Source organism: Corvus hawaiiensis, unplaced genomic scaffold (assembly GCF_020740725.1).
Source record: "Corvus hawaiiensis isolate bCorHaw1 unplaced genomic scaffold, bCorHaw1.pri.cur scaffold_32_ctg1, whole genome shotgun sequence".
Lineage (NCBI taxonomy): Eukaryota > Metazoa > Chordata > Aves > Passeriformes > Corvidae > Corvus > Corvus hawaiiensis.
This window is the reverse complement of record NW_025963366.1, coordinates 298,206-864,608: the sequence shown is the minus strand read 5'-3', so window position 1 is coordinate 864,608 and position 566,403 is coordinate 298,206. Positions and strand designations below refer to the sequence as shown.

Here is a 566,403-nt window from a genome sequence, read left to right as displayed (position 1 = left end):
AGAGCACCTGGGGCCCGCTCTGCACAGCTGCCCCACACATGTGTGCTTCCAGGACCCCATCTGTGGGATATGCCCAGCTGTACTACCCATCCCCAACAAGGCTCAGACGCCAGCACTGTCCCTGCCTGGGACATGCCCACAGCTCCCCAAGTCCCTTGTTCCCACAGAGGGTCTCTGCAATGTCCTGGCCCTGGGCCCAGGCCAGCGCTGGACCTGAGCAGGAAGTGCCCATCTAAGGGGAAGTGGAGAAAGAGGAGCTTGTCCCCAGGCAGCCACTTGGAGCTAATTGGGCAAAGAGAGGTGTCCTGGGAGGAGGAGGGATGATGGTCCCCTGCCAGCATCTCTGATAAGCCCTGTTTGCCCAGGGCCCGAGGCTCCAGGAAGACATTCAGACTCCTTGGGCTTCCAAGAAGTTAAAATCCACTGAGAAGTGGTTCCTGAGAGCTGTTCATGGCTTTGGTTCCTGTTGGACGTTCCAGGGCATTAGTGAAGGGTTCTGCTTCTGTCTTTCCCAGGGACACTGTGGATCCATCCGAGATGTGTTGTGGGCCAGCTGGGAAAGCATTTCAGGCGCCTGCCTTGACTCTTTGCTCTGGAACTTCCCAAGGAGCCGCAGGGCCCACGGGGGAAGATTTTCCTTGGGAGTGTTGCTGCTTTGTGCCCCATGGAGGAGAGAGCAGAGTGTCCCCATGGGGGATTCTTGACCTCATGGACAAGTGCTGTGACGTCTTTGGTGTGCTGAAGTTGGTTTGGACAAGAATTGAGGAAGTGTCCTCAGGGTCCTAATTAGGGAACATTGGCCCAGGAGAGCTCCAGGCTGCCTTGGAGATCAGTGCCAATCAGGGGGATGGCATTGGACGGCTGCTGACCACGTGCCAACGGCCGTGGGAGAATGAGCTGGACACACACAGAGGCTCCCAGTGCCGGCAGATTGGCCCCCAGCTGCAGGGACGCCATGGGAATGTCCCTGCCTCCCTCGGGGCTGTGTCTCAGCCCTGCAGAAACTGTCCCTGCTCTTGTGCCAGCATTTCAGGAAGGATGAGTTTCCCCTCTCCTAGCGACTGCGTCTTCTGTAAAAACAATTGACAAGAGGGTCCTCAGCACAGGAAAGACTCGGAGCTCGTGGAGCACTTCCAGAGGAGGCCACCAAGATGCTCGGGGGACTGGAGCAGCTCTGTGACAGAGACAGGCTGGGATAGTTGGACCTGTTCAGCCTGGAGCAGAAAAGGCCGTGGGGACACCCCAGTGTGACCTTTCAGACTTCAAAACACCTCCTCGGAAACATGTGGAGAAATGTTTCCGGAGGGCCTTCGTCAAGGGGACAAGGGGAGATTGTTTTCAACTGAAAGAGAGTGGGTTCAGAGCAGAGATAAGGAAAATTCTTGATGCTGAGAGTGGTGAAACACTGGCACAGATTTGCCAGCGAGCTGGTGGATGCCCCGTGCCTGGAAACATTCCAGACCACATTGGACGGGGCTCTGAGCATTCTGATGGAGTGAAAGATGTCTCTGCTGCCACCCAGAAGGAGGCCCTGCCCTGTGGTGTCGGCTACCGGAGTGGTCGCTGTGTCTTGTAGGATGCAATTCCCCCAGGGAGCAGAGGGAACGCACAGCACCACTGGGAGCAGGAGCATCCTGCCATGGAGACAGGAATATTCTGGATGCAGAGGCTCAGGCTGCCCTGTTTGGCTTCTGTGTAGATGGAGACAAGTGTCAGAAGAGACTGAGAACCAGGAGCCCCCACCGTGTCTCTGAGTCCCCTTGATTCCCTGAGGCCCCACAGTGTCACAGGTTCTCCTTTGGGCCACGAGGTCGCACGGTGTCACAGGATCCCTCTGGTGCCATGAGCCCTTGTGGTGTCACAATGGTCCTTGGTTCCACGAGGCCCCACATTGTTACAGAGTCCCCTTTCTGCTGCGAGGTCCCACATTATGTCAGGGTCGCCTTGGCTCCATGAGGCCCCACATTGTCACAGGCTCCCCCTTTCTGCCATCAGGTCTCACATTGTCCCAGGGTCTCTTTGGTTCTATGAGGCCCTGCAGTGTCACAATGGATCTTTGGTTCCATGAGGCCCCACAGTGTCACAAGGCTCCCTGGGAACCACGAGGCCCTCAGGGATCACAATGGATCCTTGGTTCCATGAGGCCCCACAGCTCCCCAGGGCCTGTGGATTCCACAAGATCCTGGAGTGGCACAGGGTTCCTTTGCTTCCATGTGTCCCCGCGGTGTCACAATGTCCCCACGGTTCCAGGAGGCCCCGCAGCGTCACAGACGAGCAGCACTGGAGTGGGAGCAGCACCAGGGGAGGTTTTGCAGCTGCGCTGGAACAGCAGCAGCAGCAGCAGCCACGGAGCAACAGTGGAACAGTGGTGGAATGCAAGTCCCGTGAGGAGCGGCTGAGGGAGCTGGGGTTGTTTATCCTGGAGAAGAGGAGGCTCAGGGGGGACCTTCTCACTCTCTACAACTCCCTGACAGGAGGGGGCAGCCAGGTGGGGCTCGGTCTCTTCTCCCAGGGACCAGAGACAGGACAAGAGGACACAGCCTTGAGCTGCAGCAGAGGAGGTTTAGGCTGGAGATTAGAAAGAGTTTCTTCACAGCAAGGGTGATTGGGCATTGGAATGGGCTGCCCAGGGAGGTGGTGGAGTCGCCGTCCCTGGAGGTATTCAAGGAAAGACTGGATGTGGCACTTGCTGCCATGGTCTGGTGACAAGGTGGTGTTGGATGATCTCACAGATCTTTTCCAAGCTGGTTAATTCTGGGATTCTGTCATTCAGTGCAGCAGCGGTGGAACCTTGGTGGAAAAAGAGTGGGAAATGGCCCCGCAGCTGTGGAGCAGCACCTGAGATGCCCAAGCTGCGGGACACAGAGCGGGTCTGAGCGCTGTGTCCTGTGGGAGCTGGCCCCACACACCAGAACCATGCCCGTCAGGCTGACCCAGAGCAGGGGGCAGCGGCAGGAATTGCTGCTGGGCTGCGGAAGGCGCGGCTCCAGCGCGTTTGATGGTGACTCGGGGGTTGGATCCTGGTTGTTGGCGGCCACCTTTGGTGGTAGCGGGACACTTTCAGTTGATCTGAAGTCGTGAACTCAGGAGAAAGTCAGCACAAAAGGAATCAAGTGGCCTTTTCTGCTGCAGGGAAACGCATCTTGGTAGAGGTTTAATGATTTCTGATGTAGGAAGCAAACGGAGTCAATTTTTGGCCTGTGGTTTTGTTGTAATCCAGGGACAGTTTCCAAAATGATGCAATTTGTGGTGAAAAACCAGGAACGTGCCTCAGCATCGGGATGTTGCACACTGAGTACAGAGCTGTTTGTGGTGGTTATGATCAAGAAAACAATTGGAATTCTTGTCCCTACTTCACTCTTTCTCCCTCTCTCTCTGGGAATGAGTCTCCAACACTCCCTGCAGCTCTGCTTTCCATGATCTGCTCCTCTGGAGTTGGGCTTGGCCAGCTGAGCAGCGGGAAGCAGGAGGATAATGGCCCATTCCAACTGCAGACTTCCTTTTTGTAGCCTCTGGATTTCCAGCATTTAGAAACGGTCATGTTTTAAACTGTCTGACCAAATCCCACAGGTCTCACTTCTGCCCTGGCAGAAAATCCTCCTGTGGCCCTATTTGGGAACGGACCCTTGGAAACACCTCACTGCAGATGAGTTTTGGTTGGTTTTGCTAAGGGATGACAAGAAGATCAGCACAAGGAGGAAGGCTGAGGGAGAGGGAAGGACCAATTCCTTCCTTTTGTCTTCCCATTGTGTCCTGGGTTGCAGTGTATTCTATTACCATCCTCAGGAGCTGTTGAAACCAGGTGGGGCACTGTTTCCTTGCCTCCTCCCCCCAGACTATCTTTCTGTTAATTGCCCATCATTGTCCTGCCGCCTGACTCAGAGATAACTCACTCCGGACTATCTTCTGTTAATGAGCCTAATCAACACTTTGCCTCATGACTCATTACCCCATTGTGAGATGCTCCACCCAGAGGGAGGAACCAAGCATCCCATCCTGGATATAATCTGGGACTCTGACCACCAGAGACAACCCTTCCCACTGGATTTCCAGAGGACAGGAGCTACACAGCCACCATTGGACTTTCTGAGGAAGAGCAGACTCTTTTACTACAGGATCACTGCTTCAGGGGACTGCAGCCACCATTCTACCAGACTGCTACCACCACCGTGCCTAACAGGGACAAGTGCCTAACAAGGTTGTACCTTGACTCTGTCAGTTTGACAGTGTTTTCTTTTACTTTTTTCTCCCTTTTCTTTAATTTCCATTAAATTGTTATTCTGACTTGGTGCCTCCCACTGGTTTGTTTTCAAACTAGTACACATTGGAAAGTCTCCTGCAGAGGTTGTGCTGCAGCCAGAGACTTGCCGGGCCAAGGGCTGAGGGAAACGATTCAGCTGAGGCACTTGAGGCATCTTGTCCTTGGTTTGTAGCCCTGGATCTGGGAGGGGACTCAGCTGCCCCCCTTGCACCCCACAACCCCCCTGAAATGGGGGATTCCTCCCGCCTCTGCCAGGTGCCCCTTATCCATCCCTAGCCTGGGTGCTCCTAGTCTGAGCTCCCATGGTCATTCCTGGTGGTGGGGAGCAGGAGGGAGGAGTTCAGAGCAAACCTGGGAGGTGCCAGCAGGCTCAGAGATGTGTGGAGGTGACAGTGAGACAGTGATGGGATGTGCAGATGGTCACGGGGACAGGACAACACCTCGGGGATCAACTTCTTGGAGATTTGGGGGAATTTCCTTAGGAAAGCACACACGGACACAGACACACGGACACAGAGCGTAGCTTTGCCAAAAGGGTGTATTGATTAGTCAGGGGCAAATGGCCCTGGGCTCAAAGGGTTCAGGGGATTCCTCCAGGGATGATCATCTCCTCATTCCACTGGTAGGGAAAAGGACACCATAGTCCCCACAACTTGCAATTCTAAAAGACATTCGCAGAAGGTGACCTCTGGTGCCCACTGGGACATGAGAGGGGCCTTGGCCCCAGCCCTCTCCCTGCAGGCACTGCTCACCTAGGCATCCAGAGAGGCAGCCAGGCGCTTCACCCGCAGAAGAGCCTCCAGCTTTTTACACAGAGCAGGCTGGGGACAAAGGCAGCGTTAGAGACACACTGGGGGCACTGGGCTGCACTGGGAGGAAAAGGGAAAGCAAAGGGGTCCTTGGGGAAGGGGCCTGCGGGCAGCAATGGGGTGCAGGAGCTGCTGTGCTCCTGCCCAGCGGCAGTGGGGTCCTGGCCAAGAGGCACAGCTGGGGCAGGGGCTGTGGCCTGGACCATGCGGGGGGTGCTGGGGGGCCTGGGATGGGAATGCAACAGGGGCCCTGGGCAAGGGGTTCCCTGGGAAGGATCCGTGGGGCAGGGGAGGTGTCTGGGGTGTCAGCAGGGCTGCACTGGGCTGTGCTGGGGCAGCATGGGATGGCCTGGGGTGTGGTGGCCGTGCGAGGGGAGGGTCTGACACCGGCAGAACTCCTGGTACCCACCTGAGGCGTCTTCAGGATGTCGACATTGTCTACATCCACCTGCAGAGAGACCAGGAGATCTCGCTGGTCACTGGGATGTCCCCAGTGCCAGCAAGGGATGGGAGGAACCAAAGTGCCCCCCAATTACCAGAGGGGATGCCCTCCAGTCCCAGCCCCCCACTCACCTCCTGGAGATCATCTTGGGTTCCTTCCAGGAGTGCCTGGGAAAGGACAACAAAGGCTTGGTCTGGATTGGACCTTGTGGGGCTGAGGGGGGAACCCGGGTGCAGGGAGCAGGGCGGAGGCAAAGGGATGGGAATTCAGGGCCTCCAAGGAGATCTGTTTGGAGCTGGGGGAGACCCAAAGACACTGACCTGGGGTAAACTGAGGAGCCAAGGGACGTGGCTGGGGCCGTGGAAGGGGCATGGTGTAAGGTACAGGGCAGGAGAAAGGAATTGTGGTGTAGGGACATGGGAGTGCAAGGGAGGGGCTTGGTGGGGAAAGAAGAACGGGGATGGGCAAGGACAAAAGCGACAGGACTGAGAGAGGGTTTGGGAGCTGAGGGTGAGTCCAGGAATGGTATCAGGAGACAGCGCTGCAGTGGCCAGGAAGAAAAGCAAAGGACTGGGGGGGGGGCATGGAAGGAAAGGGCTTGGGAATGGTCAGTGGGAGGGCATTTGGGGAGGCTGGCTAGGACATAGAGGAGAGAGCCGGGAGGAAATTCCTGAAGGGACACCAGAAGGGTGGGATGAGAGGCCAGAAAGGGCAGGGTGTGGGGACCTGTTTGGCTGGTGCCTCACCTTGGCCTGTGCCGGGAGGCACAGCAGGATGGAGAAGAGCAGGGCCACGCTGAGCACAGCCACCTTCATCTTCCTCTCGCACTGGGCAGCGCTGGCTGAGGCTGCACCGGGCCAGGAGCACCTTTATCCCTGCCGGGACTCCTCGCTGCACCCTCCCCGACAGCCCCCAGGCCAAAGCCCGGCTTGGCACAGCCCCCAGCCCTGGCCACAAGCCCGGCCCTGGCACAGAGTCCATCCCACCTGCGGCACGCATCCAGCCCCCTTGCCTGGCATCCCTCCAGCTTCCTGCACGGGGCAGCTGCCCCTGGAATGGCCCAGGCACCTGCGGGGGCCAAGGCCCTGGGGGGGATAGGGAGCCAAAGGCAGCTGGGGACCCTGTGGGGACAACCCCCACTCCACCACAATCCATCCTCCTGCAGCCCCCACAGCCAGATCCCCCATCTCCCGCTGCCCCTTCCCTCCCAGAGCTTTCCCTGTGGGACACGCCAGAGCTGAGCCCAGTCCCAGACCCAATATGTGGGAGAAGAACAGTGTCATGGGCAATGTGATCAACCCCATAACTGGGATCTCCAGTCACTAGAGACACTGGGGAGCACTGGGGAGCACTGGGGGTGGTGATCAGCTGCATACAATGCTGAGGCTTGGGGAATTACTCAGGTGTGGCACTTCCTAAATTCACACCACCTCGTTTTCTTGCATTGCAGGCCTCAAACCAGTCCCATCTCCAGCCCCAGAGCAGAGTCCAGAGGGGAAGATGCCCTACCCAGACCCTCACACTGTCACACCTGGGCACACCAGAGCACCTGGGGCCCGCTCTGCACAGCTGCCCCACACATGTGTGCTTCCAGGACCCCATCTGTGGGATATGCCCAGCTGTACTACCCATCCCCAACAAGGCTCAGACGCCAGCACTGTCCCTGCCTGGGACATGCCCACAGCTCCCCAAGTCCCTTGTTCCCACAGAGGGTCTCTGCAATGTCCTGGCCCTGGGCCCAGGCCAGCGCTGGACCTGAGCAGGAAGTGCCCATCTAAGGGGAAGTGGAGAAAGAGGAGCTTGTCCCCAGGCAGCCACTTGGAGCTAATTGGGCAAAGAGAGGTGTCCTGGGAGGAGGAGGGATGATGGTCCCCTGCCAGCATCTCTGATAAGCCCTGTTTGCCCAGGGCCCGAGGCTCCAGGAAGACATTCAGACTCCTTGGGCTTCCAAGAAGTTAAAATCCACTGAGAAGTGGTTCCTGAGAGCTGTTCATGGCTTTGGTTCCTGTTGGACGTTCCAGGGCATTAGTGAAGGGTTCTGCTTCTGTCTTTCCCAGGGACACTGTGGATCCATCCGAGATGTGTTGTGGGCCAGCTGGGAAAGCATTTCAGGCGCCTGCCTTGACTCTTTGCTCTGGAACTTCCCAAGGAGCCGCAGGGCCCACGGGGGAAGATTTTCCTTGGGAGTGTTGCTGCTTTGTGCCCCATGGAGGAGAGAGCAGAGTGTCCCCATGGGGGATTCTTGACCTCATGGACAAGTGCTGTGACGTCTTTGGTGTGCTGAAGTTGGTTTGGACAAGAATTGAGGAAGTGTCCTCAGGGTCCTAATTAGGGAACATTGGCCCAGGAGAGCTCCAGGCTGCCTTGGAGATCAGTGCCAATCAGGGGGATGGCATTGGACGGCTGCTGACCACGTGCCAACGGCCGTGGGAGAATGAGCTGGACACACACAGAGGCTCCCAGTGCCGGCAGATTGGCCCCCAGCTGCAGGGACGCCATGGGAATGTCCCTGCCTCCCTCGGGGCTGTGTCTCAGCCCTGCAGAAACTGTCCCTGCTCTTGTGCCAGCATTTCAGGAAGGATGAGTTTCCCCTCTCCTAGCGACTGCGTCTTCTGTAAAAACAATTGACAAGAGGGTCCTCAGCACAGGAAAGACTCGGAGCTCGTGGAGCACTTCCAGAGGAGGCCACCAAGATGCTCGGGGGACTGGAGCAGCTCTGTGACAGAGACAGGCTGGGATAGTTGGACCTGTTCAGCCTGGAGCAGAAAAGGCCGTGGGGACACCCCAGTGTGACCCTTCAGACTTCAAAGCACCTCCTCGGAAACATGTGGAGAAATGTTTCCGGAGGGCCTTCGTCAAGGGGACAAGGGGAGATTGTTTTCAACTGAAAGAGAGTGGGTTCAGAGCAGAGATAAGGAAAATTCTTGATGCTGAGAGTGGTGAAACACTGGCACAGATTTGCCAGCGAGCTGGTGGATGCCCCATGCCTGGAAACATTCCAGACCACATTGGACGGGGCTCTGAGCATTCTGATGGAGTGAAAGATGTCTCTGCTGCCACCCAGAAGGAGGCCCTGCCCTGTGGTGTCGGCTACCGGAGTGGTCGCTGTGTCTTGTAGGATGCAATTCCCCCAGGGAGCAGAGGGAACGCACAGCACCACTGGGAGCAGGAGCATCCTGCCATGGAGACAGGAATATTCTGGATGCAGAGGCTCAGGCTGCCCTGTTTGGCTTCTGTGTAGATGGAGACAAGTGTCAGAAGAGACTGAGAACCAGGAGCCCCCACCGTGTCTCTGAGTCCCCTTGATTCCCTGAGGCCCCACAGTGTCACAGGTTCTCCTTTGGGCCACGAGGTTGCACGGTGTCACAGGATCCCTCTGGTGCCATGAGCCCTTGTGGTGTCACAATGGTCCTTGGTTCCACGAGGCCCCACATTGTTACAGAGTCCCCTTTCTGCTGTGAGGTCCCACATTATGTCAGGGTCGCCTTGGCTCCATGAGGCCCCACATTGTCACAGGCTCCCCCTTTCTGCCATCAGGTCTCACATTGTCCCAGGGTCTCTTTGGTTCTATGAGGCCCTGCAGTGTCACAATGGATCTTTGGTTCCATGAGGCCCCACAGTGTCACAAGGCTCCCTGGGAACCACGAGGCCCTCAGGGATCACAATGGATCCTTGGTTCCATGAGGCCCCACAGCTCCCCAGGGCCTGTGGATTCCACAAGATCCTGGAGTGGCACAGGGTTCCTTTGCTTCCATGTGTCCCCGCGGTGTCACAATGTCCCCACGGTTCCAGGAGGCCCCGCAGCGTCACAGACGAGCAGCACTGGAGTGGGAGCAGCACCAGGGGAGGTTTTGCAGCTGCGCTGGAACAGCAGCAGCAGCAGCAGCCACGGAGCAACAGTGGAACAGCGGTGGAATGCAAGTCCCGTGAGCAGCAGCTGAGGGAGCTGGGGTTGTTTATCCTGGAGAAGAGGAGGCTCAGGGGGGACCTTCTCACTCTCTACAACTCCCTGACAGGAGGGGGCAGCCAGGTGGGGCTCGGTCTCTTCTCCCAGGGACCAGAGACAGGACAAGAGGACACAGCCTTGAGCTGCAGCAGAGGAGGTTTAGGCTGGAGATTAGAAAGAGTTTCTTCACAGCAAGGGTGATTGGGCATTGGAATGGGCTGCCCAGGGAGGTGGTGGAGTCGCCGTCCCTGGAGGTATTCAAGGAAAGACTGGATGTGGCACTTGCTGCCATGGTCTGGTGACAAGGTGGTGTTGGATGATCTCACAGATCTTTTCCAAGCTGGTTAATTCTGGGATTCTGTCATTCAGTGCAGCAGCGGTGGAACCTTGGTGGAAAAAGAGTGGGAAATGGCCCCGCAGCTGTGGAGCAGCACCTGAGATGCCCAAGCTGCGGGACACAGAGCGGGTCTGAGCGCTGTGTCCTGTGGGAGCTGGCCCCACACACCAGAACCATGCCCGTCAGGCTGACCCAGAGCAGGGGGCAGCGGCAGGAATTGCTGCTGGGCTGCGGAAGGCGCGGCTCCAGCGCGTTTGATGGTGACTCGGGGGTTGGATCCTGGTTGTTGGCGGCCACCTTTGGTGGTAGCGGGACACTTTCAGTTGATCTGAAGTCGTGAACTCAGGAGAAAGTCAGCACAAAAGGAATCAAGTGGCCTTTTCTGCTGCAGGGAAACGCATCTTGGTAGAGGTTTAATGATTTCTGATGTAGGAAGCAAACGGAGTCAATTTTTGGCCTGTGGTTTTGTTGTAATCCAGGGACAGTTTCCAAAATGATGCAATTTGTGGTGAAAAACCAGGAACGTGCCTAAGCATCGGGATGTTGCACACTGAGTACAGAGCTGTTTGTGGTGGTTATGATCAAGAAAACAATTGGAATTCTTGTCCCTACTTCACTCTTTCTCCCTCTCTCTCTGGGAATGAGTCTCCAACACTCCCTGCAGCTCTGCTTTCCATGATCTGCTCCTCTGGAGTTGGGCTTGGCCAGCTGAGCAGCGGGAAGCAGGAGGATAATGGCCCATTCCAACTGCAGACTTCCTTTTTGTAGCCTCTGGATTTCCAGCATTTAGAAACGGTCATGTTTTAAACTGTCTGACCAAATCCCACAGGTCTCACTTCTGCCCTGGCAGAAAATCCTCCTGTGGCCCTATTTGGGAACGGACTCTTGGAAACACCTCACTGCAGATGAGTTTTGGTTGGTTTTGCTAAGGGATGACAAGAAGATCAGCACAAGGAGGAAGGCTGAGGGAGAGGGAAGGACCAATTCCTTCCTTTTGTCTTCCCATTGTGTCCTGGGTTGCAGTGTATTCTATTACCATCCTCAGGAGCTGTTGAAACCAGGTGGGGCACTGTTTCCTTGCCTCCTCCCCCCAGACTATCTTTCTGTTAATTGCCCATCATTGTCCTGCCGCCTGACTCAGAGATAACTCACTCCGGACTATCTTCTGTTAATGAGCCTAATCAACACTTTGCCTCATGACTCATTACCCCATTGTGAGATGCTCCACCCAGAGGGAGGAACCAAGCATCCCATCCTGGATATAATCTGGGACTCTGACCACCAGAGACAACCCTTCCCACTGGATTTCCAGAGGACAGGAGCTACACAGCCACCATTGGACTTTCTGAGGAAAAGCAGACTCTTTTACTACAGGATCACTGCTTCAGGGGACTGCAGCCACCATTCTACCAGACTGCTACCACCACCGTGCCTAACAGGGACAAGTGCCTAACAAGGTTGTACCTTGACTCTGTCAGTTTGACAGTGTTTTCTTTTACTTTTTTCTCCCTTTTCTTTAATTTCCATTAAATTGTTATTCTGACTTGGTGCCTCCCACTGGTTTGTTTTCAAACTAGTACACATTGGAAAGTCTCCTGCAGAGGTTGTGCTGCAGCCAGAGACTTGCCGGGCCAAGGGCTGAGGGAAACGATTCAGCTGAGGCACTTGAGGCATCTTGTCCCCGGTTTGTAGCCCTGGATCTGGGAGGGGACTCAGCTGCCCCCCTTGCACCCCACAACCCCCCTGAAATGGGGGATTCCTCCCGCCTCTGCCAGGTGCCCCTTATCCATCCCTAGCCTGGGTGCTCCTAGTCTGAGCTCCCATGGTCATTCCTGGTGGTGGGGAGCAGGAGGGAGGAGTTCAGAGCAAACCTGGGAGGTGCCCGCAGGCTCAGAGATGTGTGGATGTGACAGTGAGACAGTGATGGGATGTGCAGATGGTCACGGGGACAGGACAACACCTCGGGGATCAACTTCTTGGAGATTTGGGGGAATTTCCTTAGGAAAGCACACACGGACACAGACACACGGACACAGAGCGTAGCTTTGCCAAAAGGGTGTATTGATTAGTCAGGGGCAAATGGCCCTGGGCTCAAAGGGTTCAGGGGATTCCTCCAGGGATGATCATCTCCTCATTCCACTGGTAGGGAAAAGGACACCATAGTCCCCACAACTTGCAATTCTAAAAGACATTCGCAGAAGGTGACCTCTGGTGCCCACTGGGACATGAGAGGGGCCTTGGCCCCAGCCCTCTCCCTGCAGGCACTGCTCACCTAGGCATCCAGAGAGGCAGCCAGGCACTTCACCCGCAGAAGAGCCTCCAGCTTTTTACACAGAGCAGGCTGGGGACAAAGGCAGCGTTAGAGACACACTGGGGGCACTGGGCTGCACTGGGAGGAAAAGGGAAAGCAAAGGGGTCCTTGGGGAAGGGGCCTGCGGGCAGCAATGGGGTGCAGGAGCTGCTGTGCTCCTGCCCAGCGGCAGTGGGGTCCTGGCCAAGAGGCACAGCTGGGGCAGGGGCTGTGGCCTGGACCATGCGGGGGGTGCTGGGGGGCCTGGGATGGGAATGCAACAGGGGCCCTGGGCAAGGGGTTCCCTGGGAAGGATCCGTGGGGCAGGGGAGGTGTCTGGGGTGTCAGCAGGGCTGCACTGGGCTGTGCTGGGGCAGCATGGGATGGCCTGGGGTGTGGTGGCCGTGCGAGGGGAGGGTCTGACACCGGCAGAACTCCTGGTACCCACCTGAGGCGTCTTCAGGATGTCGACATTGTCTACATCCACCTGCAGAGAGACCAGGAGATCTCGCTGGTCACTGGGATGTCCCCAGTGCCAGCAAGGGATGGGAGGAACCAAAGTGCCCCCCAATTACCAGAGGGGATGCCCTCCAGTCCCAGCCCCCCACTCACCTCCTGGAGATCATCTTGGGTTCCTTCCAGGAGTGCCTGGGAAAGGACAACAAAGGCTTGGTCTGGATTGGACCTTGTGGGGCTGAGGGGGGAACCCGGGTGCAGGGAGCAGGGCGGAGGCAAAGGGATGGGAATTCAGGGCCTCCAAGGAGATCTGTTTGGAGCTGGGGGAGACCCAAAGACACTGACCTGGGGTAAACTGAGGAGCCAAGGGACGTGGCTGGGGCCGTGGAAGGGGCACGGTGTAAGGTACAGGGCAGGAGAAAGGAATTGTGGTGTAGGGACATGGGAGTGCAAGGGAGGGGCTTGGTGGGGAAAGAAGAACGGGGATGGGCAAGGACAAAAGCGACAGGACTGAGAGAGGGTTTGGGAGCTGGGGGTGAGTCCAGGAATGGTATCAGGAGACAGCGCTGCAGTGGCCAGGAAGAAAAGCAAAGGACTGGGGGGGGGGCATGGAAGGAAAGGGCTTGGGAATGGTCAGTGGGAGGGCATTTGGGGAGGCTGGCTAGGACATAGAGGAGAGAGCCGGGAGGAAATTCCTGAAGGGACACCAGAAGGGTGGGATGAGAGGCCAGAAAGGGCAGGGTGTGGGGACCTGTTTGGCTGGTGCCTCACCTTGGCCTGTGCCGGGAGGCACAGCAGGATGGAGAAGAGCAGGGCCACGCTGAGCACAGCCACCTTCATCTTCCTCTCGCACTGGGCAGCGCTGGCTGAGGCTGCACCGGGCCAGGAGCACCTTTATCCCTGCCGGGACTCCTCGCTGCACCCTCCCCGACAGCCCCCAGGCCAAAGCCCAGCTTGGCACAGCCCCCAGCCCTGGCCACAAGCCCGGCCCTGGCACAGAGTCCATCCCACCTGCGGCACGCATCCAGCCCCCTTGCCTGGCATCCCTCCAGCTTCCTGCACGGGGCAGCTGCCCCTGGAATGGCCCAGGCACCTGCGGGGGCCAAGGCCCTGGGGGGGATAGGGAGCCAAAGGCAGCTGGGGACCCTGTGGGGACAACCCCCACTCCACCACAATCCATCCTCCTGCAGCCCCCACAGCCAGATCCCCCATCTCCCGCTGCCCCTTCCCTCCCAGAGCTTTCCCTGTGGGACACGCCAGAGCTGAGCCCAGTCCCAGACCCAATATGTGGGAGAAGAACAGTGTCATGGGCAATGTGATCAACCCCATAACTGGGATCTCCAGTCACTAGAGACACTGGGGAGCACTGGGGAGCACTGGGGGTGGTGATCAGCTGCATACAATGCTGAGGCTTGGGGAATTACTCAGGTGTGGCACTTCCTAAATTCACACCACCTCGTTTTCTTGCATTGCAGGCCTCAAACCAGTCCCATCTCCAGCCCCAGAGCAGAGTCCAGAGGGGAAGATGCCCTACCCAGACCCTCACACTGTCACACCTGGGCACACCAGAGCACCTGGGGCCCGCTCTGCACAGCTGCCCCACACATGTGTGCTTCCAGGACCCCATCTGTGGGATATGCCCAGCTGTACTACCCATCCCCAACAAGGCTCAGACGCCAGCACTGTCCCTGCCTGGGACATGCCCACAGCTCCCCAAGTCCCTTGTTCCCACAGAGGGTCTCTGCAATGTCCTGGCCCTGGGCCCAGGCCAGCGCTGGACCTGAGCAGGAAGTGCCCATCTAAGGGGAAGTGGAGAAAGAGGAGCTTGTCCCCAGGCAGCCACTTGGAGCTAATTGGGCAAAGAGAGGTGTCCTGGGAGGAGGAGGGATGATGGTCCCCTGCCAGCATCTCTGATAAGCCCTGTTTGCCCAGGGCCCGAGGCTCCAGGAAGACATTCAGACTCCTTGGGCTTCCAAGAAGTTAAAATCCACTGAGAAGTGGTTCCTGAGAGCTGTTCATGGCTTTGGTTCCTGTTGGACGTTCCAGGGCATTAGTGAAGGGTTCTGCTTCTGTCTTTCCCAGGGACACTGTGGATCCATCCGAGATGTGTTGTGGGCCAGCTGGGAAAGCATTTCAGGCGCCTGCCTTGACTCTTTGCTCTGGAACTTCCCAAGGAGCCGCAGGGCCCACGGGGGAAGATTTTCCTTGGGAGTGTTGCTGCTTTGTGCCCCATGGAGGAGAGAGCAGAGTGTCCCCATGGGGGATTCTTGACCTCATGGACAAGTGCTGTGACGTCTTTGGTGTGCTGAAGTTGGTTTGGACAAGAATTGAGGAAGTGTCCTCAGGGTCCTAATTAGGGAACATTGGCCCAGGAGAGCTCCAGGCTGCCTTGGAGATCAGTGCCAATCAGGGGGATGGCATTGGACGGCTGCTGACCACGTGCCAACGGCCGTGGGAGAATGAGCTGGACACACACAGAGGCTCCCAGTGCCGGCAGATTGGCCCCCAGCTGCAGGGACGCCATGGGAATGTCCCTGCCTCCCTCGGGGCTGTGTCTCAGCCCTGCAGAAACTGTCCCTGCTCTTGTGCCAGCATTTCAGGAAGGATGAGTTTCCCCTCTCCTAGCGACTGCGTCTTCTGTAAAAACAATTGACAAGAGGGTCCTCAGCACAGGAAAGACTCGGAGCTCGTGGAGCACTTCCAGAGGAGGCCACCAAGATGCTCGGGGGACTGGAGCAGCTCTGTGACAGAGACAGGCTGGGATAGTTGGACCTGTTCAGCCTGGAGCAGAAAAGGCCGTGGGGACACCCCAGTGTGACCCTTCAGACTTCAAAGCACCTCCTCGGAAACATGTGGAGAAATGTTTCCGGAGGGCCTTCGTCAAGGGGACAAGGGGAGATTGTTTTCAACTGAAAGAGAGTGGGTTCAGAGCAGAGATAAGGAAAATTCTTGATGCTGAGAGTGGTGAAACACTGGCACAGATTTGCCAGCGAGCTGGTGGATGCCCCATGCCTGGAAACATTCCAGACCACATTGGACGGGGCTCTGAGCATTCTGATGGAGTGAAAGATGTCTCTGCTGCCACCCAGAAGGAGGCCCTGCCCTGTGGTGTCGGCTACCGGAGTGGTCGCTGTGTCTTGTAGGATGCAATTCCCCCAGGGAGCAGAGGGAACGCACAGCACCACTGGGAGCAGGAGCATCCTGCCATGGAGACAGGAATATTCTGGATGCAGAGGCTCAGGCTGCCCTGTTTGGCTTCTGTGTAGATGGAGACAAGTGTCAGAAGAGACTGAGAACCAGGAGCCCCCACCGTGTCTCTGAGTCCCCTTGATTCCCTGAGGCCCCACAGTGTCACAGGTTCTCCTTTGGGCCACGAGGTCGCACGGTGTCACAGGATCCCTCTGGTGCCATGAGCCCTTGTGGTGTCACAATGGTCCTTGGTTCCACGAGGCCCCACATTGTTACAGAGTCCCCTTTCTGCTGCGAGGTCCCACATTATGTCAGGGTCGCCTTGGCTCCATGAGGCCCCACATTGTCACAGGCTCCCCCTTTCTGCCATCAGGTCTCACATTGTCCCAGGGTCTCTTTGGTTCTATGAGGCCCTGCAGTGTCACAATGGATCTTTGGTTCCATGAGGCCCCACAGTGTCACAAGGCTCCCTGGGAACCACGAGGCCCTCAGGGATCACAATGGATCCTTGGTTCCATGAGGCCCCACAGCTCCCCAGGGCCTGTGGATTCCACAAGATCCTGGAGTGGCACAGGGTTCCTTTGCTTCCATGTGTCCCCGCGGTGTCACAATGTCCCCACGGTTCCAGGAGGCCCCGCAGCGTCACAGACGAGCAGCACTGGAGTGGGAGCAGCACCAGGGGAGGTTTTGCAGCTGCGCTGGAACAGCAGCAGCAGCAGCAGCCACGGAGCAACAGTGGAACAGCGGTGGAATGCAAGTCCCGTGAGCAGCAGCTGAGGGAGCTGGGGTTGTTTATCCTGGAGAAGAGGAGGCTCAGGGGGGACCTTCTCACTCTCTACAACTCCCTGACAGGAGGGGGCAGCCAGGTGGGGCTCGGTCTCTTCTCCCAGGGACCAGAGACAGGACAAGAGGACACAGCCTTGAGCTGCAGCAGAGGAGGTTTAGGCTGGAGATTAGAAAGAGTTTCTTCACAGCAAGGGTGATTGGGCATTGGAATGGGCTGCCCAGGGAGGTGGTGGAGTCGCCGTCCCTGGAGGTATTCAAGGAAAGACTGGATGTGGCACTTGCTGCCATGGTCTGGTGACAAGGTGGTGTTGGATGATCTCACAGATCTTTTCCAAGCTGGTTAATTCTGGGATTCTGTCATTCAGTGCAGCAGCGGTGGAACCTTGGTGGAAAAAGAGTGGGAAATGGCCCCGCAGCTGTGGAGCAGCACCTGAGATGCCCAAGCTGCGGGACACAGAGCGGGTCTGAGCGCTGTGTCCTGTGGGAGCTGGCCCCACACACCAGAACCATGCCCGTCAGGCTGACCCAGAGCAGGGGGCAGCGGCAGGAATTGCTGCTGGGCTGCGGAAGGCGCGGCTCCAGCGCGTTTGATGGTGACTCGGGGGTTGGATCCTGGTTGTTGGCGGCCACCTTTGGTGGTAGCGGGACACTTTCAGTTGATCTGAAGTCGTGAACTCAGGAGAAAGTCAGCACAAAAGGAATCAAGTGGCCTTTTCTGCTGCAGGGAAACGCATCTTGGTAGAGGTTTAATGATTTCTGATGTAGGAAGCAAACGGAGTCAATTTTTGGCCTGTGGTTTTGTTGTAATCCAGGGACAGTTTCCAAAATGATGCAATTTGTGGTGAAAAACCAGGAACGTGCCTCAGCATCGGGATGTTGCACACTGAGTACAGAGCTGTTTGTGGCGGTTATGATCAAGAAAACAATTGGAATTCTTGTCCCTACTTCACTCTTTCTCCCTCTCTCTCTGGGAATGAGTCTCCAACACTCCCTGCAGCTCTGCTTTCCATGATCTGCTCCTCTGGAGTTGGGCTTGGCCAGCTGAGCAGCGGGAAGCAGGAGGATAATGGCCCATTCCAACTGCAGACTTCCTTTTTGTAGCCTCTGGATTTCCAGCATTTAGAAACGGTCATGTTTTAAACTGTCTGACCAAATCCCACAGGTCTCACTTCTGCCCTGGCAGAAAATCCTCCTGTGGCCCTATTTGGGAAAGGACCCTCGGAAACACCTGGTGGTGGGGAGCAGGAGGGAGGAGTTCAGAGCAAACCTGGGAGGTGCCAGCAGGCTCAGAGATGTGTGGAGGTGACAGTGAGACAGTGACAGGATTTGCAGATGGTCAGGGGGCCAGGACAACACCTCGGGGATCAACTTCTTTGAGATTTGGGGGAATTTCCTTTGGAAAACACACACGGACACAGAGACCTGGACACGGAGTGTAAATTTGCTGAAGAGGTTTATTGAGCATTTGAGGAAAAAGGCCCAGGGCTCACAGGGGATCAGGCAATTCCTCCAGGGATGATCATCATCTCCTCATGCCACTGGAGGGGGACAGGACATGGTTTTCACCACCTGGTCCAATTGCTCAGCAGAGGGTCCCCGGATGGGGTCCCCGGGCCGGCGCCCCGCCTCGGCCGGCGCCAAGCAGCCAGCTTAGAACTGGTGCGGACCAGGGGAATCCGACTGTTTAATTAAAACAAAGCATCGCGAAGGCCCGAGGCGGGTGTTGACGCCATGTGATTTCTGCCCAGTGCTCTGAATGTCAAAGTGAAGAAATTCAATGAAGCGCGAGTAAGCGGCCAGCGTAACTACCATCTTCTGAGGAGATACTTGTTACGAAGTGGGCACTGCTGCAAAGGTCGCTCCTCCTCATGGTACCACTGTATGCCCTTTGAAGTGTAACGAAGCCGACTTCTGCCCCGGCATGGTATCGTTGGAATCTCCAGTCAACAATCTCCTGCTAAACTGTTAAACAAATTTTATGTAAGGACCGTGCAGCTTTTTACCCGAATTCTGGCCCATGGATTTGTGCCTGGCAAGATTTGGTAATTTATTGAGGGGTCTACTGCCGATCTTATTCCTCCTCTCCTAAAATTTTGGACACTTTAACTATCCGGATCTCTAAAATGTGTCCATCGATAAACCTGTACCAGGCATTGACCAGCACCCAAACTTCCCATTTTGATTGGGTGGATCTGGCATCTAAAACTTTTAATCTAGATTCCTTGTGTAAAAACAGGGCCTACCTGTGTTCTCTAAATTTACCATCTGGCCTCCCTAACTTAGCAGAAAATGCATTTGAACTGGTGACACTGGAGTTTTACACATCGGGTGTGTTTGACACTAAGGAGTGTGTTCGTTTTCCTACGGTTTGGGAGGGTTTTCCCAGGCTATGGGAGGTGTAAGAACATCTTAAACCTCAACCAAGTGTGGAAGAAGACAGCTGTCTCCCGAGACTTTTTGTACTAAACAACGGGGGAAAAAGCAGCAAGGAGAGGGAAGGAACATTGGAAACATTGCCTCCTGAGCTGGAGAACAACCTGCCAGCAACATCCCCACCCACATCTCTAAGTTTCCTCTTGCGTGACTTTTGAATAGGTTCCCACAGAGGGAGGAAATTGGTAATTGTTCCTGTTGCCCAGACCAACTTATCAATGTTTCTGTTCCTCATTCTAAGCACAGCTAAGCAAACATACAAATGACAGATCAGCAATTATTCCATAAGCAATTCCTAACATCTTGAAAACTGTTTCAGGTCCAGCTCTCTTAACCATTTTAATTAACTCTAGCTGGGCCCAAATTCCTTCCTCTTCTAACTAATTGCAACACAGCTAGCCTATAACTAAACTCTTTATGTTTCTTTTAAATCCATGTTTCGCCCACAAAAGGTGTTGGTCTAAGGAGGAAGAGCATCTGCTGATAAGGTTGAAGGCTCAGTTTTGGGGAAACAAAACCATCAGTAAACTCATTGCCAAACACATTCTGTCCAAGACAGGGAAGCAGATGAGTGATAAGAGGAGATTGCTGCCCAGGGAACCAGCTGTGGGCATGGGAACAGCAGCTGGGATGAGTCATTGGCCAGATAATGAGGAGGAGCAGCTGGGAACATCAACCAGCAGAGGGAAGGGCAGCTGCGGGCCCATTATCAGAGAACTTTCAGTCAAAGTCTTTCAGCTGGGAAACTCAACTCCTTCCCATGGGCATTCAAGCAGGTACTTAATGGCCAGCAGATGACATCACTGGTCAATGAGTCAGCCCAGGGCTGCTTCAGATGCATCAATATGATAAGCCAGATAAGAACATCAGCCCAAGATAAGAACAGCAGCCCGAGATAAGAACAAAGCAGGGACCCAGGAAGAAATCTTCTGAAGACCTTGCCAGAAGTGGCTGACTAAGAGAGCAATCAGGAGAGGTGCACTTCCAGCACCTATTCCATCTAGATTGGGGGAAATCAGCCAAGATTACTCTGCATGACATTGAATGCCTGTCCTGCAAAATTCTACCCAGTGAAATTTGTGTGGCATTTAAAGACAGATGGGAAACACCTGGAAAGTTTAAGAGCCTTGGGAACTTGCAAATTCAATGGGAAAGCTGACAATAGCGCTTCCAGGGACTTAATTACAGCCAAAGAAACTGAGAAGACTGTGCAGGAGATGAGCAAAAGCTGAGCTCCTGGTCCAGACGGGATTACCCTAAAGGACCTCGAGAAGACAGACCCTGAGTTTTCCCAGACCATGGAGATATTCAACCTTTGGTTAACAGCAGGTAAAATCTCGGACATGGTGAGGGGATGCAGGACTGTATTAACACCAAAGTCAACCAAACCAGAACATTTCCAAGACATTAATAACTGGAGACCCATCATGATTGGCTCCATCCTGTTAAGACTGTTCTCCAGAATATTAACAGCAAGGTCGACTAAAGCATGCTCCCTCAACCCAAGGCAAAGAGGCTTTATAAGAATGGCAGGATGCTCTGAAAATGTGAAACTCCTGCAAACAGTAATTCGGTCTGCCAAAAAATATCACAAACCGCTGGGGGTTGTATTTGTGGACATCACTAAGGCTTTTGACACCGTCAGCCACCAGCACATCCTACATGGTCTGCAGCAAAGGGAAGTGGAGCCTCATGTCATCAGCTTGGTGAGCAATATGTATGAGAACATTTGTACATATATCCCCACAAAGAAAACACAGACAGACCACATCCAGATCCAGGTGTGAGTCAAACAGGGCAACCCAATGTTGCCTTTTGCAAGCTGGAAGAGAGTGGCAGAGGGTACCACTGGGGAATGAACAGCGTCACAGCGATGGCATTTGCAGACGATCTGGTCTTATTGAGCGATTCCTGGGAAAACATGAAGCAGAACATCAAGATATTAGAGACCTTCTGCAATCTCCCCGGTCTCAAAACACAAGGGGAAGAGTGCCACGGCTTTTCCATCAAGCAAACAAAGGACTCTTCTAGCATCAACAACTGCACTGCTTGGACCATCACCGGCACAGTCCGAACATGACCGGCCCCGGTGACTCTGAAAAAGATCTGGGCCTGCAGATTGACCCTTGGATTGGTGTAGCAAAATGCATCCTATCTACAAAACTCACATTCTGGTTACAGTGAATTGGTAAAGTCCCTCTTCAAACTCTAGGAATCAAAAAATGGATAGCCCAAAAACATATACCATTCCTCAAGTGACCTACCTGGCTGACCATTCAGAGCTGAAAGCAGGGTTCCTCAAGGCCCTTGACCTAAAAGTTTGATCAACCCTCACGGAATGGCTGCACTTACCTGCAGGTACCTGTGATGCCATCTTGTACTTGAGCATGAAGGATGACGGGTTGGGTATTGTGATGTATGGATGCGAGAGACACAAGGTAGGTGTAAGTGAATTGGGTTTATTGTAAAGTTAGAGAGCGTTCATACTTTTGAGTGTGAGAAACTGTTTTAGCTGCTCGCTCAAAAACCAGTTACAGTCCCCTAATAAATCTGTTGTCTTGACAGTTTGTCATTCTTTTCTGAAGGCTTGCAGCCTGACAAACAGGACGCCTTTCCTGTTTTCAGATCCTGTGTAATCAGCTTTCTTCCACGCTTCTCAGCATTCTTGCTCACGCGATGCAGCAGCGGCAGCTTCCTCTGTAACTCCACGCAGCAGCCTCTCCAGCTGGCAGTGGCAGCTGGGGCAAGAGGGCACAGGGGACAGCTCTCCTTTTGCAGCCTCACGGGACAGCAATGTGTCTCAGCACCAACCCCGGCAGCGGGCAGCAAACAGCAAAGGCAGGCAGGTCCGATCAGGCAGCACTGGACCTCAGCGTCACTCACCGGCAGCTGGCAGAAGTGGTGAAGGCAGCAGATCTGATTGAGCAGCAGTTGGTGTTGGCAGCCAGGAGAAGCAGTAAAACAAGGGGGCAGACGCCAAGAGCAAGGCACAGTGCAGCCCCATCTTGGTAAGGACAGGCACCCACTGCGAGCACCACAGGTGACCGCTGTGCCTCCGATTGTCGAGCAAAGGGAGCAGAGCCCAGACCCCACACATCAGCAAAGTCTCGGTTTGCCCCCAACCTCTCATGGGATCTCTGCCATTGCTGAGAACCAACCCCCCAGCCAGAGAGCTCACTCCCCAGCCACCACTTCCAAACTCTGGTTTCTCTGGCTGAGCCATCACCATGGTATGTGAGGAGGCGTGGCCATTTCTTTTGTTTCCTAATTGCCCCTAATTGTCTCCTGGGCAACCCCCTGCCCTCACTGCCTCTTCCTTTCAGATGGGACAAAATTCCTGAAAAGAAAAACAAACCCACAACAACCAGCAGTCACACCCAGCCTGAGGGGACTTCTCTGCTAATTGGTCATTATCCACCAGCAGAATGGGCAGCTGCAAGGACTTAGACAATCAAGGACTCCCAAAATACCCTGTGACTCAGAGAATGACATCATTCCATTGTGAACCTCCCTGACCTGGGGGAGGTACTGAGCATTTCCACCTGAACCTGAGCATATAAAACCTGGCTTGGGGGAACTAGGAAACCACTGCTGCTCAAGGGATCCAGAGGAGGAGCAGAACTTCCACAGGACCAGCACTTTTGACAAGACTGTGACCACCACGTGGTAGGATCTCCACCATCACTCTGACCAGCACGGTGCCAGGTTGTACTCAGTCTTTGTGGCTTAAACCAGTTTTCTCTTGATTGCTGTGTTTATTGTAATCTCTTTAATGAATTGTGAGCCCGACCGGAACTCTCTCTTGAGGTGGTTGAGGCGGGTTCATTTCTCCTGCCAGTTTCCCTTAAAAGCAGCACAGTGTTTTTTGGGAGGGGCTGTTTGGAGCTTGCAGGACTCCAAAGCTGAGGTGAAAAGAGCCTCTGGGGGATGCTGGGGTGTCCCCAGGAAGGGTTTTTCTGGCAGTCCTGGTAGCTGCTGCCAGCAGAGCCCCCAAGGTGGGCGGGGGGATGCCAGGTCCCTACCCCGCAGTGAGAGTTGGCCTTCCTGGGTCAGGCACTGCTGCTTTCAGCCCAGAGCCAGGGGGTTGTGGGACCCCCCAGAAGAGCCAGAGCAGGGGCACCTTGGGACCCGCAGAGGGAGGAGAGCAGAGAGGAACAATATCGGGACTGGGGGAACCCCAGCAATCTGGAGGAGAGGGAATGTGGAGAGGGTGAACCCTGTGATTGCCTGCACCCTGAAGTGGGGACCTCAGAGAGGGGGGACCTCAAGGATTGCCAGGACCCTGAAGTGGGAAAGGGGGGATGCCTTGGAGCCCTGGCTCCCTGAAGCAGAGAATAAGGGGAGAAGGGACCCCAGGACTCCCAAAGCCCCCCAGCATTCCTAAGTGAGGGGATGCCAGAGAAGAGGGACACAAAGGATCTCCAAGTTTGGAGACCAAAGTGGGGGGAGCCTTGGAATTCCAGGGACGCCAGGCAGCCTGGGGTGGGTGGGGACCAAGCAGGTGGGGGAAACCCAATACATTCAGGACCCCCAGCAGCAGGGACACGAGGGAGCCCCCAGAAGCTCAAAGTAGAGGGACCAGAGAGGGGGAACTCGCAGGAGGCTTCTTTTGAACTGAATCTTGGTGTTTTGGAGGTTTTTATGGACACCAGAGGCCCGGTGACTTCTAGAGATGGACTTGGGCAGGAGGAACGCCCAACCCAATGCGCTCACACCTTGTTTTTCCCCATTGCAGGAGTTCCCATTCCCAAACCTTGGCCGGATGGAGGAGAAAGCTGTGAGGAAGAGGAAGATGCCCCAGGACAGCCAGACAGGTGAGGCGGAAGTCACTGCCCCTTTCCCCCTCTCTTCTGCTCCATCTCTCAGCCCAGCATCACCCCTGGCTGCAGGACAACCCTGCTGCCGACGCTATCCTGCCAAAGATGAACTGGGGGATCTCCTTCCCCTTCCCTCTGACATGGAAGCAAATCCCATCCTCTCTTTGTCCTTCCTCCCCCAGACAATGAGCTGAGGATGGAGACCAGGAAGGGCAAATTCCCCCGACAGAGTCTTGTGGAAGAGGTCGTTTTGAGTGGCTCCACATCACAGGAATCCAACGGGAAGGAAAAGCCCCAAAGATCCCACACAAAGAGGGGCTCCAAACCCAGCCCAGGGTGCTCCAAGGAGGAAAGACCCACCCTGTGCCGGGATGGCAGCTGCAGCTCCAGCCAGAGCTCAGACCTAGTGGTCCATGAGCAGCTTCATGATAGGGAGAAGCCCTATGAGTGTGGTGAATGTGGGAAGAGCTTCCGCTGGAAGTCTGACCTGATCCGCCACGAGAGGATCCATACCGGGGAACGGCCCTACAAGTGCTTGGAATGTGGGAAGGACTTCAATGTCAGCTCCAGCCTGATCCGCCACCAGATGACCCACACAGGGGAACGGCCCTACAAGTGTGGGGAATGTGGGATGAGGTTCAGCAGGAGCTTGGCCCTGATTCACCACCAGAGGATCCACACCGGGGAGAAGCCCTACGAGTGTCCTGAGTGTGGCAAGAGGTGTCGGGACAGCTCCACTCTCCTCCTGCATCAGCGGGTTCACACAGATGAGAGGCCCTTCCGCTGCCCCGACTGTGGGAAGGGCTTCTGCCGCAACTCTAGCCTCGTCCCCCATCAGCGCATCCACACTGGGGAGAGGCCCTACAAGTGTCCTGAGTGTGGGAAGAGCTTCATCCAGAGCTCTCACTTGACTAAACACCGACGGAGCCACCGGTAAAGGAAGCCCTGGGACCGCCCCAACTGCAGGAAAAGCTTTGTCCGCTGCCCCAACTTCATTCCCCGTCAGAGAACCCACTTTGCAAAGAGAGCTGGTGACCCACATTCCTGGTGATCCACATTGGGAAGACACCTGGATGGTGATCTCCTTTTTCTGGTTTTCCACAGGCATCTGGGTGAACACAGCGGCAGGGTTGGTGGTGTTGCAGTTTTCCCTGTAAGTAACTTCTTTGTCTTATCCCTTCTGTTATCAATATTGTTGCCCTTCCTGTTTGTTCCTTATCTCATTGCTGTTCCCAGTAAATTGTTCTTATCCCAGCCCAGGATCTTTGTCTTTTGTGCTTTCCATGGGAGGCAGTAGGGGAGTGAGAGGCGCCACGGTTTTAGTAGGAGCATGAAATGGGGGAATATCATTCCTAAACCACGGCACAAGCAGTCAAAGGGGTTCCGTGGTGACATCCCAGGCTTTTCCTGGGATGATAAAAAGCCGTGGGGTCAGAGGCAGTCAAAGCCATTGCATGGTGACATCCCAGGGGACTTCATGTTGCTGGGGCATTGATCTGTCACAGGTACTCACAAGGGCTCCACGGTGACATTCCAAGTGTCTCCAGGCTGCTAAAGAGCCACGAGGTCACTGGCAGTGACAGAGGCTCCACGGTGATATCCCAGGGGTCTCTAGGCTCCTAAAGATGCATTAGTCACACACAGCCACAGGGACTCCACGGTGACATCACAGTTGTCTTCAGCCGGCTCAGAAGCTGAGAGCTCACAGACAAGCGCAGGGGCTCCACAGTGACATCTCAGGGGTCTCTGGGCTGCTAAAGACCCGGTCACAGGGGCTTCATGTGAAATGCAAAGGGTGTCTTCTTCCAAAGGGCCATGAGCTCACACATACTCACAGGGGCTCCATGGTGACAACAGACGTGTCTGTATGCTGACAAGGAGCCGGGATGTCGCAGTCAGTGACAGGAGTCCAGTGGTGAAATCCCCGTGCTCCTAAAGAACCGTGAGGTGACGGACACTCACAGGGGTTCCATGGTGACATCCAGGAGTCCCCAGGCTGCCCTAGAGCCGGGATGTCACAGACACGTTCCTGCCATGGGCAGAGTGGGAGCTTCAGGTGATGTTTATTAGAGAAGCTGCCATTGGGTCATGAGGTGCAGAAGGGCCCCCCAAACACTCCCCATAGATCCCCAAATCCCTCCAGGACCCCCAGGCTTTCTAAACTCCTTCAGTGAGGGGAGCCTGGGAACGGCCGGATCCAATCCCAGCCCCAGATTTTGGCAAGGGTTTATGGTTTTTTTGGCAAGGATTAGACAGGTGGAATTGAAGCTTTATGCAAATTGTCCCACGGGATGAGTAACAGCAAACCAGATCTATTTATATAAATACAGATCTAATTGATTACCCTCATGATTAGAGAAAAAGATCTCAATCAGAATTATGTACTGCACAGTATAGGAGCTGTAACAACTATTACAATCTAGTGCTCTAGGACGCAATTTTGAAGCACTTGTATTAAAGCAAAACCAGTCCTTAAGCAGAGATTGATGTCACTCACCCAGATCAATGACCGTGGGCAAATGTCTGTGACTCGGCCTTGAGCAGTGACCTTGAGGAGTGTCCCCACTCCAGGGAGGGATCTCCACCACCCCCAAGAAGGGAAATGTCAGAAGACGTTGCCGTTAAAATTTGGGACGGGGCTTTTCTAGTCTGACGTGCTGCCCTGTCAGTCAGATGTGCCCAGGCTGTGCCAACTCCACAGCTCTGGAGAAGCTCTCAGTGGCGTCACTTGGTTGGTTGTTCCTTTCTCCAGGGATTTTACCAGCTCTGCCACAGCTGCAGCTCCCTCTGAGGATGTTGAACTTTGAAATGGAGGAGTCAGGCTGGGTTCTGCATTCTTCACCCCAAAAGCAGCGGGACCTCCCTTCTGCATTCCCCACTGGGGGCTCTGCAAACAGGGCCTTGTTGGAGCTGTTTGAGCCCATTCCAGGCAGAGCCTCCTGCTCCAGCAGGAACTGCCTTTCCTGTGCCATGACCAGGGCAGACCCTGCTGCAGGAGGAGCCCCAGGCCAGCCCAAGACATTGAAGGCCTCAGTGCAGAGTGCCGGAGTGGGAGCTGTGCCAGGGAGAGCCTGAGACACCAAAGGCACCTTGGCAGCAGCAGCTCCTTGCAGGGCATGGCCAGAAGCCTCCCTGGCCAAGCCGGCCCAGTGGCCACCACTGCAGAGCTGCTCCTTCAGGGGGTGATTCTGGCTGGGCTCTGCTCCACCCCACAGAGTGTGAGCTCAGCACTGAGTCTGGCACAGCCCTTGTGCCTGAGCCCTGCACAACCTCAAGGTCACCTGCGGCCGCCTGGCTCTGTCAGGCCCTGGGGCAGGGCAGAGGGAAAGGCCAGAGCAGGGGCTGGCTTTGGCTGCTCAATGTGGGCTCCAGCAGAGATGAGGAGTTTAGCGAGTTGAATATGAGGTCACTGCTGTGACATGGGCCTGACTGACAAATGATTGGTCTCAGGAATATCTTGGGGACAAGGTGTTCATCACAAAACCACTCATCCCTGCAGAGACAAGACCAGGAGAGAGGAAAGGGGAGAGCCAGGCCCAGGGGACAGGGCTGGAATGGTGATGGCTGTGAGGTCACTGCCACTGCAGCAGCCTGGCTGGCCCCCAGCAGACATTCTGGCCAGAAGCTTTGTGAGGTCACGCAGCACATCAGAGAACCCCCACAACAGGAATTCCATCCTTGGGGAGTGGAGGGGTTGGCACAAACCTCCTGACCTTGAAGAATTTTGGGATGGAGCATCGTTCTCTGGCTTGCACAGCTGCAGTTCTGTGCCACTCTGTTGGGGTCCCTCCCCTGCCGTGTAGCCCTGGGAGAGGGGCCCTGAGGGCACAGACACGGGGCTACCCTGTCCCTGCTCAGCCTCGTTCCCATTGGTTGGTTTGTGTTCCCTGCGCGGGCAGAAGGACCCTCGGTCCTGTGACTGGAACAGTTCCTCAGCAGAGCCCCGGCCATGCGGCTGGAGAAATAAACATCTCTCTGAAACAGCTATCAAGAATCTGTCTGTCCATATATGTTTCCTTTCCACGGGACTCCTGGTTTGATATATGCGTGTTGCAGGATCCCCACTGCAACAAATGGTGGAGATTTGTGAGCAGAACGATCCCCGATCCCTAAGCGACTGATTTGTGTGAGTAAACCCTGGAAACTTTGGATTCCTCTTCTTGGTTTTGCTTTGCTATTCCATATCTAAACTATGGAGGAACCGTGGGAAGACTCTTGGCTCTCAGAGCCGCATATGGACATTTATCTTAAACTTAAAATGATTCTTGAACAACGATTTGTAAATTTTAGCTTGATTCAAGCTCAAAAAGAACTGAAACACTTCCTGGCATGGTTGTTTAAGAACTTTTTCTATGTTTCTTGGGATTTAATTCTTACCAAGGGCTTTTGGAAAACCGTTTGGACACAGTTAATACTGGAGTCAAAATATATGCCGATGGAAGAATATTTTCGTGAATATTATTTAGTTACCGAGACTGTTGAGCAATGTCAGCTGTGTCCTGGCGAAGGGAAGCGTGGCGCAGGGACCGTGCGGCCCAGGCCACGTGCACCGAGCGCTCTGCGAGCGGCGGCGAGGCAGTTCCTGCGCGCGGGCGGAGCCACGCGAGCCGCAGTGTCGGTGGCGGAGCGAGGCGCGGTGGGAGCGGCGGGACCCGGCGGGACCCGCACGGCCGCGTGCAGTGCGTGGTGGAGCGAGTCCCGTGAATGCCCGGCCGAGAGGGGCGGCGCGCGGGCGGCGGCTGGCGGCGATGGCGGTGGAACGGAGCCGCGCCCAGCCGAGACGCGCGCTGGAACAGGGCGCGGGGGAGTCATCGCTCGGGGGCCCGGCCGAGACGTGGGTGCAGCGCCCGACAGCGGCAGCGAAGCTGCGACCAGAGGAGGCGACGGACGGAGAACTGAGCGGCACGGCCCGGCCCGGCCCGCATGGCCCCGAACGCGACCCCGGGAAGAGCGCGCAGGCACGAGCAGCCCCGACAATTCCAACACGGGAGCGACCGAAAGAGACAGCAAAGACGCAGCGAGACAGAAAACAGCAGCCACTCGGAAAAAGGAAAAGATCATAGCAACTAAGACCTTAGGGATAGTAAAATGGTATAATGTTAAGCAAAATTATGGTTTTATAACAAGGTGTGACAACCAGCAAGACATATTCGTGCATAGAACTGCTATTAAAAAGAATAACCCTGAAAAATGCATCCCAAGCTTGGGAGATGGAGAGGTGGTGGAATTTAATATTGTACTAGGGAGAAAAGGGTTACAAGCATCGCAGGTCACTGGGCCTGATGGTGTTCCTGTAAAAGGCAGTATATATGCAAAAAATCGTAGTCATGTTAGACAGTATCTCCATTGTAAGCCCCCCCTACAGTTTCCCTTTCCTAATCCCACCTTTCCCTTTTACCCTATGTCCTATTACCCCCAGTGTATTCCCAATCCGTTTTTTCACCCATGGTTTCCCTCACAAAACCATGCTTTTGCCAATTGTTTCCCCAAAAATCCCTTTCCAATGCCGAGTGGGGGATGAAAAGGGGGAGGGAAGAAGTTAAACCCTCTCCTGCCTCAGTTTCCCCACAAAGCATGCTCAGAGAATTCTGTCTCCCTTCTGTCAGCCCTAAGATGTTCCAGAGAATCTGTTTGGACATTTAAAGACTCAGGAGGGTGGCTTGTTTTGTTTTGAAACTGTTCTTGTTATGTTTATCCAGTTGTTTTCATTCTCCTTTTATTAAAATAAAACGGGTGAGGTGTTGGGGTCCCTCCCCTGCCGTGTAGCCCTGGGAGAGGGGCCCTGAGGGCACAGACACGGGGCTACCCTGTCCCTGCTCAGCCTCGTTCCCATTGGTTGGTTTGTGTTCCCTGCGCGGGCAGAAGGACCCTCGGTCCTGTGACTGGAACAGTTCCTCAGCAGAGCCCCGGCCATGCGGCTGGAGAAATAAACATCTCTCTGAAACAGCTATCAAGAATCTGTCTGTCCATATATGTTTCCTTTCCACGGGACTCCTGGTTTGATATATGCGTGTTGCAGGATCCCCACTGCAACACCACTCTCACTGTCAAATATTTCCTCCTTAGATCAAATCTAAATTCCCCCTCATTCAGTTTAAAGCTATTGCCCCTTGTTCTGTCACTGCAAGGTTTGGGAAAAAATAACACTCCATTTTTCTTGGACCTCGATCACTATGTTTCCATTTTCAAAGACCTTAGAGAGAACCCAAAAATCTCCCAAGATGGGCTTTGGAGGCCTCATCACAAAACCAGCAGGTGGAGGCTGAGGGCCCTGGGCTCAGTTCTGTGGAGACTGAGGACAGAAGAGAAGTAGCCTGGGAGGGCTTGGAGGGAGGTTTCAAAGATGGAGGAGCTTTTCTTCATTGTATAAAACAGCCTGACAAAGAAATAATGGCACCAAGGGCAGCTGGGCAGCTCCAGACTGGACACCAGGAGAAAGGTCTTTCCCTCCCAGGGAAGTGCTGTGCTGCAACACGTCCCCCAGAAGGAGTCTGGAGCAGCCCAAGGCTTTGTGTGCCCAGGCAGAGGCAGGCAGGACGCAGAGCTGCCAGCAAAGGAAGGGGCCGGCAAGGTGGGGCAGCCGGGGGGAAGAGGACAGCCTGCAGGGACAGAGGCGCAGGGCAGGGACAGCGTGGGACAGCCTGGGCTGCAGAGGGCAGAGGGATGGGCAGCAGCTGCAGGGCCCTGACAGAGCCAACTTGTGCAGCACTTTGGCCACGGCTGCTGGCCCTGGCCCTGAGGCCAGCAGGAGACAAGTGACCCTTGCAGCCCTGGGGCCTCAGGGCCTCCTTGTCCCTGCTCAGCGGCCTGGCAGGGGCCGCCCCATGCTGCGTCTTCTGCAAAAACAATTGACAAGAGGGTCCTCAGCACAGGAAAGACTCGGAGCTCGTGGAGCACTTCCAGAGGAGGCCACCAAGATGCTCGGAGGGCTGGGGCAGCTCTGTGACAGAGACAGGCTGGGACAGTTGGACCTGTTCAGCCTGGAGCAGAAAAGGCTGTGGGGACACCCCAGTGTGACCTTTCAGACTTCAAAGCACCTCCTCGGAAACATGTGGAGAAATGTTTCCGGAGGGCCTTTGTCAGGGGGACAAGGGGAGATTGTTTTCAACTAAAAAGAGAGTGGGTTCAGAGCAGAGATAAGGGAAAATTCTTGATGCTGAGAGTGGTGAAACACTGGCACAGATTTCCCAGCGAGCTGGTGGATGCCCCGTCCCTGGAAACATTCCAGACCTCATTGGACGGGGCTCTGAGCATTCTGATGGAGTGAAAGATGTCTCTGCTGCCACCCAGAAGGAGGCCCTGCCCTGTGGTGTCGGGTACCGGAGTGGTCGCTGTGTCTCTTGTAGGATGCAATTCCCCCAGGGAGCAGAGGGAACACACAGCACCACTGGGAGCAGGAGCATCCTGCCATGGAGACAGGAATATTCTGGATGCAGAGGCTCAGGCTGCCCTGTTTGGCTTCTGTGTAGATGGAGACAAGTGTCAGAAGAGACTGAGAACCAGGAGCCCCCACTGTGTCTCAGAGACCCCTTGATTCCCTGAGGCCCCACAGTGTCACAGGTTCTCCTTTGGGCCACGAGGTCCCCCGGTGTCACAGGGTCCCTCTGGTGCCATGAGCCCTTGTGGTGTCACAATGGTCCTTGGTTCAGCGAGGCCCCACACTGTTACAGAGTCCCCTTTCTGCTGCGAGGTCCCACATTGTGTCAGGGTCGCCTTGGCTCCATGAGGCCCCACATTGTTACAGGTTCCCCCCTTTCTGCCATCAGGTCTCACATTGTCCCAGGGTCTCTTTGGTTCCATGAGGCCCCACAGTGTCACAAGGCTCCCTGGGAACCACGAGGCCCTCAGGGATCACAATGGATCCCTGGTTCCATGAGGCCCCACAGTGCCCCAGGGCCTGTGGATTCCACAAGATCCTGGAGTGGCACAGGGTTCCTTTGCTTCCACGTGTCCCCGCGGTGTCACAATGTCCCCACGGTTCCAGGAGGCCCCGCAGTGTCACAGACGAGCAGCACTGGAGTGGGAGCAGCACCAGGGGAGGTTTTGCAGCTGCGCTGGAACAGCAGCAGCAGCAGCAGCCACGGAGCAACAGTGGAACAGTGGTGGAATGCAAGTCCCGTGAGGAGCGGCTGAGGGAGCTGGGGTTGTTTATCCTGGAGAAGAGGAGGCTCAGGGGGGACCTTCTCACTCTCTACAACTCCCTGACAGGAGGGGGCAGCCAGGTGGGGCTCGGTCTCTTCTCCCAGGGACCAGAGACAGGACAAGAGGACACAGCCTTGAGCTGCAGCAGAGGAGGTTTAGGCTGGAGATTAGAAAGAGTTTCTTCACAGCAAGGGTGATTGGGCATTGGAATGGGCTGCCCAGGGAGGTGGTGGAGTCACCGTCCCTGGAGGTATTTAAGGAAAGACTGGATGTGGCACTTGCTGCCATGGTCTGGTGACAAGGTGGTGTTGGATGATCTCACAGATCTTTTCCAAGCTGGTTAATTCTGGGATTCTGTCATTCAGTGCAGCAGCGGTGGAACCTTGGTGGAAAAAGAGTGGGAAATGGCCCCGCAGCTGTGGAGCAGCACCTGAGATGCCCAAGCTGCGGGACACAGAGCGGGTCTGAGCGCTGTGTCCTGTGGGAGCTGGCCCCACACACCAGAACCATGCCCGTCAGGCTGACCCAGAGCAGGGGGCAGCGGCAGGAATTGCTGCTGGGCTGCGGAAGGCGCGGCTCCAGCGCGTTTGATGGTGACTCGGGGGTTGGATCCTGGTTGTTGGCGGCCACCTTTGGTGGTAGCGGGACACTTTCAGTTGATCTGAAGTCGTGAACTCAGGAGAAAGTCAGCACAAAAGGAATCAAGTGGCCTTTTCTGCTGCAGGGAAACGCATCTTGGTAGAGGTTTAATGATTTCTGATGTAGGAAGCAAACGGAGTCAATTTTTGGCCTGTGGTTTTGTTGTAATCCAGGGACAGTTTCCAAAATGATGCAATTTGTGGTGAAAAACCAGGAATGTGCCTCAGCACTGGCACGTTGCACACTGAGTACAGAGCTGTTTGTGGCGGTTATGATCAAGAAAACAATTGGAATTCTTGTCCCTATTTCACTCTTTCTCCCTCTCTCTCTGGGAATGAGTCTCCAACACTCCCTGCAGCTCTGCTTTCCATGATCTGCTCCTCTGGAGTTGGGCTTGGCCAGCTGAGCAGCGGGAAGAGGGAGAATAATGGACCATTCCAACTGCAGACTTCCTTTTTGTAGCCTCTGGATTTCCAGCATTTAGAAATGGTCATGTTTTAAACTGTCTGACCAAATCCCACTTCTGCCCTGGCAGAAAACCCTCCTGTGGCCCTATTTGGGAACGGACCCTCGGAAACACCTCACTGCAGATGAGTTTTGGTTGGTTTTGCTAAGGGATGACAAGAAGATCAGCACAAGGAGGAAGGCTGAGGGAGAGGGAAGGACCAATTCCTTCCTTTTGTCTTCCCATTGGAAAATCTCCTGCAGAGGTTGTGCTGCAGCCAGAGACTTGCCGGGCCAAGGGCTGAGGGAAACGATTCAGCTGAGGCACTTGAGGCATCTTGTCCCCAGTTTGTAGCCCTGGATCTGGGAGGGGACTCAGCTGCCCCCCTTGCACCCCACAACCCCCCTGAAATGGGGGATTCCTCCCACCTCTGCCAGGTGCTTCTTATCCATCCCTAGCCTGGGTGCTCCTGGTCTGAGCTCCCATGGTCATTCCTGGTGGTGGGGAACAGGAGGGAGGAGTTCAGAGCAAACCTGGGAGGTGCCTGCAGGCTCAGAGATGTGTGGATGTGACAGTGAGACAGTGATGGGATGTGCAGATGGTCACGGGGACAGGACAACACCTCGGGGATCAACTTCTTGGAGATTTGGGGGAATTTCCTTTGGAAAGCACACACGGATGCAGTCACATGGACACGGAGTGTAAATTTGCTGCAGAGGTTTATTGAGCATTTGAGGAAAAAGGCCCAGGGCTCACAGGGGATCAGGCAATTCCTCCAGGGATGATCATCATCTCCTCATGCCACTGGAGGGGGACAGGACATGGTTTTCACCACCTGGTCCAATTGCTCAGCAGAGGGTCCCCGGATGGGGTCCCCAGGCCGGTGCCCTGCCTCGGCCGGCGCCAAGCAGCCAGCTTAGAACTGGTGCGGACCAGGGGAATCCGACTGTTTAATTAAAACAAAGCATCGCGAAGGCCCGAGGCGGGTGTTGACGCCATGTGATTTCTGCCCAGTGCTCTGAATGTCAAAGTGAAGAAATTCAATGAAGCGCGAGTAAGCGGCCAGCGTAACTACCATCTTCTGAGGAGATACCTGTTACGAAGTGGGCACTGCTGCAAAGGTCGCTCCTCCTCATGGTACCACTGTATGCCCTTTGAAGTGTAACGAAGCCGACTTCTGCCCCGGCATGGTATCGTTGGAATCTCCAGTCAACAGTCTCCTGCTAAACTGTTAAACAAATTTTATGTAAGGACCGTGCAGCTTTTTACCCGAATTCTGGCCCAGGGATTTGTGCCTGGCAAGATTTGGTAATTTATTGAGGGGTCTACTGCCGATCTTATTCCTCCTCTCCTAAAATTTTGGACACTTTAACTATCCGGATCCCTAAAATGTGTCCATCGATAAACCTGTACCAGGCATTGAACGGCACCCAAACTTCCCATTTTGATTGGGTGGACCTGGCATCTAAAACTTTTAATCTAGATTCCTTGTGTAAAAACAGGGCCTACCTGTGCTCTCTAAATTTACCATCTGGCCTCCCTAACTTGGCAGAAAATGCATTTGAACTGGTGACACTGCAGTTTTACACATCGGGTGTGTTTGACACTAAGGAGTGTGTTTGTTTTTCCACGGTTTGGGAGGGTTTTCCCAGGCTATGGGAGGTGTAAGAACATCTTAAACCTCAACCAAGTGTGGAAGAAGACAGCTGTCTCCCGAGACTTTTTGTACTAAACAACGGGGGAAAAAGCAGCAAGGAGAGGGAAGGAACATTGGAAACATTGCCTCCTGAGCTGGAGAACAACCTGCCAGCAACATCCCCACCCACATCTCTAAGTTTCCTCTTGCGTGACTTTTGAATAGGTTCCCACAGAGGGAGGAAATTGGTAATTGTTCCTGTTGCCCAGACCAACTTATCAATGTTTCTGTTCCTCATTCTAAGCACAGCTAAGCAAACATACAAATGACAGATCAGCAATTATTCCATAAGCAATTCCTAACATCTTGAAAACTGTTTCAGGTCCAGCTCTCTTAACCATTTTAATTAACTCTAGCTGGGCCCAAATTCCTTCCTCTTCTAACTAATTGCAACACAGCTAGCCTATAACTAAACTCTTCATGTTTCTTTTAAATCCATGTTTCGCCCACAAAAGGTGTTGGTCTAAGGAGGAAGAGCATCTGCTGATAAGGTTGAAGGCTCAGTTTTGGGGAAACAAAACCATCAGTAAACTCATTGCCAAACACATTCTGTCCAAGACAGGGAAGCAGATGAGTGATAAGAGGAGATTGCTGCCCAGGGAACCAGCTGTGGGCATGGGAACAGCAGCTGGGATGAGTCATTGGCCAGATAATGAGGAGGAGCAGCTGGGAACATCAACCAGCAGAGGGAGGGGCAGCTGCGGGCCCGTTATCAGAGAACTTTCAGTCAAAGTCTTTCAGCTGGGAAACTCAACTCCTTCCCATGGGCATTCAAGCAGGTACTTAATGGCCAGCAGATGACATCACTGGTCAATGAGTCAGCCCAGGGCTGCTTCAGATGCCTCAATATGATAAGCCAGATAAGAACATCAGCCCGAGATAACAACAGCAGCTCGAGATAAGAACAAAGCAGGGACCCAGGAAGAAAACTCCTGAAGACCTTGCCAGAAGTGGCTGACTAAGAGAGCAATCAGGAGAGGTGCACTTCCAGCACCTATTCCATCTAGATTGGGGGAAATCAGCCAAGATTACTCTGCATGACATTGAATGCCTGTCCTGCAAAATTCTACCCAGTGAAATTTGTGTGGCATTTAAAGACAGATGGGAAACACCTGGAAAGTTTAAGAGCCTTGGGAACTTGCAAATTCAATGGGAAAGCTGACAATAGCGCTTCCAGGGACTTAATTACAGCCAAAGAAAATGAGAAGACTGTGCAGGAGATGAGCAAAAGCTGAGCTCCTGGTCCAGACGGGATTACCCTAAAGGACCTCGAGAAGACAGACCCTGAGTTTTCCCAGACCATGGAGATATTCAACCTTTGGTTAACAGCAGGTAAAATCTCGGACATGGTGAGGGGATGCAGGACTGTATTAACACCAAAGTCAACCAAACCAGAACATTTCCAAGACATTAATAACTGGAGACCCATCATGATTGGCTCCATCCTGTTAAGACTGTTCTCCAGAATATTAACAGCAAGGTCGACTAAAGCATGCTCCCTCAACCCAAGGCAAAGAGGCTTTATAAGAATGGCAGGATGCTCTGAAAATGTGAAACTCCTGCAAACAGTAATTCGGTCTGCCAAAAAATATCACAAACCGCTGGGGGTTGTATTTGTGGACATCACTAAGGCTTTTGACACCATCAGCCACCAGCACATCCTACATGGTCTGCAGCAAAGGGAAGTGGAGCCTCATGTCATCAGCTTGGTGAGCAATATGTATGAGAACATCCGTACATATATCACCACAAAGAAAACACAGAGAGACCACATCCAGATCCAGGTGTGAGTCAAACAGGGCAACCCAATGTTGCCTTTTGCAAGCTGGAAGAGAGGGGCAGAGGGTACCACTGGGGAATGAACAGCGTCACAGCGATGGCATTTGCAGACGATCTGGTCTTATTGAGCGATTCCTGGGAAAACATGAAGCAGAACATCAAGATATTAGAGACCTTCTGCAATCTCCCCGGTCTCAAAACACAAGGGGAAGAGTGCCACGGCTTTTCCATCAAGCAAACAAAGGACTCTTCTAGCATCAACAACTGCACTGCTTGGACCATCACCGGCACAGTCCTGAACATGACTGGCCCCGGTGACTCTGAAAAAGATCTGGGCCTGCAGATTGACCCTTGGATTGGTGTAGCAAAATGCATCCTATCTACAAAACTCACATTCTGGTTACAGTGAATTGGTAAAGTCCCTCTTCAAACTCTAGGAATCAAAAAATGGATAGCCCAAAAACATATACCATTCCTCAAGTGACCTACCTGGCTGACCATTCAGAGCTGAAAGCAGGGTTCCTCGAGGCCCTTGACCTAAAAGTTTGATCAACCCTCACGGAATGGCTGCACTTACCTGCAGGTACCTGTGATGCCATCTTGTACTTGAGCATGAAGGATGACGGGTTGGGTATTGTGATGTAAGGATGCGAGAGACACAAGGTAGGTGTAAGTGAATTGGGTTTATTGTAAAGTTAGAGAGCGTTCATACTTTTGAGTGTGAGAAACTGTTTTAGCTGCTCGCTCAAAAACCGGTTACAGTCCCCTAATAAATCTGTTGTCTTGACAGTTTGTCATTCTTTTCTGAAGGCTTGCAGCCTGACAAACAGGACGCCTTTCCTGTTTTCAGATCCTGTGTAATCAGCTTTCTTCCACGCTTCTCAGCATTCTTGCTCACGCGATGCAGCAGCGGCAGCTTCCTCTGTAACTCCACGCAGCAGCCTCTCCAGCTGGCAGTGGCAGCTGGGGCAAGAGGGCACAGGGGACAGCTCTCCTTTTGCAGCCTCACGGGACAGCAATGTGTCTCAGCACCAACCCCGGCAGCGGGCAGCAAACAGCAAAGGCAGGCAGGTCCGATCAGGCAGCACTGGACCTCAGCGTCACTCACCGGCAGCTGGCAGAAGTGGTGAAGGCAGCAGATCTGATTGAGCAGCAGTTGGTGTCGGCAGCAGATCTGATTGAGCAGCAGTTGGTGTTGGCAGCCAGGAGAAGCAGTAAAACAAGGGGGCAGACGCCAAGAGCAAGGCACAGTGCAGCCCCATCTTGGTAAGGACAGGCACCCACTGCGAGCACCACAGGTGACTGCTGTGCCTCCGATTGTCGAGCAAAGGGAGCAGAGCCCAGACCCCACACATCAGCAAAGTCTCGGTTTGCCCCCAACCTCTCATGGGATCTCTGCCATTGCTGAGAACCAACCCCCCAGCCAGAGAGCTCACTCCCCAGCCACCACTTCCAAACTCTGGTTTCTCTGGCTGAGCCATCACCATGGTATGTGAGGAGGCGTGGCCATTTCTTTTGTTTCCTAATTGCCCCTGATTGTCTCCTGGGCAACCCCCTGCCCTCACTGCCTCTTCCTTTCAGATGGGACAAAATTCCTGAAAAGAAAAACAAACCCACAACAACCAGCAGTCACACCCAGCCTGAGGGGACTTCTCTGCTAATTGGTCATTATCCACCAGCAGAATGGGCAGCTGCAAGGACTTAGACAATCAAGGACTCCCAAAATATCCTGTGACTCAGAGAATGACATCATTCCATTGTGAACCTCCCTGACCTGGGGGAGGTACTGAGCATTTCCACCTGAACCTGAGCATATAAAACCTGGCTTGGGGGAACTAGGAAACCACTGCTGCTCAAGGGATCCAGAGGAGGAGCAGAACTTCCACAGGACCAGCACTTTTGACAAGACTGTGACCACCACGTGGTAGGATCTCCACCATCACTCTGACCAGCACGGTGCCAGGTTGTACTCAGTCTTTGTGGCTTAAACCAGTTTTCTCTTGATTGCTGTGTTTATTGTAATCTCTTTAATGAATTGTGAGCCCGACCGGAAATCTCTCTTGAGGTGGTTGAGGCGGGTTCATTTCTCCTGCCAGTTTCCCTTAAAAGCAGCACAGTGTTTTTTGGGAGGGGCTGTTTGGAGCTTGCAGGACTCCAAAGCTGAGGTGAAAAGAGCCTCTGGGGGATGCTGGGGTGTCCCCAGGAAGGGTTTTTCTGGCAGTCCTGGTAGCTGCTGCCAGCAGAGCCCCCAAGGTGGGCGGGGGGATGCCAGGTCCCTACCCCGCAGTGAGAGTTGGCCTTCCTGGGTCAGGCACTGCTGCTTTCAGCCCAGAGCCAGGGGGTTGTGGGACCCCCCAGAAGAGCCAGAGCAGGGGCACCTTGGGACCTGCAGAGGGAGGAGAGCAGAGAGGAACAATATCGGGACTGGGGGAACCCCAGCAATCTGGAGGAGAGGGAATGTGGAGAGGGTGAACCCTGTGATTGCCTGCACCCTGAAGTGGAGACCTCAGAGAGGGGTGACCTCAAGGATTGCTAGGACCCTCAAGTGGGAAAGGGGGGATGCCTTGGAGCCCTGGCTCCCTGAAGCAGAGAATAAGGGGAGAAGGGACCCCAGGACTCCCAAAGCCCCCCAGCATTCCTAAGTGAGGGGATGCCAGAGAAGAGGGACACAAAGGATCTCCAAGTTTGGAGACCAAAGTGGGGGGAGCCTTGGAATTCCAGGGACGCCAGGCAGCCTGGGGTGGGTGGGGACCAAGCAGGTGGGGGAAACCCAATACATTCAGGACCCCCAGCAGCAGGGACACGAGGGAGCCCCCAGAAGCTCAAAGTAGAGGGACCAGAGAGGGGGAACTCGCAGGAGGCTTCTTTTGAACTGAATCTTGGTGTTTTGGAGGTTTTTATGGACACCAGAGGCCCGGTGACTTCTAGAGATGGACTTGGGCAGGAGGAACGCCCAACCCAATGCGCTCACACCTTGTTTTTCCCCATTGCAGGAGTTCCCATTCCCAAACCTTGGCCGGATGGAGGAGAAAGCTGTGAGGAAGAGGAAGATGCCCCAGGACAGCCAGACAGGTGAGGCAGAAGTCACTGCCCCTTTCCCCCTCTCTTCTGCTCCATCTCTCAGCCCAGCATCACCCCTGGCTGCAGGACAACCCTGCTGCCGACGCCATCCTGCCAAAGATGAACTGGGGGATCTCCTTCCCCTTCCCTCTGACATGGAAGCAAATCCCATCCTCTCTTTGTCCTTCCTCCCCCAGACAATGAGCTGAGGATGGAGACCAGGAAGGGCAAATTCCCCCGACAGAGTCTTGTGGAAGAGGTCGTTTTGAGTGGCTCCACATCACAGGAATCCAACGGGAAGGAAAAGCCCCAAAGATCCCACACAAAGAGGGGCTCCAAACCCAGGCCAGGGTGCTCCAAGGAGGAAAGACCCACCCTGTGCCGGGATGGCAGCTGCAGCTCCAGCCAGAGCTCAGACCTAGTGGTCCATGAGCAGCTTCATGATAGGGAGAAGCCCTATGAGTGTGGTGAATGTGGGAAGAGCTTCCGCTGGAAGTCTGACCTGATCCGCCACGAGAGGATCCATACCGGGGAACGGCCCTACAAGTGCTTGGAATGTGGGAAGGACTTCAATGTCAGCTCCAGCCTGATCCGCCACCAGATGACCCACACAGGGGAACGGCCCTACAAGTGTGGGGAATGTGGGATGAGGTTCAGCAGGAGCTTGGCCCTGATTCACCACCAGAGGATCCACACCGGGGAGAAGCCCTACGAGTGTCCCGAGTGTGGCAAGAGGTGTCGGGACAGCTCCACTCTCCTCCTGCATCAGCGGGTTCACACAGATGAGAGGCCCTTCCGCTGCCCCGACTGTGGGAAGGGCTTCTGCCGCAACTCTAGCCTCGTCCCCCATCAGCGCATCCACACTGGGGAGAGGCCCTACAAGTGTCCTGAGTGTGGGAAGAGCTTCATCCAGAGCTCTCACTTGACTAAACACCGACGGAGCCACCGGTAAAGGAAGCCCTGGGACCGCCCCAACTGCAGGAAAAGTTTTGTCCGCTGCCCCAACTTCATTCCCCGTCAGAGAACCCACTTTGCAAAGAGAGCTGGTGACCCACATTCCTGGTGATCCACATTGGGAAGACACCTGGATGGTGATCTCCTTATTCTGGTTTTCCACAGGCATCTGGGTGAACACAGCGGCAGGGTTGGTGGTGTTGCAGTTTTCCCTGTAAGTAACTTCTTTGTCTTATCCCTTCTGTTATCAATATTGTTGCCCTTCCTGTTTGTTCCTTATCTCATTGCTGTTCCCAGTAAATTGTTCTTATCCCAGCCCAGGATCTTTGTCTTTTGTGCTTTCCATGGGAGGCAGTAGGGGAGTGAGAGGCGCCACGGTTTTAGTAGGAGCATGAAATGGGGGAATATCACTCCTAAACCACGGCACAAGCAGTCAAAGGGGTTCCGTGGTGACATCCCAGGCTTTTCCTGGGATGATAAAAAGCCGTGGGGTCAGAGGCAGTCAAAGCCATTGCATGGTGACATCCCAGGGGACTTCATGTTGCTGGGGCATTGATCTGTCACAGGTACTCACAAGGGCTCCACGGTGACATTCCAAGTGTCTCCAGGCTGCTAAAGAGCCACGAGGTCACTGGCAGTGACAGAGGCTCCACGGTGATATCCCAGGGGTCTCTAGGCTCCTAAAGATGCATTAGTCACACACAGCCACAGGGACTCCACGGTGACATCACAGTTGTCTTCAGCCTGCTCAGAAGCTGAGAGCTCACAGACAAGCGCAGGGGCTCCACAGTAACATCTCAGGGGTCTCTGGGCTGCTAAAGACCCGGTCACAGGGGTTTCATGTGAAATGCAAAGGGTGTCTTCTTCCAAAGGGCCATGAGCTCACACATACTCACAGGGGCTCCATGGTGACAACAGACGTGTCTGTATGCTGACAAGGAGCCGGGATGTCGCAGTCAGTGACAGGAGTCCAGTGGTGAAATCCCCGTGCTCCTAAAGAACCGTGAGGTGACGGACACTCACAGGGGTTCCATGGTGACATCCAGGAGTCCCCAGGCTGCCCTAGAGCCGGGATGTCACAGACACTCACAGCGTTCCTGTCATGGGCAGAGTGGGAGCTTCAGGTGATGTTTATTAGAGAAGCTGCCATTGGGTCATGAGGTGCAGAAGGGACCCCCAAACACTCCCCATAGATCCCTAAATCCCTCCAGGACCCCCAGGCTTTCTAAACTCCTTCAGTGAGGGGAGCCTGGGAACGGCCGGATCCAATCCCAGCCCCAGATTTTGGCAAGGGTTTATGTTTTTTTGGCAAGGATTGGACAGGTGGAATTGAAGCTTTATGTAAATTGTCCCACGGGATGAGTAATAGCAAACCAGATCTATTTATATAAATACAGATCTAATTGATTACCCTCATGATTAGAGAAAAAGATCTCAATCAGAATTATTTACTGCACAGTACAGGAGCTGTAACAACTATTACAATCTAGTGCTCTAGGATGCAATTTTGAAGCACTTGTATTAAAGCAAAACCAGTCCTTAAGCAGAGATTGATGTCACTCACCCAGATCAATGACCGTGGGCAAATGTCTGTGACTCGGCCTTGAGCAGTGACCTTGAGGAGTGTCCCCACTCCAGGGAGGGATCTCCACCACCCCCAAGAAGGGAAATGTCAGAAGACATTGCCATTAAAATTTGGGACGGGGCTTTTCTAGTCTGACGTGCTGCCCTGTCAGTCAGATGTGCCCAGGCTGTGCCAACTCCACAGCTCTGGAGAAGCTCTCAGTGGCGTCACTCGGTTGGTTGTTCCTTTCTCCAGGGATTTTACCAGCTCTGCCACAGCTGCAGCTCCCTCTGAGGATGTTGAACTTTGAAATGGAGGAGTCAGGCTGGGTTCTGCATTCTTCACCCCAAAAGCAGCGGGACCTCCCTTCTGCATTCCCCACTGGGGGCTCTGCAAACAGGGCCTTGTTGGAGCTGTTTGAGCCCATTCCAGGCAGAGCCTCCTGCTCCAGCAGGAACTGCCTTTCCTGTGCCATGACCAGGGCAGACCCTGCTGCAGGAGAAGCCCCAGGCCAGCCCAAGACATTGAAGGCCTCAGTGCAGAGTGCCGGAGTGGGAGCTGTGCCAGGGAGAGCCTGAGACACCAAAGGCACCTTGGCAGCAGCAGCTCCTTGCAGGGCATGGCCAGAAGCCTCCCTGGCCAAGCCGGCCCAGTGGCCACCATGGCAGAGCTGCTGCTTCAGGGGGTGATTCTGGCTGGGCTCTGCTCCACCCCACAGAGTGTGAGCTCAGCACTGAGTCTGGCACAGCCCCTGTGCCTGAGCCCTGCACAACCTCAAGGTCACCTGCGGCAGCCTGGCTCTGTCAGGCCCTGGGGCAGGGCAGAGGGAAAGGCCAGAGCAGGGGCTGGCTTTGGCTGCTCAATGTGGGCTCCAGCAGAGATGAGGAGTTGAGCGAGTTGAAAATGAGGTCACTGCTGTGACATGGGCCTGACTGACAAATGATTGGTCTCAGGAATATCTTGGGGACAAGGTGTTCATCACAAAACCACTCATCCCTGCAGAGACAAGACCAGGAGAGAGGAAAGGGGAGAGCCAGGCCCAGGGGACAGGGCCGGAATGGTGATGGCTGTGAGGTCACTGCCACTGCAGCAGCCTGGCTGGCCCCCAGCAGACATTCTGGCCAGAAGCTTTGTGAGGTCACGCAGCACATCAGAGAACCCCCACAACAGGAATTCCATCCTTGGGGAGTGGAGGGGTTGGCACAAACCTCCTGACCTTGAAGAATTTTGGGATGGAGCATCGCTCTCTGGCTTGCAGGGTTGCAGTTCTGTGCCACTCTCACTGTCAAATATTTCCTCCTTAGATCAAATCTAAATTCCCCCTCATTCAGTTTAAAGCTATTGCCCCTTGTTCTGTCACTGCAAGGTTTGGGAAAAAATAACACTCCATTTATCTTGGACCTCGATCACTATGTTTCCATTTTCAAAGACCTTAGAGAGAACCCAAAAATCTCCCAAGATGGGCTTTGGAGGCCTCAACACAAAACCAGCAGGTGGAAGCTGAGGGCCCTGGGCTCAGTTCTGTGGAGACTGAGGACAGAAGAGAAGTAGCCTGGGAGGGCTTGAAGGGAGGTTTCAAAGATGGAGGAGCTTTTCTTCATTGTATAAAACAGCCTGACAAAGAAATAATGGCACCAAGGGCAGCTGGGCAGCTCCAGACTGGACACCAGGAGAAAGGTCTTTCCCTCCCAGGGAAGTGCTGTGCTGCAACACGTCCCCCAGAAGGAGTCTGGAGCAGCCCAAGGCTTTGTGTGCCCAGGCAGAGGCAGGCAGGACGCAGAGCTGCCAGCAAAGGAAGGGGCCGGCAAGTTGGAGCAGCCGGGGGGATGAGGACAGCCTGCAGGGACAGAGGCGCAGGGCAGGGACAGCGTGGGACAGCCTGGGCTGCAGAGGGCAGAGGGATGGGCAGCAGCTGCAAGGCCCTGACAGAGCCAACTTGTGCAGCACTTTGGCCACGGCTGCTGGCCCTGGCCCTGAGGCCAGCAGGAGACAAGTGACCCTTGCAGCCCTGGGGCCTCAGTGCCTCCTTGTCCCTGCTCAGCGGCCTGGCAGGGGCCACCCCATGGTGCTGCCCTTGGCACTGCACATCCCCACATCCCAGTGCCCCGGCAAGAGCCCTGCGCACTGAGGGAGGGACAGGATCTGCCTTGCCAGGGGCTGGGGCTCAGGCCTTGGCCCTTTGGAGTCATGGAACACATCCAGGTTTCCTCAGCCTCACAGACACCTTTCCTTTGCTTGTCCCCACCTGCCATCACTGCCTCCAGTGTTCTGCTCTAACTGGAACCTGGGGACACTTTCTCATCCTCAGTGTTCCTCAGTGGGACCCATTAAAACTTCAGGAAACTCTGGAGATTGATATTGACTTTGAATTCTTGAGAGATTGCTTCAGCTCTCTCTCAGGGACTGATGTTCAGGGCCTCAGCACCAAGCCCCAAGAGGGTCATCAGAGTCCTTGTGCTGTGTCTGTGCTGCTGAGCTGGGCCGGGCTCCTGGCACAGAGGCGGCTCCTGGCAAGCGGCAGCGCTGCAGAGAGACAGCTGTGGCCAGGAGCAGCTCCTGGGCCCAGCCCAGCAGGGCTGGGCCACTGCCTGCAGCCAGCCCGGGCACAGCACAGAGGCACACAGGGCTTAAACTCAGCCAAGGCTGCAAAGGTGCTGAGAAGTTGCTGGAGCAGAATCATTGCCAGCTCTTGACTCAGGAAGCCTCTGGCTGCAGGACAAGGCAGCTGCAGCTCCTGGAGGGATCTCCTGAAGCTGGAACATCCCAATGCCTACAGATTCTGTGAGTACAGCTCAGAACATCTCGAGTGCAGGGGGAGTGAAATGCTCATGAAGCTCTGACAATGCTGAGGGTTTGTGATCTGTCCCAGAATATTTCCAAGCCAAGGATTTTGATAAAAATGAGGACATTTCCTGAGACTTTGTTTTCAGTTTCCTACTAGTGGAGAATGGCAGGGAGGGGATATCAATAAAAGGTATTATGAATTTTGACAAGTCCCTGAGACATCTGAAGTCTTACTTTTAGTGATCAGTCTTAGTTTGGCCTGTTGTTTTTCCAACCCACAAACAGAAACTGCCCCCAGCCAGTGCCCTGCAATGAGGCAGGTTCCTGCAGGGTCAAGGAGAGTGCACAGAGATTTGGGGTCTGTGAGTGGTGGCAGGGACAGATCAGGCCCAGGCAAACAAGTCCAGGAGGAAAATCTCCAGGAAGCAGAGATAAGATCAGGGAATGACAGAAAATGAAACCCAGAAATGTTGTGTCAGGAGAGTTGAGAGGTCTCCTGTCTTGGGGTGACATCCATAGGATCCCCTCCAATGCAGCCCTCTCCCTGTGAAAAGCCCAAATGCCTCCTCTCCCAGGGATGGCTGCAGGGTGTGAAGGTGGAGGTGCAGCCAGGGGTGCCCAGCGCTGTCCTGCAGAGCCATCCTGCATCCCTGTCTTTGCCAGGACAGGGGATCTGCCAGCTGCCAGGGGCAACTCTCAGCCTGCAGGGCAGGGAGCCAAAGGCAGCTGGATCCCAATGTGAGAACAGTGCCCACTCCACCACAATCCATCCTCCTGCAGCCCCCACAGCCAGATCCCCCATCTCCTGCTGCTCCTTCCCTCCCAGAGCTTTCCCTGTGGGACAGCCCAGAGCTGAGCCCATCCCAAACTCTCTTGGGTCCCAGCACAGTTGCCCCTATTCCCACTCAGGCACTTTGAGAAAATAGGGCTGGGCACTGACCCCTCTTCCAGGACCCTGGAATCAGGGAAAACAGGAATGTGGGAGGACTTTGAGTCAAGGGTAGGCAGCTGATTGGGATCTGCAGTCACTGGAGACACTGGGGAGCACTGGGCAATGTTGATCACCCCAAGACAAGGCTGAGGCTTGGGAAATGGCTCAGGTGTGCTTCTTCCCACAGCCAGACCACTCCATTCCCTTTCCTCACAGGCCCCAAAACAGTTCCACCTCCAGCCCCAGAGCAGAGTTCAGAGGGGAAAATGTCCTGCCCTGACCTTCCCCCTGTCCCACCCACAGCCACTGTGCCCACACAGAGCACCTGGCTCCAGCTCTGTACAGCTGCTCCACATGCAGGGTGCCAGGGACCCCATCCCCAGTAAGGCTCAAACTCCAGCACTGTGCCTGGATGCAATTTGCTGCAGGTCCCCAAAGGCCCTTGTCCACACAGAGGGTCTCTGCAGTTCCCTGGCCCTGGGCCCAGGCCAGCGCTGGACCTGAGTCGGATGTGCCCATCCAAGGGGACGTGGAAAAAGAGGGGCTTGTCCCCAGGCAGTCACTCGGAGCTAATTGGGCAAAGAGAGGTGTCCTGTGAGGAGGAGGGATGATGGTCCCCTGCCAGCATCTCTGATAAGCCCTGTTTGCCCAGGGCCCAAGGCACCAGGAAGACATTCAGACTCCTTGGGCTTCCAAGCTGTTAAAGTCCACTGAGAAGTGGTTCCTGAGAGCTGTTCATGGCTGTGATTCCTGTTGGATGTCCTGGCATTAGTGAAGGGTTCTGCTTCTGTCTTTCCCAGGGACACTGTGGATCCATCCGAGATGTGTTGTGGGCCAGCTGGGAAAGCATTTCAGGCACCTGCCTTGACTCTTTGCTCTGGAACTTCCCAAGGAGCCGCAGGGCCCATGGGAAACGATTTTCCTTGGGAGTGTTGCTGCTTTGTGCCCCATGGAGGAGAGAGCAGAGCGTCCCCATGGGGGATTCTTGACCTCATGGACAAGTGCTGTGACGTCATTGGTGTGCTGACGTTGGTTTGGACAAGAATTGAGGAAGTGTCCGCAGGGTCCTAATTAGGGAACATTGGCCCAGGAGAGCTCCAGGCTGCCTTGGAGATCAGTGCCAATCAGGGGGATGGCATTGGACGGCTGCTGACCACGTGCCAATGGCCGTGGGAGAATGAGCTGGACACACACAGAGGGTTCCCAGTGCCGGCAGATTGGCCCCCAGCTGCAGGGATGCCATGGGAATGTCCCTGCCTCCCTCGGGGCTGTGTCTCAGCCCTGCAGAAACTGTCCCTGCTCTTGTGCCAGCATTTCAGGAAGGATGAGTTTCCCCTCTCCTAGCGACTGCGTCTTCTGTAAAAACAATTGACAAGAGGGTCCTCAGCACAGGAAAGACTCGGAGCTCGTGGAGCACTTCCAGAGGAGGCCACCAAGATGCTCGGAGGGCTGGGGCAGCTCTGTGACAGAGACAGGCTGGGACAGTTGGACCTGTTCAGTCTGGAGCAGAAAAGGCTGTGGGGACACCCCAGTGTGACCTTTCAGACTTCAAAGCACCTCCTCGGAAACATGTGGAGAAATGTTTCCGGAGGGCCTTTGTCAGGGGGACAAGGGGAGATTGTTTTCAACTGAAAGAGAGTGGGTTCAGAGCAGAGAAAAGGGAAAATTCTTGATGCTGAGAGTGGTGAAGCACTGGCACAGATTTGCCAGCGAGCTGGTGGATGCCCCGTCCCTGGAAACATTCCAGACCACATTGGACGGGGCTCTGAGCATTCTGATGGAGTGAAAGATGTCTCTGCTGCCACCCAGAAGGAGGCCCTGCCCTGTGGTGTCGGCTACCGGAGTGGTCGCTGTGTCTTGTAGGATGCAATTCCCCCAGGGAGCAGAGGGAACGCACAGCACCACTGGGAGCAGGAGCATCCTGCCATGGAGACAGGAATATTCTGGATGCAGAGGCTCAGGCTGCCCTGTTTGGCTTCTGTGTAGATGGAGACAAGTGTCAGAAGAGACTGAGAACCAGGAGCCCCCACCGTGTCTCTGAGTCCCCTTGATTCCCTGAGGCCCCACAGTGTCACAGGTTCTCCTTTGGGCCACGAGGTTGCACGGTGTCACAGGATCCCTCTGGTGCCATGAGCCCTTGTGGGGTCACAATGGTCCTTGGTTCCACGAGGCCCCACATTGTTACAGAGTCCCCTTTCTGCTGCGAGGTCCCACATTGTGTCAGGGTCGCCTTGGCTCCATGAGGCCCCACATTGTCACAGGCTCCCCCTTTCTGCCATCAGGTCTCACATTGTCCCAGGGTCTCTTTGGTTCCATGAGGCCCTGCAGTGTCACAAAGGATCCCTGGGAACCACGAGGCCCTCAGGGATCACAATGGATCCTTGGTTCCATGAGGCCCCACAGCTCCCCAGGGCCTGTGGATTCCACAAGATCCTGGAGTGGCACAGGGTTCCTTTGCTTCCATGTGTCCCCGCGGTGTCACAATGTCCCCACGGTTCCAGGAGGCCCCGCAGTGTCACAGACGAGCAGCACTGGAGTGGGAGCAGCACCAGGGGAGGTTTTGCAGCTGCGCTGGAACAGCAGCAGCAGCAGCAGCAGCCACGGAGCAACAGTGGAACAGTGGTGGAATGCAAGTCCCGTGAGGAGCGGCTGAGGGAGCTGGGGTTGTTTATCCTGGAGAAGAGGAGGCTCAGGGGGGACCTTCTCACTCCCTACAACTCCCTGACAGGAGGGGGCAGCCAGGTGGGGCTCGGTCTCTTCTCCCAGGGAACACAGACAGGACAAGAGGACACAGCCTTGAGCTGCAGCAGAGGAGGTTTAGGCTGGAGATTAGAAAGAGTTTCTTCACAGCAAGGGTGATTGGGCATTGGAATGGGCTGCCCAGGGAGGTGGTGGAGTCGCCGTCCCTGGAGGTATTTAAGGAAAGACTGGATGTGGCACTCGCTGCCATGGTCTGGTGACAAGGTGGTGTTGGATGATCTCACAGATCTTTTCCAAGCTGGTTAATTCTGGGATTCTGTGATTCAGTGCAGCAGCGGTGGAACCTTGGTGGAAAAAGAGTGGGAAATGGCCCCGCAGCTGTGGAGCAGCACCTGAGATGCCCAAGCTGCGGGACACAGAGCGGGTCTGAGCGCTGTGTCCTGTGGGAGCCGGCTCCACACACCAGAACCATGCCCGTCAGGCTGACCCAGAGCAGGGGGCAGCAGCAGGAATTGATGCTGGGCTGCGGAAGGCGCGGCTCCAGCGCGTTTGATGGTGACTCGGGGGTTGGATCCTGGTTGTTGGCGGCCACCTTTGGTGGTAGCAGGACACTTTCAGTTGATCTGAAGTCGTGAACTCAGGAGAAAGTCAGCACAAAAGGAATCAAGTGGCCTTTTCTGCTGCAGGGAAACGCATCTTGGTAGAGGTTTAATGATTTCTGATGTAGGAAGCAAACGGAGTCAATTTTTGGCCTGTGGTTTTGTTGTAATCCAGGGACAGTTTCCAAAATGATGCAATTTGTGGTGAAAAACCAGGAACGTGCCTCAGCATCGGGATGTTGCACACTGAGTACAGAGCTGTTTGTGGTGGTTGTGATCAAGAAAACAATTGGAATTCTTGTCCCTATTTCACTCTTTCTCCCTCTCTCTCTGGGAATGAGTCTCCAACACTCCCTGCAGCTCTGCTTTCCATGATCTGCTCCTCTGGAGTTGGGCTTGGCCAGCTGAGCAGCGGGAAGAGGGAGAATAATGGACCATTCCAACTGCAGACTTCCTTTTTGTAGCCTCTGGATTTCCAGCATTTAGAAATGGTCATGTTTTAAACTGTCTGACCAAATCCCACAGGTCTCACTTCTGCCCTGGCAGAAAATCCTCCTGTGGCCCTATTTGGGAAAGGACCCTCGGAAACACCTGGTGGTGGGGAACAGGAGGGAGGAGTTCAGAGCAAACCTGGGAGGTGCCAGCAAGCTCAGAGATGTGTGGAGGTGACAGTGAGACAGTGATGGGATGTGCAGATGGTCAGGGGGACAGGACAACACCTCGGGGATCAACTTCTTGGAGATTTGGGGGAATTTCCTTTGGAAAACACACACGGACACAGAGACCTGGACACGGAGTGTAAATTTGCTGAAGAGGTTTATTGGCCATTTGAGGAAAAAGGCCCAGGGCTCACAGGGGATCAGGTGATTCCTCCAGGGATGATCATCATCTCCTCATGCCACTGGAGGGGGACAGGACATGGTTTTCACCACCTGGTCCAATTGCTCAGCAGAGGGTCCCCGGATGGGGTCCCCGGGCCGGCGCCCCGCCTCGGCCGGCGCCAAGCAGCCAGCTTAGAACTGGTGCGGACCAGGGGAATCCGACTGTTTAATTAAAACAAAGCATCGCGAAGGCCCGAGGCGGGTGTTGACGCCATGTGATTTCTGCCCAGTGCTCTGAATGTCAAAGTGAAGAAATTCAATGAAGCGCGAGTAAGCGGCCAGCGTAACTACCATCTTCTGAGGAGATACCTGTTACGAAGTGGGCACTGCTGCAAAGGTCGCTCCTCCTCATGGTACCACTGTATGCCCTTTGAAGTGTAACGAAGCCGACTTCTGCCCCGGCATGGTATCGTTGGAATCTCCAGTCAACAGTCTCCTGCTAAACTGTTAAACAAATTTTATGTAAGGACCGTGCAGCTTTTTACCCGAATTCTGGCCCAGGGATTTGTGCCTGGCAAGATTTGGTAATTTATTGAGGGGTCTACTGCCGATCTTATTCCTCCTCTCCTAAAATTTTGGACACTTTAACTATCCGGATCCCTAAAATGTGTCCATCGATAAACCTGTACCAGGCATTGACCGGCACCCAAACTTCCCATTTTGATTGGGTGGACCTGGCATCTAAAACTTTTAATCTAGATTCCTTGTGTAAAAACAGGGCCTACCTGTGCTCTCTAAATTTACCATCTGGCCTCCCTAACTTAGCAGAAAATGCATTTGAACTGGTGACACTGGAGTTTTACACATCGGGTGTGTTTGACACTAAGGAGTGTGTTCGTTTTCCTACGGTTTGGGAGGGTTTTCCCAGGCTATGGGAGGTGTAAGAACATCTTAAACCTCAACCAAGTGTGGAAGAAGACAGCTGTCTCCCGAGACTTTTTGTACTAAACAACTGGGGAAAAAGCAGCAAGGAGAGGGAAGGAACATTGGAAACATTGCCTCCTGAGCTGGAGAACAACCTGCCAGCAACATCCCCACCCACATCTCTAAGTTTCCTCTTGCGTGACTTTTGAATAGGTTCCCACAGAGGGAGGAAATTGGTAATTGTTCCTGTTGCCCAGACCAACTTATCAATGTTTCTGTTCCTCATTCTAAGCACAGCTAAGCAAACATACAAATGACAGATCAGCAATTATTCCATAAGCAATTCCTAACATCTTGAAAACTGTTTCAGGTCCAGCTCTCTTAACCATTTTAATTAACTCTAGCTGGGCCCAAATTCCTTCCTCTTCTAACTAATTGCAACACAGCTAGCCTATAACTAAACTCTTCATGTTTCTTTTAAATCCATGTTTCGCCCACAAAAGGTGTTGGTCTAAGGAGGAAGAGCATCTGCTGATAAGGTTGAAGGCTCAGTTTTGGGGAAACAAAACCATCAGTAAACTCATTGCCAAACACATTCTGTCCAAGACAGGGAAGCAGATGAGTGATAAGAGGAGATTGCTGCCCAGGGAACCAGCTGTGGGCATGGGAACAGCAGCTGGGATGAGTCATTGGCCAGATAATGAGGAGGAACAGCTGGGAACATCAACCAGCAGAGGGAAGGGCAGCTGCGGGCCCATTATCAGAGAACTTTCAGTCAAAGTCTTTCAGCTGGGAAACTCAACTCCTTCCCATGGGCATTCAAGCAGGTACTTAATGGCCAGCAGATGACATCACTGGCCAATGAGTCAGCCCAGGGCTGCTTCAGATGCATCAATATGATAAGCCAGATAAGAACATCAGCCCGAGATAAGAACAGCAGCCCGAGATAAGAACAAAGCAGGGACCCAGGAAGAAAACTCCTGAAGACCTTGCCAGAAGTGGCTGACTAAGAGAGCAATCAGGAGAGGTGCACTTCCAGCACCTATTCCATCTAGATTGGGGGAAATCAGCCAAGATTACTCTGCATGACATTGAATGCCTGTCCTGCAAAATTCTACCCAGTGAAATTTGTGTGGCATTTAAAGACAGATGGGAAACACCTGGAAAGTTTAAGAGCCTTGGGAACTTGCAAATTCAATGGGAAAGCTGACAATAGCGCTTCCAGGGACTTAATTACAGCCAAAGAAAATGAGAAGACTGTGCAGGAGATGAGCAAAAGCTGAGCTCCTGGTCCAGACGGGATTACCCTAAAGGACCTCGAGAAGACAGACCCTGAGTTTTCCCAGACAATGGAGATATTCAACCTTTGATTAACAGCAGGTAAAATCTCAGACATGGTGAGGGGATGCAGGACTGTATTAACACCAAAGTCAACCAAACCAGAACATTTCCAAGACATTAATAACTGGAGACCCATCATGATTGGCTCCATCCTGTTAAGACTGTTCTCCAGAATATTAACAGCAAGGTCGACTAAAGCATGCTCCCTCAACCCAAGGCAAAGAGGCTTTATAAGAATGGCAGGATGCTCTGAAAATGTGAAACTCCTGCAAACAGTAATTCGGTCTGCCAAAAAATATCACAAACCACTGGGGGTTGTATTTGTGGACATCACTAAGGCTTTTGACACCGTCAGCCACCAGCACATCCTACATGGTCTGCAGCAAAGGGAAGTGGAGCCTCATATCATCAGCTTGGTGAGCAATATGTATGAGAACATCCGTACATATATCACCACAAAGAAAACACAGAGAGACCACATCCAGATCCAGGTGTGAGTCAAACAGGGCAACCCAATGTTGCCTTTTGCAAGCTGGAAGAGAGTGGCAGAGGGTACCACTGGGGAATGAACAGCGTCACAGCGATGGCATTTGCAGACGATCTGGTCTTATTGAGCGATTCCTGGGAAAACATGAAGCAGAACATCAAGATATTAGAGACCTTCTGCAATCTCCCCGGTCTCAAAACACAAGGGGAAGAGTGCCACGGCTTTTCCATCAAGCAAACAAAGGACTCTTCTAGCATCAACAACTGCACTGCTTGGACCATCACCGGCACAGTCCTGAACATGACTGGCCCCGGTGACTCTGAAAAAGATCTGGGCCTGCAGATTGACCCTTGGATTGGTGTAGCAAAATGCATCCTATCTACAAAACTCACATTCTGGTTACAGTGAATTGGTAAAGTCCCTCTTCAAACTCTAGGAATCAAAAAATGGATAGCCCAAAAACATATACCATCCCTCAAGTGACCTACCTGGCTGACCATTCAGAGCTGAAAGCAGGGTTCCTCAAGGCCCTTGACCTAAAAGTTTGATCAACCCTCAAGGGATGGCTGCACTTACCTGCAGGTACCTGTGATGCCATCTTGTACTTGAGCATGAAGGATGACGGGTTGGGTATTGTGATGTAAGGATGAGAGAGACACAAGGTAGGTGTAAGTGAATTGGGTTTATTGTAAAGTTAGAGAGCGTTCATACTTTTGAGTGTGAGAAACTGTTTTAGCTGCTCGCTCAAAAACCGGTTACAGTCCCCTAATAAATCTGTTGTCTTGACAGTTTGTCATTCTTTTCTGAAGGCTTGCAGCCTGACAAACAGGACGCCTTTCCTGTTTTCAGATCCTGTGTAATCAGCTTTCTTCCACGCTTCTCAGCATTCTTGCTCATGCGATGCAGCAGTGGCAGCTTCCTCTGTAACTCCACGCAGCAGCCTCCCCAGCTGGCAGTGGCAGCTGGGGCAAGAGGGCACAGGGGACAGCTCTCCTTTTGCAGCCTCACGGGACAGCAATGTGTCTCAGCACCAACCCCGGCAGCGGGCAGCAAACAGCAAAGGCAGGCAGGTCCGATCAGGCAGCACTGGACCTCAGCGTCACTCACCGGCAGCTGGCAGAAGTGGTGAAGGCAGCAGATCTGATTGAGCAGCAGTTGGTGTTGGCAGCCAGGAGAAGCAGTAAAACAAGGGGGCAGACGCCAAGAGCAAGGCACAGTGCAGCCCCATCTTGGTAAGGACAGGCACCCACTGCGAGCACCACAGGTGACCGCTGTGCCTCCGATTGCCGAGCAAAGGGGGCAGAGCCCAGACCCCACACATCAGCAAAGTCTCGGTTTGCCCCCAACCTCTCATGGGATCTCTGCCATTGCTGAGAACCAACCCCCCAGCCAGAGAGCTCACTCCCCAGCCACCACTTCCAAACTCTGGTTTCTCTGGCTGAGCCATCACCATGGTATGTGAGGAGGCGTGGCCATTTCTTTTGTTTCCTAATTGCCCCTAATTGTCTCCTGGGCAACCCCCTGCCCTCACTGCCTCTTCCTTTCAGATGGGACAAAATTCCTGAAAAGAAAAACAAACCCACAACAACCAGCAGTCACACCCAGCCTGAGGGGACTTCTCTGCTAATTGGTCATTATCAACCAGCAGAATGGGCAGCTGCAAGGACTTAGACAATCAAGGACTCCCAAAATATCCTGTGACTCAGAGAATGACATCATTCCATTGTGAACCTCCCTGACCTGGGGGAGGTACTGAGCATTTCCACCTGAACCTGAGCATATAAAACCTGGCTTGGGGGAACTAGGAAACCACTGCTGCTCAAGGGATCCAGAGGAGGAGCAGAACTTCCACAGGACCAGCACTTTTGACAAGACTGTGACCACCACGTGGTAGGATCTCCAGCACCACTCTGACCAGCACGGTGCCAGGTTGTACTCAGTCTTTGTGGCTTAAAACCAGTTTTCTCTTGATTGCTGTGTTTATTGTAATCTCTTTAATGAATTGTGAGCCCGACCGGAACTCTCTCTTGAGGTGGTTGAGGCGGGTTCATTTCTCCTGCCAGTTTCCCTTAAAAGCAGCACAGTGTTTTTTGGGAGGGGCTGTTTGGAGCTTGCAGGACTCCAAAGCTGAGGCAAAAAGATCCTCTGGGGGATGCTGGGGTGTCCCCAGGAAGGGTTTTTCTGGCAGTCCTGGTAGCTGCTGCCAGCAGAGCCCCCAAGGTGGGCGGGGGGATGCCAGGTCCCGACCCCACAGTGAGAGTTGGCCTTCCTGGGTCAGGCACTGCTGCTTTCAGCCCAGAGCCAGGGGGTTGTGGGACCCCCCAGAAGAGCCAGAGCAGGGGCACCTTGGGACCTGCAGAGGGAGGAGAGCAGAGAGGAACAATATCGGGACTGGGGGAACCCCAGCAATCTGGAGGAGAGGGAATGTGGAGAGGGTGAACCCTGTGATTGCCTGCACCCTGAAGTGGGGACCTCAGAGAGGGGGGACCTCAAGGATTGCCAGGACCCTGAAGTGGGAAAGGGGGGATGCCTTGGAGCCCTGGCTCCCTGAAGCAGAGAATAAGGGGAGAAGGGACCCCAGGACTCCCAAAGCCCCCCAGCATTCCTAAGTGAGGGGATGCCAGAGAAGAGGGACACAAAGGATCTCCAAGTTTGGAGACCAAAGTGGGGGGAGCCTTGGAATTCCAGGGACGCCAGGCAGCCTGGGGTGGGTGGGGACCAAGCAGGTGGGGGAAACCCAATACATTCAGGACCCCCAGCAGCTGGGACACGAGGGAGCCCCCAGAAGCTCAAAGTAGAGGGACCAGAGAGGGGGAACTCGCAGGAGGCTTCTTTTGAACTGAATCTTGGTGTTTTGGAGGTTTTTATGGACACCAGAGGCCCGGTGACTTCTAGAGATGGACTTGGGCAGGAGGAACGCCCAACCCAATGCGCTCACACCTTGTTTTTCCCCATTGCAGGAGTTCCCATTCCCAAACCTTGGCCGGATGGAGGAGAAAGCTGTGAGGAAGAGGAAGATGCCCCAGGACAGCCAGACAGGTGAGGCAGAAGTCACTGCCCCTTTCCCCCTCTCTTCTGCTCCATCTCTCAGCCCAGCATCACCCCTGGCTGCAGGACAACCCTGCTGCCGACGCCATCCTGCCAAGGATGAACTGGGGGATCTCCTTCCCCTTCCCTCTGACATGGAAGCAAATCCCATCCTCTCTTTGTTCTTCCTCCCCCAGACAATGAGCTGAGGATGGAGACCAGGAAGGGCAAATTCCCCCGACAGAGTCTTGTGGAAGAGGTCGTTTTGAGTGGCTCCACGTCACAAGAACGCAACGGGAAGGAAAAGCCCCAAAGATGCCACACAAAGAGGGGCTCCAAACCCAGGCCAGGGTGCTCCAAGGAGGAAAGACCCACCCTGTGCCGGGATGGCAGCTGCAGCTCCAGCCAGAGCTCAGACCTGGTGGTCCATGAGCAGCTTCATGATACGGAGAAGCCCTATGAGTGTGGTGAATGTGGGAAGAGCTTCCGCTGGAGGTCCCACCTGATCCGCCACGAGAGGATCCATACCGGGGAACGGCCCTACAAGTGCTTGGAATGTGGGAAGGACTTCAATGTCAGCTCCAGCCTGATCCGCCACCAGATGACCCACACAGGGGAACGGCCCTACAAGTGTGGGGAATGTGGGAAGAGGTTCAGCAGGAGCTTGGCCCTGATTCACCACCAGAGGATCCACACCGGGGAGAAGCCCTACGAGTGTCCCGAGTGTGGCAAGAGGTGTCGGGACAGCTCCAAACTCCTCCTGCATCAGCGGGTTCACACAGACGAGAGGCCCTTCCGCTGCCCCGACTGTGGGAAGGGCTTCTGCCGCAACTCTAGCCTCGTCCCCCATCAGCGCATCCACACTGGGGAGAGGCCCTACAAGTGTCCTGAGTGTGGGAAGAGCTTCACTCGGAGTTCTTACTTGACTAATCACCGGCAGAGCCACCGGTAAGGGAAGCCCTGGGACCGCCCCAACTGCAGGAAAAGCTTTGTCTGCTGCCCCATCATCATCCTCCATCAGAGGACCCACTTTGCAAAGAGACCTGGTGACCCACATTCCTGGTGATCCACGTTGGGAAGACACCTGGATGGTGATCTCCTTATTCTGGTTTTCCACAGGCACCTGGGTGAACACAGCGGCAGGGTTGGTGGTGTTGCAGTTTTCCCTGTAAGTAACTTCTTTATCTTATCCCTTCTGTTATCAATATTGTTGCCCTTCCTGTTTGTTCCTTATCTCATTGCTGTTCCCAGTAAATTGTTCTTATCCCAGCCCAGGATCTTTGTCTTTTGTGCTTTCCATGGGAGGCAGTAGGGGAGTGAGAGGCGCCACGGTTTTAGTAGGAGCATGAAATGGGGGAATATCATTCCTAAACCACGGCACAAGCAGTCAAAGGGGTTCCGTGGTGACATCCCAGGCTTTTCCTGGGATGATAAAAAGCCGTGGGGTCAGAGGCAGTCAAAGCCATTGCATGGTGACATCCCAGGGGACTTCATGTTGCTGGGGCATTGATCTGTCACAGGTACTCACAAGGGCTCCATGGTGACATTCCAAGTGTCTCCAGGCTGCTAAAGAGCCACGAGGTCACTGGCAGTGACAGAGGCTCCACGGTGATATCCCAGGGGTCTCTAGGCTCCTAAAGATGCATTAGTCGCACACAGCCACGGGGACTCCACGGTGACATCACAGTTGTCTTCAGCCTGCTCAGAAGCTGAGAGCTCACAGACAAGCGCAGGGGCTCCACAGTAATATCTCAGGGGTCTCTGGGCTGCTAAAGACCCGGTCACAGGGGTTTCATGTGAAATGCAAAGGGTGTCTTCTTCCAAAGGGCCATGAGCTCACACATACTCACAGGGGCTCCATGGTGACAACAGACGTGTCTGTATGCTGACAAGGAGCCGGGATGTCACAGTCAGTGGCAGGAGTCCAGTGGTGAAATCCCCGTGCTCCTAAAGAACCGTGAGGTGACGGACACTCACAGGGGTTCCATGGTGACATCCAGGAGTCCCCAGGCTGCCCTAGAGCCGGGATGTCACAGACACTCACAGCGTGCCTGTCATGGGCAGAGTGGGAGCTTCAGGTGATGTTTATTAGAGAAGCTGCCACTGGGTTATGAGGTGCAGAAGGGACCCCCAAACACTCCCCATAGATCCCCAAATCCCTCCAGGACCCCCAGGCTTTCTAAACTCCTTCAGTGAGGGGAGCCTGGGAACGGCTGGATCCAATCCCAGCCCCAGATTTTGGCAAGGGTTTATGGTTTTTTTGGCAAGGATTAGACAGGTGGAATTGAAGCTTTATGTAAATTGTCCCACGGGATGAGTAATAGCAAATCAGATCTATTTATATAAATACAGATCTAATTGATTACCCTCATGATTAGAGAAAAAGATCTTAATCAGAATTATTTACTGCACAGTATAGGAGCTGTAACAACTATTACAATCTAGTGCTCTAGGACGCAATTTTGAAGCACTTGTATTAAAGCAAAACCAGTCCTTAAGCAGAGATTGATGTCACTCACCCAGATCAATGACCGTAGGCAAATCTCTGTGACTCGGCCTTGAGCAGTGACCTTGAGGAGTGTCCCCACTCCAGGGAGGGATCTCCACCACCCCCAAGAAGGGAAATGTCAGAAGACATTGCCATTAAAATTTGGGACAGGGCTTTTCTAGTCTGACGTGCTGCCCTGTCAGTCAGATGTGCCCAGGCTGTGCCAACTCCACAGCTCTGGAGAAGCTCTCAGTGGCGTCACTTGGTTGGTTGTCCCTTTCTCCAGGGATTTTACCAGCTCTGCCACAGCTGCAGCTCCCTCTGAGGATGTTGAACTTTGAAATGGAGGAGTCAGGCTGGGTTCTGCATTCTTCACCCCAAAAGCAGCGGGACCTCCCTTCTGCATTCCCCACTGGGGGCTCTGCAAACAGGGCCTTGTTGGAGCTGTTTGAGCCCATTCCAGGCAGAGCCTCCTGCTCCAGCAGGAACTGCCTTTCCTGTGCCATGACCAGGGCAGACCCTGCTGCAGGAGAAGCCCCAGGCCAGCCCAAGACATTGAAGGCCTCAGTGCAGAGTGCCGGAGTGGGAGCTGTGCCAGGGAGAGCCTGAGACACCAAAGGCACCTTGGCAGCAGCAGCTCCTTGCAGGGCATGGCCAGAAGCCTCCCTGGCCAAGCCGGCCCAGTGGCCAGCACGGCAGAGCTGCTGCTTCAGGGGGTGACTTCTGGCTGGGCTCTGCTCCACCCCACAGAGTGTGAGCTCAGCACTGAGTCTGGCACAGCCCCTGTGCCTGAGCCCTGCACAACCTCAAGGTCACCTGCGGCCGCCTGGCTCTGTCAGGCCCTGGGGCAGGGCAGAGGGAAAGGCCAAAGCAGGGGCTGGCTTTGGCTGCTCAATGTGGGCTCCAGCAGAGATGAGGAGTTGAGCGAGTTGAAAATGAGGTCACTGCTGTGACATGGGCCTGACTGACAAATGATTGGTCTCAGGAATATCTTGGGGACAAGGTGTTCATCACAAAACCACTCATCCCTGCAGAGACAAGACCAGGACAGAGGAAAGGGGAGAGCCACGCCCAGGGGACAGGGCTGGAATGGTGATGGCTGTGAGGTCACTGCCATTGCAGCAGCCTGGCTGGCCACCAGCAGACATTCTGGCCAGAAGCATTGTGAGGTCACGCAGCACATCAGAGAACCCCCACAACAGGAATTCCATCCTTGGGGAGTGGAGGGGTTGGCACAAACCTCCTGACCTTGAAGAATTTTGGGATGGAGCATCGTTCTCTGCCTTGCACAGCTGCAGTTCTGTGCCACTCTCACTGTCAAATATTCCCTCCTTAGATCAAATCTAAATTCCCCCTCATTCAGTTTAAAGCTATTGCCCCTTGTTCTGTCACTGCAAGGTTTGGGAAAAAATAACACTCCATTTATCTTGGACCTCGATCACTATGTTTCCATTTTCAAAGACCTTAGAGAGAACCCAAAAATCTCCCAAGATGGGCTTTGGAGGCCTCAACACAAAACCAGCAGGTGGAAGCTGAGGGCCCTGGGCTCAGTTCTGTGGAGACTGAGGACAGAAGAGAAGTAGCCTGGGAGGGCTTGAAGGGAGGTTTCAAAGATGGAGGAGCTTTTCTTCATTGTATAAAACAGCCTGACAAAGAAATAATGGCACCAAGGGCAGCTGGGCAGCTCCAGACTGGACACCAGGAGAAAGGTCTTTCCCTCCCAGGGAAGTGCTGTGCTGCAACACGTCCCCCAGAAGGAGTCTGGAGCAGCCCAAGGCTTTGTGTGCCCAGGCAGAGGCAGGCAGGACGCAGAGCTGCCAGCAAAGGAAGGGGCCGGCAAGGTGGGGCAGCCGGGGGGATGAGGACAGCCTGCAGAGACAGAGGCGCAGGGCAGGGACAGCGTGGGACAGCCTGGGCTGCAGAGGGCAGAGGGATGGGCAGCAGCTGCAAGGCCCTGACAGAGCCAACTTGTGCAGCACTTTGGCCACGGCTGCTGGCCCTGGCCCTGAGGCCAGCAGGAGACAAGTGACCCTTGCAGCCCTGGGGCCTCAGTGCCTCCTTGTCCCTGCTCAGCGGCCTGGCAGGGGCCACCCCATGGTGCTGCCCTTGGCACTGCACATCCCCACATCCCAGTGCCCCGGCAAGAGCCCTGCGCACTGAGGGAGGGACAGGATCTGCCTTGCCAGGGGCTGGGGCTCAGACCATGGCCCTTTGGAGTCATGGAACACATCCAGGTTTCCTCAGCCGCACAGACACCTTTCCTTGCTTGTCCTCACCTGCCACCACTGCCTCCAGTGTTCTGCTCTAACTGGAACCTGGGGACACTTTCTCATCCTCAGTGTTCCTCAGTGGGACCCATTAAAACTTCAGGAAACTCTGGAGATTGATATTGACTTTGAATTCTTGAGAGATTGCTTCAGCTCCCTCTCAGGGACTGATGTTCAGGGCCTCAGCACCAAGCCCCAAGAGGGTCATCAGAGTCCTTGTGCTGTGTCTGTGCTGCTGAGCTGGGCCGGGCTCCTGGCACAGAGGCGGCTCCTGGCAAGCGGCAGCGCTGCAGAGAGACAGCTGTGGCCAGGATCAGCTCCTGGGCCCAGCCCAGCAGGGCTGGGCCACTGCCTGCAGCCAGCCCGGGCACAGCACAGAGGCACACAGGGCTTAAACTCAGCCAAGGCTGCAAAGGTGCTGAGAAGTTGCTGGAGCAGAATCATTGCCAGCTCTTGACTCAGGAAGCCTCTGGCTGCAGGACAAGGCAGCTGCAGCTCCTGGAGGGATCTCCTGAAGCTGGAACATCCCAATGCCTACAGATTCTGTGAGTACAGCTCAGAACATCTCGAGTGCAGGGGAGGTCAGACATGAAGCTCTGACAATGCTGAGGGTTTCTGATCTGTCCCAGAGTATTTCCAAGCCAAGGATTTTGATAAAAATGAGGACATTTCCTGAGACTTTGTTTTCAGTTTCGTTCTACTGGGGAATGGCAGGGAGGGGATATATATATAAATGGTATTATGAATTTTGACAAGTCCCTGAGACATCTGAAGTCTTACTTTTAGTGATCAGTCTTAGTTTGGCCTGTTGTTTTTCCAACCCACAAACAGAAACTGCCCCCAGCCAGTGCCCTGCAATGAGGCAGGTTCCTGCAGGGTCAAGGAGAGTGCACAGAGATTTGGGGTCTGTGAGTGGTGGCAGGGACAGATCAGGCCCAGGCAAACAAGTCCAGGAGGAAAATCTCCAGGAAGCAGAGATAAGATCAGGGGATGACAGAAAATGAAACCCAGAAATGTTGTGTCAGGAGAGTTGAGAGGTCTCCTGTCTTGGGGTGACATCCATAGGATCCCCTCCAATGCAGCCCTCTCCCTGTGAAAAGCCCAAATGCCTCCTCTCCCAGGGATGGCTGCAGGGTGTGAAGGTGGAGGTGCAGCCAGGGGTGCCCAGCGCTGTCCTGCAGAGCCGTCCTGCATCCCTGTCTTTGCCAGGACAGGGGATCTGCCAGCTGCCAGGGGCAACTCTCAGCCTGCAGGGCAGGGAGCCAAAGGCAGCGGGATCCCAATGTGAGAACAGCGCCCACTCCACCACAATCCATCCTCCTGCAGCCCCCACAGCCAGATCCCCCATCTCCTGCTGCCCCTTCCCTCCCAGAGCTTTCCCTGTGGGACAGCCCAGAGCTGAGCCCAGCACCAGCCCCAACATGTGGGAGAACAAGAGAAACAAGGGACATGTGATCAGGTGAGTGATTGGGATCTCCAGTTGCTGGAGACACTGGGGAGCACCGGGGGGTGGTGATCAGCTGCAGACAAGGCTGAGCCTTGGGGAACGGCTCAGGTGTGACAATTCCCACATCCAGACCACCCTATATCCCTTTCCCTGCAGATCCCAAACTGGTTCAATTTCCAGCAATAGAGCAGTGTCCAGAGGGGAATATGCCCTGGCCTGACCATAATCCTGTGCAACCTGCAGCCACTGGGCCCTCCCAGAGCACCTCGGTCAATTCCGTGGCCCTGGGCCCAGGCCAGTGCTGGCCCTGAGCAGGATGTGCGCATCCCGAGGAACATGGGCATGTGGGACTTGTCCCCAGGTAGCCACTTGGAGCTAACTGGGCAAACAGAGGTGTCCTGTGAGGAGGAGGGATGTTGGACCCCTGCCAGCATCTCTGTTAAGCCCTGTTTACCCAGGGCCCGACAGACATCTTGTGCTTCCTGGGACTGCCTGATGCAGGGTGGTCTGTGCATGGCAGACCTGAAAGCAGATGGATCCCCAGTGGGGACAACCCCCACTCCCACACAATCCATCCTCCAGCAGTCCCCACAGCCAGATCCCCCATCTCCTGCTGCCCCTTCCCTCCCAGAGCTTTCCCTGTGGGACAGCCCAGAGCTGAGCCCATCCCAAACTCTCTTGGGTCCCAGCACAGTTGCCCCTATTCCCACTCAGGCACTTTGAGAAAACAGGGCTGGGCACTGACCCCTCTTCCAGGACCCTGGAATCAGGGAAAACAGGAATGTGGGAGGACTTTGAGTCAAGGGTAGGCAGCTGATTGGGATCTGCAGTCACTGGAGACACTGGGGAGCACTGGGCAATGTTGATCACCCCAAGACAAGGCTGAGGCTTGGGAAATGGCTCAGGTGTGCTTCTTCCCACAGCCAAACCACTCCATTCCCTTTCCTCACAGGCCCCAAAACAGTTCCACCTCCAGCCCCAGAGCAGAGTTCAGAGGGGAAAATGTCCTGCCCTGACCCTCCCCCTGTCCCACCCACAGCCACCGTGCCCACACAGAGCACCTGGCTCCAGCTCTGCACAGCTGCTCCACATGCAGGGTGCCAGGGACCCCATCCCCAGTAAGGCTCAAACTCCAGCACTGTGCCTGGATGCCATTTGCTGCAGGTCCCCAAAGGCCCTTGTCCACACAGAGAGTCTCTGCAGTTCCCTGGCCCTGGGCCCAGGCCAGCGCTGGACCTGAGTCGGATGTGCCCATCCAAAGGGACATGGAGAAAGAGGGGCTTGTCCCCAGGCAGTCACTCGGAGCTAATTGGGCAAAGAGAGGTGTCCTGTGAGGAGGAGGGATGATGGTCCCCTGCCAGCATCTCTGATAAGCCCTGTTTGCCCAGGGCCCAAGGCACCAGGAAGACATTCAGACTCCTTGGGCTTCCAAGCTGTTAAAATCCACTGAGAAGTAGTTCCTGAGAGCTGTTCAGGGCTGTGATTCCTGTTGGACGTTCCAGGGCATTAGTGAAGGGTTCTGCATCTGTCTTTCCCAGGGACACTGTGGATCCGTTTGAGATGTGTTGTGGGCCAGCTGGGAAAGCATTTCAGGCGCCTGCCTTGACTCTTTGCTCTGGAACTTCCCAAGGAGCCGCAGGGCCCACGGGGGAAGATTTTCCTTGGGAGTGTTGCTGCTTTGTGCCCCATGGAGGAGAGAGCAGAGTGTCCCCATGGGGGATTCTTGACCTCATGGACAAGTGCTGTGACGTCATTGGTGTGCTGACATTGGTTTGGACAAGAATTGAGGAAGTGTCCACAGGGTCCTAATTAGGGAACATTGGCCCAGGAGAGCTCCAGACTGCCTTGGAGATCAGTGCCAATCAGGGGGATGGCATTGGACGGCCGCTGACCACGTGCCAATGGCCGTGGGAGAATGAGCTGGACACACACAGAGGCTCCCAGTGCCGGCAGATTGGCCCCCAGCTGCAGGGATGCCATGGGAATGTCCCTGCCTCCCTCGGGGCTGTGTCTCAGCCCTGCAGAAACTGTCCCTGCTCTTGTGCCAGCATTTCAGGAAGGATGAGTTTCCCCTCTCCTAGCGACTGCGTCTTCTGTAAAAACAATTGACAAGAGGGTCCTCAGCACAGGAAAGACTCGGAGCTCGTGGAGCACTTCCAGAGGAGGCCACCAAGATGCTCGGGGGACTGGAGCAGCTCTGTGACAGAGACAGGCTGGGACAGTTGGACCTGTTCATCCTGGAGCAGAAAAGGCTGTGGGGACACCCCAGTGTGACCTTTCAGACTTCAAAGCACCTCCTCGGAAACATGTGGAGAAATGTTTCCGTAGGGCCTGTGCCAAGGGGACAAGGGGATATTGTTTTCAACTGAAAGAGAGTGGGTTCAGAGCAGAGATAAGGAAAGTTCTTGATGCTGAGAGTGGTGAAACACTGGCACAGATTTCCCAGCGAGCTGGTGGATGCCCCGTCCCTGGAAACATTCCAGACCTCATTGGACGGGGCTCTGAGCATTCTGATGGAGTGAAAGATGTCTCTGCTGCCACCCAGAAGGAGGCCCTGCCCTGTGGTGTCGGCTACCGGAGTGGTCGCTGTGTCTCTTGTAGGATGCAATTCCCCCAGGGAGCAGAGGGAACACACAGCACCACTGGGAGCAGGAGCATCCTGCCATGGAGACAGGAATATTCTGGATGCAGAGGCTCAGGCTGCCCTGTTTGGCTTCTGTGTAGATGGAGACAAGTGTCAGAAGAGACTGAGAGCCAGGAGCCCCCACCGTGTCTCTGAGACCCCTTGATTCCCTGAGGCCCCACAGTGTCACAGGTTTCTCCTTTGGGCCACGAGGTCGCACGGTGTCACAGGATCCCTCTGGTGCCATGAGCCCTTGTGGTGTCACAATGGTCCTTGGTTCCACGAGGCCCCACATTGTTACAGAGTGCCCTTTCTGCTGTGAGGTCCCACATTGTGTCAGGGTTGCCTTGGCTCCATGAGGCCCCACATTGTCACAGGCTCCTCCCTTTCTGCCATCAGGTCTCACATTGTCCCAGGGTCTCTTTGGTTCCATGAGGCCCTGCAGTGTCACAAAGGATCCCTGGGAACCACGAGGCCCTCAGGGATCACAATGGATCCTTGGTTCCATGAGGCCCCACAGCTCCCCAGGGCCTGTGGATTCCACAAGATCCTGGAGTGGCACAGGGTTCCTTTGCTTCCACGTGTCCCCGCGGTGTCACAATGTCCCCACGGTTCCAGGAGGCCCCGCAGTGTCACAGACGAGCAGCACTGGAGTGGGAGCAGCACCAGGGGAGGTTTTGCAGCTGCGCTGGAACAGCAGCAGCAGCAGCAGCCACGGAGCAACAGTGGAACAGTGGTGGAATGCAAGTCCCGTGAGCAGCAGCTGAGGGAGCTGGGGTTGTTTATCCTGGAGAAGAGGAGGCTCAGGGGGGACCTTCTCACTCTCTACAACTCCCTGACAGGAGGGGGCAGCCAGGTGGGGCTCGGTCTCTTCTCCCAGGGACCAGAGACAGGACAAGAGGACACAGCCTTGAGCTGCAGCAGAGGAGATTTAGGCTGGAGATTAGAAAGAGTTTCTTCACAGCAAGGGTGATTGGGCATTGGAATGGGCTTCCCAGGGAGGTGGTGGAGTCACCGTCCCTGGAGGTATTTAAGGAAAGACTGGATGTGGCACTCGCTGCCATGGTCTGGTGACAAGGTGGTGTTGGGTCATAGGTTGGACTGGATGATCTCACAGGTCTTTTCCAACCTGGGTAATTCTGGGATTCTGTGGTTCAGTGCAGCAGCGGTGGAACCTTGGTGGAAAAAGAGTGGGAAATGGCCCCGCAGCTGTGGAGCAGCACCTGAGATGCCCAAGCTGCGGGACACAGAGCGGGTCTGAGCGCTGTGTCCTGTGGGAGCTGGCCCCACACACCAGAACCATGCCCGTCAGGCTGACCCAGAGCAGGGGGCAGCGGCAGGAATTGCTGCTGGGCTGCGGAAGGCGCGGATCCAGTGCGTTTGATGGTGACTCGGGGGTTGGATCCTGGTTGTTGGCGGCCACCTTTGGTGGTAGCGGGACACTTTCAGTTGATCTGAAGTCGTGAACTCAGGAGAAAGTCAGCACAAAAGGAATCAAGTGGCCTTTTCTGCTGCAGGGAAACGCATCTTGGTAGAGGTTTAATGATTTCTGATGTAGGAAGCAAACGGAGTCAATTTTTGGCCTGTGGTTTTGTTCTAATCCAGGGACAGTTTCCAAAATGATGCAATTTGTGGTGAAAAACCAGGAATGTGCCTCAGCACTGGCACGTTGCACACTGAGTACAGAGCTGTTTGTGGTGGTTATGATCAAGAAAACAATTGGAATTCTTGTCCCTATTTCACTCTTTCTCCCTCTCTCTCTGGGAATGAGTCTCCAACACTCCCTGCAGCTCTGCTTTCCATGATCTGCTCCCCTGGAGTTGGGCTTGGCCAGCTGAGCAGCGGGAAGCAGGAGGATAATGGACCATTCCAACTGCAGACTTCCTTTTTGTAGCCTCTGGATTTCCAGCATTTAGAAATGGTCATGTTTTAAACTGTCTGACCAAATCCCACAGGTCTCACTTCTGCCCTGGCAGAAAACCCTCCTGTGGCCCTGTTTGGGAACGGACCCTCGGAAACACCTCACTGCAGATGAGTTTTGGTTGGTTTTGCTAAGGGATGACAAGAAGATCAGCACAATGAGGAAGGCTGAGGGAGAGGGAAGGACCAATTCCTTCCTTTTGTCTTCCCATTGGAAAATCTCCTGCAGAGGTTGTGCTGCAGCCAGAGACTTGCCGGGCCAGGGGCTGAGGGAAACGATTCAGCTGAGGCACTTGAGGCATCTTGTCCCCAGTTTGTAGCCCTGGATCTGGGAGGGGACTCAGCTGCTCCCCCTTGCACCCCACAACCCCCCTGAAATGGGGGATTCCTCCCCCCTATGCCAGGTGCTTCTTATCCATCCCTAGCCTGGGTGCTCCTGGTCTGAGCTCCCATGGTCATTCCTGGTGGTGGGGAGCAGGAGGGAGGAGTTCAGGGCAAACCTGGGAGGTGCCAGCAGGCTCAGAGATGTGTGGAGGTGACAGTGAGACAGTGACGGGATGTGCAGATGGTCACGGGGACAGGACAACACCTCGGGGATAACCTTCTTGGAGATTTGGGGGAATTTCCTTAGGAAAGCACACACGGATGCAGTCACATGGACACAGAGTGTAAATTTGCTGCAGAGGTTTATTGAGCATTTGAGGAAAAAGGCCCAGGGCTCACAGGGGATCAGGTGATTCCTCCAGGGATGATCATCATCTCCTCATGCCACTGGAGGGGGACAGGACATGGTTTTCACCACCTGGTCCAATTGCTCAGCAGAGGGTCCCCGGATGGGGTCTCCAGGCCGGCGCCCCGCCTCGGCCGGCGCCAAGCAGCCAGCTTAGAACTGGTGCGGACCAGGGGAATCCGACTGTTTAATTAAAACAAAGCATCGTGAAGGCCCGAGGCGGGTGTTGACGCCATGTGATTTCTGCCCAGTGCTCTGAATGTCAAAGTGAAGAAATTCAATGAAGCGCGAGTAAGCGGCCAGCGTAACTACCATCTTCTGAGGAGATACCTGTTACGAAGTGGGCACTGCTGCAAAGGTCGCTCCTCCTCATGGTACCACTGTATGCCCTTTGAAGTGTAATGAAGCCGACTTCTGCCCCGGCATGGTATCATTGGAATCTCCAGTCAACAATCTCCTGCTAAACAGTTGAACAAATTTTATGTAAGGACCGTGCAGCTTTTTACCCGAATTCTGGCCCATGGATTTGTGCCTGGCAAGAACCGGTAATTTATTGATCGGTCTACTGCCGATCTTATTCCTCCTCTCCTAAAATTTTGGACACTTTAACTATCCGGATCTCTAAAATGTGTCCATCGATACGCCTGTACCAGGCATTGACCGGCACCCAAACTTCCCATTTTGATTGGGTGGACCTGGCATCTAAAACTTTTAATCTAGATTCCTTGTGTAAAAACAGGGCCTACCTGTGCTCTCTAAATTTACCATCTGGCCTCCCTAACTTAGCAGAAAATGCATTTGAACTGCTGACACTGGAGTTTTACACATCGGGTGTGTTTGACACTAAGGAGTGTGTTCGTTTTCCTACGGTTTGGGAGGGTTTTCCCAGGCTATGGGAGGTGTAAGAACATCTTAAAACTCAACCAAGTGTGGGAGAAGACAGCTGTCTCCCGAGACTTTTTGTACTAAACAACGGGGGAAAAAGCAGCAAGGAGAGGGAAGGAACATTGGAAACATTGCCTCCTGAGCTGGAGAACAACCTGCCAGCAACATCCCCACCCACATCTCTAAGTTTCCTCTTGCGTGACTTTTGAATAGGTTCCCACAGAGGGAGGAAACTGGTAATTGCCCTTGTTCCCCAGACCAACTTATCAATGTTTCTGTTCCTCATTCTAAGCACAGCTAAGCAAACATACAAATGACAGATCAGCAATTATTCCATAAGCAATTCCTAACATCTTGAAAACTGTTTCAGGTCCAGCTCTCTTAACCATTTTAATTAACTCTAGCTGGGCCCAAATTCCTTCCTCTTCTAACTAACTGCAACACAGCTAGCCTATAACTAAACTCTTTATGTTTCTTTTAAATCCATGTTTCGCCCACAAAAGGTGTTGGTCTAAGGAGGAAGAGCATCTGCTGATAAGGTTGAAGGCTCAGTTTTGGGGAAACAAAACCATCAGTAAACTCATTGCCAAACACATTCTGTCCAAGACAGGGAAGCAGATGAGTGATAAGAGGAGATTGCTGCCCAGGGAACCAGCTGTGGGCATGGGAACAGCAGCTGGGATGAGTCATTGGCCAGATAATGAGGAGGAACAGCTGGGAACATCAACCAGCAGAGGGAAGGGCAGCTGCGGGCCCATTATCAGAGAACTTTCAGTCAAAGTCTTTCAGCTGGGAAACTCAACTCCTTCCCATGGGCATTCAAGCAGGTACTTAATGGCCAGCAGATGACATCACTGGTCAATGAGTCAGCCCAGGGCTGCTTCAGATGCCTCAATATGATAAGCCAGATAAGAACATCAGCCCGAGATAAGAACAGCAGCCCGAGATAAGAACAAAGCAGGGACCCAGGAAGAAAACTCCTGAAGACCTTGCCAGAAGTGGCTGACTAAGAGAGCAATCAGGAGAGGTGCACTTCCAGCACCTATTCCATCTAGATTGGGGGAAATCAGCCAAGATTACTCTGCATGACATTGAATGCCTGTCCTGCAAAATTCTACCCAGTGAAATTTGTGTGGCATTTAAAGACAGATGGGAAACACCTGGAAAGTTTAAGAGCCTTGGGAACTTGCAAATTCAATGGGAAAGCTGACAATAGCGCTTCCAGGGACTTAATTACAGCCAAAGAAACTGAGAAGACTGTGCAGGAGATGAGCAAAAGCTGAGCTCCTGGTCCAGACGGGATTACCCTAAAGGACCTCAAGAAGACAGACCCTGAGTTTTCCCAGACCATGGAGATAGTCAACCTTTGGTTAACAGCAGGTAAAATCTCGGACATGGTGAGGGGATGCAGGACTGTATTAACACCAAAGTCAACCAAACCAGAACATTTCCAAGACATTAATAACTGGAGACCCATCATGATTGGCTCCATCCTGTTAAGACTGTTCTCCAGAATATTAACAGCAAGGTCGACTAAAGCATGCTCCCTCAACCCAAGGCAAAGAGGCTTTATAAGAATGGCAGGATGCTCTGAAAATGTGAAACTCCTGCAAACAGTAATTCGGTCTGCCAAAAAATATCACAAACCGCTGGGGGTTGTATTTGTGGACATCACTAAGGCTTTTGACACCGTCAGCCACCAGCACATTCTACATGGTCTGCAGCAAAGGGAAGTGGAGCCTCATGTCATCAGCTTGGTGAGCAATATGTATGAGAACATCCGTACATATATCACCACAAAGAAAACACAGAGAGACCACATCCAGATCCAGGTGTGAGTCAAACAGGGCAACCCAATGTTGCCTTTTGCAAGCTGGAAGAGAGTGGCAGAGGGTACCACTGGGGAATGAACAGCGTCACAGCGATGGCATTTGCAGACGATCTGGTCTTATTGAGCGATTCCTGGGAAAACATGAAGCAGAACATCAAGATATTAGAGACCTTCTGCAATCTCCCCGGTCTCAAAACACAAGGGGAAGAGTGCCACGGCTTTTCCATCAAGCAAACAAAGGACTCTTCTAGCATCAACAACTGCACTGCTTGGACCATCACCGGCACAGTCCTGAACATGACCGGCCCCGGTGACTCTGAAAAAGATCTGGGCCTGCAGATTGACCCTTGGATTGGTGTAGCAAAATGCATCCTATCTACAAAACTCACATTCTGGTTACAGTGAATTGGTAAAGTCCCTCTTCAAACTCTAGGAATCAAAAAATGGATAGCCCAAAAACATATACCATCCCTCAAGTGACCTACCTGGCTGACCATTCAGAGCTGAAAGCAGGGTTCCTCAAGGCCCTTGACCTAAAAGTTTGATCAACCCTCAAGGAATGGCTGCACTTACCTGCAGGTACCTGTGATGCCATCTTGTACTTGAGCATGAAGGATGACGGGTTGGGTATTGTGATGTATGGATGCAAGAGACACAAGGTAGGTGTAAGTGAATCAGGTTTATTGTAAAGTTAGAGAGCGTTCATACTTTTGAGTGTGAGAAACTGTTTTAGCTGCTCGCTCAAAAACCAGTTACAGTCCCCTAATAAATCTGTTGTCTTGACAGTTTGTCATTCTTTTCTGAAGGCTTGCAGCCTGACAAACAGGACGCCTTTCCTGTTTTCAGATCCTGTGTAATCAGCTTTCTTCCACGCTTCTCAGCATTCTTGCTCACGCGATGCAGCAGCGGCAGCTTCCTCGGTAACTCCATGCAGCAGCCTCTCCAGCTGGCAGTGGCAGCTGGGGCAAGAGGGCACAGGGGACAGCTCTCCTTTTGCAGCCTCACGGGACAGCAATGTGTCTCAGCACCAACCCCGGCAGCGGGCAGCAAACAGCAAAGGCAGGCAGGTCCGATCAGGCAGCACTGGACCTCAGCGTCACTCACCGGCAGCTGGCAGAAGTGGTGAAGGCAGCAGATCTGATTGAGCAGCAGTTGGTGTTGGCAGCCAGGAGAAGCAGTAAAACAAGGGGGCAGAGCCCAAGAGCAAGGCACAGTGCAGCCCCATCTTGGTAAGGACAGGCACCCACTGCGAGCACCACAGGTGACCGCTGTGCCTCCGATTGCCGAGCAAAGGGGGCAGAGCCCAGACCCCACACATCAGCAAAGTCTCGGTTTGCCCCCAACCTCTCATGGGATCTCTGCGATTGCTGAGAACCAACCCCCCAGCCAGAGAGCTCACTCCCCAGCCACCACTTCCAAACTCTGGTTTCTCTGGCTGAGCCATCACCATGGTATGTGAGGAGGCGTGGCCATTTCTTTTGTTTCCTAATTGCCCCTAATTGTCTCCTGGGCAACCCCCTGCCCTCACTGCCTCTTCCTTTCAGATGGGACAAAATTCCTGAAAAGAAAAACAAACCCACAACAACCAGCAGTCACACCCAGCCTGAGGGGACTTCTCTGCTAATTGGTCATTATCCACCAGCAGAATGGGCAGCTGCAAGGACTTAGACAATCAAGGACTCCCAAAATATCCTGTGACTCAGAGAGTGACATCATTCCATTGTGAACCTCCCTGACCTGGGGGAGGTACTGAGCATTTCCACCTGAACCTGAGCATATAAAACCTGGCTTGGGGGAACTAGGAAACCACTGCTGCTCAAGGGATCCAGAGGAGGAGCAGAACTTCCACAGGACCAGCACTTTTGACAAGACTGTGACCACCACGTGGTAGGATCTCCACCATCACTCTGACCAGCACGGTGCCAGGTTGTACTCAGTCTTTGTGGCTTAAAACCCGTTTTCTCTTGATTGCTGTGTTTATTGTAATCTCTTTAATGAATTGTGAGCCTGACCGGAAATCTCTCTTGAGGTGGTTGAGGCGGGTTCATTTCTCCTGCCAGTTTCCCTTAAAAGCAGCACAGTGTTTTTTGGGAGGGGCTGTTTGGAGCTTGCAGGACTCCAAAGCTGAGGCAAAAAGATCCTCTGGGGGATGCTGGGGTGTCCCCAGGAAGGGTTTTTCTGGCAGTCCTGGTAGCTGCTGCCAGCAGAGCCCCCAAGGTGAGCGGGGGGATGCCAGGTCCCGACCCCACAGTGAGAGTTGGCCTTCCTGGGTCAGGCACTGCTGCTTTCAGCCCAGAGCCAGGGGGTTGTGGGACCCCCCAGAAGAGCCAGAGCAGGGGCACCTTGGGACCTGCAGAGGGAGGAGAGCAGAGAGGAACAATATCGGGACTGGGGGAACGCCGGCAATCTGGAGGAGAGGGAATGTGGAGAGGGTGAACCCTGTGATTGCCTGCACCCTGAAGTGGGGACCTCAGAGAGGGGGGACCTCGAGGATTGCCAGGACCCTCAAGTGGGAAAGGGGGGATGCCTTGAAGCCCTGGCACCCTGAAGCAGAGAATAAGGGGAGAAGGGACCCCAGGACTCCCAAAGCCCCCCAGCATTCCTAAGTGAGGGGATGCCAGAGAAGAGGGACACAAAGGATCTCCAAGTTTGGAGACCAAAGTGGAGGGAGCCTTGTAATTCCAGGGACGCCAGGCAGCCTGGGGTGGGTGGGGACCAAGCAGGTGGGGGAAACCCAATACATTCAGGACCCCCAGCAGCAGGGACACGAGGGAGCCCCCAGAAGCTCAAAGTAGAGGGACCAGAGAGGGGGAACTCGCAGGAGGCTTCTTTTGAACTGAATCTTGGTGTTTTGGAGGTTTTTATGGACACCAGAAGCCCGGTGACTTCTAGAGATGGACTTGGGCAGGAGGAACGCCCAACCCAATGCGCTCACACCTTGTTTTTCCCCATTGCAGGAGTTCCCATTCCCAAACCTTGGCCGGATGGAGGAGAAAGCTGTGAGGAAGAGGAAGATGCCCCAGGACAGCCAGACAGGTGAGGCAGAAGTCACTGCCCCTTTCCCCCTCTCTTCTGCTCCATCTCTCAGCCCAGCATCACCCCTGGCTGCAGGACAACCCTGCTGCCGACGCCATCCTGCCAAGGATGAACTGGGGGATCTCCTTTCTCTTCCCTCTGACATGGAAGCAAATCTCATCCTCTCTTTGTTCTTCCTCCCCCAGACAATGAGCTGAGGATGGAGACCAGGAAGGGCAAATTCCCCCGACAGAGTCTTGTGGAAGAGGTCGTTTTGAGTGGCTCCACGTCACAAGAACGCAACGGGAAGGAAAAGCCCCAAAGATGCCATACAAAGAGGGGCTCCAAACCCAGGCCAGGGTGCTCCAAGGAGGAAAGACCCACCCTGTGCCGGGATGGCAGCTGGAGCTCCAGCCAGAGCTCGGACCTGGTGGTCCATGAGCAGCTTCATGATACGGAGAAGCCCTATGAGTGTGGTGAATGTGGGAAGAGCTTCCGCTGGAGGTCCCACCTGATCCGCCACGAGAGGATCCATACCGGGGAACGGCCCTACAAGTGCTTGGAATGTGGGAAGGACTTCAATGTCAGCTCCAGCCTGATCCGCCACCAGATGACCCACACAGGGGAGCGGCCCTACAAGTGTGGGGAATGTGGGAAGAGGTTCAGCAGGAGCTTGGCCCTGATTCACCACCAGAGGATCCACACCGGGGAGAAGCCCTACGAGTGTCCCGAGTGTGGCAAGAGGTGTCGGGACAGCTCCAAACTCCTCCTGCATCAGCGGATTCACACAGACGAGAGGCCCTTCCGCTGCCCCGACTGTGGGAAGGGCTTCTGCCGCAACTCTAGCCTCGTCCCCCATCAGCGCATCCACACTGGGGAGAGGCCCTACAAGTGTCCTGAGTGTGGGAAGAGCTTCACTCGGAGTTCTTACTTGACTAATCACCGGCAGAGCCACCGGTAAGGGAAGCCCTGGGACCGCCCCAACTGCAGGAAAAGCTTTGTCTGCTGCCCCATCATCATCCTCCATCAGAGGACCCACTTTGCAAAGAGACCTGGTGACCCACATTCCTGGTGATCCACGTTGGGAAGACACCTGGATGGTGATCTCCTTATTCTGGTTTTCCACAGGCACCTGGGTGAACACAGGGGCAGGGTTGGTGGTGTTGCAGTTTTCCCTGTAAGTAACTTCTTTGTCTTATCCCTTCTGTTATCAATATTGTTGCCCTTCCTGTTTGTTCCTTATCTCATTGTTGTTCCCAGTAAATTGTTCTTATCCCAGCCCAGGATCTTTGTCTTTTGTGCTTTCCATGGGAGGCATTAGGGGAGTGAGAGGCGCCACGGTTTTAGTAGGAGCATGAAATGGGGGAATATCATTCCTAAACCACGGCACAAGCAGTCAAAGGGGTTCCGTGGTGACATCCCAGGCTTTTCTTGGGATGATAAAAAGCCGTGGGGTCAGAGGCAGTCAAAGCCATTGCATGGTGACATCCCAGGGGACTTCATGTTGCTGGGGCATTGATCTGTCACAGGTACTCACAAGGGCTCCACGGTGACATTCCAAGTGTCTCCAGGCTGCTAAAGAGCCACGAGGTCACTGGCAGTGACAGAGGCTCCACGGTGATATCCTAGGGGTCTCTAGGCTCCTAAAGATGCATTAGTCACACACAGCCACAGGGACTCCACGGTGACATCTCAGGGGTCTCTGGGCTGCTAAAGACCCGGTCACAGGGGTTTCATGTGAAATGCAAAGGGTGTCTTCTTCCAAAGGGCCATGAGCTCACACATACTCACAGGGGCTCCATGGTGACAACAGACGTGTCTGTATGCTGACAAGGAGCCGGGATGTCACAGTCAGTGACAGGAGTCCAGTGGTGAAATCCCCGTGCTCCTAAAGAACCGTGAGGTGACGGACACTCACAGGGGTTCCATGGTGACATCCAGGAGTCCCCAGGCTGCCCTAGAGCCGGGATGTCACAGACACTCACAGCGTGCCTGTCATGGGCAGAGTGGGAGCTTCAGGTGATGTTTATTAGAGAAGCTGCCATTGGGTCATGAGGCGCAGAAGGGACCCCCAAACACTCCCCATAGATCCCCAAATCCCTCCAGGACCCCCGGGCTTTCTAAACTCCTTCAGTGAGGGGAGCCTGGGAACGGCCGGATCCAATCCCAGCCCCAGATTTTGGCAAGGGTTTATGGTTTTTTTGGCAAGGATTAGACAGGTGGAATTGAAGCTTTATGTAAATTGTCCCACGGGATGAGTAATAGCAAATCAGATCTATTTATATAAATACAGATCTAATTGATTACCCTCATGATTAGAGAAAAAGATCTCAATCAGAATTATGTACTGCACAGTATAGGAGCTGTAACAACTATTACAATCTAGTGCTCTAGGACGCAATTTTGAAGCACTTGTATTAAAGCAAAACCAGTCCTTAAGCAGAGATTGATGTCACTCACCCAGATCAATGACCGTAGGCAAATGTCTGTGACTCGGCCTTGAGCAGTGACCTTGAGGAGTGTCCCCACTCCAGGGAGGGATCTCCACCACCCCCAAGAAGGGAAATGTCAGAAGACGTTGCCATTAAAATTTGGGACGGGGCTTTTCTAGTCTGATGTGCTGCCCTGTCAGTCAGATGTGCCCAGGCTGTGCCAACTCCACAGCTCTGGAGAAGCTCTCAGTGGCGTCACTCGGTTGGTTGTTCCTTTCTCCAGGGATTTTACCAGCTCTGCCACAGCTGCAGCTCCCTCTGAGGATGTTGAACTTTGAAATGGAGGAGTCAGGCTGGGTTCTGCATTCTTCCCACCCAAAAGCAGCGGGACCTCCCTTCTGCATTCCCCACTGGGGGCTCTGCAAACAGGGCCTTGTTGGAGCTGTTTGAGCCCATTCCAGGCAGAGCCTCCTGCTCCAGCAGGAACTGCCTTTCCTGTGCCATGACCAGGGCAGACCCTGCTGCAGGAGAAGCCCCAGGCCAGCCCAAGACATTGAAGGCCTCAGTGCAGAGTGCCAGAGTGGGAGCTGTGCCAGGGAGAGCCTGAGACACCAAAGGCACCTTGGCAGCAGCAGCTCCTTGCAGGGCATGGCCAGAAGCCTCCCTGGCCAAGCCGGCCCAGTGGCCACCACTGCAGAGCTGCTGCTTCAGGGGGTGATTCTGGCTGGGCTCTGCTCCACCCCACAGAGTGTGAGCTCAGCACTGAGTCTGGCACAGCCCCTGTGCCTGAGCCCTGCACAACCTCAAGGTCACCTGCGGCAGCCTGGCTCTGTCAGGCCCTGGGGCAGGGCAGAGGGAAAGGCCAGAGCAGGGGCTGGCTTTGGCTGCTCAATGTGGGCTCCAGCAGAGATGAGGAGTTGAGCGAGTTGAAAATGAGGTCACTGCTGTGACATGGGCCTGACTGACAAATGATTGGTCTCAGGAATATCTTGGGGACAAGGTGTTCATCACAAAACCACTCATCCCTGCAGAGACAAGACCAGGAGAGAGGAAAGGGGAGAGCCAGGCCCAGGGGACAGGGCCGGAATGGTGATGGCTGTGAGGTCACTGCCACTGCAGCAGCCTGGCTGGCCCCCAGCAGACATTCTGGCCAGAAGCTTTGTGAGGTCACGCAGCACATCAGAGAACCCCCACAACAGGAATTCCATCCTTGGGGAGTGGAGGGGTTGGCACAAACCTCCTGACCTTGAAGAATTTTGGGATGGAGCATCGTTCTCTGCCTTGCACAGCTGCAGTTCTGTGCCACTCTCACTGTCAAATATTCCCTCCTTAGATCAAATCTAAATTCCCCCTCATTCAGTTTAAAGCTATTGCCCCTTGTTCTGTCACTGCAAGGTTTGGGAAAAAATAACACTCCATTTATCTTGGACCTCGATCACTATGTTTCCATTTTCAAAGACCTTAGAGAGAACCCAAAAATCTCCCAAGATGGGCTTTGGAGGCCTCAACACAAAACCAGCAGGTGGAAGCTGAGGGCCCTGGGCTCAGTTCTGTGGAGACTGAGGACAGAAGAGAAGTAGCCTGGGAGGGCTTGAAGGGAGGTTTCAAAGATGGAGGAGCTTTTCTTCATTGTATAAAACAGCCTGACAAAGAAATAATGGCACCAAGGGCAGCTGGGCAGCTCCAGACTGGACACCAGGAGAAAGGTCTTTCCCTCCCAGGGAAGTGCTGTGCTGCAACACGTCCCCCAGAAGGAGTCTGGAGCAGCCCAAGGCTTTGTGTGCCCAGGCAGAGGCAGGCAGGACGCAGAGCTGCCAGCAAAGGAAGGGGCCGGCAAGTTGGAGCAGCCGGGGGGAAGAGGACAGCCTGCAGGGACAGAGGCGCAGGGCAGGGACAGCGTGGGACAGCCTGGGCTGCAGAGGGCAGAGGGATGGGCAGCAGCTGCAAGGCCCTGACAGAGCCAACTTGTGCAGCACTTTGGCCACGGCTGCTGGCCCTGGCCCTGAGGCCAGCAGGAGACAAGTGACCCTTGCAGCCCTGGGGCCTCAGTGCCTCCTTGTCCCTGCTCAGCGGCCTGGCAGGGGCCACCCCATGCTGCGTCTTCTGTAAAAACAATTGACAAGAGGGTCCTCAGCACAGGAAAGACTCGGAGGTCGTGGAACACTTCCAGAGGAGGCCACCAAGATGCTCGGGGGACTGGAGCAGCTCTGTGACAGAGACAGGCTGGGACAGTTGGACCTGTTCAGTCTGGAGCAGAAAAGGCCGTGGGGACACCCCAGTGTGACCTTTCAGACTTCAAAGCACCTCCTCGGAAACATGTGGAGAAATGTTTCCGTAGGGCCTGTGCCAAGGGGACAAGGGGAGATTGTTTTCAACTGAAAGAGAGTGGGTTCAGAGCAGAGAAAAGGGAAAATTCTAATGCTGAGAGTGGTGAAACACTGGCACAGATTTGCCAGCGAGCTGGTGGATGCCCCGTCCCTGGAAACATTCCAGACCACATTGGACGGGGCTCTGAGCATTCTGATGGAGTGAAAGATGTCTCTGCTGCCACCCAGAAGGAGGCCCTGCCCTGTGGTGTCGGGTACCGGAGTGGTCGCTGTGTCTCTTGTAGGATGCAATTCCCCCAGGGAGCAGAGGGAACACACAGCACCACTGGGAGCAGGAGCATCCTGCCATGGAGACGGGAATATTCTGGATGCAGAGGCTCAGGCTGCCCTGTTTGGCTTCTGTGTAGATGGAGACAAGTGTCAGAAGAGACTGAGAACCAGGAGCCCCCACCGTGTCTCAGAGACCCCTTGATTCCCTGAGGCCCCACAGTGTCACAGGTTTCTCCTTTGGGCCACGAGGTCGCACGGTGTCACAGGATCCCTCTGGTGCCATGAGCCCTTGTGGTGTCACAATGGTCCTTGGTTCCACGAGGCCCCACATTGTTACAGAGTCCCCTTTCTGCTGCGAGGTCCCACATTATGTCAGGGTCGCCTTGGCTCCATGAGGCCCCACATTGTCACAGGCTCCCCCTTTCTGCCATCAGGTCTCACATTGTAACAGGGTCCCTTTGGTTCCATGAGGCCCTGCAGTGTCACAATGGATCTTTGGTTCCATGAGGCCCTGCAGTGTCACAAGGATCCCTGGGAACCACGAGGCCCTCAGGGATCACAATGGATCCTTGGTTCCATGAGGCCCCACAGTGTCACAAGGCTCCCTGGGAACCACGAGGCCCTCAGGGATCACAATGGATCCTTGGTTCCATGAGGCCCCACAGTGCCCCAGGGCCTGTGGATTCCACAAGATCCTGGAGTGGCACAGGGTTCCTTTGCTTCCATGTGTCCCCGCGGTGTCACAATGTCCCCACGGTTCCAGGAGGCCCCGCAGTGTCACAGACGAGCAGCACTGGAGTGGGAGCAGCACCAGGGGAGGTTTTGCAGCTGCGCTGGAACAGCAGCAGCAGCAGCAGCAGCCACGGAGCAACAGTGGAACAGCGGTGGAATGCAAGTCCCGTGAGCAGCAGCTGAGGGAGCTGGGGTTGTTTATCCTGGAGAAGAGGAGGCTCAGGGGGGACCTTCTCACTCTCTACAACTCCCTGACAGGAGGGGGCAGCCAGGTGGGGCTCGGTCTCTTCTCCCAGGGACCAGAGACAGGACAAGAGGACACAGCCTTGAGCTGCAGCAGAGGAGGTTTAGGCTGGAGATTAGAAAGAGTTTCTTCACAGCAAGGGTGATTGGGCATTGGAATGGGCTGCCCAGGGAGGTGGTGGAGTCGCCGTCCCTGGAGGTATTTAAGGAAAGACTGGATGTGGCACTTGCTGCCATGGTCTGGTGACAAGGTGGTGTTGGGTCATAGGTTGGACTGGATGATATCACAGGTCTTTTCCAACCTGGGTAATTCTGGGATTCTGTGATTCAGTGCAGCAGCGGTGGAACATTGGTGAAAAAAGAGTGGGAAATGGCCCCGCAGCTGTGGAGCAGCACCTGAGATGCCCAAGCTGCGGGACATAGAGCGGGTCTGAGCGCTGTGTCCTGTGGGAGCTGGCCCCACACACCAGAACCATGCCCGTCAGGCTGACCCAGAGCAGGGGGCAGCGGCAGGAATTGCTGCTGGGCTGCGGAAGGCGCGGCTCCAGCGCGTTTGATGGTGACTCGGGGGTTGGATCCTGGCTGTTGGCGGCCACCTTTGGTGGTAGCGGGACACTTTCAGTTGATCTGAAGTCGTGAACTCAGGAGAAAGTCAGCACAAAAGGAATCAAGTGGCCTTTTCTGCTGCAGGGAAACGCATCTTGGTAGAGGTTTAATGATTTCTGATGTAGGAAGCAAACGGAGTCAATTTTTGGCCTGTGGTTTTGTTGTAATCCAGGGACAGTTTCCAAAATGATGCAATTTGTGGTGAAAAACCAGGAGTGTGCCTCAGCATCGGGATGTTGCACACTGAGTACAGAGCTGTTTGTGGTGGTTGTGATCAAGAAAACAATTGGAATTCTTGTCCCTATTTCACTCTTTCTCCCTCTCTCTCTGGGAATGAGTCTCCAACACTCCCTGCAGCTCTGCTTTCCATGATCTGCTCCTCTGGAGTTGGGCTTGGCCAGCTGAGCAGCGGGAAGAGGGTGGATAATGGACCATTCCAACTGCAGACTTCCTTTTTGTAGCCTCTGGATTTCCAGCGTTTAGAAATGGTCATGTTTTAAACTGTCTGACCAAATCCCACAGGTCTCACTTCTGCCCTGGCAGAAAACCCTCCTGTGGCCCTGTTTGGGAACGGACCCTCGGAAACACCTCACTGCAGATGACTTTTGGTTGGTTTTGCTAAGGGATGACAAGAAGATCAGCACAAGGAGGAAGGCTGAGGGAGAGGGAAGGACCAGTTCCTTCCTTTTGTCTTCCCATTGCAAAGTCTCCTGCACAGGTTGTGCTGCAGCCAGAGACTTGCCGGGCCAAGGGCTGAGGGAAACGATTCAGCTGAGGCACTTGAGGCATCTTGTCCCTGGTTTGTAGCCCTGGATCTGGGAGGGGACTCAGCTGCTCTCCCTGCACCCCACAACCCCCCTGAAATGGGGGATTCCTCCCGCCTCTGCCAGGTGCTTCTTATCCATCCCTAGCCTGGGTGCTCCTGGTCTGAGCTCCCATGGTCATTCCTGGTGGTGGGGAGCAGGAGGGAGGAGTTCAGAGCAAACCTGGGAGGTGCCAGCAGGCTCAGAGATGTGTGGAGGTGACAGTGAGACAGTGATGGGATGTGCAGATGGTCAGGGGGACAGGACAACACCTCGGGGATCAACTTCTTGGAGATTTGGGGGAATTTCCTTTGGAAAACACGCCCGGACACAGACACATGGACACGGAGTGTAAATTTGCTGAAGGGGTTTATTGGCCATTTGAGGAAAAAGGCCCAGGGCTCACAGGGGATCAGGCGATTCCTCCAGGGATGATCATCATCTCCTCATTCCACGGGAGGGGGACAGGACATGGTTTTCCCCACCTGGTTCAATCTAAAAACACAGACATCAAAATGTGATCCCCCTGTGTCCAATGGGATGGGAGAGGGTCCTCGTCCCCATGCCTGTCATGAAGGAGAAGGGAATTGGAGCCCTGGATAGACCCAGGACAGGATTTTGCTCCTCAGATCCACAGAACCCCAAGACCCCCCCAAGCCCCAGGATGCCCCAAAATCTCCAGGTAATCCTGCTGCCCACATGGGGACTGTCGGGTTCCCAACAGCTCCCCAGTGACAAGGAAAGACTTAGGGGCCGCTCTGTCCAGCACACTTGGGACACGGATCTGGGACAACCCCCCACCATGTCCCTTTGCCGTCCCCAAGTTCTGGCAACACCCAGCAGGTTCTGGGATCCCTCCAGAAACCCCCAGGACCCTCTGGGGCCACGAGACCCCCGAGTGTTGCTCACCTATCCATGTAGAGCAGCAGCCAGGCGCTTCTGCCGCAGAAGAGCCTCCAGCTTTTCATCCAGAGCAGGCTGGGGACAAAGGCAGCGTTAGAGACACACTGGGGGCACTGGGCTGCACTGGGAGGAAAAGGGAAAGCAAAGGGGTCCTTGGGGAAGGGGCCTGCGGGCAGCAATGGGGTGCAGGAGCTGCTGTGCTCCTGCCCAGCGGCAGTGGGGTCCTGGCCAAGAGGCACAGCTGGGGCAGGGGCTGTGGCCTGGGCCTTGCAGAGGGTGCTGGGGGGCCTGGGATGGGAATGCAACAGGGGCCCTGGGCAAGGGGTTCCCTGGGAAGGATCCGTGGGGCAGGGGAGGTGTCTGGGGTGTCAGCAGGGCTGCACTGGGCTGTGCTGGGGCAGCATGGGATGGCCTGGGGTGTGGTGGCCGTGTGAGGGGAGGGTCTGACACCGGCAGAACTCCTGGTACCCACCTGAGGCGTCTTCAGGATGTCGACATTGACTACATCCACCTGCAGAGAGACCAGGAGATCTCGCTGGTCACTGGGATGTCCCCAGTGCCAGCAAGGGATGGGGGGAACCAAAGTGCCCCCCAATTACCAGAGGGGATGCCCTCCAGTCCCAGCCCCCCACTCACCTCCTGGAGATCATCTTGGGTTCCTTCCAGGAGTGCCTGGGAAAGGACAACAAAGGCTTGGTCTGGATTGGACCTTGTGGGGCTGAGGGGGGAACACGGGTGCAGGGAGCAGGGCGGAGGCAAAGGGATGGGAATTCAGGGCCTCCAAGGAGATCTGTTTGGAGCTGGGGGAGACCCAAAGACACTGACCTGGGGTAAATTGAGGAGCCAAGGGACGTGGCTGGGGCCGTGGAAGGGGCACGGTGTAAGGTACAGGGCAGGAGAAAGGAATTATGGTGTAGGGACATGGGAGTGCAAGGGAGGGGCTTGGTGGGGAAAGAAGAACGGGGATGGGCAAGGACAAAAGCGACAGGACTGAGAGAGGGTTTGGGAGCTGGGGGTGAGTCCAGGAATGGTATCAGGAGACAGCGCTGCAGTGGCCAGGAAGAAAAGCAAAGGACTGGGGGGGGCATGGAAGGAAAGGGCTTGGGAATGGTCAGTGGGAGGGCATTTGGGGAGGCTGGCTAGGACATAGAGGAGAGAGCCAGGAGGAAATTCCTGAAGGGACACCAAAAGGGTGGGATGAGAGGCCAGAAAAGGCAGGGTGTGGGGACCTGTTTGGCTGGTGCCTCACCTTGGCCTGTGCCGGGAGGCACAGCAGGATGGAGAAGAGCAGGGCCACGCTGAGCACAGCCACCTTCATCTTCCTCTCGCACTGGGCAGCGCTGGCTGAGGCTGCACCGGGCCAGGAGCACCTTTATCCCTGCCGGGACTCCTCGCTGCACCCTCCCCGACAGCCCCCAGGCCAAAGCCCGGCTTGGCACAGCCCCCAGCCCTGGCCACAAGCCCGGCCCTGGCACAGAGTCCATCCCACCTGCGGCACGCATCCAGCCCCCTTGCCTGGCATCCCTCCAGCTTCCTGCACGGGGCAGCTGCCCCTGGAATGGCCCAGGCACCTGCGGGGGCCAAGGCCCTGGGGGGGATAGGGAGCCAAAGGCAGCTGGGGACCCTGTGGGGACAACCCCCACTCCACCACAATCCATCCTCCTGCAGCCCCCACAGCCAGATCCCCCATCTCCCGCTGCCCCTTCCCTCCCAGAGCTTTCCCTGTGGGACACCCCAGAGCTGAGCCCAGTCCCAGACCCAATATGTGGGAGAAGAACAGTGTCATGGGCAATGTGATCAACCCCATAACTGGGATCTCCAGTCACTGGAGACACTGGGGAGCGCTCAGGAGTACTGGGGGTGGTGATCAGCTGCATACAATGCTGAGGCTTGGGGAATTACTCAGGTGTGGCACTTCCTAAATTCACACCACCTCGTTTTCTTGCATTGCAGGCCTCAAACCAGTCCCATCTCCAGCCCCAGAGCAGAGTCCAGAGGGGAAGATGCCCTACCCAGACCCTCACACTGTCACACCTGGGCACACCAGAGCACCTGGGGCCCGCTCTGCACAGCTGCCCCACACATGTGTGCTTCCAGGACCCCATCTGTGGGATATGCCCACCTGTACTACCCATCCCCAACAAGGCTCAGACGCCAGCACTGTCCCTGCCTGGGACATGCCCACAGCTCCCCAAGGCCCTTGTCCCCACAGAGGGTCTCTGCAATGTCCTGGCCCTGGGCCCAGGCCAGCGCTGGACCTGAGCAGGAAGTGCCCATCCAAAGGGAAGTGGAGGAAGAGGAGCTTGTCCCCAGGCAGCCACTTGGAGCTAATTGGGCAAAGAGAGGTGTCCTGGGAGGAGGAGGGATGATGGTCCCCTGCCAGCATCTCTGATAAGCCCTGTTTGCCCAGGGCCCGAGGCACCAGGAAGACATTCAGACATTTTGGGTTGAGGGGAAGTCTGTGCATAGAGGAGCTGAAGGCAGCCTGGAAGCCTGGGCTCCCTGCAGGCCTGGCAGCAGGGAGAGCCTGTAGAGGGGGGCAGAGCTGGGGACACAGGAAGGCAGAGCCATGGGAATGTCTTTGTTTCACCATTCCTTCTCCCTGCTCTCCTGGGTCAGAGATTCCTGAGGACTGAACTTACCCTTCAAAAATGGCAACTCCACCACTCCCCTTCCTGTCCTGCTTTTCTGAAACCCCTGGAGCCATTCCCAAGAGCACTGCAACCATGGAGCCATCCCTCCATCTCTTGGAGACATCCAAGTCTCACAACCGCACATCTCTCAGTCTCTGGGTTTTCTTCCCATCCCTCATGATTTGGGATCCAGGCCCTTCAGCGAGGCATTGGAGAGTGTCTGTATCCCAGGAGGGATGCAAGAGGACACCCCCTTGACCTGTCTTGTGGCCATTTCCTGGGCTGCCTTCCTTTCCTGAATTATCCCCATGGGATCCTTGTCTTGCTGTCTGGGTGCTCTCTGGAACTCTGCCCTTCCCCTGTCGTTGCCAGTTTCAAGTCCTCCTTCCCAGGCTGGCCGGAACACGGGTGTCCCGTTTCTTGAGAGGGATCTGGTCTCTCCCAATGAGCCCCCGAGCTTCCAACAGGCTCCCACGGTTCCTCTGCAAACTCCTCCTCTGTCTGAGATGTGCCACATTCCTTCCAGCTGTGCTTCCCAGACCCATCCACTTCCAAAACCATCGAGCAGCCCCTGGGACAGGAAAATCCTGCTCTGGTTTAGTGATCTGCCTAGAAAGGTGTGAGGAGAAATCTTTTGAGGACACCCAAGCTGCAAATCAAAGGCTGTGGGTAAAAATCTGCTTTGGGTTCTGAAGCCCATGGGAGCCTTGCCTGAGGCTCAAAGATTCCCAGTGTCTCTTGCTTTGTTCTCAGGTGGATCCAGATGCCTGTCCCAGCTTCCAATGTTGCCTTTCCCTGGTCTTAAAATTAAGAACCAAACACGGTTTAAGGGAAAAAGGCTTTTTACCTTGGTATTTATTTAAGGATCTTAAGGTGCATGACTTCGTCCAGGTGGAATGCACCAAAATGCACATGGAAATGCACCCAAAATGCCCACACACGATGGATCGTGTGTACAATTTATAGACCTTGCAAATTAGCATATCTATCAAAGATTCCCCAATGAGAAGCTTAAATTAATAGTGTGATATCCCCCCATCCCGAGGAATTCCGCCCTGGATGGCCCTATCTTAGTTTGCAGAATATGTTCTAGGGAGGACCTTGGTTTCTCAGGATAGCATAGGACTTTCTGGCCCTAAGTGTGAGGCTTCCAAGATGTTTGTTCTCCTGGCTTAACGGAATATTAGGACTATGCTAAATTATCAGGCTTAAGGAACTACAAGTATGCATGCTAAAAGCACTGAGGACACATAAAAGCTATATAAAAGGGTATATAAAAGGTATAGATAAAAAAGGCAAAAAATCATCATGGCATCACCAAGAAGGAAAAACCCACAGGGAAGTGATTCCTGAGAGCTGTCCCTGGCTGTGATTCCTGTTTGACATTCCAGGGCATTAGTGAAGGGTTCTGCTTCTCTCTTTCCCAGGGACACTGTGGGTCCATCTGAGATGTGTTGTGGGCCAGCTGGGAAAGCATTTCAGGCGCCTGCCTTGACTCTTTGCTCTGGAACTTGCCCAAGGAGCTGCACATCCCTAGGAAGGCCAAGATGTCTGAATGTCTTCATGGTGCCTTGGGCCCTGGGCAAACAGGGCTTATCAGAGATGCTGGCAGGGGACCATCATCCCTCCTCCTCCCAGGACACCTCTCTTTGCCCAATTAGCTCCAAGTGGCTGCCTGGGGACAAGCTCCTCTTTCTCCACTTCCCCTTGGATGGGCACTTCCTGCTCAGGTCCAGCGCTGGCCTGGGCCCAGGGCCAGGACATTGCAGAGACCCTCTGTGGGAACAAGGGCCTTGGGGAGCTGTGGGCATGTCCCAGGCAGGGACAGTGCTGGCGTCTGAGCCTTGTTGGGGATGGGTGTACAGGTGGGCATATCCCACAGATGGGGTCCTGGAAGCACACATGTGTGGGGCAGCTGTGCAGAGCGGGCCCCAGGTGCTCTGGTGTGCCCAGGTGTGACAGTGTGAGGGTCTGGGTAGGGCATCTTCCCCTCTGGACTCTGCTCTGGAGCTGGAGATGGGACTGGTTTGAGGCCTGCAATGCAAGAAAACGAGGTGGTGTGAATTTAGGAAGTGCCACACCTGAGTAATTCCCCAAGCCTCAGCATTGTATGCAGCTGATCACCACCCCCAGTGCTCCCCAGTGCTCCCCAGTGTCTCTAGTGACTGGAGATCCCAGTTATGGGGTTGATCACATTGCCCATGACACTGTTCTTCTCCCACATATTGGGTCTGGGACTGGGCTCAGCTCTGGGGTGTCCCACAGGGAAAGCTCTGGGAGGGAAGGGGCAGCGGGAGATGGGGGATCTGGCTGTGGGGGCTGCAGGAGGATGGATTGTGGTGGAGTGGGGGTTGTCCCCACAGGGTCCCCAGCTGCCTTTGGCTCCCTACCCCCCCCAGGGCCTTGGCCCCCGCAGGTGCCTGGGCCATTCCAGGGGCAGCTGCCCCATGCAGGAAGCTGGAGGGATGCCAGGCAAGGGGGCTGGATGCGTGCCGCAGGTGGGATGGACTCTGTGCCAGGGCCGGGCTTGTGGCCAGGGCTGGGAGCTGTGCCAAGCCGGGCTTTGGCCTGGGGGCTGTCGGGGAGGGTGCAGCGAGGAGTCCCGGCAGGGATAAAGGTGCTCCTGGCCCAGTGCAGCCTCAGCCAGCACTGCCCAGTGCGAGAGGAAGATGAAGGTGGCTGTGCTCAGCGTGGCCCTGCTCTTCTCCATCCTGCTGTGCCTCCCGGCACAGGCCAAGGTGAGGCACCAGCCAAACAGGTCCCCACACCCTGCCTTTTCTGGCCTCTCATCCCACCCTTTTGGTGTCCCTTCAGGAATTTCCTCCTGGCTCTCTCCTCTATGTCCTAGCCAGCCTCCCCAAATGCCCTCCCACTGACCATTCCCAAGCCCTTTCCTTCCATGCCCCCCCCAGTCCTTTGCCTTTCTTCCTGGCCACTGCAGCGCTGTCTCCTGATACCATTCCTGGACTCACCCCCAGCTCCCAAACCCTCTCTCAGTCCTGTCGCTTTTGTCCTCGCCCATCCCCGTTCTTCTTTCCCCACCAAGCCCCTCCCTTGCACTCCCATGTCCCTACACCATAATTCCTTTCTCCTGCCCTGTACCTTACACCGTGCCCCTTCTACGGCCCCAGCCACGTCCCTTGGCTCCTCAGTTTACCCCAGGTCAGTGTCTTTGGGTCTCCCCCAGCTCCAAACAGATCTCCTTGGAGGCCCTGAATTCCCATCCCTTTGCCTCCGCCCTGCTCCCTGCACCCGTGTTCCCCCCTCAGCCCCACAAGGTCCAATCCAGACCAAGCCTTTGTTGTCCTTTCCCAGGCACTCCTGGAAGGAACCCAAGATGATCTCCAGGAGGTGAGTGGGGGGCTGGGACTGGAGGGCATCCCCTCTGGTAATTGGGGGGCACTTTGGTTCCCCCCATCCCTTGCTGGCACTGGGGACATCCCAGTGACCAGCGAGATCTCCTGGTCTCTCTGCAGGTGGATGTAGTCAATGTCGACATCCTGAAGACGCCTCAGGTGGGTACCAGGAGTTCTGCCGGTGTCAGACCCTCCCCTCGCACGGCCACCACACCCCAGGCCATCCCATGCTGCCTCAGCACAGCCCAGTGCAGCCCTGCTGACACCCCAGACACCTCCCCTGCCCCACGGATCCTTCCCAGGGAACCCCTTGCCCAGGGCCCCTGTTGCATTCCCATCCCAGGCCCCCCAGCACCCTCTGCAAGGCCCAGGCCACAGCCCCTGCCCCAGCTGTGCCTCTTGGCCAGGACCCCACTGCCTCTGGGCAGGAGCACAGCAGCTCCTGCACCCCATTGCTGCCCGCAGGCCCCTTCCCCAAGGACCCCTTTGCTTTCCCTTTTCCTCCCAGTGCAGCCCAGTGCCCCCAGTGTGTCTCTAACGCTGCCTTTGTCCCCAGCCTGCTCTGGATGAAAAGCTGGAGGCTCTTCTGCGGCAGAAGCGCCTGGCTGCTGCTCTACATGGATAGGTGAGCAACACTCGGGGGTCTCGTGGCCCCAGAGGGTCCTGGGGGTTTCTGGAGGGATCCCAGAACCTGCTGGGTGTTGCCAGAACTTGGGGACGGCAAAGGGACATGGTGGGGGGTTGTCCCAGATCCGTGTCCCAAGTGTGCTGGACAGAGCGGCCCCTAAGTCTTTCCTTGTCACTGGGGAGCTGTTGGGAACCCGACAGTCCCCATGTGGGCAGCAGGATTACCTGGAGATTTTGGGGCATCCTGGGGCTTGGGGGGGTCTTGGGGTTCTGTGGATCTGAGGAGCAAAATCCTGTCCTGGGTCTATCCAGGGCTCCAATTCCCTTCTCCTTCATGACAGGCATGGGGACGAGGACCCTCTCCCATCCCATTGGACACAGGGGGATCACATTTTGATGTCTGTGTTTTTAGATTGAACCAGGTGGGGAAAACCATGTCCTGTCCCCCTCCCGTGGAATGAGGAGATGATGATCATCCCTGGAGGAATCGCCTGATCCCCTGTGAGCCCTGGGCCTTTTTCCTCAAATGGCCAATAAACCCCTTCAGCAAATTTACACTCCGTGTCCATGTGTCTGTGTCCGGGCGTGTTTTCCAAAGGAAATTCCCCCAAATCTCCAAGAAGTTGATCCCCGAGGTGTTGTCCTGTCCCCCTGACCATCTGCACATCCCATCACTGTCTCACTGTCACCTCCACACATCTCTGAGCCTGCTGGCACCTCCCAGGTTTGCTCTGAACTCCTCCCTCCTGCTCCCCACCACCAGGAATGACCATGGGAGCTCAGACCAGGAGCACCCAGGCTAGGGATGGATAAGGGGCACCTGGCAGAGGCGGGAGGAATCCCCCATTTCAGGGGGGTTGTGGGGTGCAGGGGGAGCAGCTGAGTCCCCTCCCAGATCCAGGGCTACAAACCGGGGACAAGATGCCTCAAGTGCCTCAGCTGAATCGTTTCCCTCAGCCCCTGGCCCGGCAAGTCTCTGGCTGCAGCACAACCTCTGCAGGAGATTTTCCAATGGGAAGACAAAAGGAAGGAATTGGTCCTTCCCTCTCCCTCAGCCTTCCTCCTTGTGCTGATCTTCTTGTCATCTCTTAGCAAAACCAACCAAAACTCATCTGCAGTGAGGTGTTTCCGAGGGTCCGTTCCCAAACAGGGCCACAGGAGGGTTTTCTGCCAGGGCAGAAGTGAGACCTGTGGGATTTGGTCAGACAGTTTAAAACATGACCATTTCTAAACGCTGGAAATCCAGAGGCTACAAAAAGAAAGTCTGCAGTTGGAATGGTCCATTATCCACCCTCTTCCCGCTGCTCAGCTGGCCAAGCCCAACTCCAGAGGAGCAGATCATGGAAAGCAGAGCTGCAGGGAGTGTTGGAGACTCATTCCCAGAGAGAGAGGGAGAAAGAGTGAAATAGGGACAAGAATTCCAATTGTTTTCTTGATCACAACCACCACAAACAGCTCTGTACTCAGTGTGCAACATCCCGATGCTGAGGCACACTCCTGGTTTTTCACCACAAATTGCATCATTTTGGAAACTGTCCCTGGATTACAACAAAACCACAGGCCAAAAATTGACTCCGTTTGCTTCCTACATCAGAAATCATTAAACCTCTACCAAGATGTGTTTCCCTGCAGCAGAAAAGGCCACTTGATTCCTTTTGTGCTGACTTTCTCCTGAGTTCACGACTTCAGATCAACTGAAAGTGTCCCGCTACCACCAAAGGTGGCCGCCAACAACCAGGATCCAACCCCCGAGTCACCATCAAACGCGCTGGATCCGCGCCTTCCGCAGCCCAGCAGCAATTCCTGCCGCTGCCCCCTGCTCTGGGTCAGACCGACGGGCATGGTTCTGGTGTGTGGGGCCAGCTCCCACAGGACACAGCGCTCAGACCCGCTCTGTGTCCCGCAGCTTGGGCATCTCAGGTGCTGCTCCACAGCTGCGGGGCCTTTCTCACTCTTTTTTCACCAATGTTCCACCGCTGCTGCACTGAATCACAGAATCCCAGAATTACCCAGGTTGGAAAAGACCTGTGATATCATCCAGTCCAACCTATGACCCAACACCACCTTGTCACCAGACCATGGCAGCGAGTGCCACATCCAGTCTTTCCTTAAATACCTCCAGGGACGGCGACTCCACCACCTCCCTGGGCAGCCCATTCCAATGCCCAATCACCCTTGCTGTGAAGAAACTCTTTCTAATCTCCAGCCTAAACCTCCTCTGCTGCAGCTCAAGGCTGTGTCCTCTTGTCCTGTCTCTGGTCCCTGGGAGAAGAGACCGAGCCCCACCTGGCTGCCCCCTCCTGTCAGGGAGTTGTAGAGAGTGAGAAGGTCCCCCCTGAGCCTCCTCTTCTCCAGGATAAACAACCCCAGCTCCCTCAGCTGCTGCTCACGGGACTTGCATTCCACCGCTGTTCCACTGTTGCTCCGTGGCTGCTGCTGCTGCTGCTGCTGTTCCAGCGCAGCTGCAAAACCTCCCCTGGTGCTGCTCCCACTCCAGTGCTGCTCGTCTGTGACACTGCGGGGCCTCCTGGAACCGTGGGGACATTGTGACACCGCGGGGACACATGGAAGCAAAGGAACCCTGTGCCACTCCAGGATCTTGTGGAATCCACAGGCCCTGGGGCACTGTGGGGCCTCATGGAACCAAGGATCCATTGTGATCCCTGAGGGCCTCGTGGTTCCCAGGGAGCCTTGTGACACTGTGGGGCCTCATGGAACCAAGGATCCATTGTGATCCCTGAGGGCCTCGTGGTTCCCAGGGATCCTTGTGACACTGCAGGGCCTCATGGAACCAAAGATCCATTGTGACACTGCAGGGCCTCATGGAACCAAAGGGACCCTGTTACAATGTGAGACCTGATGGCAGAAAGGGGGAGCCTGTGACAATGTGGGGCCTCATGGAGCCAAGGCGACCCTGACATAATGTGGGACCTCGCAGCAGAAAGGGGACTCTGTAACAATGTGGGGCCTCGTGGAACCAAGGACCATTGTGACACCACAAGGGCTCATGGCACCAGAGGGATCCTGTGACACCGTGCGACCTCGTGGCCCAAAGGAGAAACCTGTGACACTGTGGGGCCTCAGGGAATCAAGGGGTCTCTGAGACACGGTGGGGGCTCCTGGTTCTCAGTCTCTTCTGACACTTGTCTCCATCTACACAGAAGCCAAACAGGGCAGCCTGAGCCTCTGCATCCAGAATATTCCCGTCTCCATGGCAGGATGCTCCTGCTCCCAGTGGTGCTGTGTGTTCCCTCTGCTCCCTGGGGGAATTGCATCCTACAAGAGACACAGCGACCACTCCGGTACCCGACACCACAGGGCAGGGCCTCCTTCTGGGTGGCAGCAGAGACATCTTTCACTCCATCAGAATGCTCAGAGCCCCGTCCAATGTGGTCTGGAATGTTTCCAGGGACGGGGCATCCACCAGCTCGCTGGCAAATCTGTGCCAGTGTTTCACCACTCTCAGCATTAGAATTTTCCCTTTTCTCTGCTCTGAACCCACTCTCTTTCAGTTGAAAACAATCTCCCCTTGTCCCCTTGGCACAGGCCCTACGGAAACATTTCTCCACATGTTTCCGAGGAGGTGCTTTGAAGTCTGAAAGGTCACACTGGGGTGTCCCCACGGCCTTTTCTGCTCCAGACTGAACAGGTCCAACTGTCCCAGCCTGTCTCTGTCACAGAGCTGCTCCAGTCCCCCGAGCATCTTGGTGGCCTCCTCTGGAAGTGTTCCACGACCTCCGAGTCTTTCCTGTGCTGAGGACCCTCTTGTCAATTGTTTTTACAGAAGACGCAGCATGGGGTGGCCCCTGCCAGGCCGCTGAGCAGGGACAAGGAGGCACTGAGGCCCCAGGGCTGCAAGGGTCACTTGTCTCCTGCTGGCCTCAGGGCCAGGGCCAGCAGCCGTGGCCAAAGTGCTGCACAAGTTGGCTCTGTCAGGGCCTTGCAGCTGCTGCCCATCCCTCTGCCCTCTGCAGCCCAGGCTGTCCCACGCTGTCCCTGCCCTGCGCCTCTGTCCCTGCAGGCTGTCCTCTTCCCCCCGGCTGCTCCAACTTGCCGGCCCCTTCCTTTGCTGGCAGCTCTGCGTCCTGCCTGCCTCTGCCTGGGCACACAAAGCCTTGGGCTGCTCCAGACTCCTTCTGGGGGACGTGTTGCAGCACAGCACTTCCCTGGGAGGGAAAGACCTTTCTCCTGGTGTCCAGTCTGGAGCTGCCCAGCTGCCCTTGGTGCCATTATTTCTTTGTCAGGCTGTTTTATACAATGAAGAAAAGCTCCTCCATCTTTGAAACCTCCCTTCAAGCCCTCCCAGGCTACTTCTCTTCTGTCCTCAGTCTCCACAGAACTGAGCCCAGGGCCCTCAGCTTCCACCTGCTGGTTTTGTGTTGAGGCCTCCAAAGCCCATCTTGGGAGATTTTTGGGTTCTCTCTAAGGTCTTTGAAAATGGAAACATAGTGATCGAGGTCCAAGATAAATGGAGTGTTATTTTTTCCCAAACCTTGCAGTGACAGAACAAGGGGCAATAGCTTTAAACTGAATGAGGGGGAATTTAGATTTGATCTAAGGAGGGAATATTTGACAGTGAGAGTGGCACAGAACTGCAGCTGTGCAAGGCAGAGAACGATGCTCCATCCCAAAATTCTTCAAGGTCAGGAGGTTTGTGCCAACCCCTCCACTCCCCAAGGATGGAATTCCTGTTGTGGGGGTTCTCTGATGTGCTGCGTGACCTCACAAAGCTTCTGGCCAGAATGTCTGCTGGGGGCCAGCCAGGCTGCTGCAGTGGCAGTGACCTCACAGCCATCACCATTCCGGCCCTGTCCCCTGGGCCTGGCTCTCCCCTTTCCTCTCTCCTGGTCTTGTCTCTGCAGGGATGAGTGGTTTTGTGATGAACACCTTGTCCCCAAGATATTCCTGAGACCAATCATTTGTCAGTCAGGCCCATGTCACAGCAGTGACCTCATTTTCAACTCGCTCAACTCCTCATCTCTGCTGGAGCCCACATTGAGCAGCCAAAGCCAGCCCCTGCTCTGGCCTTTCCCTCTGCCCTGCCCCAGGGCCTGACAGAGCCAGGCTGCCGCAGGTGACCTTGAGGTTGTGCAGGGCTCAGGCACAGGGGCTGTGCCAGACTCAGTGCTGAGCTCACACTCTGTGGGGTGGAGCAGAGCCCAGCCAGAATCACCCCCTGAAGCAGCAGCTCTGCAGTGGTGGCCACTGGGCCGGCTTGGCCAGGGAGGCTTCTGGCCATGCCCTGCAAGGAGCTGCTGCTGCCAAGGTGCCTTTGGTGTCTCAGGCTCTCCCTGGCACAGCTCCCACTCTGGCACTCTGCACTGAGGCCTTCAATGTCTTGGGCTGGCCTGGGGCTTCTCCTGCAGCAGGGTCTGCCCTGGTCATGGCACAGGAAAGGCAGTTCCTGCTGGAGCAGGAGGCTCTGCCTGGAATGGGCTCAAACAGCTCCAACAAGGCCCTGTTTGCAGAGCCCCCAGTGGGGAATGCAGAAGGGAGGTCCCGCTGCTTTTGGGTGGGAAGAATGCAGAACCCAGCCTGACTCCTCCATTTCAAAGTTCAACATCCTCAGAGGGAGCTGCAGCTGTGGCAGAGCTGGTAAAATCCCTGGAGAAAGGAACAACCAACCGAGTGACGCCACTGAGAGCTTCTCCAGAGCTGTGGAGTTGGCACAGCCTGGGCACATCTGACTGACAGGGCAGCACATCAGACTAGAAAAGCCCCGTCCCAAATTTTAATGGCAACGTCTTCTGACATTTCCCTTCTTGGGGGTGGTGGAGATCCCTCCCTGGAGTGGGGACACTCCTCAAGGTCACTGCTCAAGGCCGAGTCACAGACATTTGCCTACGGTCATTGATCTGGGTGAGTGACATCAATCTCTGCTTAAGGACTGGTTTTGCTTTAATACAAGTGCTTCAAAATTGCGTCCTAGAGCACTAGATTGTAATAGTTGTTACAGCTCCTATACTGTGCAGTACATAATTCTGATTGAGATCTTTTTCTCTAATCATGAGGGTAATCAATTAGATCTGTATTTATATAAATAGATCTGATTTGCTATTACTCATCCCGTGGGACAATTTACATAAAGCTTCAATTCCACCTGTCTAATCCTTGCCAAAAAAACCATAAACCCTTGCCAAAATCTGGGGCTGGGATTGGATCCGGCCGTTCCCAGGCTCCCCTCACTGAAGGAGTTTAGAAAGCCCGGGGGTCCTGGAGGGATTTGGGGATCTATGGGGAGTGTTTGGGGGTCCCTTCTGCGCCTCATGACCCAATGGCAGCTTCTCTAATAAACATCACCTGAAGCTCCCACTCTGCCCATGACAGGCACGCTGTGAGTGTCTGTGACATCCCGGCTCTAGGGCAGCCTGGGGACTCCTGGATGTCACCATGGAACCCCTGTGAGTGTCCGTCACCTCACGGTTCTTTAGGAGCACGGGGATTTCACCACTGGACTCCTGTCACTGACTGTGACATCCCGGCTCCTTGTCAGCATACAGACACGTCTGTTGTCACCATGGAGCCCCTGTGAGTATGTGTGAGCTCATGGCCCTTTGGAAGAAGACACCCTTTGCATTTCACATGAAACCCCTGTGACCGGGTCTTTAGCAGCCCAGAGACCCCTGAGATGTCACCGTGGAGTCCCTGTGGCTGTGTGTGACTAATGCATCTTTAGGAGCCTAGAGACCCCTAGGATATCACCGTGGAGCCTCTGTCACTGCCAGTGACCTCGTGGCTCTTTAGCAGCCTGGAGACACTTGGAATGTCACCGTGGAGCCCTTGTGAGTACCTGTGACAGATCAATGCCCCAGCAACATGAAGTCCCCTGGGATGTCACCATGCAATGGCTTTGACTGCCTCTGACCCCACGGCTTTTTATCATCCCAAGAAAAGCCTGGGATGTCACCACGGAACCCCTTTGACTGCTTGTGCCGTGGTTTAGGAATGATATTCCCCCATTTCATGCTCCTACTAAAACCGTGGCGCCTCTCACTCCCCTAATGCCTCCCATGGAAAGCACAAAAGACAAAGATCCTGGGCTGGGATAAGAACAATTTACTGGGAACAACAATGAGATAAGGAACAAACAGGAAGGGCAACAATATTGATAACAGAAGGGATAAGACAAAGAAGTTACTTACAGGGAAAACTGCAACACCACCAACCCTGCCCCTGTGTTCACCCAGGTGCCTGTGGAAAACCAGAATAAGGAGATCACCATCCAGGTGTCTTCCCAACGTGGATCACCAGGAATGTGGGTCACCAGGTCTCTTTGCAAAGTGGGTCCTCTGATGGAGGATGATGATGGGGCAGCAGACAAAGCTTTTCCTGCAGTTGGGGCGGTCCCAGGGCTTCCCTTACCGGTGGCTCTGCCGGTGATTAGTCAAGTAAGAACTCCGAGTGAAGCTCTTCCCACACTCAGGACACTTGTAGGGCCTCTCCCCAGTGTGGATGCGCTGATGGGGGACGAGGCTAGAGTTGCGGCAGAAGCCCTTCCCACAGTCGGGGCAGCGGAAGGGCCTCTCGTCTGTGTGAATCCGCTGATGCAGGAGGAGTTTGGAGCTGTCCCGACACCTCTTGCCACACTCGGGACACTCGTAGGGCTTCTCCCCGGTGTGGATCCTCTGGTGGTGAATCAGGGCCAAGCTCCTGCTGAACCTCTTCCCACATTCCCCACACTTGTAGGGCCGTTCCCCTGTGTGGGTCATCTGGTGGCGGATCAGGCTGGAGCTGACATTGAAGTCCTTCCCACATTCCAAGCACTTGTAGGGCCGTTCCCCGGTATGGATCCTCTCGTGGCGGATCAGGTGGGACCTCCAGCGGAAGCTCTTCCCACATTCACCACACTCATAGGGCTTCTCCCTATCATGAAGCTGCTCATGGACCACCAGGTCCGAGCTCTGGCAGGAGCTCCAGCTGCCATCCCGGCACAGGGTGGGTCTTTCCTCCTTGGAGCACCCTGGCCTGGGTTTGGAGCCCCTCTTTGTATGGCATCTTTGGGGCTTTTCCTTCCCGTTGCGTTCTTGTGACGTGGAGCCACTCAAAACGACCTCTTCCACAAGACTCTGTCGGGGGAATTTGCCCTTCCTGGTCTCCATCCTCAGCTCATTGTCTGGGGGAGGAAGAACAAAGAGAGGATGAGATTTGCTTCCATGTCAGAGGGAAGAGAAAGGAGATCCCCCAGTTCATCCTTGGCAGGATGGCGTCGGCAGCAGGGTTGTCCTGCAGCCAGGGGTGATGCTGGGCTGAGAGATGGAGCAGAAGAGAGGGAGAAAGGGGCAGTGACTTCCGCCTCACCTGTCTGGCTGTCCTGGGGCATCTTCCTCTTCCTCACAGCTTTCTCCTCCATCCGGCCAAGGTTTGGGAATGGGAACTCCTGCAATGGGGAAAAACAAGGTGTGAGCGCATTGGGTTGGGCGTTCCTCCTGCCCAAGTCCATCTCTAGAAGTCACCGGGCTTCTGGTGTCCATAAAAACCTCCAAAACACCAAGATTCAGTTCAAAAGAAGCCTCCTGCGAGTTCCCCCTCTCTGGTCCCTCTACTTTGAGCTTCTGGGGGCTCCCTCGTGTCCCTGCTGCTGGGGGTCCTGAATGTATTGGGTTTCCCCCACCTGCTTGGTCCCCACCCACCCCAGGCTGCCTGGCGTCCCTGGAATTACAAGGCTCCCTCCACTTTGGTCTCCAAACTTGGAGATCCTTTGTGTCCCTCTTCTCTGGCATCCCCTCACTTAGGAATGCTGGGGGGCTTTGGGAGTCCTGGGGTCCCTTCTCCCCTTATTCTCTGCTTCAGGGTGCCAGGGCTTCAAGGCATCCCCCCTTTCCCACTTGAGGGTCCTGGCAATCCTCGAGGTCCCCCCTCTCTGAGGTCCCCACTTCAGGGTGCAGGCAATCACAGGGTTCACCCTCTCCACATTCCCTCTCCTCCAGATTGCCGGCGTTCCCCCAGTCCCGATATTGTTCCTCTCTGCTCTCCTCCCTCTGCAGGTCCCAAGGTGCCCCTGCTCTGGCTCTTCTGGGGGGTCCCACAACCCCCTGGCTCTGGGCTGAAAGCAGCAGTGCCTGACCCAGGAAGGCCAACTCTCACTGTGGGGTCGGGACCTGGCATCCCCCCGCTCACCTTGGGGGCTCTGCTGGCAGCAGCTACCAGGACTGCCAGAAAAACCCTTCCTGGGGACACCCCAGCATCCCCCAGAGGATCTTTTTGCCTCAGCTTTGGAGTCCTGCAAGCTCCAAACAGCCCCTCCCAAAAAACACTGTGCTGCTTTTAAGGGAAACTGGCAGGAGAAATGAACCCGCCTCAACCACCTCAAGAGAGATTTCCGGTCAGGCTCACAATTCATTAAAGAGATTACAATAAACACAGCAATCAAGAGAAAACGGGTTTTAAGCCACAAAGACTGAGTACAACCTGGCACCGTGCTGGTCAGAGTGATGGTGGAGATCCTACCACGTGGTGGTCACAGTCTTGTCAAAAGTGCTGGTCCTGTGGAAGTTCTGCTCCTCCTCTGGATCCCTTGAGCAGCAGTGGTTTCCTAGTTCCCCCAAGCCAGGTTTTATATGCTCAGGTTCAGGTGGAAATGCTCAGTACCTCCCCCAGGTCAGGGAGGTTCACAATGGAATGATGTCACTCTCTGAGTCACAGGATATTTTGGGAGTCCTTGATTGTCTAAGTCCTTGCAGCTGCCCATTCTGCTGGTGGATAATGACCAATTAGCAGAGAAGTCCCCTCAGGCTGGGTGTGACTGCTGGTTGTTGTGGGTTTGTTTTTCTTTTCAGGAATTTTGTCCCATCTGAAAGGAAGAGGCAGTGAGGGCAGGGGGTTGCCCAGGAGACAATTAGGGGCAATTAGGAAACAAAAGAAATGGCCACGCCTCCTCACATACCATGGTGATGGCTCAGCCAGAGAAACCAGAGTTTGGAAGTGGTGGCTGGGGAGTGAGCTCTCTGGCTGGGGGGTTGGTTCTCAGCAATCGCAGAGATCCCATGAGAGGTTGGGGGCAAACCGAGACTTTGCTGATGTGTGGGGTCTGGGCTCTGCCCCCTTTGCTCGGCAATCGGAGGCACAGCGGTCACCTGTGGTGCTCGCAGTGGGTGCCTGTCCTTACCAAGATGGGGCTGCACTGTGCCTTGCTCTTGGGCTCTGCCCCCTTGTTTTACTGCTTCTCCTGGCTGCCAACACCAACTGCTGCTCAATCAGATCTGCTGCCTTCACCACTTCTGCCAGCTGCCGGTGAGTGACGCTGAGGTCCAGTGCTGCCTGATCGGACCTGCCTGCCTTTGCTGTTTGCTGCCCGCTGCCGGGGTTGGTGCTGAGACACATTGCTGTCCCGTGAGGCTGCAAAAGGAGAGCTGTCCCCTGTGCCCTCTTGCCCCAGCTGCCACTGCCAGCTGGAGAGGCTGCTGCATGGAGTTACCGAGGAAGCTGCCGCTGCTGCATCGCGTGAGCAAGAATGCTGAGAAGCGTGGAAGAAAGCTGATTACACAGGATCTGAAAACAGGAAAGGCGTCCTGTTTGTCAGGCTGCAAGCCTTCAGAAAAGAATGACAAACTGTCAAGACAACAGATTTATTAGGGGACTGTAACTGGTTTTTGAGCGAGCAGCTAAAACAGTTTCTCACACTCAAAAGTATGAACGCTCTCTAACTTTACAATAAACCTGATTCACTTACACCTACCTTGTGTCTCTTGCATCCATACATCACAATACCCAACCCGTCATCCTTCATGCTCAAGTACAAGATGGCATCACAGGTACCTGCAGGTAAGTGCAGCCATTCCTTGAGGGTTGATCAAACTTTTAGGTCAAGGGCCTTGAGGAACCCTGCTTTCAGCTCTGAATGGTCAGCCAGGTAGGTCACTTGAGGGATGGTATATGTTTTTGGGCTATCCATTTTTTGATTCCTAGAGTTTGAAGAGGGACTTTACCAATTCACTGTAACCAGAATGTGAGTTTTGTAGATAGGATGCATTTTGCTACACCAATCCAAGGGTCAATCTGCAGGCCCAGATCTTTTTCAGAGTCACCGGGGCCGGTCATGTTCAGGACTGTGCCGGTGATGGTCCAAGCAGTGCAGTTGTTGATGCTAGAAGAGTCCTTTGTTTGCTTGATGGAAAAGCCGTGGCACTCTTCCCCTTGTGTTTTGAGACCGGGGAGATTGCAGAAGGTCTCTAATATCTTGATGTTCTGCTTCATGTTTTCCCAGGAATCGCTCAATAAGACCAGATCGTCTGCAAATGCCATCGCTGTGACGCTGTTCATTCCCCAGTGGTACCCTCTGCCACTCTCTTCCAGCTTGCAAAAGGCAACATTGGGTTGCCCTGTTTGACTCACACCTGGATCTGGATGTGGTCTCTCTGTGTTTTCTTTGTGGTGATATATGTACGGATGTTCTCATACATATTGCTCACCAAGCTGATGACATGAGGCTCCACTTCCCTTTGCTGCAGACCATGTAGAATGTGCTGGTGGCTGACGGTGTCAAAAGCCTTAGTGATGTCCACAAATACAACCCCCAGCGGTTTGTGATATTTTTTGGCAGACCGAATTACTGTTTGCAGGAGTTTCACATTTTCAGAGCATCCTGCCATTCTTATAAAGCCTCTTTGCCTTGGGTTGAGGGAGCATGCTTTAGTCGACCTTGCTGTTAATATTCTGGAGAACAGTCTTAACAGGATGGAGCCAATCATGATGGGTCTCCAGTTATTAATGTCTTGGAAATGTTCTGGTTTGGTTGACTTTGGTGTTAATACAGTCCTGCATCCCCTCACCATGTCCGAGATTTTACCTGCTGTTAACCAAAGGTTGACTATCTCCATGGTCTGGGAAAACTCAGGGTCTGTCTTCTTGAGGTCCTTTAGGGTAATCCCGTCTGGACCAGGAGCTCAGCTTTTGCTCATCTCCTGCACAGTCTTCTCAGTTTCTTTGGCTGTAATTAAGTCCCTGGAAGCGCTATTGTCAGCTTTCCCATTGAATTTGCAAGTTCCCAAGGCTCTTAAACTTTCCAGGTGTTTCCCATCTGTCTTTAAATGCCACACAAATTTCACTGGGTAGAATTTTGCAGGACAGGCATTCAATGTCATGCAGAGTAATCTTGGCTGATTTCCCCCAATCTAGATGGAATAGGTGCTGGAAGTGCACCTCTCCTGATTGCTCTCTTAGTCAGCCACTTCTGGCAAGGTCTTCAGGAGTTTTCTTCCTGGGTCCCTGCTTTGTTCTTATCTCGGGCTGCTGTTCTTATCTCGGGCTGATGTTCTTATCTGGCTTATCATATTGAGGCATCTGAAGCAGCCCTGGGCTGACTCATTGACCAGTGATGTCATCTGCTGGCCATTAAGTACCTGCTTGAATGCCCATGGGAAGGAGTTGAGTTTCCCAGCTGAAAGACTTTGACTGAAAGTTCTCTGATAATGGGCCCGCAGCTGCCCTTCCCTCTGCTGGTTGATGTTCCCAGCTGTTCCTCCTCATTATCTGGCCAATGACTCATCCCAGCTGCTGTTCCCATGCCCACAGCTGGTTCCCTGGGCAGCAATCTCCTCTTATCACTCATCTGCTTCCCTGTCTTGGACAGAATGTGTTTGGCAATGAGTTTACTGATGGTTTTGTTTCCCCAAAACTGAGCCTTCAACCTTATCAGCAGATGCTCTTCCTCCTTAGACCAACACCTTTTGTGGGCGAAACATGGATTTAAAAGAAACATAAAGAGTTTAGTTATAGGCTAGCTGTGTTGCAGTTAGTTAGAAGAGGAAGGAATTTGGGCCCAGCTAGAGTTAATTAAAATGGTTAAGAGAGCTGGACCTGAAACAGTTTTCAAGATGTTAGGAATTGCTTATGGAATAATTGCTGATCTGTCATTTGTATGTTTGCTTAGCTGTGCTTAGAATGAGGAACAGAAACATTGATAAGTTGGTCTGGGGAACAAGGGCAATTACCAGTTTCCTCCCTCTGTGGGAACCTATTCAAAAGTCACGCAAGAGGAAACTTAGAGATGTGGGTGGGGATGTTGCTGGCAGGTTGTTCTCCAGCTCAGGAGGCAATGTTTCCAATGTTCCTTCCCTCTCCTTGCTGCTTTTTCCCCCGTTGTTTAGTACAAAAAGTCTCGGGAGACAGCTGTCTTCTCCCACACTTGGTTGAGTTTTAAGATGTTCTTACACCTCCCATAGCCTGGGAAAACCCTCCCAAACCGTAGGAAAACGAACACACTCCTTAGTGTCAAACACACCCGATGTGTAAAACTCCAGTGTCAGCAGTTCAAATGCATTTTCTGCTAAGTTAGGGAGGCCAGATGGTAAATTTAGAGAGCACAGGTAGGCCCTGTTTTTACACAAGGAATCTAGATTAAAAGTTTTAGATGCCAGGTCCACCCAATCAAAATGGGAAGTTTGGGTGCCGGTCAATGCCTGGTACAGGCGTATCGATGGACACATTTTAGAGATCCGGATAGTTAAAGTGTCCAAAATTTTAGGAGAGGAGGAATAAGATCGGCAGTAGACCGATCAATAAATTACCGGTTCTTGCCAGGCACAAATCCATGGGCCAGAATTCGGGTAAAAAGCTGCACGGTCCTTACATAAAATTTGTTCAACTGTTTAGCAGGAGATTGTTGACTGGAGATTCCAATGATACCATGCCGGGGCAGAAGTCGGCTTCATTACACTTCAAAGGGCATACAGTGGTACCATGAGGAGGAGCGACCTTTGCAGCAGTGCCCACTTCGTAACAGGTATCTCCTCAGAAGATGGTAGTTACGCTGGCCGCTTACTCGCGCTTCATTGAATTTCTTCACTTTGACATTCAGAGCACTGGGCAGAAATCACATGGCGTCAACACCCGCCTCGGGCCTTCACGATGCTTTGTTTTAATTAAACAGTCGGATTCCCCTGGTCCACACCAGTTCTAAGCTGGCTGCTTTCTGATGTAGGAAGCAAATAGAGTCAATTTTTGGCCTGTGGTTTTGTTGTAATCCAGGGACAGTTTCCAAAATGATGCAATTTGTGGTGAAAAACCAGGAGTGTGCCTCAGCATCGGGATGTTACACACTGAGTACAGAGCTGTTTGTGGTGGTTGTGATCAAGAAAACAACTGGAATTCTTGTCCCTATTTCACTCTTTCTCCCTCTCTCTCTGGGAATGAGTCTCCAACACTCCCTGCAGCTCTGCTTTCCATGATCTGCTCCTCTGGAGTTGGGCTTGGCCAGCTGAGCAGCGGGAAGCAGGAGGATAATGGCCCATTCCAACTGCAGACTTCCTTTTTGTAGCCTCTGGATTTCCAGCATTTAGAAATGGTCATGTTTTAAACTGTCTGACCAAATCCCACAGGTCTCACTTCTGCCCTGGCAGAAAACCCTCCTGTGGCCCTATTTGGGAACGGACCCTTGGAAACACCTCACTGCAGATGAGTTTTGGTTGGTTTTGCTAAGGGATGACAAGAAGATCAGCACAAGGAGGAAGGCTGAGGGAGAGGGAAGGACCAATTCCTTCCTTTTGTCTTCCCATTGTGTCCTGGGTTGCAGTGTATTCTATTACCATCCTCAGGAGCTGTTGAAACCAGGTGGGGCACTGTTTCCTTGCCTCCTTCCCCCAGACTATCTTTCTGTTAATTGCCCATCATTGTCCTGCCGCCTGACTCAGAGATAACTCACTCCGGACTATCTTCTGTTAATGAGCCTAATCAACACTTTGCCTCATGACTCATTACCCCATTGTGAGATGCTCCACCCAGAGGGAGGAACCAAGCATCCCATCCTGGATATAATCTGGGACTCTGACCACCAGAGACAACCCTTCCCACTGGATTTCCAGAGGACAGGAGCTACACAGCCGCCATTGGACTTTCTGAGGAAGAGCAGACTCTTTTACTACAGGATCACTGCTTCAGGGGACTGCAGCCACCATTCTACCAGACTGCTACCACCACCGTGCCTAACAGGGTGTCAGGTTGTACCTTGACTCTGTCAGTTTGACAGTGTTTTCTTTTACTTTTTTCTCCCTTTTCTTTAATTTCCATTAAATTGTTATTCTGACTTGGTGCCTCCCACTGGTTTGTTTTCAAACTAGTACACATTGGAAAGTCTCCTGCAGAGGTTGTGCTGCAGCCAGAGACTTGCCGGGCCAAGGGCTGAGGGAAACGATTCAGCTGAGGCACTTGAGGCATCTTGTCCCCAGTTTGTAGCCCTGGATCTGGGAGGGGACTCAGCTGCCCCCCTTGCACCCCACAACCCCCCTGAAATGGGGGATTCCTCCCGCCTCTGCCAGGTGCTTCTTATCCATCCCTAGCCTGGGTGCTCCTGGTCTGAGCTCCCATGGTCATTCCTGGTGGTGGGGAGCAGGAGGGAGGAGTTCAGAGCAAACCTGGGAGGTGCCAGCAGGCTCAGAGATGTGTGGAGGTGACAGTGAGACAGTGACGGGATGTGCAGATGGTCACGGGGACAGGACAACACCTCGGGGATCAACTTCTTGGAGATTTGGGGGAATTTCCTTAGGAAAGCACACACGGACACAGACACACGGACACAGAGCGTAGCTTTGCCAAAAGGGTGTATTGATTAGTCAGGGGCAAATGGCCCTGGGCTCAAAGGGTTCAGGGGATTCCTCCAGGGATGATCATCTCCTCATTCCACTGGTAGGGAAAAGGACACCATAGTCCCCACAACTTGCAATTCTAAAAGACATTCGCAGAAGGTGACCTCTGGTGCCCACTGGGACATGAGAGGGGCCTTGGCCCCAGCCCTCTCCCTGCAGGCACTGCTCACCTAGGCATCCAGAGAGGCAGCCAGGCGCTTCACCCGCAGAAGAGCCTCCAGCTTTTCATCCAGAGCAGGCTGGGGACAAAGGCAGCGTTAGAGACACACTGGGGGCACTGGGCTGCACTGGGAGGAAAAGGGAAAGCAAAGGGGTCCTTGGGGAAGGGGCCTGCGGGCAGCAATGGGGTGCAGGAGCTGCTGTGCTCCTGCCCAGAGGCAGTGGGGTCCTGGCCAAGAGGCACAGCTGGGGCAGGGGCTGTGGCCTGGACCATGCGGGGGGTGCTGGGGGGCCTGGGATGGGAATGCAACAGGGGCCCTGGGCAAGGGGTTCCCTGGGAAGGATCCGTGGGGCAGGGGAGGTGTCTGGGGTGTCAGCAGGGCTGCACTGGGCTGTGCTGGGGCAGCATGGGATGGCCTGGGGTGTGGTGGCCGTGCGAGGGGAGGGTCTGACACCGGCAGAACTCCTGGTACCCACCTGAGGTGTCTTCAGGATGTCGACATTGACTACATCCACCTGCAGAGAGACCAGGAGATCTCGCTGGTCACTGGGATGTCCCCAGTGCCAGCAAGGGATGGGAGGAACCAAAGTGCCCCCCAATTACCAGAGGGGATGCCCTCCAGTCCCAGCCCCCCACTCACCTCCTGGAGATCATCTTGGGTTCCTTCCAGGAGTGCCTGGGAAAGGACAACAAAGGCTTGGTCTGGATTGGACCTTGTGGGGCTGAGGGGGGAACCCGGGTGCAGGGAGCAGGGCGGAGGCAAAGGGATGGGAATTCAGGGCCTCCAAGGAGATCTGTTTGGAGCTGGGGGAGACCCAAAGACACTGACCTGGGGTAAATTGAGGAGCCAAGGGACGTGGCTGGGGCCGTAGAAGGGGCACGGTGTAAGGTACAGGGCAGGAGAAAGGAATTGTGGTGTAGGGACATAAGAGTGCAAGGGAGGGGCTTGGTGGGGAAAGAAGAACGGGGATGGGCGAGGACAAAAGCGACAGGACTGAGAGAGGGTTTGGGAGCTGGGGGTGAGTCCAGGAATGGTATCAGGAGACAGCGCTGCAGTGGCCAGGAAGAAAGGCAAAGGACTGGGGGGGGGCATGGAAGGAAAGGGCTTGGGAATGGTCAGTGGGAGGGCGTTTGGGGAGGCTGGCTAGGACATAGAGGAGAGAGCCGGGAGGAAATTCCTGAAGGGACACCAAAAGGGTGGGATGAGAGGCCAGAAAGGGCAGGGTGTGGGGACATATTTGGCTGGTGCCTCACCTTGGCCTGTGCCGGGAGGCACAGCAGGATGGAGAAGAGCAGGGCCACGCTGAGCACAGCCACCATCATCTTCCTCTCGCACTGGGCAGCGCTGGCTGAGGCTGCACCGGGCCAGGAGCACCTTTATCCCTGCCGGGACTCCTCGCTGCACCCTCCCCGACAGCCCCCAGGCCAAAGCCCGGCTTGGCACAGCCCCCAGCCCTGGCCACAAGCCCGGCCCTGGCACAGAGTCCATCCCACCTGCGGCACGCATCCAGCCCCCTTGCCTGGCATCCCTCCAGCTTCCTGCACGGGGCAGCTGCCCCTGGAATGGCCCAGGCACCTGCGGGGGCCAAGGCCCTGCGGGGGGTAGGGAGCCAAAGGCAGCTGGGGACCCTGTGGGGACAACCCCCACTCCACCACAATCCATCCTCCTGCAGCCCCCACAGCCAGATCCCCCATCTCCCGCTGCCCCTTCCCTCCCAGAGCTTTCCCTGTGGGACACGCCAGAGCTGAGCCCAGTCCCAGACCCAATATGTGGGAGAAGAACAGTGTCATGGGCAATGTGATCAACCCCATAACTGGGATCTCCAGTCACTGGAGACACTGGGGAGCACTGGGGAGCACTGGGGAGCACTGGGGGTGGTGATCAGCTGCATACAATGCTGAGGCTTGGGGAATTACTCAGGTGTGGCACTTCCTAAATTCACACCACCTCGTTTTCTTGCATTGCAGGCCTCAAACCGGTCCCATCTCCAGCTCCAGAGCAGAGTCCAGAGGGGAAGATGCCCTACCCAGACCCTCACACTGTCACACCTGGGCACACCAGAGCACCTGGGGCCCGCTCTGCACAGCTGCCCCACACATGTGTGCTTCCAGGACCCCATCTGTGGGATATGCCCAGCTGTACTACCCATCCCCAACAAGGCTCAGACGCCAGCACTGTCCCTGCCTGGGACATGCCCACAGCTCCCCAAGGCCCTTGTCCCCACAGAGGGTCTCTGCAATGTCCTGGCCCTGGGCCCAGGCCAGCGCTGGACCTGAGCAGGAAGTGCCCATCTAAGGGGAAGTGGAGAAAGAGGAGCTTGTCCCCAGGCAGCCACTTGGAGCTAATTGGGCAAAGAGAGGTGTCCTGGGAGGAGGAGGGATGATGGTCCCCTGCCAGCATCTCTGATAAGCCCTGTTTGCCCAGGGCCCGAGGCTCCAGGAAGACATTCGGACTCCTTGGGCTTCCAAGAAGTTAAAATCCACTGAGAAGTGGTTCCTGAGAGCTGTTCATGGCTTTGGTTCCTGTTGGACGTTCCAGGGCATTAGTGAAGGGTTCTGCTTCTGTCTTTCCCAGGGACACTGTGGATCCATCCGAGATGTGTTGTGGGCCAGCTGGGAAAGCATTTCAGGCGCCTGCCTTGACTCTTTGCTCTGGAACTTCCCAAGGAGCCGCAGGGCCCACGGGGGAAGATTTTCCTTGGGAGTGTTGCTGCTTTGTGCCCCATGGAGGAGAGAGCAGAGTGTCCCCATGGGGGATTCTTGACCTCATGGACAAGTGCTGTGACGTCTTTGGTGTGCTGAAGTTGGTTTGGACAAGAATTGAGGAAGTGTCCTCAGGGTCCTAATTAGGGAACATTGGCCCAGGAGAGCTCCAGGCTGCCTTGGAGATCAGTGCCAATCAGGGGGATGGCATTGGACGGCTGCTGACCACGTGCCAACGGCCGTGGGAGAATGAGCTGGACACACACAGAGGCTCCCAGTGCCGGCAGATTGGCCCCCAGCTGCAGGGACACCATGGGAATGTCCCTGCCTCCCTCGGGGCTGTGTCTCAGCCCTGCAGAAACTGTCCCTGCTCTTGTGCCAGCATTTCAGGAAGGATGAGTTTCCCCTCTCCTAGCGACTGCGTCTTCTGTAAAAACAATTGACAAGAGGGTCCTCAGCACAGGAAAGACTCGGAGCTCGTGGAGCACTTCCAGAGGAGGCCACCAAGATGCTCGGGGGACTGGAGCAGCTCTGTGACAGAGACAGGCTGGGACAGTTGGACCTGTTCAGCCTGGAGCAGAAAAGGCCGTGGGGACACCCCAGTGTGACCTTTCAGACTTCAAAGCACCTCCTCGGAAACATGTGGAGGAATGTTTCCATAGGGCCTTTGTCAAGGGGACAAGGGGAGATCGTTTTCAACTGAAAGAGAGTGGGTTCAGAGCAGAGATAAGGGAAAATTCTAATGCTGAGAGTGGTGAAACACTGGCACAGATTTGCCAGCGAGCTGCTGGATGCCCCGTCCCTGGAAACATTCCAGACCACATTGGACGGGGCTCTGAGCATTCTGATGGAGTGAAAGATGTCTCTGCTGCCACCCAGAAGGAGGCCCTGCCCTGTGGTGTCGGCTACCGGAGTGGTCGCTGTGTCTCTTGTAGGATGCAATTCCCCCAGGGAGCAGAGGGAACACACAGCACCACTGGGAGCAGGAGCATCCTGCCATGGAGACAGGAATATTCTGGATGCAGAGGCTCAGGCTGCCCTGTTTGGCTTCTGTGTAGATGGAGACAAGTGTCAGAAGAGACTGAGAACCAGGAGCCCCCACCGTGTCTCTGAGACCTCTTGATTCCCTGAGGCCCCACAGTGTCACAGGTTCTCCTTTGGGCCACGAGGTCCCCCGGTGTCACAGGATCCCTCTGGTGCCATGAGCCCTTGTGGTGTCACAATGGTCCTTGGTTCCACGAGGCCCCACATTGTTACAGAGTCCCCTTTCTGCTGTGAGGTCCCACATTATGTCAGGGTCGCCTTGGCTCCATGAGCCCCCACATTGTCACAGGCTCCCCCCTTTCTGCCATCAGGTCTCACATTGTCCCAGGGTCTCTTTGGTTCCATGAGGCCCCGCAGTGTCACAGGTTCCCCCTTTCTGCCATCAGGTCTCACATTGTCCCAGGGTCCCTTTGGTTCCTTGAGGCCCTGCAGTGTCACAATGGATCTTTGGTTCCATGAGGCCCCACAGTGTCACAAGGATCCCTGGGAACCACGAGGCCCTCAGGGATCACAATGGATCCTTGGTTCCATGAGGCCCCACAGTGCCCCAGGGCCTGTGGATTCCACAAGATCCTGGAGTGGCACAGGGTTCCTTTGCTTCCACGTGTCCCCGCGGTGTCACAATGTCCCCACGGTTCCAGGAGGCCCCGCAGTGTCACAGACGAGCAGCACTGGAGTGGGAGCAGCACCAGGGGAGGGTTTGCAGCTGTGCTGGAACAGCAGCAGCAGCAGCAGCCACGGAGCAACAGTGGAACAGCGGTGGAATGCAAGTCCCGTGAGGAGCGGCTGAGGGAGCTGGGGTTGTTTATCCTGGAGAAGAGGAGGCTCAGGGGGGACCTTCTCACTCTCTACAACTCCCTGACAGCAGGGGGCAGCCAGGTGGGGCTCGGTCTCTTCTCCCAGGGAACACAGACAGGACAAGAGGACACAGCCTTGAGCTGCAGCAGAGGAGGTTTAGGCTGGAGATTAGAAAGAGTTTCTTCACAGCAAGGGTGATTGGGCATTGGAATGGGCTGCCCAGGGAGGTGGTGGAGTCACCGTCCCTGGAGGTATTTAAGGAAAGACTGGATGTGGCACTCGCTGCCATGGTCTGGTGACAAGGTGGTGTTGGGTCATAGGTTGGACTGGATGATCTCACAGGTCTTTTCCAACCTGGGTAATTCTGGGATTCTGTGGTTCAGTGCAGCAGCGGTGGAACCTTGGTGGAAAAAGAGTGGGAAATGGCCCCGCAGCTGTGGAGCAGCACCTGAGATGCCCAAGCTGCGGGACACAGAGCGGGTCTGAGCGCTGTGTCCTGTGGGAGCCGGCCCCACACACCAGAACCATGCCCGTCAGGCTGACCCAGAGCAGGGGGCAGCGGCAGGAATTGCTGCTGGGCTGCGGAAGGCGCGGATCCAGCGCGTTTGATGGTGACTCGGGGGTTGGATCCTGGTTGTTGGCGGCCACCTTTGGTGGTAGTGGGACACTTTCAGTTGATCTGAAGTCATGAACTCAGGAGAAAGTCAGCACAAAAGGAATCAAGTGGCCTTTTCTGCTGCAGGGAAACGCATCTTGGTAGAGGTTTAATGATTTCTGATGTAGGAAGCAAACGGAGTCAATTTTTGGCCTGTGGTTTTGTTGTAATCCAGGGACAGTTTCCAAAATGATGCAATTTGTGGTGAAAAACCAGGAGTGTGCCTCAGCATCGGGATGTTGCACACTGAGTACAGAGCTGTTTGTGGTGGTTGTGATCAAGAAAACAATTGGAATTCTTGTCCCTATTTCACTCTTTCTCCCTCTCTCTCTGGGAATGAGTCTCCAACACTCCCTGCAGCTCTGCTTTCCATGATCTGCTCCTCTGGAGTTGGGCTTGGCCAGCTGAGCAGCGGGAAGAGGGTGGATAATGGACCATTCCAACTGCAGACTTCCTTTTTGTAGCCTCTGGATTTCCAGCATTTAGAAATGGTCATGTGTCCTGGGTTGCAGTGTATTCTATTACCATCCCCATCAGCTGTTGAAATCAGGTGGGGCAGTGTTTCCTTGCCTCCTCCCCCCAGGCTATCTTTCTGTTGTTAATTGCCCATCATTGTCCTGCCGCCTGACTCAGAGATAACTCCCTCCGGACTATCTTCTGTTAATGAGCCTAATCAACACTTTGCCTCATGACTCATTACCCCATTGTGAGATGCTCCACCCAGAGGGAGGAACCAAGCATCCCATCCTGGATATAAGCTGAGGCTGAACACCAGAGACACCGGCTTCCCACTGGATTTCCAGAGGACAGGAGCTACACAGCCACCACTGGACTTTCTGAGGAAGAGCAGACTGTTTTACTACAGGATCACTGCTTCAGAGGACTGCAGCCACCATTCTACCAGACTGCTACCACCACCGTGCCTAACAGGGTGTCAGGTTGTACCTTGACTCTGTCAGTTTGACAGTGTTTTCTTTTACCTTTTTTCCCCTTTTCTTTAATTTCCATTAAATTGTTATTCTGACTTGGTGTCTCCCACTGGTTTGTTTTCAAACTAGTACATAATTTGGCGCCCAATGTGGGGCTTGCTCTGAGAAAAGCTCAGAATTACAATTTTGTATAAACAGAAATCTATTCACCATGGTGCTCAGCTGGTCTGCATGGGTACTGTATCTTGCTCTCTATATTTTTCCTCACGTGGGGAACTACCTGCCTGTTGTATTACTCCTGTTAAAACCAGGGAATGGTATGAGAATTGCTTTATTGGTTTATTATGTCTATAGCATAATAACCTGTGAGGCGATGAATACCATTCGGAATATATACTCAATTTTGTTTGGCTGTCCTAGTCTGGGCTCCTATGTCTGGGACCTCTTCAACAATCACAGCCAGCCCCTGGTGGGAGGAGTAGAGAGTGGTTTCTTCCAGCCTTTCAGGCCAGGCACAGCAGTTTTTGAAAAAATTGAGTTCCCTCTGGATGTTAAGGATGGTATAATCTTCTTGTCAGTTCTCTTCTCTTTTTTCTCTATGGCCTGCATTGTGTACACCATGCTTAGAAACAAAACACTACTTAGTGTGGTGCAACGTCTGCTTGAGGAGGAGGTAAAAAGGAGCAAAGCAGCAAATACCATGTCTACACAGACTGTCACACAGAAAGGAGCCAAAAGCAAAGCAACCGCATCCATTTCTACCCAGACCGTCACAGAGGAGAAAGGAGCCAAAAGCAAAGCAACCGCATCCATTTCTACGCAGACCGTCACAGAGGAGAAAGGAACCAAGAGCAAAGCAACCGCATCCATTTCTACGCAGACCGTCACAGAGGAGAAAGGAACCAAGAGCAAAGCAACCGCATCCATCTCTACGCAGACTGACACAGAGGAGAAAGGAACCAAACAAAAAGCAACAGTGTCCATCTCTACACAGACTGTCACAGAGGAGAAAGGAACCAAATGTAAAACAACAGCGTCCATGTCTACGCAGACTGACTCAGAGGAGAAAGGAACCAAAAGCACTTTCAGCGTCCCCATGCAAACCATCACTGAACCAGAACAGCCTAAACCGATTGCAGTTGCCCCCGTGCAGAAGAAGAAATCAAAAAGCAAATCAGTCCGCATAGTGACTGACGAGGATGCAGCAGGACCTTCGCACCCAGCAGAAGAGGCAGAGCCAGAGATCATCACTCGGTCGCTATCCCTGGGTGAGCTGCGAGACCTGCGGAGGGAATTCACCCGCCAGACGAACGAGTCTATCCTGACCTGGCTGCTCCGCATCTGGGACGCTGCAACCAATGACACCATTCTGGACGGAAGTGAGGCCAGGCAACTGGGATCTCTGTCCCGGGATGTGGTCATTGACCAGGGGATCGGGAGAACCCAAGAAACCCTCAGCCTCTGGCGGCGACTGCTTACAAGTGTAAGGGACAGGTACCTTTGTAAAGAAGACCTCCAGGTGCACCAAGGAAAATGGAGCACAATGGAACAAGGTATCCGGTGCCTGAGGGAATTGGCTGTGCTGGAGATCATTTTCTCAGAAGATGAGAGATTTCCTAAGAGCCCAGATGGTGTCCAGTGCACGTCACAGATGTGGTTGAGGTTCGCACGCCTTGGACCAGAGATATACTCCCGTTACCTGGCAACGCTGCAATGGAGGGAAGGCGAGGACAGGGTGGGCGTCTTGGTGAACAAACTGAGGATTTACGAGGACACCGTCACAGCCCCGTTTCGCACCCATGTCTCATCCGTGGAAACAAGTCTTTCGGCTGAGCAAGTCCGGAGCTTGATTGAAGAAGGCCATCAGAAACTGAAAAAGGAACTTAAGGAAGAGATTTACCACATCCCACCAGAACCAACAAGAGTCTCTGCCATTAGGAGCCGGCGACCCCCAACCAGGGAGAGAGGATACACCCCACGAGGTAACCTCTGGTTTTTCCTTCAGGAACATGGAGAAGACATGAGTAAGTGGGATGGAAAACCCACCTCCTCCTTAGCAGCTCGGGTACGTGAACTAAAAAGAGGGACAACTACCACAAAAAGCGCATCTAGAGTCAACATTGCTCCGGTCTCTCGCACACAGAACTCCAGACGGTACCGGAATGATAATATGACCGATCCTCTTGAAGGGACCTCAGGAACGTATTCACCGGAAGAGAGCAACATGCAACATGACCAGGAATAGAGGGGCCCTGCCTCTAGCCAGGTAGAGGAAAGGGAGAATCGGGTCTTTTGGACTGTGTGGGTCCGATGGCCTGGCACATCTGACCCACAAAGATACACGGCTTTGGTTGACACCGGTGCTCAATGTACTCTGATGCCATCAAGGTATGTGGGAGCAGAACCCATTTCTATTTCTGGGGTGACAGGAGGATCCCAGCAGCTGACTGTACTGGAAGCTGAAGTGAGTTTAACTGGGAACGAGTAGCAGAAACACCCCATCGTGACTGGCCCGGAGGCCCCGTGCATTCTCGGCATAGACTATCTCAGAAATGGATATTTCAAGGACCCAAAAGGACATCGTTGGGCTTTTGGGATAGCTGCTGTGGAGACAGAAGATATCAGACAACTGAGTACATTGCCTGGCCTCTCAGATGACCCCTCTGCCGTGGGACTGCTAAGAGTTGCAGAACAACAGGTGCCAATCGCCACAGCAACAGTGCACCGCCGGCAATACCGCACCGACAGAGACTCTGTGGTTCCCATCCATGAGATGATTCGCAAACTGGAGAGCCAAGGGGTGGTCAGCAAGGCCCATTCACCTTTCAACAGCCCTATATGGCCAGTGCGTAAGTCCAGTGGAGAATGGAGGCTGACGGTGGACTACCGTGGCCTGAATGAGGTCACGCCACCATTGAGCGCCGCTGTGCCGGACATGTTGGAACTTCAGTACGAGCTGGAGTCCAAAGCAGCGAAGTGGTACGCCACTATTGACATTGCCAATGCCTTCTTCTCCATTCCTTTGGCAGCAGAATGCAGGCCCCAGTTTGCTTTTACCTGGAAGGGTGTGCAATACACCTGGAACCGACTGCCCCAGGGGTGGAAGCACAGTCCCACCATTTGCCACGGACTGATCCAGACTGCATTGGAAAAGGGTGAGGCTCCAGAACATCTGCAATACATCGATGACATCATCGTGTGGGGAAACACAGCAAAGGAAGTGTTTGAGAAAGGAGAGAAAATCATCCAGATTCTCCTGGAAGCTGGCTTTGCCATCAAAAGGAGCAAAGTCAAGGGACCTGCCCAAGAGATCCAGTTCCTGGGAGTAAAGTGGCAAGATGGACGACGTCAGATTCCCACCGAGGTCATCAATAAGATCACTGCGATGTCTCCACCGACCAGCAAGAAGGAAACACAAGCTTTCCTAGGCGCCATAGGTTTCTGGAGGATGCACATTCCCGAGTACAGCCAGATCGTGAGCCCTCTCTACCTGGTTACCCGCAAGAAGAATGATTTCCACTGGGGCCCCGAACAGCAGCAAGCCTTTGCCCAGATCAAGCAGGAAATCGCTCATGCGGTAGCCCTTGGCCCAGTCAGGACAGGACCAGAGGTGAAGAATGTGCTCTACTCTGCAGCCGGGAGCCATGGTCTGTCCTGGAGCCTCTGGCAGAAGGTGCCTGGTGAGACTCGTGGCTGACCACTGGGATTCTGGAGCCGAAGCTACAGAGGGTCTGAAGCCAACTACACTCCCACAGAGAAGGAAATCTTGGCAGCCTATGAAGGAGTCCAAGCTGCCTCAGAGGTAATCGGCACTGAAGCACAGTTGCTTCTGGCACCCCGACTACCGGTGCTGGGTTGGATATTCAAGGGAAAGGTTCTTTCCACGCATCATGCCACTGACACCACATGGAGCAAGTGGATCGCCCTCATCACACAGCGTGCCCGTATTGGAAACCCGAATTGCCCTGGGATTCTAGAAATTATAACAAACTGGCCTGAAGGTGAGACTTTTGGATTATCCTCTGAAGAAGAGGAAGAGCAAGTGACTCGTGCTGAGGAAGCCCCACCATATAATGAGCTACCGGAGACTGAAAGACGTTATGCCCTCTTCACTGATGGTTCCTGCCGAATTGTAGGCGCTAATCAAAAGTGGAAAGCTGCAGTATGGAGCCCCACACGACGAGTTGCACAAGCTACCGAGGGACAAGGTGGATCGAGTCAGGTTGCAGAGCTTAAAGCCATCCAGCTGGCTTTGGATATTGCTGAACGAGAGAAGTGGCCGAGGCTCTATCTCTACACCGACTCATGGATGGTAGCTAATGCTCTGTGGGGATGGCTGGATCGCTGGAGAAAGGCCAACTGGCAGCGCAGAGGGAAACCCATCTGGGCCGCTGAGATTTGGCAGGACATCGCCGCCCGAGTAGAGAAGCTGACCGTGAAGGTTCGACACGTGGATGCGCACGTACCCAAGAGTCGGGCTAATGAAGAGCATCGCAACAACGAGCAGGTGGACCGAGCTGCCAAGGTGAAAGTATCACAGGTGGATCTGGACTGGCAGCACAAGGGAGAATTATTCCTAGCTCGTTGGGCCCATGATGCCTCTGGTCATCAGGGGAGAGATGCAACATACCGATGGGCCCGTGACCGAGGGGTGGACCTTTCCATGGACAGCATCTCACAGGTCATCCACAGTTGTGAGACCTGAGCTGCAATCAAACAGGCCAAGCGGGTGAAGCCTCTGTGGTATGGTGGACGATGGTCAAAGTACAGGTATGGTGAAGCCTGGCAAGTTGACTACATCACCCTTCCCCAAACCCGCCAAGGCAAGCACTACGTGTTGACCATGGTTGAAGCAACCACTGGATGGCTGGAGACCTACCCTGTGCCTCATGCTACAGCCCGGAACACCATCTTGGGCCTGGAAAAGCAAGTCCTGTGGAGACATGGCACCCCTGATAGGATCGAATCAGACAACGGGACTCATTTTAAGAACAGCCTCATCAACACCTGGGCCAGAGAACACGGTATCGAATGGATATATCATATTCCTTATCATGCACCAGCTGCTGGAAAAGTTGAACGCTGCAATGGACTACTTAAAACTACCCTAAAGGCACTTGGTGGGGGGACCTTCAAAAATTGGGAAGTGAACTTAGCAAAGGCCACCTGGATGGTCAATACCCGAGGGTCCATCAATCGAGCTGGTCCCGCCGAGTCTGAACCCTTGCACACAGTGGATGGAGATAGAGTCCCTGTGGTACACCTGAGAGGTATTTTAGGAAAGACTGTTTGGATTAGTCCCACCTCAGGCAAAGGCAAACCCATCCGTGGGATTGTCTTTGCTCAAGGACCTGGTTGCACTTGGTGGGTAATGCAGAAAGATGGGGAAACCCGTTGTGTACCACAAGGAGACCTAATCTTAGGTGAGAACGGTGTGTAGGTTTCACTGTGTATATATATATATATATATATATATATATGTGTGTGTGTGTTTTAGAGTTTAAGAAGGTATTGATTTGGGATAATGTAGATGGTAATAGAATAAGGGGTGGAAAATGTCCTGGGTTGCAGTGTATTCTATTACCATCCCCATCAGCTGTTGAAATCAGGTGGGGCAGTGTTTCCTTGCCTCCTCCCCCCAGGCTATCTTTCTGTTGTTAATTGCCCATCATTGTCCTGCCGCCTGACTCAGAGATAACTCCCTCCGGACTATCTTCTGTTAATGAGCCTAATCAACACTTTGCCTCATGACTCATTACCCCATTGTGAGATGCTCCACCCAGAGGGAGGAACCAAGCATCCCATCCTGGATATAAGCTGAGGCTGAACACCAGAGACACCGGCTTCCCACTGGATTTCCAGAGGACAGGAGCTACACAGCCACCACTGGACTTTCTGAGGAAGAGCAGACTGTTTTACTACAGGATCACTGCTTCAGAGGACTGCAGCCACCATTTCTACCAGACTGCTACCACCACCGTGCCTAACAGGGTGTCAGGTTGTACCTTGACTCTGTCAGTTTGACAGTGTTTTCTTTTACTTTTTTCTCCCTTTTCTTTAATTTCCATTAAATTGTTATTCTGACTTGGTGTCTCCCACTGGTTTGTTTTCAAACTAGTACATCATGTTTTAAACATTCTGACCAAATCCCACTTCTGCCCTGGCAGAAAACCCTCCTGTGGCCCTGTTTGGGAACGGACCCTCGGAAACACCTCACTGCAGATGACTTTTGGTTGGTTTTGCTAAGGGATGACAAGAAGATCAGCACAAGGAGGAAGGCTGAGGGAGAGGGAAGGACCAATTCCTTCCTTTTGTCTTCCCATTGGAAAGTCTCCTGCAGAGGTTGTGCTGCAGCCAGAGACTTGCCGGGCCAAGGGCTGAGGGAAACGATTCAGCTGAGGCACTTGAGGCATCTTGTCCCCAGTTTGTAGCCCTGGATCTGGGAGGGGACTCAGCTGCCCCCCTTGCACCCCACAACCCCCCTGAAATGGGGGATTCCTCCCACCTCTGCCAGGTGCTTCTTATCCATCCCTAGCCTGGGTGCTCCTAGTCTGAGCTCCCATGGTCATTCCTGGTGGTGGGGAGCAGGAGGGAGGAGTTCAGAGCAAACCTGGGAGGTGCCAGCAGGCTCAGAGATGTGTGGAGGTGACAGTGAGACAGTGACGGGATGTGCAGATGGTCACGGGGACAGGACAACACCTCGGGGATTACCTTCTTGGAGATTTGGGGGAATTTCCTTAGGAAAGCACACACGGATGCAGTCACATGGACACGGAGTGTAAATTTGCTGAAGAGGTTTATTGAGCATTTGAGGAAAAAGGCCCAGGGCTCACAGGGGATCAGGCAATTCCTCCAGGGATGATCATCATCTCCTCATGCCACTGGAGGGGGACAGGACATGGTTTTCCCCACCTGGTCCAATCGCGCAGGGGAGGGTCCCCGGATGGGGTCCCCAGGCCGGCGCCCCGCCTCGGCCGGCGCCAAGCAGCCAGCTTAGAACTGGTGCGGACGAGGGGAATCCGACTGTTTAATTAAAACAAAGCATCGCGAAGGCCCGAGGCGGGTGTTGACGCCATGTGATTTCTGCCCAGTGCTCTGAATGTCAAAGTGAAGAAATTCAATGAAGCACGAGTAAGCGGCCAGCGTAACTACCATCTTCTGAGGAGATACCTGTTACAAAGTGGGCACTGCTGCAAAGGTCGCTCCTCCTCATGGTACCACTGTATGCCCTTTGAAGTGTAACGAAGCCGACTTCTGCCCCGGCATGGTATCATTGGAATCTCCAGTCAACAATCTCCTGCTAAACTGTTAAACAAATTTTATGTAAGGACCGTGCAGCTTTTTACCCGAATTCTGGCCCATGGATTTGTGCCTGGCAAGATTTGGTAATTTATTGAGGGGTCTACTGCCGATCTTATTCCTCCTCTCCTAAAATTTTGGACACTTTAACTATCCGGATCCCTAAAATGTGTCCATCGATACGCCTGTACCAGGCATTGACCGGCACCCAAACTTCCCATTTTGATTGGGTGGACCTGGCATCTAAAACTTTTAATCTAGATTCCTTGTGTAAAAACAGGGCCTACTTGTGCTCTCTAAATTTACCATCTGGCCTCCCTAACTTGGCAGAAAATGCATTTGAACTGCTGACACTGGAGTTTTACACATTGGGTGTGTTTGACACTGTGTGTTCGTTTTCCTATGGTTTGGGAGGGTTTTCCCAGGCTATGGGAGGTGTAAGAACATCTTAAACCTCAACCAAGTGTGGAAGAAGACAGCTGTCTCCCGAGACTTTTTTGTACTAAACAACGGGGGAAAAAGCAGCAAGGAGAGGGAAGGAACATTGGAAACATTGCCTCCTGAGCTGGAGAAAAACCTGCCAGCAACATCCCCACCCACACCAGGGAACAGCGTGAATCGGACTCCAGAGGACATTCCAACGCTGACTATTCCCTGACAGCAATCCACCATATCCTTGGTGTGGAACCCAGGCGGACCATGTGCTGGGCTTGATTGAACACCTGAAAGAGCCCACGGGAAAAGGAGGATTTGACATTTTCGATGGAGTAAGTGTGAGAGAGAAAAGAGTAATTTTCACAGTATTTCTTGTCATTTTCCCAAATGCAGGGCAATGGTCAAAACGGCTCCAAGTGGGGAGTAGATCTGTGAGGTATGTGGACTTGAGTTCAAAGCAAAAATCAGCCTGGGACAGCACAAAGGATGGGCACGCCCTCTTCTCAGGGAATCAGGCAAAGATCCTTGCTTCCCACCGGAAGGAGACCTCTGCCTTAGGAGCCCTGATTTACCAAAATATGAATATCGATCTAATATCCATATCCAACTGAGACGGACAAAAACTCTCTAACAGTTTAGAGTTAGCAAGTGTATGTTTTATTTGGTGCCAGGCACTGCGTGGGATAGCTCCCCAAGACACAGGGCCCCGATACAAGCAAACAGAAAGCTTTTTATTTACAGAAATTATGACTATCCAAAATACAAGTGCATATTCATAATATTAACACCTCCCGTTCTCCACTTTGTATGGAAATGAGCTTAAATGTCATTAAGCATGTGTAGCGTGTGTTCTGAATTGAGTCGGTGGTCTTGAATTGGGTGAGTGGTCCTAAAAGAGATGAAGTAAGCTCATCTTCCTCATTTTGACCTTTTTGCCTTTCTGGACTTTAACAATCCTAATTACTTTAGTGACCTCTACATTTCCTCTTGCGTGACTTTTGAATAGGTTCCCACAGAGGGAGGAAACTGGTAATTGCCCTTGTTCCCCAGACCAACTTATCAATATTTCTGTTCCTCATTCTAAGCACAGCTAAGCAAACATACAAATGACAGATCAGCAATTATTCCATAAGCAATTCCTAACATCTTGAAAACTGTTTCAGGTCCAGCTCTCTTAACCATTTTAATTAACTCTAGCTGGGCCCAAATTCCTTCCTCTTCTAACTAACTGCAACACAGCTAGCCTATAACTAAACGCTTTATGTTTCTTTTAAATCCATGTTTCGCCCACAAAAGGTGTTGGTCTAAGGAGGAAGAGCATCTGCTGATAAGGTTGAAGGCTCAGTTTTGGGGAAACAAAACCCTCAGTAAACTCATTGCCAAACACATTCTGTCCAAGACAGGGAAGCAGATGAGTGATAAGAGGAGATTGCTGCCCAGGGAACCAGCTGTGGGCATGGGAACAGCAGCTGGGATGAGTCATTGGCCAGATAATGAGGAGGAACAGCTGGGAACATCAACCAGCAGAGGGAGGGGCAGCTGCGGGCCCATTATCAGAGAACTTTCAGTCAAAGTCTTTCAGCTGGGAAACTCAACTCCTTCCCATGGGCATTCAAGCAGGTACTTAATGGCCAGCAGATGACATCACTGGTCAATGAGTCAGCCCAGGGCTGCTTCAGATGCATCAATATGATAAGCCAGATAAGAACATCAGCCCAAGATAAGAACAGCAGCCCAAGAACAAAGCAGGGACCCAGGAAGAAAACTCCTGAAGACCTTGCCAGAAGTGGCTGACTAAGAGAGCAATCAGGAGAGGTGCACTTCCAGCACCTATTCCATCTAGATTGGGGGAAATCAGCCAAGATTACTCTGCATGACATTGAATGCCTGTCCTGCAAAATTCTGCCCAGTGAAATTTGTGTGGCATTTAAAGACAGATGGGAAACACCTGGAAAGTTTAAGAGCCTTGGGAACTTGCAAATTCAATGGGAAAGCTGACAATAGCGCTTCCAGGGACTTAATTACAGCCAAAGAAACTGAGAAGAGTGTGCAGGAGATGAGCAAAAGCTGAGCTCCTGGTCCAGACAGGATTACCCTAAAGGACCTCAAGAAGACAGACCCTGAGTTTTCCCAGACCATGGAGATATTCAACCTTTGATTAACATCAGGTAAAATCTCAGACATGGTGAGGGGATGCAGGACTGTATTAACACCAAAGTCAACCAAACCAGAACATTTCCAAGACATTAATAACTGGAGACCCATCATGATTGGCTCCATCCTGTTAAGACTGTTCTCCAGAATATTAACAGCAAGGTCGACTAAAGCATGCTCCCTCAACCCAAGGCAAAGAGGCTTTATCAGAATGGCAGGATGCTCTGAAAATGTGAAACTCCTGCAAACAGTAATTCGGTCTGCCAAAAAATATCACAAACCGCTGGGGGTTGTATTTGTGGACATCACTAAGGCTTTTGACACCGTCAGCCACCAGCACATCCTACATGGTCTGCAGCAAAGGGAAGTGGAGCCTCATGTCATCAGCTTGGTGAGCAATATGTATGAGAACATCCGTACATATATCACCACAAAGAAAACACAGAGAGACCACATCCAGATCCAGGTGTGAGTCAAACAGGGCAACCCAATGTTGCCTTTTGCAAGCTGGAAGAGAGTGGCAGAGGGTACCACTGGGGAATGAACAGCGTCACAGCGATGGCACTTGCAGACGTTCTGGTCTTATTGAGCGATTCCTGGGAAAACATGAAGCAGAACATCAAGATATTAGAGACCTTCTGCAATCTCCCCGGTCTCAAAACACAAGGGGAAGAGTGCCACAGCTTTTCCATCAAGCAAACAAAGGACTCTTCTAGCATCAACAACTGCACTGCTTGGACCATCACCGGCACAGTCCTGAACATGACCGGCCCCGGTGACTCTGAAAAAGATCTGGGCCTGCAGATTGACCCTTGGATTGGTGTAGCAAAATGCATCCTATCTACAAAACTCACATTCAGGTTACAGTGAATTGGTAAAGTCCCTCTTCAAACTCTAGGAATCAAAAAATGGATAGCCCAAAAACATATACCATCCCTCAAGTGACCTACCTGGCTGACCATTCAGAACTGAAAGCAGGGTTCCTCAAGGCCCTTGACCTAAAAGTTTGATCAACCCTCAAGGAATGGCTGCACTTACCTGCAGGTACCTGTGATGCCATCTTGTACTTGAGCATGAAGGATGACGGGTTGGGTATTGTGATGTATGGATGCGAGAGACACAAGGTAGGTGTAAGTGAATTGGGTTTATTGTAAAGTTAGAGAGCGTTCATACTTTTGAGTGTGAGAAACTGTTTTAGCTGCTCGCTCAAAAACCAGTCACAGTCCCCTAATAAATCTGTTGTCTTGACAGTTTGTCATTCTTTTCTGAAGGCTTGCAGCCTGACAAACAGGACGCCTTTCCTGTTTTCAGATCCTGTGTAATCAGCTTTCTTCCACGCTTCTCAGCATTCTTGCTCACGCGATGCAGCAGCGGCAGCTTCCTCTGTAACTCCACGCAGCAGCCTCTCCAGCTGGCAGTGGCAGCTGGGGCAAGAGGGCACAGGGGACAGCTCTCCTTTTGCAGCCTCACGGGACAGCAATGTGTCTCAGCACCAACCCCGGCAGCGGGCAGCAAACAGCAAAGGCAGGCAGGTCCGATCAGGCAGCACTGGACCTCAGCGTCACTCACCGGCAGCTGGCAGAAGTGGTGAAGGCAGCAGATCTGATTGAGCAGCAGTTGGTGTTGGCAGCCAGGAGAAGCAGTAAAACAAGGGGGCAGAGCCCAAGAGCAAGGCACAGTGCAGCCCCATCTTGGTAAGGACAGGCACCCACTGCGAGCACCACAGGTGACCGCTGTGCCTCCGATTGCCGAGCAAAGGGGGCAGAGCCCAGACCCCACACATCAGCAAAGTCTCGGTTTGCCCCCAACCTCTCATGGGATCTCTGCCATTGCTGAGAACCAACCCCCCAGCCAGAGAGCTCACTCCCCAGCCACCACTTCCAAACTCTGGTTTCTCTGGCTGAGCCATCACCATGGTATGTGAGGAGGCGTGGCCATTTCTTTTGTTTCCTAATTGCCCCTAATTGTCTCCTGGGCAACCCCCTGCCCTCACTGCCTCTTCCTTTCAGATGGGACAAAATTCCTGAAAAGAAAAACAAACCCACAACAACCAGCAGTCACACCCAGCCTGAGGGGACTTCTCTGCTAATTGGTCATTATCCACCAGCAGAATGGGCAGCTGCAAGGACTTAGACAATCAAGGACTCTCAAAATATCCTGTGACTCAGAGAATGACATCATTCCATTGTGAACCTCCCTGACCTGGGGGAGGTACTGAGCATTTCCACCTGAACCTGAGCATATAAAACCTGGCTTGGGGGAACTAGGAAACCACTGCTGCTCAAGGGATCCAGAGGAGGAGCAGAACTTCCACAGGACCAGCACTTTTGACAAGACTGTGACCACCACGTGGTAGGATCTCCAGCACCACTCTGACCAGCACGGTGCCAGGTTGTACTCAGTCTTTGTGGCTTAAAACCCGTTTTCTCTTGATTGCTGTGTTTATTGTAATCTCTTTAATGAATTGTGAGCCTGACCGGAAATCTCTCTTGAGGTGGTTGAGGCGGGTTCATTTCTCCTGCCAGTTTCCCTTAAAAGCAGCACAGTGTTTTTTGGGAGGGGCTGTTTGGAGCTTGCAGGACTCCAAAGCTGAGGCAAAAAGATCCTCTGGGGGATGCTGGGGTGTCCCCAGGAAGGGTTTTTCTGGCAGTCCTGGAAGCTGCTGCCAGCAGAGCCCCCAAGGTGGGCGGGGGGATGCCAGGTCCCGACCCCACAGTGAGAGTTGGCCTTCCTGGGTCAGGCACTGCTGCTTTCAGCCCAGAGCCAGGGGGTTGTGGGACCCCCCAGAAGAGCCAGAGCAGGGGCACCTTGGGACCCGCAGAGGGAGGAGAGCAGAGAGGAACAATATCGGGACTGGGGGAACCCCAGCAATCTGGAGGAGAGGGAATGTGGAGAGGGTGAACCCTGTGATTGCCTGCACCCTGAAGTGGGGACCTCAGAGAGGGGGGACCTCAAGGATTGCCAGGACCCTCAAGTGGGAAAGGGGGGATGCCTTGGAGCCCTGGCTCCCTGAAGCAGAGAATAAGGGGAGAAGGGACCCCAGGACTCCCAAAGCCCCCCAGCATTCCTAAGTGAGGGGATGCCAGAGAAGAGGGACACAAAGGATCTCCAAGTTTGGAGACCAAAGTGGGGGGAGCCTTGGAATTCCAGGGACGCCAGGCAGCCTGGGGTGGGTGGGGACCAAGCAGGTGGGGGAAACCCAATACATTCAGGACCCCCAGCAGCAGGGACACGAGGGAGCCCCCAGAAGCTCAAAGTAGAGGGACCAGAGAGGGGGAACTCGCAGGAGGCTTCTTTTGAACTGAATCTTGGTGTTTTGGAGGTTTTTATGGACACCAGAGGCCCGGTGACTTCTAGAGATGGACTTGGGCAGGAGGAACGCCCAACCCAATGCGCTCACACCTTGTTTTTCCCCATTGCAGGAGTTCCCATTCCCAAACCTTGGCCGGATGGAGGAGAAAGCTGTGAGGAAGAGGAAGATGCCCCAGGACAGCCAGACAGGTGAGGTGGAAGTCACTGCCCCTTTCCCCCTCTCTTCTGCTCCATCTCTCAGCCCAGCATCACCCCTGGCTGCAGGACAACCCTGCTGCCGACGCTATCCTGCCAAGGATGAACTGGGGGATCTCCTTCCCCTTCCCTCTGACATGGAAGCAAATCCCATCCTCTCTTTGTCCTTCCTCCCCCAGACAATGAGCTGAGGATGGAGACCAGGAAGGGCAAATTCCCCCGACAGAGTCTTGTGGAAGAGGTCGTTTTGAGTGGCTCCACGTCACAAGAATGCAACGGGAAGGAAAAGCCCCAAAGATCCCACACAAAGAGGGGCTCCAAACCCAGGCCAGGGTGCTCCAAGGAGGAAAGACCCACCCTGTGCCGGGATGGCAGCTGCAGCTCCAGCCAGAGCTCAGACCTAGTGGTCCATGAGCAGCTTCACGACAGGGAGAAGCCCTATGAGTGTGGTGAATGTGGGAAGAGCTTCCGCTGGAGGTCCCACCTGATCCGCCACGAGAGGATCCATACCGGGGAACGGCCCTACAAGTGCTTGGAATGTGGGAAGGACTTCAATGTCAGCTCCAGCCTGATCCGCCACCAGATGACCCACACAGGGGAGCGGCCCTACAAGTGTGGGGAATGTGGGAAGAGGTTCAGCAGGAGCTTGGCCCTGATTCACCACCAGAGGATCCACACCGGGGAGAAGCCCTACGAGTGTCCCGAGTGTGGCAAGAGGTGTCGGGACAGCTCCAAACTCCTCCTGCATCAGCGGATTCACACAGACGAGAGGCCCTTCCGCTGCCCCGACTGTGGGAAGGGCTTCTGCCGCAACTCTAGCCTCGTCCCCCATCAGCGCATCCACACTGGGGAGAGGCCCTACAAGTGTCCTGAGTGTGGGAAGAGCTTCACTCGGAGTTCTTACTTGACTAATCACCGGCAGAGCCACCGGTAAGGGAAGCCCTGGGACCGCCCCAACTGCAGGAAAAGCTTTGTCTGCTGCCCCATCATCATCCTCCATCAGAGGACCCACTTTGCAAAGAGACCTGGTGACCCACATTCCTGGTGATCCACGTTGGGAAGACACCTGGATGGTGATCTCCTTATTCTGGTTTTCCACAGGCATCTAGGTGAACACAGCGGCAGGGTTGGTGGTGTTGCAGTTTTCCCTGTAAGTAACTTCTTTGTCTTATCCCTTCTGTTATCAATATTGTTGCCCTTCCTGTTTGTTCCTTATCTCATTGCTGTTCCCAGTAAATTGTTCTTATCCCAGCCCAGGATCTTTGTCTTTTGTGCTTTCCATGGGAGGCAGTAGGGGAGTGAGAGGCACCGTGGTTTTAGTAGGAGCATGAAATGGGGGAATATCATTCCTAAACCACGGCACAAGCAGTCAAAGGGGTTCCGTGGTGACATCCCAGGCTTTTCCTGGGATGATAAAAAGCCGTGGGGTCAGAGGCAGTCAAAGCCATTGCATGGTGACATCCCAGGGGACTTCATGTTGCTGGGGCATTGATCTGTCACAGGTACTCACAAGGGCTCCATGGTGACATTCCAAGTGTCTCCAGGCTGCTAAAGAGCCACGAGGTCACTGGCAGTGACAGAGGCTCCACGGTGATATCCCAGGGGTCTCTAGGCTCCTAAAGATGCATTAGTCACACACAGCCACAGGGACTCCACGGTGACATCACAGTTGTCTTCACCTGCTCTGAAGCTGAGAGCTCACAGACAAGCGCAAGGGCTCCACAGTAACATCTCAGGGGTCTCTGGGCTGCTAAAGACCCGGTCACAGGGGTTTCATGTGAAATGCAAAGGGTGTCTTCTTCCAAAGGGCCATGAGCTCACACATACTCACAGGGGCTCCATGGTGACAACAGACGTGTCTGTATGCTGACAAGGAGCCGGGATGTCGCAGTCAGTGACAGGAGTCCAGTGGTGAAATCCCCGTGCTCCTAAAGAACCGTGAGGTGACGGACACTCACAGGGGTTCCATGGTGACATCCAGGAGTCCCCAGGCTGCCCTAGAGCCGGGATGTCACAGACACTCACAGCGTGCCTGTCATGGGCAGAGTGGGAGCTTCAGGCAAAGTTTATTAGAGAAGCTGCCATTGGGTCAGAAGGGACCCCCAAACACTCCCCATAGATCCCCAAATCCCTCCAGGACCCCCAGGCTTTCTAAACTCCTTCAGTGAGGGGAGCCTGGGAACGGCCGGATCCAATCCCAGCCCCAGATTTTGGCAAGGGTTTATGGTTTTTTTGGCAAGGATTAAACAGGTGGAATTGAAGCTTTATGCAAATTGTCCCACGGGATGAGTAACAGCAAACCAGATCTATTTATATAAATACAGATCTAATTGATTACCCTCATGATTAGAGAAAAAGATCTCAATCAGAATTATTTACTGCACAGTACAGGAGCTGTAACAACTATTACAATCTAGTGCTCTAGGACGCAATTTTGAAGCACTTGTATTAAAGCAAAACCAGTCCTTAAGCAGAGATTGATGTCACTCACCCAGATCAATGACCGTGGGCAAATGTCTGTGACTCGGCCTTGAGCAGTGACCTTGAGGAGTGTCCCCACTCCAGGGAGGGATCTCCACCACCCCCAAGAAGGGAAATGTCAGAAGACGTTGCCGTTAAAATTTGGGACGGGGCTTTTCTAGTCTGACGTGCTGCCCTGTCAGTCAGATGTGCCCAGGCTGTGCCAACTCCACAGCTCTGGAGAAGCTCTCAGTGGCGTCACTTGGTTGGTTGTTCCTTTCTCCAGGGATTTTACCAGCTCTGCCACAGCTGCAGCTCCCTCTGAGGATGTTGAACTTTGAAATGGAGGAGTCAGGCTGGGTTCTGCATTCTTCACCCCAAAAGCAGCGGGACCTCCCTTCTGCATTCCCCACTGGGGGCTTTGCAAACAGGGCCCTGTTGGAGCTGTTTGAGCCCATTCCAGGCAGAGCCTCCTGCTCCAGCAGGAACTGCCTTTCCTGTGCCATGACCAGGGCAGACCCTGCTGCAGGAGGAGCCCCAGGCCAGCCCAACACATTGAAGGCCTCAGTGCAGAGTGCCGGAGTGGGAGCTGTGCCAGGGAGAGCCTGAGACACCAAAGGCACCTTGGCAGCAGCAGCTCCTTGCAGGGCATGGCCAGAAGCCTCCCTGGCCAAGCCGGCCCAGTGGCCACCACTGCAGAGCTGCTCCTTCAGGGGGTGATTCTGGCTGGGCTCTGCTCCACCCCACAGAGTGTGAGCTCAGCACTGAGTCTGGCACAGCCCTTGTGCCTGAGCCCTGCACAACCTCAAGGTCACCTGCGGCAGCCTGGCTCTGTCAGGCCCTGGGGCAGGGCAGAGGGAAAGGCCAGAGCAGGGGCTGGCTTTGGCTGCTCAATGTGGGCTCCAGCAGAGATGAGGAGTTGAGCGAGTTGAATATGAGGTCACTGCTGTGACATGGGCCTGACTGACAAATGATTGGTCTCAGGAATATCTTGGGGACAAGGTGTTCATCACAAAACCACTCATCCCTGCAGAGACAAGACCAGGAGAGAAGAAAGGGGAGAGCCAGGCCCAGGGGACAGGGCCAGAATGGTGATGGCTGTGAGGTCACTGCCACTGCAGCAGCCTGGCTGGCCCCCAGCAGACATTCTGGCCAGAAGCATTGTGAGGTCACGCAGCACATCAGAGAACCCCCACAACAGGAATTCCATCCTTGGGGAGTGGAGGGGTTGGCACAAACCTCCTGACCTTGAAGAATTTTGGGATGGAGCATTGCTCTCTGGCTTGCATGGTTGCAGTTCTGTGCCACTCTCACTGTCAAATATTTCCTCCTTAGATCAAATCTAAATTCCCCCTCATTCAGTTTAAAGCTATTGCCCCTTGTTCTGTCACTGCAAGGTTTGGGAAAAAATAACACTCCATTTATCTTGGACCTCAATCACTATGTTTCCATTTTCAAAGACCTTAGAGAGAACCCAAAAATCTCCCAAGATGGGCTTTGGAGGCCTCAACACAAAACCAGCAGGTGGAAGCTGAGGGCCCTGGGCTCAGTTCTGTGGAGACTGAGGACAGAAGAGAAGTAGCCTGGGAGGGCTTGAAGGGAGGTTTCAAAGATGGAGGAGCTTTTCTTCATTGTATAAAACAGCCTGACAAAGAAATAATGGCACCAAGGGCAGCTGGGCAGCTCCAGACTGGACACCAGGAGAAAGGTCTTTCCCTCCCAGGGAAGTGCTGTGCTGCAACACGTCCCCCAGAAGGAGTCTGGAGCAGCCCAAGGCTTTGTGTGCCCAGGCAGAGGCAGGCAGGACGCAGAGCTGCCAGCAAAGGAAGGGGCCGGCAAGGTGGGGCAGCCGGGGGATGAGGACAGCCTGCAGGGACAGAGGCGCAGGGCAGGGACAGCGTGGGACAGCCTGGGCTGCAGAGGGCAGAGGGATGGGCAGCAGCTGCAAGGCCCTGACAGAGCCAACTTGTGCAGCACTTTGGCCACGGCTGCTGGCCCTGGCCCTGAGGCCAGCAGGAGACAAGTGACCCTTGCAGCCCTGGGGCCTCAGGGCCTCCTTGTCCCTGCTCAGCGGCCTGGCAGGGGCCGCCCCATGGTGCTGCCCTTGGCACTGCACATCCCCACATCCCAGTGCCCCGGCAAGAGCCCTGCGCACTGAGGGAGGGACAGGATCTGCCTTGCCAGGGGCTGGGGCTCAGGCCTTGGCCCTTTGGAGTCATGGAACACATCCAGGTTTCCTCAGCCTCACAGACACCTTTCCTTTGCTTGTCCCCACCTGCCATCACTGCCTCCAGTGTTCTGCTCTAACTGGAACCTGGGGACACTTTCTCATCCTCAGTCTTCCTCAGTGGGACCCATTAAAACTTCAGGAAACTCTGGAGATTGATATTGACTTTGAATTCTTGAGAGATTGCTTCAGCTCCCTCTCAGGGACTGATGTTCAGGGCCTCAGCACCAAGCCCCAAGAGGGTCATCAGAGTCCTTGTGCTGTGGCTGTGCTGCTGAGCTGGGCCGGGCTCCTGGCACAGAGGCGGCTCCTGGCAAGCGGCAGCGCTGCAGAGAGACAGCTGTGGCCAGGAGCAGCTCCTGGGCCCAGCCCAGCAGGGCTGGGCCACTGCCTGCAGCCAGCCCGGGCACAGCACAGAGGCACACAGGGCTTAAACTCAGCCAAGGCTGCAAAGGTGCTGAGAAGTTGCTGGAGCAGAATCATTGCCAGCTCTTGACTCAGGAAGCCTCTGGCTGCAGGACAAGGCAGCTGCAGCTCCTGGAGGGATCTCCTGAAGCTGGAACATCCCAATGCCTACAGATTCTGTGAGTACAGCTCAGAACATCTCGAGTGCAGGGGAGGTCAGACATGAAGCTCTGACAATGCTGAGGGTTTCTGATCTGTCCCAGAGTATTTCCAAGCCAAGGATTTTGATAAAAATGAGGACATTTCCTGAGACTTTGTTTTCAGTTTCGTTCTACTGGGGAATGGCAGGGAGGGGATATATATATAAATGGTATTATGAATTTTGACAAGTCCCTGAGACATCTGAAGTCTTATTTTTAGTGATCAGTCTTAGTGTGACCTGTTCTTTTTCCAAGCTGCAAACAGAAACTGCCCCCAGCCAGTGCCCTGCAAAGAGGCAGGTTCCTGCAGGGTCAAGGAGAGTGCACAGAGATTTGCGGTCTGTGAGTGGTGGCAGGGACAGATCAGGCCCAGGCAAACAAGTCCAGGAGGAAAATCTCCAGGAAGCAGAGATAAGATCAGGGAATGACAGAAAATGAAACCCAGAAATGTTGTGTCAGGAGAGTTGAGAGGTCTCCTGTCTTGGGGTGACATCCATAGGATCCCCTCCAATGCAGCCCTCTCCCTGTGAAAAGCCCAAATGCCTCTTCTCCCAGGGATGGCTGCAGGGTGTGAAGGTGGAGGTGCAGCCAGGGGTGCCCAGCGCTGTCCTGCAGAGCCATCCTGCATCCCTGTCTTTGCCAGGACAGGGGATCTGCCAGCTGCCAGGGGCAACTCTCAGCCTGCAGGGCAGGGAGCCAAAGGCAGCTGGATCCCAATGTGAGAACAGCGCCCACTCCACCACAATCCATCCTCCTGCAGCCCCCACAGCCAGATCCCCCATCTCCTGCTGCCCCTTCCCTCCCAGAGCTTTCCCTGTGGGACAGCCCAGAGCTGAGCCCATCCCAAACTCTCTTGGGTCCCAGCACAGTTGCCCCTATTCCCACTCAGGCACTTTGAGAAAACAGGGCTGGGCACTGACCCCTCTTCCAGGACCCCGGAATCAGGGAAAACAGGAATGTGGGAGGACTTTGAGTCAAGGGTAGGCAGCTGATTGGGATCTGCAGTCACTGGAGACACTGGGGAGCACTGGGCAATGTTGATCACCCCAAGACAAGGCTGAGGCTTGGGAAATGGCTCAGGTGTGCTTCTTCCCACAGCCAGACCACTCCATTCCCTTTCCTCGCAGGCCCCAAAACAGTTCCACCTCCAGCCCCAGAGCAGAGTTCAGAGGGGAAAATGTCCTGCCCTGACCTTCCCCCTGTCCCACCCACAGCCACCGTGCCCACACAGAGCACCTGGCTCCAGCTCTGCACAGCTGCTCCACATGCAGGGTGCCAGGGACCCCATCCCCAGTAAGGCTCAAACTCCAGCACTGTGCCTGGATGCAATTTGCTGCAGGTCCCCAAAGGCCCTTGTCCACACAGAGAGTCTCTGCAGTTCCCTGGCCCTGGGCCCAGGCCAGCGCTGGACCTGAGTCGGATGTGCCCATCCAAAGGGACGTGGAGAAAGAGGGGCTTGTCCCCAGGCAGCCACTTGGAGCTAATTGGACAAAGAGAGGTGTCCTGTGAGGAGGAGGGATGATGGTCCCCTGCCAGCATCTCTGATAAGCCCTGTTTACCCATGGCCCGAGGCACCAGGAAGACATTCAGACTCCTTGGGCTTCCAAGCTGTTAAAATCCACTGAGAAGTGGTTCCGGAGAGCTGTTCAGGGCTGTGATTCCTGCTGGACGTTCCAGGGCATTAGTGAAGGGTTCTGCATCTGTCTTTCCCAGGGACACTGTGGATCCATCCGAGATGTGTTGTGGGCATGCTGGGAAAGCATTTCAGGCGCCTGCCTTGACTCTTTGCTCTGGAACTTCCCAAGGAGCCGCAGGGCCCATGGGGGAAGATTTTCCTTGGGAGTGTTGCTGCTTTGTGCCCCATGGAGGAGAGAGCAGAGTGTCCCCATGGGGGATTCTTGACCTCATGGACAAGTGCTGTGATGTCATTGGTGTGCTGACATTGGTTTGGACAAGAATTGAGGAAGTGTCCTCAGGGTCCTAATTAGGGAACATTGGCCCAGGAGAGCTCCAGGCTGCCTTGGAGATCAGTGCCAATCAGGGGGATGGCATTGGACGCTGGCCGCTGACCACGTGCCAACGGCCGTGGGAGAATGAGCTGGACACACACAGAGGCTCCCAGTGCCGGCAGATTGGCCCCCAGCTGCAGGGACGCCATGGGAATGTCCCTGCCTCCCTCGGGGCTGTGTCTCAGCCCTGCAGAAACTGTCCCTGCTCTTGTGCCAGCATTTCAGGAAGGATGAGTTTCCCCTCTCCTAGCGACTGCGTCTTCTGTAAAAACAATTGACAAGAGGGTCCTCAGCACAGGAAAGACTCGGAGCTCGTGGAGCACTTCCAGAGGAGGCCACCAAGATGCTCGGGGGACTGGAGCAGCTCTGTGACAGAGACAGGCTGGGACAGTTGGACCTGTTCAGCCTGGAGCAGAAAAGGCCGTGGGGACACCCCAGTGTGACCTTTCAGACTTCAAAGCACCTCCTCGGAAACATGTGGAGAAATGTTTCCGGAGGGCCTGTGTCAGGGGGACAAGGGGAGATTGTTTTCAACTAAAAGAGAGTGGGTTCAGAGCAGAGATAAGGGAAAATTCTGATGCTGAGAGTGGTGAAACACTGGCACAGATTTGCCAGCGAGCTGGTGGATGCCCCGTCCCTGGAAACATTCCAGACCGCATTTGACGGGGCTCTGAGCATTCTGATGGAGTGAAAGATGTCTCTGCTGCCACCCAGAAGGAGGCCCTGCCCTGTGGTGTCGGGTACCGGAGTGGTCGCTGTGTCTTGTAGGATGCAATTCCCCCAGGGAGCAGAGGGAACACACAGCACCACTGGGAGCAGGAGCATCCTGCCATGGAGACGGGAATATTCTGGATGCAGAGGCTCAGGCTGCCCTGTTTGGCTTCTGTGTAGATGGAGACAAGTGTCAGAAGAGACTGAGAACCAGGAGCCCCCACCGTGTCTCTGAGTCCCCTTGATTCCCTGAGGCCCCACAGTGTCACAGGTTCTCCTTTGGGCCACGAGGTCGCACGGTGTCACAGGATCCCTCTGGTGCCATGAGCCCCTGTGGTGTCACAATGGTCCTTGGTTCCACGAGGCCCCACATTGTTACAGAGTCCCCTTTCTGCTGCGAGGTCCCACATTATGTCAGGGTCGCCTTGGCTCCATGAGGCCCCACATTGTCACAGGTTCCCCCCATTCTGCCATCAGGTCTCACATTGTAACAGGGTCCCTTTGGTTCCATGAGGCCCTGCAGTGTCACAATGGATCTTTGGTTCCATGAGGCCCTGCAGTGTCACAAAGGATCCCTGGGAACCACGAGGCCCTCAGGGATCACAATGGATCCTTGGTTCCATGAGGCCCCACAGTGCCCCAGGGCCTGTGGATTCCACAAGATCCTGGAGTGGCACAGGGTTCCTTTGCTTCCACGTGTCCCCGCGGTGTCACAATGTCCCCACGGTTCCAGGAGGCCCCGCAGTGTCACAGACGAGCAGCACTGGAGTGGGAGCAGCACCAGGGGAGTTTTTGCAGCTGCGCCGGAACAGCAGCAGCAGCAGCAGCCACGGAGCAACAGTGGAACAGCGGTGGAATGCAAGTCCCGTGAGGAGCGGCTGAGGGAGCTGGGGTTGTTTATCCTGGAGAAGAGGAGGCTCAGGGGGGACCTTCTCACTCTCTACAACTCCCTGACAGGAGGGGGCAGCCAGGTGGGGCTCGGTCTCTTCTCCCAGGGACCAGAGACAGGACAAGAGGACACAGCCTTGAGCTGCAGCAGAGGAGGTTTAGGCTGGAGATTAGAAGGAGTTTCTTCACAGCAAGGGTGATTGGGCATTGGAATGGGCTGCCCAGGGAGGTGGTGGAGTCGCCGTCCCTGGAGGTATTTAAGGAAGGACTGGATGTGGCACTCGCTGCCATGGTCTGGTGTCAAGGTGGTGTTGGGTCATAGGTTGGACTGGATGATCTCTCAGGTCTTTTCCAACCTGGGTAATTCTGGGATTCTGTGATTCAGTGCAGCAGCGGTGGAACCTTGGTGGAAAAAGAGTGGGAAATGGCCCCGCAGCTGTGGAGCAGCACCTGAGATGCCCAAGCTGCGGGACACAGAGCGGGTCTGAGCGCTGTGTCCTGTGGGAGCCGGCCCCACACACCAGAACCATGCCCGTCAGGCTGACCCAGAGCAGGGGGCAGCAGCAGGAATTGATGCTGGGCTGCGGAAGGCGCAGATCCAGCGCGTTTGATGGTGACTCGGGGGTTGGATCCTGGTTGTTGGCGGCCACCTTTGGTGGTAGCGGGACACTTTCAGTTGATCTGAAGTCGTGAACTCAGGAGAAAGTCAGCACAAAAGGAATCAAGTGGCCTTTTCTGCTGCAGGGAAACGCATCTTGGTAGAGGTTTAATGATTTCTGATGTAGGAAGCAAACGGAGTCAATTTTTGGCCTGTGGTTTTGTTGTAATCCAGGGACAGTTTCCAAAATGATGCAATTTGTGGTGAAAAACCAGGAACGTGCCTCAGCATCGGGATGTTGCACACTGAGTACAGAGCTGTTTGTGGTGGTTATGATCAAGAAAACAATTGGAATTCTTGTCCCTACTTCACTCTTTCTCCCTCTCTCTCTGGGAATGAGTCTCCAACACTCCCTGCAGCTCTGCTTTCCATGATCTGCTCCTCTGGAGTTGGGCTTGGCCAGCTGAGCAGCGGGAAGCAGGAGGATAATGGCCCATTCCAACTGCAGACTTCCTTTTTGTAGCCTCTGGATTTCCAGCATTTAGAAACGGTCATGTTTTAAACTGTCTGACCAAATCCCACAGGTCTCACTTCTGCCCTGGCAGAAAATCCTCCTGTGGCCCTATTTGGGAACGGACCCTTGGAAACACCTCACTGCAGATGACTTTTGGTTGGTTTTGCTAAGGGATGACAAGAAGATCAGCACAAGGAGGAAGGCTGAGGAAGAGGGAAGGACCAATTCCTTCCTTTTGTCTTCCCATTGTGTCCTGGGTTGCAGTGTATTCTATTACCATCCTCAGGAGCTGTTGAAACCAGGTGGGGCACTGTTTCCTTGCCTCCTCCCCCCAGACTATCTTTCTGTTAATTGCCCATCATTGTCCTGCCGCCTGACTCAGAGATAACTCACTCCGGACTATCTTCTGTTAATGAGCCTAATCAACACTTTGCCTCATGACTCATTACCCCATTGTGAGATGCTCCACCCAGAGGGAGGAACCAAGTATCCCATCCTGGATATAATCTGGGACTCTGACCACCAGAGACAACCCTTCCCACTGGATTTCCAGAGGACAGGAGCTACACAGCCACCATTGGACTTGCTGAGGAAGAGCAGACTCTTTTACTACAGGATCACTGCTTCAGGGGACTGCAGCCACCATTCTACCAGACTGCTACCACCACCGTGCCTAACAGGGTGTCAGGTTGTACCTTGACTCTGTCAGTTTGACAGTGTTTTCTTTTACTTTTTTCTCCCTTTTCTTTAATTTCCATTAAATTGTTATTCTGACTTGGTGCCTCCCACTGGTTTGTTTTCAAACTAGTACACATTGGAAAGTCTCCTGCAGAGGTTGTGCTGCAGCCAGAGACTTGCCGGGCCAAGGGCTGAGGGAAACGATTCAGCTGAGGCACTTGAGGCATCTTGTCCTTGGTTTGTAGCCCTGGATCTGGGAGGGGACTCAGCTGCCCCCCTTGCACCCCACAACCCCCCTGAAATGGGGGATTCCTCCCGCCTCTGCCAGGTGCCCCTTATCCATCCCTAGCCTGGGTGCTCCTAGTCTGAACTCCCATGGTCATTCCTGGTGGTGGGGAGCAGGAGGGAGGAGTTCAGAGCAAACCTGGGAGGTGCCAGCAGGCTCAGAGATGTGTGGAGGTGACAGTGAGACAGTGATGGGATGTGCAGATGGTCACGGGGACAGGACAACACCTCGGGGATCAACTTCTTGGAGATTTGGGGGAATTTCCTTAGGAAAGCACACACGGACACAGACACACGGACACAGAGCGTAGCTTTGCCAAAAGGGTGTATTGATTAGTCAGGGGCAAATGGCCCTGGGCTCAAAGGGTTCAGGGGATTCCTCCAGGGATGATCATCTCCTCATTCCACTGGTAGGGAAAAGGACACCATAGTCCCCACAACTTGCAATTCTAAAAGACATTCGCAGAAGGTGACCTCTGGTGCCCACTGGGACATGAGAGGGGCCTTGGCCCCAGCCCTCTCCCTGCAGGCACTGCTCACCTAGGCATCCAGAGAGGCAGCCAGGCGCTTCACCCGCAGAAGAGCCTCCAGCTTTTTACACAGAGCAGGCTGGGGACAAAGGCAGCGTTAGAGACACACTGGGGGCACTGGGCTGCACTGGGAGGAAAAGGGAAAGCAAAGGGGTCCTTGGGGAAGGGGCCTGCGGGCAGCAATGGGGTGCAGGAGCTGCTGTGCTCCTGCCCAGCGGCAGTGGGGTCCTGGCCAAGAGGCACAGCTGGGGCAGGGGCTGTGGCCTGGACCATGCGGGGGGTGCTGGGGGGCCTGGGATGGGAATGCAACAGGGGCCCTGGGCAAGGGGTTCCCTGGGAAGGATCCGTGGGGCAGGGGAGGTGTCTGGGGTGTCAGCAGGGCTGCACTGGGCTGTGCTGGGGCAGCATGGGATGGCCTGGGGTGTGGTGGGCGTGCGAGGGGAGGGTCTGACACCGGCAGAACTCCTGGTACCCACCTGAGGCGTCTTCAGGATGTCGACATTGTCTACATCCACCTGCAGAGAGACCAGGAGATCTCGCTGGTCACTGGGATGTCCCCAGTGCCAGCAAGGGATGGGAGGAACCAAAGTGCCCCCCAATTACCAGAGGGGATGCCCTCCAGTCCCAGCCCCCCACTCACCTCCTGGAGATCATCTTGGGTTCCTTCCAGGAGTGCCTGGGAAAGGACAACAAAGGCTTGGTCTGGATTGGACCTTGTGGGGCTGAGGGGGGAACCCGGGTGCAGGGAGCAGGGCGGAGGCAAAGGGATGGGAATTCAGGGCCTCCAAGGAGATCTGTTTGGAGCTGGGGGAGACCCAAAGACACTGACCTGGGGTAAACTGAGGAGCCAAGGGACGTGGCTGGGGCCGTGGAAGGGGCACGGTGTAAGGTACAGGGCAGGAGAAAGGAATTGTGGTGTAGGGACATGGGAGTGCAAGAGAGGGGCTTGGTGGGGAAAGAAGAACGGGGATGGGCGAGGACAAAAGCGACAGGACTGAGAGAGGGTTTGGGAGCTGGGGGTGAGTCCAGGAATGGTATCAGGAGACAGCGCTGCAGTGGCCAGGAAGAAAAGCAAAGGACTGGGGGGGGGCATGGAAGGAAAGGGCTTGGGAATGGTCAGTGGGAGGGCATTTGGGGAGGCTGGCTAGGACATAGAGGAGAGAGCCGGGAGGAAATTCCTGAAGGGACACCAAAAGGGTGGGATGAGAGGCCAGAAAGGGCAGGGTGTGGGGACCTGTTTGGCTCGTGCCTCACCTTGGCCTGTGCCGGGAGGCACAGCAGGATGGAGAAGAGCAGGGCCACGCTGAGCACAGCCACCTTCATCTTCCTCTCGCACTGGGCAGCGCTGGCTGAGGCTGCACCGGGCCAGGAGCACCTTTATCCCTGCCGGGACTCCTCGCTGCACCCTCCCCGACAGCCCCCAGGCCAAAGCCCGGCTTGGCACAGCCCCCAGCCCTGGCCACAAGCCCGGCCCTGGCACAGAGTCCATCCCACCTGCGGCACGCATCCAGCCCCCTTGCCTGGCATCCCTCCAGCTTCCTGCACGGGGCAGCTGCCCCTGGAATGGCCCAGGCACCTGCAGGGGCCAAGGCCCTGCGGGGGGTAGGGAGCCAAAGGCAGCTGGGGACCCTGTGGGGACAACCCCCACTCCACCACAATCCATCCTCCTGCAGCCCCCACAGCCAGATCCCCCATCTCCCGCTGCCCCTTCCCTCCCAGAGCTTTCCCTGTGGGACAGCCCAGAGCTGAGCCCAGTCCCAGACCCAATATGTGGGAGAAGAACAGTGTCATGGGCAATGTGATCAACCCCATAACTGGGATCTCCAGTCACTAGAGACACTGGGGAGCACTGGGGAGCACTGGGGGTGGTGATCAGCTGCATACAATGCTGAGGCTTGGGGAATTACTCAGGTGTGGCACTTCCTAAATTCACACCACCTCGTTTTCTTGCATTGCAGGCCTCAAACCAGTCCCATCTCCAGCCCCAGAGCAGAGTCCAGAGGGGAAGATGCCCTACCCAGACCCTCACACTGTCACACCTGGGCACACCAGAGCACCTGGGGCCCGCTCTGCACAGCTGCCCCACACATGTGTGCTTCCAGGACCCCATCTGTGGGATATGCCCAGCTGTACTACTGTCCTGGGTTGCAGTGTATTCTATTACCATCCCCATCAGCCGTTGAAATCAGGTGGGGCAGTGTTTCCTTGCCTCCTCCCCCCAGACTATCTTTCTGTTAATTGCCCATCATTGTCCTGCCGCCTGACTCAGAGATAACTCCCTCCGGACTATCTTCTGTTAATGAGCCTAATCAACACTTGGCCTCATGACTCGTTACCCCATTGTGAGATGCTCCACCCAGAGGGAGGAACCAAGCATCCCATCCTGGATATAAGCTGAGGCTGAACACCAGAGACACCGGCTTCCCACTGGATTTCCAGAGGACAGGAGCTACACAGCCACCACTGGACTTCCTGAGGAAGAGCAGACTGTTTTACTACAGGATCACTGCTTCAGAGGACTGCAGCCACCATTTCTACCAGACTGCTACCACCACCCTGCCTAACAGGGTGTCAGGTTGTACCTTGACTCTGTCAGTTTGACAGTGTTTTTCTTTTACCTTTTTTCCCCTTTTCTTTAATTTCCATTAAATTGTTATTCTGACTTGGTGTCTCCCACTGGTTTGTTTTCAAACTAGTACATAATTTGGCGCCCAACGTGGGGCAGCTCTGAGAGAAAGTCAGAATTACAATTTTGTGTTAACGGAAACCTATTCACCATGGTGCTCAGCTTGTCTACGTGGGTACTGTATCTTGCTCTCTATATTTTTCCTCACATGGGGAACTACCTGCCTGTAGTATTACTCCTGTTAAAACCAGGGAATGGTATGAGAATTGCTTTAATGGTTTATTATGCCTACAGCATAATAACCTGTGAGGTGATGAATACCATTCGGAGTATATACTCAGTTTTGTTTGGCTGTCCTAGTCTGGGCTCCTATGTCTGGGACCTCTTCAACAATCACAGCCAGCCCCTGGTGGGAGGAGTAGAGAGTGGTTTCTTCCAGCCTTTCAGGCCAGGCACAGCAGTTTTTGAAAATATTGAATTCCCTCTGGATGTCAAAGACGGCATAAACTTGCTGTCAGTTCTGCTTTGTCTTCTCTGTACAGCCTGCACCATGTACACCATGCTTAGAAACAGAGCTATGGCACAGCATCCTCAGGATGAGGGAGGGAAAAAGAGCAGAGCAACAAACACCATGCCTACGCAGACTGACACAGAGGAGAAAGAAACCAAATGCAAAACAACAGCGTCCATGTCCACGCAGAGAGGAGAAAGAACCCAGACACAAGACAACAGCGTCCATGTCCACACAGACTGACACAGAGGAGAAAGAACCCAGATGCAAGACAACAGCGTCCATGTCCACACAGACTGACACAGAGGAGAAGGGAACCAAAAGCACTGTCAGCGTCCCCATGCAAACCATCACTGAACCAGAACAGCCTAAACCGATTGCAGTTGCCCCCGTGCAGAAGAAGAAATCAAAAAGCAAATCAGTCCGCATAGTGACTGACGAGGATGCAGCAGGACCTTCGCACCCAGCAGAAGAGGCAGAGCCAGAGATCATCACTCGGTCGCTATCCCTGGGTGAGCTGCGAGACCTGCGGAGGGAATTCACCCGCCAGACGAACGAGTCTATCCTGACCTGGCTGCTCCGCATCTGGGACGCTGCAGCCAATGACACCATTCTGGACGGAAGTGAGGCCAGGCAACTGGGATCTCTGTCCCGGGATGTGGTCATTGACCAGGGGATCGGGAGAACCCAAGAAACCCTCAGCCTCTGGCGGCGACTGCTTACAAGTGTAAGGGACAGGTACCTTTGTAAAGAAGACCTCCAGGTGCACCAAGGAAAATGGAGCACAATGGAACAAGGTATCCGGTGCCTGAGGGAATTGGCTGTGCTGGAGATCATTTTCTCAGAAGATGAGAGATTTCCTAAGAGCCCAGATGGTGTCCAGTGCACGTCACAGATGTGGTTGAGGTTCGCACGCCTTGGACCAGAGATATACTCCCGTTACCTGGCAACGCTGCAATGGAGGGAAGGCGAGGACAGGGTGGGCGTCTTGGTGAACAAACTGAGGATTTACGAGGACACCATCACAGCCCCGTTTCGCACCCATGTCTCATCCGTGGAAACAAGTCTTTCGGCTGAGCAAGTCCGGAGCTTGATTGAAGAAGGCCATCAGAAATTGAAAAAGGAACTTAAGGAAGAGATTTACCAGATCTCACCAGAACCAACAAGAGTCTCTGCCATTAGGAGCCGGCGACCCCCAACCAGGGAGAGAGGATACACCCCACGAGGTAACCTCTGGTTTTTCCTTCAGGAACATGGAGAAGACATGAGTAAGTGGGATGGAAAACCCACCTCCTCCTTAGCAGCTCGGGTACGTGAACTAAAAAGAGGGACAACTACCACAAGAAGCGCATCTAGAGTCAACATTGCTCCGGTCTCTCGCACACAGAACTCCAGACGGTACAGGAATGATAATATGACCGATCCTCTTGAAGGGACCTCAGGAACGTATTCACCGGAAGGGAGCAACATGCAACATGACCAGGAGTAGAGGGGCCCTGCCTCTAGCCAGGTAGAGGAAAGGGAGAATCGGGTCTTTTGGACTGTGTGGGTCCGATGGCCTGGCACATCTGACCCACAAAGATACACGGCTTTGGTTGACACCGGTGCTCAATGTACTCTGATGCCATCAAGGTATGTGGGAGCAGAACCCATTTCTATTTCTGGGGTGACAGGAGGATCCCAGCAGCTGACTGTACTGGAAGCTGAAGTGAGTTTAACTGGGAACGAGTGGCAGAAACACCCCATCGTGACTGGCCCGGAGGCCTCGTGCATTCTCGGCATAGACTATCTCAGAAATGGATATTTCAAGGACCCAAAAGGACATCGTTGGGCTTTTGGGATAGCTGCTGTGGAGACAGAAGATATCAGACAACTGAGTACATTGCCTGGCCTCTCAGATGACCCCTCTGCCGTGGGACTGCTAAGAGTTGCAGAACAACAGGTGCCAATCGCCACAGCAACAGTGCACCGCCGGCAATACCGCACCGACAGAGACTCTGTGGTTCCCATCCATGAGATGATTCGCAAACTGGAGAGCCAAGGGGTGGTCAGCAAGGCCCATTCACCTTTCAACAGCCCTATATGGCCAGTGCGTAAGTCCAGTGGAGAATGGAGGCTGACGGTGGACTACCGTGGCCTGAATGAGGTCACGCCACCATTGAGCGCCGCTGTGCCGGACATGTTGGAACTTCAGTACGAGCTGGAGTCCAAAGCAGCGAAGTGGTACGCCACTATTGACATTGCCAATGCCTTCTTCTCCATTCCTTTGGCAGCAGAATGCAGGCCCCAGTTTGCTTTTACCTGGAAGGGTGTGCAATACACCTGGAACCGACTGCCCCAGGGGTGGAAGCACAGTCCCACCATTTGCCACGGACTGATCCAGACTGCATTGGAAAAGGGTGAGGCTCCAGAACATCTGCAATACATCGATGACATCATCGTGTGGGGAAACACAGCAAAGGAAGTGTTTGAGAAAGGAGAGAAAATCATCCAGATTCTCCTGGAAGCTGGCTTTGCCATCAAAAGGAGCAAAGTCAAGGGACCTGCCCAAGAGATCCAGTTCCTGGGAGTAAAGTGGCAAGATGGACGACGTCAGATTCCCACCGAGGTCATCAATAAGATCACTGCGATGTCTCCACCGACCAGCAAGAAGGAAACACAAGCTTTCCTAGGCGCCATAGGTTTCTGGAGGATGCACATTCCCGAGTACAGCCAGATCGTGAGCCCTCTCTACCTGGTTACCCGCAAGAAGAATGATTTCCACTGGGGCCCCGAACAGCAGCAAGCCTTTGCCCAGATCAAGCAGGAAATCGCTCATGCGGTAGCCCTTGGCCCAGTCAGGACAGGACCAGAGGTGAAGAATGTGCTCTACTCTGCAGCCGGGAGCCATGGTCTGTCCTGGAGCCTCTGGCAGAAGGTGCCTGGTGAGACTCGTGGCTGACCACTGGGATTCTGGAGCCGAAGCTACAGAGGGTCTGAAGCCAACTACACTCCCACAGAGAAGGAAATCTTGGCAGCCTATGAAGGAGTCCAAGCTGCCTCAGAGGTAATCGGCACTGAAGCACAGTTGCTTCTGGCACCCCGACTACCGGTGCTGGGTTGGATATTCAAGGGAAAGGTTCTTTCCACGCATCATGCCACTGACACCACATGGAGCAAGTGGATCGCCCTCATCACACAGCGTGCCCGTATTGGAAACCCGAATTGCCCTGGGATTCTAGAAATTATAACAAACTGGCCTGAAGGTGAGACTTTTGGATTATCCTCTGAAGAAGAGGAAGAGCAAGTGACTCGTGCTGAGGAAGCCCCACCATATAATGAGCTACCGGAGACTGAAAGACGTTATGCCCTCTTCACTGATGGTTCCTGCCGAATTGTAGGCGCTAATCAAAAGTGGAAAGCTGCAGTATGGAGCCCCACACGACGAGTTGCACAAGCTACCGAGGGACAAGGTGGATCGAGTCAGGTTGCAGAGCTTAAAGCCATCCAGCTGGCTTTGGATATTGCTGAACGAGAGAAGTGGCCGAGGCTCTATCTCTACACCGACTCATGGATGGTAGCTAATGCTCTGTGGGGATGGCTGGATCGCTGGAGAAAGGCCAACTGGCAGCGCAGAGGGAAACCCATCTGGGCCGCTGAGATTTGGCAGGACATCGCCGCCCGAGTAGAGAAGCTGACCGTGAAGGTTCGACACGTGGATGCGCACGTACCCAAGAGTCGGGCTAATGAAGAGCATCGCAACAACGAGCAGGTGGACCGAGCTGCCAAGGTGAAAGTATCACAGGTGGATCTGGACTGGCAGCACAAGGGAGAATTATTCCTAGCTCGTTGGGCCCATGATGCCTCTGGTCATCAGGGGAGAGATGCAACATACCGATGGGCCCGTGACCGAGGGGTGGACCTTTCCATGGACAGCATCTCACAGGTCATCCACAGTTGTGAGACCTGAGCTGCAATCAAACAGGCCAAGCGGGTGAAGCCTCTGTGGTATGGTGGACGATGGTCAAAGTACAGGTATGGTGAAGCCTGGCAAGTTGACTACATCACCCTTCCCCAAACCCGCCAAGGCAAGCACTACGTGTTGACCATGGTTGAAGCAACCACTGGATGGCTGGAGACCTACCCTGTGCCTCATGCTACAGCCCGGAACACCATCTTGGGCCTGGAAAAGCAAGTCCTGTGGAGACATGGCACCCCTGATAGGATCGAATCAGACAACGGGACTCATTTTAAGAACAGCCTCATCAACACCTGGGCCAGAGAACACGGTATCGAATGGATATATCATATTCCTTATCATGCACCAGCTGCTGGAAAAGTTGAACGCTGCAATGGACTACTTAAAACTACCCTAAAGGCACTTGGTGGGGGGACCTTCAAAAATTGGGAAGTGAACTTAGCAAAGGCCACCTGGATGGTCAATACCCGAGGGTCCATCAATCGAGCTGGTCCCGCCGAGTCTGAACCCTTGCACACAGTGGATGGAGATAGAGTCCCTGTGGTACACCTGAGAGGTATTTTAGGAAAGACTGTTTGGATTAGTCCCACCTCAGGCAAAGGCAAACCCATCCGTGGGATTGTCTTTGCTCAAGGACCTGGTTGCACTTGGTGGGTAATGCAGAAAGATGGGGAAACCCGTTGTGTACCACAAGGAGACCTAATCTTAGGTGAGAACGGTGTGTAGGTTTCACTGTGTATATATATATATATATATATATATATGTGTGTGTGTGTGTTTTAGAGTTTAAGAAGGTATTGATTTGGGATAATGTAGATGGTAATAGAATAAGGGGTGGAAAATGTCCTGGGTTGCAGTGTATTCTATTACCATCCCCATCAGCTGTTGAAATCAGGTGGGGCAGTGTTTCCTTGCCTCCTCCCCCCAGGCTATCTTTCTGTTGTTAATTGCCCATCATTGTCCTGCCGCCTGACTCAGAGATAACTCCCTCCGGACTATCTTCTGTTAATGAGCCTAATCAACACTTTGCCTCATGACTCATTACCCCATTGTGAGATGCTCCACCCAGAGGGAGGAACCAAGCATCCCATCCTGGATATAAGCTGAGGCTGAACACCAGAGACACCGGCTTCCCACTGGATTTCCAGAGGACAGGAGCTACACAGCCACCACTGGACTTTCTGAGGAAGAGCAGACTGTTTTACTACAGGATCACTGCTTCAGAGGACTGCAGCCACCATTTCTACCAGACTGCTACCACCACCGTGCCTAACAGGGTGTCAGGTTGTACCTTGACTCTGTCAGTTTGACAGTGTTTTCTTTTACTTTTTTCTCCCTTTTCTTTAATTTCCATTAAATTGTTATTCTGACTTGGTGTCTCCCACTGGTTTGTTTTCAAACTAGTACATCATGTTTTAAACATTCTGACCAAATCCCACTTCTGCCCTGGCAGAAAACCCTCCTGTGGCCCTGTTTGGGAACGGACCCTCGGAAACACCTCACTGCAGATGACTTTTGGTTGGTTTTGCTAAGGGATGACAAGAAGATCAGCACAAGGAGGAAGGCTGAGGGAGAGGGAAGGACCAATTCCTTCCTTTTGTCTTCCCATTGGAAAGTCTCCTGCAGAGGTTGTGCTGCAGCCAGAGACTTGCCGGGCCAAGGGCTGAGGGAAACGATTCAGCTGAGGCACTTGAGGCATCTTGTCCCCGGTTTGTAGCCCTGGATCTGGGAGGGGACTCAGCTGCCCCCCTTGCACCCCACAACCCCCCTGAAATGGGGGATTCCTCCCACCTCTGCCAGGTGCTTCTTATCCATCCCTAGCCTGGGTGCTCCTAGTCTGAGCTCCCATGGTCATTCCTGGTGGTGGGGAGCAGGAGGGAGGAGTTCAGAGCAAACCTGGGAGGTGCCAGCAGGCTCAGAGATGTGTGGAGGTGACAGTGAGACAGTGACGGGATGTGCAGATGGTCACGGGGACAGGACAACACCTCGGGGATTACCTTCTTGGAGATTTGGGGGAATTTCCTTAGGAAAGCACACACGGATGCAGTCACATGGACACGGAGTGTAAATTTGCTGCAGAGGTTTATTGAGCATTTGAGGAAAAAGGCCCAGGGCTCACAGGGGATCAGGCAATTCCTCCAGGGATGATCATCATCTCCTCATGCCACTGGAGGGGGACAGGACATGGTTTTCCCCACCTGGTCCAATCGCGCAGGGGAGGGTCCCCGGATGGGGTCCCCAGGCCGGCGCCCCGCCTCGGCCGGCGCCAAGCAGCCAGCTTAGAACTGGTGCGGACGAGGAGAATCCGACTGTTTAATTAAAACAAAGCATCGCGAAGGCCCGAGGCGGGTGTTGACGCCATGTGATTTCTGCCCAGTGCTCTGAATGTCAAAGTGAAGAAATTCAATGAAGCGCGAGTAAGCGGCCAGCGTAACTACCATCTTCTGAGGAGATACCTGTTACGAAGTGGGCACTGCTGCAAAGGTCGCTCCTCCTCATGGTACCACTGTATGCCCTTTGAAGTGTAACGAAGCCGACTTCTGCCCCGGCATGGTATCATTGGAATCTCCAGTCAACAATCTCCTGCTAAACTGTTAAACAAATTTTATGTAAGGACCGTGCAGCTTTTTACCCGAATTCTGGCCCATGGATTTGTGCCTGGCAAGATTTGGTAATTTATTGAGGGGTCTACTGCCGATCTTATTCCTCCTCTCCTAAAATTTTGGACACTTTAACTATCCGGATCCCTAAAATGTGTCCATCGATACGCCTGTACCAGGCATTGACCGGCACCCAAACTTCCCATTTTGATTGGGTGGACCTGGCATCTAAAACTTTTAATCTAGATTCCTTGTGTAAAAACAGGGCCTACTTGTGCTCTCTAAATTTACCATCTGGCCTCCCTAACTTGGCAGAAAATGCATTTGAACTGCTGACACTGGAGTTTTACACATTGGGTGTGTTTGACACTGTGTGTTCGTTTTCCTATGGTTTGGGAGGGTTTTCCCAGGCTATGGGAGGTGTAAGAACATCTTAAACCTCAACCAAGTGTGGAAGAAGACAGCTGTCTCCCGAGACTTTTTTGTACTAAACAACGGGGGAAAAAGCAGCAAGGAGAGGGAAGGAACATTGGAAACATTGCCTCCTGAGCTGGAGAAAAACCTGCCAGCAACATCCCCACCCACACCAGGGAACAGCGTGAATCGGACTCCAGAGGACATTCCAACGCTGACTATTCCCTGACAGCAATCCACCATATCCTTGGTGTGGAACCCAGGCGGACCATGTGCTGGGCTTGATTGAACACCTGAAAGAGCCCACGGGAAAAGGAGGATTTGACATTTTCGATGGAGTAAGTGTGAGAGAGAAAAGAGTAATTTTCACAGTATTTCTTGTCATTTTCCCAAATGCAGGGCAATGGTCAAAACGGCTCCAAGTGGGGAGTAGATCTGTGAGGTATGTGGACTTGAGTTCAAAGCAAAAATCAGCCTGGGACAGCACAAAGGATGGGCACGCCCTCTTCTCAGGGAATCAGGCAAAGATCCTTGCTTCCCACCGGAAGGAGACCTCTGCCTTAGGAGCCCTGATTTACCAAAATATGAATATCGATCTAATATCCATATCCAACTGAGACGGACAAAAACTCTCTAACAGTTTAGAGTTAGCAAGTGTATGTTTTATTTGGTGCCAGGCACTGCGTGGGATAGCTCCCCAAGACACAGGGCCCCGATACAAGCAAACAGAAAGCTTTTTATTTACAGAAATTATGACTATCCAAAATACAAGTGCATATTCATAATATTAACACCTCCCGTTCTCCACTTTGTATGGAAATGAGCTTAAATGTCATTAAGCATGTGTAGCGTGTGTTCTGAATTGAGTCGGTGGTCTTGAATTGGGTGAGTGGTCCTAAAAGAGATGAAGTAAGCTCATCTTCCTCATTTTGACCTTTTTGCCTTTCTGGACTTTAACAATCCTAATTACTTTAGTGACCTCTACATTTCCTCTTGCGTGACTTTTGAATAGGTTCCCACAGAGGGAGGAAACTGGTAATTGCCCTTGTTCCCCAGACCAACTTATCAATATTTCTGTTCCTCATTCTAAGCACAGCTAAGCAAACATACAAATGACAGATCAGCAATTATTCCATAAGCAATTCCTAACATCTTGAAAACTGTTTCAGGTCCAGCTCTCTTAACCATTTTAATTAACTCTAGCTGGGCCCAAATTCCTTCCTCTTCTAACTAACTGCAACACAGCTAGCCTATAACTAAACGCTTTATGTTTCTTTTAAATCCATGTTTCGCCCACAAAAGGTGTTGGTCTAAGGAGGAAGAGCATCTGCTGATAAGGTTGAAGGCTCAGTTTTGGGGAAACAAAACCCTCAGTAAACTCATTGCCAAACACATTCTGTCCAAGACAGGGAAGCAGATGAGTGATAAGAGGAGATTGCTGCCCAGGGAACCAGCTGTGGGCATGGGAACAGCAGCTGGGATGAGTCATTGGCCAGATAATGAGGAGGAACAGCTGGGAACATCAACCAGCAGAGGGAGGGGCAGCTGCGGGCCCATTATCAGAGAACTTTCAGTCAAAGTCTTTCAGCTGGGAAACTCAACTCCTTCCCATGGGCATTCAAGCAGGTACTTAATGGCCAGCAGATGACATCACTGGTCAATGAGTCAGCCCAGGGCTGCTTCAGATGCATCAATATGATAAGCCAGATAAGAACATCAGCCCAAGATAAGAACAGCAGCCCAAGAACAAAGCAGGGACCCAGGAAGAAAACTCCTGAAGACCTTGCCAGAAGTGGCTGACTAAGAGAGCAATCAGGAGAGGTGCACTTCCAGCACCTATTCCATCTAGATTGGGGGAAATCAGCCAAGATTACTCTGCATGACATTGAATGCCTGTCCTGCAAAATTCTACCCAGTGAAATTTGTGTGGCATTTAAAGACAGATGGGAAACACCTGGAAAGTTTAAGAGCCTTGGGAACTTGCAAATTCAATGGGAAAGCTGACAATAGCGCTTCCAGGGACTTAATTACAGCCAAAGAAAATGAGAAGAGTGTGCAGGAGATGAGCAAAAGCTGAGCTCCTGGTCCAGACAGGATTACCCTAAAGGACCTCAAGAAGACAGACCCTGAGTTTTCCCAGACCATGGAGATATTCAACCTTTGATTAACATCAGGTAAAATCTCAGACATGGTGAGGGGATGCAGGACTGTATTAACACCAAAGTCAACCAAACCAGAACATTTCCAAGACATTAATAACTGGAGACCCATCATGATTGGCTCCATCCTGTTAAGACTGTTCTCCAGAATATTAACAGCAAGGTCGACTAAAGCATGCTCCCTCAACCCAAGGCAAAGAGGCTTTATCAGAATGGCAGGATGCTCTGAAAATGTGAAACTCCTGCAAACAGTAATTCGGTCTGCCAAAAAATATCACAAACCGCTGGGGGTTGTATTTGTGGACATCACTAAGGCTTTTGACACCGTCAGCCACCAGCACATCCTACATGGTCTGCAGCAAAGGGAAGTGGAGCCTCATGTCATCAGCTTGGTGAGCAATATGTATGAGAACATCCGTACATATATCACCACAAAGAAAACACAGAGAGACCACATCCAGATCCAGGTGTGAGTCAAACAGGGCAACCCAATGTTGCCTTTTGCAAGCTGGAAGAGAGTGGCAGAGGGTACCACTGGGGAATGAACAGCGTCACAGCGATGGCATTTGCAGACGTTCTGGTCTTATTGAGCGATTCCTGGGAAAACATGAAGCAGAACATCAAGATATTAGAGACCTTCTGCAATCTCCCCGGTCTCAAAACACAAGGGGAAGAGTGCCACAGCTTTTCCATCAAGCAAACAAAGGACTCTTCTAGCATCAACAACTGCACTGCTTGGACCATCACCGGCACAGTCCTGAACATGACCGGCCCCGGTGACTCTGAAAAAGATCTGGGCCTGCAGATTGACCCTTGGATTGGTGTAGCAAAATGCATCCTATCTACAAAACTCACATTCAGGTTACAGTGAATTGGTAAAGTCCCTCTTCAAACTCTAGGAATCAAAAAATGGATAGCCCAAAAACATATACCATCCCTCAAGTGACCTACCTGGCTGACCATTCAGAACTGAAAGCAGGGTTCCTCAAGGCCCTTGACCTAAAAGTTTGATCAACCCTCAAGGAATGGCTGCACTTACCTGCAGGTACCTGTGATGCCATCTTGTACTTGAGCATGAAGGATGACGGGTTGGGTATTGTGATGTATGGATGCGAGAGACACAAGGTAGGTGTAAGTGAATTGGGTTTATTGTAAAGTTAGAGAGCGTTCATACTTTTGAGTGTGAGAAACTGTTTTAGCTGCTCGCTCAAAAACCAGTCACAGTCCCCTAATAAATCTGTTGTCTTGACAGTTTGTCATTCTTTTCTGAAGGCTTGCAGCCTGACAAACAGGACGCCTTTCCTGTTTTCAGATCCTGTGTAATCAGCTTTCTTCCACGCTTCTCAGCATTCTTGCTCACGCGATGCAGCAGCGGCAGCTTCCTCTGTAACTCCACGCAGCAGCCTCTCCAGCTGGCAGTGGCAGCTGGGGCAAGAGGGCACAGGGGACAGCTCTCCTTTTGCAGCCTCACGGGACAGCAATGTGTCTCAGCACCAACCCCGGCAGCGGGCAGCAAACAGCAAAGGCAGGCAGGTCCGATCAGGCAGCACTGGACCTCAGCGTCACTCACCGGCAGCTGGCAGAAGTGGTGAAGGCAGCAGATCTGATTGAGCAGCAGTTGGTGTTGGCAGCCAGGAGAAGCAGTAAAACAAGGGGGCAGAGCCCAAGAGCAAGGCACAGTGCAGCCCCATCTTGGTAAGGACAGGCACCCACTGCGAGCACCACAGGTGACCGCTGTGCCTCCGATTGCCGAGCAAAGGGGGCAGAGCCCAGACCCCACACATCAGCAAAGTCTCGGTTTGCCCCCAACCTCTCATGGGATCTCTGCCATTGCTGAGAACCAACCCCCCAGCCAGAGAGCTCACTCCCCAGCCACCACTTCCAAACTCTGGTTTCTCTGGCTGAGCCATCACCATGGTATGTGAGGAGGCGTGGCCATTTCTTTTGTTTCCTAATTGCCCCTAATTGTCTCCTGGGCAACCCCCTGCCCTCACTGCCTCTTCCTTTCAGATGGGACAAAATTCCTGAAAAGAAAAACAAACCCACAACAACCAGCAGTCACACCCAGCCTGAGGGGACTTCTCTGCTAATTGGTCATTATCCACCAGCAGAATGGGCAGCTGCAAGGACTTAGACAATCAAGGACTCTCAAAATATCCTGTGACTCAGAGAATGACATCATTCCATTGTGAACCTCCCTGACCTGGGGGAGGTACTGAGCATTTCCACCTGAACCTGAGCATATAAAACCTGGCTTGGGGGAACTAGGAAACCACTGCTGCTCAAGGGATCCAGAGGAGGAGCAGAACTTCCACAGGACCAGCACTTTTGACAAGACTGTGACCACCACGTGGTAGGATCTCCAGCACCACTCTGACCAGCACGGTGCCAGGTTGTACTCAGTCTTTGTGGCTTAAAACCCGTTTTCTCTTGATTGCTGTGTTTATTGTAATCTCTTTAATGAATTGTGAGCCTGACCGGAAATCTCTCTTGAGGTGGTTGAGGCGGGTTCATTTCTCCTGCCAGTTTCCCTTAAAAGCAGCACAGTGTTTTTTGGGAGGGGCTGTTTGGAGCTTGCAGGACTCCAAAGCTGAGGCAAAAAGATCCTCTGGGGGATGCTGGGGTGTCCCCAGGAAGGGTTTTTCTGGCAGTCCTGGAAGCTGCTGCCAGCAGAGCCCCCAAGGTGGGCGGGGGGATGCCAGGTCCCGACCCCACAGTGAGAGTTGGCCTTCCTGGGTCAGGCACTGCGGCTTTCAGCCCAGAGCCAGGGGGTTGTGGGACCCCCCAGAAGAGCCAGAGCAGGGGCACCTTGGGACCCGCAGAGGGAGGAGAGCAGAGAGGAGCAATATCGGGACTGGGGGAACCCCAGCAATCTGGAGGAGAGGGAATGTGGAGAGGGTGAACCCTGTGATTGCCTGCACCCTGAAGTGGGGACCTCAGAGAGGGGGGACCTCAAGGATTGCCAGGACCCTGAAGTGGGAAAGGGGGGATGCCTTGGAGCCCTGGCTCCCTGAAGCAGAGAATAAGGGGAGAAGGGACCCCAGGACTCCCAAAGCCCCCCAGCATTCCTAAGTGAGGGGATGCCAGAGAAGAGGGACACAAAGGATCTCCAAGTTTGGAGACCAAAGTGGGGGGAGCCTTGGAATTCCAGGGACGCCAGGCAGCCTGGGGTGGGTGGGGACCAAGCAGGTGGGGGAAACCCAATACATTCAGGACCCCCAGCAGCAGGGACACGAGGGAGCCCCCAGAAGCTCAAAGTAGAGGGACCAGAGAGGGGGAACTCGCAGGAGGCTTCTTTTGAACTGAATCTTGGTGTTTTGGAGGTTTTTATGGACACCAGAGGCCCGGTGACTTCTAGAGATGGACTTGGGCAGGAGGAACGCCCAACCCAATGCGCTCACACCTTGTTTTTCCCCATTGCAGGAGTTCCCATTCCCAAACCTTGGCCGGATGGAGGAGAAAGCTGTGAGGAAGAGGAAGATGCCCCAGGACAGCCAGACAGGTGAGGTGGAAGTCACTGCCCCTTTCCCCCTCTCTTCTGCTCCATCTCTCAGCCCAGCATCACCCCTGGCTGCAGGACAACCCTGCTGCCGACGCTATCCTGCCAAGGATGAACTGGGGGATCTCCTTCCCCTTCCCTCTGACATGGAAGCAAATCCCATCCTCTCTTTGTCCTTCCTCCCCCAGACAATGAGCTGAGGATGGAGACCAGGAAGGGCAAATTCCCCCGACAGAGTCTTGTGGAAGAGGTCGTTTTGAGTGGCTCCACGTCACAAGAATGCAACGGGAAGGAAAAGCCCCAAAGATCCCACACAAAGAGGGGCTCCAAACCCAGGCCAGGGTGCTCCAAGGAGGAAAGACCCACCCTGTGCCGGGATGGCAGCTGCAGCTCCAGCCAGAGCTCAGACCTAGTGGTCCATGAGCAGCTTCACGACAGGGAGAAGCCCTATGAGTGTGGTGAATGTGGGAAGAGCTTCCGCTGGAGGTCCCACCTGATCCGCCACGAGAGGATCCATACCGGGGAACGGCCCTACAAGTGCTTGGAATGTGGGAAGGACTTCAATGTCAGCTCCAGCCTGATCCGCCACCAGATGACCCACACAGGGGAGCGGCCCTACAAGTGTGGGGAATGTGGGAAGAGGTTCAGCAGGAGCTTGGCCCTGATTCACCACCAGAGGATCCACACCGGGGAGAAGCCCTACGAGTGTCCCGAGTGTGGCAAGAGGTGTCGGGACAGCTCCAAACTCCTCCTGCATCAGCGGATTCACACAGACGAGAGGCCCTTCCGCTGCCCCGACTGTGGGAAGGGCTTCTGCCGCAACTCTAGCCTCGTCCCCCATCAGCGCATCCACACTGGGGAGAGGCCCTACAAGTGTCCTGAGTGTGGGAAGAGCTTCACTCGGAGTTCTTACTTGACTAATCACCGGCAGAGCCACCGGTAAGGGAAGCCCTGGGACCGCCCCAACCGCAGGAAAAGCTTTGTCTGCTGCCCCATCATCATCCTCCATCAGAGGACCCACTTTGCAAAGAGACCTGGTGACCCACATTCCTGGTGATCCACGTTGGGAAGACACCTGGATGGTGATCTCCTTATTCTGGTTTTCCACAGGCATCTGGGTGAACACAGCGGCAGGGTTGGTGGTGTTGCAGTTTTCCCTGTAAGTAACTTCTTTGTCTTATCCCTTCTGTTATCAATATTGTTGCCCTTCCTGTTTGTTCCTTATCTCATTGCTGTTCCCAGTAAATTGTTCTTATCCCAGCCCAGGATCTTTGTCTTTTGTGCTTTCCATGGGAGGCAGTAGGGGAGTGAGAGGCACCGTGGTTTTAGTAGGAGCATGAAATGGGGGAATATCATTCCTAAACCACGGCACAAGCAGTCAAAGGGGTTCCGTGGTGACATCCCAGGCTTTTCCTGGGATGATAAAAAGCCGTGGGGTCAGAGGCAGTCAAAGCCATTGCATGGTGACATCCCAGGGGACTTCATGTTGCTGGGGCATTGATCTGTCACAGGTACTCACAAGGGCTCCATGGTGACATTCCAAGTGTCTCCAGGCTGCTAAAGAGCCACGAGGTCACTGGCAGTGACAGAGGCTCCACGGTGATATCCCAGGGGTCTCTAGGCTCCTAAAGATGCATTAGTCACACACAGCCACAGGGACTCCACGGTGACATCACAGTTGTCTTCACCTGCTCTGAAGCTGAGAGCTCACAGACAAGCGCAAGGGCTCCACAGTAACATCTCAGGGGTCTCTGGGCTGCTAAAGACCCGGTCACAGGGGTTTCATGTGAAATGCAAAGGGTGTCTTCTTCCAAAGGGCCATGAGCTCACACATACTCACAGGGGCTCCATGGTGACAACAGACGTGTCTGTATGCTGACAAGGAGCCGGGATGTCGCAGTCAGTGACAGGAGTCCAGTGGTGAAATCCCCGTGCTCCTAAAGAACCGTGAGGTGACGGACACTCACAGGGGTTCCATGGTGACATCCAGGAGTCCCCAGGCTGCCCTAGAGCCGGGATGTCACAGACACTCACAGCGTGCCTGTCATGGGCAGAGTGGGAGCTTCAGGCAAAGTTTATTAGAGAAGCTGCCATTGGGTCAGAAGGGACCCCCAAACACTCCCCATAGATCCCCAAATCCCTCCAGGACCCCCAGGCTTTCTAAACTCCTTCAGTGAGGGGAGCCTGGGAACGGCCGGATCCAATCCCAGCCCCAGATTTTGGCAAGGGTTTATGGTTTTTTTGGCAAGGATTAAACAGGTGGAATTGAAGCTTTATGCAAATTGTCCCACGGGATGAGTAACAGCAAACCAGATCTATTTATATAAATACAGATCTAATTGATTACCCTCATGATTAGAGAAAAAGATCTCAATCAGAATTATTTACTGCACAGTACAGGAGCTGTAACAACTATTACAATCTAGTGCTCTAGGACGCAATTTTGAAGCACTTGTATTAAAGCAAAACCAGTCCTTAAGCAGAGATTGATGTCACTCACCCAGATCAATGACCGTGGGCAAATCTCTGTGACTCGGCCTTGAGCAGTGACCTTGAGGAGTGTCCCCACTCCAGGGAGGGATCTCCACCACCCCCAAGAAGGGAAATGTCAGAAGACGTTGCCATTAAAATTTGGGACGGGGCTTTTCTAGTCTGACGTGCTGCCCTGTCAGTCAGATGTGCCCAGGCTGTGCCAACTCCACAGCTCTGGAGAAGCTCTCAGTGGCGTCACTTGGTTGGTTGTTCCTTTCTCCAGGGATTTTACCAGCTCTGCCACAGCTGCAGCTCCCTCTGAGGATGTTGAACTTTGAAATGGAGGAGTCAGGCTGGGTTCTGCATTCTTCACCCCAAAAGCAGCGGGACCTCCCTTCTGCATTCCCCACTGGGGGCTTTGCAAACAGGGCCTTGTTGGAGCTGTTTGAGCCCATTCCAGGCAGAGCCTCCTGCTCCAGCAGGAACTGCCTTTCCTGTGCCATGACCAGGGCAGACCCTGCTGCAGGAGGAGCCCCAGGCCAGCCCAAGACATTGAAGGCCTCAGTGCAGAGTGCCGGAGTGGGAGCTGTGCCAGGGAGAGCCTGAGACACCAAAGGCACCTTGGCAGCAGCAGCTCCTTGCAGGGCATGGCCAGAAGCCTCCCTGGCCAAGCCGGCCCAGTGCCCACCACTGCAGAGCTGCTCCTTCAGGGGGTGATTCTGGCTGGGCTCTGCTCCACCCCACAGAGTGTGAGCTCAGCACTGAGTCTGGCACAGCCCTTGTGCCTGAGCCCTGCACAACCTCAAGGTCACCTGCGGCAGCCTGGCTCTGTCAGGCCCTGGGGCAGGGCAGAGGGAAAGGCCAGAGCAGGGGCTGGCTTTGGCTGCTCAATGTGGGCTCCAGCAGAGATGAGGAGTTGAGCGAGTTGAATATGAGGTCACTGCTGTGACATGGGCCTGACTGACAAATGATTGGTCTCAGGAATATCTTGGGGACAAGGTGTTCATCACAAAACCACTCATCCCTGCAGAGACAAGACCAGGAGAGAAGAAAGGGGAGAGCCAGGCCCAGGGGACAGGGCCAGAATGGTGATGGCTGTGAGGTCACTGCCACTGCAGCAGCCTGGCTGGCCCCCAGCAGACATTCTGGCCAGAAGCATTGTGAGGTCACGCAGCACATCAGAGAACCCCCACAACAGGAATTCCATCCTTGGGGAGTGGAGGGGTTGGCACAAACCTCCTGACCTTGAAGAATTTTGGGATGGAGCATTGCTCTCTGGCTTGCATGGTTGCAGTTCTGTGCCACTCTCACTGTCAAATATTTCCTCCTTAGATCAAATCTAAATTCCCCCTCATTCAGTTTAAAGCTATTGCCCCTTGTTCTGTCACTGCAAGGTTTGGGAAAAAATAACACTCCATTTATCTTGGACCTCGATCACTATGTTTCCATTTTCAAAGACCTTAGAGAGAACCCAAAAATCTCCCAAGATGGGCTTTGGAGGCCTCAACACAAAACCAGCAGGTGGAAGCTGAGGGCCCTGGGCTCAGTTCTGTGGAGACTGAGGACAGAAGAGAAGTAGCCTGGGAGGGCTTGAAGGGAGGTTTCAAAGATGGAGGAGCTTTTCTTCATTGTATAAAACAGCCTGACAAAGAAATAATGGCACCAAGGGCAGCTGGGCAGCTCCAGACTGGACACCAGGAGAAAGGTCTTTCCCTCCCAGGGAAGTGCTGTGCTGCAACACGTCCCCCAGAAGGAGTCTGGAGCAGCCCAAGGCTTTGTGTGCCCAGGCAGAGGCAGGCAGGACGCAGAGCTGCCAGCAAAGGAAGGGGCCGGCAAGGTGGGGCAGCCGGGGGATGAGGACAGCCTGCAGGGACAGAGGCGCAGGGCAGGGACAGCATGGGACAGCCTGGGCTGCAGAGGGCAGAGGGATGGGCAGCAGCTGCAAGGCCCTGACAGAGCCAACTTGTGCAGCACTTTGGCCACGGCTGCTGGCCCTGGCCCTGAGGCCAGCAGGAGACAAGTGACCCTTGCAGCCCTGGGGCCTCAGGGCCTCCTTGTCCCTGCTCAGCGGCCTGGCAGGGGCCGCCCCATGGTGCTGCCCTTGGCACTGCACATCCCCACATCCCAGTGCCCCGGCAAGAGCCCTGCGCACTGAGGGAGGGACAGGATCTGCCTTGCCAGGGGCTGGGGCTCAGGCCTTGGCCCTTTGGAGTCATGGAACACATCCAGGTTTCCTCAGCCTCACAGACACCTTTCCTTTGCTTGTCCCCACCTGCCATCACTGCCTCCAGTGTTCTGCTCTAACTGGAACCTGGGGACACTTTCTCATCCTCAGTCTTCCTCAGTGGGACCCATTAAAACTTCAGGAAACTCTGGAGATTGATATTGACTTTGAATTCTTGAGAGATTGCTTCAGCTCCCTCTCAGGGACTGATGTTCAGGGCCTCAGCACCAAGCCCCAAGAGGGTCATCAGAGTCCTTGTGCTGTGGCTGTGCTGCTGAGCTGGGCCGGGCTCCTGGCACAGAGGCGGCTCCTGGCAAGCGGCAGCGCTGCAGAGAGACAGCTGTGGCCAGGAGCAGCTCCTGGGCCCAGCCCAGCAGGGCTGGGCCACTGCCTGCAGCCAGCCCGGGCACAGCACAGAGGCACACAGGGCTTAAACTCAGCCAAGGCTGCAAAGGTGCTGAGAAGTTGCTGGAGCAGAATCATTGCCAGCTCTTGACTCAGGAAGCCTCTGGCTGCAGGACAAGGCAGCTGCAGCTCCTGGAGGGATCTCCTGAAGCTGGAACATCCCAATGCCTACAGATTCTGTGAGTACAGCTCAGAACATCTCGAGTGCAGGGGAGGTCAGACATGAAGCTCTGACAATGCTGAGGGTTTCTGATCTGTCCCAGAGTATTTCCAAGCCAAGGATTTTGATAAAAATGAGGACATTTCCTGAGACTTTGTTTTCAGTTTCGTTCTACTGGGGAATGGCAGGGAGGGGATATATATATAAATGGTATTATGAATTTTGACAAGTCCCTGAGACATCTGAAGTCTTATTTTTAGTGATCAGTCTTAGTGTGACCTGTTCTTTTTCCAAGCTGCAAACAGAAACTGCCCCCAGCCAGTGCCCTGCAAAGAGGCAGGTTCCTGCAGGGTCAAGGAGAGTGCACAGAGATTTGCGGTCTGTGAGTGGTGGCAGGGACAGATCAGGCCCAGGCAAACAAGTCCAGGAGGAAAATCTCCAGGAAGCAGAGATAAGATCAGGGAATGACAGAAAATGAAACCCAGAAATGTTGTGTCAGGAGAGTTGAGAGGTCTCCTGTCTTGGGGTGACATCCATAGGATCCCCTCCAATGCAGCCCTCTCCCTGTGAAAAGCCCAAATGCCTCTTCTCCCAGGGATGGCTGCAGGGTGTGAAGGTGGAGGTGCAGCCAGGGGTGCCCAGCGCTGTCCTGCAGAGCCATCCTGCATCCCTGTCTTTGCCAGGACAGGGGATCTGCCAGCTGCCAGGGGCAACTCTCAGCCTGCAGGGCAGGGAGCCAAAGGCAGCTGGATCCCAATGTGAGAACAGCGCCCACTCCACCACAATCCATCCTCCTGCAGCCCCCACAGCCAGATCCCCCATCTCCTGCTGCCCCTTCCCTCCCAGAGCTTTCCCTGTGGGACAGCCCAGAGCTGAGCCCATCCCAAACTCTCTTGGGTCCCAGCACAGTTGCCCCTATTCCCACTCAGGCACTTTGAGAAAATAGGGCTGGGCACTGACCCCTCTTCCAGGACCCCGGAATCAGGGAAAACAGGAATGTGGGAGGACTTTGAGTCAAGGGTAGGCAGCTGATTGGGATCTGCAGTCACTGGAGACACTGGGGAGCACTGGGCAATGTTGATCACCCCAAGACAAGGCTGAGGCTTGGGAAATGGCTCAGGTGTGCTTCTTCCCACAGCCAGACCACTCCATTCCCTTTCCTCGCAGGCCCCAAAACAGTTCCACCTCCAGCCCCAGAGCAGAGTTCAGAGGGGAAAATGTCCTGCCCTGACCTTCCCCCTGTCCCACCCACAGCCACCGTGCCCACACAGAGCACCTGGCTCCAGCTCTGCACAGCTGCTCCACATGCAGGGTGCCAGGGACCCCATCCCCAGTAAGGCTCAAACTCCAGCACTGTGCCTGGATGCAATTTGCTGCAGGTCCCCAAAGGCCCTTGTCCACACAGAGAGTCTCTGCAGTTCCCTGGCCCTGGGCCCAGGCCAGCGCTGGACCTGAGTCGGATGTGCCCATCCAAAGGGACGTGGAGAAAGAGGGGCTTGTCCCCAGGCAGCCACTTGGAGCTAATTGGACAAAGAGAGGTGTCCTGTGAGGAGGAGGGATGATGGTCCCCTGCCAGCATCTCTGATAAGCCCTGTTTACCCATGGCCCGAGGCACCAGGAAGACATTCAGACTCCTTGGGCTTCCAAGCTGTTAAAATCCACTGAGAAGTGGTTCCGGAGAGCTGTTCAGGGCTGTGATTCCTGTTGGACGTTCCAGGGCATTAGTGAAGGGTTCTGCATCTGTCTTTCCCAGGGACACTGTGGATCCATCCGAGATGTGTTGTGGGCATGCTGGGAAAGCATTTCAGGCGCCTGCCTTGACTCTTTGCTCTGGAACTTCCCAAGGAGCCGCAGGGCCCACGGGGGAAGATTTTCCTTGGGAGTGTTGCTGCTTTGTGCCCCATGGAGGAGAGAGCAGAGTGTCCCCATGGGGGATTCTTGACCTCATGGACAAGTGCTGTGATGTCATTGGTGTGCTGACATTGGTTTGGACAAGAATTGAGGAAGTGTCCTCAGGGTCCTAATTAGGGAACATTGGCCAGGGAGAGCTCCAGGCTGCCTTGGAGATCAGTGCCAATCAGGGGGATGGCATTGGACGCTGGCCGCTGACCACGTGCCAACGGCCGTGGGAGAATGAGCTGGACACACACAGAGGCTCCCAGTGCCGGCAGATTGGCCCCCAGCTGCAGGGACGCCATGGGAATGTCCCTGCCTCCCTCGGGGCTGTGTCTCAGCCCTGCAGAAACTGTCCCTGCTCTTGTGCCAGCATTTCAGGAAGGATGAGTTTCCCCTCTCCTAGCGACTGCGTCTTCTGTAAAAACAATTGACAAGAGGGTCCTCAGCACAGGAAAGACTCGGAGCTCGTGGAGCACTTCCAGAGGAGGCCACCAAGATGCTCGGGGGACTGGAGCAGCTCTGTGACAGAGACAGGCTGGGACAGTTGGACCTGTTCAGCCTGGAGCAGAAAAGGCCGTGGGGACACCCCAGTGTGACCTTTCAGACTTCAAAGCACCTCCTCGGAAACATGTGGAGAAATGTTTCCGGAGGGCCTGTGTCAGGGGGACAAGGGGAGATTGTTTTCAACTAAAAGAGAGTGGGTTCAGAGCAGAGATAAGGGAAAATTCTGATGCTGAGAGTGGTGAAACACTGGCACAGATTTGCCAGCGAGCTGGTGGATGCCCCGTCCCTGGAAACATTCCAGACCGCATTTGACGGGGCTCTGAGCATTCTGATGGAGTGAAAGATGTCTCTGCTGCCACCCAGAAGGAGGCCCTGCCCTGTGGTGTCGGCTACCGGAGTGGTCGCTGTGTCTTGTAGGATGCAATTCCCCCAGGGAGCAGAGGGAACACACAGCACCACTGGGAGCAGGAGCATCCTGCCATGGAGACGGGAATATTCTGGATGCAGAGGCTCAGGCTGCCCTGTTTGGCTTCTGTGTAGATGGAGACAAGTGTCAGAAGAGACTGAGAACCAGGAGCCCCCACCGTGTCTCTGAGTCCCCTTGATTCCCTGAGGCCCCACAGTGTCACAGGTTCTCCTTTGGGCCACGAGGTCGCACGGTGTCACAGGATCCCTCTGGTGCCATGAGCCCTTGTGGTGTCACAATGGTCCTTGGTTCCACGAGGCCCCACATTGTTACAGAGTCCCCTTTCTGCTGCGAGGTCCCACATTATGTCAGGGTCGCCTTGGCTCCATGAGGCCCCACATTGTCACAGGCTCCCCCTTTCTGCCATCAGGTCTCACATTGTCCCAGGGTCCCTTCGGTTCCATGAGGCCCCACAGTGTCACAAGGATCCCTGGGAACCACGAGGCCCTCAGGGATCACAATGGATCCTTGGTTCCATGAGGCCCCACAGTGCCCCAGGGCCTGTGGATTCCACAAGATCCTGGAGTGGCACAGGGTTCCTTTGCTTCCACGTGTCCCCGCGGTGTCACAATGTCCCCATGGTTCCAGGAGGCCCCGCAGTGTCACAGACGAGCAGCACTGGAGTGGGAGCAGCACCAGGGGAGGTTTTGCAGCTGCGCTGGAACAGCAGCAGCAGCAGCAGCCACGGAGCAACAGTGGAACAGTGGTGGAATGCAAGTCCCGTGAGCAGCAGCTGAGGGAGCTGGGGTTGTTTATCCTGGAGAAGAGGAGGCTCAGGGGGGACCTTCTCACTCTCTACAACTCCCTGACAGGAGGGGGCAGCCAGGTGGGGCTCGGTCTCTTCTCCCAGGGACCAGAGACAGGACAAGAGGACACAGCCTTGAGCTGCAGCAGAGGAGGTTTAGGCTGGAGATTAGAAGGAGTTTCTTCACAGCAAGGGTGATTGGGCATTGGAATGGGCTGCCCAGGGAGGTGGTGGAGTCGCCGTCCCTGGAGGTATTTAAGGAAGGACTGGATGTGGCACTCGCTGCCATGGTCTGGTGTCAAGGTGGTGTTGGGTCATAGGTTGGACTGGATGATCTCTCAGGTCTTTTCCAAGCTGGTTAATTCTGGGATTCTGTGATTCAGTGCAGCAGCGGTGGAACCTTGGTGGAAAAAGAGTGGGAAATGGCCCCACAGCTGTGGAGCAGCACCTGAGATGCCCAAGCTGCGGGACACAGAGCGGGTCTGAGCGCTGTGTCCTGTGGGAGCCGGCCCCACACACCAGAACCATGCCCGTCAGGCTGACCCAGAGCAGGGGGCAGCAGCAGGAATTGATGCTGGGCTGCGGAAGGCGCAGATCCAGCGCGTTTGATGGTGACTCGGGGGTTGGATCCTGGTTGTTGGCGGCCACCTTTGGTGGTAGCGGGACACTTTCAGTTGATCTGAAGTCGTGAACTCAGGAGAAAGTCAGCACAAAAGGAATCAAGTGGCCTTTTCTGCTGCAGGGAAACGCATCTTGGTAGAGGTTTAATGATTTCTGATGTAGGAAGCAAACGGAGTCAATTTTTGGCCTGTGGTTTTGTTGTAATCCAGGGACAGTTTCCAAAATGATGCAATTTGTGGTGAAAAACCAGGAACGTGCCTCAGCATCGGGATGTTGCACACTGAGTACAGAGCTGTTTGTGGTGGTTATGATCAAGAAAACAATTGGAATTCTTGTCCCTACTTCACTCTTTCTCCCTCTCTCTCTGGGAATGAGTCTCCAACACTCCCTGCAGCTCTGCTTTCCATGATCTGCTCCTCTGGAGTTGGGCTTGGCCAGCTGAGCAGCGGGAAGCAGGAGGATAATGGCCCATTCCAACTGCAGACTTCCTTTTTGTAGCCTCTGGATTTCCAGCATTTAGAAACGGTCATGTTTTAAACTGTCTGACCAAATCCCACAGGTCTCACTTCTGCCCTGGCAGAAAATCCTCCTGTGGCCCTATTTGGGAACGGACCCTTGGAAACACCTCACTGCAGATGACTTTTGGTTGGTTTTGCTAAGGGATGACAAGAAGATCAGCACAAGGAGGAAGGCTGAGGAAGAGGGAAGGACCAATTCCTTCCTTTTGTCTTCCCATTGTGTCCTGGGTTGCAGTGTATTCTATTACCATCCTCAGGAGCTGTTGAAACCAGGTGGGGCACTGTTTCCTTGCCTCCTCCCCCCAGACTATCTTTCTGTTAATTGCCCATCATTGTCCTGCCGCCTGACTCAGAGATAACTCACTCCGGACTATCTTCTGTTAATGAGCCTAATCAACACTTTGCCTCATGACTCATTACCCCATTGTGAGATGCTCCACCCAGAGGGAGGAACCAAGTATCCCATCCTGGATATAATCTGGGACTCTGACCACCAGAGACAACCCTTCCCACTGGATTTCCAGAGGACAGGAGCTACACAGCCACCATTGGACTTTCTGAGGAAGAGCAGACTCTTTTACTACAGGATCACTGCTTCAGGGGACTGCAGCCACCATTCTACCAGACTGCTACCACCACCGTGCCTAACAGGGTGTCAGGTTGTACCTTGACTCTGTCAGTTTGACAGTGTTTTCTTTTACTTTTTTCTCCCTTTTCTTTAATTTCCATTAAATTGTTATTCTGACTTGGTGCCTCCCACTGGTTTGTTTTCAAACTAGTACACATTGGAAAGTCTCCTGCAGAGGTTGTGCTGCAGCCAGAGACTTGCCGGGCCAAGGGCTGAGGGAAACGATTCAGCTGAGGCACTTGAGGCATCTTGTCCTTGGTTTGTAGCCCTGGATCTGGGAGGGGACTCAGCTGCCCCCCTTGCACCCCACAACCCCCCTGAAATGGGGGATTCCTCCCGCCTCTGCCAGGTGCCCCTTATCCATCCCTAGCCTGGGTGCTCCTAGTCTGAGCTCCCATGGTCATTCCTGGTGGTGGGGAGCAGGAGGGAGGAGTTCAGAGCAAACCTGGGAGGTGCCAGCAGGCTCAGAGATGTGTGGAGGTGACAGTGAGACAGTGATGGGATGTGCAGATGGTCACGGGGACAGGACAACACCTCGGGGATCAACTTCTTGGAGATTTGGGGGAATTTCCTTAGGAAAGCACACACGGACACAGACACACGGACACAGAGCGTAGCTTTGCCAAAAGGGTGTATTGATTAGTCAGGGGCAAATGGCCCTGGGCTCAAAGGGTTCAGGGGATTCCTCCAGGGATGATCATCTCCTCATTCCACTGGTAGGGAAAAGGACACCATAGTCCCCACAACTTGCAATTCTAAAAGACATTCGCAGAAGGTGACCTCTGGTGCCCACTGGGACATGAGAGGGGCCTTGGCCCCAGCCCTCTCCCTGCAGGCACTGCTCACCTAGGCATCCAGAGAGGCAGCCAGGCGCTTCACCCGCAGAAGAGCCTCCAGCTTTTTACACAGAGCAGGCTGGGGACAAAGGCAGCGTTAGAGACACACTGGGGGCACTGGGCTGCACTGGGAGGAAAAGGGAAAGCAAAGGGGTCCTTGGGGAAGGGGCCTGCGGGCAGCAATGGGGTGCAGGAGCTGCTGTGCTCCTGCCCAGCGGCAGTGGGGTCCTGGCCAAGAGGCACAGCTGGGGCAGGGGCTGTGGCCTGGACCATGCGGGGGGTGCTGGGGGGCCTGGGATGGGAATGCAACAGGGGCCCTGGGCAAGGGGTTCCCTGGGAAGGATCCGTGGGGCAGGGGAGGTGTCTGGGGTGTCAGCAGGGCTGCACTGGGCTGTGCTGGGGCAGCATGGGATGGCCTGGGGTGTGGTGGCCGTGCGAGGGGAGGGTCTGACACCGGCAGAACTCCTGGTACCCACCTGAGGCGTCTTCAGGATGTCGACATTGTCTACATCCACCTGCAGAGAGACCAGGAGATCTCGCTGGTCACTGGGATGTCCCCAGTGCCAGCAAGGGATGGGAGGAACCAAAGTGCCCCCCAATTACCAGAGGGGATGCCCTCCAGTCCCAGCCCCCCACTCACCTCCTGGAGATCATCTTGGGTTCCTTCCAGGAGTGCCTGGGAAAGGACAACAAAGGCTTGGTCTGGATTGGACCTTGTGGGGCTGAGGGGGGAACCCGGGTGCAGGGAGCAGGGCGGAGGCAAAGGGATGGGAATTCAGGGCCTCCAAGGAGATCTGTTTGGAGCTGGGGGAGACCCAAAGACACTGACCTGGGGTAAACTGAGGAGCCAAGGGACGTGGCTGGGGCCGTGGAAGGGGCACGGTGTAAGGTACAGGGCAGGAGAAAGGAATTGTGGTGTAGGGACATGGGAGTGCAAGAGAGGGGCTTGGTGGGGAAAGAAGAACGGGGATGGGCGAGGACAAAAGCGACAGGACTGAGAGAGGGTTTGGGAGCTGGGGGTGAGTCCAGGAATGGTATCAGGAGACAGCGCTGCAGTGGCCAGGAAGAAAAGCAAAGGACTGGGGGGGGGCATGGAAGGAAAGGGCTTGGGAATGGTCAGTGGGAGGGCATTTGGGGAGGCTGGCTAGGACATAGAGGAGAGAGCCGGGAGGAAATTCCTGAAGGGACACCAAAAGGGTGGGATGAGAGGCCAGAAAGGGCAGGGTGTGGGGACCTGTTTGGCTGGTGCCTCACCTTGGCCTGTGCCGGGAGGCACAGCAGGATGGAGAAGAGCAGGGCCACGCTGAGCACAGCCACCTTCATCTTCCTCTCGCACTGGGCAGCGCTGGCTGAGGCTGCACCGGGCCAGGAGCACCTTTATCCCTGCCGGGACTCCTCGCTGCACCCTCCCCGACAGCCCCCAGGCCAAAGCCCGGCTTGGCACAGCCCCCAGCCCTGGCCACAAGCCCGGCCCTGGCACAGAGTCCATCCCACCTGCGGCACGCATCCAGCCCCCTTGCCTGGCATCCCTCCAGCTTCCTGCACGGGGCAGCTGCCCCTGGAATGGCCCAGGCACCTGCAGGGGCCAAGGCCCTGCGGGGGGTAGGGAGCCAAAGGCAGCTGGGGACCCTGTGGGGACAACCCCCACTCCACCACAATCCATCCTCCTGCAGCCCCCACAGCCAGATCCCCCATCTCCCGCTGCCCCTTCCCTCCCAGAGCTTTCCCTGTGGGACACGCCAGAGCTGAGCCCAGTCCCAGACCCAATATGTGGGAGAAGAACAGTGTCATGGGCAATGTGATCAACCCCATAACTGGGATCTCCAGTCACTAGAGACACTGGGGAGCACTGGGGAGCACTGGGGGTGGTGATCAGCTGCATACAATGCTGAGGCTTGGGGAATTACTCAGGTGTGGCACTTCCTAAATTCACACCACCTCGTTTTCTTGCATTGCAGGCCTCAAACCAGTCCCATCTCCAGCCCCAGAGCAGAGTCCAGAGGGGAAGATGCCCTACCCAGACCCTCACACTGTCACACCTGGGCACACCAGAGCACCTGGGGCCCGCTCTGCACAGCTGCCCCACACATGTGTGCTTCCAGGACCCCATCTGTGGGATATGCCCACCTGTAATACCCATCCCCAACAAGGCTCAGACGCCAGCACTGTCCCTGCCTGGGACATGCCCACAGCTTCCCAAGTCCCTTGTTCCCACAGAGGGTCTCTGCAATGTCCTGGCCCTGGGCCCAGGCCAGCGCTGGACCTGAGCAGGAAGTGCCCATCTAAGGGGAAGTGGAGAAAGAGGAGCTTGTCCCCAGGCAGCCACTTGGAGCTAATTGGGCAAAGAGAGGTGTCCTGGGAGGAGGAGGGATGATGGTCCCCTGCCAGCATCTCTGATAAGCCCTGTTTGCCCAGGGCCCGAGGCTCCAGGAAGACATTCAGACTCCTTGGGCTTCCAAGAAGTTAAAATCCACTGAGAAGTGGTTCCTGAGAGCTGTTCATGGCTTTGGTTCCTGTTGGACGTTCCAGGGCATTAGTGAAGGGTTCTGCTTCTGTCTTTCCCAGGGACACTGTGGATCCATCCGAGATGTGTTGTGGGCCAGCTGGGAAAGCATTTCAGGCGCCTGCCTTGACTCTTTGCTCTGGAACTTCCCAAGGAGCCGCAGGGCCCACGGGGGAAGATTTTCCTTGGGAGTGTTGCTGCTTTGTGCCCCATGGAGGAGAGAGCAGAGTGTCCCCATGGGGGATTCTTGACCTCATGGACAAGTGCTGTGACGTCTTTGGTGTGCTGAAGTTGGTTTGGACAAGAATTGAGGAAGTGTCCTCAGGGTCCTAATTAGGGAACATTGGCCAGGGAGAGCTCCAGGCTGCCTTGGAGATCAGTGCCAATCAGGGGGATGGCATTGGACGGCTGCTGACCACGTGCCAACGGCCGTGGGAGAATGAGCTGGACACACACAGAGGCTCCCAGTGCCGGCAGATTGGCCCCCAGCTGCAGGGACGCCATGGGAATGTCCCTGCCTCCCTCGGGGCTGTGTCTCAGCCCTGCAGAAACTGTCCCTGCTCTTGTGCCAGCATTTCAGGAAGGATGAGTTTCCCCTCTCCTAGCGACTGCGTCTTCTGCAAAAACAATTGACAAGAGGGTCCTCAGCACAGGAAAGACTCGGAGCTCGTGGAGCACTTCCAGAGGAGGCCACCAAGATGCTCGGGGGACTGGAGCAGCTCTGTGACAGAGACAGGCTGGGATAGTTGGACCTGTTCAGCCTGGAGCAGAAAAGGCCGTGGGGACACCCCAGTGTGACCTTTCAGACTTCAAAGCACCTCCTCGGAAACATGTGGAGAAATGTTTCCGGAGGGCCTTTGTCAAGGGGACAAGGGGAGATTGTTTTCAACTAAAAAAGGGTGGGTTCAGAGCAGAGATAAAAAAATTCTTGATGCTGAGAGTGGTGAAACACTGGCACAGATTTGCCAGCGAGCTGGTGGATGCCCCGTGCCTGGAAACATTCCAGACCACATTGGACGGGGCTCTGAGCATTCTGATGGAGTGAAAGATGTCTCTGCTGCCACCCAGAAGGAGGCCCTGCCCTGTGGTGTCGGCTACCGGAGTGGTCGCTGTGTCTTGTAGGATGCAATTCCCCCAGGGAGCAGAGGGAACACACAGCACCACTGTGAGCAGGAGCATCCTGCCATGGAGACAGGAATATTCTGGATGCAGAGGCTCAGGCTGCCCTGTTTGGCTTCTGTGTAGATGGAGACAAGTGTCAGAAGAGACTGAGAACCAGGAGCCCCCACCATGTCTCTGAGTCCCCTTGATTCCCTGAGGCCCCACAGTGTCACAGGTTCTCCTTTGGGCCACGAGGTCGCACGGTGTCACAGGATCCCTCTGGTGCCATGAGCCCTTGTGGTGTCACAATGGTCCTTGGTTCCACGAGGCCCCACATTGTTACAGAGTCCCCTTTCTGCTGTGAGGTCCCACATTATGTCAGGGTCGCCTTGGCTCCATGAGGCCCCACATTGTCACAGGCTCCCCCTTTCTGCCATCAGGTCTCACATTGTCCCAGGGTCTCTTTGGTTCTATGAGGCCCTGCAGTGTCACAATGGATCTTTGGTTCCATGAGGCCCCACAGTGTCACAAGGCTCCCTGGGAACCACGAGGCCCTCAGGGATCACAATGGATCCTTGGTTCCATGAGGCCCCACAGCTCCCCAGGGCCTGTGGATTCCACAAGATCCTGGAGTGGCACAGGGTTCCTTTGCTTCCATGTGTCCCCGCGGTGTCACAATGTCCCCACGGTTCCAGGAGGCCCCGCAGCGTCACAGACGAGCAGCACTGGAGTGGGAGCAGCACCAGGGGAGGTTTTGCAGCTGCGCTGGAACAGCAGCAGCAGCAGCAGCCACGGAGCAACAGTGGAACAGTGGTGGAATGCAAGTCCCGTGAGGAGCGGCTGAGGGAGCTGGGGTTGTTTATCCTGGAGAAGAGGAGGCTCAGGGGGGACCTTCTCACTCTCTACAACTCCCTGACAGCAGGGGGCAGCCAGGTGGGGCTCGGTCTCTTCTCCCAGGGACCAGAGACAGGACAAGAGGACACAGCCTTGAGCTGCAGCAGAGGAGGTTTAGGCTGGAGATTAGAAAGAGTTTCTTCACAGCAAGGGTGATTGGGCATTGGAATGGGCTGCCCAGGGAGGTGGTGGAGTCGCCGTCCCTGGAGGTATTCAAGGAAAGACTGGATGTGGCACTTGCTGCCATGGTCTGGTGACAAGGTGGTGTTGGATGATCTCACAGATCTTTTCCAAGCTGGTTAATTCTGGGATTCTGTCATTCAGTGCAGCAGCGGTGGAACCTTGGTGGAAAAAGAGTGGGAAATGGCCCCGCAGCTGTGGAGCAGCACCTGAGATGCCCAAGCTGCGGGACACAGAGCGGGTCTGAGCGCTGTGTCCTGTGGGAGCTGGCCCCACACACCAGAACCATGCCCGTCAGGCTGACCCAGAGCAGGGGGCAGCGGCAGGAATTGCTGCTGGGCTGCGGAAGGCGCGGATCCAGCGCGTTTGATGGTGACTCGGGGGTTGGATCCTGGTTGTTGGTGGCCACCTTTGGTGGTAGCGGGACACTTTCAGTTGATCTGAAGTCGTGAACTCAGGAGAAAGTCAGCACAAAAGGAATCAAGTGGCCTTTTCTGCTGCAGGGAAACGCATCTTGGTAGAGGTTTAATGATTTCTGATGTAGGAAGCAAACGGAGTCAATTTTTGGCCTGTGGTTTTGTTGTAATCCAGGGACAGTTTCCAAAATGATGCAATTTGTGGTGAAAAACCAGGAACGTGCCTCAGCATCGGGATGTTGCACACTGAGTACAGAGCTGTTTGTGGTGGTTATGATCAAGAAAACAATTGGAATTCTTGTCCCTACTTCACTCTTTCTCCCTCTCTCTCTGGGAATGAGTCTCCAACACTCCCTGCAGCTCTGCTTTCCATGATCTGCTCCTCTGGAGTTGGGCTTGGCCAGCTGAGCAGCGGGAAGCAGGAGGATAATGGCCCATTCCAACTGCAGACTTCCTTTTTGTAGCCTCTGGATTTCCAGCATTTAGAAACGGTCATGTTTTAAACTGTCTGACCAAATCCCACAGGTCTCACTTCTGCCCTGGCAGAAAATCCTCCTGTGGCCCTATTTGGGAACGGACCCTTGGAAACACCTCACTGCAGATGAGTTTTGGTTGGTTTTGCTAAGGGATGACAAGAAGATCAGCACAAGGAGGAAGGCTGAGGGAGAGGGAAGGACCAATTCCTTCCTTTTGTCTTCCCATTGTGTCCTGGGTTGCAGTGTATTCTATTACCATCCTCAGGAGCTGTTGAAACCAGGTGGGGCACTGTTTCCTTGCCTCCTTCCCCCAGACTATCTTTCTGTTAATTGCCCATCATTGTCCTGCCGCCTGACTCAGAGATAACTCACTCCGGACTATCTTCTGTTAATGAGCCTAATCAACACTTTGCCTCATGACTCATTACCCCATTGTGAGATGCTCCACCCAGAGGGAGGAACCAAGCATCCCATCCTGGATATAATCTGGGACTCTGACCACCAGAGACAACCCTTCCCACTGGATTTCCAGAGGACAGGAGCTACACAGCCACCATTGGACTTTCTGAGGAAGAGCAGACTCTTTTACTACAGGATCACTGCTTCAGGGGACTGCAGCCACCATTCTACCAGACTGCTACCACCACCGTGCCTAACAGGGTGTCAGGTTGTACCTTGACTCTGTCAGTTTGACAGTGTTTTCTTTTACTTTTTTCTCCCTTTTCTTTAATTTCCATTAAATTGTTATTCTGACTTGGTGCCTCCCACTGGTTTGTTTTCAAACTAGTACACATTGGAAAGTCTCCTGCAGAGGTTGTGCTGCAGCCAGAGACTTGCCGGGCCAAGGGCTGAGGGAAACGATTCAGCTGAGGCACTTGAGGCATCTTGTCCCCGGTTTGTAGCCCTGGATCTGGGAGGGGACTCAGCTGCCCCCCTTGCACCCCACAACCCCCCTGAAATGGGGGATTCCTCCCGCCTCTGCCAGGTGCCCCTTATCCATCCCTAGCCTGGGTGCTCCTAGTCTGAGCTCCCATGGTCATTCCTGGTGGTGGGGAGCAGGAGGGAGGAGTTCAGAGCAAACCTGGGAGGTGCCAGCAGGCTCAGAGATGTGTGGAGGTGACAGTGAGACAGTGATGGGATGTGCAGATGGTCACGGGGACAGGACAACACCTCGGGGATCAACTTCTTGGAGATTTGGGGGAATTTCCTTAGGAAAGCACACACGGACACAGACACACGGACACAGAGCGTAGCTTTGCCAAAAGGGTGTATTGATTAGTCAGGGGCAAATGGCCCTGGGCTCAAAGGGTTCAGGGGATTCCTCCAGGGATGATCATCTCCTCATTCCACTGGTAGGGAAAAGGACACCATAGTCCCCACAACTTGCAATTCTAAAAGACATTCGCAGAAGGTGACCTCTGGTGCCCACTGGGACATGAGAGGGGCCTTGGCCCCAGCCCTCTCCCTGCAGGCACTGCTCACCTAGGCATCCAGAGAGGCAGCCAGGCGCTTCACCCGCAGAAGAGCCTCCAGCTTTTTACACAGAGCAGGCTGGGGACAAAGGCAGCGTTAGAGACACACTGGGGGCACTGGGCTGCACTGGGAGGAAAAGGGAAAGCAAAGGGGTCCTTGGGGAAGGGGCCTGCGGGCAGCAATGGGGTGCAGGAGCTGCTGTGCTCCTGCCCAGCGGCAGTGGGGTCCTGGCCAAGAGGCACAGCTGGGGCAGGGGCTGTGGCCTGGGCCTTGCAGAGGGTGCTGGGGGGCCTGGGATGGGAATGCAACAGGGGCCCTGGGCAAGGGGTTCCCTGGGAAGGATCCGTGGGGCAGGGGAGGTGTCTGGGGTGTCAGCAGGGCTGCACTGGGCTGTGCTGGGGCAGCATGGGATGGCCTGGGGTGTGGTGGCCGTGCGAGGGGAGGGTCTGACACCGGCAGAACTCCTGGTACCCACCTGAGGCGTCTTCAGGATGTCGACATTGTCTACATCCACCTGCAGAGAGACCAGGAGATCTCGCTGGTCACTGGGATGTCCCCAGTGCCAGCAAGGGATGGGAGGAACCAAAGTGCCCCCCAATTACCAGAGGGGATGCCCTCCAGTCCCAGCCCCCCACTCACCTCCTGGAGATCATCTTGGGTTCCTTCCAGGAGTGCCTGGGAAAGGACAACAAAGGCTTGGTCTGGATTGGACCTTGTGGGGCTGAGGGGGGAACACGGGTGCAGGGAGCAGGGCGGAGGCAAAGGGATGGGAATTCAGGGCCTCCAAGGAGATCTGTTTGGAGCTGGGGGAGACCCAAAGACACTGACCTGGGGTAAACTGAGGAGCCAAGGGACGTGGCTGGGGCCGTGGAAGGGGCACGGTGTAAGGTACAGGGCAGGAGAAAGGAATTGTGGTGTAGGGACATGGGAGTGCAAGGGAGGGGCTTGGTGGGGAAAGAAGAACGGGGATGGGCGAGGACAAAAGCGACAGGACTGAGAGAGGGTTTGGGAGCTGGGGGTGAGTCCAGGAATGGTATCAGGAGACAGCGCTGCAGTGGCCAGGAAGAAAAGCAAAGGACTGGGGGGGGGCATGGAAGGAAAGGGCTTGGGAATGGTCAGTGGGAGGGCATTTGGGGAGGCTGGCTAGGACATAGAGGAGAGAGCCGGGAGGAAATTCCTGAAGGGACACCAAAAGGGTGGGATGAGAGGCCAGAAAGGGCAGGGTGTGGGGACCTGTTTGGCTGGTGCCTCACCTTGGCCTGTGCCGGGAGGCACAGCAGGATGGAGAAGAGCAGGGCCACGCTGAGCACAGCCACCTTCATCTTCCTCTCGCACTGGGCAGCACTGGCTGAGGCTGCACCGGGCCAGGAGCACCTTTATCCCTGCCGGGACTCCTCGCTGCACCCTCCCCGACAGCCCCCAGGCCAAAGCCCGGCTTGGCACAGCCCCCAGCCCTGGCCACAAGCCCGGCCCTGGCACAGAGTCCATCCCACCTGCGGCACGCATCCAGCCCCCTTGCCTGGCATCCCTCCAGCTTCCTGCACGGGGCAGCTGCCCCTGGAATGGCCCAGGCACCTGCGGGGGCCAAGGCCCTGGGGGGGATAGGGAGCCAAAGGCAGCTGGGGACCCTGTGGGGACAACCCCCACTCCACCACAATCCATCCTCCTGCAGCCCCCACAGCCAGATCCCCCATCTCCCGCTGCCCCTTCCCTCCCAGAGCTTTCCCTGTGGGACACGCCAGAGCTGAGCCCAGTCCCAGACCCAATATGTGGGAGAAGAACAGTGTCATGGGCAATGTGATCAACCTCATAACTGGGATCTCCAGTCACTAGAGACACTGGGGAGCACTGGGGAGCACTGGGGGTGGTGATCAGCTGCATACAATGCTGAGGCTTGGGGAATTACTCAGGTGTGGCACTTCCTAAATTCACACCACCTCGTTTTCTTGCATTGCAGGCCTCAAACCAGTCCCATCTCCAGCCCCAGAGCAGAGTCCAGAGGGGAAGATGCCCTACCCAGACCCTCACACTGTCACACCTGGGCACACCAGAGCACCTGGGGCCCGCTCTGCACAGCTGCCCCACACATGTGTGCTTCCAGGACCCCATCTGTGGGATATGCCCACCTGTAATACCCATCCCCAACAAGGCTCAGACGCCAGCACTGTCCCTGCCTGGGACATGCCCACAGCTCCCCAAGTCCCTTGTTCCCACAGAGGGTCTCTGCAATGTCCTGGCCCTGGGCCCAGGCCAGCGCTGGACCTGAGCAGGAAGTGCCCATCCAAGGGGAAGTGGAGAAAGAGGAGCTTGTCCCCAGGCAGCCACTTGGAGCTAATTGGGCAAAGAGAGGTGTCCTGGGAGGAGGAGCGATGATGGTCCCCTGCCAGCATCTCTGATAAGCCCTGTTTGCCCAGGGCCCGAGGCTCCAGGAAGACATTCAGACTCCTTGGGCTTCCAAGAAGTTAAAATCCACTGAGAAGTGGTTCCTGAGAGCTGTTCATGGCTTTGGTTCCTGTTGGACGTTCCAGGGCATTAGTGAAGGGTTCTGCTTCTGTCTTTCCCAGGGACACTGTGGATCCATCCGAGATGTGTTGTGGGCCAGCTGGGAAAGCATTTCAGGCGCCTGCCTTGACTCTTTGCTCTGGAACTTCCCAAGGAGCCGCAGGGCCCACGGGGGAAGATTTTCCTTGGGAGTGTTGCTGCTTTGTGCCCCATGGAGGAGAGAGCAGAGTGTCCCCATGGGGGATTCTTGACCTCATGGACAAGTGCTGTGACGTCTTTGGTGTGCTGAAGTTGGTTTGGACAAGAATTGAGGAAGTGTCCTCAGGGTCCTAATTAGGGAACATTGGCCCAGGAGAGCTCCAGGCTGCCTTGGAGATCAGTGCCAATCAGGGGGATGGCATTGGACGCTGGCCGCTGACCACGTGCCAACGGCCGTGGGAGAATGAGCTGGACACACACAGAGGCTCCCAGTGCCGGCAGATTGGCCCCCAGCTGCAGGGACGCCATGGGAATGTCCCTGCCTCCCTCGGGGCTGTGTCTCAGCCCTGCAGAAACTGTCCCTGCTCTTGTGCCAGCATTTCAGGAAGGATGAGTTTCCCCTCTCCTAGCGACTGCGTCTTCTGTAAAAACAATTGACAAGAGGGTCCTCAGCACAGGAAAGACTCGGAGCTCGTGGAGCACTTCCAGAGGAGGCCACCAAGATGCTCGGGGGACTGGAGCAGCTCTGTGACAGAGACAGGCTGGGATAGTTGGACCTGTTCAGCCTGGAGCAGAAAAGGCCGTGGGGACACCCCAGTGTGACCTTTCAGACTTCAAAGCACCTCCTCGGAAACATGTGGAGAAATGTTTCCGGAGGGCCTTTGTCAGGGGGACAAGGAGAGATTGTTTTCAACTGAAAGAGAGTGGGTTCAGAGCAGAGATAAGGAAAATTCTTGATGCTGAGAGTGGTGAAACACTGGCACAGATTTGCCAGCGAGCTGGTGGATGCCCCGTGCCTGGAAACATTCCAGACCACATTGGACGGGGCTCTGAGCATTCTGATGGAGTGAAAGATGTCTCTGCTGCCACCCAGAAGGAGGCCCTGCCCTGTGGTGTCGGCTACCGGAGTGGTCGCTGTGTCTTGTAGGATGCAATTCCCCCAGGGAGCAGAGGGAACACACAGCACCACTGGGAGCAGGAGCATCCTGCCATGGAGACAGGAATATTCTGGATGCAGAGGCTCAGGCTGCCCTGTTTGGCTTCTGTGTAGATGGAGACAAGTGTCAGAAGAGACTGAGAACCAGGAGCCCCCACCATGTCTCTGAGTCCCCTTGATTCCCTGAGGCCCCACAGTGTCACAGGTTCTCCTTTGGGCCACGAGGTCGCACGGTGTCACAGGATCCCTCTGGTGCCATGAGCCCTTGTGGTGTCACAATGGTCCTTGGTTCCACGAGGCCCCACATTGTTACAGAGTCCCCTTTCTGCTGTGAGGTCCCACATTATGTCAGGGTCGCCTTGGCTCCATGAGGCCCCACATTGTCACAGGCTCCCCCTTTCTGCCATCAGGTCTCACATTGTCCCAGGGTCTCTTTGGTTCTATGAGGCCCTGCAGTGTCACAATGGATCTTTGGTTCCATGAGGCCCCACAGTGTCACAAGGCTCCCTGGGAACCACGAGGCCCTCAGGGATCACAATGGATCCTTGGTTCCATGAGGCCCCACAGCTCCCCAAGGCCTGTGGATTCCACAAGATCCTGGAGTGGCACAGGGTTCCTTTGCTTCCATGTGTCCCCGCGGTGTCACAATGTCCCCATGGTTCCAGGAGGCCCCGCAGTGTCACAGACGAGCAGCACTGGAGTGGGAGCAGCACCAGGGGAGGTTTTGCAGCTGCGCTGGAACAGCAGCAGCAGCAGCAGCCACGGAGCAACAGTGGAACAGCGGTGGAATGCAAGTCCCGTGAGGAGTGGCTGAGGGAGCTGGGGTTGTTTATCCTGGAGAAGAGGAGGCTCAGGGGGGACCTTCTCACTCTCTACAACTCCCTGACAGCAGGGGGCAGCCAGGTGGGGCTCGGTCTCTTCTCCCAGGGACCAGAGACAGGACAAGAGGACACAGCCTTGAGCTGCAGCAGAGGAGGTTTAGGCTGGAGATTAGAAAGAGTTTCTTCACAGCAAGGGTGATTGGGCATTGGAATGGGCTGCCCAGGGAGGTGGTGGAGTCGCTGTCCCTGGAGGTATTCAAGGAAAGACTGGATGTGGCACTTGCTGCCATGGTCTGGTGACAAGGTGGTGTTGGATGATCTCACAGATCTTTTCCAAGCTGGTTAATTCTGGGATTCTGTCATTCAGTGCAGCAGCGGTGGAACCTTGGTGGAAAAAGAGTGGGAAATGGCCCCGCAGCTGTGGAGCAGCACCTGAGATGCCCAAGCTGCGGGACACAGAGCGGGTCTGAGCGCTGTGTCCTGTGGGAGCTGGCCCCACACACCAGAACCATGCCCGTCAGGCTGACCCAGAGCAGGGGGCAGCGGCAGGAATTGCTGCTGGGCTGCAGAAGGCGCGGATCCAGCGCGTTTGATGGTGACTCGGGGGTTGGATCCTGGTTGTTGGCGGCCACCTTTGGTGGTAGCGGGACACTTTCAGTTGATCTGAAGTCGTGAACTCAGGAGAAAGTCAGCACAAAAGGAATCAAGTGGCCTTTTCTGCTGCAGGGAAACGCATCTTGGTAGAGGTTTAATGATTTCTGATGTAGGAAGCAAACGGAGTCAATTTTTGGCCTGTGGTTTTGTTGTAATCCAGGGACAGTTTCCAAAATGATGCAATTTGTGGTGAAAAACCAGGAACGTGCCTCAGCATCGGGATGTTGCACACTGAGTACAGAGCTGTTTGTGGTGGTTATGATCAAGAAAACAATTGGAATTCTTGTCCCTACTTCACTCTTTCTCCCTCTCTCTCTGGGAATGAGTCTCCAACACTCCCTGCAGCTCTGCTTTCCATGATCTGCTCCTCTGGAGTTGGGCTTGGCCAGCTGAGCAGCGGGAAGCAGGAGGATAATGGCCCATTCCAACTGCAGACTTCCTTTTTGTAGCCTCTGGATTTCCAGCATTTAGAAATGGTCATGTTTTAAACTGTCTGACCAAATCCCACAGGTCTCACTTCTGCCCTGGCAGAAAATCCTCCTGTGGCCCTATTTGGGAAAGGACCCTCGGAAACACCTGGTGGTGGGGAGCAGGAGGGAGGAGTTCAGAGCAAACCTGGGAGGTGCCAGCAGGCTCAGAGATGTGTGGAGGTGACAGTGAGACAGTGACAGGATTTGCAGATGGTCAGGGGGCCAGGACAACACCTCTGGGATCAACTTCTTGGAGATTTGGGGGAATTTCCTTTGGAAAACACACACGGACACAGAGACCTGGACACGGAGTGTAAATTTGCTGAAGAGGTTTATTGAGCATTTGAGGAAAAAGGCCCAGGGCTCACAGGGGATCAGGCGATTCCTCCAGGGATGATCATCATCTCCTCATGCCACTGGAGGGGGACAGGACATGGTTTTCACCACCTGGTCCAATTGCTCAGCAGAGGGTCCCCGGATGGGGTCCCCGGGCCGGCGCCCCGCTTCGGCCGGCGCCAAGCAGCCAGCTTAGAACTGGTGCGGACCAGGGGAATCCGACTGTTTAATTAAAACAAAGCATCGCGAAGGCCCGAGGTGGGTGTTGACGCCATGTGATTTCTGCCCAGTGCTCTGAATGTCAAAGTGAAGAAATTCAATGAAGCGCGAGTAAGCGGCCAGCGTAACTACCATCTTCTGAGGAGATACCTGTTACGAAGTGGGCACTGCTGCAAAGGTCACTCCTCCTCATGGTACCACTGTATGCCCTTTGAAGTGTAACGAAGCCGACTTCTGCCCCGGCATGGTACCATTGGAATCTCCAGTCAACAATCTCCTGCTAAACAGTTGAACAAATTTTATGTAAGGACCGTGCAGCTTTTTACCCGAATTCTGGCCCATGGATTTGTGCCTGGCAAGATTTGGTACTTTATTGAGGGGTCTACTGCCGATCTTATTCCTCCTCTCCTAAAATTTTGGACACTTTAACTATCCGGATCCCTAAAATGTGTCCATCGATAAACCTGTACCAGGCATTGACCGGCACCCAAACTTCCCATTTTGATTGGGTGGATCTGGCATCTAAAACTTTTAATCTAGATTCCTTGTGTAAAAACAGGGCCTACCTGTGCTCTCTAAATTTACCATCTGGCCTCCCTAACTTAGCAGAAAATGCATTTGAACTGGTGACACTGGAGTTTTACACATCGGGTGTGTTTGACACTAAGGAGTGTGTTTGTTTTTCCACGGTTTGGGAGGGTTTTCCCAGGCTATGGGAGGTGTAAGAACATCTTAAACCTCAACCAAGTGTGGAAGAAGACAGCTGTCTCCCGAGACTTTTTGTACTAAACAACGGGGGAAAAAGCAGCAAGGAGAGGGAAGGAACATTGGAAACATTGCCTCCTGAGCTGGAGAACAACCTGCCAGCAACATCCCCACCCACATCTCTAAGTTTCCTCTTGCGTGACTTTTGAATAGGTTCCCACAGAGGGAGGAAATTGGTAATTGTTCCTGTTGCCCAGACCAACTTATCAATGTTTCTGTTCCTCATTCTAAGCACAGCTAAGCAAACATACAAATGACAGATCAGCAATTATTCCATAAGCAATTCCTAACATCTTGAAAACTGTTTCAGGTCCAGCTCTCTTAACCATTTTAATTAACTCTAGCTGGGCCCAAATTCCTTCCTCTTCTAACTAATTGCAACACAGCTAGCCTATAACTAAACTCTTCATGTTTCTTTTAAATCCATGTTTCGCCCACAAAAGGTGTTGGTCTAAGGAGGAAGAGCATCTGCTGATAAGGTTGAAGGCTCAGTTTTGGGGAAACAAAACCATCAGTAAACTCATTGCCAAACACATTCTGTCCAAGACAGGGAAGCAGATGAGTGATAAGAGGAGATTGCTGCCCAGAGAACCAGCTGTGGGCATGGGAACAGCAGCTGGGATGAGTCATTGGCCAGATAATGAGGAGGAACAGCTGGGAACATCAACCAGCAGAGGGAAGGGCAGCTGCGGGCCCATTATCAGAGAACTTTCAGTCAAAGTCTTTCAGCTGGGAAACTCAACTCCTTCCCATGGGCATTCAAGCAGGTACTTAATGGCCAGCAGATGACATCACTGGTCAATGAGTCAGCCCAGGGCTGCTTCAGATGCATCAATATGATAAGCCAGATAAGAACATCAGCCCGAGATAAGAACAGCAGCCCGAGATAAGAACAAAGCAGGGACCCAGGAAGAAATCTTCTGAAGACCTTGCCAGAAGTGGCTGACTAAGAGAGCAATCAGGAGAGGTGCACTTCCAGCACCTATTCCATCTAGATTGGGGGAAATCAGCCAAGATTACTCTGCATGACATTGAATGCCTGTCCTGCAAAATTCTACCCAGTGAAATTTGTGTGGCATTTAAAGACAGATGGGAAACACCTGGAAAGTTTAAGAGCCTTGGGAACTTGCAAATTCAATGGGAAAGCTGACAATAGCGCTTCCAGGGACTTAATTACAGCCAAAGAAACTGAGAAGAGTGTGCAGGAGATGAGCAAAAGCTGAGCTCCTGGTCCAGACGGGATTACCCTAAAGGACCTCAAGAAGACAGACCCTGAGTTTTCCCAGACCATGGAGATATTCAACCTTTGGTTAACATCAGGTAAAATCTCGGACATGGTGAGGGGATGCAGGACTGTATTAACACCAAAGTCAACCAAACCAGAACATTTCCAAGACATTAATAACTGGAGACCCATCATGATTGGCTCCATCCTGTTAAGACTGTTCTCCAGAATATTAACAGCAAGGTCGACTAAAGCATGCTCCCTCAACCCAAGGCAAAGAGGCTTTATAAGAATGGCAGGATGCTCTGAAAATGTGAAACTCCTGCAAACAGTAATTCGGTCTGCCAAAAAATATCACAAACCGCTGGGGGTTGTATTTGTGGACATCACTAAGGCTTTTGACACCGTCAGCCACCAGCACATCCTACATGGTCTGCAGCAAAGGGAAGTGGAGCCTCATGTCATCAGCTTGGTGAGCAATATGTATGAGAACATCCGTACATATATCACCACAAAGAAAACACAGACAGACCACATCCAGATCCAGGTGTGAGTCAAACAGGGCAACCCAATGTTGCCTTTTGCAAGCTGGAAGAGAGTGGCAGAGGGTACCACTGGGGAATGAACAGCATCACAGCGATGGCATTTGCAGACGATCTGGTCTTATTGAGCGATTCCTGGGAAAACATGAAGCAGAACATCAAGATATTAGAGACCTTCTGCAATCTCCCCGGTCTCAAAACACAAGGGGAAGAGTGCCACGGCTTTTCCATCAAGCAAACAAAGGACTCTTCTAGCATCAACAACTGCACTGCTTGGACCATCATCGGCACAGTCCGAACATGACTGGCCCCGGTGACTCTGAAAAAGATCTGGGCCTGCAGATTGACCCTTGGATTGGTGTAGCAAAATGCATCCTATCTACAAAACTCACATTCTGGTTACAGTGAATTGGTAAAGTCCCTCTTCAAACTCTAGGAATCAAAAAATGGATAGCCCAAAAACATATACCATTCCACAAGTGACCTACCTGGCTGACCATTCAGAGCTGAAAGCAGGGTTCCTCAAGGCCCTTGACCTAAAAGTTTGATCAACCCTCACGGAATGGCTGCACTTACCTGCAGGTACCTGTGATGCCATCTTGTACTTGAGCATGAAGGATGACGGGTTGGGTATTGTGATGTATGGATGCGAGAGACACAAGGTAGGTGTAAGTGAATTGGGTTTATTGTAAAGTTAGAGAGCGTTCATACTTTTGAGTGTGAGAAACTGTTTTAGCTGCTCGCTCAAAAACCAGTCACAGTCCCCTAATAAATCTGTTGTCTTGACAGTTTGTCATTCTTTTCTGAAGGCTTGCAGCCTGACAAACAGGACGCCTTTCCTGTTTTCAGATCCTGTGTAATCAGCTTTCTTCCACGCTTCTCAGCATTCTTGCTCACGCGATGCAGCAGCGGCAGCTTCCTCTGTAACTCCACGCAGCAGCCTCTCCAGCTGGCAGTGGCAGCTGGGGCAAGAGGGCACAGGGGACAGCTCTCCTTTTGCAGCCTCACGGGACAGCAATGTGTCTCAGCACCAACCCCGGCAGCGGGCAGCAAACAGCAAAGGCAGGCAGGTCCGATCAGGCAGCACTGGACCTCAGCGTCACTCACCGGCAGCTGGCAGAAGTGGTGAAGGCAGCAGATCTGATTGAGCAGCAGTTGGTGTTGGCAGCCAGGAGAAGCAGTAAAACAAGGGGGCAGACGCCAAGAGCAAGGCACAGTGCAGCCCCATCTTGGTAAGGACAGGCACCCACTGCGAGCACCACAGGTGACCGCTGTGCCTCCGATTGTCGAGCAAAGGGAGCAGAGCCCAGACCCCACACATCAGCAAAGTCTCGGTTTGCCCCCAACCTCTCATGGGATCTCTGCCATTGCTGAGAACCAACCCCCCAGCCAGAGAGCTCACTCCCCAGCCACCACTTCCAAACTCTGGTTTCTCTGGCTGAGCCATCACCATGGTATGTGAGGAGGCGTGGCCATTTCTTTTGTTTCCTAATTGCCCCTGATTGTCTCCTGGGCAACCCCCTGCCCTCACTGCCTCTTCCTTTCAGATGGGACAAAATTCCTGAAAAGAAAAACAAACCCACAACAACCAGCAGTCACACCCAGCCTGAGGGGACTTCTCTGCTAATTGGTCATTATCCACCAGCAGAATGGGCAGCTGCAAGGACTTAGACAATCAAGGACTCCCAAAATATCCTGTGACTCAGAGAATGACATCATTCCATTGTGAACCTCCCTGACCTGGGGGAGGTACTGAGCATTTCCACCTGAACCTGAGCATATAAAATCTGGCTTGGGGGAACTAGGAAACCACTGCTGCTCAAGGGATCCAGAGGAGGAGCAGAACTTCCACAGGACCAGCACTTTTGACAAGACTGTGACCACCACGTGGTAGGATCTCCACCATCACTCTGACCAGCACGGTGCCAGGTTGTACTCAGTCTTTGTGGCTTAAACCAGTTTTCTCTTGATTGCTGTGTTTATTGTAATCTCTTTAATGAATTGTGAGCCCGACCGGAACTCTCTCTTGAGGTGGTTGAGGCGGGTTCATTTCTCCTGCCAGTTTCCCTTAAAAGCAGCACAGTGTTTTTTGGGAGGAGCTGTTTGGAGCTTGCAGGACTCCAAAGCTGAGGTGAAAAGAGCCTCTGGGGGATGCTGGGGTGTCCCCAGGAAGGGTTTTTCTGGCAGTCCTGGTAGCTGCTGCCAGCAGAGCCCCCAAGGTGGGCGGGGGGATGCCAGGTCCCTACCCCGCAGTGAGAGTTGGCCTTCCTGGGTCAGGCACTGCTGCTTTCAGCCCAGAGCCAGGGGGTTGTGGGACCCCCCAGAAGAGCCAGAGCAGGGGCACCTTGGGACCCACAGAGGGAGGAGAGCAGAGAGGAACAATATCGGGACTGGGGGAACCCCAGTAATCTGGAGGAGAGGGAATGTGGAGAGGGTGAACCCTGTGATTGCCTGCACCCTGAAGTGGAGACCTCAGAGAGGGGGGACCTCAAGGATTGCCAGGACCCTGAAGTGGGAAAGGGGGGATGCCTTGGAGCCCTGGCTCCCTGAAGCAGAGAATAAGGGGAGAAGGGACCCCAGGACTCCCAAAGCCCCCCAGCATTCCTAAGTGAGGGGATGCCAGAGAAGAGGGACACAAAGGATCTCCAAGTTTGGAGACCAAAGTGGAGGGAGCCTTGGAATTCCAGGGACGCCAGGCAGCCTGGGGTGGGTGGGGACCAAGCAGGTGGGGGAAACCCAATACATTCAGGACCCCCAGCAGCAGGGACACGAGGGAGCCCCCAGAAGCTCGAAGTAGAGGGACCAGAGAGGGGGAACTCGCAGGAGGCTTCTTTTGAACTGAATCTTGGTGTTTTGGAGGTTTTTATGGACACCAGAGGCCCGGTGACTTCTAGAGATGGACTTGGGCAGGAGGAACGCCCAACCCAATGCGCTCACACCTTGTTTTTCCCCATTGCAGGAGTTCCCATTCCCAAACCTTGGCCGGATGGAGGAGAAAGCTGTGAGGAAGAGGAAGATGCCCCAGGACAGCCAGACAGGTGAGGCGGAAGTCACTGCCCCTTTCCCCCTCTCTTCTGCTCCATCTCTCAGCCCAGCATCACCCCTGGCTGCAGGACAACCCTGCTGCCGACGCTATCCTGCCAAAGATGAACTGGGGGATCTCCTTCCCCTTCCCTCTGACATGGAAGCAAATCCCATCCTCTCTTTGTCCTTCCTCCCCCAGACAATGAGCTGAGGATGGAGACCAGGAAGGGCAAATTCCCCCGACAGAGTCTTGTGGAAGAGGTCGTTTTGAGTGGCTCCACATCACAGGAATCCAACGGGAAGGAAAAGCCCCAAAGATCCCACACAAAGAGGGGCTCCAAACCCAGGCCAGGGTGCTCCAAGGAGGAAAGACCCACCCTGTGCCGGGATGGCAGCTGGAGCTCCAGCCAGAGCTCAGACCTAGTGGTCCATGAGCAGCTTCATGATACGGAGAAGCCCTATGAGTGTGGTGAATGTGGGAAGAGCTTCCGCTGGAAGTCTGACCTGATCCGCCACGAGAGGATCCATACCGGGGAACGGCCCTACAAGTGCTTGGAATGTGGGAAGGACTTCAATGTCAGCTCCAGCCTGATCCGCCACCAGATGACCCACACAGGGGAACGGCCCTACAAGTGTGGGGAATGTGGGATGAGGTTCAGCAGGAGCTTGGCCCTGATTCACCACCAGAGGATCCACACCGGGGAGAAGCCCTACGAGTGTCCTGAGTGTGGCAAGAGGTGTCGGGACAGCTCCACTCTCCTCCTGCATCAGCGGGTTCACACAGATGAGAGGCCCTTCCGCTGCCCCGACTGTGGGAAGGGCTTCTGCCGCAACTCTAGCCTCGTCCCCCATCAGCGCATCCACACTGGGGAGAGGCCCTACAAGTGTCCTGAGTGTGGGAAGAGCTTCATCCAGAGCTCTCACTTGACTAAACACCGACGGAGCCACCGGTAAAGGAAGCCCTGGGACCGCCCCAACCACAGGAAAAGCTTTGTCCGCTGCCCCAACTTCATTCCCCGTCAGAGAACCCACTTTGCAAAGAGAGCTGGTGACCCACATTCCTGGTGATCCACATTGGGAAGACACCTGGATGGTGATCTCCTTTTTCTGGTTTTCCACAGGCATCTGGGTGAACACAGCGGCAGGGTTGGTGGTGTTGCAGTTTTCCCTGTAAGTAACTTCTTTGTCTTATCCCTTCTGTTATCAATATTGTTGCCCTTCCTGTTTGTTCCTTATCTCATTGCTGTTCCCAGTAAATTGTTCTTATCCCAGCCCAGGATCTTTGTCTTTTGTGCTTTCCATGGGAGGCAGTAGGGGAGTGAGAGGCGCCGCGGTTTTAGTAGGAGCATGAAATGGGGGAATATCATTCCTAAACCACGGCACAAGCAGTCAAAGGGGTTCCGTGGTGACATCCCAGGCTTTTCCTGGGATGATAAAAAGCCGTGGGGTCAGAGGCAGTCAAAGCCATTGCATGGTGACATCCCAGGGGACTTCATGTTGCTGGGGCATTGATCTGTCACAGGTACTCACAAGGGCTCCACGGTGACATTCCAAGTGTCTCCAGGCTGCTAAAGAGCCACGAGGTCACTGGCAGTGACAGAGGCTCCACGGTGATATCCCAGGGGTCTCTAGGCTCCTAAAGATGCATTAGTCGCACACAGCCACAGGGACTCCACGGTGACATCACAGTTGTCTTCAGCCGGCTCAGAAGCTGAGAGCTCACAGACAAGCGCAGGGGCTCCACAGTAACATCTCAGGGGTCTCTGGGCTGCTAAAGACCCGGTCACAGGGGCTTCATGTGAAATGCAAAGGGTGTCTTCTTCCAAAGGGCCATGAGCTCACACATACTCACAGGGGCTCCATGGTGACAACAGACGTGTCTGTATGCTGACAAGGAGCCGGGATGTCGCAGTCAGTGACAGGAGTCCAGTGGTGAAATCCCCGTGCTCCTAAAGAACCGTGAGGTGACGGACACTCACAGGGGTTCCATGGTGACATCCAGGAGTCCCCAGGCTGCCCTAGAGCCGGGATGTCACAGACACGTTCCTGCCATGGGCAGAGTGGGAGCTTCAGGTGATGTTTATTAGAGAAGCTGCCATTGGGTCATGAGGTGCAGAAGGGACCCCCAAACACTCCCCATAGATCCCCAAATCCCTCCAGGACCCCCAGGCTTTCTAAACTCCTTCAGTGAGGGGAGCCTGGGAACGGCCGGATCCAATCCCAGCCCCAGATTTTGGCAAGGGTTTATGGTTTTTTTGGCAAGGATTAGACAGGTGGAATTGAAGCTTTATGCAAATTGTCCCACGGGATGAGTAATAGCAAATCAGATCTATTTATATAAATACAGATCTAATTGATTACCCTCATGATTAGAGAAAAAGATCTCAATCAGAATTATGTACTGCACAGTATAGGAGCTGTAACAACTATTACAATCTAGTGCTCTAGGACGCAATTTTGAAGCACTTGTATTAAAGCAAAACCAGTCCTTAAGCAGAGATTGATGTCACTCACCCAGATCAATGACCGTGGGCAAATCTCTGTGACTCGGCCTTGAGCAGTGACCTTGAGGAGTGTCCCCACTCCAGGGAGGGATCTCCACCACCCCCAAGAAGGGAAATGTCAGAAGACGTTACCATTAAAATTTGGGACGGGGCTTTTCTAGTCTGACGTGCTGCCCTGTCAGTCAGATGTGCCCAGGCTGTGCCAACTCCACAGCTCTGGAGAAGCTCTCAGTGGCGTCACTTGGTTGGTTGTTCCTTTCTCCAGGGATTTTACCAGCTCTGCCACAGCTGCAGCTCCCTCTCATGATGTTGAACTTTGAAATGGAGGAGTCAGGCTGGGTTCTGCATTCTTCACCCCAAAAGCAGCGGGACCTCCCTTCTGCATTCCCCACTGGGGGCTCTGCAAACAGGGCCTTGTTGGAGCTGTTTGAGCCCATTCCAGGCAGAGCCTCCTGCTCCAGCAGGAACTGCCTTTCCTGTGCCATGACCAGGGCAGACCCTGCTGCAGGAGGAGCCCCAGGCCAGCCCAAGACATTGAAGGCCTCAGTGCAGAGTGCCGGAGTGGGAGCTGTGCCAGGGAGAGCCTGAGACACCAAAGGCACCTTGGCAGCAGCAGCTCCTTGCAGGGCATGGCCAGAAGCCTCCCTGGCCAAGCCGGCCCAGTGCCCACCACTGCAGAGCTGCTCCTTCAGGGGGTGATTCTGGCTGGGCTCTGCTCCACCCCACAAAGTGTGAGCTCAGCACTGAGTCTGGCACAGCCCCTGTGCCTGAGCCCTGCACAACCTCAAGGTCACCTGCGGCAGCCTGGCTCTGTCAGGCCCTGGGGCAGGGCAGAGGGAAAGGCCAGAGCAGGGGCTGGCTTTGGCTGCTCAATGTGGGCTCCAGCAGAGATGAGGAGTTGAGCGAGTTGAAAATGAGGTCACTGCTGTGACATGGGCCTGACTGACAAATGATTGGTCTCAGGAATATCTTGGGGACAAGGTGTTCATCACAAAACCACTCATCCCTGCAGAGACAAGACCAGGAGAGAGGAAAGGGGAGAGCCAGGCCCAGGGGACAGGGCTGGAATGGTGATGGCTGTGAGGTCACTGCCACTGCAGCAGCCTGGCTGGCCCCCAGCAGACATTCTGGCCAGAAGCTTTGTGAGGTCACGCAGCACATCAGAGAACCCCCACAACAGGAATTCCATCCTTGGGGAGTGGAGGGGTTGGCACAAACCTCCTGACCTTGAAGAATTTTGGGATGGAGCATCGTTCTCTGGCTTGCACAGCTGCAGTTCTGTGCCACTCTCACTGTCAAATATTTCCTCCTTAGATCAAATCTAAATTCCCCCTCATTCAGTTTAAAGCTATTGCCCCTTGTTCTGTCACTGCAAGGTTTGGGAAAAAATAACACTCCATTTTTCTTGGACCTCAATCACTATGTTTCCATTTTCAAAGACCTTAGAGAGAACCCAAAAATCTCCCAAGATGGGCTTTGGAAGCCTCAACACAAAACCAGCAGGTGGAAGCTGAGGGCCCTGGGCTCAGTTCTGTGGAGACTGAGGACAGAAGAGAAGTAGCCTGGGAGGGCTTGAAGGGAGGTTTCAAAGATGGAGGAGCTTTTCTTCATTGTATAAAACAGCCTGACAAAGAAATAATGGCACCAAGGGCAGCTGGGCAGCTCCAGACTGGACACCAGGAGAAAAGTCTTTCCCTCCCAGGGAAGTGCTGTGCTGCAACACGTCCCCCAGAAGGAGTCTGGAGCAGCCCAAGGCTTTGTGTGCCCAGGCAGAGGCAGGCAGGACGCAGAGCTGCCAGCAAAGGAAGGGGCCGGCAAGGTGGGGCAGCTGGCGGGAAGAGGACAGCCTGCAGGGACAGAGGCGCAGGGCAGGGACAGCGTGGGACAGCCTGGGCTGCAGAGGGCAGAGGGATGGGCAGCAGCTGCAAGGCCCTGACAGAGCCAACTTGTGCAGCACTTTGGCCACGGCTGCTGGCCCTGGCCCTGAGGCCAGCAGGAGACAAGTGACCCTTGCAGCCCTGGGGCCTCAGGGCCTCCTTGTCCCTGCTCAGCGGCCTGGCAGGGGCCGCCCCATGCTGCGTCTTCTGCAAAAACAATTGACAAGAGGGTCCTCAGCACAGGAAAGACTCGGAGCTCATGGAGCACTTCCAGAGGAGACCACCAAGATGCTCGGAGGGCTGGGGCAGCTCTGTGACAGAGACAGGCTGGGACAGTTGGACCTGTTCAGTCTGGAGCAGAAAAGGCTGTGGGGACACCCCAGTGTGACCTTTCAGACTTCAAAGCACCTCCTCGGAAACATGTGGAGAAATGTTTCCGGAGGGCCTTTGTCAGGGGGACAAGGGGAGATTGTTTTCAACTAAAAAGAGAGTGGGTTCAGAGCAGAGATAACGGAAAATTCTTGATGCTGAGAGTGGTGAAACACTGGCACAGATTTCCCAGTGAGCTGGTGGATGCCCCGTGCCTGGAAACATTCCAGACCACATTGGACGGGGCTCTGAGCATTCTGATGGAGTGAAAGATGTCTCTGCTGCCACCCAGAAGGAGGCCCTGCCCTGTGGTGTCGGCTACCGGAGTGCTCGCTGTGTCTCTTGTAGGATGCAATTCCCCCAGGGAGCAGAGGGAACACACAGCACCACTGGGAGCAGGAGCATCCTGCCATGGAGACAGGAATATTCTGGATGCAGAGGCTCAGGCTGCCCTGTTTGGCTTCTGTGTAGATGGAGACAAGTGTCAGAAGAGACTGAGAACCAGGAGCCCCCACCGTGTCTCTGAGACCCCTTGATTCCCTGAGGCCCCACAGTGTCACAGGTTCTCCTTTGGGCCACGAGGTCGCACGGTGTCACAGGGTCCCTCTGGTGCCATGAGCCCTTGTGGTGTCACAATGGTCCTTGGTTCAGCGAGGCCCCACACTGTTACAGAGTCCCCTTTCTGCTGCGAGGTCCCACATTGTGTCAGGGTTGCCTTGGCTCCATGAGGCCCCACATTGTTACAGGTTCCCCCCTTTCTGCCATCAGGTCTCACATTGTCCCAGGGTCTCTTTGGTTCCATGAGGCCCCACAGTGTCACAAGGCTCCCTGGGAACCACGAGGCCCTCAGGGATCACAATGGATCCCTGGTTCCATGAGGCCCCACAGTGCCCCAGGGCCTGTGGATTCCACAAGATCCTGGAGTGGCACAGGGTTCCTTTGCTTCCACGTGTCCCCGCGGTGTCACAATGTCCCCACGGTTCCAGGAGGCCCCACAGTGTCACAGACGAGCAGCACTGGAGTGGGAGCAGCACCAGGGGAGGTTTTGCAGCTGCGCTGGAACAGCAGCAGCAGCAGCAGCCACGGAGCAACAGTGGAACAGCGGTGGAATGCAAGTCCCGTGAGGAGCGGCTGAGGGAGCTGGGGTTGTTTATCCTGGAGAAGAGGAGGCTCAGGGGGGACCTTCTCACTCTCTACAACTCCCTGACAGGAGGGGGCAGCCAGGTGGGGCTCGGTCTCTTCTCCCAGGGACCAGAGACAGGACAAGAGGACACAGCCTTGAGCTGCAGCAGAGGAGGTTTAGGCTGGAGATTAGAAAGAGTTTCTTCACAGCAAGGGTGATTGGGCATTGGAATGGGCTGCGCAGGGAGGTGGTGGAGTCACCGTCCCTGGAGGTATTTAAGGAAAGACTGGATGTGGCACTCACTGCCATGGTCTGGTGACAAGGTGGTGTTGGATGATCTCACAGATCTTTTCCAAGCTGGTTAATTCTGGGATTCTGTGATTCAGTGCAGCAGCGGTGGAACCTTGGTGGAAAAAGAGTGGGAAAGGCCCCACAGCTGTGGAGCAGCACCTGAGATGCCCAAGCTGCGGGACACAGAGCGGGTCTGAGCGCTGTGTCCTGTGGGAGCTGGCCCCACACACCAGAACCATGCCTGTCAGGCTGACCCAGAGCAGGGGGCAGCGGCAGGAATTGCTGCTGGGCTGCGGAAGGCGCGGATCCAGCGCGTTTGATGGTGACTCGGGGGTTGGATCCTGGTTGTTGGCGGCCACCTTTGGTGGTAGCGGGACACTTTCAGTTGATCTGAAGTCGTGAACTCAGGAGAAAGTCAGCACAAAAGGAATCAAGTGGCCTTTTCTGCTGCAGGGAAACGCATCTTGGTAGAGGTTTAATGATTTCTGATGTAGGAAGCAAACGGAGTCAATTTTTGGCCTGTGGTTTTGTTGTAATCCAGGGACAGTTTCCAAAATGATGCAATTTGTGGTGAAAAACCAGGAACGTGCCTCAGCATCGGGATGTTGCACACTGAGTACAGAGCTGTTTGTGGCGGTTATGATCAAGAAAACAATTGGAATTCTTGTCCCTATTTCACTCTTTCTCCCTCTCTCTCTGGGAATGAGTCTCCAACACTCCCTGCAGCTCTGCTTTCCATGATCTGCTCCTCTGGAGTTGGGCTTGGCCAGCTGAGCAGCGGGAAGAGGGAGAATAATGGACCATTCCAACTGCAGACTTCCTTTTTGTAGCCTCTGGATTTCCAGCATTTAGAAATGGTCATGTTTTAAACTGTCTGACCAAATCCCACTTCTGCCCTGGCAGAAAACCCTCCTGTGGCCCTGTTTGGGAACGGACCCTCGGAAACACCTCACTGCAGATGAGTTTTGGTTGGTTTTGCTAAGGGATGACAAGAAGATCAGCACAAGGAGGAAGGCTGAGGGAGAGGGAAGGACCAATTCCTTCCTTTTGTCTTCCCATTGGAAAATCTCCTGCAGAGGTTGTGCTGCAGCCAGAGACTTGCCGGGCCAAGGGCTGAGGGAAACGATTCAGCTGAGGCACTTGAGGCATCTTGTCCCCAGTTTGTAGCCCTGGATCTGGGAGGGGACTCAGCTGCCCCCCTTGCACCCCACAACCCCCCTGAAATGGGGGATTCCTCCCACCTCTGCCAGGTGCTTCTTATCCATCCCTAGCCTGGGTGCTCCTGGTCTGAGCTCCCATGGTCATTCCTGGTGGTGGGGAACAGGAGGGAGGAGTTCAGAGCAAACCTGGGAGGTGCCCGCAGGCTCAGAGATGTGTGGAGGTGACAGTGAGACAGTGATGGGATGTGCAGATGGTCACGGGGACAGGACAACACCTCGGGGATCAACTTCTTGGAGATTTGGGGGAATTTCCTTTGGAAAGCACACACGGATGCAGTCACATGGACACGGAGTGTAAATTTGCTGCAGAGGTTTATTGAGCATTTGAGGAAAAAGGCCCAGGGCTCACAGGGGATCAGGCAATTCCTCCAGGGATGATCATCATCTCCTCATGCCACTGGAGGGGGACAGGACATGGTTTTCACCACCTGGTCCAATTGCTCAGCAGAGGGTCCCCGGATGGGGTCTCCAGGCCGGCGCCCTGCCTCGGCCGGCGCCAAGCAGCCAGCTTAGAACTGGTGCGGACCAGGGGAATCCGACTGTTTAATTAAAACAAAGCATCGCGAAGGCCCGAGGCGGGTGTTGACGCCATGTGATTTCTGCCCAGTGCTCTGAATGTCAAAGTGAAGAAATTCAATGAAGCGCGAGTAAGCGGCCAGCGTAACTACCATCTTCTGAGGAGATACCTGTTACGAAGTGGGCACTGCTGCAAAGGTCACTCCTCCTCATGGTACCACTGTATGCCCTTTGAAGTGTAACGAAGCCGACTTCTGCCCCGGCATGGTACCATTGGAATCTCCAGTCAACAATCTCCTGCTAAACTGTTAAACAAATTTTATGTAAGGACCGTGCAGCTTTTTCCCCGAATTCTGGCCCATGGATTTGTGCCTGGCAAGATTTGGTAATTTATTGAGGGGTCTACTGCCGATCTTATTCCTCCTCTCCTAAAATTTTGGACACTTTAACTATCCGGATCCCTAAAATGTGTCCATCGATAAACCTGTACCAGGCATTGACCGGCACCCAAACTTCCCATTTTGATTGGGTGGACCTGGCATCTAAAACTTTTAATCTAGATTCCTTGTGTAAAAACAGGGCCTACCTGTGCTCTCTAAATTTACCATCTGGCCTCCCTAACTTGGCAGAAAATGCATTTGAACTGCTGACACTGGAGGTTTACACATCGGGTGTGTTTGACACTAAGGAGTGTGTTTGTTTTTCCACGGTTTGGGAGGGTTTTCCCAGGCTATGGGAGGTGTAAGAACATCTTAAACCTCAACCAAGTGTGGAAGAAGACAGCTGTCTCCCGAGACTTTTTGTACTAAACAACGGGGGAAAAAGCAGCAAGGAGAGGGAAGGAACATTGGAAACATTGCCTCCTGAGCTGGAGAACAACCTGCCAGCAACATCCCCACCCACATCTCTAAGTTTCCTCTTGCGTGACTTTTGAATAGGTTCCCACAGAGGGAGGAAATTGGTAATTGTTCCTGTTGCCCAGACCAACTTATCAATGTTTCTGTTCCTCATTCTAAGCACAGCTAAGCAAACATACAAATGACAGATCAGCAATTATTCCATAAGCAATTCCTAACATCTTGAAAACTGTTTCAGGTCCAGCTCTCTTAACCATTTTAATTAACTCTAGCTGGGCCCAAATTCCTTCCTCTTCTAACTAATTGCAACACAGCTAGCCTATAACTAAACTCTTCATGTTTCTTTTAAATCCATGTTTCGCCCACAAAAGGTGTTGGTCTAAGGAGGAAGAGCATCTGCTGATAAGGTTGAAGGCTCAGTTTTGGGGAAACAAAACCATCAGTAAACTCATTGCCAAACACATTCTGTCCAAGACAGGGAAGCAGATGAGTGATAAGAGGAGATTGCTGCCCAGGGAACCAGCTGTGGGCATGGGAACAGCAGCTGGGATGAGTCATTGGCCAGATAATGAGGAGGAACAGCTGGGAACATCAACCAGCAGAGGGAGGGGCAGCTGCGGGCCCATTATCAGAGAACTTTCAGTCAAAGTCTTTCAGCTGGGAAACTCAACTCCTTCCCATGGGCATTCAAGCAGGTACTTAATGGCCAGCAGATGACATCACTGGTCAATGAGTCAGCCCAGGGCTGCTTCAGATGCCTCAATATGATAAGCCAGATAAGAACATCAGCCCGAGATAAGAACAGCAGCCCGAGATAAGAACAAAGCAGGGACCCAGGAAGAAAACTCCTGAAGACCTTGCCAGAAGTGGCTGACTAAGAGAGCAATCAGGAGAGGTGCACTTCCAGCACCTATTCCATCTAGATTGGGGGAAATCAGCCAAGATTACTCTGCATGACATTGAATGCCTGTCCTGCAAAATTCTACCCAGTGAAATTTGTGTGGCATTTAAAGACAGATGGGAAACACCTGGAAAGTTTAAGAGCCTTGGGAACTTGCAAATTCAATGGGAAAGCTGACAATAGCGCTTCCAGGGACTTAATTACAGCCAAAGAAACTGAGAAGACTGTGCAGGAGATGAGCAAAAGCTGAGCTCCTGGTCCAGACGGGATTACCCTAAAGGACCTCGAGAAGACAGACCCTGAGTTTTCCCAGACAATGGAGATATTCAACCTTTGGTTAACATCAGGTAAAATCTCGGACATGGTGAGGGGATGCAGGACTGTATTAACACCAAAGTCAACCAAACCAGAACATTTCCAAGACATTAATAACTGGAGACCCATCATGATTGGCTCCATCCTGTTAAGACTGTTCTCCAGAATATTAACAGCAAGGTCGACTAAAGCATGCTCCCTCAACCCAAGGCAAAGAGGCTTTATAAGAATGGCAGGATGCTCTGAAAATGTGAAACTCCTGCAAACAGTAATTCGGTCTGCCAAAAAATATCACAAACCGCTGGGGGTTGTATTTGTGGACATCACTAAGGCTTTTGACACCGTCAGCCACCAGCACATCCTACATGGTCTGCAGCAAAGGGAAGTGGAGCCTCATGTCATCAGCTTGGTGAGCAATATGTATGAGAACATCCGTACATATATCACCACAAAGAAAACACAGAGAGACCACATCCAGATCCAGGTGTGAGTCAAACAGGGCAACCCAATGTTGCCTTTTGCAAGCTGGAAGAGAGTGGCAGAGGGTACCACTGGGGAATGAACAGCATCACAGCGATGGCATTTGCAGACGATCTGGTCTTATTGAGCGATTCCTGGGAAAACATGAAGCAGAACATCAAGATATTAGAGACCTTCTGCAATCTCCCCGGTCTCAAAACACAAGGGGAAGAGTGCCACGGCTTTTCCATCAAGCAAACAAAGGACTCTTCTAGCATCAACAACTGCACTGCTTGGACCATCACCGGCACAGTCCTGAACATGACTGGCCCCGGTGACTCTGAAAAAGATCTGGGCCTGCAGATTGACCCTTGGATTGGTGTAGCAAAATGCATCCTATCTACAAAACTCACATTCTGGTTACAGTGAATTGGTAAAGTCCCTCTTCAAACTCTAGGAATCAAAAAATGGATAGCCCAAAAACATATACCATTCCTCAAGTGACCTACCTGGCTGACCATTCAGAGCTGAAAGCAGGGTTCCTCAAGGCCCTTGACCTAAAAGTTTGATCAACCCTCACGGAATGGCTGCACTTACCTGCAGGTACCTGTGATGCCATCTTGTACTTGAGCATGAAGGATGACGGGTTGGGTATTGTGATGTAAGGATGCGAGAGACACAAGGTAGGTGTAAGTGAATTGGGTTTATTGTAAAGTTAGAGAGCGTTCATACTTTTGAGTGTGAGAAACTGTTTTAGCTGCTCGCTCAAAAACCGGTTACAGTCCCCTAATAAATCTGTTGTCTTGACAGTTTGTCATTCTTTTCTGAAGGCTTGCAGCCTGACAAACAGGACGCCTTTCCTGTTTTCAGATCCTGTGTAATCAGCTTTCTTCCACGCTTCTCAGCATTCTTGCTCACGCGATGCAGCAGCGGCAGCTTCCTCTGTAACTCCACGCAGCAGCCTCTCCAGCTGGCAGTGGCAGCTGGGGCAAGAGGGCACAGGGGACAGCTCTCCTTTTGCAGCCTCACGGGACAGCAATGTGTCTCAGCACCAACCCCGGCAGCGGGCAGCAAACAGCAAAGGCAGGCAGGTCCGATCAGGCAGCACTGGACCTCAGCGTCACTCACCGGCAGCTGGCAGAAGTGGTGAAGGCAGCAGATCTGATTGAGCAGCAGTTGGTGTTGGCAGCCAGGAGAAGCAGTAAAACAAGGGGGCAGACGCCAAGAGCAAGGCACAGTGCAGCCCCATCTTGGTAAGGACAGGCACCCACTGCGAGCACCACAGGTGACCGCTGTGCCTCCGATTGTCGAGCAAAGGGGGCAGAGCCCAGACCCCACACATCAGCAAAGTCTCGGTTTGCCCCCAACCTCTCATGGGATCTCTGCCATTGCTGAGAACCAACCCCCCAGCCAGAGAGCTCACTCCCCAGCCACCACTTCCAAACTCTGGTTTCTCTGGCTGAGCCATCACCATGGTATGTGAGGAGGCGTGGCCATTTCTTTTGTTTCCTAATTGCCCCTGATTGTCTCCTGGGCAACCCCCTGCCCTCACTGCCTCTTCCTTTCAGATGGGACAAAATTCCTGAAAAGAAAAACAAACCCACAACAACCAGCAGTCACACCCAGCCTGAGGGGACTTCTCTGCTAATTGGTCATTATCCACCAGCAGAATGGGCAGCTGCAAGGACTTAGACAATCAAGGACTCCCAAAATATCCTGTGACTCAGAGAATGACATCATTCCATTGTGAACCTCCCTGACCTGGGGGAGGTACTGAGCATTTCCACCTGAACCTGAGCATATAAAACCTGGCTTGGGGGAACTAGGAAACCACTGCTGCTCAAGGGATCCAGAGGAGGAGCAGAACTTCCACAGGACCAGCACTTTTGACAAGACTGTGACCACCACGTGGTAGGATCTCCACCATCACTCTGACCAGCACGGTGCCAGGTTGTACTCAGTCTTTGTGGCTTAAACCAGTTTTCTCTTGATTGCTGTGTTTATTGTAATCTCTTTAATGAATTGTGAGCCTGACCGGAACTCTCTCTTGAGGTGGTTGAGGCGGGTTCATTTCTCCTGCCAGTTTCCCTTAAAAGCAGCACAGTGTTTTTTGGGAGGGGCTGTTTGGAGCTTGCAGGACTCCAAAGCTGAGGTGAAAAGATCCTCTGGGGGATGCTGGGGTGTCCCCAGGAAGGGTTTTTCTGGCAGTCCTGGTAGCTGCTGCCAGCAGAGCCCCCAAGGTGGGCGGGGGGATGCCAGGTCCCTACCCCGCAGTGAGAGTTGGCCTTCCTGGGTCAGGCACTGCTGCTTTCAGCCCAGAGCCAGGGGGTTGTGGGACCCCCCAGAAGAGCCAGAGCAGGGGCACCTTGGGACCCACAGAGGGAGGAGAGCAGAGAGGAACAATATCGGGACTGGGGGAACCCCAGCAATCTGGAGGAGAGGGAATGTGGAGAGAGTGAACCCTGTGATTGCCTGCACCCTGAAGTGGGGACCTCAGAGAGGGGGGACCTCAAGGATTGCCAGGACCCTCAAGTGGGAAAGGGGGGATGCCTTGGAGCCCTGGCTCCCTGAAGCAGAGAATAAGGGGAGAAGGGACCCCAGGACTCCCAAAGCCCCCCAGCATTCCTAAGTGAGGGGATGCCAGAGAAGAGGGACACAAAGGATCTCCAAGTTTGGAGACCAAAGTGGGGGGAGCCTTGGAATTCCAGGGACGCCAGGCAGCCTGGGGTGGGTGGGGACCAAGCAGGTGGGGGAAACCCAATACATTCAGGACCCCCAGCAGCTGGGACACGAGGGAGCCCCCAGAAGCTCAAAGTAGAGGGACCAGAGAGGGGGAACTCGCAGGAGGCTTCTTTTGAACTGAATCTTGGTGTTTTGGAGGTTTTTATGGACACCAGAGGCCCGGTGACTTCTAGAGATGGACTTGGGCAGGAGGAACGCCCAACCCAATGCGCTCACACCTTGTTTTTCCCCATTGCAGGAGTTCCCATTCCCAAACCTTGGCCGGATGGAGGAGAAAGCTGTGAGGAAGAGGAAGATGCCCCAGGACAGCCAGACAGGTGAGGCGGAAGTCACTGCCCCTTTCCCCCTCTCTTCTGCTCCATCTCTCAGCCCAGCATCACCCCTGGCTGCAGGACAACCCTGCTGCCGACGCTATCCTGCCAAAGATGAACTGGGGGATCTCCTTCCCCTTCCCTCTGACATGGAAGCAAATCCCATCCTCTCTTTGTCCTTCCTCCCCCAGACAATGAGCTGAGGATGGAGACCAGGAAGGGCAAATTCCCCCGACAGAGTCTTGTGGAAGAGGTCGTTTTGAGTGGCTCCACATCACAGGAATCCAACGGGAAGGAAAAGCCCCAAAGATCCCACACAAAGAGGGGCTCCAAACCCAGGCCAGGGTGCTCCAAGGAGGAAAGACCCACCCTGTGCCGGGATGGCAGCTGGAGCTCCAGCCAGAGCTCAGACCTAGTGGTCCATGAGCAGCTTCATGATACGGAGAAGCCCTATGAGTGTGGTGAATGTGGGAAGAGCTTCCGCTGGAAGTCTGACCTGATCCGCCACGAGAGGATCCATACCGGGGAACGGCCCTACAAGTGCTTGGAATGTGGGAAGGACTTCAATGTCAGCTCCAGCCTGATCCGCCACCAGATGACCCACACAGGGGAACGGCCCTACAAGTGTGGGGAATGTGGGATGAGGTTCAGCAGGAGCTTGGCCCTGATTCACCACCAGAGGATCCACACCGGGGAGAAGCCCTACGAGTGTCCTGAGTGTGGCAAGAGGTGTCGGGACAGCTCCACTCTCCTCCTGCATCAGCGGGTTCACACAGATGAGAGGCCCTTCCGCTGCCCCGACTGTGGGAAGGGCTTCTGCCGCAACTCTAGCCTCGTCCCCCATCAGCGCATCCACACTGGGGAGAGGCCCTACAAGTGTCCTGAGTGTGGGAAGAGCTTCATCCAGAGCTCTCACTTGACTAAACACCGACGGAGCCACCGGTAAAGGAAGCCCTGGGACCGCCCCAACCACAGGAAAAGCTTTGTCCGCTGCCCCAACTTCATTCCCCGTCAGAGAACCCACTTTGCAAAGAGAGCTGGTGACCCACATTCCTGGTGATCCACATTGGGAAGACACCTGGATGGTGATCTCCTTTTTCTGGTTTTCCACAGGCATCTGGGTGAACACAGCGGCAGGGTTGGTGGTGTTGCAGTTTTCCCTGTAAGTAACTTCTTTGTCTTATCCCTTCTGTTATCAATATTGTTGCCCTTCCTGTTTGTTCCTTATCTCATTGCTGTTCCCAGTAAATTGTTCTTATCCCAGCCCAGGATCTTTGTCTTTTGTGCTTTCCATGGGAGGCAGTAGGGGAGTGAGAGGCGCCACGGTTTTAGTAGGAGCATGAAATGGGGGAATATCATTCCTAAACCACGGCACAAGCAGTCAAAGGGGTTCCGTGGTGACATCCCAGGCTTTTCCTGGGATGATAAAAAGCCGTGGGGTCAGAGGCAGTCAAAGCCATTGCATGGTGACATCCCAGGGGACTTCATGTTGCTGGGGCATTGATCTGTCACAGGTACTCACAAGGGCTCCACGGTGACATTCCAAGTGTCTCCAGGCTGCTAAAGAGCCACGAGGTCACTGGCAGTGACAGAGGCTCCACGGTGATATCCCAGGGGTCTCTAGGCTCCTAAAGATGCATTAGTCACACACAGCCACAGGGACTCCACGGTGACATCACAGTTGTCTTCAGCCGGCTCAGAAGCTGAGAGCTCACAGACAAGCGCAGGGGCTCCACAGTAACATCTCAGGGGTCTCTGGGCTGCTAAAGACCCGGTCACAGGGGTTTCATGTGAAATGCAAAGGGTGTCTTCTTCCAAAGGGCCATGAGCTCACACATACTCACAGGGGCTCCATGGTGACAACAGACGTGTCTGTATGCTGACAAGGAGCCGGGATGTCACAGTCAGTGACAGGAGTCCAGTGGTGAAATCCCCGTGCTCCTAAAGAACCGTGAGGTGACGGACACTCACAGGGGTTCCATGGTGACATCCAGGAGTCCCCAGGCTGCCCTAGAGCCGGGATGTCACAGACACTCACAGCGTGCCTGTCATGGGCAGAGTGGGAGCTTCAGGCAAAGTTTATTAGAGAAGCTGCCATTGGGTCATGAGGTGCAGAAGGGACCCCCAAACACTCCCCATAGATCCCCAAATCCCTCCAGGACCCCCAGGCTTTCTAAACTCCTTCAGTGAGGGGAGCCTGGGAACGGCCGGATCCAATCCCAGCCCCAGATTTTGGCAAGGGTTTATGTTTTTTTGGCAAGGATTGGACAGGTGGAATTGAAGCTTTATGTAAATTGTCCCACGGGATGAGTAATAGCAAACCAGATCTATTTATATAAATACAGATCTAATTGATTACCCTCATGATTAGAGAAAAAGATCTCAATCAGAATTATTTACTGCACAGTACAGGAGCTGTAACAACTATTACAATCTAGTGCTCTAGGATGCAATTTTGAAGCACTTGTATTAAAGCAAAACCAGTCCTTAAGCAGAGATTGATGTCACTCACCCAGATCAATGACCGTGGGCAAATCTCTGTGACTCGGCCTTGAGCAGTGACCTTGAGGAGTGTCCCCACTCCAGGGAGGGATCTCCACCACCCCCAAGAAGGGAAATGTCAGAAGACATTGCCATTAAAATTTGGGACGGGGCTTTTCTAGTCTGACGTGCTGCCCTGTCAGTCAGATGTGCCCAGGCTGTGCCAACTCCACAGCTCTGGAGAAGCTCTCAGTGGCGTCACTCGGTTGGTTGTTCCTTTCTCCAGGGATTTTACCAGCTCTGCCACAGCTGCAGCTCCCTCTGAGGATGTTGAACTTTGAAATGGAGGAGTCAGGCTGGGTTCTGCATTCTTCACCCCAAAAGCAGCGGGACCTCCCTTCTGCATTCCCCACTGGGGGCTTTGCAAACAGGGCCTTGTTGGAGCTGTTTGAGCCCATTCCAGGCAGAGCCTCCTGCTCCAGCAGGAACTGCCTTTCCTGTGCCATGACCAGGGCAGACCCTGCTGCAGGAGAAGCCCCAGGCCAGCCCAAGACATTGAAGGCCTCAGTGCAGAGTGCCGGAGTGGGAGCTGTGCCAGGGAGAGCCTGAGACACCAAAGGCACCTTGGCAGCAGCAGCTCCTTGCAGGGCATGGCCAGAAGCCTCCCTGGCCAAGCCGGCCCAGTGGCCACCATGGCAGAGCTGCTGCTTCAGGGGGTGACTTCTGGCTGGGCTCTGCTCCACCCCACAGAGTGTGAGCTCAGCACTGAGTCTGGCACAGCCCCTGTGCCTGAGCCCTGCACAACCTCAAGGTCACCTGCGGCCGCCTGGCTCTGTCAGGCCCTGGGGCAGGGCAGAGGGAAAGGCCAGAGCAGGGGCTGGCTTTGGCTGCTCAATGTGGGCTCCAGCAGAGATGAGGAGTTGAGCGAGTTGAAAATGAGGTCACTGCTGTGACATGGGCCTGACTGACAAATGATTGGTCTCAGGAATATCTTGGGGACAAGGTGTTCATCACAAAACCACTCATCCCTGCAGAGACAAGACCAGGAGAGAGGAAAGGGGAGAGCCAGGCCCAGGGGACAGGGCCGGAATGGTGATGGCTGTGAGGTCACTGCCACTGCAGCAGCCTGGCGGGCCCCCAGCAGACATTCTGGCCAGAAGCTTTGTGAGGTCACGCAGCACATCAGAGAACCCCCACAACAGGAATTCCATCCTTGGGGAGTGGAGGGGTTGGCACAAACCTCCTGACCTTGAAGAATTTTGGGATGGAGCATCGCTCTCTGGCTTGCAGGGTTGCAGTTCTGTGCCACTCTCACTGTCAAATATTTCCTCCTTAGATCAAATCTAAATTCCCCCTCATTCAGTTTAAAGCTATTGCCCCTTGTTCTGTCACTGCAAGGTTTGGGAAAAAATAACACTCCATTTTTCTTGGACCTCGATCACTATGTTTCCATTTTCAAAGACCTTAGAGAGAACCCAAAAATCTCCCAAGATGGGCTTTGGAGGCCTCAACACAAAACCAGCAGGTGGAAGCTGAGGGCCCTGGGCTCAGTTCTGTGGAGACTGAGGACAGAAGAGAAGTAGCCTGGGAGGGCTTGAAGGGAGGTTTCAAAGATGGAGGAGCTTTTCTTCATTGTATAAAACAGCCTGACAAAGAAATAATGGCACCAAGGGCAGCTGGGCAGCTCCAGACTGGACACCAGGAGAAAGGTCTTTCCCTCCCAGGGAAGTGCTGTGCTGCAACACGTCCCCCAGAAGGAGTCTGGAGCAGCCCAAGGCTTTGTGTGCCCAGGCAGAGGCAGGCAGGACGCAGAGCTGCCAGCAAAGGAAGGGGCCGGCAAGGTGGGGCAGCTGGGGGGAAGAGGACAGCCTGCAGGGACAGAGGCGCAGGGCAGGGACAGCGTGGGACAGCCTGGGCTGCAGAGGGCAGAGGGATGGGCAGCAGCTGCAAGGCCCTGACAGAGCCAACTTGTGCAGCACTTTGGCCACGGCTGCTGGCCCTGGCCCTGAGGCCAGCAGGAGACAAGTGACCCTTGCAGCCCTGGGGCCTCAGGGCCTCCTTGTCCCTGCTCAGCGGCCTGGCAGGGGCCGCCCCATGGTGCTGCCCTTGGCACTGCACATCCCCACATCCCAGTGCCCCGGCAAGAGCCCTGCGCACTGAGGGAGGGACAGGATCTGCCTTGCCAGGGGCTGGGGCTCAGGCCTTGGCCCTTTGGAGTCATGGAACACATCCAGGTTTCCTCAGCCGCACAGACACCTTTCCTTTGCTTGTCCCCACCTGCCATCACTGCCTCCAGTGTTCTGCTCTAACTGGAACCTGGGGACACTTTCTCATCCTCAGTCTTCCTCAGTGGGACCCATTAAAACTTCAGGAAACTCTGGAGATTGATATTGACTTTGAATTCTTGAGAGATTGCTTCAGCTCCCTCTCAGGGACTGATGTTCAGGGCCTCAGCACCAAGCCCCAAGAGGGTCATCAGAGTCCTTGTGCTGTGGCTGTGCTGCTGAGCTGGGCCGGGCTCCTGGCACAGAGGCGGCTCCTGGCAAGCGGCAGCGCTGCAGAGAGACAGCTGTGGCCAGGAGCAGCTCCTGGGCCCAGCCCAGCAGGGCTGGGCCACTGCCTGCAGCCAGCCCGGGCACAGCACAGAGGCACACAGGGCTTAAACTCAGCCAAGGCTGCAAAGGTGCTGAGAAGTTGCTGGAGCAGAATCATTGCCAGCTCTTGACTCAGGAAGCCTCTGGCTGCAGGACAAGGCAGCTGCAGCTCCTGGAGGGATCTCCTGAAGCTGGAACATCCCAATGCCTACAGATTCTGTGAGTACAGCTCAGAACATCTCGAGTGCAGGGGGAGTGAAATGCTCATGAAGCTCTGACAATGCTGAGGGTTTGTGATCTGTCCCAGAATATTTCCAAGCCAAGGATTTTGATAAAAATGAGGACATTTCCTGAGACTTTGTTTTCAGTTTCGTTCTACTGGGGAATGGCAGGGAGGGGATATATATATAAATGGTATTATGAATTTTGACAAGTCCCTGAGACATCTGAAGTCTTATTTTTAGTGATCAGTCTTAGTGTGACCTGTTCTTTTTCCAAGCTGCAAACAGAAACTGCCCCCAGCCAGTGCCCTGCAAAGAGGCAGGTTCCTGCAGGGTCAAGGAGAGTGCACAGAGATTTGCGGTCTGTGAGTGGTGGCAGGGACAGATCAGGCCCAGGCAAACAAGTCCAGGAGGAAAATCTCCAGGAAGCAGAGATAAGATCAGGGAATGACAGAAAATGAAACCCAGAAATGTTGTGTCAGGAGAGTTGAGAGGTCTCCTGTCTTGGGGTGACATCCATAGGATCCCCTCCAATGCAGCCCTCTCCCTGTGAAAAGCCCAAATGCCTCCTCTCCCAGGGATGGCTGCAGGGTGTGAAGGTGGAGGTGCAGCCAGGGGTGCCCAGCGCTGTCCTGCAGAGCTGTCCTGCATCCCTGTCTTTGCCAGGACAGGGGATCTGCCAGCTGCCAGGGGCAACTCTCAGCCTGCAGGGCAGGGAGCCAAAGGCAGCTGGATCCCAATGTGAGAACAGCGCCCACTCCACCACAATCCATCCTCCTGCAGCCCCCACAGCCAGATCCCCCATCTCCTGCTGCCCCTTCCCTCCCAGAGCTTTCCCTGTGGGACACCCCAGAGCTGAGCCCATCCCAAACTCTCTTGGGTCCCAGCACAGTTGCCCCTATTCCCACTCAGGCACTTTGAGAAAATAGGGCTGGGCACTGACCCCTCTTCCAGGACCCCGGAATCAGGGAAAACAGGAATGTGGGAGGACTTTGAGTCAAGGGTAGGCAGCTGATTGGGATCTGCAGTCACTGGAGACACTGGGGAGCACTGGGCAATGCTGATCACCCCAAGACAAGGCTGAGGCTTGGGAAATGGCTCAGGTGTGCTTCTTCCCACAGCCAGACCACTCCATTCCCTTTCCTCGCAGGCCCCAAAACAGTTTCACCTCCAGCCCCAGAGCAGAGTTCAGAGGGGAAAATGTCCTGCCCTGACCCTCCCCCTGTCCCACCCACAGCCACCGTGCCCACACAGAGCACCTGGCTCCAGCTCTGCACAGCTGCTCCACATGCAGGGTGCCAGGGACCCCATCCCCAGTAAGGCTCAAACTCCAGCACTGTGCCTGGATGCAATTTGCTGCAGGTCCCCAAAGGCCCTTGTCCACACAGAGAGTCTCTGCAGTTCCCTGGCCCTGGGCCCAGGCCAGCGCTGGACCTGAGTAGGAAGTGCCCATCCAAAGGGAAGTGGAGAAAGAGGGGCTTGTCCCCAGGCAGCCACTCGGAACTAATTGGGCAAAGAGAGGTGTCCTGTGAGGAGGAGGGATGATGGTCCCCTGCCAGCATCTCTGATAAGCCCTGTTTACCCATGGCCCGAGGCACCAGGAAGACATTCAGACTCCTTGGGCTTCCAAGCTGTTAAAATCCACTGAGAAGTGGTTCCTGAGAGCTGTTCAGGGCTGTGATTCCTGTTGGATGTCCTGGCATTAGTGAAGGGTTCTGCATCTGTCTTTCCCAGGGACACTGTGGATCCGTTTGAGATGTGTTGTGGGCATGCTGGGAAAGCATTTCAGGCGCCTGCCTTGACTCTTTGCTCTGGAACTTCCCAAGGAGCCGCAGGGCCCACGGGGGAAGATTTTCCTTGGGAGTGTTGCTGCTTTGTGCCCCATGGAGGAGAGAGCAGAGTGTCCCCATGGGGGATTCTTGACCTCATGGACAAGTGCTGTGACGTCATTGGTGTGCTGACATTGGTTTGGACAAGAATTGAGGAAGTGTCCACAGGGTCCTAATTAGAGAACGTTGGCCCAGGAGAGCTCCAGGCTGCCTTGGAGATCAGTGCCAATCAGGGGGATGGCATTGGACAGCTGCTGACCACGTGCCAACGGCCGTGGGAGAATGAGCTGGACACACACAGAGGCTCCCAGTGCCGGCAGATTGGCCCCCAGCTGCAGGGACGCCATGGGAATGTCCCTGCCTCCCTCGGGGCTGTGTCTCAGCCCTGCAGAAACTGTCCCTGCTCTTGTGCCAGCATTTCAGGAAGGATGAGTTTCCCCTCTCCTAGCGACTGCGTCTTCTGTAAAAACAATTGACAAGAGGGTCCTCAGCACAGGAAAGACTCGGAGCTCGTGGAGCACTTCCAGAGGAGGCCACCAAGATGCTCGGGGGACTGGAGCAGCTCTGTGACAGAGACAGGCTGGGACAGTTGGACCTGTTCAGCCTGGAGCAGAAAAGGCCGTGGGGACACCCCAGTGTGACCTTTCAGACTTCAAAGCACCTCCTCGGAAACATGTGGAGAAATGTTTCCGGAGGGCCTCTGTCAGGGGGACAAGGGGAGATTGTTTTCAACTAAAAAGAGAGTGGGTTCAGAGCAGAGATAACGGAAAATTCTTGATGCTGAGAGTGGTGAAACACTGGCACAGATTTCCCAGTGAGCTGGTGGATGCCCCGTCCCTGGAAACATTCCAGACCACATTGGACGGGGCTCTGAGCATTCTGATGGAGTGAAAGATGTCTCTGCTGCCACCCAGAAGGAGGCCCTGCCCTGTGGTGTCGGCTACCGGAGTGCTCGGTGTCTCTTGTAGGATGCAATTCCCCCAGGGAGCAGAGGGAACACACAGCACCACTGGGAGCAGGGGCATCCTGCCATGGAGACAGGAATATTCTGGATGCAGAGGCTCAGGCTGCCCTGTTTGGCTTCTGTGTAGATGGAGACAAGTGTCAGAAGAGACTGAGAACCAGGAGCCCCCACCGTGTCTCTGAGTCCCCTTGATTCCCTGAGGCCCCACAGTGTCACAGGTTCTCCTTTGGGCCACGAGGTCGCACGGTGTCACAGGATCCCTCTGGTGCCATGAGCCCTTGTGGTGTCACAATGGTCCTTGGTTCCACGAGGCCCCACATTGTTACAGAGTCCCCTTTCTGCTGCGAGGTCCCACATTATGTCAGGGTCGCCTTGGCTCCATGAGGCCCCACATTGTCACAGGCTCCCCCTTTCTGCCATCAGGTCTCACATTGTCCCAGGGTCCCTTCGGTTCCATGAGGCCCCACAGTGTCACAAGGATCCCTGGGAACCACGAGGCCCTCAGGGATCACAATGGATCCTTGGTTCCATGAGGCCCCACAGTGCCCCAGGGCCTGTGGATTCCACAAGATCCTGGAGTGGCACAGGGTTCCTTTGCTTCCACGTGTCCCCGCGGTGTCACAATGTCCCCATGGTTCCAGGAGGCCCCGCAGTGTCACAGACGAGCAGCACTGGAGTGGGAGCAGCACCAGGGGAGGTTTTGCAGCTGTGCTGGAACAGCAGCAGCAGCAGCAGCCACGGAGCAACAGTGGAACAGCGGTGGAATGCAAGTCCCGTGAGGAGCGGCTGAGGGAGCTGGGGTTGTTTATCCTGGAGAAGAGGAGGCTCAGGGGGGACCTTCTCACTCTCTACAACTCCCTGACAGCAGGGGGCAGCCAGGTGGGGCTCGGTCTCTTCTCCCAGGGACCAGAGACAGGACAAGAGGACACAGCCTTGAGCTGCAGCAGAGGAGGTTTAGGCTGGAGATTAGAAAGAGTTTCTTCACAGCAAGGGTGATTGGGCATTGGAATGGGCTGCCCAGGGAGGTGGTGGAGTCGCCGTCCCTGGAGGTATTCAAGGAAAGACTGGATGTGGCACTTGCTGCCATGGTCTGGTGACAAGGTGGTGTTGGGTCATAGGTTGGACTGGATGATCTCACAGATCTTTTCCAAGCTGGTTAATTCTGGGATTCTGTCATTCAGTGCAGCAGCGGTGGAACCTTGGTGGAAAAAGAGTGGGAAATGGCCCCGCAGCTGTGGAGCAGCACCTGAGATGCCCAAGCTGCGGGACACAGAGCGGGTCTGAGCGCTGTGTCCTGTGGGAGCTGGCCCCACACACCAGAACCATGCCCGTCAGGCTGACCCAGAGCAGGGGGCAGCAGCAGGAATTGCTGCTGGGCTGCGGAAGGGGCAGATCCAGCGCGTTTGATGGTGACTCGGGGGTTGGATCCTGGTTGTTGGCGGCCACCTTTGGTGGTAGCGGGACACTTTCAGTTGATCTGAAGTCGTGAACTCAGGAGAAAGTCAGCACAAAAGGAATCAAGTGGCCTTTTCTGCTGCAGGGAAACGCATCTTGGTAGAGGTTTAATGATTTCTGATGTAGGAAGCAAACGGAGTCAATTTTTGGCCTGTGGTTTTGTTGTAATCCAGAAACAGTTTCCAAAATGATGCAATTTGTGGTGAAAAACCAGGAACGTGCCTCAGCATCGGGATGTTGCACACTGAGTACAGAGCTGTTTGTGGCGGTTATGATCAAGAAAACAATTGGAATTCTTGTCCCTATTTCACTCTTTCTCCCTCTCTCTCTGGGAATGAGTCTCCAACACTCCCTGCAGCTCTGCTTTCCATGATCTGCTCCTCTGGAGTTGGGCTTGGCCAGCTGAGCAGCGGGAAGCAGGAGGATAATGGCCCATTCCAACTGCAGACTTCCTTTTTGTAGCCTCTGGATTTCCAGCATTTAGAAATGGTCATGTTTTAAACTGTCTGACCAAATCCCACTTCTGCCCTGGCAGAAAACCCTCCTGTGGCCCTGTTTGGGAACGGACCCTCGGAAACACCTCACTGCAGATGACTTTTGGTTGGTTTTGCTAAGGGATGACAAGAAGATCAGCACAAGGAGGAAGGCTGAGGGAGAGGGAAGGACCAGTTCCTTCCTTTTGTCTTCCCATTGCAAAGTCTCCTGCAGAGGTTGTGCTGCAGCCAGAGACTTGCCGGGCCAAGGGCTGAGGGAAACGATTCAGCTGAGGCACTTGAGGCATCTTGTCCCCGGTTTGTAGCCCTGGATCTGGGAGGGGACTCAGCTGCCCCCCTTGCACCCCACAACCCCCCTGAAATGGGGGATTCCTCCCGCCTCTGCCAGGTGCCCCTTATCCATCCCTAGCCTGGGTGCTCCTGGTCTGAGCTCCCATGGTCATTCTGGTGGTGGGGAGCAGGAGGGAGGAGTTCAGAGCAAACCTGGGAGGTGCCAGCAGGCTCAGAGATGTGTGGAGGTGACAGTGAGACAGTGATGGGATGTGCAGATGGTCACGGGGACAGGACAACACCTCTGGGATCAACTTCTTGGAGATTTGGGGGAATTTCCTTAGGAAAGCACACACGGACACAGACACACGGACACAGAGCGTAGCTTTGCCAAAAGGGTGTATTGATTAGTCAGGGGCAAATGGCCCTGGGCTCAAAGGGTTCAGGGGATTCCTCCAGGGATGATCATCTCCTCATTCCACTAGTAGGGAAAAGGACACCGTAGTCCTCACAACTCGCAATCCTAAAAGACATTCGCAGAAGGTGACCTCTGGTGCCCACTGGGACATGAGAGGGGCCTTGGCCCCAGCCCTCTCCCTGCAGGCACTGCTCACCTAGGCATCCAGAGAGGCAGCCAGGCGCTTCACCCGCAGAAGAGCCTCCAGCTTTTTACACAGAGCAGGCTGGGGACAAAGGCAGCGTTAGAGACACACTGGGGGCACTGGGCTGCACTGGGAGGAAAAGGGAAAGCAAAGGGGTCCTTGGGGAAGGGGCCTGCGGGCAGCAATGGGGTGCAGGAGCTGCTGTGCTCCTGCCCAGAGGCAGTGGGGTCCTGGCCAAGAGGCACAGCTGGGGCAGGGGCTGTGGCCTGGGCCTTGCAGAGGGTGCTGGGGGGCCTGGGATGGGAATGCAACAGGGGCCCTGGGCAAGGGGTTCCCTGGGAAGGATCCGTGGGGCAGGAGAGGTGTCTGGGGTGTCAGCAGGGCTGCACTGGGCTGTGCTGGGGCAGCATGGGATGGCCTGGGGTGTGGTGGCCGTGCGAGGGGAGGGTCTGACACCGGCAGAACTCCTGGTACCCACCTGAGGCGTCTTCAGGATGTCGACATTGTCTACATCCACCTGCAGAGAGACCAGGAGATCTCGCTGGTCACTGGGATGTCCCCAGTGCCAGCAAGGGATGGGGGGGGACCAAAGTGCCCCCCAATTACCAGAGGGGATGCCCTCCAGTCCCAGCCCCCCACTCACCTCCTGGAGATCATCTTGGGTTCCTTCCAGGAGTGCCTGGGAAAGGACAACAAAGGCTTGGTCTGGATTGGACCTTGTGGGGCTGAGGGGGGAACACGGGTGCAGGGAGCAGGGCGGAGGCAAAGGGATGGGAATTCAGGGCCTCCAAGGAGATCTGTTTGGAGCTGGGGGAGACCCAAAGACACTGACCTGGGGTAAATTGAGGAGCCAAGGGACGTGGCTGGGGCTGTAGAAGGGGCACGGTGTAAGGTACAGGGCAGGAGAAAGGAATTGTGGTGTAGGGACATGGGAGTGCAAGGGAGGGGCTTGGTGGGGAAAGAAGAACGGGGATGGGCGAGGACAAAAGCGACAGGACTGAGAGAGGGTTTGGGAGCTGGGGGTGAGTCCAGGAATGGTATCAGGAGACAGCGCTGCAGTGGCCAGGAAGAAAGGCAAAGGACTGGGGGGGGGCATGGAAGGAAAGGGCTTGGGAATGGTCAGTGGGAGGGCATTTGGGGAGGCTGGCTAGGACACAGAGGAGAGAGCCAGGAGGAAATTCCTGAAGGGACACCAAAAGGGTGGGATGAGAGGCCAGAAAGGGCAGGGTGTGGGGACATATTTGGCTGGTGCCTCACCTTGGCCTGTGCCGGGAGGCACAGCAGGATGGAGAAGAGCAGGGCCACGTTGAGCACAGCCACCTTCATCTTCCTCTCGCACTGGGCAGCGCTGGCTGAGGCTGCGCCGGGCCCGGAGCACCTTTATCCCTGCCGGGACTCCTCGCTGCACCCTCCCCGACAGCCCCCAGGCCAAAGCCCGGCTTGGCACAGCCCCCAGCCCTGGCCACAAGCCCGGCCCTGGCACAGAGTCCATCCCACCTGCGGCACGCATCCAGCCCCCTTGCCTGGCATCCCTCCAGCTTCCTGCACGGGGCAGCTGCCCCTGGAATGGCCCAGGCACCTGCGGGGGCCAAGGCCCTGGGGGGGGTAGGGAGCCAAAGGCAGCTGGGGACCCTGTGGGGACAACCCCCACTCCACCACAATCCATCCTCCTGCAGCCCCCACAGCCAGATCCCCCATCTCCCGCTGCCCCTTCCCTCCCAGAGCTTTCCCTGTGGGACAGCCCAGAGCTGAGCCCAGTCCCAGACCCAATATGTGGGAGAAGAACAGTGTCATGGGCAATGTGATCAACCCCATAACTGGGATCTCCAGTCACTGGAGACACTGGGGAGCGCTCAGGAGTACTGGGGGTGGTGATCAGCTGCATACAATGCTGAGGCTTGGGGAATTACTCAGGTGTGGCACTTCCTAAATTCACACCACCTCGTTTTCTTGCATTGCAGGCCTCAAACCGGTCCCATCTCCAGCCCCAGAGCAGAGTCCAGAGGGGAAGATGCCCTACCCAGACCCTCACACTGTCACACCTGGGCACACCAGAGCACCTGGGGCCCGCTCTGCACAGCTGCCCCACACATGTGTGCTTCCAGGACCCCATCTGTGGGATATGCCCAGCTGTACTACCCATCCCCAACAAGGCTCAGACGCCAGCACTGTCCCTGCCTGGGACATGCCCACAGCTCCCCAAGTCCCTTGTTCCCACAGAGGGTCTCTGCAATGTCCTGGCCCTGGGCCCAGGCCAGCGCTGGACCTGAGCAGGAAGTGCCCATCTAAGGGGAAGTGGAGAAAGAGGAGCTTGTCCCCAGGCAGCCACTTGGAGCTAATTGGGCAAAGAGAGGTGTCCTGTGAGGAGGAGGGATGATGGTCCCCTGCCAGCATCTCTGATAAGCCTTGTTTGCCCATGGCCCAAGGCATCATGAAGACATTCAGACATCTTGGCCTTCCTAGGGATGTGCAGCTCCTTGGGCAAGTTCCAGAGCAAAGAGTCAAGGCAGGCGCCTGAAATGCTTTCCCAGCTGGCCCACAACACATCTCAGATGGACCCACAGTGTCCCTGGGAAAGAGAGAAGCAGAACCCTTCACTAATGCCCTGGAATGTCAAACAGGAATCACAGCCAGGGACAGCTCTCAGGAATCACTTCCCTGTGGGTTTTTCCTTCTTGGTGATGCCATGATGATTTTTTGCCTTTTTTATCTATACCTTTTATATACCCTTTTATATAGCTTTTATGTGTCCTCAGTGCTTTTAGCATGCATACTTGTAGTTCCTTAAGCCTGATAATTTAGCATAGTCCTAATATTCCGTTAAGCCAGGAGAACAAACATCTTGGAAGCCTCACACTTAGGGCCAGAAAGTCCTATGCTATCCTGAGAAACCAAGGTCCTCCCTAGAACATATTCTGCAAACTAAGATAGGGCCATCCAGGGCGGAATTCCTCGGGATGGGGGGATATCACACTATTAATTTAAGCTTCTCATTGGGGAATCTTTGATAGATATGCTAATTTGCAAGGTCTATAAATTGTACACACGATCCATCGTGTGTGGGCATTTTGGGTGCATTTCCATGTGCATTTTGGTGCATTCCACCTGGACGAAGTCATGCACCTTAAGATCCTTAAATAAATACCAAGGTAAAAAGCCTTTTTCCCTTAAACCGTGTTTGGTTCTTAATTTTAAGACCAGGGAAAGGCAACATTGGAAGCTGGGACAGGCATCTGGATCCACCTGAGAACAAAGCAAGAGACACTGGGAATCTTTGAGCCTCAGGCAAGGCTCCCATGGGCTTCAGAACCCAAAGCAGATTTTTACCCACAGCCTTTGATTTGCAGCTTGGGTGTCCTCAAAAGATTTCTCCTCACACCTTTCTAGGCAGATCACTAAACCAGAGCAGGATTTTCCTGTCCCAGGGGCTGCTCGATGGTTTTGGAAGTGGATGGGTCTGGGAAGCACAGCTGGAAGGAATGTGGCACATCTCAGACAGAGGAGGAGTTTGCAGAGGAACCGTGGGAGCCTGTTGGAAGCTCGGGGGCTCATTGGGAGAGACCAGATCCCTCTCAAGAAACGGGACACCCGTGTTCCGGCCAGCCTGGGAAGGAGGACTTGAAACTGGCAACGACAGGGGAAGGGCAGAGTTCCAGAGAGCACCCAGACAGCAAGACAAGGATCCCATGGGGATAATTCAGGAAAGGAAGGCAGCCCAGGAAATGGCCACAAGACAGGTCAAGGGGGTGTCCTCTTGCATCCCTCCTGGGATACAGACACTCTCCAATGCCTCGCTGAAGGGCCTGGATCCCAAATCATGAGGGATGGGAAGAAAACCCAGAGACTGAGAGATGTGCGGTTGTGAGACTTGGATGTCTCCAAGAGATGGAGGGATGGCTCCATGGTTGCAGTGCTCTTGGGAATGGCTCCAGGGGTTTCAGAAAAGCAGGACAGGAAGGGGAGTGGTGGAGTTGCCATTTTTGAAGGGTAAGTTCAGCCCTCAGGAATCTCTGACCCAGGAGAGCAGGGAGAAGGAATGGTGAAACAAAGACATTCCCATGGCTCTGCCTTCCTGTGTCCCCAGCTCTGCCCCCCTCTACAGGCTCTCCCTGCTGCCAGGCCTGCAGGGAGCCCAGGCTTCCAGGCTGCCTTCAGCTCCTCTATGCACAGACTTCCCCTCAACCCAAAATGTCTGAATGTCTTCCTGGTGCCTCGGTCCCTGGGCAAACAGGGCTTATCAGAGATGCTGGCAGGGGACCATCATCCCTCCTCCTCCCAGGACACCTCTCTTTGCCCAATTAGCTCCAAGTGGCTGCCTGGGGACAAGCTCCTCTTTCTCCACTTCCCCTTAGATGGGCACTTCCTGCTCAGGTCCAGCGCTGGCCTGGGCCCAGGGCCAGGACATTGCAGAGACCCTCTGTGGGGACAAGGGACTTGGGGAGCTGTGGGCATGTCCCAGGCAGGGACAGTGCTGGCGTCTGAGCCTTGTTGGGGATGGGTATTACAGGTGGGCATATCCCACAGATGGGGTCCTGGAAGCACACATGTGTGGGGCAGCTGTGCAGAGCGGGCCCCAGGTGCTCTGGTGTGCCCAGGTGTGACAGTGTGAGGGTCTGGGTAGGGCATCTTCCCCTCTGGACTCTGCTCTGGGGCTGGAGATGGGACTGGTTTGAGGCCTGCAATGCAAGAAAACGAGGTGGTGTGAATTTAGGAAGTGCCACACCTGAGTAATTCCCCAAGCCTCAGCATTGTATGCAGCTGATCACCACCCCCAGTACTCCTGAGCGCTCCCCACTAGTGTCTCTAGTGACTGGAGATCCCAGTTATGGGGTTGATCACATTGCCCATGACACTGTTCTTCTCCCACATATTGGGTCTGGGACTGGGCTCAGCTCTGGCGTGTCCCACAGGGAAAGCTCTGGGAGGGAAGGGGCAGCGGGAGATGGGGGATCTGGCTGTGGGGGCTGCAGGAGGATGGATTGTGGTGGAGTGGGGGTTGTCCCCACAGGGTCCCCAGCTGCCTTTGGCTCCCTACCCCCCCCAGGGCCTTGGCCCCCGCAGGTGCCTGGGCCATTCCAGGGGCAGCTGCCCCGTGCAGGAAGCTGGAGGGATGCCAGGCAAGGGGGCTGGATGCGTGCCGCAGGTGGGATGGACTCTGTGCCAGGGCCGGGCTTGTGGCCAGGGCTGGGGGCTGTGCCAAGCCGGGCTTTGGCCTGGGGGCTGTCGGGGAGGGTGCAGCGAGGAGTCCCGGCAGGGATAAAGGTGCTCCTGGCCCGGTGCAGCCTCAGCCAGCGCTGCCCAGTGCGAGAGGAAGATGAAGGTGGCTGTGCTCAACGTGGCCCTGCTCTTCTCCATCCTGCTGTGCCTCCCGGCACAGGCCAAGGTGAGGCACGAGCCAAACAGGTCCCCACACCCTGCCCTTTCTGGCCTCTCATCCCACCCTTTTGGTGTCCCTTCAGGAATTTCCTCCCGGCTCTCTCCTCTATGTCCTAGCCAGCCTCCCCAAATGCCCTCCCACTGACCATTCCCAAGCCCTTTCCTTCCATGCCCCCCCCCAGTCCTTTGCCTTTCTTCCTGGCCACTGCAGCGCTGTCTCCTGATACCATTCCTGGACTCACCCCCAGCTCCCAAACCCTCTCTCAGTCCTGTCGCTTTTGTCCTCGCCCATCCCCGTTCTTCTTTCCCCACCAAGCCCCTCCCTTGCACTCCCATGTCCCTACACCACAATTCCTTTCTCCTGCCCTGTACCTTACACCGTGCCCCTTCCACGGCCCCAGCCACGTCCCTTGGCTCCTCAGTTTACCCCAGGTCAGTGTCTTTGGGTCTCCCCCAGCTCCAAACAGATCTCCTTGGAGGCCCTGAATTCCCATCCCTTTGCCTCCGCCCTGCTCCCTGCACCCGTGTTCCCCCCTCAGCCCCACAAGGTCCAATCCAGACCAAGCCTTTGTTGTCCTTTCCCAGGCACTCCTGGAAGGAACCCAAGATGATCTCCAGGAGGTGAGTGGGGGGCTGGGACTGGAGGGCATCCCCTCTGGTAATTGGGGGGCACTTTGGTTCCTCCCATCCCTTGCTGGCACTGGGGACATCCCAGTGACCAGCGAGATCTCCTGGTCTCTCTGCAGGTGGATGTAGACAATGTCGACATCCTGAAGACGCCTCAGGTGGGTACCAGGAGTTCTGCCGGTGTCAGACCCTCCCCTCGCACGGCCACCACACCCCAGGCCATCCCATGCTGCCCCAGCACAGCCCAGTGCAGCCCTGCTGACACCCCAGACACCTCCCCTGCCCCACGGATCCTTCCCAGGGAACCCCTTGCCCAGGGCCCCTGTTGCATTCCCATCCCAGGCCCCCCAGCACCCCCCGCATGGTCCAGGCCACAGCCCCTGCCCCAGCTGTGCCTCTTGGCCAGGACCCCACTGCCGCTGGGCAGGAGCACAGCAGCTCCTGCACCCCATTGCTGCCCGCAGGCCCCTTCCCCAAGGACCCCTTTGCTTTCCCTTTTCCTCCCAGTGCAGCCCAGTGCCCCCAGTGTGTCTCTAACGCTGCCTTTGTCCCCAGCCTGCTCTGTGTAAAAAGCTGGAGGCTCTTCTGCGGCAGAAGCGCCTGGCTGCTGCTCTACATGGATAGGTGAGCAACACTCGGGAGTCTCGTGGCCCCAGAGGGTCCTGGGGGTTTCTGGAGGGATCCCAGAACCTGCTGGGTGTTGCCAGAACTTGGGGACGGCAAAGGGACATGGTGGGGGGTTGTCCCAGATCCGTGTCCCAAGTGTGCTGGACAGAGCGGCCCCTAAGTCTTTCCTTGTCACTGGGGAGCTGTTGGGAACCCGACAGTCCCCATGTGGGCAGCAGGATTACCTGGAGATTTTGGGGCATCCTGGGGCTTGGGGGGGTCTTGGGGTTCTGTGGATCTGAGGAGCAAAATCCTGTCCTGGGTCTATCCAGGGCTCCAATTCCCTTCTCCTTCATGACAGGCATGGGGACGAGGACCCTCTCCCATCCCATTGGACACAGGGGGATCACATTTTGATGTCTGTGTTTTTAGATTGAACCAGGTGGGGAAAACCATGTCCTGTCCCCCTCCCGTGGAATGAGGAGATGATGATCATCCCTGGAGGAATCGCCTGATCCCCTGTGAGCCCTGGGCCTTTTTCCTCAAATGGCCAATAAACCCCTTCAGCAAATTTACACTCCGTGTCCATGTGTCTGTGTCCGGGCGTGTTTTCCAAAGGAAATTCCCCCAAATCTCCAAGAAGTTGATCCCCGAGGTGTTGTCCTGTCCCCCTGACCATCTGCACATCCCATCACTGTCTCACTGTCACCTCCACACATCTCTGAGCCTGCTGGCACCTCCCAGGTTTGCTCTGAACTCCTCCCTCCTGCTCCCCACCACCAGGAATGACCATGGGAGCTCAGACCAGGAGCACCCAGGCTAGGGATGGATAAGGGGCACCTGGCAGAGGCGGGAGGAATCCCCCATTTCAGGGGGGTTGTGGGGTGCAGGGGGAGCAGCTGAGTCCCCTCCCAGATCCAGGGCTACAAACCGGGGACAAGATGCCTCAAGTGCCTCAGCTGAATCGTTTCCCTCAGCCCTTGGCCCGGCAAGTCTCTGGCTGCAGCACAACCTCTGTAGGAGACTTTGCAATGGGAAGACAAAAGGAAGGAATTGGTCCTTCCCTCTCCCTCAGCCTTCCTCCTTGTGCTGATCTTCTTGTCATCTCTTAGCAAAACCAACCAAAACTCATCTGCAGTGAGGTGTTTCCGAGGGTCCGTTCCCAAACAGGGCCACAGGAGGGTTTTCTGCCAGGGCAGAAGTCAGACCTGTGGGATTTGGTCAGACAGTTTAAAACATGACCATTTCTAAACGCTGGAAATCCAGAGGCTACAAAAAGAAAGTCTGCAGTTGGAATGGTCCATTATCCACCCTCTTCCCGCTGCTCAGCTGGCCAAGCCCAACTCCAGAGGAGCAGATCATGGAAAGCAGAGCTGCAGGGAGTGTTGGAGACTCATTCCCAGAGAGAGAGGGAGAAAGAGTGAAATAGGGACAAGAATTCCAATTGTTTTCTTGATCACAACCACCACAAACAGCTCTGTACTCAGTGTGCAACATCCCGATGCTGAGGCACGTTCCTGGTTTTTCACCACAAATTGCATCATTTTGGAAACTGTCCCTGGATTACAACAAAACCACAGGCCAAAAATTGACTCCGTTTGCTTCCTACATCAGAAATCATTAAACCTCTACCAAGATGTGTTTCCCTGCAGCAGAAAAGGCCACTTGATTCCTTTTGTGCTGACGTTCTCCTGAGTTCACGACTTCAGATCAACTGAAAGTGTCCTGCTACCACCAAAGGTGGCCGCCAACAGCCAGGATCCAACCCCCGAGTCACCATCAAACGCGCTGGATCCGCGCCTTCCGCAGCCCAGCAGCAATTCCTGCCGCTGCCCCCTGCTCTGGGTCAGACCGACGGGCATGGTTCTGGTGTGTGGGGCCGGCTCCCACAGGACACAGCGCTCAGACCCGCTCTGTGTCCCGCAGCTTGGGCATCTCAGGTGCTGCTCCACAGCTGCGGGGCCTTTCCCACTCTTTTTTCACCAATGTTCCACCGCTGCTGCACTGAATCACAGAATCCCAGAATTAACCAGCTTGGAAAAGACCTGTGACATCATCCAGTCCAACCTATGACCCAACACCACCTTGTCACCAGACCATGGCAGCAAGTGCCACATCCAGTCTTTCCTTAAATACCTCCAGGGACGGCAACTCCACCACCTCCCTGGGCAGCCCATTCCAATGCCCAATCACCCTTGCTGTGAAGAAACTCTTTCTAATCTCCAGCCTAAACCTCCTCTGCTGCAGCTCAAGGCTGTGTCCTCTTGTCCTGTCTGTGTTCCCTGGGAGAAGAGACCGAGCCCCACCTGGCTGCCCCCTCCTGTCAGGGAGTTGTAGAGAGTGAGAAGGTCCCCCCTGAGCCTCCTCTTCTCCAGGATAAACAACCCCAGCTCCCTCAGCTGCTGCTCACGGGACTTGCATTCCACCGCTGTTCCACTGTTGCTCCGTGGCTGCTGCTGCTGCTGCTGTTCCAGCGCAGCTGCAAAACCTCCCCTGGTGCTGCTCCCACTCCAGTGCTGCTCGTCTGTGACACTGCGGGGCCTCCTGGAACCGTGGGGACATTGTGACACCGCGGGGACACATGGAAGCAAAGGAACCCTGTGCCACTCCAGGATCTTGTGGAATCCACAGGCCCTGGGGCACTGTGGGGCCTCATGGAACCAAGGATCCATTGTGATCCCTGAGGGCCTCGTGGTTCCCAGGGATCCTTGTGACACTGCAGGGCCTCATGGAACCAAAGAGACCCTGGGACAATGTGAGACCTGATGGCAGAAAGGGGGGAACCTGTGACACTGTGAGGCCTCATGGAGCCAAGGCGACCCTGACACAATGTGGGACCTCGCAGCAGAAAGGGGACTCTGTAACAATGTGGGGCCTCGTGGAACCAAGGACCATTGTGACACCACAAGGGCTCATGGCACCAGAGGGATCCTGTGACACCGTGCGACCTCGTGGCCCAAAGGAGAAACCTGTGACACTGTGGGGCCTCAGGGAATCAAGGGGTCTCTGAGACACAGTGGGGGCTCCTGGTCCTCAGTCTCTTCTGACACTTGTCTCCATCTACACAGAAGCCAAACAGGGCAGCCTGAGCCTCTGCATCCAGAATATTCCCGTCTCCATGGCAGGATGCTCCTGCTCCCAGTGGTGCTGTGTGTTCCCTCTGCTCCCTGGGGGAATTGCATCCTACAAGACACAGCGACCACTCCGGTAGCCGACACCACAGGGCAGGGCCTCCTTCTGGGTGGCAGCAGAGACATCTTTCACTCCATCAGAATGCTCAGAGCCCCGTCCAATGTGGTCTGGAATGTTTCCAGGCACGGGGCATCCACCAGCTCACTGGGAAATCTGTGCCAGTGTTTCACCACTCTCAGCATTAGAATTTTCCCTTTTCTCTGCTCTGAACCCACTCTCTTTCAGTTGAAAACAATCTCCCCTTGTCCCCTTGGCACAGGCCCTACGGAAACATTTCTCCACATGTTTCCGAGGAGGTGCTTTGAAGTCTGAAAGGTCACACTGGGGTGTCCCCACGGCCTTTTCTGCTCCAGACTGCGCAGGTCCAACTGTCCCAGCCTGTCTCTGTCACAGAGCTGCTCCAGTCCCCCGAGCATCTTGGTGGCCTCCTCTGGAAGTGTTCCACGACCTCCGAGTCTTTCCTGTGCTGAGGACCCTCTTGTCAATTGTTTTTGCAGAAGACGCAGCATGGGGTGGCCCCTGCCAGGCCGCTGAGCAGGGACAAGGAGGCACTGAGGCCCCAGGGCTGCAAGGGTCACTTGTCTCCTGCTGGCCTCAGGGCCAGGGACAGCAGCCGTGGCCAAAGTGCTGCACAAGTTGGCTCTGTCAGGGCCTTGCAGCTGCTGCCCATCCCTCTGCCCTCTGCAGCCCAGGCTGTCCCACGCTGTCCCTGCCCTGCGCCTCTGTCCCTGCAGGCTGTCCTCATCCCCCCGGCTGCTCCAACTTGCCGGCCCCTTCCTTTGCTGGCAGCTCTGCGTCCTGCCTGCCTCTGCCTGGGCACACAAAGCCTTGGGCTGCTCCAGACTCCTTCTGGGGGACGTGTTGCAGCACAGCACTTCCCTGGGAGGGAAAGACCTTTCTCCTGGTGTCCAGTCTGGAGCTGCCCAGCTGCCCTTGGTGCCATTATTTCTTTGTCAGGCTGTTTTATACAATGAAGAAAAGCTCCTCCATCTTTGAAACCTCCCTCCAAGCCCTCCCAGGCTACTTCTCTTCTGTCCTCAGTCTCCACAGAACTGAGCCCAGGGCCCTCAGCTTCCACCTGCTGGTTTTGTGATGAGGCCTCCAAAGCCCATCTTGGGAGATTTTTGGGTTCTCTCTAAGGTCTTTGAAAATGGAAACATAGTGATCGAGGTCCAAGATAAATGGAGTGTTATTTTTTCCCAAACCTTGCAGTGACAGAACAAAGGGCAATAGCTTTAAACTGAATGAGGGGGAATTTAGATTTGATCTAAGGAGGAAATATTTGACAGTGAGAGTGGCACAGAACTGCAACCATGCAAGCCAGAGAGCGATGCTCCATCCCAAAATTCTTCAAGGTCAGGAGGTTTGTGCCAACCCCTCCACTCCCCAAGGATGGAATTCCTGTTGTGGGGGTTCTCTGATGTGCTGTGTGACCTCACAAAGCTTCTGGCCAGAATGTCTGCTGGGGGCCCGCCAGGCTGCTGCAGTGGCAGTGACCTCACAGCCATCACCATTCCAGCCCTGTCCCCTGGGCCTGGCTCTCCCCTTTCCTCTCTCCTGGTCTTGTCTCTGCAGGGATGAGTGGTTTTGTGATGAACACCTTGTCCCCAAGATATTCCTGAGACCAATCATTTGTCAGTCAGGCCCATGTCACAGCAGTGACCTCATTTTCAACTCGCTCAACTCCTCATGTCTGCTGGAGCCCACATTGAGCAGCCAAAGCCAGCCCCTGCTTTGGCCTTTCCCTCTGCCCTGCCCCAGGGCCTGACAGAGCCAGGCGGCCGCAGGTGACCTTGAGGTTGTGCAGGGCTCAGGCACAGGGGCTGTGCCAGACTCAGTGCTGAGCTCACACTCTGTGGGGTGGAGCAGAGCCCAGCCAGAAGTCACCCCCTGAAGCAGCAGCTCTGCCATGGTGGCCACTGGGCCGGCTTGGCCAGGGAGGCTTCTGGCCATGCCCTGCAAGGAGCTGCTGCTGCCAAGGTGCCTTTGGTGTCTCAGGCTCTCCCTGGCACAGCTCCCACTCCGGCACTCTGCACTGAGGCCTTCAATGTCTTGGGCTGGCCTGGGGCTCCTCCTGCAGCAGGGTCTGCCCTGGTCATGGCACAGGAAAGGCAGTTCCTGCTGGAGCAGGAGGCTCTGCCTGGAATGGGCTCAAACAGCTCCAACAAGGCCCTGTTTGCAGAGCCCCCAGTGGGGAATGCAGAAGGGAGGTCCCGCTGCTTTTGGGGTGAAGAATGCAGAACCCAGCCTGACTCCTCCATTTCAAAGTTCAACATCATGAGAGGGAGCTGCAGCTGTGGCAGAGCTGGTAAAATCCCTGGAGAAAGGAACAACCAACCAAGTGACGCCACTGAGAGCTTCTCCAGAGCTGTGGAGTTGGCACAGCCTGGGCACATCTGACTGACAGGGCAGCACGTCAGACTAGAAAAGCCCTGTCCCAAATTTTAATGGCAATGTCTTCTGACATTTCCCTTCTTGGGGGTGGTGGAGATCCCTCCCTGGAGTGGGGACACTCCTCAAGGTCACTGCTCAAGGCCGAGTCACAGAGATTTGCCTACGGTCATTGATCTGGGTGAGTGACATCAATCTCTGCTTAAGGACTGGTTTTGCTTTAATACAAGTGCTTCAAAATTGCATCCTAGAGCACTAGATTGTAATAGTTGTTACAGCTCCTATACTGTGCAGTAAATAATTCTGATTAAGATCTTTTTCTCTAATCATGAGGGTAATCAATTAGATCTGTATTTATATAAATAGATCTGGTTTGCTATTACTCATCCCGTGGGACAATTTACATAAAGCTTCAATTCCACCTGTCCAATCCTTGCCAAAAAACCATAAACCCTTGCCAAAATCTGGGGCTGGGATTGGATCCGGCCGTTCCCAGGCTCCCCTCACTGAAGGAGTTTAGAAAGCCTGGGGGTCCTGGAGGGATTTGGGGATCTATGGGGAGTGTTTGGGGGTCCCTTCTGCACCTCATAACCCAGTGGCAGCTTCTCTAATAAACATCGCCTGAAGCTCCCACTCTGCCCATGACAGGCACGCTGTGAGTGTCTGTGACATCCCGGCTCTAGGGCAGCCTGGGGACTCCTGGATGTCACCATGGAACCCCTGTGAGTGTCCGTCACCTCACGGTTCTTTAGGAGCACGGGGATTTCACCACTGGACTCCTGTCACTGACTGTGACATCCCGGCTCCTTGTCAGCATACAGACACGTCTGTTGTCACCATGGAGCCCCTGTGAGTATGTGTGAGCTCATGGCCCTTTGGAAGAAGACACCCTTTGCATTTCACATGAAACCCCTGTGACCAGGTCTTTAGCAGCCCAGAGACCCCTGAGATGTCACCGTGGAGTCCCTGTGGCTGTGTGTGACTAATGCATCTTTAGGAGCCTAGAGACCCCTGGGATATCACCGTGGAGCCTCTGTCACTGCCAGTGACCTCGTGGCTCTTTAGCAGCCTGGAGACACTTGGAATGTCACCGTGGAGCCCTTGTGAGTACCTGTGACAGATCAATGCCCCAGCAACATGAAGTCCCCTGGGATGTCACCATGCAATGGCTTTGACTGCCTCTGACCCCACGGCTTTTTATCATCCCAGGAAAAGCCTGGGATGTCACCACGGAACCCCTTTGACTGCTTGTGCCGTGGTTTAGGAATGATATTCCCCCATTTCATGCTCCTACTAAAACCGTGGCGCCTCTCACTCCCCTAATGCCTCCCATGGAAAGCACAAAAGACAAAGATCCTGGGCTGGGATAAGAACAATTTACTGGGAACAACAATGAGATAAGGAACAAACAGGAAGGGCAACAATATTGATAACAGAAGGGATAAGACAAAGAAGTTACTTACAGGGAAAACTGCAACACCACCAACCCTGCCCCTGTGTTCACCCAGGTGCCTGTGGAAAACCAGAATAAGGAGATCACCATCCAGGTGTCTTCCCAATGTGGATCACCAGGAATGTGGGTCACCAGCTCTCTTTGCAAAGTGGGTCCTCTGATGGAGGATGATGATGGGGCAGCAGACAAAGCTTTTCCTGCAGTTGGGGCGGTCCCAGGGCTTCCCTTACCGGTGGCTCTGCCGGTGATTAGTCAAGTAAGAACTCCGAGTGAAGCTCTTCCCACACTCAGGACACTTGTAGGGCCTCTCCCCAGTGTGGATGCGCTGATGGGGGACGAGGCTAGAGTTGCGGCAGAAGCCCTTCCCACAGTCGGGGCAGCGGAAGGGCCTCTCGTCTGTGTGAATCCGCTGATGCAGGAGGAGTTTGGAGCTGTCCCGACACCTCTTGCCACACTCGGGACACTCGTAGGGCTTCTCCCCGGTGTGGATCCTCTGGTGGTGAATCAGGGCCAAGCTCCTGCTGAACCTCTTCCCACATTCCCCACACTTGTAGGGCCGTTCCCCTGTGTGGGTCAGCTGGTGGCGGATCAGGCTGGAGCTGACATTGAAGTCCTTCCCACATTCCAAGCACTTGTAGGGCCGTTCCCCGGTATGGATCCTCTCGTGGCGGATCAGGTGGGACCTCCAGCGGAAGCTCTTCCCACATTCACCACACTCATAGGGCTTCTCCGTATCATGAAGCTGCTCATGGACCACCAGGTCCGAGCTCTGGCTGGAGCTCCAGCTGCCATCCCGGCACAGGGTGGGTCTTTCCTCCTTGGAGCACCCTGGCCTGGGTTTGGAGCCCCTCTTTGTATGGCATCTTTGGGGCTTTTCCTTCCCGTTGCGTTCTTGTGACGTGGAGCCACTCAAAACGACCTCTTCCACAAGACTCTGTCGGGGGAATTTGCCCTTCCTGGTCTCCATCCTCAGCTCATTGTCTGGGGGAGGAAGAACAAAGAGAGGATGAGATTTGCTTCCATGTCAGAGGGAAGGGGAAGGAGATCCCCCAGTTCATCCTTGGCAGGATAGCGTCGGCAGCAGGGTTGTCCTGCAGCCAGGGGTGATGCTGGGCTGAGAGATGGAGCAGAAGAGAGGGGGAAAGGGGCAGTGACTTCTGCCTCACCTGTCTGGCTGTCCTGGGGCATCTTCCTCTTCCTCACAGCTTTCTCCTCCATCCGGCCAAGGTTTGGGAATGGGAACTCCTGCAATGGGGAAAAACAAGGTGTGAGCGCATTGGGTTGGGCGTTCCTCCTGCCCAAGTCCATCTCTAGAAGTCACCGGGCCTCTGGTGTCCATAAAAACCTCCAAAACACCAAGATTCAGTTCAAAAGAAGCCTCCTGCGAGTTCCCCCTCTCTGGTCTCTCTACTTTGAGCTTCTGGGGGCTCCCTCGTGTCCCTGCTGCTGGGGGTCCTGAATGTATTGGGTTTCCCCCACCTGCTTGGTCCCCACCCACCCCAGGCTGCCTGGCGTCCCTGGAATTCCAAGGCTCCCTCCACTTTGGTCTCCAAACTTGGAGATCCTTTGTGTCCCTCTTCTCTGGCATCCCCTCACTTAGGAATGCTGGGGGGCTTTGGGAGTCCTGGGGTCCCTTCTCCCCTTATTCTCTGCTTCAGGGTGCCAGGGCTTCAAGGCATCCCCCCTTTCCCACTTCAGGGTCCTGGCAATCCTTGAGGTCCCCCCTCTCTGAGGTCCCCACTTCAGGGTGCAGGCAATCACAGGGTTCACCCTCTCCACATTCCCTCTCCTCCAGATTGCCGGCATTCCCCCAGTCCCGATATTGTTCCTCTCTGCTCTCCTCCCTCTGCGGGTCCCAAGGTGCCCCTGCTCTGGCTCTTCTGGGGGGTCCCACAACCCCCTGGCTCTGGGCTGAAAGCAGCAGTGCCTGACCCAGGAAGGCCAACTCTCACTGTGGGGTCGGGACCTGGCATCCCCCCGCTCACCTTGGGGGCTCTGCTGGCATCAGCTACCAGGACTGCCAGAAAAACCCTTCCTGGGGACACCCCAGCATCCCCCAGAGGATCTTTTTGCCTCAGCTTTGGAGTCCTGCAAGCTCCAAACAGCCCCTCCCAAAAAACACTGTGCTGCTTTTAAGGGAAACTGGCAGGAGAAATGAACCCGCCTCAACCACCTCAAGAGAGATTTCCGGTCAGGCTCACAATTCATTAAAGAGATTACAATAAACACAGCAATCAAGAGAAAACGGGTTTTAAGCCACAAAGACTGAGTACAACCTGGCACCGTGCTGGTCAGAGTGGTGCTGGAGATCCTACCACGTGGTGGTCACAGTCTTGTCAAAAGTGCTGGTCCTGTGGAAGTTCTGCTCCTCCTCTGGATCCCTTGAGCAGCAGTGGTTTCCTAGTTCCCCCAAGCCAGGTTTTATATGCTCAGGTTCAGGTGGAAATGCTCAGTACCTCCCCCAGGTCAGGGAGGTTCACAATGGAATGATGTCATTCTCTGAGTCACAGGATATTTTGGGAGTCCTTGATTGTCTAAGTCCTTGCAGCTGCCCATTCTGCTGGTGGATAATGACCAATTAGCAGAGAAGTCCCCTCAGGCTGGGTGTGACTGCTGGTTGTTGTGGGTTTGTTTTTCTTTTCAGGAATTTTGTCCCATCTGAAAGGAAGAGGCAGTGAGGGCAGGGGGTTGCCCAGGAGACAATTAGGGGCAATTAGGAAACAAAAGAAATGGCCACGCCTCCTCACATACCATGGTGATGGCTCAGCCAGAGAAACCAGAGTTTGGAAGTGGTGGCTGGGGAGTGAGCTCTCTGGCTGGGGGGTTGGTTCTCAGCAATCGCAGAGATCCCATGAGAGGTTGGGGGCAAACCGAGACTTTGCTGATGTGTGGGGTCTGGGCTCTGCCCCCTTTGCTCGGCAATTGGAGGCACAGCGGTCACCTGTGGTGCTCGCAGTGGGTGCCTGTCCTTACCAAGATGGGGCTGCACTGTGCCTTGCTCTTGGCGTCTGCCCCCTTGTTTTACTGCTTCTCCTGGCTGCCGACACCAACTGCTGCTCAATCAGATCTGCTGCCTTCACCACTTCTGCCAGCTGCCGGTGAGTGACGCTGAGGTCCAGTGCTGCCTGATCGGACCTGCCTGCCTTTGCTGTTTGCTGCCCGCTGCCGGGGTTGGTGCTGAGACACATTGCTGTCCCGTGAGGCTGCAAAAGGAGAGCTGTCCCCTGTGCCCTCTTGCCCCAGCTGCCACTGCCAGCTGGAGAGGCTGCTGCATGGAGTTACCGAGGAAGCTGCCGCTGCTGCATCGCGTGAGCAAGAATGCTGAGAAGCGTGGAAGAAAGCTGATTACACAGGATCTGAAAACAGGAAAGGCGTCCTGTTTGTCAGGCTGCAAGCCTTCAGAAAAGAATGACAAACTGTCAAGACAACAGATTTATTAGGGGACTGTAACTGGTTTTTGAGCGAGCAGCTAAAACAGTTTCTCACACTCAAAAGTATGAACGCTCTCTAACTTTACAATAAACCTGATTCACTTACACCTACCTTGTGTCTCTTGCATCCATACATCACAATACCCAACCCGTCATCCTTCATGCTCAAGTACAAGATGGCATCACAGGTACCTGCAGGTAAGTGCAGCCATTCCTTGAGGGTTGATCAAACTTTTAGGTCAAGGGCCTTGAGGAACCCTGCTTTCAGCTCTGAATGGTCAGCCAGGTAGGTCACTTGAGGGATGGTATATGTTTTTGGGCTATCCATTTTTTGATTCCTAGAGTTTGAAGAGGGACTTTACCAATTCACTGTAACCAGAATGTGAGTTTTGTAGATAGGATGCATTTTGCTACACCAATCCAAGGGTCAATCTGCAGGCCCAGATCTTTTTCAGAGTCACCGGGGCCAGTCATGTTCAGGACTGTGCCGGTGATGGTCCAAGCAGTGCAGTTGTTGATGCTAGAAGAGTCCTTTGTTTGCTTGATGGAAAAGCCGTGGCACTCTTCCCCTTGTGTTTTGAGACCGGGGAGATTGCAGAAGGTCTCTAATATCTTGATGTTCTGCTTCATGTTTTCCCAGGAATCGCTCAATAAGACCAGATCGTCTGCAAATGCCATCGCTGTGACGCTGTTCATTCCCCAGTGGTACCCTCTGCCACTCTCTTCCAGCTTGCAAAAGGCAACATTGGGTTGCCCTGTTTGACTCACACCTGGATCTGGATGTGGTCTCTCTGTGTTTTCTTTGTGGTGATATATGTACGGATGTTCTCATACATATTGCTCACCAAGCTGATGACATGAGGCTCCACTTCCCTTTGCTGCAGACCATGTAGAATGTGCTGGTGGCTGACGGTGTCAAAAGCCTTAGTGATGTCCACAAATACAACCCCCAGCGGTTTGTGATATTTTTTGGCAGACCGAATTACTGTTTGCAGGAGTTTCACATTTTCAGAGCATCCTGCCATTCTTATAAAGCCTCTTTGCCTTGGGTTGAGGGAGCATGCTTTAGTCGACCTTGCTGTTAATATTCTGGAGAACAGTCTTAACAGGATGGAGCCAATCATGATGGGTCTCCAGTTATTAATGTCTTGGAAATGTTCTGGTTTGGTTGACTTTGGTGTTAATACAGTCCTGCATCCCCTCACCATGTCCGAGATTTTACCTGCTGTTAACCAAAGGTTGACTATCTCCATGGTCTGGGAAAACTCAGGGTCTGTCTTCTTGAGGTCCTTTAGGGTAATCCCGTCTGGACTAGGAGCTCAGCTTTTGCTCATCTCCTGCACACTCTTCTCAGTTTCTTTGGCTGTAATTAAGTCCCTGGAAGCGCTATTGTCAGCTTTCCCATTGAATTTGCAAGTTCCCAAGGCTCTTAAACTTTCCAGGTGTTTCCCATCTGTCTTTAAATGCCACACAAATTTCACTGGGTAGAATTTTGCAGGACAGGCATTCAATGTCATGCAGAGTAATCTTGGCTGATTTCCCCCAATCTAGATGGAATAGGTGCTGGAAGTGCACCTCTCCTGATTGCTCTCTTAGTCAGCCACTTCTGGCAAGGTCTTCAGGAGTTTTCTTCCTGGGTCCCTGCTTTGTTCTTATCTCGGGCTGCTGTTCTTATCTCGGGCTGATGTTCTTATCTGGCTTATCATATTGATGCATCTGAAGCAGCCCTGGGCTGACTCATTGGCCAGTGATGTCATCTGCTGGCCATTAAGTACCTGCTTGAATGCCCATGGGAAGGAGTTGAGTTTCCCAGCTGAAAGACTTTGACTGAAAGTTCTCTGATAATGGGCCCGCAGCTGCCCTTCCCTCTGCTGGTTGATGTTCCCAGCTGTTCCTCCTCATTATCTGGCCAATGACTCATCCCAGCTGCTGTTCCCATGCCCACAGCTGGTTCCCTGGGCAGCAATCTCCTCTTATCACTCATCTGCTTCCCTGTCTTGGACAGAATGTGTTTGGCAATGAGTTTACTGATGGTTTTGTTTCCCCAAAACTGAGCCTTCAACCTTATCAGCAGATGCTCTTCCTCCTTAGACCAACACCTTTTGTGGGCGAAACATAGATTTAAAAGAAACATAAAGAGTTTAGTTATAGGCTAGCTGTGTTGCAGTTAGTTAGAAGAGGAAGGAATTTGGGCCCAGCTAGAGTTAATTAAAATGGTTAAGAGAGCTGGACCTGAAACAGTTTTCAAGATGTAAGGAATTGCTTATGGAATAATTGCTGATCTGTCATTTATATGTTTGCTTAGCTGTGCTTAGAATGAGGAACAGAAACATTGATAAGTTGGTCTGGGGAACAAGGGCAATTACCAGTTTCCTCCCTCTGTGGGAACCTATTCAAAAGTCACGCAAGAGGAAACTTAGAGATGTGGGTGGGGATGTTGCTGGCAGGTTGTTCTCCAGCTCAGGAGGCAATGTTTCCAATGTTCCTTCCCTCTCCTTGCTGCTTTTTCCCCCGTTGGTTAGTACAAAAAGTCTCGGGAGACAGCTGTCTTCTCCCACACTTGGTTGAGTTTTAAGATGTTCTTACACCTCCCATAGCCTGGGAAAACCCTCCCAAACCGTAGGAAAACGAACACACTCCTTAGTGTCAAACACACCCGATGTGTAAAACTCCAGTGTCACCAGTTCAAATGCATTTTCTGCCAAGTTAGGGAGGCCAGATGGTAAATTTAGAGAGCACAGGTAGGCCCTGTTTTTACACAAGGAATCTAGATTAAAAGTTTTAGATGCCAGGTCCACCCAATCAAAATGGGAAGTTTGGGTGCCGGTCAATGCCTGGTACAGGCGTATCGATGGACACATTTTAGAGATCCGGATAGTTAAAGTGTCCAAAATTTTAGGAGAGGAGGAATAAGATCGGCAGTAGACCTCTCAATAAATTACCGGATCTTGCCAGGCACCAATCCCTGGGCCGGAATTCGGGTAAAAAGCTGCACGGTCCTTACATAAAATTTGTTCAACTGTTTAGCAGGAGATTGTTGACTGGAGATTCCAATGATACCATGCCGGGGCAGAAGTCGGCTTCATTACACTTCAAAGGGCATACAGTGGTACCATGAGGAGGAGAGACCTTTGCAGCAGTGCCCACTTCGTAACAGGTATCTCCTCAGAAGATGGTAGTTACGCTGGCCGCTTACTCGCGCTTCATTGAATTTCTTCACTTTGACATTCAGAGCACTGGGCAGAAATCACATGGCGTCAACACCCGCCTCGGGCCTTCGCGATGCTTTGTTTTAATTAAACAGTCGGATTCCCCTGGTCCACACCAGTTCTAAGCTGGCTGCTTTCTGATGTAGGAAGCAAATAGAGTCAATTTTTGGCCTGTGGTTTTGTTGTAATCCAGGGACAGTTTCCAAAATGATGCAATTTGTGGTGAAAAACCAGGAACGTGCCTCAGCATCGGGATGTTGCACACTGAGTACAGAGCTGTTTGTGGTGGTTGTGATCAAGAAAACAACTGGAATTCTTGTCCCTACTTCACTCTTTCTCCCTCTCTCTCTGGGAATGAGTCTCCAACACTCCCTGCAGCTCTGCTTTCCATGATCTGCTCCTCTGGAGTTGGGCTTGGCCAGCTGAGCAGCGGGAAGCAAGAGGATAATGGACCATTCCAACTGCAGACTTCCTTTTTGTAGCCTCTGGATTTCCAGCATTTAGAAACGGTCATGTTTTAAACTGTCTGACCAAATCCCACAGGTCTCACTTCTGCCCTGGCAGAAAATCCTCCTGTGGCCCTGTTTGGGAACGGACCCTCGGAAACACCTCACTGCAGATGAGTTTTGGTTGGTTTTGCTAAGAGATGACAAGAAGATCAGCACAAGGAGGAAGGCTGAGGGAGAGGGAAGGACCAATTCCTTCCTTTTGTCTTCCCATTGCAAAGTCTCCTACAGAGGTTGTGCTGCAGCCAGAGACTTGCCGGGCCAAGGGCTGAGGGAAACGATTCAGCTGAGGCACTTGAGGCATCTTGTCCCCAGTTTGTAGCCCTGGATCTGGGAGGGGACTCAGCTGCCCCCCCTGCACCCCACAACCCCCCTGAAATGGGGGATTCATCCCGCCTCTGCCAGGTGCTTCTTATCCATCCCTAGCCTGGGTGCTCCTAGTCTGAGCTCCCATGGTCATTCCTGGTGGTGGGGAGCAGGAGGGAGGAGTTCAGAGCAAACCTGGGAGGTGCCAGCAGGCTCAGAGATGTGTGGAGGTGACAGTGAGACAGTGACGGGATGTGCAGATGGTCACGGGGACAGGACAACACCTCGGGGATCAACTTCTTGGAGATTTGGGGGAATTTCCTTAGGAAAGCACACACGGACACAGACACACGGACACAGAGCGTAGCTTTGCCAAAAGGGTGTATTGATTAGTCAGGGGCAAATGGCCCTGGGCTCAAAGGGTTCAGGGGATTCCTCCAGGGATGATCATCTCCTCATTCCACTAGTAGGGAAAAGGACACGGTTGTCCCCACAACTTGCAATCCTGAAAGACATTCGCAGAAGGTGACCTCTGGTGCCCACTGGGACATGAGAGGGGCCTTGGCCCCAGCCCTCTCCCTGCAGGCACTGCTCACCTAGGCATCCAGAGAGGCAGCCAGGCGCTTCACCCGCAGAACTTCCTCCAGCTTTTTACGCAGAGCAGGCTGGGGACAAAGGCAGCGTTAGAGACACACTGGGGGCACTGGGCTGCACTGGGAGGAAAAGGGAAAGCAAAGGGGTCCTTGGGGAAGGGGCCTGCGGGCAGCAATGGGGTGCAGGAGCTGCTGTGCTCCTGCCCAGCGGCAGTGGGGTCCTGGCCAAGAGGCACAGCTGGGGCAGGGGCTGTGGCCTGGGCCTTGCAGAGGGTGCTGGGGGGCCTGGGATGGGAATGCAACAGGGGCCCTGGGCAAGGGGTTCCCTGGGAAGGATCCGTGGGGCAGGGGAGGTGTCTGGGGTGTCAGCAGGGCTGCACTGGGCTGTGCTGGGGCAGCATGGGATGGCCTGGGGTGTGGTGGGCGTGCGAGGGGAGGGTCTGACACCGGCAGAACTCCTGGTACCCACTTAAGGTGTCTTCAGGATGTCGACATTGACTACATCCACCTGCAGAGAGACCAGGAGATCTCGCTGGTCACTGGGATGTCCCCAGTGCCAGCAAGGGATGGGGGGAACCAAAGTGCCCCCCAATTACCAGAGGGGATGCCCTCCAGTCCCAGCCCCCCACTCACCTCCTGGAGATCATCTTGGGTTCCTTCCAGGAGTGCCTGGGAAAGGACAACAAAGGCTTGGTCTGGATTGGACCTTGTGGGGCTGAGGGGGGAACACGGGTGCAGGGAGCAGGGCGGAGGCAAAGGGATGGGAATTCAGGGCCTCCAAGGAGATCTGTTTGGAGCTGGGGGAGACCCAAAGACACTGACCTGGGGTAAACTGAGGAGCCAAGGGACGTGGCTGGGGCCGTGGAAGGGGCACGGTGTAAGGTACAGGGCAGGAGAAAGGAATTGTGGTGTAGGGACATGGGAGTGCAAGGGAGGGGCTTGGTGGGGAAAGAAGAACGGGGATGGGCAAGGACAAAAGCGACAGGACTGAGAGAGGGTTTGGGAGCTGGGGGTGAGTCCAGGAATGGTATCAGGAGACAGCGCTGCAGTGGCCAGGAAGAAAGGCAAAGGACTGGGGGGGGCATGGAAGGAAAGGGCTTGGGAATGGTCAGTGGGAGGGCATTTGGGGAGGCTGGCTAGGACATAGAGGAGAGAGCCAGGAGGAAATTCCTGAAGGGACACCAAAAGGGTGGGATGAGAGGCCAGAAAGGGCAGGGTGTGGGGACCTGTTTGGCTGGTGCCTCACCTTGGCCTGTGCCAGGAGGCACAGCAGGATGGAGAAGAGCAGGGCCACGCTGAGCACAGCCACCTTCATCTTCCTCTCGCACTGGGCAGCGCTGGCTGAGGCTGCACCGGGCCAGGAGCACCTTTATCCCTGCCGGGACTCCTCCCTGCACCCTCCCCGACAGCCCCCAGGCCAAAGCCCGGCTTGGCACAGCCCCCAGCCCTGGCCACAAGCCCGGCCCTGGCACAGAGTCCATCCCACCTGCGGCACGCATCCAGCCCCCTTGCCTGGCATCCCTCCAGCTTCCTGCACGGGGCAGCTGCCCCTGGAATGGCCCAGGCACCTGCGAGGGCCAAGGCCCTGGGGGGGGTAGGGAGCCAAAGGCAGCTGGGGACCCTGTGGGGACAACCCCCACTCCACCACAATCCATCCTCCTGCAGCCCCCACAGCCAGATCCCCCATCTCCCGCTGCCCCTTCCCTCCCAGAGCTTTCCCTGTGGGACATCCCAGAGCTGAGCCCAGTCCCAGACCCAATATGTGGGAGAAGAACAGTGTCATGGGCAATGTGATCAACCCCATAACTGGGATCTCCAGTCACTAGAGACACTGGGGAGCACTGGGGAGCACTGGGGGTGGTGATCAGCTGCATACAATGCTGAGGCTTGGGGAATTACTCAGGTGTGGCACTTCCTAAATTCACACCACCTCGTTTTCTTGCATTGCAGGCCTCAAACCGGTCCCATCTCCAGCTCCAGAGCAGAGTCCAGAGGGGAAGATGCCCTACCCAGACCCTCACACTGTCACACCTGGGCACACCAGAGCACCTGGGGCCCGCTCTGCACAGCTGCCCCACACATGTGTGCTTCCAGGACCCCATCTGTGGGATATGCCCAGCTGTACTACCCATCCCCAACAAGGCTCAGACGCCAGCACTGTCCCTGCCTGGGACATGCCCACAGCTCCCCAAGTCCCTTGTTCCCACAGAGGGTCTCTGCAATGTCCTGGCCCTGGGCCCAGGCCAGCACTGGACCTGAGCAGGAAGTGCCCATCCAAGGGGAAGTGGAGAAAGAGGAGCTTGTCCCCAGGCAGCCACTTGGAGCTAATTGGGCAAAGAGAGGTGTCCTGGGAGGAGGAGGGATGATGGTCCCCTGCCAGCATCTCTGATAAGCCCTGTTTGCCCAGGGCCCAAGGCACCATGAAGACATTCAGACATCTTGGCCTTCCTAGGGATGTGCAGCTCCTTGGGCAAGTTCCAGAGCAAAGAGTCAAGGCAGGCGCCTGAAATGCTTTCCCAGCTGGCCCACAACACATCTCAGATGGACCCACAGTGTCCCTGGGAAAGAGAGAAGCAGAACCCTTCACTAATGCCCTGGAATGTCAAACAGGAATCACAGCCAGGGACAGCTCTCGGGAATCACTTCCCTGTGGGTTTTTCCTTCTTGGTGATGCCATGATGATTTTTTGCCTTTTTTATCTATACCTTTTATATACCCTTTTATATAGCTTTTATGTGTCCTCAGTGCTTTTAGCATGCATACTTGTAGTTCCTTAAGCCTGATAATTTAGCATAGTCCTAATATTCCGTTAAGCCAGGAGAACAAACATCTTGGAAGCCTCACACTTAGGGCCAGAAAGTCCTATGCTATCCTGAGAAACCAAGGTCCTCCCTAGAACATATTCTGCAAACTAAGATAGGGCCATCCAGGGCGGAATTCCTCGGGATGGGGGGATATCACACTATTAATTTAAGCTTCTCATTGGGGAATCTTTGATAGATATGCTAATTTGCAAGGTCTATAAATTGTACACACGATCCATCGTGTGTGGGCATTTTGGGTGCATTTCCATGTGCATTTTGGTGCATTCCACCTGGACGAAGTCATGCACCTTAAGATCCTTAAATAAATACCAAGGTAAAAAGCCTTTTTCCCTTAAACCGTGTTTGGTTCTTAATTTTAAGACCAGGGAAAGGCAACATTGGAAGCTGGGACAGGCATCTGGATCCACCTGAGAACAAAGCAAGAGACACTGGGAATCTTTGAGCCTCAGGCAAGGCTCCCATGGGCTTCAGAACCCAAAGCAGATTTTTACCCACAGCCTTTGATTTGCAGCTTGGGTGTCCTCAAAAGATTTCTCCTCACACCTTTCTAGGCAGATCACTAAACCAGAGCAGGATTTTCCTGTCCCAGGGGCTGCTCGATGGTTTTGGAAGTGGATGGGTCTGGGAAGCACAGCTGGAAGGAATGTGGCACATCTCAGACAGAGGAGGAGTTTGCAGAGGAACCGTGGGAGCCTGTTGGAAGCTCGGGGGCTCATTGGGAGAGACCAGATCCCTCTCAAGAAACGGGACACCCGTGTTCCGGCCAGCCTGGGAAGGAGGACTTGAAACTGGCAACGACAGGGGAAGGGCAGAGTTCCAGAGAGCACCCAGACAGCAAGACAAGGATCCCATGGGGATAATTCAGGAAAGGAAGGCAGCCCAGGAAATGGCCACAAGACAGGTCAAGGGGGTGTCCTCTTGCATCCCTCCTGGGATACAGACACTCTCCAATGCCTTGCTGAAGGGCCTGGATCCCAAATCATGAGGGATGGGAAGAAAACCCAGAGACTGAGAGATGTGCGGTTGTGAGACTTGGATGTCTCCAAGAGATGGAGGGATGGCTCCATGGTTGCAGTGCTCTTGGGAATGGCTCCAGGGGTTTCAGAAAAGCAGGACAGGAAGGGGAGTGGTGGAGTTGCCATTTTTGAAGGGTAAGTTCAGTCCTCAGGAATCTCTGACCCAGGAGAGCAGGGAGAAGGAATGGTGAAACAAAGACATTCCCATGGCTCTGCCTTCCTGTGTCCCCAGCTCTGCCCCCCTCTACAGGCTCTCCCTGCTGCCAGGCCTGCAGGGAGCCCAGGCTTCCAGGCTGCCTTCAGCTCCTCTATGCACAGACTTCCCCTCAACCCAAAATGTCTGAATGTCTTCCTGGTGCCTCGGGCCCTGGGCAAACAGGGCTTATCAGAGATGCTGGCAGGGGACCATCATCCCTCCTCCTCCCAGGACACCTCTCTTTGCCCAATTAGCTCCAAGTGGCTGCCTGGGGACAAGCTCCTCTTCCTCCACTTCCCTTTGGATGGGCACTTCCTGCTCAGGTCCAGCGCTGGCCTGGGCCCAGGGCCAGGACATTGCAGAGACCCTCTGTGGGGACAAGGGCCTTGGGGAGCTGTGGGCATGTCCCAGGCAGGAACAGTGCTGGCGTCTGAGCCTTGTTGGGGATGGGTATTACAGGTGGGCATATCCCACAGATGGGGTCCTGGAAGCACACATGTGTGGGGCAGCTGTGCAGAGCGGGCCCCAGGTGCTCTGGTGTGCCCAGGTGTGACAGTGTGAGGGTCTGGGTAGGGCATCTTCCCCTCTGGACTCTGCTCTGGGGCTGGAGATGGGACTGGTTTGAGGCCTGCAATGCAAGAAAACGAGGTGGTGTGAATTTAGGAAGTGCCACACCTGAGTAATTCCCCAAGCCTCAGCATTGTATGCAGCTGATCACCACCCCCAGTACTCCTGAGCGCTCCCCAGTGTCTCCAGTGACTGGAGATCCCAGTTATGGGGTTGATCACATTGCCCATGACACTGTTCTTCTCCCACATATTGGGTCTGGGACTGGGCTCAGCTCTGGGCTGTCCCACAGGGAAAGCTCTGGGAGGGAAGGGGCAGCGGGAGATGGGGGATCTGGCTGTGGGGGCTGCAGGAGGATGGATTGTGGTGGAGTGGGGGTTGTCCCCACAGGGTCCCCAGCTGCCTTTGGCTCCCTATCCCCCCCAGGGCCTTGGCCCCCGCAGGTGCCTGGGCCATTCCAGGGGCAGCTGCCCCGTGCAGGAAGCTGGAGGGATGCCAGGCAAGGGGGCTGGATGCGTGCCGCAGGTGGGATGGACTCTGTGCCAGGGCCGGGCTTGTGGCCAGGGCTGGGGGCTGTGCCAAGCCGGGCTTTGGCCTGGGGGCTGTCGGGGAGGGTGCAGCGAGGAGTCCCGGCAGGGATAAAGGTGCTCCTGGCCCGGTGCAGCCTCAGCCAGCGCTGCCCAGTGCGAGAGGAAGATGAAGGTGGCTGTGCTCAGCGTGGCCCTGCTCTTCTCCATCCTGCTGTGCCTCCCGGCACAGGCCAAGGTGAGGCACCAGCCAAACAGGTCCCCACACCCTGCCTTTTCTGGCCTCTCATCCCACCCTTTTGGTGTCCCTTCAGGAATTTCCTCCTGGCTCTCTCCTCTATGTCCTAGCCAGCCTCCCCAAATGCCCTCCCACTGACCATTCCCAAGCCCTTTCCTTCCATGCCCCCCCCAGTCCTTTGCTTTTCTTCCTGGCCACTGCAGCGCTGTCTCCTGATACCATTCCTGGACTCACCCCCAGCTCCCAAACCCTCTCTCAGTCCTGTCGCTTTTGTCCTTGCCCATCCCCGTTCTTCTTTCCCCACCAAGCCCCTCCCTTGCACTCCCATGTCCCTACACCATAATTCCTTTCTCCTGCCCTGTACCTTACACCGTGCCCCTTCCACGGCCCCAGCCACGTCCCTTGGCTCCTCAATTTACCCCAGGTCAGTGTCTTTGGGTCTCCCCCAGCTCCAAACAGATCTCCTTGGAGGCCCTGAATTCCCATCCCTTTGCCTCCGCCCTGCTCCCTGCACCCGTGTTCCCCCCTCAGCCCCACAAGGTCCAATCCAGACCAAGCCTTTGTTGTCCTTTCCCAGGCACTCCTGGAAGGAACCCAAGATGATCTCCAGGAGGTGAGTGGGGGGCTGGGACTGGAGGGCATCCCCTCTGGTAATTGGGGGGCACTTTGGTTCCCCCCATCCCTTGCTGGCACTGGGGACATCCCAGTGACCAGCGAGATCTCCTGGTCTCTCTGCAGGTGGATGTAGTCAATGTCGACATCCTGAAGACGCCTCAGGTGGGTACCAGGAGTTCTGCCGGTGTCAGACCCTCCCCTCACACGGCCACCACACCCCAGGCCATCCCATGCTGCCCCAGCACAGCCCAGTGCAGCCCTGCTGACACCCCAGACACCTCCCCTGCCCCACGGATCCTTCCCAGGGAACCCCTTGCCCAGGGCCCCTGTTGCATTCCCATCCCAGGCCCCCCAGCACCCTCTGCAAGGCCCAGGCCACAGCCCCTGCCCCAGCTGTGCCTCTTGGCCAGGACCCCACTGCCGCTGGGCAGGAGCACAGCAGCTCCTGCACCCCATTGCTGCCCGCAGGCCCCTTCCCCAAGGACCCCTTTGCTTTCCCTTTTCCTCCCAGTGCAGCCCAGTGCCCCCAGTGTGTCTCTAACGCTGCCTTTGTCCCCAGCCTGCTCTGGATGAAAAGCTGGAGGCTCTTCTGCGGCAGAAGCGCCTGGCTGCTGCTCTACATGGATAGGTGAGCAACACTCGGGGGTCTCGTGGCCCCAGAGGGTCCTGGGGGTTTCTGGAGGGATCCCAGAACCTGCTGGGTGTTGCCAGAACTTGGGGACGGCAAAGGGACATGGTGGGGGGTTGTCCCAGATCCGTGTCCCAAGTGTGCTGGACAGAGCGGCCCCTAAGTCTTTCCTTGTCACTGGGGAGCTGTTGGGAACCCGACAGTCCCCATGTGGGCAGCAGGATTACCTGGAGATTTTGGGGCATCCTGGGGCTTGGGGGGGTCTTGGGGTTCTGTGGATCTGAGGAGCAAAATCCTGTCCTGGGTCTATCCAGGGCTCCAATTCCCTTCTCCTTCATGACAGGCATGGGGACGAGGACCCTCTCCCATCCCATTGGACACAGGGGGATCACATTTTGATGTCTGTGTTTTTAGATTGAACCAGGTGGGGAAAACCATGTCCTGTCCCCCTCCCGTGGAATGAGGAGATGATGATCATCCCTGGAGGAATCGCCTGATCCCCTGTGAGCCCTGGGCCTTTTTCCTCAAATGGCCAATAAACCCCTTCAGCAAATTTACACTCCGTGTCCATGTGTCTGTGTCCGGGCGTGTTTTCCAAAGGAAATTCCCCCAAATCTCCAAGAAGTTGATCCCCGAGGTGTTGTCCTGTCCCCCTGACCATCTGCACATCCCATCACTGTCTCACTGTCACCTCCACACATCTCTGAGCCTGCTGGCACCTCCCAGGTTTGCTCTGAACTCCTCCCTCCTGCTCCCCACCACCAGGAATGACCATGGGAGCTCAGACCAGGAGCACCCAGGCTAGGGATGGATAAGAAGCACCTGGCAGAGGCGGGAGGAATCCCCCATTTCAGGGGGGTTGTGGGGTGCAGGGGGAGCAGCTGAGTCCCCTCCCAGATCCAGGGCTACAAACCAGGGACAAGATGCCTCAAGTGCCTCAGCTGAATCGTTTCCCTCAGCCCTTGGCCCGGCAAGTCTCTGGCTGCAGCACAACCTGTGCAGGAGACTTTGCAATGGGAAGACAAAAGGAAGGAACTGGTCCTTCCCTCTCCCTCAGCCTTCCTCCTTGTGCTGATCTTCTTGTCATCCCTTAGCAAAACCAACCAAAAGTCATCTGCAGTGAGGTGTTTCCGAGGGTCCGTTCCCAAACAGGGCCACAGGAGGGTTTTCTGCCAGGGCAGAAGTGAGACCTGTGGGATTTGGTCAGACAGTTTAAAACATGACCATTTCTAAACGCTGGAAATCCAGAGGCTACAAAAAGAAAGTCTGCAGTTGGAATGGTCCATTATCCACCCTCTTCCCGCTGCTCAGCTGGCCAAGCCCAACTCCAGAGGAGCAGATCATGGAAAGCAGAGCTGCAGGGAGTGTTGGAGACTCATTCCCAGAGAGAGAGGGAGAAAGAGTGAAATAGGGACAAGAATTCCAATTGTTTTCTTGATCACAACCACCACAAACAGCTCTGTACTCAGTGTGCAACATCCCGATGCTGAGGCACACTCCTGGTTTTTCACCACAAATTGCATCATTTTGGAAACTGTCCCTGGATTACAACAAAACCACAGGCCAAAAATTGACTCCGTTTGCTTCCTACATCAGAAATCATTAAACCTCTACCAAGATGCGTTTCCCTGCAGCAGAAAAGGCCACTTGATTCCTTTTGTGCTGACTTTCTCCTGAGTTCACGACTTCAGATCAACTGAAAGTGTCCCGCTACCACCAAAGGTGGCCGCCAACAGCCAGGATCCAACCCCCGAGTCACCATCAAACGCGCTGGAGCCGCGCCTTCCGCAGCCCAGCAGCAATTCCTGCCGCTGCCCCCTGCTCTGGGTCAGCCTGACGGGCATGGTTCTGGTGTGTGGGGCCAGCTCCCACAGGACACAGCGCTCAGACCCGCTCTATGTCCCGCAGCTTGGGCATCTCAGGTGCTGCTCCACAGCTGCGGGGCCATTTCCCACTCTTTTTTCACCAATGTTCCACCGCTGCTGCACTGAATCACAGAATCCCAGAATTACCCAGGTTGGAAAAGACCTGTGATATCATCCAGTCCAACCTATGACCCAACACCACCTTGACACCAGACCATGGCAGCAAGTGCCACATCCAGTCTTTCCTTAAATACCTCCAGGGACGGCGACTCCACCACCTCCCTGGGCAGCCCATTCCAATGCCCAATCACCCTTGCTGTGAAGAAACTCTTTCTAATCTCCAGCCTAAACCTCCTCTGCTGCAGCTCAAGGCTGTGTCCTCTTGTCCTGTCTCTGGTCCCTGGGAGAAGAGACCGAGCCCCACCTGGCTGCCCCCTCCTGTCAGGGAGTTGTAGAGAGTGAGAAGGTCCCCCCTGAGCCTCCTCTTCTCCAGGATAAACAACCCCAGCTCCCTCAGCTGCTGCTCACGGGACTTGCATTCCACCGCTGTTCCACTGTTGCTCCGTGGCTGCTGCTGCTGCTGCTGCTGTTCCAGCGCAGCTGCAAAACCTCCCCTGGTGCTGCTCCCACTCCAGTGCTGCTCGTCTGTGACACTGCGGGGCCTCCTGGAACCGTGGGGACATTGTGACACCGCGGGGACACATGGAAGCAAAGGAACCCTGTGCCACTCCAGGATCTTGTGGAATCCACAGGCCCTGGGGCACTGTGGGGCCTCATGGAACCAAGGATCCATTGTGATCCCTGAGGGCCTCGTGGTTCCCAGGGAGCCTTGTGACACTGTGGGGCCTCATGGAACCAAGGATCCATTGTGATCCCTGAGGGCCTCGTGGTTCCCAGGGATCCTTGTGACACTGTGGGGCCTCATGGAACCAAAGATCCATTGTGACACTGCAGGGCCTCATGGAACCAAAGGGACCCTGGGACAATGTGAGACCTGATGGCAGAAAGGGGGAGCCTGTGACAATGTGGGGCCTCATGGAGCCAAGGCGACCCTGACATAATGTGGGACCTCGCAGCAGAAAGGGGACTCTGTAACAATGTGGGGCCTCGTGGAACCAAGGACCATTGTGACACCACAAGGGCTCATGGCACCAGAGGGATCCTGTGACACCGTGCGACCTCGTGGCCCAAAGGAGAAACCTGTGACACTGTGGGGCCTCAGGGAATCAAGGGGTCTCTGAGACACGGTGGGGCTCCTGGTTCTCAGTCTCTTCTGACACTTGTCTCCATCTACACAGAAGCCAAACAGGGCAGCCTGAGCCTCTGCATCCAGAATATTCCTGTCTCCATGGCAGGATGCTCCTGCTCCCAGTGGTGCTGTGTGTTCCCTCTGCTCCCTGGGGGAATTGCATCCTACAAGAGACACAGCGACCACTCCGGTAGCCGACACCACAGGGCAGGGCCTCCTTCTGGGTGGCAGCAGAGACATCTTTCACTCCATCAGAATGCTCAGAGCCCCGTCCAATGTGGTCTGGAATGTTTCCAGGGACGGGGCATCCACCAGCTCGCTGGCAAATCTGTGCCAGTGTTTCACCACTCTCAGCATTAGAATTTTCCCTTTTCTCTGCTCTGAACCCACTCTCTTTCAGTTGAAAACAATCTCCCCTTGTCCCCTTGGCACAGGCCCTACGGAAACATTTCTCCACATGTTTCCGAGGAGGTGCTTTGAAGTCTGAAAGGTCACACTGGGGTGTCCCCACGGCCTTTTCTGCTCCAGACTGAACAGGTCCAACTGTCCCAGCCTGTCTCTGTCACAGAGCTGCTCCAGTCCCCCGAGCATCTTGGTGGCCTCCTCTGGAAGTGTTCCACGACCTCCGAGTCTTTCCTGTGCTGAGGACCCTCTTGTCAATTGTTTTTACAGAAGACGCAGCATGGGGTGGCCCCTGCCAGGCCGCTGAGCAGGGACAAGGAGGCACTGAGGCCCCAGGGCTGCAAGGGTCACTTGTCTCCTGCTGGCCTCAGGGCCAGGGCCAGCAGCCGTGGCCAAAGTGCTGCACAAGTTGGCTCTGTCAGGGCCTTGCAGCTGCTGCCCATCCCTCTGCCCTCTGCAGCCCAGGCTGTCCCACGCTGTCCCTGCCCTGCGCCTCTGTCCCTGCAGGCTGTCCTCTTCCCCCCGGCTGCTCCAACTTGCCGGCCCCTTCCTTTGCTGGCAGCTCTGCGTCCTGCCTGCCTCTGCCTGGGCACACAAAGCCTTGGGCTGCTCCAGACTCCTTCTGGGGGACGTGTTGCAGCACAGCACTTCCCTGGGAGGGAAAGACCTTTCTCCTGGTGTCCAGTCTGGAGCTGCCCAGCTGCCCTTGGTGCCATTATTTCTTTGTCAGGCTGTTTTATACAATGAAGAAAAGCTCCTCCATCTTTGAAACCTCCCTTCAAGCCCTCCCAGGCTACTTCTCTTCTGTCCTCAGTCTCCACAGAACTGAGCCCAGGGCCCTCAGCTTCCACCTGCTGGTTTTGTGTTGAGGCCTCCAAAGCCCATCTTGGGAGATTTTTGGGTTCTCTCTAAGGTCTTTGAAAATGGAAACATAGTGATCGAGGTCCAAGATAAATGGAGTGTTATTTTTTCCCAAACCTTGCAGTGACAGAACAAGGGGCAATAGCTTTAAACTGAATGAGGGGGAATTTAGATTTGATCTAAGGAGGGAATATTTGACAGTGAGAGTGGCACAGAACTGCAGCTGTGCAAGGCAGAGAACGATGCTCCATCCCAAAATTCTTCAAGGTCAGGAGGTTTGTGCCAACCCCTCCACTCCCCAAGGATGGAATTCCTGTTGTGGGGGTTCTCTGATGTGCTGCGTGACCTCACAAAGCTTCTGGCCAGAATGTCTGCTGGGGGCCAGCCAGGCTGCTGCAGTGGCAGTGACCTCACAGCCATCACCATTCCGGCCCTGTCCCCTGGGCCTGGCTCTCCCCTTTCCTCTCTCCTGGTCTTGTCTCTGCAGGGATGAGTGGTTTTGTGATGAACACCTTGTCCCCAAGATATTCCTGAGACCAATCATTTGTCAGTCAGGCCCATGTCACAGCAGTGACCTCATTTTCAACTCGCTCAACTCCTCATCTCTGCTGGAGCCCACATTGAGCAGCCAAAGCCAGCCCCTGCTCTGGCCTTTCCCTCTGCCCTGCCCCAGGGCCTGACAGAGCCAGGCTGCCGCAGGTGACCTTGAGGTTGTGCAGGGCTCAGGCACAGGGGCTGTGCCAGACTCAGTGCTGAGCTCACACTCTGTGGGGTGGAGCAGAGCCCAGCCAGAATCACCCCCTGAAGCAGCAGCTCTGCAGTGGTGGCCACTGGGCCGGCTTGGCCAGGGAGGCTTCTGGCCATGCCCTGCAAGGAGCTGCTGCTGCCAAGGTGCCTTTGGTGTCTCAGGCTCTCCCTGGCACAGCTCCCACTCTGGCACTCTGCACTGAGGCCTTCAATGTCTTGGGCTGGCCTGGGGCTTCTCCTGCAGCAAGGTCTGCCCTGGTCATGGCACAGGAAAGGCAGTTCCTGCTGGAGCAGGAGGCTCTGCCTGGAATGGGCTCAAACAGCTCCAACAAGGCCCTGTTTGCAGAGCCCCCAGTGGGGAATGCAGAAGGGAGGTCCCGCTGCTTTTGGGTGGGAAGAATGCAGAACCCAGCCTGACTCCTCCATTTCAAAGTTCAACATCCTCAGAGGGAGCTGCAGCTGTGGCAGAGCTGGTAAAATCCCTGGAGAAAGGAACAACCAACCGAGTGACGCCACTGAGAGCTTCTCCAGAGCTGTGGAGTTGGCACAGCCTGGGCACATCTGACTGACAGGGCAGCACATCAGACTAGAAAAGCCCCGTCCCAAATTTTAATGGCAACGTCTTCTGACATTTCCCTTCTTGGGGGTGGTGGAGATCCCTCCCTGGAGTGGGGACACTCCTCAAGGTCACTGCTCAAGGCCGAGTCACAGACATTTGCCTACGGTCATTGATCTGGGTGAGTGACATCAATCTCTGCTTAAGGACTGGTTTTGCTTTAATACAAGTGCTTCAAAATTGCGTCCTAGAGCACTAGATTGTAATAGTTGTTACAGCTCCTATACTGTGCAGTACATAATTCTGATTGAGATCTTTTTCTCTAATCATGAGGGTAATCAATTAGATCTGTATTTATATAAATAGATCTGATTTGCTATTACTCATCCCGTGGGACAATTTACATAAAGCTTCAATTCCACCTGTCTAATCCTTGCCAAAAAACCATAAACCCTTGCCAAAATCTGGGGCTGGGATTGGATCCGGCCGTTCCCAGGCTCCCCTCACTGAAGGAGTTTAGAAAGCCCGGGGGTCCTGGAGGGATTTGGGGATCTATGGGGAGTGTTTGGGGGTCCCTTCTGCACCTCATGACCCAATGGCAGCTTCTCTAATAAACATCACCTGAAGCTCCCACTCTGCCCATGACAGGCACGCTGTGAGTGTCTGTGACATCCCGGCTCTAGGGCAGCCTGGGGACTCCTGGATGTCACCATGGAACCCCTGTGAGTGTCCGTCACCTCACGGTTCTTTAGGAGCACGGGGATTTCACCACTGGACTCCTGTCACTGACTGTGACATCCCGGCTCCTTGTCAGCATACAGACACGTCTGTTGTCACCATGGAGCCCCTGTGAGTATGTGTGAGCTCATGGCCCTTTGGAAGAAGACACCCTTTGCATTTCACATGAAACCCCTGTGACCGGGTCTTTAGCAGCCCAGAGACCCCTGAGATGTCACCGTGGAGTCCCTGTGGCTGTGTGTGACTAATGCATCTTTAGGAGCCTAGAGACCCCTAGGATATCACCGTGGAGCCTCTGTCACTGCCAGTGACCTCGTGGCTCTTTAGCAGCCTGGAGACACTTGGAATGTCACCGTGGAGCCCTTGTGAGTACCTGTGACAGATCAATGCCCCAGCAACATGAAGTCCCCTGGGATGTCACCATGCAATGGCTTTGACTGCCTCTGACCCCACGGCTTTTTATCATCCCAAGAAAAGCCTGGGATGTCACCACGGAACCCCTTTGACTGCTTGTGCCGTGGTTTAGGAATGATATTCCCCCATTTCATGCTCCTACTAAAACCGTGGCGCCTCTCACTCCCCTACTGCCTCCCATGGAAAGCACAAAAGACAAAGATCCTGGGCTGGGATAAGAACAATTTACTGGGAACAACAATGAGATAAGGAACAAACAGGAAGGGCAACAATATTGATAACAGAAGGGATAAGACAAAGAAGTTACTTACAGGGAAAACTGCAACACCACCAACCCTGCCCCTGTGTTCACCCAGGTGCCTGTGGAAAACCAGAATAAGGAGATCACCATCCAGGTGTCTTCCCAACGTGGATCACCAGGAATGTGGGTCACCAGCTCTCTTTGCAAAGTGGGTCCTCTGATGGAGGATGATGATGGGGCAGCAGACAAAGCTTTTCCTGCAGTTGGGGCGGTCCCAGGGCTTCCCTTACCGGTGGCTCTGCCGGTGATTAGTCAAGTAAGAACTCCGAGTGAAGCTCTTCCCACACTCAGGACACTTGTAGGGCCTCTCCCCAGTGTGGATGCGCTGATGGGGGACGAGGCTAGAGTTGCGGCAGAAGCCCTTCCCACAGTCGGGGCAGCGGAAGGGCCTCTCGTCTGTGTGAATCCGCTGATGCAGGAGGAGTTTGGAGCTGTCCCGACACCTCTTGCCACACTCGGGACACTCGTAGGGCTTCTCCCCGGTGTGGATCCTCTGGTGGTGAATCAGGGCCAAGCTCCTGCTGAACCTCTTCCCACATTCCCCACACTTGTAGGGCCGCTCCCCTGTGTGGGTCATCTGGTGGCGGATCAGGCTGGAGCTGACATTGAAGTCCTTCCCACATTCCAAGCACTTGTAGGGCCGTTCCCTGGTATGGATCCTCTCGTGGCGGATCAGGTGGGACCTCCAGCGGAAGCTCTTCCCACATTCACCACACTCATAGGGCTTCTCCGTATCATGAAGCTGCTCATGGACCACCAGGTCCGAGCTCTGGCTGGAGCTCCAGCTGCCATCCCGGCACAGGGTGGGTCTTTCCTCCTTGGAGCACCCTGGCCTGGGTTTGGAGCCCCTCTTTGTATGGCATCTTTGGGGCTTTTCCTTCCCGTTGCGTTCTTGTGACGTGGAGCCACTCAAAACGACCTCTTCCACAAGACTCTGTCGGGGGAATTTGCCCTTCCTGGTCTCCATCCTCAGCTCATTGTCTGGGGGAGGAAGAACAAAGAGAGGATGAGATTTGCTTCCATGTCAGAGGGAAGAGAAAGGAGATCCCCCAGTTCATCCTTGGCAGGATGGCGTCGGCAGCAGGGTTGTCCTGCAGCCAGGGGTGATGCTGGGCTGAGAGATGGAGCAGAAGAGAGGGGGAAAGGGGCAGTGACTTCTGCCTCACCTGTCTGGCTGTCCTGGGGCATCTTCCTCTTCCTCACAGCTTTCTCCTCCATCCGGCCAAGGTTTGGGAATGGGAACTCCTGCAATGGGGAAAAACAAGGTGTGAGCGCATTGGGTTGGGCGTTCCTCCTGCCCAAGTCCATCTCTAGAAGTCACCGGGCCTCTGGTGTCCATAAAAACCTCCAAAACACCAAGATTCAGTTCAAAAGAAGCCTCCTGCGAGTTCCCCCTCTCTGGTCCCTCTACTTTGAGCTTCTGGGGGCTCCCTCGTGTCCCTGCTGCTGGGGGTCCTGAATGTATTGGGTTTCCCCCACCTGCTTGGTCCCCACCCACCCCAGGCTGCCTGGCGTCCCTGGAATTACAAGGCTCCCTCCACTTTGGTCTCCAAACTTGGAGATCCTTTGTGTCCCTCTTCTCTGGCATCCCCTCACTTAGGAATGCTGGGGGGCTTTGGGAGTCCTGGGGTCCCTTCTCCCCTTATTCTCGGCTTCAGGGTGCCAGGGCTTCAAGGCATCCCCCCTTTCCCACTTGAGGGTCCTGGCAATCCTCGAGGTCCCCCCTCTCTGAGGTCCCCACTTCAGGGTGCAGGCAATCACAGGGTTCACCCTCTCCACATTCCCTCTCCTCCAGATTGCCGGCGTTCCCCCAGTCCCGATATTGTTCCTCTCTGCTCTCCTCCCTCTGCAGGTCCCAAGGTGCCCCTGCTCTGGCTCTTCTGGGGGGTCCCACAACCCCCTGGCTCTGGGCTGAAAGCAGCAGTGCCTGACCCAGGAAGGCCAACTCTCACTGTGGGGTCGGGACCTGGCATCCCCCCGCTCACCTTGGGGGCTCTGCTGGCAGCAGCTACCAGGACTGCCAGAAAAACCCTTCCTGGGGACACCCCAGCATCCCCCAGAGGATCTTTTTGCCTCAGCTTTGGAGTCCTGCAAGCTCCAAACAGCCCCTCCCAAAAAACACTGTGCTGCTTTTAAGGGAAACTGGCAGGAGAAATGAACCCGCCTCAACCACCTCAAGAGAGATTTCCGGTCAGGCTCACAATTCATTAAAGAGATTACAATAAACACAGCAATCAAGAGAAAACGGGTTTTAAGCCACAAAGACTGAGTACAACCTGGCACCGTGCTGGTCAGAGTGATGGTGGAGATCCTACCACGTGGTGGTCACAGTCTTGTCAAAAGTGCTGGTCCTGTGGAAGTTCTGCTCCTCCTCTGGATCCCTTGAGCAGCAGTGGTTTCCTAGTTCCCCCAAGCCAGGTTTTATATGCTCAGGTTCAGGTGGAAATGCTCAGTACCTCCCCCAGGTCAGGGAGGTTCACAATGGAATGATGTCACTCTCTGAGTCACAGGATATTTTGGGAGTCCTTGATTGTCTAAGTCCTTGCAGCTGCCCATTCTGCTGGTGGATAATGACCAATTAGCAGAGAAGTCCCCTCAGGCTGGGTGTGACTGCTGGTTGTTGTGGGTTTGTTTTTCTTTTCAGGAATTTTGTCCCATCTGAAAGGAAGAGGCAGTGAGGGCAGGGGGTTGCCCAGGAGACAATTAGGGGCAATTAGGAAACAAAAGAAATGGCCACGCCTCCTCACATACCATGGTGATGGCTCAGCCAGAGAAACCAGAGTTTGGAAGTGGTGGCTGGGGAGTGAGCTCTCTGGCTGGGGGGTTGGTTCTCAGCAATGGCAGAGATCCCATGAGAGGTTGGGGGCAAACCGAGACTTTGCTGATGTGTGGGGTCTGGGCTCTGCCCCCTTTGCTCGGCAATCGGAGGCACAGCGGTCACCTGTGGTGCTCGCAGTGGGTGCCTGTCCTTACCAAGATGGGGCTGCACTGTGCCTTGCTCTTGGCGTCTGCCCCCTTGTTTTACTGCTTCTCCTGGCTGCCGACACCAACTGCTGCTCAATCAGATCTGCTGCCTTCACCACTTCTGCCAGCTGCCGGTGAGTGACGCTGAGGTCCAGTGCTGCCTGATCGGACCTGCCTGCCTTTGCTGTTTGCTGCCCGCTGCCGGGGTTGGTGCTGAGACACATTGCTGTCCCGTGAGGCTGCAAAAGGAGAGCTGTCCCCTGTGCCCTCTTGCCCCAGCTGCCACTGCCAGCTGGAGAGGCTGCTGCATGGAGTTATAGAGGAAGCTGCCGCTGCTGCATCGCGTGAGCAAGAATGCTGAGAAGCGTGGAAGAAAGCTGATTACACAGGATCTGAAAACAGGAAAGGCGTCCTGTTTGTCAGGCTGCAAGCCTTCAGAAAAGAATGACAAACTGTCAAGACAACAGATTTATTAGGGGACTGTAACTGGTTTTTGAGCGAGCAGCTAAAACAGTTTCTCACACTCAAAAGTATGAACGCTCTCTAACTTTACAATAAACCTGATTCACTTACACCTACCTTGTGTCTCTCGCATCCATACATCACAATACCCAACCCGTCATCCTTCATGCTCAAGTACAAGATGGCATCACAGGTACCTGCAGGTAAGTGCAGCCATTCCTTGAGGGTTGATCAAACTTTTAGGTCAAGGGCCTTGAGGAACCCTGCTTTCAGCTCTGAATGGTCAGCCAGGTAGGTCACTTGAGGGATGGTATATGTTTTTGGGCTATCCATTTTTTGATTCCTAGAGTTTGAAGAGGGACTTTACCAATTCACTGTAACCAGAATGTGAGTTTTGTAGATAGGATGCATTTTGCTACACCAATCCAAGGGTCAATCTGCAGGCCCAGATCTTTTTCAGAGTCACCGGGGCCGGTCATGTTCAGGACTGTGCCGGTGATGGTCCAAGCAGTGCAGTTGTTGATGCTAGAAGAGTCCTTTGTTTGCTTGATGGAAAAGCCGTGGCACTCTTCCCCTTGTGTTTTGAGACCGGGGAGATTGCAGAAGGTCTCTAATATCTTGATGTTCTGCTTCATGTTTTCCCAGGAATCGCTCAATAAGACCAGATCGTCTGCAAATGCCATCGCTGTGATGCTGTTCATTCCCCAGTGGTACCCTCTGCCACTCTCTTCCAGCTTGCAAAAGGCAACATTGGGTTGCCCTGTTTGACTCACACCTGGATCTGGATGTGGTCTCTCTGTGTTTTCTTTGTGGTGATATATGTACGGATGTTCTCATACATATTGCTCACCAAGCTGATGATATGAGGCTCCACTTCCCTTTGCTGCAGACCATGTAGGATGTGCTGGTGGCTGACGGTGTCAAAAGCCTTAGTGATGTCCACAAATACAACCCCCAGCGGTTTGTGATATTTTTTGGCAGATCGAATTACTGTTTGCAGGAGTTTCACATTTTCAGAGCATCCTGCCATTCTTATAAAGCCTCTTTGCCTTGGGTTGAGGGAGCATGCTTTAGTCAACCTTGCTGTTAATATTCTGGAGAACAGTCTTAACAGGATGGAGCCAATCATGATGGGTCTCCAGTTATTAATGTCTTGGAAATGTTCTGGTTTGGTTGACTTTGGTGTTAATACAGTCCTGCATCCCCTCACCATGTCCGAGATTTTACCTGATGTTAACCAAAGGTTGAATATCTCCATGGTCTGGGAAAACTCAGGGTCTATCTTCTTGAGGTCCTTTAGGGTAATCCCGTCTGGACCAGGAGCTCAGCTTTTGCTCATCTCCTGCACAGTCTTCTCAGTTTCTTTGGCTGTAATTAAGTCCCTGGAAGCGCTATTGTCAGCTTTCCCATTGAATTTGCAAGTTCCCAAGGCTCTTAAACTTTCCAGGTGTTTCCCATCTGTCTTTAAATGCCACACAAATTTCACTGGGCAGAATTTTGCAGGACAGGCATTCAATGTCATGCAGAGTAATCTTGGCTGATTTCCCCCAATCTAGATGGAATAGGTGCTGGAAGTGCACCTCTCCTGATTGCTCTCTTAGTCAGCCACTTCTGGCAAGGTCTTCAGGAGTTTTCTTCCTGGGTCCCTGCTTTGTTCTTATCTCGGGCTGCTGTTCTTATCTCGGGCTGATGTTCTTATCTGGCTTATCATATTGAGGCATCTGAAGCAGCCCTGGGCTGACTCATTGACCAGTGATGTCATCTGCTGGCCATTAAGTACCTGCTTGAATGCCCATGGGAAGGAGTTGAGTTTCCCAGCTGAAAGACTTTGACTGAAAGTTCTCTGATAATGGGCCCGCAGCTGCCCTTCCCTCTGCTGGTTGATGTTCCCAGCTGTTCCTCCTCATTATCTGGCCAATGACTCATCCCAGCTGCTGTTCCCATGCCCACAGCTGGTTCCCTGGGCAGCAATCTCCTCTTATCACTCATCTGCTTCCCTGTCTTGGACAGAATGTGTTTGGCAATGAGTTTACTGATGGTTTTGTTTCCCCAAAACTGAGCCTTCAACCTTATCAGCAGATGCTCTTCCTCCTTAGACCAACACCTTTTGTGGGTGAAACATGGATTTAAAAGAAACATAAAGAGTTTAGTTATAGGCTAGCTGTGTTGCAGTTAGTTAGAAGAGGAAGGAATTTGGGCCCAGCTAGAGTTAATTAAAATGGTTAAGAGAGCTGGACCTGAAACAGTTTTCAAGATGTTAGGAATTGCTTATGGAATAATTGCTGATCTGTCATTTGTATGTTTGCTTAGCTGTGCTTAGAATGAGGAACAGAAACATTGATAAGTTGGTCTGGGGAACAAGGGCAATTACCAGTTTCCTCCCTCTGTGGGAACCTATTCAAAAGTCACGCAAGAGGAAACTTAGAGATGTGGGTGGGGATGTTGCTGGCAGGTTGTTCTCCAGCTCAGGAGGCAATGTTTCCAATGTTCCTTCCCTCTCCTTGCTGCTTTTTCCCCCGTTGTTTAGTACAAAAAGTCTCGGGAGACAGCTGTCTTCTCCCACACTTGGTTGAGTTTTAAGATGTTCTTACACCTCCCATAGCCTGGGAAAACCCTCCCAAACCGTAGGAAAATGAACACACTCCTTAGTGTCAAACACACCCGATGTGTAAAACTCCAGTGTCAGCAGTTCAAATGCATTTTCTGCTAAGTTAGGGAGGCCAGATGGTAAATTTAGAGAGCACAGGTAGGCCCTGTTTTTACACAAGGAATCTAGATTAAAAGTTTTAGATGCCAGGTCCACCCAATCAAAATGGGAAGTTTGGGTGCCGGTCAATGCCTGGTACAGGCGTATCGATGGACACATTTTAGAGATCCGGATAGTTAAAGTGTCCAAAATTTTAGGAGAGGAGGAATAAGATCGGCAGTAGACCGATCAATAAATTACCGGTTCTTGCCAGGCACAAATCCCTGGGCCAGAATTCGGGTAAAAAGCTGCACGGTCCTTACATAAAATTTGTTCAACTGTTTAGCAGGAGATTGTTGACTGGAGATTCCAATGATACCATGCCGGGGCAGAAGTCGGCTTCATTACACTTCAAAGGGCATACAGTGGTACCATGAGGAGGAGCGACCTTTGCAGCAGTGCCCACTTCGTAACAGGTATCTCCTCAGAAGATGGTAGTTACGCTGGCCGCTTACTCGCGCTTCATTGAATTTCTTCACTTTGACATTCAGAGCACTGGGCAGAAATCACATGGCGTCAACACCCGCCTCGGGCCTTCACGATGCTTTGTTTTAATTAAACAGTCGGATTCCCCTGGTCCACACCAGTTCTAAGCTGGCTGCTTTCTGATGTAGGAAGCAAATAGAGTCAATTTTTGGCCTGTGGTTTTGTTGTAATCCAGGGACAGTTTCCAAAATGATGCAATTTGTGGTGAAAAACCAGGAACGTGCCTCAGCATCGGGATGTTACACACTGAGTACAGAGCTGTTTGTGGTGGTTGTGATCAAGAAAACAACTGGAATTCTTGTCCCTATTTCACTCTTTCTCCCTCTCTCTCTGGGAATGAGTCTCCAACACTCCCTGCAGCTCTGCTTTCCATGATCTGCTCCTCTGGAGTTGGGCTTGGCCAGCTGAGCAGCGGGAAGCAGGAGGATAATGGCCCATTCCAACTGCAGACTTCCTTTTTGTAGCCTCTGGATTTCCAGCATTTAGAAATGGTCATGTTTTAAACTGTCTGACCAAATCCCACAGGTCTGACTTCTGCCCTGGCAGAAAACCCTCCTGTGGCCCTATTTGGGAACGGACCCTTGGAAACACCTCACTGCAGATGAGTTTTGGTTGGTTTTGCTAAGGGATGACAAGAAGATCAGCACAAGGAGGAAGGCTGAGGGAGAGGGAAGGACCAATTCCTTCCTTTTGTCTTCCCATTGGAAAGTCTCCTACAGAGGTTGTGCTGCAGCCAGAGACTTGCCGGGCCAAGGGCTGAGGGAAACGATTCAGCTGAGGCACTTGAGGCATCTTGTCCCCAGTTTGTAGCCCTGGATCTGGGAGGGGACTCAGCTGCTCCCCCTTGCACCCCACAACCCCCCTGAAATGGGGGATTCCTCCCGCCTCTGCCAGGTGCTTCTTATCCATCCCTAGCCTGGGTGCTCCTAGTCTGAGCTCCCATGGTCATTCCTGGTGGTGGGGAGCAGGAGGGAGGAGTTCAGAGCAAACCTGGGAGGTGCCAGCAGGCTCAGAGATGTGTGGAGGTGACAGTGAGACAGTGACGGGATGTGCAGATGGTCACGGGGACAGGACAACACCTCGGGGATCAACTTCTTGGAGATTTGGGGGAATTTCCTTAGGAAAGCACACACGGACACAGACACATGGACACGGAGTGTAAATTTGCTGAAGGGGTTTATTGGCCATTTGAGGAAAAAGGCCCAGGGCTCACAGGGGATCAGGCGATTCCTCCAGGGATGATCATCATCTCCTCATTCCACTGGAGGGGGACAGGACATGGTTTTCCCCACCTGGTTCAATCTAAAAACACAGACATCAAAATGTGATCCCCCTGTGTCCAATGGGATGGGAGAGGGTCCTCGTCCCCATGCCTGTCATGAAGGAGAAGGGAATTGGAGCCCTGGATAGACCCAGGACAGGATTTTGTTCCTCAGATCCACAGGACCCCCAGACCCCCCCAAGCCCCAGGATGCCCCAAAATCTCCAGGTAATCCTGCTGCCCACATGGGGACTGTCGGGTTCCCAACAGCTCCCCAGTGACAAGGAAAGACTTAGGGGCCGCTCTGTCCAGCACACTTGGGACACGGATCTGGGACAACCCCCCACCATGTCCCTTTGCCGTCCCCAAGTTCTGGCAACACCCAGCAGGTTCTGGGATCCCTCCAGAAACCCCCAGGACCCTCTGGGGCCACGAGACCCCCGAGTGTTGCTCACCTATCCATGTAGAGCAGCAGCCAGGCGCTTCTGCCGCAGAAGAGCCTCCAGCTTTTCATCCAGAGCAGGCTGGGGACAAAGGCAGCGTTAGAGACACACTGGGGGCATTGGGCTGCACTGGGAGGAAAAGGGAAAGCAAAGGGGTCCTTGGGGAAGGGGCCTGCGGGCAGCAATGGGGTGCAGGAGCTGCTGTGCTCCTGCCCAGCGGCAGTGGGGTCCTGGCCAAGAGGCACAGCTGGGGCAGGGGCTATGGCCTGGACCATGCGGGGGGTGCTGGGGGGCCTGGGATGGGAATGCAACAGGGGCCCTGGGCAAGGGGTTCCCTGGGAAGGATCCGTGGGGCAGGGGAGGTGTCTGGGGTGTCAGCAGGGCTGCACTGGGCTGTGCTGGGGCAGCATGGGATGGCCTGGGGTGTGGTGGCCGTGCGAGGGGAGGGTCTGACACCGGCAGAACTCCTGGTACCCACCTGAGGTGTCTTCAGGATGTCGACATTGACTACATCCACCTGCAGAGAGACCAGGAGATCTCGCTGGTCACTGGGGTGTCCCCGGTGCCAGCAAGGGATGGGGGGAACCAAAGTGCCCCCCAATTACCAGAGGGGATGCCCTCCAGTCCCAGCCCCCCACTCACCTCCTGGAGATCATCTTGGGTTCCTTCCAGGAGTGCCTGGGAAAGGACAACAAAGGCTTGGTCTGGATTGGACCTTGTGGGGCTGAGGGGGGAACACGGGTGCAGGGAGCAGGGCGGAGGCAAAGGGATGGGAATTCAGGGCCTCCAAGGAGATCTGTTTGGAGCTGGGGGAGACCCAAAGACACTGACCTGGGGTAAATTGAGGAGCCAAGGGACGTGGCTGGGGCCGTGGAAGGGGCACGGTGTAAGGTACAGGGCAGGAGAAAGGAATTGTGGTGTAGGGACATGGGAGTGCAAGGGAGGGGCTTGGTGGGGAAAGAAGAACGGGGATGGGCGAGGACAAAAGCGACAGGACTGAGAGAGGGTTTGGGAGCTGGGGGTGAGTCCAGGAATGGTATCAGGAGACAGCGCTGCAGTGGCCAGGAAGAAAGGCAAAGGACTGGGGGGGGCATGGAAGGAAAGGGCTTGGGAATGGTCAGTGGGAGGGCATTTGGGGAGGCTGGCTAGGACATAGAGGAGAGAGCCGGGAGGAAATTCCTGAAGGGACACCAAAAGGGTGGGATGAGAGGCCAGAAAAGGCAGGGTGTGGGGACCTGTTTGGCTGGTGGCTCACCTTGGCCTGTGCTGGGGGGCACAGCAGGATGGAGAAGAGCAGGGCCACGCTGAGCACAGCCACCTTCATCTTCCTCTCGCACTGGGCAGCACTGGCTGAGGCTGCGCCGGGCCAGGACCACCTTTATCCCTGCCAGGACTCCTCCCTGCACCCTCCCCGACAGCCCCCAGGCCAAAGCCTGGCTTGGCACAGCTCCCAGCCCTGGCCACAAGCCCGGCCCTGGCACAGAGTCCATCCCACCTGCGGCACGCATCCAGCCCCCTTGCCTGGCATCCCTCCAGCTTCCTGCACGGGGCAGCTGCCCCTGGAATGGCCCAGGCACCTGCGGGGGCCAAGGCCCTGGGGGGGGTAGGGAGCCAAAGGCAGCTGGGGACCCTGTGGGGACAACCCCCACTCCACCACAATCCATCCTCCTGCAGCCCCCACAGCCAGATCCCCCATCTCCCGCTGCCCCTTCCCTCCCAGAGCTTTCCCTGTGGGACACGCCAGAGCTGAGCCCAGTCCCAGACCCAATATGTGGGAGAAGAACAGTGTCATGGGCAATGTGATCAACCCCATAACTGGGATCTCCAGTCACTGGAGACACTGGGGAGCGCTCAGGAGTACTGGGGGTGGTGATCAGCTGCATACAATGCTGAGGCTTGGGGAATTACTCAGGTGTGGCACTTCCTAAATTCACACCACCTCGTTTTCTTGCATTGCAGGCCTCAAACCGGTCCACCTCCAGCCCCAGAGCAGAGTCCAGAGGGGAAGATGCCCTACCCAGACCCTCACACTGTCACCCCTGGGCACACCAGAGCACCTGGGGCCCGCTCTGCACAGCTGCCCCACACATGTGTGCTTCCAGGACCCCATCTGTGGGATATGCTCACCTGTACTACCCATCCCCAACAAGGCTCAGACGCCAGCACTGTCCCTGCCTGGGACATGCCCACAGCTCCCCAAGTCCCTTGTTCCCACAGAGAGTCTCTGCAATGTCCTGGCCCTGGGCCCAGGCCAGCGCTGGACCTGAGCAGGAAGTGCCCATCCAAAGGGAAGTGGAGAAAGAGGAGCTTGTCCCCAGGCAGCCACTTGGAGCTAATTGGGCAAAGAGAGGTGTCCTGGGAGGAGGAGGGATGATGGTCCCCTGCCAGCATCTCTGATAAGCCCTGTTTGCCCAGCGCCCGAGGCACCAGGAAGACATTCAGACATTTTGGGTTGAGGGGAAGTCTGTGCATAGAGGAGCTGAAGGCAGCCTGGAAGCCTGGGCTCCCTGCAGGCCTGGCAGCAGGGAGAGCCTGTAGAGGGGGGCAGAGCTGGGGACACAGGAAGGCAGAGCCATGGGAATGTCTTTGTTTCACCATTCCTTCTCCCTGCTCTCCTGGGTCAGAGATTCCTGAGGGCTGAACTTACCCTTCAAAAATGGCAACTCCACCACTCCCCTTCCTGTCCTGCTTTTCTGAAACCCCTGGAGCCATTCCCAAGAGCACTGCAACCATGGAGCCATCCCTCCATCTCTTGGAGACATCCAAGTCTCACAACCGCACATCTCTGTCTCTGGGTTTTCTTCCCATCCCTCATGATTTGGGATCCAGGCCCTTCAGCGAGGCATTGGAGAGTGTCTGTATCCCAGGAGGGATGCAAGAGGACACCCCCTTGACCTGTCTTGTGGCCATTTCCTGGGCTGCCTTCCTTTCCTGAATTATCCCCATGGGATCCTTGTCTTGCTGTCTGGGTGCTCTCTGGAACTCTGCCCTTCCCCTGTCGTTGCCAGTTTCAAGTCCTCCTTCCCAGGCTGGCCGAAACACGGGTGTCCCGTTTCTTGAGAGGGATCTGGTCTCTCCCAATGAGCCCCCGAGCTTCCAACAGGCTCCCACGGTTCCTCTGCAAACTCCTCCTCTGTCTGAGATGTGCCACATTCCTTCCAGCTGTGCTTCCCAGACCCATCCACTTCCAAAACCATCGAGCAGCCCCTGGGACAGGAAAATCCTGCTCTGGTTTAGTGATCTGCCTAGAAAGGTGTGAGGAGAAATCTTTTGAGGACACCCAAGCTGCAAATCAAAGGCTGTGGGTAAAAATCTGCTTTGGGTTCTGAAGCCCATGGGAGCCTTGCCTGAGGCTCAAAGATTCCCAGTGTCTCTTGCTTTGTTCTCAGGTGGATCCAGATGCCTGTCCCAGCTTCCAATGTTGCCTTTCCCTGGTCTTAAAATTAAGAACCAAACACGGTTTAAGGGAAAAAGGCTTTTTACCTTGGTATTTATTTAAGGATCTTAAGGTGCATGACTTCGTCCAGGTGGAATGCACCAAAATGCACATGGAAATGCACCCAAAATGCCCACACACGATGGATCGTGTGTACAATTTATAGACCTTGCAAATTAGCATATCTATCAAAGATTCCCCAATGAGAAGCTTAAATTAATAGTGTGATATCCCCCCATCCCGAGGAATTCCGCCCTGGATGGCCCTATCTTAGTTTGCAGAATATGTTCTAGGGAGGACCTTGGTTTCTCAGGATAGCATAGGACTTTCTGGCCCTAAGTGTGAGGCTTCCAAGATGTTTGTTCTCCTGGCTTAACGGAATATTAGGACTATGCTAAATTATCAGGCTTAAGGAACTACAAGTATGCATGCTAAAAGCACTGAGGACACATAAAAGCGATATAAAAGGGCATGTAAAAGGTATAGATAAAAAAGGCAAAAAATCATCATGGCATCACCAAGAAGGAAAAACCCACAGGGAAGTGATTCCTGAGAGCTGTCCCTGGCTGTGATTCCTGTTTGACATTCCAGGGCATTAGTGAAGGGTTCTGCTTCTCTCTTTCCCAGGGACACTGTGGGTCCATCTGAGATGTGTTGTGGGCCAGCTGGGAAAGCATTTCAGGCGCCTGCCTTGACTCTTTGCTCTGGAACTTGCCCAAGGAGCTGCACATCCCTAGGAAGGCCAAGATGTCTGAATGTCTTCATGATGCCTTGGGCCCTGGGCAAACAGGGCTTATCAGAGATGCTGGCAGGGGACCATCATCCCTCCTCCTCCCAGGACACCTCTCTTTGCCCAATTAGCTCCAAGTGGCTGCCTGGGGACAAGCTCCTCTTTCTCCACTTCCCTTTGGATGGGCACTTCCTGCTCAGGTCCAGCGCTGGCCTGGGCCCAGGGCCAGGACATTGCAGAGACTCTCTGTGGGAACAAGGGCCTTGGGGAGCTGTGGGCATGTCCCAGGCAGGGACAGTGCTGGCGTCTGAGCCTTGTTGGGGATGGGTAGTACAGGTGGGCATATCCCACAGATGGGGTCCTGGAAGCACACATGTGTGGGGCAGCTGTGCAGAGCGGGCCCCAGGTGCTCTGGTGTGCCCAGGGGTGACAGTGTGAGGGTCTGGGTAGGGCATCTTCCCCTCTGGACTCTGCTCTGGAGCTGGAGATGGGACCGGTTTGAGGCCTGCAATGCAAGAAAACGAGGTGGTGTGAATTTAGGAAGTGCCACACCTGAGTAATTCCCCAAGCCTCAGCATTGTATGCAGCTGATCACCACCCCCAGTGCTCCCCAGTGCTCCCCAGTGTCTCCAGTGACTGGAGATCCCAGTTATGGGGTTGATCACATTGCCCATGACACTGTTCTTCTCCCACATATTGGGTCTGGGACTGGGCTCAGCTCTGGGCTGTCCCACAGGGAAAGCTCTGGGAGGGAAGGGGCAGCGGGAGATGGGGGATCTGGCTGTGGGGGCTGCAGGAGGATGGATTGTGGTGGAGTGGGGGTTGTCCCCACAGGGTCCCCAGCTGCCTTTGGCTCCCTATCCCCCCCAGGGCCTTGGCCCCCGCAGGTGCCTGGGCCATTCCAGGGGCAGCTGCCCCGTGCAGGAAGCTGGAGGGATGCCAGGCAAGGGGGCTGGATGCGTGCCGCAGGTGGGATGGACTCTGTGCCAGGGCCGGGCTTGTGGCCAGGGCTGGGGGCTGTGCCAAGCCGGGCTTTGGCCTGGGGGCTGTCGGGGAGGGTGCAGGGAGGAGTCCCGGCAGGGATAAAGGTGCTCCTGGCCCGGTGCAGCCTCAGCCAGCGCTGCCCAGTGCGAGAGGAAGATGAAGGTGGCTGTGCTCAGCGTGGCCCTGCTCTTCTCCATCCTGCTGTGCCCCCCAGCACAGGCCAAGGTGAGGCACCAGCCAAACAGGTCCCCACACCCTGCCCTTTCTGGCCTCCCATCCCACCCTTTTGGTGTCCCTTCAGGAATTTCCTCCTGGCTCTCTCCTCTGTGTCCTAGCCAGCCTCCCCAAATGCCCTCCCACTGACCATTCCCAAGCCCTTTCCTTCCATGCCCCCCCCAGTCCTTTGCCTTTCTTCCTGACCACTGCAGCGCTGTCTCCTGATACCATTCCTGGACTCACCCCCAGCTCCCAAACCCTCTCTCAGTCCTGTCGCTTTTGTCCTTGCCCATCCCCGTTCTTCTTTCCCCACCAAGCCCCTCCCTTGCACTCCCATGTCCCTACACCACAATTCCTTTCTCCTGCCCTGTACCTTACACCGTGCCCCTTCTACGGCCCCAGCCACGTCCCTTGGCTCCTCAATTTACCCCAGGTCAGTGTCTTTGGGTCTCCCCCAGCTCCAAACAGATCTCCTTGGAGGCCCTGAATTCCCATCCCTTTGCCTCCGCCCTGCTCCCTGCACCCGTGTTCCCCCCTCAGCCCCACAAGGTCCAATCCAGACCAAGCCTTTGTTGTCCTTTCCCAGGCACTCCTGGAAGGAACCCAAGATGATCTCCAGGAGGTGAGTGGGGGGCTGGGACTGGAGGGCATCCCCTCTGGTAATTGGGGGGCACTTTGGTTCCTCCCATCCCTTGCTGGCACTGGGGACATCCCAGTGACCAGCGAGATCTCCTGGTCTCTCTGCAGGTGGATGTAGTCAATGTCGACATCCTGAAGACACCTCAGGTGGGTACCAGGAGTTCTGCCGGTGTCAGACCCTCCCCTCGCACGCCCACCACACCCCAGGCCATCCCATGCTGCCCCAGCACAGCCCAGTGCAGCCCTGCTGACACCCCAGACACCTCCCCTGCCCCACGGATCCTTCCCAGGGAACCCCTTGCCCAGGGCCCCTGTTGCATTCCCATCCCAGGCCCCCCAGCACCCTCTGCAAGGCCCAGGCCATAGCCCCTGCCCCAGCTGTGCCTCTTGGCCAGGACCCCACTGCCGCTGGGCAGGAGCACAGCAGCTCCTGCACCCCATTGCTGCCCGCAGGCCCCTTCCCCAAGGACCCCTTTGCTTTCCCTTTTCCTCCCAGTGCAGCCCAGTGCCCCCAGTGTGTCTCTAACGCTGCCTTTGTCCCCAGCCTGCTCTGCGTAAAAAGCTGGAGGAAGTTCTGCGGGTGAAGCGCCTGGCTGCCTCTCTGGATGCCTAGGTGAGCAGTGCCTGCAGGGAGAGGGCTGGGGCCAAGGCCCCTCTCATGTCCCCGTGGGCACCAGAGGTCACCTTCTGCGAATGTCTTTTAGGATTGCGAGTTGTGGGGACTATGGTGTCCTTTTCCCTACTAGTGGAATGAGGAGATGATCATCCCTGGAGGAATCCCCTGAACCCTTTGAGCCCAGGGCCATTTGCCCCTGACTAATCAATACACCCTTTTGGCAAAGCTACGCTCTGTGTCCGTGTGTCTGTGTCCGTGTGTGCTTTCCAAAGGAAATTTCCCCAAATCTCCAAGAAGGTGATCTTCGAGGTGTTGTCCTGTCCCCCTGACCATCTGCACATCCCGTCACTGTCTCACTGTCACCTCCACACATCTCTGAGCCTGCTGGCACCTCCCAGGTTTGCTCTGAACTCCTCCCTCCTGCTCCCCACCACCAGGAATGACCATGGGAGCTCAGACCAGGAGCACCCAGGCTAGGGATGGATAAGGAGCACCTGGCAGAGGCGGGAGGAATCCCCCATTTCAGGGGGGTTGTGGGGTGCAAGGGGGGCAGCTGAGTCCCCTCCCAGATCCAGGGCTACAAACCAGGGACAAGATGCCTCAAGTGCCTCAGCTGAATCGTTTCCCTCAGCACTTGGCCCGGCAAGTCTCTGGCTGCAGCACAACCTCTGTAGGTTCCATTGCATTGTTTGCAATGGGAAGACAAAAGGAAGGAATTGGTCCTTCCCTCTCCCTCAGCCTTCCTCCTTGTGCTGATCTTCTTGTCATCTCTTAGCAAAACCAACCAAAACTCATCTGCAGTGAGGTGTTTCTGAGGGTCCGTTCCCAAATAGGGCCACAGGAGGGTTTTCTGCCAGGGCAGAAGTCAGACCTGTGGGATTTGGTCAGACAGTTTAAAACATGACCATTTCTAAATGCTGGAAATCCAGAGGCTACAAAAAGGAAGTCTGCAGTTGGAATGGTCCATTATCCTCCTGCTTCCCGCTGCTCAGCTGGCCAAGCCCAACTCCAGAGGAGCAGATCATGGAAAGCAGAGCTGCAGGGAGTGTTGGAGACTCATTCCCAGAGAGAGAGGGAGAAAGAGTGAAATAGGGACAAGAATTCCAATTGTTTTCTTGATCACAACCACCACAAACAGCTCTGTACTCAGTGTGCAACATCCCGATGCTGAGGCACATTCCTGGTTTTTCACCACAAATTGCATCATTTTGGAAACTGTCCCTGGATTACAACAAAACCACAGGCCAAAAATTGACTCCGTTTGCTTCCTACATCAGAAATCATTAAACCTCTACCAAGATGTGTTTCCCTGCAGCAGAAAAGGCCACTTGATTCCTTTTGTGCTGACTTTCTCCTGAGTTCACGACTTCAGATCAACTGAAAGTGTCCCGCTACCACCAAAGGTGGCCGCCAACAACCAGGATCCAACCCCCGAGTCACCATCAAACGCGCTGGATCCGCACCTTCCGCAGCCCAGCAGCAATTCCTGCCGCTGCCCCCTGCTCTGGGTCAGCCTGACGGGCATGGTTCTGGTGTGTGGAGCTGGCTCCCACAGGACACAGCGCTCAGACCCGCTCTGTGTCCCGCAGCTTGGGCATCTCAGGTGCTGCTCCACAGCTGCGGGGCCATTTCCCACTCTTTTTCCACCAAGGTTCCACCGCTGCTGCACTGAATCACAGAATCCCAGAATTACCCAGGTTGGAAAAGATCTGAGAGATCATCCAGTCCAACCTTTGACCCAACACCACCTTGACACCAGACCATGGCAGCGAGTGCCACATCCAGTCTTTCCTTAAATACCTCCAGGGACGGTGACTCCACCACCTCCCTGGGCAGCCCATTCCAATGCCCAATCACCCTTGCTGTGAAGAAACTCTTTCTAATCTCCAGCCTAAACCTCCTCTGCTGCAGCTCAAGGCTGTGTCCTCTTGTCCTGTCTCTGGTCCCTGGGAGAAGAGACCGAGCCCCACCTGGCTGCCCCCTCCTGTCAGGGAGTTGTAGAGAGTGAGAAGGTCCCCCCTGAGCCTCCTCTTCTCCAGGATAAACAACCCCAGCTCCCTCAGCCGCTCCTCACGGGACTTGCATTCCACCACTGTTCCACTGTTGCTCCGTGGCTGCTGCTGCTGCTGCTGCTGTTCCAGCGCAGCTGCAAAACCTCCTCTGGTGCTGCTCCCACTCCAGTGCTGCTCGTCTGTGACACTGCGGGGCCTCCTGGAACCGTGGGGACATTGTGACACCGCGGGGACACATGGAAGCAAAGGAACCCTGTGCCACTCCAGGATCTTGTGGAATCCACAGGCCCTGGGGCACTGTGGGGCCTCATGGAACCAAGGATCCATTGTGATCCCTGAGGGCCTCGTGGTTCCCAGGGATCCTTTGTGACACTGCAGGGCCTCATGGAACCAAAGAGACCCTGGGACAATGTGAGACCTGATGGCAGAAAGGGGGAGCCTGTGACAATGTGGGGCCTCATGGAGCCAAGGCAACCCTGACATAATGTGGGACCTCACAGCAGAAAGGGCACTCTGTAACAATGTGGGGCCTCGTGGAACCAAGGACCATTGTGACACCACAAGGGCTCATGGCACCAGAGGGATCCTGTGACACCGTGCGACCTTGTGGCCCAAAGGAGAAACCTGTGACACTGTGGGGCCTCAGGGAATCAAGGGGTCTCAGAGACACGGTGGGGGCTCCTGGTTCTCAGTCTCTTCTGACACTTGTCTCCATCTACACAGAAGCCAAACAGGGCAGCCTGAGCCTCTGCATCCAGAATATTCCTGTCTCCATGGCAGGATGCTCCTGCTCCCAGTGGTGCTGTGTGTTCCCTCTGCTCCCTGGGGGAATTGCATCCTACAAGAGACACAGCGACCACTCCGGTACCCGACACCACAGGGCAGGGCCTCCTTCTGGGTGGCAGCAGAGACATCTTTCACTCCATCAGAATGCTCAGAGCCCCGTCCAATGTGGTCTGGAATGTTTCCAGGGACGGGGCATCCAGCAGCTCGCTGGCAAATCTGTGCCAGTGTTTCACCACTCTCAGCATCAAGAATTTTTTTATCTCTGCTCTGAACCCACTCTCTTTCAGTTGAAAACAATCTCCCCTTGTCCCCTTGGCACAGGCCCTACGGAAACATTTCTCCACATGTTTCCGAGGAGGTGCTTTGAAGTCTGAAAGGTCACACTGGGGTGTCCCCACGGCCTTTTCTGCTCCAGACTGAACAGGTCCAACTGTCCCAGCCTGTCTCTGTCACAGAGCTGCTCCAGTCCCCCGCGCATCTTGGTGGCCTCCTCTGGAAGTGCTCCACGAGCTCCGAGTCTTTCCTGTGCTGAGGACCCTCTTGTCAATTGTTTTTACAGAAGACGCAGTCGCTAGGAGAGGGGAAACTCATCCTTCCTGAAATGCTGGCACAAGAGCAGGGACAGTTTCTGCAGGGCTGAGACACAGCCCCGAGGGAGGCAGGGACATTCCCATGGCGTCCCTGCAGCTGGGGGCCAATCTGCCGGCACTGGGAGCCTCTGTGTGTGTCCAGCTCATTCTCCCACGGCCGTTGGCACGTGGTCAGCGGCCGTCCAATGCCATCCCCCTGATTGGCACTGATCTCCAAGGCAGCCTGGAGCTTTTCTGGGCCAACGTTCCCTAATTAGGACCCTGCGGACACTTCCTCAATTCTTGTCCAAACCAATGTCAGCACACCAATGACGTCACAGCACTTGTCCATGAGGTCAAGAATCCCCCATGGGGACGCTCTGCTCTCTCCTCCATGGGGCACAAAGCAGCAACACTCCCAAGGAAAATCGTTTCCCATGGGCCCTGCGGCTCCTTGGGAAGTTCCAGAGCAAACAGTCAAGGCAGGCGCCTGAAATGCTTTCCCAGCTGGCCCACAACACATCTCAAACGGATCCACAGTGTCCCTGGGAAAGAGAGAAGCAGAACCCTTCACTAATGCCCTGGAACGTCCAACAGGAACCAAAGCCATGAACAGCTCTCAGGAACCACTTCTCAGTGGATTTTAACAGCTTGGAAGCCCAAGGAGTCTGAATGTCTTCCTGGTGCCTCGGGCCCTGGGCAAACAGGGCTTATCAGAGATGCTGGCAGGGGACCATCATCCCTCCTCCTCACAGGACACCTCTCTTTGCCCAATTAGTTCCGAGTGACTGCCTGGGGACAAGCCCCTCTTTCTCCACTTCCCTTTGGATGGGCACTTCCTACTCAGGTCCAGCGCTGGCCTGGGCCCAGGGCCAGGGAACTGCAGAGACTCTCTGTGTGGACAAGGGCCTTTGGGGACCTGCAGCAAATTGCATCCAGGCACAGTGCTGGAGTTTGAGCCTTACTGGGGATGGGGTCCCTGGCACCCTGCATGTGGAGCAGCTGTGCAGAGCTGGAGCCAGGTGCTCTGTGTGGGCACGGTGGCTGTGGGTGGGACAGGGGGAGGGTCAGGGCAGGACATTTTCCCCTCTGAACTCTGCTCTGGGGCTGGAGGTGGAACTGTTTTGGGGCCTGTGAGGAAAGGGAATGGAGTGGTCCAGCTGTGGGAAGAAGCACACCTGAGCCATTTCCCAAGCCTCAGCCTTGTCTTGGGGTGATCAACATTGCCCAGTGCTTCCCAGTGTCTCCAGTGACTGCAGATCCCAATCAGCTGCCTACCCTTGACTCAAAGTCCTCCCACATTCCTGTTTTCCCTGATTCCGGGGTCCTGGAAGAGGGGTCAGTGCCCAGCCCTGTTTTCTCAAAGTGCCTGAGTGGGAATAGGGGCAACTGTGCTGGGACCCAAGAGAGTTTGGGACGGGCTCAGCTCTGGGCTGTCCCACAGGGAAAGCTCTGGGAGGGAAGGGGCAGCAGGAGATGGGGGATCTGGCTGTGGGGGCTGCAGGAGGATGGATTGTGGTGGAGTGGGCGCTGTTCTCACATTGGGATCCCGCTGCCTTTGGCTCCCTGCCCTGCAGGCTGAGAGTTGCCCCTGGCAGCTGGCAGATCCCCTGTCCTGGCAAAGACAGGGATGCAGGACGGCTCTGCAGGACAGCGCTGGGCACCCCTGGCTGCACCTCCACCTTCACACCCTGCAGCCATCCCTGGGAGAGGAGGCATTTGGGCTTTTCACAGGGAGAGGGCTGCATTGGAGGGGATCCTATGGATGTCACCCCAAGACAGGAGACCTCTCAACTCTCCTGACACAACATTTCTGGGTTTCATTTTCTGTCATTCCCTGATCTTATCTCTGCTTCCTGGAGATTTTCCTCCTGGACTTGTTTGCCTGGGCCTGATCGGTCCCTGCCACCACTCACAGACCGCAAATCTCTGTGCACTCTCCTTGACCCTGCAGGAACCTGCCTCTTTGCAGGGCACTGGCTGGGGGCAGTTTCTGTTTGCAGCTTGGAAAAAGAACAGGTCACACTAAGACTGATCACTAAAAATAAGACTTCAGATGTCTCAGGGACTTGTCAAAATTCATAATACCATTTATATATATATCCCCTCCCTGCCATTCCCCAGTAGAACGAAACTGAAAACAAAGTCTCAGGAAATGTCCTCATTTTTATCAAAATCCTTGGCTTGGAAATATTCTGGGACAGATCACAAACCCTCAGCATTGTCAGAGCTTCATGAGCATTTCACTCCCCCTGCACTCGAGATGTTCTGAGCTGTACTCACAGAATCTGTAGGCATTGGGATGTTCCAGCTTCAGGAGATCCCTCCAGGAGCTGCAGCTGCCTTGTCCTGCAGCCAGAGGCTTCCTGAGTCAAGAGCTGGCAATGATTCTGCTCCAGCAACTTCTCAGCACCTTTGCAGCCTTGGCTGAGTTTAAGCCCTGTGTGCCTCTGTGCTGTGCCCGGGCTGGCTGCAGGCAGTGGCCCAGCCCTGCTGGGCTGGGCCCAGGAGCTGCTCCTGGCCACAGCTGTCTCTCTGCAGCGCTGCCGCTTGCCAGGAGCCGCCTCTGTGCCAGGAGCCCGGCCCAGCTCAGCAGCACAGACACAGCACAAGGACTCTGATGACCCTCTTGGGGCTTGGTGCTGAGGCCCTGAACATCAGTCCCTGAGAGGGAGCTGAAGCAATCTCTCAAGAATTCAAAGTCAATATCAATCTCCAGAGTTTCCTGAAGTTTTAATGGGTCCCACTGAGGAACACTGAGGATGAGAAAGTGTCCCCAGGTTCCAGTTAGAGCAGAACACTGGAGGCAGTGGTGGCAGGTGAGGACAAGCAAGGAAAGGTGTCTGTGAGGCTGAGGAAACCTGGATGTGTTCCATGACTCCAAAGGGCCATGGCCTGAGCCCCAGCCCCTGGCAAGGCAGATCCTGTCCCTCCCTCAGTGCGCAGGGCTCTTGCCGGGGCACTGGGATGTGGGGATGTGCAGTGCCAAGGGCAGCACCATGGGGTGGCCCCTGCCAGGCCGCTGAGCAGGGACAAGGAGGCCCTGAGGCCCCAGGGCTGCAAGGGTCACTTGTCTCCTGCTGGCCTCAGGGCCAGGGCCAGCAGCCGTGGCCAAAGTGCTGCACAAGTTGGCTCTGTCAGGGCCCTGCAGCTGCTGCCCATCCCTCTGCCCTCTGCAGCCCAGGCTGTCCCACGCTGTCCCTGCCCTGCGCCTCTGTCCCTGCAGGCTGTCCTCTTCCCCCCGGCTGCCCCACCTTGCCGGCCCCTTCCTTTGCTGGCAGCTCTGCGTCCTGCCTGCCTCTGCCTGGGCACACAAAGCCTTGGGCTGCTCCAGACTCCTTCTGGGGGACGTGTTGCAGCACAGCACTTCCCTGGGAGGGAAAGACTTTTCTCCTGGTGTCCAGTCTGGAGCTGCCCAGCTGCCCTTGGTGCCATTATTTCTTTGTCAGGCTGTTTTATACAATGAAGAAAAGCTCCTCCATCTTTGAAACCTCCCTTCAAGCCCTCCCAGGCTACTTCTCTTCTGTCCTCAGTCTCCACAGAACTGAGCCCAGGGCCCTCAGCTTCCACCTGCTGGTTTTGTGATGAGGCCTCCAAAGCCCATCTTGGGAGATTTTTGGGTTCTCTCTAAGGTCTTTGAAAATGGAAACATAGTGATCGAGGTCCAAGATAAATGGAGTGTTATTTTTTCCCAAACCTTGCAGTGACAGAACAAGGGGCAATAGCTTTAAACTGAATGAGGGGGAATTTAGATTTGATCTAAGGAGGGAATATTTGACAGTGAGAGTGGCACAGAACTGCAGCTGTGCAAGGCAGAGAACGATGCTCCATCCCAAAATTCTTCAAGGTCAGGAGGTTTGTGCCAACCCCTCCACTCCCCAAGGATGGAATTCCTGTTGTGGGGGTTCTCTGATGTGCTGCGTGACCTCACAAAGCTTCTGGCCAGAATGTCTGCTGGGGGCCAGCCAGGCTGCTGCAATGGCAGTGACCTCACAGCCATCACCATTCCAGCCCTGTCCCCTGGGCCTGGCTCTCCCCTTTCCTCTGTCCTGGTCTTGTCTCTGCAGGGATGAGTGGTTTTGTGATGAACACCTTGTCCCCAAGATATTCCTGAGACCAATCATTTGTCAGTCAGGCCCATGTCACAGCAGTGACCTCATTTTCAACTCGCTCAACTCCTCATGTCTGCTGGAGCCCACATTGAGCAGCCAAAGCCAGCCCCTGCTTTGGCCTTTCCCTCTGCCCTGCCCCAGGGCCTGACAGAGCCAGGCAGCCGCAGGTGACCTTGAGGTTGTGCAGGGCTCAGGCACAGGGGCTGTGCCAGACTCAGTGCTGAGCTCACACTCTGTGGGGTGGAGCAGAGCCCAGCCAGAAGTCACCCCCTGAAGCAGCAGCTCTGCCGTGCTGGCCACTGGGCCGGCTTGGCCAGGGAGGCTTCTGGCCATGCCCTGCAAGGAGCTGCTGCTGCCAAGGTGCCTTTGGTGTCTCAGGCTCTCCCTGGCACAGCTCCCACTCCGGCACTCTGCACTGAGGCCTTCAATGTCTTGGGCTGGCCTGGGGCTCCTCCTGCAGCAGGGTCTGCCCTGGTCATGGCACAGGAAAGGCAGTTCCTGCTGGAGCAGGAGGCTCTGCCTGGAATGGGCTCAAACAGCTCCAACAAGGCCCTGTTTGCAGAGCCCCCAGTGGGGAATGCAGAAGGGAGGTCCCGCTGCTTTTGGGGTGAAGAATGCAGAACCCAGCCTGACTCCTCCATTTCAAAGTTCAACATCCTCAGAGGGAGCTGCAGCTGTGGCAGAGCTGGTAAAATCCCTGGAGAAAGGAACAACCAACCAAGTGACGCCACTGAGAGCTTCTCCAGAGCTGTGGAGTTGGCACAGCCTGGGCACATCTGACTGACAGGGCAGCACGTCAGACTAGAAAAGCCCCGTTCCAAATTTTAATGGCAACGTCTTCTGACATTTCCCTTCTTGGAGGTGGTGGAGATCCCTCCCTGGAGTGGGGACACTCCTCAAGGTCACTGCTCAAGGCCGAGTCACAGACATTTGCCTACGGTCATTGATCTGGGTGAGTGACATCAATCTCTGCTTAAGGACTGGTTTTGCTTTAATACAAGTGCTTCAAAATTGCGTCCTAGAGCACTAGATTGTAATAGTTGTTACAGCTCCTATACTGTGCAGTAAATAATTCTGATTAAGATCTTTTTCTCTAATCATGAGGGTAATCAATTAGATCTGTATTTATATAAATAGATCTGATTTGCTATTACTCATCCCGTGGGACAATTTACATAAAGCTTCAATTCCACCTGTCTAATCCTTGCCAAAAAAACCATAAACCCTTGCCAAAATCTGAGGCTGGGATTGGATCCGGCCGTTCCCAGGCTCCCCTCACTGAAGGAGTTTAGAAAGCCTGGGGGTCCTGGAGGGATTTGGGGATCTATGGGGAGTGTTTGGGGGTCCCTTCTGCACCTCATAACCCAGTGGCAGCTTCTCTAATAAACTTTGCCTGAAACTCCCACTCTGCCCATGACAGGCACGCTGTGAGTGTCTGTGACATCCCGGCTCTAGGGCAGCCTGGGGACTCCTGGATGTCACCATGGAACCCCTGTGAGTGTCCGTCACCTCACGGTTCTTTAGGAGCACGGGGATTTCACCACTGGACTCCTGTCACTGACTGCGACATCCCGGCTCCTTGTCAGCATACAGACACGTCTGTTGTCACCATGGAGCCCCTGTGAGTATGTGTGAGCTCATGGCCCTTTGGAAGAAGACACCCTTTGCATTTCACATGAAGCCCCTGTGACCGGGTCTTTAGCAGCCCAGAGACCCCTGAGATGTTACTGTGGAGCCCCTGCGCTTGTCTGTGAGCTCTCAGCTTCTGAGCAGGCTGAAGACAACTGTGATGTCACCGTGGAGTCCCTGTGGCTGTGTGTGACTAATGCATCTTTAGGAGCCTAGAGACCCCTGGGATATCACCGTGGAGCCTCTGTCACTGCCAGTGACCTCGTGGCTCTTTAGCAGCCTGGAGACACTTGGAATGTCACCATGGAGCCCTTGTGAGTACCTGTGACAGATCAATGCCCCAGCAACATGAAGTCCCCTGGGATGTCACCATGCAATGGCTTTGACTGCCTCTGACCCCACGGCTTTTTATCATCCCAGGAAAAGCCTGGGATGTCACCACGGAACCCCTTTGACTGCTTGTGCCGTGGTTTAGGAATGATATTCCCCCATTTCATGCTCCTACTAAAACTGCGGTGCCTCTCACTCCCCTAATGCCTCCCATGGAAAGCACAAAAGACAAAGATCCTGGGCTGGGATAAGAACAATTTACTGGGAACAGCAATGAGATAAGGAACAAACAGGAAGGGCAACAATATTGATAACAGAAGGGATAAGACAAAGAAGTTACTTGCAGGGAAAACTGCAACACCACCAACCCTGCCCCTGTGTTCACTCAGGTGCCTGTGGAAAACCAGAATAAGGAGATCACCATCCAGGTGTCTTCCCAACGTGGATCACCAGGAATGTGGGTCACCAGCTCTCTTTGCAAAGTGGGTCCTCTGATGGAGGATGAAGTTGGGGCAGCGGACAAAACTTTTCCTGCAGTTGGGGCGGTCCCAGGGCTTCCCTTACCGGTGGCTCTGCCGGTGATTAGTCAAGTAAGAACTCTGAGTGAAGCTCTTCCCACACTCTGGACACTTGTAGGGCCTCTCCCCAGTGTGGATGCGCTGATGGGGGACGAGGCTAGAGTTGCGGCAGAAGCCCTTCCCACAGTCGGGGCAGCAGAAGGGCCTCTCGTCTGTGTGAACCCACTGATGCAGGAGGAGTTTGGAGCTGTCCCGACACCTCTTGCCACACTCGGGACACTCGTAGGGCTTCTCCCCGGTGTGGATCCTTTGGTGGTGAATCAGGGCCAAGCTCCTGCTGAACCTCTTCCCACATTCCTCACACTTGTAGGGCCGTTCCCCTGTGTGGGTCATCTGGTGGCGGATCAGGCTGGAGCTGACATTGAAGTCCTTCCCACATTCCAAGCACTTGTAGGGCCGTTCCCCGGTATGGATCCTCTCGTGGCGGATCAGGTGGGACCTCCAGCGGAAGCTCTTCCCACATTCACCACACTCATAGGGTTTCTCCCTATCATGAAGCTGCTCATGGACCACTAGGTCTGAGCTCTGGCTGGAGCTGCAGCTGCCATCCCGGCACAGGGTGGGTCTTTCCTCCTTGGAGCACCCTGGCCTGGGTTTGGAGCCCCTCTTTGTATGGCATCTTTGGGGCTTTTCCTTCCCGTTGCATTCTTGTGACATGGAGCCACTCAAAACGACCTCTTCCACAAGACTCTGTCGGGGGAATTTGCCCTTCCTGGTCTCCATCCTCAGCTCGTTGTCTGGGGGAGGAAGGACAAAGAGAGGATGGGATTTGCTTCCATGTCAGAGGGAAGAGAAAGGAGATCCCCCAGTTCATCTTTGGCAGGATAGCGTCGGCAGCAGGGTTGTCCTGCAGCCAGGGGTGATGCTGGGCTGAGAGATGGAGCAGAAGAGAGGGGGAAAGGGGCAGTGACTTCCGCCTCACCTGTCTGGCTGTCCTGGGGCATCTTCCTCTTCCTCACAGCTTTCTCCTCCATCTGGCCAAGGTTTGGGAATGGGAACTCCTGCAATGGGGAAAAACAAGGTGTGAGCGCATTGGGTTGGGCGTTCCTCCTGCCCAAGTCCATCTCTAGAAGTCACCGGGCCTCTGGTGTCCATAAAAACCTCCAAAACACCAAGATTCAGTTCAAAAGAAGCCTCCTGCGAGTTCCCCCTCTCTGGTCCCTCCACTTTGAGCTTCTGGGGGCTCCCTCGTGTCCCAGCTGCTGGGGGTCCTGAATGTATTGGGTTTCCCCCACCTGCTTGGTCCCCACCCACCCCAGGCTGCCTGGCGTCCCTGGAATTCCAAGGCTCCCCCCACTTTGGTCTCCAAACTTGGAGATCCTTTGTGTCCCTCTTCTCTGGCATCCCCTCACTTAGGAATGCTGGGGGGCTTTGGGAGTCCTGGGGTCCCTTCTCCCCTTATTCTCGGCTTCAGGGTGCCAGGGCTTCAAGGCATCCCCCCTTTCCCACTTGAGGGTCCTGGCAATCCTTGAGGTCCCCCCTCTCTGAGGTCCCCACTTCAGGGTGCAGGCAATCACAGGGTTCACCCTCTCCACATTCCCTCTCCTCCAGATTGCCGGCGTTCCCCCAGTCCCGATATTGTTCCTCTCTGCTCTCCTCCCTCTGCAGGTCCCAAGGTGCCCCTGCTCTGGCTCTTCTGGGGGGTCCCACAACCCCCTGGCTCTGGGCTGAAAGCAGCAGTGCCTGACCCAGGAAGGCCAACTCTCACTGTGGGGTCGGGACCTGGCATCCCCCCGCTCACCTTGGGGGCTCTGCTGGCAGCAGCTACCAGGACTGCCAGAAAAACCCTTCCTGGGGACACCCCAGCATCCCCCAGAGGATCCTTTTGCCTCAGCTTTGGAATCCTGCAAGCTCCAAACAGCCCCTCCCAAAAAACACTGTGCTGCTTTTAAGGGAAACTGGCAGGAGAAATGAACCCGCCTCAACCACCTCAAGAGAGATTTCCGGTCAGGCTCACAATTCATTAAAGAGATTACAATAAACACAGCAATCAAGAGAAAACGGGTTTTAAGCCACAAAGACTGAGTACAACCTGGCACCGTGCTGGTCAGAGTGATGGTGGAGATCCTACCACGTGGTGGTCACAGTCTTGTCAAAAGTGCTGGTCCTGTGGAAGTTCTGCTCCTCCTCTGGATCCCTTGAGCAGCAGTGGTTTCCTAGTTCCCCCAAGCCAGGTTTTATATGCTCAGGTTCAGGTGGAAATGCTCAGTACCTCCCCCAGGTCAGGGAGGTTCACAATGGAATGATGTCATTCTCTGAGTCACAGGATATTTTGGGAGTCCTTGATTGTCTAAGTCCTTGCAGCTGCCCATTCTGCTGGTGGATAATGACCAATTAGCAGAGAAGTCCCCTCAGGCTGGGTGTGACTGCTGGTTGTTGTGGGTTTGTTTTTCTTTTCAGGAATTTTGTCCCATCTGAAAGGAAGAGGCAGTGAGGGCAGGGGGTTGCCCAGGAGACAATCAGGGGCAATTAGGAAACAAAAGAAATGGCCACGCCTCCTCACATACCATGGTGATGGCTCAGCCAGAGAAACCAGAGTTTGGAAGTGGTGGCTGGGGAGTGAGCTCTCTGGCTGGGGGGTTGGTTCTCAGCAATGGCAGAGATCCCATGAGAGGTTGGGGGCAAACCGAGACTTTGCTGATGTGTGGGGTCTGGGCTCTGCCCCCTTTGCTCGACAATCGGAGGCACAGCGGTCACCTGTGGTGCTCGCAGTGGGTGCCTGTCCTTACCAAGATGGGGCTGCACTGTGCCTTGCTCTTGGCGTCTGCCCCCTTGTTTTACTGCTTCTCCTGGCTGCCAACACCAACTGCTGCTCAATCAGATCTGCTGCCTTCACCACTTCTGCCAGCTGCCGGTGAGTGACGCTGAGGTCCAGTGCTGCCTGATCGGACCTGCCTGCCTTTGCTGTTTGCTGCCCGCTGCCGGGGTTGGTGCTGAGACACATTGCTGTCCCGTGAGGCTGCAAAAGGAGAGCTGTCCCCTGTGCCCTCTTGCCCCAGCTGCCACTGCCAGCTGGAGAGGCTGCTGCGTGGAGTTATAGAGGAAGCTGCCGCTGCTGCATCGCGTGAGCAAGAATGCTGAGAAGCGTGGAAGAAAGCTGATTACACAGGATCTGAAAACAGGAAAGGCGTCCTGTTTGTCAGGCTGCAAGCCTTCAGAAAAGAATGACAAACTGTCAAGACAACAGATTTATTAGGGGACTGTGACTGGTTTTTGAGCGAGCAGCTAAAACAGTTTCTCACACTCAAAAGTATGAACGCTCTCTAACTTTACAATAAACCCAATTCACTTACACCTACCTTGTGTCTCTCGCATCCATACATCACAATACCCAACCCGTCATCCTTCATGCTCAAGTACAAGATGGCATCACAGGTACCTGCAGGTAAGTGCAGCCATCCCTTGAGGGTTGATCAAACTTTTAGGTCAAGGGCCTCGAGGAACCCTGCTTTCAGCTCTGAATGGTCAGCCAGGTAGGTCACTTGAGGGATGGTATATGTTTTTGGGCTATCCATTTTTTGATTCCTAGAGTTTGAAGAGGGACTTTACCAATTCACTGTAACCAGAATGTGAGTTTTGTAGATAGGATGCATTTTGCTACACCAATCCAAGGGTCAATCTGCAGGCCCAGATCTTTTTCAGAGTCACCGGGGCCGGTCATGTTCAGGACTGTGCCGGTGATGGTCCAAGCAGTGCAGTTGTTGATGCTAGAAGAGTCCTTTGTTTGCTTGATGGAAAAGCCGTGGCACTCTTCCCCTTGTGTTTTGAGACCGGGGAGATTGCAGAAGGTCTCTAATATCTTGATGTTCTGCTTCATGTTTTCCCAGGAATCGCTCAATAAGACCAGATCGTCTGCAAATGCCATCGCTGTGACGCTGTTCATTCCCCAGTGGTACCCTCTGCCACTCTCTTCCAGCTTGCAAAAGGCAACATTGGGTTGCCTTGTTTGACTCACACCTGGATCTGGATGTGGTCTCTCTGTGTTTTCTTTGTGGTGATATATGTACGGATGTTCTCATACATATTGCTCACCAAGCTGATGACATGAGGCTCCACTTCCCTTTGCTGCAGACCATGTAGAATGTGCTGGTGGCTGACGGTGTCAAAAGCCTTAGTGATGTCCACAAATACAATCCCCAGCGGTTTGTGATATTTTTTGGCAGATCGAATTACTGTTTGCAGGAGTTTCAAATTTTCAGAGCATCCTGCCATTCTTATAAAGCCTCTTTGCCTTGGGTTGAGGGAGCATGCTTTAGTCGACCTTGCTGTTAATATTCTGGAGAACAGTCTTAGAAGGATGGAGCCAATCATGGTGGGTCTCCAGTTATTAATGTCTCGGAAACGTTCCCGTTTGGTTGACTTTGGTGTTAATACAGTCCTGCATCCCCTCACCATGTCCGAGATTTTACCTGATGTTAATCAAAGGTTGAATATCTCCATGGTCTGGGAAAACTCAGGGTCTGTCTTCTTGAGGTCCTTTAGGGTAATCCCGTCTGGACCAGGAGCTCAGCTTTTGCTCATCTCCTGCACAGTCTTCTCAATTTCTTTGGTAGTAATTATGTCCCTGAAAGCACTATTTTCAGCTTTCCCATTGAATTTGGAAGTTCCCAAGGCTCTTAAACTTTCCAGGTGTTTCCCATCTGTCTTTAAATGCCACACAAATTTCACTGGGTAGAATTTTGCAGGACAGGCATTCAATGTCATGCAGAGTAATCTTGGCTGATTTCCCCCAATCTAGATGGAATAGGTGCTGGAAGTGCACCTCTCCTGATTGCTCTCTTAGTCAGCCACTTCTGGCAAGGTCTTCAGGAGTTTTCTTCCTGGGTCCCTGCTTTGTTCTTATCTTGGGCTGCTGTTCTTATCTCGGGCTGATGTTCTTATCTGGCTTATCATATTGAGGCATCTGAAGCAGCCCTGGGCTGACTCATTGGCCAGTGATGTCATCTGCTGGCCATTAAGTACCTGCTTGAATGCCCATGGGAAGGAGTTGAGTTTCCCAGCTGAAAGACTTTGACTGAAAGTTCTCTGATAATGGGCCCGCAGCTGCCCCTCCCTCTGCTGGTTGATGTTCCCAGCTGTTCCTCCTCATTATCTGGCCAATGACTCATCCCAGCTGCTGTTCCCATGCCCACAGCTGGTTCTCTGGGCAGCAATCTCCTCTTATCACTCATCTGCTTCCCTGTCTTGGACAGAATGTGTTTGGCAATGAGTTTACTGATGGTTTTGTTTCCCCAAAACTGAGCCTTCAACCTTATCAGCAGATGCTCTTCCTCCTTAGACCAACACCTTTTGTGGGCGAAACATAGATTTAAAAGAAACATAAAGAGTTTAGTTATAGGCTAGCTGTGTTGCAATTAGTTAGAAGAGGAAGGAATTTGGGCCCAGCTAGAGTTAATTAAAATGGTTAAGAGAGCTGGACCTGAAACAGTTTTCAAGATGTTAGGAATTGCTTATGGAATAATTGCTGATCTGTCATTTGTATGTTTGCTTAGCTGTGCTTAGAATGAGGAACAGAAACATTGATAAGTTGGTCTGGGCAACAGGAACAATTACCAATTTCCTCCCTCTGTGGGAACCTATTCAAAAGTCACGCAAGAGGAAACTTAGAGATGTGGGTGGGGATGTTGCTGGCAGGTTGTTCTCCAGCTCAGGAGGCAATGTTTCCAATGTTCCTTCCCTCTCCTTGCTGCTCTTTCCCCCGTTGGTTAGTACAAAAAAGTCTCGGGAGACAGCTGTCTTCTTCCACACTTGGTTGAGGTTTAAGATGTTCTTACACCTCCCATAGCCTGGGAAAACCCTCCCAAACCGTAGGAAAACGAACACACTCCTTAGTGTCAAACACACCCGATGTGTAAAACTCCAGTGTCAGCAGTTCAAATGCATTTTCTGCCAAGTTAGGGAGGCCAGATGGTAAATTTAGAGAGCACAAGTAGGCCCTGTTTTTACACAAGGAATCTAGATTAAAAGTTTTAGATGCCAGGTCCACCCAATCAAAATGGGAAGTTTGGGTGCCGGTCAATGCCTGGTACAGGCGTATCGATGGACACATTTTAGAGATCCGGATAGTTAAAGTGTCCAAAATTTTAGGAGAGGAGGAATAAGATCGGCAGTAGACCGATCAATAAATTACCGGATCTTGCCAGGCACAAATCCCTGGGCCGGAATTCGGGTAAAAAGCTGCACGGTCCTTACATAAAATTTGTTCAACTGTTTAGCAGGAGATTGTTGACTGGAGATTCCAATGGTACCATGCCGGGGCAGAAGTCGGCTTCATTACACTTCAAAGGGCATACAGTGGTACCATGAGGAGGAGCGACCTTTGCAGCAGTGCCCACTTCGTAACAGGTATCTCCTCAGAAGATGGTAGTTACGCTGGCCGCTTACTCGCGCTTCATTGAATTTCTTCACTTTGACATTCAGAGCACTGGGCAGAAATCACATGGCGTCAACACCCGCCTCGGGCCTTCGCGATGCTTTGTTTTAATTAAACAGTCGGATTCCCCTGGTCCACACCAGTTCTAAGCTGGCTGCTTTCTGATGTAGGAAGCAAATAGAGTCAATTTTTGGCCTGTGGTTTTGTTGTAATCCAGGGACAGTTTCCAAAATGATGCAATTTGTGGTGAAAAACCAGGAACGTGCCTCAGCATCGGGATGTTGCACACTGAGTACAGAGCTGTTTGTGGTGGTTATGATCAAGAAAACAATTGGAATTCTTGTCCCTACTTCACTCTTTCTCCCTCTCTCTCTGGGAATGAGTCTCCAACACTCCCTGCAGCTCTGCTTTCCATGATCTGCTCCTCTGGAGTTGGGCTTGGCCAGCTGAGCAGCGGGAAGCAGGAGGATAATGGACCATTCCAACTGCAGACTTCCTTTTTGTAGCCTCTGGATTTCCAGCATTTAGAAACGGTCATGTTTTAAACATTCTGACCAAATCCCACAGGTCTCACTTCTGCCCTGGCAGAAAACCCTCCTGTGGCCCTATTTGGGAACGGACCCTTGGAAACACCTCACTGCAGATGAGTTTTGGTTGGTTTTGCTAAGGGATGACAAGAAGATCAGCACAAGGAGGAAGGCTGAGGGAGAGGGAAGGACCAATTCCTTCCTTTTGTCTTCCCATTGTGTCCTGGGTTGCAGTGTATTCTATTACCATCCTCAGGAGCTGTTGAAACCAGGTGGGGCACTGTTTCCTTGCCTCCTCCCCCCAGACTATCTTTCTGTTAATTGCCCATCATTGTCCTGCCGCCTGACTCAGAGATAACTCACTCCGGACTATCTTCTGTTAATGAGCCTAATCAACACTTTGCCTCATGACTCATTACCCCATTGTGAGATGCTCCACCCAGAGGGAGGAACCAAGCATCCCATCCTGGATATAATCTGGGACTCTGACCACCAGAGACAACCCTTCCCACTGGATTTCCAGAGGACAGGAGCTACACAGCCGCCACTGGACTTTCTGAGGAAGAGCAGACTCTTTTACTACAGGATCACTGCTTCAGGGGACTGCAGCCACCATTCTACCAGACTGCTACCACCACCGTGCCTAACAGGGTGTCAGGTTGTACCTTGACTCTGTCAGTTTGACAGTGTTTTCTTTTACTTTTTTCTCCCTTTTCTTTAATTTCCATTAAATTGTTATTCTGACTTGGTGCCTCCCACTGGTTTGTTTTCAAACTAGTACACATTGCAAAGTCTCCTGCAGAGGTTGTGCTGCAGCCAGAGACTTGCCGGGCCAAGGGCTGAGGGAAACGATTCAGCTGAGGCACTTGAGGCATCTTGTCCCCGGTTTGTAGCCCTGGATCTGGGAGGGGACTCAGCTGCCCCCCTTGCACCCCACAACCCCCCTGAAATGGGGGATTCCTCCCGCCTCTGCCAGGTGCTTCTTATCCATCCCTAGCCTGGGTGCTCCTGGTCTGAGCTCCCATGGTCATTCCTGGTGGTGGGGAGCAGGAGGGAGGAGTTCAGAGCAAACCTGGGAGGTGCCAGCAGGCTCAGAGATGTGTGGAGGTGACAGTGAGACAGTGACGGGATGTGCAGATGGTCACGGGGACAGGACAACACCTCGGGGATCAACTTCTTGGAGATTTGGGGGAATTTCCTTAGGAAAGCACACACGGACACAGACACACGGACACAGAGCGTAGCTTTGCCAAAAGGGTGTATTGATTAGTCAGGGGCAAATGGCCCTGGGCTCAAAGGGTTCAGGGGATTCCTCCAGGGATGATCATCTCCTCATTCCACTGGTAGGGAAAAGGACACCATAGTCCCCACAACTTGCAATTCTAAAAGACATTCGCAGAAGGTGACCTCTGGTGCCCACTGGGACATGAGAGGGGCCTTGGCCCCAGCCCTCTCCCTGCAGGCACTGCTCACCTAGGCATCCAGAGAGGCAGCCAGGCGCTTCACCCGCAGAAGAGCCTCCAGCTTTTCATCCAGAGCAGGCTGGGGACAAAGGCAGCGTTAGAGACACACTGGGGGCACTGGGCTGCACTGGGAGGAAAAGGGAAAGCAAAGGGGTCCTTGGGGAAGGGGCCTGCGGGCAGCAATGGGGTGCAGGAGCTGCTGTGCTCCTGCCCAGAGGCAGTGGGGTCCTGGCCAAGAGGCACAGCTGGGGCAGGGGCTGTGGCCTGGACCATGCGGGGGGTGCTGGGGGGCCTGGGATGGGAATGCAACAGGGGCCCTGGGCAAGGGGTTCCCTGGGAAGGATCCGTGGGGCAGGGGAGGTGTCTGGGGTGTCAGCAGGGCTGCACTGGGCTGTGCTGGGGCAGCATGGGATGGCCTGGGGTGTGGTGGCCGTGCGAGGGGAGGGTCTGACACCGGCAGAACTCCTGGTACCCACCTGAGGCGTCTTCAGGATGTCGACATTGTCTACATCCACCTGCAGAGAGACCAGGAGATCTCGCTGGTCACTGGGATGTCCCCAGTGCCAGCAAGGGATGGGGGGAACCAAAGTGCCCCCCAATTACCAGAGGGGATGCCCTCCAGTCCCAGCCCCCCACTCACCTCCTGGAGATCATCTTGGGTTCCTTCCAGGAGTGCCTGGGAAAGGACAACAAAGGCTTGGTCTGGATTGGACCTTGTGGGGCTGAGGGGGGAACACGGGTGCAGGGAGCAGGGCGGAGGCAAAGGGATGGGAATTCAGGGCCTCCAAGGAGATCTGTTTGGAGCTGGGGGAGACCCAAAGACACTGACCTGGGGTAAACTGAGGAGCCAAGGGACGTGGCTGGGGCCGTAGAAGGGGCACGGTGTAAGGTACAGGGCAGGAGAAAGGAATTGTGGTGTAGGGACATAAGAGTGCAAGGGAGGGGCTTGGTGGGGAAAGAAGAACGGGGATGGGCGAGGACAAAAGCGACAGGACTGAGAGAGGGTTTGGGAGCTGGGGGTGAGTCCAGGAATGGTATCAGGAGACAGCGCTGCAGTGGCCAGGAAGAAAGGCAAAGGACTGGGGGGGGCATGGAAGGAAAGGGCTTGGGAATGGTCAGTGGGAGGGCGTTTGGGGAGGCTGGCTAGGACATAGAGGAGAGAGCCGGGAGGAAATTCCTGAAGGGACACCAAAAGGGTGGGATGAGAGGCCAGAAAGGGCAGGGTGTGGGGACATATTTGGCTGGTGCCTCACCTTGGCCTGTGCTGGGAGGCACAGCAGGATGGAGAAGAGCAGGGCCACGTTGAGCACAGCCACCTTCATCTTCCTCTCGCACTGGGCAGCGCTGGCTGAGGCTGCACCGGGCCAGGAGCACCTTTATCCCTGCCGGGACTCCTCGCTGCACCCTCCCCGACAGCCCCCAGGCCAAAGCCCGGCTTGGCACAGCCCCCAGCCCTGGCCACAAGCCCGGCCCTGGCACAGAGTCCATCCCACCTGCGGCACGCATCCAGCCCCCTTGCCTGGCATCCCTCCAGCTTCCTGCACGGGGCAGCTGCCCCTGGAATGGCCCAGGCACCTGCGGGGGCCAAGGCCCTGGGGGGGGTAGGGAGCCAAAGGCAGCTGGGGACCCTGTGGGGACAACCCCCACTCCACCACAATCCATCCTCCTGCAGCCCCCACAGCCAGATCCCCCATCTCCCGCTGCCCCTTCCCTCCCAGAGCTTTCCCTGTGGGACACGCCAGAGCTGAGCCCAGTCCCAGACCCAATATGTGGGAGAAGAACAGTGTCATGGGCAATGTGATCAACCCCATAACTGGGATCTCCAGTCACTGGAGACACTGGGGAGCACTGGGGAGCACTGGGGAGCACTGGGGGTGGTGATCAGCTGCATACAATGCTGAGGCTTGGGGAATTACTCAGGTGTGGCACTTCCTAAATTCACACCACCTCGTTTTCTTGCATTGCAGGCCTCAAACCAGTCCCATCTCCAGCTCCAGAGCAGAGTCCAGAGGGGAAGATGCCCTACCCAGACCCTCACACTGTCACACCTGGGCACACCAGAGCACCTGGGGCCCGCTCTGCACAGCTGCCCCACACATGTGTGCTTCCAGGACCCCATCTGTGGGATATGCTCACCTGTACTACCCATCCCCAACAAGGCTCAGACGCCAGCACTGTCCCTGCCTGGGACATGCCCACAGCTCCCCAAGGCCCTTGTCCCCACAGAGGGTCTCTGCAATGTCCTGGCCCTGGGCCCAGGCCAGCGCTGGACCTGAGCAGGAAGTGCCCATCCAAGGGGAAGTGGAGAAAGAGGAGCTTGTCCCCAGGCAGCCACTTGGAGCTAATTGGGCAAAGAGAGGTGTCCTGGGAGGAGGAGGGATGATGGTCCCCTGCCAGCATCTCTGATAAGCCCTGTTTGCCCAGGGCCCGAGGCTCCAGGAAGACATTCGGACTCCTTGGGCTTCCAAGAAGTTAAAATCCACTGAGAAGTGGTTCCTGAGAGCTGTTCATGGCTTTGGTTCCTGTTGGACGTTCCAGGGCATTAGTGAAGGGTTCTGCTTCTGTCTTTCCCAGGGACACTGTGGATCCATCCGAGATGTGTTGTGGGCCAGCTGGGAAAGCATTTCAGGCGCCTGCCTTGACTCTTTGCTCTGGAACTTCCCAAGGAGCCGCAGGGCCCACGGGGGAAGATTTTCCTTGGGAGTGTTGCTGCTTTGTGCCCCATGGAGGAGAGAGCAGAGTGTCCCCATGGGGGATTCTTGACCTCATGGACAAGTGCTGTGACGTCTTTGGTGTGCTGAAGTTGGTTTGGACAAGAATTGAGGAAGTGTCCTCAGGGTCCTAATTAGGGAACATTGGCCCAGGAGAGCTCCAGGCTGCCTTGGAGATCAGTGCCAATCAGGGGGATGGCATTGGACGGCTGCTGACCACGTGCCAACGGCCGTGGGAGAATGAGCTGGACACACACAGAGGCTCCCAGTGCCGGCAGATTGGCCCCCAGCTGCAGGGACACCATGGGAATGTCCCTGCCTCCCTCGGGGCTGTGTCTCAGCCCTGCAGAAACTGTCCCTGCTCTTGTGCCAGCATTTCAGGAAGGATGAGTTTCCCCTCTCCTAGCGACTGCGTCTTCTGTAAAAACAATTGACAAGAGGGTCCTCAGCACAGGAAAGACTCGGAGCTCGTGGAGCACTTCCAGAGGAGGCCACCAAGATGCTCGGGGGACTGGAGCAGCTCTGTGACAGAGACAGGCTGGGACAGTTGGACCTGTTCAGCCTGGAGCAGAAAAGGCCGTGGGGACACCCCAGTGTGACCTTTCAGACTTCAAAGCACCTCCTCGGAAACATGTGGAGGAATGTTTCCATAGGGCCTTTGTCAAGGGGACAAGGGGAGATCGTTTTCAACTGAAAGAGAGTGGGTTCAGAGCAGAGATAAGGGAAAATTCTAATGCTGAGAGTGGTGAAACACTGGCACAGATTTGCCAGCGAGCTGCTGGATGCCCCGTCCCTGGAAACATTCCAGACCACATTGGACGGGGCTCTGAGCATTCTGATGGAGTGAAAGATGTCTCTGCTGCCACCCAGAAGGAGGCCCTGCCCTGTGGTGTCGGCTACCGGAGTGGTCGCTGTGTCTCTTGTAGGATGCAATTCCCCCAGGGAGCAGAGGGAACACACAGCACCACTGGGAGCAGGAGCATCCTGCCATGGAGACAGGAATATTCTGGATGCAGAGGCTCAGGCTGCCCTGTTTGGCTTCTGTGTAGATGGAGACAAGTGTCAGAAGAGACTGAGAACCAGGAGCCCCCACCGTGTCTCTGAGACCTCTTGATTCCCTGAGGCCCCACAGTGTCACAGGTTCTCCTTTGGGCCACGAGGTCCCCCGGTGTCACAGGATCCCTCTGGTGCCATGAGCCCTTGTGGTGTCACAATGGTCCTTGGTTCCACGAGGCCCCACATTGTTACAGAGTCCCCTTTCTGCTGCGAGGTCCCACATTATGTCAGGGTCGCCTTGGCTCCATGAGCCCCCACATTGTCACAGGCTCCCCCCTTTCTGCCATCAGGTCTCACATTGTCCCAGGGTCTCTTTGGTTCCATGAGGCCCCGCAGTGTCACAGGTTCCCCCTTTCTGCCATCAGGTCTCACATTGTCCCAGGGTCCCTTTGGTTCCTTGAGGCCCTGCAGTGTCACAATGGATCTTTGGTTCCATGAGGCCCCACAGTGTCACAAGGATCCCTGGGAACCACGAGGCCCTCAGGGATCACAATGGATCCTTGGTTCCATGAGGCCCCACAGTGCCCCAGGGCCTGTGGATTCCACAAGATCCTGGAGTGGCACAGGGTTCCTTTGCTTCCATGTGTCCCCGCGGTGTCACAATGTCCCCATGGTTCCAGGAGGCCCCGCAGTGTCACAGACGAGCAGCACTGGAGTGGGAGCAGCACCAGGGGAGGGTTTGCAGCTGCGCTGGAACAGCAGCAGCAGCAGCAGCCACGGAGCAACAGTGGAACAGCGGTGGAATGCAAGTCCCGTGAGGAGCGGCTGAGGGAGCTGGGGTTGTTTATCCTGGAGAAGAGGAGGCTCAGGGGGGACCTTCTCACTCTCTACAACTCCCTGACAGCAGGGGGCAGCCAGGTGGGGCTCGGTCTCTTCTCCCAGGGAACACAGACAGGACAAGAGGACACAGCCTTGAGCTGCAGCAGAGGAGGTTTAGGCTGGAGATTAGAAAGAGTTTCTTCACAGCAAGGGTGATTGGGCATTGGAATGGGCTGCCCAGGGAGGTGGTGGAGTCACCGTCCCTGGAGGTATTTAAGGAAAGACTGGATGTGGCACTCGCTGCCATGGTCTGGTGACAAGGTGGTGTTGGGTCATAGGTTGGACTGGATGATCTCACAGGTCTTTTCCAACCTGGGTAATTCTGGGATTCTGTGGTTCAGTGCAGCAGCGGTGGAACCTTGGTGGAAAAAGAGTGGGAAATGGCCCCGCAGCTGTGGAGCAGCACCTGAGATGCCCAAGCTGCGGGACACAGAGCGGGTCTGAGCGCTGTGTCCTGTGGGAGCCGGCCCCACACACCAGAACCATGCCCGTCAGGCTGACCCAGAGCAGGGGGCAGCGGCAGGAATTGCTGCTGGGCTGCGGAAGGCGCGGATCCAGCGCATTTGATGGTGACTCGGGGGTTGGATCCTGGTTGTTGGCGGCCACCTTTGGTGGTAGTGGGACACTTTCAGTTGATCTGAAGTCGTGAACTCAGGAGAAAGTCAGCACAAAAGGAATCAAGTGGCCTTTTCTGCTGCAGGGAAACGCATCTTGGTAGAGGTTTAATGATTTCTGATGTAGGAAGCAAACGGAGTGAATTTTTGGCCTGTGGTTTTGTTGTAATCCAGGGACAGTTTCCAAAATGATGCAATTTGTGGTGAAAAACCAGGAGTGTGCCTCAGCATCGGGATGTTGCACACTGAGTACAGAGCTGTTTGTGGTGGTTGTGATCAAGAAAACAATTGGAATTCTTGTCCCTATTTCACTCTTTCTCCCTCTCTCTCTGGGAATGAGTCTCCAACACTCCCTGCAGCTCTGCTTTCCATGATCTGCTCCTCTGGAGTTGGGCTTGGCCAGCTGAGCAGCGGGAAGCAGGAGGATAATGGACCATTCCAACTGCAGACTTCCTTTTTGTAGCCTCTGGATTTCCAGCATTTAGAAATGGTCATGTGTCCTGGGTTGCAGTGTATTCTATTACCATCCCCATCAGCTGTTGAAATCAGGTGGGGCAGTGTTTCCTTGCCTCCTCCCCCCAGGCTATCTTTCTGTTGTTAATTGCCCATCATTGTCCTGCCGCCTGACTCAGAGATAACTCCCTCCGGACTATCTTCTGTTAATGAGCCTAATCAACACTTTGCCTCATGACTCATTACCCCATTGTGAGATGCTCCACCCAGAGGGAGGAACCAAGCATCCCATCCTGGATATAAGCTGAGGCTGAACACCAGAGACACCGGCTTCCCACTGGATTTCCAGAGGACAGGAGCTACACAGCCACCACTGGACTTTCTGAGGAAGAGCAGACTGTTTTACTACAGGATCACTGCTTCAGAGGACTGCAGCCACCATTCTACCAGACTGCTACCACCACCGTGCCTAACAGGGTGTCAGGTTGTACCTTGACTCTGTCAGTTTGACAGTGTTTTCTTTTACCTTTTTTCCCCTTTTCTTTAATTTCCATTAAATTGTTATTCTGACTTGGTGTCTCCCACTGGTTTGTTTTCAAACTAGTACATAATTTGGCGCCCAATGTGGGGCTTGCTCTGAGAAAAGCTCAGAATTACAATTTTGTATAAACAGAAATCTATTCACCATGGTGCTCAGCTGGTCTGCATGGGTACTGTATCTTGCTCTCTATATTTTTCCTCACGTGGGGAACTACCTGCCTGTTGTATTACTCCTGTTAAAACCAGGGAATGGTATGAGAATTGCTTTATTGGTTTATTATGTCTATAGCATAATAACCTGTGAGGCGATGAATACCATTCGGAATATATACTCAATTTTGTTTGGCTGTCCTAGTCTGGGCTCCTATGTCTGGGACCTCTTCAACAATCACAGCCAGCCCCTGGTGGGAGGAGTAGAGAGTGGTTTCTTCCAGCCTTTCAGGCCAGGCACAGCAGTTTTTGAAAAAATTGAGTTCCCTCTGGATGTTAAGGATGGTATAATCTTCTTGTCAGTTCTCTTCTCTTTTTTCTCTATGGCCTGCATTGTGTACACCATGCTTAGAAACAAAACACTACTTAGTGTGGTGCAACGTCTGCTTGAGGAGGAGGTAAAAAGGAGCAAAGCAGCAAATACCATGTCTACACAGACTGTCACACAGAAAGGAGCCAAAAGCAAAGCAACCGCATCCATTTCTACGCAGACCGTCACAGAGGAGAAAGGAGCCAAAAGCAAAGCAACCGCATCCATTTCTACGCAGACCGTCACAGAGGAGAAAGGAACCAAGAGCAAAGCAACCGCATCCATTTCTACGCAGACCGTCACAGAGGAGAAAGGAACCAAGAGCAAAGCAACCGCATCCATCTCTACGCAGACTGACACAGAGGAGAAAGGAACCAAACAAAAAGCAACAGTGTCCATCTCTACACAGACTGTCACAGAGGAGAAAGGAACCAAATGTAAAACAACAGCGTCCATGTCTACGCAGACTGACTCAGAGGAGAAAGGAACCAAAAGCACTTTCAGCGTCCCCATGCAAACCATCACTGAACCAGAACAGCCTAAACCGATTGCAGTTGCCCCCGTGCAGAAGAAGAAATCAAAAAGCAAATCAGTCCGCATAGTGACTGACGAGGATGCAGCAGGACCTTCGCACCCAGCAGAAGAGGCAGAGCCAGAGATCATCACTCGGTCGCTATCCCTGGGTGAGCTGCGAGACCTGCGGAGGGAATTCACCCGCCAGACGAACGAGTCTATCCTGACCTGGCTGCTCCGCATCTGGGACACTGCAACCAATGACACCATTCTGGACGGAAGTGAGGCCAGGCAACTGGGATCTCTGTCCCGGGATGTGGTCATTGACCAGGGGATCGGGAGAACCCAAGAAACCCTCAGCCTCTGGCGGCGACTGCTTACAAGTGTAAGGGACAGGTACCTTTGTAAAGAAGACCTCCAGGTGCACCAAGGAAAATGGAGCACAATGGAACAAGGTATCCGGTGCCTGAGGGAATTGGCTGTGCTGGAGATCATTTTCTCAGAAGATGAGAGATTTCCTAAGAGCCCAGATGGTGTCCAGTGCACGTCACAGATGTGGTTGAGGTTCGCACGCCTTGGACCAGAGATATACTCCCGTTACCTGGCAACGCTGCAATGGAGGGAAGGCGAGGACAGGGTGGGCGTCTTGGTGAACAAACTGAGGATTTACGAGGACACCGTCACAGCCCCGTTTCGCACCCATGTCTCATCCGTGGAAACAAGTCTTTCGGCTGAGCAAGTCCGGAGCTTGATTGAAGAAGGCCATCAGAAACTGAAAAAGGAACTTAAGGAAGAGATTTACCACATCCCACCAGAACCAACAAGAGTCTCTGCCATTAGGAGCCGGCGACCCCCAACCAGGGAGAGAGGATACACCCCACGAGGTAACCTCTGGTTTTTCCTTCAGGAACATGGAGAAGACATGAGTAAGTGGGATGGAAAACCCACCTCCTCCTTAGCAGCTCGGGTACGTGAACTAAAAAGAGGGACAACTACCACAAGAAGCGCATCTAGAGTCAACATTGCTCCGGTCTCTCGCACACAGAACTCCAGACGGTACCGGAATGATAATATGACCGATCCTCTTGAAGGGACCTCAGGAACGTATTCACCGGAAGAGAGCAACATGCAACATGACCAGGAATAGAGGGGCCCTGCCTCTAGCCAGGTAGAGGAAAGGGAGAATCGGGTCTTTTGGACTGTGTGGGTCCGATGGCCTGGCACATCTGACCCACAAAGATACACGGCTTTGGTTGACACCGGTGCTCAATGTACTCTGATGCCATCAAGGTATGTGGGAGCAGAACCCATTTCTATTTCTGGGGTGACAGGAGGATCCCAGCAGCTGACTGTACTGGAAGCTGAAGTGAGTTTAACTGGGAACGAGTAGCAGAAACACCCCATCGTGACTGGCCCGGAGGCCCCGTGCATTCTCGGCATAGACTATCTCAGAAATGGATATTTCAAGGACCCAAAAGGACATCGTTGGGCTTTTGGGATAGCTGCTGTGGAGACAGAAGATATCAGACAACTGAGTACATTGCCTGGCCTCTCAGATGACCCCTCTGCCGTGGGACTGCTAAGAGTTGCAGAACAACAGGTGCCAATCGCCACAGCAACAGTGCACCGCCGGCAATACCGCACCGACAGAGACTCTGTGGTTCCCATCCATGAGATGATTCGCAAACTGGAGAGCCAAGGGGTGGTCAGCAAGGCCCATTCACCTTTCAACAGCCCTATATGGCCAGTGCGTAAGTCCAGTGGAGAATGGAGGCTGACGGTGGACTACCGTGGCCTGAATGAGGTCACGCCACCATTGAGCGCCGCTGTGCCGGACATGTTGGAACTTCAGTACGAGCTGGAGTCCAAAGCAGCGAAGTGGTACGCCACTATTGACATTGCCAATGCCTTCTTCTCCATTCCTTTGGCAGCAGAATGCAGGCCCCAGTTTGCTTTTACCTGGAAGGGTGTGCAATACACCTGGAACCGACTGCCCCAGGGGTGGAAGCACAGTCCCACCATTTGCCACGGACTGATCCAGACTGCATTGGAAAAGGGTGAGGCTCCAGAACATCTGCAATACATCGATGACATCATCGTGTGGGGAAACACAGCAAAGGAAGTGTTTGAGAAAGGAGAGAAAATCATCCAGATTCTCCTGGAAGCTGGCTTTGCCATCAAAAGGAGCAAAGTCAAGGGACCTGCCCAAGAGATCCAGTTCCTGGGAGTAAAGTGGCAAGATGGACGACGTCAGATTCCCACCGAGGTCATCAATAAGATCACTGCGATGTCTCCACCGACCAGCAAGAAGGAAACACAAGCTTTCCTAGGCGCCATAGGTTTCTGGAGGATGCACATTCCCGAGTACAGCCAGATCGTGAGCCCTCTCTACCTGGTTACCCGCAAGAAGAATGATTTCCACTGGGGCCCCGAACAGCAGCAAGCCTTTGCCCAGATCAAGCAGGAAATCGCTCATGCGGTAGCCCTTGGCCCAGTCAGGACAGGACCAGAGGTGAAGAATGTGCTCTACTCTGCAGCCGGGAGCCATGGTCTGTCCTGGAGCCTCTGGCAGAAGGTGCCTGGTGAGACTCGTGGCTGACCACTGGGATTCTGGAGCCGAAGCTACAGAGGGTCTGAAGCCAACTACACTCCCACAGAGAAGGAAATCTTGGCAGCCTATGAAGGAGTCCAAGCTGCCTCAGAGGTAATCGGCACTGAAGCACAGTTGCTTCTGGCACCCCGACTACCGGTGCTGGGTTGGATATTCAAGGGAAAGGTTCTTTCCACGCATCATGCCACTGACACCACATGGAGCAAGTGGATCGCCCTCATCACACAGCGTGCCCGTATTGGAAACCCGAATTGCCCTGGGATTCTAGAAATTATAACAAACTGGCCTGAAGGTGAGACTTTTGGATTATCCTCTGAAGAAGAGGAAGAGCAAGTGACTCGTGCTGAGGAAGCCCCACCATATAATGAGCTACCGGAGACTGAAAGACGTTATGCCCTCTTCACTGATGGTTCCTGCCGAATTGTAGGCGCTAATCAAAAGTGGAAAGCTGCAGTATGGAGCCCCACACGACGAGTTGCACAAGCTACCGAGGGACAAGGTGGATCGAGTCAGGTTGCAGAGCTTAAAGCCATCCAGCTGGCTTTGGATATTGCTGAACGAGAGAAGTGGCCGAGGCTCTATCTCTACACCGACTCATGGATGGTAGCTAATGCTCTGTGGGGATGGCTGGATCGCTGGAGAAAGGCCAACTGGCAGCGCAGAGGGAAACCCATCTGGGCCGCTGAGATTTGGCAGGACATCGCCGCCCGAGTAGAGAAGCTGACCGTGAAGGTTCGACACGTGGATGCGCACGTACCCAAGAGTCGGGCTAATGAAGAGCATCGCAACAACGAGCAGGTGGACCGAGCTGCCAAGGTGAAAGTATCACAGGTGGATCTGGACTGGCAGCACAAGGGAGAATTATTCCTAGCTCGTTGGGCCCATGATGCCTCTGGTCATCAGGGGAGAGATGCAACATACCGATGGGCCCGTGACCGAGGGGTGGACCTTTCCATGGACAGCATCTCACAGGTCATCCACAGTTGTGAGACCTGAGCTGCAATCAAACAGGCCAAGCGGGTGAAGCCTCTGTGGTATGGTGGACGATGGTCAAAGTACAGGTATGGTGAAGCCTGGCAAGTTGACTACATCACCCTTCCCCAAACCCGCCAAGGCAAGCACTACGTGTTGACCATGGTTGAAGCAACCACTGGATGGCTGGAGACCTACCCTGTGCCTCATGCTACAGCCCGGAACACCATCTTGGGCCTGGAAAAGCAAGTCCTGTGGAGACATGGCACCCCTGATAGGATCGAATCAGACAACGGGACTCATTTTAAGAACAGCCTCATCAACACCTGGGCCAGAGAACACGGTATCGAATGGATATATCATATTCCTTATCATGCACCAGCTGCTGGAAAAGTTGAACGCTGCAATGGACTACTTAAAACTACCCTAAAGGCACTTGGTGGGGGGACCTTCAAAAATTGGGAAGTGAACTTAGCAAAGGCCACCTGGATGGTCAATACCCGAGGGTCCATCAATCGAGCTGGTCCCGCCGAGTCTGAACCCTTGCACACAGTGGATGGAGATAGAGTCCCTGTGGTACACCTGAGAGGTATTTTAGGAAAGACTGTTTGGATTAGTCCCACCTCAGGCAAAGGCAAACCCATCCGTGGGATTGTCTTTGCTCAAGGACCTGGTTGCACTTGGTGGGTAATGCAGAAAGATGGGGAAACCCGTTGTGTACCACAAGGAGACCTAATCTTAGGTGAGAACGGTGTGTAGGTTTCACTGTGTATATATATATATATATATATATATATGTGTGTGTGTGTGTTTTAGAGTTTAAGAAGGTATTGATTTGGGATAATGTAGATGGTAATAGAATAAGGGGTGGAAAATGTCCTGGGTTGCAGTGTATTCTATTACCATCCCCATCAGCTGTTGAAATCAGGTGGGGCAGTGTTTCCTTGCCTCCTCCCCCCAGGCTATCTTTCTGTTGTTAATTGCCCATCATTGTCCTGCCGCCTGACTCAGAGATAACTCCCTCCGGACTATCTTCTGTTAATGAGCCTAATCAACACTTTGCCTCATGACTCATTACCCCATTGTGAGATGCTCCACCCAGAGGGAGGAACCAAGCATCCCATCCTGGATATAAGCTGAGGCTGAACACCAGAGACACCGGCTTCCCACTGGATTTCCAGAGGACAGGAGCTACACAGCCACCACTGGACTTTCTGAGGAAGAGCAGACTGTTTTACTACAGGATCACTGCTTCAGAGGACTGCAGCCACCATTTCTACCAGACTGCTACCACCACCGTGCCTAACAGGGTGTCAGGTTGTACCTTGACTCTGTCAGTTTGACAGTGTTTTCTTTTACTTTTTTCTCCCTTTTCTTTAATTTCCATTAAATTGTTATTCTGACTTGGTGTCTCCCACTGGTTTGTTTTCAAACTAGTACATCATGTTTTAAACATTCTGACCAAATCCCACTTCTGCCCTGGCAGAAAACCCTCCTGTGGCCCTGTTTGGGAACGGACCCTCGGAAACACCTCACTGCAGATGACTTTTGGTTGGTTTTGCTAAGGGATGACAAGAAGATCAGCACAAGGAGGAAGGCTGAGGGAGAGGGAAGGACCAATTCCTTCCTTTTGTCTTCCCATTGGAAAGTCTCCTGCAGAGGTTGTGCTGCAGCCAGAGACTTGCCGGGCCAAGGGCTGAGGGAAACGATTCAGCTGAGGCACTTGAGGCATCTTGTCCCCGGTTTGTAGCCCTGGATCTGGGAGGGGACTCAGCTGCCCCCCTTGCACCCCACAACCCCCCTGAAATGGGGGATTCCTCCCGCCTCTGCCAGGTGCCCCTTATCCATCCCTAGCCTGGGTGCTCCTAGTCTGAGCTCCCATGGTCATTCCTGGTGGTGGGGAGCAGGAGGGAGGAGTTCAGAGCAAACCTGGGAGGTGCCAGCAGGCTCAGAGATGTGTGGAGGTGACAGTGAGACAGTGACGGGATGTGCAGATGGTCACGGGGACAGGACAACACCTCGGGGATTACCTTCTTGGAGATTTGGGGGAATTTCCTTAGGAAAGCACACACGGATGCAGTCACATGGACACGGAGTGTAAATTTGCTGAAGAGGTTTATTGAGCATTTGAGGAAAAAGGCCCAGGGCTCACAGGGGATCAGGCAATTCCTCCAGGGATGATCATCATCTCCTCATGCCACTGGAGGGGGACAGGACATGGTTTTCCCCACCTGGTCCAATCGCGCAGGGGAGGGTCCCCGGATGGGGTCCCCAGGCCGGCGCCCCGCCTCGGCCGGCGCCAAGCAGCCAGCTTAGAACTGGTGCGGACGAGGGGAATCCGACTGTTTAATTAAAACAAAGCATCGCGAAGGCCCGAGGCGGGTGTTGACGCCATGTGATTTCTGCCCAGTGCTCTGAATGTCAAAGTGAAGAAATTCAATGAAGCGCGAGTAAGCGGCCAGCGTAACTACCATCTTCTGAGGAGATACCTGTTACGAAGTGGGCACTGCTGCAAAGGTCGCTCCTCCTCATGGTACCACTGTATGCCCTTTGAAGTGTAACGAAGCCGACTTCTGCCCCGGCATGGTATCATTGGAATCTCCAGTCAACAATCTCCTGCTAAACTGTTAAACAAATTTTATGTAAGGACCGTGCAGCTTTTTACCCGAATTCTGGCCCATGGATTTGTGCCTGGCAAGATTTGGTAATTTATTGAGGGGTCTACTGCCGATCTTATTCCTCCTCTCCTAAAATTTTGGACACTTTAACTATCCGGATCCCTAAAATGTGTCCATCGATACGCCTGTACCAGGCATTGACCGGCACCCAAACTTCCCATTTTGATTGGGTGGACCTGGCATCTAAAACTTTTAATCTAGATTCCTTGTGTAAAAACAGGGCCTACTTGTGCTCTCTAAATTTACCATCTGGCCTCCCTAACTTGGCAGAAAATGCATTTGAACTGCTGACACTGGAGTTTTACACATTGGGTGTGTTTGACACTGTGTGTTCGTTTTCCTATGGTTTGGGAGGGTTTTCCCAGGCTATGGGAGGTGTAAGAACATCTTAAACCTCAACCAAGTGTGGAAGAAGACAGCTGTCTCCCGAGACTTTTTTGTACTAAACAACGGGGGAAAAAGCAGCAAGGAGAGGGAAGGAACATTGGAAACATTGCCTCCTGAGCTGGAGAAAAACCTGCCAGCAACATCCCCACCCACACCAGGGAACAGCGTGAATCGGACTCCAGAGGACATTCCAACGCTGACTATTCCCTGACAGCAATCCACCATATCCTTGGTGTGGAACCCAGGCGGACCATGTGCTGGGCTTGATTGAACACCTGAAAGAGCCCACGGGAAAAGGAGGATTTGACATTTTCGATGGAGTAAGTGTGAGAGAGAAAAGAGTAATTTTCACAGTATTTCTTGTCATTTTCCCAAATGCAGGGCAATGGTCAAAACGGCTCCAAGTGGGGAGTAGATCTGTGAGGTATGTGGACTTGAGTTCAAAGCAAAAATCAGCCTGGGACAGCACAAAGGATGGGCACGCCCTCTTCTCAGGGAATCAGGCAAAGATCCTTGCTTCCCACCGGAAGGAGACCTCTGCCTTAGGAGCCCTGATTTACCAAAATATGAATATCGATCTAATATCCATATCCAACTGAGACGGACAAAAACTCTCTAACAGTTTAGAGTTAGCAAGTGTATGTTTTATTTGGTGCCAGGCACTGCGTGGGATAGCTCCCCAAGACACAGGGCCCCGATACAAGCAAACAGAAAGCTTTTTATTTACAGAAATTATGACTATCCAAAATACAAGTGCATATTCATAATATTAACACCTCCCGTTCTCCACTTTGTATGGAAATGAGCTTAAATGTCATTAAGCATGTGTAGCGTGTGTTCTGAATTGAGTCGGTGGTCTTGAATTGGGTGAGTGGTCCTAAAAGAGATGAAGTAAGCTCATCTTCCTCATTTTGACCTTTTTGCCTTTCTGGACTTTAACAATCCTAATTACTTTAGTGACCTCTACATTTCCTCTTGCGTGACTTTTGAATAGGTTCCCACAGAGGGAGGAAACTGGTAATTGCCCTTGTTCCCCAGACCAACTTATCAATATTTCTGTTCCTCATTCTAAGCACAGCTAAGCAAACATACAAATGACAGATCAGCAATTATTCCATAAGCAATTCCTAACATCTTGAAAACTGTTTCAGGTCCAGCTCTCTTAACCATTTTAATTAACTCTAGCTGGGCCCAAATTCCTTCCTCTTCTAACTAACTGCAACACAGCTAGCCTATAACTAAACGCTTTATGTTTCTTTTAAATCCATGTTTCGCCCACAAAAGGTGTTGGTCTAAGGAGGAAGAGCATCTGCTGATAAGGTTGAAGGCTCAGTTTTGGGGAAACAAAACCCTCAGTAAACTCATTGCCAAACACATTCTGTCCAAGACAGGGAAGCAGATGAGTGATAAGAGGAGATTGCTGCCCAGGGAACCAGCTGTGGGCATGGGAACAGCAGCTGGGATGAGTCATTGGCCAGATAATGAGGAGGAACAGCTGGGAACATCAACCAGCAGAGGGAGGGGCAGCTGCGGGCCCATTATCAGAGAACTTTCAGTCAAAGTCTTTCAGCTGGGAAACTCAACTCCTTCCCATGGGCATTCAAGCAGGTACTTAATGGCCAGCAGATGACATCACTGGTCAATGAGTCAGCCCAGGGCTGCTTCAGATGCATCAATATGATAAGCCAGATAAGAACATCAGCCCAAGATAAGAACAGCAGCCCAAGAACAAAGCAGGGACCCAGGAAGAAAACTCCTGAAGACCTTGCCAGAAGTGGCTGACTAAGAGAGCAATCAGGAGAGGTGCACTTCCAGCACCTATTCCATCTAGATTGGGGGAAATCAGCCAAGATTACTCTGCATGACATTGAATGCCTGTCCTGCAAAATTCTACCCAGTGAAATTTGTGTGGCATTTAAAGACAGATGGGAAACACCTGGAAAGTTTAAGAGCCTTGGGAACTTGCAAATTCAATGGGAAAGCTGACAATAGCGCTTCCAGGGACTTAATTACAGCCAAAGAAACTGAGAAGAGTGTGCAGGAGATGAGCAAAAGCTGAGCTCCTGGTCCAGACAGGATTACCCTAAAGGACCTCAAGAAGACAGACCCTGAGTTTTCCCAGACCATGGAGATATTCAACCTTTGATTAACATCAGGTAAAATCTCAGACATGGTGAGGGGATGCAGGACTGTATTAACACCAAAGTCAACCAAACCAGAACATTTCCAAGACATTAATAACTGGAGACCCATCATGATTGGCTCCATCCTGTTAAGACTGTTCTCCAGAATATTAACAGCAAGGTCGACTAAAGCATGCTCCCTCAACCCAAGGCAAAGAGGCTTTATCAGAATGGCAGGATGCTCTGAAAATGTGAAACTCCTGCAAACAGTAATTCGGTCTGCCAAAAAATATCACAAACCGCTGGGGGTTGTATTTGTGGACATCACTAAGGCTTTTGACACCGTCAGCCACCAGCACATCCTACATGGTCTGCAGCAAAGGGAAGTGGAGCCTCATGTCATCAGCTTGGTGAGCAATATGTATGAGAACATCCGTACATATATCACCACAAAGAAAACACAGAGAGACCACATCCAGATCCAGGTGTGAGTCAAACAGGGCAACCCAATGTTGCCTTTTGCAAGCTGGAAGAGAGTGGCAGAGGGTACCACTGGGGAATGAACAGCGTCACAGCGATGGCATTTGCAGACGTTCTGGTCTTATTGAGCGATTCCTGGGAAAACATGAAGCAGAACATCAAGATATTAGAGACCTTCTGCAATCTCCCCGGTCTCAAAACACAAGGGGAAGAGTGCCACAGCTTTTCCATCAAGCAAACAAAGGACTCTTCTAGCATCAACAACTGCACTGCTTGGACCATCACCGGCACAGTCCTGAACATGACCGGCCCCGGTGACTCTGAAAAAGATCTGGGCCTGCAGATTGACCCTTGGATTGGTGTAGCAAAATGCATCCTATCTACAAAACTCACATTCTGGTTACAGTGAATTGGTAAAGTCCCTCTTCAAACTCTAGGAATCAAAAAATGGATAGCCCAAAAACATATACCATCCCTCAAGTGACCTACCTGGCTGACCATTCAGAACTGAAAGCAGGGTTCCTCAAGGCCCTTGACCTAAAAGTTTGATCAACCCTCAAGGAATGGCTGCACTTACCTGCAGGTACCTGTGATGCCATCTTGTACTTGAGCATGAAGGATGACGGGTTGGGTATTGTGATGTATGGATGCGAGAGACACAAGGTAGGTGTAAGTGAATTGGGTTTATTGTAAAGTTAGAGAGCGTTCATACTTTTGAGTGTGAGAAACTGTTTTAGCTGCTCGCTCAAAAACCAGTCACAGTCCCCTAATAAATCTGTTGTCTTGACAGTTTGTCATTCTTTTCTGAAGGCTTGCAGCCTGACAAACAGGACGCCTTTCCTGTTTTCAGATCCTGTGTAATCAGCTTTCTTCCACGCTTCTCAGCATTCTTGCTCACGCGATGCAGCAGCGGCAGCTTCCTCTGTAACTCCACGCAGCAGCCTCTCCAGCTGGCAGTGGCAGCTGGGGCAAGAGGGCACAGGGGACAGCTCTCCTTTTGCAGCCTCACGGGACAGCAATGTGTCTCAGCACCAACCCCGGCAGCGGGCAGCAAACAGCAAAGGCAGGCAGGTCCGATCAGGCAGCACTGGACCTCAGCGTCACTCACCGGCAGCTGGCAGAAGTGGTGAAGGCAGCAGATCTGATTGAGCAGCAGTTGGTGTTGGCAGCCAGGAGAAGCAGTAAAACAAGGGGGCAGAGCCCAAGAGCAAGGCACAGTGCAGCCCCATCTTGGTAAGGACAGGCACCCACTGCGAGCACCACAGGTGACCGCTGTGCCTCCGATTGCCGAGCAAAGGGGGCAGAGCCCAGACCCCACACATCAGCAAAGTCTCGGTTTGCCCCCAACCTCTCATGGGATCTCTGCCATTGCTGAGAACCAACCCCCCAGCCAGAGAGCTCACTCCCCAGCCACCACTTCCAAACTCTGGTTTCTCTGGCTGAGCCATCACCATGGTATGTGAGGAGGCGTGGCCATTTCTTTTGTTTCCTAATTGCCCCTGATTGTCTCCTGGGCAACCCCCTGCCCTCACTGCCTCTTCCTTTCAGATGGGACAAAATTCCTGAAAAGAAAAACAAACCCACAACAACCAGCAGTCACACCCAGCCTGAGGGGACTTCTCTGCTAATTGGTCATTATCCACCAGCAGAATGGGCAGCTGCAAGGACTTAGACAATCAAGGACTCTCAAAATATCCTGTGACTCAGAGAATGACATCATTCCATTGTGAACCTCCCTGACCTGGGGGAGGTACTGAGCATTTCCACCTGAACCTGAGCATATAAAACCTGGCTTGGGGGAACTAGGAAACCACTGCTGCTCAAGGGATCCAGAGGAGGAGCAGAACTTCCACAGGACCAGCACTTTTGACAAGACTGTGACCACCACGTGGTAGGATCTCCAGCACCACTCTGACCAGCACGGTGCCAGGTTGTACTCAGTCTTTGTGGCTTAAAACCCGTTTTCTCTTGATTGCTGTGTTTATTGTAATCTCTTTAATGAATTGTGAGCCTGACCGGAAATCTCTCTTGAGGTGGTTGAGGCGGGTTCATTTCTCCTGCCAGTTTCCCTTAAAAGCAGCACAGTGTTTTTTGGGAGGGGCTGTTTGGAGCTTGCAGGACTCCAAAGCTGAGGCAAAAAGATCCTCTGGGGGATGCTGGGGTGTCCCCAGGAAGGGTTTTTCTGGCAGTCCTGGAAGCTGCTGCCAGCAGAGCCCCCAAGGTGGGCGGGGGGATGCCAGGTCCCGACCCCCCAGTGAGAGTTGGCCTTCCTGGGTCAGGCACTGCTGCTTTCAGCCCAGAGCCAGGGGGTTGTGGGACCCCCCAGAAGAGCCAGAGCAGGGGCACCTTGGGACCTGCAGAGGGAGGAGAGCAGAGAGGAACAATATCGGGACTGGGGGAACCCCAGCAATCTGGAGGAGAGGGAATGTGGAGAGGGTGAACCCTGTGATTGCCTGCACCCTGAAGTGGGGACCTCAGAGAGGGGGGACCTCAAGGATTGCCAGGACCCTCAAGTGGGAAAGGGGGGATGCCTTGGAGCCCTGGCACCCTGAAGCCGAGAATAAGGGGAGAAGGGACCCCAGGACTCCCAAAGCCCCCCAGCATTCCTAAGTGAGGGGATGCCAGAGAAGAGGGACACAAAGGATCTCCAAGTTTGGAGACCAAAGTGGGGGGAGCCTTGGAATTCCAGGGACGCCAGGCAGCCTGGGGTGGGTGGGGACCAAGCAGGTGGGGGAAACCCAATACATTCAGGACCCCCAGCAGCAGGGACACGAGGGAGCCCCCAGAAGCTCAAAGTAGAGGGACCAGAGAGGGGGAACTCGCAGGAGGCTTCTTTTGAACTGAATCTTGGTGTTTTGGAGGTTTTTATGGACACCAGAGGCCCGGTGACTTCTAGAGATGGACTTGGGCAGGAGGAACGCCCAACCCAATGCGCTCACACCTTGTTTTTCCCCATTGCAGGAGTTCCCATTCCCAAACCTTGGCCGGATGGAGGAGAAAGCTGTGAGGAAGAGGAAGATGCCCCAGGACAGCCAGACAGGTGAGGTGGAAGTCACTGCCCCTTTCCCCCTCTCTTCTGCTCCATCTCTCAGCCCAGCATCACCCCTGGCTGCAGGACAACCCTGCTGCCGACGCTATCCTGCCAAGGATGAACTGGGGGATCTCCTTCCCCTTCCCTCTGACATGGAAGCAAATCCCATCCTCTCTTTGTCCTTCCTCCCCCAGACAATGAGCTGAGGATGGAGACCAGGAAGGGCAAATTCCCCCGACAGAGTCTTGTGGAAGAGGTCGTTTTGAGTGGCTCCACGTCACAAGAATGCAACGGGAAGGAAAAGCCCCAAAGATCCCACACAAAGAGGGGCTCCAAACCCAGGCCAGGGTGCTCCAAGGAGGAAAGACCCACCCTGTGCCGGGATGGCAGCTGCAGCTCCAGCCAGAGCTCAGACCTAGTGGTCCATGAGCAGCTTCACGACAGGGAGAAGCCCTATGAGTGTGGTGAATGTGGGAAGAGCTTCCGCTGGAGGTCCCACCTGATCCGCCACGAGAGGATCCATACCGGGGAACGGCCCTACAAGTGCTTGGAATGTGGGAAGGACTTCAATGTCAGCTCCAGCCTGATCCGCCACCAGATGACCCACACAGGGGAGCGGCCCTACAAGTGTGGGGAATGTGGGAAGAGGTTCAGCAGGAGCTTGGCCCTGATTCACCACCAGAGGATCCACACCGGGGAGAAGCCCTACGAGTGTCCCGAGTGTGGCAAGAGGTGTCGGGACAGCTCCAAACTCCTCCTGCATCAGCGGATTCACACAGACGAGAGGCCCTTCCGCTGCCCCGACTGTGGGAAGGGCTTCTGCCGCAACTCTAGCCTCGTCCCCCATCAGCGCATCCACACTGGGGAGAGGCCCTACAAGTGTCCTGAGTGTGGGAAGAGCTTCACTCGGAGTTCTTACTTGACTAATCACCGGCAGAGCCACCGGTAAGGGAAGCCCTGGGACCGCCCCAACCGCAGGAAAAGCTTTGTCTGCTGCCCCATCATCATCCTCCATCAGAGGACCCACTTTGCAAAGAGAGCTGGTGACCCACATTCCTGGTGATCCACGTTGGGAAGACACCTGGATGGTGATCTCCTTATTCTGGTTTTCCACAGGCATCTGGGTGAACACAGCGGCAGGGTTGGTGGTGTTGCAGTTTTCCCTGTAAGTAACTTCTTTGTCTTATCCCTTCTGTTATCAATATTGTTGCCCTTCCTGTTTGTTCCTTATCTCATTGCTGTTCCCAGTAAATTGTTCTTATCCCAGCCCAGGATCTTTGTCTTTTGTGCTTTCCATGGGAGGCAGTAGGGGAGTGAGAGGCACCGTGGTTTTAGTAGGAGCATGAAATGGGGGAATATCATTCCTAAACCACGGCACAAGCAGTCAAAGGGGTTCCGTGGTGACATCCCAGGCTTTTCCTGGGATGATAAAAAGCCGTGGGGTCAGAGGCAGTCAAAGCCATTGCATGGTGACATCCCAGGGGACTTCATGTTGCTGGGGCATTGATCTGTCACAGGTACTCACAAGGGCTCCATGGTGACATTCCAAGTGTCTCCAGGCTGCTAAAGAGCCACGAGGTCACTGGCAGTGACAGAGGCTCCACGGTGATATCCCAGGGGTCTCTAGGCTCCTAAAGATGCATTAGTCACACACAGCCACAGGGACTCCACGGTGACATCACAGTTGTCTTCACCTGCTCTGAAGCTGAGAGCTCACAGACAAGCGCAAGGGCTCCACAGTAACATCTCAGGGGTCTCTGGGCTGCTAAAGACCCGGTCACAGGGGTTTCATGTGAAATGCAAAGGGTGTCTTCTTCCAAAGGGCCATGAGCTCACACATACTCACAGGGGCTCCATGGTGACAACAGACGTGTCTGTATGCTGACAAGGAGCCGGGATGTCGCAGTCAGTGACAGGAGTCCAGTGGTGAAATCCCCGTGCTCCTAAAGAACCGTGAGGTGACGGACACTCACAGGGGTTCCATGGTGACATCCAGGAGTCCCCAGGCTGCCCTAGAGCCGGGATGTCACAGACACTCACAGCGTGCCTGTCATGGGCAGAGTGGGAGCTTCAGGCAAAGTTTATTAGAGAAGCTGCCATTGGGTCAGAAGGGACCCCCAAACACTCCCCATAGATCCCCAAATCCCTCCAGGACCCCCAGGCTTTCTAAACTCCTTCAGTGAGGGGAGCCTGGGAACGGCCGGATCCAATCCCAGCCCCAGATTTTGGCAAGGGTTTATGGTTTTTTTGGCAAGGATTAAACAGGTGGAATTGAAGCTTTATGCAAATTGTCCCACGGGATGAGTAACAGCAAACCAGATCTATTTATATAAATACAGATCTAATTGATTACCCTCATGATTAGAGAAAAAGATCTCAATCAGAATTATTTACTGCACAGTACAGGAGCTGTAACAACTATTACAATCTAGTGCTCTAGGACGCAATTTTGAAGCACTTGTATTAAAGCAAAACCAGTCCTTAAGCAGAGATTGATGTCACTCACCCAGATCAATGACCGTGGGCAAATCTCTGTGACTCGGCCTTGAGCAGTGACCTTGAGGAGTGTCCCCACTCCAGGGAGGGATCTCCACCACCCCCAAGAAGGGAAATGTCAGAAGACGTTGCCATTAAAATTTGGGACGGGGCTTTTCTAGTCTGACGTGCTGCCCTGTCAGTCAGATGTGCCCAGGCTGTGCCAACTCCACAGCTCTGGAGAAGCTCTCAGTGGCGTCACTTGGTTGGTTGTTCCTTTCTCCAGGGATTTTACCAGCTCTGCCACAGCTGCAGCTCCCTCTGAGGATGTTGAACTTTGAAATGGAGGAGTCAGGCTGGGTTCTGCATTCTTCACCCCAAAAGCAGCGAGACCTCCCTTCTGCATTCCCCACTGGGGGCTTTGCAAACAGGGCCTTGTTGGAGCTGTTTGAGCCCATTCCAGGCAGAGCCTCCTGCTCCAGCAGGAACTGCCTTTCCTGTGCCATGACCAGGGCAGACCCTGCTGCAGGAGGAGCCCCAGGCCAGCCCAAGACATTGAAGGCCTCAGTGCAGAGTGCCGGAGTGGGAGCTGTGCCAGGGAGAGCCTGAGACACCAAAGGCACCTTGGCAGCAGCAGCTCCTTGCAGGGCATGGCCAGAAGCCTCCCTGGCCAAGCCGGCCCAGTGGCCACCACTGCAGAGCTGCTCCTTCAGGGGGTGATTCTGGCTGGGCTCTGCTCCACCCCACAGAGTGTGAGCTCAGCACTGAGTCTGGCACAGCCCTTGTGCCTGAGCCCTGCACAACCTCAAGGTCACCTGCGGCAGCCTGGCTCTGTCAGGCCCTGGGGCAGGGCAGAGGGAAAGGCCAGAGCAGGGGCTGGCTTTGGCTGCTCAATGTGGGCTCCAGCAGAGATGAGGAGTTGAGCGAGTTGAATATGAGGTCACTGCTGTGACATGGGCCTGACTGACAAATGATTGGTCTCAGGAATATCTTGGGGACAAGGTGTTCATCACAAAACCACTCATCCCTGCAGAGACAAGACCAGGAGAGAAGAAAGGGGAGAGCCAGGCCCAGGGGACAGGGCCAGAATGGTGATGGCTGTGAGGTCACTGCCACTGCAGCAGCCTGGCTGGCCCCCAGCAGACATTCTGGCCAGAAGCATTGTGAGGTCACGCAGCACATCAGAGAACCCCCACAACAGGAATTCCATCCTTGGGGAGTGGAGGGGTTGGCACAAACCTCCTGACCTTGAAGAATTTTGGGATGGAGCATTGCTCTCTGGCTTGCATGGTTGCAGTTCTGTGCCACTCTCACTGTCAAATATTTCCTCCTTAGATCAAATCTAAATTCCCCCTCATTCAGTTTAAAGCTATTGCCCCTTGTTCTGTCACTGCAAGGTTTGGGAAAAAATAACACTCCATTTATCTTGGACCTCGATCACTATGTTTCCATTTTCAAAGACCTTAGAGAGAACCCAAAAATCTCCCAAGATGGGCTTTGGAGGCCTCAACACAAAACCAGCAGGTGGAAGCTGAGGGCCCTGGGCTCAGTTCTGTGGAGACTGAGGACAGAAGAGAAGTAGCCTGGGAGGGCTTGAAGGGAGGTTTCAAAGATGGAGGAGCTTTTCTTCATTGTATAAAACAGCCTGACAAAGAAATAATGGCACCAAGGGCAGCTGGGCAGCTCCAGACTGGACACCAGGAGAAAGGTCTTTCCCTCCCAGGGAAGTGCTGTGCTGCAACACGTCCCCCAGAAGGAGTCTGGAGCAGCCCAAGGCTTTGTGTGCCCAGGCAGAGGCAGGCAGGACGCAGAGCTGCCAGCAAAGGAAGGGGCCGGCAAGGTGGGGCAGCCGGGGGATGAGGACAGCCTGCAGGGACAGAGGCGCAGGGCAGGGACAGCGTGGGACAGCCTGGGCTGCAGAGGGCAGAGGGATGGGCAGCAGCTGCAAGGCCCTGACAGAGCCAACTTGTGCAGCACTTTGGCCACGGCTGCTGGCCCTGGCCCTGAGGCCAGCAGGAGACAAGTGACCCTTGCAGCCCTGGGGCCTCAGTGCCTCCTTGTCCCTGCTCAGCGGCCTGGCAGGGGCCGCCCCATGGTGCTGCCCTTGGCACTGCACATCCCCACATCCCAGTGCCCCGGCAAGAGCCCTGCGCACTGAGGGAGGGACAGGATCTGCCTTGCCAGGGGCTGGGGCTCAGGCCATGGCCCTTTGGAGTCATGGAACACATCCAGGTTTCCTCAGCCGCACAGACACCTTTCCTTTGCTTGTCCCCACCTGCCATCACTGCCTCCAGTGTTCTGCTCTAACTGGAACCTGGGGACACTTTCTCATCCTCAGTCTTCCTCAGTGGGACCCATTAAAACTTCAGGAAACTCTGGAGATTGATATTGACTTTGAATTCTTGAGAGATTGCTTCAGCTCCCTCTCAGGGACTGATGTTCAGGGCCTCAGCACCAAGCCCCAAGAGGGTCATCAGAGTCCTTGTGCTGTGGCTGTGCTGCTGAGCTGGGCCGGGCTCCTGGCACAGAGGCGGCTCCTGGCAAGCGGCAGCGCTGCAGAGAGACAGCTGTGGCCAGGAGCAGCTCCTGGGCCCAGCCCAGCAGGGCTGGGCCACTGCCTGCAGCCAGCCCGGGCACAGCACAGAGGCACACAGGGCTTAAACTCAGCCAAGGCTGCAAAGGTGCTGAGAAGTTGCTGGAGCAGAATCATTGCCAGCTCTTGACTCAGGAAGCCTCTGGCTGCAGGACAAGGCAGCTGCAGCTCCTGGAGGGATCTCCTGAAGCTGGAACATCCCAATGCCTACAGATTCTGTGAGTACAGCTCAGAACATCTCGAGTGCAGGGGAGGTCAGACATGAAGCTCTGACAATGCTGAGGGTTTCTGATCTGTCCCAGAGTATTTCCAAGCCAAGGATTTTGATAAAAATGAGGACATTTCCTGAGACTTTGTTTTCAGTTTCGTTCTACTGGGGAATGGCAGGGAGGGGATATATATATAAATGGTATTATGAATTTTGACAAGTCCCTGAGACATCTGAAGTCTTATTTTTAGTGATCAGTCTTAGTGTGACCTGTTCTTTTTCCAAGCTGCAAACAGAAACTGCCCCCAGCCAGTGCCCTGCAAAGAGGCAGGTTCCTGCAGGGTCAAGGAGAGTGCACAGAGATTTGCGGTCTGTGAGTGGTGGCAGGGACAGATCAGGCCCAGGCAAACAAGTCCAGGAGGAAAATCTCCAGGAAGCAGAGATAAGATCAGGGAATGACAGAAAATGAAACCCAGAAATGTTGTGTCAGGAGAGTTGAGAGGTCTCCTGTCTTGGGGTGACATCCATAGGATCCCCTCCAATGCAGCCCTCTCCCTGTGAAAAGCCCAAATGCCTCTTCTCCCAGGGATGGCTGCAGGGTGTGAAGGTGGAGGTGCAGCCAGGGGTGCCCAGCGCTGTCCTGCAGAGCCATCCTGCATCCCTGTCTTTGCCAGGACAGGGGATCTGCCAGCTGCCAGGGGCAACTCTCAGCCTGCAGGGCAGGGAGCCAAAGGCAGCTGGATCCCAATGTGAGAACAGCGCCCACTCCACCACAATCCATCCTCCTGCAGCCCCCACAGCCAGATCCCCCATCTCCTGCTGCCCCTTCCCTCCCAGAGCTTTCCCTGTGGGACAGCCCAGAGCTGAGCCCATCCCAAACTCTCTTGGGTCCCAGCACAGTTGCCCCTATTCCCACTCAGGCACTTTGAGAAAATAGGGCTGGGCACTGACCCCTCTTCCAGGACCCCGGAATCAGGGAAAACAGGAATGTGGGAGGACTTTGAGTCAAGGGTAGGCAGCTGATTGGGATCTGCAGTCACTGGAGACACTGGGGAGCACTGGGCAATGTTGATCACCCCAAGACAAGGCTGAGGCTTGGGAAATGGCTCAGGTGTGCTTCTTCCCACAGCCAGACCACTCCATTCCCTTTCCTCGCAGGCCCCAAAACAGTTCCACCTCCAGCCCCAGAGCAGAGTTCAGAGGGGAAAATGTCCTGCCCTGACCTTCCCCCTGTCCCACCCACAGCCACCGTGCCCACACAGAGCACCTGGCTCCAGCTCTGCACAGCTGCTCCACATGCAGGGTGCCAGGGACCCCATCCCCAGTAAGGCTCAAACTCCAGCACTGTGCCTGGATGCAATTTGCTGCAGGTCCCCAAAGGCCCTTGTCCACACAGAGAGTCTCTGCAGTTCCCTGGCCCTGGGCCCAGGCCAGCGCTGGACCTGAGTCGGATGTGCCCATCCAAAGGGACGTGGAGAAAGAGGGGCTTGTCCCCAGGCAGCCACTTGGAGCTAATTGGACAAAGAGAGGTGTCCTGTGAGGAGGAGGGATGATGGTCCCCTGCCAGCATCTCTGATAAGCCCTGTTTACCCATGGCCCGAGGCACCAGGAAGACATTCAGACTCCTTGGGCTTCCAAGCTGTTAAAATCCACTGAGAAGTGGTTCCGGAGAGCTGTTCAGGGCTGTGATTCCTGTTGGACGTTCCAGGGCATTAGTGAAGGGTTCTGCATCTGTCTTTCCCAGGGACACTGTGGATCCATCCGAGATGTGTTGTGGGCCAGCTGGGAAAGCATTTCAGGCGCCTGCCTTGACTCTTTGCTCTGGAACTTCCCAAGGAGCCGCAGGGCCCACGGGGGAAGATTTTCCTTGGGAGTGTTGCTGCTTTGTGCCCCATGGAGGAGAGAGCAGAGTGTCCCCATGGGGGATTCTTGACCTCATGGACAAGTGCTGTGATGTCATTGGTGTGCTGACATTGGTTTGGACAAGAATTGAGGAAGTGTCCTCAGGGTCCTAATTAGGGAACATTGGCCCAGGAGAGCTCCAGGCTGCCTTGGAGATCAGTGCCAATCAGGGGGATGGCATTGGACGCTGGCCGCTGACCACGTGCCAACGGCCGTGGGAGAATGAGCTGGACACACACAGAGGCTCCCAGTGCCGGCAGATTGGCCCCCAGCTGCAGGGACGCCATGGGAATGTCCCTGCCTCCCTCGGGGCTGTGTCTCAGCCCTGCAGAAACTGTCCCTGCTCTTGTGCCAGCATTTCAGGAAGGATGAGTTTCCCCTCTCCTAGCGACTGCGTCTTCTGTAAAAACAATTGACAAGAGGGTCCTCAGCACAGGAAAGACTCGGAGCTCGTGGAGCACTTCCAGAGGAGGCCACCAAGATGCTCGGGGGACTGGAGCAGCTCTGTGACAGAGACAGGCTGGGACAGTTGGACCTGTTCAGCCTGGAGCAGAAAAGGCCGTGGGGACACCCCAGTGTGACCTTTCAGACTTCAAAGCACCTCCTCGGAAACATGTGGAGAAATGTTTCCGGAGGGCCTGTGTCAGGGGGACAAGGGGAGATTGTTTTCAACTAAAAGAGAGTGGGTTCAGAGCAGAGATAAGGGAAAATTCTGATGCTGAGAGTGGTGAAACACTGGCACAGATTTGCCAGCGAGCTGGTGGATGCCCCGTCCCTGGAAACATTCCAGACCGCATTTGACGGGGCTCTGAGCATTCTGATGGAGTGAAAGATGTCTCTGCTGCCACCCAGAAGGAGGCCCTGCCCTGTGGTGTCGGCTACCGGAGTGGTCGCTGTGTCTTGTAGGATGCAATTCCCCCAGGGAGCAGAGGGAACACACAGCACCACTGGGAGCAGGAGCATCCTGCCATGGAGACGGGAATATTCTGGATGCAGAGGCTCAGGCTGCCCTGTTTGGCTTCTGTGTAGATGGAGACAAGTGTCAGAAGAGACTGAGAACCAGGAGCCCCCACCGTGTCTCTGAGTCCCCTTGATTCCCTGAGGCCCCACAGTGTCACAGGTTCTCCTTTGGGCCACGAGGTCGCACGGTGTCACAGGATCCCTCTGGTGCCATGAGCCCCTGTGGTGTCACAATGGTCCTTGGTTCCACGAGGCCCCACATTGTTACAGAGTCCCCTTTCTGCTGCGAGGTCCCACATTATGTCAGGGTCGCCTTGGCTCCATGAGGCCCCACATTGTCACAGGTTCCCCCCATTCTGCCATCAGGTCTCACATTGTAACAGGGTCCCTTTGGTTCCATGAGGCCCTGCAGTGTCACAATGGATCTTTGGTTCCATGAGGCCCTGCAGTGTCACAAAGGATCCCTGGGAACCACGAGGCCCTCAGGGATCACAATGGATCCTTGGTTCCATGAGGCCCCACAGTGCCCCAGGGCCTGTGGATTCCACAAGATCCTGGAGTGGCACAGGGTTCCTTTGCTTCCACGTGTCCCCGCGGTGTCACAATGTCCCCACGGTTCCAGGAGGCCCCGCAGTGTCACAGACGAGCAGCATTGGAGTGGGAGCAGCACCAGGGGAGTTTTTGCAGCTGCGCCGGAACAGCAGCAGCAGCAGCAGCCACGGAGCAACAGTGGAACAGCGGTGGAATGCAAGTCCCGTGAGGAGCGGCTGAGGGAGCTGGGGTTGTTTATCCTGGAGAAGAGGAGGCTCAGGGGGGACCTTCTCACTCCCTACAACTCCCTGACAGGAGGGGGCAGCCAGGTGGGGCTCGGTCTCTTCTCCCAGGGACCAGAGACAGGACAAGAGGACACAGCCTTGAGCTGCAGCAGAGGAGGTTTAGGCTGGAGATTAGAAGGAGTTTCTTCACAGCAAGGGTGATTGGGCATTGGAATGGGCTGCCCAGGGAGGTGGTGGAGTCGCCGTCCCTGGAGGTATTTAAGGAAGGACTGGATGTGGCACTCGCTGCCATGGTCTGGTGTCAAGGTGGTGTTGGGTCATAGGTTGGACTGGATGATCTCTCAGGTCTTTTCCAAGCTGGTTAATTCTGGGATTCTGTGATTCAGTGCAGCAGCGGTGGAACCTTGGTGGAAAAAGAGTGGGAAATGGCCCCACAGCTGTGGAGCAGCACCTGAGATGCCCAAGCTGCGGGACACAGAGCGGGTCTGAGCGCTGTGTCCTGTGGGAGCCGGCCCCACACACCAGAACCATGCCCGTCAGGCTGACCCAGAGCAGGGGGCAGCAGCAGGAATTGATGCTGGGCTGCGGAAGGCGCAGATCCAGCGCGTTTGATGGTGACTCGGGGGTTGGATCCTGGTTGTTGGCGGCCACCTTTGGTGGTAGCGGGACACTTTCAGTTGATCTGAAGTCGTGAACTCAGGAGAAAGTCAGCACAAAAGGAATCAAGTGGCCTTTTCTGCTGCAGGGAAACGCATCTTGGTAGAGGTTTAATGATTTCTGATGTAGGAAGCAAACGGAGTCAATTTTTGGCCTGTGGTTTTGTTGTAATCCAGGGACAGTTTCCAAAATTATGCAATTTGTGGTGAAAAACCAGGAACGTGCCTCAGCATCGGGATGTTGCACACTGAGTACAGAGCTGTTTGTGGTGGTTATGATCAAGAAAACAATTGGAATTCTTGTCCCTACTTCACTCTTTCTCCCTCTCTCTCTGGGAATGAGTCTCCAACACTCCCTGCAGCTCTGCTTTCCATGATCTGCTCCTCTGGAGTTGGGCTTGGCCAGCTGAGCAGCGGGAAGCAGGAGGATAATGGCCCATTCCAACTGCAGACTTCCTTTTTGTAGCCTCTGGATTTCCAGCATTTAGAAACGGTCATGTTTTAAACTGTCTGACCAAATCCCACAGGTCTCACTTCTGCCCTGGCAGAAAATCCTCCTGTGGCCCTATTTGGGAACGGACCCTTGGAAACACCTCACTGCAGATGACTTTTGGTTGGTTTTGCTAAGGGATGACAAGAAGATCAGCACAAGGAGGAAGGCTGAGGGAGAGGGAAGGACCAATTCCTTCCTTTTGTCTTCCCATTGTGTCCTGGGTTGCAGTGTATTCTATTACCATCCTCAGGAGCTGTTGAAACCAGGTGGGGCACTGTTTCCTTGCCTCCTCCCCCCAGACTATCTTTCTGTTAATTGCCCATCATTGTCCTGCCGCCTGACTCAGAGATAACTCACTCCGGACTATCTTCTGTTAATGAGCCTAATCAACACTTTGCCTCATGACTCATTACCCCATTGTGAGATGCTCCACCCAGAGGGAGGAACCAAGTATCCCATCCTGGATATAATCTGGGACTCTGACCACCAGAGACAACCCTTCCCACTGGATTTCCAGAGGACAGGAGCTACACAGCCACCATTGGACTTTCTGAGGAAGAGCAGACTCTTTTACTACAGGATCACTGCTTCAGGGGACTGCAGCCACCATTCTACCAGACTGCTACCACCACCGTGCCTAACAGGGTGTCAGGTTGTACCTTGACTCTGTCAGTTTGACAGTGTTTTCTTTTACTTTTTTCTCCCTTTTCTTTAATTTCCATTAAATTGTTATTCTGACTTGGTGCCTCCCACTGGTTTGTTTTCAAACTAGTACACATTGGAAAGTCTCCTGCAGAGGTTGTGCTGCAGCCAGAGACTTGCCGGGCCAAGGGCTGAGGGAAACGATTCAGCTGAGGCACTTGAGGCATCTTGTCCTTGGTTTGTAGCCCTGGATCTGGGAGGGGACTCAGCTGCCCCCCTTGCACCCCACAACCCCCCTGAAATGGGGGATTCCTCCCGCCTCTGCCAGGTGCCCCTTATCCATCCCTAGCCTGGGTGCTCCTAGTCTGAGCTCCCATGGTCATTCCTGGTGGTGGGGAGCAGGAGGGAGGAGTTCAGAGCAAACCTGGGAGGTGCCAGCAGGCTCAGAGATGTGTGGAGGTGACAGTGAGACAGTGATGGGATGTGCAGATGGTCACGGGGACAGGACAACACCTCGGGGATCAACTTCTTGGAGATTTGGGGGAATTTCCTTAGGAAAGCACACACGGACACAGACACACGGACACAGAGCGTAGCTTTGCCAAAAGGGTGTATTGATTAGTCAGGGGCAAATGGCCCTGGGCTCAAAGGGTTCAGGGGATTCCTCCAGGGATGATCATCTCCTCATTCCACTGGTAGGGAAAAGGACACCATAGTCCCCACAACTTGCAATTCTAAAAGACATTCGCAGAAGGTGACCTCTGGTGCCCACTGGGACATGAGAGGGGCCTTGGCCCCAGCCCTCTCCCTGCAGGCACTGCTCACCTAGGCATCCAGAGAGGCAGCCAGGCGCTTCACCCGCAGAAGAGCCTCCAGCTTTTTACACAGAGCAGGCTGGGGACAAAGGCAGCGTTAGAGACACACTGGGGGCACTGGGCTGCACTGGGAGGAAAAGGGAAAGCAAAGGGGTCCTTGGGGAAGGGGCCTGCGGGCAGCAATGGGGTGCAGGAGCTGCTGTGCTCCTGCCCAGAGGCAGTGGGGTCCTGGCCAAGAGGCACAGCTGGGGCAGGGGCTGTGGCCTGGACCATGCGGGGGGTGCTGGGGGGCCTGGGATGGGAATGCAACAGGGGCCCTGGGCAAGGGGTTCCCTGGGAAGGATCCGTGGGGCAGGGGAGGTGTCTGGGGTGTCAGCAGGGCTGCACTGGGCTGTGCTGGGGCAGCATGGGATGGCCTGGGGTGCGGTGGCCGTGCGAGGGGAGGGTCTGACACCGGCAGAACTCCTGGTACCCACCTGAGGCGTCTTCAGGATGTCGACATTGTCTACATCCACCTGCAGAGAGACCAGGAGATCTCGCTGGTCACTGGGATGTCCCCAGTGCCAGCAAGGGATGGGAGGAACCAAAGTGCCCCCCAATTACCAGAGGGGATGCCCTCCAGTCCCAGCCCCCCACTCACCTCCTGGAGATCATCTTGGGTTCCTTCCAGGAGTGCCTGGGAAAGGACAACAAAGGCTTGGTCTGGATTGGACCTTGTGGGGCTGAGGGGGGAACACGGGTGCAGGGAGCAGGGCGGAGGCAAAGGGATGGGAATTCAGGGCCTCCAAGGAGATCTGTTTGGAGCTGGGGGAGACCCAAAGACACTGACCTGGGGTAAACTGAGGAGCCAAGGGACGTGGCTGGGGCCGTGGAAGGGGCACGGTGTAAGGTACAGGGCAGGAGAAAGGAATTGTGGTGTAGGGACATGGGAGTGCAAGGGAGGGGCTTGGTGGGGAAAGAAGAACGGGGATGGGCGAGGACAAAAGCGACAGGACTGAGAGAGGGTTTGGGAGCTGGGGGTGAGTCCAGGAATGGTATCAGGAGACAGCGCTGCAGTGGCCAGGAAGAAAAGCAAAGGACTGGGGGGGGGCATGGAAGGAAAGGGCTTGGGAATGGTCAGTGGGAGGGCATTTGGGGAGGCTGGCTAGGACATAGAGGAGAGAGCCGGGAGGAAATTCCTGAAGGGACACCAAAAGGGTGGGATGAGAGGCCAGAAAGGGCAGGGTGTGGGGACCTGTTTGGCTGGTGCCTCACCTTGGCCTGTGCCGGGAGGCACAGCAGGATGGAGAAGAGCAGGGCCACGCTGAGCACAGCCACCTTCATCTTCCTCTCGCACTGGGCAGCGCTGGCTGAGGCTGCACCGGGCCAGGAGCACCTTTATCCCTGCCGGGACTCCTCGCTGCACCCTCCCCGACAGCCCCCAGGCCAAAGCCCGGCTTGGCACAGCCCCCAGCCCTGGCCACAAGCCCGGCCCTGGCACAGAGTCCATCCCACCTGCGGCACGCATCCAGCCCCCTTGCCTGGCATCCCTCCAGCTTCCTGCACGGGGCAGCTGCCCCTGGAATGGCCCAGGCACCTGCAGGGGCCAAGGCCCTGCGGGGGGTAGGGAGCCAAAGGCAGCTGGGGACCCTGTGGGGACAACCCCCACTCCACCACAATCCATCCTCCTGCAGCCCCCACAGCCAGATCCCCCATCTCCCGCTGCCCCTTCCCTCCCAGAGCTTTCCCTGTGGGACACGCCAGAGCTGAGCCCAGTCCCAGACCCAATATGTGGGAGAAGAACAGTGTCATGGGCAATGTGATCAACCCCATAACTGGGATCTCCAGTCACTAGAGACACTGGGGAGCACTGGGGAGCACTGGGGGTGGTGATCAGCTGCATACAATGCTGAGGCTTGGGGAATTACTCAGGTGTGGCACTTCCTAAATTCACACCACCTCGTTTTCTTGCATTGCAGGCCTCAAACCAGTCCCATCTCCAGCCCCAGAGCAGAGTCCAGAGGGGAAGATGCCCTACCCAGACCCTCACACTGTCACACCTGGGCACACCAGAGCACCTGGGGCCCGCTCTGCACAGCTGCCCCACACATGTGTGCTTCCAGGACCCCATCTGTGGGATATGCCCACCTGTAATACCCATCCCCAACAAGGCTCAGACGCCAGCACTGTCCCTGCCTGGGACATGCCCACAGCTCCCCAAGTCCCTTGTTCCCACAGAGGGTCTCTGCAATGTCCTGGCCCTGGGCCCAGGCCAGCGCTGGACCTGAGCAGGAAGTGCCCATCTAAGGGGAAGTGGAGAAAGAGGAGCTTGTCCCCAGGCAGCCACTTGGAGCTAATTGGGCAAAGAGAGGTGTCCTGGGAGGAGGAGGGATGATGGTCCCCTGCCAGCATCTCTGATAAGCCCTGTTTGCCCAGGGCCCGAGGCTCCAGGAAGACATTCAGACTCCTTGGGCTTCCAAGAAGTTAAAATCCACTGAGAAGTGGTTCCTGAGAGCTGTTCATGGCTTTGGTTCCTGTTGGACGTTCCAGGGCATTAGTGAAGGGTTCTGCTTCTGTCTTTCCCAGGGACACTGTGGATCCATCCGAGATGTGTTGTGGGCCAGCTGGGAAAGCATTTCAGGCACCTGCCTTGACTCTTTGCTCTGGAACTTCCCAAGGAGCCGCAGGGCCCACGGGGGAAGATTTTCCTTGGGAGTGTTGCTGCTTTGTGCCCCATGGAGGAGAGAGCAGAGTGTCCCCATGGGGGATTCTTGACCTCATGGACAAGTGCTGTGACGTCTTTGGTGTGCTGAAGTTGGTTTGGACAAGAATTGAGGAAGTGTCCTCAGGGTCCTAATTAGGGAACATTGGCCAGGGAGAGCTCCAGGCTGCCTTGGAGATCAGTGCCAATCAGGGGGATGGCATTGGACGGCTGCTGACCACGTGCCAACGGCCGTGGGAGAATGAGCTGGACACACACAGAGGCTCCCAGTGCCGGCAGATTGGCCCCCAGCTGCAGGGACGCCATGGGAATGTCCCTGCCTCCCTCGGGGCTGTGTCTCAGCCCTGCAGAAACTGTCCCTGCTCTTGTGCCAGCATTTCAGGAAGGATGAGTTTCCCCTCTCCTAGCGACTGCGTCTTCTGCAAAAACAATTGACAAGAGGGTCCTCAGCACAGGAAAGACTCGGAGCTCGTGGAGCACTTCCAGAGGAGGCCACCAAGATGCTCGGGGGACTGGAGCAGCTCTGTGACAGAGACAGGCTGGGATAGTTGGACCTGTTCAGCCTGGAGCAGAAAAGGCCGTGGGGACACCCCAGTGTGACCTTTCAGACTTCAAAGCACCTCCTCGGAAACATGTGGAGAAATGTTTCCGGAGGGCCTTTGTCAAGGGGACAAGGGGAGATTGTTTTCAACTAAAAAAGGGTGGGTTCAGAGCAGAGATAAAAAAATTCTTGATGCTGAGAGTGGTGAAACACTGGCACAGATTTGCCAGCGAGCTGGTGGATGCCCCGTGCCTGGAAACATTCCAGACCACATTGGACGGGGCTCTGAGCATTCTGATGGAGTGAAAGATGTCTCTGCTGCCACCCAGAAGGAGGCCCTGCCCTGTGGTGTCGGCTACCGGAGTGGTCGCTGTGTCTTGTAGGATGCAATTCCCCCAGGGAGCAGAGGGAACACACAGCACCACTGGGAGCAGGAGCATCCTGCCATGGAGACAGGAATATTCTGGATGCAGAGGCTCAGGCTGCCCTGTTTGGCTTCTGTGTAGATGGAGACAAGTGTCAGAAGAGACTGAGAACCAGGAGCCCCCACCGTGTCTCTGAGTCCCCTTGATTCCCTGAGGCCCCACAGTGTCACAGGTTCTCCTTTGGGCCACGAGGTCGCACGGTGTCACAGGATCCCTCTGGTGCCATGAGCCCTTGTGGTGTCACAATGGTCCTTGGTTCCACGAGGCCCCACATTGTTACAGAGTCCCCTTTCTGCTGTGAGGTCCCACATTATGTCAGGGTCGCCTTGGCTCCATGAGGCCCCACATTGTCACAGGCTCCCCCTTTCTGCCATCAGGTCTCACATTGTCCCAGGGTCTCTTTGGTTCTATGAGGCCCTGCAGTGTCACAATGGATCTTTGGTTCCATGAGGCCCCACAGTGTCACAAGGCTCCCTGGGAACCACGAGGCCCTCAGGGATCACAATGGATCCTTGGTTCCATGAGGCCCCACAGCTCCCCAGGGCCTGTGGATTCCACAAGATCCTGGAGTGGCACAGGGTTCCTTTGCTTCCATGTGTCCCCGCGGTGTCACAATGTCCCCACGGTTCCAGGAGGCCCCGCAGTGTCACAGACGAGCAGCACTGGAGTGGGAGCAGCACCAGGGGAGGTTTTGCAGCTGCGCTGGAACAGCAGCAGCAGCAGCAGCCACGGAGCAACAGTGGAACAGTGGTGGAATGCAAGTCCCGTGAGGAGCGGCTGAGGGAGCTGGGGTTGTTTATCCTGGAGAAGAGGAGGCTCAGGGGGGACCTTCTCACTCTCTACAACTCCCTGACAGCAGGGGGCAGCCAGGTGGGGCTCGGTCTCTTCTCCCAGGGACCAGAGACAGGACAAGAGGACACAGCCTTGAGCTGCAGCAGAGGAGGTTTAGGCTGGAGATTAGAAAGAGTTTCTTCACAGCAAGGGTGATTGGGCATTGGAATGGGCTGCCCAGGGAGGTGGTGGAGTCGCCGTCCCTGGAGGTATTCAAGGAAAGACTGGATGTGGCACTTGCTGCCATGGTCTGGTGACAAGGTGGTGTTGGATGATCTCACAGATCTTTTCCAAGCTGGTTAATTCTGGGATTCTGTCATTCAGTGCAGCAGCGGTGGAACCTTGGTGGAAAAAGAGTGGGAAATGGCCCCGCAGCTGTGGAGCAGCACCTGAGATGCCCAAGCTGCGGGACACAGAGCGGGTCTGAGCGCTGTGTCCTGTGGGAGCTGGCCCCACACACCAGAACCATGCCCGTCAGGCTGACCCAGAGCAGGGGGCAGCGGCAGGAATTGCTGCTGGGCTGCGGAAGGCGCGGATCCAGCGCGTTTGATGGTGACTCGGGGGTTGGATCCTGGTTGTTGGTGGCCACCTTTGGTGGTAGCGGGACACTTTCAGTTGATCTGAAGTCGTGAACTCAGGAGAAAGTCAGCACAAAAGGAATCAAGTGGCCTTTTCTGCTGCAGGGAAACGCATCTTGGTAGAGGTTTAATGATTTCTGATGTAGGAAGCAAACGGAGTCAATTTTTGGCCTGTGGTTTTGTTGTAATCCAGGGACAGTTTCCAAAATGATGCAATTTGTGGTGAAAAACCAGGAACGTGCCTCAGCATCGGGATGTTGCACACTGAGTACAGAGCTGTTTGTGGTGGTTATGATCAAGAAAACAATTGGAATTCTTGTCCCTACTTCACTCTTTCTCCCTCTCTCTCTGGGAATGAGTCTCCAACACTCCCTGCAGCTCTGCTTTCCATGATCTGCTCCTCTGGAGTTGGGCTTGGCCAGCTGAGCAGCGGGAAGCAGGAGGATAATGGCCCATTCCAACTGCAGACTTCCTTTTTGTAGCCTCTGGATTTCCAGCATTTAGAAACGGTCATGTTTTAAACTGTCTGACCAAATCCCACAGGTCTGACTTCTGCCCTGGCAGAAAATCCTCCTGTGGCCCTATTTGGGAACGGACCCTTGGAAACACCTCACTGCAGATGAGTTTTGGTTGGTTTTGCTAAGGGATGACAAGAAGATCAGCACAAGGAGGAAGGCTGAGGGAGAGGGAAGGACCAATTCCTTCCTTTTGTCTTCCCATTGTGTCCTGGGTTGCAGTGTATTCTATTACCATCCTCAGGAGCTGTTGAAACCAGGTGGGGCACTGTTTCCTTGCCTCCTTCCCCCAGACTATCTTTCTGTTAATTGCCCATCATTGTCCTGCCGCCTGACTCAGAGATAACTCACTCCGGACTATCTTCTGTTAATGAGCCTAATCAACACTTTGCCTCATGACTCATTACCCCATTGTGAGATGCTCCACCCAGAGGGAGGAACCAAGCATCCCATCCTGGATATAATCTGGGACTCTGACCACCAGAGACAACCCTTCCCACTGGATTTCCAGAGGACAGGAGCTACACAGCCACCATTGGACTTTCTGAGGAAGAGCAGACTCTTTTACTACAGGATCACTGCTTCAGGGGACTGCAGCCACCATTCTACCAGATTGCTACCACCACCGTGCCTAACAGGGTGTCAGGTTGTACCTTGACTCTGTCAGTTTGACAGTGTTTTCTTTTACTTTTTTCTCCCTTTTCTTTAATTTCCATTAAATTGTTATTCTGACTTGGTGCCTCCCACTGGTTTGTTTTCAAACTAGTACACATTGGAAAGTCTCCTGCAGAGGTTGTGCTGCAGCCAGAGACTTGCCGGGCCAAGGGCTGAGGGAAACGATTCAGCTGAGGCACTTGAGGCATCTTGTCCCCGGTTTGTAGCCCTGGATCTGGGAGGGGACTCAGCTGCCCCCCTTGCACCCCACAACCCCCCTGAAATGGGGGATTCCTCCCGCCTCTGCCAGGTGCCCCTTATCCATCCCTAGCCTGGGTGCTCCTAGTCTGAGCTCCCATGGTCATTCCTGGTGGTGGGGAGCAGGAGGGAGGAGTTCAGAGCAAACCTGGGAGGTGCCAGCAGGCTCAGAGATGTGTGGAGGTGACAGTGAGACAGTGATGGGATGTGCAGATGGTCACGGGGACAGGACAACACCTCGGGGATCAACTTCTTGGAGATTTGGGGGAATTTCCTTAGGAAAGCACACACGGACACAGACACACGGACACAGAGCGTAGCTTTGCCAAAAGGGTGTATTGATTAGTCAGGGGCAAATGGCCCTGGGCTCAAAGGGTTCAGGGGATTCCTCCAGGGATGATCATCTCCTCATTCCACTGGTAGGGAAAAGGACACCATAGTCCCCACAACTTGCAATTCTAAAAGACATTCGCAGAAGGTGACCTCTGGTGCCCACTGGGACATGAGAGGGGCCTTGGCCCCAGCCCTCTCCCTGCAGGCACTGCTCACCTAGGCATCCAGAGAGGCAGCCAGGCGCTTCACCCGCAGAAGAGCCTCCAGCTTTTTACACAGAGCAGGCTGGGGACAAAGGCAGCGTTAGAGACACACTGGGGGCACTGGGCTGCACTGGGAGGAAAAGGGAAAGCAAAGGGGTCCTTGGGGAAGGGGCCTGCGGGCAGCAATGGGGTGCAGGAGCTGCTGTGCTCCTGCCCAGCGGCAGTGGGGTCCTGGCCAAGAGGCACAGCTGGGGCAGGGGCTGTGGCCTGGACCATGCGGGGGGTGCTGGGGGGCCTGGGATGGGAATGCAACAGGGGCCCTGGGCAAGGGGTTCCCTGGGAAGGATCCGTGGGGCAGGGGAGGTGTCTGGGGTGTCAGCAGGGCTGCACTGGGCTGTGCTGGGGCAGCATGGGATGGCCTGGGGTGTGGTGGCCGTGCGAGGGGAGGGTCTGACACCGGCAGAACTCCTGGTACCCACCTGAGGCGTCTTCAGGATGTCGACATTGTCTACATCCACCTGCAGAGAGACCAGGAGATCTCGCTGGTCACTGGGATGTCCCCAGTGCCAGCAAGGGATGGGAGGAACCAAAGTGCCCCCCAATTACCAGAGGGGATGCCCTCCAGTCCCAGCCCCCCACTCACCTCCTGGAGATCATCTTGGGTTCCTTCCAGGAGTGCCTGGGAAAGGACAACAAAGGCTTGGTCTGGATTGGACCTTGTGGGGCTGAGGGGGGAACACGGGTGCAGGGAGCAGGGCGGAGGCAAAGGGATGGGAATTCAGGGCCTCCAAGGAGATCTGTTTGGAGCTGGGGGAGACCCAAAGACACTGACCTGGGGTAAACTGAGGAGCCAAGGGACGTGGCTGGGGCCGTGGAAGGGGCACGGTGTAAGGTACAGGGCAGGAGAAAGGAATTGTGGTGTAGGGACATGGGAGTGCAAGGGAGGGGCTTGGTGGGGAAAGAAGAACGGGGATGGGCGAGGACAAAAGCGACAGGACTGAGAGAGGGTTTGGGAGCTGGGGGTGAGTCCAGGAATGGTATCAGGAGACAGCGCTGCAGTGGCCAGGAAGAAAAGCAAAGGACTGGGGGGGGGCATGGAAGGAAAGGGCTTGGGAATGGTCAGTGGGAGGGCATTTGGGGAGGCTGGCTAGGACATAGAGGAGAGAGCCGGGAGGAAATTCCTGAAGGGACACCAAAAGGGTGGGATGAGAGGCCAGAAAGGGCAGGGTGTGGGGACCTGTTTGGCTGGTGCCTCACCTTGGCCTGTGCCGGGAGGCACAGCAGGATGGAGAAGAGCAGGGCCACGCTGAGCACAGCCACCTTCATCTTCCTCTCGCACTGGGCAGCACTGGCTGAGGCTGCACCGGGCCAGGAGCACCTTTATCCCTGCCGGGACTCCTCGCTGCACCCTCCCCGACAGCCCCCAGGCCAAAGCCCGGCTTGGCACAGCCCCCAGCCCTGGCCACAAGCCCGGCCCTGGCACAGAGTCCATCCCACCTGCGGCACGCATCCAGCCCCCTTGCCTGGCATCCCTCCAGCTTCCTGCACGGGGCAGCTGCCCCTGGAATGGCCCAGGCACCTGCGGGGGCCAAGGCCCTGGGGGGGATAGGGAGCCAAAGGCAGCTGGGGACCCTGTGGGGACAACCCCCACTCCACCACAATCCATCCTCCTGCAGCCCCCACAGCCAGATCCCCCATCTCCCGCTGCCCCTTCCCTCCCAGAGCTTTCCCTGTGGGACACGCCAGAGCTGAGCCCAGTCCCAGACCCAATATGTGGGAGAAGAACAGTGTCATGGGCAATGTGATCAACCCCATAACTGGGATCTCCAGTCACTGGAGACACTGGGGAGCACTGGGGAGCACTGGGGGTGGTGATCAGCTGCATACAATGCTGAGGCTTGGGGAATTACTCAGGTGTGGCACTTCCTAAATTCACACCACCTCGTTTTCTTGCATTGCAGGCCTCAAACCAGTCCCATCTCCAGCCCCAGAGCAGAGTCCAGAGGGGAAGATGCCCTACCCAGACCCTCACACTGTCACACCTGGGCACACCAGAGCACCTGGGGCCCGCTCTGCACAGCTGCCCCACACATGTGTGCTTCCAGGACCCCATCTGTGGGATATGCCCAGCTGTACTACCCATCCCCAACAAGGCTCAGACGCCAGCACTGTCCCTGCCTGGGACATGCCCACAGCTCCCCAAGTCCCTTGTTCCCACAGAGGGTCTCTGCAATGTCCTGGCCCTGGGCCCAGGCCAGCGCTGGACCTGAGCAGGAAGTGCCCATCTAAGGGGAAGTGGAGAAAGAGGAGCTTGTCCCCAGGCAGCCACTTGGAGCTAATTGGGCAAAGAGAGGTGTCCTGGGAGGAGGAGGGATGATGGTCCCCTGCCAGCATCTCTGATAAGCCCTGTTTGCCCAGGGCCCGAGGCTCCAGGAAGACATTCAGACTCCTTGGGCTTCCAAGAAGTTAAAATCCACTGAGAAGTGGTTCCTGAGAGCTGTTCATGGCTTTGGTTCCTGTTGGACGTTCCAGGGCATTAGTGAAGGGTTCTGCTTCTGTCTTTCCCAGGGACACTGTGGATCCATCCGAGATGTGTTGTGGGCCAGCTGGGAAAGCATTTCAGGCACCTGCCTTGACTCTTTGCTCTGGAACTTCCCAAGGAGCCGCAGGGCCCACGGGGGAAGATTTTCCTTGGGAGTGTTGCTGCTTTGTGCCCCATGGAGGAGAGAGCAGAGTGTCCCCATGGGGGATTCTTGACCTCATGGACAAGTGCTGTGACGTCTTTGGTGTGCTGAAGTTGGTTTGGACAAGAATTGAGGAAGTGTCCTCAGGGTCCTAATTAGGGAACATTGGCCAGGGAGAGCTCCAGGCTGCCTTGGAGATCAGTGCCAATCAGGGGGATGGCATTGGACGGCTGCTGACCACGTGCCAACGGCCGTGGGAGAATGAGCTGGACACACACAGAGGCTCCCAGTGCCGGCAGATTGGCCCCCAGCTGCAGGGACGCCATGGGAATGTCCCTGCCTCCCTCGGGGCTGTGTCTCAGCCCTGCAGAAACTGTCCCTGCTCTTGTGCCAGCATTTCAGGAAGGATGAGTTTCCCCTCTCCTAGCGACTGCGTCTTCTGCAAAAACAATTGACAAGAGGGTCCTCAGCACAGGAAAGACTCGGAGCTCGTGGAGCACTTCCAGAGGAGGCCACCAAGATGCTCGGGGGACTGGAGCAGCTCTGTGACAGAGACAGGCTGGGATAGTTGGACCTGTTCAGCCTGGAGCAGAAAAGGCCGTGGGGACACCCCAGTGTGACCTTTCAGACTTCAAAGCACCTCCTCGGAAACATGTGGAGAAATGTTTCCGGAGGGCCTTTGTCAAGGGGACAAGGGGAGATTGTTTTCAACTAAAAAAGGGTGGGTTCAGAGCAGAGATAAAAAAATTCTTGATGCTGAGAGTGGTGAAACACTGGCACAGATTTGCCAGCGAGCTGGTGGATGCCCCGTGCCTGGAAACATTCCAGACCACATTGGACGGGGCTCTGAGCATTCTGATGGAGTGAAAGATGTCTCTGCTGCCACCCAGAAGGAGGCCCTGCCCTGTGGTGTCGGCTACCGGAGTGGTCGCTGTGTCTTGTAGGATGCAATTCCCCCAGGGAGCAGAGGGAACACACAGCACCACTGGGAGCAGGAGCATCCTGCCATGGAGACAGGAATATTCTGGATGCAGAGGCTCAGGCTGCCCTGTTTGGCTTCTGTGTAGATGGAGACAAGTGTCAGAAGAGACTGAGAACCAGGAGCCCCCACCGTGTCTCTGAGTCCCCTTGATTCCCTGAGGCCCCACAGTGTCACAGGTTCTCCTTTGGGCCACGAGGTCGCACGGTGTCACAGGATCCCTCTGGTGCCATGAGCCCTTGTGGTGTCACAATGGTCCTTGGTTCCACGAGGCCCCACATTGTTACAGAGTCCCCTTTCTGCTGTGAGGTCCCACATTATGTCAGGGTCGCCTTGGCTCCATGAGGCCCCACATTGTCACAGGCTCCCCCTTTCTGCCATCAGGTCTCACATTGTCCCAGGGTCTCTTTGGTTCTATGAGGCCCTGCAGTGTCACAATGGATCTTTGGTTCCATGAGGCCCCACAGTGTCACAAGGCTCCCTGGGAACCACGAGGCCCTCAGGGATCACAATGGATCCTTGGTTCCATGAGGCCCCACAGCTCCCCAGGGCCTGTGGATTCCACAAGATCCTGGAGTGGCACAGGGTTCCTTTGCTTCCATGTGTCCCCGCGGTGTCACAATGTCCCCACGGTTCCAGGAGGCCCCGCAGTGTCACAGACGAGCAGCACTGGAGTGGGAGCAGCACCAGGGGAGGTTTTGCAGCTGCGCTGGAACAGCAGCAGCAGCAGCAGCCACGGAGCAACAGTGGAACAGTGGTGGAATGCAAGTCCCGTGAGGAGCGGCTGAGGGAGCTGGGGTTGTTTATCCTGGAGAAGAGGAGGCTCAGGGGGGACCTTCTCACTCTCTACAACTCCCTGACAGCAGGGGGCAGCCAGGTGGGGCTCGGTCTCTTCTCCCAGGGACCAGAGACAGGACAAGAGGACACAGCCTTGAGCTGCAGCAGAGGAGGTTTAGGCTGGAGATTAGAAAGAGTTTCTTCACAGCAAGGGTGATTGGGCATTGGAATGGGCTGCCCAGGGAGGTGGTGGAGTCGCCGTCCCTGGAGGTATTCAAGGAAAGACTGGATGTGGCACTTGCTGCCATGGTCTGGTGACAAGGTGGTGTTGGATGATCTCACAGATCTTTTCCAAGCTGGTTAATTCTGGGATTCTGTCATTCAGTGCAGCAGCGGTGGAACCTTGGTGGAAAAAGAGTGGGAAATGGCCCCGCAGCTGTGGAGCAGCACCTGAGATGCCCAAGCTGCGGGACACAGAGCGGGTCTGAGCGCTGTGTCCTGTGGGAGCTGGCCCCACACACCAGAACCATGCCCGTCAGGCTGACCCAGAGCAGGGGGCAGCGGCAGGAATTGCTGCTGGGCTGCGGAAGGCGCGGATCCAGCGCGTTTGATGGTGACTCGGGGGTTGGATCCTGGTTGTTGGTGGCCACCTTTGGTGGTAGCGGGACACTTTCAGTTGATCTGAAGTCGTGAACTCAGGAGAAAGTCAGCACAAAAGGAATCAAGTGGCCTTTTCTGCTGCAGGGAAACGCATCTTGGTAGAGGTTTAATGATTTCTGATGTAGGAAGCAAACGGAGTCAATTTTTGGCCTGTGGTTTTGTTGTAATCCAGGGACAGTTTCCAAAATGATGCAATTTGTGGTGAAAAACCAGGAACGTGCCTCAGCATCGGGATGTTGCACACTGAGTACAGAGCTGTTTGTGGTGGTTATGATCAAGAAAACAATTGGAATTCTTGTCCCTACTTCACTCTTTCTCCCTCTCTCTCTGGGAATGAGTCTCCAACACTCCCTGCAGCTCTGCTTTCCATGATCTGCTCCTCTGGAGTTGGGCTTGGCCAGCTGAGCAGCGGGAAGCAGGAGGATAATGGCCCATTCCAACTGCAGACTTCCTTTTTGTAGCCTCTGGATTTCCAGCATTTAGAAACGGTCATGTTTTAAACTGTCTGACCAAATCCCACAGGTCTCACTTCTGCCCTGGCAGAAAATCCTCCTGTGGCCCTATTTGGGAACGGACCCTTGGAAACACCTCACTGCAGATGAGTTTTGGTTGGTTTTGCTAAGGGATGACAAGAAGATCAGCACAAGGAGGAAGGCTGAGGGAGAGGGAAGGACCAATTCCTTCCTTTTGTCTTCCCATTGTGTCCTGGGTTGCAGTGTATTCTATTACCATCCTCAGGAGCTGTTGAAACCAGGTGGGGCACTGTTTCCTTGCCTCCTTCCCCCAGACTATCTTTCTGTTAATTGCCCATCATTGTCCTGCCGCCTGACTCAGAGATAACTCACTCCGGACTATCTTCTGTTAATGAGCCTAATCAACACTTTGCCTCATGACTCATTACCCCATTGTGAGATGCTCCACCCAGAGGGAGGAACCAAGCATCCCATCCTGGATATAATCTGGGACTCTGACCACCAGAGACAACCCTTCCCACTGGATTTCCAGAGGACAGGAGCTACACAGCCACCATTGGACTTTCTGAGGAAGAGCAGACTCTTTTACTACAGGATCACTGCTTCAGGGGACTGCAGCCACCATTCTACCAGATTGCTACCACCACCGTGCCTAACAGGGTGTCAGGTTGTACCTTGACTCTGTCAGTTTGACAGTGTTTTCTTTTACTTTTTTCTCCCTTTTCTTTAATTTCCATTAAATTGTTATTCTGACTTGGTGCCTCCCACTGGTTTGTTTTCAAACTAGTACACATTGGAAAGTCTCCTGCAGAGGTTGTGCTGCAGCCAGAGACTTGCCGGGCCAAGGGCTGAGGGAAACGATTCAGCTGAGGCACTTGAGGCATCTTGTCCCCGGTTTGTAGCCCTGGATCTGGGAGGGGACTCAGCTGCCCCCCTTGCACCCCACAACCCCCCTGAAATGGGGGATTCCTCCCGCCTCTGCCAGGTGCCCCTTATCCATCCCTAGCCTGGGTGCTCCTAGTCTGAGCTCCCATGGTCATTCCTGGTGGTGGGGAGCAGGAGGGAGGAGTTCAGAGCAAACCTGGGAGGTGCCAGCAGGCTCAGAGATGTGTGGAGGTGACAGTGAGACAGTGATGGGATGTGCAGATGGTCACGGGGACAGGACAACACCTCGGGGATCAACTTCTTGGAGATTTGGGGGAATTTCCTTAGGAAAGCACACACGGACACAGACACACGGACACAGAGCGTAGCTTTGCCAAAAGGGTGTATTGATTAGTCAGGGGCAAATGGCCCTGGGCTCAAAGGGTTCAGGGGATTCCTCCAGGGATGATCATCTCCTCATTCCACTGGTAGGGAAAAGGACACCATAGTCCCCACAACTTGCAATTCTAAAAGACATTCGCAGAAGGTGACCTCTGGTGCCCACTGGGACATGAGAGGGGCCTTGGCCCCAGCCCTCTCCCTGCAGGCACTGCTCACCTAGGCATCCAGAGAGGCAGCCAGGCGCTTCACCCGCAGAAGAGCCTCCAGCTTTTTACACAGAGCAGGCTGGGGACAAAGGCAGCGTTAGAGACACACTGGGGGCACTGGGCTGCACTGGGAGGAAAAGGGAAAGCAAAGGGGTCCTTGGGGAAGGGGCCTGCGGGCAGCAATGGGGTGCAGGAGCTGCTGTGCTCCTGCCCAGCGGCAGTGGGGTCCTGGCCAAGAGGCACAGCTGGGGCAGGGGCTGTGGCCTGGACCATGCGGGGGGTGCTGGGGGGCCTGGGATGGGAATGCAACAGGGGCCCTGGGCAAGGGGTTCCCTGGGAAGGATCCGTGGGGCAGGGGAGGTGTCTGGGGTGTCAGCAGGGCTGCACTGGGCTGTGCTGGGGCAGCATGGGATGGCCTGGGGTGTGGTGGCCGTGCGAGGGGAGGGTCTGACACCGGCAGAACTCCTGGTACCCACCTGAGGCGTCTTCAGGATGTCGACATTGTCTACATCCACCTGCAGAGAGACCAGGAGATCTCGCTGGTCACTGGGATGTCCCCAGTGCCAGCAAGGGATGGGAGGAACCAAAGTGCCCCCCAATTACCAGAGGGGATGCCCTCCAGTCCCAGCCCCCCACTCACCTCCTGGAGATCATCTTGGGTTCCTTCCAGGAGTGCCTGGGAAAGGACAACAAAGGCTTGGTCTGGATTGGACCTTGTGGGGCTGAGGGGGGAACACGGGTGCAGGGAGCAGGGCGGAGGCAAAGGGATGGGAATTCAGGGCCTCCAAGGAGATCTGTTTGGAGCTGGGGGAGACCCAAAGACACTGACCTGGGGTAAACTGAGGAGCCAAGGGACGTGGCTGGGGCCGTGGAAGGGGCACGGTGTAAGGTACAGGGCAGGAGAAAGGAATTGTGGTGTAGGGACATGGGAGTGCAAGGGAGGGGCTTGGTGGGGAAAGAAGAACGGGGATGGGCGAGGACAAAAGCGACAGGACTGAGAGAGGGTTTGGGAGCTGGGGGTGAGTCCAGGAATGGTATCAGGAGACAGCGCTGCAGTGGCCAGGAAGAAAAGCAAAGGACTGGGGGGGGGCATGGAAGGAAAGGGCTTGGGAATGGTCAGTGGGAGGGCATTTGGGGAGGCTGGCTAGGACATAGAGGAGAGAGCCGGGAGGAAATTCCTGAAGGGACACCAAAAGGGTGGGATGAGAGGCCAGAAAGGGCAGGGTGTGGGGACCTGTTTGGCTGGTGCCTCACCTTGGCCTGTGCCGGGAGGCACAGCAGGATGGAGAAGAGCAGGGCCACGCTGAGCACAGCCACCTTCATCTTCCTCTCGCACTGGGCAGCACTGGCTGAGGCTGCACCGGGCCAGGAGCACCTTTATCCCTGCCGGGACTCCTCGCTGCACCCTCCCCGACAGCCCCCAGGCCAAAGCCCGGCTTGGCACAGCCCCCAGCCCTGGCCACAAGCCCGGCCCTGGCACAGAGTCCATCCCACCTGCGGCACGCATCCAGCCCCCTTGCCTGGCATCCCTCCAGCTTCCTGCACGGGGCAGCTGCCCCTGGAATGGCCCAGGCACCTGCGGGGGCCAAGGCCCTGGGGGGGATAGGGAGCCAAAGGCAGCTGGGGACCCTGTGGGGACAACCCCCACTCCACCACAATCCATCCTCCTGCAGCCCCCACAGCCAGATCCCCCATCTCCCGCTGCCCCTTCCCTCCCAGAGCTTTCCCTGTGGGACAGCCCAGAGCTGAGCCCAGTCCCAGACCCAATATGTGGGAGAAGAACAGTGTCATGGGCAATGTGATCAACCTCATAACTGGGATCTCCAGTCACTAGAGACACTGGGGAGCACTGGGGAGCACTGGGGGTGGTGATCAGCTGCATACAATGCTGAGGCTTGGGGAATTACTCAGGTGTGGCACTTCCTAAATTCACACCACCTCGTTTTCTTGCATTGCAGGCCTCAAACCAGTCCCATCTCCAGCCCCAGAGCAGAGTCCAGAGGGGAAGATGCCCTACCCAGACCCTCACACTGTCACACCTGGGCACACCAGAGCACCTGGGGCCCGCTCTGCACAGCTGCCCCACACATGTGTGCTTCCAGGACCCCATCTGTGGGATATGCCCAGCTGTACTACCCATCCCCAACAAGGCTCAGACGCCAGCACTGTCCCTGCCTGGGACATGCCCACAGCTCCCCAAGTCCCTTGTTCCCACAGAGGGTCTCTGCAATGTCCTGGCCCTGGGCCCAGGCCAGCGCTGGACCTGAGCAGGAAGTGCCCATCCAAGGGGAAGTGGAGAAAGAGGAGCTTGTCCCCAGGCAGCCACTTGGAGCTAATTGGGCAAAGAGAGGTGTCCTGGGAGGAGGAGCGATGATGGTCCCCTGCCAGCATCTCTGATAAGCCCTGTTTGCCCAGGGCCCGAGGCTCCAGGAAGACATTCAGACTCCTTGGGCTTCCAAGAAGTTAAAATCCACTGAGAAGTGGTTCCTGAGAGCTGTTCATGGCTTTGGTTCCTGTTGGACGTTCCAGGGCATTAGTGAAGGGTTCTGCTTCTGTCTTTCCCAGGGACACTGTGGATCCATCCGAGATGTGTTGTGGGCCAGCTGGGAAAGCATTTCAGGCGCCTGCCTTGACTCTTTGCTCTGGAACTTCCCAAGGAGCCGCAGGGCCCACGGGGGAAGATTTTCCTTGGGAGTGTTGCTGCTTTGTGCCCCATGGAGGAGAGAGCAGAGTGTCCCCATGGGGGATTCTTGACCTCATGGACAAGTGCTGTGACGTCTTTGGTGTGCTGAAGTTGGTTTGGACAAGAATTGAGGAAGTGTCCTCAGGGTCCTAATTAGGGAACATTGGCCCAGGAGAGCTCCAGGCTGCCTTGGAGATCAGTGCCAATCAGGGGGATGGCATTGGACGCTGGCCGCTGACCACGTGCCAACGGCCGTGGGAGAATGAGCTGGACACACACAGAGGCTCCCAGTGCCGGCAGATTGGCCCCCAGCTGCAGGGACGCCATGGGAATGTCCCTGCCTCCCTCGGGGCTGTGTCTCAGCCCTGCAGAAACTGTCCCTGCTCTTGTGCCAGCATTTCAGGAAGGATGAGTTTCCCCTCTCCTAGCGACTGCGTCTTCTGTAAAAACAATTGACAAGAGGGTCCTCAGCACAGGAAAGACTCGGAGCTCGTGGAGCACTTCCAGAGGAGGCCACCAAGATGCTCGGGGGACTGGAGCAGCTCTGTGACAGAGACAGGCTGGGATAGTTGGACCTGTTCAGCCTGGAGCAGAAAAGGCCGTGGGGACACCCCAGTGTGACCTTTCAGACTTCAAAGCACCTCCTCGGAAACATGTGGAGAAATGTTTCCGGAGGGCCTTTGTCAAGGGGACAAGGGGAGATTGTTTTCAACTAAAAAAGGGTGGGTTCAGAGCAGAGATAAAAAAATTCTTGATGCTGAGAGTGGTGAAACACTGGCACAGATTTGCCAGCGAGCTGGTGGATGCCCCGTGCCTGGAAACATTCCAGACCACATTGGACGGGGCTCTGAGCATTCTGATGGAGTGAAAGATGTCTCTGCTGCCACCCAGAAGGAGGCCCTGCCCTGTGGTGTCGGCTACCGGAGTGGTCGCTGTGTCTTGTAGGATGCAATTCCCCCAGGGAGCAGAGGGAACACACAGCACCACTGGGAGCAGGAGCATCCTGCCATGGAGACGGGAATATTCTGGATGCAGAGGCTCAGGCTGCCCTGTTTGGCTTCTGTGTAGATGGAGACAAGTGTCAGAAGAGACTGAGAACCAGGAGCCCCCACCGTGTCTCTGAGTCCCCTTGATTCCCTGAGGCCCCACAGTGTCACAGGTTCTCCTTTGGGCCACGAGGTCGCACGGTGTCACAGGATCCCTCTGGTGCCATGAGCCCTTGTGGTGTCACAATGGTCCTTGGTTCCACGAGGCCCCACATTGTTACAGAGTCCCCTTTCTGCTGTGAGGTCCCACATTATGTCAGGGTCGCCTTGGCTCCATGAGGCCCCACATTGTCACAGGCTCCCCCTTTCTGCCATCAGGTCTCACATTGTCCCAGGGTCTCTTTGGTTCTATGAGGCCCTGCAGTGTCACAATGGATCTTTGGTTCCATGAGGCCCCACAGTGTCACAAGGCTCCCTGGGAACCACGAGGCCCTCAGGGATCACAATGGATCCTTGGTTCCATGAGGCCCCACAGCTCCCCAGGGCCTGTGGATTCCACAAGATCCTGGAGTGGCACAGGGTTCCTTTGCTTCCATGTGTCCCCGCGGTGTCACAATGTCCCCACGGTTCCAGGAGGCCCCGCAGTGTCACAGACGAGCAGCACTGGAGTGGGAGCAGCACCAGGGGAGGTTTTGCAGCTGCGCTGGAACAGCAGCAGCAGCAGCAGCCACGGAGCAACAGTGGAACAGTGGTGGAATGCAAGTCCCGTGAGGAGCGGCTGAGGGAGCTGGGGTTGTTTATCCTGGAGAAGAGGAGGCTCAGGGGGGACCTTCTCACTCTCTACAACTCCCTGACAGCAGGGGGCAGCCAGGTGGGGCTCGGTCTCTTCTCCCAGGGACCAGAGACAGGACAAGAGGACACAGCCTTGAGCTGCAGCAGAGGAGGTTTAGGCTGGAGATTAGAAAGAGTTTCTTCACAGCAAGGGTGATTGGGCATTGGAATGGGCTGCCCAGGGAGGTGGTGGAGTCGCCGTCCCTGGAGGTATTCAAGGAAAGACTGGATGTGGCACTTGCTGCCATGGTCTGGTGACAAGGTGGTGTTGGATGATCTCACAGATCTTTTCCAAGCTGGTTAATTCTGGGATTCTGTCATTCAGTGCAGCAGCGGTGGAACCTTGGTGGAAAAAGAGTGGGAAATGGCCCCGCAGCTGTGGAGCAGCACCTGAGATGCCCAAGCTGCGGGACACAGAGCGGGTCTGAGCGCTGTGTCCTGTGGGAGCTGGCCCCACACACCAGAACCATGCCCGTCAGGCTGACCCAGAGCAGGGGGCAGCGGCAGGAATTGCTGCTGGGCTGCGGAAGGCGCGGATCCAGCGCGTTTGATGGTGACTCGGGGGTTGGATCCTGGTTGTTGGTGGCCACCTTTGGTGGTAGCGGGACACTTTCAGTTGATCTGAAGTCGTGAACTCAGGAGAAAGTCAGCACAAAAGGAATCAAGTGGCCTTTTCTGCTGCAGGGAAACGCATCTTGGTAGAGGTTTAATGATTTCTGATGTAGGAAGCAAACGGAGTCAATTTTTGGCCTGTGGTTTTGTTGTAATCCAGGGACAGTTTCCAAAATGATGCAATTTGTGGTGAAAAACCAGGAACGTGCCTCAGCATCGGGATGTTGCACACTGAGTACAGAGCTGTTTGTGGTGGTTATGATCAAGAAAACAATTGGAATTCTTGTCCCTACTTCACTCTTTCTCCCTCTCTCTCTGGGAATGAGTCTCCAACACTCCCTGCAGCTCTGCTTTCCATGATCTGCTCCTCTGGAGTTGGGCTTGGCCAGCTGAGCAGCGGGAAGCAGGAGGATAATGGCCCATTCCAACTGCAGACTTCCTTTTTGTAGCCTCTGGATTTCCAGCATTTAGAAACGGTCATGTTTTAAACTGTCTGACCAAATCCCACAGGTCTGACTTCTGCCCTGGCAGAAAATCCTCCTGTGGCCCTATTTGGGAACGGACCCTTGGAAACACCTCACTGCAGATGAGTTTTGGTTGGTTTTGCTAAGGGATGACAAGAAGATCAGCACAAGGAGGAAGGCTGAGGGAGAGGGAAGGACCAATTCCTTCCTTTTGTCTTCCCATTGTGTCCTGGGTTGCAGTGTATTCTATTACCATCCTCAGGAGCTGTTGAAACCAGGTGGGGCACTGTTTCCTTGCCTCCTTCCCCCAGACTATCTTTCTGTTAATTGCCCATCATTGTCCTGCCGCCTGACTCAGAGATAACTCACTCCGGACTATCTTCTGTTAATGAGCCTAATCAACACTTTGCCTCATGACTCATTACCCCATTGTGAGATGCTCCACCCAGAGGGAGGAACCAAGCATCCCATCCTGGATATAATCTGGGACTCTGACCACCAGAGACAACCCTTCCCACTGGATTTCCAGAGGACAGGAGCTACACAGCCACCATTGGACTTTCTGAGGAAGAGCAGACTCTTTTACTACAGGATCACTGCTTCAGGGGACTGCAGCCACCATTCTACCAGATTGCTACCACCACCGTGCCTAACAGGGTGTCAGGTTGTACCTTGACTCTGTCAGTTTGACAGTGTTTTCTTTTACTTTTTTCTCCCTTTTCTTTAATTTCCATTAAATTGTTATTCTGACTTGGTGCCTCCCACTGGTTTGTTTTCAAACTAGTACACATTGGAAAGTCTCCTGCAGAGGTTGTGCTGCAGCCAGAGACTTGCCGGGCCAAGGGCTGAGGGAAACGATTCAGCTGAGGCACTTGAGGCATCTTGTCCCCGGTTTGTAGCCCTGGATCTGGGAGGGGACTCAGCTGCCCCCCTTGCACCCCACAACCCCCCTGAAATGGGGGATTCCTCCCGCCTCTGCCAGGTGCCCCTTATCCATCCCTAGCCTGGGTGCTCCTAGTCTGAGCTCCCATGGTCATTCCTGGTGGTGGGGAGCAGGAGGGAGGAGTTCAGAGCAAACCTGGGAGGTGCCAGCAGGCTCAGAGATGTGTGGAGGTGACAGTGAGACAGTGATGGGATGTGCAGATGGTCACGGGGACAGGACAACACCTCGGGGATCAACTTCTTGGAGATTTGGGGGAATTTCCTTAGGAAAGCACACACGGACACAGACACACGGACACAGAGCGTAGCTTTGCCAAAAGGGTGTATTGATTAGTCAGGGGCAAATGGCCCTGGGCTCAAAGGGTTCAGGGGATTCCTCCAGGGATGATCATCTCCTCATTCCACTGGTAGGGAAAAGGACACCATAGTCCCCACAACTTGCAATTCTAAAAGACATTCGCAGAAGGTGACCTCTGGTGCCCACTGGGACATGAGAGGGGCCTTGGCCCCAGCCCTCTCCCTGCAGGCACTGCTCACCTAGGCATCCAGAGAGGCAGCCAGGCGCTTCACCCGCAGAAGAGCCTCCAGCTTTTTACACAGAGCAGGCTGGGGACAAAGGCAGCGTTAGAGACACACTGGGGGCACTGGGCTGCACTGGGAGGAAAAGGGAAAGCAAAGGGGTCCTTGGGGAAGGGGCCTGCGGGCAGCAATGGGGTGCAGGAGCTGCTGTGCTCCTGCCCAGCGGCAGTGGGGTCCTGGCCAAGAGGCACAGCTGGGGCAGGGGCTGTGGCCTGGACCATGCGGGGGGTGCTGGGGGGCCTGGGATGGGAATGCAACAGGGGCCCTGGGCAAGGGGTTCCCTGGGAAGGATCCGTGGGGCAGGGGAGGTGTCTGGGGTGTCAGCAGGGCTGCACTGGGCTGTGCTGGGGCAGCATGGGATGGCCTGGGGTGTGGTGGCCGTGCGAGGGGAGGGTCTGACACCGGCAGAACTCCTGGTACCCACCTGAGGCGTCTTCAGGATGTCGACATTGTCTACATCCACCTGCAGAGAGACCAGGAGATCTCGCTGGTCACTGGGATGTCCCCAGTGCCAGCAAGGGATGGGAGGAACCAAAGTGCCCCCCAATTACCAGAGGGGATGCCCTCCAGTCCCAGCCCCCCACTCACCTCCTGGAGATCATCTTGGGTTCCTTCCAGGAGTGCCTGGGAAAGGACAACAAAGGCTTGGTCTGGATTGGACCTTGTGGGGCTGAGGGGGGAACACGGGTGCAGGGAGCAGGGCGGAGGCAAAGGGATGGGAATTCAGGGCCTCCAAGGAGATCTGTTTGGAGCTGGGGGAGACCCAAAGACACTGACCTGGGGTAAACTGAGGAGCCAAGGGACGTGGCTGGGGCCGTGGAAGGGGCACGGTGTAAGGTACAGGGCAGGAGAAAGGAATTGTGGTGTAGGGACATGGGAGTGCAAGGGAGGGGCTTGGTGGGGAAAGAAGAACGGGGATGGGCGAGGACAAAAGCGACAGGACTGAGAGAGGGTTTGGGAGCTGGGGGTGAGTCCAGGAATGGTATCAGGAGACAGCGCTGCAGTGGCCAGGAAGAAAAGCAAAGGACTGGGGGGGGGCATGGAAGGAAAGGGCTTGGGAATGGTCAGTGGGAGGGCATTTGGGGAGGCTGGCTAGGACATAGAGGAGAGAGCCGGGAGGAAATTCCTGAAGGGACACCAAAAGGGTGGGATGAGAGGCCAGAAAGGGCAGGGTGTGGGGACCTGTTTGGCTGGTGCCTCACCTTGGCCTGTGCCGGGAGGCACAGCAGGATGGAGAAGAGCAGGGCCACGCTGAGCACAGCCACCTTCATCTTCCTCTCGCACTGGGCAGCACTGGCTGAGGCTGCACCGGGCCAGGAGCACCTTTATCCCTGCCGGGACTCCTCGCTGCACCCTCCCCGACAGCCCCCAGGCCAAAGCCCGGCTTGGCACAGCCCCCAGCCCTGGCCACAAGCCCGGCCCTGGCACAGAGTCCATCCCACCTGCGGCACGCATCCAGCCCCCTTGCCTGGCATCCCTCCAGCTTCCTGCACGGGGCAGCTGCCCCTGGAATGGCCCAGGCACCTGCGGGGGCCAAGGCCCTGGGGGGGATAGGGAGCCAAAGGCAGCTGGGGACCCTGTGGGGACAACCCCCACTCCACCACAATCCATCCTCCTGCAGCCCCCACAGCCAGATCCCCCATCTCCCGCTGCCCCTTCCCTCCCAGAGCTTTCCCTGTGGGACAGCCCAGAGCTGAGCCCAGTCCCAGACCCAATATGTGGGAGAAGAACAGTGTCATGGGCAATGTGATCAACCTCATAACTGGGATCTCCAGTCACTAGAGACACTGGGGAGCACTGGGGAGCACTGGGGGTGGTGATCAGCTGCATACAATGCTGAGGCTTGGGGAATTACTCAGGTGTGGCACTTCCTAAATTCACACCACCTCGTTTTCTTGCATTGCAGGCCTCAAACCAGTCCCATCTCCAGCCCCAGAGCAGAGTCCAGAGGGGAAGATGCCCTACCCAGACCCTCACACTGTCACACCTGGGCACACCAGAGCACCTGGGGCCCGCTCTGCACAGCTGCCCCACACATGTGTGCTTCCAGGACCCCATCTGTGGGATATGCCCACCTGTAATACCCATCCCCAACAAGGCTCAGACGCCAGCACTGTCCCTGCCTGGGACATGCCCACAGCTCCCCAAGTCCCTTGTTCCCACAGAGGGTCTCTGCAATGTCCTGGCCCTGGGCCCAGGCCAGCGCTGGACCTGAGCAGGAAGTGCCCATCCAAGGGGAAGTGGAGAAAGAGGAGCTTGTCCCCAGGCAGCCACTTGGAGCTAATTGGGCAAAGAGAGGTGTCCTGGGAGGAGGAGGGATGATGGTCCCCTGCCAGCATCTCTGATAAGCCCTGTTTGCCCAGGGCCCGAGGCTCCAGGAAGACATTCAGACTCCTTGGGCTTCCAAGAAGTTAAAATCCACTGAGAAGTGGTTCCTGAGAGCTGTTCATGGCTTTGGTTCCTGTTGGACGTTCCAGGGCATTAGTGAAGGGTTCTGCTTCTGTCTTTCCCAGGGACACTGTGGATCCATCCGAGATGTGTTGTGGGCCAGCTGGGAAAGCATTTCAGGCGCCTGCCTTGACTCTTTGCTCTGGAACTTCCCAAGGAGCCGCAGGGCCCACGGGGGAAGATTTTCCTTGGGAGTGTTGCTGCTTTGTGCCCCATGGAGGAGAGAGCAGAGTGTCCCCATGGGGGATTCTTGACCTCATGGACAAGTGCTGTGACGTCTTTGGTGTGCTGAAGTTGGTTTGGACAAGAATTGAGGAAGTGTCCTCAGGGTCCTAATTAGGGAACATTGGCCCAGGAGAGCTCCAGGCTGCCTTGGAGATCAGTGCCAATCAGGGGGATGGCATTGGACGCTGGCCGCTGACCACGTGCCAACGGCCGTGGGAGAATGAGCTGGACACACACAGAGGCTCCCAGTGCCGGCAGATTGGCCCCCAGCTGCAGGGACGCCATGGGAATGTCCCTGCCTCCCTCGGGGCTGTGTCTCAGCCCTGCAGAAACTGTCCCTGCTCTTGTGCCAGCATTTCAGGAAGGATGAGTTTCCCCTCTCCTAGCGACTGCGTCTTCTGTAAAAACAATTGACAAGAGGGTCCTCAGCACAGGAAAGACTCGGAGCTCGTGGAGCACTTCCAGAGGAGGCCACCAAGATGCTCGGGGGACTGGAGCAGCTCTGTGACAGAGACAGGCTGGGATAGTTGGACCTGTTCAGCCTGGAGCAGAAAAGGCCGTGGGGACACCCCAGTGTGACCTTTCAGACTTCAAAGCACCTCCTCGGAAACATGTGGAGAAATGTTTCCGGAGGGCCTTTGTCAAGGGGACAAGGGGAGATTGTTTTCAACTAAAAAAGGGTGGGTTCAGAGCAGAGATAAAAAAATTCTTGATGCTGAGAGTGGTGAAACACTGGCACAGATTTGCCAGCGAGCTGGTGGATGCCCCGTGCCTGGAAACATTCCAGACCTCATTGGACGGGGCTCTGAGCATTCTGATGGAGTGAAAGATGTCTCTGCTGCCACCCAGAAGGAGGCCCTGCCCTGTGGTGTCGGCTACCGGAGTGGTCGCTGTGTCTTGTAGGATGCAATTCCCCCAGGGAGCAGAGGGAACACACAGCACCACTGGGAGCAGGAGCATCCTGCCATGGAGACAGGAATATTCTGGATGCAGAGGCTCAGGCTGCCCTGTTTGGCTTCTGTGTAGATGGAGACAAGTGTCAGAAGAGACTGAGAACCAGGAGCCCCCACCGTGTCTCTGAGTCCCCTTGATTCCCTGAGGCCCCACAGTGTCACAGGTTCTCCTTTGGGCCACGAGGTCGCACGGTGTCACAGGATCCCTCTGGTGCCATGAGCCCTTGTGGTGTCACAATGGTCCTTGGTTCCACGAGGCCCCACATTGTTACAGAGTCCCCTTTCTGCTGTGAGGTCCCACATTATGTCAGGGTCGCCTTGGCTCCATGAGGCCCCACATTGTCACAGGCTCCCCCTTTCTGCCATCAGGTCTCACATTGTCCCAGGGTCTCTTTGGTTCTATGAGGCCCTGCAGTGTCACAATGGATCTTTGGTTCCATGAGGCCCCACAGTGTCACAAGGCTCCCTGGGAACCACGAGGCCCTCAGGGATCACAATGGATCCTTGGTTCCATGAGGCCCCACAGCTCCCCAGGGCCTGTGGATTCCACAAGATCCTGGAGTGGCACAGGGTTCCTTTGCTTCCATGTGTCCCCGCGGTGTCACAATGTCCCCACGGTTCCAGGAGGCCCCGCAGTGTCACAGACGAGCAGCACTGGAGTGGGAGCAGCACCAGGGGAGGTTTTGCAGCTGCGCTGGAACAGCAGCAGCAGCAGCAGCCACGGAGCAACAGTGGAACAGCGGTGGAATGCAAGTCCCGTGAGCAGCAGCTGAGGGAGCTGGGGTTGTTTATCCTGGAGAAGAGGAGGCTCAGGGGGGACCTTCTCACTCTCTACAACTCCCTGACAGCAGGGGGCAGCCAGGTGGGGCTCGGTCTCTTCTCCCAGGGACCAGAGACAGGACAAGAGGACACAGCCTTGAGCTGCAGCAGAGGAGGTTTAGGCTGGAGATTAGAAAGAGTTTCTTCACAGCAAGGGTGATTGGGCATTGGAATGGGCTGCCCAGGGAGGTGGTGGAGTCGCCGTCCCTGGAGGTATTCAAGGAAAGACTGGATGTGGCACTTGCTGCCATGGTCTGGTGACAAGGTGGTGTTGGATGATCTCACAGATCTTTTCCAAGCTGGTTAATTCTGGGATTCTGTCATTCAGTGCAGCAGCGGTGGAACCTTGGTGGAAAAAGAGTGGGAAATGGCCCCGCAGCTGTGGAGCAGCACCTGAGATGCCCAAGCTGCGGGACACAGAGCGGGTCTGAGCGCTGTGTCCTGTGGGAGCTGGCCCCACACACCAGAACCATGCCCGTCAGGCTGACCCAGAGCAGGGGGCAGCGGCAGGAATTGCTGCTGGGCTGCGGAAGGCGCGGATCCAGCGCGTTTGATGGTGACTCGGGGGTTGGATCCTGGTTGTTGGTGGCCACCTTTGGTGGTAGCGGGACACTTTCAGTTGATCTGAAGTCGTGAACTCAGGAGAAAGTCAGCACAAAAGGAATCAAGTGGCCTTTTCTGCTGCAGGGAAACGCATCTTGGTAGAGGTTTAATGATTTCTGATGTAGGAAGCAAACGGAGTCAATTTTTGGCCTGTGGTTTTGTTGTAATCCAGGGACAGTTTCCAAAATGATGCAATTTGTGGTGAAAAACCAGGAACGTGCCTCAGCATCGGGATGTTGCACACTGAGTACAGAGCTGTTTGTGGTGGTTATGATCAAGAAAACAATTGGAATTCTTGTCCCTACTTCACTCTTTCTCCCTCTCTCTCTGGGAATGAGTCTCCAACACTCCCTGCAGCTCTGCTTTCCATGATCTGCTCCTCTGGAGTTGGGCTTGGCCAGCTGAGCAGCGGGAAGCAGGAGGATAATGGCCCATTCCAACTGCAGACTTCCTTTTTGTAGCCTCTGGATTTCCAGCATTTAGAAACGGTCATGTTTTAAACTGTCTGACCAAATCCCACAGGTCTGACTTCTGCCCTGGCAGAAAAATCCTCCTGTGGCCCTATTTGGGAACGGACCCTTGGAAACACCTCACTGCAGATGAGTTTTGGTTGGTTTTGCTAAGGGATGACAAGAAGATCAGCACAAGGAGGAAGGCTGAGGGAGAGGGAAGGACCAATTCCTTCCTTTTGTCTTCCCATTGTGTCCTGGGTTGCAGTGTATTCTATTACCATCCTCAGGAGCTGTTGAAACCAGGTGGGGCACTGTTTCCTTGCCTCCTTCCCCCAGACTATCTTTCTGTTAATTGCCCATCATTGTCCTGCCGCCTGACTCAGAGATAACTCACTCCGGACTATCTTCTGTTAATGAGCCTAATCAACACTTTGCCTCATGACTCATTACCCCATTGTGAGATGCTCCACCCAGAGGGAGGAACCAAGCATCCCATCCTGGATATAATCTGGGACTCTGACCACCAGAGACAACCCTTCCCACTGGATTTCCAGAGGACAGGAGCTACACAGCCACCATTGGACTTTCTGAGGAAGAGCAGACTCTTTTACTACAGGATCACTGCTTCAGGGGACTGCAGCCACCATTCTACCAGATTGCTACCACCACCGTGCCTAACAGGGTGTCAGGTTGTACCTTGACTCTGTCAGTTTGACAGTGTTTTCTTTTACTTTTTTCTCCCTTTTCTTTAATTTCCATTAAATTGTTATTCTGACTTGGTGCCTCCCACTGGTTTGTTTTCAAACTAGTACACATTGGAAAGTCTCCTGCAGAGGTTGTGCTGCAGCCAGAGACTTGCCGGGCCAAGGGCTGAGGGAAACGATTCAGCTGAGGCACTTGAGGCATCTTGTCCCCGGTTTGTAGCCCTGGATCTGGGAGGGGACTCAGCTGCCCCCCTTGCACCCCACAACCCCCCTGAAATGGGGGATTCCTCCCGCCTCTGCCAGGTGCCCCTTATCCATCCCTAGCCTGGGTGCTCCTAGTCTGAGCTCCCATGGTCATTCCTGGTGGTGGGGAGCAGGAGGGAGGAGTTCAGAGCAAACCTGGGAGGTGCCAGCAGGCTCAGAGATGTGTGGAGGTGACAGTGAGACAGTGATGGGATGTGCAGATGGTCACGGGGACAGGACAACACCTCGGGGATCAACTTCTTGGAGATTTGGGGGAATTTCCTTAGGAAAGCACACACGGACACAGACACACGGACACAGAGCGTAGCTTTGCCAAAAGGGTGTATTGATTAGTCAGGGGCAAATGGCCCTGGGCTCGAAGGGTTCAGGGGATTCCTCCAGGGATGATCATCTCCTCATTCCACTGGTAGGGAAAAGGACACCATAGTCCCCACAACTTGCAATTCTAAAAGACATTCGCAGAAGGTGACCTCTGGTGCCCACTGGGACATGAGAGGGGCCTTGGCCCCAGCCCTCTCCCTGCAGGCACTGCTCACCTAGGCATCCAGAGAGGCAGCCAGGCGCTTCACCCGCAGAAGAGCCTCCAGCTTTTTACACAGAGCAGGCTGGGGACAAAGGCAGCGTTAGAGACACACTGGGGGCACTGGGCTGCACTGGGAGGAAAAGGGAAAGCAAAGGGGTCCTTGGGGAAGGGGCCTGCGGGCAGCAATGGGGTGCAGGAGCTGCTGTGCTCCTGCCCAGCGGCAGTGGGGTCCTGGCCAAGAGGCACAGCTGGGGCAGGGGCTGTGGCCTGGACCATGCGGGGGGTGCTGGGGGGCCTGGGATGGGAATGCAACAGGGGCCCTGGGCAAGGGGTTCCCTGGGAAGGATCCGTGGGGCAGGGGAGGTGTCTGGGGTGTCAGCAGGGCTGCACTGGGCTGTGCTGGGGCAGCATGGGATGGCCTGGGGTGTGGTGGCCGTGCGAGGGGAGGGTCTGACACCGGCAGAACTCCTGGTACCCACCTGAGGCGTCTTCAGGATGTCGACATTGTCTACATCCACCTGCAGAGAGACTAGGAGATCTCGCTGGTCACTGGGATGTCCCCAGTGCCAGCAAGGGATGGGAGGAACCAAAGTGCCCCCCAATTACCAGAGGGGATGCCCTCCAGTCCCAGCCCCCCACTCACCTCCTGGAGATCATCTTGGGTTCCTTCCAGGAGTGCCTGGGAAAGGACAACAAAGGCTTGGTCTGGATTGGACCTTGTGGGGCTGAGGGGGGAACACGGGTGCAGGGAGCAGGGCGGAGGCAAAGGGATGGGAATTCAGGGCCTCCAAGGAGATCTGTTTGGAGCTGGGGGAGACCCAAAGACACTGACCTGGGGTAAACTGAGGAGCCAAGGGACGTGGCTGGGGCCGTGGAAGGGGCACGGTGTAAGGTACAGGGCAGGAGAAAGGAATTGTGGTGTAGGGACATGGGAGTGCAAGGGAGGGGCTTGGTGGGGAAAGAAGAACGGGGATGGGCGAGGACAAAAGCGACAGGACTGAGAGAGGGTTTGGGAGCTGGGGGTGAGTCCAGGAATGGTATCAGGAGACAGCGCTGCAGTGGCCAGGAAGAAAAGCAAAGGACTGGGGGGGGGCATGGAAGGAAAGGGCTTGGGAATGGTCAGTGGGAGGGCATTTGGGGAGGCTGGCTAGGACATAGAGGAGAGAGCCGGGAGGAAATTCCTGAAGGGACACCAAAAGGGTGGGATGAGAGGCCAGAAAGGGCAGGGTGTGGGGACCTGTTTGGCTGGTGCCTCACCTTGGCCTGTGCCGGGAGGCACAGCAGGATGGAGAAGAGCAGGGCCACGCTGAGCACAGCCACCTTCATCTTCCTCTCGCACTGGGCAGCACTGGCTGAGGCTGCACCGGGCCAGGAGCACCTTTATCCCTGCCGGGACTCCTCGCTGCACCCTCCCCGACAGCCCCCAGGCCAAAGCCCGGCTTGGCACAGCCCCCAGCCCTGGCCACAAGCCCGGCCCTGGCACAGAGTCCATCCCACCTGCGGCACGCATCCAGCCCCCTTGCCTGGCATCCCTCCAGCTTCCTGCACGGGGCAGCTGCCCCTGGAATGGCCCAGGCACCTGCGGGGGCCAAGGCCCTGGGGGGGGTAGGGAGCCAAAGGCAGCTGGGGACCCTGTGGGGACAACCCCCACTCCACCACAATCCATCCTCCTGCAGCCCCCACAGCCAGATCCCCCATCTCCCGCTGCCCCTTCCCTCCCAGAGCTTTCCCTGTGGGACACGCCAGAGCTGAGCCCAGTCCCAGACCCAATATGTGGGAGAAGAACAGTGTCATGGGCAATGTGATCAACCTCATAACTGGGATCTCCAGTCACTAGAGACACTGGGGAGCACTGGGGAGCACTGGGGGTGGTGATCAGCTGCATACAATGCTGAGGCTTGGGGAATTACTCAGGTGTGGCACTTCCTAAATTCACACCACCTCGTTTTCTTGCATTGCAGGCCTCAAACCAGTCCCATCTCCAGCCCCAGAGCAGAGTCCAGAGGGGAAGATGCCCTACCCAGACCCTCACACTGTCACACCTGGGCACACCAGAGCACCTGGGGCCCGCTCTGCACAGCTGCCCCACACATGTGTGCTTCCAGGACCCCATCTGTGGGATATGCCCACCTGTAATACCCATCCCCAACAAGGCTCAGACGCCAGCACTGTCCCTGCCTGGGACATGCCCACAGCTCCCCAAGTCCCTTGTTCCCACAGAGGGTCTCTGCAATGTCCTGGCCCTGGGCCCAGGCCAGCGCTGGACCTGAGCAGGAAGTGCCCATCCAAGGGGAAGTGGAGAAAGAGGAGCTTGTCCCCAGGCAGCCACTTGGAGCTAATTGGGCAAAGAGAGGTGTCCTGGGAGGAGGAGCGATGATGGTCCCCTGCCAGCATCTCTGATAAGCCCTGTTTGCCCAGGGCCCGAGGCTCCAGGAAGACATTCAGACTCCTTGGGCTTCCAAGAAGTTAAAATCCACTGAGAAGTGGTTCCTGAGAGCTGTTCATGGCTTTGGTTCCTGTTGGACGTTCCAGGGCATTAGTGAAGGGTTCTGCTTCTGTCTTTCCCAGGGACACTGTGGATCCATCCGAGATGTGTTGTGGGCCAGCTGGGAAAGCATTTCAGGCGCCTGCCTTGACTCTTTGCTCTGGAACTTCCCAAGGAGCCGCAGGGCCCACGGGGGAAGATTTTCCTTGGGAGTGTTGCTGCTTTGTGCCCCATGGAGGAGAGAGCAGAGTGTCCCCATGGGGGATTCTTGACCTCATGGACAAGTGCTGTGACGTCTTTGGTGTGCTGAAGTTGGTTTGGACAAGAATTGAGGAAGTGTCCTCAGGGTCCTAATTAGGGAACATTGGCCCAGGAGAGCTCCAGGCTGCCTTGGAGATCAGTGCCAATCAGGGGGATGGCATTGGACGCTGGCCGCTGACCACGTGCCAACGGCCGTGGGAGAATGAGCTGGACACACACAGAGGCTCCCAGTGCCGGCAGATTGGCCCCCAGCTGCAGGGACGCCATGGGAATGTCCCTGCCTCCCTCGGGGCTGTGTCTCAGCCCTGCAGAAACTGTCCCTGCTCTTGTGCCAGCATTTCAGGAAGGATGAGTTTCCCCTCTCCTAGCGACTGCGTCTTCTGTAAAAACAATTGACAAGAGGGTCCTCAGCACAGGAAAGACTCGGAGCTCGTGGAGCACTTCCAGAGGAGGCCACCAAGATGCTCGGGGGACTGGAGCAGCTCTGTGACAGAGACAGGCTGGGATAGTTGGACCTGTTCAGCCTGGAGCAGAAAAGGCCGTGGGGACACCCCAGTGTGACCTTTCAGACTTCAAAGCACCTCCTCGGAAACATGTGGAGAAATGTTTCCGGAGGGCCTTTGTCAGGGGGACAAGGAGAGATTGTTTTCAACTGAAAGAGAGTGGGTTCAGAGCAGAGATAAGGAAAATTCTTGATGCTGAGAGTGGTGAAACACTGGCACAGATTTGCCAGCGAGCTGGTGGATGCCCCGTGCCTGGAAACATTCCAGACCACATTGGACGGGGCTCTGAGCATTCTGATGGAGTGAAAGATGTCTCTGCTGCCACCCAGAAGGAGGCCCTGCCCTGTGGTGTCGGCTACCGGAGTGGTCGCTGTGTCTTGTAGGATGCAATTCCCCCAGGGAGCAGAGGGAACACACAGCACCACTGTGAGCAGGAGCATCCTGCCATGGAGACAGGAATATTCTGGATGCAGAGGCTCAGGCTGCCCTGTTTGGCTTCTGTGTAGATGGAGACAAGTGTCAGAAGAGACTGAGAACCAGGAGCCCCCACCATGTCTCTGAGTCCCCTTGATTCCCTGAGGCCCCACAGTGTCACAGGTTCTCCTTTGGGCCACGAGGTCGCACGGTGTCACAGGATCCCTCTGGTGCCATGAGCCCTTGTGGTGTCACAATGGTCCTTGGTTCCACGAGGCCCCACATTGTTACAGAGTCCCCTTTCTGCTGTGAGGTCCCACATTATGTCAGGGTCGCCTTGGCTCCATGAGGCCCCACATTGTCACAGGCTCCCCCTTTCTGCCATCAGGTCTCACATTGTCCCAGGGTCTCTTTGGTTCTATGAGGCCCTGCAGTGTCACAATGGATCTTTGGTTCCATGAGGCCCCACAGTGTCACAAGGCTCCCTGGGAACCACGAGGCCCTCAGGGATCACAATGGATCCTTGGTTCCATGAGGCCCCACAGCTCCCCAAGGCCTGTGGATTCCACAAGATCCTGGAGTGGCACAGGGTTCCTTTGCTTCCATGTGTCCCCGCGGTGTCACAATGTCCCCATGGTTCCAGGAGGCCCCGCAGTGTCACAGACGAGCAGCACTGGAGTGGGAGCAGCACCAGGGGAGGTTTTGCAGCTGCGCTGGAACAGCAGCAGCAGCAGCAGCCACGGAGCAACAGTGGAACAGCGGTGGAATGCAAGTCCCGTGAGGAGTGGCTGAGGGAGCTGGGGTTGTTTATCCTGGAGAAGAGGAGGCTCAGGGGGGACCTTCTCACTCTCTACAACTCCCTGACAGCAGGGGGCAGCCAGGTGGGGCTCGGTCTCTTCTCCCAGGGACCAGAGACAGGACAAGAGGACACAGCCTTGAGCTGCAGCAGAGGAGGTTTAGGCTGGAGATTAGAAAGAGTTTCTTCACAGCAAGGGTGATTGGGCATTGGAATGGGCTGCCCAGGGAGGTGGTGGAGTCGCTGTCCCTGGAGGTATTCAAGGAAAGACTGGATGTGGCACTTGCTGCCATGGTCTGGTGACAAGGTGGTGTTGGATGATCTCACAGATCTTTTCCAAGCTGGTTAATTCTGGGATTCTGTCATTCAGTGCAGCAGCGGTGGAACCTTGGTGGAAAAAGAGTGGGAAATGGCCCCGCAGCTGTGGAGCAGCACCTGAGATGCCCAAGCTGCGGGACACAGAGCGGGTCTGAGCGCTGTGTCCTGTGGGAGCTGGCCCCACACACCAGAACCATGCCCGTCAGGCTGACCCAGAGCAGGGGGCAGCGGCAGGAATTGCTGCTGGGCTGCGGAAGGCGCGGATCCAGCGCGTTTGATGGTGACTCGGGGGTTGGATCCTGGTTGTTGGCGGCCACCTTTGGTGGTAGCGGGACACTTTCAGTTGATCTGAAGTCGTGAACTCAGGAGAAAGTCAGCACAAAAGGAATCAAGTGGCCTTTTCTGCTGCAGGGAAACGCATCTTGGTAGAGGTTTAATGATTTCTGATGTAGGAAGCAAACGGAGTCAATTTTTGGCCTGTGGTTTTGTTGTAATCCAGGGACAGTTTCCAAAATGATGCAATTTGTGGTGAAAAACCAGGAACGTGCCTCAGCATCGGGATGTTGCACACTGAGTACAGAGCTGTTTGTGGTGGTTATGATCAAGAAAACAATTGGAATTCTTGTCCCTACTTCACTCTTTCTCCCTCTCTCTCTGGGAATGAGTCTCCAACACTCCCTGCAGCTCTGCTTTCCATGATCTGCTCCTCTGGAGTTGGGCTTGGCCAGCTGAGCAGCGGGAAGCAGGAGGATAATGGCCCATTCCAACTGCAGACTTCCTTTTTGTAGCCTCTGGATTTCCAGCATTTAGAAATGGTCATGTTTTAAACTGTCTGACCAAATCCCACAGGTCTCACTTCTGCCCTGGCAGAAAATCCTCCTGTGGCCCTATTTGGGAAAGGACCCTCGGAAACACCTGGTGGTGGGGAGCAGGAGGGAGGAGTTCAGAGCAAACCTGGGAGGTGCCAGCAGGCTCAGAGATGTGTGGAGGTGACAGTGAGACAGTGACAGGATTTGCAGATGGTCAGGGGGCCAGGACAACACCTCTGGGATCAACTTCTTGGAGATTTGGGGGAATTTCCTTTGGAAAACACACACGGACACAGAGACCTGGACACGGAGTGTAAATTTGCTGAAGAGGTTTATTGAGCATTTGAGGAAAAAGGCCCAGGGCTCACAGGGGATCAGGCGATTCCTCCAGGGATGATCATCATCTCCTCATGCCACTGGAGGGGGACAGGACATGGTTTTCACCACCTGGTCCAATTGCTCAGCAGAGGGTCCCCGGATGGGGTCCCCGGGCCGGCGCCCCGCCTCGGCCGGCGCCAAGCAGCCAGCTTAGAACTGGTGCGGACCAGGGGAATCCGACTGTTTAATTAAAACAAAGCATCGCGAAGGCCCGAGGTGGGTGTTGACGCCATGTGATTTCTGCCCAGTGCTCTGAATGTCAAAGTGAAGAAATTCAATGAAGCGCGAGTAAGCGGCCAGCGTAACTACCATCTTCTGAGGAGATACCTGTTACGAAGTGGGCACTGCTGCAAAGGTCACTCCTCCTCATGGTACCACTGTATGCCCTTTGAAGTGTAACGAAGCCGACTTCTGCCCCGGCATGGTACCATTGGAATCTCCAGTCAACAATCTCCTGCTAAACAGTTGAACAAATTTTATGTAAGGACCGTGCAGCTTTTTACCCGAATTCTGGCCCATGGATTTGTGCCTGGCAAGATTTGGTACTTTATTGAGGGGTCTACTGCTGATCTTATTCCTCCTCTCCTAAAATTTTGGACACTTTAACTATCCGGATCCCTAAAATGTGTCCATCGATAAACCTGTACCAGGCATTGACCGGCACCCAAACTTCCCATTTTGATTGGGTGGATCTGGCATCTAAAACTTTTAATCTAGATTCCTTGTGTAAAAACAGGGCCTACCTGTGTTCTCTAAATTTACCATCTGGCCTCCCTAACTTAGCAGAAAATGCATTTGAACTGGTGACACTGGAGTTTTACACATCGGGTGTGTTTGACACTAAGGAGTGTGTTTGTTTTTCCACGGTTTGGGAGGGTTTTCCCAGGCTATGGGAGGTGTAAGAACATCTTAAACCTCAACCAAGTGTGGAAGAAGACAGCTGTCTCCCGAGACTTTTTGTACTAAACAACGGGGGAAAAAGCAGCAAGGAGAGGGAAGGAACATTGGAAACATTGCCTCCTGAGCTGGAGAACAACCTGCCAGCAACATCCCCACCCACATCTCTAAGTTTCCTCTTGCGTGACTTTTGAATAGGTTCCCACAGAGGGAGGAAATTGGTAATTGTTCCTGTTGCCCAGACCAACTTATCAATGTTTCTGTTCCTCATTCTAAGCACAGCTAAGCAAACATACAAATGACAGATCAGCAATTATTCCATAAGCAATTCCTAACATCTTGAAAACTGTTTCAGGTCCAGCTCTCTTAACCATTTTAATTAACTCTAGCTGGGCCCAAATTCCTTCCTCTTCTAACTAATTGCAACACAGCTAGCCTATAACTAAACTCTTCATGTTTCTTTTAAATCCATGTTTCGCCCACAAAAGGTGTTGGTCTAAGGAGGAAGAGCATCTGCTGATAAGGTTGAAGGCTCAGTTTTGGGGAAACAAAACCATCAGTAAACTCATTGCCAAACACATTCTGTCCAAGACAGGGAAGCAGATGAGTGATAAGAGGAGATTGCTGCCCAGAGAACCAGCTGTGGGCATGGGAACAGCAGCTGGGATGAGTCATTGGCCAGATAATGAGGAGGAACAGCTGGGAACATCAACCAGCAGAGGGAAGGGCAGCTGCGGGCCCATTATCAGAGAACTTTCAGTCAAAGTCTTTCAGCTGGGAAACTCAACTCCTTCCCATGGGCATTCAAGCAGGTACTTAATGGCCAGCAGATGACATCACTGGTCAATGAGTCAGCCCAGGGCTGCTTCAGATGCATCAATATGATAAGCCAGATAAGAACATCAGCCCGAGATAAGAACAGCAGCCCGAGATAAGAACAAAGCAGGGACCCAGGAAGAAAACTCCTGAAGACCTTGCCAGAAGTGGCTGACTAAGAGAGCAATCAGGAGAGGTGCACTTCCAGCACCTATTCCATCTAGATTGGGGGAAATCAGCCAAGATTACTCTGCATGACATTGAATGCCTGTCCTGCAAAATTCTACCCAGTGAAATTTGTGTGGCATTTAAAGACAGATGGGAAACACCTGGAAAGTTTAAGAGCCTTGGGAACTTGCAAATTCAATGGGAAAGCTGACAATAGCGCTTCCAGGGACTTAATTACAGCCAAAGAAACTGAGAAGAGTGTGCAGGAGATGAGCAAAAGCTGAGCTCCTGGTCCAGACGGGATTACCCTAAAGGACCTCAAGAAGACAGACCCTGAGTTTTCCCAGACCATGGAGATATTCAACCTTTGGTTAACATCAGGTAAAATCTCGGACATGGTGAGGGGATGCAGGACTGTATTAACACCAAAGTCAACCAAACCAGAACATTTCCAAGACATTAATAACTGGAGACCCATCATGATTGGCTCCATCCTGTTAAGACTGTTCTCCAGAATATTAACAGCAAGGTCGACTAAAGCATGCTCCCTCAACCCAAGGCAAAGAGGCTTTATAAGAATGGCAGGATGCTCTGAAAATGTGAAACTCCTGCAAACAGTAATTCGGTCTGCCAAAAAATATCACAAACCGCTGGGGGTTGTATTTGTGGACATCACTAAGGCTTTTGACACCGTCAGCCACCAGCACATCCTACATGGTCTGCAGCAAAGGGAAGTGGAGCCTCATGTCATCAGCTTGGTGAGCAATATGTATGAGAACATCCGTACATATATCACCACAAAGAAAACACAGACAGACCACATCCAGATCCAGGTGTGAGTCAAACAGGGCAACCCAATGTTGCCTTTTGCAAGCTGGAAGAGAGTGGCAGAGGGTACCACTGGGGAATGAACAGCATCACAGCGATGGCATTTGCAGACGATCTGGTCTTATTGAGCGATTCCTGGGAAAACATGAAGCAGAACATCAAGATATTAGAGACCTTCTGCAATCTCCCCGGTCTCAAAACACAAGGGGAAGAGTGCCACGGCTTTTCCATCAAGCAAACAAAGGACTCTTCTAGCATCAACAACTGCACTGCTTGGACCATCATCGGCACAGTCCGAACATGACCGGCCCCGGTGACTCTGAAAAAGATCTGGGCCTGCAGATTGACCCTTGGATTGGTGTAGCAAAATGCATCCTATCTACAAAACTCACATTCTGGTTACAGTGAATTGGTAAAGTCCCTCTTCAAACTCTAGGAATCAAAAAATGGATAGCCCAAAAATATATACCATTCCACAAGTGACCTACCTGGCTGACCATTCAGAGCTGAAAGCAGGGTTCCTCAAGGCCCTTGACCTAAAAGTTTGATCAACCCTCACGGAATGGCTGCACTTACCTGCAGGTACCTGTGATGCCATCTTGTACTTGAGCATGAAGGATGACGGGTTGGGTATTGTGATGTATGGATGCGAGAGACACAAGGTAGGTGTAAGTGAATTGGGTTTATTGTAAAGTTAGAGAGCGTTCATACTTTTGAGTGTGAGAAACTGTTTTAGCTGCTCGCTCAAAAACCAGTCACAGTCCCCTAATAAATCTGTTGTCTTGACAGTTTGTCATTCTTTTCTGAAGGCTTGCAGCCTGACAAACAGGACGCCTTTCCTGTTTTCAGATCCTGTGTAATCAGCTTTCTTCCACGCTTCTCAGCATTCTTGCTCACGCGATGCAGCAGTGGCAGCTTCCTCTGTAACTCCACGCAGCAGCCTCTCCAGCTGGCAGTGGCAGCTGGGGCAAGAGGGCACAGGGGACAGCTCTCCTTTTGCAGCCTCACGGGACAGCAATGTGTCTCAGCACCAACCCCGGCAGCGGGCAGCAAACAGCAAAGGCAGGCAGGTCCGATCAGGCAGCACTGGACCTCAGCGTCACTCACCGGCAGCTGGCAGAAGTGGTGAAGGCAGCAGATCTGATTGAGCAGCAGTTGGTGTTGGCAGCCAGGAGAAGCAGTAAAACAAGGGGGCAGACGCCAAGAGCAAGGCACAGTGCAGCCCCATCTTGGTAAGGACAGGCACCCACTGCGAGCACCACAGGTGACCGCTGTGCCTCCGATTGTCGAGCAAAGGGAGCAGAGCCCAGACCCCACACATCAGCAAAGTCTCGGTTTGCCCCCAACCTCTCATGGGATCTCTGCCATTGCTGAGAACCAACCCCCCAGCCAGAGAGCTCACTCCCCAGCCACCACTTCCAAACTCTGGTTTCTCTGGCTGAGCCATCACCATGGTATGTGAGGAGGCGTGGCCATTTCTTTTGTTTCCTAATTGCCCCTGATTGTCTCCTGGGCAACCCCCTGCCCTCACTGCCTCTTCCTTTCAGATGGGACAAAATTCCTGAAAAGAAAAACAAACCCACAACAACCAGCAGTCACACCCAGCCTGAGGGGACTTCTCTGCTAATTGGTCATTATCCACCAGCAGAATGGGCAGCTGCAAGGACTTAGACAATCAAGGACTCCCAAAATATCCTGTGACTCAGAGAATGACATCATTCCATTGTGAACCTCCCTGACCTGGGGGAGGTACTGAGCATTTCCACCTGAACCTGAGCATATAAAATCTGGCTTGGGGGAACTAGGAAACCACTGCTGCTCAAGGGATCCAGAGGAGGAGCAGAACTTCCACAGGACCAGCACTTTTGACAAGACTGTGACCACCACGTGGTAGGATCTCCACCATCACTCTGACCAGCACGGTGCCAGGTTGTACTCAGTCTTTGTGGCTTAAACCAGTTTTCTCTTGATTGCTGTGTTTATTGTAATCTCTTTAATGAATTGTGAGCCCGACCGGAACTCTCTCTTGAGGTGGTTGAGGTGGGTTCATTTCTCCTGCCAGTTTCCCTTAAAAGCAGCACAGTGTTTTTTGGGAGGAGCTGTTTGGAGCTTGCAGGACTCCAAAGCTGAGGTGAAAAGAGCCTCTGGGGGATGCTGGGGTGTCCCCAGGAAGGGTTTTTCTGGCAGTCCTGGTAGCTGCTGCCAGCAGAGCCCCCAAGGTGGGCGGGGGGATGCCAGGTCCCTACCCCGCAGTGAGAGTTGGCCTTCCTGGGTCAGGCACTGCTGCTTTCAGCCCAGAGCCAGGGGGTTGTGGGACCCCCCAGAAGAGCCAGAGCAGGGGCACCTTGGGACCCACAGAGGGAGGAGAGCAGAGAGGAACAATATCGGGACTGGGGGAACCCCAGCAATCTGGAGGAGAGGGAATGTGGAGAGGGTGAACCCTGTGATTGCCTGCACCCTGAAGTGGAGACCTCAGAGAGGGGGGACCTCAAGGATTGCCAGGACCCTCAAGTGGGAAAGGGGGGATGCCTTGGAGCCCTGGCTCCCTGAAGCAGAGAATAAGGGGAGAAGGGACCCCAGGACTCCCAAAGCCCCCCAGCATTCCTAAGTGAGGGGATGCCAGAGAAGAGGGACACAAAGGATCTCCAAGTTTGGAGACCAAAGTGGAGGGAGCCTTGTAATTCCAGGGACGCCAGGCAGCCTGGGGTGGGTGGGGACCAAGCAGGTGGGGGAAACCCAATACATTCAGGACCCCCAGCAGCAGGGACACGAGGGAGCCCCCAGAAGCTCAAAGTAGAGGGACCAGAGAGGGGGAACTCGCAGGAGGCTTCTTTTGAACTGAATCTTGGTGTTTTGGAGGTTTTTATGGACACCAGAGGCCCGGTGACTTCTAGAGATGGACTTGGGCAGGAGGAACGCCCAACCCAATGCGCTCACACCTTGTTTTTCCCCATTGCAGGAGTTCCCATTCCCAAACCTTGGCCGGATGGAGGAGAAAGCTGTGAGGAAGAGGAAGATGCCCCAGGACAGCCAGACAGGTGAGGCGGAAGTCACTGCCCCTTTCCCCCTCTCTTCTGCTCCATCTCTCAGCCCAGCATCACCCCTGGCTGCAGGACAACCCTGCTGCCGACGCTATCCTGCCAAAGATGAACTGGGGGATCTCCTTCCCCTTCCCTCTGACATGGAAGCAAATCCCATCCTCTCTTTGTCCTTCCTCCCCCAGACAATGAGCTGAGGATGGAGACCAGGAAGGGCAAATTCCCCCGACAGAGTCTTGTGGAAGAGGTCGTTTTGAGTGGCTCCACATCACAGGAATCCAACGGGAAGGAAAAGCCCCAAAGATCCCACACAAAGAGGGGCTCCAAACCCAGGCCAGGGTGCTCCAAGGAGGAAAGACCCACCCTGTGCCGGGATGGCAGCTGCAGCTCCAGCCAGAGCTCAGACCTAGTGGTCCATGAGCAGCTTCATGATACGGAGAAGCCCTATGAGTGTGGTGAATGTGGGAAGAGCTTCCGCTGGAAGTCTGACCTGATCCGCCACGAGAGGATCCATACCGGGGAACGGCCCTACAAGTGCTTGGAATGTGGGAAGGACTTCAATGTCAGCTCCAGCCTGATCCGCCACCAGATGACCCACACAGGGGAACGGCCCTACAAGTGTGGGGAATGTGGGAAGAGGTTCAGCAGGAGCTTGGCCCTGATTCACCACCAGAGGATCCACACCGGGGAGAAGCCCTACGAGTGTCCTGAGTGTGGCAAGAGGTGTCGGGACAGCTCCACTCTCCTCCTGCATCAGCGGGTTCACACAGATGAGAGGCCCTTCCGCTGCCCCGACTGTGGGAAGGGCTTCTGCTGCAACTCTAGCCTCGTCCCCCATCAGCGCATCCACACTGGGGAGAGGCCCTACAAGTGTCCTGAGTGTGGGAAGAGCTTCATCCAGAGCTCTCACTTGACTAAACACCGACGGAGCCACCGGTAAAGGAAGCCCTGGGACCGCCCCAACCACAGGAAAAGCTTTGTCCGCTGCCCCAACTTCATTCCCCGTCAGAGAACCCACTTTGCAAAGAGAGCTGGTGACCCACATTCCTGGTGATCCACATTGGGAAGACACCTGGATGGTGATCTCCTTTTTCTGGTTTTCCACAGGCATCTGGGTGAACACAGCGGCAGGGTTGGTGGTGTTGCAGTTTTCCCTGTAAGTAACTTCTTTGTCTTATCCCTTCTGTTATCAATATTGTTGCCCTTCCTGTTTGTTCCTTATCTCATTGCTGTTCCCAGTAAATTGTTCTTATCCCAGCCCAGGATCTTTGTCTTTTGTGCTTTCCATGGGAGGCAGTAGGGGAGTGAGAGGCGCCGCGGTTTTAGTAGGAGCATGAAATGGGGGAATATCATTCCTAAACCACGGCACAAGCAGTCAAAGGGGTTCCGTGGTGACATCCCAGGCTTTTCCTGGGATGATAAAAAGCCGTGGGGTCAGAGGCAGTCAAAGCCATTGCATGGTGACATCCCAGGGGACTTCATGTTGCTGGGGCATTGATCTGTCACAGGTACTCACAAGGGCTCCACGGTGACATTCCAAGTGTCTCCAGGCTGCTAAAGAGCCACGAGGTCACTGGCAGTGACAGAGGCTCCACGGTGATATCCTAGGGGTCTCTAGGCTCCTAAAGATGCATTAGTCGCACACAGCCACGGGGACTCCACGGTGACATCACAGTTGTCTTCAGCCGGCTCAGAAGCTGAGAGCTCACAGACAAGCGCAGGGGCTCCACAGTAACATCTCAGGGGTCTCTGGGCTGCTAAAGACCCGGTCACAGGGGCTTCATGTGAAATGCAAAGGGTGTCTTCTTCCAAAGGGCCATGAGCTCACACATACTCACAGGGGCTCCATGGTGACAACAGACGTGTCTGTATGCTGACAAGGAGCCGGGATGTCGCAGTCAGTGACAGGAGTCCAGTGGTGAAATCCCCGTGCTCCTAAAGAACCGTGAGGTGACGGACACTCACAGGGGTTCCATGGTGACATCCAGGAGTCCCCAGGCTGCCCTAGAGCCGGGATGTCACAGACACGTTCCTGCCATGGGCAGAGTGGGAGCTTCAGGTGATGTTTATTAGAGAAGCTGCCATTGGGTCATGAGGTGCAGAAGGGACCCCCAAACACTCCCCATAGATCCCCAAATCCCTCCAGGACCCCCAGGCTTTCTAAACTCCTTCAGTGAGGGGAGCCTGGGAACGGCCGGATCCAATCCCAGCCCCAGATTTTGGCAAGGGTTTATGGTTTTTTTGGCAAGGATTAGACAGGTGGAATTGAAGCTTTATGCAAATTGTCCCACGGGATGAGTAATAGCAAATCAGATCTATTTATATAAATACAGATCTAATTGATTACCCTCATGATTAGAGAAAAAGATCTCAATCAGAATTATGTACTGCACAGTATAGGAGCTGTAACAACTATTACAATCTAGTGCTCTAGGACGCAATTTTGAAGCACTTGTATTAAAGCAAAACCAGTCCTTAAGCAGAGATTGATGTCACTCACCCAGATCAATGACCGTGGGCAAATCTCTGTGACTCGGCCTTGAGCAGTGACCTTGAGGAGTGTCCCCACTCCAGGGAGGGATCTCCACCACCCCCAAGAAGGGAAATGTCAGAAGACGTTACCATTAAAATTTGGGACGGGGCTTTTCTAGTCTGACGTGCTGCCCTGTCAGTCAGATGTGCCCAGGCTGTGCCAACTCCACAGCTCTGGAGAAGCTCTCAGTGGCGTCACTTGGTTGGTTGTTCCTTTCTCCAGGGATTTTACCAGCTCTGCCACAGCTGCAGCTCCCTCTTAGGATGTTGAACTTTGAAATGGAGGAGTCAGGCTGGGTTCTGCATTCTTCACCCCAAAAGCAGCGGGACCTCCCTTCTGCATTCCCCACTGGGGGCTCTGCAAACAGGGCCTTGTTGGAGCTGTTTGAGCCCATTCCAGGCAGAGCCTCCTGCTCCAGCAGGAACTGCCTTTCCTGTGCCATGACCAGGGCAGACCCTGCTGCAGGAGGAGCCCCAGGCCAGCCCAAGACATTGAAGGCCTCAGTGCAGAGTGCCGGAGTGGGAGCTGTGCCAGGGAGAGCCTGAGACACCAAAGGCACCTTGGCAGCAGCAGCTCCTTGCAGGGCATGGCCAGAAGCCTCCCTGGCCAAGCCGGCCCAGTGCCCACCACTGCAGAGCTGCTCCTTCAGGGGGTGATTCTGGCTGGGCTCTGCTCCACCCCACAGAGTGTGAGCTCAGCACTGAGTCTGGCACAGCCCCTGTGCCTGAGCCCTGCACAACCTCAAGGTCACCTGCGGCAGCCTGGCTCTGTCAGGCCCTGGGGCAGGGCAGAGGGAAAGGCCAGAGCAGGGGCTGGCTTTGGCTGCTCAATGTGGGCTCCAGCAGAGATGAGGAGTTGAGCGAGTTGAAAATGAGGTCACTGCTGTGACATGGGCCTGACTGACAAATGATTGGTCTCAGGAATATCTTGGGGACAAGGTGTTCATCACAAAACCACTCATCCCTGCAGAGACAAGACCAGGAGAGAGGAAAGGGGAGAGCCAGGCCCAGGGGACAGGGCCGGAATGGTGATGGCTGTGAGGTCACTGCCACTGCAGCAGCCTGGCTGGCCCCCAGCAGACATTCTGGCCAGAAGCTTTGTGAGGTCACGCAGCACATCAGAGAACCCCCACAACAGGAATTCCATCCTTGGGGAGTGGAGGGGTTGGCACAAACCTCCTGACCTTGAAGAATTTTGGGATGGAGCATCGTTCTCTGCCTTGCACAGCTGCAGTTCTGTGCCACTCTCACTGTCAAATATTCCCTCCTTAGATCAAATCTAAATTCCCCCTCATTCAGTTTAAAGCTATTGCCCCTTGTTCTGTCACTGCAAGGTTTGGGAAAAAATAACACTCCATTTATCTTGGACCTCAATCACTATGTTTCCATTTTCAAAGACCTTAGAGAGAACCCAAAAATCTCCCAAGATGGGCTTTGGAAGCCTCAACACAAAACCAGCAGGTGGAAGCTGAGGGCCCTGGGCTCAGTTCTGTGGAGACTGAGGACAGAAGAGAAGTAGCCTGGGAGGGCTTGAAGGGAGGTTTCAAAGATGGAGGAGCTTTTCTTCATTGTATAAAACAGCCTGACAAAGAAATAATGGCACCAAGGGCAGCTGGGCAGCTCCAGACTGGACACCAGGAGAAAAGTCTTTCCCTCCCAGGGAAGTGCTGTGCTGCAACACGTCCCCCAGAAGGAGTCTGGAGCAGCCCAAGGCTTTGTGTGCCCAGGCAGAGGCAGGCAGGACGCAGAGCTGCCAGCAAAGGAAGGGGCCGGCAAGGTGGGGCAGCTGGCGGGAAGAGGACAGCCTGCAGGGACAGAGGCGCAGGGCAGGGACAGCGTGGGACAGCCTGGGCTGCAGAGGGCAGAGGGATGGGCAGCAGCTGCAAGGCCCTGACAGAGCCAACTTGTGCAGCACTTTGGCCACGGCTGCTGGCCCTGGCCCTGAGGCCAGCAGGAGACAAGTGACCCTTGCAGCCCTGGGGCCTCAGGGCCTCCTTGTCCCTGCTCAGCGGCCTGGCAGGGGCCGCCCCATGCTGCGTCTTCTGCAAAAACAATTGACAAGAGGGTCCTCAGCACAGGAAAGACTCGGAGCTCATGGAGCACTTCCAGAGGAGACCACCAAGATGCTCGGAGGGCTGGGGCAGCTCTGTGACAGAGACAGGCTGGGACAGTTGGACCTGTTCAGTCTGGAGCAGAAAAGGCTGTGGGGACACCCCAGTGTGACCTTTCAGACTTCAAAGCACCTCCTCGGAAACATGTGGAGAAATGTTTCCGGAGGGCCTTTGTCAGGGGGACAAGGGGAGATTGTTTTCAACTAAAAAGAGAGTGGGTTCAGAGCAGAGATAACGGAAAATTCTTGATGCTGAGAGTGGTGAAACACTGGCACAGATTTCCCAGTGAGCTGGTGGATGCCCCGTGCCTGGAAACATTCCAGACCACATTGGACGGGGCTCTGAGCATTCTGATGGAGTGAAAGATGTCTCTGCTGCCACCCAGAAGGAGGCCCTGCCCTGTGGTGTCGGCTACCGGAGTGGTCGCTGTGTCTCTTGTAGGATGCAATTCCCCCAGGGAGCAGAGGGAACACACAGCACCACTGGGAGCAGGAGCATCCTGCCATGGAGACAGGAATATTCTGGATGCAGAGGCTCAGGCTGCCCTGTTTGGCTTCTGTGTAGATGGAGACAAGTGTCAGAAGAGACTGAGAACCAGGAGCCCCCACCGTGTCTCTGAGACCCCTTGATTCCCTGAGGCCCCACAGTGTCACAGGTTCTCCTTTGGGCCACGAGGTCGCACGGTGTCACAGGGTCCCTCTGGTGCCATGAGCCCTTGTGGTGTCACAATGGTCCTTGGTTCAGCGAGGCCCCACACTGTTACAGAGTCCCCTTTCTGCTGCGAGGTCCCACATTGTGTCAGGGTTGCCTTGGCTCCATGAGGCCCCACATTGTTACAGGTTCCCCCCTTTCTGCCATCAGGTCTCACATTGTCCCAGGGTCTCTTTGGTTCCATGAGGCCCCACAGTGTCACAAGGCTCCCTGGGAACCACGAGGCCCTCAGGGATCACAATGGATCCCTGGTTCCATGAGGCCCCACAGTGCCCCAGGGCCTGTGGATTCCACAAGATCCTGGAGTGGCACAGGGTTCCTTTGCTTCCACGTGTCCCCGCGGTGTCACAATGTCCCCACGGTTCCAGGAGGCCCCACAGTGTCACAGACGAGCAGCACTGGAGTGGGAGCAGCACCAGGGGAGGTTTTGCAGCTGCGCTGGAACAGCAGCAGCAGCAGCAGCCACGGAGCAACAGTGGAACAGCGGTGGAATGCAAGTCCCGTGAGGAGCGGCTGAGGGAGCTGGGGTTGTTTATCCTGGAGAAGAGGAGGCTCAGGGGGGACCTTCTCACTCTCTACAACTCCCTGACAGGAGGGGGCAGCCAGGTGGGGCTCGGTCTCTTCTCCCAGGGACCAGAGACAGGACAAGAGGACACAGCCTTGAGCTGCAGCAGAGGAGGTTTAGGCTGGAGATTAGAAAGAGTTTCTTCACAGCAAGGGTGATTGGGCATTGGAATGGGCTGCGCAGGGAGGTGGTGGAGTCACCGTCCCTGGAGGTATTTAAGGAAAGACTGGATGTGGCACTCACTGCCATGGTCTGGTGACAAGGTGGTGTTGGATGATCTCACAGATCTTTTCCAAGCTGGTTAATTCTGGGATTCTGTGATTCAGTGCAGCAGCGGTGGAACCTTGGTGGAAAAAGAGTGGGAAAGGCCCCACAGCTGTGGAGCAGCACCTGAGATGCCCAAGCTGCGGGACACAGAGCGGGTCTGAGCGCTGTGTCCTGTGGGAGCTGGCCCCACACACCAGAACCATGCCTGTCAGGCTGACCCAGAGCAGGGGGCAGCGGCAGGAATTGATGCTGGGCTGCGGAAGGCGCAGATCCAGCGCGTTTGATGGTGACTCGGGGGTTGGATCCTGGTTGTTGGCGGCCACCTTTGGTGGTAGCGGGACACTTTCAGTTGATCTGAAGTCGTGAACTCAGGAGAAAGTCAGCACAAAAGGAATCAAGTGGCCTTTTCTGCTGCAGGGAAACGCATCTTGGTAGAGGTTTAATGATTTCTGATGTAGGAAGCAAACGGAGTCAATTTTTGGCCTGTGGTTTTGTTGTAATCCAGGGACAGTTTCCAAAATGATGCAATTTGTGGTGAAAAACCAGGAACGTGCCTCAGCATCGGGATGTTGCACACTGAGTACAGAGCTGTTTGTGGCGGTTATGATCAAGAAAACAATTGGAATTCTTGTCCCTATTTCACTCTTTCTCCCTCTCTCTCTGGGAATGAGTCTCCAACACTCCCTGCAGCTCTGCTTTCCATGATCTGCTCCTCTGGAGTTGGGCTTGGCCAGCTGAGCAGCGGGAAGAGGGAGAATAATGGACCATTCCAACTGCAGACTTCCTTTTTGTAGCCTTTGGATTTCCAGCATTTAGAAATGGTCATGTTTTAAACTGTCTGACCAAATCCCACTTCTGCCCTGGCAGAAAACCCTCCTGTGGCCCTGTTTGGGAACGGACCCTCGGAAACACCTCACTGCAGATGAGTTTTGGTTGGTTTTGCTAAGGGATGACAAGAAGATCAGCACAAGGAGGAAGGCTGAGGGAGAGGGAAGGACCAATTCCTTCCTTTTGTCTTCCCATTGGAAAATCTCCTGCAGAGGTTGTGCTGCAGCCAGAGACTTGCCGGGCCAAGGGCTGAGGGAAACGATTCAGCTGAGGCACTTGAGGCATCTTGTCCCCAGTTTGTAGCCCTGGATCTGGGAGGGGACTCAGCTGCCCCCCTTGCACCCCACAACCCCCCTGAAATGGGGGATTCCTCCCACCTCTGCCAGGTGCTTCTTATCCATCCCTAGCCTGGGTGCTCCTGGTCTGAGCTCCCATGGTCATTCCTGGTGGTGGGGAACAGGAGGGAGGAGTTCAGAGCAAACCTGGGAGGTGCCAGCAGGCTCAGAGATGTGTGGAGGTGACAGTGAGACAGTGATGGGATGTGCAGATGGTCACGGGGACAGGACAACACCTCGGGGATAACCTTCTTGGAGATTTGGGGGAATTTCCTTTGGAAAGCACACACGGATGCAGTCACATGGACACGGAGTGTAAATTTGCTGCAGAGGTTTATTGAGCATTTGAGGAAAAAGGCCCAGGGCTCACAGGGGATCAGGCAATTCCTCCAGGGATGATCATCATCTCCTCATGCCACTGGAGGGGGACAGGACATGGTTTTCCCCACCTGGTCCAATTGCTCAGCAGAGGGTCCCCGGATGGGGTCTCCAGGCCGGCGCCCTGCCTCGGCCGGCGCCAAGCAGCCAGCTTAGAACTGGTGCGGACCAGGGGAATCCGACTGTTTAATTAAAACAAAGCATCGCGAAGGCCCGAGGCGGGTGTTGACGCCATGTGATTTCTGCCCAGTGCTCTGAATGTCAAAGTGAAGAAATTCAATGAAGCGCGAGTAAGCGGCCAGCGTAACTACCATCTTCTGAGGAGATACCTGTTACGAAGTGGGCACTGCTGCAAAGGTCACTCCTCCTCATGGTACCACTGTATGCCCTTTGAAGTGTAACGAAGCCGACTTCTGCCCCGGCATGGTACCATTGGAATCTCCAGTCAACAATCTCCTGCTAAACTGTTAAACAAATTTTATGTAAGGACCGTGCAGCTTTTTCCCCGAATTCCAGCCCAGGGATTTGTGCCTGGCAAGATTTGGTAATTTATTGAGGGGTCTACTGCCGATCTTATTCCTCCTCTCCTAAAATTTTGGACACTTTAACTATCCGGATCCCTAAAATGTGTCCATCGATAAACCTGTACCAGGCATTGACCGGCACCCAAACTTCCCATTTTGATTGGGTGGACCTGGCATCTAAAACTTTTAATCTAGATTCCTTGTGTAAAAACAGGGCCTACCTGTGCTCTCTAAATTTACCATCTGGCCTCCCTAACTTGGCAGAAAATGCATTTGAACTGCTGACACTGGAGGTTTACACATCGGGTGTGTTTGACACTAAGGAGTGTGTTTGTTTTTCCACGGTTTGGGAGGGTTTTCCCAGGCTATGGGAGGTGTAAGAACATCTTAAACCTCAACCAAGTGTGGAAGAAGACAGCTGTCTCCCGAGACTTTTTGTACTAAACAACGGGGGAAAAAGCAGCAAGGAGAGGGAAGGAACATTGGAAACATTGCCTCCTGAGCTGGAGAACAACCTGCCAGCAACATCCCCACCCACATCTCTAAGTTTCCTCTTGCGTGACTTTTGAATAGGTTCCCACAGAGGGAGGAAATTGGTAATTGTTCCTGTTGCCCAGACCAACTTATCAATGTTTCTGTTCCTCATTCTAAGCACAGCTAAGCAAACATACAAATGACAGATCAGCAATTATTCCATAAGCAATTCCTAACATCTTGAAAACTGTTTCAGGCCCAGCTCTCTTAACCATTTTAATTAACTCTAGCTGGGCCCAAATTCCTTCCTCTTCTAACTAATTGCAACACAGCTAGCCTATAACTAAACTCTTCATGTTTCTTTTAAATCCATGTTTCGCCCACAAAAGGTGTTGGTCTAAGGAGGAAGAGCATCTGCTGATAAGGTTGAAGGCTCAGTTTTGGGGAAACAAAACCATCAGTAAACTCATTGCCAAACACATTCTGTCCAAGACAGGGAAGCAGATGAGTGATAAGAGGAGATTGCTGCCCAGGGAACCAGCTGTGGGCATGGGAACAGCAGCTGGGATGAGTCATTGGCCAGATAATGAGGAGGAACAGCTGGGAACATCAACCAGCAGAGGGAGGGGCAGCTGCGGGCCCATTATCAGAGAACTTTCAGTCAAAGTCTTTCAGCTGGGAAACTCAACTCCTTCCCATGGGCATTCAAGCAGGTACTTAATGGCCAGCAGATGACATCACTGGTCAATGAGTCAGCCCAGGGCTGCTTCAGATGCCTCAATATGATAAGCCAGATAAGAACATCAGCCCGAGATAAGAACAGCAGCCCGAGATAAGAACAAAGCAGGGACCCAGGAAGAAAACTCCTGAAGACCTTGCCAGAAGTGGCTGACTAAGAGAGCAATCAGGAGAGGTGCACTTCCAGCACCTATTCCATCTAGATTGGGGGAAATCAGCCAAGATTACTCTGCATGACATTGAATGCCTGTCCTGCAAAATTCTACCCAGTGAAATTTGTGTGGCATTTAAAGACAGATGGGAAACACCTGGAAAGTTTAAGAGCCTTGGGAACTTGCAAATTCAATGGGAAAGCTGACAATAGCGCTTCCAGGGACTTAATTACAGCCAAAGAAACTGAGAAGAGTGTGCAGGAGATGAGCAAAAGCTGAGCTCCTGGTCCAGACGGGATTACCCTAAAGGACCTCGAGAAGACAGACCCTGAGTTTTCCCAGACCATGGAGATATTCAACCTTTGGTTAACATCAGGTAAAATCTCGGACATGGTGAGGGGATGCAGGACTGTATTAACACCAAAGTCAACCAAACCAGAACATTTCCAAGACATTAATAACTGGAGACCCATCATGATTGGCTCCATCCTGTTAAGACTGTTCTCCAGAATATTAACAGCAAGGTCGACTAAAGCATGCTCCCTCAACCCAAGGCAAAGAGGCTTTATAAGAATGGCAGGATGCTCTGAAAATGTGAAACTCCTGCAAACAGTAATTCGGTCTGCCAAAAAATATCACAAACCGCTGGGGGTTGTATTTGTGGACATCACTAAGGCTTTTGACACCGTCAGCCACCAGCACATCCTACATGGTCTGCAGCAAAGGGAAGTGGAGCCTCATGTCATCAGCTTGGTGAGCAATATGTATGAGAACATCCGTACATATATCACCACAAAGAAAACACAGAGAGACCACATCCAGATCCAGGTGTGAGTCAAACAGGGCAACCCAATGTTGCCTTTTGCAAGCTGGAAGAGAGTGGCAGAGGGTACCACTGGGGAATGAACAGCGTCACAGCGATGGCATTTGCAGACGATCTGGTCTTATTGAGCGATTCCTGGGAAAACATGAAGCAGAACATCAAGATATTAGAGACCTTCTGCAATCTCCCCGGTCTCAAAACACAAGGGGAAGAGTGCCACGGCTTTTCCATCAAGCAAACAAAGGACTCTTCTAGCATCAACAACTGCACTGCTTGGACCATCACCGGCACAGTCCTGAACATGACTGGCCCCGGTGACTCTGAAAAAGATCTGGGCCTGCAGATTGACCCTTGGATTGGTGTAGCAAAATGCATCCTATCTACAAAACTCACATTCTGGTTACAGTGAATTGGTAAAGTCCCTCTTCAAACTCTAGGAATCAAAAAATGGATAGCCCAAAAACATATACCATTCCTCAAGTGACCTACCTGGCTGACCATTCAGAGCTGAAAGCAGGGTTCCTCAAGGCCCTTGACCTAAAAGTTTGATCAACCCTCACGGAATGGCTGCACTTACCTGCAGGTACCTGTGATGCCATCTTGTACTTGAGCATGAAGGATGACGGGTTGGGTATTGTGATGTAAGGATGCGAGAGACACAAGGTAGGTGTAAGTGAATTGGGTTTATTGTAAAGTTAGAGAGCGTTCATACTTTTGAGTGTGAGAAACTGTTTTAGCTGCTCGCTCAAAAACCGGTTACAGTCCCCTAATAAATCTGTTGTCTTGACAGTTTGTCATTCTTTTCTGAAGGCTTGCAGCCTGACAAACAGGACGCCTTTCCTGTTTTCAGATCCTGTGTAATCAGCTTTCTTCCACGCTTCTCAGCATTCTTGCTCACGCGATGCAGCAGCGGCAGCTTCCTCGGTAACTCCATGCAGCAGCCTCTCCAGCTGGCAGTGGCAGCTGGGGCAAGAGGGCACAGGGGACAGCTCTCCTTTTGCAGCCTCACGGGACAGCAATGTGTCTCAGCACCAACCCCGGCAGCGGGCAGCAAACAGCAAAGGCAGGCAGGTCCGATCAGGCAGCACTGGACCTCAGCGTCACTCACCGGCAGCTGGCAGAAGTGGTGAAGGCAGCAGATCTGATTGAGCAGCAGTTGGTGTTGGCAGCCAGGAGAAGCAGTAAAACAAGGGGGCAGACGCCAAGAGCAAGGCACAGTGCAGCCCCATCTTGGTAAGGACAGGCACCCACTGCGAGCACCACAGGTGACCGCTGTGCCTCCGATTGTCGAGCAAAGGGGGCAGAGCCCAGACCCCACACATCAGCAAAGTCTCGGTTTGCCCCCAACCTCTCATGGGATCTCTGCCATTGCTGAGAACCAACCCCCCAGCCAGAGAGCTCACTCCCCAGCCACCACTTCCAAACTCTGGTTTCTCTGGCTGAGCCATCACCATGGTATGTGAGGAGGCGTGGCCATTTCTTTTGTTTCCTAATTGCCCCTGATTGTCTCCTGGGCAACCCCCTGCCCTCACTGCCTCTTCCTTTCAGATGGGACAAAATTCCTGAAAAGAAAAACAAACCCACAACAACCAGCAGTCACACCCAGCCTGAGGGGACTTCTCTGCTAATTGGTCATTATCCACCAGCAGAATGGGCAGCTGCAAGGACTTAGACAATCAAGGACTCCCAAAATATCCTGTGACTCAGAGAATGACATCATTCCATTGTGAACCTCCCTGACCTGGGGGAGGTACTGAGCATTTCCACCTGAACCTGAGCATATAAAACCTGGCTTGGGGGAACTAGGAAACCACTGCTGCTCAAGGGATCCAGAGGAGGAGCAGAACTTCCACAGGACCAGCACTTTTGACAAGACTGTGACCACCACGTGGTAGGATCTCCACCATCACTCTGACCAGCACGGTGCCAGGTTGTACTCAGTCTTTGTGGCTTAAACCAGTTTTCTCTTGATTGCTGTGTTTATTGTAATCTCTTTAATGAATTGTGAGCCTGACCGGAACTCTCTCTTGAGGTGGTTGAGGCGGGTTCATTTCTCCTGCCAGTTTCCCTTAAAAGCAGCACAGTGTTTTTTGGGAGGGGCTGTTTGGAGCTTGCAGGACTCCAAAGCTGAGGTGAAAAGAGCCTCTGGGGGATGCTGGGGTGTCCCCAGGAAGGGTTTTTCTGGCAGTCCTGGTAGCTGCTGCCAGCAGAGCCCCCAAGGTGGGCGGGGGGATGCCAGGTCCCTACCCCGCAGTGAGAGTTGGCCTTCCTGGGTCAGGCACTGCTGCTTTCAGCCCAGAGCCAGGGGGTTGTGGGACCCCCCAGAAGAGCCAGAGCAGGGGCACCTTGGGACCCACAGAGGGAGGAGAGCAGAGAGGAACAATATCGGGACTGGGGGAACCCCAGCAATCTGGAGGAGAGGGAATGTGGAGAGGGTGAACCCTGTGATTGCCTGCACCCTGAAGTGGAGACCTCAGAGAGGGGGGACCTCAAGGATTGCCAGGACCCTCAAGTGGGAAAGGGGGGATGCCTTGGAGCCCTGGCTCCCTGAAGCAGAGAATAAGGGGAGAAGGGACCCCAGGACTCCCAAAGCCCCCCAGCATTCCTAAGTGAGGGGATGCCAGAGAAGAGGGACACAAAGGATCTCCAAGTTTGGAGACCAAAGTGGGGGGAGCCTTGGAATTCCAGGGACGCCAGGCAGCCTGGGGTGGGTGGGGACCAAGCAGGTGGGGGAAACCCAATACATTCAGGACCCCCAGCAGCTGGGACACGAGGGAGCCCCCAGAAGCTCAAAGTAGAGGGACCAGAGAGGGGGAACTCGCAGGAGGCTTCTTTTGAACTGAATCTTGGTGTTTTGGAGGTTTTTATGGACACCAGAGGCCCGGTGACTTCTAGAGATGGACTTGGGCAGGAGGAACGCCCAACCCAATGCGCTCACACCTTGTTTTTCCCCATTGCAGGAGTTCCCATTCCCAAACCTTGGCCGGATGGAGGAGAAAGCTGTGAGGAAGAGGAAGATGCCCCAGGACAGCCAGACAGGTGAGGCGGAAGTCACTGCCCCTTTCCCCCTCTCTTCTGCTCCATCTCTCAGCCCAGCATCACCCCTGGCTGCAGGACAACCCTGCTGCCGACGCTATCCTGCCAAAGATGAACTGGGGGATCTCCTTCCCCTTCCCTCTGACATGGAAGCAAATCCCATCCTCTCTTTGTCCTTCCTCCCCCAGACAATGAGCTGAGGATGGAGACCAGGAAGGGCAAATTCCCCCGACAGAGTCTTGTGGAAGAGGTCGTTTTGAGTGGCTCCACATCACAGGAATCCAACGGGAAGGAAAAGCCCCAAAGATCCCACACAAAGAGGGGCTCCAAACCCAGCCCAGGGTGCTCCAAGGAGGAAAGACCCACCCTGTGCCGGGATGGCAGCTGGAGCTCCAGCCAGAGCTCAGACCTAGTGGTCCATGAGCAGCTTCATGATACGGAGAAGCCCTATGAGTGTGGTGAATGTGGGAAGAGCTTCCGCTGGAAGTCTGACCTGATCCGCCACGAGAGGATCCATACCGGGGAACGGCCCTACAAGTGCTTGGAATGTGGGAAGGACTTCAATGTCAGCTCCAGCCTGATCCGCCACCAGATGACCCACACAGGGGAACGGCCCTACAAGTGTGGGGAATGTGGGATGAGGTTCAGCAGGAGCTTGGCCCTGATTCACCACCAGAGGATCCACACCGGGGAGAAGCCCTACGAGTGTCCTGAGTGTGGCAAGAGGTGTCGGGACAGCTCCACTCTCCTCCTGCATCAGCGGGTTCACACAGATGAGAGGCCCTTCCGCTGCCCCGACTGTGGGAAGGGCTTCTGCCGCAACTCTAGCCTCGTCTCCCATCAGCGCATCCACACTGGGGAGAGGCCCTACAAGTGTCCTGAGTGTGGGAAGAGCTTCATCCAGAGCTCTCACTTGACTAAACACCGACGGAGCCACCGGTAAAGGAAGCCCTGGGACCGCCCCAACCACAGGAAAAGCTTTGTCCGCTGCCCCAACTTCATTCCCCGTCAGAGAACCCACTTTGCAAAGAGAGCTGGTGACCCACATTCCTGGTGATCCACATTGGGAAGACACCTGGATGGTGATCTCCTTTTTCTGGTTTTCCACAGGCATCTGGGTGAACACAGCGGCAGGGTTGGTGGTGTTGCAGTTTTCCCTGTAAGTAACTTCTTTGTCTTATCCCTTCTGTTATCAATATTGTTGCCCTTCCTGTTTGTTCCTTATCTCATTGCTGTTCCCAGTAAATTGTTCTTATCCCAGCCCAGGATCTTTGTCTTTTGTGCTTTCCATGGGAGGCAGTAGGGGAGTGAGAGGCGCCACGGTTTTAGTAGGAGCATGAAATGGGGGAATATCATTCCTAAACCACGGCACAAGCAGTCAAAGGGGTTCCGTGGTGACATCCCAGGCTTTTCCTGGGATGATAAAAAGCCGTGGGCTCAGAGGCAGTCAAAGCCATTGCATGGTGACATCCCAGGGGACTTCATGTTGCTGGGGCATTGATCTGTCACAGGTACTCACAAGGGCTCCACGGTGACATTCCAAGTGTCTCCAGGCTGCTAAAGAGCCACGAGGTCACTGGCAGTGACAGAGGCTCCACGGTGATATCCCAGGGGTCTCTAGGCTCCTAAAGATGCATTAGTCACACACAGCCACAGGGACTCCACGGTGACATCACAGTTGTCTTCAGCTGGCTCAGAAGCTGAGAGCTCACAGACAAGCGCAGGGGCTCCACAGTAACATCTCAGGGGTCTCTGGGCTGCTAAAGACCCGGTCACAGGGGTTTCATGTGAAATGCAAAGGGTGTCTTCTTCCAAAGGGCCATGAGCTCACACATACTCACAGGGGCTCCATGGTGACAACAGACGTGTCTGTATGCTGACAAGGAGCCGGGATGTCACAGTCAGTGACAGGAGTCCAGTGGTGAAATCCCCGTGCTCCTAAAGAACCGTGAGGTGACGGACACTCACAGGGGTTCCATGGTGACATCCAGGAGTCCCCAGGCTGCCATAGAACCGGGATGTCACAGACACTCACAGCGTGCCTGTCATGGGCAGAGTGGGAGCTTCAGGCAAAGTTTATTAGAGAAGCTGCCATTGGGTCATGAGGTGCAGAAGGGACCCCCAAACACTCCCCATAGATCCCCAAATCCCTCCAGGACCCCCAGGCTTTCTAAACTCCTTCAGTGAGGGGAGCCTGGGAACGGCCGGATCCAATCCCAGCCCCAGATTTTGGCAAGGGTTTATGTTTTTTTGGCAAGGATTGGACAGGTGGAATTGAAGCTTTATGTAAATTGTCCCACGGGATGAGTAATAGCAAACCAGATCTATTTATATAAATACAGATCTAATTGATTACCCTCATGATTAGAGAAAAAGATCTCAATCAGAATTATTTACTGCACAGTACAGGAGCTGTAACAACTATTACAATCTAGTGCTCTAGGATGCAATTTTGAAGCACTTGTATTAAAGCAAAACCAGTCCTTAAGCAGAGATTGATGTCACTCACCCAGATCAATGACCGTGGGCAAATCTCTGTGACTCGGCCTTGAGCAGTGACCTTGAGGAGTGTCCCCACTCCAGGGAGGGATCTCCACCACCCCCAAGAAGGGAAATGTCAGAAGACATTGCCATTAAAATTTGGGACGGGGCTTTTCTAGTCTGACGTGCTGCCCTGTCAGTCAGATGTGCCCAGGCTGTGCCAACTCCACAGCTCTGGAGAAGCTCTCAGTGGCGTCACTCGGTTGGTTGTTCCTTTCTCCAGGGATTTTACCAGCTCTGCCACAGCTGCAGCTCCCTCTGAGGATGTTGAACTTTGAAATGGAGGAGTCAGGCTGGGTTCTGCATTCTTCACCCCAAAAGCAGCGGGACCTCCCTTCTGCATTCCCCACTGGGGGCTTTGCAAACAGGGCCTTGTTGGAGCTGTTTGAGCCCATTCCAGGCAGAGCCTCCTGCTCCAGCAGGAACTGCCTTTCCTGTGCCATGACCAGGGCAGACCCTGCTGCAGGAGAAGCCCCAGGCCAGCCCAAGACATTGAAGGCCTCAGTGCAGAGTGCCGGAGTGGGAGCTGTGCCAGGGAGAGCCTGAGACACCAAAGGCACCTTGGCAGCAGCAGCTCCTTGCAGGGCATGGCCAGAAGCCTCCCTGGCCAAGCCGGCCCAGTGGCCACCATGGCAGAGCTGCTGCTTCAGGGGGTGACTTCTGGCTGGGCTCTGCTCCACCCCACAGAGTGTGAGCTCAGCACTGAGTCTGGCACAGCCCCTGTGCCTGAGCCCTGCACAACCTCAAGGTCACCTGCGGCAGCCTGGCTCTGTCAGGCCCTGGGGCAGGGCAGAGGGAAAGGCCAGAGCAGGGGCTGGCTTTGGCTGCTCAATGTGGGCTCCAGCAGAGATGAGGAGTTGAGCGAGTTGAAAATGAGGTCACTGCTGTGACATGGGCCTGACTGACAAATGATTGGTCTCAGGAATATCTTGGGGACAAGGTGTTCATCACAAAACCACTCATCCCTGCAGAGACAAGACCAGGAGAGAGGAAAGGGGAGAGCCAGGCCCAGGGGACAGGGCCGGAATGGTGATGGCTGTGAGGTCACTGCCACTGCAGCAGCCTGGCTGGCCCCCAGCAGACATTCTGGCCAGAAGCTTTGTGAGGTCACGCAGCACATCAGAGAACCCCCACAACAGGAATTCCATCCTTGGGGAGTGGAGGGGTTGGCACAAACCTCCTGACCTTGAAGAATTTTGGGATGGAGCATCGCTCTCTGGCTTGCAGGGTTGCAGTTCTGTGCCACTCTCACTGTCAAATATTTCCTCCTTAGATCAAATCTAAATTCCCCCTCATTCAGTTTAAAGCTATTGCCCTTTGTTCTGTCACTGCAAGGTTTGGGAAAAAATAACACTCCATTTTTCTTGGACCTCGATCACTATGTTTCCATTTTCAAAGACCTTAGAGAGAACCCAAAAATCTCCCAAGATGGGCTTTGGAGGCCTCAACACAAAACCAGCAGGTGGAAGCTGAGGGCCCTGGGCTCAGTTCTGTGGAGACTGAGGACAGAAGAGAAGTAGCCTGGGAGGGCTTGAAGGGAGGTTTCAAAGATGGAGGAGCTTTTCTTCATTGTATAAAACAGCCTGACAAAGAAATAATGGCACCAAGGGCAGCTGGGCAGCTCCAGACTGGACACCAGGAGAAAGGTCTTTCCCTCCCAGGGAAGTGCTGTGCTGCAACACGTCCCCCAGAAGGAGTCTGGAGCAGCCCAAGGCTTTGTGTGCCCAGGCAGAGGCAGGCAGGACGCAGAGCTGCCAGCAAAGGAAGGGGCCGGCAAGGTGGGGCAGCTGGGGGGAAGAGGACAGCCTGCAGGGACAGAGGCGCAGGGCAGGGACAGCGTGGGACAGCCTGGGCTGCAGAGGGCAGAGGGATGGGCAGCAGCTGCAAGGCCCTGACAGAGCCAACTTGTGCAGCACTTTGGCCACGGCTGCTGGCCCTGGCCCTGAGGCCAGCAGGAGACAAGTGACCCTTGCAGCCCTGGGGCCTCAGGGCCTCCTTGTCCCTGCTCAGCGGCCTGGCAGGGGCCGCCCCATGGTGCTGCCCTTGGCACTGCACATCCCCACATCCCAGTGCCCCGGCAAGAGCCCTGCGCACTGAGGGAGGGACAGGATCTGCCTTGCCAGGGGCTGGGGCTCAGGCCATGGCCCTTTGGAGTCATGGAACACATCCAGGTTTCCTCAGCCGCACAGACACCTTTCCTTTGCTTGTCCCCACCTGCCATCACTGCCTCCAGTGTTCTGCTCTAACTGGAACCTGGGGACACTTTCTCATCCTCAGTCTTCCTCAGTGGGACCCATTAAAACTTCAGGAAACTCTGGAGATTGATATTGACTTTGAATTCTTGAGAGATTGCTTCAGCTCCCTCTCAGGGACTGATGTTCAGGGCCTCAGCACCAAGCCCCAAGAGGGTCATCAGAGTCCTTGTGCTGTGGCTGTGCTGCTGAGCTGGGCCGGGCTCCTGGCACAGAGGCGGCTCCTGGCAAGCGGCAGCGCTGCAGAGAGACAGCTGTGGCCAGGAGCAGCTCCTGGGCCCAGCCCAGCAGGGCTGGGCCACTGCCTGCAGCCAGCCCGGGCACAGCACAGAGGCACACAGGGCTTAAACTCAGCCAAGGCTGCAAAGGTGCTGAGAAGTTGCTGGAGCAGAATCATTGCCAGCTCTTGACTCAGGAAGCCTCTGGCTGCAGGACAAGGCAGCTGCAGCTCCTGGAGGGATCTCCTGAAGCTGGAACATCCCAATGCCTACAGATTCTGTGAGTACAGCTCAGAACATCTCGAGTGCAGGGGGAGTGAAATGCTCATGAAGCTCTGACAATGCTGAGGGTTTGTGATCTGTCCCAGAATATTTCCAAGCCAAGGATTTTGATAAAAATGAGGACATTTCCTGAGACTTTGTTTTCAGTTTCGTTCTACTGGGGAATGGCAGGGAGGGGATATATATATAAATGGTATTATGAATTTTGACAAGTCCCTGAGACATCTGAAGTCTTATTTTTAGTGATCAGTCTTAGTGTGACCTGTTCTTTTTCCAAGCTGCAAACAGAAACTGCCCCCAGCCAGTGCCCTGCAAAGAGGCAGGTTCCTGCAGGGTCAAGGAGAGTGCACAGAGATTTGCGGTCTGTGAGTGGTGGCAGGGACAGATCAGGCCCAGGCAAACAAGTCCAGGAGGAAAATCTCCAGGAAGCAGAGATAAGATCAGGGAATGACAGAAAATGAAACCCAGAAATGTTGTGTCAGGAGAGTTGAGAGGTCTCCTGTCTTGGGGTGACATCCATAGGATCCCCTCCAATGCAGCCCTCTCCCTGTGAAAAGCCCAAATGCCTCCTCTCCCAGGGATGGCTGCAGGGTGTGAAGGTGGAGGTGCAGCCAGGGGTGCCCAGCGCTGTCCTGCAGAGCTGTCCTGCATCCCTGTCTTTGCCAGGACAGGGGATCTGCCAGCTGCCAGGGGCAACTCTCAGCCTGCAGGGCAGGGAGCCAAAGGCAGCTGGATCCCAATGTGAGAACAGCGCCCACTCCACCACAATCCATCCTCCTGCAGCCCCCACAGCCAGATCCCCCATCTCCTGCTGCCCCTTCCCTCCCAGAGCTTTCCCTGTGGGACACCCCAGAGCTGAGCCCATCCCAAACTCTCTTGGGTCCCAGCACAGTTGCCCCTATTCCCACTCAGGCACTTTGAGAAAATAGGGCTGGGCACTGACCCCTCTTCCAGGACCCCGGAATCAGGGAAAACAGGAATGTGGGAGGACTTTGAGTCAAGGGTAGGCAGCTGATTGGGATCTGCAGTCACTGGAGACACTGGGGAGCACTGGGCAATGTTGATCACCCCAAGACAAGGCTGAGGCTTGGGAAATGGCTCAGGTGTGCTTCTTCCCACAGCCAGACCACTCCATTCCCTTTCCTCGCAGGCCCCAAAACAGTTTCACCTCCAGCCCCAGAGCAGAGTTCAGAGGGGAAAATGTCCTGCCCTGACCCTCCCCCTGTCCCACCCACAGCCACCGTGCCCACACAGAGCACCTGGCTCCAGCTCTGCACAGCTGCTCCACATGCAGGGTGCCAGGGACCCCATCCCCAGTAAGGCTCAAACTCCAGCACTGTGCCTGGATGCAATTTGCTGCAGGTCCCCAAAGGCCCTTGTCCACACAGAGAGTCTCTGCAGTTCCCTGGCCCTGGGCCCAGGCCAGCGCTGGACCTGAGTAGGAAGTGCCCATCCAAAGGGAAGTGGAGAAAGAGGGGCTTGTCCCCAGGCAGCCACTCGGAACTAATTGGGCAAAGAGAGGTGTCCTGTGAGGAGGAGGGATGATGGTCCCCTGCCAGCATCTCTGATAAGCCCTGTTTACCCATGGCCCGAGGCACCAGGAAGACATTCAGACTCCTTGGGCTTCCAAGCTGTTAAAATCCACTGAGAAGTGGTTCCTGAGAGCTGTTCAGGGCTGTGATTCCTGTTGGATGTCCTGGCATTAGTGAAGGGTTCTGCATCTGTCTTTCCCAGGGACACTGTGGATCCGTTTGAGATGTGTTGTGGGCATGCTGGGAAAGCATTTCAGGCGCCTGCCTTGACTCTTTGCTCTGGAACTTCCCAAGGAGCCGCAGGGCCCACGGGGGAAGATTTTCCTTGGGAGTGTTGCTGCTTTGTGCCCCATGGAGGAGAGAGCAGAGTGTCCCCATGGGGGATTCTTGACCTCATGGACAAGTGCTGTGACGTCATTGGTGTGCTGACATTGGTTTGGACAAGAATTGAGGAAGTGTCCACAGGGTCCTAATTAGAGAACGTTGGCCCAGGAGAGCTCCAGGCTGCCTTGGAGATCAGTGCCAATCAGGGGGATGGCATTGGACAGCTGCTGACCACGTGCCAACGGCCGTGGGAGAATGAGCTGGACACACACAGAGGCTCCCAGTGCCGGCAGATTGGCCCCCAGCTGCAGGGACGCCATGGGAATGTCCCTGCCTCCCTTGGGGCTGTGTCTCAGCCCTGCAGAAACTGTCCCTGCTCTTGTGCCAGCATTTCAGGAAGGATGAGTTTCCCCTCTCCTAGCGACTGCGTCTTCTGTAAAAACAATTGACAAGAGGGTCCTCAGCACAGGAAAGACTTGGAGCTCGTGGAGCACTTCCAGAGGAGGCCACCAAGATGCTCGGGGGACTGGAGCAGCTCTGTGACAGAGACAGGCTGGGACAGTTGGACCTGTTCAGCCTGGAGCAGAAAAGGCCGTGGGGACACCCCAGTGTGACCTTTCAGACTTCAAAGCACCTCCTCGGAAACATGTGGAGAAATGTTTCCGGAGGGCCTCTGTCAGGGGGACAAGGGGAGATTGTTTTCAACTAAAAAGAGAGTGGGTTCAGAGCAGAGATAACGGAAAATTCTTGATGCTGAGAGTGGTGAAACACTGGCACAGATTTCCCAGTGAGCTGGTGGATGCCCCGTGCCTGGAAACATTCCAGACCACATTGGACGGGGCTCTGAGCATTCTGATGGAGTGAAAGATGTCTCTGCTGCCACCCAGAAGGAGGCCCTGCCCTGTGGTGTCGGCTACCGGAGTGCTCGGTGTCTCTTGTAGGATGCAATTCCCCCAGGGAGCAGAGGGAACACACAGCACCACTGGGAGCAGGGGCATCCTGCCATGGAGACAGGAATATTCTGGATGCAGAGGCTCAGGCTGCCCTGTTTGGCTTCTGTGTAGATGGAGACAAGTGTCAGAAGAGACTGAGAACCAGGAGCCCCCACCGTGTCTCTGAGTCCCCTTGATTCCCTGAGGCCCCACAGTGTCACAGGTTCTCCTTTGGGCCACGAGGTCGCACGGTGTCACAGGATCCCTCTGGTGCCATGAGCCCTTGTGGTGTCACAATGGTCCTTGGTTCCACGAGGCCCCACATTGTTACAGAGTCCCCTTTCTGCTGCGAGGTCCCACATTATGTCAGGGTCGCCTTGGCTCCATGAGGCCCCACATTGTCACAGGCTCCCCCTTTCTGCCATCAGGTCTCACATTGTCCCAGGGTCCCTTCGGTTCCATGAGGCCCCACAGTGTCACAAGGATCCCTGGGAACCACGAGGCCCTCAGGGATCACAATGGATCCTTGGTTCCATGAGGCCCCACAGTGCCCCAGGGCCTGTGGATTCCACAAGATCCTGGAGTGGCACAGGGTTCCTTTGCTTCCACGTGTCCCCGCGGTGTCACAATGTCCCCATGGTTCCAGGAGGCCCCGCAGTGTCACAGACGAGCAGCACTGGAGTGGGAGCAGCACCAGGGGAGGTTTTGCAGCTGTGCTGGAACAGCAGCAGCAGCAGCAGCCACGGAGCAACAGTGGAACAGCGGTGGAATGCAAGTCCCGTGAGGAGCGGCTGAGGGAGCTGGGGTTGTTTATCCTGGAGAAGAGGAGGCTCAGGGGGGACCTTCTCACTCTCTACAACTCCCTGACAGGAGGGGGCAGCCAGGTGGGGCTCGGTCTCTTCTCCCAGGGACCAGAGACAGGACAAGAGGACACAGCCTTGAGCTGCAGCAGAGGAGGTTTAGGCTGGAGATTAGAAAGAGTTTCTTCACAGCAAGGGTGATTGGGCATTGGAATGGGCTGCCCAGGGAGGTGGTGGAGTCGCCGTCCCTGGAGGTATTCAAGGAAAGACTGGATGTGGCACTTGCTGCCATGGTCTGGTGACAAGGTGGTGTTGGGTCATAGGTTGGACTGGATGATTTCACAGATCTTTTCCAAGCTGGTTAATTCTGGGATTCTGTCATTCAGTGCAGCAGCGGTGGAACCTTGGTGGAAAAAGAGTGGGAAATGGCCCCGCAGCTGTGGAGCAGCACCTGAGATGCCCAAGCTGCGGGACACAGAGCGGGTCTGAGCGCTGTGTCCTGTGGGAGCTGGCCCCACACACCAGAACCATGCCCGTCAGGCTGACCCAGAGCAGGGGGCAGCAGCAGGAATTGCTGCTGGGCTGCGGAAGGGGCAGATCCAGCGCGTTTGATGGTGACTCGGGGGTTGGATCCTGGTTGTTGGCGGCCACCTTTGGTGGTAGCGGGACACTTTCAGTTGATCTGAAGTCGTGAACTCAGGAGAAAGTCAGCACAAAAGGAATCAAGTGGCCTTTTCTGCTGCAGGGAAACGCATCTTGGTAGAGGTTTAATGATTTCTGATGTAGGAAGCAAACGGAGTCAATTTTTGGCCTGTGGTTTTGTTGTAATCCAGAAACAGTTTCCAAAATGATGCAATTTGTGGTGAAAAACCAGGAACGTGCCTCAGCATCGGGATGTTGCACACTGAGTACAGAGCTGTTTGTGGCGGTTATGATCAAGAAAACAATTGGAATTCTTGTCCCTATTTCACTCTTTCTCCCTCTCTCTCTGGGAATGAGTCTCCAACACTCCCTGCAGCTCTGCTTTCCATGATCTGCTCCTCTGGAGTTGGGCTTGGCCAGCTGAGCAGCGGGAAGCAGGAGGATAATGGCCCATTCCAACTGCAGACTTCCTTTTTGTAGCCTCTGGATTTCCAGCATTTAGAAATGGTCATGTTTTAAACTGTCTGACCAAATCCCACTTCTGCCCTGGCAGAAAACCCTCCTGTGGCCCTGTTTGGGAACGGACCCTCGGAAACACCTCACTGCAGATGACTTTTGGTTGGTTTTGCTAAGGGATGACAAGAAGATCAGCACAAGGAGGAAGGCTGAGGGAGAGGGAAGGACCAGTTCCTTCCTTTTGTCTTCCCATTGCAAAGTCTCCTGCAGAGGTTGTGCTGCAGCCAGAGACTTGCCGGGCCAAGGGCTGAGGGAAACGATTCAGCTGAGGCACTTGAGGCATCTTGTCCCCAGTTTGTAGCCCTGGATCTGGGAGGGGACTCAGCTGCCCCCCTTGCACCCCACAACCCCCCTGAAATGGGGGATTCCTCCCGCCTCTGCCAGGTGCCCCTTATCCATCCCTAGCCTGGGTGCTCCTGGTCTGAGCTCCCATGGTCATTCTGGTGGTGGGGAGCAGGAGGGAGGAGTTCAGAGCAAACCTGGGAGGTGCCAGCAGGCTCAGAGATGTGTGGAGGTGACAGTGAGACAGTGATGGGATGTGCAGATGGTCACGGGGACAGGACAACACCTCGGGGATCAACTTCTTGGAGATTTGGGGGAATTTCCTTAGGAAAGCACACACGGACACAGACACACGGACACAGAGCGTAGCTTTGCCAAAAGGGTGTATTGATTAGTCAGGGGCAAATGGCCCTGGGCTCAAAGGGTTCAGGGGATTCCTCCAGGGATGATCATCTCCTCATTCCACTAGTAGGGAAAAGGACACCGTAGTCCTCACAACTCGCAATCCTAAAAGACATTCGCAGAAGGTGACCTCTGGTGCCCACTGGGACATGAGAGGGGCCTTGGCCCCAGCCGTCTCCCTGCAGGCACTGCTCACCTAGGCATCCAGAGAGGCAGCCAGGCGCTTCACCCGCAGAAGAGCCTCCAGCTTTTTACACAGAGCAGGCTGGGGACAAAGGCAGCGTTAGAGACACACTGGGGGCACTGGGCTGCACTGGGAGGAAAAGGGAAAGCAAAGGGGTCCTTGGGGAAGGGGCCTGCGGGCAGCAATGGGGTGCAGGAGCTGCTGTGCTCCTGCCCAGAGGCAGTGGGGTCCTGGCCAAGAGGCACAGCTGGGGCAGGGGCTGTGCCCTGGGCCTTGCAGAGGGTGCTGGGGGGCCTGGGATGGGAATGCAACAGGGGCCCTGGGCAAGGGGTTCCCTGGGAAGGATCCGTGGGGCAGGAGAGGTGTCTGGGGTGTCAGCAGGGCTGCACTGGGCTGTGCTGGGGCAGCATGGGATGGCCTGGGGTGTGGTGGGCGTGCGAGGGGAGGGTCTGACACCGGCAGAACTCCTGGTACCCACCTGAGGCGTCTTCAGGATGTCGACATTGTCTACATCCACCTGCAGAGAGACCAGGAGATCTCGCTGGTCACTGGGATGTCCCCAGTGCCAGCAAGGGATGGGGGGGGACCAAAGTGCCCCCCAATTACCAGAGGGGATGCCCTCCAGTCCCAGCCCCCCACTCACCTCCTGGAGATCATCTTGGGTTCCTTCCAGGAGTGCCTGGGAAAGGACAACAAAGGCTTGGTCTGGATTGGACCTTGTGGGGCTGAGGGGGGAACACGGGTGCAGGGAGCAGGGCGGAGGCAAAGGGATGGGAATTCAGGGCCTCCAAGGAGATCTGTTTGGAGCTGGGGGAGACCCAAAGACACTGACCTGGGGTAAATTGAGGAGCCAAGGGACGTGGCTGGGGCTGTAGAAGGGGCACGGTGTAAGGTACAGGGCAGGAGAAAGGAATTGTGGTGTAGGGACATGGGAGTGCAAGAGAGGGGCTTGGTGGGGAAAGAAGAACGGGGATGGGCGAGGACAAAAGCGACAGGACTGAGAGAGGGTTTGGGAGCTGGGGGTGAGTCCAGGAATGGTATCAGGAGACAGCGCTGCAGTGGCCAGGAAGAAAGGCAAAGGACTGGGGGGGGGCATGGAAGGAAAGGGCTTGGGAATGGTCAGTGGGAGGGCATTTGGGGAGGCTGGCTAGGACACAGAGGAGAGAGCCAGGAGGAAATTCCTGAAGGGACACCAAAAGGGTGGGATGAGAGGCCAGAAAGGGCAGGGTGTGGGGACATATTTGGCTGGTGCCTCACCTTGGCCTGTGCCGGGAGGCACAGCAGGATGGAGAAGAGCAGGGCCACGTTGAGCACAGCCACCTTCATCTTCCTCTCGCACTGGGCAGCGCTGGCTGAGGCTGCGCCGGGCCCGGAGCACCTTTATCCCTGCCGGGACTCCTCGCTGCACCCTCCCCGACAGCCCCCAGGCCAAAGCCCGGCTTGGCACAGCCCCCAGCCCTGGCCACAAGCCCGGCCCTGGCACAGAGTCCATCCCACCTGCGGCACGCATCCAGCCCCCTTGCCTGGCATCCCTCCAGCTTCCTGCACGGGGCAGCTGCCCCTGGAATGGCCCAGGCACCTGCGGGGGCCAAGGCCCTGGGGGGGGTAGGGAGCCAAAGGCAGCTGGGGACCCTGTGGGGACAACCCCCACTCCACCACAATCCATCCTCCTGCAGCCCCCACAGCCAGATCCCCCATCTCCCGCTGCCCCTTCCCTCCCAGAGCTTTCCCTGTGGGACAGCCCAGAGCTGAGCCCAGTCCCAGACCCAATATGTGGGAGAAGAACAGTGTCATGGGCAATGTGATCAACCCCATAACTGGGATCTCCAGTCACTGGAGACACTGGGGAGCGCTCAGGAGTACTGGGGGTGGTGATCAGCTGCATACAATGCTGAGGCTTGGGGAATTACTCAGGTGTGGCACTTCCTAAATTCACACCACCTCGTTTTCTTGCATTGCAGGCCTCAAACCAGTCCCATCTCCAGCCCCAGAGCAGAGTCCAGAGGGGAAGATGCCCTACCCAGACCCTCACACTGTCACACCTGGGCACACCAGAGCACCTGGGGCCCGCTCTGCACAGCCGCCCCACACATGTGTGCTTCCAGGACCCCATCTGTGGGATATGCCCAGCTGTACTACCCATCCCCAACAAGGCTCAGACGCCAGCACTGTCCCTGCCTGGGACATGCCCACAGCTCCCCAAGTCCCTTGTTCCCACAGAGGGTCTCTGCAATGTCCTGGCCCTGGGCCCAGGCCAGCGCTGGACCTGAGCAGGAAGTGCCCATCTAAGGGGAAGTGGAGAAAGAGGAGCTTGTCCCCAGGCAGCCACTTGGAGCTAATTGGGCAAAGAGAGGTGTCCTGTGAGGAGGAGGGATGATGGTCCCCTGCCAGCATCTCTGATAAGCCCTGTTTGCCCATGGCCCAAGGCATCATGAAGACATTCAGACATCTTGGCCTTCCTAGGGATGTGCAGCTCCTTGGGCAAGTTCCAGAGCAAAGAGTCAAGGCAGGCGCCTGAAATGCTTTCCCAGCTGGCCCACAACACATCTCAGATGGACCCACAGTGTCCCTGGGAAAGAGAGAAGCAGAACCCTTCACTAATGCCCTGGAATGTCAAACAGGAATCACAGCCAGGGACAGCTCTCGGGAATCACTTCCCTGTGGGTTTTTCCTTCTTGGTGATGCCATGATGATTTTTTGCCTTTTTTATCTATACCTTTTATATACCCTTTTATATAGCTTTTATGTGTCCTCAGTGCTTTTAGCATGCATACTTGTAGTTCCTTAAGCCTGATAATTTAGCATAGTCCTAATATTCCGTTAAGCCAGGAGAACAAACATCTTGGAAGCCTCACACTTAGGGCCAGAAAGTCCTATGCTATCCTGAGAAACCAAGGTCCTCCCTAGAACATATTCTGCAAACTAAGATAGGGCCATCCAGGGCGGAATTCCTCGGGATGGGGGGATATCACACTATTAATTTAAGCTTCTCATTGGGGAATCTTTGATAGATATGCTAATTTGCAAGGTCTATAAATTGTACACACGATCCATCGTGTGTGGGCATTTTGGGTGCATTTCCATGTGCATTTTGGTGCATTCCACCTGGACGAAGTCATGCACCTTAAGATCCTTAAATAAATACCAAGGTAAAAAGCCTTTTTCCCTTAAACCGTGTTTGGTTCTTAATTTTAAGACCAGGGAAAGGCAACATTGGAAGCTGGGACAGGCATCTGGATCCACCTGAGAACAAAGCAAGAGACACTGGGAATCTTTGAGCCTCAGGCAAGGCTCCCATGGGCTTCAGAACCCAAAGCAGATTTTTACCCACAGCCTTTGATTTGCAGCTTGGGTGTCCTCAAAAGATTTCTCCTCACACCTTTCTAGGCAGATCACTAAACCAGAGCAGGATTTTCCTGTCCCAGGGGCTGCTCGATGGTTTTGGAAGTGGATGGGTCTGGGAAGCACAGCTGGAAGGAATGTGGCACATCTCAGACAGAGGAGGAGTTTGCAGAGGAACCGTGGGAGCCTGTTGGAAGCTCGGGGGCTCATTGGGAGAGACCAGATCCCTCTCAAGAAACGGGACACCCGTGTTCCGGCCAGCCTGGGAAGGAGGACTTGAAACTGGCAACGACAGGGGAAGGGCAGAGTTCCAGAGAGCACCCAGACAGCAAGACAAGGATCCCATGGGGATAATTCAGGAAAGGAAGGCAGCCCAGGAAATGGCCACAAGACAGGTCAAGGGGGTGTCCTCTTGCATCCCTCCTGGGATACAGACACTCTCCAATGCCTCGCTGAAGGGCCTGGATCCCAAATCATGAGGGATGGGAAGAAAACCCAGAGACTGAGAGATGTGCGGTTGTGAGACTTGGATGTCTCCAAGAGATGGAGGGATGGCTCCATGGTTGCAGTGCTCTTGGGAATGGCTCCAGGGGTTTCAGAAAAGCAGGACAGGAAGGGGAGTGGTGGAGTTGCCATTTTTGAAGGGTAAGTTCAGCCCTCAGGAATCTCTGACCCAGGAGAGCAGGGAGAAGGAATGGTGAAACAAAGACATTCCCATGGCTCTGCCTTCCTGTGTCCCCAGCTCTGCCCCCCTCTACAGGCTCTCCCTGCTGCCAGGCCTGCAGGGAGCCCAGGCTTCCAGGCTGCCTTCAGCTCCTCTATGCACAGACTTCCCCTCAACCCAAAATGTCTGAATGTCTTCCTGGTGCCTCGGTCCCTGGGCAAACAGGGCTTATCAGAGATGCTGGCAGGGGACCATCATCCCTCCTCCTCCCAGGACACCTCTCTTTGCCCAATTAGCTCCAAGTGGCTGCCTGGGGACAAGCTTCTCTTTCTCCACTTCCCCTTAGATGGGCACTTCCTGCTCAGGTCCAGCGCTGGCCTGGGCCCAGGGCCAGGACATTGCAGAGACCCTCTGTGGGGACAAGGGACTTGGGGAGCTGTGGGCATGTCCCAGGCAGGGACAGTGCTGGCGTCTGAGCCTTGTTGGGGATGGGTATTACAGGTGGGCATATCCCACAGATGGGGTCCTGGAAGCACACATGTGTGGGGCAGCTGTGCAGAGCGGGCCCCAGGTGCTCTGGTGTGCCCAGGTGTGACAGTGTGAGGGTCTGGGTAGGGCATCTTCCCCTCTGGACTCTGCTCTGGGGCTGGAGATGGGACTGGTTTGAGGCCTGCAATGCAAGAAAACGAGGTGGTGTGAATTTAGGAAGTGCCACACCTGAGTAATTCCCCAAGCCTCAGCATTGTATGCAGCTGATCACCACCCCCAGTACTCCTGAGCGCTCCCCACTAGTGTCTCTAGTGACTGGAGATCCCAGTTATGGGGTTGATCACATTGCCCATGACACTGTTCTTCTCCCACATATTGGGTCTGGGACTGGGCTCAGCTCTGGCGTGTCCCACAGGGAAAGCTCTGGGAGGGAAGGGGCAGCGGGAGATGGGGGATCTGGCTGTGGGGGCTGCAGGAGGATGGATTGTGGTGGAGTGGGGGTTGTCCCCACAGGGTCCCCAGCTGCCTTTGGCTCCCTACCCCCCCCAGGGCCTTGGCCCCCGCAGGTGCCTGGGCCATTCCAGGGGCAGCTGCCCCGTGCAGGAAGCTGGAGGGATGCCAGGCAAGGGGGCTGGATGCGTGCCGCAGGTGGGATGGACTCTGTGCCAGGGCCGGGCTTGTGGCCAGGGCTGGGGGCTGTGCCAAGCCGGGCTTTGGCCTGGGGGCTGTCGGGGAGGGTGCAGCGAGGAGTCCCGGCAGGGATAAAGGTGCTCCTGGCCCGGTGCAGCCTCAGCCAGCGCTGCCCAGTGCGAGAGGAAGATGAAGGTGGCTGTGCTCAACGTGGCCCTGCTCTTCTCCATCCTGCTGTGCCTCCCGGCACAGGCCAAGGTGAGGCACGAGCCAAACAGGTCCCCACACCCTGCCCTTTCTGGCCTCTCATCCCACCCTTTTGGTGTCCCTTCAGGAATTTCCTCCCGGCTCTCTCCTCTATGTCCTAGCCAGCCTCCCCAAATGCCCTCCCACTGACCATTCCCAAGCCCTTTCCTTCCATGCCCCCCCCCAGTCCTTTGCCTTTCTTCCTGGCCACTGCAGCGCTGTCTCCTGATACCATTCCTGGACTCACCCCCAGCTCCCAAACCCTCTCTCAGTCCTGTCGCTTTTGTCCTCGCCCATCCCCGTTCTTCTTTCCCCACCAAGCCCCTCTCTTGCACTCCCATGTCCCTACACCACAATTCCTTTCTCCTGCCCTGTACCTTACACCGTGCCCCTTCCACGGCCCCAGCCACGTCCCTTGGCTCCTCAGTTTACCCCAGGTCAGTGTCTTTGGGTCTCCCCCAGCTCCAAACAGATCTCCTTGGAGGCCCTGAATTCCCATCCCTTTGCCTCCGCCCTGCTCCCTGCACCCGTGTTCCCCCCTCAGCCCCACAAGGTCCAATCCAGACCAAGCCTTTGTTGTCCTTTCCCAGGCACTCCTGGAAGGAACCCAAGATGATCTCCAGGAGGTGAGTGGGGGGCTGGGACTGGAGGGCATCCCCTCTGGTAATTGGGGGGCACTTTGGTTCCTCCCATCCCTTGCTGGCACTGGGGACATCCCAGTGACCAGCGAGATCTCCTGGTCTCTCTGCAGGTGGATGTAGACAATGTCGACATCCTGAAGACGCCTCAGGTGGGTACCAGGAGTTCTGCCGGTGTCAGACCCTCCCCTCGCACGCCCACCACACCCCAGGCCATCCCATGCTGCCCCAGCACAGCCCAGTGCAGCCCTGCTGACACCCCAGACACCTCTCCTGCCCCACGGATCCTTCCCAGGGAACCCCTTGCCCAGGGCCCCTGTTGCATTCCCATCCCAGGCCCCCCAGCACCCCCCGCATGGTCCAGGCCACAGCCCCTGCCCCAGCTGTGCCTCTTGGCCAGGACCCCACTGCCGCTGGGCAGGAGCACAGCAGCTCCTGCACCCCATTGCTGCCCGCAGGCCCCTTCCCCAAGGACCCCTTTGCTTTCCCTTTTCCTCCCAGTGCAGCCCAGTGCCCCCAGTGTGTCTCTAACGCTGCCTTTGTCCCCAGCCTGCTCTGTGTAAAAAGCTGGAGGCTCTTCTGCGGCAGAAGCGCCTGGCTGCTGCTCTACATGGATAGGTGAGCAACACTCGGGAGTCTCGTGGCCCCAGAGGGTCCTGGGGGTTTCTGGAGGGATCCCAGAACCTGCTGGGTGTTGCCAGAACTTGGGGACGGCAAAGGGACATGGTGGGGGGTTGTCCCAGATCCGTGTCCCAAGTGTGCTGGACAGAGCGGCCCCTAAGTCTTTCCTTGTCACTGGGGAGCTGTTGGGAACCCGACAGTCCCCATGTGGGCAGCAGGATTACCTGGAGATTTTGGGGCATCCTGGGGCTTGGGGGGGTCTTGGGGTTCTGTGGATCTGAGGAGCAAAATCCTGTCCTGGGTCTATCCAGGGCTCCAATTCCCTTCTCCTTCATGACAGGCATGGGGACGAGGACCCTCTCCCATCCCATTGGACACAGGGGGATCACATTTTGATGTCTGTGTTTTTAGATTGAACCAGGTGGGGAAAACCATGTCCTGTCCCCCTCCCGTGGAATGAGGAGATGATGATCATCCCTGGAGGAATCGCCTGATCCCCTGTGAGCCCTGGGCCTTTTTCCTCAAATGGCCAATAAACCCCTTCAGCAAATTTACACTCCGTGTCCATGTGTCTGTGTCCGGGCGTGTTTTCCAAAGGAAATTCCCCCAAATCTCCAAGAAGTTGATCCCCGAGGTGTTGTCCTGTCCCCCTGACCATCTGCACATCCCATCACTGTCTCACTGTCACCTCCACACATCTCTGAGCCTGCTGGCACCTCCCAGGTTTGCTCTGAACTCCTCCCTCCTGCTCCCCACCACCAGGAATGACCATGGGAGCTCAGACCAGGAGCACCCAGGCTAGGGATGGATAAGGGGCACCTGGCAGAGGCGGGAGGAATCCCCCATTTCAGGGGGGTTGTGGGGTGCAGGGGGAGCAGCTGAGTCCCCTCCCAGATCCAGGGCTACAAACCGGGGACAAGATGCCTCAAGTGCCTCAGCTGAATCGTTTCCCTCAGCCCTTGGCCCGGCAAGTCTCTGGCTGCAGCACAACCTCTGTAGGAGACTTTGCAATGGGAAGACAAAAGGAAGGAATTGGTCCTTCCCTCTCCCTCAGCCTTCCTCCTTGTGCTGATCTTCTTGTCATCTCTTAGCAAAACCAACCAAAACTCATCTGCAGTGAGGTGTTTCCGAGGGTCCGTTCCCAAACAGGGCCACAGGAGGGTTTTCTGCCAGGGCAGAAGTCAGACCTGTGGGATTTGGTCAGACAGTTTAAAACATGACCATTTCTAAACGCTGGAAATCCAGAGGCTACAAAAAGAAAGTCTGCAGTTGGAATGGTCCATTATCCACCCTCTTCCCGCTGCTCAGCTGGCCAAGCCCAACTCCAGAGGAGCAGATCATGGAAAGCAGAGCTGCAGGGAGTGTTGGAGACTCATTCCCAGAGAGAGAGGGAGAAAGAGTGAAATAGGGACAAGAATTCCAATTGTTTTCTTGATCACAACCACCACAAACAGCTCTGTACTCAGTGTGCAACATCCCGATGCTGAGGCACGTTCCTGGTTTTTCACCACAAATTGCATCATTTTGGAAACTGTCCCTGGATTACAACAAAACCACAGGCCAAAAATTGACTCCGTTTGCTTCCTACATCAGAAATCATTAAACCTCTACCAAGATGTGTTTCCCTGCAGCAGAAAAGGCCACTTGATTCCTTTTGTGCTGACGTTCTCCTGAGTTCACGACTTCAGATCAACTGAAAGTGTCCCGCTACCACCAAAGGTGGCCGCCAACAACCAGGATCCAACCCCCGAGTCACCATCAAACGCGCTGGATCCGCGCCTTCCGCAGCCCAGCAGCAATTCCTGCCGCTGCCCCCTGCTCTGGGTCAGACCGACGGGCATGGTTCTGGTGTGTGGGGCCGGCTCCCACAGGACACAGCGCTCAGACCCGCTCTGTGTCCCGCAGCTTGGGCATCTCAGGTGCTGCTCCACAGCTGCGGGGCCTTTCCCACTCTTTTTTCACCAATGTTCCACCGCTGCTGCACTGAATCACAGAATCCCAGAATTAACCAGCTTGGAAAAGACCTGTGACATCATCCAGTCCAACCTATGACCCAACACCACCTTGTCACCAGACCATGGCAGCAAGTGCCACATCCAGTCTTTCCTTAAATACCTCCAGGGACGGCAACTCCACCACCTCCCTGGGCAGCCCATTCCAATGCCCAATCACCCTTGCTGTGAAGAAACTCTTTCTAATCTCCAGCCTAAACCTCCTCTGCTGCAGCTCAAGGCTGTGTCCTCTTGTCCTGTCTCTGGTCCCTGGGAGAAGAGACCGAGCCCCACCTGGCTGCCCCCTCCTGTCAGGGAGTTGTAGAGAGTGAGAAGGTCCCCCCTGAGCCTCCTCTTCTCCAGGATAAACAACCCCAGCTCCCTCAGCTGCTGCTCACGGGACTTGCATTCCACCGCTGTTCCACTGTTGCTCCGTGGCTGCTGCTGCTGCTGCTGTTCCAGCGCAGCTGCAAAACCTCCCCTGGTGCTGCTCCCACTCCAGTGCTGCTCGTCTGTGACACTGCGGGGCCTCCTGGAACCGTGGGGACATTGTGACACCGCGGGGACACATGGAAGCAAAGGAACCCTGTGCCACTCCAGGATCTTGTGGAATCCACAGGCCCTGGGGCACTGTGGGGCCTCATGGAACCAAGGATCCATTGTGATCCCTGAGGGCCTCGTGGTTCCCAGGGATCCTTGTGACACTGCAGGGCCTCATGGAACCAAAGAGACCCTGGGACAATGTGAGACCTGATGGCAGAAAGGGGGGAACCTGTGACACTGTGAGGCCTCATGGAGCCAAGGCGACCCTGACATAATGTGGGACCTCGCAGCAGAAAGGGGACTCTGTAACAATGTGGGGCCTCGTGGAACCAAGGACCATTGTGACACCACAAGGGCTCATGGCACCAGAGGGATCCTGTGACACCGTGCGACCTCGTGGCCCAAAGGAGAAACCTGTGACACTGTGGGGCCTCAGGGAATCAAGGGGTCTCTGAGACACAGTGGGGGCTCCTGGTCCTCAGTCTCTTCTGACACTTGTCTCCATCTACACAGAAGCCAAACAGGGCAGCCTGAGCCTCTGCATCCAGAATATTCCTGTCTCCATGGCAGGATGCTCCTGCTCCCAGTGGTGCTGTGTGTTCCCTCTGCTCCCTGGGGGAATTGCATCCTACAAGACACAGCGACCACTCCGGTAGCCGACACCACAGGGCAGGGCCTCCTTCTGGGTGGCAGCAGAGACATCTTTCACTCCATCAGAATGCTCAGAGCCCCGTCCAATGTGGTCTGGAATGTTTCCAGGGACGGGGCATCCACCAGCTCACTGGGAAATCTGTGCCAGTGTTTCACCACTCTCAGCATTAGAATTTTCCCTTTTCTCTGCTCTGAACCCACTCTCTTTCAGTTGAAAACAATCTCCCCTTGTCCCCTTGGCACAGGCCCTACGGAAACATTTCTCCACATGTTTCCGAGGAGGTGCTTTGAAGTCTGAAAGGTCACACTGGGGTGTCCCCACGGCCTTTTCTGCTCCAGACTGCGCAGGTCCAACTGTCCCAGCCTGTCTCTGTCACAGAGCTGCTCCAGTCCCCCGAGCATCTTGGTGGCCTCCTCTGGAAGTGTTCCACGAGCTCCGAGTCTTTCCTGTGCTGAGGACCCTCTTGTCAATTGTTTTTGCAGAAGACGCAGCATGGGGTGGCCCCTGCCAGGCCGCTGAGCAGGGACAAGGAGGCACTGAGGCCCCAGGGCTGCAAGGGTCACTTGTCTCCTGCTGGCCTCAGGGCCAGGGCCAGCAGCCGTGGCCAAAGTGCTGCACAAGTTGGCTCTGTCAGGGCCTTGCAGCTGCTGCCCATCCCTCTGCCCTCTGCAGCCCAGGCTGTCCCACGCTGTCCCTGCCCTGCGCCTCTGTCCCTGCAGGCTGTCCTCATCCCCCCGGCTGCTCCAACTTGCCGGCCCCTTCCTTTGCTGGCAGCTCTGCGTCCTGCCTGCCTCTGCCTGGGCACACAAAGCCTTGGGCTGCTCCAGACTCCTTCTGGGGGACGTGTTGCAGCACAGCACTTCCCTGGGAGGGAAAGACCTTTCTCCTGGTGTCCAGTCTGGAGCTGCCCAGCTGCCCTTGGTGCCATTATTTCTTTGTCAGGCTGTTTTATACAATGAAGAAAAGCTCCTCCATCTTTGAAACCTCCCTCCAAGCCCTCCCAGGCTACTTCTCTTCTGTCCTCAGTCTCCACAGAACTGAGCCCAGGGCCCTCAGCTTCCACCTGCTGGTTTTGTGATGAGGCCTCCAAAGCCCATCTTGGGAGATTTTTGGGTTCTCTCTAAGGTCTTTGAAAATGGAAACATAGTGATCGAGGTCCAAGATAAATGGAGTGTTATTTTTTCCCAAACCTTGCAGTGACAGAACAAAGGGCAATAGCTTTAAACTGAATGAGGGGGAATTTAGATTTGATCTAAGGAGGAAATATTTGACAGTGAGAGTGGCACAGAACTGCAACCATGCAAGCCAGAGAGCGATGCTCCATCCCAAAATTCTTCAAGGTCAGGAGGTTTGTGCCAACCCCTCCACTCCCCAAGGATGGAATTCCTGTTGTGGGGGTTCTCTGATGTGCTGTGTGACCTCACAAAGCTTCTGGCCAGAATGTCTGCTGGGGGCCCGCCAGGCTGCTGCAGTGGCAGTGACCTCACAGCCATCACCATTCCAGCCCTGTCCCCTGGGCCTGGCTCTCCCCTTTCCTCTCTCCTGGTCTTGTCTCTGCAGGGATGAGTGGTTTTGTGATGAACACCTTGTCCCCAAGATATTCCTGAGACCAATCATTTGTCAGTCAGGCCCATGTCACAGCAGTGACCTCATTTTCAACTCGCTCAACTCCTCATGTCTGCTGGAGCCCACATTGAGCAGCCAAAGCCAGCCCCTGCTTTGGCCTTTCCCTCTGCCCTGCCCCAGGGCCTGACAGAGCCAGGCGGCCGCAGGTGACCTTGAGGTTGTGCAGGGCTCAGGCACAGGGGCTGTGCCAGACTCAGTGCTGAGCTCACACTCTGTGGGGTGGAGCAGAGCCCAGCCAGAAGTCACCCCCTGAAGCAGCAGCTCTGCCATGGTGGCCACTGGGCCGGCTTGGCCAGGGAGGCTTCTGGCCATGCCCTGCAAGGAGCTGCTGCTGCCAAGGTGCCTTTGGTGTCTCAGGCTCTCCCTGGCACAGCTCCCACTCCGGCACTCTGCACTGAGGCCTTCAATGTCTTGGGCTGGCCTGGGGCTCCTCCTGCAGCAGGGTCTGCCCTGGTCATGGCACAGGAAAGGCAGTTCCTGCTGGAGCAGGAGGCTCTGCCTGGAATGGGCTCAAACAGCTCCAACAAGGCCCTGTTTGCAGAGCCCCCAGTGGGGAATGCAGAAGGGAGGTCCCGCTGCTTTTGGGGTGAAGAATGCAGAACCCAGCCTGACTCCTCCATTTCAAAGTTCAACATCCTCAGAGGGAGCTGCAGCTGTGGCAGAGCTGGTAAAATCCCTGGAGAAAGGAACAACCAACCAAGTGACGCCACTGAGAGCTTCTCCAGAGCTGTGGAGTTGGCACAGCCTGGGCACATCTGACTGACAGGGCAGCACGTCAGACTAGAAAAGCCCCGTCCCAAATTTTAATGGCAATGTCTTCTGACATTTCCCTTCTTGGGGGTGGTGGAGATCCCTCCCTGGAGTGGGGACACTCCTCAAGGTCACTGCTCAAGGCCGAGTCACAGACATTTGCCTACGGTCATTGATCTGGGTGAGTGACATCAATCTCTGCTTAAGGACTGGTTTTGCTTTAATACAAGTGCTTCAAAATTGCATCCTAGAGCACTAGATTGTAATAGTTGTTACAGCTCCTATACTGTGCAGTAAATAATTCTGATTAAGATCTTTTTCTCTAATCATGAGGGTAATCAATTAGATCTGTATTTATATAAATAGATCTGGTTTGCTATTACTCATCCCGTGGGACAATTTACATAAAGCTTCAATTCCACCTGTCCAATCCTTGCCAAAAAACCATAAACCCTTGCCAAAATCTGGGGCTGGGATTGGATCCGGCCGTTCCCAGGCTCCCCTCACTGAAGGAGTTTAGAAAGCCTGGGGGTCCTGGAGGGATTTGGGGATCTATGGGGAGTGTTTGGGGGTCCCTTCTGCACCTCATAACCCAGTGGCAGCTTCTCTAATAAACATCGCCTGAAGCTCCCACTCTGCCCATGACAGGCACGCTGTGAGTGTCTGTGACATCCCGGCTCTAGGGCAGCCTGGGGACTCCTGGATGTCACCATGGAACCCCTGTGAGTGTCCGTCACCTCACGGTTCTTTAGGAGCACGGGGATTTCACCACTGGACTCCTGTCACTGACTGTGACATCCCGGCTCCTTGTCAGCATACAGACACGTCTGTTGTCACCATGGAGCCCCTGTGAGTATGTGTGAGCTCATGGCCCTTTGGAAGAAGACACCCTTTGCATTTCACATGAAACCCCTGTGACCAGGTCTTTAGCAGCCCAGAGACCCCTGAGATGTCACCGTGGAGTCCCTGTGGCTGTGTGTGACTAATGCATCTTTAGGAGCCTAGAGACCCCTGGGATATCACCGTGGAGCCTCTGTCACTGCCAGTGACCTCGTGGCTCTTTAGCAGCCTGGAGACACTTGGAATGTCACCGTGGAGCCCTTGTGAGTACCTGTGACAGATCAATGCCCCAGCAACATGAAGTCCCCTGGGATGTCACCATGCAATGGCTTTGACTGCCTCTGACCCCACGGCTTTTTATCATCCCAGGAAAAGCCTGGGATGTCACCACGGAACCCCTTTGACTGCTTGTGCCGTGGTTTAGGAATGATATTCCCCCATTTCATGCTCCTACTAAAACCGTGGCGCCTCTCACTCCCCTAATGCCTCCCATGGAAAGCACAAAAGACAAAGATCCTGGGCTGGGATAAGAACAATTTACTGGGAACAACAATGAGATAAGGAACAAACAGGAAGGGCAACAATATTGATAACAGAAGGGATAAGACAAAGAAGTTACTTACAGGGAAAACTGCAACACCACCAACCCTGCCCCTGTGTTCACCCAGGTGCCTGTGGAAAACCAGAATAAGGAGATCACCATCCAGGTGTCTTCCCAACGTGGATCACCAGGAATGTGGGTCACCAGCTCTCTTTGCAAAGTGGGTCCTCTGATGGAGGATGATGATGGGGCAGCAGACAAAGCTTTTCCTGCAGTTGGGGCGGTCCCAGGGCTTCCCTTACCGGTGGCTCTGCCGGTGATTAGTCAAGTAAGAACTCCGAGTGAAGCTCTTCCCACACTCAGGACACTTGTAGGGCCTCTCCCCAGTGTGGATGCGCTGATGGGGGACGAGGCTAGAGTTGCGGCAGAAGCCCTTCCCACAGTCGGGGCAGCGGAAGGGCCTCTCGTCTGTGTGAATCCGCTGATGCAGGAGGAGTTTGGAGCTGTCCCGACACCTCTTGCCACACTCGGGACACTCGTAGGGCTTCTCCCCGGTGTGGATCCTCTGGTGGTGAATCAGGGCCAAGCTCCTGCTGAACCTCTTCCCACATTCCCCACACTTGTAGGGCCGTTCCCCTGTGTGGGTCATCTGGTGGCGGATCAGGCTGGAGCTGACATTGAAGTCCTTCCCACATTCCAAGCACTTGTAGGGCCGTTCCCTGGTATGGATCCTCTCGTGGCGGATCAGGTGGGACCTCCAGCGGAAGCTCTTCCCACATTCACCACACTCATAGGGCTTCTCCGTATCATGAAGCTGCTCATGGACCACCAGGTCCGAGCTCTGGCTGGAGCTCCAGCTGCCATCCCGGCACAGGGTGGGTCTTTCCTCCTTGGAGCACCCTGGCCTGGGTTTGGAGCCCCTCTTTGTATGGCATCTTTGGGGCTTTTCCTTCCCGTTGCGTTCTTGTGACGTGGAGCCACTCAAAACGACCTCTTCCACAAGACTCTGTCGGGGGAATTTGCCCTTCCTGGTCTCCATCCTCAGCTCATTGTCTGAGGGAGGAAGAACAAAGAGAGGATGGGATTTGCTTCCATGTCAGAGGGAAGGGGAAGGAGATCCCCCAGTTCATCCTTGGCAGGATAGCGTCGGCAGCAGGGTTGTCCTGCAGCCAGGGGTGATGCTGGGCTGAGAGATGGAGCAGAAGAGAGGGGGAAAGGGGCAGTGACTTCTGCCTCACCTGTCTGGCTGTCCTGGGGCATCTTCCTCTTCCTCACAGCTTTCTCCTCCATCCGGCCAAGGTTTGGGAATGGGAACTCCTGCAATGGGGAAAAACAAGGTGTGAGCGCATTGGGTTGGGCGTTCCTCCTGCCCAAGTCCATCTCTAGAAGTCACCGGGCCTCTGGTGTCCATAAAAACCTCCAAAACACCAAGATTCAGTTCAAAAGAAGCCTCCTGCGAGTTCCCCCTCTCTGGTCTCTCTACTTTGAGCTTCTGGGGGCTCCCTCGTGTCCCTGCTGCTGGGGGTCCTGAATGTATTGGGTTTCCCCCACCTGCTTGGTCCCCACCCACCCCAGGCTGCCTGGCGTCCCTGGAATTCCAAGGCTCCCTCCACTTTGGTCTCCAAACTTGGAGATCCTTTGTGTCCCTCTTCTCTGGCATCCCCTCACTTAGGAATGCTGGGGGGCTTTGGGAGTCCTGGGGTCCCTTCTCCCCTTATTCTCTGCTTCAGGGTGCCAGGGCTTCAAGGCATCCCCCCTTTCCCACTTCAGGGTCCTGGCAATCCTTGAGGTCCCCCCTCTCTGAGGTCCCCACTTCAGGGTGCAGGCAATCACAGGGTTCACCCTCTCCACATTCCCTCTCCTCCAGATTGCCGGCATTCCCCCAGTCCCGATATTGTTCCTCTCTGCTCTCCTCCCTCTGAGGGTCCCAAGGTGCCCCTGCTCTGGCTCTTCTGGGGGGTCCCACAACCCCCTGGCTCTGGGCTGAAAGCAGCAGTGCCTGACCCAGGAAGGCCAACTCTCACTGTGGGGTCGGGACCTGGCATCCCCCCGCCCACCTTGGGGGCTCTGCTGGCATCAGCTACCAGGACTGCCAGAAAAACCCTTCCTGGGGACACCCCAGCATCCCCCAGAGGATCTTTTTGCCTCAGCTTTGGAGTCCTGCAAGCTCCAAACAGCCCCTCCCAAAAAACACTGTGCTGCTTTTAAGGGAAACTGGCAGGAGAAATGAACCCGCCTCAACCACCTCAAGAGAGATTTCCGGTCAGGCTCACAATTCATTAAAGAGATTACAATAAACACAGCAATCAAGAGAAAACGGGTTTTAAGCCACAAAGACTGAGTACAACCTGGCACCGTGCTGGTCAGAGTGGTGCTGGAGATCCTACCACGTGGTGGTCACAGTCTTGTCAAAAGTGCTGGTCCTGTGGAAGTTCTGCTCCTCCTCTGGATCCCTTGAGCAGCAGTGGTTTCCTAGTTCCCCCAAGCCAGGTTTTATATGCTCAGGTTCAGGTGGAAATGCTCAGTACCTCCCCCAGGTCAGGGAGGTTCACAATGGAATGATGTCATTCTCTGAGTCACAGGATATTTTGGGAGTCCTTGATTGTCTAAGTCCTTGCAGCTGCCCATTCTGCTGGTGGATAATGACCAATTAGCAGAGAAGTCCCCTCAGGCTGGGTGTGACTGCTGGTTGTTGTGGGTTTGTTTTTCTTTTCAGGAATTTTGTCCCATCTGAAAGGAAGAGGCAGTGAGGGCAGGGGGTTGCCCAGGAGACAATTAGGGGCAATTAGGAAACAAAAGAAATGGCCACGCCTCCTCACATACCATGGTGATGGCTCAGCCAGAGAAACCAGAGTTTGGAAGTGGTGGCTGGGGAGTGAGCTCTCTGGCTGGGGGGTTGGTTCTCAGCAATCGCAGAGATCCCATGAGAGGTTGGGGGCACACCGAGACTTTGCTGATGTGTGGGGTCTGGGCTCTGCCCCCTTTGCTCGGCAATTGGAGGCACAGCGGTCACCTGTGGTGCTCGCAGTGGGTGCCTGTCCTTACCAAGATGGGGCTGCACTGTGCCTTGCTCTTGGCGTCTGCCCCCTTGTTTTACTGCTTCTCCTGGCTGCCAACACCAACTGCTGCTCAATCAGATCTGCTGCCTTCACCACTTCTGCCAGCTGCCGGTGAGTGACGCTGAGGTCCAGTGCTGCCTGATCGGACCTGCCTGCCTTTGCTGTTTGCTGCCCGCTGCCGGGGTTGGTGCTGAGACACATTGCTGTCCCGTGAGGCTGCAAAAGGAGAGCTGTCCCCTGTGCCCTCTTGCCCCAGCTGCCACTGCCAGCTGGAGAGGCTGCTGCATGGAGTTACCGAGGAAGCTGCCGCTGCTGCATCGCGTGAGCAAGAATGCTGAGAAGCGTGGAAGAAAGCTGATTACACAGGATCTGAAAACAGGAAAGGCGTCCTGTTTGTCAGGCTGCAAGCCTTCAGAAAAGAATGACAAACTGTCAAGACAACAGATTTATTAGGGGACTGTGACTGGTTTTTGAGCGAGCAGCTAAAACAGTTTCTCACACTCAAAAGTATGAACGCTCTCTAACTTTACAATAAACCTGATTCACTTACACCTACCTTGTGTCTCTTGCATCCATACATCACAATACCCAACCCGTCATCCTTCATGCTCAAGTACAAGATGGCATCACAGGTACCTGCAGGTAAGTGCAGCCATTCCTTGAGGGTTGATCAAACTTTTAGGTCAAGGGCCTTGAGGAACCCTGCTTTCAGCTCTGAATGGTCAGCCAGGTAGGTCACTTGAGGGATGGTATATGTTTTTGGGCTATCCATTTTTTGATTCCTAGAGTTTGAAGAGGGACTTTACCAATTCACTGTAACCAGAATGTGAGTTTTGTAGATAGGATGCATTTTGCTACACCAATCCAAGGGTCAATCTGCAGGCCCAGATCTTTTTCAGAGTCACCGGGGCCAGTCATGTTCAGGATTGTGCCGGTGATGGTCCAAGCAGTGCAGTTGTTGATGCTAGAAGAGTCCTTTGTTTGCTTGATGGAAAAGCCGTGGCACTCTTCCCCTTGTGTTTTGAGACCGGGGAGATTGCAGAAGGTCTCTAATATCTTGATGTTCTGCTTCATGTTTTCCCAGGAATCGCTCAATAAGACCAGATCGTCTGCAAATGCCATCGCTGTGACGCTGTTCATTCCCCAGTGGTACCCTCTGCCACTCTCTTCCAGCTTGCAAAAGGCAACATTGGGTTGCCCTGTTTGACTCACACCTGGATCTGGATGTGGTCTCTCTGTGTTTTCTTTGTGGTGATATATGTACGGATGTTCTCATACATATTGCTCACCAAGCTGATGACATGAGGCTCCACTTCCCTTTGCTGCAGACCATGTAGAATGTGCTGGTGGCTGACGGTGTCAAAAGCCTTAGTGATGTCCACAAATACAACCCCCAGCGGTTTGTGATATTTTTTGGCAGACCGAATTACTGTTTGCAGGAGTTTCACATTTTCAGAGCATCCTGCCATTCTTATAAAGCCTCTTTGCCTTGGGTTGAGGGAGCATGCTTTAGTCGACCTTGCTGTTAATATTCTGGAGAACAGTCTTAACAGGATGGAGCCAATCATGATGGGTCTCCAGTTATTAATGTCTTGGAAATGTTCTGGTTTGGTTGACTTTGGTGTTAATACAGTCCTGCATCCCCTCACCATGTCCGAGATTTTACCTGCTGTTAACCAAAGGTTGACTATCTCCATGGTCTGGGAAAACTCAGGGTCTGTCTTCTTGAGGTCCTTTAGGGTAATCCCGTCTGGACCAGGAGCTCAGCTTTTGCTCATCTCCTGCACAGTCTTCTCAGTTTCTTTGGCTGTAATTAAGTCCCTGGAAGCGCTATTGTCAGCTTTCCCATTGAATTTGCAAGTTCCCAAGGCTCTTAAACTTTCCAGGTGTTTCCCATCTGTCTTTAAATGCCACACAAATTTCACTGGGTAGAATTTTGCAGGACAGGCATTCAATGTCATGCAGAGTAATCTTGGCTGATTTCCCCCAATCTAGATGGAATAGGTGCTGGAAGTGCACCTCTCCTGATTGCTCTCTTAGTCAGCCACTTCTGGCAAGGTCTTCAGGAGTTTTCTTCCTGGGTCCCTGCTTTGTTCTTATCTCGGGCTGCTGTTCTTATCTCGGGCTGATGTTCTTATCTGGCTTATCATATTGATGCATCTGAAGCAGCCCTGGGCTGACTCATTGGCCAGTGATGTCATCTGCTGGCCATTAAGTACCTGCTTGAATGCCCATGGGAAGGAGTTGAGTTTCCCAGCTGAAAGACTTTGACTGAAAGTTCTCTGATAATGGGCCCGCAGCTGCCCTTCCCTCTGCTGGTTGATGTTCCCAGCTGTTCCTCCTCATTATCTGGCCAATGACTCATCCCAGCTGCTGTTCCCATGCCCACAGCTGGTTCCCTGGGCAGCAATCTCCTCTTATCACTCATCTGCTTCCCTGTCTTGGACAGAATGTGTTTGGCAATGAGTTTACTGATGGTTTTGTTTCCCCAAAACTGAGCCTTCAACCTTATCAGCAGATGTTCTTCCTCCTTAGACCAACACCTTTTGTGGGCGAAACATAGATTTAAAAGAAACATAAAGAGTTTAGTTATAGGCTAGCTGTGTTGCAGTTAGTTAGAAGAGGAAGGAATTTGGGCCCAGCTAGAGTTAATTAAAATGGTTAAGAGAGCTGGACCTGAAACAGTTTTCAAGATGTTAGGAATTGCTTATGGAATAATTGCTGATCTGTCATTTGTATGTTTGCTTAGCTGTGCTTAGAATGAGGAACAGAAACATTGATAAGTTGGTCTGGGGAACAAGGGCAATTACCAGTTTCCTCCCTCTGTGGGAACCTATTCAAAAGTCACGCAAGAGGAAACTTAGAGATGTGGGTGGGGATGTTGCTGGCAGGTTGTTCTCCAGCTCAGGAGGCAATGTTTCCAATGTTCCTTCCCTCTCCTTGCTGCTTTTTCCCCCGTTGTTTAGTACAAAAAGTCTCGGGAGACAGCTGTCTTCTCCCACACTTGGTTGAGTTTTAAGATGTTCTTACACCTCCCATAGCCTGGGAAAACCCTCCCAAACCGTAGGAAAACGAACACACTCCTTAGTGTCAAACACACCCGATGTGTAAAACTCCAGTGTCACCAGTTCAAATGCATTTTCTGCCAAGTTAGGGAGGCCAGATGGTAAATTTAGAGAGCACAGGTAGGCCCTGTTTTTACACAAGGAATCTAGATTAAAAGTTTTAGATGCCAGGTCCACCCAATCAAAATGGGAAGTTTGGGTGCCGGTCAATGCCTGGTACAGGCGTATCGATGGACACATTTTAGAGATCCGGATAGTTAAAGTGTCCAAAATTTTAGGAGAGGAGGAATAAGATCGGCAGTAGACCTCTCAATAAATTACCGGATCTTGCCAGGCACCAATCCCTGGGCCGGAATTCGGGTAAAAAGCTGCACGGTCCTTACATAAAATTTGTTCAACTGTTTAGCAGGAGATTGTTGACTGGAGATTCCAATGATACCATGCCGGGGCAGAAGTCGGCTTCATTACACTTCAAAGGGCATACAGTGGTACCATGAGGAGGAGTGACCTTTGCAGCAGTGCCCACTTCGTAACAGGTATCTCCTCAGAAGATGGTAGTTACGCTGGCCGCTTACTCGCGCTTCATTGAATTTCTTCACTTTGACATTCAGAGCACTGGGCAGAAATCACATGGCGTCAACACCCGCCTCGGGCCTTCGCGATGCTTTGTTTTAATTAAACAGTCGGATTCCCCTGGTCCACACCAGTTCTAAGCTGGCTGCTTTCTGATGTAGGAAGCAAATAGAGTCAATTTTTGGCCTGTGGTTTTGTTGTAATCCAGGGACAGTTTCCAAAATGATGCAATTTGTGGTGAAAAACCAGGAGTGTGCCTCAGCATCGGGATGTTGCACACTGAGTACAGAGCTGTTTGTGGTGGTTGTGATCAAGAAAACAACTGGAATTCTTGTCCCTACTTCACTCTTTCTCCCTCTCTCTCTGGGAATGAGTCTCCAACACTCCCTGCAGCTCTGCTTTCCATGATCTGCTCCTCTGGAGTTGGGCTTGGCCAGCTGAGCAGCGGGAAGCAGGAGGATAATGGACCATTCCAACTGCAGACTTCCTTTTTGTAGCCTCTGGATTTCCAGCATTTAGAAACGGTCATGTTTTAAACTGTCTGACCAAATCCCACAGGTCTCACTTCTGCCCTGGCAGAAAATCCTCCTGTGGCCCTGTTTGGGAACGGACCCTCGGAAACACCTCACTGCAGATGAGTTTTGGTTGGTTTTGCTAAGAGATGACAAGAAGATCAGCACAAGGAGGAAGGCTGAGGGAGAGGGAAGGACCAATTCCTTCCTTTTGTCTTCCCATTGCAAAGTCTCCTACAGAGGTTGTGCTGCAGCCAGAGACTTGCCGGGCCAAGGGCTGAGGGAAACGATTCAGCTGAGGCACTTGAGGCATCTTGTCCCCAGTTTGTAGCCCTGGATCTGGGAGGGGACTCAGCTGCCCCCCCTGCACCCCACAACCCCCCTGAAATGGGGGATTCCTCCCGCCTCTGCCAGGTGCTTCTTATCCATCCCTAGCCTGGGTGCTCCTAGTCTGAGCTCCCATGGTCATTCCTGGTGGTGGGGAGCAGGAGGGAGGAGTTCAGAGCAAACCTGGGAGGTGCCAGCAGGCTCAGAGATGTGTGGAGGTGACAGTGAGACAGTGACGGGATGTGCAGATGGTCACGGGGACAGGACAACACCTCGGGGATCAACTTCTTGGAGATTTGGGGGAATTTCCTTAGGAAAGCACACACGGACACAGACACACGGACACAGAGCGTAGCTTTGCCAAAAGGGTGTATTGATTAGTCAGGGGCAAATGGCCCTGGGCTCAAAGGGTTCAGGGGATTCCTCCAGGGATGATCATCTCCTCATTCCACTAGTAGGGAAAAGGACACGGTTGTCCCCACAACTTGCAATCCTGAAAGACATTCGCAGAAGGTGACCTCTGGTGCCCACTGGGACATGAGAGGGGCCTTGGCCCCAGCCCTCTCCCTGCAGGCACTGCTCACCTAGGCATCCAGAGAGGCAGCCAGGCGCTTCACCCGCAGAACTTCCTCCAGCTTTTTACGCAGAGCAGGCTGGGGACAAAGGCAGCGTTAGAGACACACTGGGGGCACTGGGCTGCACTGGGAGGAAAAGGGAAAGCAAAGGGGTCCTTGGGGAAGGGGCCTGCGGGCAGCAATGGGGTGCAGGAGCTGCTGTGCTCCTGCCCAGCGGCAGTGGGGTCCTGGCCAAGAGGCACAGCTGGGGCAGGGGCTGTGGCCTGGGCCTTGCAGAGGGTGCTGGGGGGCCTGGGATGGGAATGCAACAGGGGCCCTGGGCAAGGGGTTCCCTGGGAAGGATCCGTGGGGCAGGGGAGGTGTCTGGGGTGTCAGCAGGGCTGCACTGGGCTGTGCTGGGGCAGCATGGGATGGCCTGGGGTGTGGTGGGCGTGCGAGGGGAGGGTCTGACACCGGCAGAACTCCTGGTACCCACTTAAGGTGTCTTCAGGATGTCGACATTGACTACATCCACCTGCAGAGAGACCAGGAGATCTCGCTGGTCACTGGGATGTCCCCAGTGCCAGCAAGGGATGGGGGGAACCAAAGTGCCCCCCAATTACCAGAGGGGATGCCCTCCAGTCCCAGCCCCCCACTCACCTCCTGGAGATCATCTTGGGTTCCTTCCAGGAGTGCCTGGGAAAGGACAACAAAGGCTTGGTCTGGATTGGACCTTGTGGGGCTGAGGGGGGAACACGGGTGCAGGGAGCAGGGCGGAGGCAAAGGGATGGGAATTCAGGGCCTCCAAGGAGATCTGTTTGGAGCTGGGGGAGACCCAAAGACACTGACCTGGGGTAAATTGAGGAGCCAAGGGACGTGGCTGGGGCCGTAGAAGGGGCACGGTGTAAGGTACAGGGCAGGAGAAAGGAATTGTGGTGTAGGGACATGGGAGTGCAAGGGAGGGGCTTGGTGGGGAAAGAAGAACGGGGATGGGCAAGGACAAAAGCGACAGGACTGAGAGAGGGTTTGGGAGCTGGGGGTGAGTCCAGGAATGGTATCAGGAGACAGCGCTGCAGTGGCCAGGAAGAAAGGCAAAGGACTGGGGGGGGCATGGAAGGAAAGGGCTTGGGAATGGTCAGTGGGAGGGCATTTGGGGAGGCTGGCTAGGACATAGAGGAGAGAGCCAGGAGGAAATTCCTGAAGGGACACCAAAAGGGTGGGATGAGAGGCCAGAAAGGGCAGGGTGTGGGGACCTGTTTGGCTGGTGCCTCACCTTGGCCTGTGCCAGGAGGCACAGCAGGATGGAGAAGAGCAGGGCCACGCTGAGCACAGCCACCTTCATCTTCCTCTCGCACTGGGCAGCGCTGGCTGAGGCTGCACCGGGCCAGGAGCACCTTTATCCCTGCCGGGACTCCTCGCTGCACCCTCCCCGACAGCCCCCAGGCCAAAGCCCGGCTTGGCACAGCCCCCAGCCCTGGCCACAAGCCCGGCCCTGGCACAGAGTCCATCCCACCTGCGGCACGCATCCAGCCCCCTTGCCTGGCATCCCTCCAGCTTCCTGCACGGGGCAGCTGCCCCTGGAATGGCCCAGGCACCTGCGGGGGCCAAGGCCCTGGGGGGGGTAGGGAGCCAAAGGCAGCTGGGGACCCTGTGGGGACAGCCCCCACTCCACCACAATCCATCCTCCTGCAGCCCCCACAGCCAGATCCCCCATCTCCCGCTGCCCCTTCCCTCCCAGAGCTTTCCCTGTGGGACATCCCAGAGCTGAGCCCAGTCCCAGACCCAATATGTGGGAGAAGAACAGTGTCATGGGCAATGTGATCAACCCCATAACTGGGATCTCCAGTCACTGGAGACACTGGGGAGCACTGGGGAGTACTGGGGGTGGTGATCAGCTGCATACAATGCTGAGGCTTGGGGAATTACTCAGGTGTGGCACTTCCTAAATTCACACCACCTCGTTTTCTTGCATTGCAGGCCTCAAACCGGTCCCATCTCCAGCTCCAGAGCAGAGTCCAGAGGGGAAGATGCCCTACCCAGACCCTCACACTGTCACACCTGGGCACACCAGAGCACCTGGGGCCCGCTCTGCACAGCTGCCCCACACATGTGTGCTTCCAGGACCCCATCTGTGGGATATGCCCAGCTGTACTACCCATCCCCAACAAGGCTCAGACGCCAGCACTGTCCCTGCCTGGGACATGCCCACAGCTCCCCAAGTCCCTTGTTCCCACAGAGGGTCTCTGCAATGTCCTGGCCCTGGGCCCAGGCCAGCACTGGACCTGAGCAGGAAGTGCCCATCCAAGGGGAAGTGGAGAAAGAGGAGCTTGTCCCCAGGCAGCCACTTGGAGCTAATTGGGCAAAGAGAGGTGTCCTGGGAGGAGGAGGGATGATGGTCCCCTGCCAGCATCTCTGATAAGCCCTGTTTGCCCAGGGCCCAAGGCACCATGAAGACATTCAGACATCTTGGCCTTCCTAGGGATGTGCAGCTCCTTGGGCAAGTTCCAGAGCAAAGAGTCAAGGCAGGCGCCTGAAATGCTTTCCCAGCTGGCCCACAACACATCTCAGATGGACCCACAGTGTCCCTGGGAAAGAGAGAAGCAGAACCCTTCACTAATGCCCTGGAATGTCAAACAGGAATCACAGCCAGGGACAGCTCTTGGGAATCACTTCCCTGTGGGTTTTTCCTTCTTGGTGATGCCATGATGATTTTTTGCCTTTTTTATCTATACCTTTTATATACCCTTTTATATAGCTTTTATGTGTCCTCAGTGCTTTTAGCATGCATACTTGTAGTTCCTTAAGCCTGATAATTTAGCATAGTCCTAATATTCCGTTAAGCCAGGAGAACAAACATCTTGGAAGCCTCACACTTAGGGCCAGAAAGTCCTATGCTATCCTGAGAAACCAAGGTCCTCCCTAGAACATATTCTGCAAACTAAGATAGGGCCATCCAGGGCGGAATTCCTCGGGATGGGGGGATATCACACTATTAATTTAAGCTTCTCATTGGGGAATCTTTGATAGATATGCTAATTTGCAAGGTCTATAAATTGTACACACGATCCATCGTGTGTGGGCATTTTGGGTGCATTTCCATGTGCATTTTGGTGCATTCCACCTGGACGAAGTCATGCACCTTAAGATCCTTAAATAAATACCAAGGTAAAAAGCCTTTTTCCCTTAAACCGTGTTTGGTTCTTAATTTTAAGACCAGGGAAAGGCAACATTGGAAGCTGGGACAGGCATCTGGATCCACCTGAGAACAAAGCAAGAGACACTGGGAATCTTTGAGCCTCAGGCAAGGCTCCCATGGGCTTCAGAACCCAAAGCAGATTTTTACCCACAGCCTTTGATTTGCAGCTTGGGTGTCCTCAAAAGATTTCTCCTCACACCTTTCTAGGCAGATCACTAAACCAGAGCAGGATTTTCCTGTCCCAGGGGCTGCTCGATGGTTTTGGAAGTGGATGGGTCTGGGAAGCACAGCTGGAAGGAATGTGGCACATCTCAGACAGAGGAGGAGTTTGCAGAGGAACCGTGGGAGCCTGTTGGAAGCTCGGGGGCTCATTGGGAGAGACCAGATCCCTCTCAAGAAACGGGACACCCGTGTTCCGGCCAGCCTGGGAAGGAGGACTTGAAACTGGCAACGACAGGGGAAGGGCAGAGTTCCAGAGAGCACCCAGACAGCAAGACAAGGATCCCATGGGGATAATTCAGGAAAGGAAGGCAGCCCAGGAAATGGCCACAAGACAGGTCAAGGGGGTGTCCTCTTGCATCCCTCCTGGGATACAGACACTCTCCAATGCCTTGCTGAAGGGCCTGGATCCCAAATCATGAGGGATGGGAAGAAAACCCAGAGACTGAGAGATGTGCGGTTGTGAGACTTGGATGTCTCCAAGAGATGGAGGGATGGCTCCATGGTTGCAGTGCTCTTGGGAATGGCTCCAGGGGTTTCAGAAAAGCAGGACAGGAAGGGGAGTGGTGGAGTTGCCATTTTTGAAGGGTAAGTTCAGCCCTCAGGAATCTCTGACCCAGGAGAGCAGGGAGAAGGAATGGTGAAACAAAGACATTCCCATGGCTCTGCCTTCCTGTGTCCCCAGCTCTGCCCCCCTCTACAGGCTCTCCCTGCTGCCAGGCCTGCAGGGAGCCCAGGCTTCCAGGCTGCCTTCAGCTCCTCTATGCACAGACTTCCCCTCAACCCAAAATGTCTGAATGTCTTCCTGGTGCCTCGGGCCCTGGGCAAACAGGGCTTATCAGAGATGCTGGCAGGGGACCATCATCCCTCCTCCTCCCAGGACACCTCTCTTTGCCCAATTAGCTCCAAGTGGCTGCCTGGGGACAAGCTCCTCTTTCTCCACTTCCCTTTGGATGGGCACTTCCTGCTCAGGTCCAGCGCTGGCCTGGGCCCAGGGCCAGGACATTGCAGAGACCCTCTGTGGGAACAAGGGACTTGGGGAGCTGTGGGCATGTCCCAGGCAGGGACAGTGCTGGCATCTGAGCCTTGTTGGGGATGGGTATTACAGGTGGGCATATCCCACAGATGGGGTCCTGGAAGCACACATGTGTGGGGCAGCTGTGCAGAGCGGGCCCCAGGTGCTCTGGTGTGCCCAGGGGTGACAGTGTGAGGGTCTGGGTAGGGCATCTTCCCCTCTGGACTCTGCTCTGGGGCTGGAGGTGGACCGGTTTGAGGCCTGCAATACAAGAAAACGAGGTGGTGTGAATTTAGGAAGTGCCACACCTGAGTAATTCCCCAAGCCTCAGCATTGTATGCAGCTGATCACCACCCCCAGTACTCCCCAGTGCTCCCCAGTGTCTCCAGTGACTGGAGATCCCAGTTATGGGGTTGATCACATTGCCCATGACACTGTTCTTCTCCCACATATTGGGTCTGGGACTGGGCTCAGCTCTGGGATGTCCCACAGGGAAAGCTCTGGGAGGGAAGGGGCAGCGGGAGATGGGGGATCTGGCTGTGGGGGCTGCAGGAGGATGGATTGTGGTGGAGTGGGGGCTGTCCCCACAGGGTCCCCAGCTGCCTTTGGCTCCCTACCCCCCCCAGGGCCTTGGCCCCCGCAGGTGCCTGGGCCATTCCAGGGGCAGCTGCCCCGTGCAGGAAGCTGGAGGGATGCCAGGCAAGAGGGCTGGATGCGTGCCGCAGGTGGGATGGACTCTGTGCCAGGGCCGGGCTTGTGGCCAGGGCTGGGGGCTGTGCCAAGCCGGGCTTTGGCCTGGGGGCTGTCGGGGAGGGTGCAGCGAGGAGTCCCGGCAGGGATAAAGGTGCTCCTGGCCCGGTGCAGCCTCAGCCAGCGCTGCCCAGTGCAAGAGGAAGATGAAGGTGGCTGTGCTCAGCGTGGCCCTGCTCTTCTCCATCCTGCTGTGCCTCCCAGCACAGGCCAAGGTGAGGCACCAGCCAAACAGGTCCCCACACCCTGCCTTTTCTGGCCTCTCATCCCACCCTTTTGGTGTCCCTTCAGGAATTTCCTCCCGGCTCTCTCCTCTATGTCCTAGCCAGCCTCCCCAAATGCCCTCCCACTGACCATTCCCAAGCCCTTTCCTTCCATGCCCCCCCCAGTCCTTTGCCTTTCTTCCTGGCCACTGCAGCGCTGTCTCCTGATACCATTCCTGGACTCACCCCCAGCTCCCAAACCCTCTCTCAGTCCTGCCGCTTTTGTCCTTGCCCATCCCCGTTCTTCTTTCCCCACCAAGCCCCTCTCTTGCACTCCCATGTCCCTACACCACAATTCCTTTCTCCTGCCCTGTACCTTACACCGTGCCCCTTCTACGGCCCCAGCCACGTCCCTTGGCTCCTCAATTTACCCCAGGTCAGTGTCTTTGGGTCTCCCCCAGCTCCAAACAGATCTCCTTGGAGGCCCTGAATTCCCATCCCTTTGCCTCCGCCCTGCTCCCTGCACCCGTGTTCCCCCCTCAGCCCCACAAGGTCCAATCCAGACCAAGCCTTTGTTGTCCTTTCCCAGGCACTCCTGGAAGGAACCCAAGATGATCTCCAGGAGGTGAGTGGGGGGCTGGGACTGGAGGGCATCCCCTCTGGTAATTGGGGGGCACTTTGGTCCCCCCCATCCCTTGCTGGCACCGGGGACACCCCAGTGACCAGCGAGATCTCCTGGTCTCTCTGCAGGTGGATGTAGTCAATGTCGACATCCTGAAGACACCTCAGGTGGGTACCAGGAGTTCTGCCGGTGTCAGACCCTCCCCTCGCACGGCCACCACACCCCAGGCCATCCCATGCTGCCCCAGCACAGCCCAGTGCAGCCCTGCTGACACCCCAGACACCTCCCCTGCCCCACGGATCCTTCCCAGGGAACCCCTTGCCCAGGGCCCCTGTTGCATTCCCATCCCAGGCCCCCCAGCACCCCCCGCATGGTCCAGGCCATAGCCCCTGCCCCAGCTGTGCCTCTTGGCCAGGACCCCACTGCCGCTGGGCAGGAGCACAGCAGCTCCTGCACCCCATTGCTGCCCGCAGGCCCCTTCCCCAAGGACCCCTTTGCTTTCCCTTTTCCTCCCAGTGCAGCCCAATGCCCCCAGTGTGTCTCTAACGCTGCCTTTGTCCCCAGCCTGCTCTGGATGAAAAGCTGGAGGCTCTTCTGCAGCAGAAGCGCCTGGCTGCTGCTCTACATGGATAGGTGAGCAACACTCGGGGGTCTCGTGGCCCCAGAGGGTCCTGGGGGTTTCTGGAGGGATCCCAGAACCTGCTGGGTGTTGCCAGAACTTGGGGACGGCAAAGGGACATGGTGGGGGGTTGTCCCAGATCCGTGTCCCAAGTGTGCTGGACAGAGCGGCCCCTAAGTCTTTCCTTGTCACTGGGGAGCTGTTGGGAACCCGACAGTCCCCATGTGGGCAGCAGGATTACCTGGAGATTTTGGGGCATCCTGGGGCTTGGGGGGGTCTTGGGGTCCTGTGGATCTGAGGAACAAAATCCTGTCCTGGGTCTATCCAGGGCTCCAATTCCCTTCTCCTTCATGACAGGCATGGGGACGAGGACCCTCTCCCATCCCATTGGACACAGGGGGATCACGTTTTGATGTCTGTGTTTTTAGATTGAACCAGGTGGGGAAAACCATGTCCTGTCCCCCTCCCGTGGAATGAGGAGATGATGATCATCCCTGGAGGAATCGCCTGATCCCCTGTGAGCCCTGGGCCTTTTTCCTCAAATGGCCAATAAACCCCTTCAGCAAATTTACACTCCGTGTCCATGTGTCTGTGTCCAGGCGTGTTTTCCAAAGGAAATTCCCCCAAATCTCCAAGAAGTTGATCCCAGAGGTGTTGTCCTGTCCCCGTGACCATCTGCACATCCCATCACTGTCTCACTGTCACCTCCACACATCTCTGAGCCTGCTGGCACCTCCCAGGTTTGCTCTGAACTCCTCCCTCCTGCTCCCCACCACCAGGAATGACCATGGGAGCTCAGACCAGGAGCACCCAGGCTAGGGATGGATAAGAAGCACCTGGCAGAGGTGGGAGGAATCCCCCATTTCAGGGGGGTTGTGGGGTGCAAGGGGGAGCAGCTGAGTCCCCTCCCAGATCCAGGGCTACAAACCGGGGACAAGATGCCTCAAGTGCCTCAGCTGAATCGTTTCCCTCAGCACTTGGCCCGGCAAGTCTCTGGCTGCAGCACAACCTCTGTAGGAGACTTTCCAATGGGAAGACAAAAGGAAGGAATTGGTCCTTCCCTCTCCCTCAGCCTTCCTCCTTGTGCTGATCTTCTTGTCATCCCTTAGCAAAACCAACCAAAAGTCATCTGCAGTGAGGTGTTTCCGAGGGTCCGTTCCCAAACAGGGCCACAGGAGGGTTTTCTGCCAGGGCAGAAGTGAGACCTGTGGGATTTGGTCAGACAGTTTAAAACATGACCATTTCTAAACGCTGGAAATCCAGAGGCTACAAAAAGAAAGTCTGCAGTTGGAATGGTCCATTATCCACCCTCTTCCCGCTGCTCAGCTGGCCAAGCCCAACTCCAGAGGAGCAGATCATGGAAAGCAGAGCTGCAGGGAGTGTTGGAGACTCATTCCCAGAGAGAGAGGGAGAAAGAGTGAAATAGGGACAAGAATTCCAATTGTTTTCTTGATCACAACCACCACAAACAGCTCTGTACTCAGTGTGCAACATCCCGATGCTGAGGCACGTTCCTGGTTTTTCACCACAAATTGCATCATTTTGGAAACTGTCCCTGGATTACAACAAAACCACAGGCCAAAAATTGACTCCGTTTGCTTCCTACATCAGAAATCATTAAACCTCTACCAAGATGCGTTTCCCTGCAGCAGAAAAGGCCACTTGATTCCTTTTGTGCTGACTTTCTCCTGAGTTCACGACTTCAGATCAACTGAAAGTGTCCCGCTACCACCAAAGGTGGCCGCCAACAACCAGGATCCAACCCCCGAGTCACCATCAAAAGCGCTGGATCCGCGCCTTCCGCAGCCCAGCAGCAATTCCTGCCGCTGCCCCCTGCTCTGGGTCAGCCTGACGGGCATGGTTCTGGTGTGTGGGGCCGGCTCCCACAGGACACAGCGCTCAGACCCGCTCTGTGTCCCGCAGCTTGGGCATCTCAGGTGCTGCTCCACAGCTGCGGGGCCTTTCCCACTCTTTTTCCACCAAGGTTCCACCGCTGCTGCACTGAATCACAGAATCCCAGAAGTACCCAGGTTGGAAAAGACCTGAGAGATCATCCAGTCCAACCTATGACCCAACACCACCTTGTCACCAGACCATGGCAGCAAGTGCCACATCCAGTCTTTCCTTAAATACCTCCAGGGACGGCGACTCCACCACCTCCCTGGGCAGCCCATTCCAATGCCCAATCACCCTTGCTGTGAAGAAACTCTTTCTAATCTCCAGCCTAAACCTCCTCTGCTGCAGCTCAAGGCTGTGTCCTCTTGTCCTGTCTCTGGTCCCTGGGAGAAGAGACCGAGCCCCACCTGGCTGCCCCCTCCTGTCAGGGAGTTGTAGAGAGTGAGAAGGTCCCCCCTGAGCCTCCTCTTCTCCAGGATAAACAACCCCAGCTCCCTCAGCCGCTGCTCACGGGACTTGCATTCCACCACTGTTCCACTGTTGCTCCGTGGCTGCTGCTGCTGCTGCTGTTCCAGCGCAGCTGCAAAACCTCCCCTGGTGCTGCTCCCACTCCAGTGCTGCTCGTCTGTGACACTGCGGGGCCTCCTGGAACCGTGGGGACATTGTGACACCGCGGGGACACATGGAAGCAAAGGAACCCTGTGCCACTCCAGGATCTTGTGGAATCCACAGGCCCTGGGGCACTGTGGGGCCTCATGGAACCAAGGATCCATTGTGATCCCTGAGGGCCTCGTGGTTCCCAGGGATCCTTTGTGACACTGCAGGGCCTCATGGAACCAAAGAGACCCTGGGACAATGTGAGACCTGATGGCAGAAAGGGAGGAGCCTGTGACAATGTGGGGCCTCATGGAGCCAAGGCGACCCTGACACAATGTGGGACCTCGCAGCAGAAAGGGGACTCTGTAACAATGTGGGGCCTCGTGGAACCAAGGACCATTGTGACACCACAAGGGCTCATGGCACCAGAGGGATCCTGTGACACCGTGCGACCTCGTGGCCCAAAGGAGAAACCTGTGACACTGTGGGGCCTCAGGGAATCAAGGGGACTCAGAGACACGGTGGGGGCTCCTGGTTCTCAGTCTCTTCTGACACTTGTCTCCATCTACACAGAAGCCAAACAGGGCAGCCTGAGCCTCTGCATCCAGAATATTCCCGTCTCCATGGCAGGATGCTCCTGCTCCCAGTGGTGCTGTGTGTTCCCTCTGCTCCCTGGGGGAATTGCATCCTACAAGACACAGCGACCACTCCGGTAGCCGACACCACAGGGCAGGGCCTCCTTCTGGGTGGCAGCAGAGACATCTTTCACTCCATCAGAATGCTCAGAGCCCCGTCCAATGTGGTCTGGAATGTTTCCAGGCACGGGGCATCCACCAGCTCGCTGGCAAATCTGTGCCAGTGTTTCACCACTCTCAGCATTAGAATTTTCCCTTTTCTCTGCTCTGAACCCACTCTCTTTCAGTTGAAAACAATCTCCCCTTGTCCCCTTGGCACAGGCCCTACGGAAACATTTCTCCACATGTTTCCGAGGAGGTGCTTTGAAGTCTGAAAGGTCACACTGGGGTGTCCCCACGGCCTTTTCTGCTCCAGACTGAGCAGGTCCAACTGTCCCAGCCTGTCTCTGTCACAGAGCTGCTCCAGTCCCCCGAGCATCTTGGTGGCCTCCTCTGGAAGTGTTCCACGAGCTCCGAGTCTTTCCTGTGCTGAGGACCCTCTTGTCAATTGTTTTTACAGAAGACGCAGCATGGGGCGGCCCCTGCCAGGCCGCTGAGCAGGGACAAGGAGGCCCTGAGGCCCCAGGGCTGCAAGGGTCACTTGTCTCCTGCTGGCCTCAGGGCCAGGGACAGCAGCCGTGGCCAAAGTGCTGCACAAGTTGGCTCTGTCAGGGCCTTGCAGCTGCTGCCCATCCCTCTGCCCTCTGCAGCCCAGGCTGTCCCACGCTGTCCCTGCCCTGCGCCTCTGTCCCTGCAGGCTGTCCTCTTCCCCCCGGCTGCCCCACCTTGCCGGCCCCTTCCTTTGCTGGCAGCTCTGCGTCCTGCCTGCCTCTGCCTGGGCACACAAAGCCTTGGGCTGCTCCAGACTCCTTCTGGGGGACGTGTTGCAGCACAGCACTTCCCTGGGAGGGAAAGACCTTTCTCCTGGTGTCCAGTCTGGAGCTGCCCAGCTGCCCTTGGTGCCATTATTTCTTTGTCAGGCTGTTTTATACAATGAAGAAAAGCTCCTCCATCTTTGAAACCTCCCTCCAAGCCCTCCCAGGCTACTTCTCTTCTGTCCTCAGTCTCCACAGAACTGAGCCCAGGGCCCTCAGCTTCCACCTGCTGGTTTTGTGATGAGGCCTCCAAAGCCCATCTTGGGAGATTTTTGGGTTCTCTCTAAGGTCTTTGAAAATGGAAACATAGTGATCGAGGTCCAAGATAAATGGAGTGTTATTTTTTCCCAAACCTTGCAGTGACAGAACAAGGGGCAATAGCTTTAAACTGAATGAGGGGGAATTTAGATTTGATCTAAGGAGGAAATATTTGACAGTGAGAGTGGCACAGAACTGCAACCATGCAAGCCAGAGAGCGATGCTCCATCCCAAAATTCTTCAAGGTCAGGAGGTTTGTGCCAACCCCTCCACTCCCCAAGGATGGAATTCCTGTTGTGGGGGTTCTCTGATGTGCTGCGTGACCTCACAAAGCTTCTGGCCAGAATGTCTGCTGGGGGCCAGCCAGGCTGCTGCAGTGGCAGTGACCTCACAGCCATCACCATTCCAGCCCTGTCCCCTGGGCCTGGCTCTCCCCTTTCCTCTCTCCTGGTCTTGTCTCTGCAGGGATGAGTGGTTTTGTGATGAACACCTTGTCCCCAAGATATTCCTGAGACCAATCATTTGTCAGTCAGGCCCATGTCACAGCAGTGACCTCATTTTCAACTCGCTCAACTCCTCATCTCTGCTGGAGCCCACATTGAGCAGCCAAAGCCAGCCCCTGCTCTGGCCTTTCCCTCTGCCCTGCCCCAGGGCCTGACAGAGCCAGGCGGCCGCAGGTGACCTTGAGGTTGTGCAGGGCTCAGGCACAGGGGCTGTGCCAGACTCAGTGCTGAGCTCACACTCTGTGGGGTGGAGCAGAGCCCAGCCAGAATCACCCCCTGAAGCAGCAGCTCTGCAGTGGTGGCCACTGGGCTGGCTTGGCCAGGGAGGCTTCTGGCCATGCCCTGCAAGGAGCTGCTGCTGCCAAGGTGCCTTTGGTGTCTCAGGCTCTCCCTGGCACAGCTCCCACTCCGGCACTCTGCACTGAGGCCTTCAATGTGTTGGGCTGGCCTGGGGCTCCTCCTGCAGCAGGGTCTGCCCTGGTCATGGCACAGGAAAGGCAGTTCCTGCTGGAGCAGGAGGCTCTGCCTGGAATGGGCTCAAACAGCTCCAACAAGGCCCTGTTTGCAGAGCCCCCAGTGGGGAATGCAGAAGGGAGGTCCCGCTGCTTTTGGGGTGAAGAATGCAGAACCCAGCCTGACTCCTCCATTTCAAAGTTCAACATCCTCAGAGGGAGCTGCAGCTGTGGCAGAGCTGGTAAAATCCCTGGAGAAAGGAACAACCAACCAAGTGACGCCACTGAGAGCTTCTCCAGAGCTGTGGAGTTGGCACAGCCTGGGCACATCTGACTGACAGGGCAGCACGTCAGACTAGAAAAGCCCTGTCCCAAATTTTAATGGCAATGTCTTCTGACATTTCCCTTCTTGGGGGTGGTGGAGATCCCTCCCTGGAGTGGGGACACTCCTCAAGGTCACTGCTCAAGGCCGAGTCACAGAGATTTGCCTACGGTCGTTGATCTGGGTGAGTGACATCAATCTCTGCTTAAGGACTGGTTTTGCTTTAATACAAGTGCTTCAAAATTGCATCCTAGAGCACTAGATTGTAATAGTTGTTACAGCTCCTATACTGTGCAGTAAATAATTCTGATTAAGATCTTTTTCTCTAATCATGAGGGTAATCAATTAGATCTGTATTTATATAAATAGATCTGGTTTGCTGTTACTCATCCCGTGGGACAATTTGCATAAAGCTTCAATTCCACCTGTCTAATCCTTGCCAAATAAACATAAACCCTTGCCAAAATCTGGGGCTGGGATTGGATCCGGCCGTTCCCAGGCTCCCCTCACTGAAGGAGTTTAGAAAGCCTGGGGGTCCTGGAGGGATTTGGGGATCTATGGGGAGTGTTTGGGGGTCCCTTCTGCACCTCATGACCCAGTGGCAGCTTCTCTAATAAACATCGCCTGAAGCTCCCACTCTGCCCATGACAGGCACGCTGTGAGTGTCTGTGACATCCCGGCTCTAGGGCAGCCTGGGGACTCCTGGATGTCACCATGGAACCCCTGTGAGTGTCCGTCACCTCACGGTTCTTTAGGAGCACGGGGATTTCACCACTGGACTCCTGTCACTGACTGTGACATCCCGGCTCCTTGTCAGCATACAGATACGTCTGTTGTCACCATGGAGCCCCTGTGAGTATGTGTGAGCTCATGGCCCTTTGGAAGAAGACACCCTTTGCATTTCACATGAAACCCCTGTGACCGGGTCTTTAGCAGCCCAGAGACCCCTGAGATGTTACCGTGGAGTCCCTGTGGCTGTGTGTGACTAATGCATCTTTAGGAGCCTAGAGACCCCTAGGATATCACCGTGGAGCCTCTGTCACTGCCAGTGACCTCGTGGCTCTTTAGCAGCCTGGAGACACTTGGAATGTCACCGTGGAGCCCTTGTGAGTACCTGTGACAGATCAATGCCCCAGCAACATGAAGTCCCCTGGGATGTCACCATGCAATGGCTTTGACTGCCTCTGACCCCACGGCTTTTTATCATCCCAGGAAAAGCCTGGGATGTCACCACGGAACCCCTTTGACTGCTTGTGCCGTGGTTTAGGAATGATATTCCCCCATTTCATGCTCCTACTAAAACCGTGGCGCCTCTCACTCCCCTACTGCCTCCCATGGAAAGCACAAAAGACAAAGATCCTGGGCTGGGATAAGAACAATTTACTGGGAACAGCAATGAGATAAGGAACAAACAGGAAGGGCAACAATATTGATAACAGAAGGGATAAGACAAAGAAGTTACTTACAGGGAAAACTGCAACACCACCAACCCTGCCCCTGTGTTCACCCAGGTGCCTGTGGAAAACCAGAATAAGGAGATCACCATCCAGGTGTCTTCCCAACGTGGATCACCAGGAATGTGGGTCACCAGGTCTCTTTGCAAAGTGGGTCCTCTGATGGAGGATGATGATGGGGCAGCAGACAAAGCTTTTCCTGCAGTTGGGGCGGTCCCAGGGCTTCCCTTACCGGTGGCTCTGCCGGTGATTAGTCAAGTAAGAACTCCGAGTGAAGCTCTTCCCACACTCAGGACACTTGTAGGGCCTCTCCCCAGTGTGGATGCGCTGATGGGGGACGAGGCTAGAGTTGCGGCAGAAGCCCTTCCCACAGTCGGGGCAGCGGAAGGGCCTCTCGTCTGTGTGAACCCGCTGATGCAGGAGGAGTTTGGAGCTGTCCCGACACCTCTTGCCACACTCGGGACACTCGTAGGGCTTCTCCCCGGTGTGGATCCTCTGGTGGTGAATCAGGGCCAAGCTCCTGCTGAACCTCTTCCCACACTCCCCACACTTGTAGGGCCGTTCCCCTGTGTGGGTCATCTGGTGGCGGATCAGGCTGGAGCTGACATTGAAGTCCTTCCCACATTCCAAGCACTTGTAGGGCCGTTCCCCGGTATGGATCCTCTCGTGGCGGATCAGGTGGGACCTCCAGCGGAAGCTCTTCCCACATTCACCACACTCATAGGGCTTCTCCGTATCATGAAGCTGCTCATGGACCACTAGGTCTGAGCTCTGGCTGGAGCTGCAGCTGCCATCCCGGCACAGGGTGGGTCTTTCCTCCTTGGAGCACCCTGGCCTGGGTTTGGAGCCCCTCTTTGTATGGCATCTTTGGGGCTTTTCCTTCCCGTTGCATTCTTGTGACGTGGAGCCACTCAAAACGACCTCTTCCACAAGACTCTGTCGGGGGAATTTGCCCTTCCTGGTCTCCATCCTCAGCTCATTGTCTGGGGGAGGAAGAACAAAGAGAGGATGGGATTTGCTTCCATGTCAGAGGGAAGGGGAAGGAGATCCCCCAGTTCATCCTTGGCAGGATGGCGTTGGCAGCAGGGTTGTCCTGCAGCCAGGGGTGATGCTGGGCTGAGAGATGGAGCAGAAGAGAGGGGGAAAGGGGCAGTGACTTCCGCCTCACCTGTCTGGCTGTCCTGGGGCATCTTCCTCTTCCTCACAGCTTTCTCCTCCATCCGGCCAAGGTTTGGGAATGGGAACTCCTGCAATGGGGAAAAACAAGGTGTGAGCGCATTGGGTTGGGCGTTCCTCCTGCCCAAGTCCATCTCTAGAAGTCACCGGGCCTCTGGTGTCCATAAAAACCTCCAAAACACCAAGATTCAGTTCAAAAGAAGCCTCCTGCGAGTTCCCCCTCTCTGGTCTCTCTACTTTGAGCTTCTGGGGGCTCCCTCGTGTCCCAGCTGCTGGGGGTCCTGAATGTATTGGGTTTCCCCCATCTGCTTGGTCCCCACCCACCCCAGGCTGCCTGGCGTCCCTGGAATTCCAAGGCTCCCCCCACTTTGGTCTCCAAACTTGGAGATCCTTTGTGTCCCTCTTCTCTGGCATCCCCTCACTTAGGAATGCTGGGGGGCTTTGGGAGTCCTGGGGTCCCTTCTCCCCTTATTCTCTGCTTCAGGGTGCCAGGGCTTCAAGGCATCCCCCCTTTCCCACTTCAGGGTCCTGGCAATCCTTGAGGTCCCCCCTCTCTGAGGTCCCCACTTCAGGGTGCAGGCAATCACAGGGTTCACCCTCTCCACATTCCCTCTCCTCCAGATTGCTGGGGTTCCCCCAGTCCCGATATTGTTCCTCTCTGCTCTCCTCCCTCTGCGGGTCCCAAGGTGCCCCTGCTCTGGCTCTTCTGGGGGGTCCCACAACCCCCTGGCTCTGGGCTGAAAGCAGCAGTGCCTGACCCAGGAAGGCCAACTCTCACTGGGGGGTCGGGACCTGGCATCCCCCCGCTCACCTTGGGGGCTCTGCTGGCAGCAGCTACCAGGACTGCCAGAAAAACCCTTCCTGGGGACACCCCAGCATCCCCCAGAGGATCTTTTTGCCTCAGCTTTGGAGTCCTGCAAGCTCCAAACAGCCCCTCCCAAAAAACACTGTGCTGCTTTTAAGGGAAACTGGCAGGAGAAATGAACCCGCCTCAACCACCTCAAGAGAGATTTCCGGTCAGGCTCACAATTCATTAAAGAGATTACAATAAACACAGCAATCAAGAGAAAACGGGTTTTAAGCCACAAAGACTGAGTACAACCTGGCACCGTGCTGGTCAGAGTGGTGCTGGAGATCCTACCACGTGGTGGTCACAGTCTTGTCAAAAGTGCTGGTCCTGTGGAAGTTCTGCTCCTCCTCTGGATCCCTTGAGCAGCAGTGGTTTCCTAGTTCCCCCAAGCCAGGTTTTATATGCTCAGGTTCAGGTGGAAATGCTCAGTACCTCCCCCAGGTCAGGGAGGTTCACAATGGAATGATGTCATTCTCTGAGTCACAGGATATTTTGGGAGTCCTTGATTGTCTAAGTCCTTGCAGCTGCCCATTCTGCTGGTGGATAATGACCAATTAGCAGAGAAGTCCCCTCAGGCTGGGTGTGACTGCTGGTTGTTGTGGGTTTGTTTTTCTTTTCAGGAATTTTGTCCCATCTGAAAGGAAGAGGCAGTGAGGGCAGGGGGTTGCCCAGGAGACAATCAGGGGCAATTAGGAAACAAAAGAAATGGCCACGCCTCCTCACATACCATGGTGATGGCTCAGCCAGAGAAACCAGAGTTTGGAAGTGGTGGCTGGGGAGTGAGCTCTCTGGCTGGGGGGTTGGTTCTCAGCAATGGCAGAGATCCCATGAGAGGTTGGGGGCACACCGAGACTTTGCTGATGTGTGGGGTCTGGGCTCTGCCCCCTTTGCTCGGCAATCGGAGGCACAGCGGTCACCTGTGGTGCTCGCAGTGGGTGCCTGTCCTTACCAAATGGGGCTGCACTGTGCCTTGCTCTTGGCGTCTGCCCCCTTGTTTTACTGCTTCTCCTGGCTGCCAACACCAACTGCTGCTCAATCAGATCTGCTGCCTTCACCACTTCTGCCAGCTGCCGGTGAGTGACGCTGAGGTCCAGTGCTGCCTGATCGGACCTGCCTGCCTTTGCTGTTTGCTGCCCGCTGCCGGGGTTGGTGCTGAGACACATTGCTGTCCCGTGAGGCTGCAAAAGGAGAGCTGTCCCCTGTGCCCTCTTGCCCCAGCTGCCACTGCCAGCTGGAGAGGCTGCTGCGTGGAGTTACCGAGGAAGCTGCCGCTGCTGCATCGCGTGAGCAAGAATGCTGAGAAGCGTGGAAGAAAGCTGATTACACAGGATCTGAAAACAGGAAAGGCGTCCTGTTTGTCAGGCTGCAAGCCTTGAGAAAAGAATGACAAACTGTCAAGACAACAGATTTATTAGGGGACTGTAACTGGTTTTTGAGCGAGCAGCTAAAACAGTTTCTCACACTCAAAAGTATGAACGCTCTCTAACTTTACAATAAACCCGATTCACTTACACCTACCTTGTGTCTCTCGCATCCATACATCACAATACCCAACCCGTCATCCTTCATGCTCAAGTACAAGATGGCATCACAGGTACCTGCAGGTAAGTGCAGCCATTCCTTGAGGGTTGATCAAACTTTTAGGTCAAGGGCCTCGAGGAACCCTGCTTTCAGCTCTGAATGGTCAGCCAGGTAGGTCACTTGAGGGATGGTATATGTTTTTGGGCTATCCATTTTTTGATTCCTAGAGTTTGAAGAGGGACTTTACCAATTCACTGTAACCAGAATGTGAGTTTTGTAGATAGGATGCATTTTGCTACACCAATCCAAGGGTCAATCTGCAGGCCCAGATCTTTTTCAGAGTCACCGGGGCCGGTCATGTTCAGGACTGTGCCGGTGATGGTCCAAGCAGTGCAGTTGTTGATGCTAGAAGAGTCCTTTGTTTGCTTGATGGAAAAGCCGTGGCACTCTTCCCCTTGTGTTTTGAGACCGGGGAGATTGCAGAAGGTCTCTAATATCTTGATGTTCTGCTTCATGTTTTCCCAGGAATCGCTCAATAAGACCAGATCGTCTGCAAATGCCATCGCTGTGACGCTGTTCATTCCCCAGTGGTACCCTCTGCCACTCTCTTCCAGCTTGCAAAAGGCAACATTGGGTTGCCCTGTTTGACTCACACCTGGATCTGGATGTGGTCTCTCTGTGTTTTCTTTGTGGTGATGTATGTACGGATGTTCTCATACATATTGCTCACCAAGCTGATGACATGAGGCTCCCCTTTGCTGCAGACCATGTAGAATGTGCTGGTGGCTGACGGTGTCAAAAGCCTTAGTGATGTCCACAAATACAACCCCCAGCGGTTTGTGATATTTTTTGGCAGATCGAATTACTGTTTGCAGGAGTTTCACATTTTCAGAGCATCCTGCCATTCTGATAAAGCCTCTTTGCCTTGGGTTGAGGGAGCATGCTTTAGTCAACCTTGCTGTTAATATTCTGGAGAACAGTCTTAACAGGATGGAGCCAATCATGATGGGTCTCCAGTTATTAATGTCTTGGAAATGTTCTGGTTTGGTTGACTTTGGTGTTAATACAGTCCTGCATCCCCTCACCATGTCCGAGATTTTACCTGATGTTAACCAAAGGTTGAATATCTCCATGGTCTGGGAAAACTCAGGGTCTGTCTTCTTGAGGTCCTTTAGGGTAATCCCGTCTGGACCAGGAGCTCAGCTTTTGCTCATCTCCTGCACAGTCTTCTCAGTTTCTTTGGCTGTAATTAAGTCCCTGGAAGCGCTATTGTCAGCTTTCCCATTGAATTTGCAAGTTCCCAAGGCTCTTAAACTTTCCAGGTGTTTCCCATCTGTCTTTAAATGCCACACAAATTTCACTGGGTAGAATTTTGCAGGACAGGCATTCAATGTCATGCAGAGTAATCTTGGCTGATTTCCCCCAATCTAGATGGAATAGGTGCTGGAAGTGCACCTCTCCTGATTGCTCTCTTAGTCAGCCACTTCTGGCAAGGTCTTCAGGAGTTTTCTTCCTGGGTCCCTGCTTTGTTCTTATCTCGGGCTGCTGTTCTTATCTCGGGCTGATGTTCTTATCTGGCTTATCATATTGATGCATCTGAAGCAGCCCTGGGCTGACTCATTGACCAGTGATGTCATCTGCTGGCCATTAAGTACCTGCTTGAATGCCCATGGGAAGGAGTTGAGTTTCCCAGCTGAAAGACTTTGACTGAAAGTTCTCTGATAATGGGCCCGCAGCTGCCCCTCCCTCTGCTGGTTGATGTTCCCAGCTGCTCCTCCTCATTATCTGGCCAATGACTCATCCCAGCTGCTGTTCCCATGCCCACAGCTGGTTCCCTGGGCAGCAATCTCCTCTTATCACTCATCTGCTTCCCTGTCTTGGACAGAATGTGTTTGGCAATGAGTTTACTGATGGTTTTGTTTCCCCAAAACTGAGCCTTCAACCTTATCAGCAGATGCTCTTCCTCCTTAGACCAACACCTTTTGTGGGCGAAACATGGATTTAAAAGAAACATAAAGAGTTTAGTTATAGGCTAGCTGTGTTGCAATTAGTTAGAAGAGGAAGGAATTTGGGCCCAGCTAGAGTTAATTAAAATGGTTAAGAGAGCTGGGCCTGAAACAGTTTTCAAGATGTTAGGAATTGCTTATGGAATAATTGCTGATCTGTCATTTGTATGTTTGCTTAGCTGTGCTTAGAATGAGGAACAGAAACATTGATAAGTTGGTCTGGGCAACAGGAACAATTACCAATTTCCTCCCTCTGTGGGAACCTATTCAAAAGTCACGCAAGAGGAAACTTAGAGATGTGGGTGGGGATGTTGCTGGCAGGTTGTTCTCCAGCTCAGGAGGCAATGTTTCCAATGTTCCTTCCCTCTCCTTGCTGCTTTTTCCCCCGTTGTTTAGTACAAAAAGTCTCGGGAGACAGCTGTCTTCTCCCACACTTGGTTGAGTTTTAAGATGTTCTTACACCTCCCATAGCCTGGGAAAACCCTCCCAAACCGTGGAAAAACAAACACACTCCTTAGTGTCAAACACACCCGATGTGTAAAACTCCAGTGTCAGCAGTTCAAATGCATTTTCTGCTAAGTTAGGGAGGCCAGATGGTAAATTTAGAGAGCACAGGTAGGCCCTGTTTTTACACAAGGAATCTAGATTAAAAGTTTTAGATGCCAGGTCCACCCAATCAAAATGGGAAGTTTGGGTGCCGGTCAATGCCTGGTACAGGCGTATCGATGGACACATTTTAGAGATCCGGATAGTTAAAGTGTCCAAAATTTTAGGAGAGGAGGAATAAGATCGGCAGTAGACCCCTCAATAAATTACCAAATCTTGCCAGGCACAAATCCATGGGCCAGAATTCGGGTAAAAAGCTGCACGGTCCTTACATAAAATTTGTTTAACAGTTTAGCAGGAGATTGTTGACTGGAGATTCCAACGATACCATGCCGGGGCAGAAGTCGGCTTCGTTACACTTCAAAGGGCATACGGTGGTACCATGAGGAGGAGAGACCTTTGCAGCAGTGCCCACTTCGTAACAGGTATCTCCTCAGAAGATGGTAGTTACGCTGGCCGCTTACTCGCGCTTCATTGAATTTCTTCACTTTGACATTCAGAGCACTGGGCAGAAATCACATGGCGTCAACACCCGCCTCGGGCCTTCGCGATGCTTTGTTTTAATTAAACAGTCGGATTCCCCTGGTCTGCACCAGTTCTAAGCTGGCTGCTTGGCGCCGGCCGAGGCAGGGCGCCGGCCTGGAGACCCCATCCGGGGACCCTCTGCTGAGCAATTGGACCAGGTGGTGAAAACCATGTCCTGTCCCCCTCCAGTGGCATGAGGAGATGATGATCATCCCTGGAGGAATTGCCTGATCCCCTGTGAGCCCTGGGCCTTTTTCCTCAAATGCTCAATAAACCTCTTCAGCAAATTTACACTCTGTGTCCATGTGACTGCATCCGTGTATGCTTTCCTAAGGAAATTTCCCCAAATCTCCAAGAAGGTTATCCCCGAGGTGTTGTCCTGTCCCCGTGACCATCTGCACATCCCGTCACTGTCTCACTGTCACCTCCACACATCTCTGAGCCTGCGGGCACCTCCCAGGTTTGCTCTGAACTCCTCCCTCCTGCTCCCCACCACCAGGAATGACCATGGGAGCTCAGACCAGGAGCACCCGGGCTAGGGATGGATAAGAAGCACCTGGCATAGGGGGGAGGAATCCCCCATTTCAGGGGGGTTGTGGGGTGCAGGGGGAGCAGCTGAGTCCCCTCCCAGATCCAGGGCTACAAACTGGGGACAAGATGCCTCAAGTGCCTCAGCTGAATCGTTTCCCTCAGCACTTGGCCCGGCAAGTCTCTGGCTGCAGCACAACCTGTGCAGGAGATTTTCCAATGGGAAGACAAAAGGAAGGAATTGGTCCTTCCCTCTCCCTCAGCCTTCCTCCTTGTGCTGATCTTCTTGTCATCCCTTAGCAAAACCAACCAAAAGTCATCTGCAGTGAGGTGTTTCCGAGGGTCCGTTCCCAAACAGGGCCACAGGAGGGTTTTCTGCCAGGGCAGAAGTGAGACCTGTGGGATTTGGTCAGACAGTTTAAAACATGACCATTTCTAAACGCTGGAAATCCAGAGGCTACAAAAAGGAAGTCTGCAGTTGGAATGGTCCATTATCCTCCTGCTTCCCACTGCTCAGCTGGCCAAGCCCAACTCCAGAGGAGCAGATCATGGAAAGCAGAGCTGCAGGGAGTGTTGGAGACTCATTCCCAGAGAGAGAGGGAGAAAGAGTGAAATAGGGACAAGAATTCCAATTGTTTTCTTGATCATAACCACCACAAACAGCTCTGTACTCAGTGTGCAACATCCCGATGCTGAGGCACGTTCCTGGTTTTTCACCACAAATTGCATCATTTTGGAAACTGTCCCTGGATTAGAACAAAACCACAGGCCAAAAATTGACTCCGTTTGCTTCCTACATCAGAAATCATTAAACCTCTACCAAGATGCGTTTCCCTGCAGCAGAAAAGGCCACTTGATTCCTTTTGTGCTGACTTTCTCCTGAGTTCACGACTTCAGATCAACTGAAAGTGTCCCGCTACCACCAAAGGTGGCCGCCAACAGCCAGGATCCAACCCCCGAGTCACCATCAAACGCGCTGGATCCGCGCCTTCCGCAGCCCAGCATCAATTCCTGCCGCTGCCCCCTGCTCTGGGTCAGCCTGACGGGCATGGTTCTGGTGTGTGGAGCTGGCTCCCACAGGACACAGCGCTCAGACCCGCTCTGTGTCCCGCAGCTTGGGCATCTCAGGTGCTGCTCCACAGCTGCGGGGCCATTTCCCACTCTTTTTCCACCAAGGTTCCACCGCTGCTGCACTGAATCACAGAATCCCAGAATTACCCAGGTTGGAAAAGACCTGAGAGATCATCCAGTCCAACCTTTGACCCAACACCACCTTGACACCAGACCATGGCAGCGAGTGCCACATCCAGTCTTTCCTTAAATACCTCCAGGGACGGTGACTCCACCACCTCCCTGGGCAGCCCATTCCAATGCCCAATCACCCTTGCTGTGAAGAAACTCTTTCTAATCTCCAGCCTAAACCTCCTCTGCTGCAGCTCAAGGCTGTGTCCTCTTGTCCTGTCTGTGTTCCCTGGGAGAAGAGACCGAGCCCCACCTGGCTGCCCCCTCCTGTCAGGGAGTTGTAGAGAGTGAGAAGGTCCCCCCTGAGCCTCCTCTTCTCCAGGATAAACAACCCCAGCTCCCTCAGCTGCTGCTCACGGGACTTGCATTCCACCGCTGTTCCACTGTTGCTCCGTGGCTGCTGCTGCTGCTGCTGTTCCAGCGCAGCTGCAAAACCTCCCCTGGTGCTGCTCCCACTCCAGTGCTGCTCGTCTGTGACACTGCGGGGCCTCCTGGAACCGTGGGGACATTGTGACACCGCGGGGACACGTGGAAGCAAAGGAACCCTGTGCCACTCCAGGATCTTGTGGAATCCACAGGCCCTGGGGAGCTGTGGGGCCTCATGGAACCAAGGATCCATTGTGATCCCTGAGGGCCTCGTGGTTCCCAGGGATCCTTTGTGACACTGTGGGGCCTCATGGAACCAAAGAGACCCTGGGACAATGTGAGACCTGATGGCAGAAAGGGAGGAGCCTGTGACAATGTGGGGCCTCATGGAGCCAAGGCGACCCTGACATAATGTGGGACCTCACAGCAGAAAGGGGACTCTGTAACAATGTGGGGCCTCGTGGAACCAAGGACCATTGTGACACCACAAGGGCTCATGGCACCAGAGGGATCCTGTGACACCGTGCGACCTCGTGGCCCAAAGGAGAAACCTGTGACACTGTGGGGCCTCAGGGAATCAAGGGGTCTCTGAGACACAGTGGGGGCTCCTGGCTCTCAGTCTCTTCTGACACTTGTCTCCATCTACACAGAAGCCAAACAGGGCAGCCTGAGCCTCTGCATCCAGAATATTCCTGTCTCCATGGCAGGATGCTCCTGCTCCCAGTGGTGCTGTGTGTTCCCTCTGCTCCCTGGGGGAATTGCATCCTACAAGAGACACAGCGACCACTCCGGTAGCCGACACCACAGGGCAGGGCCTCCTTCTGGGTGGCAGCAGAGACATCTTTCACTCCATCAGAATGCTCAGAGCCCCGTCCAATGAGGTCTGGAATGTTTCCAGGGACGGGGCATCCAGCAGCTCGCTGGCAAATCTGTGCCAGTGGTTCACCACTCTCAGCATCAAGAATTTTTTTATCTCTGCTCTGAACCCACTCTCTTTCAGTTGAAAACAATCTCCCCTTGTCCCCTTGACAAAGGCCCTCCGGAAACATTTCTCCACATGTTTCCGAGGAGGTGCTTTGAAGTCTGAAAGGTCACACTGGGGTGTCCCCACAGCCTTTTCTGCTCCAGGCTGAACAGGTCCAACTGTCCCAGCCTGTCTCTGTCACAGAGCTGCTCCAGTCCCCCGAGCATCTTGGTGGCCTCCTCTGGAAGTGCTCCACGAGCTCCGAGTCTTTCCTGTGCTGAGGACCCTCTTGTCAATTGTTTTTACAGAAGACGCAGTCGCTAGGAGAGGGGAAACTCATCCTTCCTGAAATGCTGGCACAAGAGCAGGGACAGTTTCTGCAGGGCTGAGACACAGCCCCGAGGGAGGCAGGGACATTCCCATGGCATCCCTGCAGCTGGGGGCCAATCTGCCGGCACTGGGAGCCTCTGTGTGTGTCCAGCTCATTCTCCCACGGCCATTGGCACGTGGTCAGCGGCCGTCCAATGCCATCCCCCTGATTGGCACTGATCTCCAAGGCAGTCTGGAGCTCTCCTGGGCCAACGTTCTCTAATTAGGACCCTGTGGACACTTCCTCAATTCTTGTCCAAACCAATGTCAGCACACCAATGACGTCGCAGCACTTGTCCATGAGGTCAAGAATCCCCCATGGGGACACTCTGCTCTCTCCTCCGTGGGGCACAAAGCAGCAACACTCCCAAGGAAAATCTTCCCCCGTGGGCCCTGTGGCTCCTTGGGAAGTTCCAGAGCAAAGAGTCAAGGCAGGCGCCTGAAATGCTTTCCCAGCTGGCCCACAACACATCTCAAACGGATCCACAGTGTCCCTGGGAAAGACAGAAGCAGAACCCTTCACTAATGCCCTGGAACGTCCAACAGGAACCAAAGCCATGAACAGCTCTCAGGAACCACTTCTCAGTGGATTTTAACTTCTTGGAAGCCCAAGGAGTCTGAATGTCTTCCTGGTGCCTCGGGCCATGGGTAAACAGGGCTTATCAGAGATGCTGGCAGGGGACCATCATCCCTCCTCCTCACAGGACACCTCTCTTTGCCCAATTAGCTCTGAGTGACTGCCTGGGGACAAGCCCCTCTTTCTCCATGTCCCTTTGGATGGGCACTTCCTACTCAGGTCCAGCGCTGGCCTGGGCCCAGGGCCAGGGAACTGCAGAGACTCTCTGTGTGGACAAGGGCCTTTGGGGACCTGCAGCAAATTGCATCCAGGCACAGTGCTGGAGTTTGAGCCTTACTGGGGATGGGGTCCCTGGCACCCTGCATGTGGAGCAGCTGTGCAGAGCTGGAGCCAGGTGCTCTGTGTGGGCACGGTGGCTGTGGGTGGGACAGGGGGAGGGTCAGGGCAGGACATTTTCCCCTCTGAACTCTGCTCTGGGGCTGGAGGTGGAACTGTTTTGGGGCCTGTGAGGAAAGGGAATGGAGTGGTCTGGCTGTGGGAAGAAGCACACCTGAGCCATTTCCCAAGCCTCAGCCTTGTCTTGGGGTGATCAACATTGCCCAGTGCTTCCCAGTGTCTCCAGTGACTGCAGATCCCAATCAGCTGCCTACCCTTGACTCAAAGTCCTCCCACATTCCTGTTTTCCCTGATTCCAGGGTCCTGGAAGAGGGGTCAGTGCCCAGCCCTGTTTTCTCAAAGTGCCTGAGTGGGAATAGGGGCAACTGTGCTGGGACCCAAGAGAGTTTGGGATGGGCTCAGCTCTGGGGTGTCCCACAGGGAAAGCTCTGGGAGGGAAGGGGCAGCAGGAGATGGGGGATCTGGCTGTGGGGACTGCTGGAGGATGGATTGTGTGGGAGTGGGGGTTGTCCCCACTGGGGATCCATCTGCTTTCAGGTCTGCCATGCACAGACCACCCTGCATCAGGCAGTCCCAGGAAGCACAAGATGTCTGTCGGGCCCTGGGTAAACAGGGCTTAACAGAGATGCTGGCAGGGGTCCAACATCCCTCCTCCTCACAGGACACCTCTGTTTGCCCAGTTAGCTCCAAGTGGCTACCTGGGGACAAGTCCCACATGCCCATGTTCCTCGGGATGCGCACATCCTGCTCAGGGCCAGCACTGGCCTGGGCCCAGGGCCACGGAATTGACCGAGGTGCTCTGGGAGGGCCCAGTGGCTGCAGGTTGCACAGGATTATGGTCAGGCCAGGGCATATTCCCCTCTGGACACTGCTCTATTGCTGGAAATTGAACCAGTTTGGGATCTGCAGGGAAAGGGATATAGGGTGGTCTGGATGTGGGAATTGTCACACCTGAGCCGTTCCCCAAGGCTCAGCCTTGTCTGCAGCTGATCACCACCCCCCGGTGCTCCCCAGTGTCTCCAGCAACTGGAGATCCCAATCACTCACCTGATCACATGTCCCTTGTTTCTCTTGTTCTCCCACATGTTGGGGCTGGTGCTGGGCTCAGCTCTGGGCTGTCCCACAGGGAAAGCTCTGGGAGGGAAGGGGCAGCAGGAGATGGGGGATCTGGCTGTGGGGGCTGCAGGAGGATGGATTGTGGTGGAGTGGGCGCTGTTCTCACATTGGGATCCCGCTGCCTTTGGCTCCCTGCCCTGCAGGCTGAGAGTTGCCCCTGGCAGCTGGCAGATCCCCTGTCCTGGCAAAGACAGGGATGCAGGACGGCTCTGCAGGACAGCTCTGGGCATGCCTGGCTGCACCTCCACCTTCACACCCTGCAGCCATCCCTGGGAGAGGAGGCATTTGGGCTTTTCACAGGGAGAGGGCTGCATTGGAGGGGATCCTATGGATGTCACCCCAAGACAGGAGACCTCTCAACTCTCCTGACACAACATTTCTGGGTTTCATTTTCTGTCATCCCCTGATCTTATCTCTGCTTCCTGGAGATTTTCCTCCTGGACTTGTTTGCCTGGGCCTGATCTGTCCCTGCCACCACTCACAGACCCCAAATCTCTGTGCACTCTCCTTGACCCTGCAGGAACCTGCCTCATTGCAGGGCACTGGCTGGGGGCAGTTTCTGTTTGTGGGTTGGAAAAACAACAGGCCAAACTAAGACTGATCACTAAAAGTAAGACTTTCAGATGTCTCAGGGACTTGTCAAAATTCATAATACCTTTTATTGATATCCCCTCCCTGCCATTCTCCACTAGTAGGAAACTGAAAACAAAGTCTCAGGAAATGTCCTCATTTTTATCAAAATCCTTGGCTTGGAAATATTCTAGGACAGATCACAAACCCTCAGCATTGTCAGAGCTTCATGAGCATTTCACTCCCCCTGCACTCGAGATGTTCCGAGCTGTACTCACAGAATCTGTAGGCATTGGGATGTTCCAGCTTCAGGAGATCCCTCCAGGAGCTGCAGCTGCCTTGTCCTGCAGCCAGAGGCTTCCTGAGTCAAGAGCTGGCAATGATTCTGCTCCAGCAACTTCTCAGCACCTTTGCAGCCTTGGCTGAGTTTAAGCCCTGTGTGCCTCTGTGCTGTGCCCGGGCTGGCTGCAGGCAGTGGCCCAGCCCTGCTGGGCTGGGCCCAGGAGCTGCTCCTGGCCACAGCTGTCTCTCTGCAGCGCTGCCGCTTGCCAGGAGCCGCCTCTGTGCCAGGAGCCCGGCCCAGCTCAGCAGCACAGCCACAGCACAAGGACTCTGATGACCCTCTTGGGGCTTGGTGCTGAGGCCCTGAACATCAGTCCCTGAGAGGGAGCTGAAGCAATCTCTCAAGAATTCAAAGTCAATATCAATCTCCAGAGTTTCCTGAAGTTTTAATGGGTCCCACTGAGGAACACTGAGGATGAGAAAGTGTCCCCAGGTTCCAGTTAGAGCAGAACACTGGAGGCAGTGATGGCAGGTGGGGACAAGCAAAGGAAAGGTGTCTGTGCGGCTGAGGAAACCTGGATGTGTTCCATGACTCCAAAGGGCCATGGTCTGAGCCCCAGCCCCTGGCAAGGCAGATCCTGTCCCTCCCTCAGTGCGCAGGGCTCTTGCCGGGGCACTGGGATGTGGGGATGTGCAGTGCCAAGGGCAGCACCATGGGGTGGCCCCTGCCAGGCCGCTGAGCAGGGACAAGGAGGCACTGAGGCCCCAGGGCTGCAAGGGTCACTTGTCTCCTGCTGGCCTCAGGGCCAGGGCCAGCAGCCGTGGCCCAAGTGCTGCACAAGTTGGCTCTGTCAGGGCCTTGCAGCTGCTGCCCATCCCTCTGCCCTCTGCAGCCCAGGCTGTCCCACGCTGTCCCTGCCCTGCGCCTCTGTCCCTGCAGGCTGTCCTCTTCCCGCCAGCTGCCCCACCTTGCCGGCCCCTTCCTTTGCTGGCAGCTCTGCGTCCTGCCTGCCTCTGCCTGGGCACACAAAGCCTTGGGCTGCTCCAGACTCCTTCTGGGGGACGTGTTGCAGCACAGCACTTCCCTGGGAGGGAAAGACCTTTCTCCTGGTGTCCAGTCTGGAGCTGCCCAGCTGCCCTTGGTGCCATTATTTCTTTGTCAGGCTGTTTTATACAACGAAGAAAAGCTCCTCCATCTTTGAAACCTCCCTTCAAGCCCTCCCAGGCTACTTCTCTTCTGTCCTCAGTCTCCACAGAACTGAGCCCAGGGCCCTCAGCTTCCACCTGCTGGTTTTGTGTTGAGGCCTCCAAAGCCCATCTTGGGAGATTTTTGGGTTCTCTCTAAGGTCTTTGAAAATGGAAACATAGTGATCGAGGTCCAAGATAAATGGAGTGTTATTTTTTCCCAAACCTTGCAGTGACAGAACAAGGGGCAATAGCTTTAAACTGAATGAGGGGGAATTTAGATTTGATCTAAGGAGGGAATATTTGACAGTGAGAGTGGCACAGAACTGCAGCTGTGCAAGGCAGAGAACGATGCTCCATCCCAAAATTCTTCAAGGTCAGGAGGTTTGTGCCAACCCCTCCACTCCCCAAGGATGGAATTCCTGTTGTGGGGGTTCTCTGATGTGCTGCGTGACCTCACAAAGCTTCTGGCCAGAATGTCTGCTGGGGGCCAGCCAGGCTGCTGCAGTGGCAGTGACCTCACAGCCATCACCATTCCGGCCCTGTCCCCTGGGCGTGGCTCTCCCCTTTCCTCTCTCCTGGTCTTGTCTCTGCAGGGATGAGTGGTTTTGTGATGAACACCTTGTCCCCAAGATATTCCTGAGACCAATCATTTGTCAGTCAGGCCCATGTCACAGCAGTGACCTCATTTTCAACTCGCTCAACTCCTCATCTCTGCTGGAGCCCACATTGAGCAGCCAAAGCCAGCCCCTGCTCTGGCCTTTCCCTCTGCCCTGCCCCAGGGCCTGACAGAGCCAGGCGGCCGCAGGTGACCTTGAGGTTGTGCAGGGCTCAGGCACAGGGGCTGTGCCAGACTCAGTGCTGAGCTCACACTCTGTGGGGTGGAGTAGAGCCCAGCCAGAATCACCCCCTGAAGGAGCAGCTCTGCAGTGGTGGCCACTGGGCCGGCTTGGCCAGGGAGGCTTCTGGCCATGCCCTGCAAGGAGCTGCTGCTGCCAAGGTGCCTTTGGTGTCTCAGGCTCTCCCTGGCACAGCTCCCACTCCGGCACTCTGCCCTGAGGCCTTCAATGTCTTGGGCTGGCCTGGGGCTTCTCCTGCAGCAGGGTCTGCCCTGGTCATGGCACAGGAAAGGCAGTTCCTGCTGGAGCAGGAGGCTCTGCCTGGAATGGGCTCAAACAGCTCCAACAAGGCCCTGTTTGCAGAGCCCCCAGTGGGGAATGCAGAAGGGAGGTCCCGCTGCTTTTGGGGTGAAGAATGCAGAACCCAGCCTGACTCCTCCATTTCAAAGTTCAACATCCTCAGAGGGAGCTGCAGCTGTGGCAGAGCTGGTAAAATCCCTGGAGAAAGGGACAACCAACCAAGTGACGCCACTGAGAGCTTCTCCAGAGCTGTGGAGTTGGCACAGCCTGGGCACATCTGACTGACAGGGCAGCACGTCAGACTAGAAAAGCCCCGTCCCAAATTTTAATGGCAACGTCTTCTGACATTTCCCTTCTTGGGGGTGGTGGAGATCCCTCCCTGGAGTGGGGACACTCCTCAAGGTCACTGCTCAAGGCCGAGTCACAGACATTTGCCTACGGTCATTGATCTGGGTGAGTGACATCAATCTCTGCTTAAGGACTGGTTTTGCTTTAATACAAGTGCTTCAAAATTGCGTCCTAGAGCACTAGATTGTAATAGTTGTTACAGCTCCTATACTGTGCAGTAAATAATTCTGATTAAGATCTTTTTCTCTAATCATGAGGGTAATCAATTAGATCTGTATTTATATAAATAGATCTGATTTGCTATTACTCATCCCGTGGGACAATTTACATAAAGCTTCAATTCCACCTGTCTAATCCTTGCCAAAAAAACCATAAACCCTTGCCAAAATCTGGGGCTGGGATTGGATCCGGCCGTTCCCAGGCTCCCCTCACTGAAGGAGTTTAGAAAGCCTGGGGGTCCTGGAGGGATTTGGGGATCTATGGGGAGTGTTTGGGGGGCCCTGCTGCACCTCATAACCCAGTGGCAGCTTCTCTAATAAACTTTGCCTGAAACTCCCACTCTGCCCATGACAGGCACGCTGTGAGTGTCTGTGACATCCCGGCTCTAGGGCAGCCTGGGGACTCCTGGATGTCACCATGGAACCCCTGTGAGTGTCCGTCACCTCACGGTTCTTTAGGAGCACGGGGATTTCACCACTGGACTCCTGTCACTGACTGCGACATCCCGGCTCCTTGTCAGCATACAGACACGTCTGTTGTCACCATGGAGCCCCTGTGAGTATGTGTGAGCTCATGGCCCTTTGGAAGAAGACACCCTTTGCATTTCACATGAAGCCCCTGTGACCGGGTCTTTAGCAGCCCAGAGACCCCTGAGATGTTACTGTGGAGCCCCTGCGCTTGTCTGTGAGCTCTCAGCTTCTGAGCAGGCTGAAGACAACTGTGATGTCACCGTGGAGTCCCTGTGGCTGTGTGTGACTAATGCATCTTTAGGAGCCTAGAGACCCCTGGGATATCACCGTGGAGCCTCTGTCACTGCCAGTGACCTCGTGGCTCTTTAGCAGCCTGGAGACACTTGGAATGTCACCGTGGAGCCCTTGTGAGTACCTGTGACAGATCAATGCCCCAGCAACATGAAGTCCCCTGGGATGTCACCATGCAATGGCTTTGACTGCCTCTGAGCCCACGGCTTTTTATCATCCCAGGAAAAGCCTGGGATGTCACCACGGAACCCCTTTGACTGCTTGTGCCGTGGTTTAGGAATGATATTCCCCCATTTCATGCTCCTACTAAAACCGTGGCGCCTCTCACTCCCCTAATGCCTCCCATGGAAAGCACAAAAGACAAAGATCCTGGGCTGGGATAAGAACAATTTACTGGGAACAGCAATGAGATAAGGAACAAACAGGAAGGGCAACAATATTGATAACAGAAGGGATAAGACAAAGAAGTTACTTACAGGGAAAACTGCAACACCACCAACCCTGCCCCTGTGTTCACCCAGGTGCCTGTGGAAAACCAGAAAAAGGAGATCACCATCCAGGTGTCTTCCCAACGTGGATCACCAGGAATGTGGGTCACCAGCTCTCTTTGCAAAGTGGGTCCTCTGATGGAGGATGATGATGGGGCAGCAGACAAAGCTTTTCCTGTGGTTGGGGCGGTCCCAGGGCTTCCCTTACCGGTGGCTCTGCCGGTGATTAGTCAAGTAAGAACTCCGAGTGAAGCTCTTCCCACACTCAGGACACTTGTAGGGCCTCTCCCCAGTGTGGATGCGCTGATGGGGGACGAGGCTAGAGTTGCGGCAGAAGCCCTTCCCACAGTCGGGGCAGCGGAAGGGCCTCTCGTCTGTGTGAATCCGCTGATGCAGGAGGAGTTTGGAGCTGTCCCGACACCTCTTGCCACACTCGGGACACTCGTAGGGCTTCTCCCCGGTGTGGATCCTCTGGTGGTGAATCAGGGCCAAGCTCCTGCTGAACCTCTTCCCACATTCCCCACACTTGTAGGGCCGTTCCCCTGTGTGGGTCATCTGGTGGCGGATCAGGCTGGAGCTGACATTGAAGTCCTTCCCACATTCCAAGCACTTGTAGGGCCGTTCCCCGGTATGGATCCTCTCGTGGCGGATCAGGTGGGACCTCCAGCGGAAGCTCTTCCCACATTCACCACACTCATAGGGCTTCTCCCTGTCGTGAAGCTGCTCATGGACCACTAGGTCTGAGCTCTGGCTGGAGCTGCAGCTGCCATCCCGGCACAGGGTGGGTCTTTCCTCCTTGGAGCACCCTGGCCTGGGTTTGGAGCCCCTCTTTGTATGGCATCTTTGGGGCTTTTCCTTCCCGTTGCATTCTTGTGACATGGAGCCACTCAAAACGACCTCTTCCACAAGACTCTGTCGGGGGAATTTGCCCTTCCTGGTCTCCATCCTCAGCTCATTGTCTGGGGGAGGAAGAACAAAGAGAGGATGGGATTTGCTTCCATGTCAGAGGGAAGGGGAAGGAGATCCCCCAGTTCATCCTTGGCAGGATAGCGTCGGCAGCAGGGTTGTCCTGCAGCCAGGGGTGATGCTGGGCTGAGAGATGGAGCAGAAGAGAGGGGGAAAGGGGCAGTGACTTCTGCCTCACCTGTCTGGCTGTCCTGGGGCATCTTCCTCTTCCTCACAGCTTTCTCCTCCATCCGGCCAAGGTTTGGGAATGGGAACTCCTGCAATGGGGAAAAACAAGGTGTGAGTGCATTGGGTTGGGCGTTCCTCCTGCCCAAGTCCATCTCTAGAAGTCACCGGGCCTCTGGTGTCCATAAAAACCTCCAAAACACCAAGATTCAGTTCAAAAGAAGCCTCCTGCGAGTTCCCCCTCTCTGGTCCCTCTACTTTGAGCTTCTGGGGGCTCCCTCGTGTCCCTGCTGCTGGGGGTCCTGAATGTATTGGGTTTCCCCCACCTGCTTGGTCCCCACCCACCCCAGGCTGCCTGGCGTCCCTGGAATTCCAAGGCTCCCCCCACTTTGGTCTCCAAACTTGGAGATCCTTTGTGTCCCTCTTCTCTGGCATCCCCTCACTTAGGAATGCTGGGGGGCTTTGGGAGTCCTGGGGTCCCTTCTCCCCTTATTCTCGGCTTCAGGGTGCCAGGGCTTCAAGGCATCCCCCCTTTCCCACTTGAGGGTCCTGGCAATCCTTGAGGTCCCCCCTCTCTGAGGTCCCCACTTCAGGGTGCAGGCAATCACAGGGTTCACCCTCTCCACATTCCCTCTCCTCCAGATTGCCGGCGTTCCCCCAGTCCCGATATTGTTCCTCTCTGCTCTCCTCCCTCTGCGGGTCCCAAGGTGCCCCTGCTCTGGCTCTTCTGGGGGGTCCCACAACCCCCTGGCTCTGGGCTGAAAGCAGCAGTGCCTGACCCAGGAAGGCCAACTCTCACTGTGGGGTCGGGACCTGGCATCCCCCCGCTCACCTTGGGGGCTCTGCTGGCAGCAGCTACCAGGACTGCCAGAAAAACCCTTCCTGGGGACACCCCAGCATCCCCCAGAGGATCTTTTTGCCTCAGCTTTGGAGTCCTGCAAGCTCCAAACAGCCCCTCCCAAAAAACACTGTGCTGCTTTTAAGGGAAACTGGCAGGAGAAATGAACCCGCCTCAACCACCTCAAGAGAGAGTTCCGGTCAGGCTCACAATTCATTAAAGAGATTACAATAAACACAGCAATCAAGAGAAAACGGGTTTTAAGCCACAAAGACTGAGTACAACCTGGCACCGTGCTGGTCAGAGTGATGCTGGAGATCCTACCACGTGGTGGTCACAGTCTTGTCAAAAGTGCTGGTCCTGTGGAAGTTCTGCTCCTCCTCTGGATCCCTTGAGCAGCAGTGGTTTCCTAGTTCCCCCAAGCCAGGTTTTATATGCTCAGGTTCAGGTGGAAATGCTCAGTACCTCCCCCAGGTCAGGGAGGTTCACAATGGAATGATGTCACTCTCTGAGTCACAGGATATTTTGGGAGTCCTTGATTGTCTAAGTCCTTGCAGCTGCCCATTCTGCTGGTGGATAATGACCAATTAGCAGAGAAGTCCCCTCAGGCTGGGTGTGACTGCTGGTTGTTGTGGGTTTGTTTTTCTTTTCAGGAATTTTGTCCCATCTGAAAGGAAGAGGCAGTGAGGGCAGGGGGTTGCCCAGGAGACAATTAGGGGCAATTAGGAAGCAAAAGAAATGGCCACGCCTCCTCACATACCATGGTGATGGCTCAGCCAGAGAAACCAGAGTTTGGAAGTGGTGGCTGGGGAGTGAGCTCTCTGGCTGGGGGGTTGGTTCTCAGCAATGGCAGAGATCCCATGAGAGGTTGGGGGCAAATCGAGACTTTGCTGATGTGTGGGGTCTGGGCTCTGCCCCCTTTGCTCGGCAATCGGAGGCACAGCGGTCACCTGTGGTGCTCGCAGTGGGTGCCTGTCCTTACCAAGATGGGGCTGCACTGTGCCTTGCTCTTGGCGTCTGCCCCCTTGTTTTACTGCTTCTCCTGGCTGCCAACACCAACTGCTGCTCAATCAGATCTGCTGCCTTCACCACTTCTGCCAGCTGCCGGTGAGTGACGCTGAGGTCCAGTGCTGCCTGATCGGACCTGCCTGCCTTTGCTGTTTGCTGCCCGCTGCCGGGGTTGGTGCTGAGACACATTGCTGTCCCGTGAGGCTGCAAAAGGAGAGCTGTCCCCTGTGCCCTCTTGCCCCAGCTGCCACTGCCAGCTGGAGAGGCTGCTGCATGGAGTTACCGAGGAAGCTGCCGCTGCTGCATCGCGTGAGCAAGAATGCTGAGAAGCGTGGAAGAAAGCTGATTACACAGGATCTGAAAACAGGAAAGGCGTCCTGTTTGTCAGGCTGCAAGCCTTCAGAAAAGAATGACAAACTGTCAAGACAACAGATTTATTAGGGGACTGTAACTGGTTTTTGAGCGAGCAGCTAAAACAGTTTCTCACACTCAAAAGTATGAACGCTCTCTAACTTTACAATAAACCCGATTCACTTACACCTACCTTGTGTCTCTCGCATCCATACATCACAATACCCAACCCGTCATCCTTCATGCTCAAGTACAAGATGGCATCACAGGTACCTGCAGGTAAGTGCAGCCATTCCTTGAGGGTTGATCAAACTTTTAGGTCAAGGGCCTTGAGGAACCCTGCTTTCAGTTCTGAATGGTCAGCCAGGTAGGTCACTTGAGGGATGGTATATGTTTTTGGGCTATCCATTTTTTGATTCCTAGAGTTTGAAGAGGGACTTTACCAATTCACTGTAACCAGAATGTGAGTTTTGTAGATAGGATGCATTTTGCTACACCAATCCAAGGGTCAATCTGCAGGCCCAGATCTTTTTCAGAGTCACCGGGGCCGGTCGTGTTCAGGACTGTGCCGGTGATGGTCCAAGCAGTGCAGTTGTTGATGCTAGAAGAGTCCTTTGTTTGCTTGATGGAAAAGCCGTGGCACTCTTCCCCTTGTGTTTTGAGACCGGGGAGATTGCAGAAGGTCTCTAATATCTTGATGTTCTGCTTCATGTTTTCCCAGGAATCGCTCAATAAGACCAGATCGTCTGCAAATGCCATCGCTGTGACGCTGTTCATTCCCCAGTGGTACCCTCTGCCCCTCTCTTCCAGCTTGCAAAAGGCAACATTGGGTTGCCCTGTTTGACTCACACCTGGATCTGGATGTGGTCTCTCTGTGTTTTCTTTGTGGTGATATATGTACGGATGTTCTCATACATATTGCTCACCAAGCTGATGACATGAGGCTCCACTTCCCTTTGCTGCAGACCATGTAGGATGTGCTGGTGGCTGATGGTGTCAAAAGCCTTAGTGATGTCCACAAATACAACCCCCAGCGGTTTGTGATATTTTTTGGCAGACCGAATTACTGTTTGCAGGAGTTTCACATTTTCAGAGCATCCTGCCATTCTTATAAAGCCTCTTTGCCTTGGGTTGAGGGAGCATGCTTTAGTCGACCTTGCTGTTAATATTCTGGAGAACAGTCTTAACAGGATGGAGCCAATCATGATGGGTCTCCAGTTATTAATGTCTTGGAAATGTTCTGGTTTGGTTGACTTTGGTGTTAATACAGTCCTGCATCCCCTCACCATGTCCGAGATTTTACCTGATGTTAACCAAAGGTTGAATATCTCCATGGTCTGGGAAAACTCAGGGTCTGTCTTCTTGAGGTCCTTTAGGGTAATCCCGTCTGGACCAGGAGCTCAGCTTTTGCTCATCTCCTGCACACTCTTCTCAGTTTCTTTGGCTGTAATTAAGTCCCTGGAAGCGCTATTGTCAGCTTTCCCATTGAATTTGCAAGTTCCCAAGGCTCTTAAACTTTCCAGGTGTTTCCCATCTGTCTTTAAATGCCACACAAATTTCACTGGGTAGAATTTTGCAGGACAGGCATTCAATGTCATGCAGAGTAATCTTGGCTGATTTCCCCCAATCTAGATGGAATAGGTGCTGGAAGTGCACCTCTCCTGATTGCTCTCTTAGTCAGCCACTTCTGGCAAGGTCTTCAGGAGTTTTCTTCCTGGGTCCCTGCTTTGTTCTTATCTCGGGCTGCTGTTCTTATCTCGGGCTGATGTTCTTATCTGGCTTATCATATTGATGCATCTGAAGCAGCCCTGGGCTGACTCATTGACCAGTGATGTCATCTGCTGGCCATTAAGTACCTGCTTGAATGCCCATGGGAAGGAGTTGAGTTTCCCAGCTGAAAGACTTTGACTGAAAGTTCTCTGATAATGGGCCCGCAGCTGCCCCTCCCTCTGCTGGTTGATGTTCCCAGCTGTTCCTCCTCATTATCTGGCCAATGACTCATCCCAGCTGCTGTTCCCATGCCCACAGCTGGTTCCCTGGGCAGCAATCTCCTCTTATCACTCCTCTGCTTCCCTGTCTTGGACAGAATGTGTTTGGCAATGAGTTTACTGATGGTTTTGTTCCCCCAAAACTGAGCCTTCAACCTTATCAGCAGATGCTCTTCCTCCTTAGACCAACACCTTTTGTGGGCGAAACATGGATTTAAAAGAAACATAAAGAGTTTAGTTATAGGCTAGCTGTGTTGCAATTAGTTAGAAGAGGAAGGAATTTGGGCCCAGCTAGAGTTAATTAAAATGGTTAAGAGAGCTGGGCCTGAAACAGTTTTCAAGATGTTAGGAATTGCTTACGGAATAATTGCTGATCTGTCATTTGTATGTTTGCTTAGCTGTGCTTAGAATGAGGAACAGAAACATTGATAAGTTGGTCTGGGCAACAGGAACAATTACCAATTTCCTCCCTCTGTGGGAACCTATTCAAAAGTCACGCAAGAGGAAACTTAGAGATGTGGGTGGGGATGTTGCTGGCAGGTTGTTCTCCAGCTCAGGAGGCAATGTTTCCAATGTTCCTTCCCTCTCCTTGCTGCTTTTTCCCCCGTTGTTTAGTACAAAAAGTCTCGGGAGACAGCTGTCTTCTTCCACACTTGGTTGAGGTTTAAGATGTTCTTACACCTCCCATAGCCTGGGAAAACCCTCCCAAACCGTAGGAAAACGAACACACTCCTTAGTGTCAAACACACCCGATGTGTAAAACTCCAGTGTCAGCAGTTCAAATGCATTTTCTGCTAAGTTAGGGAGGCCAGATGGTAAATTTAGAGAGCACAGGTAGGCCTTGTTTTTACACAAGGAATCTAGATTAAAAGTTTTAGATGCCAGGTCCACCCAATCAAAATGGGAAGTTTGGGTGCCGGTCAATGCCTGGTACAGGCGTATCGATGGACACATTTTAGGGATCCGGATAGTTAAAGTGTCCAAAATTTTAGGAGAGGAGGAATAAGATCGGCAGTAGACCCCTCAATAAATTACCAAATCTTGCCAGGCACAAATCCATGGGCCAGAATTCGGGTAAAAAGCTGCACGGTCCTTACATAAAATTTGTTTAACAGTTTAGCAGGAGATTGTTGACTGGAGATTCCAATGATACCATGCCGGGGCAGAAGTCGGCTTCATTACACTTCAAAGGGCATACAGTGGTACCATGAGGAGGAGCGACCTTTGCAGCAGTGCCCACTTCGTAACAGGTATCTCCTCAGAAGATGGTAGTTACGCTGGCCGCTTACTCGCGCTTCATTGAATTTCTTCACTTTGACATTCAGAGCACTGGGCAGAAATCACATGGCGTCAACACCCGCCTCGGGCCTTCGCGATGCTTTGTTTTAATTAAACAGTCGGATTCCCCTGGTCCGCACCAGTTCTAAGCTGGCTGCTTGGCGCCGGCCGAGGCGGGGCGCCGGCCTGGAGACCCCATCCGGGGACCCTCTGCTGAGCAATTGGACCAGGTGGTGAAAACCATGTCCTGTCCCCCTCCAGTGGCATGAGGAGATGATGATCATCCCTGGAGGAATCACCTGATCCCCTGTGAGCCCTGGGCCTTTTTCCTCAAATGGCCAATAAACCTCTTCAGCAAATTTACACTCCGTGTCCAGGTCTCTGTGTCCGTGTGTGTTTTCCGAAGGAAATTCCCCCAAATCTCCAAGAAGTTGATCCCCGAGGTGTTGTCCTGGCCCCCTAACCATCTGCACATCCCATCACTGTCTCACTGTCACCTCCACACATCTCTGAGCTTGCTGGCACCTCCCAGGTTTGCTCTGAACTCCTCCCTCCTGCTCCCCACCACCAGGAATGACCATGGGAGCTCAGACCAGGAGCACCCAGGCTAGGGATGGATAAGGGGCACCTGGCAGAGGCGGGAGGAATCCCCCATTTCAGGGAGGTTGTGGGGTGCAAGGGGAGCAGCTGAGTCCCCTCCCAGATCCAGGGCTACAAACTGGGGACAAGATGCCTCAAGTGCCTCAGCTGAATCGTTTCCCTCAGCACTTGGCCCGGCAAGTCTCTGGCTGCAGCACAACCTGTGCAGGAGACTTTCCAATGGGAAGACAAAAGGAAGGAATTGGTCCTTCCCTCTCCCTCAGCCTTCCTCCTTGTGCTGATCTTCTTGTCATCTCTTAGCAAAACCAACCAAAAGTCATCTGCAGTGAGGTGTTTCCGAGGGTCCGTTCCCAAACAGGGCCACAGGAGGATTTTCTGCCAGGGCAGAAGTGAGACCTGTGGGATTTGGTCAGACAGTTTAAAACATGACCATTTCTAAATGCTGGAAATCCAGAGGCTACAAAAAGGAAGTCTGCAGTTGGAATGGGCCATTATTCTCCCTCTTCCCGCTGCTCAGCTGGCCAAGCCCAACTCCAGAGGAGCAGATCATGGAAAGCAGAGCTGCAGGGAGTGTTGGAGACTCATTCCCAGAGAGAGAGGGAGAAAGAGTGAAATAGGGACAAGAATTCCAATTGTTTTCTTGATCACAACCACCACAAACAGCTCTGTACTCAGTGTGCAACATCCCGATGCTGAGGCACACTCCTGGTTTTTCACCACAAATTGCATCATTTTGGAAACTGTCCCTGGATTAGAACAAAACCACAGGCCAAAAATTGACTCCGTTTGCTTCCTACATCAGAAATCATTAAACCTCTACCAAGATGCGTTTCCCTGCAGCAGAAAAGGCCACTTGATTCCTTTTGTGCTGACTTTCTCCTGAGTTCACGACTTCAGATCAACTGAAAGTGTCCCGCTACCACCAAAGGTGGCCGCCAACAACCAGGATCCAACCCCCGAGTCACCATCAAACGCGCTGGAGCCGCGCCTTCCGCAGCCCAGCATCAATTCCTGCTGCTGCCCCCTGCTCTGGGTCAGCCTGACGGGCATGGTTCTGGTGTGTGGGGCCGGCTCCCACAGGACACAGCGCTCAGACCCGCTCTGTGTCCCGCAGCTTGGGCATCTCAGGTGCTGCTCCACAGCTGCGGGGCCATTTCCCACTCTTTTTCCACCAAGGTTCCACCGCTGCTGCACTGAATCACAGAATCCCAGAATTAACCAGCTTGGAAAAGATCTGTGAGATCATCCAACACCACCTTGTCACCAGACCATGGCAGCGAGTGCCACATCCAGTCTTTCCTTAAATACCTCCAGGGACGGCGACTCCACCACCTCCCTGGGCAGCCCATTCCAATGCCCAATCACCCTTGCTGTGAAGAAACTCTTTCTAATCTCCAGCCTAAACCTCCTCTGCTGCAGCTCAAGGCTGTGTCCTCTTGTCCTGTCTCTGGTCCCTGGGAGAAGAGACCGAGCCCCACCTGGCTGCCCCCTCCTGTCAGGGAGTTGTAGAGAGTGAGAAGGTCCCCCCTGAGCCTCCTCTTCTCCAGGATAAACAACCCCAGCTCCCTCAGCTGCTGCTCACGGGACTTGCATTCCACCACTGTTCCACTGTTGCTCCGTGGCTGCTGCTGCTGCTGCTGTTCCAGCGCAGCTGCAAAACCTCCCCTGGTGCTGCTCCCACTCCAGTGCTGCTCGTCTGTGACACTGCGGGGCCTCCTGGAACCGTGGGGACATTGTGACACCGCGGGGACACATGGAAGCAAAGGAACCCTGTGCCACTCCAGGATCTTGTGGAATCCACAGGCCCTGGGGCACTGTGGGGCCTCATGGAACCAAGGATCCATTGTGATCCCTGAGGGCCTCGTGGTTCCCAGGGATCCTTTGTGACACTGTGGGGCCTCATGGAACCAAAGAGACCCTGGGACAATGTGAGACCTGATGGCAGAAAGGGGGGAACCTGTGACAATGTGGGGCCTCATGGAGCCAAGGCGACCCTGACACAATGTGGGACCTCGCAGCAGAAAGGGGACTCTGTAACAATGTGGGGCCTCGTGGAACCAAGGACCATTGTGACCCCACAAGGGCTCATGGCACCAGAGGGATCCTGTGACACCGGGGGACCTCGTGGCCCAAAGGAGAACCTGTGACACTGTGGGGCCTCAGGGAATCAAGGGGTCTCAGAGACACAGTGGGGGCTCCTGGTTCTCAGTCTCTTCTGACACTTGTCTCCATCTACACAGAAGCCAAACAGGGCAGCCTGAGCCTCTGCATCCAGAATATTCCCGTCTCCATGGCAGGATGCTCCTGCTCCCAGTGGTGCTGTGTGTTCCCTCTGCTCCCTGGGGGAATTGCATCCTACAAGAGACACAGCGACCACTCCGGTACCCGACACCACAGGGCAGGGCCTCCTTCTGGGTGGCAGCAGAGACATCTTTCACTCCATCAGAATGCTCAGAGCCCCGTCCAATGTGGTCTGGAATGTTTCCAGGCACGGGGCATCCAGCAGCTCGCTGGCAAATCTGTGCCAGTGCTTCACCACTCTCAGCATCAAGAATTTTCCCTTATCTCTGCTCTGAACCCACTCTCTTTCAGTTGAAAACAATCTCCCCTTGTCCCCCTGACAAAGGCCCTCCGGAAACATTTCTCCACATGTTTCCGAGGAGGTGCTTTGAAGTCTGAAAGGTCACACTGGGGTGTCCCCACAGCCTTTTCTGCTCCAGGCTGAACAGGTCCAACTGTCCCAGCCTGTCTCTGTCACAGAGCTGCCCCAGCCCTCCGAGCATCTTGGTGGCCTCCTCTGGAAGTGCTCCACGAGCTCCGAGTCTTTCCTGTGCTGAGGACCCTCTTGTCAATTGTTTTTACAGAAGACGCAGTCGCTAGGAGAGGGGAAACTCATCCTTCCTGAAATGCTGGCACAAGAGCAGGGACAGTTTCTGCAGGGCTGAGACACAGCCCCGAGGGAGGCAGGGACATTCCCATGGCGTCCCTGCAGCTGGGGGCCAATCTGCCGGCACTGGGAGCCTCTGTGTGTGTCCAGCTCATTCTCCCACGGCCGTTGGCACGTGGTCAGCAGCCGTCCAATGCCATCCCCCTGATTGGCACTGATCTCCAAGGCAGCCTGGAGCCCTCCTGGGCCAATGTTCCCTAATTAGGACCCTGTGGACACTTCCTCAATTCTTGTCCAAACCAACTTCAGCACACCAATGACGTCACAGCACTTGTCCATGAGGTCAAGAATCCCCCATGGGGGCACTCTGCTCTCTCCTCCATGGGGCACAAAGCAGCAACACTCCCAAGGAAAATCTTCTCCCATGGGCCCTGCGGCTCCTTGGGAAGTTCCAGAGCAAAGAGTCAAGGCAGGTGCCTGAAATGCTTTCCCAGCATGCCCACAACACATCTCAAACGGATCCACAGTGTCCCTGGGAAAGAGAGAAGCAGAACCCTTCACTAATGCCAGGACATCCAACAGGAATCACAGCCATGAACAGCTCTCAGAAACCACTTCTCAGTGGACTTTAACAGCTTGGAAGCCCAAGGAGTCTGAATGTCTTCCTGGTGCCTTGGGCCCTGGGCAAACAGGGCTTATCAGAGATGCTGGCAGGGGACCATCATCCCTCCTCCTCCCAGGACACCTCTCTTTGCCCAATTAGCTCCGAGTGGCTGCCTGGGGACAAGCCCCTCTTTTTCCACTTCCCCTTGGATGGGCACATCCGACTCAGGTCCAGCGCTGGCCTGGGCCCAGGGCCAGGGAACTGCAGAGACCCTCTGTGTGGACAAGGGCCTTTGGGGACCTGCAGCAAATTGCATCCAGGCACAGTGCTGGAGTTTGAGCCTTACTGGGGATGGGGTCCCTGGCACCCTGCATGTGGAGCAGCTGTGCAGAGCTGGAGCCAGGTGCTCTGTGTGGGCACGGTGGCTGTGGGTGGGACAGGGGGAGGGTCAGGGCAGGACATTTTCCCCTCTGAACTCTGCTCTGGGGCTGGAGGTGGAACTGTTTTGGGGCCTGTGAGGAAAGGGAATGGAGTGGTCCAGCTGTGGGAAGAAGCACACCTGAGCCATTTCCCAAGCCTCAGCCTTGTCTTGGGGTGATCAACATTGCCCAGTGCTCCCCAGTGTCTCCAGTGACTGCAGATCCCAATCAGCTGCCTACCCTTGACTCAAAGTCCTCCCACATTCCTGTTTTCCCTGATTCCAGGGTCCTGGAAGAGGGGTCAGTGCCCAGCCCTATTTTCTCAAAGTGCCTGAGTGGGAATAGGGGCAACTGTGCTGGGACCCAAGAGAGTTTGGGATGGGCTCAGCTCTGGGCTGTCCCACAGGGAAAGCTCTGGGAGGGAAGGGGCAGCAGGAGATGGGGGATCTGGCTGTGGGGGCTGCAGGAGGATGGATTGTGGTGGAGTGGGCGCTGTTCTCACATTGGGATCCAGCTGCCTTTGGCTCCCTGCCCTGCAGGCTGAGAGTTGCCCCTGGCAGCTGGCAGATCCCCTGTCCTGGCAAAGACAGGGATGCAGGATGGCTCTGCAGGACAGCGCTGGGCACCCCTGGCTGCACCTCCACCTTCACACCCTGCAGCCATCCCTGGGAGAGGAGGCATTTGGGCTTTTCACAGGGAGAGGGCTGCATTGGAGGGGATCCTATGGATGTCACCCCAAGACAGGAGACCTCTCAACTCTCCTGACACAACATTTCTGGGTTTCATTTTCTGTCATCCCCTGATCTTATCTCTGCTTCCTGGAGATTTTCCTCCTGGACTTGTTTGCCTGGGCCTGATCTGTCCCTGCCACCACTCACAGACCCCAAATCTCTGTGCACTCTCCTTGACCCTGCAGGAACCTGCCTCATTGCAGGGCACTGGCTGGGGGCAGTTTCTGTTTGTGGGTTGGAAAAACAACAGGCCAAACTAAGACTGATCACTAAAAGTAAGACTTCAGATGTCTCAGGGACTTGTCAAAATTCATAATACCATTTATATATATATCCCCTCCCTGCCATTCCCCAGTAGAACGAAACTGAAAACAAAGTCTCAGGAAATGTCCTCATTTTTATCAAAATCCTTGGCTTGGAAATACTCTGGGACAGATCACAAACCCTCAGCATTGTCAGAGCTTCATGTCTGACCTCCCCTGCACTCGAGATGTTCTGAGCTGTACTCACAGAATCTGTAGGCATTGGGATGTTCCAGCTTCAGGAGATCCCTCCAGGAGCTGCAGCTGCCTTGTCCTGCAGCCAGAGGCTTCCTGAGTCAAGAGCTGGCAATGATTCTGCTCCAGCAACTTCTCAGCACCTTTGCAGCCTTGGCTGAGTTTAAGCCCTGTGTGCCTCTGTGCTGTGCCCGGGCTGGCTGCAGGCCCAGGAGCTGCTCCTGGCCACAGCTGTCTCTCTGCAGCGCTGCCGCTTGCCAGGAGCCGCCTCTGTGCCAGGAGCCCGGCCCAGCTCAGCAGCACAGCCACAGCACAAGGACTCTGATGACCCTCTTGGGGCTTGGTGCTGAGGCCCTGAACATCAGTCCCTGAGAGGGAGCTGAAGCAATCTCTCAAGAATTCAAAGTCAATATCAATCTCCAGAGTTTCCTGAAGTTTTAATGGGTCCCACTGAGGAAGACTGAGGATGAGAAAGTGTCCCCAGGTTCCAGTTAGAGCAGAACACTGGAGGCAGTGGTGGCAGGTGAGGACAAGCAAGGAAAGGTGTCTGTGCGGCTGAGGAAACCTGGATGTGTTCCATGACTCCAAAGGGCCATGGCCTGAGCCCCAGCCCCTGGCAAGGCAGATCCTGTCCCTCCCTCAGTGCGCAGGGCTCTTGCCGGGGCACTGGGATGTGGGGATGTGCAGTGCCAAGGGCAGCACCATGGGGTGGCCCCTGCCAGGCCGCTGAGCAGGGACAAGGAGGCCCTGAGGCCCCAGGGCTGCAAGGGTCACTTGTCTCCTGCTGGCCTCAGGGCCAGGGACAGCAGCCGTGGCCAAAGTGCTGCACAAGTTGGCTCTGTCAGGGCCCTGCAGCTGCTGCCCATCCCTCTGCCCTCTGCAGCCCAGGCTGTCCCACGCTGTCCCTGCCCTGCGCCTCTGTCCCTGCAGGCTGTCCTCTTCCCGCCGGCTGCCCCACCTTGCCGGCCCCTTCCTTTGCTGGCAGCTCTGCGTCCTGCCTGCCTCTGCCTGGGCACACAAAGCCTTGGGCTGCTCCAGACTCCTTCTGGGGGACGTGTTGCAGCACAGCACTTCCCTGGGAGGGAAAGACCTTTCTCCTGGTGTCCAGTCTGGAGCTGCCCAGCTGCCCTTGGTGCCATTATTTCTTTGTCAGGCTGTTTTATACAACGAAGAAAAGCTCCTCCATCTTTGAAACCTCCCTTCAAGCCCTCCCAGGCTACTTCTCTTCTGTCCTCAGTCTCCACAGAACTGAGCCCAGGGCCCTCAGCTTCCACCTGCTGGTTTTGTGATGAGGCCTCCGAAGCCCGTCTTGGGAGATTTTTGGGTTCTCTCTAAGGTCTTTGAAAATGGAAACATAGTGATCGAGGTCCAAGATAAATGGAGTGTTATTTTTTCCCAAACCTTGCAGTGACAGAACAAGGGGCAATAGCTTTAAACTGAATGAGGGGGAATTTAGATTTGATCTAAGGAGGGAATATTTGACAGTGAGAGTGGCACAGAACTGCAGCTGTGCAAGGCAGAGAACGATGCTCCATCCCAAAATTCTTCAAGGTCAGGAGGTTTGTGCCAACCCCTCCACTCCCCAAGGATGGAATTCCTGTTGTGGGGGTTCTCTGATGTGCTGCGTGACCTCACAAAGCTTCTGGCCAGAATGTCTGCTGGGGGCCAGCCAGGCTGCTGCAATGGCAGTGACCTCACAGCCATCACCATTCCAGCCCTGTCCCCTGGGCCTGGCTCTCCCCTTTCCTCTCTCCTGGTCTTGTCTCTGCAGGGATGAGTGGTTTTGTGATGAACACCTTGTCCCCAAGATATTCCTGAGACCAATCATTTGTCAGTCAGGCCCATGTCACAGCAGTGACCTCATTTTCAACTCGCTCAACTCCTCATCTCTGCTGGAGCCCACATTGAGCAGCCAAAGCCAGCCCCTGCTCTGGCCTTTCCCTCTGCCCTGCCCCAGGGCCTGACAGAGCCAGGCGGCCGCAGGTGACCTTGAGGTTGTGCAGGGCTCAGGCACAGGGGCTGTGCCAGACTCAGTGCTGAGCTCACACTCTGTGGGGTGGAGCAGAGCCCAGCCAGAAGTCACCCCCTGAAGCAGCAGCTCTGCCGTGCTGGCCACTGGGCCGGCTTGGCCAGGGAGGCTTCTGGCCATGCCCTGCAAGGAGCTGCTGCTGCCAAGGTGCCTTTGGTGTCTCAGGCTCTCCCTGGCACAGCTCCCACTCCGGCACTCTGCACTGAGGCCTTCAATGTCTTGGGCTGGCCTGGGGCTTCTCCTGCAGCAGGGTCTGCCCTGGTCATGGCACAGGAAAGGCAGTTCCTGCTGGAGCAGGAGGCTCTGCCTGGAATGGGCTCAAACAGCTCCAACAAGGCCCTGTTTGCAGAGCCCCCAGTGGGGAATGCAGAAGGGAGGTCCCGCTGCTTTTGGGGTGAAGAATGCAGAACCCAGCCTGACTCCTCCATTTCAAAGTTCAACATCATGAGAGGGAGCTGCAGCTGTGGCAGAGCTGGTAAAATCCCTGGAGAAAGGAACAACCAACCAAGTGACGCCACTGAGAGCTTCTCCAGAGCTGTGGAGTTGGCACAGCCTGGGCACATCTGACTGACAGGGCAGCACGTCAGACTAGAAAAGCCCCGTCCCAAATTTTAATGGCAATGTCTTCTGACATTTCCCTTCTTGGGGGTGGTGGAGATCCCTCCCTGGAGTGGGGACACTCCTCAAGGTCACTGCTCAAGGCCGAGTCACAGACATTTGCCTACGGTCATTGATCTGGGTGAGTGACATCAATCTCTGCTTAAGGACTGGTTTTGCTTTAATACAAGTGCTTCAAAATTGCGTCCTAGAGCACTAGATTGTAATAGTTGTTACAGCTCCTATACTGTGCAGTAAATAATTCTGATTAAGATCTTTTTCTCTAATCATGAGGGTAATCAATTAGATCTGTATTTATATAAATAGATCTGATTTGCTATTACTCATCCCGTGGGACAATTTACATAAAGCTTCAATTCCACCTGTCTAATCCTTGCCAAAAAAACCATAAACCCTTGCCAAAATCTGGGGCTGGGATTGGATCCGGCCGTTCCCAGGCTCCCCTCACTGAAGGAGTTTAGAAAGCCTGGGGGTCCTGGAGGGATTTGGGGATCTATGGGGAGTGTTTGGGGGTCCCTTCTGCACCTCATGACCCAATGGCAGCTTCTCTAATAAACTTTGCCTGAAACTCCCACTCTGCCCATGACAGGCACGCTGTGAGTGTCTGTGACATCCCGGCTCTAGGGCAGCCTGGGGACTCCTGGATGTCACCATGGAACCCCTGTGAGTGTCCGTCACCTCACGGTTCTTTAGGAGCACGGGGATTTCACCACTGGACTCCTGCCACTGACTGCGACATCCCGGCTCCTTGTCAGCATACAGACACGTCTGTTGTCACCATGGAGCCCCTGTGAGTATGTGTGAGCTCATGGCCCTTTGGAAGAAGACACCCTTTGCATTTCACATGAAGCCCCTGTGACCGGGTCTTTAGCAGCCCAGAGACCCCTGAGATGTTACTGTGGAGCCCCTGCGCTTGTCTGTGAGCTCTCAGCTTCTGAGCAGGCTGAAGACAACTGTGATGTCACCGTGGAGTCCCCGTGGCTGTGTGCGACTAATGCATCTTTAGGAGCCTAGAGACCCCTGGGATATCACCGTGGAGCCTCTGTCACTGCCAGTGACCTCGTGGCTCTTTAGCAGCCTGGAGACACTTGGAATGTCACCGTGGAGCCCTTGTGAGTACCTGTGACAGATCAATGCCCCAGCAACATGAAGTCCCCTGGGATGTCACCATGCAATGGCTTTGACTGCCTCTGAGCCCACGGCTTTTTATCATCCCAGGAAAAGCCTGGGATGTCACCACGGAACCCCTTTGACTGCTTGTGCCGTGGTTTAGGAATGATATTCCCCCATTTCATGCTCCTACTAAAACCGTGGCGCCTCTCACTCCCCTACTGCCTCCCATGGAAAGCACAAAAGACAAAGATCCTGGGCTGGGATAAGAACAATTTACTGGGAACAGCAATGAGATAAGGAACAAACAGGAAGGGCAACAATATTGATAACAGAAGGGATAAGACAAAGAAGTTACTTACAGGGAAAACTGCAACACCACCAACCCTGCCCCTGTGTTCACCCAGGTGCCTGTGGAAAACCAGAATAAGGAGATCACCATCCAGGTGTCTTCCCAACGTGGATCACCAGGAATGTGGGTCACCAGCTCTCTTTGCAAAGTGGGTCCTCTGATGGAGGATGATGATGGGGCAGCAGACAAAGCTTTTCCTGCAGTTGGGGCGGTCCCAGGGCTTCCCTTACCGGTGGCTCTGCCGGTGATTAGTCAAGTAAGAACTCCGAGTGAAGCTCTTCCCACACTCAGGACACTTGTAGGGCCTCTCCCCAGTGTGGATGCGCTGATGGGGGACGAGGCTAGAGTTGCGGCAGAAGCCCTTCCCACAGTCGGGGCAGCGGAAGGGCCTCTCGTCTGTGTGAATCCGCTGATGCAGGAGGAGTTTGGAGCTGTCCCGACACCTCTTGCCACACTCGGGACACTCGTAGGGCTTCTCCCCGGTGTGGATCCTCTGGTGGTGAATCAGGGCCAAGCTCCTGCTGAACCTCTTCCCACATTCCCCACACTTGTAGGGCCGTTCCCCTGTGTGGGTCATCTGGTGGCGGATCAGGCTGGAGCTGACATTGAAGTCCTTCCCACATTCCAAGCACTTGTAGGGCCGTTCCCCGGTATGGATCCTCTCGTGGCGGATCAGGTGGGACCTCCAGCGGAAGCTCTTCCCACATTCACCACACTCATAGGGCTTCTCCGTATCATGAAGCTGCTCATGGACCACTAGGTCCGAGCTCTGGCTGGAGCTCCAGCTGCCATCCCGGCACAGGGTGGGTCTTTCCTCCTTGGAGCACCCTGGCCTGGGTTTGGAGCCCCTCTTTGTATGGCATCTTTGGGGCTTTTCCTTCCCGTTGCATTCTTGTGACGTGGAGCCACTCAAAACGACCTCTTCCACAAGACTCTGTCGGGGGAATTTGCCCTTCCTGGTCTCCATCCTCAGCTCATTGTCTGGGGGAGGAAGAACAAAGAGAGGATGGGATTTGCTTCCATGTCAGAGGGAAGGGGAAGGAGATCCCCTAGTTCATCCTTGGCAGGATGGCGTCGGCAGCAGGGTTGTCCTGCAGCCAGGGGTGATGCTGGGCTGAGAGATGGAGCAGAAGAGAGGGGGAAAGGGGCAGTGACTTCTGCCTCACCTGTCTGGCTGTCCTGGGGCATCTTCCTCTTCCTCACAGCTTTCTCCTCCATCCGGCCAAGGTTTGGGAATGGGAACTCCTGCAATGGGGAAAAACAAGGTGTGAGCGCATTGGGTTGGGCGTTCCTCCTGCCCAAGTCCATCTCTAGAAGTCACCGGGCCTCTGGTGTCCATAAAAACCTCCAAAACACCAAGATTCAGTTCAAAAGAAGCCTCCTGCGAGTTCCCCCTCTCTGGTCCCTCTACTTTGAGCTTCTGGGGGCTCCCTCGTGTCCCTGCTGCTGGGGGTCCTGAATGTATTGGGTTTCCCCCATCTGCTTGGTCCCCACCCACCCCAGGCTGCCTGGCGTCCCTGGAATTCCAAGGCTCCCCCCACTTTGGTCTCCAAACTTGGAGATCCTTTGTGTCCCTCTTCTCTGGCATCCCCTCACTTAGGAATGCTGGGGGGCTTTGGGAGTCCTGGGGTCCCTTCTCCCCTTATTCTCGGCTTCAAGGTGCCAGAGCTTCAAGGCATCCCCCCTTTCCCACTTCAGGGTCCTGGCAATCCTTGAGGTCCCCCCTCTCTGAGGTCCCCGCTTCAGGGTGCAGGCAATCACAGGGTTCACCCTCTCCACATTCCCTCTCCTCCAGATTGCCGGCGTTCCCCCAGTCCCGATATTGTTCCTCTCTGCTCTCCTCCCTCTGCAGGTCCCAAGGTGCCCCTGCTCTGGCTCTTCTGGGGGGTCCCACAACCCCCTGGCTCTGGGCTGAAAGCAGCAGTGCCTGACCCAGGAAGGCCAACTCTCACTGTGGGGTCGGGACCTGGCATCCCCCCGCTCACCTTGGGGGCTCTGCTGGCAGCAGCTACCAGGACTGCCAGAAAAACCCTTCCTGGGGACACCCCAGCATCCCCCAGAGGATCTTTTTGCCTCAGCTTTGGAGTCCTGCAAGCTCCAAACAGCCCCTCCCAAAAAACACTGTGCTGCTTTTAAGGGAAACTGGCAGGAGAAATGAACCCGCCTCAACCACCTCAAGAGAGATTTCCGGTCGGGCTCACAATTCATTAAAGAGATTACAATAAACACAGCAATCAAGAGAAAACGGGTTTTAAGCCACAAAGACTGAGTACAACCTGGCACCGTGCTGGTCAGAGTGATGGTGGAGATCCTACCACGTGGTGGTCACAGTCTTGTCAAAAGTGCTGGTCCTGTGGAAGTTCTGCTCCTCCTCTGGATCCCTTGAGCAGCAGTGGTTTCCTAGTTCCCCCAAGCCAGGTTTTATATGCTCAGGTTCAGGTGGAAATGCTCAGTACCTCCCCCAGGTCAGGGAGGTTCACAATGGAATGATGTCACTCTCTGAGTCACAGGATATTTTGGGAGTCCTTGATTGTCTAAGTCCTTGCAGCTGCCCATTCTGCTGGTGGATAATGACCAATTAGCAGAGAAGTCCCCTCAGGCTGGATGTGACTGCTGGTTGTTGTGGGTTTGTTTTTCTTTTCAGGAATTTTGTCCCATCTGAAAGGAAGAGGCAGTGAAGGCAGGGGGTTGCCCAGGAGACAATTAGGGGCAATTAGGAAACAAAAGAAATGGCCACGCCTCCTCACATACCATGGTGATGGCTCAGCCAGAGAAACCAGAGTTTGGAAGTGGTGGCTGGGGAGTGAGCTCTCTGGCTGGGGGGTTGGTTCTCAGCAATGGCAGAGATCCCATGAGAGGTTGGGGGCAAACCGAGACTTTGCTGATGTGTGGGGTCTGGGCTCTGCCCCCTTTGCTCGGCAATCGGAGGCACAGCGGTCACCTGTGGTGCTCGCAGTGGGTGCCTGTCCTTACCAAGATGGGGCTGCACTGTGCCTTGCTCTTGGCGTCTGCCCCCTTGTTTTACTGCTTCTCCTGGCTGCCAACACCAACTGCTGCTCAATCAGATCTGCTGCCTTCACCACTTCTGCCAGCTGCCGGTGAGTGACGCTGAGGTCCAGTGCTGCCTGATCGGACCTGCCTGCCTTTGCTGTTTGCTGCCCGCTGCCGGGGTTGGTGCTGAGACACATTGCTGTCCCGTGAGGCTGCAAAAGGAGAGCTGTCCCCTGTGCCCTCTTGCCCCAGCTGCCACTGCCAGCTGGAGAGGCTGCTGCGTGGAGTTACCGAGGAAGCTGCCGCTGCTGCATCGCGTGAGCAAGAATGCTGAGAAGCGTGGAAGAAAGCTGATTACACAGGATCTGAAAACAGGAAAGGCGTCCTGTTTGTCAGGCTGCAAGCCTTCAGAAAAGAATGACAAACTGTCAAGACAACAGATTTATTAGGGGACTGTAACTGGTTTTTGAGCGAGCAGCTAAAACAGTTTCTCACACTCAAAAGTATGAACGCTCTCTAACTTTACAATAAACCCGATTCACTTACACCTACCTTGTGTCTCTTGCATCCATACATCACAATACCCAACCCGTCATCCTTCATGCTCAAGTACAAGATGGCATCACAGGTACCTGCAGGTAAGTGCAGCCATTCCTTGAGGGTTGATCAAACTTTTAGGTCAAGGGCCTCGAGGAACCCTGCTTTCAGTTCTGAATGGTCAGCCAGGTAGGTCACTTGAGGGATGGTATATGTTTTTGGGCTATCCATTTTTTGATTCCTAGAGTTTGAAGAGGGACTTTACCAATTCACTGTAACCAGAATGTGAGTTTTGTAGATAGGATGCATTTTGCTACACCAATCCAAGGGTCAATCTGCAGGCCCAGATCTTTTTCAGAGTCACCGGGGCCAGTCATGTTCAGGACTGTGCCGGTGATGGTCCAAGCAGTGCAGTTGTTGATGCTAGAAGAGTCCTTTGTTTGCTTGATGGAAAAGCCGTGGCACTCTTCCCCTTGTGTTTTGAGACCGGGGAGATTGCAGAAGGTCTCTAATATCTTGATGTTCTGCTTCATGTTTTCCCAGGAATCGCTCAATAAGACCAGATCGTCTGCAAATGCCATCGCTGTGACGCTGTTCATTCCCCAGTGGTACCCTCTGCCACTCTCTTCCAGCTTGCAAAAGGCAACATTGGGTTGCCCTGTTTGACTCACACCTGGATCTGGATGTGGTCTCTCTGTGTTTTCTTTGTGGTGATGTATGTACGGATGTTCTCATACATATTGCTCACCAAGCTGATGACATGAGGCTCCACTTCCCTTTGCTGCAGACCATGTAGGATGTGCTGGTGGCTGATGGTGTCAAAAGCCTTAGTGATGTCCACAAATACAACCCCCAGCGGTTTGTGATATTTTTTGGCAGACCGAATTACTGTTTGCAGGAGTTTCACATTTTCAGAGCATCCTGCCATTCTTATAAAGCCTCTTTGCCTTGGGTTGAGGGAGCATGCTTTAGTCGACCTTGCTGTTAATATTCTGGAGAACAGTCTTAACAGGATGGAGCCAATCATGATGGGTCTCCAGTTATTAATGTCTTGGAAATGTTCTGGTTTGGTTGACTTTGGTGTTAATACAGTCCTGCATCCCCTCACCATGTCCGAGATTTTACCTGATGTTAACCAAAGGTTGAATATCTCCATGGTCTGGGAAAACTCAGGGTCTGTCTTCTTGAGGTCCTTTAGGGTAATCCCGTCTGGACCAGGAGCTCAGCTTTTGCTCATCTCCTGCACGTTCTTCTCATTTTCTTTGGCTGTAATTAAGTCCCTGGAAGCGCTATTGTCAGCTTTCCCATTGAATTTGCAAGTTCCCAAGGCTCTTAAACTTTCCAGGTGTTTCCCATCTGTCTTTAAATGCCACACAAATTTCACTGGGTAGAATTTTGCAGGACAGGCATTCAATGTCATGCAGAGTAATCTTGGCTGATTTCCCCCAATCTAGATGGAATAGGTGCTGGAAGTGCACCTCTCCTGATTGCTCTCTTAGTCAGCCACTTCTGGCAAGGTCTTCAGGAGTTTTCTTCCTGGGTCCCTGCTTTGTTCTTATCTCGGGCTGCTGTTCTTATCTCGGGCTGATGTTCTTATCTGGCTTATCATATTGATGCATCTGAAGCAGCCCTGGGCTGACTCATTGACCAGTGATGTCATCTGCTGGCCATTAAGTACCTGCTTGAATGCCCATGGGAAGGAGTTGAGTTTCCCAGCTGAAGGACTTTGACTGAAAGTTCTCTGATAATGGGCCCGCAGCTGCCCTTCCCTCTGCTGGTTGATGTTCTCAGCTGTTCCTCCTCATTATCTGGCCAATGACTCATCCCAGCTGCTGTTCCCATGCCCACAGCTGGTTCCCTGGGCAGCAATCTCCTCTTATCACTCCTCTGCTTCCCTGTCTTGGACAGAATGTGTTTGGCAATGAGTTTACTGATGGTTTTGTTTCCCCAAAACTGAGCCTTCAACCTTATCAGCAGATGCTCTTCCTCCTTAGACCAACACCTTTTGTGGGCGAAACATGGATTTAAAAGAAACATAAAGAGTTTAGTTATAGGCTAGCTGTGTTGCAATTAGTTAGAAGAGGAAGGAATTTGGGCCCAGCTAGAGTTAATTAAAATGGTTAAGAGAGCTGGACCTGAAACAGTTTTCAAGATGTTAGGAATTGCTTATGGAATAATTGCTGATCTGTCATTTGTATGTTTGCTTAGCTGTGCTTAGAATGAGGAACAGAAACATTGATAAGTTGGTCTGGGGAACAAGGGCAATTACCAGTTTCCTCCCTCTGTGGGAACCTATTCAAAAGTCACGCAAGAGGAAACTTAGAGATGTGGGTGGGGATGTTGCTGGCAGGTTGTGCTCCAGCTCAGGAGGCAATGTTTCCAATGTTCCTTCCCTCTCCTTGCTGCTTTTTCCCCCGTTGTTTAGTACAAAAAGTCTCGGGAGACAGCTGTCTTCTCCCACACTTGGTTGAGTTTTAAGATGTTCTTACACCTCCCATAGCCTGGGAAAACCCTCCCAAACCGTGGAAAAACAAACACACTCCTTAGTGTCAAACACACCCGATGTGTAAAACTCCAGTGTCAGCAGTTCAAATGCATTTTCTGCTAAGTTAGGGAGGCCAGATGGTAAATTTAGAGAGCACAGGTAGGCCCTGTTTTTACACAAGGAATCTAGATTAAAAGTTTTAGATGCCAGGTCCACCCAATCAAAATGGGAAGTTTGGGTGCCGGTCAATGCCTGGTACAGGCGTATCGATGGACACATTTTAGAGATCCGGATAGTTAAAGTGTCCAAAATTTTAGGAGAGGAGGAATAAGATCGGCAGTAGACCTCTCAATAAATTACCGGATCTTGCCAGGCACCAATCCCTGGGCCGGAATTCGGGTAAAAAGCTGCACGGTCCTTACATAAAATTTGTTCAACTGTTTAGCAGGAGATTGTTGACTGGAGATTCCAATGATACCATGCCGGGGCAGAAGTCGGCTTCATTACACTTCAAAGGGCATACAGTGGTACCATGAGGAGGAGAGACCTTTGCAGCAGTGCCCACTTCGTAACAGGTATCTCCTCAGAAGATGGTAGTTACGCTGGCCGCTTACTCGCGCTTCATTGAATTTCTTCACTTTGACATTCAGAGCACTGGGCAGAAATCACATGGTGTCAACACCCGCCTCGGGCCTTCGCGATGCTTTGTTTTAATTAAACAGTCGGATTCCCCTGGTCCACACCAGTTCTAAGCTGGCTGCTTTCTGATGTAGGAAGCAAATAGAGTCAATTTTTGGCCTGTGGTTTTGTTGTAATCCAGGGACAGTTTCCAAAATGATGCAATTTGTGGTGAAAAACCAGGAACGTGCCTCAGCATCGGGATGTTACACACTGAGTACAGAGCTGTTTGTGGTGGTTGTGATCAAGAAAACAATTGGAATTCTTGTCCCTACTTCACTCTTTCTCCCTCTCTCTCTGGGAATGAGTCTCCAACACTCCCTGCAGCTCTGCTTTCCATGATCTGCTCCTCTGGAGTTGGGCTTGGCCAGCTGAGCAGCGGGAAGCAGGAGGATAATGGACCATTCCAACTGCAGACTTCCTTTTTGTAGCCTCTGGATTTCCAGCATTTAGAAATGGTCATGTTTTAAACATTCTGACCAAATCCCACAGGTCTCACTTCTGCCCTGGCAGAAAATCCTCCTGTGGCCCTGTTTGGGAACGGACCCTCGGAAACACCTCACTGCAGATGACTTTTGGTTGGTTTTGCTAAGAGATGACAAGAAGATCAGCACAAGGAGGAAGGCTGAGGGAGAGGGAAGGACCAATTCCTTCCTTTTGTCTTCCCATTGGAAAGTCTCCTACAGAGGTTGTGCTGCAGCCAGAGACTTGCCGGGCCAAGTGCTGAGGGAAACGATTCAGCTGAGGCATTTGAGGCATCTTGTCCCCAGTTTGTAGCCCTGGATCTGGGAGGGGACTCAGCTGCCCCCCCTGCACCCCACAACCCCCCTGAAATGGGGGATTCCTCCCGCCTCTGCCAGGTGCCCCTTATCCATCCCTAGCCTGGGTGCTCCTGGTCTGAGCTCCCATGGTCATTCCTGGTGGTGGGGAGCAGGAGGGAGGAGTTCAGAGCAAACCTGGGAGGTGCCAGCAGGCTCAGAGATGTGTGGAGGTGACAGTGAGACAGTGACGGGATGTGCAGATGGTCACGGGGACAGGACAACACCTCGGGGATCAACTTCTTGGAGATTTGGGGGAATTTCCTTTGGAAAACACGCCCGGACACAGACACACGGACACAGAGCGTAGCTTTGCCAAAAGGGTGTATTGATTAGTCAGGGGCAAATGGCCCTGGGCCCAAAGGGTTCAGGGGATTCCTCCAGGGATGATCATCTCCTCATTCCACTAGTAGGGAAAAGGACACGGTTGTCCCCACAACTTGCAATCCTGAAAGACATTCGCAGAAGGTGACCTCTGGTGCCCACTGGGACATGAGAGGGGCCTTGGCCCCAGCCGTCTCCCTGCAGGCACTGCTCACCTAGGCATCCAGAGAGGCAGCCAGGCGCTTCACCCGCAGAAGAGCCTCCAGCTTTTTACGCAGAGCAGGCTGGGGACAAAGGCAGCGTTAGAGACACACTGGGGGCATTGGGCTGCACTGGGAGGAAAAGGGAAAGCAAAGGGGTCCTTGGGGAAGGGGCCTGCGGGCAGCAATGGGGTGCAGGAGCTGCTGTGCTCCTGCCCAGAGGCAGTGGGGTCCTGGCCAAGAGGCACAGCTGGGGCAGGGGCTGCGGCCTGGGCCTTGCAGAGGGTGTTGGGGGGCCTGGGATGGGAATGCAACAGGGGCCCTGGGCAAGGGGTTCCCTGGGAAGGATCCGTGGGGCAGGGGAGGTGTCTGGGGTGTCAGCAGGGCTGCACTGGGCTGTGCTGGGGCAGCATGGGATGGCCTGGGGTGTGGTGGCCGTGCGAGGGGAGGGTCTGACACCGGCAGAACTCCTGGTACCCACCTGAGGTGTCTTCAGGATGTCGACATTGACTACATCCACCTGCAGAGAGACCAGGAGATCTCGCTGGTCACTGGGATGTCCCCAGTGCCAGCAAGGGATGGGAGGAACCAAAGTGCCCCCCAATTACCAGAGGGGATGCCCTCCAGTCCCAGCCCCCCACTCACCTCCTGGAGATCATCTTGGGTTCCTTCCAGGAGTGCCTGGGAAAGGACAACAAAGGCTTGGTCTGGATTGGACCTTGTGGGGCTGAGGGGGGAACACGGGTGCAGGGAGCAGGGCGGAGGCAAAGGGATGGGAATTCAGGGCCTCCAAGGAGATCTGTTTGGAGCTGGGGGAGACCCAAAGACACTGACCTGGGGTAAATTGAGGAGCCAAGGGACGTGGCTGGGGCCGTGGAAGGGGCACGGTGTAAGGTACAGGGCAGGAGAAAGGAATTATGGTGTAGGGACATGGGAGTGCAAGGGAGGGGCTTGGTGGGGAAAGAAGAACGGGGATGGGCAAGGACAAAAGCGACAGGACTGAGAGAGGGTTTGGGAGCTGGGGGTGAGTCCAGGAATGGTATCAGGAGACAGCGCTGCAGTGGCCAGGAAGAAAGGCAAAGGACTGGGGGGGGCATGGAAGGAAAGGGCTTGGGAATGGTCAGTGGGAGGGCATTTGGGGAGGCTGGCTAGGACATAGAGGAGAGAGCCGGGAGGAAATTCCTGAAGGGACACCAAAAGGGTGGGATGAGAGGCCAGAAAGGGCAGGGTGTGGGGACCTGTTTGGCTGGTGCCTCACCTTGGCCTGTGCCGGGAGGCACAGCAGGATGGAGAAGAGCAGGGTCACGCTGAGCACAGCCACCTTCATCTTCCTCTCGCACTGGGCAGCGCTGGCTGAGGCTGCGCCGGGCCAGGAGCACCTTTATCCCTGCCGGGACTCCTCGCTGCACCCTCCCCGACAGCCCCCAGGCCAAAGCCCGGCTTGGCACAGCCCCCAGCCCTGGCCACAAGCCCGGCCCTGGCACAGAGTCCATCCCACCTGCGGCACGCATCCAGCCCTCTTGCCTGGCATCCCTCCAGCTTCCTGCACGGGGCAGCTGCCCCTGGAATGGCCCAGGCACCTGCGGGGGCCAAGGCCCTGGGGGGGGTAGGGAGCCAAAGGCAGCTGGGGACCCTGTGGGGACAACCCCCACTCCACCACAATCCATCCTCCTGCAGCCCCCACAGCCAGATCCCCCATCTCCCGCTGCCCCTTCCCTCCCAGAGCTTTCCCTGTGGGACACCCCAGAGCTGAGCCCAGTCCCAGACCCAATATGTGGGAGAAGAACAGTGTCATGGGCAATGTGATCAACCCCATAACTGGGATCTCCAGTCACTAGAGACACTGGGGAGCACTGGGGAGCACTGGGGGTGGTGATCAGCTGCATACAATGCTGAGGCTTGGGGAATTACTCAGGTGTGGCACTTCCTAAATTCACACCACCTCGTTTTCTTGCATTGCAGGCCTCAAACCAGTCCCATCTCCAGCCCCAGAGCAGAGTCCAGAGGGGAAGATGCCCTACCCAGACCCTCACACTGTCACACCTGGGCACACCAGAGCACCTGGGGCCCGCTCTGCACAGCTGCCCCACACATGTGTGCTTCCAGGACCCCATCTGTGGGATATGCCCAGCTGTACTACCCATCCCCAACAAGGCTCAGACGCCAGCACTGTCCCTGCCTGGGACATGCCCACAGCTCCCCAAGGCCCTTGTTCCCACAGAGGGTCTCTGCAATGTCCTGGCCCTGGGCCCAGGCCAGCGCTGGACCTGAGCAGGAAGTGCCCATCCAAGGGGAAGTGGAGAAAGAGGAGCTTGTCCCCAGGCAGCCACTTGGAGCTAATTGGGCAAAGAGAGGTGTCCTGGGAGGAGGAGGGATGGTGGTCCCCTGCCAGCATCTCTGATAAGCCCTGTTTGCCCAGGGCCCAAGGCACCATGAAGACATTCAGACATCTTGGCCTTCCTAGGCATGTGCAGCTCCTTGGGCAAGTTCCAGAGCAAAGAGTCAAGGCAGGCGCCTGAAATGCTTTCCCAGCTGGCCCACAACACATCTCAGATGGACCCACAGTGTCCCTGGGAAAGAGAGAAGCAGAACCCTTCACTAATGCCCTGGAATGTCAAACAGGAATCACAGCCAGGGACAGCTCTTGGGAATCACTTCCCTGTGGGTTTTTCCTTCTTGGTGATGCCATGATGATTTTTTGCCTTTTTTATCTATACCTTTTACATACCCTTTTATATAGCTTTTATGTGTCCTCAGTGCTTTTAGCATGCATACTTGTAGTTCCTTAAGCCTGATAATTTAGCATAGTCCTAATATTCCGTTAAGCCAGGAGAACAAACATCTTGGAAGCCTCACACTTAGGGCCAGAAAGTCCTATGCTATCCTGAGAAACCAAGGTCCTCCCTAGAACATATTCTGCAAACTAAGATAGGGCCATCCAGGGCGGAATTCCTCGGGATGGGGGGATATCACACTATTAATTTAAGCTTCTCATTGGGGAATCTTTGATAGATATGCTAATTTGCAAGGTCTATAAATTGTACACACGATCCATCGTGTGTGGGCATTTTGGGTGCATTTCCATGTGCATTTTGGTGCATTCCACCTGGACGAAGTCATGCACCTTAAGATCCTTAAATAAATACCAAGGTAAAAAGCCTTTTTCCCTTAAACCGTGTTTGGTTCTTAATTTTAAGACCAGGGAAAGGCAACATTGGAAGCTGGGACAGGCATCTGGATCCACCTGAGAACAAAGCAAGAGACACTGGGAATCTTTGAGCCTCAGGCAAGGCTCCCATGGGCTTCAGAACCCAAAGCAGATTTTTACCCACAGCCTTTGATTTGCAGCTTGGGTGTCCTCAAAAGATTTCTCCTCACACCTTTCTAGGCAGATCACTAAACCAGAGCAGGATTTTCCTGTCCCAGGGGCTGCTCGATGGTTTTGGAAGTGGATGGGTCTGGGAAGCACAGCTGGAAGGAATGTGGCACATCTCAGACAGAGGAGGAGTTTGCAGAGGAACCGTGGGAGCCTGTTGGAAGCTCGGGGGCTCATTGGGAGAGACCAGATCCCTCTCAAGAAACGGGACACCCGTGTTCCGGCCAGCCTGGGAAGGAGGACTTGAAACTGGCAACGACAGGGGAAGGGCAGAGTTCCAGAGAGCACCCAGACAGCAAGACAAGGATCCCATGGGGATAATTCAGGAAAGGAAGGCAGCCCAGGAAATGGCCACAAGACAGGTCAAGGGGGTGTCCTCTTGCATCCCTCCTGGGATACAGACACTCTCCAATGCCTCGCTGAAGGGCCTGGATCCCAAATCATGAGGGATGGGAAGAAAACCCAGAGACTGAGAGATGTGCGGTTGTGAGACTTGGATGTCTCCAAGAGATGGAGGGATGGCTCCATGGTTGCAGTGCTCTTGGGAATGGCTCCAGGGGTTTCAGAAAAGCAGGACAGGAAGGGGAGTGGTGGAGTTGCCATTTTTGAAGGGTAAGTTCAGCCCTCAGGAATCTCTGACCCAGGAGAGCAGGGAGAAGGAATGGTGAAACAAAGACATTCCCATGGCTCTGCCTTCCTGTGTCCCCAGCTCTGCCCCCCTCTACAGGCTCTCCCTGCTGCCAGGCCTGCAGGGAGCCCAGGCTTCCAGGCTGCCTTCAGCTCCTCTATGCACAGACTTCCCCTCAACCCAAAATGTCTGAATGTCTTCCTGGTGCCTCGGGCCCTGGGCAAACAGGGCTTATCAGAGATGCTGGCAGGGGACCATCATCCCTCCTCCTCCCAGGACACCTCTCTTTGCCCAATTAGCTCCAAGTGGCTGCCTGGGGACAAGCTCCTCTTTCTCCACTTCCCTTTGGATGGGCACTTCCTGCTCAGGTCCAGCGCTGGCCTGGGCCCAGGGCCAGGGAACTGCAGAGACCCTCTGTGGGGACAAGGGACTTGGGGAGCTGTGGGCATGTCCCAGGCAGGGACAGTGCTGGCGTCTGAGCCTTGTTGGGGATGGGTATTACAGGTGGGCATATCCCACAGATGGGGTCCTGGAAGCACACATGTGTGGGGCAGCTGTGCAGAGCGGGCCCCAGGTGCTCTGGTGTGCCCAGGTGTGACAGTGTGAGGGTCTGGGTAGGGCATCTTCCCCTCTGGACTCTGCTCTGGGGCTGGAGATGGGACTGGTTTGAGGCCTGCAATGCAAGAAAACGAGGTGGTGTGAATTTAGGAAGTGCCACACCTGAGTAATTCCCCAAGCCTCAGCATTGTATGCAGCTGATCACCACCCCCAGTGCTCCCTAGTGCTCCCCAGTGCTCCCCAGTGTCTCCAGTGACTGGAGATCCCAGTTATGGGGTTGATCACATTGCCCATGACACTGTTCTTCTCCCACATATTGGGTCTGGGACTGGGCTCAGCTCTGGGGTGTCCCACAGGGAAAGCTCTGGGAGGGAAGGGGCAGCGGGAGATGGGGGATCTGGCTGTGGGGGCTGCAGGAGGATGGATTGTGGTGGAGTGGGGGTTGTCCCCACAGGGTCCCCAGCTGCCTTTGGCTCCCTACCCCCCCCAGGGCCTTGGCCCCCGCAGGTGCCTGGGCCATTCCAGGGGCAGCTGCCCCGTGCAGGAAGCTGGAGGGATGCCAGGCAAGGGGGCTGGATGCGTGCCGCAGGTGGGATGGACTCTGTGCCAGGGCCGGGCTTGTGGCCAGGGCTGGGGGCTGTGCCAAGCCGGGCTTTGGCCTGGGGGCTGTCGGGGAGGGTGCAGCGAGGAGTCCCGGCAGGGATAAAGGTGCTCCTGGCCCGGTGCAGCCTCAGCCAGCGCTGCCCAGTGCGAGAGGAAGATGAAGGTGGCTGTGCTCAGCGTGGCCCTGCTCTTCTCCATCCTGCTGTGCCTCCCGGCACAGGCCAAGGTGAGGCACCAGCCAAACAGGTCCCCACACCCTGCCTTTTCTGGCCTCTCATCCCACCCTTTTGGTGTCCCTTCAGGAATTTCCTCCCGGCTCTCTCCTCTATGTCCTAGCCAGCCTCCCCAAACGCCCTCCCACTGACCATTCCCAAGCCCTTTCCTTCCATGCCCCCCCCAGTCCTTTGCCTTTCTTCCTGGCCACTGCAGCGCTGTCTCCTGATACCATTCCTGGACTCACCCCCAGCTCCCAAACCCTCTCTCAGTCCTGTCGCTTTTGTCCTTGCCCATCCCCGTTCTTCTTTCCCCACCAAGCCCCTCCCTTGCACTCCCATGTCCCTACACCACAATTCCTTTCTCCTGCCCTGTACCTTACACCGTGCCCCTTCCACGGCCCCAGCCACGTCCCTTGGCTCCTCAATTTACCCCAGGTCAGTGTCTTTGGGTCTCCCCCAGCTCCAAACAGATCTCCTTGGAGGCCCTGAATTCCCATCCCTTTGCCTCCGCCCTGCTCCCTGCACCCGTGTTCCCCCCTCAGCCCCACAAGGTCCAATCCAGACCAAGCCTTTGTTGTCCTTTCCCAGGCACTCCTGGAAGGAACCCAAGATGATCTCCAGGAGGTGAGTGGGGGGCTGGGACTGGAGGGCATCCCCTCTGGTAATTGGGGGGCACTTTGGTTCCTCCCATCCCTTGCTGGCACTGGGGACATCCCAGTGACCAGCGAGATCTCCTGGTCTCTCTGCAGGTGGATGTAGACAATGTCGACATCCTGAAGACACCTTAAGTGGGTACCAGGAGTTCTGCCGGTGTCAGACCCTCCCCTCGCACGGCCACCACACCCCAGGCCATCCCATGCTGCCCCAGCACAGCCCAGTGCAGCCCTGCTGACACCCCAGACACCTCCCCTGCCCCACGGATCCTTCCCAGGGAACCCCTTGCCCAGGGCCCCTGTTGCATTCCCATCCCAGGCCCCCCAGCACCCTCTGCAAGGCCCAGGCCACAGCCCCTGCCCCAGCTGTGCCTCTTGGCCAGGACCCCACTGCCTCTGGGCAGGAGCACAGCAGCTCCTGCACCCCATTGCTGCCCGCAGGCCCCTTCCCCAAGGACCCCTTTGCTTTCCCTTTTCCTCCCAGTGCAGCCCAATGCCCCCAGTGTGTCTCTAACGCTGCCTTTGTCCCCAGCCTGCTCTGGATGAAAAGCTGGAGGCTCTTCTGCAGCAGAAGCGCCTGGCTGCTGCTCTACATGGATAGGTGAGCAACACTCGGGGGTCTCGTGGCCCCAGAGGGTCCTGGGGGTTTCTGGAGGGATCCCAGAACCTGCTGGGTGTTGCCAGAACTTGGGGACGGCAAAGGGACATGGTGGGGGGTTGTCCCAGATCCGTGTCCCAAGTGTGCTGGACAGAGCGGCCCCTAAGTCTTTCCTTGTCACTGGGGAGCTGTTGGGAACCCGACAGTCCCCATGTGGGCAGCAGGATTACCTGGAGATTTTGGGGCATCCTGGGGCTTGGGGGGGTCTTGGGGTTCTGTGGATCTGAGGAGCAAAATCCTGTCCTGGGTCTATCCAGGGCTCCAATTCCCTTCTCCTTCATGACAGGCATGGGGACGAGGACCCTCTCCCATCCCATTGGACACAGGGGGATCACATTTTGATGTCTGTGTTTTTAGATTGAACCAGGTGGGGAAAACCATGTCCTGTCCCCCTCCCGTGGAATGAGGAGATGATGATCATCCCTGGAGGAATCGCCTGATCCCCTGTGAGCCCTGGGCCTTTTTCCTCAAATGGCCAATAAACCCCTTCAGCAAATTTACACTCCGTGTCCATGTGTCTGTGTCCGGGCGTGTTTTCCAAAGGAAATTCCCCCAAATCTCCAAGAAGTTGATCCCCGAGGTGTTGTCCTGGCCCCCTAACCATCTGCACATCCCATCACTGTCTCACTGTCACCTCCACACATCTCTGAGCCTGCTGGCACCTCCCAGGTTTGCTCTGAACTCCTCCCTCCTGCTCCCCACCACCAGGAATGACCATGGGAGCTCAGACTAGGAGCACCCAGGCTAGGGATGGATAAGGGGCACCTGGCAGAGGCAGGAGGAATCCCCCATTTCAGGGGGATTGTGGGGTGCAGGGGGAGCAGCTGAGTCCCCTCCCAGATCCAGGGCTACAAACTGGGGACAAGATGCCTCAAGTGCCTCAGCTGAATCGTTTCCCTCAGCACTTGGCCCGGCAAGTCTCTGGCTGCAGCACAACCTCTGCAGGAGACTTTCCAATGGGAAGACAAAAGGAAGGAATTGGTCCTTCCCTCTCCCTCAGCCTTCCTCCTTGTGCTGATCTTCTTGTCATCTCTTAGCAAAACCAACCAAAAGTCATCTGCAGTGAGGTGTTTCCGAGGGTCCGTTCCCAAACAGGGCCACAGGAGGGTTTTCTGCCAGGGCAGAAGTCAGACCTGTGGGATTTGGTCAGACAGTTTAAAACATGACCATTTCTAAACGCTGGAAATCCAGAGGCTACAAAAAGAAAGTCTGCAGTTGGAATGGTCCATTATCCACCCTCTTCCCGCTGCTCAGCTGGCCAAGCCCAACTCCAGAGGAGCAGATCATGGAAAGCAGAGCTGCAGGGAGTGTTGGAGACTCATTCCCAGAGAGAGAGGGAGAAAGAGTGAAATAGGGACAAGAATTCCAATTGTTTTCTTGATCACAACCACCACAAACAGCTCTGTACTCAGTGTGCAACATCCCGATGCTGAGGCACGTTCCTGGTTTTTCACCACAAATTGCATCATTTTGGAAACTGTCCCTGGATTACAACAAAACCACAGGCCAAAAATTGACTCCGTTTGCTTCCTACATCAGAAATCATTAAACCTCTACCAAGATGTGTTTCCCTGCAGCAGAAAAGGCCACTTGATTCCTTTTGTGCTGACTTTCTCCTGAGTTCATGACTTCAGATCAACTGAAAGTGTCCCGCTACCACCAAAGGTGGCCGCCAACAGCCAGGATCCAACCCCCGAGTCACCATCAAACGCGCTGGATCTGCGCCTTCCGCAGCCCAGCAGCAATTCCTGCCGCTGCCCCCTGCTCTGGGTCAGACCAACGGGCATGGTTCTGGTGTGTGGGGCCAGCTCCCACAGGACACAGCGCTCAGACCCGCTCTGTGTCCCGCAGCTTGGGCATCTCAGGTGCTGCTCCACAGCTGCGGGGCCTTTCCCACTCTTTTTCCACCAAGGTTCCACCACTGCTGCACTGAATCACAGAATCCCAGAATTAACCAGCTTGGAAAAGATCTGTGAGATCATCCAACACCACCTTGTCACCAGACCATGGCAGCGAGTGCCACATCCAGTCTTTCCTTAAATACCTCCAGGGACGGCAACTCCACCACCTCCCTGGGCAGCCCATTCCAATGCCCAATCACCCTTGCTGTGAAGAAACTCTTTCTAATCTCCAGCCTAAACCTCCTCTGCTGCAGCTCAAGGCTGTGTCCTCTTGTCCTGTCTCTGGTCCCTGGGAGAAGAGACCGAGCCCCACCTGGCTGCCCCCTCCTGTCAGGGAGTTGTAGAGAGTGAGAAGGTCCCCCCTGAGCCTCCTCTTCTCCAGGATAAACAACCCCAGCTCCCTCAGCCGCTCCTCACGGGACTTGCATTCCACCGCTGTTCCACTGTTGCTCTGTGGCTGCTGCTGCTGCTGCTGTTCCAGTGCAGCTGCAAAACCTCCCCTGGTGCTGCTCCCACTCCAGTGCTGCTCGTCTGTGACACTGCGGGGCCTCCTGGAACCGTGGGGACATTGTGACACCGCGGGGACACATGGAAGCAAAGGAACCCTGTGCCACTCCAGGATCTTGTGGAATCCACAGGCCCTGGGGCACTGTGGGGCCTCATGGAACCAAGGATCCATTGTGATCCCTGAGGGCCTCGTGGTTCCCAGGGATCCTTGTGACACTGCAGGGCCTCATGGAACCAAAGAGACCCTGGGACAATGTGAGACCTGATGGCAGAAAGGGGGGAACCTGTGACAATGTGGGGCCTCATGGAGCCAAGGCGACCCTGACATAATGTGGGACCTCGCAGCAGAAAGGGGACTCTGTAACAATGTGGGGCCTCGTGGAACCAAGGACCATTGTGACACCACAAGGGCTCATGGCACCAGAGGGATCCTGTGACACCGTGCGACCTCGTGGCCCAAAGGAGAAAGCTGTGACACTGTGGGGCCTCAGGGAATCAAGGGGTCTCTGAGACACGGTGGGGGCTCCTGGTTCTCAGTCTCTTCTGACACTTGTCTCCATCTACACAGAAGCCAAACAGGGCAGCCTGAGCCTCTGCATCCAGAATATTCCCGTCTCCATGGCAGGATGCTCCTGCTCACAGTGGTGCTGTGTGTTCCCTCTGCTCCCTGGGGGAATTGCATCCTACAAGACACAGCGACCACTCCGGTAGCCGACACCACAGGGCAGGGCCTCCTTCTGGGTGGCAGCAGAGACATCTTTCACTCCATCAGAATGCTCAGAGCCCCGTCCAATGTGGTCTGGAATGTTTCCAGGGACGGGGCATCCACCAGCTCGCTGGCAAATCTGTGCCAGTGTTTCACCACTCTCAGCATTAGAATTTTCCCTTTTCTCTGCTCTGAACCCACTCTCTTTCAGTTGAAAACAATCTCCCCTTGTCCCCTTGGCACAGGCCCTCCGGAAACATTTCTCCACATGTTTCCGAGGAGGTGCTTTGAAGTCTGAAAGGTCACACTGGGGTGTCCCCACGGCCTTTTCTGCTCCAGACTGAACAGGTCCAACTGTCCCAGCCTGTCTCTGTCACAGAGCTGCTCCAGTCCCCCGAGCATCTTGGTGGCCTCCTCTGGAAGTGTTCCACGACCTCCGAGTCTTTCCTGTGCTGAGGACCCTCTTGTCAATTGTTTTTACAGAAGACGCAGCATGGGGTGGCCCCTGCCAGGCCACTGAGCAGGGACAAGGAGGCACTGAGGCCCCAGGGCTGCAAGGGTCACTTGTCTCCTGCTGGCCTCAGGGCCAGGGCCAGCAGCCATGGCCCAAGTGCTGCACAAGTTGGCTCTGTCAGGGCCTTGCAGCTGCTGCCCATCCCTCTGCCCTCTGCAGCCCAGGCTGTCCCACGCTGTCCCTGCCCTGCGCCTCTGTCCCTGCAGGCTGTCCTCATCCCCCCGGCTGCTCCAACTTGCCGGCCCCTTCCTTTGCTGGCAGCTCTGCGTCCTGCCTGCCTCTGCCTGGGCACACAAAGCCTTGGGCTGCTCCAGACTCCTTCTGGGGGACGTGTTGCAGCACAGCACTTCCCTGGGAGGGAAAGACCTTTCTCCTGGTGTCCAGTCTGGAGCTGCCCAGCTGCCCTTGGTGCCATTATTTCTTTGTCAGGCTGTTTTATACAATGAAGAAAAGCTCCTCCATCTTTGAAACCTCCCTCCAAGCCCTCCCAGGCTACTTCTCTTCTGTCCTCAGTCTCCACAGAACTGAGCCCAGGGCCCTCAGCTTCCACCTGCTGGTTTTGTGATGAGGCCTCCAAAGCCCATCTTGGGAGATTTTTGGGTTCTCTCTAAGGTCTTTGAAAATGGAAACATAGTGATTGAGGTCCAAGATAAATGGAGTGTTATTTTTTCCCAAACCTTGCAGTGACAGAACAAGGGGCAATAGCTTTAAACTGAATGAGGGGGAATTTAGATTTGATCTAAGGAGGAAATATTTGACAGTGAGAGTGGCACAGAACTGCAACCATGCAAGCCAGAGAGCGATGCTCCATCCCAAAATTCTTCAAGGTCAGGAGGTTTGTGCCAACCCCTCCACTCCCCAAGGATGGAATTCCTGTTGTGGGGGTTCTCTGATGTGCTGCGTGACCTCACAAAGCTTCTGGCCAGAATGTCTGCTGGGGGCCAGCCAGGCTGCTGCAGTGGCAGTGACCTCACAGCCATCACCATTCCAGCCCTGTCCCCTGGGCCTGGCTCTCCCCTTTCCTCTCTCCTGGTCTTGTCTCTGCAGGGATGAGTGGTTTTGTGATGAACACCTTGTCCCCAAGATATTCCTGAGACCAATCATTTGTCAGTCAGGCCCATGTCACAGCAGTGACCTCATTTTCAACTCGCTCAACTCCTCATCTCTGCTGGAGCCCACATTGAGCAGCCAAAGCCAGCCCCTGCTCTGGCCTTTCCCTCTGCCCTGCCCCAGGGCCTGACAGAGCCAGGCTGCCGCAGGTGACCTTGAGGTTGTGCAGGGCTCAGGCACAGGGGCTGTGCCAGACTCAGTGCTGAGCTCACACTCTGTGGGGTGGAGCAGAGCCCAGCCAGAATCATCCCCTGAAGGAGCAGCTCTGCCATGGTGGCCACTGGGCCGGCTTGGCCAGGGAGGCTTCTGGCCATGCCCTGCAAGGAGCTGCTGCTGCCAAGGTGCCTTTGGTGTCTCAGGCTCTCCCTGGCACAGCTCCCACTCCGGCACTCTGCACTGAGGCCTTCAATGTCTTGGGCTGGCCTGGGGCTCCTCCTGCAGCAGGGTCTGCCCTGGTCATGGCACAGGAAAGGCAGTTCCTGCTGGAGCAGGAGGCTCTGCCTGGAATGGGCTCAAACAGCTCCAACAAGGCCCTGTTTGCAGAGCCCCCAGTGGGGAATGCAGAAGGGAGGTCCCGCTGCTTTTGGGGTGAAGAATGCAGAACCCAGCCTGACTCCTCCATTTCAAAGTTCAACATCATGAGAGGGAGCTGCAGCTGTGGCAGAGCTGGTAAAATCCCTGGAGAAAGGAACAACCAACCAAGTGACGCCACTGAGAGCTTCTCCAGAGCTGTGGAGTTGGCACAGCCTGGGCACATCTGACTGACAGGGCAGCACGTCAGACTAGAAAAGCCCCGTCCCAAATTTTAATGGCAATGTCTTCTGACATTTCCCTTCTTGGGGGTGGTGGAGATCCCTCCCTGGAGTGGGGACACTCCTCAAGGTCACTGCTCAAGGCCGAGTCACAGACATTTGCCTACGGTCATTGATCTGGGTGAGTGACATCAATCTCTGCTTAAGGACTGGTTTTGCTTTAATACAAGTGCTTCAAAATTGCGTCCTAGAGCACTAGATTGTAATAGTTGTTACAGCTCCTATACTGTGCAGTAAATAATTCTGATTAAGATCTTTTTCTCTAATCATGAGGGTAATCAATTAGATCTGTATTTATATAAATAGATCTGGTTTGCTATTACTCATCCCGTGGGACAATTTACATAAAGCTTCAATTCCACCTGTCCAATCCTTGCCAAAAAACAATAAACCCTTGCCAAAATCTGGGGCTGGGATTGGATCCGGCCGTTCCCAGGCTCCCCTCACTGAAGGAGTTTAGAAAGCCTGGGGGTCCTGGAGGGATTTGGGGATCTATGGGGAGTGTTTGGGGGTCCCTTCTGCACCTCATAACCCAGTGGCAGCTTCTCTAATAAACATCGCCTGAAGCTCCCACTCTGCCCATGACAGGCACGCTGTGAGTGTCTGTGACATCCCGGCTCTAGGGCAGCCTGGGGACTCCTGGATGTCACCATGGAACCCCTGTGAGTGTCCGTCACCTCACGGTTCTTTAGGAGCACGGGGATTTCACCACTGGACTCCTGTCACTGACTGTGACATCCCGGCTCCTTGTCAGCATACAGACACGTCTGTTGTCACCATGGAGCCCCTGTGAGTATGTGTGAGCTCATGGCCCTTTGGAAGAAGACACCCTTTGCATTTCACATGAAACCCCTGTGACCGGGTCTTTAGCAGCCCAGAGACCCCTGAGATGTCACCGTGGAGTCTCTGTGGCTGTGTGTGACTAATGCATCTTTAGGAGCCTAGAGACCCCTGGGATATCACCGTGGAGCCTCTGTCACTGCCAGTGACCTCGTGGCTCTTTAGCAGCCTGGAGACACTTGGAATGTCACCGTGGAGCCCTTGTGAGTACCTGTGACAGATCAATGCCCCAGCAACATGAAGTCCCCTGGGATGTCACCATGCAATGGCTTTGACTGCCTCTGAGCCCACGGCTTTTTATCATCCCAGGAAAAGCCTGGGATGTCACCACGGAACCCCTTTGACTGCTTGTGCCGTGGTTTAGGAATGATATTCCCCCATTTCATGCTCCTACTAAAACCGTGGCGCCTCTCACTCCCCTACTGCCTCCCATGGAAAGCACAAAAGACAAAGATCCTGGGCTGGGATAAGAACAATTTACTGGGAACAGCAATGAGATAAGGAACAAACAGGAAGGGCAACAATATTGATAACAGAAGGGATAAGACAAAGAAGTTACTTACAGGGAAAACTGCAACACCACCAACCCTGCCCCTGTGTTCACCCAGGTGCCTGTGGAAAACCAGAATAAGGAGATCACCATCCAGGTGTCTTCCCAACGTGGATCACCAGGAATGTGGGTCACCAGGTCTCTTTGCAAAGTGGGTCCTCTGATGGAGGATGATGATGGGGCAGCAGACAAAGCTTTTCCTGCAGTTGGGGCGGTCCCAGGGCTTCCCTTACCGGTGGCTCTGCCGGTGATTAGTCAAGTAAGAACTCCGAGTGAAGCTCTTCCCACACTCAGGACACTTGTAGGGCCTCTCCCCAGTGTGGATGCGCTGATGGGGGACGAGGCTAGAGTTGCGGCAGAAGCCCTTCCCACAGTCGGGGCAGCGGAAGGGCCTCTCGTCTGTGTGAATCCGCTGATGCAGGAGGAGTTTGGAGCTGTCCCGACACCTCTTGCCACACTCGGGACACTCGTAGGGCTTCTCCCCGGTGTGGATCCTCTGGTGGTGAATCAGGGCCAAGCTCCTGCTGAACCTCTTCCCACATTCCCCACACTTGTAGGGCCGTTCCCCTGTGTGGGTCATCTGGTGGCGGATCAGGCTGGAGCTGACATTGAAGTCCTTCCCACATTCCAAGCACTTGTAGGGCCGTTCCCCGGTATGGATCCTCTCGTGGCGGATCAGGTGGGACCTCCAGCGGAAGCTCTTCCCACATTCACCACACTCATAGGGCTTCTCCCTGTCGTGAAGCTGCTCATGGACCACTAGGTCTGAGCTCTGGCTGGAGCTCCAGCTGCCATCCCGGCACAGGGTGGGTCTTTCCTCCTTGGAGCACCCTGGCCTGGGTTTGGAGCCCCTCTTTGTGTGGGATCTTTGGGGCTTCACCTTCCCGTTGCATTCCTGTGACGTGGAGCCACTCAAAACGACCTCTTCCACAAGACTCTGTCGGGGGAATTTGCCCTTCCTGGTCTCCATCCTCAGCTCATTGTCTGGGGGAGGAAGAACAAAGAGAGGATGAGATTTGCTTCCATGTCAGAGGGAAGAGAAAGGAGATCCCCCAGTTCATCCTTGGCAGGATGGCGTCGGCAGCAGGGTTGTCCTGCAGCCAGGGGTGATGCTGGGCTGAGAGATGGAGCAGAAGAGAGGGGGAAAGGGGCAGTGACTTCCGCCTCACCTGTCTGGCTGTCCTGGGGCATCTTCCTCTTCCTCACAGCTTTCTCCTCCATCCGGCCAAGGTTTGGGAATGGGAACTCCTGCAATGGGGAAAAACAAGGTGTGAGCGCATTGGGTTGGGCGTTCCTCCTGCCCAAGTCCATCTCTAGAAGTCACCGGGCCTCTGGTGTCCATAAAAACCTCCAAAACACCAAGATTCAGTTCAAAAGAAGCCTCCTGCGAGTTCCCCCTCTCTGGTCCCTCTACTTTGAGCTTCTGGGGGCTCCCTCGTGTCCCAGCTGCTGGGGGTCCTGAATGTATTGGGTTTCCCCCACCTGCTTGGTCCCCACCCACCCCAGGCTGCCTGGCGTCCCTGGAATTCCAAGGCTCCCCCCACTTTGGTCTCCAAACTTGGAGATCCTTTGTGTCCCTCTTCTCTGGCATCCCCTCACTTAGGAATGCTGGGGGGCTTTGGGAGTCCTGGGGTCCCTTCTCCCCTTATTCTCGGCTTCAGGGTGCCAGGGCTTCAAGGCATCCCCCCTTTCCCACTTGAGGGTCCTGGCAATCCTTGAGGTCCCCCCTCTCTGAGGTCCCCACTTCAGGGTGCAGGCAATCACAGGGTTCACCCTCTCCACATTCCCTCTCCTCCAGATTGCCGGCGTTCCCCCAGTCCCGATATTGCTCCTCTCTGCTCTCCTCCCTCTGCAGGTCCCAAGGTGCCCCTGCTCTGGCTCTTCTGGGGGGTCCCACAACCCCCTGGCTCTGGGCTGAAAGCAGCAGTGCCTGACCCAGGAAGGCCAACTCTCACTGTGGGGTCGGGACCTGGCATCCCCCCGCTCACCTTGGGGGCTCTGCTGGCAGCAGCTACCAGGACTGCCAGAAAAACCCTTCCTGGGGACACCCCAGCATCCCCCAGAGGATCCTTTTGCCTCAGCTTTGGAATCCTGCAAGCTCCAAACAGCCCCTCCCAAAAAACACTGTGCTGCTTTTAAGGGAAACTGGCAGGAGAAATGAACCCGCCTCAACCACCTCAAGAGAGATTTCCGGTCAGGCTCACAATTCATTAAAGAGATTACAATAAACACAGCAATCAAGAGAAAACGGGTTTTAAGCCACAAAGACTGAGTACAACCTGGCACCGTGCTGGTCAGAGTGATGGTGGAGATCCTACCACGTGGTGGTCACAGTCTTGTCAAAAGTGCTGGTCCTGTGGAAGTTCTGCTCCTCCTCTGGATCCCTTGAGCAGCAGTGGTTTCCTAGTTCCCCCAAGCCAGGTTTTATATGCTCAGGTTCAGGTGGAAATGCTCAGTACCTCCCCCAGGTCAGGGAGGTTCACAATGGAATGATGTCATTCTCTGAGTCACAGGATATTTTGGGAGTCCTTGATTGTCTAAGTCCTTGCAGCTGCCCATTCTGCTGGTGGATAATGACCAATTAGCAGAGAAGTCCCCTCAGGCTGGGTGTGACTGCTGGTTGTTGTGGGTTTGTTTTTCTTTTCAGGAATTTTGTCCCATCTGAAAGGAAGAGGCAGTGAGGGCAGGGGGTTGCCCAGGAGACAATCAGGGGCAATTAGGAAACAAAAGAAATGGCCACGCCTCCTCACATACCATGGTGATGGCTCAGCCAGAGAAACCAGAGTTTGGAAGTGGTGGCTGGGGAGTGAGCTCTCTGGCTGGGGGGTTGGTTCTCAGCAATGGCAGAGATCCCATGAGAGGTTGGGGGCAAACCGAGACTTTGCTGATGTGTGGGGTCTGGGCTCTGCCCCCTTTGCTCGACAATCGGAGGCACAGCGGTCACCTGTGGTGCTCGCAGTGGGTGCCTGTCCTTACCAAGATGGGGCTGCACTGTGCCTTGCTCTTGGCGTCTGCCCCCTTGTTTTACTGCTTCTCCTGGCTGCCAACACCAACTGCTGCTCAATCAGATCTGCTGCCTTCACCACTTCTGCCAGCTGCCGGTGAGTGACGCTGAGGTCCAGTGCTGCCTGATCGGACCTGCCTGCCTTTGCTGTTTGCTGCCCGCTGCCGGGGTTGGTGCTGAGACACATTGCTGTCCCGTGAGGCTGCAAAAGGAGAGCTGTCCCCTGTGCCCTCTTGCCCCAGCTGCCACTGCCAGCTGGAGAGGCTGCTGCGTGGAGTTATAGAGGAAGCTGCCGCTGCTGCATCGCGTGAGCAAGAATGCTGAGAAGCGTGGAAGAAAGCTGATTACACAGGATCTGAAAACAGGAAAGGCGTCCTGTTTGTCAGGCTGCAAGCCTTCAGAAAAGAATGACAAACTGTCAAGACAACAGATTTATTAGGGGACTGTGACTGGTTTTTGAGCGAGCAGCTAAAACAGTTTCTCACACTCAAAAGTATGAACGCTCTCTAACTTTACAATAAACCCAATTCACTTACACCTACCTTGTGTCTCTCGCATCCATACATCACAATACCCAACCCGTCATCCTTCATGCTCAAGTACAAGATGGCATCACAGGTACCTGCAGGTAAGTGCAGCCATCCCTTGAGGGTTGATCAAACTTTTAGGTCAAGGGCCTCGAGGAACCCTGCTTTCAGCTCTGAATGGTCAGCCAGGTAGGTCACTTGAGGGATGGTATATGTTTTTGGGCTATCCATTTTTTGATTCCTAGAGTTTGAAGAGGGACTTTACCAATTCACTGTAACCAGAATGTGAGTTTTGTAGATAGGATGCATTTTGCTACACCAATCCAAGGGTCAATCTGCAGGCCCAGATCTTTTTCAGAGTCACCGGGGCCGGTCATGTTCAGGACTGTGCCGGTGATGGTCCAAGCAGTGCAGTTGTTGATGCTAGAAGAGTCCTTTGTTTGCTTGATGGAAAAGCCGTGGCACTCTTCCCCTTGTGTTTTGAGACCGGGGAGATTGCAGAAGGTCTCTAATATCTTGATGTTCTGCTTCATGTTTTCCCAGGAATCGCTCAATAAGACCAGATCGTCTGCAAATGCCATCGCTGTGACGCTGTTCATTCCCCAGTGGTACCCTCTGCCACTCTCTTCCAGCTTGCAAAAGGCAACATTGGGTTGCCTTGTTTGACTCACACCTGGATCTGGATGTGGTCTCTCTGTGTTTTCTTTGTGGTGATATATGTACGGATGTTCTCATACATATTGCTCACCAAGCTGATGACATGAGGCTCCACTTCCCTTTGCTGCAGACCATGTAGAATGTGCTGGTGGCTGACGGTGTCAAAAGCCTTAGTGATGTCCACAAATACAATCCCCAGCGGTTTGTGATATTTTTTGGCAGATCGAATTACTGTTTGCAGGAGTTTCAAATTTTCAGAGCATCCTGCCATTCTTATAAAGCCTCTTTGCCTTGGGTTGAGGGAGCATGCTTTAGTCGACCTTGCTGTTAATATTCTGGAGAACAGTCTTAGAAGGATGGAGCCAATCATGGTGGGTCTCCAGTTATTAATGTCTCGGAAACGTTCCCGTTTGGTTGACTTTGGTGTTAATACAGTCCTGCATCCCCTCACCATGTCCGAGATTTTACCTGATGTTAATCAAAGGTTGAATATCTCCATGGTCTGGGAAAACTCAGGGTCTGTCTTCTTGAGGTCCTTTAGGGTAATCCCGTCTGGACCAGGAGCTCAGCTTTTGCTCATCTCCTGCACAGTCTTCTCAATTTCTTTGGTAGTAATTATGTCCCTGAAAGCACTATTTTCAGCTTTCCCATTGAATTTGGAAGTTCCCAAGGCTCTTAAACTTTCCAGGTGTTTCCCATCTGTCTTTAAATGCCACACAAATTTCACTGGGTAGAATTTTGCAGGACAGGCATTCAATGTCATGCAGAGTAATCTTGGCTGATTTCCCCCAATCTAGATGGAATAGGTGCTGGAAGTGCACCTCTCCTGATTGCTCTCTTAGTCAGCCACTTCTGGCAAGGTCTTCAGGAGTTTTCTTCCTGGGTCCCTGCTTTGTTCTTATCTTGGGCTGCTGTTCTTATCTCGGGCTGATGTTCTTATCTGGCTTATCATATTGAGGCATCTGAAGCAGCCCTGGGCTGACTCATTGGCCAGTGATGTCATCTGCTGGCCATTAAGTACCTGCTTGAATGCCCATGGGAAGGAGTTGAGTTTCCCAGCTGAAAGACTTTGACTGAAAGTTCTCTGATAATGGGCCCGCAGCTGCCCCTCCCTCTGCTGGTTGATGTTCCCAGCTGTTCCTCCTCATTATCTGGCCAATGACTCATCCCAGCTGCTGTTCCCATGCCCACAGCTGGTTCTCTGGGCAGCAATCTCCTCTTATCACTCATCTGCTTCCCTGTCTTGGACAGAATGTGTTTGGCAATGAGTTTACTGATGGTTTTGTTTCCCCAAAACTGAGCCTTCAACCTTATCAGCAGATGCTCTTCCTCCTTAGACCAACACCTTTTGTGGGCGAAACATAGATTTAAAAGAAACATAAAGAGTTTAGTTATAGGCTAGCTGTGTTGCAATTAGTTAGAAGAGGAAGGAATTTGGGCCCAGCTAGAGTTAATTAAAATGGTTAAGAGAGCTGGACCTGAAACAGTTTTCAAGATGTTAGGAATTGCTTATGGAATAATTGCTGATCTGTCATTTGTATGTTTGCTTAGCTGTGCTTAGAATGAGGAACAGAAACATTGATAAGTTGGTCTGGGCAACAGGAACAATTACCAATTTCCTCCCTCTGTGGGAACCTATTCAAAAGTCACGCAAGAGGAAACTTAGAGATGTGGGTGGGGATGTTGCTGGCAGGTTGTTCTCCAGCTCAGGAGGCAATGTTTCCAATGTTCCTTCCCTCTCCTTGCTGCTCTTTCCCCCGTTGGTTAGTACAAAAAAGTCTCGGGAGACAGCTGTCTTCTTCCACACTTGGTTGAGGTTTAAGATGTTCTTACACCTCCCATAGCCTGGGAAAACCCTCCCAAACCGTAGGAAAACGAACACACTCCTTAGTGTCAAACACACCCGATGTGTAAAACTCCAGTGTCAGCAGTTCAAATGCATTTTCTGCCAAGTTAGGGAGGCCAGATGGTAAATTTAGAGAGCACAAGTAGGCCCTGTTTTTACACAAGGAATCTAGATTAAAAGTTTTAGATGCCAGGTCCACCCAATCAAAATGGGAAGTTTGGGTGCCGGTCAATGCCTGGTACAGGCGTATCGATGGACACATTTTAGAGATCCGGATAGTTAAAGTGTCCAAAATTTTAGGAGAGGAGGAATAAGATCGGCAGTAGACCGATCAATAAATTACCGGATCTTGCCAGGCACAAATCCCTGGGCCGGAATTCGGGTAAAAAGCTGCACGGTCCTTACATAAAATTTGTTCAACTGTTTAGCAGGAGATTGTTGACTGGAGATTCCAATGGTACCATGCCGGGGCAGAAGTCGGCTTCATTACACTTCAAAGGGCATACAGTGGTACCATGAGGAGGAGCGACCTTTGCAGCAGTGCCCACTTCGTAACAGGTATCTCCTCAGAAGATGGTAGTTACGCTGGCCGCTTACTCGCGCTTCATTGAATTTCTTCACTTTGACATTCAGAGCACTGGGCAGAAATCACATGGCGTCAACACCCGCCTCGGGCCTTCGCGATGCTTTGTTTTAATTAAACAGTCGGATTCCCCTGGTCCACACCAGTTCTAAGCTGGCTGCTTTCTGATGTAGGAAGCAAATAGAGTCAATTTTTGGCCTGTGGTTTTGTTGTAATCCAGGGACAGTTTCCAAAATGATGCAATTTGTGGTGAAAAACCAGGAACGTGCCTCAGCATCGGGATGTTGCACACTGAGTACAGAGCTGTTTGTGGTGGTTATGATCAAGAAAACAATTGGAATTCTTGTCCCTACTTCACTCTTTCTCCCTCTCTCTCTGGGAATGAGTCTCCAACACTCCCTGCAGCTCTGCTTTCCATGATCTGCTCCTCTGGAGTTGGGCTTGGCCAGCTGAGCAGCGGGAAGCAGGAGGATAATGGACCATTCCAACTGCAGACTTCCTTTTTGTAGCCTCTGGATTTCCAGCATTTAGAAACGGTCATGTTTTAAACATTCTGACCAAATCCCACAGGTCTCACTTCTGCCCTGGCAGAAAACCCTCCTGTGGCCCTATTTGGGAACGGACCCTTGGAAACACCTCACTGCAGATGAGTTTTGGTTGGTTTTGCTAAGGGATGACAAGAAGATCAGCACAAGGAGGAAGGCTGAGGGAGAGGGAAGGACCAATTCCTTCCTTTTGTCTTCCCATTGTGTCCTGGGTTGCAGTGTATTCTATTACCATCCTCAGGAGCTGTTGAAACCAGGTGGGGCACTGTTTCCTTGCCTCCTCCCCCCAGACTATCTTTCTGTTAATTGCCCATCATTGTCCTGCCGCCTGACTCAGAGATAACTCACTCCGGACTATCTTCTGTTAATGAGCCTAATCAACACTTTGCCTCATGACTCATTACCCCATTGTGAGATGCTCCACCCAGAGGGAGGAACCAAGCATCCCATCCTGGATATAATCTGGGACTCTGACCACCAGAGACAACCCTTCCCACTGGATTTCCAGAGGACAGGAGCTACACAGCCGCCACTGGACTTTCTGAGGAAGAGCAGACTCTTTTACTACAGGATCACTGCTTCAGGGGACTGCAGCCACCATTCTACCAGACTGCTACCACCACCGTGCCTAACAGGGTGTCAGGTTGTACCTTGACTCTGTCAGTTTGACAGTGTTTTCTTTTACTTTTTTCTCCCTTTTCTTTAATTTCCATTAAATTGTTATTCTGACTTGGTGCCTCCCACTGGTTTGTTTTCAAACTAGTACACATTGCAAAGTCTCCTGCAGAGGTTGTGCTGCAGCCAGAGACTTGCCGGGCCAAGGGCTGAGGGAAACGATTCAGCTGAGGCACTTGAGGCATCTTGTCCCCGGTTTGTAGCCCTGGATCTGGGAGGGGACTCAGCTGCCCCCCTTGCACCCCACAACCCCCCTGAAATGGGGGATTCCTCCCGCCTCTGCCAGGTGCTTCTTATCCATCCCTAGCCTGGGTGCTCCTGGTCTGAGCTCCCATGGTCATTCCTGGTGGTGGGGAGCAGGAGGGAGGAGTTCAGAGCAAACCTGGGAGGTGCCAGCAGGCTCAGAGATGTGTGGAGGTGACAGTGAGACAGTGACGGGATGTGCAGATGGTCACGGGGACAGGACAACACCTCGGGGATCAACTTCTTGGAGATTTGGGGGAATTTCCTTAGGAAAGCACACACGGACACAGACACACGGACACAGAGCGTAGCTTTGCCAAAAGGGTGTATTGATTAGTCAGGGGCAAATGGCCCTGGGCTCAAAGGGTTCAGGGGATTCCTCCAGGGATGATCATCTCCTCATTCCACTGGTAGGGAAAAGGACACCATAGTCCCCACAACTTGCAATTCTAAAAGACATTCGCAGAAGGTGACCTCTGGTGCCCACTGGGACATGAGAGGGGCCTTGGCCCCAGCCCTCTCCCTGCAGGCACTGCTCACCTAGGCATCCAGAGAGGCAGCCAGGCGCTTCACCCGCAGAAGAGCCTCCAGCTTTTCATCCAGAGCAGGCTGGGGACAAAGGCAGCGTTAGAGACACACTGGGGGCACTGGGCTGCACTGGGAGGAAAAGGGAAAGCAAAGGGGTCCTTGGGGAAGGGGCCTGCGGGCAGCAATGGGGTGCAGGAGCTGCTGTGCTCCTGCCCAGAGGCAGTGGGGTCCTGGCCAAGAGGCACAGCTGGGGCAGGGGCTGTGGCCTGGACCATGCGGGGGGTGCTGGGGGGCCTGGGATGGGAATGCAACAGGGGCCCTGGGCAAGGGGTTCCCTGGGAAGGATCCGTGGGGCAGGGGAGGTGTCTGGGGTGTCAGCAGGGCTGCACTGGGCTGTGCTGGGGCAGCATGGGATGGCCTGGGGTGTGGTGGCCGTGCGAGGGGAGGGTCTGACACCGGCAGAACTCCTGGTACCCACCTGAGGCGTCTTCAGGATGTCGACATTGTCTACATCCACCTGCAGAGAGACCAGGAGATCTCGCTGGTCACTGGGATGTCCCCAGTGCCAGCAAGGGATGGGGGGAACCAAAGTGCCCCCCAATTACCAGAGGGGATGCCCTCCAGTCCCAGCCCCCCACTCACCTCCTGGAGATCATCTTGGGTTCCTTCCAGGAGTGCCTGGGAAAGGACAACAAAGGCTTGGTCTGGATTGGACCTTGTGGGGCTGAGGGGGGAACACGGGTGCAGGGAGCAGGGCGGAGGCAAAGGGATGGGAATTCAGGGCCTCCAAGGAGATCTGTTTGGAGCTGGGGGAGACCCAAAGACACTGACCTGGGGTAAACTGAGGAGCCAAGGGACGTGGCTGGGGCCGTAGAAGGGGCACGGTGTAAGGTACAGGGCAGGAGAAAGGAATTGTGGTGTAGGGACATAAGAGTGCAAGGGAGGGGCTTGGTGGGGAAAGAAGAACGGGGATGGGCGAGGACAAAAGCGACAGGACTGAGAGAGGGTTTGGGAGCTGGGGGTGAGTCCAGGAATGGTATCAGGAGACAGCGCTGCAGTGGCCAGGAAGAAAGGCAAAGGACTGGGGGGGGCATGGAAGGAAAGGGCTTGGGAATGGTCAGTGGGAGGGCGTTTGGGGAGGCTGGCTAGGACATAGAGGAGAGAGCCGGGAGGAAATTCCTGAAGGGACACCAAAAGGGTGGGATGAGAGGCCAGAAAGGGCAGGGTGTGGGGACATATTTGGCTGGTGCCTCACCTTGGCCTGTGCTGGGAGGCACAGCAGGATGGAGAAGAGCAGGGCCACGTTGAGCACAGCCACCTTCATCTTCCTCTCGCACTGGGCAGCGCTGGCTGAGGCTGCACCGGGCCAGGAGCACCTTTATCCCTGCCGGGACTCCTCGCTGCACCCTCCCCGACAGCCCCCAGGCCAAAGCCCGGCTTGGCACAGCCCCCAGCCCTGGCCACAAGCCCGGCCCTGGCACAGAGTCCATCCCACCTGCGGCACGCATCCAGCCCCCTTGCCTGGCATCCCTCCAGCTTCCTGCACGGGGCAGCTGCCCCTGGAATGGCCCAGGCACCTGCGGGGGCCAAGGCCCTGGGGGGGGTAGGGAGCCAAAGGCAGCTGGGGACCCTGTGGGGACAACCCCCACTCCACCACAATCCATCCTCCTGCAGCCCCCACAGCCAGATCCCCCATCTCCCGCTGCCCCTTCCCTCCCAGAGCTTTCCCTGTGGGACACGCCAGAGCTGAGCCCAGTCCCAGACCCAATATGTGGGAGAAGAACAGTGTCATGGGCAATGTGATCAACCCCATAACTGGGATCTCCAGTCACTGGAGACACTGGGGAGCACTGGGGAGCACTGGGGAGCACTGGGGGTGGTGATCAGCTGCATACAATGCTGAGGCTTGGGGAATTACTCAGGTGTGGCACTTCCTAAATTCACACCACCTCGTTTTCTTGCATTGCAGGCCTCAAACCAGTCCCATCTCCAGCTCCAGAGCAGAGTCCAGAGGGGAAGATGCCCTACCCAGACCCTCACACTGTCACACCTGGGCACACCAGAGCACCTGGGGCCCGCTCTGCACAGCTGCCCCACACATGTGTGCTTCCAGGACCCCATCTGTGGGATATGCTCACCTGTACTACCCATCCCCAACAAGGCTCAGACGCCAGCACTGTCCCTGCCTGGGACATGCCCACAGCTCCCCAAGGCCCTTGTCCCCACAGAGGGTCTCTGCAATGTCCTGGCCCTGGGCCCAGGCCAGCGCTGGACCTGAGCAGGAAGTGCCCATCTAAGGGGAAGTGGAGAAAGAGGAGCTTGTCCCCAGGCAGCCACTTGGAGCTAATTGGGCAAAGAGAGGTGTCCTGTGAGGAGGAGGGATGATGGTCCCCTGCCAGCATCTCTGATAAGCCCTGTTTGCCCAGGGCCCGAGGCTCCAGGAAGACATTCGGACTCCTTGGGCTTCCAAGAAGTTAAAATCCACTGAGAAGTGGTTCCTGAGAGCTGTTCATGGCTTTGGTTCCTGTTGGACGTTCCAGGGCATTAGTGAAGGGTTCTGCTTCTGTCTTTCCCAGGGACACTGTGGATCCATCCGAGATGTGTTGTGGGCCAGCTGGGAAAGCATTTCAGGCGCCTGCCTTGACTCTTTGCTCTGGAACTTCCCAAGGAGCCGCAGGGCCCACGGGGGAAGATTTTCCTTGGGAGTGTTGCTGCTTTGTGCCCCATGGAGGAGAGAGCAGAGTGTCCCCATGGGGGATTCTTGACCTCATGGACAAGTGCTGTGACGTCTTTGGTGTGCTGAAGTTGGTTTGGACAAGAATTGAGGAAGTGTCCTCAGGGTCCTAATTAGGGAACATTGGCCCAGGAGAGCTCCAGGCTGCCTTGGAGATCAGTGCCAATCAGGGGGATGGCATTGGACGGCTGCTGACCACGTGCCAACGGCCGTGGGAGAATGAGCTGGACACACACAGAGGCTCCCAGTGCCGGCAGATTGGCCCCCAGCTGCAGGGACACCATGGGAATGTCCCTGCCTCCCTCGGGGCTGTGTCTCAGCCCTGCAGAAACTGTCCCTGCTCTTGTGCCAGCATTTCAGGAAGGATGAGTTTCCCCTCTCCTAGCGACTGCGTCTTCTGTAAAAACAATTGACAAGAGGGTCCTCAGCACAGGAAAGACTCGGAGCTCGTGGAGCACTTCCAGAGGAGGCCACCAAGATGCTCGGGGGACTGGAGCAGCTCTGTGACAGAGACAGGCTGGGACAGTTGGACCTGTTCAGCCTGGAGCAGAAAAGGCCGTGGGGACACCCCAGTGTGACCTTTCAGACTTCAAAGCACCTCCTCGGAAACATGTGGAGGAATGTTTCCATAGGGCCTTTGTCAAGGGGACAAGGGGAGATCGTTTTCAACTGAAAGAGAGTGGGTTCAGAGCAGAGATAAGGGAAAATTCTAATGCTGAGAGTGGTGAAACACTGGCACAGATTTGCCAGCGAGCTGCTGGATGCCCCGTCCCTGGAAACATTCCAGACCTCATTGGACGGGGCTCTGAGCATTCTGATGGAGTGAAAGATGTCTCTGCTGCCACCCAGAAGGAGGCCCTGCCCTGTGGTGTCGGCTACCGGAGTGGTCGCTGTGTCTCTTGTAGGATGCAATTCCCCCAGGGAGCAGAGGGAACACACAGCACCACTGGGAGCAGGAGCATCCTGCCATGGAGACAGGAATATTCTGGATGCAGAGGCTCAGGCTGCCCTGTTTGGCTTCTGTGTAGATGGAGACAAGTGTCAGAAGAGACTGAGAACCAGGAGCCCCCACCGTGTCTCTGAGACCTCTTGATTCCCTGAGGCCCCACAGTGTCACAGGTTCTCCTTTGGGCCACGAGGTCCCCCGGTGTCACAGGATCCCTCTGGTGCCATGAGCCCTTGTGGTGTCACAATGGTCCTTGGTTCCACGAGGCCCCACATTGTTACAGAGTCCCCTTTCTGCTGTGAGGTCCCACATTATGTCAGGGTCGCCTTGGCTCCATGAGCCCCCACATTGTCACAGGCTCCCCCCTTTCTGCCATCAGGTCTCACATTGTCCCAGGGTCTCTTTGGTTCCATGAGGCCCCGCAGTGTCACAGGTTCCCCCTTTCTGCCATCAGGTCTCACATTGTCCCAGGGTCCCTTTGGTTCCTTGAGGCCCTGCAGTGTCACAATGGATCTTTGGTTCCATGAGGCCCCACAGTGTCACAAGGATCCCTGGGAACCACGAGGCCCTCAGGGATCACAATGGATCCTTGGTTCCATGAGGCCCCACAGTGCCCCAGGGCCTGTGGATTCCACAAGATCCTGGAGTGGCACAGGGTTCCTTTGCTTCCACGTGTCCCCGCGGTGTCACAATGTCCCCATGGTTCCAGGAGGCCCCGCAGTGTCACAGACGAGCAGCACTGGAGTGGGAGCAGCACCAGGGGAGGGTTTGCAGCTGCGCTGGAACAGCAGCAGCAGCAGCAGCCACGGAGCAACAGTGGAACAGCGGTGGAATGCAAGTCCCGTGAGGAGCGGCTGAGGGAGCTGGGGTTGTTTATCCTGGAGAAGAGGAGGCTCAGGGGGGACCTTCTCACTCTCTACAACTCCCTGACAGCAGGGGGCAGCCAGGTGGGGCTCGGTCTCTTCTCCCAGGGAACACAGACAGGACAAGAGGACACAGCCTTGAGCTGCAGCAGAGGAGGTTTAGGCTGGAGATTAGAAAGAGTTTCTTCACAGCAAGGGTGATTGGGCATTGGAATGGGCTGCCCAGGGAGGTGGTGGAGTCACCGTCCCTGGAGGTATTTAAGGAAAGACTGGATGTGGCACTCGCTGCCATGGTCTGGTGACAAGGTGGTGTTGGGTCATAGGTTGGACTGGATGATCTCACAGGTCTTTTCCAACCTGGGTAATTCTGGGATTCTGTGGTTCAGTGCAGCAGCGGTGGAACCTTGGTGGAAAAAGAGTGGGAAATGGCCCCGCAGCTGTGGAGCAGCACCTGAGATGCCCAAGCTGCGGGACACAGAGCGGGTCTGAGCGCTGTGTCCTGTGGGAGCCGGCCCCACACACCAGAACCATGCCCGTCAGGCTGACCCAGAGCAGGGGGCAGCGGCAGGAATTGCTGCTGGGCTGCGGAAGGCGCGGATCCAGCGCATTTGATGGTGACTCGGGGGTTGGATCCTGGTTGTTGGCGGCCACCTTTGGTGGTAGTGGGACACTTTCAGTTGATCTGAAGTCGTGAACTCAGGAGAAAGTCAGCACAAAAGGAATCAAGTGGCCTTTTCTGCTGCAGGGAAACGCATCTTGGTAGAGGTTTAATGATTTCTGATGTAGGAAGCAAACGGAGTCAATTTTTGGCCTGTGGTTTTGTTGTAATCCAGGGACAGTTTCCAAAATGATGCAATTTGTGGTGAAAAACCAGGAGTGTGCCTCAGCATCGGGATGTTGCACACTGAGTACAGAGCTGTTTGTGGTGGTTGTGATCAAGAAAACAATTGGAATTCTTGTCCCTATTTCACTCTTTCTCCCTCTCTCTCTGGGAATGAGTCTCCAACACTCCCTGCAGCTCTGCTTTCCATGATCTGCTCCTCTGGAGTTGGGCTTGGCCAGCTGAGCAGCGGGAAGCAGGAGGATAATGGACCATTCCAACTGCAGACTTCCTTTTTGTAGCCTCTGGATTTCCAGCATTTAGAAATGGTCATGTGTCCTGGGTTGCAGTGTATTCTATTACCATCCCCATCAGCTGTTGAAATCAGGTGGGGCAGTGTTTCCTTGCCTCCTCCCCCCAGGCTATCTTTCTGTTGTTAATTGCCCATCATTGTCCTGCCGCCTGACTCAGAGATAACTCCCTCCGGACTATCTTCTGTTAATGAGCCTAATCAACACTTTGCCTCATGACTCATTACCCCATTGTGAGATGCTCCACCCAGAGGGAGGAACCAAGCATCCCATCCTGGATATAAGCTGAGGCTGAACACCAGAGACACCGGCTTCCCACTGGATTTCCAGAGGACAGGAGCTACACAGCCACCACTGGACTTTCTGAGGAAGAGCAGACTGTTTTACTACAGGATCACTGCTTCAGAGGACTGCAGCCACCATTCTACCAGACTGCTACCACCACCGTGCCTAACAGGGTGTCAGGTTGTACCTTGACTCTGTCAGTTTGACAGTGTTTTCTTTTACCTTTTTTCCCCTTTTCTTTAATTTCCATTAAATTGTTATTCTGACTTGGTGTCTCCCACTGGTTTGTTTTCAAACTAGTACATAATTTGGCGCCCAATGTGGGGCTTGCTCTGAGAAAAGCTCAGAATTACAATTTTGTATAAACAGAAATCTATTCACCATGGTGCTCAGCTGGTCTGCATGGGTACTGTATCTTGCTCTCTATATTTTTCCTCACATGGGGAACTACCTGCCTGTTGTATTACTCCTGTTAAAACCAGGGAATGGTATGAGAATTGCTTTATTGGTTTATTATGTCTATAGCATAATAACCTGTGAGGCGATGAATACCATTCGGAATATATACTCAATTTTGTTTGGCTGTCCTAGTCTGGGCTCCTATGTCTGGGACCTCTTCAACAATCACAGCCAGCCCCTGGTGGGAGGAGTAGAGAGTGGTTTCTTCCAGCCTTTCAGGCCAGGCACAGCAGTTTTTGAAAAAATTGAGTTCCCTCTGGATGTTAAGGATGGTATAATCTTCTTGTCAGTTCTCTTCTCTTTTTTCTCTATGGCCTGCATTGTGTACACCATGCTTAGAAACAAAACACTACTTAGTGTGGTGCAACGTCTGCTTGAGGAGGAGGTAAAAAGGAGCAAAGCAGCAAATACCATGTCTACACAGACTGTCACACAGAAAGGAGCCAAAAGCAAAGCAACCGCATCCATTTCTACGCAGACCGTCACAGAGGAGAAAGGAGCCAAAAGCAAAGCAACCGCATCCATTTCTACGCAGACCGTCACAGAGGAGAAAGGAACCAAGAGCAAAGCAACCGCATCCATTTCTACGCAGACCGTCACAGAGGAGAAAGGAACCAAGAGCAAAGCAACCGCATCCATCTCTACGCAGACTGACACAGAGGAGAAAGGAACCAAACAAAAAGCAACAGTGTCCATCTCTACACAGACTGTCACAGAGGAGAAAGGAACCAAATGTAAAACAACAGCGTCCATGTCTACGCAGACTGACTCAGAGGAGAAAGGAACCAAAAGCACTTTCAGCGTCCCCATGCAAACCATCACTGAACCAGAACAGCCTAAACCGATTGCAGTTGCCCCCGTGCAGAAGAAGAAATCAAAAAGCAAATCAGTCCGCATAGTGACTGACGAGGATGCAGCAGGACCTTCGCACCCAGCAGAAGAGGCAGAGCCAGAGATCATCACTCGGTCGCTATCCCTGGGTGAGCTGCGAGACCTGCGGAGGGAATTCACCCGCCAGACGAACGAGTCTATCCTGACCTGGCTGCTCCGCATCTGGGACACTGCAACCAATGACACCATTCTGGACGGAAGTGAGGCCAGGCAACTGGGATCTCTGTCCCGGGATGTGGTCATTGACCAGGGGATCGGGAGAACCCAAGAAACCCTCAGCCTCTGGCGGCGACTGCTTACAAGTGTAAGGGACAGGTACCTTTGTAAAGAAGACCTCCAGGTGCACCAAGGAAAATGGAGCACAATGGAACAAGGTATCCGGTGCCTGAGGGAATTGGCTGTGCTGGAGATCATTTTCTCAGAAGATGAGAGATTTCCTAAGAGCCCAGATGGTGTCCAGTGCACGTCACAGATGTGGTTGAGGTTCGCACGCCTTGGACCAGAGATATACTCCCGTTACCTGGCAACGCTGCAATGGAGGGAAGGCGAGGACAGGGTGGGCGTCTTGGTGAACAAACTGAGGATTTACGAGGACACCGTCACAGCCCCGTTTCGCACCCATGTCTCATCCGTGGAAACAAGTCTTTCGGCTGAGCAAGTCCGGAGCTTGATTGAAGAAGGCCATCAGAAACTGAAAAAGGAACTTAAGGAAGAGATTTACCACATCCCACCAGAACCAACAAGAGTCTCTGCCATTAGGAGCCGGCGACCCCCAACCAGGGAGAGAGGATACACCCCACGAGGTAACCTCTGGTTTTTCCTTCAGGAACATGGAGAAGACATGAGTAAGTGGGATGGAAAACCCACCTCCTCCTTAGCAGCTCGGGTACGTGAACTAAAAAGAGGGACAACTACCACAAGAAGCGCATCTAGAGTCAACATTGCTCCGGTCTCTCGCACACAGAACTCCAGACGGTACCGGAATGATAATATGACCGATCCTCTTGAAGGGACCTCAGGAACGTATTCACCGGAAGAGAGCAACATGCAACATGACCAGGAATAGAGGGGCCCTGCCTCTAGCCAGGTAGAGGAAAGGGAGAATCGGGTCTTTTGGACTGTGTGGGTCCGATGGCCTGGCACATCTGACCCACAAAGATACACGGCTTTGGTTGACACCGGTGCTCAATGTACTCTGATGCCATCAAGGTATGTGGGAGCAGAACCCATTTCTATTTCTGGGGTGACAGGAGGATCCCAGCAGCTGACTGTACTGGAAGCTGAAGTGAGTTTAACTGGGAACGAGTAGCAGAAACACCCCATCGTGACTGGCCCGGAGGCCCCGTGCATTCTCGGCATAGACTATCTCAGAAATGGATATTTCAAGGACCCAAAAGGACATCGTTGGGCTTTTGGGATAGCTGCTGTGGAGACAGAAGATATCAGACAACTGAGTACATTGCCTGGCCTCTCAGATGACCCCTCTGCCGTGGGACTGCTAAGAGTTGCAGAACAACAGGTGCCAATCGCCACAGCAACAGTGCACCGCCGGCAATACCGCACCGACAGAGACTCTGTGGTTCCCATCCATGAGATGATTCGCAAACTGGAGAGCCAAGGGGTGGTCAGCAAGGCCCATTCACCTTTCAACAGCCCTATATGGCCAGTGCGTAAGTCCAGTGGAGAATGGAGGCTGACGGTGGACTACCGTGGCCTGAATGAGGTCACGCCACCATTGAGCGCCGCTGTGCCGGACATGTTGGAACTTCAGTACGAGCTGGAGTCCAAAGCAGCGAAGTGGTACGCCACTATTGACATTGCCAATGCCTTCTTCTCCATTCCTTTGGCAGCAGAATGCAGGCCCCAGTTTGCTTTTACCTGGAAGGGTGTGCAATACACCTGGAACCGACTGCCCCAGGGGTGGAAGCACAGTCCCACCATTTGCCACGGACTGATCCAGACTGCATTGGAAAAGGGTGAGGCTCCAGAACATCTGCAATACATCGATGACATCATCGTGTGGGGAAACACAGCAAAGGAAGTGTTTGAGAAAGGAGAGAAAATCATCCAGATTCTCCTGGAAGCTGGCTTTGCCATCAAAAGGAGCAAAGTCAAGGGACCTGCCCAAGAGATCCAGTTCCTGGGAGTAAAGTGGCAAGATGGACGACGTCAGATTCCCACCGAGGTCATCAATAAGATCACTGCGATGTCTCCACCGACCAGCAAGAAGGAAACACAAGCTTTCCTAGGCGCCATAGGTTTCTGGAGGATGCACATTCCCGAGTACAGCCAGATCGTGAGCCCTCTCTACCTGGTTACCCGCAAGAAGAATGATTTCCACTGGGGCCCCGAACAGCAGCAAGCCTTTGCCCAGATCAAGCAGGAAATCGCTCATGCGGTAGCCCTTGGCCCAGTCAGGACAGGACCAGAGGTGAAGAATGTGCTCTACTCTGCAGCCGGGAGCCATGGTCTGTCCTGGAGCCTCTGGCAGAAGGTGCCTGGTGAGACTCGTGGCTGACCACTGGGATTCTGGAGCCGAAGCTACAGAGGGTCTGAAGCCAACTACACTCCCACAGAGAAGGAAATCTTGGCAGCCTATGAAGGAGTCCAAGCTGCCTCAGAGGTAATCGGCACTGAAGCACAGTTGCTTCTGGCACCCCGACTACCGGTGCTGGGTTGGATATTCAAGGGAAAGGTTCCTTCCACGCATCATGCCACTGACACCACATGGAGCAAGTGGATCGCCCTCATCACACAGCGTGCCCGTATTGGAAACCCGAATTGCCCTGGGATTCTAGAAATTATAACAAACTGGCCTGAAGGTGAGACTTTTGGATTATCCTCTGAAGAAGAGGAAGAGCAAGTGACTCGTGCTGAGGAAGCCCCACCATATAATGAGCTACCGGAGACTGAAAGACGTTATGCCCTCTTCACTGATGGTTCCTGCCGAATTGTAGGCGCTAATCAAAAGTGGAAAGCTGCAGTATGGAGCCCCACACGACGAGTTGCACAAGCTACCGAGGGACAAGGTGGATCGAGTCAGGTTGCAGAGCTTAAAGCCATCCAGCTGGCTTTGGATATTGCTGAACGAGAGAAGTGGCCGAGGCTCTATCTCTACACCGACTCATGGATGGTAGCTAATGCTCTGTGGGGATGGCTGGATCGCTGGAGAAAGGCCAACTGGCAGCGCAGAGGGAAACCCATCTGGGCCGCTGAGATTTGGCAGGACATCGCCGCCCGAGTAGAGAAGCTGACCGTGAAGGTTCGACACGTGGATGCGCACGTACCCAAGAGTCGGGCTAATGAAGAGCATCGCAACAACGAGCAGGTGGACCGAGCTGCCAAGGTGAAAGTATCACAGGTGGATCTGGACTGGCAGCACAAGGGAGAATTATTCCTAGCTCGTTGGGCCCATGATGCCTCTGGTCATCAGGGGAGAGATGCAACATACCGATGGGCCCGTGACCGAGGGGTGGACCTTTCCATGGACAGCATCTCACAGGTCATCCACAGTTGTGAGACCTGAGCTGCAATCAAACAGGCCAAGCGGGTGAAGCCTCTGTGGTATGGTGGACGATGGTCAAAGTACAGGTATGGTGAAGCCTGGCAAGTTGACTACATCACCCTTCCCCAAACCCGCCAAGGCAAGCACTACGTGTTGACCATGGTTGAAGCAACCACTGGATGGCTGGAGACCTACCCTGTGCCTCATGCTACAGCCCGGAACACCATCTTGGGCCTGGAAAAGCAAGTCCTGTGGAGACATGGCACCCCTGATAGGATCGAATCAGACAACGGGACTCATTTTAAGAACAGCCTCATCAACACCTGGGCCAGAGAACACGGTATCGAATGGATATATCATATTCCTTATCATGCACCAGCTGCTGGAAAAGTTGAACGCTGCAATGGACTACTTAAAACTACCCTAAAGGCACTTGGTGGGGGGACCTTCAAAAATTGGGAAGTGAACTTAGCAAAGGCCACCTGGATGGTCAATACCCGAGGGTCCATCAATCGAGCTGGTCCCGCCGAGTCTGAACCCTTGCACACAGTGGATGGAGATAGAGTCCCTGTGGTACACCTGAGAGGTATTTTAGGAAAGACTGTTTGGATTAGTCCCACCTCAGGCAAAGGCAAACCCATCCGTGGGATTGTCTTTGCTCAAGGACCTGGTTGCACTTGGTGGGTAATGCAGAAAGATGGGGAAACCCGTTGTGTACCACAAGGAGACCTAATCTTAGGTGAGAACGGTGTGTAGGTTTCACTGTGTATATATATATATATATATATATATATGTGTGTGTGTGTGTTTTAGAGTTTAAGAAGGTATTGATTTGGGATAATGTAGATGGTAATAGAATAAGGGGTGGAAAATGTCCTGGGTTGCAGTGTATTCTATTACCATCCCCATCAGCTGTTGAAATCAGGTGGGGCAGTGTTTCCTTGCCTCCTCCCCCCAGGCTATCTTTCTGTTGTTAATTGCCCATCATTGTCCTGCCGCCTGACTCAGAGATAACTCCCTCCGGACTATCTTCTGTTAATGAGCCTAATCAACACTTTGCCTCATGACTCATTACCCCATTGTGAGATGCTCCACCCAGAGGGAGGAACCAAGCATCCCATCCTGGATATAAGCTGAGGCTGAACACCAGAGACACCGGCTTCCCACTGGATTTCCAGAGGACAGGAGCTACACAGCCACCACTGGACTTTCTGAGGAAGAGCAGACTGTTTTACTACAGGATCACTGCTTCAGAGGACTGCAGCCACCATTTCTACCAGACTGCTACCACCACCGTGCCTAACAGGGTGTCAGGTTGTACCTTGACTCTGTCAGTTTGACAGTGTTTTCTTTTACTTTTTTCTCCCTTTTCTTTAATTTCCATTAAATTGTTATTCTGACTTGGTGTCTCCCACTGGTTTGTTTTCAAACTAGTACATCATGTTTTAAACATTCTGACCAAATCCCACTTCTGCCCTGGCAGAAAACCCTCCTGTGGCCCTGTTTGGGAACGGACCCTCGGAAACACCTCACTGCAGATGACTTTTGGTTGGTTTTGCTAAGGGATGACAAGAAGATCAGCACAAGGAGGAAGGCTGAGGGAGAGGGAAGGACCAATTCCTTCCTTTTGTCTTCCCATTGGAAAGTCTCCTGCAGAGGTTGTGCTGCAGCCAGAGACTTGCCGGGCCAAGGGCTGAGGGAAACGATTCAGCTGAGGCACTTGAGGCATCTTGTCCCCGGTTTGTAGCCCTGGATCTGGGAGGGGACTCAGCTGCCCCCCTTGCACCCCACAACCCCCCTGAAATGGGGGATTCCTCCCGCCTCTGCCAGGTGCCCCTTATCCATCCCTAGCCTGGGTGCTCCTAGTCTGAGCTCCCATGGTCATTCCTGGTGGTGGGGAGCAGGAGGGAGGAGTTCAGAGCAAACCTGGGAGGTGCCAGCAGGCTCAGAGATGTGTGGAGGTGACAGTGAGACAGTGACGGGATGTGCAGATGGTCACGGGGACAGGACAACACCTCGGGGATTACCTTCTTGGAGATTTGGGGGAATTTCCTTAGGAAAGCACACACGGATGCAGTCACATGGACACGGAGTGTAAATTTGCTGAAGAGGTTTATTGAGCATTTGAGGAAAAAGGCCCAGGGCTCACAGGGGATCAGGCAATTCCTCCAGGGATGATCATCATCTCCTCATGCCACTGGAGGGGGACAGGACATGGTTTTCCCCACCTGGTCCAATCGCGCAGGGGAGGGTCCCCGGATGGGGTCCCCAGGCCGGCGCCCCGCCTCGGCCGGCGCCAAGCAGCCAGCTTAGAACTGGTGCGGACGAGGGGAATCCGACTGTTTAATTAAAACAAAGCATCGCGAAGGCCTGAGGCGGGTGTTGACGCCATGTGATTTCTGCCCAGTGCTCTGAATGTCAAAGTGAAGAAATTCAATGAAGCGCGAGTAAGCGGCCAGCGTAACTACCATCTTCTGAGGAGATACCTGTTACGAAGTGGGCACTGCTGCAAAGGTCGCTCCTCCTCATGGTACCACTGTATGCCCTTTGAAGTGTAACGAAGCCGACTTCTGCCCCGGCATGGTATCATTGGAATCTCCAGTCAACAATCTCCTGCTAAACTGTTAAACAAATTTTATGTAAGGACCGTGCAGCTTTTTACCCGAATTCTGGCCCATGGATTTGTGCCTGGCAAGATTTGGTAATTTATTGAGGGGTCTACTGCCGATCTTATTCCTCCTCTCCTAAAATTTTGGACACTTTAACTATCCGGATCCCTAAAATGTGTCCATCGATACGCCTGTACCAGGCATTGACCGGCACCCAAACTTCCCATTTTGATTGGGTGGACCTGGCATCTAAAACTTTTAATCTAGATTCCTTGTGTAAAAACAGGGCCTACTTGTGCTCTCTAAATTTACCATCTGGCCTCCCTAACTTGGCAGAAAATGCATTTGAACTGCTGACACTGGAGTTTTACACATTGGGTGTGTTTGACACTGTGTGTTCGTTTTCCTATGGTTTGGGAGGGTTTTCCCAGGCTATGGGAGGTGTAAGAACATCTTAAACCTCAACCAAGTGTGGAAGAAGACAGCTGTCTCCCGAGACTTTTTTGTACTAAACAACGGGGGAAAAAGCAGCAAGGAGAGGGAAGGAACATTGGAAACATTGCCTCCTGAGCTGGAGAAAAACCTGCCAGCAACATCCCCACCCACACCAGGGAACAGCGTGAATCGGACTCCAGAGGACATTCCAACGCTGACTATTCCCTGACAGCAATCCACCATATCCTTGGTGTGGAACCCAGGCGGACCATGTGCTGGGCTTGATTGAACACCTGAAAGAGCCCACGGGAAAAGGAGGATTTGACATTTTCGATGGAGTAAGTGTGAGAGAGAAAAGAGTAATTTTCACAGTATTTCTTGTCATTTTCCCAAATGCAGGGCAATGGTCAAAACGGCTCCAAGTGGGGAGTAGATCTGTGAGGTATGTGGACTTGAGTTCAAAGCAAAAATCAGCCTGGGACAGCACAAAGGATGGGCACGCCCTCTTCTCAGGGAATCAGGCAAAGATCCTTGCTTCCCACCGGAAGGAGACCTCTGCCTTAGGAGCCCTGATTTACCAAAATATGAATATCGATCTAATATCCATATCCAACTGAGACGGACAAAAACTCTCTAACAGTTTAGAGTTAGCAAGTGTATGTTTTATTTGGTGCCAGGCACTGCGTGGGATAGCTCCCCAAGACACAGGGCCCCGATACAAGCAAACAGAAAGCTTTTTATTTACAGAAATTATGACTATCCAAAATACAAGTGCATATTCATAATATTAACACCTCCCGTTCTCCACTTTGTATGGAAATGAGCTTAAATGTCATTAAGCATGTGTAGCGTGTGTTCTGAATTGAGTCGGTGGTCTTGAATTGGGTGAGTGGTCCTAAAAGAGATGAAGTAAGCTCATCTTCCTCATTTTGACCTTTTTGCCTTTCTGGACTTTAACAATCCTAATTACTTTAGTGACCTCTACATTTCCTCTTGCGTGACTTTTGAATAGGTTCCCACAGAGGGAGGAAACTGGTAATTGCCCTTGTTCCCCAGACCAACTTATCAATATTTCTGTTCCTCATTCTAAGCACAGCTAAGCAAACATACAAATGACAGATCAGCAATTATTCCATAAGCAATTCCTAACATCTTGAAAACTGTTTCAGGTCCAGCTCTCTTAACCATTTTAATTAACTCTAGCTGGGCCCAAATTCCTTCCTCTTCTAACTAACTGCAACACAGCTAGCCTATAACTAAACTCTTTATGTTTCTTTTAAATCCATGTTTCGCCCACAAAAGGTGTTGGTCTAAGGAGGAAGAGCATCTGCTGATAAGGTTGAAGGCTCAGTTTTGGGGAAACAAAACCCTCAGTAAACTCATTGCCAAACACATTCTGTCCAAGACAGGGAAGCAGATGAGTGATAAGAGGAGATTGCTGCCCAGGGAACCAGCTGTGGGCATGGGAACAGCAGCTGGGATGAGTCATTGGCCAGATAATGAGGAGGAACAGCTGGGAACATCAACCAGCAGAGGGAGGGGCAGCTGCGGGCCCATTATCAGAGAACTTTCAGTCAAAGTCTTTCAGCTGGGAAACTCAACTCCTTCCCATGGGCATTCAAGCAGGTACTTAATGGCCAGCAGATGACATCACTGGTCAATGAGTCAGCCCAGGGCTGCTTCAGATGCATCAATATGATAAGCCAGATAAGAACATCAGCCCAAGATAAGAACAGCAGCCCAAGAACAAAGCAGGGACCCAGGAAGAAAACTCCTGAAGACCTTGCCAGAAGTGGCTGACTAAGAGAGCAATCAGGAGAGGTGCACTTCCAGCACCTATTCCATCTAGATTGGGGGAAATCAGCCAAGATTACTCTGCATGACATTGAATGCCTGTCCTGCAAAATTCTACCCAGTGAAATTTGTGTGGCATTTAAAGACAGATGGGAAACACCTGGAAAGTTTAAGAGCCTTGGGAACTTGCAAATTCAATGGGAAAGCTGACAATAGCGCTTCCAGGGACTTAATTACAGCCAAAGAAACTGAGAAGAGTGTGCAGGAGATGAGCAAAAGCTGAGCTCCTGGTCCAGACAGGATTACCCTAAAGGACCTCAAGAAGACAGACCCTGAGTTTTCCCAGACCATGGAGATATTCAACCTTTGATTAACATCAGGTAAAATCTCAGACATGGTGAGGGGATGCAGGACTGTATTAACACCAAAGTCAACCAAACCAGAACATTTCCAAGACATTAATAACTGGAGACCCATCATGATTGGCTCCATCCTGTTAAGACTGTTCTCCAGAATATTAACAGCAAGGTCGACTAAAGCATGCTCCCTCAACCCAAGGCAAAGAGGCTTTATCAGAATGGCAGGATGCTCTGAAAATGTGAAACTCCTGCAAACAGTAATTCGGTCTGCCAAAAAATATCACAAACCGCTGGGGGTTGTATTTGTGGACATCACTAAGGCTTTTGACACCGTCAGCCACCAGCACATCCTACATGGTCTGCAGCAAAGGGAAGTGGAGCCTCATGTCATCAGCTTGGTGAGCAATATGTATGAGAACATCCGTACATATATCACCACAAAGAAAACACAGAGAGACCACATCCAGATCCAGGTGTGAGTCAAACAGGGCAACCCAATGTTGCCTTTTGCAAGCTGGAAGAGAGTGGCAGAGGGTACCACTGGGGAATGAACAGCGTCACAGCGATGGCATTTGCAGACGTTCTGGTCTTATTGAGCGATTCCTGGGAAAACATGAAGCAGAACATCAAGATATTAGAGACCTTCTGCAATCTCCCCGGTCTCAAAACACAAGGGGAAGAGTGCCACAGCTTTTCCATCAAGCAAACAAAGGACTCTTCTAGCATCAACAACTGCACTGCTTGGACCATCACCGGCACAGTCCTGAACATGACCGGCCCCGGTGACTCTGAAAAAGATCTGGGCCTGCAGATTGACCCTTGGATTGGTGTAGCAAAATGCATCCTATCTACAAAACTCACATTCTGGTTACAGTGAATTGGTAAAGTCCCTCTTCAAACTCTAGGAATCAAAAAATGGATAGCCCAAAAACATATACCATCCCTCAAGTGACCTACCTGGCTGACCATTCAGAACTGAAAGCAGGGTTCCTCAAGGCCCTTGACCTAAAAGTTTGATCAACCCTCAAGGAATGGCTGCACTTACCTGCAGGTACCTGTGATGCCATCTTGTACTTGAGCATGAAGGATGACGGGTTGGGTATTGTGATGTATGGATGCGAGAGACACAAGGTAGGTGTAAGTGAATTGGGTTTATTGTAAAGTTAGAGAGCGTTCATACTTTTGAGTGTGAGAAACTGTTTTAGCTGCTCGCTCAAAAACCAGTCACAGTCCCCTAATAAATCTGTTGTCTTGACAGTTTGTCATTCTTTTCTGAAGGCTTGCAGCCTGACAAACAGGACGCCTTTCCTGTTTTCAGATCCTGTGTAATCAGCTTTCTTCCACGCTTCTCAGCATTCTTGCTCACGCGATGCAGCAGCGGCAGCTTCCTCTGTAACTCCACGCAGCAGCCTCTCCAGCTGGCAGTGGCAGCTGGGGCAAGAGGGCACAGGGGACAGCTCTCCTTTTGCAGCCTCACGGGACAGCAATGTGTCTCAGCACCAACCCCGGCAGCGGGCAGCAAACAGCAAAGGCAGGCAGGTCCGATCAGGCAGCACTGGACCTCAGCGTCACTCACCGGCAGCTGGCAGAAGTGGTGAAGGCAGCAGATCTGATTGAGCAGCAGTTGGTGTTGGCAGCCAGGAGAAGCAGTAAAACAAGGGGGCAGAGCCCAAGAGCAAGGCACAGTGCAGCCCCATCTTGGTAAGGACAGGCACCCACTGCGAGCACCACAGGTGACCGCTGTGCCTCCGATTGCCGAGCAAAGGGGGCAGAGCCCAGACCCCACACATCAGCAAAGTCTCGGTTTGCCCCCAACCTCTCATGGGATCTCTGCCATTGCTGAGAACCAACCCCCCAGCCAGAGAGCTCACTCCCCAGCCACCACTTCCAAACTCTGGTTTCTCTGGCTGAGCCATCACCATGGTATGTGAGGAGGCGTGGCCATTTCTTTTGTTTCCTAATTGCCCCTAATTGTCTCCTGGGCAACCCCCTGCCCTCACTGCCTCTTCCTTTCAGATGGGACAAAATTCCTGAAAAGAAAAACAAACCCACAACAACCAGCAGTCACACCCAGCCTGAGGGGACTTCTCTGCTAATTGGTCATTATCCACCAGCAGAATGGGCAGCTGCAAGGACTTAGACAATCAAGGACTCTCAAAATATCCTGTGACTCAGAGAATGACATCATTCCATTGTGAACCTCCCTGACCTGGGGGAGGTACTGAGCATTTCCACCTGAACCTGAGCATATAAAACCTGGCTTGGGGGAACTAGGAAACCACTGCTGCTCAAGGGATCCAGAGGAGGAGCAGAACTTCCACAGGACCAGCACTTTTGACAAGACTGTGACCACCACGTGGTAGGATCTCCAGCACCACTCTGACCAGCACGGTGCCAGGTTGTACTCAGTCTTTGTGGCTTAAAACCCGTTTTCTCTTGATTGCTGTGTTTATTGTAATCTCTTTAATGAATTGTGAGCCTGACCGGAAATCTCTCTTGAGGTGGTTGAGGCGGGTTCATTTCTCCTGCCAGTTTCCCTTAAAAGCAGCACAGTGTTTTTTGGGAGGGGCTGTTTGGAGCTTGCAGGACTCCAAAGCTGAGGCAAAAAGATCCTCTGGGGGATGCTGGGGTGTCCCCAGGAAGGGTTTTTCTGGCAGTCCTGGAAGCTGCTGCCAGCAGAGCCCCCAAGGTGGGCGGGGGGATGCCAGGTCCCGACCCCACAGTGAGAGTTGGCCTTCCTGGGTCAGGCACTGCTGCTTTCAGCCCAGAGCCAGGGGGTTGTGGGACCCCCCAGAAGAGCCAGAGCAGGGGCACCTTGGGACCTGCAGAGGGAGGAGAGCAGAGAGGAACAATATCGGGACTGGGGGAACCCCAGCAATCTGGAGGAGAGGGAATGTGGAGAGGGTGAACCCTGTGATTGCCTGCACCCTGAAGTGGGGACCTCAGAGAGGGGGGACCTCAAGGATTGCCAGGACCCTCAAGTGGGAAAGGGGGGATGCCTTGGAGCCCTGGCACCCTGAAGCCGAGAATAAGGGGAGAAGGGACCCCAGGACTCCCAAAGCCCCCCAGCATTCCTAAGTGAGGGGATGCCAGAGAAGAGGGACACAAAGGATCTCCAAGTTTGGAGACCAAAGTGGGGGGAGCCTTGGAATTCCAGGGACGCCAGGCAGCCTGGGGTGGGTGGGGACCAAGCAGGTGGGGGAAACCCAATACATTCAGGACCCCCAGCAGCAGGGACACGAGGGAGCCCCCAGAAGCTCAAAGTAGAGGGACCAGAGAGGGGGAACTCGCAGGAGGCTTCTTTTGAACTGAATCTTGGTGTTTTGGAGGTTTTTATGGACACCAGAGGCCCGGTGACTTCTAGAGATGGACTTGGGCAGGAGGAACGCCCAACCCAATGCGCTCACACCTTGTTTTTCCCCATTGCAGGAGTTCCCATTCCCAAACCTTGGCCGGATGGAGGAGAAAGCTGTGAGGAAGAGGAAGATGCCCCAGGACAGCCAGACAGGTGAGGTGGAAGTCACTGCCCCTTTCCCCCTCTCTTCTGCTCCATCTCTCAGCCCAGCATCACCCCTGGCTGCAGGACAACCCTGCTGCCGACGCTATCCTGCCAAGGATGAACTGGGGGATCTCCTTCCCCTTCCCTCTGACATGGAAGCAAATCCCATCCTCTCTTTGTCCTTCCTCCCCCAGACAATGAGCTGAGGATGGAGACCAGGAAGGGCAAATTCCCCCGACAGAGTCTTGTGGAAGAGGTCGTTTTGAGTGGCTCCACGTCACAAGAATGCAACGGGAAGGAAAAGCCCCAAAGATCCCACACAAAGAGGGGCTCCAAACCCAGGCCAGGGTGCTCCAAGGAGGAAAGACCCACCCTGTGCCGGGATGGCAGCTGCAGCTCCAGCCAGAGCTCAGACCTAGTGGTCCATGAGCAGCTTCACGACAGGGAGAAGCCCTATGAGTGTGGTGAATGTGGGAAGAGCTTCCGCTGGAGGTCCCACCTGATCCGCCACGAGAGGATCCATACCGGGGAACGGCCCTACAAGTGCTTGGAATGTGGGAAGGACTTCAATGTCAGCTCCAGCCTGATCCGCCACCAGATGACCCACACAGGGGAGCGGCCCTACAAGTGTGGGGAATGTGGGAAGAGGTTCAGCAGGAGCTTGGCCCTGATTCACCACCAGAGGATCCACACCGGGGAGAAGCCCTACGAGTGTCCCGAGTGTGGCAAGAGGTGTCGGGACAGCTCCAAACTCCTCCTGCATCAGCGGATTCACACAGACGAGAGGCCCTTCCGCTGCCCCGACTGTGGGAAGGGCTTCTGCCGCAACTCTAGCCTCGTCCCCCATCAGCGCATCCACACTGGGGAGAGGCCCTACAAGTGTCCTGAGTGTGGGAAGAGCTTCACTCGGAGTTCTTACTTGACTAATCACCGGCAGAGCCACCGGTAAGGGAAGCCCTGGGACCGCCCCAACCGCAGGAAAAGCTTTGTCTGCTGCCCCATCATCATCCTCCATCAGAGGACCCACTTTGCAAAGAGAGCTGGTGACCCACATTCCTGGTGATCCACGTTGGGAAGACACCTGGATGGTGATCTCCTTATTCTGGTTTTCCACAGGCATCTGGGTGAACACAGCGGCAGGGTTGGTGGTGTTGCAGTTTTCCCTGTAAGTAACTTCTTTGTCTTATCCCTTCTGTTATCAATATTGTTGCCCTTCCTGTTTGTTCCTTATCTCATTGCTGTTCCCAGTAAATTGTTCTTATCCCAGCCCAGGATCTTTGTCTTTTGTGCTTTCCATGGGAGGCAGTAGGGGAGTGAGAGGCACCGTGGTTTTAGTAGGAGCATGAAATGGGGGAATATCATTCCTAAACCACGGCACAAGCAGTCAAAGGGGTTCCGTGGTGACATCCCAGGCTTTTCCTGGGATGATAAAAAGCCGTGGGGTCAGAGGCAGTCAAAGCCATTGCATGGTGACATCCCAGGGGACTTCATGTTGCTGGGGCATTGATCTGTCACAGGTACTCACAAGGGCTCCATGGTGACATTCCAAGTGTCTCCAGGCTGCTAAAGAGCCACGAGGTCACTGGCAGTGACAGAGGCTCCACGGTGATATCCCAGGGGTCTCTAGGCTCCTAAAGATGCATTAGTCACACACAGCCACAGGGACTCCACGGTGACATCACAGTTGTCTTCACCTGCTCTGAAGCTGAGAGCTCACAGACAAGCGCAAGGGCTCCACAGTAACATCTCAGGGGTCTCTGGGCTGCTAAAGACCCGGTCACAGGGGTTTCATGTGAAATGCAAAGGGTGTCTTCTTCCAAAGGGCCATGAGCTCACACATACTCACAGGGGCTCCATGGTGACAACAGACGTGTCTGTATGCTGACAAGGAGCCGGGATGTCGCAGTCAGTGACAGGAGTCCAGTGGTGAAATCCCCGTGCTCCTAAAGAACCGTGAGGTGACGGACACTCACAGGGGTTCCATGGTGACATCCAGGAGTCCCCAGGCTGCCCTAGAGCCGGGATGTCACAGACACTCACAGCGTGCCTGTCATGGGCAGAGTGGGAGCTTCAGGCAAAGTTTATTAGAGAAGCTGCCATTGGGTCAGAAGGGACCCCCAAACACTCCCCATAGATCCCCAAATCCCTCCAGGACCCCCAGGCTTTCTAAACTCCTTCAGTGAGGGGAGCCTGGGAACGGCCGGATCCAATCCCAGCCCCAGATTTTGGCAAGGGTTTATGGTTTTTTTGGCAAGGATTAAACAGGTGGAATTGAAGCTTTATGCAAATTGTCCCACGGGATGAGTAACAGCAAACCAGATCTATTTATATAAATACAGATCTAATTGATTACCCTCATGATTAGAGAAAAAGATCTCAATCAGAATTATTTACTGCACAGTACAGGAGCTGTAACAACTATTACAATCTAGTGCTCTAGGACGCAATTTTGAAGCACTTGTATTAAAGCAAAACCAGTCCTTAAGCAGAGATTGATGTCACTCACCCAGATCAATGACCGTGGGCAAATCTCTGTGACTCGGCCTTGAGCAGTGACCTTGAGGAGTGTCCCCACTCCAGGGAGGGATCTCCACCACCCCCAAGAAGGGAAATGTCAGAAGACGTTGCCATTAAAATTTGGGACGGGGCTTTTCTAGTCTGACGTGCTGCCCTGTCAGTCAGATGTGCCCAGGCTGTGCCAACTCCACAGCTCTGGAGAAGCTCTCAGTGGCGTCACTTGGTTGGTTGTTCCTTTCTCCAGGGATTTTACCAGCTCTGCCACAGCTGCAGCTCCCTCTGAGGATGTTGAACTTTGAAATGGAGGAGTCAGGCTGGGTTCTGCATTCTTCACCCCAAAAGCAGCGAGACCTCCCTTCTGCATTCCCCACTGGGGGCTCTGCAAACAGGGCCTTGTTGGAGCTGTTTGAGCCCATTCCAGGCAGAGCCTCCTGCTCCAGCAGGAACTGCCTTTCCTGTGCCATGACCAGGGCAGACCCTGCTGCAGGAGGAGCCCCAGGCCAGCCCAAGACATTGAAGGCCTCAGTGCAGAGTGCCGGAGTGGGAGCTGTGCCAGGGAGAGCCTGAGACACCAAAGGCACCTTGGCAGCAGCAGCTCCTTGCAGGGCATGGCCAGAAGCCTCCCTGGCCAAGCCGGCCCAGTGGCCACCACTGCAGAGCTGCTCCTTCAGGGGGTGATTCTGGCTGGGCTCTGCTCCACCCCACAGAGTGTGAGCTCAGCACTGAGTCTGGCACAGCCCTTGTGCCTGAGCCCTGCACAACCTCAAGGTCACCTGCGGCAGCCTGGCTCTGTCAGGCCCTGGGGCAGGGCAGAGGGAAAGGCCAGAGCAGGGGCTGGCTTTGGCTGCTCAATGTGGGCTCCAGCAGAGATGAGGAGTTGAGCGAGTTGAATATGAGGTCACTGCTGTGACATGGGCCTGACTGACAAATGATTGGTCTCAGGAATATCTTGGGGACAAGGTGTTCATCACAAAACCACTCATCCCTGCAGAGACAAGACCAGGAGAGAAGAAAGGGGAGAGCCAGGCCCAGGGGACAGGGCCAGAATGGTGATGGCTGTGAGGTCACTGCCACTGCAGCAGCCTGGCTGGCCCCCAGCAGACATTCTGGCCAGAAGCATTGTGAGGTCACGCAGCACATCAGAGAACCCCCACAACAGGAATTCCATCCTTGGGGAGTGGAGGGGTTGGCACAAACCTCCTGACCTTGAAGAATTTTGGGATGGAGCATCGTTCTCTGCCTTGCACAGCTGCAGTTCTGTGCCACTCTCACTGTCAAATATTTCCTCCTTAGATCAAATCTAAATTCCCCCTCATTCAGTTTAAAGCTATTGCCCCTTGTTCTGTCACTGCAAGGTTTGGGAAAAAATAACACTCCATTTATCTTGGACCTCGATCACTATGTTTCCATTTTCAAAGACCTTAGAGAGAACCCAAAAATCTCCCAAGATGGGCTTTGGAGGCCTCAACACAAAACCAGCAGGTGGAAGCTGAGGGCCCTGGGCTCAGTTCTGTGGAGACTGAGGACAGAAGAGAAGTAGCCTGGGAGGGCTTGAAGGGAGGTTTCAAAGATGGAGGAGCTTTTCTTCATTGTATAAAACAGCCTGACAAAGAAATAATGGCACCAAGGGCAGCTGGGCAGCTCCAGACTGGACACCAGGAGAAAGGTCTTTCCCTCCCAGGGAAGTGCTGTGCTGCAACACGTCCCCCAGAAGGAGTCTGGAGCAGCCCAAGGCTTTGTGTGCCCAGGCAGAGGCAGGCAGGACGCAGAGCTGCCAGCAAAGGAAGGGGCCGGCAAGGTGGGGCAGCCGGGGGATGAGGACAGCCTGCAGGGACAGAGGCGCAGGGCAGGGACAGCGTGGGACAGCCTGGGCTGCAGAGGGCAGAGGGATGGGCAGCAGCTGCAAGGCCCTGACAGAGCCAACTTGTGCAGCACTTTGGCCACGGCTGCTGGCCCTGGCCCTGAGGCCAGCAGGAGACAAGTGACCCTTGCAGCCCTGGGGCCTCAGGGCCTCCTTGTCCCTGCTCAGCGGCCTGGCAGGGGCCGCCCCATGGTGCTGCCCTTGGCACTGCACATCCCCACATCCCAGTGCCCCGGCAAGAGCCCTGCGCACTGAGGGAGGGACAGGATCTGCCTTGCCAGGGGCTGGGGCTCAGGCCATGGCCCTTTGGAGTCATGGAACACATCCAGGTTTCCTCAGCCGCACAGACACCTTTCCTTTGCTTGTCCCCACCTGCCATCACTGCCTCCAGTGTTCTGCTCTAACTGGAACCTGGGGACACTTTCTCATCCTCAGTCTTCCTCAGTGGGACCCATTAAAACTTCAGGAAACTCTGGAGATTGATATTGACTTTGAATTCTTGAGAGATTGCTTCAGCTCCCTCTCAGGGACTGATGTTCAGGGCCTCAGCACCAAGCCCCAAGAGGGTCATCAGAGTCCTTGTGCTGTGGCTGTGCTGCTGAGCTGGGCCGGGCTCCTGGCACAGAGGCGGCTCCTGGCAAGCGGCAGCGCTGCAGAGAGACAGCTGTGGCCAGGAGCAGCTCCTGGGCCCAGCCCAGCAGGGCTGGGCCACTGCCTGCAGCCAGCCCGGGCACAGCACAGAGGCACACAGGGCTTAAACTCAGCCAAGGCTGCAAAGGTGCTGAGAAGTTGCTGGAGCAGAATCATTGCCAGCTCTTGACTCAGGAAGCCTCTGGCTGCAGGACAAGGCAGCTGCAGCTCCTGGAGGGATCTCCTGAAGCTGGAACATCCCAATGCCTACAGATTCTGTGAGTACAGCTCAGAACATCTCGAGTGCAGGGGAGGTCAGACATGAAGCTCTGACAATGCTGAGGGTTTCTGATCTGTCCCAGAGTATTTCCAAGCCAAGGATTTTGATAAAAATGAGGACATTTCCTGAGACTTTGTTTTCAGTTTCGTTCTACTGGGGAATGGCAGGGAGGGGATATATATATAAATGGTATTATGAATTTTGACAAGTCCCTGAGACATCTGAAGTCTTATTTTTAGTGATCAGTCTTAGTGTGACCTGTTCTTTTTCCAAGCTGCAAACAGAAACTGCCCCCAGCCAGTGCCCTGCAAAGAGGCAGGTTCCTGCAGGGTCAAGGAGAGTGCACAGAGATTTGCGGTCTGTGAGTGGTGGCAGGGACAGATCAGGCCCAGGCAAACAAGTCCAGGAGGAAAATCTCCAGGAAGCAGAGATAAGATCAGGGAATGACAGAAAATGAAACCCAGAAATGTTGTGTCAGGAGAGTTGAGAGGTCTCCTGTCTTGGGGTGACATCCATAGGATCCCCTCCAATGCAGCCCTCTCCCTGTGAAAAGCCCAAATGCCTCTTCTCCCAGGGATGGCTGCAGGGTGTGAAGGTGGAGGTGCAGCCAGGGGTGCCCAGCGCTGTCCTGCAGAGCCATCCTGCATCCCTGTCTTTGCCAGGACAGGGGATCTGCCAGCTGCCAGGGGCAACTCTCAGCCTGCAGGGCAGGGAGCCAAAGGCAGCTGGATCCCAATGTGAGAACAGCGCCCACTCCACCACAATCCATCCTCCTGCAGCCCCCACAGCCAGATCCCCCATCTCCTGCTGCCCCTTCCCTCCCAGAGCTTTCCCTGTGGGACAGCCCAGAGCTGAGCCCATCCCAAACTCTCTTGGGTCCCAGCACAGTTGCCCCTATTCCCACTCAGGCACTTTGAGAAAATAGGGCTGGGCACTGACCCCTCTTCCAGGACCCCCGGAATCAGGGAAAACAGGAATGTGGGAGGACTTTGAGTCAAGGGTAGGCAGCTGATTGGGATCTGCAGTCACTGGAGACACTGGGGAGCACTGGGCAATGTTGATCACCCCAAGACAAGGCTGAGGCTTGGGAAATGGCTCAGGTGTGCTTCTTCCCACAGCTGGACCACTCCATTCCCTTTCCTCGCAGGCCCCAAAACAGTTCCACCTCCAGCCCCAGAGCAGAGTTCAGAGGGGAAAATGTCCTGCCCTGACCTTCCCCCTGTCCCACCCACAGCCACCGTGCCCACACAGAGCACCTGGCTCCAGCTCTGCACAGCTGCTCCACATGCAGGGTGCCAGGGACCCCATCCCCAGTAAGGCTCAAACTCCAGCACTGTGCCTGGATGCAATTTGCTGCAGGTCCCCAAAGGCCCTTGTCCACACAGAGAGTCTCTGCAGTTCCCTGGCCCTGGGCCCAGGCCAGCGCTGGACCTGAGTCGGATGTGCCCATCCAAAGGGACGTGGAGAAAGAGGGGCTTGTCCCCAGGCAGCCACTTGGAGCTAATTGGACAAAGAGAGGTGTCCTGTGAGGAGGAGGGATGATGGTCCCCTGCCAGCATCTCTGATAAGCCCTGTTTACCCATGGCCCGAGGCACCAGGAAGACATTCAGACTCCTTGGGCTTCCAAGCTGTTAAAATCCACTGAGAAGTGGTTCCGGAGAGCTGTTCAGGGCTGTGATTCCTGTTGGACGTTCCAGGGCATTAGTGAAGGGTTCTGCATCTGTCTTTCCCAGGGACACTGTGGATCCATCCGAGATGTGTTGTGGGCCAGCTGGGAAAGCATTTCAGGCGCCTGCCTTGACTCTTTGCTCTGGAACTTCCCAAGGAGCCGCAGGGCCCACGGGGGAAGATTTTCCTTGGGAGTGTTGCTGCTTTGTGCCCCATGGAGGAGAGAGCAGAGTGTCCCCATGGGGGATTCTTGACCTCATGGACAAGTGCTGTGATGTCATTGGTGTGCTGACATTGGTTTGGACAAGAATTGAGGAAGTGTCCTCAGGGTCCTAATTAGGGAACATTGGCCCAGGAGAGCTCCAGGCTGCCTTGGAGATCAGTGCCAATCAGGGGGATGGCATTGGACGCTGGCCGCTGACCACGTGCCAACGGCCGTGGGAGAATGAGCTGGACACACACAGAGGCTCCCAGTGCCGGCAGATTGGCCCCCAGCTGCAGGGACGCCATGGGAATGTCCCTGCCTCCCTCGGGGCTGTGTCTCAGCCCTGCAGAAACTGTCCCTGCTCTTGTGCCAGCATTTCAGGAAGGATGAGTTTCCCCTCTCCTAGCGACTGCGTCTTCTGTAAAAACAATTGACAAGAGGGTCCTCAGCACAGGAAAGACTCGGAGCTCGTGGAGCACTTCCAGAGGAGGCCACCAAGATGCTCGGGGGACTGGAGCAGCTCTGTGACAGAGACAGGCTGGGACAGTTGGACCTGTTCAGCCTGGAGCAGAAAAGGCCGTGGGGACACCCCAGTGTGACCTTTCAGACTTCAAAGCACCTCCTCGGAAACATGTGGAGAAATGTTTCCGGAGGGCCTGTGTCAGGGGGACAAGGGGAGATTGTTTTCAACTAAAAGAGAGTGGGTTCAGAGCAGAGATAAGGGAAAATTCTGATGCTGAGAGTGGTGAAACACTGGCACAGATTTGCCAGCGAGCTGGTGGATGCCCCGTCCCTGGAAACATTCCAGACCGCATTTGACGGGGCTCTGAGCATTCTGATGGAGTGAAAGATGTCTCTGCTGCCACCCAGAAGGAGGCCCTGCCCTGTGGTGTCGGCTACCGGAGTGGTCGCTGTGTCTTGTAGGATGCAATTCCCCCAGGGAGCAGAGGGAACACACAGCACCACTGGGAGCAGGAGCATCCTGCCATGGAGACGGGAATATTCTGGATGCAGAGGCTCAGGCTGCCCTGTTTGGCTTCTGTGTAGATGGAGACAAGTGTCAGAAGAGACTGAGAACCAGGAGCCCCCACCGTGTCTCTGAGTCCCCTTGATTCCCTGAGGCCCCACAGTGTCACAGGTTCTCCTTTGGGCCACGAGGTCGCACGGTGTCACAGGATCCCTCTGGTGCCATGAGCCCCTGTGGTGTCACAATGGTCCTTGGTTCCACGAGGCCCCACATTGTTACAGAGTCCCCTTTCTGCTGCGAGGTCCCACATTATGTCAGGGTCGCCTTGGCTCCATGAGGCCCCACATTGTCACAGGTTCCCCCCATTCTGCCATCAGGTCTCACATTGTAACAGGGTCCCTTTGGTTCCATGAGGCCCTGCAGTGTCACAATGGATCTTTGGTTCCATGAGGCCCTGCAGTGTCACAAAGGATCCCTGGGAACCACGAGGCCCTCAGGGATCACAATGGATCCTTGGTTCCATGAGGCCCCACAGTGCCCCAGGGCCTGTGGATTCCACAAGATCCTGGAGTGGCACAGGGTTCCTTTGCTTCCACGTGTCCCCGCGGTGTCACAATGTCCCCACGGTTCCAGGAGGCCCCGCAGTGTCACAGACGAGCAGCATTGGAGTGGGAGCAGCACCAGGGGAGTTTTTGCAGCTGCGCCGGAACAGCAGCAGCAGCAGCAGCCACGGAGCAACAGTGGAACAGCGGTGGAATGCAAGTCCCGTGAGGAGCGGCTGAGGGAGCTGGGGTTGTTTATCCTGGAGAAGAGGAGGCTCAGGGGGGACCTTCTCACTCCCTACAACTCCCTGACAGGAGGGGGCAGCCAGGTGGGGCTCGGTCTCTTCTCCCAGGGACCAGAGACAGGACAAGAGGACACAGCCTTGAGCTGCAGCAGAGGAGGTTTAGGCTGGAGATTAGAAGGAGTTTCTTCACAGCAAGGGTGATTGGGCATTGGAATGGGCTGCCCAGGGAGGTGGTGGAGTCGCCGTCCCTGGAGGTATTTAAGGAAGGACTGGATGTGGCACTCGCTGCCATGGTCTGGTGTCAAGGTGGTGTTGGGTCATAGGTTGGACTGGATGATCTCTCAGGTCTTTTCCAAGCTGGTTAATTCTGGGATTCTGTGATTCAGTGCAGCAGCGGTGGAACCTTGGTGGAAAAAGAGTGGGAAATGGCCCCACAGCTGTGGAGCAGCACCTGAGATGCCCAAGCTGCGGGACACAGAGCGGGTCTGAGCGCTGTGTCCTGTGGGAGCCGGCCCCACACACCAGAACCATGCCCGTCAGGCTGACCCAGAGCAGGGGGCAGCAGCAGGAATTGATGCTGGGCTGCGGAAGGCGCAGATCCAGCGCGTTTGATGGTGACTCGGGGGTTGGATCCTGGTTGTTGGCGGCCACCTTTGGTGGTAGCGGGACACTTTCAGTTGATCTGAAGTCGTGAACTCAGGAGAAAGTCAGCACAAAAGGAATCAAGTGGCCTTTTCTGCTGCAGGGAAACGCATCTTGGTAGAGGTTTAATGATTTCTGATGTAGGAAGCAAACGGAGTCAATTTTTGGCCTGTGGTTTTGTTGTAATCCAGGGACAGTTTCCAAAATTATGCAATTTGTGGTGAAAAACCAGGAACGTGCCTCAGCATCGGGATGTTGCACACTGAGTACAGAGCTGTTTGTGGTGGTTATGATCAAGAAAACAATTGGAATTCTTGTCCCTACTTCACTCTTTCTCCCTCTCTCTCTGGGAATGAGTCTCCAACACTCCCTGCAGCTCTGCTTTCCATGATCTGCTCCTCTGGAGTTGGGCTTGGCCAGCTGAGCAGCGGGAAGCAGGAGGATAATGGCCCATTCCAACTGCAGACTTCCTTTTTGTAGCCTCTGGATTTCCAGCATTTAGAAACGGTCATGTTTTAAACTGTCTGACCAAATCCCACAGGTCTCACTTCTGCCCTGGCAGAAAATCCTCCTGTGGCCCTATTTGGGAACGGACCCTTGGAAACACCTCACTGCAGATGACTTTTGGTTGGTTTTGCTAAGGGATGACAAGAAGATCAGCACAAGGAGGAAGGCTGAGGGAGAGGGAAGGACCAATTCCTTCCTTTTGTCTTCCCATTGTGTCCTGGGTTGCAGTGTATTCTATTACCATCCTCAGGAGCTGTTGAAACCAGGTGGGGCACTGTTTCCTTGCCTCCTCCCCCCAGACTATCTTTCTGTTAATTGCCCATCATTGTCCTGCCGCCTGACTCAGAGATAACTCACTCCGGACTATCTTCTGTTAATGAGCCTAATCAACACTTTGCCTCATGACTCATTACCCCATTGTGAGATGCTCCACCCAGAGGGAGGAACCAAGTATCCCATCCTGGATATAATCTGGGACTCTGACCACCAGAGACAACCCTTCCCACTGGATTTCCAGAGGACAGGAGCTACACAGCCACCATTGGACTTTCTGAGGAAGAGCAGACTCTTTTACTACAGGATCACTGCTTCAGGGGACTGCAGCCACCATTCTACCAGACTGCTACCACCACCGTGCCTAACAGGGTGTCAGGTTGTACCTTGACTCTGTCAGTTTGACAGTGTTTTCTTTTACTTTTTTCTCCCTTTTCTTTAATTTCCATTAAATTGTTATTCTGACTTGGTGCCTCCCACTGGTTTGTTTTCAAACTAGTACACATTGGAAAGTCTCCTGCAGAGGTTGTGCTGCAGCCAGAGACTTGCCGGGCCAAGGGCTGAGGGAAACGATTCAGCTGAGGCACTTGAGGCATCTTGTCCTTGGTTTGTAGCCCTGGATCTGGGAGGGGACTCAGCTGCCCCCCTTGCACCCCACAACCCCCCTGAAATGGGGGATTCCTCCCGCCTCTGCCAGGTGCCCCTTATCCATCCCTAGCCTGGGTGCTCCTAGTCTGAGCTCCCATGGTCATTCCTGGTGGTGGGGAGCAGGAGGGAGGAGTTCAGAGCAAACCTGGGAGGTGCCAGCAGGCTCAGAGATGTGTGGAGGTGACAGTGAGACAGTGATGGGATGTGCAGATGGTCACGGGGACAGGACAACACCTCGGGGATCAACTTCTTGGAGATTTGGGGGAATTTCCTTAGGAAAGCACACACGGACACAGACACACGGACACAGAGCGTAGCTTTGCCAAAAGGGTGTATTGATTAGTCAGGGGCAAATGGCCCTGGGCTCAAAGGGTTCAGGGGATTCCTCCAGGGATGATCATCTCCTCATTCCACTGGTAGGGAAAAGGACACCATAGTCCCCACAACTTGCAATTCTAAAAGACATTCGCAGAAGGTGACCTCTGGTGCCCACTGGGACATGAGAGGGGCCTTGGCCCCAGCCCTCTCCCTGCAGGCACTGCTCACCTAGGCATCCAGAGAGGCAGCCAGGCGCTTCACCCGCAGAAGAGCCTCCAGCTTTTTACACAGAGCAGGCTGGGGACAAAGGCAGCGTTAGAGACACACTGGGGGCACTGGGCTGCACTGGGAGGAAAAGGGAAAGCAAAGGGGTCCTTGGGGAAGGGGCCTGCGGGCAGCAATGGGGTGCAGGAGCTGCTGTGCTCCTGCCCAGAGGCAGTGGGGTCCTGGCCAAGAGGCACAGCTGGGGCAGGGGCTGTGGCCTGGACCATGCGGGGGGTGCTGGGGGGCCTGGGATGGGAATGCAACAGGGGCCCTGGGCAAGGGGTTCCCTGGGAAGGATCCGTGGGGCAGGGGAGGTGTCTGGGGTGTCAGCAGGGCTGCACTGGGCTGTGCTGGGGCAGCATGGGATGGCCTGGGGTGCGGTGGCCGTGCGAGGGGAGGGTCTGACACCGGCAGAACTCCTGGTACCCACCTGAGGCGTCTTCAGGATGTCGACATTGTCTACATCCACCTGCAGAGAGACCAGGAGATCTCGCTGGTCACTGGGATGTCCCCAGTGCCAGCAAGGGATGGGAGGAACCAAAGTGCCCCCCAATTACCAGAGGGGATGCCCTCCAGTCCCAGCCCCCCACTCACCTCCTGGAGATCATCTTGGGTTCCTTCCAGGAGTGCCTGGGAAAGGACAACAAAGGCTTGGTCTGGATTGGACCTTGTGGGGCTGAGGGGGGAACACGGGTGCAGGGAGCAGGGCGGAGGCAAAGGGATGGGAATTCAGGGCCTCCAAGGAGATCTGTTTGGAGCTGGGGGAGACCCAAAGACACTGACCTGGGGTAAACTGAGGAGCCAAGGGACGTGGCTGGGGCCGTGGAAGGGGCACGGTGTAAGGTACAGGGCAGGAGAAAGGAATTGTGGTGTAGGGACATGGGAGTGCAAGGGAGGGGCTTGGTGGGGAAAGAAGAACGGGGATGGGCGAGGACAAAAGCGACAGGACTGAGAGAGGGTTTGGGAGCTGGGGGTGAGTCCAGGAATGGTATCAGGAGACAGCGCTGCAGTGGCCAGGAAGAAAAGCAAAGGACTGGGGGGGGGCATGGAAGGAAAGGGCTTGGGAATGGTCAGTGGGAGGGCATTTGGGGAGGCTGGCTAGGACATAGAGGAGAGAGCCGGGAGGAAATTCCTGAAGGGACACCAAAAGGGTGGGATGAGAGGCCAGAAAGGGCAGGGTGTGGGGACCTGTTTGGCTGGTGCCTCACCTTGGCCTGTGCCGGGAGGCACAGCAGGATGGAGAAGAGCAGGGCCACGCTGAGCACAGCCACCTTCATCTTCCTCTCGCACTGGGCAGCGCTGGCTGAGGCTGCACCGGGCCAGGAGCACCTTTATCCCTGCCGGGACTCCTCGCTGCACCCTCCCCGACAGCCCCCAGGCCAAAGCCCGGCTTGGCACAGCCCCCAGCCCTGGCCACAAGCCCGGCCCTGGCACAGAGTCCATCCCACCTGCGGCACGCATCCAGCCCCCTTGCCTGGCATCCCTCCAGCTTCCTGCACGGGGCAGCTGCCCCTGGAATGGCCCAGGCACCTGCAGGGGCCAAGGCCCTGCGGGGGGTAGGGAGCCAAAGGCAGCTGGGGACCCTGTGGGGACAACCCCCACTCCACCACAATCCATCCTCCTGCAGCCCCCACAGCCAGATCCCCCATCTCCCGCTGCCCCTTCCCTCCCAGAGCTTTCCCTGTGGGACACGCCAGAGCTGAGCCCAGTCCCAGACCCAATATGTGGGAGAAGAACAGTGTCATGGGCAATGTGATCAACCCCATAACTGGGATCTCCAGTCACTAGAGACACTGGGGAGCACTGGGGAGCACTGGGGGTGGTGATCAGCTGCATACAATGCTGAGGCTTGGGGAATTACTCAGGTGTGGCACTTCCTAAATTCACACCACCTCGTTTTCTTGCATTGCAGGCCTCAAACCAGTCCCATCTCCAGCCCCAGAGCAGAGTCCAGAGGGGAAGATGCCCTACCCAGACCCTCACACTGTCACACCTGGGCACACCAGAGCACCTGGGGCCCGCTCTGCACAGCTGCCCCACACATGTGTGCTTCCAGGACCCCATCTGTGGGATATGCCCACCTGTAATACCCATCCCCAACAAGGCTCAGACGCCAGCACTGTCCCTGCCTGGGACATGCCCACAGCTCCCCAAGTCCCTTGTTCCCACAGAGGGTCTCTGCAATGTCCTGGCCCTGGGCCCAGGCCAGCGCTGGACCTGAGCAGGAAGTGCCCATCTAAGGGGAAGTGGAGAAAGAGGAGCTTGTCCCCAGGCAGCCACTTGGAGCTAATTGGGCAAAGAGAGGTGTCCTGGGAGGAGGAGGGATGATGGTCCCCTGCCAGCATCTCTGATAAGCCCTGTTTGCCCAGGGCCCGAGGCTCCAGGAAGACATTCAGACTCCTTGGGCTTCCAAGAAGTTAAAATCCACTGAGAAGTGGTTCCTGAGAGCTGTTCATGGCTTTGGTTCCTGTTGGACGTTCCAGGGCATTAGTGAAGGGTTCTGCTTCTGTCTTTCCCAGGGACACTGTGGATCCATCCGAGATGTGTTGTGGGCCAGCTGGGAAAGCATTTCAGGCACCTGCCTTGACTCTTTGCTCTGGAACTTCCCAAGGAGCCGCAGGGCCCACGGGGGAAGATTTTCCTTGGGAGTGTTGCTGCTTTGTGCCCCATGGAGGAGAGAGCAGAGTGTCCCCATGGGGGATTCTTGACCTCATGGACAAGTGCTGTGACGTCTTTGGTGTGCTGAAGTTGGTTTGGACAAGAATTGAGGAAGTGTCCTCAGGGTCCTAATTAGGGAACATTGGCCAGGGAGAGCTCCAGGCTGCCTTGGAGATCAGTGCCAATCAGGGGGATGGCATTGGACGGCTGCTGACCACGTGCCAACGGCCGTGGGAGAATGAGCTGGACACACACAGAGGCTCCCAGTGCCGGCAGATTGGCCCCCAGCTGCAGGGACGCCATGGGAATGTCCCTGCCTCCCTCGGGGCTGTGTCTCAGCCCTGCAGAAACTGTCCCTGCTCTTGTGCCAGCATTTCAGGAAGGATGAGTTTCCCCTCTCCTAGCGACTGCGTCTTCTGCAAAAACAATTGACAAGAGGGTCCTCAGCACAGGAAAGACTCGGAGCTCGTGGAGCACTTCCAGAGGAGGCCACCAAGATGCTCGGGGGACTGGAGCAGCTCTGTGACAGAGACAGGCTGGGATAGTTGGACCTGTTCAGCCTGGAGCAGAAAAGGCCGTGGGGACACCCCAGTGTGACCTTTCAGACTTCAAAGCACCTCCTCGGAAACATGTGGAGAAATGTTTCCGGAGGGCCTTTGTCAAGGGGACAAGGGGAGATTGTTTTCAACTAAAAAAGGGTGGGTTCAGAGCAGAGATAAAAAAATTCTTGATGCTGAGAGTGGTGAAACACTGGCACAGATTTGCCAGCGAGCTGGTGGATGCCCCGTGCCTGGAAACATTCCAGACCACATTGGACGGGGCTCTGAGCATTCTGATGGAGTGAAAGATGTCTCTGCTGCCACCCAGAAGGAGGCCCTGCCCTGTGGTGTCGGCTACCGGAGTGGTCGCTGTGTCTTGTAGGATGCAATTCCCCCAGGGAGCAGAGGGAACACACAGCACCACTGGGAGCAGGAGCATCCTGCCATGGAGACAGGAATATTCTGGATGCAGAGGCTCAGGCTGCCCTGTTTGGCTTCTGTGTAGATGGAGACAAGTGTCAGAAGAGACTGAGAACCAGGAGCCCCCACCGTGTCTCTGAGTCCCCTTGATTCCCTGAGGCCCCACAGTGTCACAGGTTCTCCTTTGGGCCACGAGGTCGCACGGTGTCACAGGATCCCTCTGGTGCCATGAGCCCTTGTGGTGTCACAATGGTCCTTGGTTCCACGAGGCCCCACATTGTTACAGAGTCCCCTTTCTGCTGTGAGGTCCCACATTATGTCAGGGTCGCCTTGGCTCCATGAGGCCCCACATTGTCACAGGCTCCCCCTTTCTGCCATCAGGTCTCACATTGTCCCAGGGTCTCTTTGGTTCTATGAGGCCCTGCAGTGTCACAATGGATCTTTGGTTCCATGAGGCCCCACAGTGTCACAAGGCTCCCTGGGAACCACGAGGCCCTCAGGGATCACAATGGATCCTTGGTTCCATGAGGCCCCACAGCTCCCCAGGGCCTGTGGATTCCACAAGATCCTGGAGTGGCACAGGGTTCCTTTGCTTCCATGTGTCCCCGCGGTGTCACAATGTCCCCACGGTTCCAGGAGGCCCCGCAGTGTCACAGACGAGCAGCACTGGAGTGGGAGCAGCACCAGGGGAGGTTTTGCAGCTGCGCTGGAACAGCAGCAGCAGCAGCAGCCACGGAGCAACAGTGGAACAGTGGTGGAATGCAAGTCCCGTGAGGAGCGGCTGAGGGAGCTGGGGTTGTTTATCCTGGAGAAGAGGAGGCTCAGGGGGGACCTTCTCACTCTCTACAACTCCCTGACAGCAGGGGGCAGCCAGGTGGGGCTCGGTCTCTTCTCCCAGGGACCAGAGACAGGACAAGAGGACACAGCCTTGAGCTGCAGCAGAGGAGGTTTAGGCTGGAGATTAGAAAGAGTTTCTTCACAGCAAGGGTGATTGGGCATTGGAATGGGCTGCCCAGGGAGGTGGTGGAGTCGCCGTCCCTGGAGGTATTCAAGGAAAGACTGGATGTGGCACTTGCTGCCATGGTCTGGTGACAAGGTGGTGTTGGATGATCTCACAGATCTTTTCCAAGCTGGTTAATTCTGGGATTCTGTCATTCAGTGCAGCAGCGGTGGAACCTTGGTGGAAAAAGAGTGGGAAATGGCCCCGCAGCTGTGGAGCAGCACCTGAGATGCCCAAGCTGCGGGACACAGAGCGGGTCTGAGCGCTGTGTCCTGTGGGAGCTGGCCCCACACACCAGAACCATGCCCGTCAGGCTGACCCAGAGCAGGGGGCAGCGGCAGGAATTGCTGCTGGGCTGCGGAAGGCGCGGATCCAGCGCGTTTGATGGTGACTCGGGGGTTGGATCCTGGTTGTTGGTGGCCACCTTTGGTGGTAGCGGGACACTTTCAGTTGATCTGAAGTCGTGAACTCAGGAGAAAGTCAGCACAAAAGGAATCAAGTGGCCTTTTCTGCTGCAGGGAAACGCATCTTGGTAGAGGTTTAATGATTTCTGATGTAGGAAGCAAACGGAGTCAATTTTTGGCCTGTGGTTTTGTTGTAATCCAGGGACAGTTTCCAAAATGATGCAATTTGTGGTGAAAAACCAGGAACGTGCCTCAGCATCGGGATGTTGCACACTGAGTACAGAGCTGTTTGTGGTGGTTATGATCAAGAAAACAATTGGAATTCTTGTCCCTACTTCACTCTTTCTCCCTCTCTCTCTGGGAATGAGTCTCCAACACTCCCTGCAGCTCTGCTTTCCATGATCTGCTCCTCTGGAGTTGGGCTTGGCCAGCTGAGCAGCGGGAAGCAGGAGGATAATGGCCCATTCCAACTGCAGACTTCCTTTTTGTAGCCTCTGGATTTCCAGCATTTAGAAACGGTCATGTTTTAAACTGTCTGACCAAATCCCACAGGTCTCACTTCTGCCCTGGCAGAAAATCCTCCTGTGGCCCTATTTGGGAACGGACCCTTGGAAACACCTCACTGCAGATGAGTTTTGGTTGGTTTTGCTAAGGGATGACAAGAAGATCAGCACAAGGAGGAAGGCTGAGGGAGAGGGAAGGACCAATTCCTTCCTTTTGTCTTCCCATTGTGTCCTGGGTTGCAGTGTATTCTATTACCATCCTCAGGAGCTGTTGAAACCAGGTGGGGCACTGTTTCCTTGCCTCCTTCCCCCAGACTATCTTTCTGTTAATTGCCCATCATTGTCCTGCCGCCTGACTCAGAGATAACTCACTCCGGACTATCTTCTGTTAATGAGCCTAATCAACACTTTGCCTCATGACTCATTACCCCATTGTGAGATGCTCCACCCAGAGGGAGGAACCAAGCATCCCATCCTGGATATAATCTGGGACTCTGACCACCAGAGACAACCCTTCCCACTGGATTTCCAGAGGACAGGAGCTACACAGCCACCATTGGACTTTCTGAGGAAGAGCAGACTGTTTTACTACAGGATCACTGCTTCAGGGGACTGCAGCCACCATTCTACCAGATTGCTACCACCACCGTGCCTAACAGGGTGTCAGGTTGTACCTTGACTCTGTCAGTTTGACAGTGTTTTCTTTTACTTTTTTCTCCCTTTTCTTTAATTTCCATTAAATTGTTATTCTGACTTGGTGCCTCCCACTGGTTTGTTTTCAAACTAGTACACATTGGAAAGTCTCCTGCAGAGGTTGTGCTGCAGCCAGAGACTTGCCGGGCCAAGGGCTGAGGGAAACGATTCAGCTGAGGCACTTGAGGCATCTTGTCCCCGGTTTGTAGCCCTGGATCTGGGAGGGGACTCAGCTGCCCCCCTTGCACCCCACAACCCCCCTGAAATGGGGGATTCCTCCCGCCTCTGCCAGGTGCCCCTTATCCATCCCTAGCCTGGGTGCTCCTAGTCTGAGCTCCCATGGTCATTCCTGGTGGTGGGGAGCAGGAGGGAGGAGTTCAGAGCAAACCTGGGAGGTGCCAGCAGGCTCAGAGATGTGTGGAGGTGACAGTGAGACAGTGATGGGATGTGCAGATGGTCACGGGGACAGGACAACACCTCGGGGATCAACTTCTTGGAGATTTGGGGGAATTTCCTTAGGAAAGCACACACGGACACAGACACACGGACACAGAGCGTAGCTTTGCCAAAAGGGTGTATTGATTAGTCAGGGGCAAATGGCCCTGGGCTCAAAGGGTTCAGGGGATTCCTCCAGGGATGATCATCTCCTCATTCCACTGGTAGGGAAAAGGACACCATAGTCCCCACAACTTGCAATTCTAAAAGACATTCGCAGAAGGTGACCTCTGGTGCCCACTGGGACATGAGAGGGGCCTTGGCCCCAGCCCTCTCCCTGCAGGCACTGCTCACCTAGGCATCCAGAGAGGCAGCCAGGCGCTTCACCCGCAGAAGAGCCTCCAGCTTTTTACACAGAGCAGGCTGGGGACAAAGGCAGCGTTAGAGACACACTGGGGGCACTGGGCTGCACTGGGAGGAAAAGGGAAAGCAAAGGGGTCCTTGGGGAAGGGGCCTGCGGGCAGCAATGGGGTGCAGGAGCTGCTGTGCTCCTGCCCAGCGGCAGTGGGGTCCTGGCCAAGAGGCACAGCTGGGGCAGGGGCTGTGGCCTGGACCATGCGGGGGGTGCTGGGGGGCCTGGGATGGGAATGCAACAGGGGCCCTGGGCAAGGGGTTCCCTGGGAAGGATCCGTGGGGCAGGGGAGGTGTCTGGGGTGTCAGCAGGGCTGCACTGGGCTGTGCTGGGGCAGCATGGGATGGCCTGGGGTGTGGTGGCCGTGCGAGGGGAGGGTCTGACACCGGCAGAACTCCTGGTACCCACCTGAGGCGTCTTCAGGATGTCGACATTGTCTACATCCACCTGCAGAGAGACCAGGAGATCTCGCTGGTCACTGGGATGTCCCCAGTGCCAGCAAGGGATGGGAGGAACCAAAGTGCCCCCCAATTACCAGAGGGGATGCCCTCCAGTCCCAGCCCCCCACTCACCTCCTGGAGATCATCTTGGGTTCCTTCCAGGAGTGCCTGGGAAAGGACAACAAAGGCTTGGTCTGGATTGGACCTTGTGGGGCTGAGGGGGGAACACGGGTGCAGGGAGCAGGGCGGAGGCAAAGGGATGGGAATTCAGGGCCTCCAAGGAGATCTGTTTGGAGCTGGGGGAGACCCAAAGACACTGACCTGGGGTAAACTGAGGAGCCAAGGGACGTGGCTGGGGCCGTGGAAGGGGCACGGTGTAAGGTACAGGGCAGGAGAAAGGAATTGTGGTGTAGGGACATGGGAGTGCAAGGGAGGGGCTTGGTGGGGAAAGAAGAACGGGGATGGGCGAGGACAAAAGCGACAGGACTGAGAGAGGGTTTGGGAGCTGGGGGTGAGTCCAGGAATGGTATCAGGAGACAGCGCTGCAGTGGCCAGGAAGAAAAGCAAAGGACTGGGGGGGGGCATGGAAGGAAAGGGCTTGGGAATGGTCAGTGGGAGGGCATTTGGGGAGGCTGGCTAGGACACAGAGGAGAGAGCCGGGAGGAAATTCCTGAAGGGACACCAAAAGGGTGGGATGAGAGGCCAGAAAGGGCAGGGTGTGGGGACCTGTTTGGCTGGTGCCTCACCTTGGCCTGTGCCGGGAGGCACAGCAGGATGGAGAAGAGCAGGGCCACGCTGAGCACAGCCACCTTCATCTTCCTCTCGCACTGGGCAGCACTGGCTGAGGCTGCACCGGGCCAGGAGCACCTTTATCCCTGCCGGGACTCCTCGCTGCACCCTCCCCGACAGCCCCCAGGCCAAAGCCCGGCTTGGCACAGCCCCCAGCCCTGGCCACAAGCCCGGCCCTGGCACAGAGTCCATCCCACCTGCGGCACGCATCCAGCCCCCTTGCCTGGCATCCCTCCAGCTTCCTGCACGGGGCAGCTGCCCCTGGAATGGCCCAGGCACCTGCGGGGGCCAAGGCCCTGGGGGGGATAGGGAGCCAAAGGCAGCTGGGGACCCTGTGGGGACAACCCCCACTCCACCACAATCCATCCTCCTGCAGCCCCCACAGCCAGATCCCCCATCTCCCGCTGCCCCTTCCCTCCCAGAGCTTTCCCTGTGGGACACGCCAGAGCTGAGCCCAGTCCCAGACCCAATATGTGGGAGAAGAACAGTGTCATGGGCAATGTGATCAACCCCATAACTGGGATCTCCAGTCACTGGAGACACTGGGGAGCACTGGGGAGCACTGGGGGTGGTGATCAGCTGCATACAATGCTGAGGCTTGGGGAATTACTCAGGTGTGGCACTTCCTAAATTCACACCACCTCGTTTTCTTGCATTGCAGGCCTCAAACCAGTCCCATCTCCAGCCCCAGAGCAGAGTCCAGAGGGGAAGATGCCCTACCCAGACCCTCACACTGTCACACCTGGGCACACCAGAGCACCTGGGGCCCGCTCTGCACAGCTGCCCCACACATGTGTGCTTCCAGGACCCCATCTGTGGGATATGCCCAGCTGTACTACCCATCCCCAACAAGGCTCAGACGCCAGCACTGTCCCTGCCTGGGACATGCCCACAGCTCCCCAAGTCCCTTGTTCCCACAGAGGGTCTCTGCAATGTCCTGGCCCTGGGCCCAGGCCAGCGCTGGACCTGAGCAGGAAGTGCCCATCTAAGGGGAAGTGGAGAAAGAGGAGCTTGTCCCCAGGCAGCCACTTGGAGCTAATTGGGCAAAGAGAGGTGTCCTGGGAGGAGGAGGGATGATGGTCCCCTGCCAGCATCTCTGATAAGCCCTGTTTGCCCAGGGCCCGAGGCTCCAGGAAGACATTCAGACTCCTTGGGCTTCCAAGAAGTTAAAATCCACTGAGAAGTGGTTCCTGAGAGCTGTTCATGGCTTTGGTTCCTGTTGGACGTTCCAGGGCATTAGTGAAGGGTTCTGCTTCTGTCTTTCCCAGGGACACTGTGGATCCATCCGAGATGTGTTGTGGGCCAGCTGGGAAAGCATTTCAGGCACCTGCCTTGACTCTTTGCTCTGGAACTTCCCAAGGAGCCGCAGGGCCCACGGGGGAAGATTTTCCTTGGGAGTGTTGCTGCTTTGTGCCCCATGGAGGAGAGAGCAGAGTGTCCCCATGGGGGATTCTTGACCTCATGGACAAGTGCTGTGACGTCTTTGGTGTGCTGAAGTTGGTTTGGACAAGAATTGAGGAAGTGTCCTCAGGGTCCTAATTAGGGAACATTGGCCAGGGAGAGCTCCAGGCTGCCTTGGAGATCAGTGCCAATCAGGGGGATGGCATTGGACGGCTGCTGACCACGTGCCAACGGCCGTGGGAGAATGAGCTGGACACACACAGAGGCTCCCAGTGCCGGCAGATTGGCCCCCAGCTGCAGGGACGCCATGGGAATGTCCCTGCCTCCCTCGGGGCTGTGTCTCAGCCCTGCAGAAACTGTCCCTGCTCTTGTGCCAGCATTTCAGGAAGGATGAGTTTCCCCTCTCCTAGCGACTGCGTCTTCTGCAAAAACAATTGACAAGAGGGTCCTCAGCACAGGAAAGACTCGGAGCTCGTGGAGCACTTCCAGAGGAGGCCACCAAGATGCTCGGGGGACTGGAGCAGCTCTGTGACAGAGACAGGCTGGGATAGTTGGACCTGTTCAGCCTGGAGCAGAAAAGGCCGTGGGGACACCCCAGTGTGACCTTTCAGACTTCAAAGCACCTCCTCGGAAACATGTGGAGAAATGTTTCCGGAGGGCCTTTGTCAAGGGGACAAGGGGAGATTGTTTTCAACTAAAAAAGGGTGGGTTCAGAGCAGAGATAAAAAAATTCTTGATGCTGAGAGTGGTGAAACACTGGCACAGATTTGCCAGCGAGCTGGTGGATGCCCCGTGCCTGGAAACATTCCAGACCACATTGGACGGGGCTCTGAGCATTCTGATGGAGTGAAAGATGTCTCTGCTGCCACCCAGAAGGAGGCCCTGCCCTGTGGTGTCGGCTACCGGAGTGGTCGCTGTGTCTTGTAGGATGCAATTCCCCCAGGGAGCAGAGGGAACACACAGCACCACTGGGAGCAGGAGCATCCTGCCATGGAGACAGGAATATTCTGGATGCAGAGGCTCAGGCTGCCCTGTTTGGCTTCTGTGTAGATGGAGACAAGTGTCAGAAGAGACTGAGAACCAGGAGCCCCCACCGTGTCTCTGAGTCCCCTTGATTCCCTGAGGCCCCACAGTGTCACAGGTTCTCCTTTGGGCCACGAGGTCGCACGGTGTCACAGGATCCCTCTGGTGCCATGAGCCCTTGTGGTGTCACAATGGTCCTTGGTTCCACGAGGCCCCACATTGTTACAGAGTCCCCTTTCTGCTGTGAGGTCCCACATTATGTCAGGGTCGCCTTGGCTCCATGAGGCCCCACATTGTCACAGGCTCCCCCTTTCTGCCATCAGGTCTCACATTGTCCCAGGGTCTCTTTGGTTCTATGAGGCCCTGCAGTGTCACAATGGATCTTTGGTTCCATGAGGCCCCACAGTGTCACAAGGCTCCCTGGGAACCACGAGGCCCTCAGGGATCACAATGGATCCTTGGTTCCATGAGGCCCCACAGCTCCCCAGGGCCTGTGGATTCCACAAGATCCTGGAGTGGCACAGGGTTCCTTTGCTTCCATGTGTCCCCGCGGTGTCACAATGTCCCCACGGTTCCAGGAGGCCCCGCAGTGTCACAGACGAGCAGCACTGGAGTGGGAGCAGCACCAGGGGAGGTTTTGCAGCTGCGCTGGAACAGCAGCAGCAGCAGCAGCCACGGAGCAACAGTGGAACAGTGGTGGAATGCAAGTCCCGTGAGGAGCGGCTGAGGGAGCTGGGGTTGTTTATCCTGGAGAAGAGGAGGCTCAGGGGGGACCTTCTCACTCTCTACAACTCCCTGACAGGAGGGGGCAGCCAGGTGGGGCTCGGTCTCTTCTCCCAGGGACCAGAGACAGGACAAGAGGACACAGCCTTGAGCTGCAGCAGAGGAGGTTTAGGCTGGAGATTAGAAAGAGTTTCTTCACAGCAAGGGTGATTGGGCATTGGAATGGGCTGCCCAGGGAGGTGGTGGAGTCGCCGTCCCTGGAGGTATTCAAGGAAAGACTGGATGTGGCACTTGCTGCCATGGTCTGGTGACAAGGTGGTGTTGGATGATCTCACAGATCTTTTCCAAGCTGGTTAATTCTGGGATTCTGTCATTCAGTGCAGCAGCGGTGGAACCTTGGTGGAAAAAGAGTGGGAAATGGCCCCGCAGCTGTGGAGCAGCACCTGAGATGCCCAAGCTGCGGGACACAGAGCGGGTCTGAGCGCTGTGTCCTGTGGGAGCTGGCCCCACACACCAGAACCATGCCCGTCAGGCTGACCCAGAGCAGGGGGCAGCGGCAGGAATTGCTGCTGGGCTGCGGAAGGCGCGGATCCAGCGCGTTTGATGGTGACTCGGGGGTTGGATCCTGGTTGTTGGTGGCCACCTTTGGTGGTAGCGGGACACTTTCAGTTGATCTGAAGTCGTGAACTCAGGAGAAAGTCAGCACAAAAGGAATCAAGTGGCCTTTTCTGCTGCAGGGAAACGCATCTTGGTAGAGGTTTAATGATTTCTGATGTAGGAAGCAAACGGAGTCAATTTTTGGCCTGTGGTTTTGTTGTAATCCAGGGACAGTTTCCAAAATGATGCAATTTGTGGTGAAAAACCAGGAACGTGCCTCAGCATCGGGATGTTGCACACTGAGTACAGAGCTGTTTGTGGTGGTTATGATCAAGAAAACAATTGGAATTCTTGTCCCTACTTCACTCTTTCTCCCTCTCTCTCTGGGAATGAGTCTCCAACACTCCCTGCAGCTCTGCTTTCCATGATCTGCTCCTCTGGAGTTGGGCTTGGCCAGCTGAGCAGCGGGAAGCAGGAGGATAATGGCCCATTCCAACTGCAGACTTCCTTTTTGTAGCCTCTGGATTTCCAGCATTTAGAAACGGTCATGTTTTAAACTGTCTGACCAAATCCCACAGGTCTGACTTCTGCCCTGGCAGAAAATCCTCCTGTGGCCCTATTTGGGAACGGACCCTTGGAAACACCTCACTGCAGATGAGTTTTGGTTGGTTTTGCTAAGGGATGACAAGAAGATCAGCACAAGGAGGAAGGCTGAGGGAGAGGGAAGGACCAATTCCTTCCTTTTGTCTTCCCATTGTGTCCTGGGTTGCAGTGTATTCTATTACCATCCTCAGGAGCTGTTGAAACCAGGTGGGGCACTGTTTCCTTGCCTCCTTCCCCCAGACTATCTTTCTGTTAATTGCCCATCATTGTCCTGCCGCCTGACTCAGAGATAACTCACTCCGGACTATCTTCTGTTAATGAGCCTAATCAACACTTTGCCTCATGACTCATTACCCCATTGTGAGATGCTCCACCCAGAGGGAGGAACCAAGCATCCCATCCTGGATATAATCTGGGACTCTGACCACCAGAGACAACCCTTCCCACTGGATTTCCAGAGGACAGGAGCTACACAGCCACCATTGGACTTTCTGAGGAAGAGCAGACTCTTTTACTACAGGATCACTGCTTCAGGGGACTGCAGCCACCATTCTACCAGATTGCTACCACCACCGTGCCTAACAGGGTGTCAGGTTGTACCTTGACTCTGTCAGTTTGACAGTGTTTTCTTTTACTTTTTTCTCCCTTTTCTTTAATTTCCATTAAATTGTTATTCTGACTTGGTGCCTCCCACTGGTTTGTTTTCAAACTAGTACACATTGGAAAGTCTCCTGCAGAGGTTGTGCTGCAGCCAGAGACTTGCCGGGCCAAGGGCTGAGGGAAACGATTCAGCTGAGGCACTTGAGGCATCTTGTCCCCGGTTTGTAGCCCTGGATCTGGGAGGGGACTCAGCTGCCCCCCTTGCACCCCACAACCCCCCTGAAATGGGGGATTCCTCCCGCCTCTGCCAGGTGCCCCTTATCCATCCCTAGCCTGGGTGCTCCTAGTCTGAGCTCCCATGGTCATTCCTGGTGGTGGGGAGCAGGAGGGAGGAGTTCAGAGCAAACCTGGGAGGTGCCAGCAGGCTCAGAGATGTGTGGAGGTGACAGTGAGACAGTGATGGGATGTGCAGATGGTCACGGGGACAGGACAACACCTCGGGGATCAACTTCTTGGAGATTTGGGGGAATTTCCTTAGGAAAGCACACACGGACACAGACACACGGACACAGAGCGTAGCTTTGCCAAAAGGGTGTATTGATTAGTCAGGGGCAAATGGCCCTGGGCTCAAAGGGTTCAGGGGATTCCTCCAGGGATGATCATCTCCTCATTCCACTGGTAGGGAAAAGGACACCATAGTCCCCACAACTTGCAATTCTAAAAGACATTCGCAGAAGGTGACCTCTGGTGCCCACTGGGACATGAGAGGGGCCTTGGCCCCAGCCCTCTCCCTGCAGGCACTGCTCACCTAGGCATCCAGAGAGGCAGCCAGGCGCTTCACCCGCAGAAGAGCCTCCAGCTTTTTACACAGAGCAGGCTGGGGACAAAGGCAGCGTTAGAGACACACTGGGGGCACTGGGCTGCACTGGGAGGAAAAGGGAAAGCAAAGGGGTCCTTGGGGAAGGGGCCTGCGGGCAGCAATGGGGTGCAGGAGCTGCTGTGCTCCTGCCCAGCGGCAGTGGGGTCCTGGCCAAGAGGCACAGCTGGGGCAGGGGCTGTGGCCTGGACCATGCGGGGGGTGCTGGGGGGCCTGGGATGGGAATGCAACAGGGGCCCTGGGCAAGGGGTTCCCTGGGAAGGATCCGTGGGGCAGGGGAGGTGTCTGGGGTGTCAGCAGGGCTGCACTGGGCTGTGCTGGGGCAGCATGGGATGGCCTGGGGTGTGGTGGCCGTGCGAGGGGAGGGTCTGACACCGGCAGAACTCCTGGTACCCACCTGAGGCGTCTTCAGGATGTCGACATTGTCTACATCCACCTGCAGAGAGACCAGGAGATCTCGCTGGTCACTGGGATGTCCCCAGTGCCAGCAAGGGATGGGAGGAACCAAAGTGCCCCCCAATTACCAGAGGGGATGCCCTCCAGTCCCAGCCCCCCACTCACCTCCTGGAGATCATCTTGGGTTCCTTCCAGGAGTGCCTGGGAAAGGACAACAAAGGCTTGGTCTGGATTGGACCTTGTGGGGCTGAGGGGGGAACACGGGTGCAGGGAGCAGGGCGGAGGCAAAGGGATGGGAATTCAGGGCCTCCAAGGAGATCTGTTTGGAGCTGGGGGAGACCCAAAGACACTGACCTGGGGTAAACTGAGGAGCCAAGGGACGTGGCTGGGGCCGTGGAAGGGGCACGGTGTAAAGTACAGGGCAGGAGAAAGGAATTGTGGTGTAGGGACATGGGAGTGCAAGGGAGGGGCTTGGTGGGGAAAGAAGAACGGGGATGGGCGAGGACAAAAGCGACAGGACTGAGAGAGGGTTTGGGAGCTGGGGGTGAGTCCAGGAATGGTATCAGGAGACAGCGCTGCAGTGGCCAGGAAGAAAAGCAAAGGACTGGGGGGGGGCATGGAAGGAAAGGGCTTGGGAATGGTCAGTGGGAGGGCATTTGGGGAGGCTGGCTAGGACATAGAGGAGAGAGCCGGGAGGAAATTCCTGAAGGGACACCAAAAGGGTGGGATGAGAGGCCAGAAAGGGCAGGGTGTGGGGACCTGTTTGGCTGGTGCCTCACCTTGGCCTGTGCCGGGAGGCACAGCAGGATGGAGAAGAGCAGGGCCACGCTGAGCACAGCCACCTTCATCTTCCTCTCGCACTGGGCAGCACTGGCTGAGGCTGCACCGGGCCAGGAGCACCTTTATCCCTGCCGGGACTCCTCGCTGCACCCTCCCCGACAGCCCCCAGGCCAAAGCCCGGCTTGGCACAGCCCCCAGCCCTGGCCACAAGCCCGGCCCTGGCACAGAGTCCATCCCACCTGCGGCACGCATCCAGCCCCCTTGCCTGGCATCCCTCCAGCTTCCTGCACGGGGCAGCTGCCCCTGGAATGGCCCAGGCACCTGCGGGGGCCAAGGCCCTGGGGGGGATAGGGAGCCAAAGGCAGCTGGGGACCCTGTGGGGACAACCCCCACTCCACCACAATCCATCCTCCTGCAGCCCCCACAGCCAGATCCCCCATCTCCCGCTGCCCCTTCCCTCCCAGAGCTTTCCCTGTGGGACAGCCCAGAGCTGAGCCCAGTCCCAGACCCAATATGTGGGAGAAGAACAGTGTCATGGGCAATGTGATCAACCTCATAACTGGGATCTCCAGTCACTAGAGACACTGGGGAGCACTGGGGAGCACTGGGGGTGGTGATCAGCTGCATACAATGCTGAGGCTTGGGGAATTACTCAGGTGTGGCACTTCCTAAATTCACACCACCTCGTTTTCTTGCATTGCAGGCCTCAAACCAGTCCCATCTCCAGCCCCAGAGCAGAGTCCAGAGGGGAAGATGCCCTACCCAGACCCTCACACTGTCACACCTGGGCACACCAGAGCACCTGGGGCCCGCTCTGCACAGCCGCCCCACACATGTGTGCTTCCAGGACCCCATCTGTGGGATATGCCCACCTGTAATACCCATCCCCAACAAGGCTCAGACGCCAGCACTGTCCCTGCCTGGGACATGCCCACAGCTCCCCAAGTCCCTTGTTCCCACAGAGGGTCTCTGCAATGTCCTGGCCCTGGGCCCAGGCCAGCGCTGGACCTGAGCAGGAAGTGCCCATCCAAGGGGAAGTGGAGAAAGAGGAGCTTGTCCCCAGGCAGCCACTTGGAGCTAATTGGGCAAAGAGAGGTGTCCTGGGAGGAGGAGCGATGATGGTCCCCTGCCAGCATCTCTGATAAGCCCTGTTTGCCCAGGGCCTGAGGCTCCAGGAAGACATTCAGACTCCTTGGGCTTCCAAGAAGTTAAAATCCACTGAGAAGTGGTTCCTGAGAGCTGTTCATGGCTTTGGTTCCTGTTGGACGTTCCAGGGCATTAGTGAAGGGTTCTGCTTCTGTCTTTCCCAGGGACACTGTGGATCCATCCGAGATGTGTTGTGGGCCAGCTGGGAAAGCATTTCAGGCGCCTGCCTTGACTCTTTGCTCTGGAACTTCCCAAGGAGCCGCAGGGCCCACGGGGGAAGATTTTCCTTGGGAGTGTTGCTGCTTTGTGCCCCATGGAGGAGAGAGCAGAGTGTCCCCATGGGGGATTCTTGACCTCATGGACAAGTGCTGTGACGTCTTTGGTGTGCTGAAGTTGGTTTGGACAAGAATTGAGGAAGTGTCCTCAGGGTCCTAATTAGGGAACATTGGCCCAGGAGAGCTCCAGGCTGCCTTGGAGATCAGTGCCAATCAGGGGGATGGCATTGGACGCTGGCCGCTGACCACGTGCCAACGGCCGTGGGAGAATGAGCTGGACACACACAGAGGCTCCCAGTGCCGGCAGATTGGCCCCCAGCTGCAGGGACGCCATGGGAATGTCCCTGCCTCCCTCGGGGCTGTGTCTCAGCCCTGCAGAAACTGTCCCTGCTCTTGTGCCAGCATTTCAGGAAGGATGAGTTTCCCCTCTCCTAGCGACTGCGTCTTCTGTAAAAACAATTGACAAGAGGGTCCTCAGCACAGGAAAGACTCGGAGCTCGTGGAGCACTTCCAGAGGAGGCCACCAAGATGCTCGGGGGACTGGAGCAGCTCTGTGACAGAGACAGGCTGGGATAGTTGGACCTGTTCAGCCTGGAGCAGAAAAGGCCGTGGGGACACCCCAGTGTGACCTTTCAGACTTCAAAGCACCTCCTCGGAAACATGTGGAGAAATGTTTCCGGAGGGCCTTTGTCAAGGGGACAAGGGGAGATTGTTTTCAACTAAAAAAGGGTGGGTTCAGAGCAGAGATAAAAAAATTCTTGATGCTGAGAGTGGTGAAACACTGGCACAGATTTGCCAGCGAGCTGGTGGATGCCCCGTGCCTGGAAACATTCCAGACCACATTGGACGGGGCTCTGAGCATTCTGATGGAGTGAAAGATGTCTCTGCTGCCACCCAGAAGGAGGCCCTGCCCTGTGGTGTCGGCTACCGGAGTGGTCGCTGTGTCTTGTAGGATGCAATTCCCCCAGGGAGCAGAGGGAACACACAGCACCACTGGGAGCAGGAGCATCCTGCCATGGAGACAGGAATATTCTGGATGCAGAGGCTCAGGCTGCCCTGTTTGGCTTCTGTGTAGATGGAGACAAGTGTCAGAAGAGACTGAGAACCAGGAGCCCCCACCGTGTCTCTGAGTCCCCTTGATTCCCTGAGGCCCCACAGTGTCACAGGTTCTCCTTTGGGCCACGAGGTCGCACGGTGTCACAGGATCCCTCTGGTGCCATGAGCCCTTGTGGTGTCACAATGGTCCTTGGTTCCACGAGGCCCCACATTGTTACAGAGTCCCCTTTCTGCTGTGAGGTCCCACATTATGTCAGGGTCGCCTTGGCTCCATGAGGCCCCACATTGTCACAGGCTCCCCCTTTCTGCCATCAGGTCTCACATTGTCCCAGGGTCTCTTTGGTTCTATGAGGCCCTGCAGTGTCACAATGGATCTTTGGTTCCATGAGGCCCCACAGTGTCACAAGGCTCCCTGGGAACCACGAGGCCCTCAGGGATCACAATGGATCCTTGGTTCCATGAGGCCCCACAGCTCCCCAGGGCCTGTGGATTCCACAAGATCCTGGAGTGGCACAGGGTTCCTTTGCTTCCATGTGTCCCCGCGGTGTCACAATGTCCCCACGGTTCCAGGAGGCCCCGCAGTGTCACAGACGAGCAGCACTGGAGTGGGAGCAGCACCAGGGGAGGTTTTGCAGCTGCGCTGGAACAGCAGCAGCAGCAGCAGCCACGGAGCAACAGTGGAACAGTGGTGGAATGCAAGTCCCGTGAGGAGCGGCTGAGGGAGCTGGGGTTGTTTATCCTGGAGAAGAGGAGGCTCAGGGGGGACCTTCTCACTCTCTACAACTCCCTGACAGCAGGGGGCAGCCAGGTGGGGCTCGGTCTCTTCTCCCAGGGACCAGAGACAGGACAAGAGGACACAGCCTTGAGCTGCAGCAGAGGAGGTTTAGGCTGGAGATTAGAAAGAGTTTCTTCACAGCAAGGGTGATTGGGCATTGGAATGGGCTGCCCAGGGAGGTGGTGGAGTCGCCGTCCCTGGAGGTATTCAAGGAAAGACTGGATGTGGCACTTGCTGCCATGGTCTGGTGACAAGGTGGTGTTGGATGATCTCACAGATCTTTTCCAAGCTGGTTAATTCTGGGATTCTGTCATTCAGTGCAGCAGCGGTGGAACCTTGGTGGAAAAAGAGTGGGAAATGGCCCCGCAGCTGTGGAGCAGCACCTGAGATGCCCAAGCTGCGGGACACAGAGCGGGTCTGAGCGCTGTGTCCTGTGGGAGCTGGCCCCACACACCAGAACCATGCCCGTCAGGCTGACCCAGAGCAGGGGGCAGCGGCAGGAATTGCTGCTGGGCTGCGGAAGGCGCGGATCCAGCGCGTTTGATGGTGACTCGGGGGTTGGATCCTGGTTGTTGGTGGCCACCTTTGGTGGTAGCGGGACACTTTCAGTTGATCTGAAGTCGTGAACTCAGGAGAAAGTCAGCACAAAAGGAATCAAGTGGCCTTTTCTGCTGCAGGGAAACGCATCTTGGTAGAGGTTTAATGATTTCTGATGTAGGAAGCAAACGGAGTCAATTTTTGGCCTGTGGTTTTGTTGTAATCCAGGGACAGTTTCCAAAATGATGCAATTTGTGGTGAAAAACCAGGAACGTGCCTCAGCATCGGGATGTTGCACACTGAGTACAGAGCTGTTTGTGGTGGTTATGATCAAGAAAACAATTGGAATTCTTGTCCCTACTTCACTCTTTCTCCCTCTCTCTCTGGGAATGAGTCTCCAACACTCCCTGCAGCTCTGCTTTCCATGATCTGCTCCTCTGGAGTTGGGCTTGGCCAGCTGAGCAGCGGGAAGCAGGAGGATAATGGCCCATTCCAACTGCAGACTTCCTTTTTGTAGCCTCTGGATTTCCAGCATTTAGAAACGGTCATGTTTTAAACTGTCTGACCAAATCCCACAGGTCTGACTTCTGCCCTGGCAGAAAATCCTCCTGTGGCCCTATTTGGGAACGGACCCTTGGAAACACCTCACTGCAGATGAGTTTTGGTTGGTTTTGCTAAGGGATGACAAGAAGATCAGCACAAGGAGGAAGGCTGAGGGAGAGGGAAGGACCAATTCCTTCCTTTTGTCTTCCCATTGTGTCCTGGGTTGCAGTGTATTCTATTACCATCCTCAGGAGCTGTTGAAACCAGGTGGGGCACTGTTTCCTTGCCTCCTTCCCCCAGACTATCTTTCTGTTAATTGCCCATCATTGTCCTGCCGCCTGACTCAGAGATAACTCACTCCGGACTATCTTCTGTTAATGAGCCTAATCAACACTTTGCCTCATGACTCATTACCCCATTGTGAGATGCTCCACCCAGAGGGAGGAACCAAGCATCCCATCCTGGATATAATCTGGGACTCTGACCACCAGAGACAACCCTTCCCACTGGATTTCCAGAGGACAGGAGCTACACAGCCACCATTGGACTTTCTGAGGAAGAGCAGACTCTTTTACTACAGGATCACTGCTTCAGGGGACTGCAGCCACCATTCTACCAGATTGCTACCACCACCGTGCCTAACAGGGTGTCAGGTTGTACCTTGACTCTGTCAGTTTGACAGTGTTTTCTTTTACTTTTTTCTCCCTTTTCTTTAATTTCCATTAAATTGTTATTCTGACTTGGTGCCTCCCACTGGTTTGTTTTCAAACTAGTACACATTGGAAAGTCTCCTGCAGAGGTTGTGCTGCAGCCAGAGACTTGCCGGGCCAAGGGCTGAGGGAAACGATTCAGCTGAGGCACTTGAGGCATCTTGTCCCCGGTTTGTAGCCCTGGATCTGGGAGGGGACTCAGCTGCCCCCCTTGCACCCCACAACCCCCCTGAAATGGGGGATTCCTCCCGCCTCTGCCAGGTGCCCCTTATCCATCCCTAGCCTGGGTGCTCCTAGTCTGAGCTCCCATGGTCATTCCTGGTGGTGGGGAGCAGGAGGGAGGAGTTCAGAGCAAACCTGGGAGGTGCCAGCAGGCTCAGAGATGTGTGGAGGTGACAGTGAGACAGTGATGGGATGTGCAGATGGTCACGGGGACAGGACAACACCTCGGGGATCAACTTCTTGGAGATTTGGGGGAATTTCCTTAGGAAAGCACACACGGACACAGACACACGGACACAGAGCGTAGCTTTGCCAAAAGGGTGTATTGATTAGTCAGGGGCAAATGGCCCTGGGCTCAAAGGGTTCAGGGGATTCCTCCAGGGATGATCATCTCCTCATTCCACTGGTAGGGAAAAGGACACCATAGTCCCCACAACTTGCAATTCTAAAAGACATTCGCAGAAGGTGACCTCTGGTGCCCACTGGGACATGAGAGGGGCCTTGGCCCCAGCCCTCTCCCTGCAGGCACTGCTCACCTAGGCATCCAGAGAGGCAGCCAGGCGCTTCACCCGCAGAAGAGCCTCCAGCTTTTTACACAGAGCAGGCTGGGGACAAAGGCAGCGTTAGAGACACACTGGGGGCACTGGGCTGCACTGGGAGGAAAAGGGAAAGCAAAGGGGTCCTTGGGGAAGGGGCCTGCGGGCAGCAATGGGGTGCAGGAGCTGCTGTGCTCCTGCCCAGCGGCAGTGGGGTCCTGGCCAAGAGGCACAGCTGGGGCAGGGGCTGTGGCCTGGACCATGCGGGGGGTGCTGGGGGGCCTGGGATGGGAATGCAACAGGGGCCCTGGGCAAGGGGTTCCCTGGGAAGGATCCGTGGGGCAGGGGAGGTGTCTGGGGTGTCAGCAGGGCTGCACTGGGCTGTGCTGGGGCAGCATGGGATGGCCTGGGGTGTGGTGGCCGTGCGAGGGGAGGGTCTGACACCGGCAGAACTCCTGGTACCCACCTGAGGCGTCTTCAGGATGTCGACATTGTCTACATCCACCTGCAGAGAGACCAGGAGATCTCGCTGGTCACTGGGATGTCCCCAGTGCCAGCAAGGGATGGGAGGAACCAAAGTGCCCCCCAATTACCAGAGGGGATGCCCTCCAGTCCCAGCCCCCCACTCACCTCCTGGAGATCATCTTGGGTTCCTTCCAGGAGTGCCTGGGAAAGGACAACAAAGGCTTGGTCTGGATTGGACCTTGTGGGGCTGAGGGGGGAACACGGGTGCAGGGAGCAGGGCGGAGGCAAAGGGATGGGAATTCAGGGCCTCCAAGGAGATCTGTTTGGAGCTGGGGGAGACCCAAAGACACTGACCTGGGGTAAACTGAGGAGCCAAGGGACGTGGCTGGGGCCGTGGAAGGGGCACGGTGTAAGGTACAGGGCAGGAGAAAGGAATTGTGGTGTAGGGACATGGGAGTGCAAGGGAGGGGCTTGGTGGGGAAAGAAGAACGGGGATGGGCGAGGACAAAAGCGACAGGACTGAGAGAGGGTTTGGGAGCTGGGGGTGAGTCCAGGAATGGTATCAGGAGACAGCGCTGCAGTGGCCAGGAAGAAAAGCAAAGGACTGGGGGGGGGCATGGAAGGAAAGGGCTTGGGAATGGTCAGTGGGAGGGCATTTGGGGAGGCTGGCTAGGACATAGAGGAGAGAGCCGGGAGGAAATTCCTGAAGGGACACCAAAAGGGTGGGATGAGAGGCCAGAAAGGGCAGGGTGTGGGGACCTGTTTGGCTGGTGCCTCACCTTGGCCTGTGCCGGGAGGCACAGCAGGATGGAGAAGAGCAGGGCCACGCTGAGCACAGCCACCTTCATCTTCCTCTCGCACTGGGCAGCACTGGCTGAGGCTGCACCGGGCCAGGAGCACCTTTATCCCTGCCGGGACTCCTCGCTGCACCCTCCCCGACAGCCCCCAGGCCAAAGCCCGGCTTGGCACAGCCCCCAGCCCTGGCCACAAGCCCGGCCCTGGCACAGAGTCCATCCCACCTGCGGCACGCATCCAGCCCCCTTGCCTGGCATCCCTCCAGCTTCCTGCACGGGGCAGCTGCCCCTGGAATGGCCCAGGCACCTGCGGGGGCCAAGGCCCTGGGGGGGATAGGGAGCCAAAGGCAGCTGGGGACCCTGTGGGGACAACCCCCACTCCACCACAATCCATCCTCCTGCAGCCCCCACAGCCAGATCCCCCATCTCCCGCTGCCCCTTCCCTCCCAGAGCTTTCCCTGTGGGACAGCCCAGAGCTGAGCCCAGTCCCAGACCCAATATGTGGGAGAAGAACAGTGTCATGGGCAATGTGATCAACCTCATAACTGGGATCTCCAGTCACTAGAGACACTGGGGAGCACTGGGGAGCACTGGGGGTGGTGATCAGCTGCATACAATGCTGAGGCTTGGGGAATTACTCAGGTGTGGCACTTCCTAAATTCACACCACCTCGTTTTCTTGCATTGCAGGCCTCAAACCAGTCCCATCTCCAGCCCCAGAGCAGAGTCCAGAGGGGAAGATGCCCTACCCAGACCCTCACACTGTCACACCTGGGCACACCAGAGCACCTGGGGCCCGCTCTGCACAGCCGCCCCACACATGTGTGCTTCCAGGACCCCATCTGTGGGATATGCCCACCTGTAATACCCATCCCCAACAAGGCTCAGACGCCAGCACTGTCCCTGCCTGGGACATGCCCACAGCTCCCCAAGTCCCTTGTTCCCACAGAGGGTCTCTGCAATGTCCTGGCCCTGGGCCCAGGCCAGCGCTGGACCTGAGCAGGAAGTGCCCATCCAAGGGGAAGTGGAGAAAGAGGAGCTTGTCCCCAGGCAGCCACTTGGAGCTAATTGGGCAAAGAGAGGTGTCCTGGGAGGAGGAGCGATGATGGTCCCCTGCCAGCATCTCTGATAAGCCCTGTTTGCCCAGGGCCTGAGGCTCCAGGAAGACATTCAGACTCCTTGGGCTTCCAAGAAGTTAAAATCCACTGAGAAGTGGTTCCTGAGAGCTGTTCATGGCTTTGGTTCCTGTTGGACGTTCCAGGGCATTAGTGAAGGGTTCTGCTTCTGTCTTTCCCAGGGACACTGTGGATCCATCCGAGATGTGTTGTGGGCCAGCTGGGAAAGCATTTCAGGCGCCTGCCTTGACTCTTTGCTCTGGAACTTCCCAAGGAGCCGCAGGGCCCACGGGGGAAGATTTTCCTTGGGAGTGTTGCTGCTTTGTGCCCCATGGAGGAGAGAGCAGAGTGTCCCCATGGGGGATTCTTGACCTCATGGACAAGTGCTGTGACGTCTTTGGTGTGCTGAAGTTGGTTTGGACAAGAATTGAGGAAGTGTCCTCAGGGTCCTAATTAGGGAACATTGGCCCAGGAGAGCTCCAGGCTGCCTTGGAGATCAGTGCCAATCAGGGGGATGGCATTGGACGCTGGCCGCTGACCACGTGCCAACGGCCGTGGGAGAATGAGCTGGACACACACAGAGGCTCCCAGTGCCGGCAGATTGGCCCCCAGCTGCAGGGACGCCATGGGAATGTCCCTGCCTCCCTCGGGGCTGTGTCTCAGCCCTGCAGAAACTGTCCCTGCTCTTGTGCCAGCATTTCAGGAAGGATGAGTTTCCCCTCTCCTAGCGACTGCGTCTTCTGTAAAAACAATTGACAAGAGGGTCCTCAGCACAGGAAAGACTCGGAGCTCGTGGAGCACTTCCAGAGGAGGCCACCAAGATGCTCGGGGGACTGGAGCAGCTCTGTGACAGAGACAGGCTGGGATAGTTGGACCTGTTCAGCCTGGAGCAGAAAAGGCCGTGGGGACACCCCAGTGTGACCTTTCAGACTTCAAAGCACCTCCTCGGAAACATGTGGAGAAATGTTTCCGGAGGGCCTTTGTCAAGGGGACAAGGGGAGATTGTTTTCAACTAAAAAAGGGTGGGTTCAGAGCAGAGATAAAAAAATTCTTGATGCTGAGAGTGGTGAAACACTGGCACAGATTTGCCAGCGAGCTGGTGGATGCCCCGTGCCTGGAAACATTCCAGACCACATTGGACGGGGCTCTGAGCATTCTGATGGAGTGAAAGATGTCTCTGCTGCCACCCAGAAGGAGGCCCTGCCCTGTGGTGTCGGCTACCGGAGTGGTCGCTGTGTCTTGTAGGATGCAATTCCCCCAGGGAGCAGAGGGAACACACAGCACCACTGGGAGCAGGAGCATCCTGCCATGGAGACAGGAATATTCTGGATGCAGAGGCTCAGGCTGCCCTGTTTGGCTTCTGTGTAGATGGAGACAAGTGTCAGAAGAGACTGAGAACCAGGAGCCCCCACCGTGTCTCTGAGTCCCCTTGATTCCCTGAGGCCCCACAGTGTCACAGGTTCTCCTTTGGGCCACGAGGTCGCACGGTGTCACAGGATCCCTCTGGTGCCATGAGCCCTTGTGGTGTCACAATGGTCCTTGGTTCCACGAGGCCCCACATTGTTACAGAGTCCCCTTTCTGCTGCGAGGTCCCACATTATGTCAGGGTCGCCTTGGCTCCATGAGGCCCCACATTGTCACAGGCTCCCCCTTTCTGCCATCAGGTCTCACATTGTCCCAGGGTCTCTTTGGTTCTATGAGGCCCTGCAGTGTCACAATGGATCTTTGGTTCCATGAGGCCCCACAGTGTCACAAGGCTCCCTGGGAACCACGAGGCCCTCAGGGATCACAATGGATCCTTGGTTCCATGAGGCCCCACAGCTCCCCAGGGCCTGTGGATTCCACAAGATCCTGGAGTGGCACAGGGTTCCTTTGCTTCCATGTGTCCCCGCGGTGTCACAATGTCCCCACGGTTCCAGGAGGCCCCGCAGTGTCATAGACGAGCAGCACTGGAGTGGGAGCAGCACCAGGGGAGGTTTTGCAGCTGCGCTGGAACAGCAGCAGCAGCAGCAGCCACGGAGCAACAGTGGAACAGCGGTGGAATGCAAGTCCCGTGAGCAGCAGCTGAGGGAGCTGGGGTTGTTTATCCTGGAGAAGAGGAGGCTCAGGGGGGACCTTCTCACTCTCTACAACTCCCTGACAGGAGGGGGCAGCCAGGTGGGGCTCGGTCTCTTCTCCCAGGGACCAGAGACAGGACAAGAGGACACAGCCTTGAGCTGCAGCAGAGGAGGTTTAGGCTGGAGATTAGAAAGAGTTTCTTCACAGCAAGGGTGATTGGGCATTGGAATGGGCTGCCCAGGGAGGTGGTGGAGTCGCCGTCCCTGGAGGTATTCAAGGAAAGACTGGATGTGGCACTTGCTGCCATGGTCTGGTGACAAGGTGGTGTTGGATGATCTCACAGATCTTTTCCAAGCTGGTTAATTCTGGGATTCTGTCATTCAGTGCAGCAGCGGTGGAACCTTGGTGGAAAAAGAGTGGGAAATGGCCCCGCAGCTGTGGAGCAGCACCTGAGATGCCCAAGCTGCGGGACACAGAGCGGGTCTGAGCGCTGTGTCCTGTGGGAGCTGGCCCCACACACCAGAACCATGCCCGTCAGGCTGACCCAGAGCAGGGGGCAGCGGCAGGAATTGCTGCTGGGCTGCGGAAGGCGCGGATCCAGCGCGTTTGATGGTGACTCGGGGGTTGGATCCTGGTTGTTGGTGGCCACCTTTGGTGGTAGCGGGACACTTTCAGTTGATCTGAAGTCGTGAACTCAGGAGAAAGTCAGCACAAAAGGAATCAAGTGGCCTTTTCTGCTGCAGGGAAACGCATCTTGGTAGAGGTTTAATGATTTCTGATGTAGGAAGCAAACGGAGTCAATTTTTGGCCTGTGGTTTTGTTGTAATCCAGGGACAGTTTCCAAAATGATGCAATTTGTGGTGAAAAACCAGGAACGTGCCTCAGCATCGGGATGTTGCACACTGAGTACAGAGCTGTTTGTGGTGGTTATGATCAAGAAAACAATTGGAATTCTTGTCCCTACTTCACTCTTTCTCCCTCTCTCTCTGGGAATGAGTCTCCAACACTCCCTGCAGCTCTGCTTTCCATGATCTGCTCCTCTGGAGTTGGGCTTGGCCAGCTGAGCAGCGGGAAGCAGGAGGATAATGGCCCATTCCAACTGCAGACTTCCTTTTTGTAGCCTCTGGATTTCCAGCATTTAGAAACGGTCATGTTTTAAACTGTCTGACCAAATCCCACAGGTCTGACTTCTGCCCTGGCAGAAAAATCCTCCTGTGGCCCTATTTGGGAACGGACCCTTGGAAACACCTCACTGCAGATGAGTTTTGGTTGGTTTTGCTAAGGGATGACAAGAAGATCAGCACAAGGAGGAAGGCTGAGGGAGAGGGAAGGACCAATTCCTTCCTTTTGTCTTCCCATTGTGTCCTGGGTTGCAGTGTATTCTATTACCATCCTCAGGAGCTGTTGAAACCAGGTGGGGCACTGTTTCCTTGCCTCCTTCCCCCAGACTATCTTTCTGTTAATTGCCCATCATTGTCCTGCCGCCTGACTCAGAGATAACTCACTCCGGACTATCTTCTGTTAATGAGCCTAATCAACACTTTGCCTCATGACTCATTACCCCATTGTGAGATGCTCCACCCAGAGGGAGGAACCAAGCATCCCATCCTGGATATAATCTGGGACTCTGACCACCAGAGACAACCCTTCCCACTGGATTTCCAGAGGACAGGAGCTACACAGCCACCATTGGACTTTCTGAGGAAGAGCAGACTCTTTTACTACAGGATCACTGCTTCAGGGGACTGCAGCCACCATTCTACCAGATTGCTACCACCACCGTGCCTAACAGGGTGTCAGGTTGTACCTTGACTCTGTCAGTTTGACAGTGTTTTCTTTTACTTTTTTCTCCCTTTTCTTTAATTTCCATTAAATTGTTATTCTGACTTGGTGCCTCCCACTGGTTTGTTTTCAAACTAGTACACATTGGAAAGTCTCCTGCAGAGGTTGTGCTGCAGCCAGAGACTTGCCGGGCCAAGGGCTGAGGGAAACGATTCAGCTGAGGCACTTGAGGCATCTTGTCCCCGGTTTGTAGCCCTGGATCTGGGAGGGGACTCAGCTGCCCCCCTTGCACCCCACAACCCCCCTGAAATGGGGGATTCCTCCCGCCTCTGCCAGGTGCCCCTTATCCATCCCTAGCCTGGGTGCTCCTAGTCTGAGCTCCCATGGTCATTCCTGGTGGTGGGGAGCAGGAGGGAGGAGTTCAGAGCAAACCTGGGAGGTGCCAGCAGGCTCAGAGATGTGTGGAGGTGACAGTGAGACAGTGATGGGATGTGCAGATGGTCACGGGGACAGGACAACACCTCGGGGATCAACTTCTTGGAGATTTGGGGGAATTTCCTTAGGAAAGCACACACGGACACAGACACACGGACACAGAGCGTAGCTTTGCCAAAAGGGTGTATTGATTAGTCAGGGGCAAATGGCCCTGGGCTCAAATGGTTCAGGGGATTCCTCCAGGGATGATCATCTCCTCATTCCACTGGTAGGGAAAAGGACACCATAGTCCCCACAACTTGCAATTCTAAAAGACATTCGCAGAAGGTGACCTCTGGTGCCCACTGGGACATGAGAGGGGCCTTGGCCCCAGCCCTCTCCCTGCAGGCACTGCTCACCTAGGCATCCAGAGAGGCAGCCAGGCGCTTCACCCGCAGAAGAGCCTCCAGCTTTTTACACAGAGCAGGCTGGGGACAAAGGCAGCGTTAGAGACACACTGGGGGCACTGGGCTGCACTGGGAGGAAAAGGGAAAGCAAAGGGGTCCTTGGGGAAGGGGCCTGCGGGCAGCAATGGGGTGCAGGAGCTGCTGTGCTCCTGCCCAGCGGCAGTGGGGTCCTGGCCAAGAGGCACAGCTGGGGCAGGGGCTGTGGCCTGGACCATGCGGGGGGTGCTGGGGGGCCTGGGATGGGAATGCAACAGGGGCCCTGGGCAAGGGGTTCCCTGGGAAGGATCCGTGGGGCAGGGGAGGTGTCTGGGGTGTCAGCAGGGCTGCACTGGGCTGTGCTGGGGCAGCATGGGATGGCCTGGGGTGTGGTGGCCGTGCGAGGGGAGGGTCTGACACCGGCAGAACTCCTGGTACCCACCTGAGGCGTCTTCAGGATGTCGACATTGTCTACATCCACCTGCAGAGAGACTAGGAGATCTCGCTGGTCACTGGGATGTCCCCAGTGCCAGCAAGGGATGGGAGGAACCAAAGTGCCCCCCAATTACCAGAGGGGATGCCCTCCAGTCCCAGCCCCCCACTCACCTCCTGGAGATCATCTTGGGTTCCTTCCAGGAGTGCCTGGGAAAGGACAACAAAGGCTTGGTCTGGATTGGACCTTGTGGGGCTGAGGGGGGAACACGGGTGCAGGGAGCAGGGCGGAGGCAAAGGGATGGGAATTCAGGGCCTCCAAGGAGATCTGTTTGGAGCTGGGGGAGACCCAAAGACACTGACCTGGGGTAAACTGAGGAGCCAAGGGACGTGGCTGGGGCCGTGGAAGGGGCACGGTGTAAGGTACAGGGCAGGAGAAAGGAATTGTGGTGTAGGGACATGGGAGTGCAAGGGAGGGGCTTGGTGGGGAAAGAAGAACGGGGATGGGCGAGGACAAAAGCGACAGGACTGAGAGAGGGTTTGGGAGCTGGGGGTGAGTCCAGGAATGGTATCAGGAGACAGCGCTGCAGTGGCCAGGAAGAAAAGCAAAGGACTGGGGGGGGGCATGGAAGGAAAGGGCTTGGGAATGGTCAGTGGGAGGGCATTTGGGGAGGCTGGCTAGGACATAGAGGAGAGAGCCGGGAGGAAATTCCTGAAGGGACACCAAAAGGGTGGGATGAGAGGCCAGAAAGGGCAGGGTGTGGGGACCTGTTTGGCTGGTGCCTCACCTTGGCCTGTGCCGGGAGGCACAGCAGGATGGAGAAGAGCAGGGCCACGCTGAGCACAGCCACCTTCATCTTCCTCTCGCACTGGGCAGCACTGGCTGAGGCTGCACCGGGCCAGGAGCACCTTTATCCCTGCCGGGACTCCTCGCTGCACCCTCCCCGACAGCCCCCAGGCCAAAGCCCGGCTTGGCACAGCCCCCAGCCCTGGCCACAAGCCCGGCCCTGGCACAGAGTCCATCCCACCTGCGGCACGCATCCAGCCCCCTTGCCTGGCATCCCTCCAGCTTCCTGCACGGGGCAGCTGCCCCTGGAATGGCCCAGGCACCTGCGGGGGCCAAGGCCCTGGGGGGGGTAGGGAGCCAAAGGCAGCTGGGGACCCTGTGGGGACAACCCCCACTCCACCACAATCCATCCTCCTGCAGCCCCCACAGCCAGATCCCCCATCTCCCGCTGCCCCTTCCCTCCCAGAGCTTTCCCTGTGGGACACGCCAGAGCTGAGCCCAGTCCCAGACCCAATATGTGGGAGAAGAACAGTGTCATGGGCAATGTGATCAACCTCATAACTGGGATCTCCAGTCACTAGAGACACTGGGGAGCACTGGGGAGCACTGGGGGTGGTGATCAGCTGCATACAATGCTGAGGCTTGGGGAATTACTCAGGTGTGGCACTTCCTAAATTCACACCACCTCGTTTTCTTGCATTGCAGGCCTCAAACCAGTCCCATCTCCAGCCCCAGAGCAGAGTCCAGAGGGGAAGATGCCCTACCCAGACCCTCACACTGTCACACCTGGGCACACCAGAGCACCTGGGGCCCGCTCTGCACAGCTGCCCCACACATGTGTGCTTCCAGGACCCCATCTGTGGGATATGCCCACCTGTAATACCCATCCCCAACAAGGCTCAGACGCCAGCACTGTCCCTGCCTGGGACATGCCCACAGCTCCCCAAGTCCCTTGTTCCCACAGAGGGTCTCTGCAATGTCCTGGCCCTGGGCCCAGGCCAGCGCTGGACCTGAGCAGGAAGTGCCCATCCAAGGGGAAGTGGAGAAAGAGGAGCTTGTCCCCAGGCAGCCACTTGGAGCTAATTGGGCAAAGAGAGGTGTCCTGGGAGGAGGAGCGATGATGGTCCCCTGCCAGCATCTCTGATAAGCCCTGTTTGCCCAGGGCCCGAGGCTCCAGGAAGACATTCAGACTCCTTGGGCTTCCAAGAAGTTAAAATCCACTGAGAAGTGGTTCCTGAGAGCTGTTCATGGCTTTGGTTCCTGTTGGACGTTCCAGGGCATTAGTGAAGGGTTCTGCTTCTGTCTTTCCCAGGGACACTGTGGATCCATCCGAGATGTGTTGTGGGCCAGCTGGGAAAGCATTTCAGGCGCCTGCCTTGACTCTTTGCTCTGGAACTTCCCAAGGAGCCGCAGGGCCCACGGGGGAAGATTTTCCTTGGGAGTGTTGCTGCTTTGTGCCCCATGGAGGAGAGAGCAGAGTGTCCCCATGGGGGATTCTTGACCTCATGGACAAGTGCTGTGACGTCTTTGGTGTGCTGAAGTTGGTTTGGACAAGAATTGAGGAAGTGTCCTCAGGGTCCTAATTAGGGAACATTGGCCCAGGAGAGCTCCAGGCTGCCTTGGAGATCAGTGCCAATCAGGGGGATGGCATTGGACGCTGGCCGCTGACCACGTGCCAACGGCCGTGGGAGAATGAGCTGGACACACACAGAGGCTCCCAGTGCCGGCAGATTGGCCCCCAGCTGCAGGGACGCCATGGGAATGTCCCTGCCTCCCTCGGGGCTGTGTCTCAGCCCTGCAGAAACTGTCCCTGCTCTTGTGCCAGCATTTCAGGAAGGATGAGTTTCCCCTCTCCTAGCGACTGCGTCTTCTGTAAAAACAATTGACAAGAGGGTCCTCAGCACAGGAAAGACTCGGAGCTCGTGGAGCACTTCCAGAGGAGGCCACCAAGATGCTCGGGGGACTGGAGCAGCTCTGTGACAGAGACAGGCTGGGATAGTTGGACCTGTTCAGCCTGGAGCAGAAAAGGCCGTGGGGACACCCCAGTGTGACCTTTCAGACTTCAAAGCACCTCCTCGGAAACATGTGGAGAAATGTTTCCGGAGGGCCTTTGTCAGGGGGACAAGGAGAGATTGTTTTCAACTGAAAGAGAGTGGGTTCAGAGCAGAGATAAGGAAAATTCTTGATGCTGAGAGTGGTGAAACACTGGCACAGATTTGCCAGCGAGCTGGTGGATGCCCCGTGCCTGGAAACATTCCAGACCACATTGGACGGGGCTCTGAGCATTCTGATGGAGTGAAAGATGTCTCTGCTGCCACCCAGAAGGAGGCCCTGCCCTGTGGTGTCGGCTACCGGAGTGGTCGCTGTGTCTTGTAGGATGCAATTCCCCCAGGGAGCAGAGGGAACACACAGCACCACTGGGAGCAGGAGCATCCTGCCATGGAGACAGGAATATTCTGGATGCAGAGGCTCAGGCTGCCCTGTTTGGCTTCTGTGTAGATGGAGACAAGTGTCAGAAGAGACTGAGAACCAGGAGCCCCCACCATGTCTCTGAGTCCCCTTGATTCCCTGAGGCCCCACAGTGTCACAGGTTCTCCTTTGGGCCACGAGGTCGCACGGTGTCACAGGATCCCTCTGGTGCCATGAGCCCTTGTGGTGTCACAATGGTCCTTGGTTCCACGAGGCCCCACATTGTTACAGAGTCCCCTTTCTGCTGTGAGGTCCCACATTATGTCAGGGTCGCCTTGGCTCCATGAGGCCCCACATTGTCACAGGCTCCCCCTTTCTGCCATCAGGTCTCACATTGTCCCAGGGTCTCTTTGGTTCTATGAGGCCCTGCAGTGTCACAATGGATCTTTGGTTCCATGAGGCCCCACAGTGTCACAAGGCTCCCTGGGAACCACGAGGCCCTCAGGGATCACAATGGATCCTTGGTTCCATGAGGCCCCACAGCTCCCCAAGGCCTGTGGATTCCACAAGATCCTGGAGTGGCACAGGGTTCCTTTGCTTCCATGTGTCCCCGCGGTGTCACAATGTCCCCATGGTTCCAGGAGGCCCCGCAGTGTCACAGACGAGCAGCACTGGAGTGGGAGCAGCACCAGGGGAGGTTTTGCAGCTGCGCTGGAACAGCAGCAGCAGCAGCAGCCACGGAGCAACAGTGGAACAGCGGTGGAATGCAAGTCCCGTGAGGAGTGGCTGAGGGAGCTGGGGTTGTTTATCCTGGAGAAGAGGAGGCTCAGGGGGGACCTTCTCACTCTCTACAACTCCCTGACAGGAGGGGGCAGCCAGGTGGGGCTCGGTCTCTTCTCCCAGGGACCAGAGACAGGACAAGAGGACACAGCCTTGAGCTGCAGCAGAGGAGGTTTAGGCTGGAGATTAGAAAGAGTTTCTTCACAGCAAGGGTGATTGGGCATTGGAATGGGCTGCCCAGGGAGGTGGTGGAGTCGCTGTCCCTGGAGGTATTCAAGGAAAGACTGGATGTGGCACTTGCTGCCATGGTCTGGTGACAAGGTGGTGTTGGATGATCTCACAGATCTTTTCCAAGCTGGTTAATTCTGGGATTCTGTGATTCAGTGCAGCAGCGGTGGAACCTTGGTGGAAAAAGAGTGGGAAATGGCCCCGCAGCTGTGGAGCAGCACCTGAGATGCCCAAGCTGCGGGACACAGAGCGGGTCTGAGCGCTGTGTCCTGTGGGAGCTGGCCCCACACACCAGAACCATGCCCGTCAGGCTGACCCAGAGCAGGGGGCAGCGGCAGGAATTGCTGCTGGGCTGCGGAAGGCGCGGATCCAGCGCGTTTGATGGTGACTCGGGGGTTGGATCCTGGTTGTTGGCGGCCACCTTTGGTGGTAGCGGGACACTTTCAGTTGATCTGAAGTCGTGAACTCAGGAGAAAGTCAGCACAAAAGGAATCAAGTGGCCTTTTCTGCTGCAGGGAAACGCATCTTGGTAGAGGTTTAATGATTTCTGATGTAGGAAGCAAACGGAGTCAATTTTTGGCCTGTGGTTTTGTTGTAATCCAGGGACAGTTTCCAAAATGATGCAATTTGTGGTGAAAAACCAGGAACGTGCCTCAGCATCGGGATGTTGCACACTGAGTACAGAGCTGTTTGTGGTGGTTATGATCAAGAAAACAATTGGAATTCTTGTCCCTACTTCACTCTTTCTCCCTCTCTCTCTGGGAATGAGTCTCCAACACTCCCTGCAGCTCTGCTTTCCATGATCTGCTCCTCTGGAGTTGGGCTTGGCCAGCTGAGCAGCGGGAAGCAGGAGGATAATGGCCCATTCCAACTGCAGACTTCCTTTTTGTAGCCTCTGGATTTCCAGCATTTAGAAATGGTCATGTTTTAAACTGTCTGACCAAATCCCACAGGTCTCACTTCTGCCCTGGCAGAAAATCCTCCTGTGGCCCTATTTGGGAAAGGACCCTCGGAAACACCTGGTGGTGGGGAGCAGGAGGGAGGAGTTCAGAGCAAACCTGGGAGGTGCCAGCAGGCTCAGAGATGTGTGGAGGTGACAGTGAGACAGTGACAGGATTTGCAGATGGTCAGGGGGCCAGGACAACACCTCTGGGATCAACTTCTTGGAGATTTGGGGGAATTTCCTTTGGAAAACACACACGGACACAGAGACCTGGACACGGAGTGTAAATTTGCTGAAGAGGTTTATTGAGCATTTGAGGAAAAAGGCCCAGGGCTCACAGGGGATCAGGCGATTCCTCCAGGGATGATCATCATCTCCTCATGCCACTGGAGGGGGACAGGACATGGTTTTCACCACCTGGTCCAATTGCTCAGCAGAGGGTCCCCGGATGGGGTCCCCGGGCCGGCGCCCCGCCTCGGCCGGCGCCAAGCAGCCAGCTTAGAACTGGTGCGGACCAGGGGAATCCGACTGTTTAATTAAAACAAAGCATCGCGAAGGCCCGAGGTGGGTGTTGACGCCATGTGATTTCTGCCCAGTGCTCTGAATGTCAAAGTGAAGAAATTCAATGAAGCGCGAGTAAGCGGCCAGCGTAACTACCATCTTCTGAGGAGATACCTGTTACGAAGTGGGCACTGCTGCAAAGGTCACTCCTCCTCATGGTACCACTGTATGCCCTTTGAAGTGTAACGAAGCCGACTTCTGCCCCGGCATGGTACCATTGGAATCTCCAGTCAACAATCTCCTGCTAAACAGTTGAACAAATTTTATGTAAGGACCGTGCAGCTTTTTACCCGAATTCTGGCCCATGGATTTGTGCCTGGCAAGATTTGGTACTTTATTGAGGGGTCTACTGCTGATCTTATTCCTCCTCTCCTAAAATTTTGGACACTTTAACTATCCGGATCCCTAAAATGTGTCCATCGATAAACCTGTACCAGGCATTGACCGGCACCCAAACTTCCCATTTTGATTGGGTGGATCTGGCATCTAAAACTTTTAATCTAGATTCCTTGTGTAAAAACAGGGCCTACCTGTGTTCTCTAAATTTACCATCTGGCCTCCCTAACTTAGCAGAAAATGCATTTGAACTGGTGACACTGGAGTTTTACACATCGGGTGTGTTTGACACTAAGGAGTGTGTTTGTTTTTCCACGGTTTGGGAGGGTTTTCCCAGGCTATGGGAGGTGTAAGAACATCTTAAACCTCAACCAAGTGTGGAAGAAGACAGCTGTCTCCCGAGACTTTTTGTACTAAACAACGGGGGAAAAAGCAGCAAGGAGAGGGAAGGAACATTGGAAACATTGCCTCCTGAGCTGGAGAACAACCTGCCAGCAACATCCCCACCCACATCTCTAAGTTTCCTCTTGCGTGACTTTTGAATAGGTTCCCACAGAGGGAGGAAATTGGTAATTGTTCCTGTTGCCCAGACCAACTTATCAATGTTTCTGTTCCTCATTCTAAGCACAGCTAAGCAAACATACAAATGACAGATCAGCAATTATTCCATAAGCAATTCCTAACATCTTGAAAACTGTTTCAGGTCCAGCTCTCTTAACCATTTTAATTAACTCTAGCTGGGCCCAAATTCCTTCCTCTTCTAACTAATTGCAACACAGCTAGCCTATAACTAAACTCTTCATGTTTCTTTTAAATCCATGTTTCGCCCACAAAAGGTGTTGGTCTAAGGAGGAAGAGCATCTGCTGATAAGGTTGAAGGCTCAGTTTTGGGGAAACAAAACCATCAGTAAACTCATTGCCAAACACATTCTGTCCAAGACAGGGAAGCAGATGAGTGATAAGAGGAGATTGCTGCCCAGAGAACCAGCTGTGGGCATGGGAACAGCAGCTGGGATGAGTCATTGGCCAGATAATGAGGAGGAACAGCTGGGAACATCAACCAGCAGAGGGAAGGGCAGCTGCGGGCCCATTATCAGAGAACTTTCAGTCAAAGTCTTTCAGCTGGGAAACTCAACTCCTTCCCATGGGCATTCAAGCAGGTACTTAATGGCCAGCAGATGACATCACTGGTCAATGAGTCAGCCCAGGGCTGCTTCAGATGCATCAATATGATAAGCCAGATAAGAACATCAGCCCGAGATAAGAACAGCAGCCCGAGATAAGAACAAAGCAGGGACCCAGGAAGAAATCTTCTGAAGACCTTGCCAGAAGTGGCTGACTAAGAGAGCAATCAGGAGAGGTGCACTTCCAGCACCTATTCCATCTAGATTGGGGGAAATCAGCCAAGATTACTCTGCATGACATTGAATGCCTGTCCTGCAAAATTCTACCCAGTGAAATTTGTGTGGCATTTAAAGACAGATGGGAAACACCTGGAAAGTTTAAGAGCCTTGGGAACTTGCAAATTCAATGGGAAAGCTGACAATAGCGCTTCCAGGGACTTAATTACAGCCAAAGAAACTGAGAAGAGTGTGCAGGAGATGAGCAAAAGCTGAGCTCCTGGTCCAGACGGGATTACCCTAAAGGACCTCAAGAAGACAGACCCTGAGTTTTCCCAGACCATGGAGATATTCAACCTTTGGTTAACATCAGGTAAAATCTCGGACATGGTGAGGGGATGCAGGACTGTATTAACACCAAAGTCAACCAAACCAGAACATTTCCAAGACATTAATAACTGGAGACCCATCATGATTGGCTCCATCCTGTTAAGACTGTTCTCCAGAATATTAACAGCAAGGTCGACTAAAGCATGCTCCCTCAACCCAAGGCAAAGAGGCTTTATAAGAATGGCAGGATGCTCTGAAAATGTGAAACTCCTGCAAACAGTAATTCGGTCTGCCAAAAAATATCACAAACCGCTGGGGGTTGTATTTGTGGACATCACTAAGGCTTTTGACACCGTCAGCCACCAGCACATCCTACATGGTCTGCAGCAAAGGGAAGTGGAGCCTCATGTCATCAGCTTGGTGAGCAATATGTATGAGAACATCCGTACATATATCACCACAAAGAAAACACAGACAGACCACATCCAGATCCAGGTGTGAGTCAAACAGGGCAACCCAATGTTGCCTTTTGCAAGCTGGAAGAGAGTGGCAGAGGGTACCACTGGGGAATGAACAGCATCACAGCGATGGCATTTGCAGACGATCTGGTCTTATTGAGCGATTCCTGGGAAAACATGAAGCAGAACATCAAGATATTAGAGACCTTCTGCAATCTCCCCGGTCTCAAAACACAAGGGGAAGAGTGCCACGGCTTTTCCATCAAGCAAACAAAGGACTCTTCTAGCATCAACAACTGCACTGCTTGGACCATCATCGGCACAGTCCGAACATGACCGGCCCCGGTGACTCTGAAAAAGATCTGGGCCTGCAGATTGACCCTTGGATTGGTGTAGCAAAATGCATCCTATCTACAAAACTCACATTCTGGTTACAGTGAATTGGTAAAGTCCCTCTTCAAACTCTAGGAATCAAAAAATGGATAGCCCAAAAATATATACCATTCCACAAGTGACCTACCTGGCTGACCATTCAGAGCTGAAAGCAGGGTTCCTCAAGGCCCTTGACCTAAAAGTTTGATCAACCCTCACGGAATGGCTGCACTTACCTGCAGGTACCTGTGATGCCATCTTGTACTTGAGCATGAAGGATGACGGGTTGGGTATTGTGATGTATGGATGCGAGAGACACAAGGTAGGTGTAAGTGAATTGGGTTTATTGTAAAGTTAGAGAGCGTTCATACTTTTGAGTGTGAGAAACTGTTTTAGCTGCTCGCTCAAAAACCAGTCACAGTCCCCTAATAAATCTGTTGTCTTGACAGTTTGTCATTCTTTTCTCAAGGCTTGCAGCCTGACAAACAGGACGCCTTTCCTGTTTTCAGATCCTGTGTAATCAGCTTTCTTCCACGCTTCTCAGCATTCTTGCTCACGCGATGCAGCAGTGGCAGCTTCCTCTGTAACTCCACGCAGCAGCCTCTCCAGCTGGCAGTGGCAGCTGGGGCAAGAGGGCACAGGGGACAGCTCTCCTTTTGCAGCCTCACGGGACAGCAATGTGTCTCAGCACCAACCCCGGCAGCGGGCAGCAAACAGCAAAGGCAGGCAGGTCCGATCAGGCAGCACTGGACCTCAGCGTCACTCACCGGCAGCTGGCAGAAGTGGTGAAGGCAGCAGATCTGATTGAGCAGCAGTTGGTGTTGGCAGCCAGGAGAAGCAGTAAAACAAGGGGGCAGACGCCAAGAGCAAGGCACAGTGCAGCCCCATCTTGGTAAGGACAGGCACCCACTGCGAGCACCACAGGTGACCGCTGTGCCTCCGATTGTCGAGCAAAGGGAGCAGAGCCCAGACCCCACACATCAGCAAAGTCTCGGTTTGCCCCCAACCTCTCATGGGATCTCTGCCATTGCTGAGAACCAACCCCCCAGCCAGAGAGCTCACTCCCCAGCCACCACTTCCAAACTCTGGTTTCTCTGGCTGAGCCATCACCATGGTATGTGAGGAGGCGTGGCCATTTCTTTTGTTTCCTAATTGCCCCTGATTGTCTCCTGGGCAACCCCCTGCCCTCACTGCCTCTTCCTTTCAGATGGGACAAAATTCCTGAAAAGAAAAACAAACCCACAACAACCAGCAGTCACACCCAGCCTGAGGGGACTTCTCTGCTAATTGGTCATTATCCACCAGCAGAATGGGCAGCTGCAAGGACTTAGACAATCAAGGACTCCCAAAATATCCTGTGACTCAGAGAATGACATCATTCCATTGTGAACCTCCCTGACCTGGGGGAGGTACTGAGCATTTCCACCTGAACCTGAGCATATAAAATCTGGCTTGGGGGAACTAGGAAACCACTGCTGCTCAAGGGATCCAGAGGAGGAGCAGAACTTCCACAGGACCAGCACTTTTGACAAGACTGTGACCACCACGTGGTAGGATCTCCACCATCACTCTGACCAGCACGGTGCCAGGTTGTACTCAGTCTTTGTGGCTTAAACCAGTTTTCTCTTGATTGCTGTGTTTATTGTAATCTCTTTAATGAATTGTGAGCCCGACCGGAACTCTCTCTTGAGGTGGTTGAGGCGGGTTCATTTCTCCTGCCAGTTTCCCTTAAAAGCAGCACAGTGTTTTTTGGGAGGAGCTGTTTGGAGCTTGCAGGACTCCAAAGCTGAGGTGAAAAGAGCCTCTGGGGGATGCTGGGGTGTCCCCAGGAAGGGTTTTTCTGGCAGTCCTGGTAGCTGCTGCCAGCAGAGCCCCCAAGGTGGGCGGGGGGATGCCAGGTCCCTACCCCGCAGTGAGAGTTGGCCTTCCTGGGTCAGGCACTGCTGCTTTCAGCCCAGAGCCAGGGGGTTGTGGGACCCCCCAGAAGAGCCAGAGCAGGGGCACCTTGGGACCCACAGAGGGAGGAGAGCAGAGAGGAACAATATCGGGACTGGGGGAACCCCAGCAATCTGGAGGAGAGGGAATGTGGAGAGGGTGAACCCTGTGATTGCCTGCACCCTGAAGTGGAGACCTCAGAGAGGGGGGACCTCAAGGATTGCCAGGACCCTCAAGTGGGAAAGGGGGGATGCCTTGGAGCCCTGGCTCCCTGAAGCAGAGAATAAGGGGAGAAGGGACCCCAGGACTCCCAAAGCCCCCCAGCATTCCTAAGTGAGGGGATGCCAGAGAAGAGGGACACAAAGGATCTCCAAGTTTGGAGACCAAAGTGGAGGGAGCCTTGGAATTCCAGGGACGCCAGGCAGCCTGGGGTGGGTGGGGACCAAGCAGGTGGGGGAAACCCAATACATTCAGGACCCCCAGCAGCAGGGACACGAGGGAGCCCCCAGAAGCTCAAAGTAGAGGGACCAGAGAGGGGGAACTCGCAGGAGGCTTCTTTTGAACTGAATCTTGGTGTTTTGGAGGTTTTTATGGACACCAGAGGCCCGGTGACTTCTAGAGATGGACTTGGGCAGGAGGAACGCCCAACCCAATGCGCTCACACCTTGTTTTTCCCCATTGCAGGAGTTCCCATTCCCAAACCTTGGCCGGATGGAGGAGAAAGCTGTGAGGAAGAGGAAGATGCCCCAGGACAGCCAGACAGGTGAGGCGGAAGTCACTGCCCCTTTCCCCCTCTCTTCTGCTCCATCTCTCAGCCCAGCATCACCCCTGGCTGCAGGACAACCCTGCTGCCGACGCTATCCTGCCAAAGATGAACTGGGGGATCTCCTTCCCCTTCCCTCTGACATGGAAGCAAATCCCATCCTCTCTTTGTCCTTCCTCCCCCAGACAATGAGCTGAGGATGGAGACCAGGAAGGGCAAATTCCCCCGACAGAGTCTTGTGGAAGAGGTCGTTTTGAGTGGCTCCACATCACAGGAATCCAACGGGAAGGAAAAGCCCCAAAGATCCCACACAAAGAGGGGCTCCAAACCCAGCCCAGGGTGCTCCAAGGAGGAAAGACCCACCCTGTGCCGGGATGGCAGCTGCAGCTCCAGCCAGAGCTCAGACCTAGTGGTCCATGAGCAGCTTCATGATACGGAGAAGCCCTATGAGTGTGGTGAATGTGGGAAGAGCTTCCGCTGGAAGTCTGACCTGATCCGCCACGAGAGGATCCATACCGGGGAACGGCCCTACAAGTGCTTGGAATGTGGGAAGGACTTCAATGTCAGCTCCAGCCTGATCCGCCACCAGATGACCCACACAGGGGAACGGCCCTACAAGTGTGGGGAATGTGGGATGAGGTTCAGCAGGAGCTTGGCCCTGATTCACCACCAGAGGATCCACACCGGGGAGAAGCCCTACGAGTGTCCTGAGTGTGGCAAGAGGTGTCGGGACAGCTCCACTCTCCTCCTGCATCAGCGGGTTCACACAGATGAGAGGCCCTTCCGCTGCCCCGACTGTGGGAAGGGCTTCTGCTGCAACTCTAGCCTCGTCCCCCATCAGCGCATCCACACTGGGGAGAGGCCCTACAAGTGTCCTGAGTGTGGGAAGAGCTTCATCCAGAGCTCTCACTTGACTAAACACCGACGGAGCCACCGGTAAAGGAAGCCCTGGGACCGCCCCAACCACAGGAAAAGCTTTGTCCGCTGCCCCAACTTCATTCCCCGTCAGAGAACCCACTTTGCAAAGAGAGCTGGTGACCCACATTCCTGGTGATCCACATTGGGAAGACACCTGGATGGTGATCTCCTTTTTCTGGTTTTCCACAGGCATCTGGGTGAACACAGCGGCAGGGTTGGTGGTGTTGCAGTTTTCCCTGTAAGTAACTTCTTTGTCTTATCCCTTCTGTTATCAATATTGTTGCCCTTCCTGTTTGTTCCTTATCTCATTGCTGTTCCCAGTAAATTGTTCTTATCCCAGCCCAGGATCTTTGTCTTTTGTGCTTTCCATGGGAGGCAGTAGGGGAGTGAGAGGCGCCGCGGTTTTAGTAGGAGCATGAAATGGGGGAATATCATTCCTAAACCACGGCACAAGCAGTCAAAGGGGTTCCGTGGTGACATCCCAGGCTTTTCCTGGGATGATAAAAAGCCGTGGGGTCAGAGGCAGTCAAAGCCATTGCATGGTGACATCCCAGGGGACTTCATGTTGCTGGGGCATTGATCTGTCACAGGTACTCACAAGGGCTCCACGGTGACATTCCAAGTGTCTCCAGGCTGCTAAAGAGCCACGAGGTCACTGGCAGTGACAGAGGCTCCACGGTGATATCCTAGGGGTCTCTAGGCTCCTAAAGATGCATTAGTCGCACACAGCCACGGGGACTCCACGGTGACATCACAGTTGTCTTCAGCCGGCTCAGAAGCTGAGAGCTCACAGACAAGCGCAGGGGCTCCACAGTAACATCTCAGGGGTCTCTGGGCTGCTAAAGACCCGGTCACAGGGGCTTCATGTGAAATGCAAAGGGTGTCTTCTTCCAAAGGGCCATGAGCTCACACATACTCACAGGGGCTCCATGGTGACAACAGACGTGTCTGTATGCTGACAAGGAGCCGGGATGTCGCAGTCAGTGACAGGAGTCCAGTGGTGAAATCCCCGTGCTCCTAAAGAACCGTGAGGTGACGGACACTCACAGGGGTTCCATGGTGACATCCAGGAGTCCCCAGGCTGCCCTAGAGCCGGGATGTCACAGACACGTTCCTGCCATGGGCAGAGTGGGAGCTTCAGGTGATGTTTATTAGAGAAGCTGCCATTGGGTCATGAGGTGCAGAAGGGACCCCCAAACACTCCCCATAGATCCCCAAATCCCTCCAGGACCCCCAGGCTTTCTAAACTCCTTCAGTGAGGGGAGCCTGGGAACGGCCGGATCCAATCCCAGCCCCAGATTTTGGCAAGGGTTTATGGTTTTTTTGGCAAGGATTAGACAGGTGGAATTGAAGCTTTATGCAAATTGTCCCACGGGATGAGTAATAGCAAATCAGATCTATTTATATAAATACAGATCTAATTGATTACCCTCATGATTAGAGAAAAAGATCTCAATCAGAATTATGTACTGCACAGTATAGGAGTTGTAACAACTATTACAATCTAGTGCTCTAGGACGCAATTTTGAAGCACTTGTATTAAAGCAAAACCAGTCCTTAAGCAGAGATTGATGTCACTCACCCAGATCAATGACCGTGGGCAAATCTCTGTGACTCGGCCTTGAGCAGTGACCTTGAGGAGTGTCCCCACTCCAGGGAGGGATCTCCACCACCCCCAAGAAGGGAAATGTCAGAAGACGTTACCATTAAAATTTGGGACGGGGCTTTTCTAGTCTGACGTGCTGCCCTGTCAGTCAGATGTGCCCAGGCTGTGCCAACTCCACAGCTCTGGAGAAGCTCTCAGTGGCGTCACTTGGTTGGTTGTTCCTTTCTCCAGGGATTTTACCAGCTCTGCCACAGCTGCAGCTCCCTCTTAGGATGTTGAACTTTGAAATGGAGGAGTCAGGCTGGGTTCTGCATTCTTCACCCCAAAAGCAGCGGGACCTCCCTTCTGCATTCCCCACTGGGGGCTCTGCAAACAGGGCCTTGTTGGAGCTGTTTGAGCCCATTCCAGGCAGAGCCTCCTGCTCCAGCAGGAACTGCCTTTCCTGTGCCATGACCAGGGCAGACCCTGCTGCAGGAGGAGCCCCAGGCCAGCCCAACACATTGAAGGCCTCAGTGCAGAGTGCCGGAGTGGGAGCTGTGCCAGGGAGAGCCTGAGACACCAAAGGCACCTTGGCAGCAGCAGCTCCTTGCAGGGCATGGCCAGAAGCCTCCCTGGCCAAGCCGGCCCAGTGGCCACCACTGCAGAGCTGCTCCTTCAGGGGGTGATTCTGGCTGGGCTCTGCTCCACCCCACAGAGTGTGAGCTCAGCACTGAGTCTGGCACAGCCCCTGTGCCTGAGCCCTGCACAACCTCAAGGTCACCTGCGGCAGCCTGGCTCTGTCAGGCCCTGGGGCAGGGCAGAGGGAAAGGCCAGAGCAGGGGCTGGCTTTGGCTGCTCAATGTGGGCTCCAGCAGAGATGAGGAGTTGAGCGAGTTGAAAATGAGGTCACTGCTGTGACATGGGCCTGACTGACAAATGATTGGTCTCAGGAATATCTTGGGGACAAGGTGTTCATCACAAAACCACTCATCCCTGCAGAGACAAGACCAGGAGAGAGGAAAGGGGAGAGCCAGGCCCAGGGGACAGGGCTGGAATGGTGATGGCTGTGAGGTCACTGCCACTGCAGCAGCCTGGCTGGCCCCCAGCAGACATTCTGGCCAGAAGCTTTGTGAGGTCACGCAGCACATCAGAGAACCCCCACAACAGGAATTCCATCCTTGGGGAGTGGAGGGGTTGGCACAAACCTCCTGACCTTGAAGAATTTTGGGATGGAGCATCGTTCTCTGCCTTGCACAGCTGCAGTTCTGTGCCACTCTCACTGTCAAATATTTCCTCCTTAGATCAAATCTAAATTCCCCCTCATTCAGTTTAAAGCTATTGCCCCTTGTTCTGTCACTGCAAGGTTTGGGAAAAAATAACACTCCATTTTTCTTGGACCTCAATCACTATGTTTCCATTTTCAAAGACCTTAGAGAGAACCCAAAAATCTCCCAAGATGGGCTTTGGAAGCCTCAACACAAAACCAGCAGGTGGAAGCTGAGGGCCCTGGGCTCAGTTCTGTGGAGACTGAGGACAGAAGAGAAGTAGCCTGGGAGGGCTTGAAGGGAGGTTTCAAAGATGGAGGAGCTTTTCTTCATTGTATAAAACAGCCTGACAAAGAAATAATGGCACCAAGGGCAGCTGGGCAGCTCCAGACTGGACACCAGGAGAAAAGTCTTTCCCTCCCAGGGAAGTGCTGTGCTGCAACACGTCCCCCAGAAGGAGTCTGGAGCAGCCCAAGGCTTTGTGTGCCCAGGCAGAGGCAGGCAGGACGCAGAGCTGCCAGCAAAGGAAGGGGCCGGCAAGGTGGGGCAGCTGGCGGGAAGAGGACAGCCTGCAGGGACAGAGGCGCAGGGCAGGGACAGCGTGGGACAGCCTGGGCTGCAGAGGGCAGAGGGATGGGCAGCAGCTGCAAGGCCCTGACAGAGCCAACTTGTGCAGCACTTTGGCCACGGCTGCTGGCCCTGGCCCTGAGGCCAGCAGGAGACAAGTGACCCTTGCAGCCCTGGGGCCTCAGGGCCTCCTTGTCCCTGCTCAGCGGCCTGGCAGGGGCCGCCCCATGCTGCGTCTTCTGCAAAAACAATTGACAAGAGGGTCCTCAGCACAGGAAAGACTCGGAGCTCATGGAGCACTTCCAGAGGAGACCACCAAGATGCTCGGAGGGCTGGGGCAGCTCTGTGACAGAGACAGGCTGGGACAGTTGGACCTGTTCAGTCTGGAGCAGAAAAGGCTGTGGGGACACCCCAGTGTGACCTTTCAGACTTCAAAGCACCTCCTCGGAAACATGTGGAGAAATGTTTCCGGAGGGCCTTTGTCAGGGGGACAAGGGGAGATTGTTTTCAACTAAAAAGAGAGTGGGTTCAGAGCAGAGATAACGGAAAATTCTTGATGCTGAGAGTGGTGAAACACTGGCACAGATTTCCCAGTGAGCTGGTGGATGCCCCGTGCCTGGAAACATTCCAGACCACATTGGACGGGGCTCTGAGCATTCTGATGGAGTGAAAGATGTCTCTGCTGCCACCCAGAAGGAGGCCCTGCCCTGTGGTGTCGGCTACCGGAGTGGTCGCTGTGTCTCTTGTAGGATGCAATTCCCCCAGGGAGCAGAGGGAACACACAGCACCACTGGGAGCAGGAGCATCCTGCCATGGAGACAGGAATATTCTGGATGCAGAGGCTCAGGCTGCCCTGTTTGGCTTCTGTGTAGATGGAGACAAGTGTCAGAAGAGACTGAGAACCAGGAGCCCCCACCGTGTCTCTGAGACCCCTTGATTCCCTGAGGCCCCACAGTGTCACAGGTTCTCCTTTGGGCCACGAGGTCGCACGGTGTCACAGGGTCCCTCTGGTGCCATGAGCCCTTGTGGTGTCACAATGGTCCTTGGTTCAGCGAGGCCCCACACTGTTACAGAGTCCCCTTTCTGCTGCGAGGTCCCACATTGTGTCAGGGTTGCCTTGGCTCCATGAGGCCCCACATTGTTACAGGTTCCCCCCTTTCTGCCATCAGGTCTCACATTGTCCCAGGGTCTCTTTGGTTCCATGAGGCCCCACAGTGTCACAAGGCTCCCTGGGAACCACGAGGCCCTCAGGGATCACAATGGATCCCTGGTTCCATGAGGCCCCACAGTGCCCCAGGGCCTGTGGATTCCACAAGATCCTGGAGTGGCACAGGGTTCCTTTGCTTCCACGTGTCCCCGCGGTGTCACAATGTCCCCACGGTTCCAGGAGGCCCCACAGTGTCACAGACGAGCAGCACTGGAGTGGGAGCAGCACCAGGGGAGGTTTTGCAGCTGCGCTGGAACAGCAGCAGCAGCAGCAGCCACGGAGCAACAGTGGAACAGCGGTGGAATGCAAGTCCCGTGAGGAGCGGCTGAGGGAGCTGGGGTTGTTTATCCTGGAGAAGAGGAGGCTCAGGGGGGACCTTCTCACTCTCTACAACTCCCTGACAGGAGGGGGCAGCCAGGTGGGGCTCGGTCTCTTCTCCCAGGGACCAGAGACAGGACAAGAGGACACAGCCTTGAGCTGCAGCAGAGGAGGTTTAGGCTGGAGATTAGAAAGAGTTTCTTCACAGCAAGGGTGATTGGGCATTGGAATGGGCTGCGCAGGGAGGTGGTGGAGTCACCGTCCCTGGAGGTATTTAAGGAAAGACTGGATGTGGCACTCACTGCCATGGTCTGGTGACAAGGTGGTGTTGGATGATCTCACAGATCTTTTCCAAGCTGGTTAATTCTGGGATTCTGTGATTCAGTGCAGCAGCGGTGGAACCTTGGTGGAAAAAGAGTGGGAAAGGCCCCACAGCTGTGGAGCAGCACCTGAGATGCCCAAGCTGCGGGACACAGAGCGGGTCTGAGCGCTGTGTCCTGTGGGAGCTGGCCCCACACACCAGAACCATGCCTGTCAGGCTGACCCAGAGCAGGGGGCAGCGGCAGGAATTGATGCTGGGCTGCGGAAGGCGCGGATCCAGCGCGTTTGATGGTGACTCGGGGGTTGGATCCTGGTTGTTGGCGGCCACCTTTGGTGGTAGCGGGACACTTTCAGTTGATCTGAAGTCGTGAACTCAGGAGAAAGTCAGCACAAAAGGAATCAAGTGGCCTTTTCTGCTGCAGGGAAACGCATCTTGGTAGAGGTTTAATGATTTCTGATGTAGGAAGCAAACGGAGTCAATTTTTGGCCTGTGGTTTTGTTGTAATCCAGGGACAGTTTCCAAAATGATGCAATTTGTGGTGAAAAACCAGGAACGTGCCTCAGCATCGGGATGTTGCACACTGAGTACAGAGCTGTTTGTGGCGGTTATGATCAAGAAAACAATTGGAATTCTTGTCCCTATTTCACTCTTTCTCCCTCTCTCTCTGGGAATGAGTCTCCAACACTCCCTGCAGCTCTGCTTTCCATGATCTGCTCCTCTGGAGTTGGGCTTGGCCAGCTGAGCAGCGGGAAGAGGGAGAATAATGGACCATTCCAACTGCAGACTTCCTTTTTGTAGCCTCTGGATTTCCAGCATTTAGAAATGGTCATGTTTTAAACTGTCTGACCAAATCCCACTTCTGCCCTGGCAGAAAACCCTCCTGTGGCCCTGTTTGGGAACGGACCCTCGGAAACACCTCACTGCAGATGACTTTTGGTTGGTTTTGCTAAGGGATGACAAGAAGATCAGCACAAGGAGGAAGGCTGAGGGAGAGGGAAGGACCAATTCCTTCCTTTTGTCTTCCCATTGGAAAATCTCCTGCAGAGGTTGTGCTGCAGCCAGAGACTTGCCGGGCCAAGGGCTGAGGGAAACGATTCAGCTGAGGCACTTGAGGCATCTTGTCCCCAGTTTGTAGCCCTGGATCTGGGAGGGGACTCAGCTGCCCCCCTTGCACCCCACAACCCCCCTGAAATGGGGGATTCCTCCCACCTCTGCCAGGTGCTTCTTATCCATCCCTAGCCTGGGTGCTCCTGGTCTGAGCTCCCATGGTCATTCCTGGTGGTGGGGAACAGGAGGGAGGAGTTCAGAGCAAACCTGGGAGGTGCCAGCAGGCTCAGAGATGTGTGGAGGTGACAGTGAGACAGTGATGGGATGTGCAGATGGTCACGGGGACAGGACAACACCTCGGGGATAACCTTCTTGGAGATTTGGGGGAATTTCCTTTGGAAAGCACACACGGATGCAGTCACATGGACACGGAGTGTAAATTTGCTGCAGAGGTTTATTGAGCATTTGAGGAAAAAGGCCCAGGGCTCACAGGGGATCAGGCAATTCCTCCAGGGATGATCATCATCTCCTCATGCCACTGGAGGGGGACAGGACATGGTTTTCACCACCTGGTCCAATTGCTCAGCAGAGGGTCCCCGGATGGGGTCTCCAGGCCGGCGCCCTGCCTCGGCCGGCGCCAAGCAGCCAGCTTAGAACTGGTGCGGACCAGGGGAATCCGACTGTTTAATTAAAACAAAGCATCGCGAAGGCCCGAGGCGGGTGTTGACGCCATGTGATTTCTGCCCAGTGCTCTGAATGTCAAAGTGAAGAAATTCAATGAAGCGCGAGTAAGCGGCCAGCGTAACTACCATCTTCTGAGGAGATACCTGTTACGAAGTGGGCACTGCTGCAAAGGTCACTCCTCCTCATGGTACCACTGTATGCCCTTTGAAGTGTAACGAAGCCGACTTCTGCCCCGGCATGGTACCATTGGAATCTCCAGTCAACAATCTCCTGCTAAACTGTTAAACAAATTTTATGTAAGGACCGTGCAGCTTTTTCCCCGAATTCCAGCCCAGGGATTTGTGCCTGGCAAGATTTGGTAATTTATTGAGGGGTCTACTGCCGATCTTATTCCTCCTCTCCTAAAATTTTGGACACTTTAACTATCCGGATCCCTAAAATGTGTCCATCGATAAACCTGTACCAGGCATTGACCGGCACCCAAACTTCCCATTTTGATTGGGTGGACCTGGCATCTAAAACTTTTAATCTAGATTCCTTGTGTAAAAACAGGGCCTACCTGTGCTCTCTAAATTTACCATCTGGCCTCCCTAACTTGGCAGAAAATGCATTTGAACTGCTGACACTGGAGGTTTACACATCGGGTGTGTTTGACACTAAGGAGTGTGTTTGTTTTTCCACGGTTTGGGAGGGTTTTCCCAGGCTATGGGAGGTGTAAGAACATCTTAAACCTCAACCAAGTGTGGAAGAAGACAGCTGTCTCCCGAGACTTTTTGTACTAAACAACGGGGGAAAAAGCAGCAAGGAGAGGGAAGGAACATTGGAAACATTGCCTCCTGAGCTGGAGAACAACCTGCCAGCAACATCCCCACCCACATCTCTAAGTTTCCTCTTGCGTGACTTTTGAATAGGTTCCCACAGAGGGAGGAAATTGGTAATTGTTCCTGTTGCCCAGACCAACTTATCAATGTTTCTGTTCCTCATTCTAAGCACAGCTAAGCAAACATACAAATGACAGATCAGCAATTATTCCATAAGCAATTCCTAACATCTTGAAAACTGTTTCAGGTCCAGCTCTCTTAACCATTTTAATTAACTCTAGCTGGGCCCAAATTCCTTCCTCTTCTAACTAATTGCAACACAGCTAGCCTATAACTAAACTCTTCATGTTTCTTTTAAATCCATGTTTCGCCCACAAAAGGTGTTGGTCTAAGGAGGAAGAGCATCTGCTGATAAGGTTGAAGGCTCAGTTTTGGGGAAACAAAACCATCAGTAAACTCATTGCCAAACACATTCTGTCCAAGACAGGGAAGCAGATGAGTGATAAGAGGAGATTGCTGCCCAGGGAACCAGCTGTGGGCATGGGAACAGCAGCTGGGATGAGTCATTGGCCAGATAATGAGGAGGAACAGCTGGGAACATCAACCAGCAGAGGGAGGGGCAGCTGCGGGCCCATTATCAGAGAACTTTCAGTCAAAGTCTTTCAGCTGGGAAACTCAACTCCTTCCCATGGGCATTCAAGCAGGTACTTAATGGCCAGCAGATGACATCACTGGTCAATGAGTCAGCCCAGGGCTGCTTCAGATGCCTCAATATGATAAGCCAGATAAGAACATCAGCCCGAGATAAGAACAGCAGCCCGAGATAAGAACAAAGCAGGGACCCAGGAAGAAAACTCCTGAAGACCTTGCCAGAAGTGGCTGACTAAGAGAGCAATCAGGAGAGGTGCACTTCCAGCACCTATTCCATCTAGATTGGGGGAAATCAGCCAAGATTACTCTGCATGACATTGAATGCCTGTCCTGCAAAATTCTACCCAGTGAAATTTGTGTGGCATTTAAAGACAGATGGGAAACACCTGGAAAGTTTAAGAGCCTTGGGAACTTGCAAATTCAATGGGAAAGCTGACAATAGCGCTTCCAGGGACTTAATTACAGCCAAAGAAACTGAGAAGAGTGTGCAGGAGATGAGCAAAAGCTGAGCTCCTGGTCCAGACGGGATTACCCTAAAGGACCTCGAGAAGACAGACCCTGAGTTTTCCCAGACCATGGAGATATTCAACCTTTGGTTAACATCAGGTAAAATCTCGGACATGGTGAGGGGATGCAGGACTGTATTAACACCAAAGTCAACCAAACCAGAACATTTCCAAGACATTAATAACTGGAGACCCATCATGATTGGCTCCATCCTGTTAAGACTGTTCTCCAGAATATTAACAGCAAGGTCGACTAAAGCATGCTCCCTCAACCCAAGGCAAAGAGGCTTTATAAGAATGGCAGGATGCTCTGAAAATGTGAAACTCCTGCAAACAGTAATTCGGTCTGCCAAAAAATATCACAAACCGCTGGGGGTTGTATTTGTGGACATCACTAAGGCTTTTGACACCGTCAGCCACCAGCACATCCTACATGGTCTGCAGCAAAGGGAAGTGGAGCCTCATGTCATCAGCTTGGTGAGCAATATGTATGAGAACATCCGTACATATATCACCACAAAGAAAACACAGACAGACCACATCCAGATCCAGGTGTGAGTCAAACAGGGCAACCCAATGTTGCCTTTTGCAAGCTGGAAGAGAGTGGCAGAGGGTACCACTGGGGAATGAACAGCGTCACAGCGATGGCATTTGCAGACGATCTGGTCTTATTGAGCGATTCCTGGGAAAACATGAAGCAGAACATCAAGATATTAGAGACCTTCTGCAATCTCCCCGGTCTCAAAACACAAGGGGAAGAGTGCCACGGCTTTTCCATCAAGCAAACAAAGGACTCTTCTAGCATCAACAACTGCACTGCTTGGACCATCACCGGCACAGTCCTGAACATGACTGGCCCCGGTGACTCTGAAAAAGATCTGGGCCTGCAGATTGACCCTTGGATTGGTGTAGCAAAATGCATCCTATCTACAAAACTCACATTCTGGTTACAGTGAATTGGTAAAGTCCCTCTTCAAACTCTAGGAATCAAAAAATGGATAGCCCAAAAACATATACCATTCCTCAAGTGACCTACCTGGCTGACCATTCAGAGCTGAAAGCAGGGTTCCTCAAGGCCCTTGACCTAAAAGTTTGATCAACCCTCACGGAATGGCTGCACTTACCTGCAGGTACCTGTGATGCCATCTTGTACTTGAGCATGAAGGATGACGGGTTGGGTATTGTGATGTAAGGATGCGAGAGACACAAGGTAGGTGTAAGTGAATTGGGTTTATTGTAAAGTTAGAGAGCGTTCATACTTTTGAGTGTGAGAAACTGTTTTAGCTGCTCGCTCAAAAACCGGTTACAGTCCCCTAATAAATCTGTTGTCTTGACAGTTTGTCATTCTTTTCTGAAGGCTTGCAGCCTGACAAACAGGACGCCTTTCCTGTTTTCAGATCCTGTGTAATCAGCTTTCTTCCACGCTTCTCAGCATTCTTGCTCACGCGATGCAGCAGCGGCAGCTTCCTCGGTAACTCCATGCAGCAGCCTCTCCAGCTGGCAGTGGCAGCTGGGGCAAGAGGGCACAGGGGACAGCTCTCCTTTTGCAGCCTCACGGGACAGCAATGTGTCTCAGCACCAACCCCGGCAGCGGGCAGCAAACAGCAAAGGCAGGCAGGTCCGATCAGGCAGCACTGGACCTCAGCGTCACTCACCGGCAGCTGGCAGAAGTGGTGAAGGCAGCAGATCTGATTGAGCAGCAGTTGGTGTCGGCAGCCAGGAGAAGCAGTAAAACAAGGGGGCAGACGCCAAGAGCAAGGCACAGTGCAGCCCCATCTTGGTAAGGACAGGCACCCACTGCGAGCACCACAGGTGACCGCTGTGCCTCCGATTGTCGAGCAAAGGGGGCAGAGCCCAGACCCCACACATCAGCAAAGTCTCGGTTTGCCCCCAACCTCTCATGGGATCTCTGCCATTGCTGAGAACCAACCCCCCAGCCAGAGAGCTCACTCCCCAGCCACCACTTCCAAACTCTGGTTTCTCTGGCTGAGCCATCACCATGGTATGTGAGGAGGCGTGGCCATTTCTTTTGTTTCCTAATTGCCCCTGATTGTCTCCTGGGCAACCCCCTGCCCTCACTGCCTCTTCCTTTCAGATGGGACAAAATTCCTGAAAAGAAAAACAAACCCACAACAACCAGCAGTCACACCCAGCCTGAGGGGACTTCTCTGCTAATTGGTCATTATCCACCAGCAGAATGGGCAGCTGCAAGGACTTAGACAATCAAGGACTCCCAAAATATCCTGTGACTCAGAGAATGACATCATTCCATTGTGAACCTCCCTGACCTGGGGGAGGTACTGAGCATTTCCACCTGAACCTGAGCATATAAAACCTGGCTTGGGGGAACTAGGAAACCACTGCTGCTCAAGGGATCCAGAGGAGGAGCAGAACTTCCACAGGACCAGCACTTTTGACAAGACTGTGACCACCACGTGGTAGGATCTCCACCATCACTCTGACCAGCACGGTGCCAGGTTGTACTCAGTCTTTGTGGCTTAAACCAGTTTTCTCTTGATTGCTGTGTTTATTGTAATCTCTTTAATGAATTGTGAGCCTGACCGGAACTCTCTCTTGAGGTGGTTGAGGCGGGTTCATTTCTCCTGCCAGTTTCCCTTAAAAGCAGCACAGTGTTTTTTGGGAGGGGCTGTTTGGAGCTTGCAGGACTCCAAAGCTGAGGTGAAAAGAGCCTCTGGGGGATGCTGGGGTGTCCCCAGGAAGGGTTTTTCTGGCAGTCCTGGTAGCTGCTGCCAGCAGAGCCCCCAAGGTGGGCGGGGGGATGCCAGGTCCCTACCCCGCAGTGAGAGTTGGCCTTCCTGGGTCAGGCACTGCTGCTTTCAGCCCAGAGCCAGGGGGTTGTGGGACCCCCCAGAAGAGCCAGAGCAGGGGCACCTTGGGACCCACAGAGGGAGGAGAGCAGAGAGGAACAATATCGGGACTGGGGGAACCCCAGCAATCTGGAGGAGAGGGAATGTGGAGAGGGTGAACCCTGTGATTGCCTGCACCCTGAAGTGGAGACCTCAGAGAGGGGGGACCTCAAGGATTGCCAGGACCCTCAAGTGGGAAAGGGGGGATGCCTTGGAGCCCTGGCTCCCTGAAGCAGAGAATAAGGGGAGAAGGGACCCCAGGACTCCCAAAGCCCCCCAGCATTCCTAAGTGAGGGGATGCCAGAGAAGAGGGACACAAAGGATCTCCAAGTTTGGAGACCAAAGTGGGGGGAGCCTTGGAATTCCAGGGACGCCAGGCAGCCTGGGGTGGGTGGGGACCAAGCAGGTGGGGGAAACCCAATACATTCAGGACCCCCAGCAGCTGGGACACGAGGGAGCCCCCAGAAGCTCAAAGTAGAGGGACCAGAGAGGGGGAACTCGCAGGAGGCTTCTTTTGAACTGAATCTTGGTGTTTTGGAGGTTTTTATGGACACCAGAGGCCCGGTGACTTCTAGAGATGGACTTGGGCAGGAGGAACGCCCAACCCAATGCGCTCACACCTTGTTTTTCCCCATTGCAGGAGTTCCCATTCCCAAACCTTGGCCGGATGGAGGAGAAAGCTGTGAGGAAGAGGAAGATGCCCCAGGACAGCCAGACAGGTGAGGCGGAAGTCACTGCCCCTTTCCCCCTCTCTTCTGCTCCATCTCTCAGCCCAGCATCACCCCTGGCTGCAGGACAACCCTGCTGCCGACGCTATCCTGCCAAAGATGAACTGGGGGATCTCCTTCCCCTTCCCTCTGACATGGAAGCAAATCCCATCCTCTCTTTGTCCTTCCTCCCCCAGACAATGAGCTGAGGATGGAGACCAGGAAGGGCAAATTCCCCCGACAGAGTCTTGTGGAAGAGGTCGTTTTGAGTGGCTCCACATCACAGGAATCCAACGGGAAGGAAAAGCCCCAAAGATCCCACACAAAGAGGGGCTCCAAACCCAGCCCAGGGTGCTCCAAGGAGGAAAGACCCACCCTGTGCCGGGATGGCAGCTGGAGCTCCAGCCAGAGCTCAGACCTAGTGGTCCATGAGCAGCTTCATGATACGGAGAAGCCCTATGAGTGTGGTGAATGTGGGAAGAGCTTCCGCTGGAAGTCTGACCTGATCCGCCACGAGAGGATCCATACCGGGGAACGGCCCTACAAGTGCTTGGAATGTGGGAAGGACTTCAATGTCAGCTCCAGCCTGATCCGCCACCAGATGACCCACACAGGGGAACGGCCCTACAAGTGTGGGGAATGTGGGATGAGGTTCAGCAGGAGCTTGGCCCTGATTCACCACCAGAGGATCCACACCGGGGAGAAGCCCTACGAGTGTCCTGAGTGTGGCAAGAGGTGTCGGGACAGCTCCACTCTCCTCCTGCATCAGCGGGTTCACACAGATGAGAGGCCCTTCCGCTGCCCCGACTGTGGGAAGGGCTTCTGCCGCAACTCTAGCCTCGTCTCCCATCAGCGCATCCACACTGGGGAGAGGCCCTACAAGTGTCCTGAGTGTGGGAAGAGCTTCATCCAGAGCTCTCACTTGACTAAACACCGACGGAGCCACCGGTAAAGGAAGCCCTGGGACCGCCCCAACCACAGGAAAAGCTTTGTCCGCTGCCCCAACTTCATTCCCCGTCAGAGAACCCACTTTGCAAAGAGAGCTGGTGACCCACATTCCTGGTGATCCACATTGGGAAGACACCTGGATGGTGATCTCCTTTTTCTGGTTTTCCACAGGCATCTGGGTGAACACAGCGGCAGGGTTGGTGGTGTTGCAGTTTTCCCTGTAAGTAACTTCTTTGTCTTATCCCTTCTGTTATCAATATTGTTGCCCTTCCTGTTTGTTCCTTATCTCATTGCTGTTCCCAGTAAATTGTTCTTATCCCAGCCCAGGATCTTTGTCTTTTGTGCTTTCCATGGGAGGCAGTAGGGGAGTGAGAGGCGCCACGGTTTTAGTAGGAGCATGAAATGGGGGAATATCATTCCTAAACCACGGCACAAGCAGTCAAAGGGGTTCCGTGGTGACATCCCAGGCTTTTCCTGGGATGATAAAAAGCCGTGGGGTCAGAGGCAGTCAAAGCCATTGCATGGTGACATCCCAGGGGACTTCATGTTGCTGGGGCATTGATCTGTCACAGGTACTCACAAGGGCTCCACGGTGACATTCCAAGTGTCTCCAGGCTGCTAAAGAGCCACGAGGTCACTGGCAGTGACAGAGGCTCCACGGTGATATCCCAGGGGTCTCTAGGCTCCTAAAGATGCATTAGTCACACACAGCCACAGGGACTCCACGGTGACATCACAGTTGTCTTCAGCCGGCTCAGAAGCTGAGAGCTCACAGACAAGCGCAGGGGCTCCACAGTAACATCTCAGGGGTCTCTGGGCTGCTAAAGACCCGGTCACAGGGGTTTCATGTGAAATGCAAAGGGTGTCTTCTTCCAAAGGGCCATGAGCTCACACATACTCACAGGGGCTCCATGGTGACAACAGACGTGTCTGTATGCTGACAAGGAGCCGGGATGTCGCAGTCAGTGACAGGAGTCCAGTGGTGAAATCCCCGTGCTCCTAAAGAACCGTGAGGTGACGGACACTCACAGGGGTTCCATGGTGACATCCAGGAGTCCCCAGGCTGCCATAGAACCGGGATGTCACAGACACTCACAGCGTGCCTGTCATGGGCAGAGTGGGAGCTTCAGGCAAAGTTTATTAGAGAAGCTGCCATTGGGTCATGAGGTGCAGAAGGGACCCCCAAACACTCCCCATAGATCCCCAAATCCCTCCAGGACCCCCAGGCTTTCTAAACTCCTTCAGTGAGGGGAGCCTGGGAACGGCCGGATCCAATCCCAGCCCCAGATTTTGGCAAGGGTTTATGTTTTTTTGGCAAGGATTGGACAGGTGGAATTGAAGCTTTATGTAAATTGTCCCACGGGATGAGTAATAGCAAACCAGATCTATTTATATAAATACAGATCTAATTGATTACCCTCATGATTAGAGAAAAAGATCTCAATCAGAATTATTTACTGCACAGTACAGGAGCTGTAACAACTATTACAATCTAGTGCTCTAGGATGCAATTTTGAAGCACTTGTATTAAAGCAAAACCAGTCCTTAAGCAGAGATTGATGTCACTCACCCAGATCAATGACCGTGGGCAAATCTCTGTGACTCGGCCTTGAGCAGTGACCTTGAGGAGTGTCCCCACTCCAGGGAGGGATCTCCACCACCCCCAAGAAGGGAAATGTCAGAAGACATTGCCATTAAAATTTGGGACGGGGCTTTTCTAGTCTGACGTGCTGCCCTGTCAGTCAGATGTGCCCAGGCTGTGCCAACTCCACAGCTCTGGAGAAGCTCTCAGTGGCGTCACTTGGTTGGTTGTTCCTTTCTCCAGGGATTTTACCAGCTCTGCCACAGCTGCAGCTCCCTCTGAGGATGTTGAACTTTGAAATGGAGGAGTCAGGCTGGGTTCTGCATTCTTCACCCCAAAAGCAGCGGGACCTCCCTTCTGCATTCCCCACTGGGGGCTCTGCAAACAGGGCCTTGTTGGAGCTGTTTGAGCCCATTCCAGGCAGAGCCTCCTGCTCCAGCAGGAACTGCCTTTCCTGTGCCATGACCAGGGCAGACCCTGCTGCAGGAGAAGCCCCAGGCCAGCCCAAGACATTGAAGGCCTCAGTGCAGAGTGCCGGAGTGGGAGCTGTGCCAGGGAGAGCCTGAGACACCAAAGGCACCTTGGCAGCAGCAGCTCCTTGCAGGGCATGGCCAGAAGCCTCCCTGGCCAAGCCGGCCCAGTGGCCACCATGGCAGAGCTGCTGCTTCAGGGGGTGACTTCTGGCTGGGCTCTGCTCCACCCCACAGAGTGTGAGCTCAGCACTGAGTCTGGCACAGCCCCTGTGCCTGAGCCCTGCACAACCTCAAGGTCACCTGCGGCAGCCTGGCTCTGTCAGGCCCTGGGGCAGGGCAGAGGGAAAGGCCAGAGCAGGGGCTGGCTTTGGCTGCTCAATGTGGGCTCCAGCAGAGATGAGGAGTTGAGCGAGTTGAAAATGAGGTCACTGCTGTGACATGGGCCTGACTGACAAATGATTGGTCTCAGGAATATCTTGGGGACAAGGTGTTCATCACAAAACCACTCATCCCTGCAGAGACAAGACCAGGAGAGAGGAAAGGGGAGAGCCAGGCCCAGGGGACAGGGCCGGAATGGTGATGGCTGTGAGGTCACTGCCACTGCAGCAGCCTGGCTGGCCCCCAGCAGACATTCTGGCCAGAAGCTTTGTGAGGTCACGCAGCACATCAGAGAACCCCCACAACAGGAATTCCATCCTTGGGGAGTGGAGGGGTTGGCACAAACCTCCTGACCTTGAAGAATTTTGGGATGGAGCATCGCTCTCTGGCTTGCAGGGTTGCAGTTCTGTGCCACTCTCACTGTCAAATATTTCCTCCTTAGATCAAATCTAAATTCCCCCTCATTCAGTTTAAAGCTATTGCCCTTTGTTCTGTCACTGCAAGGTTTGGGAAAAAATAACACTCCATTTTTCTTGGACCTCGATCACTATGTTTCCATTTTCAAAGACCTTAGAGAGAACCCAAAAATCTCCCAAGATGGGCTTTGGAGGCCTCAACACAAAACCAGCAGGTGGAAGCTGAGGGCCCTGGGCTCAGTTCTGTGGAGACTGAGGACAGAAGAGAAGTAGCCTGGGAGGGCTTGAAGGGAGGTTTCAAAGATGGAGGAGCTTTTCTTCATTGTATAAAACAGCCTGACAAAGAAATAATGGCACCAAGGGCAGCTGGGCAGCTCCAGACTGGACACCAGGAGAAAGGTCTTTCCCTCCCAGGGAAGTGCTGTGCTGCAACACGTCCCCCAGAAGGAGTCTGGAGCAGCCCAAGGCTTTGTGTGCCCAGGCAGAGGCAGGCAGGACGCAGAGCTGCCAGCAAAGGAAGGGGCCGGCAAGGTGGGGCAGCTGGGGGGAAGAGGACAGCCTGCAGGGACAGAGGCGCAGGGCAGGGACAGCGTGGGACAGCCTGGGCTGCAGAGGGCAGAGGGATGGGCAGCAGCTGCAAGGCCCTGACAGAGCCAACTTGTGCAGCACTTTGGCCACGGCTGCTGGCCCTGGCCCTGAGGCCAGCAGGAGACAAGTGACCCTTGCAGCCCTGGGGCCTCAGGGCCTCCTTGTCCCTGCTCAGCGGCCTGGCAGGGGCCGCCCCATGGTGCTGCCCTTGGCACTGCACATCCCCACATCCCAGTGCCCCGGCAAGAGCCCTGCGCACTGAGGGAGGGACAGGATCTGCCTTGCCAGGGGCTGGGGCTCAGGCCATGGCCCTTTGGAGTCATGGAACACATCCAGGTTTCCTCAGCCGCACAGACACCTTTCCTTTGCTTGTCCCCACCTGCCATCACTGCCTCCAGTGTTCTGCTCTAACTGGAACCTGGGGACACTTTCTCATCCTCAGTCTTCCTCAGTGGGACCCATTAAAACTTCAGGAAACTCTGGAGATTGATATTGACTTTGAATTCTTGAGAGATTGCTTCAGCTCCCTCTCAGGGACTGATGTTCAGGGCCTCAGCACCAAGCCCCAAGAGGGTCATCAGAGTCCTTGTGCTGTGGCTGTGCTGCTGAGCTGGGCCGGGCTCCTGGCACAGAGGCGGCTCCTGGCAAGCGGCAGCGCTGCAGAGAGACAGCTGTGGCCAGGAGCAGCTCCTGGGCCCAGCCCAGCAGGGCTGGGCCACTGCCTGCAGCCAGCCCGGGCACAGCACAGAGGCACACAGGGCTTAAACTCAGCCAAGGCTGCAAAGGTGCTGAGAAGTTGCTGGAGCAGAATCATTGCCAGCTCTTGACTCAGGAAGCCTCTGGCTGCAGGACAAGGCAGCTGCAGCTCCTGGAGGGATCTCCTGAAGCTGGAACATCCCAATGCCTACAGATTCTGTGAGTACAGCTCAGAACATCTCGAGTGCAGGGGGAGTGAAATGCTCATGAAGCTCTGACAATGCTGAGGGTTTGTGATCTGTCCCAGAATATTTCCAAGCCAAGGATTTTGATAAAAATGAGGACATTTCCTGAGACTTTGTTTTCAGTTTCGTTCTACTGGGGAATGGCAGGGAGGGGATATATATATAAATGGTATTATGAATTTTGACAAGTCCCTGAGACATCTGAAGTCTTATTTTTAGTGATCAGTCTTAGTGTGACCTGTTCTTTTTCCAAGCTGCAAACAGAAACTGCCCCCAGCCAGTGCCCTGCAAAGAGGCAGGTTCCTGCAGGGTCAAGGAGAGTGCACAGAGATTTGCGGTCTGTGAGTGGTGGCAGGGACAGATCAGGCCCAGGCAAACAAGTCCAGGAGGAAAATCTCCAGGAAGCAGAGATAAGATCAGGGAATGACAGAAAATGAAACCCAGAAATGTTGTGTCAGGAGAGTTGAGAGGTCTCCTGTCTTGGGGTGACATCCATAGGATCCCCTCCAATGCAGCCCTCTCCCTGTGAAAAGCCCAAATGCCTCCTCTCCCAGGGATGGCTGCAGGGTGTGAAGGTGGAGGTGCAGCCAGGGGTGCCCAGCGCTGTCCTGCAGAGCTGTCCTGCATCCCTGTCTTTGCCAGGACAGGGGATCTGCCAGCTGCCAGGGGCAACTCTCAGCCTGCAGGGCAGGGAGCCAAAGGCAGCTGGATCCCAATGTGAGAACAGCGCCCACTCCACCACAATCCATCCTCCTGCAGCCCCCACAGCCAGATCCCCCATCTCCTGCTGCCCCTTCCCTCCCAGAGCTTTCCCTGTGGGACAGCCCAGAGCTGAGCCCATCCCAAACTCTCTTGGGTCCCAGCACAGTTGCCCCTATTCCCACTCAGGCACTTTGAGAAAATAGGGCTGGGCACTGACCCCTCTTCCAGGACCCCGGAATCAGGGAAAACAGGAATGTGGGAGGACTTTGAGTCAAGGGTAGGCAGCTGATTGGGATCTGCAGTCACTGGAGACACTGGGGAGCACTGGGCAATGTTGATCACCCCAAGACAAGGCTGAGGCTTGGGAAATGGCTCAGGTGTGCTTCTTCCCACAGCCAGACCACTCCATTCCCTTTCCTCGCAGGCCCCAAAACAGTTTCACCTCCAGCCCCAGAGCAGAGTTCAGAGGGGAAAATGTCCTGCCCTGACCCTCCCCCTGTCCCACCCACAGCCACCGTGCCCACACAGAGCACCTGGCTCCAGCTCTGCACAGCTGCTCCACATGCAGGGTGCCAGGGACCCCATCCCCAGTAAGGCTCAAACTCCAGCACTGTGCCTGGATGCAATTTGCTGCAGGTCCCCAAAGGCCCTTGTCCACACAGAGAGTCTCTGCAGTTCCCTGGCCCTGGGCCCAGGCCAGCGCTGGACCTGAGCAGGAAGTGCCCATCCAAAGGGAAGTGGAGAAAGAGGGGCTTGTCCCCAGGCAGCCACTCGGAACTAATTGGGCAAAGAGAGGTGTCCTGTGAGGAGGAGGGATGATGGTCCCCTGCCAGCATCTCTGATAAGCCCTGTTTACCCATGGCCCGAGGCACCAGGAAGACATTCAGACTCCTTGGGCTTCCAAGCTGTTAAAATCCACTGAGAAGTGGTTCCTGAGAGCTGTTCAGGGCTGTGATTCCTGTTGGATGTCCTGGCATTAGTGAAGGGTTCTGCATCTGTCTTTCCCAGGGACACTGTGGATCCGTTTGAGATGTGTTGTGGGCATGCTGGGAAAGCATTTCAGGCGCCTGCCTTGACTCTTTGCTCTGGAACTTCCCAAGGAGCCGCAGGGCCCATGGGAGAAGATTTTCCTTGGGAGTGTTGCTGCTTTGTGCCCCATGGAGGAGAGAGCAGAGTGCCCCCATGGGGGATTCTTGACCTCATGGACAAGTGCTGTGACGTCATTGGTGTGCTGACATTGGTTTGGACAAGAATTGAGGAAGTGTCCACAGGGTCCTAATTAGAGAACGTTGGCCCAGGAGAGCTCCAGGCTGCCTTGGAGATCAGTGCCAATCAGGGGGATGGCATTGGACAGCTGCTGACCACGTGCCAACGGCCGTGGGAGAATGAGCTGGACACACACAGAGGCTCCCAGTGCCGGCAGATTGGCCCCCAGCTGCAGGGACGCCATGGGAATGTCCCTGCCTCCCTTGGGGCTGTGTCTCAGCCCTGCAGAAACTGTCCCTGCTCTTGTGCCAGCATTTCAGGAAGGATGAGTTTCCCCTCTCCTAGCGACTGCGTCTTCTGTAAAAACAATTGACAAGAGGGTCCTCAGCACAGGAAAGACTCGGAGCTCGTGGAGCACTTCCAGAGGAGGCCACCAAGATGCTCGGGGGACTGGAGCAGCTCTGTGACAGAGACAGGCTGGGACAGTTGGACCTGTTCAGCCTGGAGCAGAAAAGGCCGTGGGGACACCCCAGTGTGACCTTTCAGACTTCAAAGCACCTCCTCGGAAACATGTGGAGAAATGTTTCCGGAGGGCCTCTGTCAGGGGGACAAGGGGAGATTGTTTTCAACTAAAAAGAGAGTGGGTTCAGAGCAGAGATAACGGAAAATTCTTGATGCTGAGAGTGGTGAAACACTGGCACAGATTTCCCAGTGAGCTGGTGGATGCCCCGTCCCTGGAAACATTCCAGACCACATTGGACGGGGCTCTGAGCATTCTGATGGAGTGAAAGATGTCTCTGCTGCCACCCAGAAGGAGGCCCTGCCCTGTGGTGTCGGCTACCGGAGTGCTCGGTGTCTCTTGTAGGATGCAATTCCCCCAGGGAGCAGAGGGAACACACAGCACCACTGGGAGCAGGGGCATCCTGCCATGGAGACAGGAATATTCTGGATGCAGAGGCTCAGGCTGCCCTGTTTGGCTTCTGTGTAGATGGAGACAAGTGTCAGAAGAGACTGAGAACCAGGAGCCCCCACCGTGTCTCTGAGTCCCCTTGATTCCCTGAGGCCCCACAGTGTCACAGGTTCTCCTTTGGGCCACGAGGTCGCACGGTGTCACAGGATCCCTCTGGTGCCATGAGCCCTTGTGGTGTCACAATGGTCCTTGGTTCCACGAGGCCCCACATTGTTACAGAGTCCCCTTTCTGCTGCGAGGTCCCACATTATGTCAGGGTCGCCTTGGCTCCATGAGGCCCCACATTGTCACAGGCTCCCCCTTTCTGCCATCAGGTCTCACATTGTCCCAGGGTCCCTTCGGTTCCATGAGGCCCCACAGTGTCACAAGGATCCCTGGGAACCACGAGGCCCTCAGGGATCACAATGGATCCTTGGTTCCATGAGGCCCCACAGTGCCCCAGGGCCTGTGGATTCCACAAGATCCTGGAGTGGCACAGGGTTCCTTTGCTTCCACGTGTCCCCGCGGTGTCACAATGTCCCCATGGTTCCAGGAGGCCCCGCAGTGTCACAGACGAGCAGCACTGGAGTGGGAGCAGCACCAGGGGAGGTTTTGCAGCTGTGCTGGAACAGCAGCAGCAGCAGCAGCCACGGAGCAACAGTGGAACAGCGGTGGAATGCAAGTCCCGTGAGGAGCGGCTGAGGGAGCTGGGGTTGTTTATCCTGGAGAAGAGGAGGCTCAGGGGGGACCTTCTCACTCTCTACAACTCCCTGACAGGAGGGGGCAGCCAGGTGGGGCTCGGTCTCTTCTCCCAGGGACCAGAGACAGGACAAGAGGACACAGCCTTGAGCTGCAGCAGAGGAGGTTTAGGCTGGAGATTAGAAAGAGTTTCTTCACAGCAAGGGTGATTGGGCATTGGAATGGGCTGCCCAGGGAGGTGGTGGAGTCGCCGTCCCTGGAGGTATTCAAGGAAAGACTGGATGTGGCACTTGCTGCCATGGTCTGGTGACAAGGTGGTGTTGGGTCATAGGTTGGACTGGATGATTTCACAGATCTTTTCCAAGCTGGTTAATTCTGGGATTCTGTCATTCAGTGCAGCAGCGGTGGAACCTTGGTGGAAAAAGAGTGGGAAATGGCCCCGCAGCTGTGGAGCAGCACCTGAGATGCCCAAGCTGCGGGACACAGAGCGGGTCTGAGCGCTGTGTCCTGTGGGAGCTGGCCCCACACACCAGAACCATGCCCGTCAGGCTGACCCAGAGCAGGGGGCAGCAGCAGGAATTGCTGCTGGGCTGCGGAAGGGGCAGATCCAGCGCGTTTGATGGTGACTCGGGGGTTGGATCCTGGTTGTTGGCGGCCACCTTTGGTGGTAGCGGGACACTTTCAGTTGATCTGAAGTCGTGAACTCAGGAGAAAGTCAGCACAAAAGGAATCAAGTGGCCTTTTCTGCTGCAGGGAAACGCATCTTGGTAGAGGTTTAATGATTTCTGATGTAGGAAGCAAACGGAGTCAATTTTTGGCCTGTGGTTTTGTTGTAATCCAGAAACAGTTTCCAAAATGATGCAATTTGTGGTGAAAAACCAGGAGTGTGCCTCAGCATCGGGATGTTGCACACTGAGTACAGAGCTGTTTGTGGCGGTTATGATCAAGAAAACAATTGGAATTCTTGTCCCTATTTCACTCTTTCTCCCTCTCTCTCTGGGAATGAGTCTCCAACACTCCCTGCAGCTCTGCTTTCCATGATCTGCTCCTCTGGAGTTGGGCTTGGCCAGCTGAGCAGCGGGAAGCAGGAGGATAATGGCCCATTCCAACTGCAGACTTCCTTTTTGTAGCCTCTGGATTTCCAGCATTTAGAAATGGTCATGTTTTAAACTGTCTGACCAAATCCCACTTCTGCCCTGGCAGAAAACCCTCCTGTGGCCCTGTTTGGGAACGGACCCTCGGAAACACCTCACTGCAGATGACTTTTGGTTGGTTTTGCTAAGGGATGACAAGAAGATCAGCACAAGGAGGAAGGCTGAGGGAGAGGGAAGGACCAGTTCCTTCCTTTTGTCTTCCCATTGCAAAGTCTCCTGCAGAGGTTGTGCTGCAGCCAGAGACTTGCCGGGCCAAGGGCTGAGGGAAACGATTCAGCTGAGGCACTTGAGGCATCTTGTCCCCGGTTTGTAGCCCTGGATCTGGGAGGGGACTCAGCTGCCCCCCTTGCACCCCACAACCCCCCTGAAATGGGGGATTCCTCCCGCCTCTGCCAGGTGCCCCTTATCCATCCCTAGCCTGGGTGCTCCTGGTCTGAGCTCCCATGGTCATTCTGGTGGTGGGGAGCAGGAGGGAGGAGTTCAGAGCAAACCTGGGAGGTGCCAGCAGGCTCAGAGATGTGTGGAGGTGACAGTGAGACAGTGATGGGATGTGCAGATGGTCACGGGGACAGGACAACACCTCGGGGATCAACTTCTTGGAGATTTGGGGGAATTTCCTTAGGAAAGCACACACGGACACAGACACACGGACACAGAGCGTAGCTTTGCCAAAAGGGTGTATTGATTAGTCAGGGGCAAATGGCCCTGGGCTCAAAGGGTTCAGGGGATTCCTCCAGGGATGATCATCTCCTCATTCCACTAGTAGGGAAAAGGACACCGTAGTCCTCACAACTCGCAATCCTAAAAGACATTCGCAGAAGGTGACCTCTGGTGCCCACTGGGACATGAGAGGGGCCTTGGCCCCAGCCGTCTCCCTGCAGGCACTGCTCACCTAGGCATCCAGAGAGGCAGCCAGGCGCTTCACCCGCAGAAGAGCCTCCAGCTTTTTACACAGAGCAGGCTGGGGACAAAGGCAGCGTTAGAGACACACTGGGGGCACTGGGCTGCACTGGGAGGAAAAGGGAAAGCAAAGGGGTCCTTGGGGAAGGGGCCTGCGGGCAGCAATGGGGTGCAGGAGCTGCTGTGCTCCTGCCCAGAGGCAGTGGGGTCCTGGCCAAGAGGCACAGCTGGGGCAGGGGCTGTGCCCTGGGCCTTGCAGAGGGTGCTGGGGGGCCTGGGATGGGAATGCAACAGGGGCCCTGGGCAAGGGGTTCCCTGGGAAGGATCCGTGGGGCAGGAGAGGTGTCTGGGGTGTCAGCAGGGCTGCACTGGGCTGTGCTGGGGCAGCATGGGATGGCCTGGGGTGTGGTGGCCGTGCGAGGGGAGGGTCTGACACCGGCAGAACTCCTGGTACCCACCTGAGGCGTCTTCAGGATGTCGACATTGTCTACATCCACCTGCAGAGAGACCAGGAGATCTCGCTGGTCACTGGGATGTCCCCAGTGCCAGCAAGGGATGGGGGGGGACCAAAGTGCCCCCCAATTACCAGAGGGGATGCCCTCCAGTCCCAGCCCCCCACTCACCTCCTGGAGATCATCTTGGGTTCCTTCCAGGAGTGCCTGGGAAAGGACAACAAAGGCTTGGTCTGGATTGGACCTTGTGGGGCTGAGGGGGGAACACGGGTGCAGGGAGCAGGGCGGAGGCAAAGGGATGGGAATTCAGGGCCTCCAAGGAGATCTGTTTGGAGCTGGGGGAGACCCAAAGACACTGACCTGGGGTAAATTGAGGAGCCAAGGGACGTGGCTGGGGCTGTAGAAGGGGCACGGTGTAAGGTACAGGGCAGGAGAAAGGAATTGTGGTGTAGGGACATGGGAGTGCAAGAGAGGGGCTTGGTGGGGAAAGAAGAACGGGGATGGGCGAGGACAAAAGCGACAGGACTGAGAGAGGGTTTGGGAGCTGGGGGTGAGTCCAGGAATGGTATCAGGAGACAGCGCTGCAGTGGCCAGGAAGAAAGGCAAAGGACTGGGGGGGGCATGGAAGGAAAGGGCTTGGGAATGGTCAGTGGGAGGGCATTTGGGGAGGCTGGCTAGGACACAGAGGAGAGAGCCAGGAGGAAATTCCTGAAGGGACACCAAAAGGGTGGGATGAGAGGCCAGAAAGGGCAGGGTGTGGGGACATATTTGGCTGGTGCCTCACCTTGGCCTGTGCCGGGAGGCACAGCAGGATGGAGAAGAGCAGGGCCACGTTGAGCACAGCCACCTTCATCTTCCTCTCGCACTGGGCAGCGCTGGCTGAGGCTGCGCCGGGCCAGGAGCACCTTTATCCCTGCCGGGACTCCTCGCTGCACCCTCCCCGACAGCCCCCAGGCCAAAGCCCGGCTTGGCACAGCCCCCAGCCCTGGCCACAAGCCCGGCCCTGGCACAGAGTCCATCCCACCTGCGGCACGCATCCAGCCCCCTTGCCTGGCATCCCTCCAGCTTCCTGCACGGGGCAGCTGCCCCTGGAATGGCCCAGGCACCTGCGGGGGCCAAGGCCCTGGGGGGGGTAGGGAGCCAAAGGCAGCTGGGGACCCTGTGGGGACAACCCCCACTCCACCACAATCCATCCTCCTGCAGCCCCCACAGCCAGATCCCCCATCTCCCGCTGCCCCTTCCCTCCCAGAGCTTTCCCTGTGGGACAGCCCAGAGCTGAGCCCAGTCCCAGACCCAATATGTGGGAGAAGAACAGTGTCATGGGCAATGTGATCAACCCCATAACTGGGATCTCCAGTCACTGGAGACACTGGGGAGCGCTCAGGAGTACTGGGGGTGGTGATCAGCTGCATACAATGCTGAGGCTTGGGGAATTACTCAGGTGTGGCACTTCCTAAATTCACACCACCTCGTTTTCTTGCATTGCAGGCCTCAAACCAGTCCCATCTCCAGCCCCAGAGCAGAGTCCAGAGGGGAAGATGCCCTACCCAGACCCTCACACTGTCACACCTGGGCACACCAGAGCACCTGGGGCCCGCTCTGCACAGCTGCCCCACACATGTGTGCTTCCAGGACCCCATCTGTGGGATATGCCCAGCTGTACTACCCATCCCCAACAAGGCTCAGACGCCAGCACTGTCCCTGCCTGGGACATGCCCACAGCTCCCCAAGTCCCTTGTTCCCACAGAGGGTCTCTGCAATGTCCTGGCCCTGGGCCCAGGCCAGCACTGGACCTGAGCAGGAAGTGCCCATCCAAGGGGAAGTGGAGAAAGAGGAGCTTGTCCCCAGGCAGCCACTTGGAGCTAATTGGGCAAAGAGAGGTGTCCTGGGAGGAGGAGGGATGATGGTCCCCTGCCAGCATCTCTGATAAGCCCTGTTTGCCCAGGGCCCAAGGCACCATGAAGACATTCAGACATCTTGGCCTTCCTAGGGATGTGCAGCTCCTTGGGCAAGTTCCAGAGCAAAGAGTCAAGGCAGGCGCCTGAAATGCTTTCCCAGCTGGCCCACAACACATCTCAGATGGACCCACAGTGTCCCTGGGAAAGAGAGAAGCAGAACCCTTCACTAATGCCCTGGAATGTCAAACAGGAATCACAGCCAGGGACAGCTCTCGGGAATCACTTCCCTGTGGGTTTTTCCTTCTTGGTGATGCCATGATGATTTTTTGCCTTTTTTATCTATACCTTTTATATACCCTTTTATATAGCTTTTATGTGTCCTCAGTGCTTTTAGCATGCATACTTGTAGTTCCTTAAGCCTGATAATTTAGCATAGTCCTAATATTC

General features: G+C 54.7%; 3 protein-coding genes and 13 long non-coding RNA genes across 17 annotated transcripts; 9 read left to right on the top strand and 7 right to left on the bottom strand.

The window, feature by feature from the left end:
* Window positions 1-81,660: 81,660 nt before the first annotated feature.
* LOC125321021 lies at window positions 81,661-82,479 on the bottom strand. Its single transcript, XR_007201397.1, has 3 exons — window positions 82,431-82,479; window positions 81,818-81,853; window positions 81,661-81,692 (listed from the first exon to the last, which is right to left on the bottom strand). It is a non-coding gene; the product is annotated as an uncharacterized LOC125321021 (long non-coding RNA).
* Window positions 82,480-86,510: 4,031 nt separating this feature from the next.
* On the top strand, window positions 86,511-88,349 carry LOC125321019. Its single transcript, XR_007201395.1, has 5 exons — window positions 86,511-86,552; window positions 87,130-87,165; window positions 87,291-87,329; window positions 87,727-87,795; window positions 88,210-88,349. It is a non-coding gene; the product is annotated as an uncharacterized LOC125321019 (long non-coding RNA).
* A 15,212-nt stretch (window positions 88,350-103,561) lies between these two features.
* LOC125321012 lies at window positions 103,562-104,902 on the bottom strand. Its single transcript, XR_007201388.1, has 4 exons — window positions 104,790-104,902; window positions 104,176-104,211; window positions 104,012-104,050; window positions 103,562-103,614 (listed from the first exon to the last, which is right to left on the bottom strand). It is a non-coding gene; the product is annotated as an uncharacterized LOC125321012 (long non-coding RNA).
* Window positions 104,903-123,031: 18,129 nt separating this feature from the next.
* Window positions 123,032-553,736, top strand: LOC125320969 (zinc finger protein 208-like). Its single transcript, XM_048293401.1, is given in 17 exon segments — window positions 123,032-123,053; window positions 123,239-124,087; window positions 150,520-151,258; window positions 153,960-153,963; window positions 180,981-181,492; window positions 184,597-184,603; window positions 194,473-194,962; window positions 215,054-215,064; window positions 293,604-294,187; window positions 345,045-345,562; window positions 358,536-359,058; window positions 361,311-361,313; window positions 488,246-488,746; window positions 491,848-491,854; window positions 539,645-540,141; window positions 540,506-540,509; window positions 553,035-553,736. Coding segments are annotated over 17 exon segments (5,973 nt in total).
* LOC125321017 lies at window positions 211,062-212,118 on the top strand. Its single transcript, XR_007201393.1, has 3 exons — window positions 211,062-211,098; window positions 211,496-211,564; window positions 211,979-212,118. It is a non-coding gene; the product is annotated as an uncharacterized LOC125321017 (long non-coding RNA).
* Window positions 225,234-239,749, bottom strand: LOC125321023. Its single transcript, XR_007201400.1, has 3 exons — window positions 239,739-239,749; window positions 229,829-229,836; window positions 225,234-225,348 (listed from the first exon to the last, which is right to left on the bottom strand). It is a non-coding gene; the product is annotated as an uncharacterized LOC125321023 (long non-coding RNA).
* LOC125321020 lies at window positions 231,955-233,793 on the top strand. The gene is made up of 5 exons (XR_007201396.1): window positions 231,955-231,996; window positions 232,574-232,609; window positions 232,735-232,773; window positions 233,171-233,239; window positions 233,654-233,793. It is a non-coding gene; the product is annotated as an uncharacterized LOC125321020 (long non-coding RNA).
* LOC125320964 (zinc finger protein ZFP2-like) lies at window positions 240,599-269,236 on the bottom strand. The gene is made up of 5 exons (XM_048293398.1): window positions 268,973-269,236; window positions 268,179-268,330; window positions 265,370-265,912; window positions 262,544-262,547; window positions 240,599-241,114 (listed from the first exon to the last, which is right to left on the bottom strand). Exons 1-5 carry the CDS (start codon window positions 269,234-269,236, stop codon window positions 240,599-240,601), a joined length of 1,479 nt encoding a protein of 492 aa, XP_048149355.1.
* LOC125321011 lies at window positions 248,193-250,073 on the bottom strand. Its single transcript, XR_007201387.1, has 5 exons — window positions 249,990-250,073; window positions 249,377-249,412; window positions 249,213-249,251; window positions 248,747-248,815; window positions 248,193-248,332 (listed from the first exon to the last, which is right to left on the bottom strand). It is a non-coding gene; the product is annotated as an uncharacterized LOC125321011 (long non-coding RNA).
* On the top strand, window positions 254,003-255,462 carry LOC125321010. Its single transcript, XR_007201386.1, has 5 exons — window positions 254,003-254,109; window positions 254,687-254,722; window positions 254,848-254,886; window positions 255,284-255,352; window positions 255,444-255,462. It is a non-coding gene; the product is annotated as an uncharacterized LOC125321010 (long non-coding RNA).
* LOC125321018 lies at window positions 375,151-376,207 on the top strand. Its single transcript, XR_007201394.1, has 3 exons — window positions 375,151-375,187; window positions 375,585-375,653; window positions 376,068-376,207. It is a non-coding gene; the product is annotated as an uncharacterized LOC125321018 (long non-coding RNA).
* Window positions 382,898-463,795, bottom strand: LOC125321009 (zinc finger protein 271-like). Its single transcript, XM_048293444.1, has 10 exons — window positions 463,532-463,795; window positions 462,712-462,889; window positions 460,564-460,667; window positions 459,951-460,215; window positions 455,498-455,509; window positions 438,292-438,775; window positions 421,821-422,332; window positions 404,589-405,108; window positions 392,593-392,596; window positions 382,898-383,413 (listed from the first exon to the last, which is right to left on the bottom strand). The coding sequence occupies exons 1-10, from the start codon at window positions 463,793-463,795 to the stop codon at window positions 382,898-382,900; spliced, it is 2,859 nt and encodes a 952-aa protein (XP_048149401.1).
* Window positions 396,043-397,288, top strand: LOC125321016. Its single transcript, XR_007201392.1, has 4 exons — window positions 396,043-396,084; window positions 396,662-396,697; window positions 396,823-396,861; window positions 397,259-397,288. It is a non-coding gene; the product is annotated as an uncharacterized LOC125321016 (long non-coding RNA).
* Window positions 397,282-397,881, top strand: LOC125321022. Of its 2 annotated transcripts, none has more exons than XR_007201399.1 (2): window positions 397,282-397,327; window positions 397,671-397,881. It is a non-coding gene; the product is annotated as an uncharacterized LOC125321022 (long non-coding RNA). The 2 variants fall into 2 exon arrangements; XR_007201398.1 differs by having other exon boundaries at window positions 397,290-397,327; window positions 397,742-397,881.
* Window positions 445,836-447,359, bottom strand: LOC125321014. The gene is made up of 5 exons (XR_007201390.1): window positions 447,311-447,359; window positions 446,698-446,733; window positions 446,534-446,572; window positions 446,068-446,136; window positions 445,836-445,976 (listed from the first exon to the last, which is right to left on the bottom strand). It is a non-coding gene; the product is annotated as an uncharacterized LOC125321014 (long non-coding RNA).
* Window positions 452,649-453,240, top strand: LOC125321024. Its single transcript, XR_007201401.1, has 2 exons — window positions 452,649-452,686; window positions 453,101-453,240. It is a non-coding gene; the product is annotated as an uncharacterized LOC125321024 (long non-coding RNA).
* Window positions 553,737-566,403: the final 12,667 nt, after the last annotated feature.

Coding starts and splice junctions, on each gene's coding strand:
- LOC125320964 (XM_048293398.1), bottom strand. CDS start 269,236: ATGGCATTTGCAGACGATCTGGTCTTATTGAGCGATTCCTGGGAAAAC. Junction 268,331..268,972: donor AGATTGACCCTTGGATTGGT/GTAGCAAAATGC, acceptor CTCCTTTTGCAG/CCTCACGGGACAGCAATGTG. Junction 265,913..268,178: donor GCAGATCTGATTGAGCAGCA/GTTGGTGTTGGC, acceptor CCGGGATGGCAG/CTGCAGCTCCAGCCAGAGCT.
- LOC125321009 (XM_048293444.1), bottom strand. CDS start 463,795: ATGGCATTTGCAGACGATCTGGTCTTATTGAGCGATTCCTGGGAAAAC. Junction 462,890..463,531: donor AGATTGACCCTTGGATTGGT/GTAGCAAAATGC, acceptor CTCCTTTTGCAG/CCTCACGGGACAGCAATGTG. Junction 460,216..460,563: donor CACAGGAATGCAACGGGAAG/GTGAAGCCCCAA, acceptor GAATGTGGGAAG/AGGTTCAGCAGGAGCTTGGC.